This window comes from Apostichopus japonicus, chromosome 8 (assembly GCF_037975245.1).
Source record: "Apostichopus japonicus isolate 1M-3 chromosome 8, ASM3797524v1, whole genome shotgun sequence".
Classification (NCBI taxonomy): domain Eukaryota; kingdom Metazoa; phylum Echinodermata; class Holothuroidea; order Aspidochirotida; family Stichopodidae; genus Apostichopus; species Apostichopus japonicus.
Genome location: NC_092568.1, coordinates 37508959 through 38085674, shown reverse-complemented (window position 1 = coordinate 38085674; position 576716 = coordinate 37508959). Strand labels below are relative to the sequence as shown.

General features: G+C 38.1%; 15 protein-coding genes, 1 long non-coding RNA gene and 36 other non-coding genes across 88 annotated transcripts in view; 42 read left to right on the top strand and 10 right to left on the bottom strand.

Annotated features, from left to right (window-relative positions):
* Positions 1-219: 219 nt before the first annotated feature.
* Positions 220-338, top strand: LOC139972551 (5S ribosomal RNA). The gene has a single exon (XR_011794960.1). It is a non-coding gene; the product is annotated as a 5S ribosomal RNA (ribosomal RNA).
* A 732-nt stretch (positions 339-1070) lies between these two features.
* Positions 1071-1189, top strand: LOC139972538 (5S ribosomal RNA). Its single transcript, XR_011794948.1, has one exon. It is a non-coding gene; the product is annotated as a 5S ribosomal RNA (ribosomal RNA).
* Positions 1190-1922: 733 nt separating this feature from the next.
* Positions 1923-2041, top strand: LOC139972525 (5S ribosomal RNA). The gene has a single exon (XR_011794937.1). It is a non-coding gene; the product is annotated as a 5S ribosomal RNA (ribosomal RNA).
* A 734-nt stretch (positions 2042-2775) lies between these two features.
* Positions 2776-2894, top strand: LOC139972513 (5S ribosomal RNA). Its single transcript, XR_011794926.1, has one exon. It is a non-coding gene; the product is annotated as a 5S ribosomal RNA (ribosomal RNA).
* Positions 2895-3631: 737 nt separating this feature from the next.
* LOC139972501 (5S ribosomal RNA) lies at positions 3632-3750 on the top strand. The gene has a single exon (XR_011794915.1). It is a non-coding gene; the product is annotated as a 5S ribosomal RNA (ribosomal RNA).
* Positions 3751-4482: 732 nt separating this feature from the next.
* LOC139972489 (5S ribosomal RNA) lies at positions 4483-4601 on the top strand. The gene has a single exon (XR_011794904.1). It is a non-coding gene; the product is annotated as a 5S ribosomal RNA (ribosomal RNA).
* A 732-nt stretch (positions 4602-5333) lies between these two features.
* On the top strand, positions 5334-5452 carry LOC139972477 (5S ribosomal RNA). The gene has a single exon (XR_011794893.1). It is a non-coding gene; the product is annotated as a 5S ribosomal RNA (ribosomal RNA).
* Positions 5453-6185: 733 nt separating this feature from the next.
* LOC139972465 (5S ribosomal RNA) lies at positions 6186-6304 on the top strand. Its single transcript, XR_011794882.1, has one exon. It is a non-coding gene; the product is annotated as a 5S ribosomal RNA (ribosomal RNA).
* A 735-nt stretch (positions 6305-7039) lies between these two features.
* Positions 7040-7158, top strand: LOC139972453 (5S ribosomal RNA). The gene has a single exon (XR_011794871.1). It is a non-coding gene; the product is annotated as a 5S ribosomal RNA (ribosomal RNA).
* A 731-nt stretch (positions 7159-7889) lies between these two features.
* Positions 7890-8008, top strand: LOC139972441 (5S ribosomal RNA). Its single transcript, XR_011794860.1, has one exon. It is a non-coding gene; the product is annotated as a 5S ribosomal RNA (ribosomal RNA).
* Positions 8009-8741: 733 nt separating this feature from the next.
* On the top strand, positions 8742-8860 carry LOC139972429 (5S ribosomal RNA). Its single transcript, XR_011794849.1, has one exon. It is a non-coding gene; the product is annotated as a 5S ribosomal RNA (ribosomal RNA).
* Positions 8861-9595: 735 nt separating this feature from the next.
* LOC139972415 (5S ribosomal RNA) lies at positions 9596-9714 on the top strand. The gene has a single exon (XR_011794837.1). It is a non-coding gene; the product is annotated as a 5S ribosomal RNA (ribosomal RNA).
* Positions 9715-10449: 735 nt separating this feature from the next.
* On the top strand, positions 10450-10568 carry LOC139972403 (5S ribosomal RNA). The gene has a single exon (XR_011794825.1). It is a non-coding gene; the product is annotated as a 5S ribosomal RNA (ribosomal RNA).
* A 735-nt stretch (positions 10569-11303) lies between these two features.
* LOC139972390 (5S ribosomal RNA) lies at positions 11304-11422 on the top strand. Its single transcript, XR_011794814.1, has one exon. It is a non-coding gene; the product is annotated as a 5S ribosomal RNA (ribosomal RNA).
* Positions 11423-12157: 735 nt separating this feature from the next.
* Positions 12158-12276, top strand: LOC139972378 (5S ribosomal RNA). The gene has a single exon (XR_011794803.1). It is a non-coding gene; the product is annotated as a 5S ribosomal RNA (ribosomal RNA).
* Positions 12277-13008: 732 nt separating this feature from the next.
* Positions 13009-13127, top strand: LOC139972366 (5S ribosomal RNA). Its single transcript, XR_011794792.1, has one exon. It is a non-coding gene; the product is annotated as a 5S ribosomal RNA (ribosomal RNA).
* Positions 13128-13860: 733 nt separating this feature from the next.
* LOC139972354 (5S ribosomal RNA) lies at positions 13861-13979 on the top strand. Its single transcript, XR_011794781.1, has one exon. It is a non-coding gene; the product is annotated as a 5S ribosomal RNA (ribosomal RNA).
* A 735-nt stretch (positions 13980-14714) lies between these two features.
* On the top strand, positions 14715-14833 carry LOC139972342 (5S ribosomal RNA). Its single transcript, XR_011794770.1, has one exon. It is a non-coding gene; the product is annotated as a 5S ribosomal RNA (ribosomal RNA).
* A 734-nt stretch (positions 14834-15567) lies between these two features.
* LOC139972330 (5S ribosomal RNA) lies at positions 15568-15686 on the top strand. Its single transcript, XR_011794759.1, has one exon. It is a non-coding gene; the product is annotated as a 5S ribosomal RNA (ribosomal RNA).
* Positions 15687-16422: 736 nt separating this feature from the next.
* LOC139972318 (5S ribosomal RNA) lies at positions 16423-16541 on the top strand. Its single transcript, XR_011794748.1, has one exon. It is a non-coding gene; the product is annotated as a 5S ribosomal RNA (ribosomal RNA).
* A 736-nt stretch (positions 16542-17277) lies between these two features.
* On the top strand, positions 17278-17396 carry LOC139972306 (5S ribosomal RNA). Its single transcript, XR_011794737.1, has one exon. It is a non-coding gene; the product is annotated as a 5S ribosomal RNA (ribosomal RNA).
* A 735-nt stretch (positions 17397-18131) lies between these two features.
* Positions 18132-18250, top strand: LOC139972292 (5S ribosomal RNA). Its single transcript, XR_011794725.1, has one exon. It is a non-coding gene; the product is annotated as a 5S ribosomal RNA (ribosomal RNA).
* A 733-nt stretch (positions 18251-18983) lies between these two features.
* On the top strand, positions 18984-19102 carry LOC139972281 (5S ribosomal RNA). The gene has a single exon (XR_011794714.1). It is a non-coding gene; the product is annotated as a 5S ribosomal RNA (ribosomal RNA).
* A 732-nt stretch (positions 19103-19834) lies between these two features.
* On the top strand, positions 19835-19953 carry LOC139972269 (5S ribosomal RNA). The gene has a single exon (XR_011794703.1). It is a non-coding gene; the product is annotated as a 5S ribosomal RNA (ribosomal RNA).
* Positions 19954-20683: 730 nt separating this feature from the next.
* Positions 20684-20802, top strand: LOC139972257 (5S ribosomal RNA). The gene has a single exon (XR_011794692.1). It is a non-coding gene; the product is annotated as a 5S ribosomal RNA (ribosomal RNA).
* Positions 20803-21535: 733 nt separating this feature from the next.
* Positions 21536-21654, top strand: LOC139972246 (5S ribosomal RNA). The gene has a single exon (XR_011794681.1). It is a non-coding gene; the product is annotated as a 5S ribosomal RNA (ribosomal RNA).
* Positions 21655-22388: 734 nt separating this feature from the next.
* On the top strand, positions 22389-22507 carry LOC139972235 (5S ribosomal RNA). The gene has a single exon (XR_011794670.1). It is a non-coding gene; the product is annotated as a 5S ribosomal RNA (ribosomal RNA).
* Positions 22508-23239: 732 nt separating this feature from the next.
* Positions 23240-23358, top strand: LOC139972223 (5S ribosomal RNA). Its single transcript, XR_011794659.1, has one exon. It is a non-coding gene; the product is annotated as a 5S ribosomal RNA (ribosomal RNA).
* A 733-nt stretch (positions 23359-24091) lies between these two features.
* LOC139972212 (5S ribosomal RNA) lies at positions 24092-24210 on the top strand. Its single transcript, XR_011794648.1, has one exon. It is a non-coding gene; the product is annotated as a 5S ribosomal RNA (ribosomal RNA).
* Positions 24211-24944: 734 nt separating this feature from the next.
* On the top strand, positions 24945-25063 carry LOC139972201 (5S ribosomal RNA). Its single transcript, XR_011794637.1, has one exon. It is a non-coding gene; the product is annotated as a 5S ribosomal RNA (ribosomal RNA).
* Positions 25064-25797: 734 nt separating this feature from the next.
* LOC139972189 (5S ribosomal RNA) lies at positions 25798-25916 on the top strand. Its single transcript, XR_011794626.1, has one exon. It is a non-coding gene; the product is annotated as a 5S ribosomal RNA (ribosomal RNA).
* Positions 25917-26648: 732 nt separating this feature from the next.
* On the top strand, positions 26649-26767 carry LOC139972664 (5S ribosomal RNA). The gene has a single exon (XR_011795072.1). It is a non-coding gene; the product is annotated as a 5S ribosomal RNA (ribosomal RNA).
* Positions 26768-27502: 735 nt separating this feature from the next.
* Positions 27503-27621, top strand: LOC139972544 (5S ribosomal RNA). The gene has a single exon (XR_011794954.1). It is a non-coding gene; the product is annotated as a 5S ribosomal RNA (ribosomal RNA).
* A 732-nt stretch (positions 27622-28353) lies between these two features.
* Positions 28354-28472, top strand: LOC139972422 (5S ribosomal RNA). Its single transcript, XR_011794843.1, has one exon. It is a non-coding gene; the product is annotated as a 5S ribosomal RNA (ribosomal RNA).
* Positions 28473-29205: 733 nt separating this feature from the next.
* On the top strand, positions 29206-29324 carry LOC139972299 (5S ribosomal RNA). Its single transcript, XR_011794731.1, has one exon. It is a non-coding gene; the product is annotated as a 5S ribosomal RNA (ribosomal RNA).
* Positions 29325-30060: 736 nt separating this feature from the next.
* LOC139972182 (5S ribosomal RNA) lies at positions 30061-30179 on the top strand. The gene has a single exon (XR_011794620.1). It is a non-coding gene; the product is annotated as a 5S ribosomal RNA (ribosomal RNA).
* Positions 30180-67634: 37455 nt separating this feature from the next.
* Positions 67635-81438, bottom strand: LOC139971912 (uncharacterized). Of its 2 annotated transcripts, XM_071978754.1 has the most exons (5): positions 81248-81438; positions 74560-74626; positions 74060-74147; positions 73420-73480; positions 67635-70808 (listed from the first exon to the last, which is right to left on the bottom strand). In XM_071978754.1, exons 2-5 carry the CDS (start codon positions 74615-74617, stop codon positions 69780-69782), a joined length of 1236 nt encoding a protein of 411 aa, XP_071834855.1. In that variant the 5' UTR covers positions 74618-74626; positions 81248-81438; the 3' UTR covers positions 67635-69779. The 2 variants fall into 2 exon arrangements, with proteins under 2 accessions (XP_071834855.1, XP_071834856.1); XM_071978755.1 differs by lacking the exon at positions 74560-74626 and having other exon boundaries at positions 81248-81434.
* A 9475-nt stretch (positions 81439-90913) lies between these two features.
* Positions 90914-105503, bottom strand: LOC139971906 (uncharacterized). The gene is made up of 11 exons (XM_071978747.1): positions 105206-105503; positions 103956-104076; positions 102964-103018; positions 102662-102743; positions 101192-101364; positions 100153-100295; positions 99669-99871; positions 98327-98391; positions 97237-97321; positions 96291-96489; positions 90914-91530 (listed from the first exon to the last, which is right to left on the bottom strand). Exons 2-11 carry the CDS (start codon positions 104054-104056, stop codon positions 91491-91493), a joined length of 1146 nt encoding a protein of 381 aa, XP_071834848.1. The 5' UTR covers positions 104057-104076; positions 105206-105503; the 3' UTR covers positions 90914-91490.
* A 155-nt stretch (positions 105504-105658) lies between these two features.
* On the top strand, positions 105659-120194 carry LOC139971910 (deubiquitinase DESI2-like). The gene is made up of 6 exons (XM_071978752.1): positions 105659-105862; positions 106474-106792; positions 107796-107868; positions 112543-112636; positions 115334-115475; positions 118836-120194. Exons 2-6 carry the CDS (start codon positions 106718-106720, stop codon positions 119040-119042), a joined length of 591 nt encoding a protein of 196 aa, XP_071834853.1. The 5' UTR covers positions 105659-105862; positions 106474-106717; the 3' UTR covers positions 119043-120194.
* Positions 120195-125280: 5086 nt separating this feature from the next.
* On the bottom strand, positions 125281-138626 carry LOC139971907 (coiled-coil domain-containing protein 97-like). Its single transcript, XM_071978748.1, has 3 exons — positions 138486-138626; positions 135550-136248; positions 125281-133746 (listed from the first exon to the last, which is right to left on the bottom strand). Exons 1-3 carry the CDS (start codon positions 138547-138549, stop codon positions 133406-133408), a joined length of 1104 nt encoding a protein of 367 aa, XP_071834849.1. The 5' UTR covers positions 138550-138626; the 3' UTR covers positions 125281-133405.
* A 50-nt stretch (positions 138627-138676) lies between these two features.
* On the top strand, positions 138677-143443 carry LOC139971911 (DNA-directed RNA polymerase II subunit RPB9-like). 2 transcript variants are annotated; one of them, XR_011794533.1, is made up of 6 exons: positions 138677-138855; positions 139809-139863; positions 140820-140893; positions 141024-141150; positions 142087-143037; positions 143196-143443. XR_011794533.1 is itself a non-coding variant. In XM_071978753.1 (5 exons), exons 1-5 carry the CDS (start codon positions 138785-138787, stop codon positions 142147-142149), a joined length of 390 nt encoding a protein of 129 aa, XP_071834854.1. In that variant the 5' UTR covers positions 138677-138784; the 3' UTR covers positions 142150-143443. The 2 variants fall into 2 exon arrangements, 1 of the variants encoding a protein (XP_071834854.1); XM_071978753.1 differs by having other exon boundaries at positions 142087-143443.
* Positions 143444-143795: 352 nt separating this feature from the next.
* Positions 143796-225258, bottom strand: LOC139971903 (disheveled-associated activator of morphogenesis 1-like). 7 transcript variants are annotated; one of them, XM_071978737.1, is made up of 27 exons: positions 224989-225258; positions 195130-195348; positions 192987-193076; positions 180089-180157; positions 177927-178018; positions 176964-177099; positions 176124-176321; positions 174414-174524; positions 172201-172304; positions 170778-170844; positions 169971-170088; positions 168190-168372; positions 166799-166866; positions 164048-164077; positions 160247-160369; positions 159012-159210; positions 158325-158461; positions 157927-158181; positions 156783-156889; positions 156276-156364; positions 155762-155976; positions 155428-155489; positions 154367-154427; positions 153172-153306; positions 152039-152209; positions 151160-151426; positions 143796-149342 (listed from the first exon to the last, which is right to left on the bottom strand). In XM_071978737.1, the coding sequence occupies exons 2-26, from the start codon at positions 195277-195279 to the stop codon at positions 151163-151165; spliced, it is 3234 nt and encodes a 1077-aa protein (XP_071834838.1). In that variant the 5' UTR covers positions 195280-195348; positions 224989-225258; the 3' UTR covers positions 143796-149342; positions 151160-151162. The 7 variants fall into 7 exon arrangements, with proteins under 7 accessions (XP_071834838.1, XP_071834840.1, XP_071834836.1 ...); XM_071978739.1 differs by lacking the exon at positions 224989-225258 and adding an exon at positions 223810-224938; XM_071978735.1 differs by lacking the exon at positions 224989-225258 and adding an exon at positions 212646-212851.
* Positions 225259-227135: 1877 nt separating this feature from the next.
* LOC139971899 (kinesin-like protein KIF6) lies at positions 227136-248538 on the top strand. The gene is made up of 20 exons (XM_071978730.1): positions 227136-227339; positions 228976-229160; positions 229735-229777; positions 230278-230382; positions 230972-231081; positions 231937-232066; positions 233422-233540; positions 233860-233947; positions 234297-234440; positions 234995-235081; positions 236148-236251; positions 237979-238084; positions 238962-239154; positions 240659-241000; positions 241683-241838; positions 242930-243050; positions 243348-243483; positions 244804-245174; positions 246609-246721; positions 247039-248538. Exons 1-20 carry the CDS (start codon positions 227280-227282, stop codon positions 247053-247055), a joined length of 2730 nt encoding a protein of 909 aa, XP_071834831.1. The 5' UTR covers positions 227136-227279; the 3' UTR covers positions 247056-248538.
* A 1821-nt stretch (positions 248539-250359) lies between these two features.
* On the bottom strand, positions 250360-252998 carry LOC139971900 (uncharacterized). Its single transcript, XM_071978731.1, has 3 exons — positions 252681-252998; positions 251695-251771; positions 250360-251094 (listed from the first exon to the last, which is right to left on the bottom strand). Exons 1-3 carry the CDS (start codon positions 252847-252849, stop codon positions 250501-250503), a joined length of 840 nt encoding a protein of 279 aa, XP_071834832.1. The 5' UTR covers positions 252850-252998; the 3' UTR covers positions 250360-250500.
* A 2467-nt stretch (positions 252999-255465) lies between these two features.
* Positions 255466-266108, bottom strand: LOC139971909 (uncharacterized). Its single transcript, XM_071978751.1, has 6 exons — positions 265858-266108; positions 262491-262545; positions 261475-261618; positions 260396-260533; positions 257971-258279; positions 255466-256200 (listed from the first exon to the last, which is right to left on the bottom strand). Exons 1-6 carry the CDS (start codon positions 265969-265971, stop codon positions 255971-255973), a joined length of 990 nt encoding a protein of 329 aa, XP_071834852.1. The 5' UTR covers positions 265972-266108; the 3' UTR covers positions 255466-255970.
* A 1562-nt stretch (positions 266109-267670) lies between these two features.
* On the top strand, positions 267671-280162 carry LOC139971908 (heterogeneous nuclear ribonucleoprotein A1-like 2). 3 transcript variants are annotated; one of them, XR_011794532.1, is made up of 10 exons: positions 267671-267871; positions 270849-271127; positions 271549-271759; positions 272370-272477; positions 273193-273303; positions 273961-274161; positions 274477-274602; positions 274831-274887; positions 278139-278264; positions 279138-280162. XR_011794532.1 is itself a non-coding variant. In XM_071978749.1 (9 exons), exons 1-8 carry the CDS (start codon positions 267863-267865, stop codon positions 274881-274883), a joined length of 1098 nt encoding a protein of 365 aa, XP_071834850.1. In that variant the 5' UTR covers positions 267671-267862; the 3' UTR covers positions 274884-274887; positions 275494-276435. The 3 variants fall into 3 exon arrangements, 2 of the variants coding, with proteins under 2 accessions (XP_071834850.1, XP_071834851.1); XM_071978749.1 differs by lacking the exons at positions 278139-278264; positions 279138-280162 and adding an exon at positions 275494-276435; XM_071978750.1 differs by lacking the exons at positions 278139-278264; positions 279138-280162 and adding an exon at positions 275494-276435 and having other exon boundaries at positions 267674-267871; positions 273961-274068.
* On the bottom strand, positions 279772-349228 carry LOC139971902 (echinoderm microtubule-associated protein-like 6). 4 transcript variants are annotated; one of them, XR_011794531.1, is made up of 36 exons: positions 348849-349227; positions 340511-340670; positions 317380-317478; positions 316706-316960; positions 313707-313842; positions 312643-312844; positions 306567-306704; positions 305664-305920; positions 304283-304495; positions 303620-303799; positions 302862-303078; positions 301519-301705; positions 300338-300443; positions 299478-299672; positions 298656-298858; positions 297343-297372; positions 295609-295848; positions 294531-294729; positions 293981-294073; positions 293688-293819; positions 293128-293393; positions 292702-292900; positions 292115-292238; positions 291377-291467; positions 290771-290900; positions 289483-289755; positions 289039-289259; positions 288595-288752; positions 287786-287900; positions 287252-287443; positions 286180-286352; positions 284220-284382; positions 283760-283863; positions 283249-283402; positions 282864-283063; positions 279772-282662 (listed from the first exon to the last, which is right to left on the bottom strand). XR_011794531.1 is itself a non-coding variant. In XM_071978733.1 (36 exons), the coding sequence occupies exons 1-36, from the start codon at positions 349043-349045 to the stop codon at positions 282638-282640; spliced, it is 5922 nt and encodes a 1973-aa protein (XP_071834834.1). In that variant the 5' UTR covers positions 349046-349228; the 3' UTR covers positions 279772-282637. The 4 variants fall into 4 exon arrangements, 3 of the variants coding, with proteins under 3 accessions (XP_071834834.1, XP_071834833.1, XP_071834835.1); XM_071978733.1 differs by having other exon boundaries at positions 282963-283063; positions 287786-287894; positions 348849-349228; XM_071978732.1 differs by having other exon boundaries at positions 282963-283063.
* LOC139971905 (UTP--glucose-1-phosphate uridylyltransferase-like) lies at positions 346508-381754 on the top strand. Of its 4 annotated transcripts, none has more exons than XM_071978745.1 (15): positions 346508-346543; positions 366260-366379; positions 368354-368467; positions 368956-369138; positions 369577-369710; positions 370726-370800; positions 372805-372938; positions 373389-373471; positions 374121-374189; positions 375106-375137; positions 375983-376079; positions 377111-377189; positions 377505-377668; positions 378147-378251; positions 379093-381754. In XM_071978745.1, exons 1-15 carry the CDS (start codon positions 346511-346513, stop codon positions 379198-379200), a joined length of 1530 nt encoding a protein of 509 aa, XP_071834846.1. In that variant the 5' UTR covers positions 346508-346510; the 3' UTR covers positions 379201-381754. The 4 variants fall into 4 exon arrangements, with proteins under 4 accessions (XP_071834846.1, XP_071834847.1, XP_071834844.1 ...); XM_071978746.1 differs by lacking the exon at positions 346508-346543 and adding an exon at positions 355282-355386; XM_071978743.1 differs by lacking the exon at positions 346508-346543 and adding an exon at positions 362096-362149.
* A 249-nt stretch (positions 381755-382003) lies between these two features.
* LOC139971897 (uncharacterized) lies at positions 382004-403304 on the bottom strand. 4 transcript variants are annotated; one of them, XR_011794528.1, is made up of 11 exons: positions 403145-403304; positions 401658-401933; positions 398917-399127; positions 398269-398382; positions 396539-396685; positions 395927-396256; positions 395018-395305; positions 394323-394410; positions 388052-388169; positions 385933-386071; positions 382004-384333 (listed from the first exon to the last, which is right to left on the bottom strand). XR_011794528.1 is itself a non-coding variant. In XM_071978728.1 (9 exons), exons 1-8 carry the CDS (start codon positions 403160-403162, stop codon positions 394325-394327), a joined length of 1470 nt encoding a protein of 489 aa, XP_071834829.1. In that variant the 5' UTR covers positions 403163-403304; the 3' UTR covers positions 388559-391687; positions 394323-394324. The 4 variants fall into 4 exon arrangements, 2 of the variants coding, with proteins under 2 accessions (XP_071834829.1, XP_071834830.1); XR_011794527.1 differs by lacking the exon at positions 388052-388169; XM_071978728.1 differs by lacking the exons at positions 382004-384333; positions 385933-386071; positions 388052-388169 and adding an exon at positions 388559-391687.
* Positions 403305-417454: 14150 nt separating this feature from the next.
* LOC139971895 (regulator of G-protein signaling 7-like) lies at positions 417455-559182 on the bottom strand. Of its 18 annotated transcripts, none has more exons than XR_011794522.1 (19): positions 558955-559182; positions 548000-548255; positions 496520-496616; positions 490644-490691; positions 487220-487378; positions 477274-477338; positions 475821-475897; positions 462463-462619; positions 458470-458556; positions 447699-447761; positions 441125-441186; positions 438894-439010; positions 438247-438378; positions 434053-434127; positions 433147-433348; positions 430107-430127; positions 427192-427278; positions 426542-426594; positions 417455-422644 (listed from the first exon to the last, which is right to left on the bottom strand). XR_011794522.1 is itself a non-coding variant. In XM_071978717.1 (18 exons), exons 2-17 carry the CDS (start codon positions 548087-548089, stop codon positions 427216-427218), a joined length of 1515 nt encoding a protein of 504 aa, XP_071834818.1. In that variant the 5' UTR covers positions 548090-548255; positions 558955-559182; the 3' UTR covers positions 417455-422644; positions 427192-427215. The 18 variants fall into 18 exon arrangements, 11 of the variants coding, with proteins under 11 accessions (XP_071834818.1, XP_071834817.1, XP_071834819.1 ...); XR_011794523.1 differs by having other exon boundaries at positions 426548-426594; XR_011794520.1 differs by having other exon boundaries at positions 427209-427278.
* On the bottom strand, positions 512392-517946 carry LOC139971894 (uncharacterized). The gene is made up of 2 exons (XR_011794519.1): positions 516883-517946; positions 512392-513259 (listed from the first exon to the last, which is right to left on the bottom strand). It is a non-coding gene; the product is annotated as an uncharacterized lncRNA (long non-coding RNA).
* Positions 559183-573062: 13880 nt separating the features above from the next.
* LOC139971888 (uncharacterized) overlaps positions 573063-576716 on the top strand; it is a 5810-nt gene continuing 2156 nt past the window's right edge. The window contains exons 1-2 of the mRNA XM_071978707.1: positions 573063-573805; positions 574787-576716. The exon at positions 574787-576716 is cut by the window's right edge and continues 2156 nt beyond it. Coding sequence (XP_071834808.1) covers positions 573563-573805; positions 574787-574903 — 360 coding nt within the window. The 5' untranslated portion in view covers positions 573063-573562 and the 3' untranslated portion in view covers positions 574904-576716. The remainder of the gene's footprint in view (positions 573806-574786) is intronic.

The window sequence follows — 576716 nt, the reverse complement described above, 5'->3', positions numbered from 1 at the left end:
TCTCAGTACGGTGAGTGTGCGTGCGTGCGTCAGTCATCGGGGCAATCATATCCGGGCGTATATGCTACCATATAGCTTCTCAAGTCATATAACACAATGTACATTGTTTAGTTTAATGGGATAAGTAACCATATAGGTGGTCTAGAGTTGAATATTCAACTTTGCAAAATAAGTCTCGGGGCGGGCGGGTATAAAAAGCTTAAATTTCATCTTTCTAATGTCTACGACCATATCACGTTGAATATACCGGTTCTCGTCCGATCACCGAAGTCAAGCAGCGTCGAGCCTAGTCAGTACTTGGATGGGTGACCGCCTGGGAATACTAGGTGCCGTAGACTTTTTCATTTTTCCTCACCCACAACCGCACCCCTTTCTTTCTTTATTTCTTTGTCACTATTGTTTTATCCTGTCATTGTTATGAAAAGTTTTTCCCCCTCCCAAACCCCCCCCCCCCCCACCACCACCACCGTTGAAGACATTGACTTGCCATGATATACCACTATTGTTGTGTCCTGTCATTGCAATCACAAGTTTTTCTCCAGCTCCCTTTAATTCGAGACAAGTGTATCATTAGGGCTATATATCATTCCGCATGCATGCACGCTGCACGAGTGTTCTCCTCAGGAAAAGTGCCGAAAAGAAACAGGAGAACATCTTTCTTGATATGTTCTCAAACAAAATCTCTCGTTTTTTGTGGCTTGGATGTCGGAGTACACAAAGGGAAGTAAATGTGATGCAGAAATTAGGTCGATTGAGGCAATTTTAGACCACTTTAGGCTTCCCATGAGCAGCGTACGAACACTATGTTAAGAGGTTTGTTCACAAGTCGGACGAACGTAGCTAGCTTCAGACTCTCAGTACGGTGAGTGTGCGTGCGTGCGTCAGTCATCGGGGCAATCATATCCGGGCGTATATGCTACCATATAGCTTCTCAAGTCATATAACACAATGTACATTGTTTAGTTTAATGGGATAAGTAACCATATAGGTGGTCTAGAGTTGAATATTCAACTTTGCAAATAAGTCTCGGGGCGGGCGGGTATAAAAAGCTTAAATTTCATCTTTCTAATGTCTACGACCATATCACGTTGAATATACCGGTTCTCGTCCGATCACCGAAGTCAAGCAGCGTCGAGCCTAGTCAGTACTTGGATGGGTGACCGCCTGGGAATACTAGGTGCCGTAGACTTTTTCATTTTTCCTCACCCACAACCGCACCCCTTTCTTTCTTTATTTCTTTGTCACTATTGTTTTATCCTGTCATTGTTATGAAAGTTTTTCCCCCTCCCAAACCCCCCCCCCCCCCACCACCACCACCGTTGAAGACATTGACTTGCCATGATATACCACTATTGTTGTGTCCTGTCATTGCAATCACAAGTTTTTCTCCAGCTCCCTTTAATTCGAGACAAGTGTATCATTAGGGCTATATATCATTCCGCATGCATGCACGCTGCACGAGTGTTCTCCCTCAGGAAAAGTGCCGAAAAGAAACAGGAGAACATCTTTCTTGATATGTTCTCAAACAAAATCTCTCGTTTTTTGTGGCTTGGATGTCGGAGTACACAAAGGGAAGTAAATGTGATGCAGAAATTAGGTCGATTGAGGCAATTTTAGACCACTTTAGGCTTCCCATGAGCAGCGTACGAACACTATGTTAAGAGGTTTGTTCACAAGTCGGACGAACGTAGCTAGCTTCAGACTCTCAGTACGGTGAGTGTGCGTGCGTGCGTCAGTCATCGGGGCAATCATATCCGGGCGTATATGCTACCATATAGCTTCTCAAGTCATATAACACAATGTACATTGTTTAGTTTAATGGGATAAGTAACCATATAGGTGGTCTAGAGTTGAATATTCAACTTTGCAAAATAAGTCTCGGGGCGGGCGGGTATAAAAAGCTTAAATTTCATCTTTCTAATGTCTACGACCATATCACGTTGAATATACCGGTTCTCGTCCGATCACCGAAGTCAAGCAGCGTCGAGCCTAGTCAGTACTTGGATGGGTGACCGCCTGGGAATACTAGGTGCCGTAGACTTTTTCATTTTTCCTCACCCACAACCGCACCCCTTTCTTTCTTTATTTCTTTGTCACTATTGTTTTATCCTGTCATTGTTATGAAAAGTTTTGTCCCCCTCCCAAACCCCCCCCCCCCCACCACCACCACCGTTGAAGACATTGACTTGCCATGATATACCACTATTGTTGTGTCCTGTCATTGCAATCACAAGTTTTTCTCCAGCTCCCTTTAATTCGAGACAAGTGTATCATTAGGGCTATATATCATTCCGCATGCATGCACGCTGCACGAGTGTTCTCCCTCAGGAAAAGTGCCGAAAAGAAACAGGAGAACATCTTTCTTGATATGTTCTCAAACAAAATCTCTCGTTTTTTGTGGCTTGGATGTCGGAGTACACAAAGGGAAGTAAATGTGATGCAGAAATTAGGTCGATTGAGGCAATTTTAGACCACTTTAGGCTTCCCATGAGCAGCGTACGAACACTATGTTAAGAGGTTTGTTCACAAGTCGGACGAACGTAGCTAGCTTCAGACTCTCAGTACGGTGAGTGTGCGTGCGTGCGTCAGTCATCGGGGCAATCATATCCGGGCGTATATGCTACCATATAGCTTCTCAAGTCATATAACACAATGTACATTGTTTAGTTTAATGGGATAAGTAACCATATAGGTGGTCTAGAGTTGAATATTCAACTTTGCAAAATAAGTCTCGGGGCGGGCGGGTATAAAAAGCTTAAATTTCATCTTTCTAATGTCTACGACCATATCACGTTGAATATACCGGTTCTCGTCCGATCACCGAAGTCAAGCAGCGTCGAGCCTAGTCAGTACTTGGATGGGTGACCGCCTGGGAATACTAGGTGCCGTAGACTTTTTCATTTTTCCTCACCCACAACCGCACCCCTTTCTTTCTTTATTTCTTTGTCACTATTGTTTTATCCTGTCATTGTTATGAAAAGTTTTTCCCCCTCCCAAACCCCCCCCCCCCCCCCCACCACCACCACCGTTGAAGACATTGACTTGCCATGATATACCACTATTGTTGTGTCCTGTCATTGCAATCACAAGTTTTTCTCCAGCTCCCTTTAATTCGAGACAAGTGTATCATTAGGGCTATATATCATTCCGCATGCATGCACGCTGCACGAGTGTTCTCCCTCAGGAAAAGTGCCGAAAAGAAACAGGAGAACATCTTTCTTGATATGTTCTCAAACAAAATCTCTCGTTTTTTGTGGCTTGGATGTCGGAGTACACAAAGGGAAGTAAATGTGATGCAGAAATTAGGTCGATTGAGGCAATTTTAGACCACTTTAGGCTTCCCATGAGCAGCGTACGAACACTATGTTAAGAGGTTTGTTCACAAGTCGGACGAACGTAGCTAGCTTCAGACTCTCAGTACGGTGAGTGTGCGTGCGTGCGTCAGTCATCGGGGCAATCATATCCGGGCGTATATGCTACCATATAGCTTCTCAAGTCATATAACACAATGTACATTGTTTAGTTTAATGGGATAAGTAACCATATAGGTGGTCTAGAGTTGAATATTCAACTTTGCAAAATAAGTCTCGGGGCGGGCGGGTATAAAAAGCTTAAATTTCATCTTTCTAATGTCTACGACCATATCACGTTGAATATACCGGTTCTCGTCCGATCACCGAAGTCAAGCAGCGTCGAGCCTAGTCAGTACTTGGATGGGTGACCGCCTGGGAATACTAGGTGCCGTAGACTTTTTCATTTTTCCTCACCCACAACCGCACCCCTTTCTTTCTTTATTTCTTTGTCACTATTGTTTTATCCTGTCATTGTTATGAAAAGTTTTTCCCCCTCCAAACCCCCCCCCCCCCACCACCACCACCGTTGAAGACATTGACTTGCCATGATATACCACTATTGTTGTGTCCTGTCATTGCAATCACAAGTTTTTCTCCAGCTCCCTTTAATTCGAGACAAGTGTATCATTAGGGCTATATATCATTCCGCATGCATGCACGCTGCACGAGTGTTCTCCCTCAGGAAAAGTGCCGAAAAGAAACAGGAGAACATCTTTCTTGATATGTTCTCAAACAAAATCTCTCGTTTTTTGTGGCTTGGATGTCGGAGTACACAAAGGGAAGTAAATGTGATGCAGAAATTAGGTCGATTGAGGCAATTTTAGACCACTTTAGGCTTCCCATGAGCAGCGTACGAACACTATGTTAAGAGGTTTGTTCACAAGTCGGACGAACGTAGCTAGCTTCAGACTCTCAGTACGGTGAGTGTGCGTGCGTGCGTCAGTCATCGGGGCAATCATATCCGGGCGTATATGCTACCATATAGCTTCTCAAGTCATATAACACAATGTACATTGTTTAGTTTAATGGGATAAGTAACCATATAGGTGGTCTAGAGTTGAATATTCAACTTTGCAAAATAAGTCTCGGGGCGGGCGGGTATAAAAAGCTTAAATTTCATCTTTCTAATGTCTACGACCATATCACGTTGAATATACCGGTTCTCGTCCGATCACCGAAGTCAAGCAGCGTCGAGCCTAGTCAGTACTTGGATGGGTGACCGCCTGGGAATACTAGGTGCCGTAGACTTTTTCATTTTTCCTCACCCACAACCGCACCCCTTTCTTTCTTTATTTCTTTGTCACTATTGTTTTATCCTGTCATTGTTATGAAAAGTTTTTCCCCCTCCCAAACCCCCCCCCCCCCACCACCACCACCGTTGAAGACATTGACTTGCCATGATATACCACTATTGTTGTGTCCTGTCATTGCAATCACAAGTTTTTCTCCAGCTCCCTTTAATTCGAGACAAGTGTATCATTAGGGCTATATATCATTCCGCATGCATGCACGCTGCACGAGTGTTCTCCCTCAGGAAAAGTGCCGAAAAGAAACAGGAGAACATCTTTCTTGATATGTTCTCAAACAAAATCTCTCGTTTTTTGTGGCTTGGATGTCGGAGTACACAAAGGGAAGTAAATGTGATGCAGAAATTAGGTCGATTGAGGCAATTTTAGACCACTTTAGGCTTCCCATGAGCAGCGTACGAACACTATGTTAAGAGGTTTGTTCACAAGTCGGACGACGTAGCTAGCTTCAGACTCTCAGTACGGTGAGTGTGCGTGCGTGCGTCAGTCATCGGGGCAATCATATCCGGGCGTATATGCTACCATATAGCTTCTCAAGTCATATAACACAATGTACATTGTTTAGTTTAATGGGATAAGTAACCATATAGGTGGTCTAGAGTTGAATATTCAACTTTGCAAAATAAGTCTCGGGGCGGGCGGGTATAAAAAGCTTAAATTTCATCTTTCTAATGTCTACGACCATATCACGTTGAATATACCGGTTCTCGTCCGATCACCGAAGTCAAGCAGCGTCGAGCCTAGTCAGTACTTGGATGGGTGACCGCCTGGGAATACTAGGTGCCGTAGACTTTTTCATTTTTCCTCACCCACAACCGCACCCCTTTCTTTCTTTATTTCTTTGTCACTATTGTTTTATCCTGTCATTGTTATGAAAAGTTTTTCCCCCCTCCCAAACCCCCCCCCCCCACCACCACCACCGTTGAAGACATTGACTTGCCATGATATACCACTATTGTTGTGTCCTGTCATTGCAATCACAAGTTTTTCTCCAGCTCCCTTTAATTCGAGACAAGTGTATCATTAGGGCTATATATCATTCCGCATGCATGCACGCTGCACGAGTGTTCTCCCTCAGGAAAAGTGCCGAAAAGAAACAGGAGAACATCTTTCTTGATATGTTCTCAAACAAAATCTCTCGTTTTTTGTGGCTTGGATGTCGGAGTACACAAAGGGAAGTAAATGTGATGCAGAAATTAGGTCGATTGAGGCAATTTTAGACCACTTTAGGCTTCCCATGAGCAGCGTACGAACACTATGTTAAGAGGTTTGTTCACAAGTCGGACGAACGTAGCTAGCTTCAGACTCTCAGTACGGTGAGTGTGCGTGCGTGCGTCAGTCATCGGGGCAATCATATCCGGGCGTATATGCTACCATATAGCTTCTCAAGTCATATAACACAATGTACATTGTTTAGTTTAATGGGATAAGTAACCATATAGGTGGTCTAGAGTTGAATATTCAACTTTGCAAAATAAGTCTCGGGGCGGGCGGGTATAAAAAGCTTAAATTTCATCTTTCTAATGTCTACGACCATATCACGTTGAATATACCGGTTCTCGTCCGATCACCGAAGTCAAGCAGCGTCGAGCCTAGTCAGTACTTGGATGGGTGACCGCCTGGGAATACTAGGTGCCGTAGACTTTTTCATTTTTCCTCACCCACAACCGCACCCCTTTCTTTCTTTATTTCTTTGTCACTATTGTTTTATCCTGTCATTGTTATGAAAAGTTTTTCCCCCTCCCAAACCCCCCCCCCCCCCCACCACCACCACCGTTGAAGACATTGACTTGCCATGATATACCACTATTGTTGTGTCCTGTCATTGCAATCACAAGTTTTTCTCCAGCTCCCTTTAATTCGAGACAAGTGTATCATTAGGGCTATATATCATTCCGCATGCATGCACGCTGCACGAGTGTTCTCCCTCAGGAAAAGTGCCGAAAAGAAACAGGAGAACATCTTTCTTGATATGTTCTCAAACAAAATCTCTCGTTTTTTGTGGCTTGGATGTCGGAGTACACAAAGGGAAGTAAATGTGATGCAGAAATTAGGTCGATTGAGGCAATTTTAGACCACTTTAGGCTTCCCATGAGCAGCGTACGAACACTATGTTAAGAGGTTTGTTCACAAGTCGGACGAACGTAGCTAGCTTCAGACTCTCAGTACGGTGAGTGTGCGTGCGTGCGTCAGTCATCGGGGCAATCATATCCGGGCGTATATGCTACCATATAGCTTCTCAAGTCATATAACACAATGTACATTGTTTAGTTTAATGGGATAAGTAACCATATAGGTGGTCTAGAGTTGAATATTCAACTTTGCAAAATAAGTCTCGGGGCGGGCGGGTATAAAAAGCTTAAATTTCATCTTTCTAATGTCTACGACCATATCACGTTGAATATACCGGTTCTCGTCCGATCACCGAAGTCAAGCAGCGTCGAGCCTAGTCAGTACTTGGATGGGTGACCGCCTGGGAATACTAGGTGCCGTAGACTTTTTCATTTTTCCTCACCCACAACCGCACCCCTTTCTTTCTTTATTTCTTTGTCACTATTGTTTTATCCTGTCATTGTTATGAAAAGTTTTTCCCCCTCCCAAACCCCCCCCCCCCACCACCACCACCGTTGAAGACATTGACTTGCCATGATATACCACTATTGTTGTGTCCTGTCATTGCAATCACAAGTTTTTCTCCAGCTCCCTTTAATTCGAGACAAGTGTATCATTAGGGCTATATATCATTCCGCATGCATGCACGCTGCACGAGTGTTCTCCCTCAGGAAAAGTGCCGAAAAGAAACAGGAGAACATCTTTCTTGATATGTTCTCAAACAAAATCTCTCGTTTTTTGTGGCTTGGATGTCGGAGTACACAAAGGGAAGTAAATGTGATGCAGAAATTAGGTCGATTGAGGCAATTTTAGACCACTTTAGGCTTCCCATGAGCAGCGTACGAACACTATGTTAAGAGGTTTGTTCACAAGTCGGACGAACGTAGCTAGCTTCAGACTCTCAGTACGGTGAGTGTGCGTGCGTGCGTCAGTCATCGGGGCAATCATATCCGGGCGTATATGCTACCATATAGCTTCTCAAGTCATATAACACAATGTACATTGTTTAGTTTAATGGGATAAGTAACCATATAGGTGGTCTAGAGTTGAATATTCAACTTTGCAAAATAAGTCTCGGGCGGGCGGGTATAAAAAGCTTAAATTTCATCTTTCTAATGTCTACGACCATATCACGTTGAATATACCGGTTCTCGTCCGATCACCGAAGTCAAGCAGCGTCGAGCCTAGTCAGTACTTGGATGGGTGACCGCCTGGGAATACTAGGTGCCGTAGACTTTTTCATTTTTCCTCACCCACAACCGCACCCCTTTCTTTCTTTATTTCTTTGTCACTATTGTTTTATCCTGTCATTGTTATGAAAAGTTTTTCCCCCTCCCAAACCCCCCCCCCCCCACCACCACCACCGTTGAAGACATTGACTTGCCATGATATACCACTATTGTTGTGTCCTGTCATTGCAATCACAAGTTTTTCTCCAGCTCCCTTTAATTCGAGACAAGTGTATCATTAGGGCTATATATCATTCCGCATGCATGCACGCTGCACGAGTGTTCTCCCTCAGGAAAAGTGCCGAAAAGAAACAGGAGAACATCTTTCTTGATATGTTCTCAAACAAAATCTCTCGTTTTTTGTGGCTTGGATGTCGGAGTACACAAAGGGAAGTAAATGTGATGCAGAAATTAGGTCGATTGAGGCAATTTTAGACCACTTTAGGCTTCCCATGAGCAGCGTACGAACACTATGTTAAGAGGTTTGTTCACAAGTCGGACGAACGTAGCTAGCTTCAGACTCTCAGTACGGTGAGTGTGCGTGCGTGCGTCAGTCATCGGGGCAATCATATCCGGGCGTATATGCTACCATATAGCTTCTCAAGTCATATAACACAATGTACATTGTTTAGTTTAATGGGATAAGTAACCATATAGGTGGTCTAGAGTTGAATATTCAACTTTGCAAAATAAGTCTCGGGGCGGGCGGGTATAAAAAGCTTAAATTTCATCTTTCTAATGTCTACGACCATATCACGTTGAATATACCGGTTCTCGTCCGATCACCGAAGTCAAGCAGCGTCGAGCCTAGTCAGTACTTGGATGGGTGACCGCCTGGGAATACTAGGTGCCGTAGACTTTTTCATTTTTCCTCACCCACAACCGCACCCCTTTCTTTCTTTATTTCTTTGTCACTATTGTTTTATCCTGTCATTGTTATGAAAAGTTTTTCCCCCTCCCAAACCCCCCCCCCCCCCCACCACCACCACCGTTGAAGACATTGACTTGCCATGATATACCACTATTGTTGTGTCCTGTCATTGCAATCACAAGTTTTTCTCCAGCTCCCTTTAATTCGAGACAAGTGTATCATTAGGGCTATATATCATTCCGCATGCATGCACGCTGCACGAGTGTTCTCCCTCAGGAAAAGTGCCGAAAAGAAACAGGAGAACATCTTTCTTGATATGTTCTCAAACAAAATCTCTCGTTTTTTGTGGCTTGGATGTCGGAGTACACAAAGGGAAGTAAATGTGATGCAGAAATTAGGTCGATTGAGGCAATTTTAGACCACTTTAGGCTTCCCATGAGCAGCGTACGAACACTATGTTAAGAGGTTTGTTCACAAGTCGGACGAACGTAGCTAGCTTCAGACTCTCAGTACGGTGAGTGTGCGTGCGTGCGTCAGTCATCGGGGCAATCATATCCGGGCGTATATGCTACCATATAGCTTCTCAAGTCATATAACACAATGTACATTGTTTAGTTTAATGGGATAAGTAACCATATAGGTGGTCTAGAGTTGAATATTCAACTTTGCAAAATAAGTCTCGGGGCGGGCGGGTATAAAAAGCTTAAATTTCATCTTTCTAATGTCTACGACCATATCACGTTGAATATACCGGTTCTCGTCCGATCACCGAAGTCAAGCAGCGTCGAGCCTAGTCAGTACTTGGATGGGTGACCGCCTGGGAATACTAGGTGCCGTAGACTTTTTCATTTTTCCTCACCCACAACCGCACCCCTTTCTTTCTTTATTTCTTTGTCACTATTGTTTTATCCTGTCATTGTTATGAAAAGTTTTTCCCCCTCCCAAACCCCCCCCCCCCCCCACCACCACCACCGTTGAAGACATTGACTTGCCATGATATACCACTATTGTTGTGTCCTGTCATTGCAATCACAAGTTTTTCTCCAGCTCCCTTTAATTCGAGACAAGTGTATCATTAGGGCTATATATCATTCCGCATGCATGCACGCTGCACGAGTGTTCTCCCTCAGGAAAAGTGCCGAAAAGAAACAGGAGAACATCTTTCTTGATATGTTCTCAAACAAAATCTCTCGTTTTTTGTGGCTTGGATGTCGGAGTACACAAAGGGAAGTAAATGTGATGCAGAAATTAGGTCGATTGAGGCAATTTTAGACCACTTTAGGCTTCCCATGAGCAGCGTACGAACACTATGTTAAGAGGTTTGTTCACAAGTCGGACGAACGTAGCTAGCTTCAGACTCTCAGTACGGTGAGTGTGCGTGCGTGCGTCAGTCATCGGGGCAATCATATCCGGGCGTATATGCTACCATATAGCTTCTCAAGTCATATAACACAATGTACATTGTTTAGTTTAATGGGATAAGTAACCATATAGGTGGTCTAGAGTTGAATATTCAACTTTGCAAAATAAGTCTCGGGGCGGGCGGGTATAAAAAGCTTAAATTTCATCTTTCTAATGTCTACGACCATATCACGTTGAATATACCGGTTCTCGTCCGATCACCGAAGTCAAGCAGCGTCGAGCCTAGTCAGTACTTGGATGGGTGACCGCCTGGGAATACTAGGTGCCGTAGACTTTTTCATTTTTCCTCACCCACAACCGCACCCCTTTCTTTCTTTATTTCTTTGTCACTATTGTTTTATCCTGTCATTGTTATGAAAAGTTTTTCCCCCTCCCAAACCCCCCCCCCCCCCCACCACCACCACCGTTGAAGACATTGACTTGCCATGATATACCACTATTGTTGTGTCCTGTCATTGCAATCACAAGTTTTTCTCCAGCTCCCTTTAATTCGAGACAAGTGTATCATTAGGGCTATATATCATTCCGCATGCATGCACGCTGCACGAGTGTTCTCCCTCAGGAAAAGTGCCGAAAAGAAACAGGAGAACATCTTTCTTGATATGTTCTCAAACAAAATCTCTCGTTTTTTGTGGCTTGGATGTCGGAGTACACAAAGGGAAGTAAATGTGATGCAGAAATTAGGTCGATTGAGGCAATTTTAGACCACTTTAGGCTTCCCATGAGCAGCGTACGAACACTATGTTAAGAGGTTTGTTCACAAGTCGGACGAACGTAGCTAGCTTCAGACTCTCAGTACGGTGAGTGTGCGTGCGTGCGTCAGTCATCGGGGCAATCATATCCGGGCGTATATGCTACCATATAGCTTCTCAAGTCATATAACACAATGTACATTGTTTAGTTTAATGGGATAAGTAACCATATAGGTGGTCTAGAGTTGAATATTCAACTTTGCAAAATAAGTCTCGGGGCGGGCGGGTATAAAAAGCTTAAATTTCATCTTTCTAATGTCTACGACCATATCACGTTGAATATACCGGTTCTCGTCCGATCACCGAAGTCAAGCAGCGTCGAGCCTAGTCAGTACTTGGATGGGTGACCGCCTGGGAATACTAGGTGCCGTAGACTTTTTCATTTTTCCTCACCCACAACCGCACCCCTTTCTTTCTTTATTTCTTTGTCACTATTGTTTTATCCTGTCATTGTTATGAAAAGTTTTTCCCCCTCCCAAACCCCCCCCCCCCCCCACCACCACCACCGTTGAAGACATTGACTTGCCATGATATACCACTATTGTTGTGTCCTGTCATTGCAATCACAAGTTTTTCTCCAGCTCCCTTTAATTCGAGACAAGTGTATCATTAGGGCTATATATCATTCCGCATGCATGCACGCTGCACGAGTGTTCTCCCTCAGGAAAAGTGCCGAAAAGAAACAGGAGAACATCTTTCTTGATATGTTCTCAAACAAAATCTCTCGTTTTTTGTGGCTTGGATGTCGGAGTACACAAAGGGAAGTAAATGTGATGCAGAAATTAGGTCGATTGAGGCAATTTTAGACCACTTTAGGCTTCCCATGAGCAGCGTACGAACACTATGTTAAGAGGTTTGTTCACAAGTCGGACGAACGTAGCTAGCTTCAGACTCTCAGTACGGTGAGTGTGCGTGCGTGCGTCAGTCATCGGGGCAATCATATCCGGGCGTATATGCTACCATATAGCTTCTCAAGTCATATAACACAATGTACATTGTTTAGTTTAATGGGATAAGTAACCATATAGGTGGTCTAGAGTTGAATATTCAACTTTGCAAAATAAGTCTCGGGGCGGGCGGGTATAAAAAGCTTAAATTTCATCTTTCTAATGTCTACGACCATATCACGTTGAATATACCGGTTCTCGTCCGATCACCGAAGTCAAGCAGCGTCGAGCCTAGTCAGTACTTGGATGGGTGACCGCCTGGGAATACTAGGTGCCGTAGACTTTTTCATTTTTCCTCACCCACAACCGCACCCCTTTCTTTCTTTATTTCTTTGTCACTATTGTTTTATCCTGTCATTGTTATGAAAGTTTTTCCCCCTCCCAAACCCCCCCCCCCCCACCACCACCACCGTTGAAGACATTGACTTGCCATGATATACCACTATTGTTGTGTCCTGTCATTGCAATCACAAGTTTTTCTCCAGCTCCCTTTAATTCGAGACAAGTGTATCATTAGGGCTATATATCATTCCGCATGCATGCACGCTGCACGAGTGTTCTCCCTCAGGAAAAGTGCCGAAAAGAAACAGGAGAACATCTTTCTTGATATGTTCTCAAACAAAATCTCTCGTTTTTTGTGGCTTGGATGTCGGAGTACACAAAGGGAAGTAAATGTGATGCAGAAATTAGGTCGATTGAGGCAATTTTAGACCACTTTAGGCTTCCCATGAGCAGCGTACGAACACTATGTTAAGAGGTTTGTTCACAAGTCGGACGAACGTAGCTAGCTTCAGACTCTCAGTACGGTGAGTGTGCGTGCGTGCGTCAGTCATCGGGGCAATCATATCCGGGCGTATATGCTACCATATAGCTTCTCAAGTCATATAACACAATGTACATTGTTTAGTTTAATGGGATAAGTAACCATATAGGTGGTCTAGAGTTGAATATTCAACTTTGCAAAATAAGTCTCGGGGCGGGCGGGTATAAAAAGCTTAAATTTCATCTTTCTAATGTCTACGACCATATCACGTTGAATATACCGGTTCTCGTCCGATCACCGAAGTCAAGCAGCGTCGAGCCTAGTCAGTACTTGGATGGGTGACCGCCTGGGAATACTAGGTGCCGTAGACTTTTTCATTTTTCCTCACCCACAACCGCACCCCTTTCTTTCTTTATTTCTTTGTCACTATTGTTTTATCCTGTCATTGTTATGAAAAGTTTTTCCCCCTCCCAAACCCCCCCCCCCCCCACCACCACCACCGTTGAAGACATTGACTTGCCATGATATACCACTATTGTTGTGTCCTGTCATTGCAATCACAAGTTTTTCTCCAGCTCCCTTTAATTCGAGACAAGTGTATCATTAGGGCTATATATCATTCCGCATGCATGCACGCTGCACGAGTGTTCTCCTCAGGAAAAGTGCCGAAAAGAAACAGGAGAACATCTTTCTTGATATGTTCTCAAACAAAATCTCTCGTTTTTTGTGGCTTGGATGTCGGAGTACACAAAGGGAAGTAAATGTGATGCAGAAATTAGGTCGATTGAGGCAATTTTAGACCACTTTAGGCTTCCCATGAGCAGCGTACGAACACTATGTTAAGAGGTTTGTTCACAAGTCGGACGAACGTAGCTAGCTTCAGACTCTCAGTACGGTGAGTGTGCGTGCGTGCGTCAGTCATCGGGGCAATCATATCCGGGCGTATATGCTACCATATAGCTTCTCAAGTCATATAACACAATGTACATTGTTTAGTTTAATGGGATAAGTAACCATATAGGTGGTCTAGAGTTGAATATTCAACTTTGCAAAATAAGTCTCGGGGCGGGCGGGTATAAAAAGCTTAAATTTCATCTTTCTAATGTCTACGACCATATCACGTTGAATATACCGGTTCTCGTCCGATCACCGAAGTCAAGCAGCGTCGAGCCTAGTCAGTACTTGGATGGGTGACCGCCTGGGAATACTAGGTGCCGTAGACTTTTTCATTTTTCCTCACCCACAACCGCACCCCTTTCTTTCTTTATTTCTTTGTCACTATTGTTTTATCCTGTCATTGTTATGAAAAGTTTTTCCCCCTCCCAAACCCCCCCCCCCCCCCACCACCACCACCGTTGAAGACATTGACTTGCCATGATATACCACTATTGTTGTGTCCTGTCATTGCAATCACAAGTTTTTCTCCAGCTCCCTTTAATTCGAGACAAGTGTATCATTAGGGCTATATATCATTCCGCATGCATGCACGCTGCACGAGTGTTCTCCCTCAGGAAAAGTGCCGAAAAGAAACAGGAGAACATCTTTCTTGATATGTTCTCAAACAAAATCTCTCGTTTTTTGTGGCTTGGATGTCGGAGTACACAAAGGGAAGTAAATGTGATGCAGAAATTAGGTCGATTGAGGCAATTTTAGACCACTTTAGGCTTCCCATGAGCAGCGTACGAACACTATGTTAAGAGGTTTGTTCACAAGTCGGACGAACGTAGCTAGCTTCAGACTCTCAGTACGGTGAGTGTGCGTGCGTGCGTCAGTCATCGGGGCAATCATATCCGGGCGTATATGCTACCATATAGCTTCTCAAGTCATATAACACAATGTACATTGTTTAGTTTAATGGGATAAGTAACCATATAGGTGGTCTAGAGTTGAATATTCAACTTTGCAAAATAAGTCTCGGGGCGGGCGGGTATAAAAAGCTTAAATTTCATCTTTCTAATGTCTACGACCATATCACGTTGAATATACCGGTTCTCGTCCGATCACCGAAGTCAAGCAGCGTCGAGCCTAGTCAGTACTTGGATGGGTGACCGCCTGGGAATACTAGGTGCCGTAGACTTTTTCATTTTTCCTCACCCACAACCGCACCCCTTTCTTTCTTTATTTCTTTGTCACTATTGTTTTATCCTGTCATTGTTATGAAAAGTTTTTCCCCCTCCCAAACCCCCCCCCCCCCCACCACCACCACCGTTGAAGACATTGACTTGCCATGATATACCACTATTGTTGTGTCCTGTCATTGCAATCACAAGTTTTTCTCCAGCTCCCTTTAATTCGAGACAAGTGTATCATTAGGGCTATATATCATTCCGCATGCATGCACGCTGCACGAGTGTTCTCCCTCAGGAAAAGTGCCGAAAAGAAACAGGAGAACATCTTTCTTGATATGTTCTCAAACAAAATCTCTCGTTTTTTGTGGCTTGGATGTCGGAGTACACAAAGGGAAGTAAATGTGATGCAGAAATTAGGTCGATTGAGGCAATTTTAGACCACTTTAGGCTTCCCATGAGCAGCGTACGAACACTATGTTAAGAGGTTTGTTCACAAGTCGGACGAACGTAGCTAGCTTCAGACTCTCAGTACGGTGAGTGTGCGTGCGTGCGTCAGTCATCGGGGCAATCATATCCGGGCGTATATGCTACCATATAGCTTCTCAAGTCATATAACACAATGTACATTGTTTAGTTTAATGGGATAAGTAACCATATAGGTGGTCTAGAGTTGAATATTCAACTTTGCAAAATAAGTCTCGGGGCGGGCGGGTATAAAAAGCTTAAATTTCATCTTTCTAATGTCTACGACCATATCACGTTGAATATACCGGTTCTCGTCCGATCACCGAAGTCAAGCAGCGTCGAGCCTAGTCAGTACTTGGATGGGTGACCGCCTGGGAATACTAGGTGCCGTAGACTTTTTCATTTTTCCTCACCCACAACCGCACCCCTTTCTTTCTTTATTTCTTTGTCACTATTGTTTTATCCTGTCATTGTTATGAAAAGTTTTTCCCCCTCCCAAACCCCCCCCCCCCCCCACCACCACCACCGTTGAAGACATTGACTTGCCATGATATACCACTATTGTTGTGTCCTGTCATTGGCAATCACAAGTTTTTCTCCAGCTCCCTTTAATTCGAGACAAGTGTATCATTAGGGCTATATATCATTCCGCATGCATGCACGCTGCACGAGTGTTCTCCCTCAGGAAAAGTGCCGAAAAGAAACAGGAGAACATCTTTCTTGATATGTTCTCAAACAAAATCTCTCGTTTTTTGTGGCTTGGATGTCGGAGTACACAAAGGGAAGTAAATGTGATGCAGAAATTAGGTCGATTGAGGCAATTTTAGACCACTTTAGGCTTCCCATGAGCAGCGTACGAACACTATGTTAAGAGGTTTGTTCACAAGTCGGACGAACGTAGCTAGCTTCAGACTCTCAGTACGGTGAGTGTGCGTGCGTGCGTCAGTCATCGGGGCAATCATATCCGGGCGTATATGCTACCATATAGCTTCTCAAGTCATATAACACAATGTACATTGTTTAGTTTAATGGGATAAGTAACCATATAGGTGGTCTAGAGTTGAATATTCAACTTTGCAAAATAAGTCTCGGGGCGGGCGGGTATAAAAAGCTTAAATTTCATCTTTCTAATGTCTACGACCATATCACGTTGAATATACCGGTTCTCGTCCGATCACCGAAGTCAAGCAGCGTCGAGCCTAGTCAGTACTTGGATGGGTGACCGCCTGGGAATACTAGGTGCCGTAGACTTTTTCATTTTTCCTCACCCACAACCGCACCCCTTTCTTTCTTTATTTCTTTGTCACTATTGTTTTATCCTGTCATTGTTATGAAAAGTTTTTCCCCCTCCCAAACCCCCCCCCCCCCACCACCACCACCGTTGAAGACATTGACTTGCCATGATATACCACTATTGTTGTGTCCTGTCATTGCAATCACAAGTTTTTCTCCAGCTCCCTTTAATTCGAGACAAGTGTATCATTAGGGCTATATATCATTCCGCATGCATGCACGCTGCACGAGTGTTCTCCCTCAGGAAAAGTGCCGAAAAGAAACAGGAGAACATCTTTCTTGATATGTTCTCAAACAAAATCTCTCGTTTTTTTGTGGCTTGGATGTCGGAGTACACAAAGGGAAGTAAATGTGATGCAGAAATTAGGTCGATTGAGGCAATTTTAGACCACTTTAGGCTTCCTCCATGAGCAGCGTACGAACACTATGTTAAGAGGTTTGTTCACAAGTCGGACGAACGTAGCTAGCTTCAGACTCTCAGTACGGTGAGTGTGCGTGCGTGCGTCAGTCATCGGGGCAATCATATCCGGGCGTATATGCTACCATATAGCTTCTCAAGTCATATAACACAATGTACATTGTTTAGTTTAATGGGATAAGTAACCATATAGGTGGTCTAGAGTTGAATATTCAACTTTGCAAAATAAGTCTCGGGGCGGGCGGGTATAAAAAGCTTAAATTTCATCTTTCTAATGTCTACGACCATATCACGTTGAATATACCGGTTCTCGTCCGATCACCGAAGTCAAGCAGCGTCGAGCCTAGTCAGTACTTGGATGGGTGACCGCCTGGGAATACTAGGTGCCGTAGACTTTTTCATTTTTCCTCACCCACAACCGCACCCCTTTCTTTCTTTATTTCTTTGTCACTATTGTTTTATCCTGTCATTGTTATGAAAAGTTTTTCCCCCTCCCAAACCCCCCCCCCCCCACCACCACCACCGTTGAAGACATTGACTTGCCATGATATACCACTATTGTTGTGTCCTGTCATTGCAATCACAAGTTTTTCTCCAGCTCCCTTTAATTCGAGACAAGTGTATCATTAGGGCTATATATCATTCCGCATGCATGCACGCTGCACGAGTGTTCTCCCTCAGGAAAAGTGCCGAAAAGAAACAGGAGAACATCTTTCTTGATATGTTCTCAAACAAAATCTCTCGTTTTTTGTGGCTTGGATGTGTCGGAGTACACAAAGGGAAGTAAATGTGATGCAGAAATTAGGTCGATTGAGGCAATTTTAGACCACTTTAGGCTTCCCATGAGCAGCGTACGAACACTATGTTAAGAGGTTTGTTCACAAGTCGGACGAACGTAGCTAGCTTCAGACTCTCAGTACGGTGAGTGTGCGTGCGTGCGTCAGTCATCGGGGCAATCATATCCGGGCGTATATGCTACCATATAGCTTCTCAAGTCATATAACACAATGTACATTGTTTAGTTTAATGGGATAAGTAACCATATAGGTGGTCTAGAGTTGAATATTCAACTTTGCAAAATAAGTCTCGGGGCGGGCGGGTATAAAAAGCTTAAATTTCATCTTTCTAATGTCTACGACCATATCACGTTGAATATACCGGTTCTCGTCCGATCACCGAAGTCAAGCAGCGTCGAGCCTAGTCAGTACTTGGATGGGTGACCGCCTGGGAATACTAGGTGCCGTAGACTTTTTCATTTTTCCTCACCCACAACCGCACCCCTTTCTTTCTTTATTTCTTTGTCACTATTGTTTTATCCTGTCATTGTTATGAAAAGTTTTTCCCCCTCCCAAACCCCCCCCCCCCCACCACCACCACCGTTGAAGACATTGACTTGCCATGATATACCACTATTGTTGTGTCCTGTCATTGCAATCACAAGTTTTTCTCCAGCTCCCTTTAATTCGAGACAAGTGTATCATTAGGGCTATATATCATTCCGCATGCATGCACGCTGCACGAGTGTTCTCCCTCAGGAAAAGTGCCGAAAAGAAACAGGAGAACATCTTTCTTGATATGTTCTCAAACAAAATCTCTCGTTTTTTGTGGCTTGGATGTCGGAGTACACAAAGGGAAGTAAATGTGATGCAGAAATTAGGTCGATTGAGGCAATTTTAGACCACTTTAGGCTTCCCATGAGCAGCGTACGAACACTATGTTAAGAGGTTTGTTCACAAGTCGGACGAACGTAGCTAGCTTCAGACTCTCAGTACGGTGAGTGTGCGTGCGTGCGTCAGTCATCGGGGCAATCATATCCGGGCGTATATGCTACCATATAGCTTCTCAAGTCATATAACACAATGTACATTGTTTAGTTTAATGGGATAAGTAACCATATAGGTGGTCTAGAGTTGAATATTCAACTTTGCAAAATAAGTCTCGGGGCGGGCGGGTATAAAAAGCTTAAATTTCATCTTTCTAATGTCTACGACCATATCACGTTGAATATACCGGTTCTCGTCCGATCACCGAAGTCAAGCAGCGTCGAGCCTAGTCAGTACTTGGATGGGTGACCGCCTGGGAATACTAGGTGCCGTAGACTTTTTCATTTTTCCTCACCCACAACCGCACCCCTTTCTTTCTTTATTTCTTTGTCACTATTGTTTTATCCTGTCATTGTTATGAAAAGTTTTTCCCCCTCCCAAACCCCCCCCCCCCACCACCACCACCGTTGAAGACATTGACTTGCCATGATATACCACTATTGTTGTGTCCTGTCATTGCAATCACAAGTTTTTCTCCAGCTCCCTTTAATTCGAGACAAGTGTATCATTAGGGCTATATATCATTCCGCATGCATGCACGCTGCACGAGTGTTCTCCCTCAGGAAAAGTGCCGAAAAGAAACAGGAGAACATCTTTCTTGATATGTTCTCAAACAAAATCTCTCGTTTTTTGTGGCTTGGATGTCGGAGTACACAAAGGGAAGTAAATGTGATGCAGAAATTAGGTCGATTGAGGCAATTTTAGACCACTTTAGGCTTCCCATGAGCAGCGTACGAACACTATGTTAAGAGGTTTGTTCACAAGTCGGACGAACGTAGCTAGCTTCAGACTCTCAGTACGGTGAGTGTGCGTGCGTGCGTCAGTCATCGGGGCAATCATATCCGGGCGTATATGCTACCATATAGCTTCTCAAGTCATATAACACAATGTACATTGTTTAGTTTAATGGGATAAGTAACCATATAGGTGGTCTAGAGTTGAATATTCAACTTTGCAAAATAAGTCTCGGGGCGGGCGGGTATAAAAAGCTTAAATTTCATCTTTCTAATGTCTACGACCATATCACGTTGAATATACCGGTTCTCGTCCGATCACCGAAGTCAAGCAGCGTCGAGCCTAGTCAGTACTTGGATGGGTGACCGCCTGGGAATACTAGGTGCCGTAGACTTTTTCATTTTTCCTCACCCACAACCGCACCCCTTTCTTTCTTTATTTCTTTGTCACTATTGTTTTATCCTGTCATTGTTATGAAAAGTTTTTCCCCCTCCCTATCCCCCCCCCCACCACCACCACCGTTGAAGACATTGACTTGCCATGATATACCACTATTGTTGTGTCCTGTCATTGCAATCACAAGTTTTTCTCCAGCTCCCTTTAATTCGAGACAAGTGTATCATTAGGGCTATATATCATTCCGCATGCATGCACGCTGCACGAGTGTTCTCCCTCAGGAAAAGTGCCGAAAAGAAACAGGAGAACATCTTTCTTGATATGTTCTCAAACAAAATCTCTCGTTTTTTGTGGCTTGGATGTCGGAGTACACAAAGGGAAGTAAATGTGATGCAGAAATTAGGTCGATTGAGGCAATTTTAGACCACTTTAGGCTTCCCATGAGCAGCGTACGAACACTATGTTAAGAGGTTTGTTCACAAGTCGGACGAACGTAGCTAGCTTCAGACTCTCAGTACGGTGAGTGTGCGTGCGTGCGTCAGTCATCGGGGCAATCATATCCGGGCGTATATGCTACCATATAGCTTCTCAAGTCATATAACACAATGTACATTGTTTAGTTTAATGGGATAAGTAACCATATAGGTGGTCTAGAGTTGAATATTCAACTTTGCAAAATAAGTCTCGGGGCGGGCGGGTATAAAAAGCTTAAATTTCATCTTTCTAATGTCTACGACCATATCACGTTGAATATACCGGTTCTCGTCCGATCACCGAAGTCAAGCAGCGTCGAGCCTAGTCAGTACTTGGATGGGTGACCGCCTGGGAATACTAGGTGCCGTAGACTTTTTCATTTTTCCTCACCCACAACCGCACCCCTTTCTTTCTTTATTTCTTTGTCACTATTGTTTTATCCTGTCATTGTTATGAAAAGTTTTTCCCCCTCCCAAACCCCCCCCCCCCCACCACCACCACCGTTGAAGACATTGACTTGCCATGATATACCACTATTGTTGTGTCCTGTCATTGCAATCACAAGTTTTTCTCCAGCTCCCTTTAATTCGAGACAAGTGTATCATTAGGGCTATATATCATTCCGCATGCATGCACGCTGCACGAGTGTTCTCCCTCAGGAAAAGTGCCGAAAAGAAACAGGAGAACATCTTTCTTGATATGTTCTCAAACAAAATCTCTCGTTTTTTGTGGCTTGGATGTCGGAGTACACAAAGGGAAGTAAATGTGATGCAGAAATTAGGTCGATTGAGGCAATTTTAGACCACTTTAGGCTTCCCATGAGCAGCGTACGAACACTATGTTAAGAGGTTTGTTCACAAGTCGGACGAACGTAGCTAGCTTCAGACTCTCAGTACGGTGAGTGTGCGTGCGTGCGTCAGTCATCGGGGCAATCATATCCGGGCGTATATGCTACCATATAGCTTCTCAAGTCATATAACACAATGTACATTGTTTAGTTTAATGGGATAAGTAACCATATAGGTGGTCTAGAGTTGAATATTCAACTTTGCAAAATAAGTCTCGGGGCGGGCGGGTATAAAAAGCTTAAATTTCATCTTTCTAATGTCTACGACCATATCACGTTGAATATACCGGTTCTCGTCCGATCACCGAAGTCAAGCAGCGTCGAGCCTAGTCAGTACTTGGATGGGTGACCGCCTGGGAATACTAGGTGCCGTAGACTTTTTCATTTTTCCTCACCCACAACCGCACCCCTTTCTTTCTTTATTTCTTTGTCACTATTGTTTTATCCTGTCATTGTTATGAAAAGTTTTTCCCCCTCCCAAACCCCCCCCCCCCCCACCACCACCACCGTTGAAGACATTGACTTGCCATGATATACCACTATTGTTGTGTCCTGTCATTGCAATCACAAGTTTTTCTCCAGCTCCCTTTAATTCGAGACAAGTGTATCATTAGGGCTATATATCATTCCGCATGCATGCACGCTGCACGAGTGTTCTCCCTCAGGAAAAGTGCCGAAAAGAAACAGGAGAACATCTTTCTTGATATGTTCTCAAACAAAATCTCTCGTTTTTTGTGGCTTGGATGTCGGAGTACACAAAGGGAAGTAAATGTGATGCAGAAATTAGGTCGATTGAGGCAATTTTAGACCACTTTAGGCTTCCCATGAGCAGCGTACGAACACTATGTTAAGAGGTTTGTTCACAAGTCGGACGAACGTAGCTAGCTTCAGACTCTCAGTACGGTGAGTGTGCGTGCGTGCGTCAGTCATCGGGGCAATCATATCCGGGCGTATATGCTACCATATAGCTTCTCAAGTCATATAACACAATGTACATTGTTTAGTTTAATGGGATAAGTAACCATATAGGTGGTCTAGAGTTGAATATTCAACTTTGCAAAATAAGTCTCGGGGCGGGCGGGTATAAAAAGCTTAAATTTCATCTTTCTAATGTCTACGACCATATCACGTTGAATATACCGGTTCTCGTCCGATCACCGAAGTCAAGCAGCGTCGAGCCTAGTCAGTACTTGGATGGGTGACCGCCTGGGAATACTAGGTGCCGTAGACTTTTTCATTTTTCCTCACCCACAACCGCACCCCTTTCTTTCTTTATTTCTTTGTCACTATTGTTTTATCCTGTCATTGTTATGAAAAGTTTTTCCCCCTCCCAAACCCCCCCCCCCCACCACCACCACCGTTGAAGACATTGACTTGCCATGATATACCACTATTGTTGTGTCCTGTCATTGCAATCACAAGTTTTTCTCCAGCTCCCTTTAATTCGAGACAAGTGTATCATTAGGGCTATATATCATTCCGCATGCATGCACGCTGCACGAGTGTTCTCCCTCAGGAAAAGTGCCGAAAAGAAACAGGAGAACATCTTTCTTGATATGTTCTCAAACAAAATCTCTCGTTTTTTGTGGCTTGGATGTCGGAGTACACAAAGGGAAGTAAATGTGATGCAGAAATTAGGTCGATTGAGGCAATTTTAGACCACTTTAGGCTTCCCATGAGCAGCGTACGAACACTATGTTAAGAGGTTTGTTCACAAGTCGGACGAACGTAGCTAGCTTCAGACTCTCAGTACGGTGAGTGTGCGTGCGTGCGTCAGTCATCGGGGCAATCATATCCGGGCGTATATGCTACCATATAGCTTCTCAAGTCATATAACACAATGTACATTGTTTAGTTTAATGGGATAAGTAACCATATAGGTGGTCTAGAGTTGAATATTCAACTTTGCAAAATAAGTCTCGGGGCGGGCGGGTATAAAAAGCTTAAATTTCATCTTTCTAATGTCTACGACCATATCACGTTGAATATACCGGTTCTCGTCCGATCACCGAAGTCAAGCAGCGTCGAGCCTAGTCAGTACTTGGATGGGTGACCGCCTGGGAATACTAGGTGCCGTAGACTTTTTCATTTTTCCTCACCCACAACCGCACCCCTTTCTTTCTTTATTTCTTTGTCACTATTGTTTTATCCTGTCATTGTTATGAAAAGTTTTTCCCCCTCCCAACCCCCCCCCCCCCCACCACCACCACCGTTGAAGACATTGACTTGCCATGATATACCACTATTGTTGTGTCCTGTCATTGCAATCACAAGTTTTTCTCCAGCTCCCTTTAATTCGAGACAAGTGTATCATTAGGGCTATATATCATTCCGCATGCATGCACGCTGCACGAGTGTTCTCCCTCAGGAAAAGTGCCGAAAAGAAACAGGAGAACATCTTTCTTGATATGTTCTCAAACAAAATCTCTCGTTTTTTGTGGCTTGGATGTCGGAGTACACAAAGGGAAGTAAATGTGATGCAGAAATTAGGTCGATTGAGGCAATTTTAGACCACTTTAGGCTTCCCATGAGCAGCGTACGAACACTATGTTAAGAGGTTTGTTCACAAGTCGGACGAACGTAGCTAGCTTCAGACTCTCAGTACGGTGAGTGTGCGTGCGTGCGTCAGTCATCGGGGCAATCATATCCGGGCGTATATGCTACCATATAGCTTCTCAAGTCATATAACACAATGTACATTGTTTAGTTTAATGGGATAAGTAACCATATAGGTGGTCTAGAGTTGAATATTCAACTTTGCAAAATAAGTCTCGGGGCGGGCGGGTATAAAAAGCTTAAATTTCATCTTTCTAATGTCTACGACCATATCACGTTGAATATACCGGTTCTCGTCCGATCACCGAAGTCAAGCAGCGTCGAGCCTAGTCAGTACTTGGATGGGTGACCGCCTGGGAATACTAGGTGCCGTAGACTTTTTCATTTTTCCTCACCCACAACCGCACCCCTTTCTTTCTTTATTTCTTTGTCACTATTGTTTTATCCTGTCATTGTTATGAAAAGTTTTTCCCCCTCCCAAACCCCCCCCCCCCCCACCACCACCACCGTTGAAGACATTGACTTGCCATGATATACCACTATTGTTGTGTCCTGTCATTGCAATCACAAGTTTTTCTCCAGCTCCCTTTAATTCGAGACAAGTGTATCATTAGGGCTATATATCATTCCGCATGCATGCACGCTGCACGAGTGTTCTCCCTCAGGAAAAGTGCCGAAAAGAAACAGGAGAACATCTTTCTTGATATGTTCTCAAACAAAATCTCTCGTTTTTTGTGGCTTGGATGTCGGAGTACACAAAGGGAAGTAAATGTGATGCAGAAATTAGGTCGATTGAGGCAATTTTAGACCACTTTAGGCTTCCCATGAGCAGCGTACGAACACTATGTTAAGAGGTTTGTTCACAAGTCGGACGAACGTAGCTAGCTTCAGACTCTCAGTACGGTGAGTGTGCGTGCGTGCGTCAGTCATCGGGGCAATCATATCCGGGCGTATATGCTACCATATAGCTTCTCAAGTCATATAACACAATGTACATTGTTTAGTTTAATGGGATAAGTAACCATATAGGTGGTCTAGAGTTGAATATTCAACTTTGCAAAATAAGTCTCGGGGCGGGCGGGTATAAAAAGCTTAAATTTCATCTTTCTAATGTCTACGACCATATCACGTTGAATATACCGGTTCTCGTCCGATCACCGAAGTCAAGCAGCGTCGAGCCTAGTCAGTACTTGGATGGGTGACCGCCTGGGAATACTAGGTGCCGTAGACTTTTTCATTTTTCCTCACCCACAACCGCACCCCTTTCTTTCTTTATTTCTTTGTCACTATTGTTTTATCCTGTCATTGTTATGAAAAGTTTTTCCCCCTCCCAAACCCCCCCCCCCCCCACCACCACCACCGTTGAAGACATTGACTTGCCATGATATACCACTATTGTTGTGTCCTGTCATTGCAATCACAAGTTTTTCTCCAGCTCCCTTTAATTCGAGACAAGTGTATCATTAGGGCTATATATCATTCCGCATGCATGCACGCTGCACGAGTGTTCTCCCTCAGGAAAAGTGCCGAAAAGAAACAGGAGAACATCTTTCTTGATATGTTCTCAAACAAAATCTCTCGTTTTTTGTGGCTTGGATGTCGGAGTACACAAAGGGAAGTAAATGTGATGCAGAAATTAGGTCGATTGAGGCAATTTTAGACCACTTTAGGCTTCCCATGAGCAGCGTACGAACACTATGTTAAGAGGTTTGTTCACAAGTCGGACGAACGTAGCTAGCTTCAGACTCTCAGTACGGTGAGTGTGCGTGCGTGCGTCAGTCATCGGGGCAATCATATCCGGGCGTATATGCTACCATATAGCTTCTCAAGTCATATAACACAATGTACATTGTTTAGTTTAATGGGATAAGTAACCATATAGGTGGTCTAGAGTTGAATATTCAACTTTGCAAAATAAGTCTCGGGGCGGGCGGGTATAAAAAGCTTAAATTTCATCTTTCTAATGTCTACGACCATATCACGTTGAATATACCGGTTCTCGTCCGATCACCGAAGTCAAGCAGCGTCGAGCCTAGTCAGTACTTGGATGGGTGACCGCCTGGGAATACTAGGTGCCGTAGACTTTTTCATTTTTCCTCACCCACAACCGCACCCCTTTCTTTCTTTATTTCTTTGTCACTATTGTTTTATCCTGTCATTGTTATGAAAAGTTTTTCCCCCTCCCAAACCCCCCCCCCCCACCACCACCACCGTTGAAGACATTGACTTGCCATGATATACCACTATTGTTGTGTCCTGTCATTGCAATCACAAGTTTTTCTCCAGCTCCCTTTAATTCGAGACAAGTGTATCATTAGGGCTATATATCATTCCGCATGCATGCACGCTGCACGAGTGTTCTCCCTCAGGAAAAGTGCCGAAAAGAAACAGGAGAACATCTTTCTTGATATGTTCTCAAACAAAATCTCTCGTTTTTTGTGGCTTGGATGTCGGAGTACACAAAGGGAAGTAAATGTGATGCAGAAATTAGGTCGATTGAGGCAATTTTAGACCACTTTAGGCTTCCCATGAGCAGCGTACGAACACTATGTTAAGAGGTTTGTTCACAAGTCGGACGAACGTAGCTAGCTTCAGACTCTCAGTACGGTGAGTGTGCGTGCGTGCGTCAGTCATCGGGGCAATCATATCCGGGCGTATATGCTACCATATAGCTTCTCAAGTCATATAACACAATGTACATTGTTTAGTTTAATGGGATAAGTAACCATATAGGTGGTCTAGAGTTGAATATTCAACTTTGCAAAATAAGTCTCGGGGCGGGCGGGTATAAAAAGCTTAAATTTCATCTTTCTAATGTCTACGACCATATCACGTTGAATATACCGGTTCTCGTCCGATCACCGAAGTCAAGCAGCGTCGAGCCTAGTCAGTACTTGGATGGGTGACCGCCTGGGAATACTAGGTGCCGTAGACTTTTTCATTTTTCCTCACCCACAACCGCACCCCTTTCTTTCTTTATTTCTTTGTCACTATTGTTTTATCCTGTCATTGTTATGAAAAGTTTTTCCCCCTCCCAAACCCCCCCCCCCCCCCACCACCACCACCGTTGAAGACATTGACTTGCCATGATATACCACTATTGTTGTGTCCTGTCATTGCAATCACAAGTTTTTCTCCAGCTCCCTTTAATTCGAGACAAGTGTATCATTAGGGCTATATATCATTCCGCATGCATGCACGCTGCACGAGTGTTCTCCCTCAGGAAAAGTGCCGAAAAGAAACAGGAGAACATCTTTCTTGATATGTTCTCAAACAAAATCTCTCGTTTTTTGTGGCTTGGATGTCGGAGTACACAAAGGGAAGTAAATGTGATGCAGAAATTAGGTCGATTGAGGCAATTTTAGACCACTTTAGGCTTCCCATGAGCAGCGTACGAACACTATGTTAAGAGGTTTGTTCACAAGTCGGACGAACGTAGCTAGCTTCAGACTCTCAGTACGGTGAGTGTGCGTGCGTGCGTCAGTCATCGGGGCAATCATATCCGGGCGTATATGCTACCATATAGCTTCTCAAGTCATATAACACAATGTACATTGTTTAGTTTAATGGGATAAGTAACCATATAGGTGGTCTAGAGTTGAATATTCAACTTTGCAAAATAAGTCTCGGGGCGGGCGGGTATAAAAAGCTTAAATTTCATCTTTCTAATGTCTACGACCATATCACGTTGAATATACCGGTTCTCGTCCGATCACCGAAGTCAAGCAGCGTCGAGCCTAGTCAGTACTTGGATGGGTGACCGCCTGGGAATACTAGGTGCCGTAGACTTTTTCATTTTTCCTCACCCACAACCGCACCCCTTTCTTTCTTTATTTCTTTGTCACTATTGTTTTATCCTGTCATTGTTATGAAAAGTTTTTCCCCCTCCCAAACCCCCCCCCCCCACCACCACCACCGTTGAAGACATTGACTTGCCATGATATACCACTATTGTTGTGTCCTGTCATTGCAATCACAAGTTTTTCTCCAGCTCCCTTTAATTCGAGACAAGTGTATCATTAGGGCTATATATCATTCCGCATGCATGCACGCTGCACGAGTGTTCTCCCTCAGGAAAAGTGCCGAAAAGAAACAGGAGAACATCTTTCTTGATATGTTCTCAAACAAAATCTCTCGTTTTTTGTGGCTTGGATGTCGGAGTACACAAAGGGAAGTAAATGTGATGCAGAAATTAGGTCGATTGAGGCAATTTTAGACCACTTTAGGCTTCCCATGAGCAGCGTACGAACACTATGTTAAGAGGTTTGTTCACAAGTCGGACGAACGTAGCTAGCTTCAGACTCTCAGTACGGTGAGTGTGCGTGCGTGCGTCAGTCATCGGGGCAATCATATCCGGGCGTATATGCTACCATATAGCTTCTCAAGTCATATAACACAATGTACATTGTTTAGTTTAATGGGATAAGTAACCATATAGGTGGTCTAGAGTTGAATATTCAACTTTGCAAAATAAGTCTCGGGGCGGGCGGGTATAAAAAGCTTAAATTTCATCTTTCTAATGTCTACGACCATATCACGTTGAATATACCGGTTCTCGTCCGATCACCGAAGTCAAGCAGCGTCGAGCCTAGTCAGTACTTGGATGGGTGACCGCCTGGGAATACTAGGTGCCGTAGACTTTTTCATTTTTCCTCACCCACAACCGCACCCCTTTCTTTCTTTATTTCTTTGTCACTATTGTTTTATCCTGTCATTGTTATGAAAAGTTTTTCCCCCTCCCAAACCCCCCCCCCCCCACCACCACCACCGTTGAAGACATTGACTTGCCATGATATACCACTATTGTTGTGTCCTGTCATTGCAATCACAAGTTTTTCTCCAGCTCCCTTTAATTCGAGACAAGTGTATCATTAGGGCTATATATCATTCCGCATGCATGCACGCTGCACGAGTGTTCTCCCTCAGGAAAAGTGCCGAAAAGAAACAGGAGAACATCTTTCTTGATATGTTCTCAAACAAAATCTCTCGTTTTTTGTGGCTTGGATGTCGGAGTACACAAAGGGAAGTAAATGTGATGCAGAAATTAGGTCGATTGAGGCAATTTTAGACCACTTTAGGCTTCCCATGAGCAGCGTACGAACACTATGTTAAGAGGTTTGTTCACAAGTCGGACGAACGTAGCTAGCTTCAGACTCTCAGTACGGTGAGTGTGCGTGCGTGCGTCAGTCATCGGGGCAATCATATCCGGGCGTATATGCTACCATATAGCTTCTCAAGTCATATAACACAATGTACATTGTTTAGTTTAATGGGATAAGTAACCATATAGGTGGTCTAGAGTTGAATATTCAACTTTGCAAAATAAGTCTCGGGGCGGGCGGGTATAAAAAGCTTAAATTTCATCTTTCTAATGTCTACGACCATATCACGTTGAATATACCGGTTCTCGTCCGATCACCGAAGTCAAGCAGCGTCGAGCCTAGTCAGTACTTGGATGGGTGACCGCCTGGGAATACTAGGTGCCGTAGACTTTTTCATTTTTCCTCACCCACAACCGCACCCCTTTCTTTCTTTATTTCTTTGTCACTATTGTTTTATCCTGTCATTGTTATGAAAAGTTTTTCCCCCTCCCAAACCCCCCCCCCCCCCCCACCACCACCACCGTTGAAGACATTGACTTGCCATGATATACCACTATTGTTGTGTCCTGTCATTGCAATCACAAGTTTTTCTCCAGCTCCCTTTAATTCGAGACAAGTGTATCATTAGGGCTATATATCATTCCGCATGCATGCACGCTGCACGAGTGTTCTCCCTCAGGAAAAGTGCCGAAAAGAAACAGGAGAACATCTTTCTTGATATGTTCTCAAACAAAATCTCTCGTTTTTTGTGGCTTGGATGTCGGAGTACACAAAGGGAAGTAAATGTGATGCAGAAATTAGGTCGATTGAGGCAATTTTAGACCACTTTAGGCTTCCCATGAGCAGCGTACGAACACTATGTTAAGAGGTTTGTTCACAAGTCGGACGAACGTAGCTAGCTTCAGACTCTCAGTACGGTGAGTGTGCGTGCGTGCGTCAGTCATCGGGGCAATCATATCCGGGCGTATATGCTACCATATAGCTTCTCAAGTCATATAACACAATGTACATTGTTTAGTTTAATGGGATAAGTAACCATATAGGTGGTCTAGAGTTGAATATTCAACTTTGCAAAATAAGTCTCGGGGCGGGCGGGTATAAAAAGCTTAAATTTCATCTTTCTAATGTCTACGACCATATCACGTTGAATATACCGGTTCTCGTCCGATCACCGAAGTCAAGCAGCGTCGAGCCTAGTCAGTACTTGGATGGGTGACCGCCTGGGAATACTAGGTGCCGTAGACTTTTTCATTTTTCCTCACCCACAACCGCACCCCTTTCTTTCTTTATTTCTTTGTCACTATTGTTTTATCCTGTCATTGTTATGAAAAGTTTTTCCCCCTCCCTATCCCCCCCCCCCACCACCACCACCGTTGAAGACATTGACTTGCCATGATATACCACTATTGTTGTGTCCTGTCATTGCAATCACAAGTTTTTCTCCAGCTCCCTTTAATTCGAGACAAGTGTATCATTAGGGCTATATATCATTCCGCATGCATGCACGCTGCACGAGTGTTCTCCCTCAGGAAAAGTGCCGAAAAGAAACAGGAGAACATCTTTCTTGATATGTTCTCAAACAAAATCTCTCGTTTTTTGTGGCTTGGATGTCGGAGTACACAAAGGGAAGTAAATGTGATGCAGAAATTAGGTCGATTGAGGCAATTTTAGACCACTTTAGGCTTCCCATGAGCAGCGTACGAACACTATGTTAAGAGGTTTGTTCACAAGTCGGACGAACGTAGCTAGCTTCAGACTCTCAGTACGGTGAGTGTGCGTGCGTGCGTCAGTCATCGGGGCAATCATATCCGGGCGTATATGCTACCATATAGCTTCTCAAGTCATATAACACAATGTACATTGTTTAGTTTAATGGGATAAGTAACCATATAGGTGGTCTAGAGTTGAATATTCAACTTTGCAAAATAAGTCTCGGGGCGGGCGGGTATAAAAAGCTTAAATTTCATCTTTCTAATGTCTACGACCATATCACGTTGAATATACCGGTTCTCGTCGTTCTCGTGTTTGTTCGTATTTTTTACCCCTCTCCTTCCGTTCTTTTTCGAAACCGTGGCCATCGGCTGATGTGTTTGTGATCAGCGGACATTTTAGTTGTTCTATTTAGGATTTTTGGTGAATAATTTGTGTTTTGACTGCATTTTTCGTGTCACTCCGCTGCGTCTCCGACGCACGCGGTCTTCACCTCAACGAGCATGGATTCCGCGAAATCCACTACCGCTGTTCAAAGCAGCACACAGAAACGCTGTGCGGTTATGAAAAACAACAGTGTACGTATCACCGATAATAAATTTGAAGCCCGTGATGTCCTTCGCGCGCTATCTGATGACATTGGGAAAGAAAACATTCTCGGTTGTGTGAATTCCAACGGGCAATGGATCGTAACACTTAAGGAAACGACAGATGTAGAGCTTCTACAGGAGGCTGGCGTACTGATTGATGGTGTAGGATACGAAGTACGAGGGGTAACAAGGAACCTACTCACTGTGAGTTTGTTTGGGGTACCAGTTTTCATAGATGACGACGAACTGTCAGATAAGCTTAGAGAATTTGGGTGCATACTCAAGAGCGCATGGACCCACAAAACCTATGAGGACTTTCCCAATGTAGAGAACGGGATAAGATATATCAGGTTAGAACTCCCGTCCAACGCAAAGAGCCTTCCGTACTCCATTTTCATATCTGGAGTCCATCTTCGATTGAAGCATAACGGACAATCCCGGGTATGCAACATTTGCCTTAGCTCGGACCATATCATGAGAGAGTGTAAGCAATATACTTGCAAAGAATGCGGTATGCAGGGTCACAGCGAAAGTAAATGCCCGCGGGTGAAATGTTACAGGTGCCAGCAATTCGGGCACAAAAGTTTCGACTGCCCTACTACTCCCCCTACACCCAAAGAAGACAACAATACCTCAGAAATGGAAACAAATGATTCGGCCTGCGCAGAACAAGATAATACAACAATCCAAGATATCCCGGACAACCCCCAGCCACGTGAAACGATCGAAACAGACAAACAGACCCCAGCAGAAAACGAAAACAAACCAAGCCGAAAGATTAATAGCTCCCAACCGAAACCGAGAAATAATGAAACCACAGACCCAGCGACACAGAACACAGAGAAAGAAGACAACTCAACCTCGCAGAAACGGAACCTCTCTAGTGATGACGATTGGACTGTCCAAACGAGGAAAATGAAAAACAACAAAAAGAAAGCCGACCCTACACCCAACCTAGCCAAAGCACGTAATTTTCAACCTCGCCAGCCATCACTAGACCAGCATTAACGATGTATTTTTCACTCACTGTTATAATGTTTTTACTCGCCTGCCTAAATTGCAACGGACTGATCAATCAGGATAAAAGAAGAGGGTTATTCTCTCACGTTTCTAAAAACAAATTTGACCTTGTTTTATTACAAGAAACCTTTTGGGACCAGTCAATTCATGACCAGGCCAAACTTGAATGGGATGGCGATATTTTATCTTCCTTCTATTCTCCCTCGAGACGAAGGGGAACGAGTTGTTTAATTAGGAAGGGTAGCGATATCGATGTACACCACTTCGAACCGGATATAAACGGTCGCTTTTTAAAATTAAGTATTACTGTGGATGGACAGTCTTTTACAGTTTTTAACATCTATGCTCCAAACACGCCGAGCGAACGAAAACAATTCCTAGAAGATATTTCAAGAAAACTCCGCAACGTGCCTGAACCAATTATTCTAGCGGGAGACTTCAATACCGTTCTTAATACTTACGTGGATAAATACCCAACAACACCTAACCCGGACTCTTCTCGAAAATCTCTGAAACTTATTATGACGGAATACGAGCTTGTCGATATTTGGAGAGAGCGCCACCCTTCTTTAATCCAATTTACAAGAACAGCCAGCAACCACAAAACCGCTTCCAGGATTGATAGATTTCTTTTAAACAAACAGCTAGTTCGCTACGTCAAATCATGCTCCATCTCTCGCTATCCCGATTCTGATCACGACATGGTTGAACTTAAACTTGACTTTACCCTTTTTCCTAGGGGCCCCGGTGTATGGATCTTTAATAACTCCATACTCGAGGACACATCCTTCTGTTCGGAAATAAGAGATCTCATCGAGCGAGAAAAACAGAAGACTTGTTACGACAATAATATCCTCCAGTGGTATGACGTTTTGAAAGATTCACTAAAAAGGACTGCAATCCAATTTACCAAGGTCAAAAGCAGACTCTCGCGTACACATCAAAGAAAACTAAGGAAACAAATCAACCACGAAAGGGCGAAAGCGCAAAAATATCAAGACTACGACACTACAAGGCTACGGAATTTAGAATTTCAGCTAGACGAGACGACCCGCGCAGATATCAGAGGAGCCGCGCTTAGATCGAGAATCAAGTGGTTCGAAGAAGGAGAACGTTCGTCAAAATTTTTCCTCAATTTAGAAAAATCTCGACAAAGCAAAAAAGTAATGCGCCAGATTCTCACCGACGAGGGCGCGATCATTAACGATCAAGACGATATTATCCACGAACAGGCCAGATTTTACAAAATGCTGTACACCGCAGAACCGTCAGTGAGTATTCAGAGGGAGGTATTACTTAGCCAGCTTTCTAAAACGTTGTCCGAACCTGATTCTCAGTCATGTGAGGGGGACATTTCGGCTACAGAACTCCAAAAATCACTTTTTGATATGGAGTCGAGTAAAAGCCCTGGTTTAGACGGACTCACTGTTGAGTTTTATAAGGAATTTTGGGATGTATTGGGGGAGGTTTTTCTCAAACTGACGAAAGAAATTTACAAAACACATGAAATGTGTAATTCTATGAAAACAGGCCTAATTACTTTGATACCCAAGAAAGGGGATTTGAGGAAACTTAAGAATTGGAGACCGATTAGTCTTTTGAACACAGACTACAAAATAATCACAAAGGCTCTGGCCAATAGAATCTCTAGGGTTATCAATTGCCTTGTCTCTAGTGACCAGACCTGTTGTGTTCCCGGCAGAGATATTGCCGACAATGTTCTGGCTATGAGAAATATTATTAATTATGTTAACGAAAACAAACTGGAGGGCTATGTTCTTAAAATTGATCAATTAAAAGCCTTCGATCGTGTAAACCATGAATATCTTATTAATGTTTTACAAAGGATGGGTTTCGGTACTACTTTAATTAACTGGGTTAAAATCCTTTACAACGATATTCAAGGCTGTATTAAACACAATGGTTATATTTCAGATGCTTTTCATATTCAGAGAGGGGTTCGCCAGGGTTGTCCAATTTCTGCTATTTTATATGTATTATCTGCTGAACCATTTCATGACGCTATCTACAAAAGTAAGAGTATAGTTGGTATTAAGTTTATGCATCATGAAGCTAAAATGTTTCAACATGCAGATGATACCACTTTCTTTCTCTCTGATACTTCTAGTGTTAAGTCCGTACAAAATGTTATTAACCTGTATGAAGGCGCCTCTGGCTCTAAGTGTAATGTAGAGAAAACCGAGTTACTAGTGCTCGGAAAGGGCAAAGTACGAAAAGACGAGTTCAACTTTCCTATTAGGAACGATTTTATAGAAGTGCTTGGTGTTTGTATCGGCAATGATAAGGATGCTCTTGAAAGAGAAAACTGGAAAACCAAGACTGCCTCTTGTTGCAATGTTCTCAAGAGGTGGAAAGGGCGGAACCTCTCCTTTAAAGGCAGAGCTCTTGTTGTAAATTCTCTAGTTGTCTCAAGACTGACATATCTTGCTACTATTATTCCGGTCCCTAAATGGGTAGGAGACTCTTTGAAAGAAAGTGTTATCGAATTTATGTGGGGAGGTAAGAAACCTTGCATATCCTACAATGTTCTACTTCAACCTGTAGACAAAGGTGGCCTTAACCTTTGTGACATTTTTCTAAAAAGAGACGCTTTACGTATGAAGTACATCTGTAAACTACTTAGCAACAGTATCAATCCGATGTTAAAAAGTTTAATGCTCTATTTTCTGAATCATTATGAATATATGAAACTAGGTTTACACGTGTTCCGTATTTTACCTCATAGCAATTCTATGAGAAAACTTTTACCGTATTATTATGAGATGTTGAGTGCCTGGAAAAAGCTAACCGATAAAAAGTTATGCCCACCAGTGAACAGGGATGAAATTCTTATGCAACCGCTGTTCCATAATCCATTTATTATAAATGACACTTACGATACCCTCTTTAACAGAGATTTCATTGAAGGTGGTATTATTTTTGTAGGCGATCTTATGTATGAAATGATCCCAAGACGGCTTCCCGCAGAGGGTATCCACGAAGCCATTACTATGGCCAACCCAAATTGTAAACTTAATATTGATGACGTACATGATTACGTCACATCTATTTTGAAGGCTTTCCCAAAAGATTGGCTTGAACAAATCTATTCGGGCGATAAAATTGTTAGTCAAAATGACAATGAGTCACTTTCACTCACTCTCTCTTGTGGTGATACCACGCTAGATGCATCCACCGTTAGTGTCAGGAATGCAACTGATCTCCTAAGGGAGGCCGTCTCAACAATCCCAAAAGGAGAAATACACTGGAAACACGTTTTTAACGATATCTCTTTTGAACATAGGTGGACCAATGTCTACAAAGGTCTAAAAGCTTTTCACGATAGTGACCTAGATTTCCGCCTTCTTCATAATATTTTATTCTGTAACGATAAGTTGTATCTTTTTAAGCTAGTTGACTCTCCTTTATGTACCTTATGTAAGAACCATAATGAAACTGTCTTGCATCTTTTTGTCGATTGCAAAACCGTAAATCTTCTCTGGAGAGATATTATCAAGAAGCTTCAGAAAATCTGTAAAATCAACAACAATGATAAATGGAGGCAAATAACAATCTTAGGTATGGAACTCAATTATAAGAGGAATGAGACAATCTCGATTGATTTTATTCTAAACACTTTCAAAAAAGTTGTTTGGACCACTCGTGTTAGCCTCCTGAACGGGGAAAAGCACATTAATATTCAAAACTTCTTTCATAATTCACTACGAAAGAAAATCGATTTCTTATTCCACTATTTTGTAAAGAAAAAAGAAATTTCTACATTTTGGGAGTTGTTTACTCAAGGTGACGTCATTCTCAATCCTCTTGAAGATGGCTCCTACGAGTACAAGTTTGACAGTTAATTTTCTCTTGCCTTCCCCAATCTAGGATTACTCTTTTATTGTTGTGCATGATTGTATCGATAGTGTTGTATTATTGTTATAGTTTTATATATATTCTCTTTCTTTATTTCTTGTAACCATGTTAATATCTGTACATTCAATCGGAGAACCAGTGGGTTTTTCCGTCAATAAAAAAAAAAAAAAAAAAAAAACCGGTTCTCGTCCGATCACCGAAGTCAAGCAGCGTCGAGCCTAGTCAGTACTTGGATGGGTGACCGCCTGGGAATACTAGGTGCCGTAGACTTTTTCATTTTTCCTCACCCACAACCGCACCCCTTTCTTTCTTTATTTCTTTGTCACTATTGTTTTATCCTGTCATTGTTATGAAAAGTTTTTCCCCCTCCCAAACCCCCCCCCCCACCACCACCACCGTTGAAGACATTGACTTGCCATGATATACCACTATTGTTGTGTCCTGTCATTGCAATCACAAGTTTTTCTCCAGCTCCCTTTAATTCGAGACAAGTGTATCATTAGGGCTATATATCATTCCGCATGCATGCACGCTGCACGAGTGTTCTCCCTCAGGAAAAGTGCCGAAAAGAAACAGGAGAACATCTTTCTTGATATGTTCTCAAACAAAATCTCTCGTTTTTTGTGGCTTGGATGTCGGAGTACACAAAGGGAAGTAAATGTGATGCAGAAATTAGGTCGATTGAGGCAATTTTAGACCACTTTAGGCTTCCCATGAGCAGCGTACGAACACTATGTTAAGAGGTTTGTTCACAAGTCGGACGAACGTAGCTAGCTTCAGACTCTCAGTACGGTGAGTGTGCGTGCGTGCGTCAGTCATCGGGGCAATCATATCCGGGCGTATATGCTACCATATAGCTTCTCAAGTCATATAACACAATGTACATTGTTTAGTTTAATGGGATAAGTAACCATATAGGTGGTCTAGAGTTGAATATTCAACTTTGCAAAATAAGTCTCGGGGCGGGCGGGTATAAAAAGCTTAAATTTCATCTTTCTAATGTCTACGACCATATCACGTTGAATATACCGGTTCTCGTAGACGTGTTTTTCTGTGCTCTCGATTTTTCACTGTTTTGGCCGTTCTGAGCCGTTTTTTCTACTTCAAAAAGTGTCTGTCAGGATTGCAACTATGTTCTGACCGTTGTGGACTACTTGTTTATTCATTTACCTGGAAAACCTTTCTATTCAGACAAGTTGAAAAAATAACGTTTATCGCCTGCCTCTTTGGTAGCGGTAGGAACAATGGCTGACCCCGCCTCACGTGTGAGAGCGGGCAGCGATGGTACCGGTGTGTACAGTGAGTTACGAGAGAACAGTGTGAAGATCGTCGACCACACGTTTAGCGCACTAGACGTGCTGGGTGCCGCAGTGGAGGACATTGGAGTAGAAAATATTCTTGGTTGTGTTAAGGTAGGAGGAGAGTGGGTGCTAACCATTAAGTCGAAGAGTGACGCAGAATTACTGCAGAATACGGGTCTTGTAATCGCTGGGAAACCGTGTGATGTTAGAGGAGTCACCAAGAGCTTGATTACAGTGAGTTTATTTGGCGTTCCTGCTTTCATTTCTGATGAGGAACTCTCGGAAAAGTTAGTGGCTTACGGTTGCGCCATGAAAAGTGAATGGACACATAAAACTTATGAGGAACATCCTACGGTCGAAAATGGGATTCGCTACGCCCGTATTGAACTCCCATCGAACAAGAAGAGTCTGCCGTACTCAATTTTGGTTTCCGGCAGCCACCTGAGATTAAAGCATAACGGACAAACTCGTGTGTGTAATTTATGTCTGGGGGAAAACCATTTGATGAGAGAATGTGCACAATACGTTTGCAAGGAGTGTAACCAGCAAGGACACTCTGAAAACAAGTGTCCCAAAGTGAAATGTTACAAATGCCAAGGACGTGGACATAAAAGTTTTCACTGTGAAGCAAAAGACAGCGATGCGACAAAGATGGAGGAGGGGTCGCAAAACGATCACTCTGTGAACCCTCAGACTACCGACGCCGTTCCTGACCCCCCGCCCTGTACTGACCCTACTGAATCTGTAGAACCGGAGTCTACAAATACTGAAAAAAACGTTAAGCAAAAGCAGTCCTACACAACCAGAAGAGAAAGAAGAAACAAGTACGAGCAGCCCCATAAATACCACAGCAGAAGTCGATACAGTAAGCGAGACGGGTAAACGAGGGAGAGAGTCGAGTGGAGAAGAATTATCGGTGAATGAGACCACATGGCAGGTGGTCAGAACGAAGCAAAACAAAAAGAAGTTTGTGCCCAATACAAGTACGGCAAGATTGTTCACACCTGCGAACCGATAATGTATTACTGTCTAATTGGACTTATACTTATGATCAAGCTCGCCACACTCAATTGTAATGGCTTGGTCGGTAGAGAAAAAAGGACAGATTTATTTGCATTGTTAAGAAAGAACAATTATGATTTAACGCTCCTTCAAGAAACGTTTTGGGACGACGATATTTCTAAAGCGGCAAATCTCGATTGGGAAGGGGAAATCTTGTTTTCTAATTTCCCTGACGCAAGAAGAAGAGGCACTGCCTCCTTATTTAGACATAATAGTGATTTCGATGTTATTTCCCATACAACTCCTTACAAAGGGAGGACACAAGTTCTGGAGATAGATATTGATGGCAAGATAATTAGTGTAATTAATATATATGCGCCGTGCAATGTGCCGGCGGAGCGTAAAGCTTTCTTTTCGGATTTAGACAGAATTATTACCTCCTGTCACGGACCTGTTGTGCTCACCGGGGATTTTAACAATGTAATTAACCCATACCAAGACAGGTTTCCACCCGGCCCTCGACCGGACTCTTCAAGAAAAGTCCTTAAAGATCTCATGGACAAATTTAATTTGATTGATGTATGGAGGGATAAACATCCCTCGAAAATTCAGTTTACGCGTACATCTAGTAACATGTCTTCGGGATCCAGGATTGACAGATTTTTAATTAGTAAAGAACTTTTACCGCACGTAGTTAAATGCGAAATTTCGCATTACCCAGCGTCAGACCACGATATTGTGGAGTTATACCTTGACCTTACTCTAATTCCTAGAGGTCCGGGTACATGGATTTTCAACAATTCCTTTTTAGAAGACGATACTTTTTGCCAAGGAATCAGACAATTTATTTTGGACAGTTGGTTAAATACGTCGCATTCTGACTCTACAGCACTTAAATTATGGTATGACAACCTTAAAAAGGAGATTAGAATTAGGAGTGCTACATTCGGCAAACGCCAAAAATCGAGGCGTGAAAAAGAGAAAAAGCTGCTGCTGAAGAAGATAAATTACGAACAAATTAAAGCTCACAAATTTGGTGATTACGACACCACAAGGCTTCTCGAACTGCGTAGCCGTCTTAATGTTTTACTGCGGCACGAAATTAACGGGGCAGCTATTCGTTCCAAGGTACTGTGGTATGAGGAAGGTGAGAAGTCGACGAAATTCTTTCTAAACCTAGAGACCTCGAGACAAAAAAAGAAAGTAATGAGATCGGTTCTTACGGACAGAGGTGAAATCGTCACGGATCAAGAATTAATTCTTCGTGAGCAGGCCTTATTTTATAAAAATCTTTATTCGCTCGAACACACTCAGGAAAATATTCAGCGTGAATTTTTGCACCATTTGGACAAAACTCTTTCGGAAGAGGAAATCAAGTTGTGTGAAGAAGAGATCACCTTAGAGGAACTTTCTAATGCCCTCGTTGCAATGAAAACTAATAAAAGCCCTGGACTTGATGGGCTGACTGTTGAATTTTTTAAACATTTTTGGGATGTGCTTGGACCTATTCTTATTCGTATTTGTAGCGCTATTTTTGAATCAAACGAGATGTGCGATTCCATGAAAACAGGTATGATTTCTCTTATTCCCAAAAAAGGGGACCTTAGGAAACTTTCAAATTGGAGACCAATTAGCCTCCTAAATATTGATTATAAAATCATTACGAAAGCTTTAGCTAACAGAATTTCAAAAGTTATAAGTTCAATTGTTTCTAGTGACCAGACCTGTTGCATTCCTGGAAGAGACATTGCTGATAATATTATGGTTATTCGTAATATTATCCGTTACGTAAATCAAACAAATTGTGACGGTTTACTCCTCAAAATTGATCAATTAAAGGCCTTCGATAGGGTTGATCACCAGTATTTGTTTAATGTCTTGAAGAAAGTAGGTTTCGGCCAGTATTTTCGTAACTGGGTTGCAATTTTGTACACAGATATCAACAGTCATATTAAGCATAACGGTTACTTGTCTAATATCTTTGAAATCAAAAGAGGTGTGAGGCAAGGGTGCCCTATTTCGGCACTGTTGTATGTAATTAGTGCAGAACCGTTCCGCGAAGCAATTTATAAGAACAACCATATTTCGGGTATCAAATTTCTCCATTTTGAGCCTCGCATGTTTCAGCATGCTGACGATACCACTTTTATGCTAGCCAATACCGAAAGCATTGATCACGTCTTCCAAACTATCAAAAATTATGAAAGAGCATCAGGATCTAAATGTAATTACGATAAAACTGAGTTGCTCCTAATTGGCAAATCCAAAAATCTCAAAATGACTTATCCATTCCCCGTGAGATATGATTACCTAACGGTACTTGGGGTTGCGGTAGGGAATGACGACCGCATTGTCGAAAGAGAAAATTGGGAAGAACTTAGTGCTAAGCGCGGAACGGTTCTGAAGCGCTGGAAGGGGCGCAAATTGTCCTTCAAAGGCAAAACGCTTGTTGTAAACGCCCTGGTGGCGTCACGTTTTATTTATATGGCGACCGTTGTCTGTGTACCAGATTGGGTTTGTACTGATTATCGTAAGAATGTTATTGATTTTTTTTGGGGTCATGGAAAACACCTCATTAGTTACGATGTGTTAACGCTCCCCGTTGAGAAAGGGGGACTCAATCTTTTTGACCTCAAACAGAGAAGAGATGCACTCAGATTAAAAATTATTGGCAAAATTCAAAGAAACGAAATCAATGAAATGTTGAAAGCTTTACTTGTTTATAACTTTAACCAGTATGAAAACATGAACATGGGGCTGCAAGTTTTGAAAATGTTACCGGACTTTAAGTCATTACGTAAATTACCAGGTTATGTCCGGGAAATGTTACTTGCTTGGCGAAAGCTGACCGAGGACAGACTCCGCCCACCTGACAACAGGGAGGAAATTCTGTCCCAACCCCTCTTTCATAATCACCTTCTACGGGATTCGAAAGGTAAAATGTTTCTTGATAAGTCTTTCATTTCGGGGGGAATTCTCTGTGTAAGGGACCTTATGTACGAAATATTGCCGAGAAGAATGCCTAGTGAGGCAATTCATGAGCTCATTTTGCTAAGTGATCCGGATAATTCGATGACCATTGACGAAGTGAGAGAATTAACCGACAAACTGTGCAAAGCACTCCCCGATCACTGGCTCCCGACAATTCTAGAAAGCGACACCCTTGTTGCCATTGACAACGAGGAGAGCTTTCAGTTGGATTTTCAAGGCGAGAGAGAAAATTACTGGGTTAGTTCAACCACACTTAACACAAAAAGCGCGATTCAACTGTTTCACCAACGCGCTACCGTCAAACCCATTGGAGAAGTGTACTGGTTAAAGATCTACCCAGAGCTCGATTTTAACAAAATTTGGAAGAGTGTGTACTCGGGTTTTAAGTTGTTTAGTGATGCCGACATAGATTTTAAGATCAGACACAATGTTCTTTTTACGAATCATAAGATGTATGTGTGTAAAATGATTGATTCACCTCTTTGTACATTTTGTAAGTCCGAGGTAGAAACCACTTCCCACCTCTTTCTAGATTGTAATATAACCTATCCTGTTTGGAGACGACTTATAGATAAGCTTTCACGTGTCAACGCCTCACACGACGTCCAGCGATGGAGGAAGGTCACTCTCTTCGGAGACTGTGAACCAGAAACAAACAAATCGGCGAACAAACAAAGTAACCTCTTGTTTGATTTTCTCCTCAATTGCTACAAAAACGTTGTCTGGAATAGCAGAGTGAGTGTCATAAATCTTGAGCGTCCTGTCGATTTGGAAAGATTCTTTCACAACTCAGTGCAGCAGAAACTCAAGATTGTTTACAATTCCTTGAGAAGCAAAAATAAGATTGACAGATTTTGGGAAACGTTCAGTCAAAATGACATTCCGACGTCGTGTGAGGCAGACAATGACTCCTATGTATATACATTAGACCAGTGAACTTTTCTTTTTAACTTTGTTTTTGACTTGCTTAACTTGATGTTTATCTCTTTTCAGTTTGATCATAATATTTAATTTTTGTACTTGTAAAGTTTATGGGTAACCAGTGGGTTACCGTCAAATAAAAAAAAAAAAAAAAAAAAAAAAAAAAAAAAAAAAAAACCGGTTCTCGTCCGATCACCGAAGTCAAGCAGCGTCGAGCCTAGTCAGTACTTGGATGGGTGACCGCCTGGGAATACTAGGTGCCGTAGACTTTTTCATTTTTCCTCACCCACAACCGCACCCCTTTCTTTCTTTATTTCTTTGTCACTATTGTTTTATCCTGTCATTGTTATGAAAAGTTTTTCCCCCTCCCTATCCCCCCCCCCCACCACCACCACCGTTGAAGACATTGACTTGCCATGATATACCACTATTGTTGTGTCCTGTCATTGCAATCACAAGTTTTTCTCCAGCTCCCTTTAATTCGAGACAAGTGTATCATTAGGGCTATATATCATTCCGCATGCATGCACGCTGCACGAGTGTTCTCCCTCAGGAAAAGTGCCGAAAAGAAACAGGAGAACATCTTTCTTGATATGTTCTCAAACAAAATCTCTCGTTTTTTGTGGCTTGGATGTCGGAGTACACAAAGGGAAGTAAATGTGATGCAGAAATTAGGTCGATTGAGGCAATTTTAGACCACTTTAGGCTTCCCATGAGCAGCGTACGAACACTATGTTAAGAGGTTTGTTCACAAGTCGGACGAACGTAGCTAGCTTCAGACTCTCAGTACGGTGAGTGTGCGTGCGTGCGTCAGTCATCGGGGCAATCATATCCGGGCGTATATGCTACCATATAGCTTCTCAAGTCATATAACACAATGTACATTGTTTAGTTTAATGGGATAAGTAACCATATAGGTGGTCTAGAGTTGAATATTCAACTTTGCAAAATAAGTCTCGGGGCGGGCGGGTATAAAAAGCTTAAATTTCATCTTTCTAATGTCTACGACCATATCACGTTGAATATACCGGTTCTCGTCGTTCACGTGTTTGTTCGTATTTTTTACCCCTTTCCTTCCGTTCTTTTTCGGAACCGTGGCCATCGGCTGATGTGTTTGTGATCAGCGGACATTTTAGTTGTTCTATTTAGGATTTTTGGTGAATAATTTGTGTTTTGACTGCATTTTTCGTGTCACTCCGCTGCGTCTCCGACGCACGCGGTCTTCACCTCAACGAGCATGGATTCCGCGAAATCCACTACCGCTGTTCAAAGCAGCACACAGAAACGCTGTGCGGTTATGAAAAACAACAGTGTACGTATCACCGATAATAAATTTGAAGCCCGTGATGTCCTTCGCGCGCTATCTGATGACATTGGGAAAGAAAACATTCTCGGTTGTGTGAATTCCAACGGGCAATGGATCGTAACACTTAAGGAAACGACAGATGTAGAGCTTCTACAGGAGGCTGGCGTACTGATTGATGGTGTAGGATACGAAGTACGAGGGGTAACAAGGAACCTACTCACTGTGAGTTTGTTTGGGGTACCAGTTTTCATAGATGACGACGAACTGTCAGATAAGCTTAGAGAATTTGGGTGCATACTCAAGAGCGCATGGACCCACAAAACCTATGAGGACTTTCCCAATGTAGAGAACGGGATAAGATATATTAGGTTAGAACTCCCGTCCAACGCAAAGAGCCTTCCGTACTCCATTTTCATATCTGGAGTCCATCTTCGATTGAAGCATAACGGACAATCCCGGGTATGCAACATTTGCCTTAGCTCGGACCATATCATGAGAGAGTGTAAGCAATATACTTGCAAAGAATGCGGTATGCAGGGTCACAGCGAAAGTAAATGCCCGCGGGTGAAATGTTACAGGTGCCAGCAATTCGGGCACAAAAGTTTCGACTGCCCTACTACTCCCCCTACACCCAAAGAAGACAACAATACCTCAGAAATGGAAACAAATGATTCGGCCTGCGCAGAACAAGATAATACAACAATCCAAGATATCCCGGACAACCCCCAGCCACGTGAAACGATCGAAACAGACAAACAGACCCCAGCAGAAAACGAAAACAAACCAAGCCGAAAGATTAATAGCTCCCAACCGAAACCGAGAAATAATGAAACCACAGACCCAGCGACACAGAACACAGAGAAAGAAGACAACTCAACCTCGCAGAAACGGAACCTCTCTAGTGATGACGATTGGACTGTCCAAACGAGGAAAATGAAAAACAACAAAAAGAAAGCCGACCCTACACCCAACCTAGCCAAAGCACGTAATTTTCAACCTCGCCAGCCATCACTAGACCAGCATTAACGATGTATTTTTCACTCACCGTTATAATGTTTTTACTCGCCTGCCTAAATTGCAACGGACTGATCAATCAAGATAAAAGAAGAGGGTTATTCTCTCACGTTTCTAAAAACAAATTTGACCTTGTTTTATTACAAGAAACCTTTTGGGACCAGTCAATTCATGACCAGGCCAAACTTGAATGGGATGGCGATATTTTATCTTCCTTCTATTCTCCCTCGAGACGAAGGGGAACGAGTTGTTTAATTAGGAAGGGTAGCGATATCGATGTACACCACTTCGAACCGGATATAAACGGTCGCTTTTTAAAATTAAGTATTACTGTGGATGGACAGTCTTTTACAGTTTTTAACATCTATGCTCCAAACACGCCGAGCGAACGAAAACAATTCCTAGAAGATATTTCAAGAAAACTCCGCAACGTGCCTGAACCAATTATTCTAGCGGGAGACTTCAATACCGTTCTTAATACTTACGTGGATAAATACCCAACAACACCTAACCCGGACTCTTCTCGAAAATCTCTGAAACTTATTATGACGGAATACGAGCTTGTCGATATTTGGAGAGAGCGCCACCCTTCTTTAATCCAATTTACAAGAACAGCCAGCAACCACAAAACCGCTTCCAGGATTGATAGATTTCTTTTAAACAAACAGCTAGTTCGCTACGTCAAATCATGCTCCATCTCTCGCTATCCCGATTCTGATCACGACATGGTTGAACTTAAACTTGACTTTACCCTTTTTCCTAGGGGCCCCGGTGTATGGATCTTTAATAACTCCATACTCGAGGACACATCCTTCTGTTCGGAAATAAGAGATCTCATCGAGCGAGAAAAACAGAAGACTTGTTACGACAATAATATCCTCCAGTGGTATGACGTTTTGAAAGATTCACTAAAAAGGACTGCAATCAAATTTACCAAGGTCAAAAGCAGACTCTCGCGTACACATCAAAGAAAACTAAGGAAACAATCAACCACGAAAGGGCGAAAGCGCAAAAATATCAAGACTACGACACTACAAGGCTACGGAATTTAGAATTTCAGCTAGACGAGACGACCCGCCCAGATATCAGAGGAGCCGCGCTTAGATCGAGAATCAAGTGGTTCGAAGAAGGAGAACGTTCGTCAAAATTTTTCCTCAATTTAGAAAAATCTCGACAAAGCAAAAAAGTAATGCGCCAGATTCTCACCGACGAGGGCGCGATCATTAACGATCAAGACGACATTATCCACGAACAGGCCAGATTTTACAAAACGCTGTACACCGCAGAACCGTCAGTGAGTATTCAGAGGGAGGTATTACTTAGCCAGCTTTCTAAAACGTTGTCCGAACCTGATTCTCAGTCATGTGAGGGGGACATTTCGGCTACAGAACTCCAAAAATCACTTCTTGATATGGAGTCGAGTAAAAGCCCTGGTTTAGACGGACTCACTGTTGAGTTTTATAAGGAATTTTGGGATGTATTGGGGGAGGTTTTTCTCAAACTGACGAAAGAAATTTACAAAACACATGAAATGTGTAATTCTATGAAAACAGGCCTAATTACTTTGATACCCAAGAAAGGGGATTTGAGGAAACTTAAGAATTGGAGACCGATTAGTCTTTTGAACACAGACTACAAAATAATCACAAAGGCTCTGGCCAATAGAATCTCTAGGGTTATCAATTGCCTTGTCTCTAGTGACCAGACCTGTTGTGTTCCCGGCAGAGATATTGCCGACAATGTTCTGGCTATGAGAAATATTATTAATTATGTTAACGAAAACAAACTGGAGGGCTATGTTCTTAAAATTGATCAATTAAAAGCCTTCGATCGAGTAAACCATGAATATCTTATTAATGTTTTACAAAGGATGGGTTTCGGTACTAATTTAATTAACTGGGTTAAAATCCTCTACAACGATATTCAAGGCTGTATTAAACACAATGGTTATATTTCAGATACTTTTCATATTCAGAGAGGGGTTCGCCAGGGTTGTCCAATTTCTGCTATTTTATATGTATTATCTGCTGAACCATTTCATGACGCTATTTACAAAAGTAAGAGTGTAATTGGTATTAAGTTTATGCATCATGAAGCTAAAATGTTTCAACATGCAGATGATACCACTTTCTTTCTCTCTGATACTTCTAGTGTTAAGTCCGTACAAAATGTTATTAACCTGTATGAAGGCGCCTCTGGCTCTAAGTGTAATGTAGAGAAAACCGAGTTACTAGTGCTCGGAAAGGGCAAAGTACGAAAAGACGAGTTCAATTTTCCGATTAGGAACGATTTTATAGAAGTGCTTGGTGTTTGTATCGGCAATGATAAGGATGCTCTTGAAAGAGAAAACTGGAAAACCAAGACTGCCTCTTGTTGCAATGTTCTCAAGAGGTGGAAAGGGCGGAACCTCTCCTTTAAAGGCAGAGCTCTTGTTGTAAATTCTCTAGTTGTCTCAAGACTGACATATCTTGCTACTATTATTCCGGTCCCTAAATGGGTAGGAGACTCTTTGAAAGAAAGTGTTATCGAATTTATGTGGGGAGGTAAGAAACCTGGCATATCCTACAATGTTCTTCTTCAACCTGTAGACAAAGGTGGCCTTAACCTTTGTGACCTTTTTCTAAAGAGAGACGCTTTACGTATGAAGTACATCTGTAAACTACTTAGCAACAGTATCAATCCGATGTTAAAAGATTTAATGCTCTATTTTCTAAACCATTATGACTATATGAAACTAGGTTTACACGTATTTCGTATTTTACCTCATAGCAATTCTATGAGAAAACTTTTACCGTATTATGATGAGTTGTTGAGTGCCTGGAAAAGGCTAACGGATAAAAAGTTATGCCCTCCAGTGAACAGGGAAGAAATTCTTATGCAACCGCTGTTCCATAATCCATTTATTGTAAATGAAACTGGCGAAACCCTCTTTAACAGAGATTTCATTGAAGGTGGTATTATTTTTGTAGGCGACCTTATGTATGAAATGATCCCAAGACGGCTTCCCGCGGAGGGTATCCATGAAGCCATTACTATGGCCAACCCAACTTGTAAACTTGATGTTGATGATGTATTTGATTACGTCACATCTATTTTGAAGGCTTTTCCAAAAGATTGGCTCGAACAAATCTATTCGGGCGATAAAATTGTCAGTCAAAATGACAATGAGTCACTTTCACTCACCCTCTCTTGTGGTGACACCACGCTAGATGCGTCCTCCGTTAGTGTCAGGAATGCAACTGATCTCCTTAGGGAGGCCGTCTCAACAATTCCAAAAGGCGAAATCCACTGGAAACACGTTTTTAACGATGTCTCTTTTGAACATAGGTGGACCAATATCTACAAAGGTCTAAAAGCTTTTCACGATAGTGACCTCGATTTCCGTATTCTTCATAATATTTTATTCTGTAACGATAAGTTGTATCTTTTTAAGCTAGTTGACTCTCCTTTATGTACCTTATGTAAGAACCATAATGAAACTGTCTTGCATCTTTTTGTCGATTGCAAAACCGTAAATCTTCTCTGGAGAGATATTATCAAGAAGCTTCAGAAAATCTGTAAAATCAGCAACAATGATAAATGGAGGCAAATTACTATCTTAGGTATGGAACTCAATCATAGGAGGCATGAGACAATTTCGATTGATTTTATTCTAAACACTTTCAAAAAAGTTGTTTGGACCACTCGTGTTAGCCTCCTGAACGGAGAAAAACACATTAATATTCAAAACTTCTTTCATAATTCACTACGAAAGAAAATCGATTTCTTATTCCACTATTTTGTAAAGAAAAAAGACATTTCTACATTTTGGGAGTTGTTTACTCAAGGTGACGTCATTCTCAATCCTCTTGAAGATGGCTCCTACGAGTACAAGTTTGACAGTTAATTTTCTCATGCCTTCCCCATTCTAGGATTACTTTTTTTATTGTTGTGCATGATTGTATTGATAGTGTTGTATTATTGTTATAGTTTTATATATATTCTCTTTCTTTATTTCTTGTAACCATGTTAATATCTGTACATTCAATCGGAGAACCAGTGGGTTCTTCCGTCAATAAAAAAAAAAAAAAAAAACCGGTTCTCGTCCGATCACCGAAGTCAAGCAGCGTCGAGCCTAGTCAGTACTTGGATGGGTGACCGCCTGGGAATACTAGGTGCCGTAGACTTTTTCATTTTTCCTCACCCACAACCGCACCCCTTTCTTTCTTTATTTCTTTGTCACTATTGTTTTATCCTGTCATTGTTATGAAAAGTTTTTCCCCCTCCCTATCCCCCCCCCCACCACCACCACCGTTGAAGACATTGACTTGCCATGATATACCACTATTGTTGTGTCCTGTCATTGCAATCACAAGTTTTTCTCCAGCTCCCTTTAATTCGAGACAAGTGTATCATTAGGGCTATATATCATTCCGCATGCATGCACGCTGCACGAGTGTTCTCCCTCAGGAAAAGTGCCGAAAAGAAACAGGAGAACATCTTTCTTGATATGTTCTCAAACAAAATCTCTCGTTTTTTGTGGCTTGGATGTCGGAGTACACAAAGGGAAGTAAATGTGATGCAGAAATTAGGTCGATTGAGGCAATTTTAGACCACTTTAGGCTTCCCATGAGCAGCGTACGAACACTATGTTAAGAGGTTTGTTCACAAGTCGGACGAACGTAGCTAGCTTCAGACTCTCAGTACGGTGAGTGTGCGTGCGTGCGTCAGTCATCGGGGCAATCATATCCGGGCGTATATGCTACCATATAGCTTCTCAAGTCATATAACACAATGTACATTGTTTAGTTTAATGGGATAAGTAACCATATAGGTGGTCTAGAGTTGAATATTCAACTTTGCAAAATAAGTCTCGGGGCGGGCGGGTATAAAAAGCTTAAATTTCATCTTTCTAATGTCTACGACCATATCACGTTGAATATACCGGTTCTCGTAGACGTGTTTTTCTGTGCTCTCGATTTTTCACTGTTTTGGCCGTTCTGAGCCGTTTTTTCTACTTCAAAAAGTGTCTGTCAGGATTGCAACTATGTTCTGACCGTTGTGGACTACTTGTTTATTCATTTACCTGGAAAACCTTTCTATTCAGACAAGTTGAAAAAATAACGTTTATCGCCTGCCTCTTTGGTAGCGGTAGGAACAATGGCTGACCCCGCCTCACGTGTGAGAGCGGGCAGCGATGGTACCGGTGTGTACAGTGAGTTACGAGAGAACAGTGTGAAGATCGTCGACCACACGTTTAGCGCACTAGACGTGCTGGGTGCCGCAGTGGAGGACATTGGAGTAGAAAATATTCTTGGTTGTGTTAAGGTAGGAGGAGAGTGGGTGCTAACCATTAAGTCGAAGAGTGACGCAGAATTACTGCAGAATACGGGTCTTGTAATCGCTGGGAAACCGTGTGATGTTAGAGGAGTCACCAAGAGCTTGATTACAGTGAGTTTATTTGGCGTTCCTGCTTTCATTTCTGATGAGGAACTCTCGGAAAAGTTAGTGGCTTACGGTTGCGCCATGAAAAGTGAATGGACACATAAAACTTATGAGGAACATCCTACGGTCGAAAATGGGATTCGCTACGCCCGTATTGAACTCCCATCGAACAAGAAGAGTCTGCCGTACTCAATTTTGGTTTCCGGCAGCCACCTGAGATTAAAGCATAACGGACAAACTCGTGTGTGTAATTTATGTCTGGGGGAAAACCATTTGATGAGAGAATGTGCACAATACGTTTGCAAGGAGTGTAACCAGCAAGGACACTCTGAAAACAAGTGTCCCAAAGTGAAATGTTACAAATGCCAAGGACGTGGACATAAAAGTTTTCACTGTGAAGCAAAAGACAGCGATGCGACAAAGATGGAGGAGGGGTCGCAAAACGATCACTCTGTGAACCCTCAGACTACCGACGCCGTTCCTGACCCCCCGCCCTGTACTGACCCTACTGAATCTGTAGAACCGGAGTCTACAAATACTGAAAAAAACGTTAAGCAAAAGCAGTCCTACACAACCAGAAGAGAAAGAAGAAACAAGTACGAGCAGCCCCATAAATACCACAGCAGAAGTCGATACAGTAAGCGAGACGGGTAAACGAGGGAGAGAGTCGAGTGGAGAAGAATTATCGGTGAATGAGACCACATGGCAGGTGGTCAGAACGAAGCAAAACAAAAAGAAGTTTGTGCCCAATACAAGTACGGCAAGATTGTTCACACCTGCGAACCGATAATGTATTACTGTCTAATTGGACTTATACTTATGATCAAGCTCGCCACACTCAATTGTAATGGCTTGGTCGGTAGAGAAAAAAGGACAGATTTATTTGCATTGTTAAGAAAGAACAATTATGATTTAACGCTCCTTCAAGAAACGTTTTGGGACGACGATATTTCTAAAGCGGCAAATCTCGATTGGGAAGGGGAAATCTTGTTTTCTAATTTCCCTGACGCAAGAAGAAGAGGCACTGCCTCCTTATTTAGACATAATAGTGATTTCGATGTTATTTCCCATACAACTCCTTACAAAGGGAGGACACAAGTTCTGGAGATAGATATTGATGGCAAGATAATTAGTGTAATTAATATATATGCGCCGTGCAATGTGCCGGCGGAGCGTAAAGCTTTCTTTTCGGATTTAGACAGAATTATTACCTCCTGTCACGGACCTGTTGTGCTCACCGGGGATTTTAACAATGTAATTAACCCATACCAAGACAGGTTTCCACCCGGCCCTCGACCGGACTCTTCAAGAAAAGTCCTTAAAGATCTCATGGACAAATTTAATTTGATTGATGTATGGAGGGATAAACATCCCTCGAAAATTCAGTTTACGCGTACATCTAGTAACATGTCTTCGGGATCCAGGATTGACAGATTTTTAATTAGTAAAGAACTTTTACCGCACGTAGTTAAATGCGAAATTTCGCATTACCCAGCGTCAGACCACGATATTGTGGAGTTATACCTTGACCTTACTCTAATTCCTAGAGGTCCGGGTACATGGATTTTCAACAATTCCTTTTTAGAAGACGATACTTTTTGCCAAGGAATCAGACAATTTATTTTGGACAGTTGGTTAAATACGTCGCATTCTGACTCTACAGCACTTAAATTATGGTATGACAACCTTAAAAAGGAGATTAGAATTAGGAGTGCTACATTCGGCAAACGCCAAAAATCGAGGCGTGAAAAAGAGAAAAAGCTGCTGCTGAAGAAGATAAATTACGAACAAATTAAAGCTCACAAATTTGGTGATTACGACACCACAAGGCTTCTCGAACTGCGTAGCCGTCTTAATGTTTTACTGCGGCACGAAATTAACGGGGCAGCTATTCGTTCCAAGGTACTGTGGTATGAGGAAGGTGAGAAGTCGACGAAATTCTTTCTAAACCTAGAGACCTCGAGACAAAAAAAGAAAGTAATGAGATCGGTTCTTACGGACAGAGGTGAAATCGTCACGGATCAAGAATTAATTCTTCGTGAGCAGGCCTTATTTTATAAAAATCTTTATTCGCTCGAACACACTCAGGAAAATATTCAGCGTGAATTTTTGCACCATTTGGACAAAACTCTTTCGGAAGAGGAAATCAAGTTGTGTGAAGAAGAGATCACCTTAGAGGAACTTTCTAATGCCCTCGTTGCAATGAAAACTAATAAAAGCCCTGGACTTGATGGGCTGACTGTTGAATTTTTTAAACATTTTTGGGATGTGCTTGGACCTATTCTTATTCGTATTTGTAGCGCTATTTTTGAATCAAACGAGATGTGCGATTCCATGAAAACAGGTATGATTTCTCTTATTCCCAAAAAAGGGGACCTTAGGAAACTTTCAAATTGGAGACCAATTAGCCTCCTAAATATTGATTATAAAATCATTACGAAAGCTTTAGCTAACAGAATTTCAAAAGTTATAAGTTCAATTGTTTCTAGTGACCAGACCTGTTGCATTCCTGGAAGAGACATTGCTGATAATATTATGGTTATTCGTAATATTATCCGTTACGTAAATCAAACAAATTGTGACGGTTTACTCCTCAAAATTGATCAATTAAAGGCCTTCGATAGGGTTGATCACCAGTATTTGTTTAATGTCTTGAAGAAAGTAGGTTTCGGCCAGTATTTTCGTAACTGGGTTGCAATTTTGTACACAGATATCAACAGTCATATTAAGCATAACGGTTACTTGTCTAATATCTTTGAAATCAAAAGAGGTGTGAGGCAAGGGTGCCCTATTTCGGCACTGTTGTATGTAATTAGTGCAGAACCGTTCCGCGAAGCAATTTATAAGAACAACCATATTTCGGGTATCAAATTTCTCCATTTTGAGCCTCGCATGTTTCAGCATGCTGACGATACCACTTTTATGCTAGCCAATACCGAAAGCATTGATCACGTCTTCCAAACTATCAAAAATTATGAAAGAGCATCAGGATCTAAATGTAATTACGATAAAACTGAGTTGCTCCTAATTGGCAAATCCAAAAATCTCAAAATGACTTATCCATTCCCCGTGAGATATGATTACCTAACGGTACTTGGGGTTGCGGTAGGGAATGACGACCGCATTGTCGAAAGAGAAAATTGGGAAGAACTTAGTGCTAAGCGCGGAACGGTTCTGAAGCGCTGGAAGGGGCGCAAATTGTCCTTCAAAGGCAAAACGCTTGTTGTAAACGCCCTGGTGGCGTCACGTTTTATTTATATGGCGACCGTTGTCTGTGTACCAGATTGGGTTTGTACTGATTATCGTAAGAATGTTATTGATTTTTTTTGGGGTCATGGAAAACACCTCATTAGTTACGATGTGTTAACGCTCCCCGTTGAGAAAGGGGGACTCAATCTTTTTGACCTCAAACAGAGAAGAGATGCACTCAGATTAAAAATTATTGGCAAAATTCAAAGAAACGAAATCAATGAAATGTTGAAAGCTTTACTTGTTTATAACTTTAACCAGTATGAAAACATGAACATGGGGCTGCAAGTTTTGAAAATGTTACCGGACTTTAAGTCATTACGTAAATTACCAGGTTATGTCCGGGAAATGTTACTTGCTTGGCGAAAGCTGACCGAGGACAGACTCCGCCCACCTGACAACAGGGAGGAAATTCTGTCCCAACCCCTCTTTCATAATCACCTTCTACGGGATTCGAAAGGTAAAATGTTTCTTGATAAGTCTTTCATTTCGGGGGGAATTCTCTGTGTAAGGGACCTTATGTACGAAATATTGCCGAGAAGAATGCCTAGTGAGGCAATTCATGAGCTCATTTTGCTAAGTGATCCGGATAATTCGATGACCATTGACGAAGTGAGAGAATTAACCGACAAACTGTGCAAAGCACTCCCCGATCACTGGCTCCCGACAATTCTAGAAAGCGACACCCTTGTTGCCATTGACAACGAGGAGAGCTTTCAGTTGGATTTTCAAGGCGAGAGAGAAAATTACTGGGTTAGTTCAACCACACTTAACACAAAAAGCGCGATTCAACTGTTTCACCAACGCGCTACCGTCAAACCCATTGGAGAAGTGTACTGGTTAAAGATCTACCCAGAGCTCGATTTTAACAAAATTTGGAAGAGTGTGTACTCGGGTTTTAAGTTGTTTAGTGATGCCGACATAGATTTTAAGATCAGACACAATGTTCTTTTTACGAATCATAAGATGTATGTGTGTAAAATGATTGATTCACCTCTTTGTACATTTTGTAAGTCCGAGGTAGAAACCACTTCCCACCTCTTTCTAGATTGTAATATAACCTATCCTGTTTGGAGACGACTTATAGATAAGCTTTCACGTGTCAACGCCTCACACGACGTCCAGCGATGGAGGAAGGTCACTCTCTTCGGAGACTGTGAACCAGAAACAAACAAATCGGCGAACAAACAAAGTAACCTCTTGTTTGATTTTCTCCTCAATTGCTACAAAAACGTTGTCTGGAATAGCAGAGTGAGTGTCATAAATCTTGAGCGTCCTGTCGATTTGGAAAGATTCTTTCACAACTCAGTGCAGCAGAAACTCAAGATTGTTTACAATTCCTTGAGAAGCAAAAATAAGATTGACAGATTTTGGGAAACGTTCAGTCAAAATGACATTCCGACGTCGTGTGAGGCAGACAATGACTCCTATGTATATACATTAGACCAGTGAACTTTTCTTTTTAACTTTGTTTTTGACTTGCTTAACTTGATGTTTATCTCTTTTCAGTTTGATCATAATATTTAATTTTTGTACTTGTAAAGTTTATGGGTAACCAGTGGGTTACCGTCAAATAAAAAAAAAAAAAAAAAAAAAAAAAAAAAAAAAAACCGGTTCTCGTCCGATCACCGAAGTCAAGCAGCGTCGAGCCTAGTCAGTACTTGGATGGGTGACCGCCTGGGAATACTAGGTGCCGTAGACTTTTTCATTTTTCCTCACCCACAACCGCACCCCTTTCTTTCTTTATTTCTTTGTCACTATTGTTTTATCCTGTCATTGTTATGAAAAGTTTTTCCCCCTCCCTATCCCCCCCCCCCACCACCACCACCGTTGAAGACATTGACTTGCCATGATATACCACTATTGTTGTGTCCTGTCATTGCAATCACAAGTTTTTCTCCAGCTCCCTTTAATTCGAGACAAGTGTATCATTAGGGCTATATATCATTCCGCATGCATGCACGCTGCACGAGTGTTCTCCCTCAGGAAAAGTGCCGAAAAGAAACAGGAGAACATCTTTCTTGATATGTTCTCAAACAAAATCTCTCGTTTTTTGTGGCTTGGATGTCGGAGTACACAAAGGGAAGTAAATGTGATGCAGAAATTAGGTCGATTGAGGCAATTTTAGACCACTTTAGGCTTCCCATGAGCAGCGTACGAACACTATGTTAAGAGGTTTGTTCACAAGTCGGACGAACGTAGCTAGCTTCAGACTCTCAGTACGGTGAGTGTGCGTGCGTGCGTCAGTCATCGGGGCAATCATATCCGGGCGTATATGCTACCATATAGCTTCTCAAGTCATATAACACAATGTACATTGTTTAGTTTAATGGGATAAGTAACCATATAGGTGGTCTAGAGTTGAATATTCAACTTTGCAAAATAAGTCTCGGGGCGGGCGGGTATAAAAAGCTTAAATTTCATCTTTCTAATGTCTACGACCATATCACGTTGAATATACCGGTTCTCGTCGTTCACGTGTTTGTTCGTATTTTTTACCCCTTTCCTTCCGTTCTTTTTCGGAACCGTGGCCATCGGCTGATGTGTTTGTGATCAGCGGACATTTTAGTTGTTCTATTTAGGATTTTTGGTGAATAATTTGTGTTTTGACTGCATTTTTCGTGTCACTCCGCTGCGTCTCCGACGCACGCGGTCTTCACCTCAACGAGCATGGATTCCGCGAAATCCACTACCGCTGTTCAAAGCAGCACACAGAAACGCTGTGCGGTTATGAAAAACAACAGTGTACGTATCACCGATAATAAATTTGAAGCCCGTGATGTCCTTCGCGCGCTATCTGATGACATTGGGAAAGAAAACATTCTCGGTTGTGTGAATTCCAACGGGCAATGGATCGTAACACTTAAGGAAACGACAGATGTAGAGCTTCTACAGGAGGCTGGCGTACTGATTGATGGTGTAGGATACGAAGTACGAGGGGTAACAAGGAACCTACTCACTGTGAGTTTGTTTGGGGTACCAGTTTTCATAGATGACGACGAACTGTCAGATAAGCTTAGAGAATTTGGGTGCATACTCAAGAGCGCATGGACCCACAAAACCTATGAGGACTTTCCCAATGTAGAGAACGGGATAAGATATATTAGGTTAGAACTCCCGTCCAACGCAAAGAGCCTTCCGTACTCCATTTTCATATCTGGAGTCCATCTTCGATTGAAGCATAACGGACAATCCCGGGTATGCAACATTTGCCTTAGCTCGGACCATATCATGAGAGAGTGTAAGCAATATACTTGCAAAGAATGCGGTATGCAGGGTCACAGCGAAAGTAAATGCCCGCGGGTGAAATGTTACAGGTGCCAGCAATTCGGGCACAAAAGTTTCGACTGCCCTACTACTCCCCCTACACCCAAAGAAGACAACAATACCTCAGAAATGGAAACAAATGATTCGGCCTGCGCAGAACAAGATAATACAACAATCCAAGATATCCCGGACAACCCCCAGCCACGTGAAACGATCGAAACAGACAAACAGACCCCAGCAGAAAACGAAAACAAACCAAGCCGAAAGATTAATAGCTCCCAACCGAAACCGAGAAATAATGAAACCACAGACCCAGCGACACAGAACACAGAGAAAGAAGACAACTCAACCTCGCAGAAACGGAACCTCTCTAGTGATGACGATTGGACTGTCCAAACGAGGAAAATGAAAAACAACAAAAAGAAAGCCGACCCTACACCCAACCTAGCCAAAGCACGTAATTTTCAACCTCGCCAGCCATCACTAGACCAGCATTAACGATGTATTTTTCACTCACCGTTATAATGTTTTTACTCGCCTGCCTAAATTGCAACGGACTGATCAATCAAGATAAAAGAAGAGGGTTATTCTCTCACGTTTCTAAAAACAAATTTGACCTTGTTTTATTACAAGAAACCTTTTGGGACCAGTCAATTCATGACCAGGCCAAACTTGAATGGGATGGCGATATTTTATCTTCCTTCTATTCTCCCTCGAGACGAAGGGGAACGAGTTGTTTAATTAGGAAGGGTAGCGATATCGATGTACACCACTTCGAACCGGATATAAACGGTCGCTTTTTAAAATTAAGTATTACTGTGGATGGACAGTCTTTTACAGTTTTTAACATCTATGCTCCAAACACGCCGAGCGAACGAAAACAATTCCTAGAAGATATTTCAAGAAAACTCCGCAACGTGCCTGAACCAATTATTCTAGCGGGAGACTTCAATACCGTTCTTAATACTTACGTGGATAAATACCCAACAACACCTAACCCGGACTCTTCTCGAAAATCTCTGAAACTTATTATGACGGAATACGAGCTTGTCGATATTTGGAGAGAGCGCCACCCTTCTTTAATCCAATTTACAAGAACAGCCAGCAACCACAAAACCGCTTCCAGGATTGATAGATTTCTTTTAAACAAACAGCTAGTTCGCTACGTCAAATCATGCTCCATCTCTCGCTATCCCGATTCTGATCACGACATGGTTGAACTTAAACTTGACTTTACCCTTTTTCCTAGGGGCCCCGGTGTATGGATCTTTAATAACTCCATACTCGAGGACACATCCTTCTGTTCGGAAATAAGAGATCTCATCGAGCGAGAAAAACAGAAGACTTGTTACGACAATAATATCCTCCAGTGGTATGACGTTTTGAAAGATTCACTAAAAAGGACTGCAATCAAATTTACCAAGGTCAAAAGCAGACTCTCGCGTACACATCAAAGAAAACTAAGGAAACAATCAACCACGAAAGGGCGAAAGCGCAAAAATATCAAGACTACGACACTACAAGGCTACGGAATTTAGAATTTCAGCTAGACGAGACGACCCGCCCAGATATCAGAGGAGCCGCGCTTAGATCGAGAATCAAGTGGTTCGAAGAAGGAGAACGTTCGTCAAAATTTTTCCTCAATTTAGAAAAATCTCGACAAAGCAAAAAAGTAATGCGCCAGATTCTCACCGACGAGGGCGCGATCATTAACGATCAAGACGACATTATCCACGAACAGGCCAGATTTTACAAAACGCTGTACACCGCAGAACCGTCAGTGAGTATTCAGAGGGAGGTATTACTTAGCCAGCTTTCTAAAACGTTGTCCGAACCTGATTCTCAGTCATGTGAGGGGGACATTTCGGCTACAGAACTCCAAAAATCACTTCTTGATATGGAGTCGAGTAAAAGCCCTGGTTTAGACGGACTCACTGTTGAGTTTTATAAGGAATTTTGGGATGTATTGGGGGAGGTTTTTCTCAAACTGACGAAAGAAATTTACAAAACACATGAAATGTGTAATTCTATGAAAACAGGCCTAATTACTTTGATACCCAAGAAAGGGGATTTGAGGAAACTTAAGAATTGGAGACCGATTAGTCTTTTGAACACAGACTACAAAATAATCACAAAGGCTCTGGCCAATAGAATCTCTAGGGTTATCAATTGCCTTGTCTCTAGTGACCAGACCTGTTGTGTTCCCGGCAGAGATATTGCCGACAATGTTCTGGCTATGAGAAATATTATTAATTATGTTAACGAAAACAAACTGGAGGGCTATGTTCTTAAAATTGATCAATTAAAAGCCTTCGATCGAGTAAACCATGAATATCTTATTAATGTTTTACAAAGGATGGGTTTCGGTACTAATTTAATTAACTGGGTTAAAATCCTCTACAACGATATTCAAGGCTGTATTAAACACAATGGTTATATTTCAGATACTTTTCATATTCAGAGAGGGGTTCGCCAGGGTTGTCCAATTTCTGCTATTTTATATGTATTATCTGCTGAACCATTTCATGACGCTATTTACAAAAGTAAGAGTGTAATTGGTATTAAGTTTATGCATCATGAAGCTAAAATGTTTCAACATGCAGATGATACCACTTTCTTTCTCTCTGATACTTCTAGTGTTAAGTCCGTACAAAATGTTATTAACCTGTATGAAGGCGCCTCTGGCTCTAAGTGTAATGTAGAGAAAACCGAGTTACTAGTGCTCGGAAAGGGCAAAGTACGAAAAGACGAGTTCAATTTTCCGATTAGGAACGATTTTATAGAAGTGCTTGGTGTTTGTATCGGCAATGATAAGGATGCTCTTGAAAGAGAAAACTGGAAAACCAAGACTGCCTCTTGTTGCAATGTTCTCAAGAGGTGGAAAGGGCGGAACCTCTCCTTTAAAGGCAGAGCTCTTGTTGTAAATTCTCTAGTTGTCTCAAGACTGACATATCTTGCTACTATTATTCCGGTCCCTAAATGGGTAGGAGACTCTTTGAAAGAAAGTGTTATCGAATTTATGTGGGGAGGTAAGAAACCTGGCATATCCTACAATGTTCTTCTTCAACCTGTAGACAAAGGTGGCCTTAACCTTTGTGACCTTTTTCTAAAGAGAGACGCTTTACGTATGAAGTACATCTGTAAACTACTTAGCAACAGTATCAATCCGATGTTAAAAGATTTAATGCTCTATTTTCTAAACCATTATGACTATATGAAACTAGGTTTACACGTATTTCGTATTTTACCTCATAGCAATTCTATGAGAAAACTTTTACCGTATTATGATGAGTTGTTGAGTGCCTGGAAAAGGCTAACGGATAAAAAGTTATGCCCTCCAGTGAACAGGGAAGAAATTCTTATGCAACCGCTGTTCCATAATCCATTTATTGTAAATGAAACTGGCGAAACCCTCTTTAACAGAGATTTCATTGAAGGTGGTATTATTTTTGTAGGCGACCTTATGTATGAAATGATCCCAAGACGGCTTCCCGCGGAGGGTATCCATGAAGCCATTACTATGGCCAACCCAACTTGTAAACTTGATGTTGATGATGTATTTGATTACGTCACATCTATTTTGAAGGCTTTTCCAAAAGATTGGCTCGAACAAATCTATTCGGGCGATAAAATTGTCAGTCAAAATGACAATGAGTCACTTTCACTCACCCTCTCTTGTGGTGACACCACGCTAGATGCGTCCTCCGTTAGTGTCAGGAATGCAACTGATCTCCTTAGGGAGGCCGTCTCAACAATTCCAAAAGGCGAAATCCACTGGAAACACGTTTTTAACGATGTCTCTTTTGAACATAGGTGGACCAATATCTACAAAGGTCTAAAAGCTTTTCACGATAGTGACCTCGATTTCCGTATTCTTCATAATATTTTATTCTGTAACGATAAGTTGTATCTTTTTAAGCTAGTTGACTCTCCTTTATGTACCTTATGTAAGAACCATAATGAAACTGTCTTGCATCTTTTTGTCGATTGCAAAACCGTAAATCTTCTCTGGAGAGATATTATCAAGAAGCTTCAGAAAATCTGTAAAATCAGCAACAATGATAAATGGAGGCAAATTACTATCTTAGGTATGGAACTCAATCATAGGAGGCATGAGACAATTTCGATTGATTTTATTCTAAACACTTTCAAAAAAGTTGTTTGGACCACTCGTGTTAGCCTCCTGAACGGAGAAAAACACATTAATATTCAAAACTTCTTTCATAATTCACTACGAAAGAAAATCGATTTCTTATTCCACTATTTTGTAAAGAAAAAAGACATTTCTACATTTTGGGAGTTGTTTACTCAAGGTGACGTCATTCTCAATCCTCTTGAAGATGGCTCCTACGAGTACAAGTTTGACAGTTAATTTTCTCATGCCTTCCCCATTCTAGGATTACTTTTTTTATTGTTGTGCATGATTGTATTGATAGTGTTGTATTATTGTTATAGTTTTATATATATTCTCTTTCTTTATTTCTTGTAACCATGTTAATATCTGTACATTCAATCGGAGAACCAGTGGGTTCTTCCGTCAATAAAAAAAAAAAAAAAAAACCGGTTCTCGTCCGATCACCGAAGTCAAGCAGCGTCGAGCCTAGTCAGTACTTGGATGGGTGACCGCCTGGGAATACTAGGTGCCGTAGACTTTTTCATTTTTCCTCACCCACAACCGCACCCCTTTCTTTCTTTATTTCTTTGTCACTATTGTTTTATCCTGTCATTGTTATGAAAAGTTTTTCCCCCTCCCTATCCCCCCCCCCCACCACCACCACCGTTGAAGACATTGACTTGCCATGATATACCACTATTGTTGTGTCCTGTCATTGCAATCACAAGTTTTTCTCCAGCTCCCTTTAATTCGAGACAAGTGTATCATTAGGGCTATATATCATTCCGCATGCATGCACGCTGCACGAGTGTTCTCCCTCAGGAAAAGTGCCGAAAAGAAACAGGAGAACATCTTTCTTGATATGTTCTCAAACAAAATCTCTCGTTTTTTGTGGCTTGGATGTCGGAGTACACAAAGGGAAGTAAATGTGATGCAGAAATTAGGTCGATTGAGGCAATTTTAGACCACTTTAGGCTTCCCATGAGCAGCGTACGAACACTATGTTAAGAGGTTTGTTCACAAGTCGGACGAACGTACCTAGCTTCAGACTCTCAGTGTGAGTGTGTGCGTGCGTGCGTGCGTGCGTCAGTCATTGGGGCAATCATATCCGGGCGTATATGCTACCATATAGCTTCTCAAGTCATATAACATAATGTACATTGTTTAGTTTAATGGGATAAGTAACCATATAGGTGGTCTAGAGTTGAATATCCAACTAAACAAAATAAGTCTCGGGGCGGGCGGGTATTAAAAGCTTAAATTTCACCATTCTAATGTCTACGACCATATCACGTTGAATATACCGGTTCTCGTAGACGTGTTTTTCTGTGCTCTCGATTTTTCACTGTTTTGGCCGTTCTGAGCCGTTTTTTCTACTTCAAAAAGTGTTTGTCAGGATTGCAACTATGTTCTGACCGTTGTGGACTACTTGTTTATTCATTTACCTGGAAAACTTTTCTATTCAGATAAGTTGAAAAAATAACGTTTATCGCCTGCCTCTTTGGTAGCGGTAGGAACAATGGCTGACCCCGCCTCACGTGTGAGAGCGGGCAGCGATGGTACCGGTGTGTACAGTGAGTTACGAGAGAACAGTGTGAAGATCGTAGACCACACGTTTAGCGCACTAGACGTGCTGGGTGCCGCAGTGGAGGACATTGGAGTAGAAAATATTCTTGGTTGTGTTAAGGTAGGAGGAGAGTGGGTGCTAACCATTAAGTCGAAGAGTGACGCAGAATTACTGCAGAATACGGGTCTTGTAATCGCTGGGAAACCGTGTGATGCTAGAGGAGTCACCAAGAGCTTGATTACAGTGAGTTTATTTGGCGTTCCTGCTTTAATTTCTGATGAGGAACTCTCGGAAAAGTTAGTGGCTTACGGTTGCGCCATGAAAAGTGAATGGACACATAAAACTTATGAGGAACATCCTACGGTCGAAAATGAGATTCGCTACGCCCGTATTGAACTCCCATCGAACAAGAAGAGTCTGCCGTACTCAATTTTGGTTTCCGGCAGCCACCTGAGATTAAAGCATAACGGACAAACTCGTGTGTGTAATTTATGTCTGGGGGAAAACCATTTGATGAGAGAATGTGCACAATACGTTTGCAAGGAGTGTAACCAGCAAGGACACTCTGAAAACAAGTGTCCCAAAGTGAAATGTTGCAAATGCCAAGGACGTGGACATAAAAGTTTTCACTGTGAAGCAAAAGACAGCGATGCGACAAAGATGGAGGAGGGGTCGCAAAACGATCACTCTGTGAACCCTCAGACTACCGGCGCCGTTCCTGACCCCCCGCCCTGTACTGACCCTACTGAATCTGTAGAACCGGAGTCTACAAATACAGAAAAAACGTTAAGCAAAAGCAGTCCTATACAACCAGAAGAGAAAGAAGAAACAAGTACGAGCAGCCCCATTAATACCATAGCAGAAGTCGATACAGTAAGCGAGACGGGTGAACGAGGGAGAGAGTCGAGTGGAGAGGAATTATCGGTGAATGAGACCACATGGCAGGTGGTCAGAACGAAGCAAAACAAAAAGAAGTTTGTGCCCAATACAAGTACGGCAAGATTGTTCACACCTGCGAACCGATAATGTATTACTGTCTAATTGGAATTATACTTATGATCAAGCTCGCCACACTCAATTGTAATGGCTTGGTCGGTAGAGAAAAAAGGACAGATTTATTTGCATTGTTAAGAAAGAACAATTATGATTTAACGCTCCTTCAAGAAACGTTTTGGGATGACGATATTTCTAAAGCGGCAAATCTCGATTGGGAAGGGGAAATCTTCTTTTCTAATTTCCCTGACGCAAGAAGAAGAGGCACTGCCTCCTTATTTAGACATAATAGTGATTTCGATGTTATTTCCCATACAACTCCTTACAAAGGGAGGACACAAGTTCTGGAGATAGATATTGATGGCAAGGTAATTAGCGTAATTAATATATATGCGCCGTGCAATGTGCCGGCGGAGCGTAAAGCTTTCTTTTCGGATTTAGACAGAATTATTACATCCTGTCACGGGCCTATTGTGCTCACCGGGGATTTTAACAATGTAATTAACCCATACCAAGACAGGTTTCCACCCGGTCCTAGACCGGACTCTTCAAGAAAAGTCCTTAAAGATCTCATGGACAAATTTAATTTGATTGATGTATGGAGGGATAAACATCCCTCGAAAATTCAGTTTACGCGTACAACTAGTAACTTGTCTTCGGGATCCAGGATTGACAGATTTTTAATTAGTAAAGAACTTTTACCGCACGTAGTAAAATGTGAAATTTCGCATTACCCAGCGTCAGACCACGATATTGTGGAGTTATACCTTGACCTTACACTGATTTCTAGAGGTCCGGGTACATGGATTTTCAACAATTCCTTTTTAGAAGACGATACTTTTTGCCAAGGAATCAGACAATGTATTTTGGACAGTTGGTTAAATACGTCGCATTCTGACTCTCCAGCACTTAAATTATGGTATGACAACCTTAAAAAGGAGATTAGAATTAGGAGTGCTACATTCGGCAAACGCCAAAAATCGTGGCGCGAAAAAGAGAAAAAGCTGCTGCTGAAGAAGATAAACTACGAACAAGTTAAAGCTCACAAATTTGGTGATTACGACACCACAAGGCTTCTCGAACTGCGTAGCCGTCTTAATGTTTTACTGCGGCACGAAATTAACGGGGCAGCGATTCGTTCCAAGGTACTGTGGTATGAGGAAGGTGAGAAGTCGACGAAATTCTTTCTAAACCTAGAGACCTCGAGACAAAAAAAGAAAGTAATGAGATCGGTTCTTACGGATAGAGGTGAAATCGTCACGGATCAAGAATTAATTCTTCGTGAGCAGGCCTTATTTTATAAAAATCTTTATTCGCTTGAACACACTCAGGAAAATATTCAGCGTGAATTTTTGCACCATTTGGACAAAACTCTTTCGGAAGAGGAAATCAAGTTGTGTGAAAAAGAGATCACCTTAGAGGAACTTTCCAATGCCCTCGTTGCAATGAAAACTAATAAAAGCCCTGGACTTGATGGGCTGACTGTTGAATTTTTTAAACGTTTTTGGGATGTGCTTGGACCTGTTCTTATTCGTATTTGTAGCGCTATTTTTGAATCAAACGAGATGTGTGATTCCATGAAAACAGGTATGATTTCTCATATTCCCAAAAAAGGGGACCTTAGGAAACTTTCAAATTGGAGACCAATTAGCCTCCTAAATATTGATTATAAAATCATTACAAAAGCTTTAGCTAACAGAATTTCAAAAGTTATAAGTTCAATTGTTTCTAGTGACCAGACCTGTTGCATTCCTGGAAGAGACATTGCTGATAATATTATCGTTATTAGTAATATTATCCGTTACGTAAATCAAACAAATTGTGACGGTTTACTCCTTAAAATTGATCAATTAAAGGCCTTCGATAGGGTTGATCACCAGTATTTGTTTAATGTCTTGAAGAAAGTAGGTTTCGGCCAGTATTTTCGTAACTGGGTTGCAATTTTGTACACAGATATCAACAGTCATATTAAGCATAACGGTTACTTGTCTAATATTTTTGAAATCAAAAGAGGTGTGAGGCAAGGGTGCCCTATTTCGGCACTGTTGTATGTAATTAGTGCAGAACCGTTCCGCGAAGCAATTTATAAGAACAACCATATTTCGGGTATCAAATTTCTCCATTTTGAGCCTCGCATGTTTCAGCATGCTGACGATACCACTTTTATGCTAGCCAATACCGAAAGCGTACGAACACTGTGTTAAGAGGTTTGTTCACAAGTCGGACGAACGTGCCTAGCTTCAGACTCTCAGTACGGTGAGTGTGCGTGCGTGCGTCAGTCATTGGGGCAATCATATCCGGGCGTATATGCTACCACAATGTACATTGTTTAGTTTAATGGGATAAGTAACCATATAGGTGGTCTAGAGTTGAATATCCAACTTTGCAAAGTAAGTCTCGGGGCGGGCGGGTATAAAAAGCTTAAATTTCATCATTCTAATGTCTACGACCATATCACGTTGAATATACCTGTTCTCACACTGCACTGTACTTCTCTTAGAGGTGCGGTTCTCGTTTTGTTGAGCTCCTGCTTTTTGCCTTATTTTGCATCATCAGAAGTTCGACATCGCGCTTTAATTGTTTCTTATCCTGCCGAACACAGTTTGGGTATTGTTGAGCCGATTTTTTACTTCTTTATCTGCAACTAATTGGAGAAATTCTCTGATTTCCTAGTTGCTTGTTTCGACAGCCACGGCGTCCTTTGGGCGCTCGGGCTAACTTTAGTGCAGGCATGGGTTCCGAGAATCCAAACTCAAACATTCTGAAGGATAACACTGTGTATCATCGACAGCTCCTACAATGCCAGCGATGTTCTCAAAGCAATTTCGAACGATGTATGTATATTAAATTAGCTTAGCTCAGTGCATTTAACTATTCAATCTTGAATTTCTGTTTTGTAATTAACAGGCTCATTTTGATGATCACCAATTTGAGAGTAGGCGTGTTTACTGGAGAAGGAAGTTGAAACGTTCAGCCATACCCACCACCTTCTCTCACCGCAATTCAACGGAACCGAGAACGTGACTTCGAAATTGGGCTTTTCCTACATACTGGCGCCCCCCCCCCCAGTGAAAAAAAATATGGAGGGCGGAAGTATCATTCCGCCCCCCCCCCCCGCTTCGCAAGTCAGAAAACCCCTTTTTCATTTCCAAATGAGAAAAAAATCTCATTTGGAGCACCAAATTTTATCTAAGGCCAGGTGAAAATGCAAAATTATTTACAAAATGGAGTGGGTGTTGAAGTGTGCTATATTGCACCAAATTGCATCTGAGGCCACCTGGAAATGCAAAAAAAATCCAAAGGGGAGGGGGACACCCCCCCCACTCAAAAGTACCTTCCTACGCCACTGCATATATTTCAGTTATTTAGCTGGTTTAGCTGAATTAACTAGTTGGACCAGTTCGTAGCCGGAGGGTTTTGGGCGATCGAGGAAAATATTCATTGTATTCTCTATAAAGGAACTCTAATAATGTCACGATGGTCCCATTTGTAAATGGCCCACCCACTAAAAATTTCTTAGAGAAGGCACTTTTTACGCACATCAAAAGCATCATGTGAAGTTTACCAGATACATTATGTTTTCGATGTTCCTCAACTGCCCCCGTAGAGATTATACCTAGACTACGGTCATGAAGTATCTTTATTTTATAGGTTTTTATGTTTCCGATAAAGTTCATGTGCCCAGATATCCAACAGTGCTTTTTTAATGTACTTATGATACCATATGTGTGCATGTTGTAGACATCAAATTTATTATTCATAATAAAGGCCCTAAGTTACACCCGAATGTTAAATAGATAAGTCTTTCTTACTTTAAGTCTAATCACTTGTCAGACATGACCCTTGTTAAAATATATGCATGACTGACATATGAATTCAGGGACCAAACAGACGCAAACTTGAAGATTTCTAAATGTAATGGGCTTCACCCTGGATCCCAACAGGGGCCCTAAAGCGGCTCCTGGACCAAACTATTAAGGTTTTGCGCCAAGGTGCTACGCGAACACTCCAGTTTTATCATGTTCAATCATTTATGCCCCCCCCCCCCACATACACTTTTCAATTGGGATTGACGCCCCTGCTACCATGCGATAACTAAAATATTTAACTTCACAATTACTGATGTTGTAACACAACTGGTTGATTGCTTGTACTCTTAATTCATTGATAATTTAAACCAATTCCAATTCAATACCAAGAAGAACAAATACCTTGCATTTTTTATTCCAAAACTGTGTTGAACAGTTACTGATATGTCGATGCCATTTAAGGTCTCATTTAAACATATTAAATCAATATTAATGCTGAGTTTCACGTCAGACACAGAACATCAAATAGGAAAAGGACGAACGGTCTTAGTTACAATGGTTTATTTACCCCAGCAACACCACCACTAACATTAGCAGCTACTACTTATTTGTAATACACTATTATGTAAACTTAAACAGATAAAACTATATCGAAATGTTATCATGAAACTATAGGATTTGGTAATCTCATTCCATTCACAAATCTGTATTGGACTTATCTCCGTCTGTACATCTAATTTAAGAACTCCTATCCACTTTGATTAGAAATGTCCAGTTTCCTGTCGTACATTGTAACTTTTATCGGATAAACAAAAAGCATGGAAGAACCTTAACCAAAGAAAAAATAACCAGCAACCTTTACCAACGTAAAGAAAACTTGCCAGCGTTTTACAAAAGGACGATAAGTAAATCATGGCTACATAGAATATTATTTTTTTTAGTTGAAGTTAAGTTATCTGTCATGGTATCATCACTCTTTTGACATGGATTCAGCACATTTCAACGAAAGATGTCGAGACCGATATTGCAGACTAAAAATTAACTGTAATTAACAGTGACAGCCATTTCGAAATCTATCATTGAAAACTGAAGAGACTAAGAGTTAAAGAACCCAAAATTGTCACACATAGACACCATAATGACACTTGCACAGGGAAACAGGAACTCGTGACTTGGAAGAAAAATCCACAACAACGCTTTCTCACTTTGGCGAGTTTAATAGATTAATGCGGTTGTTGTGAGCTCGAAGACGGTACGTCCCACATCTTTGGAGAAACATTGATTGATCCGTACTTTTACATACAATCGTTAATTAGCAGTTGTCCAATTTATCCCCAGAGAATGGTGTTGCAAGGTTTTTATACCGCCCATGCCGTACAGAGTGTATGCCTACATTAATTGATCAAATAAGTAAATTGCTATCTGAACTTTGTAGTACCCAAGATAGTCCCAGCATCTGCATTTACGCTATGAATAGAGAAAAATAGCAATGTGGAGAAACTAACTGCAAAAAAATGGAGAAGAGTCTTCGTAGAAATTTTACAAAATAATTTAGCAGTTTAAAGGGTTCTTTCGGTGACAGACAATGTACCACCTACCGTAAAGAGGCAAGTATTCCAAATTGTTAGTTTAAACCCGATAACGGTCTTGTCCCTTACTTAAGACATGCTAATCGCATGAAAAATATTGGACTAGCTAATTCGTTGCTTTCTTCTTGCAGGAAGCGGATCACAGTAAACTTCTTGTTGGTGTTTCCTTCAAATGTAATTCCTTTGGTACTAATTTCTGCCTAAACTGTAAATGTTGTTTGTCTTAGAATTTCAAGTATTATTTTCCTATATGCGGATAAACAATACAAAGATATTAGAAACAACCAACCCCTTTAACATGTGCTATGCTGTACCATGTAGATGAACGTGTTATCATAGTATAATTATAGAATATAACTAACAGCCTGGTGACGTAATTAAATTTTCACACATGATGATTCTGTGTACACCATGTTGTCATTGTTGCTTATGGGATGCTCAGTTTCACATGAGTAGTTACAGTAGTATCAATCAAAAGTATATTTTATCCTCAGATTATCCAATGGTTAATTAGCTAGTGTGAGGAAGGGAATGATGATGAACCAAGTTTAGATAATTTAACCTTAATTATGGTGCAAAAGAGTGCCAACAACTTTCACAAAGTGTAACACCTACTGACTTAAACTCGCTAATCTCGAGTAAACAGGTCAAAATTAAAATGATGATAGTTTTCGTTTGATTGATCGGTGATTGGTCGATCGTTCCATCGATCGAACCATTCACTTATAAAACAACATGTGACAGAAGAAACTATGCTTTAGCTTCCTGGTGACTTAATAGGTATTTGTTCTTCTTAACTTGTTGTTATAACTTGTTGTTATAACGGTCTATTAAGTTGCCGATGTGCATAATACGATACTATTATTTATTTTACTTGATAGAACTTTGTACTCATTTATCTGTAAGGTGCCTATTTGTGTCAAACTCTATTGAGCCTCAACCATTTGAAGCCCTTAACAATGCGTAGTCTTGTTGCAGCAAACTTCATCCAGTCAGTGACAGAATAATAAATACCCTCATGAGCCCTAAGGTATCATACATTCGTTACGTTGCGCATGAGGCCCAACCCGAAAATAGAGTGAATACAACCAGTTGCAAATAACTACACATCCTTCTTCTCTTCAATCATGGGCTGGTTCACTTGGTTCAATTGAAAAAGACCCTTTATAAATATCGTCATTGCCGCATCTGTAAGCACCTTAGCATACTTCATCCTGATCTCCTTTTGTCGATCATATAGCCATCTGTCCACGTAGTTCTTATCATCTGGCTTTTCCGGGATACACATAAAGTCGGTTCTTACGTTTGGGACCATGGCGAAAAATGCTTTGCAGCTGCGCGTGATCTCTATTGCTTTACTCTTCATCATTCGGAAATGCATTTTCTTTTTCTTTGTTATCGCCTGCTTCCCTTTCCTTTGAAAAGACATGATATCTTGTTCAACAACGCTGAAGAAGCTTGTCGCAACTTCAATTACATTAACGAAATGAGATAAGGCTGGAATCATAGTTTCGCTCATCAACATGACAGCTGATTCAGTGATGTCGCATTGCTTGCCCTTTGCCACTGCTTTAGCTAAGTCATTGTTTGCACTCAGGTGCAAAAGACCAGAAACAATTGGAGTCAATGTTGGAATTGGAATATAAAGGAGAAAAAACGCATACATTGTTTTCTTCTCAGCAGATTCTTCCAATTTCTTTTTGACTTCGTTGTACGTTTCGGTGAGGCCTTCAAGTTCAGACATAAGTACTTTGGCTTCATCCTGCCTTCTTTTCAGTGGAATCAGGATATGCTCGTGCATTGCAGCGACTTCCGAGCAGTACTGTTTATGTTCTTGTACGGCCTTAAGAATGTCATCAAGATTTTGTCTCCACTCGTCTAGGGTTAGTTCCTTGTAGTACTGAAAAAAATCCTCGATTAAACTCATTACATGAGCAGAAACAGGCAAAACTATCTTTGCATACACTAAGGCATCTTTCCTTGTGCCATCGCGCAGTTTATTCATTTTTATCGCTGTGATTGAAGAAGACCCTAACGCATTGTCCCAATAGAGTGATCTCAAGCAAAGAGAAAATGCTCGCATGCTTAACGGTAGTTCCTGCAGATCAGTTGCGAAAGTGTTCAGGTGCTCCTGGTAAATGAAAAATAAAGATGTTTATATTCTAATGATTTTGCAACTTTCTGTTTTGGGTTGTTAATACATTAATATGCACGTTTTAAACGTGACCGCACTAAGTGAGTATCTAAGCAGGATAGATTGCAAATTTCCGCAAGTATTACATGTAGTTCTTTACATCAAGGGCGTAGGAACCGGGGGGCTGGGGGCGCCAGCCCCCCAGTGAAAAATGTGAAGGGGCGGAAGTATCATTCCGCCCCCCCCCCCGCTTCGCAAGTCAGAAAACCCCTTTTTCATTTCCAAATGAGAAAAAAATCTCATTTGGAGCACCAAATTGCATCTAAGGCCAGGTGAAAAAGTTTTTACAAAATGGAGTGGGTGTGGAAGTGTGCTATTTTGCACCAAATTGCATCTGAGGCCACCTGGAATGCCAAAAAATTCCAAATTAGACCCCTCCCCAGGCCGACCTTCAGTCTTCAGCCCCCCCCCCACTCAAAAGTACCTTCCTACGCCACTGCTTTACATTGATAGTAATCGTGTACTAGACACAAAGAAGCGGCAATGTTGCTCTATTTGTGAAATTATTTATCTCGCGCTATTTATCGGCACTGTCACTTGAACGTTTGGCGCATTGTTTGTACACCGAAAAAAGTTAACGCTTAATATGTGATGTATTTCCGTATAAAGGGTTAATAGAGAGGACGTCGCCTGGCAAAAAAAAAAACCAGACGATACACGAGGTGAGAACGTAAGGAAATGTATAAGGGACAGTACTATAAAGACTAACACACATAACGAGGTAATACAAAAAAGTTATCATTTATTCGAGACACACTTATACTGAGGGCGTTGTTGTCAAGTGGTTAAGGCAGTGGACTTGTGATCTAAGGATTACAGGTTCGATTCCTGGCCAGATCATTTCGTTGTGTCCTTGGCAAGGCGCTTTATCTCCATTGCCTCTCTTAACCCAGGTGTATAAATGGGGGGTAACTTGTAAATATAGTTGCATGCGCCGGTTTTTGGCTGCACCCTATGGAAAGTCCCCCGGGGGGACACGTGGTTGCGGTGCACTGTGGTGCCCCAGGAGAGATTGATTGAAATGTGCACACGTTGGTGTGTAGATGTGATCAATGCCCAGGGTTAAGTTGTAAAGTCGTGTGAGAAGGCCTTGGCCCTGAAACAAGACTGTTAACATAATATAATATGATAATAACTTACATCCCAAAACAATAAACAAAATTATCAAAGTTTACTGTTTTGTAATTTTGTTTAAATAAAAAGGACAATTTGAGGTTGAGGTCACGGGTTCATTTTCCTACTAAGACCACTTATTTCACACTATTGATCTTCATTGGGGATGGTACTGTTCAAATATAATAAAGTAATATGGAAGGTATAGGAGTATGGTGTATCAAATGTTATAAAAGTTGTTAGCCTAGAACTGGCGTGGCGACAACACGGAGGTTGTTGGTTTCGTTATATAGACATCGGAATATATTGATGAAAATCATATCTTCCAAATCAACACTTTTTGAAGATATTGTGTCTAAATTATGATATGTAACATCACAATTGTGAGGAGCAATGTCATCGATTTCCGACATGAAACAAATGAAAGCAGAAATTTTAATTTGATTAGTCGAATTTTCGAGATGTAATGATGCCCTGATCTCTCTAATGAGATTTTGGAACTATATTTTCAAGAACATCATGACTGTCCTGACAAAAACGTAATATTTTCCTAACGACCGCTGCTTTGGCCCTACGGAAAATTACTTCTCAGGCTCGTAGGTTGATCCAATCTTACAAAGCTCCTACAGTCACTTTAGATACTAAATCGCCATGTCATGCAAACATTGTCTGGGCTACTCCTATTCATGTGTACTTTTTACTACAATATAGAACAGCTAAGCAGAATGCAAAAATGCATACATGTTTCAATGACTTCATTACGATACACTTCTGCTTGTTCACCAGAAATAGCTCTCAAATGTTCTGATTTCTACCATGATATATCACTTTAAAAGGTTTTCAGAGTTTGAATGCTGGATACCCAGATGACATTTGACCTCCACCAAAAACAATTGAGTTCTTGTATTAAATATAACGCGTCTGCATGCTAAGTAAGAAAAATATCCATGCTTCCCAACTTGAGGTATCTTATTAACAAGATTTTCAATATTTGACCTCTGGTGACAAATAACGACGCTGCTCCAATAAATCGAAGGTTGAGGAAATGTAGAATTGAATATTCCATCTCAAACTAAATTTCTCTCAATTTTCACTATTTTTTCAACATTTCGACTGTGCTTCCGAAGTTGCGGCTTTTCTATCGACACTTTGCCTGGCACCTTTTTATACTTCTGAACCAGCTAAATGATCCCGCTCTACTGTGAGGAGTGCATTTCTCTTTGAAAAAGGCGGGAGGCAGATTAACACTCTTTTCCCCTAACCCCATCCCCCATACCAACTTAAAACTATAGGGGAGCTGTTCCTGTGGCCCTGGTTCATACGTCTGTGTAATGCTGTGCTAATAGTCAATGCACGTCAATGAATCCGTATGAAAACACAACCGATTTTCTCGTTATTTAGCAACAGATTTAACATAAAGATAGCAGGCACTGACCATGTCCTCCTCAGGAGAATCATCTTCATCTTCGGTAGCAAGTACAGATGTATATACCTCTCTATAAAGAAGCATAAAAATATGACGTCATCCAAATAAGACATCTGAAGCAAAATGTTGGATCTTCAGGATGATGCTAAGGGCAAACTGTTTGATAGCATGTGTATTTTTTCTTCTATACAACACTAGTGCATGTTAAAATCAGAAAGCCAGTTGGCTTAGTGACTCCTTGTCCCAATTTCTATTTCAACATTAAACAGGTACACTCCGAACAAGATTTGTGTTGACCATTACTGACTTCAAATGATCAGCAAGCTGGTTCTTGCCCAAAAGCGAACCAAACCTATTTAAGTAAAAAGTTCTTTCAAGGAATATTTTTGCGATTAACATGTCTACAATTTTCTGAACTTTGAAATATGTTAACCTCAAATGACCGTTGACTTCCACGAATTCCAATACGATCCTTGTGCTCACCAATGATGAACTTCAAGCGAGACGTACTTTTGAGTAACCGTGTTTAACGAGTTTCCAGACTCGGACATATGTTGACTTTAAATGACCTTTGCCATTCACAGCAAAGAATTTGACTTGTGCCAGCTAAAATCTGAACGTTAATATTTGTTCTATGAATTATACTTACTTAATTAACTTATAAAGTGTAAGGAGAGCCAGTAAAGTTACAACGACAACCAAGATGTTGAGAACGGTTGGTATAGTGACAGGGTCATCTGTGTAAAATAACAAGGACATCGGAGCAATATATTGCAAAACCATGTAACGAAGTAAGAGATACCTTTCAAAGTTTCGTCTCCATTACTACAACCCACTAATGATCATTTTTTCTTGATCATTTCATTTTCTTGGTTTTATATCGAAGTCAAAAACGTTATTTGTAACTGACAACTTACCTTTGTTGGACATAGGAAAGAGTAGATTGACCGGTCGGAAAACGGATAATTTCGAGCCGATCAGTTCCAATCATAGTTAATGCTCAGTCATACGACATTACTTTATTAAAACTATGCAGGGCAAAATACTAACACTTTAATCACAAATCACAGGATAGTGAGAATCAGACAATATATATACCGATTTCTATGGAAGGAAAATACTCAGAATTTGTTTGTAAAGCGAGCATACCTTGGCACTGTACCAGACTTGCTCCCATTAGCAGTAATAACAGGGTATTCAGTTCCATAATTCCTTTCTGTATGGAAAATGTTTATTATTAGTTAATGGTATCATAAAAGGTCATCAGTATTGCACCAAAATATGCGATGTTGAAAATTCAAGATGCATTTTAATCCCATCCTCGAATCAGTTTACCTTAGTGGGACACGCCATTGCAGTTTAATTGGAAATGTTTCAAGATCTGAGAATCATTTGGAGACTTTTAAACCTGATTTGAAATATATTTAACTGAACCGTTCTGTAAGAAATACGTTTCATGTTGCACTTTTCATGAAAGTCACCAGCTGGCCACGAAAACAAAACAACTTGATTCACTTTCTGAATGTAAAACACACCTGTATGAGTGTGTGTGTGTGTGACACCTTGCTGGTAAACACTAGGGGTCAAATTTTGAAAACCCATAAACACAATATCTCAAAAGGAAATCTTGGACCAATCTCATATTTAGTATGTAGTTGTGAATCGTTAACTACAAGAAGCCTATTGTTTTCTGTGGATGTCAAAGGTTATTTGGGGTCACTAGTGGTCAAATTTTGAAAACCTTGTAAAAACGATATCTCAAGAAGGGAAGCTTGGAACAATCTCATATTTAATATGTGGTTGTGACACGTTAAGTTTAAGAAGCCTATTGTTTTGTGGAGGTGAAAGGTCATTTGGGGTCATTTCAAATTGTGTGCAAAAAGGTGTACTCTTTGTATATACAGCTTTGCTATTGCTATTTCGCAATTGTCGAGATTCAGGGTCAAATAAAAGCTTCAGGTTTGGATGTTTAGTTACGTTGGGGAATGGCTAGGCGCCGTTTACGAAAATTAATGTCGCCTGGTTAGATTTTTATCAATGACCAATCTCAATGCAAATTAGCTGTAAAATGGTTCGCTATCTGCACGTGCATTAGGTACGGGAAGTTTTCATGTGCGGAGATTGTTCACAACCTTCATGGAACATTTACCAACATACAGCGAAAGCAACATTTAAAATCTAAGATAAATATATATTTGAGGGAACGGTTTGAGCTTACGGAGTTCATAATGTGTTTTCAAGGCATTCATAATCATGTTTTGGTCATATATTAGTTTCTCAACCAATAAACTGTCCGTAATATTAACCGTCCATATCACCACGAATTGGTTATTTCTTCTAACAATAAGCATTGTTCAAATGTTTCGTGTCAGAATACCAATACAATTTTGGTGGACAAACATCTCCTAAATTGATTCTTAAGGCATTTCCTAGATGCCGTCAGTCATAGTTGGCAAAAATATACAACAATTTAAGGAGTTTGAGACAAGTTTGTTGTTATTGCTGCTAGGATGTTTTGTAAATATTTTCAATCAACACCAGTTGCGAGTTGAAGATAGATGCTCTTTCAACCTTAGATTTTCATTGCGTAAGAGATCGCTTTGATTTAGGCAGTGTAATTGAGTAATATAGAGTTATTTTTCGCACACCCCTCTGCAGCTATGAGACAAGATAAATCATTGGGAAAATTTGCAAAGTCGCGCTAATCACCCGAATAGGTTCAGAGTAGCAGTGATCGAGGTACTGTGTAGGCTTAGGAGTCGCGCACACCTAGCCACAGTGTAGTACATGCCTAGTAATTGAGGAGCCCTATTTAACAGAAGCTACGCTATCTTCGTAGGTATTTTGCAGATGTTTTATTAATTGTTTGAGACACTAGGGATCTGTATTTGGTCTGACATTGTTTAGTTTATACATGGGGCCTATTGGTGATATCATGCGCCGACACCAACTTACCTCATGTGTTATGCCGACAACAGCCAGCTATATATAAGATTTGGTGACAGTCACCCCTTACCGAAATCCCAGATCTGGCTTTAAATCTGGTTTAATCTGGCCAGAACAAGTTTTATCTGGCCATATAAAGCCAGATATAACTGGATATAGAGTCAATCAAGTACTACTCAGAATTACAACGTCTGGACAACTGTTTGTCATATATAAGAAGTTGGATGTTAGCAAAAACTTACAACTCAATGATAGTAAGACAGAAGTAATACATACATCGTCTCGGTTTAGTATTCTGTATGGATTACCAGGCTGTAAAATTGACAGGCTACAACTCGTATACTATACACCGCCGCACGTCTCGTTACTAGAACTCGGAAGTATAATCACATTACCCCTATCATGATCGAACTCCACTGGCTCCCGATACGTTAACTAATCAACAACAAACTACTTCTGATGGTGTTCAAATGTATGCACAATGTATGACCAAGCTACCTCACAAACTTGTTTCAGCTCCGACCATCATCCACACGCTCACTTCGCTCTAATTTACGCTGATGTTACTCATCCCTAGAGTAAAACACAGACTTACGGCTTGAGATGGAAGTGCATTCCACAGGCACGGTGAACTGGATGCGAACGTTTGAACGTTTTTTACTGGACTACTTTGAAGTATGTTGTCCATCCTGGCTATACGCTACAGCAAGTAGTGTGTCACATTCATTTAAGATTATTCATGTAGCACCATCGAAACCACAAAACAGTTATGTTGTCTGGTTCTTGAATGTAAGTTTGAATCTGACCACCACTCAGGCTGAAACCTCTTTCAGATGCTTGTACAGAAACACTTATTTCGAGCAACCCTCCAGGGATCTTATCTTTGGTGATGGTAGCCGAATTTATATAAAACCCCTTGCAGCTGACTTTTTTTTCGTCTGAACCGAAACAATAATAACATTTGACATGATCCCTTCTCCACGCCATTCCAGTTTAAATATACCTGGTGTGCGTTTGTCGTATTGTTTGTGTTCAGGGATGATCGATCAAGGAAACCAGAGATGTTTCTCTTGTTCAAACAAAGATTCAATGTCTGGTTTAATCACATCTTCCAGTGATGCTCCCGAAATGGCCAAGTAGGCCGAATCGGTATCCATTTCACAGTACTCAAAATCAACGTGGTTAACAAATTTTAACATGAAATCGTTAGAAAATTGCAGCATTCGCAGCTTTACATATCGATATACAAAACAAATCAGATTTGATAAAGGTGATAAACTTCTGAATAACGTGTCATTGATAGTATGAAATACCCTCTGTCCATTACATACGACGACGTCAAGGTGTTTTACATTAAGCAGAATTAAGATCAGTTTCATAGTATCTGCCAGAGAATACTTTTAGAAGGATCTTTATCACCCTCGCGACTAGCACTGACCTCTCCGAACTGTTGGAATACGGATTTGGGTACAAACTGGGCTACTTATAGAATATGGTGACGACGAGGCCGTGGTCGATGTACCATCGAAGGAGACGTGTTTGCAATTACTATTTTCTACCCCCCCCCCCTCCAAAAAAAAACAATAACACTACCAAATTAAAGTTTTGTGTTTTGGCGTGCTCTGCCATGTGCTCACCAATGTCATTTAACCCAATCTTTGCGTTCTAAATATGGGAGGCGTTACCCAAAATAATTTCTCTCGTTTCGCTTGGCGCTTCAATATCACATTCCATCAACCCGAAACCTTTAACATATGCTGAAGTCAAATGACATTTTACCTCCACAAAATATGGTAGGGTCCTTGGAGTAACATTGAAAAATATTGAATAAATTAACCTGTACGGAAATAACTAGAAGAGAAATCAATGTGGGAGCTTCTAGAAGCTCATTCGTCACATCTGACCAAAGTCTAGAAATATTATGTTTATTTGCAAATTGCTCCAAGAAACGAATCAAAGGGGAAGTTGGAAATTTGCCAATTACAATCTAATTATTCTGGAAGGGTTAATTGTAATACATGTTTCAAAAACCTCAGGTGCCTTGACAATGTTAGAAAACAAGAGGTTTCTTGGGCTCAATAACGTGGATCCACATACTATATATGAAGTGTTACGTTGGAATGCGAGAGGTCTCGATAATTAATTTTTAACGAGACACAAGCCTGGGTTCGTTTCTGGGAGGAACACAGACAAATTGACGAGTCTAGAGAATTTGAATGAGAACGTAAACTATATTGAACAATGGAGTTTGAGCCAACAACATCAAGTGGTAATTACAAATATATAGAAAATTACTCACAAACTTAACAAGATAGGACACACTTTAAAACACGCTGGTCTCTTCCAACGGCGATATCCCTCAGCGGCCACGACCTTGATGACGACGATTCTTGGTCCGTTGTACCGCGAAATTCACTGGTCCTCGACGAAGTTTCTCGCGATCCCAGGAACAGCAGTCACCTTCTTTCCGGCGATGCTCCAAAAATAGAAGACGGACTTCCAGCCACAATCGAGTGAAGCACAAGTCGAACTTCTCGCCGACTAAATATTACCAGAGTCAGTCCAAAATCAGCTTTATAGCCACCAACTCCTGGCGTAACGAACTTCCTCAACGGAGACAGAAATTCTTCAACTTCTCTGAAATAAAGACTGGAAAACTGTAGTTTCACAGCAAAGTCCTCTTCAAACTTCTGAATGGAAGTGTAGAAACAATCTTGGTATCGATATCTCAATCCCTCCGAAACTACTGGCAGTTGAGCACTGACGATGTAGAATGGTATAATATGTGTCGTCGCTTGTATTCGTTCAGAAACTGAGAAACTTTCCGATCTGGGGCGGGTTTTTATACAATTGTCAAGAATCATCTAGATCTTTCTCGATACACCTGAGTAACAATTCGACCCAGTTTCTCCGTTCCCGGAAGTCCTTTGCATATCTCGCGAACATTCCAGAGAATCCACGAAGATGCGTGCCAGCGTACAACGGGATTTCACGTAAACCGACGGGAACCGAGACCAGCGTGCCATCATAAGGAATATACCAGAACAATGGTGTATTGCTCATTACATAAATAACATGCTGACACGGTGACCCGACCTAATTTCTCAAATATTGATTTGTCATAGGCCATTTTAAAAACTTTCTATATTATAACATTAGGTTCCTCACTAGCAGTGACTAGCGTTAGGCTACAATGGGCCCTCGTAACAGAAGTCAATCTAAGCTTTTTCCTTTTGAGTTATTTTTTAAAGTCAAGTCATACACACGCTCTCTCACACAATTTTGTTATATTGTATTAGCTACATCCGATGGCTTTCCCCTTTATTCTACCCTGTACTATGTTATCGATGACATTGCTCGCTATCGTTTGACAACTGGTGATCGAGTGGTGACAGGAAGTTCGTTTGTCTCATTTCGCCAATTGTGAGGCCTACAAACCCACACAAAAACCCGTCCACGCACGCACACGCACCTCCAATAGCGCCTTTACCATCACGTAGATTCAAATAACGTTACAAGTGCTAACCTTACTACGTGTGAGCATTTTACACACTTTGACATCTAGAATAGAGCCATGGAAAACGCAAATGCGTTTATCTCTTTGAAAGCCATATGGTTATTGTACTCATTGAATTGGACCCACATTATATACCACTTATGAAATTCATTCAATCCGAGTTTGCTTTTGAAGTTTTAGATTTACAGACATCGACTCTGGCGACATATTATAAACACTGGCCGTCGTAGAAAACCATAGGGTGTGTCTACTCACGACACAACCTGGATGCTTGAGCGCCAGAATAGTGACATTGAATTTCCGATATACCATCAAACAAGCAAAAGATTAGAATAAAAAAAAAAGTTGCCGGACAAATACCCCCCGGAAATATACCCCGACTCATACCACCGGGACAAGTCCCCGTGACAATCACCACCGGACATAAACCCCCGAAGACGAATACCTCCTTGGACAACTAACCCGGGACAACTATCCCCTGGACATACACCCCGAGGACAAATACCCCCAGACAATTACCCCCGGACAAGTAACCCAGAGGAAAATTACCCCCGAGGACAATTCCCCCTAACCCCCGGAAATTACCGTCGGGAAAACTCCACTCGCGCAAATACACGGGCACAGATACTTCACCCAGGTTACTACCCGAACTAAACCAGAATACGCTAAAAGTGCCAGGGCACACAACGACCCTAGTGGTGCCAGTTTAACCGGCACCCTGACCCAATTGTATATATCCTCAAGCAGTGCCCTAGGGATAAGGGTATATGTTGAGGCCCGCGGGAAACTAAACTCGAAAAAAAGACCTGCGTATCCGTCGCTGCATCCCCTATAGTTAACGGCATATGTCCATGGGGATATTCGTCCGGGGGTATTTATCCGGGGGTTAATTGTCTAGGGGGTATTCCTCCGAGGAGATAGTTATCCGGGTGGGTAGTTGTCCGGGGGGAGGGGTTTGTCCTCGGGGGTATCCGTCCGGGTGGTAGTTGTCCTGGGGGAATTGTTCAGGGTGGTATTTGTCCGGGGGGGTAATTGTCCGGTGGGTAATCGTCTGGGGGTTATTGACTGGGGGTAATCGTCCAGTCACGGGAAATATGTCTAAAATGTGTATTGTGTCTAAAATACCTTTTGAAAGCATTTTCAACGCTATGAAACTCAGCGCTCGACCTAAACTATATAACAGACGGATTTAAATTAGTATATCATCTACAATGGTTATAAACGATGTAATGCAAAGCTATACGAATATTGAAGTGTCTGGTTTCAATCACTGTTGGTGAACAACATTCCAAAATATTATATTATTTTATATTTCAAACATTAAAACCAATGATAAATGAAATGAAAGGTATGTCAATTCGCAACAACACTTACCTTTAATGTAACAAATATGGTGGAAATGTCAAATAACCAGGTATATCAGAAGGAATATATTCCGTAGAAGTGACTACAATTCCGACTGCGATTTTATATTTGTATATTGTTTTTCTTTGTATTCAACAATAGAGGTTTGGAATTTCCCCTAGATGCCAGGTGGGAAAGATATCAAGGTTTTTTTTTTTTTGCGATACAGATCTATACCGGGTGGCGTGATTAAATTCGCTAAGATCTGTTAAATTAATTTCAGTCTTTTTGCAATCAAGATTGTTTTACATTCTTGCCAAGAATATGTTAAAACAATTTTGTCTGATATAAAGTATAAAAAAGGTTGGACAAATAGTAATGACGTTTCGCTCATTGGAAGATACACGTGTTGTGTAAACAAACCAACGAACCAGACACCAAACGATATAAGCCTAACTACTTGCTGTTGAACACAATATTTAGGAAATCCAACATGACCGTAATACAAGGACAGTTGCGTGTTCAAGTGTGCTCAGTGTGGTAAAATGCTTTCATGGTAGCGGTAATGCGTAGGCTCGTAGCCAGTCTTCGTGGTGTAAGGGAGACAGTTGAAGATAACTTGTTCTCCCTCTTTTAAAAGTCAGAGAATGTAAAGCCTCCTTACGCATTCCTTGTATCAGCACGAATAAAATAGATCCCTAACTCTCTTTTTGGTAATATTCTGCTGTTAATAGTATCACCATCAGTGGCGTAGGAAGGTACTTTTGAGTGGGGGGGCTGAAGACTGATGGCCGGCCTGGGGGAGGGGTCTAAGGGGAGGGGGTGTCCCCCTCCCCTTTGGAATTTTCTGCATTTCCAGGTGGCCTCAGATGCAATTTGGTGCAATATAGCACACTTCAACACCCACTCCATTTTGTAAACTTAATTTTGTATTTTCACCTGGCCTTAGATGCAATTTGGTGCTCCAAATGAGATTTTTTTTCTCATTTGGAAATGAAAAAGGGGTTTTCTGACTTGCGGAGCGGGGGGGCGGAATGATACTTCCGCCCCTCCACATTTTTCACTGGGGGGCTGGCGCCCCCCCAGCCCCCCCGGTTCCTACGCCCTTGATCACCATTACGACGATTTACGTTTTTCTTAGCCAAATTTTGATCCATACGCAGAGAACGTGTGAATAGCAAATTCAGACAATGACTAGAACTGCGCTTGTCTGTAACTACGCAGTATTAGTGAAGCGCTGCTGATGTGCTTGCAGTATTAGGAAGAACTTTTCGGTTGTTCATGGTGTTATGTTTTGGGCGGACAATACACCAGGGAGTATCGTCATGTAGGTGAGCGAGCCCGTGAGCGCCGTGACAGGCTCAGAATAAGTTGGCTACGTAGCTAGCCTCTGAAACTGCAAATATACAGAGACTATATCAAACTTTAAATTTTAACGTCCGGTCATGTAGGTATCGTTCACTTGTCCGGTAATGCCAACATTGTAGCGCGCACGCGCACTACAATAACAATTTGCACCGCGTTTGCACAGTCAGTTCAAAATATTAATCGGGCGCATGCGCAAGCATATGCAGTTGCGGAAATACTGGGAAAAAAGATAACGTAGGCTTGTAGTGAACACTTCCAGCTGGAAGATCGAAGAACTCGAAGATGTTTGTTAAGTGTGTCCTTCGAACGGCTCGCTCTGCTACGGAAACGTTATTTCAGAGATATGGAGTGAGCCAGACATTACGTAATGCCATCGGTAGGCTGTATGTTGGCATACATTATAACACGTAGTCCAGCGTACAGCCTCATGAGCAGTTATGAACGCATAGGTCAATACACCTGCCGCGCATACGTCCGATTATTATTTTGGATAACCAAAGGCGATGATATCCGAATTTTTCATTCCCTCGAGCTTTGCGATTGAGCCGACATTCTGGCAACTAAAAACAAAATCTTCAGGATTGTGCGATTATTTACTAGACAATTATAGTATCAAAAAAGATTGCTTAGAGCGTCAAGATCGAATGAGTAATGAGGCTTTAAAGTTTAGTGTACGCTTCTATTGATATGATTTTCTGTGATAACATGTAGGCTCTGGGCCCTCTGCCATACGCTCCACGAATTATAATGCAAACTTAAACTTAAATGCGTAATCATGAACATCCTACACCCTAGAAAATTGGTTGACGTCTGTCCTGGGGAGGGGTCTAACTGGAGAGGATCCCCTCCACTTTCAGAAATTATGTTTCGGTAAGGGGATTTGATCACTTTAAATATTGCCAGTGTGTACGACTTTGCTTGCGAGTGTATGCAAGTTCCGGGTAGGGAAGTGGGAGGCATGTGCCACCATGCCACCCAGCGGCTATGTCCCTGTGCATATTAAAGATATCAAATATTCCGGTCCCTGATTTATTTTCTTCCCGCGTGGTTGTCATGGCAAGTAGATGGTTAATTATATTTTCGTTATCATGTGAACATGTTTTCGAAACAGTTAATGTACATGGAAAACCTGAAAACAACTTTAGAACTTAGAGCTGTGTTCACACTACAAGAAGTAAGTATCCAGGCCCGTATCCAGCCCCCCCCCCCCCCCCCCCGTGTAAGAAAAAGAGGAGAGAGAAAAAGAGAGAAGTAAAAAGAGGGGAGAAAAAGGAGGAAGGAGAGGAAGGAAGGGAAAAGAAAAGAAGAAAGAGAGAAAAATAGAAAACGGAGAAAAGGAGGGAGTAGAATTAAAATGCCGAGACACCGGGAAGAGAAAGAGGAACAGTGGCATAATTACAGCGCTGATCCGTATTATATACACAGGGTAGTCAGTGACGAATCGAGGATTTCGGAAGGGGCGTGCGCCTCAAACCGACAACTCCATTTTGACGATTCCATTTTTTCCTCTCTCACTAATGCATGTATATATATATGGTCTATCATAATGCGTGTATGGACGCCTTAAACAATTGTACAACTGTGCTATGAAACCAAGTGTGGCTGGTCTTGAACTCGACCGAGTCGTAGCGGGGGAACATGACGCATTTCGGTATTAGACCAGGATCTATATACGAACTGTACTAGACCTATGTCCTTCGATGCAACACTGCTATCCAGATATAAAATGTTATACACTCCGACCTAAATGCTAATTGTTACCCCAAACCTAGTACCGTAACTCGAACAATTTATCTAAAAATAAATCTCGCATGCGATTGGAGAAATGAGCACATCTCCTGTGAATATCATGAAGTGTAATCAAAGGGCGTGGGGTGGTCGGACGCACCCATCACTTCTTGATTGAGATAGTTCCCAACTGCATGAAAACGCGCGCCCCACAACCCTACGCCCCACCCCTCTAATCGCCTCCCGATGAGTTACGAAACTTAATTAATAACCTCCGCCCGTAGTACCAAGACCTTGAAAAAATCCGGCAACAAACCACTTGGTCAATAACAAGTCGTCCCCGTTTCCGCGTAGTGGCGAAAGTGCACTTTTGGCGAAATTGAGTTAGATATCGTTCTGACCTATTTCGAGGGTAAAGAATCGGTTGAGCCGGGTCAGAAATTCTACAACTGTCTTTTTTTCTTTCTTTTTTCTGACGATTTTAGCCGAATGTCCACCTATATGGCCCACCCTCGTTTTCACTTACTGACGAATACTGTAGTCACTATAACCACTCAGTAACACAATTTGTCTAAGTTCCATGCTTTTGGCATAACGACGAATATTACCCTTTGGAACAAGCCGACAATACCAACCATGTCAAACTGATTTGGGAAACAACTAACTGTTATTTGAAAACACCCAGGATTGTGGGAAGGTAACATCTTTATTATTTCCACCTCGTCTTTTAATTGATTAATGAAGCATTTCATACACGTTAACATAACTCGTGAAAACAGAATGGCCATGCAGTGGGTCAACAATAATATACTTGAATATAGCCTAGTGTTACCATTTTATATTGCAAGAAAGCAAAGAAAGAAGAATGAAGTTTCTTAAATACACATCAGCTATATTTAATTTAGATTACAATATACTTTTAGAAAAAGTAAATGCTGCTGCAAGAACTGAGTTTACAAGAATGGTTAATAAGATTTACAGTGATCAGAATCACCCTTTGTATACTATACTAAAATGTCTCATGCACAAATCGAGCAATATCTAAGAAATCCCCACAAAAAAAAAACGAACGTAAGTTTACAGAAACTTATTTACCGTGCTGCTTTATACATTCCATCCAAGCACTTAGAATGTTTTTTGTAGTCTGCTTCTTATATCGTTTTATGTATTATTTGTTGTATGTGTAGATGTAGTTTATATGACATCCTATCATCTTAACATTTTTCCCCTTTTGTATTAGTTATTCTTGGACTGTTTCTTGAAGTCTGTTTTTTATATCGTTTATGCATTAACTTTTGTATGTGTAAATGTATTTCATATAATATCCTATCATCTAAAAGAAAAAATCACCTTTTATATTAGTTATTCTAGGAATTATATTACTCCCCTCTATCAATTTTATATGTATACTGGAAGGAAATAAAAAAGAGTAACCACATACTATAGTACAACTTGGAAACACTTGAACAACGGTACAGTTTTCCTTCTTTAATATGGAACGCCAAAAGGGAAATGTATTTTGTGGTCTCCTTTGATGTTGTCTCCTTCGATGCTGTTGTCTAATTTAATGTTGTTGTTTACTTTTATGTTGTCTCATTTGATGTTGTTGTCTCCTTTGATGTTGTTGTCTACTTTTATGCCGTTGTCTTCTTCCATGTTGTTGCCTCCTTTATTGCCATTGTCTACTTTAATGTTGTTGTCTCCCTTAATGACGTTGTCTCATTTAATGTTGTTGTCTCCCTTGATGCCGTTGTCTACTTTCATGTTGTTGTCTCCTTTGATGCAGTTGCCTCCTTTCATGCCGTTGTCTACTTTAATGTTGTTGTCTACTTTAATGTTGTTGTCTCCTGTAATGCCGTTGTCTACTTCAATGTTGTTGTCTCCTTTGATGCAGTTGCCTCCTTTCATGCCGTTGTCTCCTTTGATGTTGTTGTCTACTTCAATGTTGTTGTCTCCTCTGATGCAGTTGCCTCCTTTCATGCCGTTGTCTACTTAAATGTTGTTGTCTACTTTAATGTTGTTGTCTCCTGTAATGCCGTTGTCTACTTCAATGTTGTTGTCTCCTTTAATGTTGTTGTCTACTTTAATGCCCTTGTCTACTTCAATGTTGTTGCCTCGTTTAATGTTGTTGCCTACTATAATGTTGTTGTCTACTTCAATGGTGTTGTCTCCTCTGATGCCGTTGCCTCCTTTAATGCCGTGGTCTACTTTAATGTTGTTGTCTCCTTTAATGCCGTTGTCTACTTCAATGGTGTTGTCTCCTCTGATGCCGTTGCCTCCTTTAATGCCGTGGTCTACTTTAATGTTGTTGTCTCCTTCGATGCCGTTGTCTACTTTGATGTTGTTGTCTCATTTGATGCCGTTCTCTAATATGTTGTTTACTTTTAGTATATAATAGCGCTATTGTAAAATGGCGGGAATCTAAATGTTCGTTGAGGTCTAGCTGGTCCCTGGATACAACGTGAACGTAATGCGTACGGTGCAGTGGTGCGCTGCACTAGACTGTAATAGACTGATGTGAGTGATGTAAATGTACGTAGTAAAGTCACGCTATTCGCATATGCCGAGAATACATGTAGGGCCTAGGCCTACTGCGTTTTCTTATTGTCGTGCTTCACCTGTACTGCCGTTATTTAGGTTCTCACAACAGCTCAGAAGTATGGAAGGAATTCTATCCAGACTGGAGTATAATCAACTGGTGATCGACAACTTTAGAAGAGAGGGGGTAATAAAGTCAGCATAGCCCGGGCCGCGAATATTTTTCCCAAACTGAACTGACACTGAAATTATTTCCTCGATTCTGATTGGCTCTCAGCGAGCACGTGATATACTTAAGTATTCAACATGGATCCCTCAATACTCAGTCGATACCAGTATGATCAACACGAACAAATTCAAGATATTCACATTAGCAACTTTCCAAAACTTTTAGTAGGTATATATGAACGAAAGTATAAAGTGTTCTCAACACAATGAAGCAACTGTTCCCAACTACTGCGCCCATTATAGATAGTCCTCGATCGTTTGTATACTCGCTTGACTCCGCTCTACACACAACACATGTAATGTAGCCTATTGTACTGTGCATAGTATACAACACAATAAAACACAGTGCATTTGTAATTGTATACATGTAGCCGATGTACATATGTACGAGGTGTTTGTGTACATTCGGAGTTGCAATACTTTTAGTTTTATAATCATAAATTCAAAATGTATTCAGTCAATGAATCATGATAGGCCTAGTCGAATATGTAGTAGCCATGAAGACGGCGAGCGAGCGTGTGCCAGCCAGTGAGTGTACACAAAAAAAAGGCATTTGACGATATGTCTGTGTCTTTTGACTTGTTAACTAGTTGTATATAGCCTTATAACCTATACGTACGGAAACCTATTGGCTCGCTGAGAGCCAATCAGAATCGAGGAAATAGTTTCAGTGTCAGTTCAGTTTGGGAAAAAATTATTCGCGCCCGGGCCTATCTAGCTAGAACTTGATTGTGCCGTCACATTTATGTGCACGTACATACTGATCTATCCATATATGCGCGCTATATTACGTACTTTGACGTCATACCATACTGCTTTTGGTGAACAGCGCCGTCAGCTTCAAAGTAGACAACGGCATCAAATGAGACAACGGCATCAAAGTAGACAACAACGTTAAAGGAGGCAACGGCATCAGAGGAGAAAACAACATTGAAGTAGACAACAACAGCATTAAATGAGGCAACGGCATCAAGGGAGACAACGGCATTAAGGGAGACAACAACATTGAAGTAGACAACGGCATTAAAGGAGGCAACAGCATTAAAGGACGCAACGGCATCAAAGTAGACAACAACGTTAAAGGAGGCAACGGCATCAGAGGAGAAAACAACATTGAAGTAGACAACAACAGCATTAAATGAGGCAACGGCATCAAGGGAGACAACGGCATTAAGGGAGACAACAACATTGAAGTAGACAACGGCATTAAAGGAGGCAACAGCATTAAAGGACGCAACGGCATCAAAGGAGACAACAACATGAAAGTAGACAACGGCATCAAGGGAGACAACAACATTAAAGGAGACAACGTCATTAAGGGAGACAACAACATTAAAGTAGACAATGGCAATAAAGGAGGCAACAACATGGAAGAAGACAACGGCATAAAAGTAGACAACAACATCAAAGGAAACAACAACATCAAATGAGACACCATAAAAGTAAACAAAACATTAAATTAGACAACAGAATCGAAGGAGACAACATCAAAGGAGACAACAAAATGCATTGCCCTTTTGGCGTTCCATACTTTAAATCTGAGGATTCACACGAGGTTGGGTTGGATATTATGAATGTGCCTGTGAGCGTAAGAAAATTTTCACATTCCGTTTAAGGGGATAGTTTATTGGAAAAGCTTCCAAAACTTTTGAAGGATACTTAGAAATACTTTAAAATGAAGAATTGCACACAAATTTCCGTAGTCTGTGTGCTTCACAAGAGTTCCGACTACGCCATTGAAACTATTATTTTTGCATTACGCCATTGAAACTATTATTTTTGCAACATCGTGTGTTCACATTTCATCATATTCCTTGTCTATTTTATACATTGCATCCTATTTTGGGCGTTCTTTTTAAAAAATAATAAGACCAAATATATCACCCCTTTTAACAGCCGGCTCTCCTTGCCCTCTATTCCCCATCCCCTCATCATGTCCGACCCCATCCATGTCACTCAAGATAAAATACGGAAACACGTATGTTGATACCTGCGTATAACCCATGCAAATTCCTTGTTTATTTTGAACATTCGTCACTACGCCAGAACGGGGACGAGGAGTTTGGGTTGTGTATTAATGACCTCTAGAGTTCGTGCACTGACCTAAAGGAAGTGTGACCACTCCCTATTTTGCAATTTCCCAAGATCAGGCCGCGAAAAATCCCAAGAAGTCCCAAGGACACTGTACTGTATGGATGTCTAGCAATATCTAGCGATATCTAGGGATGAAAATCCCAAGATCTTCCCTAAACTGAAGGCAGATAGAAAATCGAAGCCTTCAGTGTGTAATGAAAACTTGAAACTGTGCGTCTTTCGAAATAGAATGTGTGGGCATTGCACAATAAACAGATAAAAGTTATTTATTTCAGTCTCATTTCAATTATTCGAATTTGTAAAGCAAACAGCAGATATCACATCATATCAGTGAGCATGAAAATGGCGTTTCAGGATGAACAGCCTCCAATCGGAAATATTTTTTTCTTTTCATTTCCTTCAACGAAGTTTTATAGTAGCCGTTATAAGAGGTTTTAATATGTGTACACCAATAAATTAACTGTGTCTGAATTTTCGAAAATTCCCTGACCAACATTCTTCATCATATTTCCCTCTATACTCGTGCAATTTTGACCGGTCTCTTGGATACGCGCCTGGATATATAGAGTACAGTAGGCCTACATGATAACTAATCAGCTATCATTTAAATATACCGGTGATGATTGAATATTTTAAACAGCAGTACAAATAATATTTATATCATCTGCTAACGGCATCCAAGTTCCTTGCAAAATATGAATGTTTTAAATGACTTCCTTTTTATTCGAGCCTTTGCAACTTAGGGTAACGTTAAACTGCAGTTGGTCCTACCCCAGACCTTGGCTAGTAGGTTAATTACTAAAAGTAAATTTATAAAGTAAACAAGGAATAAAAAGTTGGTACTATAGCCTAGGCTTACGACTATCGGTGACTAGATGTTAATACTTGACATCCGTTCAATGAATTTATCTGACTGACTAAACATATTCATTGTCACGAGACTATCTGACAATGATATAACGTATGATGCTGTAAAGTTTCGTTATCTTGTCAGCAATAGACAAAGGTTTACCGTTTAAGATGATTGTTCTAACTTATCAAAACTACATGATTTTTTTAATCATTCTGACATGATGGTACTGACTACCTTTAATTAATGGTCGCGTCCCTGCTTGTCAGTATGTTAACGTGTAGGTATCCGGACTATAGGCACTCGAAATACTGTACATTAACATATTTAATTGAACTGCACATCACTGTACTTCTTATTTAGGAAGGAACATAAAGGATATCGACTTTCCGGAGCCTGTAAGGACCAAGTAAAATATCTATGTTTCAGATAGGTCGAGGTCTTCAATGTATTCCGTGGTTTTACAGAATGAACAAAGTTGTGCTTTGTTTATCCGCGGTTTTGTATATTGGTGGTGGTAGGTTGTTATTTCATAGTGTCAAGTGAGCTTGCACTGGGTTTTCGTAAAGCAACTAAACACATGACTTATCTGTGTGTCATACAGGCAGATCATGTGTTAAGTCGCTTCAACAAAATGTACACAATTTAGCTGTGTTATTACAATTTTCATGCATTACCCCACCACTTTATAATAAATTAGGAATTACACAAAACAACTTATTGTCTAGTAATTTCATAATGATCATGTAAAAGGGCACCAATAGGAAATGTAAACATGATGTTTATCAATGGGGAGATCACACCAAGGCACAAAGCTGTAGAGTTAGACTTGTGACTGTTAACAGTGACTTATTAGTGAACTTTGAGGAAGAACTGAAATGATAACTATAGAAGATTAAAATATAAAACTTTTATTATTTACACTTCTGATATCAACAGTGCATAAACATTACATGGTAAAACTATGACAGAAAAATTAAAAATGAATATGTATTGATGCTGGTGTCCTTTTTATAAGCAATTCAGTTTTACAGGTAGGTCTATTCTTCCTCTCTCCCGCTTCACAACTACTGCTTGGCTGGTTATGTACCAGAAAGTTACCCTGATTGTACCAATAAATACATCATTTATTTATTTTGTGTTACATGTCTCAACAAATATCACTTAACAGGATCAAAGTTATATCTCATCATCGGCCAACCGACTGATTTGAAATTTTACAATAAACAAACAGAGAGTTCTGATAACGATAAACAAACCAGCAGAATGAGAACTTCTTAGCACAAACGGCTTTTGCCTGTTTATTATAATTTTGGCAAGAAAAAAACAACCCAAGAAACAAATAATACAAACAAGAAAATCAGACATCAGAAAGATGTATTTCTAAAACAGTTCAGAATAGGTAACAAGTCAGCTGAAATTCCTTTCACGTTGAAGGTTCTAAGTTGGCAGCACAATCTTATCCTTCTATCTTGGTAGTAACATTTTAAATGGAGTCAGGAGCTTACTGTGGATCAAGAAAAGAACGTTTGACGTAAGTTACAGGAGAGAAACAAAATGATGTGAAATAGAGTATAGCGTTACAAACCACAAAGATATGCTTTAAGTTTATTCTCAAGTATGTTGAATGAAGTCATCACAGTACTGTTGTGTCGGTCCCGGGACAACCTAACAAACTTATAGGAAAACTTCATTGACAAACAATATAACGCAATTGGTCCGTCTAAACGATTAACGTAATGTATTGTGAGCTATTAACAAGAGAGTGTTCTCCAAGAAACCTTGGTAGACGTTACATAACACAAACCATACCATTCAAATTAAGGTATGCATAAATTAACATATATCGTAAACAGATTATTTGGTGGCGCTAAGTAACTATCCAACATCCCTCCCCTTCTTCTAATTAAGAATATATATCATTATTCGCAATACTTCTTAAACGAAATTATTAATTACATGACACTCGGCAACTTTTCAAAATAAAACGTTTCCTATAAACCTTCGTATTCTAGACTTATAAAACTACTCACGATGAAATACTAAATGGAACAAATTGTTTACGAGTACGTGACGACCGTCTCAAATAAGTTGTTACTGGATTTGAAGCTTTTGCCACGTCCGGGACCGAAACAGCAAATGGCGATTTCAAATTCGGTTCCTGCGATTCTAGCTCAGAAACGGGAGAACTATTTCTCTTTAAACCACGAGTGACGTCATCAACACCAGTTGATTTCGGTTTATTGATCTCGTCAGAGTCAACAGTAATATCTAAATCCACAATACTTGGCAAAGACTTTAAATCGTTAAATGTGTGCATTTTACTGCTATAAGGCTTACATGATCTTGATCTGATTTGATTAATATGTCTTATCCATACATGATCATCAACTTTAACCAAATATGTTACAGGACCCAATACTTTAAAAATGATGCCCTCAACCCATTTATCAGGCGATAATCTAAAATCCAAAACCATGACCTTTTCTCCTACGGAAACAGATCTAATAGGCTTTTCAGTATTTGAATTCTGTTTTTGTGACACTGAAAAATTCAAATTTGGTTTTAGTGCTGATAGTCTAGTTGGCAATTCTCGCTTAAAGAATAATTTGGCAGGCGTTTCTTTGGTTAAAGCGTGAGGTGTGGTTCTGTATGACAACAGAAATCGATCGATTTTAATTTGAACGTTGCCACTCTCAAATTTACATTTTTTCATTGCCTGTTTAAACGTACGAACAAAGCGCTCTGCTTCGCCATTAGATGCTGGGTGTCTGACAGCACTTCTAATATGGCGAATGCCATTTTGCTTGCAAAAGACGTTAAACTCTGCAGCAATAAATTGGGGGCCATTATCTGATACCAGCTCTTTTGGCAAGCCGTAGCGTGCAAATATGGTCCTCAATTCATTGATAGTTTTATTAGCAGTTGTGGATTTCATTAGGATGACCACTGGCCACTTTGAATGAGCGTCAACAACTATCAAATACATATGACCGAGGAATGGACCCGCAATGTCAACGTGAATACGTTGCCATGGTGCGGTGGGCAATTTCCAAGGATTTACATCAACCTTTGGAAGAACAGATTGAACTGATTGACACGCATTACACGATTCAACAAGCTGCACAATCTGCAAATCTAGACCTGGCCAATATACATGCATCCTAGCAAGTGACTTCATCCTTACCATACCGGGATGACTGGCGTGCAATTCGCTTAGAATGCAATCTCGGTAACTCGAAGGAATGATCACACGAATTCCCCATAAAAGACAATTGCCTTCGACGGAGAGTTCATTTTGTTTACTAAAATATGGCGTCATTTCTTTCTTTAAGTTTTCTTCCGGCCAACCATACAGAACAAAATGTCTAACCCTCGATAAAAAAGGATCACTACTCGTAGCTGTTGCAATTTCTTTTGCGCTGACAGGTAAAGATTGAGTTTGCGCCTGATTCAAATCATTAGCTTCATTCGTCCACAATACAGTAAACTGATCAACTGTTTTATCACTAGTATGCGCGCTCGAATTTGGCAATCTAGAGAAGAAATCGACATTTGCATTCTGTTTGGATGTACGGTACTGAATATCATATTCATAACCACTCAGAAGGATAGCCCAACGTTGCAATCTAGATGCGGCTAACACAGGGATGCCTTTGTTAGGACCAAACAGAAACTTCAATGGCTTATGATCGGTAAACAAAGTGAACCGCTTCCCACAAAGATATTGGTGGAAATTGTGCACTCCATAAACAACTGCTAGGGCCTCCCTTTCGATTTGAGAATAATTTTGCTCAGTTTTCGTTAATTTCCTGGAAGCATATGCAATTGGTTTCTCTCCTTCCGGAGTTGAATGTGAGATCACTGCTCCGATACCATATGGTGATGCATCAACTAAAAGCGTAATCTCCTTAGAGGGGTCAAAGTACACGAGCTAAAAACTCTGCAATTGGAGTTGACGAGCTCTGGTTGTAGTTGTAAAATCGGAATCTCTCCAGTAAAACTGGGGGTTTGGAATTGTAGTATTCCCTCAAAGTCCCACAAATTTTGTTAAACTTCTTCGATGATGGCTAATCCGGCGTTACAAGATTTTTTAAAAGTCTATAGCCTTTTGCTCCCATTGAAGACAAAAGTATCGCCACTTTCTTTTTATCATCCTCTACCTCATTTGCTTGGAAAAACAGTATCAAACGTTCCTCGTATGATTCCCAAATTTCCACATCAGGATCATAAATCTCCACTTTTAACATGTTGGAAGCCATAGTTTCTCCTTCTCCCGGTAAGAACTCCTTTTAGAACTAACGTTTAATTTCCAACCATCCTCGTCGCCAGATGTTGTGTCGGTCCCAGGACAACCTAACAAACTTATATGAAAAACTTGACAAAACAGTATAACGCAAATGATCCGTCTAAACGGTTAACGTAATGTATTGTGAGCTATTAACAAGAAAGTGTTCTCCAAGAAACCTTGGTAGACGTTACATAACACAAACCATACCATTCAAATTAAGGTATGCATAAATTAACATATATCAAACTATATCGTAAACAGATTATTTGGTGGCACTAAGTAACTATCCAACAAGTACCTTCCACTTATGTTAGCCTTATGAATTGAAAAAGTCCTTGCGAAGTGGTTTGTGAATCTCCAATTACCCTGACTGAAATAAGATTGAAACTATACTACCATCAATTAACATGCTAGCTATCTCCTCCTTCATATCATCTTGGAACTTGTTTCCTCAAAGTAGACAATTCTTTTTAGTACTTTTAAGCACCACTACATCATTTCTTATTTTACATGTAGCTATTTTATTTTCTGGGCTACATAAGAGAACACAATACGTTGGCCATTGATGAGTTTTTCTCAAATTTCAATTTCTGTTTATATAAGTTGTAAAATTGTATTAAGCAAACTTGTACAGGTGTGAGAGAGTTTGCATAAAAGTAACCAAGTATGAGACGGAATGCACTAATTGTATAAGACTAACATGAGGTTCAAGTCTCACATCCACCTCAAGAATTAATTAAATTATTAAATTAATTTTGCCAACACTTAAAAGTAATCCTTACAAAGCTTGAACATTTTTGTAAGGTCAAAGAAAGTCTACTCTATACAAACTCTTAATACTGCACAGTTATCTCCACTATGAATTTTTTGAACAAACTTCATTTGCATAAGTTAGAGTGTCCCCTAAAATATAATTATATTATTACATATTTCAAAATGAACGTGATTAATAATACACACTTGATTGACTTGATACAAGGTAGTTTGGAAAACCAATGTAGCTGCGAGATGTTATCATATATTGTATTATATTTCTATTTTGTATCTCTACTCTTTACCTTTAGAACATGACAAATCAATGAAATGGTTTTCCATCTAACACGATGTGCCGGACAAACACAAGAGCAGCTTTTAAGAAAAGTAAGCCAAGCCAATCGGATGCAAAAAGCCTGTCACAAAGCAAGACAGTCCTTGACTCTGATTTAATTGTTATGGCCCATGGATTGGGTACACAATTTCATAATAATAATGTTCGATTTATATAGCGCTTTATACCAGCAATAGGTCTCAAAGCGTTTTACAGACATTATATTACCCCTGGTCAATGATAACCTGTCCCAGACACAATCCCTCCAGTCGGCAGCAGTTATATACTGCGCCCAATGACAAGTTACCTCACAGGTACCCATTTAACCCCTGGGTGGAGAGAGGCAAGTGAAATAAAGCATCTTGCCCAAGGACACAACGTAATGAACTCGGCAGGAATCGAACCAGCAATCCTTGGATCACGAGTCCGACGCCTTAGCTAATTGGCCACCACGCTCTCATGACCCCCACATGATTACTTTCATGCCCTTTCACTTCCCCTCTTAACCTGCAGACTGCCACAAGTGTCTTCATTTCTATAGCTGTCCGTTCCATGACATCAGGGAGATAACAGCTTTTAGCTAGCTCGTCACATGCTACCCGTCTCTAACCATATGATTTCTATAGACAATAGCTGATTATTTAACTGTTAAGACCTTTATAATTTCACTGAGGCTAGTTTAATAAGGTTTTTAAAACCTTCAGGAACTTTCTTCTCCAGTACAAACCTAAGCAATGGCTCCTGCTTCATACCAATAATCATTGTTTAATAATCAGTTCCATTCCTCACAATAAACTGAGATTTGTCTAATGAGTCCCAAAATATAGAACCCAGTCTTGAAGTGAACTTTCTCTTCCGAGGAAACTTAATATTATATAATATTGATTACCTGAAGAAACCAGTCTGTTGTGGCTTTTCCTGATGGTTTCTTTCAGTTGAAGACTGCCTGGTCCGAGAACGTGTTTTAGGTAACTCATATCCACTGTTAACTGGAATTCCTGGACTAGCAGTCACAGGGGCTGGCAATGACAAATGTGCTACATCTCTTCTACCTGAGGGACTGTGAGAAGTCTCTGCATTGGAATATTCTGTGCAATATAAATGAAAATAAAATAAATAAAACTGTTAGCAAACTGCTTATCCACTAGCGAGACTGTCTAGGAGAATGTGTAAAAGTAAGTTGGCCTGATGTTTCGATCCTAGCAGGATCTTCTTCAATGGCTAAATGACAAGTAACAGTAACAGAAGGGACAAAAACATGCACATTAAACCTGTCTGTATTCTGTGCGTGTTTTTGTCCCTTCTGTTACTGTTACTTGTCATTAAGCCATTGAAGAAGATCCTACTAGGATCGAAACATCAAGCCAACTTACTTTTACACAATATAAATGAAATCACAATATAACACCAACCTGTTATGTACTCTTTGTGGATGGAACAACAGGCAAGATTGTGGCAACAAAGTAAAACATCATCAATCATCACAACGAAAATAGTGTTTTCCATATTTATTTATCAGTCAGCAATATTGATGTATTGATCTCACTCTCAATGAAAATGACAAATGATTCATAATGATTATGAATTCCATCTTTATCGCTAAATCTTGATCGCTTTGATCATCGCTAAATGGTGGGTGAAAAATAACAGCAGGCTCCACAGAATATGAATCTACAAATGGTGAAGAAGGTGAGATTTCTCGGTCCAAACCTAAGATGGACAATGCAATAAACCAAACGGCCAATTGCTATCTTTTATTTAAAAAGTGTATGGGCACACAAAAATAATCCTCTTAAATTATTGTTACAATTGTTAGAAAGTAGACCAGAACCTACCGCTTGAAGAAACTGAACTGGAATATCCCCTTCTCCTCAGTCCATATTGATGACCTGTCCTCACAGGTTTCATGAAGGGTGGAGTCTGCCAGAAATCAAAGCGAGAGTAATTGCTTTAAATCACTATAAATAAATTTAAAAAATTGTGAGTAGATATAGAATGTGGCCTGACATTTTAATCTTATCAGCACTCCTTTCAAAAGAAGAGAGAACATAATTTTTTGACAACACAAAGTTAAACAAAAGACAGACAGAATTGTTGTTTTTAAAGAAACAATAGAAGCTGGCATATAAGAGGACAATTGGCAAGAGAACGTTGTTTCTGCTAAGAATATGAATGAAATGTCAGACCATCCAATGATTTGGCAGAAATCAAAATGTACAAGGGGTATGGACTAAGCAATACATTTGACTGATGTCATTGGTAACTTGGTTGGATAAACAATTGCTAACCAATAAAATAAACATACCACACTGGATGCTTCTGTTTAGTACTTATTACTATGAGATTGACACTGTCTCTTTTCCATTGTATTTGATAAAACAAGTACCGAGTGTCATAAGAAAGCATGAATTACATGAAAGCATTGAGGCACACAGTGAAAAATGGCAGAATTTAGAAAACATACTTTGAGATACATTGGTACTATGCTGCTGTTCAATTGTCAAAATCATAGTAACACACAAAAAGATTGCACGATAACTCACTTTTTGCTATTGGTCGGCAGGATTGGGTATAACTCAAGATAAGTATAAATTGACATATAGGAGGTATAGATTTCTGAAATCCAAATAGATAATTCAAGATAACATGAGAATATTACCTACGGTGATTCACATGCAGAAGGAATCCTTATAAAAATAAACCCCATCTTTTTCAATATTTTTTCCACATGCTGCATTCACATCTTCATTCAACATTAAGGAATCATATTTTACAAGCACTTATCCCTTTCTAGACTAATGTATGGTACCATAGCAACACATTCAGTAACTGCCTCTATTCAATTATAAAAAGAAATACATAAAAAGCAAGGTTGCGAAATAAAACTTTCATATGAAGAGAAAAATCAGCAATCCAGGATCTCACCTTTGATTCGGTGGTTGAGCTATCTCTATCGGAATTTATTTGAGAAACAGTCTTTTTTACTGCCACTGTGGTAAGGAAAAGATACATGCAGCTTTATCACATGTAAAGTTTGGTATGAAATCTATGAAAAGTTCATGATTGATAGTACTTAGTAAAATAATGAGTGAATCATATTGTCATTATGTCAAACTGTGAAGAAGAATGATAAATGAAAGTACTAAATTTAATAAAAGGTCTTCATAATGTATCTTTAAACCTAATAACAATAAGCCATAACAATAAGCCATAATGTATCTTTAAACCTAATAACATAAGCCAAATAGCCATAGCAATAATAACAATAAGCCTGACCAATTTTGTATTTAAAGCAGCATTTTGAGTTTGGTCAGAATTTTTTTCAGCATAATGAGTATTTCTTACGATGCCAATTAACCAAACCAAGGCATCCTGCTTGATTAATTTTCAACAAATTAAAAGTAATTGAGTGAGTAAGTAATTAATTGGATTCAATCCTCAACATTTCGTTGACTGGACACTTTTGATAGTTGTATGAGACACACGTGTAACAGAAAATGTCAAAATTTCATATAATTTGACAATTGCTTTATTGCTTCCAATGAACATTTACTGAACAAACTAATTAGTTACTTTGTCATAGGATATTTTTTATGGAGTAACGCCATGAAATATTAATCAATCGGAACTCAAAAAGCTGCTTGAAAACTGAAAAAAAATTCACATAATATTTCCCTACCTACTACACCAAACCTTCATCCTTTAAATTCATCAATGGCATGACTACCATACAACTGATTCTAAAAACATGACCTTTCATGTTTACCGAAAGGTCGACACGGGATGTAGAAGAATCAACAACAATATTACTGATTCTGGTCCACTGAGAACACACTGACAGTACATGCAGTACAATTAAATAACTGTATCGAATACTGACCCACAGATGAAAACTTTTAACAAAGCAAGAATTAATATATCTGACCGTTGACAATTTGATATATACGTACTAACATGGTAGCCAATTGGCTAAGGCGTCGGACTCGTGATCCAAGAATTGCTGGTTCCATTCCTGCCTAGTTCATTACGTTGTGTCTTTGGGCAAGGTGCTTTACCTCACTTGCCTCTCTCCACCAAGGGGTTAAATGGGTACCGGTGAGGTAACTTGTCATGGGGTGCAGTATATAACTGCTGCCGACTGGAGGGTTTGTCTCTGGGACAGGTTATCATTGACCAGGGGTAATATAACGTCTGTAAAGCGCTTTGAGACCTATCGCTTGTATAAAGTGTTATATAAAAGCGAATATTATTATTATTATTATTATACCTCTTTTTCTATTCTGTAGGATGCTAAAGGGTGTGTTAGCTGCAGGTTGTTGAACAGACGATGGTCTTAATTGTGTGGCTATGTCACTCAGAATCCTTTTAGCCTTCTCTGGTGAAAAATTCTCAGAATTATCCTGCTTTGGAGTTTGAGCATACTCTTTAATCAGATGCAGAAGTCCACTGGGAAACATAGGCATTGAGTTTCTGTTAAAAACAACAAAATAAAGAGCTTTCAAGGGGTCAGGCATGTCACAAGCATTCTGATGCATACCACCAACCTTTTCTTGCATTCATGCATGAACACAAAAACCTTGGTATAGAATAATATGTTACTTGTAATTGGAGGTGCTCCATGTATTACTACTGTACTACTGTTAGTGATCTCTTTCCAGACTCCTGTTCACTTCTAATTAAAGCTAATTACTTTATTATGGCTCCAAACTTACTGCTGCATACTACTGCATAGTATACTGGTTTTCACATACCTTGATGCTACAGATGATTGTGATATGTGTGATGACATAGGTCTTGTAACAGGTGTAGTAACAGGTGTAGTGACAATAAGTTTTGGGTTCAATTTCCTTGAAGGTGCCTTGAAATGTTTGGGAGCAGGCTCTGCAAACAGATTCTGTGAAACAATAAGAATATTTTAATTAATTAATTAAACAATCATTCTGCAATTAAAATATCAAAAAAGGAAAGAAGTATCATCTGAAAACAACGTAAAAGTATTCTACAACCACAGCCAATGCGTTATGCCACAGACATCTTTAAATTGATATGTTGGAGAGTATAATACATTAAATAATGATGTATGGGCAACACCACTGAGACGACAAAATATCTCTGTACTTAAATAAAGACAAATATAAACTGTCTGATTATAAATTAATCACAAATTATGCATAACTCAATTCTTAGAAAACACAAAACTACAATCCTGCTGATTCTGACAAGTTGACCCTTCTGAACAGCAGTTCTTAATACTTTCTTAACTTCACAGTAAAAGACATCCTGTTCATTGTCAGTCTAGATACAAGAGATATTATTCCCTACAAGTTGTAAGCCTAGACTAGGCAAGCTTAGTCCCAACATTAATACTGCACTGCACCTAAGCATTATGGCATAATGTGGCATCAATGTAACTTTAGCCATCTTCTTTCATCTGCACCCCAAACTACAATCATATAAGTAGCTAAGGGCATGTATTGCACTGGAAATGCAATATCGGTAAAATCATCATCTGCACCCCAAACAACAATAATATAGGTAGCTAACAGCACCCCAAACAACAATAATATAGGTAGCTAACAGCATGTATTGCACTGGAAATGCAATATCGGTAAACCATAAATTAGCTATTCCAATTGAATGATGCCTTTAACTATGGGATTTACTCAGGAGTTTCAAATGGGTATTTCTTTAAGTACCTTGTTTGGGAGTCTCTAGGAATAAAAAACTTATTTAATTATGTATGAATACAAAGCAAGCCTAATTACAAAATGTGTGAAACCCTCTACAAACCTTTGCTGGTGGTCTTTTCTTTCTCTTTGTACGAGAGTTTGATGAAATTGTTTCTCCTTGGAGGTACCTTTGACAGGAGTCAACTGTTAGCACCAACATGTAGGGATGGGGGTTCAATCGTTCAGAATATTGGTTGAATGTCAGAAGTGTTGATGCCTTCCATGGTTTTCTCTCTGTTAAACAAATCAAGGCACATAAATATCACTATCAACAGTAGCTTCACATCTAACCAGGTCCCTCCCTTGCATCAGGTAAAATATATTTCAATGAAACAGTTTGCTGGAATTTTCACATTGTTTTCACTTGAATTCAACAAGTATTACAGAAAGCTTGACTCTATAAGTAATTTACATTTTCAACTTAAGTAGACATTTCCTGTACAAATGACAAGTACTGACTTTGGCTTGCAAATTACAAGCAGTTGTCTGTGTTAATATTACCTAGAATAGCAACTATTCTCATATTATATATATTTATATATTTTGTTAATAATGATAAACAGCAGTTAATTTTACGACACTTAAGCAACCACAAATGTGGGAGAAACCCTCAAGGGCTTATGAATTACAACTTACATGTCAGTTGGCTTTCAGTTCAACATTTTGAATCTTTTCAATTAAGAAGGTCATTTCACATGGGAAACCATAGATTGCTCTTGGATGAAAAACCCACCTTACTATGACCCATCTGGGTATCGTATCCGGAACCTCCCAATTGCTAGGCTTCATTGCTTCAAATGCCACTGCCTTTATCCACAGATTTGTTTTGTTGTACAGTCATTGCTCTTTTACTCTTCATTACACTATCTTTACAGTGTCAAATGACCAGCTTTGTATTTTGGCGAGTGTATATATACAACTACATTGTACATTGTTACTACAGTAGATATCCTGGATATCCCCATGTCTTCAGAGATGATAAGAAATCTTATCAATAACCAACCCAACAAAATAATCCACCTGAAGGCAGTTATTTTATGATGCAGTCAAATGTACATGTGGAAGATGCCAAATGATTTATACTTCATGAGTTAGATGGCTATCTTATTCCCCTTTTAACCTAAATTGGGATTTTCTACCATTTGCTAAACAATTTCAAATGTGGAAACTGTTGATTTCTCCTGGATAAATACTTAATTAACTTTAGCCAGCCTGGACTAAAGCAACCATCTTTCAAATGATAGATTTCATTGTTTATCATAACAATAATCATAATAATTTATTCTTATATAGCGCTTTACAACAAAGAATGATCTCAAAGCACTTCACAAAATCGCATAAAATATTACAACTTAAAATTAAAACAGCTTAAAAATATTGCATCCTAAAAATTACAAAAATAAATCAATATCCTAACATCCCTGTGGGAAGATGCAATCCCCAACAATCCTACAATGTTCTGTTACAAATTAATGTTTATTGCACTACTCTAATAATTGGACAACCTGCATCATATGCTAAATCCACTTACTTGGCATGAAAACTAGGTGATCTGTCCGAAATGGATGAACTTTAGAACGTCTGGTCATAGCGATGACAGTATCCACTGCAATCTGATAGCAAGATAACAGCATTCAATACGCAGTAACAAAATGGGTAAAAAGCAAAAGGGATCCATTTGCAGTTATTTAGTAAACAATCATATGATAATTTAAATTGTCATTTTATATTTAGAGATATTAAACGTTATCTGTAGAAACAGCTTTTCCTTCCTCGACATGATTCTGTAAGTATTTAATCCTCATTTGGCTGCAATGTCTTTAGTTTACTCACATTCAGTTCCTTATGAAGAGTGACATCATCACAAGAAACATGCTCCTCCAGAAACCTTAAATCAGAAGTAAAGAAAACTATTATACTAACTTTGCTGTTTGGAAAGTCAAAAGCAGAAATATTTGAAGCAACAAAAATGTTATCACATGTTAATCCTGAGAAATACTGACATATGGTTGCAATGTTACACCATGACTCGAATACAAAAATGAAACAGTTGAAATTTAATCATGCATTAACCTGGATCATTTTAGAACTTTTAGAAACATGATAATGGTCTGTTAGAGGCATTATCCTGTGCAGGGTTATAGCCACGCCGGCCGGCGGCGGCCGGTGGTAACCGCCCCTCACGCCTGCCGGCCGGCATTGGAAGTGAATAAACAGTCCACAGGCCGGCACAAAAAAATAGTAAAATGCTTGTGATATACAACAAAAGTAACAAATTTATCTTTTCCTTGCCGTAAAACATGATAATAACGTCACCTTTTTCTGTTATATTTACCTTAAGGGGGCCCTTGGACCCCCGGCCGTGAGATGCGAGAGCTTCGCTCGCTACGCTTCGCAAATTTATTTAACCAGCACTCACAATCTCCTAGCTATAACCCTGATCCTGTGTAAACTTGGATGTTCAGCTACTGCTTATGTGTGTCTGTGGTACAGTTACTTACTGAACGGGGTTATAAAATCAATATAGTCCATCCAACTAAATGGTCCTAATCTGTACCATTCATGGTCATGGCTAAAAGCAGTTTCATGTTGCAGTATCAAGAGTGTATAAAGAGAGTACCCTTCAAGGAAGCATTACCAAACTTTATATTTTACATGTTACTTGCATTATATGACAACCTACTAGTACATTCTGTTAAATGCTGGAAGTTGTACTGAATGATAGTAAGTTGCCTACAAAACCTGACAAAGAAGTACTGATCTACAGTAAAACACATCAGGGCCACCTCCAACTTGAACACAGAATAGCTTAGAGTATTTTGTACCTTTTTGGGTCTCCACTTGACTGTACTGTTATCTTGTACACCGAAGAGCCGCATCTGATTAAACGGGTGTCTTTTCCAGGGAAATTGAAAGAGGAAAGCATTCTTATGGTAAAGAATCAACCTGTAATGAAAAGAAATATTGTCAAATAGCACAATTAATGACAAAACAAAACAACTTAATAAAGATCAGTTTCCTGCAAACATGGCTTTACATTCTTCTATAGGTCAAGATGATTATAATGTATATGTTTGCTTTGCTGTTAGATCAATGAATATATATGCATTTAGTACTATACAATTGCTGAACTAATACTGAAATTTCTATTGAAAGATGACTGTATTACTGATTATTTGGTGACACTTTGAAAAAAGGTGTATTCTTCATTACGAAGCTACTGTATGTGATCTTCCTGAAGGTTAGCGAATGCAGTAGAAATCATTCTGTTTTCAGTTCAGGAAGAGGCTCTTTGTCAATTCCAAATTATGTGATATATTACGTTGAACAGACTCTTCCTTTAATTTCTTGGAGACATTATATTTGATTTGTGATAAAAGCTCAGGTGGTTTGAGCAATTGGAAGAACTACAGAGTACCATGCAACTTCCCCTTTTGAAACAGGTAGTTCAACAATCATTTAATATTTATGGTACCGTTGGTTGGGCTGGCTACAATCTCAAGTGTTATATTACTACTTAGCATTTTGTGAATCCTTTTTAAGAATATTCTAAGTCTGACAGCAGTTTCCTTAATGGCTCTGTTGGCTGCAATATGAAGTGAAATTTTTTAAGTAGCTTGTCATCATTTTGTATCAACTGAAAGAATTCCAAGTTCAACAGAAGTCTCCTTTGTAGTTTGTGACTGCAGTCATGCATGCACTGGCTACAAATTTTAGCAGTACTTTGCCAAGGCTAGCTGATGTGAACATCAGGGGTGTAGCTAGACTTCTGATTTAGGGGCCCAAACATTTCCAGGGTCAGGCGCAAAATAAGGCCAAATTAAGTCAAATTTTCTCCGAAAAACCATATCTTTTCCGAATGGTAGTCAATCTTTTTGACTGATTTGAATTTCCATTCGCGAAACTGAACCAATGATGAAGACTAGTAAAGTTACGGGTATCGCGGTAACATTATGTGTGCTGTAACTCTAGGCTACCTTTTTGCCTCTATGAAAACTTAGATTAGAACTAAGGGCCAAGCCAATAGCCGAAATATTTATCAATATGACATTATTTCATTTGGGATACAACAAACCGAAATATTGGAATTCCTGGGCTTTTGTTCCAACGATGCGGTCACTTGTACTTTCATAAAACAGATTTTGTTCTGCGCGGTTTGCTTGAAATTTATGTTACTGTGCTAGGAGCGGCGGTGAAGCAGACGACGACAAATAGTAAGTGCCAGTTTTTAATTTTGTGTGACCCGGTGTAAATATAAATGGAAAAGATGAACAAAGTTGGTATGACCCTTCGCAAAATTATAACGATTTATTTTAACAGCACACCAAAACCAACTACAAGGACACCTTATAGGTTATATTGTTACCCAACTGTTTACATGAACTTCAAGATATGTAACGACGGCAATGTATTATCATGTTTAAATTTTCTGGCGTCAGCTGACTGTGCTATTAGTCTTCCCTGTTTCTGACGTATTTCTACGTCACTGCTAACGAACGCAGTTTCATTCAAGTCGTTACGTTCATGTTCCACTTGTACTTGTAGTTGTATTATTCAGTGTTCAGTGTATTGCTTGGACTAAATGGAGAAGACTTCACGGCCTTAACATGTTAACTTCCGATATTAATATTATTATTGTCTAAATATGTGTTCCTTTATAGTAGGCTTCTAACGTGGTGTTTACATTGCTGGTGAATTTACTGCCGTACGAATACATCAACTTACAGAAGAGGTAACTTGTTTTTACAACTAGTCTGTAGGTCGTCAGCTGTGTCATTTACAATACAAACAACTAAGCTAGGTTTGACTTTAAGCTAAGTTAGCCTGCAACACAGTTATACCAGAGAGTACGTAAGGAAAAAGCAAGTTTCATACTTTCTGCATGACTCGCATCCAAGCTAGTATTAGTATTAGTAAGAATTCATGATACTTGTGAATAGGCCAAGTACAGTAATTATTTATTTTCTGGCACATACATTCATGAAATATTTCAAACAGATACAGAAATTATATAGAATATATTAAAGCATGCAGATATTAAGGGGAATTGCACTTGCTCAGTAATGGCTATAACTTGGGGCCTTAAACTTTTGAAGAGGACAGATCTATCTCAAACTTCCTAATCTGATCAATATTCGGTGGATGAAAACTGTGTTCTTAGCATTTTGAAATTACCATTACCTAATGTTATTTGTGATGAATACTTTTGTACCAACAAAGTAATATTGATGATGTAGGCCTAATATGAAATAGGTTTGAAGATCATCTTTTCATAAATATTACATTAATTATGATTGTTCTTTTCCTAATTGTAATTGTAATTGTTCTTTTTCTTTTGTTTAGAAAGCTGTTCAAGTAGTACGAAGATATCGTCAGTAAGCTTAATAAGCAAACTTCATTCCAACCCAGAGATCAACACTAGCTACAATGGATGTGGATATCACTGCAGTTAATGCTTGGTGTAACTAAAATGGTAAAACTTAACTTTTACAGTCCCTAATGAAAACAATCTGTTCGATTTTGTGGATCTTGCTGTACCTGGCCAAGCTTATCTGTTTTACAGATTAGATTTATTCAACATTTGAAGATGTCTTCCATTGACCTTATAGAACTTGATGGAGAGGAGAATCCAGCTCTTGTCAAGCTGAATATATATGATATGGTAAGTATGAAAGTATGTATGAAAGTGAATAATAGTTGCATATCTTGCTTGAAGCTGTGTTGGGTTGTAACTTATAACAGACTATATTACTACACCAGTTGTTACAGGTTCTTGTTAGGTATGAAACTAATACATGTAGGTATATTTGTCAGAACAAATGGATAGTGATGTGTTAATTATTTCCTCACAATCTAGGGTCTGCCTAACTTCATCAAAGTTCATAGGATCTTGAACGTACAGCTTAAGTTATTATTTTAAAGTAGCAGATTAATATATGCTCAGATGTACAGTACAGTACTTTGTAGTATCTGTCCATTAAAGGCTGAGTTTGGTCTCATCAGATTGCAGCAAATTAAACTCCAAGAACTTCTCAGCAGAAAGAGGGTGAACACTCTTGTCTTATCCATATAGTCTGTGTGTGTGTGTGTTGTTACAAAATCATGTGATATATCTGTTCAGTGTACATACAGGAGGTATACTGAAGTACTGGTTTAAGTTACACTATAATTCCATCCTGGTGGTTTGTTTTACAATGAGAAAAATTAATTGATGTGCATAGTAAACAACTAGTTGCAGTGTTTTACAGTAGGAGAGCTGTACATGTATCACATTTGAAAGGTCTCCTTGCAATATTGAAAGCACAGGTTTTTTTAAATTTTTTATGTACAGCATGTGTTGCACAGGTCATTGCCACTAACCTTTAGAAGTTGTAATGCAACCATTGAAGCAAGATCATCAGCGTTATTATCTTCTTTGTTTATCAATTCAGTGTGAAAAGTATTTCCAACTTTCAGTAGGAGACCAGTTGTGTTAATTCTCACAATTTAGTATCAATACATTAGTGTGAAGCAGACTTGCAAATTACTTATTAACAATTTTAATATTTAAATATTTAATATTCTTACTGTACCCGTGACACTCTTGTTTTTAATATTACATATAATATATGTAATAATACAGATTTTATATCTCTCTTTCTTTCCCCATTTTAATTCTCAAACAGTATTGGACAAATGACTATACAACAACCATAGGGATAGGTGTGTTTCATACAGGAGTAGAAATCTTTGGCCGAGGTAAGTTGAATCATTTTGTTGGTCAATATGAAATTACATCTCATTCATTCATCTGGACTACAGTACTTTCTCCCATAGTACGTCTAGAAATGTAACATTTTAAGATGTATGGACCCTTTACAGTTACATGATTTGTCCGCCATGGTCTAACAGAAGTGTTCTGTAGCACTTGGTGTTATACAATATAAGTAAAACAAAGCAAACAGGAGGATATATAGCACAACAGAAATGACAAAGAAGGCCATAGTCATGTTACAAGCACCATTACAATAGAGGGATGTACCATGTTAGGCTTGTCACATGTTTAGAGCTAGTTTTGAACAATTGACTTCTCTCACTCTCTCCCTACCTTACAGTACATGAGTTCTCCAGATGCAGTTCTGTCTTCTGTTTTAATGTTACTTGTTTGTACCTTGACTTTTTTACATTTCATTCATCCTACAATTGCAGGAAACAGTTTTCAAATCTTACTTATTAATCTGTACATTAGACTTTAGTGCTTTTAAAGCTCCTTTGATTCCTTTAATGAAAAATAGTTGCTGGTACATTATGGAACAGTAAAATTACTATGCCACGGGATGCAGCTTGTGTGATGATCATTCTATCAGTTAGTGTACAGTAGGTATAATGTTGGTCTGTTACATTGTTAGTTGCTTGAGTAAAAACAAAAGAAACCAGCATAATTACAAAAGGGTACTCTCCAAGTGCCACCTGATGGGTCAGTCTTAAAAATGGAATAGCCTTTGATCAATTTTCTGGATAATTGTGCCTGGAATACATAACATTGTTACTTTGTCACTGTAATTAAAGGGATGACAGGCTGTACTGTAAGTTATTTAATCTGTTAAGGCCCGGTCACACTACAGCGATATTTTATCGGAATACGGTCTGATTTTTCCGATTTTAGGCCGAAGAGTGAGGTTTGTGGTAGTGAATGTAATGAATGCAGTGGAATATTCGAATACCTACTCCAAATCTGAGGGGTTCTGGAACGGACTACATTCTGAAGTGACGTCACATCAAAAAACGATAAAAGTCGGAAGAGAAATCGGATAGCTATCCGATAAAAGGAAACAGCGTCAATATCAAAAGTTAGGAGAGGGCTATTCCACATCGGAATGGTTCAATAGATAGCAAAGCAGGTCCTTTATCACTGTGGTTAAAAGACCCGAACGAAAAACTGGCTGTTTCGATTCCTCCGGGAAAATCGGATAGTATTCCGATAAAAAATCGGTATAGTGTGACTGGGCCTTTAGTGTACATTCATTAAAAAATTTGTCACATAAATTGATGCAGGTTATGTGGCTAGTGCCATATACAGTACCTACTGTATGTAGTGTAAAATAACATGTCGTTTCACTGCAAACAAAAATTTACAAAAACTGGGATATCAATAGCAAGTTACTGTGCACAGGTCAACATTCTTTCTTGTTTCTTGCTTGGATGAGATAGCTTTTAAAGTAGATCTAGATGTCATGAAATCATTGTACTGTACAGGTAGATCTACTGTAGTGGAAGTTAAAGGAATAAAGGTCATCATTATTGCCCTCCCCCCCCCCCACAAACACCAAATATGCCTGAAATAATAATAAATTCACATTTATAAAAGTGCTAATATCCAGAGGTAACCCAATGCTCAATTGTGCTTGTGCTCAGGGATATGCCATAGAAAATAAGTCTTGTAATGTCTTGAGTCTGTTCTTGAAAATTTTAATGTTCAGTGCTGATTTGATGCGCCATGGGAGTTGGATTCATTTTTTACTTCATTTGTCGTATTTAGGTTAACTTTCAAGAAACATTCAATGTACAAAAGGTGTACACTAAAATCTGCAAGTACCTATTCTTAAATGTACTACTAATGCCAGAAACTTGCTTAAAAGGGCTTTCCCGACTTTCCACCTTTTATTACATTTTGGAAATTTCACCCTGAAACCAAAACATTGCCTGCATTTGCAACAGGTCATTATCCACACATTTTTTTTATTCACATATCAAATTGTCAAATTATGCACATCCATGCACTTGTCATGCTCTTTGCATGTCTGTTCAAACTTTGTATTCGTGCATTCATTTATTTCAAGCAAATGAGAATAATTTGTTTACAGAATTATCAGAGACAGAGTACAGTGTGTGCATACACTATACACAAGTAATATTACATCACAAGATTATTCTACCTTCCACTATTGGAAAAGGAGAAAACAGAAACTTGTGCATAATGTACTTGACATATTTAATTTGTTTGTACACTTTTATCAGTACATGCATAGAGTGTAAATGTGTTATTCATTTGTTGCAGTTCTACTTGTTGCTGGTCTTACTAATTAAAAAACATAGACTGCTGTTGCATACTGTATGTTTGTTAATACCCACAGTACAGCAATTTCACATTTGCTCACTAAATTATCACTGATTGGCCCCATAAAACCTTGGATTCAAAACTGTACTGTAGGTTGTTGTTGATATTCTGTGTACAGTATATAGCAAGGTGACAAAATGGCCTTCCTATTATCCTCATTTTCTGCAGACTCAGAAGTATGATTTTAGCCTGTCATATGAATCAACACACAGTACATAGATTAACTTTAATGCAGTATATAATCCTGGGGGAAATATCCCAAAAAATGTGCAATTAATTATTTAAACATATCTCAAATTTCAATTCCATGACATATCTCTGACTTAATCTGCTTTCAGAATTGGCATCTTGCTTAATTATTATGCATGTGAGATTCCCAATTATGGAGACTGAAAAGCATCTTTGGGCTGAATTTGTGATTATGTAAATTTCCCTAGGGATTAACCAACAAGATCTCCTTGGGTACTCATCAGGCTGGGTGCTGTCGCCGCCCATCAAGACTAAAATTTCAGAATTGTTTCAGTTACAGTACTTAGTTAAAAGTACTGCACATTGTATGTAGTACAGTACATGAAAGTGTACACATGTGTAAAAACATGTACAATGTGTGGTTTTTCCTGTGGTGCAATACGGCTTTCAGAGAAAACATTTGTTTGTTGACCTTCATTTAGTTTGATTATATGCATCCTGTAAAATGACTAAAATCATATACATATATGAACAAAAATAGCAGGGCAGTAAAGCTACAGTACAGTAACGCATACAAATAGTGTTAATGCATATGAGCAGGTAGATTCATGAAGACAGATTTTATTTATTATATATACTTGTAGAGTTTCCATAGTGTTTACTGTACATGTCCATGACAATGGTCAGGTGTCACCTAGAATGGTGTTTAGTATTTTACTTGTACTGGGTGTGTTATATGCACTCCCCCTCCCACTTTTCCTTATTTTTTCTTTTCTTTTTTTGTTGTTTATTCTTTCTTGATGGTAACAACTACACCTTCAACTGTCTGAATGATGACTCAATATTTGATGTGGTTTTTGCCTCAAGGAACGCCCACTGTTTTTTTTCTAAAATAGACACAGTCACCTTACTTCTAGTATGAAATATGTTTCATAATTAACATTTCAGAAATGTGACCTTCCCAGTCATGATATAGATCACATCCAGGAGAAATACAGGAAATGTTCATGCAGTATACGTCATTCACTTATATGCAAAGTCAGAGCATTTATTGTCCCCAAATATAATAAAGATTGTGTAATACTGTACATACTGTATGTGACCCTCCTCAATGTCTGGTACAATACTGTTTAACTTGTAAGAATGACAAGAAAAAACTTTGGAATCATCAGGGAAATTATCAGTAGGTTTGAAAAAGTGTCTGCAAATATTTATGCTAAAATGTACACTACAGTATAGATACTGTAGGGATGATATTTTCAGTATGAGTACAGTATTAATGAGAATGTCCATAAAATGCTAACTGTATCTATTAAGAACAGCATTGACTGCAGTATACTCTTCTTGGCAATCTACTGTACTTGCTTGAATACACCAATACTGTATGTATACGGTATTATAATAATAATAATGATTGATAATAATAATAATTAATTATAATTAATTATAATTAATAATAACAATACTAGTAATAGTAATTTAATTAATTATAATTATTATTAATAATAATATCCATACAATATCCATTCAACTAGTGACCTCATCTTGCAGAAGGCTTCTGTATTGAATATGTAAAACTGTTTACAACGTACTATTGTACAATTCTAGCAGTTACTTGGTTTGTTTCAAATTTGTCATCTGGCACTGAAGTTCTGTATTCAATAAAGTGCTTCACAGTTCTTAGGATAATGATACAGTACTAAGTACTTACATTCTGGGAAATGTAGAACAAAGAACTTAATTTTCCTATCAATGTGATTGTATAAATGTGATTGTACAGAACATGTCAGTGAGGATTCAGTAAATCGATCAGTAACACTGAAAGAGATATCAAAACCTCCTCCCGACAGAATAGGTTTGGCCTGTTTGACTTTCAAGCAGGTTTCAATTTCATTATGTAAATATTACAGTTTTAAATTACTAATTCCTGTAGAACTGTACTTTCAAGTCATCTTGAACTGTACTTTCAAGTCATCCTTTAGGGTTACTAGCTTTGATAAACATTTTATGTTTTTTCTAGTATCCTGTATACAGTATACCATTACTGCACTGTTTTTGTATGTCCATGTATATGCAAAATATATTAACTAACTACAGTAACTTGTGATCTGCTCCTTTACTTTCAGAGTTTGCCTACGGAGGTCATCCATATTCTATATCAGGAATATTTGAAATTGATCCCAGGGATATCGATGATTTAGGTCCTCAGTTCAGATACAAGTAAGTCAGCCTCTCCAAATAAAGACAAATGTCCAGCCTTGCCCCTCTCCCTCCCCCTCCCCCTCCCACCACCCAATTCTCACTGAAAAGGTGCAATACTATTCACAGAAGATTTTTGTTTTTGTAACGTAAGTGACTGTCACAAATTTCATTCTGTGTATGTCATACATTGATAATATTCTGGGCGTGATATAGTTAAATATCATGTCATGTGGTGTTTGTGTGTCACTTAAGTTGTCATAAGAAACCGTGTCTGAAAATGTATTGAAACTTTGATGCTGTTGTTTGAATGTACAATAGCTCTACTCTCTTACATAAATATTTAGAATGACTTTATAGCATTGTATTGTTAGCTATGTAGAGCCATTGTAGGCACGGGTTGACAGTATGACTGTACACATTGCATTGACTGATATGACTTGCACATTGAGCAGGCATGATACCCAATATACACAGCTGGTGTACTGTATATATATGCACTGTCTATAGGAGCACGCAGTAACAAGAGCTGTTTATTGTACATAACTGAGGCATGTAACACTGGACATACATGGGTGCATATATACAGATTACAGTAGGTTAACATAGCTGTTAGCTGAGTCACTCATATAAAATAGATTTCTTGATTCTGATACCAATGAAGCTGTGTATGTATGTGTTATATGCATACAGTATATAGATATACACCGTAAAAATGGCAAAGAAACTACAGTAATGAGCTTATCCCCCTATAAAACGTTTACGGTTTAAGACATCCATTTATTCTCAATCACATATTAAGGAGTTTATCATTTCAACTTGATATGCTGGGACTTTGATCAATGCACATTATGAATACATTCATTATTATTAGCCCCTGGAAGAGATTCAGCTCTTCTATTAAACTACTCTTGTGTCAAGAATGCCTAGAGGAATGGCAAGTGCGGCTGTAAAATATTCACTCGCTCCAAATTTCACCATATATCCCTCCAGGTATAGTTTTGCACTTGTTAAATTATGCAAAGTAATAACAATGTCACGCTTCATATAAGAATATTTATCTGTGACTATAGCATGGCAAGTTGACTTTTTCATACATAACATCAGTGTACTGTATGCTGAGAAGAACCTTGATAGGAAGTGGCACCTTGCTTCCTTGTTTGGTCTCTAGTTATTAGAGTGACAAAATTCTCTCAAAAAGACAGAGTGTAAAAAATATTCAAACTGACAGATTAGCTTTTCTGTTATAGTACTATAGAGTAGGCTACTGTATTTCGGAAGGACATGAACTGCATCTATATAGTGCACTTACAGTAGCTTGTTCTACAGCATAACAGTACTTGGGTTTTTATATGATTTTTTTTTTCTTTTAAGATGATCTATCAGTTTTTGTCGGTGTCCAGTAATCAATATTAGCATATTTGAGCAGATCTGTCAAGCAAATAAAAACAGCATAACTTGGTGGTCCATGTACATAACAAAGTTACTGTCTGTCTACAGTATATAGTGTAATGTGTAAAACAGTTACAGTGAGTGCAACCATCGCTGCACATGGTTATACTGCATATACTGTATACAGTAATTTTTCAATTCCAGGAAGAGTAAATCTCCTATAGTATTGCACATCATTCCTTTACGAGATTCATTTCAATCTTAACATACTGATTCCTGAAGTGTAATGCATTCATCTAATGAGTTAGTACTTCTAAAGTAGATTAGTTCTGGCATTCTTTATTAATTACTGCAGTTTGCCACCCAAGACACAGGTTTAACAGACTTTTCTTTCATGTGTTTACTATTTTGGCACAAACAGTAGACATAAAACCTATATGCAATGAAAACTTTATGAACTGCCAAATTATGAAACACAAGTTGTGAGAGACTAGAAACTATGTAAGACTGATTTTAAAAGTCTCTTTGACAACCTCACACTCATTAAATCATAAATTTCTGTATTTCTTTGTTCTATGTACATTGTCCTTTTTAACGTTTCTGAAAGTAACTGCAGTATTTTCATGTTGTAAGTACAGTACGGCCAGCTACAGTTCACTGTCACAGTCTCCCTCATGTGATCAGCGCAATGTGCCTTCCATTCTATTTCTCACCCAAGAGATTCAGTTTATAATACTTGCTGTTGATAAGTATTTTTAAGTCACAACTTAATAATGAAAACATTCTCCTGGGATATTCTGGAACAAGGACGTCTGCTAAGTTTTTGCTAATTAGTGATGTTGCTTACGGTACAGTTTACAGAATGCCAAGGTGATTTGCTGTATGCTTTCGTTGAAAAGCGTTGCAAGAATCTGCAATTTAACAAATAGTTTAGTTTTTGCTCAAGGGCACTAAATACTGTACCACTCCAGTATTTTTATATGAAGCAAAAGAAAATAGCTGCATTCATCATGTTGTTCAATATTATACTGTATATAACCCATTGTGTCTTCATTAATTTCTTCCTACTGTACTGTACAAGTTGCACAGATCTGTAATTTCCATCTTTCATTGCTCTTGTATTGTCTTCTCTGCAATATTCTGTGTCACTTCATTCATAAATTGGATAATTATGTAGAGCTTCTATTTGTTCTCTTGTTAAACATATTATTTTTCTTTCTTTTGTTCGGCTTTATTTCTTTATTCCTTTTTTTTCCCCCTTTCTTTTTGGCAACCGTGTCTTCAGTCTTTTTAATATTATTTTGCTTAAATTTCCCACATCCACAGGGAGACAATAGAACTAGGTGTAACAGACTTGCCAGAAGTTGATGTATCCAAAGTTGTGGAATGTCTCGGCAAGAAATATCCCGGTGACGGCTACCACTTAATACACAAAAACTGCAATCATTTCGCAGAAGAGCTTGTACAGGTAAGGAAAGGAGTTGAAAATTACCTAAATTCTTTTGTTATAATTTGACCTAAAGATTTATAGGTCTATGCAGAAGAAGAAAATCTTGATATATATTTACTACATCTTAACTGAAGACATATTCTTGTTTTAAGCATTTCAAGACAACGTTTGTGTCTTTATTCTTACTGCTTCAAAGCTCAATGCAGAAGAGCTCATTATTAGAGTATACGGTATGTGTGTATTAAAGCTTAACTGAAATATAATACAAAATCATTTCCTGACTAAAAAACCTCAAAACTGTGATTTTAGGCTTTAAGGAACCCTTTCAGAGTTAATGCATTTTATTAACTGTGTATTTTCACTACTCAACAGATTGCAAGCTTATTTTTCTATTTCTATGTCTATTTTACACCCTTGGTTTCCATTAACCAGTATTGTAGAGCATTTAAGGTAGTTTGATGCAGTCTCTTCAGCAGATAAATCAACTCATAGAGTATTAATGGAGATTTATTGTCATGGACTGAAGTCACATCTAACACAGATGGCAAAGAGGCCATCATTCACAATAAGGAGTAATAATAGTGCTTAAATGTTTGTCTCTCAGAGCTGCAATTATATATTTCATTTTATAGGAAGGTAGAAACTATAGGGACATGGTAAAGGGAGACCTTCACATATGATCAAGCTAGCTCATTTTAACTGATTCTACTGAGGTAACTTAAAAACTTCCAGTCTTAAATCTTCTATGGGTTTGGAACAGACGGGAATTCTTGTCCCCAAAATCTTTTCACGGTACTGCCAGATTTAAACTTTGTGATATATTACATGCATTAAGGCTGCACAATGTTGTGTATGGGTTTGTCATATAGACTGTTTCTGGAAATGACCTGTCATCAACATTGTGTATGGGTTTGTCAGGCAGCTCTTAGGGTTAGTGAATTTTATAATTTTGATAACTCTGGTAGTGGCAATCAGACATTTGTGCTTACCGCAGATATTATTAGGGTTAGAAATGAATGCTTACAGTTTCATAACGTTGGTTGAAACACTGTGTACAGTATACAGTACATCAGAAGAAACTGTTCACCATCTTTGTGATTGTGTAGTGCAACTAAAAGCACAGCCTTTCAATGTACTGTAAGGTAGTTTGTAGCAGATTCATCTAGATAAAAATGATCTGAAAGGTTTCTGAACAGTAATTGATTACAAATGTAATGTTTGTTATTTGCAATTTCCAGTATCTTCACATCTATTCCTAGCGTCCTTTGCTTTATTGTTGCATTGCTATTAATGAAAAGTGCAACAAACATGTACAAACCTACAGCTGTTAGTGCTAGAGTATTTTGTCATGTTGCAGCTACCAGAGTAATATTGAAGTGCTTTTATTTTTTGCCCTGCAAGGTATTTCATTTCTTTGTTTTGGTTGGTGACTGACCTTCAACTTCCTTTCTGCTGGTACTATTGTTATTCTATATTATAGTCCATGACAATGTGAATAATTCCTGGTCAAGGTATCTCTGTGTATAGGATGATTTAACTCTTGAGTTAACTTTGGCATAAATGTTCTAAGTCTATGATATTTATTCTCTAACACGAGACATTCTTAAATTTGAGGTATTGTTGTCATGACATGTTAAACCTGAGTGATGCATACACTAAGTACTTTACCTACTGTACTGCACTGTGCTGAATCATATTAGTACAGTCCACACACACAGTTAGTACTATGACTCTTCTTTGACCACCTTCTTGAAAGAGTTAAAAGGCAAACAGAGGCATTCCTTAATAGCCATCAAGTTTGACGTATGTGAAAGGTTAGTAAACAGTTTGGAACGGATAAGGCTCTTATCAGCTACTGGCTGTCTCCTGTCATTGGAGAATCCTTTTAGCATGAATCTTCTCGGAAATGCATATCACGGTCAACCACTGAGCTCTGAGCAATAAAAGATATTCACTCCTCAACGCCTACATTTATACCCGTATGGAATTGACTGAATACAAGATTCAAAACACATGAGAATCACAGTCAAGTGCTTCTTAAGGCAGAATTATTCACAAGGCTTTTGAGGATTGCTGTTTTACTGTAGATATAATTTTTGTCACCTTGTTTGTTTTGTTTTTTTGTTGGATGTTTTTTCTTTCTTTGTTTACCAGTTAAGTTGTATTCTATGTGCAGGTATAGAAGAGTTGCCTTCATTGTTTTTTCTTTGTTTTCTGTTTTTGTGTGGATGAAATGTTTCACATTATTGTCGAACAAATATCAATGAGAATGAGCAGACTCTTTAAGTTGTTCTGAACAAAAGAAAAGACAGAACTGTTTATCTGTTATTGGTGGGTAAAGAAGGGCATTTTGCTGATAGGCTTGGCCTCCAGAGTAGATTGCCTCTTCATTTATGTACATACACTTTTCCAGTTTGAACTTTTCTGGGGCCAAATGTAATTTACAGTAAGTATACAACACAGTAATAGATACAGTACAGAGTGCCATACCTACAGTATAGTACTGTAGTACAGTAGTATTGGTAACACAACATCAGTGTTGAGGTTTCAGGATAAAAACTGGGACAGGACAGGAAGGTAATTTATTCATTCATGTCTTCAGCTGTCTTTCCTTCATTTGTTCATTCATCCATCCATCATGACTTGTGTCCAGTAATTCACCAATTAGCTTTGAAAAGCAGCTTAACACTGAAGATAAGAGGTGGACAGGGATGGAATGTAAGGACGGGCAGTAGTGGTGACAGGGAAGGGTTTTGCCATTCTCAGAATGAGTCGAACCAATGGAACATACAGTATATCATCTATATGAACAAACATTTACATAGTAATGGTAATATAATATATAATAGTAATCGTTAGTGGTGTGAGCAAGGACTACCGTGTTAAGTTCTCAGTGTCTACCCAAGAATTAGGCTCTTTGTTTGGACCTTAGGCATGGGAGAGGATGGAAGGAGGATGGGGAGAGGATAAGGAGAGGATGAGGAGAGGATGGAAGGAGGATGGTCAGGGGTTAGAATGCACAGTGGCAGTGTTGGTGGAAATCGCTCAACAGTGTTGCAATTCACAAGAGTTCATTTATAAGGTGTTGCGATTGAAACTTGAATGAAGATCGGCTGATAAGTATGAACCTGGAAAGTTTTTGTGCGGGTAACATATTTTGTGGAGCTTTTCTGTACTTTCAAGTGCAGTAGTTAAGTAAAGTAAGTATCAATTAGTGTTTGTATTGAGTGTCATCTGGAGACTGATTTTTTTTTTCCCGGGGGAGGGGAAGGGGGTTCCTATTCACTTGTGAAGATGAATGGAGAGGGAATGCACTTCATTACTCTGCAAGCGTACTTTATTTTTTACCTCCCTTGTTTCCCCTCTCATCTGTTACAGATCCTTTGCAATAAACAGATACCGTCTTGGATCAATAGATTAGCATCTGCCGGTGCAAGGTTACCGTTTTTGGAGAAGATGCTGCCTAAGGAATGGCTGACACCGCTAGCTCTAGAAGAGGCAGCGGAACATGACGATGCTGCCAACGTGGAACAAGTTATATTCACGGAGAAGAAACTTTTGCCAAGAGATGCAACAGAGTTATGACCAAGTTCTTGCCAAGTAACGAGCTAATAATTGTAAAAATTGAAAAGTGATAGTTCTAGGTACATGAAATTTATTAAGTACAGGAAAACAGGAGGGAATCGTGTGTGAGTTGTGACCCGATTTTGATGGAAATAATCCGACAATTGACTGCCTATCCGAAGAAGAGTTGAGAGAAGTTGTCTTTCACAGAAGTCGTTTTTGTTTATTCATCTCTTGGTTTAGTAGTCTCTGTTTTCTTGTTAAGTTTCAGGATAGATTCCAGTAGGAGTCTGTGTCTGCTCTGTGCAGTCAATATAGAAAATAAGTGATGCACCAGATATCCGGTCCAGCCAGCCTATCTGGCCATATAATGAACAAATTGTCCGGTTCTGGTTCCAGCCAGATCTAAAACAACAACAACCAAAACAATTTTATTTCTGCTCAGATTTATCTCTTAAGAACATGTTGGTAGTAACTTCAATGTGGTCATTGAGTATCTATTCCAACAAGTGTGAACTTGTTTAGATTAGAATGTCAACAAGGAATTGTAAATCTAAATTTCCTTCTTGTACTACATTCTGGGCATACATTCACAAGTTATAATAAGGGAAAACTAGTCTTCTTCGGCCTTATTAATGTTTTCTCTGATTTCATTTCCTCATGGAAAAATCAGGTTTTCTGAGGGATCCACCCAAATCCGATTCTGACTGACCTGATCCAAAAAAGTGTTGATCCGGTGCATTCCTATGTAGATTATAGCTTCTTAGTAGTAAGGAGTTTGAACTTCATTCTATGGTTTCAGTCACCTATTTGACACATCAATGCCTTTGTTGACAATCCCTGCATAATTGAAAACCACTTCCTACATGACACTGGCTTGGTTATTGTTAGGGTAATATGACTAATATCTAAGATCAATTTGTGCAATATCAAAACCAATGAAGGTAACGTACTTAAATAATGTTGGCATTAACCTACAGAGAGTCCAGCCGAGAACAAATTATGAAAAAATGTAAATAATAATTGCTATGCGAACATCGTTACGGTATAAACTCACAACCGTATGTTGTAGACTTGTACAGTCATTATTAGGAATGGTAATTTGTTTCTACCGAGTGGTAAATGATGTTGTGTTTCAAAGTTTATGTCTCATACACCGTCTATTTGGACCAGGGCAAAAAATGGAGAAGTTTGGAAGAAACTACAGAGAAACCTGGGAATGAATTACAAAATATGATAAAATATCACCAACTCTGCTTATAGGAGATACAGATCATGGATGTTGAATTACAAACATTGAAAGGAAAAGTTGTGTTTGCGTGTCGACCATTTTCGGTCTATCTAGCATATCTGTCGCCGCTACTGTACTTTTAAACTGAAGTAATCTGAATAGACAAGTAAAAGTATTGTAATAGAGTTTAATTCAGTGAAAGGTACAGTATGCTATATTGGCCCCAAGTATGCTAGATATTCAAATATGTTCACCTGTGGTCAAAATTCTTAAACTGTTTTGATTACAACCTTCAAGGAAATTTTTCTCACTGGGACATTCAGTCATCTTGTGTGTTCCTTATAAAATGTCTGAGAACAATTTTGAGAGTAAAGACCTCCAGTAAAGTACTTTATGAAAACTTCTAACAAATTATAGCGTGCTATAATTTGGGGCCTATACTGACTACCTTTAATATGGAAGTTACAAGAAGGAACTGTGACTTGAGAATGGGAACATGCCAGCAATAGTTCTAACTATGCTGTCAGTGTCAATAGCAATCATGATTGAATATAAACCGCTCTGCAGGTTACTGTTTGTACATGGTCATCTATAAATGGCAGAGAGACAAGAGATTTCTGCAATAGTAAAGAACATTATACAGGAAACTCTGGAAATGAAAGTAGATGACTAGGATGTTACTGCACTTATTGAACAAAACACATATAAGTAACTGATGTAGCAAACTGGACATTATTGTTGGCGACTACAGGAAATCAGCGAGGATATCTTATGCTGACAATTATTATTGATACAACAATGTGACTCAGTTGTTTCTGGAAGGAAGTCTTAATAGGGGTAGAGGGGGTATCCTGCTGTGCCTTTGTAAGTCAATACTTTATGGTATCTTGCTGTGGTGATGTGTGTATTAGGTTGTGATGAAGATCAGACATGTAGCTAAGACTGCAAAGTAAAAAAATGTCAAGACTTTGAAAAGAATTATACTTAATTTTGGAGTTAGTTTTCAATATTTGACAAGAAGGCATAACTGCATTGCAAACTTGGAAATTAACAGGTATACTGTGTCCAAGAAATACCAGTAACCTTATGATATGTGCGCTCAGCATATAAAGAGAGACCAATTACCCCTAACAAAGACAGCCAATAAGTATGATCTACAAGTGACTATGTTTTGGCATTTTACAGTATATGAGCTCTGTATATAAAGAGACCATATATGATCTGTGCAATTAGAGGTGCAATGGTAGAGCCACATCCTGGTTTACTACTAATTCTATTGTAAATGGTCTGGTACTGCTTTTTGTAGCAAAATTCCTTGCTCAGTGCTGTTAGTATTAGTTGTTCCTTTTCTTACATGAAAATGAGATTGTGAAGATGATGTAAGGGTAGGTCTAGTGTATGTCAAGAGTAAGCTTGCTGACTAAAACAACTGACTTTTTTACTTGGACACTGATTCATCAAACTGATGACCCAGTGCGACAAGAAATGCTACACACTATACAGAACAAGCATTATAATTGTAATTGAGTGAGTAAAGATTACACAAATATTGCAAGTACTGCTCAACACTGGACTTCCATTTGTAACATGCAACCACTCCCTCCTCCCCACCCCCTCCCCTCACCTGACTGAATCTTTTAAACATTGTTTTTATTCTTAAACAGAATTTTATGGAGTGCCTAAATTAACTTGTTTTGTAACTAGTTTAAAAATGTCTTCAGAGAGAATTGTTTCTTCTTAACACACTCAGGAAAGGTAATACCCTGAGCTTCATCTGTGTTTATGCCAAATAATTTTTATATTTTCCTTTCAGGCATGTTCCCTATCCCTGAAATGCCAATGGTGATAGGTGATAGTAAACATTTTGTAGTGCTTTTCAGGCCTTTGTTTTACACCCTGTTGAATAACGATTAAAAAATCAAGATATTCCCAGCAGACAGGAACAGTTTTGAGATTTGATTGCATGCAAAAGAAAGGAGGTTGCTATTAATAGGAGTCTAACATTGTTAATTAATCTAGGAAGTATCTTGTCAGTTTAGATGTGGTAATGGAAGTTTGATACTGGTAAACCATAGCTAATATTACTAACTTAACTTTGTAAGGACAAAGTTTTCCTGAAGTACTCAACAATTCCTATTGTGAAGGAAATACTTGACTAGTAGAATTTGTTGGTACAATGAGCTAACATCTCACCAGGGGTATAGTTACAAGTCTCATTTGTATGATCTCAACATTATTCTACCTCCTTCTTGGCACAGTCACATAGTTTGGCATTCATCCCCCTACCCATCAATCATCCTTCTCCCCACCCAACTCCTCTGCCCCTTAAAATTATCAATACAATGCCACAGGAATATGTTTGCTAATATGATGATTGGCTGTGCTTCCTTCTTTTCACAAATTTCTTCAATCTCGGTTTGTAGAGGCTACAATGCAATCCTCAGATATCGCACACAGGGCTATTGACCCATGGAAAATCCTTTGCGAACCGAAACCATTGGATCGCGACCCAAAGATTGCAGATAGTTGGTCTAGTAATATCGCAGAAAAGTGAATCTCTACGCTGCACAGTTTATCTGGACTATTACTGCAGGATCAGTAAACTTCTTGTATCCATAATAACGATTCTGAAAATAGTGTTGAAATTGTTCTTAGATGAAGATTGAACTCCTTTTTATATTCTTTTTTCTCTCTGTCTCTTTTTGAAGGAACTTTGAAAGAGCTTTTTATAAAATAATTTTGGATTGAGATATTGTGATAAGTATTGTAGTTGCTATAACCCACCACCACTCTTGTGTTAACTCACAGAAGAGAAGTGGCAAAAGGATATATCTGAAATGAGAGGGAAAATATTATACTCGAGTGTCAGACCAGTAGTTTATAGTTAAACAAACTTTTTTCTAATAAATATATATATATTTGTATGCTTTGCTGTGAAAGTTGGCTGTTCTGTGAGTTACATGTACTATTATTATCAGCATTATGTAGACAGTATGCTTACAACTGAAATGGATCTAATTGCTGAATCAAACGGGTATTAAGTATAAGATAAAGCATATTCAGGGATGCAGCAGATACATTTATATACTCTACAATGTGGTTTATCTGGGCATGTTTAAGAGGGCATGCTGAACCTCCCCTTTAATTGTCTTCTCCTGTTTTGATATTTAAATGTTTCAGCCCTTGGATAGACAAGGATTTAATCAAATGTGGGTAAATGTAATTTAGTAATAAACATAACTAACTATATGACAGTAATAATGTATCAACAATGTATTGAATGTTTTTCTTAATATTGTATGTGCCCTCATATTTCCTTGACTCCCGTCAGTCATATTTACACGGGCAGTGCTAACTTATGGCATTAATTAATTCAGCAAAGTTATTAATCAAACCAACCTGGTTACATATAGATTCGGGTATTTGAAAATTAGTCAACTGTTATCTGAACCTACAAAGGTGTGCATCAGCATTCAGTTTGGACAATTAGTTACAGGTCTTTTCTTTGCAGTTTCGAACTGTAGGTCGTCATGGGAACAGAAAGGTTCATTCTCTGTTATTTCACTGTTACTGTAGTTTGTTTATAACATTGTGTAACTTGATAGAAGTGTTTGCGTCATTTGTGAAAGTAGGTTGTAGTTCATTAATATCTTTATAACCTTGTTTGTCTAAAATTGAAAACATGATATTTGGAAATGTATGAACAACTTTATGGCTAACCGCCAAGGAAGACTAAATAGCAAGCAGTTCCCACGATGAAGTTTAGCAATTATTAGATCGCTTTAATACATCAATTCTGCTCTCAGTGAATGTGCAGTCTTCAGTTTTCTGCAATATACTCAATGGGTGATATTTGTAATAAAATTGCTTATTTTCAGGTAATTCTGAAAATTTGAGTTGAAGAAAGTATTGTGCAGAAAATTATGATGATGGATAAGTGTTTAGGAACAAAAACAAATGACCAGAATTACAGTTCTACTGTACTATATAGTTTTACTGTACTATCTACATATCATGGAGTTTCCAGTTTGAATTGGATTTGAGCTTGCTATATAGCAGGAGTTGCTAAACTTGCCTAATTACAGAACCACATAAACTAATCCTCAGATGTTTGAGAGCCATTTAAGACATGGACAACGTTGTCAATTTACCATAATAACAAAAGTATTTTCATATCCTATCAATTACGCTACTGTGATTGTTTGACTGTATAGTACAACAGTGTGGATGAAGTACTTTACCAGGTTTCAGAAGGATATGAAGCCTCATTTCGTGTCCAAATATTTTTGTTAATAAAAGCAGATCAGATTTATTTAATGTATTCTATCATTAGGTCAGTGGTAAGATTAATTTTTAATTGAACAAAAGCGAAGAACACAGGATGTTTTCAGTGTTTATATTCATTAAATTATATTTACAATTATTAAAATTATTTCAAGGAGACACAAACCGTGGAAGAGATAACTTATATCATATAACAGAATTGGTTTCTGTGTCAACACCTTTAACGTTCTAACTTCGAAAATTTGAAAAGAAAAGCTAAGATAAAGCAAAATGTTTCAGATCCGTTTGGCAATATTCCATAAAAGATTTACAAAATGACAGCTCCCCAGATATGACATTTTAAACTAGGATATCTTCTGAAACAGAGCAAGGTTTTTTTTTTACTTTTTTGGCAGAGTTGTTCGTCGCAAAGATTTCTGTCAAATAAATCTGAAGATGATGTGTATGATTTTATGGAAAGCAATCAACTCTTAAGGTGGAAATTTGTTGGAAATATTTAATAACTTCAGACTTTGTATCAAAAACTGCAGAGTATGCATAAAAGGTACATTTAACCATCAATCTTCTTTTTTTCAAATTTCTCTTGAATTTGAATTTTGTCAAGGGGGGGGTGCTATTTGATTTTCTTCCCAGTATTGTTTACACCTTTGTGAATTATGAGTAGAGATGCAAAAATTTAACAGCAAAATGAGTTTGATGATGCAAATGTTTAAACTCTTGACAAATGATGTACAAGTTTATTACTCTCTTCTTAGCCTGTGAACTAATACCTTGTCATATGTATGCAGTTTAAGATTTTGAAATGCATTGTTTCTAACATATCTGTGGAAGTATAGGATTTAAAACAAGCCATCAATCTGTATTATGTGTGTTAACTTTGAAAATGAATGCATGTACACATGGAATTTTAATGCCACTCTTTGTTCTTTATAATATGCAAATTTATTACTCTATGTCTTAAATCTTCAAGTTTACATCACTCTCCGAAGGCAAGAGAAAAATGGGGGGATTTTAAAGAGATGTGCATCGAAGAATTAGATCTAATTCTTCATTTTCTGAACTTTTTCTGACTTATTTGGTTCAATACTCTCCTTTGATTACTTTCCGTGTCAATATCTCGCCAGTCACATTTATTAACTATTTTAAAAACTTGGAATGTCAGAAGGTCTACGCAAGTGCACTTTTGGTAAAAACATTCTCATTTCTTCTTCCATTTGTAAGTTTCACACATAATTGCAATTCATGTTTTTTTTATATTATTTATAAATCTATGGAACGGTATCATCGTATTCCTGTTTGATGTATGACTTAGAAGTTGGCATTTGAATCAGAATTGTAGCTATGGCAACTAGTCCTTGAGTAAACAAATGAGTTTGAAATTAATAGGTTTCAGTTACTTCTTATGGATTGGATTTTTATGAAGGATTTCTTCTAAGTAGTTGTCTATTTGAGACTTTGTTGTTATGTATGAATGATGTCCTCATGTAGACTACCATGGCTTTGCAGGGTTGGAGTGAGAGTAGGGTGGGAGGGGGAGAGGGGGTTGGTGGGAGGGGGTGGGTTTGTTACTGTACTCTTCTTATACTGTGTATATTTCGGCTTATTCACTACCAAATTATCTTGATATTTTCTCTCAGAAAGATTGTCAAAGCTACAGCAATGAACCCCAATCAATAATGTACATAGTGTTCCACAGTGTACGATCAAGCCGATTTAACGGTACTGAAACTGTAACAGAGCTAGGTCTCTGTGACCAGTCATGTCCTTTTTAAAGGGGGAGGAAGCCTTGCTAACCCACAGCAAGATTGGTGACTCCACACTTTGAGTCACCTGGGTAAAAAGCAAATTAAACAATAAGTGTCATATGCAAGTTTTTGGTAACTACAGTATAGCCCCAATATGGACCGAAAAAAGGGTTTTTGGATAGTTTGGTTGTATTTCACTTTGGCAATAAAAATGGAATTCAAAGAAAGAGGAAAAGTCAGGTCAGGTGATCTGTGACATTTTATCAACTTTGATGCCGGAGGAAAAATATTTTATTTATGAACAATAGAAAAGTTTTCAAGCTCACAGAAAGATATCAAAATCTTGCCATTCCATGCTTAATGAATTGATAAATTGCCTTGTTGTATCATTGACATTTGATCCTGACAAAGATTAAGTGGTTTGCATTAGCACAATATGTTCATTTGATGTTCATTCTGGATATCTGTGTAACTTTCTTCTGTTCAGTGAATTAGAAGTTTGGTATTGGTTTATTTTGGGTTTATTTTTTCCTGTTTCATTATGCCAGAAAATGATATAGAAGAGTTATATAGGAGAAATCATGCATTTGGCCGTAGCTATGTGATGTTTTCGTTTTCTTCATATATCTTGCATTTATGCTGTACCTATTTACAGCAAGTACACTCTGGAAGATGAGTTGTCCAAATTTTGATATTAAGTTTCAGTTGATTGAATGAGGCACAAAATTGGATCTTTTTACTTTTGTTTGTCTCTTTCTTCATGCTTTAGCTGGATTCTCTTAATTCATTGATTTTATTACCTCTTGGGTATTTTTCTTGTTTTCTTTTTCTGGTTGATTCTTTAGCTTTATTTTGGAAGAATGACAGATTTTTTGTTTAAGTATGAAAATGAAAAATTATGCATCTCATTTTGCCAGTTTTAAAGAACTTGAAATACAATTGAACTAGAAACAGAATTGAACTTTGAGTTGTGTCTTTATGTGAGAGAGAGGTATGGTTTTATGAGGTGATGTTCCAGGACGAGGGGGGGGGGGGGCGGCGGACGGGTGACCTGTATGTTAGATAGATCCATAAATTGTACAAATTAGAAACTGGGTTTGATGGGTTGCACATGCTGATATTTCTTAACATGACAAGATTATTTCAATAAACAGTTCATAAAGATCTAATAATTTCAACAAAAGATTTCATGAAAATATTTATTAGCCCAACCTCCCAGTAAGAGCTCTTATAAAGGCATAAATTATAGTCTTAAATGTGCCTCATAATGTACAATTTGACTTCAATTTTGTTTTCTTGGGGACACCCAGACTCCCCATACATTGGAGCCAGCTTCAATGACCCCATGGCAACACCCCTCTTTTAAGTACTTCATTCCCATCTGACCCTCCCATAGAGATGCAGCTCACAACCTAAACCACTCAGGAGAATTTTGGAGTTTATTATTTATTAGCACAATCTTGCTTGACCTACTCGTTAAATAAGCATCAAGGTCCTATGTGTTGGATGGATCATACACAAAGGAATACATGAGTAAAACCATGAATACAGAATAGTTTCTAGGGGACTCCCAGACCACCCCCCCCCAACTCCCCCCTTCATAGGACCTGGCTTCAATGACACAGTTCAATACCCACCGTTACAAAATCCTTCATTCACATCCATTCACATTCACATTGGTTGGGTCATACCCAAAGGAATACATGAGTAAAACAAAGAGGAATACAAAATAGATCTGATTGATTTTACAAGATCCATAAAAACTAAGAATGATATATAAGTGATATCCATCCTCCTTCAAGCATTCCTTTTTTTTCTTTCAACATTTAACATGTTCAGGATGATGTAGTCGTTTATACCCCACACACACAAAAAATACAAGTTACTGTTTGCTAATCTTTGTGTGTAGACCTACTTTTTTATATAAATCTGTTTTACAGCCTAACTATGCCTCTGAACACATCATTCCACATTCAGACTTTAAATTTCCTCTGTAGGACTACCCCCCCCCCCAACCTCCCTACATGGATATCACCTGCAATGCCCCCATTGCCTGTCAATCACGCCTTTTAAAATATTGGATCCAATCTTGAGACATCAAAATCTATCACACATGGTTAAATATTAATTGTCCCCATAGAGTCATTTTACATACCACCAAAGTTAGGATGTATGTACTTAAATGTTTTATGTATTGAATTAGTAGGAATGAAATATTATGTGGCTTGCTCAGGAAGAAAACTGACTGTCAAGCTGTGATATGATCTGCTGACAGGAATTTAAATGGAACATGAGTTTTTCAGTCTAAAAGATTATACCTTTCAGTTTCTTCCCCCTCTTCTCCCCTTCACTGATATTCCAAGTAACAGTGTCGAGAATGGTTTGCAGCCTTGCAGGGAATTGATGCATTTTATCTTTACCAGACGACTATCACTAATGAAAGTTCAACTGGTGGGCGTCCCTTGCAGACGAAGTCCATGATTAGTTACGTCAAATGCACAATCTTTTACCAAAAGGGCATGGCGGAAATTTATGACGATCCCATATCATGCGGTTGTAAAACTGGAGCTGTCGGCTAAAAGAATCGCTGACGGAAAGAGTTAGTGGCTGCTCTCCAGTATATCAAATTTAGACGTGATTTATACTTGGGTCTGCTAGCTGCAAGTGAGGAAGGCATTATAGTAAGACTCCCTTTATGTTGGGTTTTAAAAATGTATTTTTCTAAAACTTTCTGTCAACTCATGAGGTAGATCAAAGTTAAAAATACATAAATAATTTTGTCATGCAACTTTGCAAAGCAGAGAATGTTAAACTTAAGGTCTAGTGCTAGATAAACATTTTAGGTTTTTATATTTGGAGGCCTGCTCTGTTTTGCTTTCTGTCTTAGCTGGGGACAGTGAGTTCAAGTTGCAAAAGAACAATCTATACAGCCAGTCTATAATACAATCACAGAAGCATGTTCTGCCCAAGGCTTCAATACGTCATCCTGTGCCGAAGCTGCAGAATATATTAGTTTCCAATCTAAAGCCAAGATGCAGTTGAAAGACGGCTGCAAAATCTATAATATTCTGAGATCGTGTCTTCCATTCAAACCTGTGAGAACAGGTTTTGGTGTCCATTAGACCTACCAAAGGGTTAATATTGAGGCGAGGGGACAGTACTAAAAGAGCAAATATATACAATGGAAATATCCAAGACCAAATGAGTTTTTTTTTTAAAAATAGCATAGTTATTTAGTTTTCCACAGTGGCAGCGCCAGGAATTTTTAGTTGAGGAGGCTAAGGGGGGGCTGAGCCATTTTTTTGGGTGGCTTACAAGATTGAGTGATCGCCGTCCTGGGGGAGGGGTATAAGGGGAGGGGGTGCCCCCCTCCCCCTTTTGAAATTTTTCCCAATCCTGGAAAGGCCTACATGCAAAATGGTGGCATTTAGCGAGGCTTTTGTCACCTGAAAATTTCTCCAAAAATATGCATTTTTTGAAAAAAACACAGTTGAAAATTTAGAACACAAGAGCTGATGGAATGTTTGGCCAATGGCCACAATATTTGAAGGTGAATTGCGCCACCAGTGTAGAGTGTTTTATACTTGCAATCCTGAGAAACAACTCATCAACACCTGGCAGATAAAGCTGGAATCTGAATTGTTTTTATCAGTCACCAAAACAAGGCTTCCTGCACCACAACTGAGTCACTGACTATTATCATGTGAAAAATTCATCAAAATTGCCATTGACCATTGTAGCACTGCGTTATGGCTGAAAAAATTTGGGTAGGCTATATTGTTTCAATGAGGGTTTTTTTTTTTTGCCTTTTTCAGTTGGGGGGCTAATGGGGGGCTGACTACTTCAGTGGGGGGGCTAAAGCCCCCCAAGCCCCCCTTGGCGCCGCCACTGGTTTTCCATCTGGTTAAATATCAAGCTCAACACTGCTTCCTAAAATTTCTTTGAACTGTTTTATCTCATATTTATTAATACCTTAATTGTATGGAAACTCACTTTACAAAGTACTATTGTCAACATATTATAAATCTTTGATAAATCTTTTCAAATTCAAAGTTCTGTACTAATTTAGACAGTTACCAGTCACTCCAGGACACAAAATTATGCTAAATGTTCATGTAAAGCTTATCGTAATTATACAGAAATACTGATAAAATGTAAAACTATGGATAACTGGTGTACTGTTTGTAACTGTTTCTGATCTCCTTAGAAATTATTAGGCCAATAGTGATGCCACATTTGGTCAACATTGATTCCACCTAAAACACAGCTTGTGTTAATAAGATTATTAACTCACAATTCAGAAATAAATATTGTTTGATCTCCATGAGTATGTTACAGTCGCATTCCATAACTGGCTGCAGGACCATATAATTGAGTGGTGAAATGTTTAAGGCCCATTGTACTCTTTGGGTGGTGGGTATCTTCAGTCTTTTCATTCATGCCATAATATAACCTAGCTATATTTGACTACTTTGTATGAGTCATAAAACCCATCACATGCAAGTTATTGCTTCCAAATGTTCAGAATTATCCATGAAGTGTTGCATAAATATTCATAGTGTTTTAAGCAAAATAAATGCTTGGAATCATAATTAATCCCATACGTAATGATTATTGATGGCCCGAGAAAATGTTCCCATGTTCCACCTTTGAAATTTCCACTCATTTTACAAATTTTCTATCATTGAAATAAAGAAATAAAAATACTGCCAACAATTTTTCACCTTTTTTGAACAGACATTCTCGTCGCTGAAATTCATTGTTTGACAGACCGGAGGAAAGTTTTCTGGGTATAATTTAGGCTTAAGCCATGCAAATCTTCACAGCACTTTGTTTCATGTAGATACCAGCAGTGGTGTAACAAATTACTTGGAGGCAAGCAGGGACCAAGGATCAGACAGAGTCCATAATGCATGCAGCTGTCAATATTTAATGCTGTGTAAAAGTAAGGTAACAGTAACAGTTACTTGTCATTTAGCCTTTGAAGAAGATCCTGCTAGGATCGAAACGTCAGGTCAACTTACTTTTACACATTCTCCTACACAGGCTCTCTAGTGGATAAGCAGTTTGCTAACAGTTTTATTTTAATATTTAATGCTGTGAGCACCATTTCTTGGTAAGTTCTCAACTCCCTGCTGTTACCCCGGTGGAAACAAATACTCAATTTATGATGAACTTCTAAAAGTGCATCTAGCAACAACTTTGTTGCTGTCATCACTGCAATTGAGTTGGTTTTCTTTTCACTGTCAATTCAAAAATCCTCTTTTTATTAAATGAAACCAATATTGACAAGTTCTGTAATATCGCAAACATTGCAAACTCTGTATCACATTTTCAGAGACGAGTCAACAACCATGTTTAATTAATAATAGAAAAGTAAAGCTTTTGAAGAAATCTACCATGATCACGTGAATTTAAATCACAGACCACTCACTTCCTGTTACAGTTAAAGGAAGGACTTTAATACTTTCAACTAACATCTTCTTTCCATATACAGTAAGTGTCACATTGATTGCCAACAGAAAGTCCCTTTCACAGAGTGATTCTGCAAGGTGAATCGAACCCTGCCATCTTCTCTCAGTTTCAAAAAGACCAAATGATGTGATATTTGAGCAATCTGTGTGTTCTACTATAGTATGTTATTAGTTACAGTACAGTACAATATGTTCTATGATATTTACCTACTTTTTATTGCCCTATTCATTACAGGTCATATATCCATAAAATAAGCCACTCTGTCATTTAATAACCACAAAACATATTTGAATTTTGATGCTTGGTCTGAGAATGTGGAAGCACAATATTGAAATGCTGGTACATAGACATTGTATGACAGTTTGAATAGACTTCACTTTGTATTTACTGTACTGTACTCTATGGGGCATGGCTGTTTGATTCTAAGATGTTAGGAATCAATATAGTCTATATCATTAACAGAATACTCTGCAGGAATTTATGTTGGTTTGCTTTACCAAATGAAATAAAAACTCAGCTTGGTTGCTAGGTCAAACTATGTATTTGGTTAGCCTGTAATTTACACAAGTTTGAGTAAACCTAATACATATGAACACAAAAGTTAGCTCCTTCATAATATTACTATACAGTACTATTATGGTACAATCCATGAAGACACTTCATTTTGCTTTTCTCTCTAGTTCACAGTTTTTCAGTGATGTTTCACTACTCACTAGATTGGAGTTCCACCTACCTTTAATCTGAAGAAGATATAGATAATTTTGACCTTTCAACTCACTTGCTAACAACACATACACAGTATGTAAGCACAGACTTCTATCGATATTTAAAATAATTGGATGTACTATTTAGTCAATCACCTTTTCAAGGGGAAATTCGGACGGGCTCTCAATATCATTGGCAGTTGGTCTTCCTACACAAGAAAGAAGCTAAATGAAAGAGGTTTTCCTCTATAGCAACAAGGGGAGAGTATCCCTTTTCAGTATGTACCTTTGCAATAATCTATGTTACTTCCCCTTCTACCATCATCTTTCAATGATTTTATCCTGTTTTACTTTTGCTGCCTCTCTCTCTCTCCTTAGTTCTCATCCTCGCCATTCTAGTTTTATCTCAGCTGTTTCATCTACTGCTTCATCCCTTGTCATCAAAGTAACTTAAAGCCCCCTTATCTCTGCCTCTCGCATCATGCGATTCAACCACCTCTGTGAATCTGATGTATGTATGTCTGTATGTATTTTAGATCCTCCTGCAAGCAGGAACTCACAAGGAAGCCTCAAAGGCTCATCAAAGCCGCAAGCTGACCAAAGTCAGTCCCTTCATATTTTACGTCCATGATTATGAATTGTCAATTATTAACAACTCTGTAACTGGACGACATACATTAACCTTGGAGTGACTCGAACTCGGAACCTTATGATTGGAAGGCACCGGCGTTAACCACTGAGCTTACACTCCTAATGTCTCTCTCTCTCCCATATCTATCCTCCCTTGATACCTCTGTATCCTATCATCAACTTCAACTCTGACCATTTGACATCCATCACTTTGATCTTCATCTCTGCTCAACGCTCCTTATTGACTCATCCACTTTCATCATCTCTGCTTCACACATCTAATGAATCAACCATCTTTTTCTTTCTTCATAACTGTCACCTTTCAATTCCTCCATCTATTTGTTCCTCATCTACATCCTCAGTTCTAATTTTACAAGCATCCTCATTTCCTGAATCAGGATCATCGACTGCCACACGAGGTTCTTCCTCATCAAAGTAACTTTCCTCTTCATCCCTTCCTCTGATATCGAGTGAATCGTACTCTACATTGTCATCCACCTGAGAATAATCAAAGTCCTTGTCACTGCCCTTCAGGAACTTCTCCTGCATGAGATGCACGAATTCCTGTCGCAGCAATTCTCTCTCCTCCTCTGGTATATGTTTAATTTTACGCTTTGGGGGGCTAGGCAAGTCAGCTGAGGTACCTGGGGTGTCCTCTAAGGTGTAGGGAAAAATACAAAAGAAAAGATGAGCATTATTCTTACACATTATCATAAACACAAAATACTGAGGGGTAACACACTAACATTGAACTCACTTTGAAAAGTAGCACTTCTTTTACTACAGAAATTTGAATAGTCATCCAATCATATACTACTTATCTCCCAAAGGTGAAAGGTCTGAGGTCAAAGTTAGTGGAAATAAAAAAAAATTTTGTCTTGTTGCTATGACTCCAAGGAGAAACATTGAATTGACATGGAACCTCTGCAGGTATGCAAAAATGTCAAGTACTATCAAAATAGGTGGTTGCCATGGGAATAGAGATCAAAAGTCACATGGTTAAAGGTCAAATGTGAAGGTACCCCAGGGTGAACTCTTGCCTCACAGGCCCATGGAACCAAAGGTCCGAGGTAAAATTTAGAGAAAATTGATTGCTTGCTATAACTCCAAGGGGAAACATTGAATTGACATGGAACCTTCACATGTATAATGAATGATGGAAATGTCACGAAGTACTTTCCTCCTATTACCAGATTGTATGCTAATAATAAATTTGTTCATTTGAAACCAATGTTTGCCCGGCGATAAGATATGCAGCTCTGTGGATTGCCCTGTTGTTCTTATTTAATTGCCACAGCTACTCAAAAAGAAAATCAATTGCCAGTCATCGATATTCCAACCAAGAAGTGACTTGAGCGCAACATGGCAGAAACACAGTGAAGTGTGATTTATATTTCCTTACCATAATATTAGCTTCCATTGCAGTGAATTTAATAAAATAAAAAGTGTAATGATGAATACTGCATCTTCTGGAAGGAGATTCCCCTCCCCTAATCTCTCCACCTCCCTTCACCTACCGCCTGGTAACAAGTTGTTGCAGTTACCGTAAGACCAGTGTCTTTAGTCTTTACAGTGAAAGAGTTGTTATATAAGTTTCAATTCATATAGTGGCTGAATTCCTTTTCTACTAACTTCAGCACTTAGGCTGATTGATTATAAACCTCAAATCAAAGTCATGTGAAAATAACTTGAATGTCACAAACATCTGTAATTTATATCTGCCATCTTTGAATAGGACATTTTTTCAGCCAATACACATGACAGACAAACAATAGAGGGGGTACTCTCAGTATCTAAATATAATAAAGATCCACATAACAAATGTAATCTATCTATGTTACAGTGTTTCACATCTATAACACAATTTACAAGGTTGTACTTTGACTTTTGCTCACCTGAAATGACCTTTGACCTTAGTACTTTACCAACAAAGATTTTAGTTTCGAATACTCAATATGGAGCCACAGTCAAAAGTGTATTCTGCCCTCTCACTTTCCACTAGGGAGCAGTGTTACATAATTCAGCTGGATTCCTTTGTAGTAAAAAGAGTGCCCCCCCCCCCAATCAAATGATAAACTTTCCATTGCACATAACACTCATAATAGTCATATTTTCAGTTTTATCCTCGAAATTTTGACAAATATCGCTGAAAAACTATAGAAACTATAGAAAAACATAAAACAGTCCAAATTTTCAATGCCCCATCTGGGTGACCAAACTGACCATGTAGCATCTGCAGAACTAAAACTCTTCTGGTGAAGACCTCCAATGCCACCAGTTATCTGCCTCCTAACTTTGTGGAAGCGTCCTCTATACAGTACACCACTGTTGAGACATTACGTTTACAAACAAAAATCGAATCTCACACTTCAATAGATGTACCATTTATCACTTGGCATGAATAGTACTTTTCAATATATCCAGTTTAATTCGAGAAAAACAAAAACAGTGAAACCCACCACAGGCACCAAAGGCTTTAACTGAATCTTGTTCCATCTCTTCCTCCTCCTCTTCACTCTCCTCCTCATCTTCCTCCTCCTCCTCATCTTCCTCTTCAACCATCTCCTCATCCTCCTTCTGCTGCTGCTGTAGTAACTTGATATCAGCTTCTTCCATAAATTCCGTGAGTATGGTGGAGAGTTTTAGATCAGTTTGATCTATCTCTTTCCTCAGTTTGGCTCTCTCTTCATCGGTTAGATACTGACCGATGTAATGTTCGTACATCAACGGATCCCTCGACCGCATCTGCTCGTCGCTGAAGTACTCACCGTCGGTTTCGAGTTTCTTCAAGGCTTCGTATCTCCTGTTTTTCCTTTGGACGTTTGATGTCCTTGTGTTAGACTTTTTCCTGACCTCTTTCATGTAAAAGTCCACTTCATAAATATGGCTCAAATGTGAGAAACATGGAAGGTCTTCTAAGCGAAGGATACGATGGTATCTTTCAAGAAAGATGACCGGCTTTTGGCTGAAAGTTTCCGTTAAAATCTGAATTCTGTCTTGCATGGAGATTTCCTCGTCCCCAATCTGTTGACTCTGTATTGTAACACCACAGTTAGCGATATACAATAGCATCTCTTGGAATGTCATTTCCATCTCATCTTCTTCATCAGTTGTATTGACTGTGTCCACCTTTTGTTCTATATTTTCTGATGCTTCGGCTACAAAGAAAAAATACAATAGATACAAAGATAAATAATATTAAATAAATAAATGAAAAACAAAAGACACACTAGAGCACTTTCACTTTCCAAAATTGCACTTTCCTTGACAATTTCTCAAAATTACTTACTGTAATCCCAAAAAAAATCCATTATGGAAATTTTCAAAAAAATCTCAACTTCGACTTCATCGCATGATCTGGAAGAACATCATATGATATTTGGTTTCATTGTCAAGTAGCACTGTGTGTTTCTACATGAAAATTTCACCTTTAATTTACTGAAGATTTATTAATGACAAACCTGTATTTGACAGCTCATCCCATTATAGTTCATGATTCCCTATGCCTAACATCAGAGCTGCAGGTTCAAACTTTAGTCTGATCTGAATTGTTACTCCAAAGAAGATGGTTTCATACAGTAATCATAAGTATTTTCTTTAAGTAATTAAGTCAACATATTTTGGAAAAGACTGACCTTTAGAGTGATTTAATGAGCAGTATGTAATGTTTGGCTAAATTCTGAAATGATTGGGAAAGTTACATGGAGCATTTTTCCTTACCGTATGTATGTACTTTGGAAAGTGAGTGACATTTGCCTAAACTGAGTAGAGCAAGTTAATTTAGTCTTTCCTTCTCTTTCTATCCACTTTTTTATGCATTTATTTTTTTCTTATTAAAATGTTACACTTAGAATAAGGTGAACATATTTTTTTCAAGAAATCTAAAGACCAGACGTTGATGTTGAACCACACTCCCCCCCTGCCTCTCCCATCCTAACCACCTTCTATTTTGACATCACTTGGCCACAACCTTTAAAATGAGGGATGGTAAATATAAAAAAAAACATATCAGTGTTTTGTTTCAAGGATATGTCCACTAGCTTCAAAACAGCCCATCCAGAAACAAGTATTTTCTTCATGATAAAAATTCAAATGCCAAAAAAGTATAACTATATGGCAATAAGGTAACTGAAAGTCTCATTGTTCATCACTTAGTGCAACATGATGCTTCTCAGGTATGAAAGTATATATTAAATTATCTGGTTTGCCTTTATATGCGGTCATGTATGAACTTACTGTACAGTAGTTTGTGGTTGTAAACAACCACATCTTAAATTAGCCATCTCTATGAACAAGGGGCTAAAGAGATAAAAGTTAAATTATTTGGGGCCTTTTACAAATTTGAAGATATTTCCCAGTCAGTACATAATATCTGAGGTCATTCCTGGAGGTACTTTCAAACCAGGAATGTATGTATCTTATTCCAGGGTCTTTCTCTAGAATTCAGGGATGTCTGGCCTCCTTAGCTTAGAGTTACTGTGTCCACCAATTGACTGGTATTGTCTGGTCGTATTTAACTATAGAAGTGTAGTAGAATGATAGGCCTAATCCAACGTTTTTCTGAAACTGCTAACGGTGTCCCTTGTTCTACTACTACTAGTACTAGGTCTATTACGTATAGCGTGGTGGGCTCATAATTGACGCACTTAAGGATTTGATCAACGATGTCTATCGAGGAAAAATCCAAATTACTCAACTGTATGTATTTTTCATATGTGCATAGTTCCTCAGAAATGTTATGATCTCAAAATATTTAAGGTTCTGTGCTTATGCACCGTACAATTGAGCAGAATTTGACCACAAAATGTGTGCCGTGTCAAGTTCTTTCATACCCCTAAATTGACACATTCGTCCATTGACTTAAGATGCTGTTTGCTATGCTCTATGCCTCTAAGCTCAGACAGGTTAGGTCCCAGAGAGAAGTGTTATCATATTGAGGAAATGTTGGTTAGTTTTAGGATGTAAGATTTTCAAATGCCCCCACAACGGGGGGAGGGTGTTAAAAGCTTAAAAAATACCAAAATTTAGTGAGCAAATTGCTGAAATGGATTCAAACTCATGAAATATGTAATTTTGCTTGACTGCAAAAAGTTTAGGTGGCCTGCTGTATTGTTGCTCGTAATAATTGAAGGTGCGTCAATTACGGGGGCGCGTCAATTATGAAGCCTTAACTATACAGTACTGTAAGTAACTTAGGTCAGAGGCCTACCCTTGTAAAAGTTGTATTGTTTTAATATGGCAGGAACTTAGTATTCGGTAACGCTAGTTACGTTTGGTTAACGTCGAGACTGTATGATTTCTACATGATTAAGAAACAAGTTTGGATCTTCTTATGCATCACAAAGCATGCGCAAGCTCAGGTTTTCAACATTTACGAAATTATCATTTTCCTTACTGATTGTGGTATCTGACTTATCTTCTGGGAGTGGGGGCTCCGCTGGATCCATGGCGGCTGCCATTTTGAAACATGTCTTGTGGCTAGTCTTGGTATTCAATCGTAACGAGCAGACCGCCTGTCAAAAACTGCAAACCTAAAAGCAAGCGTTAGCCACGCAAACTAGTTTTATTATACTACTGTCGAGTTTGCATTACTCGCGTTAAGCACACTGTCCCGTCGAAATAACGCTGGAAGACGTACAGCATACTGAAGAAGATTGAAGATTGCACTTTTACATCAAACCCATACTTGGAAGAATGGATTTTGAACGCCAAGAATCCAATGAAAAAAGCCCAAGTTTCGTTGGCATCAAGTTTTGCCAAGAATGGTTAGTTGATCGAGAATTGTGGTTTTAGTCTTAGGATTGCCGTAGTGCTGAGCAATAGCCAACTTTGGAACACTAACAGTTTGGTTTACAACAGGACTAGTTAAGCGAAACAGGGTCAGAGCTTCACAGAATCGTGATGTAATATAACCCTACTTTACAAAATCCGGAGAAAGAAAAGCAGAGATCAGTACACATTTGATATTAAAAAAATTCCAGTTATAATAACAAAAAATGTCTTCTGTAGATAAGACTCATTTTACTTGTTTGTTCTCAAATATTTTGAGAATGACACAGATTTTAGTTACAGAAATAATGTGAGCAAAGAATCTTTAAAACATCACAGACTGTAGCCAGGTTTTGTGTGGTTCTCATTAGGCCTAAGACTAAGGGCCCAGTTACACAGTTATAATAAATGGAAGAATCAGATTGGAGCAATATTTAGAGTTAAACACAGTGTTCCAGTCAACATTTTATTTCAGGTTGTACAATAGCTCCCTAGCCTACTGTTTTATCATTGTAAGGCAGTCTAGAATCGGAGCTTTGCCAAACGATTCTTGTTTCATAATATTGGAAGTTCTGTAAGTTTAACTTGTTACATAATTTAATACAGATTAATTCTCTTTTCATTTTATAACATAATATAGCTTGTCATTTTTAAAATTTTCACCAGTTTCGTGACCATGTAAATTAAAAAAGTTTTGCATCCGCAACTGCAAATTTTTTATCGCCAGACACGCAAATATACCAACATTTTTCGGTGGCTTTCTCCCCCTGGGCCCCCACAAGGGGTTCCACCCCTTGACCCCACCGGGGCCCTGCGCGAACATCAGCAAGAAATCGGCAGTTGTTTGAAGTATATTCGCAGGAAATTAAACAAGGTTTTCCAACACTTGTCATTGTTTGAAATTGATAATGAATTGTCCCTTTGGTACTTTGGTGTCTTTCTCTTTCAGTAACAATATGTTATATCCCAAAGAAGACAAAGAAAACAAGATCTTGTTATATGCAGTAAGTATACCTCGTGTGATACCTCTGGTTTCTCCATCCTCACTTAACATTTCAGAAGTCCTAGCCTGCCTACAGCAACGTGTACACCTCTGCAAAACAAAAATTATAGGAGGTAGAAACTTATACCGCTCATTGCTGATGTTTAGAATATTCAGGTGGTTTAACTGATAATTGGAAATTCCTCCATTTCTGGAGCTGACTTTGAATTCTTGTAAAATTTGTGGATATGACAGCACTCATCTTCCTACCCATGAAAATAAAACAATGATAAAATTTACTGACAAAAGATCATTGAATATAGCAACAGAGATTTGTTTGTTTTGGCTCGGATTTCAAACAGAACTGGCAGGTAAAAATATAAGCATTGTGTTTGATTATCATCCCAACGGTAGGTTTTCCTCTCCAAGAATTGTTGATAATTTGGTGGGGGGCTGATCATGCCTTGGGAATTACAGACAATAAAGATGAAATTTAACAAAATGTAGATGTTGACACGATACAGTACTTTACCGGAACATCAAGGTAAAATTTATTCATGTTTGTAGAAGTGTTACAGTAACTGTACCCAATTGAAACACTCTCTAAAGACAGTACTTTCATGTTCACTTCAAATCAAACTTACACTGACAATACTGTCTAAGTACTTATGAATGACCTGTTTCTATTAGAAAGATTTATATCTGTTAGCACCCTCCACAGGTGCACATTGAAAGAGAGGGCAGTATAAACTATAGGGAGGTATTAGCATAAGAACATTCTCTCAACTTGTGGTCAATAATATTGTTTCATTTACCAGAGTTTGGTTGCTAAATTGTTTTGGTTAGTAAAGTTCTTGTATATGGATTCATTTAATCAGTTGCTATGATATTTTCTCATGAACTCAGTGTCCGTTGCCACTTTTTGCAATATCAAAATTATTTCACCATTTGTTGACATTCGTTCTTCATCTTTCTTAGTGTCGGAACTGCGACTTTCAACAGGAGGCTGATAACATGTGTGTGTATGTGAACAAAGTTACCCATGAAGTCGAGTAAGTTATTTCTTCATCTGTTGTTAATGCCTTTTGTACATGTATATTGTTGCTGCTCATTGTAAAGTCTATACAAGATTGTTCTGCTATCCACATTCCACCATGGTGTAGTTTACCTCTTACTTTCCAGTGAGCTGACGCAGATAGTCGGTGATGTAATAGCTGACCCCACTCTTCCCAGGACAGAGGACCATCCTTGCCCACAGTGTAGGAACAAAGAAGCAGTATTCTTCCAGTCCCAGACCAACAGAGCAGAGGTAAAATTGGTCCCCAAACAATATATCAAAATTAAAGAGGAACTTTTTTAAGCAGTTGCATTTGATATCCATTTTATATTTCCAAACAGATTCACTCAAGTTGCTATTGCTGTCGTAAGACCATTTAAGCTTCATTTAGGAAATTCATACAACGAACTAAAATTAGTACTATATAAATATCAAGCATATTATTGTTAAAGTTGCAAAGGAATTTTACAGGCCTAGAATTTCACCATCTTAGCTATTTTCTAGTGCCAGTGCTTAAAACTTCTATTATCTAAAATCACATTCTTACTGGCATTTTCCTGCATAAAGACATACATCAGTGACCGTACAGGCTTTAGAGAGCAGTCCAATAATGTTTGCTGATAATAAGCTGTAATGCACAAGACATGCTGATTCTTTGACTGATGATCAGTTAATCAACTTACTACTGTATGTGTTAAGTTCTTAAAGGAATAACGAAGGCAGGGTTTCGAAGACAATTTATAGTATTCAGTAACCTCAAAGCTATCTAATTTTCAATTGGCTCCCAAGGCCTCACCACAATACACAGAAAGCCGCCATTGATTATGTTATATTCATTATTCCTTTAATGTCTACTGGCAGATAGTTGCTTGTGCCTTTTTATCTACTGGCAAACAGCACGCTCAATCTGGCACTTAGCCAGTAAATAGTCCAAATTTCGAGGTCTGGTGTAATAATTCCATGGTCTTTATTTGCTGTTTATTTAAATTTCCTTGGAGTAAAATACAGTACAAATGAGCAGCTGTTTGTTGGTATATCTACATTGTGAAATGTGTGTTTGATTCTCTTAATAGTAATTATGCAGAAAATAACAGTATGTTATGGTCATGTAACTTAAACATTGTCATTCCTGTTGGTAGAAGATTTGCTATAACCAACTGTTTTGTTTTTCTTTGTATTTCCCTACAGGAAGGAATGAGATTGTACTATGTATGTTGTAACCCAACGTGTCAACACAGATACACTGATTAGTGGTATGAGGCTCCCATGGCTGTGAGGACAATAACACAGAGGCATCAGTGCCAATCATTACCAGCTATGAACATGTACTGATATATCACATTGATAAACAGCAATCTGCATACACTGCACTGCAGGACTTGATAAACAGAGCAGTATTTGTATTAATGTGGGAATCAGAAAGGCCTGTCTGTAGAGCTGGTACAAACCTTCCAAGAAACATCTTTCATCGTTGGTAGAATTTCAGATCCAAAATCATGGATTCATCTTTGGTGAGGCCACCTAACCTTTGACCGGCTGAAGTGTTAGCCTTAAGTCTTACATGCTTGGTTTCAATGCTTCAAATGATGTCATTACTTTGCTGATATTGAACATAGGTTTGACTTGGTATTATTTACTCTACTGGATGGGACAGATATTAAATACAAAGTCCAGTGTGGTTGAGTGCAGGTTTGACTTGGTATTATTTACCTTACTGGATGGGATATATAGTAAATAGTTATACCAAGTCTAATGTGGTTGCGTGCAGGTTTGACTTGGTATTATTTACCCTACTGGATGGGATATATAGTAAATAGTTATACCAAGTCTAATGTGGTTGCATGCAGGTTTGACTTGGTATTATTTACCTTACTGGATGGGACATATAGTAACTACCAAGTCTAATGTGGTTGCGTGCAGGTTTGACTTGGTATTATTTACCCTACTGGATGGGACATATTGTAAATACCAAGTCTAATGTGGTTGAGTGCAGGTTTGACTAGGTATTATTTACTCTACTGGATGGGACAGATATTAAATACAAAGTCCAGTGTGGTTGAGTGCAGGTTTGACTTGGTATTATTTACCTTACTGGATGGGACATATAGTAACTACCAAGTCTAATGTGGTTGCGTGCAGGTTTGACTCGGTATTATTTACCCTACTGGATGGGATATATAGTAAATAGTTATACCAAGTCTAATGTGGTTGCATGCAGGTTTGACTTGGTGTTATTTACCCTACTGGATGGGATATATAGTAAATAGTTATACCAAGTCTAATGTGGTTGAGTGCAGGTTTGACTTGGTATTATTTACACTACTGGATGGGACATTTAGTAAATACCAAGTCTAATGTTTACAGGATTTCTGCAGTAACAGACACCACACCCTGGGAAGTCACAGAAATGTTACTGAATTTATTTTGGTGGGTGAAGCTCTGACAGTTTTGATGACTAAAATTTACAATCTTGTTTGAAATTAATGATGTCAGGCATGTTCAATGAACTTTTCAATCTTTGTTTTAATAAATTGAGTAACATTAATTACGCTTCATTTTAATCAAACTCTTATGAATGTTAGGTGAGATTAAATCTGTGGTAACCTAAATTACTAATTTTGAGGAAGTTGTGCTTGACAATCATCTCTATCACATCAGACCAATCATGATGGCTGGGTATCATCCTGTACCCTTCAAAGAATCCCCCACCCCAGCATGATTAAGGTTGTGATAGAGATATCAATTTTTTCTTTTTCTTGGGGGGAAAAATTGGGTTTGAGCAACTTAAAAAAGTGGTTGCTTCTTTCATCAAGTTCTGTCAAGGAAACTAAACCTCAGACAATGATCCCTAGAATAAACCAAAGAAACACAAAAAAAAGTACCACACCTGAAGGAAATATTTTAGCACTTTTCATATTTTTAATATTAACGCTTGTGTGTAACGAGTATATTAACAAGACGAGGAATACCTTCAGTACTTAACTTTAAAAACATATTGCAGAAAAATTTAACACAAATTTTTAACATTTTTCCCCCTTGTACATATTTAAGTTTACAATTATCAACTTTTTTTTTCTTTCTGTTAATCAAGAAAAGCCACTGCGTACAAAACATTCTAAGAAGAGGAAATGCCAATTTACAAACGATTCAGGATAAAATATCAAAGCGGTGATGATATGAAAATAATATAATAACCACTTTTTTAACTGTTCCTCACAAATTTAACATGTTCCTATTGGAGAAGATACTTAAAAAAAAAACAGATATAAGTGGGCATAGCCTCAATGTGCTATGGTAAACCTTTTGTATTATGGTATTATAGTATACCTTTGTATATTGGTATGATAGACCTCTTTAATAAACTCTATTGGAAAACCACTGGAGCTTCATTAGTATGCAGTGACCCAATTAAATTGGACTGTCGCTTCCAAATATTGAAATATAACAGCCTCTGAGAGGATAGGGAAAAATGAAATCATTTAATGCCCACATATAAACAGTTAAATTTACAGTGAGTTTCTTAAACAAAGCCATGAGCTTCACAATTCTGTCACTTTTGTGCGTTAGATATACTATAGAGATACTGTTGTACCCCCTCAGGAGTATTGGCGATGGTATTAGTGAAACATGAATTTAGGTAACTATATTTGAATCTTTATTTAAAAGACAACCAGCTAACTTCAGCCAATAACTCGTTTGTAGGAACATCACCTATTGAAATGAAGTATGGTGATACTGACCAACATGGTATTGGACATAAATCCCAGACTGCTTATGGTCCATTTCCCTCCTCTATGGAGGCTTTACTTACATCAAAAGCACATTCAACAAATGTTACTCCATTTCCCACCATTAATGACATCCCCCATTCAACTCTTAATATTGACAAACTTAAGGTGACAAACAGATCTTTTCTTATTCTCAGGAAAATTTAAGTTCCTTTGTGTTCCCACAATCCTGTACAGCTTAGATTTATTGAAATTGAATTATTGACCAGAATACATTTTTTTCAATTAAGGGAGTACCACTTTATCTTTCTCAGCCACCTACATCATCCCCACCCCTTCCCACACCCTTCCCCCACCCCTCCCCTTCCCCACCCCTCACCCCACCAACTTTGATTATACAACTGTGCACACATATCAAGAACAGAGACTCATATCAGCCAGCATTATCCCTTCCTCTTTGATACAATCAAAGTAGAGAAACCAGCAAAATTGTCCACCAACTTTAGCAAACTTTTCCACTGAAAACTGATTCGATTGAGTCATATATATCTCACAAACAATTTCACATTATGACAGGGCCTTTTTTTTTCCTTTTTAATTAGACAATAAATAATATTCTATGATGGGAGTTAAATGCAACTTTAAATGAGCTGAATACATGGAAGAAAAAAGCAATTGTACAGACAAGTGTATTTCTCTTTTTACAAAATGCATAAAAAAAGGGAGGAAGAGTCAATTCCATAAAACTCTAAATTCTTAGGCAGTGGTGAAACATTACAAGGAATATACAACAAATATATAAAAACATAACTTATAAACAGGAAATTCTCTTTTCCTTGCACCAGACACCGGTATAAATAATTGCAGATACAGCACTCTCTCTTTATCTGAAAACTTATCTCATATACAATCAATATCAGATAAGTTTGGGGTGTTTAATCCCAAATATCTCCAATAAACAAAAATGATATCGGATAAACCTTTGTTGGTTTAAACCAAAATATCTTAAATTAACAACTACGATACCAGACAACTTTTAGTCGTTTAAACCAAGTATCTCCAAATCACAATTTCTATATAGGAAAACTTTTCGTGAGCTTAAACCCAAATTTACCTCAAATTAAGAAACTACGATTCCAGATAACTTTGGTTGTTTTAATCCTAATTTCACAAATTCACAACCTCAATATCGGAAAACCTTTTTGTGGGTTTTAACTCAAAATCTCAAATTCAAAATAAGGACAAAACTATCTCAAGCAGGACTCCAGGTTTCATATGAAATGACAATTTTTTTTGTCATTAAAAAAATGGTAAAAAAATTTGTTTTTTATTTTTCCACCAAAAAAAAATCAATCAAATTTTTGGAATTCTCTCATAGGCCTAAACAATTATCACTACAGAACATTAACATGACTTCCCAAGTTCTCAACTAAGCATTCAGTAATTTGTTACACTGGTTTTACAGACTTTCTCAATTTTTGTTTATTCTGTTTGTTCTTACATTACGCAGACATACTGTGACTGGAATACAAAATATGTTCGTTTTATACTGTCCATCTTGTTGTTTAATGCTGTCCACCGTGTTGTTTACTACTTATCAGGACTGAAAAAGCTGAATCCAACCTAGACTCCTGCTTAAGACACACTTAAACAAAATCACACCTACCACTGCTCACACAAAGGGTTACTCCTACAATACTCACTCTTGTGATTATGTGAAGAAATTATGGATTCATTTTTTTTGTACTTTTAGATCCTGTGGCAGTTTCAATGATGAAACTCTTAAATGGCTCAAACATTTAACCTCTGCAAACATGTCTCTCTTTAAGACTGAACAATTATTGGTTAACTTTTTGCAGCCTATATTAAAGCAACATTTGACAGATTTTTCTTTGGTTAGATTTATAACTTCACTTTATAATTTTCAGGCACAACTGCAGCACATTCTTACTTATTTTTAATTACTATTTTTTTCATTTTTTTTCCATTTCTAATGCATTTAACCCCGCCCCCCCCTCCCAAGATACTTGTCTGAAATTGATCACTTCATTACTTACAAATAATGACATCAGTAAGTTTTGGGATCAAACCTTTGATGGACAGATCAATCATTTTAATGAATATTCTTAGTGCAGTAACTCAACATGCCTCATATACTTCTTAAAGTTCTTGATTTTCCATGAGTGGTTTGTGCCTTCTTAAAGTTGTTGATATTTTATGAGTGATTTTTGCTACTAGCACTAACACCGAATTTCAATACACAACTAGACTTGCTCTAGACAAAGACAGCTACCAATATTTCCGAGAGAAAAAGTGACACGTTAATGTATGAACTACCTAACAAATATATCTTCAATTAAGCAGTTTGTTGGGTCGGAACCCTAAATGCTAGATTGTTTTACTATTCAGTCTTTACAAAGCACTTCATTTGCTCCATTGAGCAAGTTAACAATACAACTGACAAGAAAATTTGAAGGGTTTGTTAAAGCAGCCTTTGTTAGAGCTTTAAGTTGTGAGGAATAATGGTGAAAGTATCTCACTTGTGATTTTATTTGAATGAAACAGTATGTAGCAAAGCCCAAGGATTGTTATCAAGTCTATGACCACACAGCTAGGCTCACAAAATAACAAGGGTAGATCCAGGCCTCTATTTAAGGAGGGAGTTTGACACTGGGGTCGTTGTAGACAACTCCCATGTAGAGGGGGGGGGGGGGGTGAGGGTCCTCCCCAGAAGAAAAAATAACATGTCAAGTGGTGCCTTCTGAGACAAATTTAGACTATAAATGAGGTATATAATTAGGTCTCAATGCAAGGTTGTGCTAATAAATGCTTTTGTGTGAGGTTGAGAGAGGGGGATGTTTATCTCTCTCCCCATCCTCACACCCTTGATCTCCTACTGTAAATATTACCAAAAGGATTGAGAATGCAGAAACTAAGGCAAACTTTACTTGACTTAATTGTAAGGGTTAACACGATATAGAAAGTCTGTACAAGCCATTTTGATAGGAAAAGGGAAGAAGGAATGATATTCAATCATCTATAAGGTATAAGCACCTGGCAAAATAACACAAGGAGCTTTGTTTAATATGAGGTGTAAGCTAACCATCTTTCGTTGCAATGCCTATTGTCAATAAATAATGTAAGCCGGAGAGGTAATCATCTCTCTGAAAACATACAAAACCGTCAACGTTATTCTTTGAGCTGTCTATAGAGCAGCCTGCTAAAGTAATATGTTAGGATATGAAAGCCTAGTCTTAATGGACGAGAGTGCTATAAAACCTGATAAGAAAAAAAGATATCGCTTAATATGTGACATCTGTTGATATTCAACAAAGAACTGGCTTAAAAAGTTAAGATTCTCGTCACACAGTAACTGGAGTCAACGAGTCCAGAAAATTGTTCAAAATACTTCTAACTTAATCAAGAAAATGAATTGATTCGTTACAATGCTCTTCAAATGTTGGTGTAGTCTTTAGGTTTTGTATAGACAGGTTTATCTTCCATAACAATTTGGTCTCTGAAGAGTGCTTGTAATCATGTCACTAAAGTAGGGTAATAACTATCGGAACTTCTCTCTACAAATCATCTTTGTAACTCATTTCATAGAATTTTAAATTCCATACATGCTTTCCAGATTAATTCCTGAGTACATGTTGTGATGCTAAGCAATTGAATAGTGATTGTACATTTAAGAAATGGAAGTTACAAATGCATGGCTAGCTCTATATGCTCCCAAAGGGGCAGTTTTAATCTGATTTTGCTTTAATAAACATTGCAAATAGAAAATCAGAGACTACTGCATAAACGATTAACATTAAAAAAATACTACATGACGCTAGACAGTGTTTGTTATGTAAAGGCAGTGAAGTACTACTGTATATACAGGCAGAGGGCAGTGCAGATATGTGATACAACCGGATTGTGAGAATTGCAGTTCGGCGATAATTTAGCGACAAATGTCAGCCAGTTGCATTCTACAGCAAAAACTGGTTTGCAACTCAATATCATTTTGATATTAGGAGCATTTCTTCATGCCAGGTTAAATTCAACTATAATGAAGAACAAGCAGTCAATTCACAATAATTCACAGATATTCTCCCGTCAGCCATCAAAAAAACCATCTGCCTTGTGCATTTTGTAGCTAAACTCTTGCTCATCAGTACAAATTGAATTATGAACTATTCTCATGCTCTAACCATAGGACATAGGCTTTAGCAAAGCAAATATAAACAGATGAATGAAGCCCCACAACAGACACACAAGTAAAAGCAAGGCCACTTCCACTATTGGTCAAAAACCGTACTTTATAACTGAACTAACCCTATTGAGCCTGAAAAAGTAAATGACATAACATACAGACCTTCAAGTACAGCAAAACTTGTCTTTTACCATGTTCACATTTTTAAGAAGAAAATAATAATCACTGCTGGCTGATTAACTTGCTGTTAATCTTACAGTTTTTTTCTGATGAGTGTCGCTACTGGAATCCATTGATAACGTACAACAGCAGGTTAAAGTAGATTACCACACATGTATTTCTGATCCATACAGCAGGACCCGGTTGACCAATCGGACACTTTGAAAATGTTAAAGATGTCGCCCCTGATCATCGTCCCATGAGTTGATCGACCTCCTGCGATGCAAGCAGCAGAGCTCATCAAATTCACTCTCTCTCTCTGTCTCTCTCTGTGATTCACCATTCACTAGTCAGCAAACCTGTTGAGATGATAGATGCAAGAACTAATCAAATTACTCACACTTAAAACCATCTCACCTTTTTCTACAGGGTAATATTTACTACGATTCGAGCCATAGGAGATTCTTTCGCTGTTAGGATACGCTACATATCACTAGCTCTCAATAGACTGCCTGTGCCGGGTTAAATCCTACCCACAGAAATATTCAATCTGGCATCCGAAGGATACAGTAACGGTTAAGAAATCTTGCACTGATGGGTAACACATGCCCTTCAGGTCTTAAGCTTGAGCAACCTACTCTCCCACCCTGCATATTACTCAATCTAGATAGAGTGAGGTTTTAGGTTCTCTCTATTGCATATGGCTAGCTCTATTAGCTAGATCTGTTAGGGCTAAAGCATACATTATTTGACTGTCATCAAACCAAGGAGGTTTATATACAAAATATCCTCTTTACTTTGTACATACACCAATTCACCAGTCAAGACTGTGGAAACAACCACAACAATCCCTTAAAACATGTCTGCAGATTATACTATTAATTGACCTCATGTGATCTATAGACAATCCATTGTTTACCAATAAACAGTAGTAAGCCAAAGATTTCCTTGGCAAATATTAAAAATTATATTTAAACTGTGCATAATCCCTGTGTGTCATTGTATCTTGTACCTTTTACATTGCCACTGTGGTTCTCCCTGGCTGTGATGTCACCACTGCTTTTAACAAATTATATTTAAACTAAGCATGATACCCGAGTGTCGTTGTATCTTGTACCTTTTACATTGCCACTGTGGTTCTCCCTGGCTGTGATGTCACCACTGCTTTTAACAAATTATATTTAAACTAAGTATGATACCCAAGTGTCGTTGTATCTTGTACCTTTTACATTGCCACTGTGGTTCTCCCTGGCTGTGATGTTACCACTGCTCTTTACAAATTCTATTTAAACTAAGCATGATACCCGAGTATCATTGTATCTTGTACCTTTTACATTGCCACTGTGGTTCTCCCTGGCTGTGATGTTACCACTGTTTTTTTTTTTTCATATTATATTTAAACTAAGCATGATACCCGAGTATCGTTGTATCTTGTACCTTTCACATTGCCACTGTGGTTCTCCCTGGCTGTGATGTCACCACTGCTTTTTTTCATGTTATATTTAAACTAAGCATGATACCAGAGTGTCATTGTATCTTGTACCTTTTACATTGCCACTGTGGTTCTCCCTGGCTGTGATGTCACCACTGCTTTTTTTCATATTATATTTAAACTACGCATGATACCAGAGTGTCGTTGTATCTTGTACTATTTAAATTGCCACTGTGGTTCTCCCTGGCTGTGATGTCACCACTGCTTTTTTTCATATTATATTTAAACTAAGCATGATACCAGAGTGCCGTTGTATCTTGTACCTTTTACATTGCCACTGTGGTTCTCCCTGGCTGTGATGACACCACTGCTTTTTTTAATATTATATTAAAACTAAGCATGATACCCGAGTATCGTTGTATCTCGTACCTTTAACATTGCCACTATGGTTCTCCCTGGCTGTGATGTCACCACTGCTTTTTATAAATTATATTTAAACTAAGCATGATACCCGAGAATCGTTGTATCTTGTGCCTTTTACATTGCCACTGTGGTTCTCCCTGGCTGTGATGTCACCGCTGCTCTTTACAAATTATATTTAAACTAAGCATGATACCCGAGTATCGTTGTAACTTGTACCTTTTACATTGCCACTGTGGTTCTCCCTGGCTGTGATATCACCACTGCTCTTTACAAATGATATTTAAACTAAGCATGATACCCCAGTGTCGTTGTATCTTGTACCTTTTACATTGCCACTGTGGTTCTCCCTGGCTGTGATGTAACCACTGCTGTTCGTCCCATTCTCTCCCTATCCTCTCCATTCTTCCAAGCTGCAGATCCACTATTTAGTGATATCTTCTTTCCTTTCTTTAATTTCATCTTCACCATGTCCTCCCCGAATACTTCACCGTTCCTCAGCGCTGAGACCAAATCGTCAAACTCGCCTTCCCCATTCTTGCCAGATTTGGCCTTGCGAGCTGCTTTCCTTAATTTGTCTCTTTCCAACCTCTGTTTCGAAGATAAAGGGAAGGCAAAAAAAAACTCATCAAAGGGAACTAGTAAAAGCGAAAGATAGCACTTCCTGTTTTTTCTGACAAAAAGACTATACTTTTATGCTAGTTTTCCATGAACAATAATGCTTTATATATGGTGATAAAAACAGGAAAATCAAGGCCTTTGATGTAACCAGTTCCCAACAAAACATAAATTGCTGTGTGTGGGGATTACAGTGATCGCAACCACTACTGAGTTTTTGGAATGTCAACTGCATCACAAAATCTCTTGAACACAACACCAGTAGATGCCCCTTTCGGGAAACATTTCTTGTAATAATTTCATTCTTTGCCTAACTTTTCCACCATGAAGTGACCTGACTAAAACCATTGAAATTACTGAGACATGTCCCTACGATTATTTTTCTAGCATACAACCACGAGACTGCTCCTTTACACCAAAGCCCCCCCCCCCCCATTCATCACCTTGAGTTATACTGATGATTATAATTTCAGAATATCACTAATCCTAATCCCAAACAATTTCATCCCTAGTTCCTCCTCTTCCTCCCTGCCCCCTTCCCCCTCTCCCCACCCTTGTGACCAGTGTGTTGCCCTCTTTGCTTACCTCAGCCTCTAATCTTGCTCTCTTCTCCTCCTCCTCCTTCTTCTTCCTGAAGTTAATATTATCAACTTTAGCATCTCCAAATGACTGCATGAACTGGTCAAAGATTTGGAAGAACTCTTCCAGAGTTACCTTGGTAGGATCTTCCCCATATAGTTTGCATACTTTTTGATACTGCAAGATAAAAAAAAATTTACTTGAATTGAAAAATAATACCTGACCAAAATTACAATAAACCTATGCAGAGCAAGCTAAACTTCACCTACAGTAAAGGTCTTTGACACAATCCCCTATTCTTATTAATGTCCTATCTTACCTATTAATCCCAATTATCATAATTATCTTAATTTCCTAATATTAACAAAATTAAAAATAAAAAGATTTCCTAAACTTTGCTCAATGACTCTTGAGGTCTTCAATCAACATGAAAAACTTGGCAAGTTGATATTTTAATCAAACCTTGAAACTATCATGTTGGTAATTCTCTTTGACAGTAGCCACGTGACTTAATGCCACCATTCCTTAACACCTGCCTACTTAATCATTAACACTACAATCAAATCAAAATCTAAGAAAGTTTATTAACCCCTTTCATTTCAAGTAAGACCTTTATCTCACGCTTATTTTAAGCTGTCCAATCATTCCCAGCTCCCTACATACAGACTTTTCTCTACATGACCAATAAAGATATACATGAACTGAACAACTGCTGTGAAGAAGGCCCAACAAGGTTTTCCAACCAAGCATAGCTTAGAAAAGATAATAAAGGTAATAAGTGTGTTTCTGGATACAGTTTGTATTGGTTGGACGTTCTTCAACTTCATCAGGCAGGAAACTTCTAACTTCAGCAACTGATTAACTTTACTATCACTGGTTCAATCATATAACAGGGTGAGTGAGGATGCTGCAAATTTCTTGAGGAAGCCTTCACATACCAAATACTTTGATTCAACCTTAGATTCTATAACAAGACTTGCAGACAAATTTTGATTTTCGTTTTAAATTGGAGCCTTTTTGAAGATTGAGATTTGGCATATGTCTTAAAGATTGAAAATTTGAATTCATGTGGGGGGGGGGTGGGATAGGGGATGACTTTTCACGAACATTAATGTTCCACAATGACACAAATAACTCACCCTTTCTGTGGCATCTGATAGTAAGTCATTGAGTTTGTTGAAGCTGATTGAGGAAACTGTCTTGAAATCACCCATCACAGAAATAAATTTGTCCCCTCTGTCTTGAGTTGGACGGCTCTTCTGGAAAGTCAGTTCCTATTTGGAAATAGAGAGAGAGCAGGCATTTAAACCTCTTGTCAACTTTGCAAACTTCTCTTCAGGAAAATAACTCTTGCAGATCACCATCACCAACCGTTCAAAATAAGTTTTGGAATGAAAACGTTTCTTACAGCTTTATTCACAAAAATATATGTCTCCACACATGGGTAGTTGAAAATTCCATATCAGTTGTAACACTGTCTTAATCAATAGTGTAAAGCTAACATAATAGGAAATGAATACAGGTGTTACACTGTCTTAATCAATAGTGTAAAGCTAACATAATAGGAAATGAATACAGGTGTTACACTGTCTTAATCAATAGTGTAAAGCTAACATAATAGGAAATTAATACAGGTGTTACACAGTCTTAATTAATAGTGTAAAGCTAACATAATAGGAAATGAATACAGGTGTTACACTGTCTTAATCAATAGTGTAAAGCTAACATAATAGGAAATGAATACAGGTGTTACACTGTCTTAATCAATAGTGTAAAGCTAACATAATAGGAAATGAATACACACACGTCGAACTTCATCATTCAAACGTTGTCAAGGTCAAAATATGTAGCAATTACAGTTCTTGGAAATTTTGAGATCAACTATCAACCTACAACTAGTTGGGACAATTTTCCAATGCTAATAACCCACTCCATACTGTCCTCTTGCATCATGCTTCAAAGCACCAACACTGACAGTATGAACAGTATGACAGAAACATAAATATTCATACTGCTTATACTGTCAGTGTGAGTGCTTTGAAGCTGGACATGGAAAATACAATATAGAAAACATTGTCTCAACTGGTGCAATCTGTTATGATCAATCTCAATCAAGTCATGCTATATAATTATTGGTTTCTGATCAATTCTATTTCAAACACAAGATGGACTTCAGAGTTTGGAATGTAATGTGATTATAAACATATTATGCTCCTGTACAGAGTATTCATGTTCTCACTAAAGTGACTCGGTCCTCTGTGATGTAATTTAGTCATCTCTTATGCTACTTATGCTACTCTGCAGTAAAAGGCCCTTTTCCTATTTTACACTTACATTTTCAAGTTCAGTGAGACCATTTCGCAAGACGGCCATGTCCTTTTCAAGTTCCCCAAGACTGCAAGAAAGATTCATAGAAATAGACAATTTCAACAGTCATAAGAAAATATTAATGCGAAGTTTGTACAATGTCAAGTCTATAATTGTGATTGCCAGGTAACATGCTCACTTTGCTGCCAAGCTTCTTTAGAATGATTCACTATCCCTTGCCACCTCTACACTTCATGGTGTTCTATCCATTCAGTGTGATATTTACTCGACCAGTGTGTACCCATACAATGTGCTACTTTCTCGGCGGATATGTACCCATATAGTGTGCTATATACTCAACGGTAATGTACACATTCAGTGAGCTACTCACTCTATGGGAATCCACCCATAGAGTGTGCTACTAATACTCTATGGGTATGTACTTATATGATGTGCTACTTACTCTATGGGTATGTACCCATACAATGTGCTATTTACTCTATGGGCATGTACCCGTATAGTGTGCTACTTACTCTATGGGTATGTACCTATATGATGTGCTACTTACTCTATGGGTATGTACCCATACAATGTGCTATTTACTCTATGGGCATGTACCCATATAGTGTGCTACTTACTCTATGGGTATGTACCTATATGATGTGCTACTTACTCTATGGGTATGTACCCATACAATGTGCTATTTACTCTATGGGCATGTACCCATATAGTGTGCTTCTTACTATATGGGCATGTACCCATACAATGTGCTATTTACTCTATGGGCATGTACCCATATAGTGTGCTACTTACTCTATGGGTATGTACCTATATGATGTGCTACTTACTCTATGGGTATGTACCCATACAATGTGCTATTTACTCTATGGGCATGTACCCATATAGTGTGCTACTTACTCTATGGGTATGTACCTATATGATGTGCTACTTACTCTATGGGTATGTACCCATGTGCTACTTACTCTATGGGTATGTACCCATACAATGTGCTACTTTCTCTATGGGCATTTACCCATATAGTGTGCTACTTACTCTAGGGGCATGTACCCACTCAGTGTGCTACTTACTTGACTCTGGCTGCTGCTGGTATGGTTGCTAATTCTTCATCTAATTTAAAAACATCTGGAAACTGAAAAGAGAAAACCAAACTTTACAAATTATCTAAGCTGCACTTTGGCTGGTAAAAGGATGGAAAGGAAACATTCCCATGTGGCATTGCTTAGGTGAGAGGTAACCCACATGTACCTCTTCTCTGTCATTTCCAGTAAGTAATGCAGCAAGGTAACATTCCTACTAATACTGGACTTTGTATCACCTATCTTGTTCAGACTGCTAACCCTGAAGGGTGGGGTGAGAGGGAAGGTGGAGGGGAGGGTAGGGTGAGAGGGAACCCACACGTACCTTCTTCTCTGTCATTTCCAGTAAGTAATGCAGCATGGTAACATTCCTACTAAGACTGGACTTTGTATCAACTATCTTGTTCAGACTGCTAATCCTGAAGCCAGCTGCATTCCCTCTTGCTCCTCTGTTCATGTAGTTTCCTAAGACTAGAATGATCTCCAGAAGTTTCTTTAGCTTCTTACTTGTTTGAATTTCTCTGCATGCCTTCATTACAGCTGAGGGCGTGAAAGGCAGAACAAAACCGTTAAATGTCTTGATTCAAAGCAAAACCTGTGTTCTCTAAAATGTTCTCATTTCTAAAACTTGCATCCAAATTTCAAATAGTCACAAAGATACACTTAAAGTAAAATGTGTATTTTTTTTTGTTCCTCCATATATAATGATGTTTGTGTACAGGAGTGGCTTAAGAAGTGGCCCAAGTACTCAAGGAGTGGTGGCTTAAGAGCATGCTCAAAGAAATGGAAATTTGCTGGCACAGTAAACGTTCCAGTTTGTCAAAACCAAGGACACTTACCCTCTACTTTAGGTTTGCATTCTGACATTCTTTCCTGGAATTTCTTTTTGAAATAGAGACAGTTTAATCTTTGTTTGAAGTGCACGATTCTGCAATAAAAGTACAAATGAAAATGGTAACAATATGAATTCAGTAACGAAAAGGCACCGCTTATTGAAAGAATAATATCAACTAAAATACTGAACAAGTAACACTGATTCTTTAGTTCACTGATACATATTCAACAACACCTCTTTATATGTTACTAATCATGAGCACCCTTCATGGAATCTCCTTTTCATTGATGATCAAGTTTTATTTCACCTGCTTCATTGATGAAAATTAGTTTCACTTTTTCTTCTTCGATAATGACAGCCTATTTATTGACTGTTTTGGAAAGATAAGTTTCAAACAAAAGTCAAATTAATTTCTCAAAAGCTGTTTCGACACTCATTCAACTACACTATTAACACGCTTCATTTGGAAAATTAACGATCAATAGTCAAAGAGTCCAGTTCACAAACTCACCTGCTTAGGTCAAACATAAACCTATCAGCTGCGGCCATGTTATCCTTCTCTGCTGCGTGCTCACTCAAAAGACTGACCTCTTCGGGAGTGGGCACATACTTCAAGATCTGTTAAGAACAGATACATTCAAACATTAGTCCTACAAAAGTCCTACAAATACTGCTCACTCATTTTAGCTGAGCTGGTTAAACATGCACAGGTGCATGATGGGTAAACATGCAGAATCAATACATCCAATATATAGTTGAGATACCAGTATCATTGCTTATATTTGTAGAGAGACTGACCTGTTCTAACACGTCTTTGGAATACTTTCAGCTGAGCTGCTTGCATGTGCACAGGTGCATGATGGGTAAACACGCAGGATCAATAAATCAAATATATAGATGAGATACCAGTATCATTGCTTATAGTTGTAGAGAGACTGACCTGTTCTAACATGTCTTTTGGAATACTTTCAGCTGAGCTGGTTACATTTGTACAGGTGCGTGATGGGTAAACATGCAGGATCAATATATCCAATATATAGTTGAGATACCAGTATCATTGCTTATAGTTGTAGAGAGACTGACCTGTTCTAACATGTCTTTTGGAATACTTTCAGCTGAGCTGGTTACATTTGTACAGGTGCGTGATGGGTAAACATGCAGGATCAATATATCCAATATAAAGTTGAGATACCAGTATCATTGATTATAGTTGTAGAGAGACTGACCTGTTCTAACATATCTTTTGGAATACTATCAGCTGAGCTGGTTACATTTGTACAGGTGCATGATGGGTAAACATGCAGGATCAATACATCCAATATATAGTTGAGATAGTAGTATCATTGATTATAGTTGTAGAGAGACTGATCTGTTCTAACATGTCTTTTGGAATACTCTCAGCTGAGCTGGTTACATTTGTACAGGGACATGATGGGTAAACATGCAGGATCAATACATCCAATATACAGTTGAGATACTAGTATCATTGATTATAGTTGTAGAGAGACTGACCTGTTCTAACATATCTTTTGGAATACTATCAGCTGAGCTGGTTACATTTGTACAGGTGCATGATGGGTAAACATGCAGGATCAATACATCCAATATATAGTTGAGATAGTAGTATCATTGATTATAGTTGTAGAGAGACTGACCTGTTCTAACATATCTTTTGGAATACTTTCAGCTGTGTCCATTGTCATCACTGCCTTTGTTATCTCATCATTTGTAACTTTCATCTTTGAGAGCAGAATGTTACAGTTCTGTGCCCTCCTGCCGTCAATGACTGAGAGTTCTTTCGGTTTTTGCTGCTTGAAACTTCCGTATCCGTCGTCGCTTTCGTCCGTTCTCGTCTTCTGGTAGGCTGAGAAGTTTTTGTCAAAGTCGCCAAAGTCTAGGAGTTTAATCGTCTGCACAGAAACAGAAAATGATTTTGTCCATTAGCAGACCCAAATTGGATAAAAAAGAAATACCGGTGATTTTGGGTAAAGTATATTACGAAGAGATGTCACTGAATCGGAAACATTAGTTTTAAAAGTTGAGTATTTTGTACCTTTGTTTCATCAATGTCCAACCATACAGTGCCCGGAAGATCTTTATCGGGGAGTTTGGACCAGTTGAAAGACTTGAGAGGATTGGATGGCTTGGGCAGAGGTTTCCTCTTCTTTGCTACACCTACCATTCCAGGCACTAGAAAAGAAGGAAGACAAAGCAATCATTTTAACCATCTGTATGCTATGTTATAAGTTATATATGTAATAATATATGTAATTATATGTAATATATGTGATATATGTAATTATACATGTCATAAGTTATATATTTAAGAAGTTGTAAAAGGATAATTTAGAGGTATATTTAAGTTTGATAAATTTGCAAATAATTATAATAACTTCAAGCAATTCCATTCCTCACAGAATAATTAATCCTGTATAGCATTGCGAAAGTCTTATGCAAAATGATCAAATTGCTACAGAAGTGCAAATATGCATATCAGTTTTGTACACAAGATACCATATGGTAATTATAAGAGAGAAACTTAAGAATCTTCAATACTGCTTCACAAAACTTAATAAAGACCATTAGTCCCTGTTCCCTTTATGCATTGTTAGAGATGTTTCATTCAGATTTACATTCTCTGATAGAAATTACATTCATCTATGTAAGAACTGAATAAGATGGACAGTACTAATTCCTCTCAGATGTATTCTGGCTACCATAAACATTTGAACCAACTCACTTGGAGGTGGTGGTGGCCCACCCATTCCTGGAGGAGGAGGTGGTGGAGGGCCTCCTCCTATCATGGGCGGAGGTGGAGGTGGAGGTATTGGCCCACCAGTGGGTGGCGGTGGAGGACCACCAACTGGAGAGGTTGGTAAGTTTCCTGTTTTGAGCTTGTCATCATCTGATAAACTTGTGTCAATTTTGCCACTAGCAATCTGATAGGGAAAAGAAAATTGGAAGTCAGTTTAAAGCAAAAATGTTAAAGTTTACTCAAAAAGATTTCTTTGGAATGCAGGACCAATTTCAAAAGCTAATAAGACATCTAATTTAACATTATACTCCTCTAAAATTCATTACTTTGCATAAACTAATTTGCATGAAGTAATGATCATCCAAAAATTACTACATTTGCGTAATTAAGTGCTTGCAGGTAATACTCTACGCATGCATATCCATTTGTACCACAGGCTACGAATGTAACTTTTCGAAAGGTACTTTGCACCTGTTGGCCATCAAACCTCTTTACCAAACTATTAGAAGCGCAAGTTTTATGGATATATTGGTTTTCATGATTTCATATTGTTTCACCTTTGACACGGAACCATTCATCACCTCTCTGTGGGACTGGCATCAACCAGAATTTAAGGATTCACAGTTAATAGATAGTTCTTGACACAGTTCCCCTCTGGGACCTACCTCTTAACCCAACAATTAGAAGAGCAAGTCTTATGGATTCATAGGTTTTCATGTTTTCATACTGTTTCACCTTTGACATGGAACCATTCATCACCTCTCTGTGGGACTGGCATCAACCAGAATTTATGGATTCACAGTTAATAGATAGTTCTTGACACAGTTCCCCTCTGGAACCTACCTCTTTACCCAACTTTGAAGAGCAAGTCTTATGGATTCATAGGTTTTCATGTTTTCATACCGTTCCACCTTTGACAATGAACCATTCATCATATCTCTGTGGGACTGGCTGGCATCAACCAGAATTTAAGGATTCACAGTTCATAGATAGTTCTTGACACAGTTCCCCTCTGGAACCAACCTCTGCAAGTATTTTGGATTCGAACAAGTTCAAGAGATGACAGTAAAATACTTAACATACTACAGCTGTTACTCTAAGAATCAAGCCTGCCTATATTAAATGCATTAGAACACTTTCGAATGCAACCCATCACAGATAGTACTTGCCAATCCTTTACAAGGTGATGATAGCATTTTAAGATATAGATAAAAACCTACCATAGCTCTGAGTTCCAGGAGTTGAGCTTGAAGTGTCTCATTGTCTTGCTTCGTGGAAGTCAGTTCTTTCCTCTGCCTCTCCTGTTTCTCCTCCATGTCGTGTAGAGCTGTCATGGCCTCCTCCTGTTAACAATGGAGAGAAAAGTGGGGAACAAGATGACCAACTACGCTGCACTGGTAAAATACCGCAGAGAAAAAACACTACCAACTAACAAGGTAAAGATATAAAGCAACTATGAACTGTTTAAAAGAACAGAAAACATAATAGGAAATGTGGAAATAGGATGGGAAAGGGGGTTTGTGGAAGGGATGACTACCTTACCTGTTGACATGTAAAGTAAACAAAATGTCAAATATCCCAACTATATAGTACGTCGCTCACATTTGCATTAATGTTTGTAACTGTCTGACTGATCTGTCTTCATTATGTAAATCATTTGATTTAAAACCTGTCTAATTTATGTACAAAGGCATTAACAAGAAAGCCCATCTCTCTACCAATAACACAGGTTCCTGACAAGACTATGTCATCACAAACATTGCAGCAGAGGCCATAGTACTGTGATGGTTCTAGCATCAACTCCCTCCACCACCTTACACCTTGATTCCAAACCTCCTGCATTTGTTGTTTGCATATAGAACTAGCATGCCCAAGTGCTTCCCAATTATCAGTGATATATAATCTGCAATATTTCCACATACCCTAATGAATTTATTACTCATCATCACAATGTGCATTTATTATTTCCCTACAACATAACATGTTTGTTAAAAGCAAACTTTCTTTCAGAAACAGTCCGAGGATTTTGGGCGGTTTTCAATGGTTCACTCCGAAAGCAGAAATTAGCATCTCTTTCCATGGGAGGGTGTAAGCTGGTAATAGGTTGACCATTGTACCCAGACTGACAGATTGATGCAACTGAGGGGACGGATAGGAGCCCCAAAAATAACTTTTTCAGAGAGCCTCGGCCAGATATCCTCTCCATTTTAGAGGTCTTTGAGCCAATCCTCAACATTTGCAAACACTGACCAGCGGCAATAATATCAATTATAAACCCTGCCTGATTAATACAGCATTAATACAATTATTATATAAGTCTCATTTATATAATATACTTATCTTATAACAATTTTTCACTTAAAAAAAACATGTAGAGGAAAAGTTCGAATTGTCCGTCATTCTCTTTGTCGTTTAACTGGATTTCAAAAGAAATTTTTAAATGTCCTTAAACAAGCATAAATGCAAAAACCAAAAAAGGGAATGCTTTGCTATGTTGTTTAAGAGGAACCAGAGTGCAAGTAAAAAAAAGGGATAAATACAACCATAATAAAACACAAACAAACAAATTTTAAATAAACAAAACAAATTTTGAACTACAACTGCTGGCTATTGACAGGATATATGAGAGCCAATCATGCATTGCGTACTATTCTTTCAAAAATTCCTAAACAAAACGAAAAAAGTAAACAAATTATGCAACAACAATTTGAGTCACTTTCATAGGAGAGCAAAACAAAAGATGTCAATTTAAAGGTTTGTAGAAACAATTATTGATGTTAACCTACTCTGCTGGGGGGCATGGATGTTTAAACTACTTATCTAATAAAAATCATATGATTGGGTTGGGTTGGAGAGGGTGAGGGGGTGTAGGTAGTAGGGGTAGATGAAGGGGTGAGGCAAAGGAAAACATCTTCTTTAGCAAAGAAGACAAGAGGAATTCGACCTAAAAAAATATGTGTGCTTCAAAAGAAAAACTTGCCAAAAGGCAAATGGTTGTAGTGTTAACATCATGAAAAAAATCGATGTGTCTGTTCAATATATACGAGAGAATCTTGAATCTTGAAATGACAGACACAAAACATGAAACCGTGGCATATCAGACTAGTGTGCATCTCCTTTGCATGTGTTAGGTAAACTGCAATGCCAAACACATCAGAAGTCAAAGGCCATCAGGCAACTGAAGACAAATACAAGACAACTCTTTTCACGTTTTTCAAAGCCATACATTTCTTCCAGATTCGTGACTGAAATCATTTCGATAATCCAGATGTCTAGCCTGATGTTCACAATTTGTCATCGCACTAAAAAATCTTAGGGGATAGATAGATATTGCTTACTGAAGTCACAGCTACAGTAGCAAAGGTTGTGGGTGAAGAAGATGGGAAAGGCTTTGAAAAAAAGTACCACTTAGGTACAAACACTTGTGAGTTTAATGTGTAGTCAGTTAATAACAAACATGTCACATTGTAATGTAAACTAATGCAAAGTGAATGTCCACAGTTACTGGCAGAGTTTTTTTCTGCAAGTTATTTCTTCAATTGAATATTCAGATTATTGATATATTTGAGTCTTACAGGGTCTCTTTGGTGCAATGTTTCAAGATGCTTTCTTAAACCAATTATTGAACCAAACCACAAATGCCTGTCCAATTGTTTAATTTTTTGGAGGGGGAAGGGGCATTTTGTTTATTGTAGTGACTGAATATATATTTATTTATATGTTATTTTTACCATGAGTCTGTGCAAACAGCTATCCCAAAGTAAATGAACCCAAGTCTGACTTAAGTATTCCTTTTTTAAATAATAGTGACATAGATCACCAATGCATACTAACCAATCCCATTTTCAAGATTGCCCACAGACACCTTTACATAATCACCCATGTGCACGGCCAAAGAAAGATTACAAGCTTGACACTACATCCCTTGATACTACCCAGTACATGCAACGTTTTCAATTTAAGAAAAATAGGAAATCTAAAAACACCTTCCTGGGACCATCCCTCCCCCCACTCTTTCCAAATAAACCATCCCCTCCCCCCCCCAAGTTGAAACAGCAGAATACTTAATCCTTTGTTTTGCAATCTAATTAGCTATTGAATTGTCCCCAATTATGTTATATTATCTGAAGTTCTAGACATGATGTTATCACAAAACAGTCAAAATCAATCAAAGTATAAAATTTTCATCTATATTTTCATGAATTTTGTTTTGTTAGTGGGTTGCTTGTAAATTTAATTATATATTTGTACTATATACATATATATGTATCCACAAGCTATTCCATCGCATTGCAACTCAGTTTAACGCACACATTGAGTTCTATTCACCGCTGCAATCATATACATATACATTATATATATAAATATATATATATATATATATATACATATATATAAATATATATATATATATATACATATATATATAGTATACAGCTATATAACTATTAACTGGATCCTTGACCCTCAAGATTTTTGTTGTGAAAAATGATAGAAAGAAGTTTGTTTTCCAGTTGTCTGTCTAGTTGTGAAGAAAACATTTTGTCAATGGTTTTTGGCTGTTTAAGCCTTTGTATGGAATATATTTACTAAACCAAACTTTTACTTTGTTGTATTAAATCTCCTTGGATGCCTCCATACACTTTTACATGCAGTGCTTAGTCAAGGATTGTAAACAAAACTCAATACAATTCCTATGTGACACTTAGTTGTTAATGAAAGTGTCTCTGAAAGAAACTTCAATTATTTAAATAACAGTTAGTTGCATATTACACAAATCTACAATTTTGTGTTTATACTTGCTTGTAACACGCGTTTAAAGGCTGCGGTTAAGAGAGGGGAGTGCTGAGGGTTTTTTAGAGGAGGGGTGGATGCTTCAAACTCTTGGCAAGGAAGCCAGAAAAATAGCAAGCTACAAAAAAAAAAATTAATGAAAGAAAGAAAAATTTAAAAATTGTTATGAGAATATAAAACCAAGCAAAGTTGGAAGTTTTGCAGAATTCTTAGAGAATTTAACCTACCAGTGTAGTTATTTCAATTGGAAATGATCTCTATGAAACAAGAAAGAAAAATCTGCTAAAACTACCAAAAACAAATAGTCAAATAAATAGACAAGATACATACATGCAGAGAAAGATGCAAAAAAAATAAAATAGTGAATATAAGTAAATTAATATATCAAACTTCATACCACTACCACATAGTAAAAACTATACACTGACCCAAAAAAATATGGAACTACATTCACTATTTACACCAAATTAAATATCTATAATTACTAGGGACTTGGATCCAATGCATCTGCTGAACAGTTTGACATGAAAATGATAAATATTGAACCAGAACAACTCTTATTTTGGAACTTTTCAACATGTTAAATTTTGGCCTGTTAACTGGTGAATGCAATTTGGTTAGCTTCTTCAACGTCTTCGATGTAGAAGGTCATGTGACCACCTGAGAGTTGCATGTCCTCTACAGTTTTCCTATATTTTTATGTCAAAGATTTTGTTTCCTCCCAGTCTTCCATACTATTCTCCCTTGCAAGTTTGACATTCCCCCTCTCCTCACATTCTCCCTCCCCACATTCCCTCTCTCCCCACATTCTCCCCCTCAACCCCCTCCCCAGTCCCCCTCTCCCCACAGTCCCCCCTCTCCCCACAGTCCCCCCTCTCCCCACAGTCCCCCCTCTCCCCACATCCCACTCTCCTCACATTCCCCCTCTTCCCACATTCCCCCTCTCCCCACATTCCTCCTCTCCACACATTCCCCCACCTCAGAAACATCTATCAACTCTCTCCTCCTTCACACTTTCCCACTCGATACGTATTTCTTCAATTCAGTCACTTTTACTATCCTACCATTTCAAGTTGTTTGTCTCCCTTCCATATCTCGTATGAACATTCATCGCCTCCAGCTTATCTTGTGGTCTTTAATGAAACACATCAATTACACTCTACTATGTTAAAGAGCAGTATTCACCTACATTAATCAGTGTCAACAGTCGTGATTTAATCTCTCTAATATTTGGACTGTTCCCTCTCTACAATATCATTCATCGTTATTATATTACATAGCTATTTGGCAGTGCTTTTAGCTTTTGCATTGTTGTGGTTTGCATCATTATCATTTGCTGCAGAAAGACTAGCCGCAGATCAGAATTTAAAAGTTGTTTTTAGAGTTGTGTTGATACAGCAGAAGGATTATTCCATTGAAAGGCTGACACTTGAAGCTGAATATCTACTGCCAGCCCCCTTGGGGTCCATTTTTTCTTTCAAGAAAGTTACATGAATTAAAATTATTATAATCCACACATTTTTTTCTAATTTCAGAGTTAAATGATCTCAACTTTCTCTTTATTTATTACGAGAAACAAAGAATATGAGTTTTATCAATTTTAGGAATGAAATAGTGGCATGTTAGTCAAGAAATTGTTATTAGTTTTGAGAGAATTAAGTCCAGAATCGAGCAATTAGGCCGAAGAAGAGAAGATATTATTCCTGCGGGTATGATGTCAAACCTCTGGTTCACGTTTCATTTCAAATTTGCCCAAAGTAACACGTCTATTGGTTCGATGAATATACACACATACTCTACAGTTCCCTATCAAAAATGGACAGAGCACTAAAACCAATGGTCACAACAGAGGCTAGTTTGACAATCAAAATTAATGTTGGTCTAATGCTTCTAGACAACTTCCGAAGATTGAAATCACTGTTTCACAAAATTTGTGAGATCTTAATTCTATTACAAACAGCTGCTTCCATAAAATTAATATAAGAGAAGTTGCTGATTGTTCTTTCCTAACTTCTTTATGAATATTTGATATCATATGAACTGATGGAAAGTGCCAAATACCATGGTATAGAATATTGCAAAGAGTTCAAAATTCACAGCTTTGAGCAATGACAGATGGTAAAATTGTTTGGAAAATGACAAAAGCTCAGAGAGGTCGATACTCTCATTATTTGGCATGAAGAAATGAGAATAATGTTTTGATGTTTCAACCAGAATGTATCATTTGTAAATGAGTCATCTGGGAATTGTAGTAAAGATGGAGACAGAGATTTGCAAGAGAGAAAAAAGAATACCTACTGAAATTCTTCTGAAAGTGACCTGTATTTAAGGGGACCCTACCCTTGAAATTCTCCTTGAAATGATTACATTAGATATAACCAAGCAGTGGTATACCACAAACAATTGAAGCAAGGCATGAGATGAAATCATTCACATCATTTACATTCAAGGACTTTCAATGAATACCAAAATCCCCTGGCTGTTCACCCGTCCCCATTTAAATGTTTATTCACCTTCCTCAGTGGTTACACATATTGATGGCACTGACCCCTTGCACTGAGCCCTTGCACTGACCCCTTGCACTGACCCTTGCACTGAGCCCTTGCACTGAGCCCTTGCACTGAAACCATTGTACATTCCACATGTACACAGACTGTACCCATGGCAAATCCTGCCATTCAAATTTGTATTTCTAAATGAATCAAGAGATGTGGGAATGTGTTTTCTCATGAACAAAACTGAATTGATTTCTCTCATGTCTGGCAGACAATCTCTGGAGTATACCTCTCCTCTGAAGAGTAAACGAACGTTTAGTAAGATAAGGGAGTGCGACATGATGCTGAGGGGAAAATTAACAAGGGAGTACACCAAAGGTAGGTGCAAGATGCTCCATCTGACCTTTGACACGATATTCTCTAATCTATACAGAAACATTGAATACAAATAAAGAGTGATTCAACCGAGCAGGTTTTCCTTACCCTGGCTTGTTCTTTGCTCTCCATTTCTCTGTCTTTCCTGCCCAGCTCTGCCCTCAATTCTGCACATGCTGTGTGTAAGAGGAAACAATTCACTCGTGTTTTAAAAAAAGGATTATTTCATTTACAACTGTCACACTTCAGGGAAGTAAGGCATCAACACCTCATCTAACAAATCAATCAGAAGAATTGGGGATGATATTATTTAAACTTTCAAAAAGGAGTAAAAGTATCTTTGTAACCCCTCTTGCTATCATAATAAGCTAAACTAAGCTAAAAACAAGCTATGAGCCCATTGACACAGGCTGACATTCCGTCAAGGATGTCCATAGTATTCAAGGACAGTTTTAGTATGGAATCCACAGATTTCTAACCACCAAATTGACAACTTTAAATCTAACTCTCATCATTTCTAGACAGCGGCTGAAACATGAATCTTGAAACCGTAGCTTTGTAACTTCATAAAACTATGGTGATATGGGAAAATAACAGAATGGTTGCTATGGATGGCACCAACCACTATCAAAATTGACCTTCAGGTAATATCGATAATACCTCTAAAGTTACACCAATAATGCAAACATCCCTTTACACAGCAGTATCATGAATCCTTTACCCAGAGGCCTTATATTCATTGCAAACTTTTCATCTCGGGGGGGGGGGGGGGCCTTACAATTACTTCTCATTTTCATCACCTGGAACATTCATGAATAAATCCAAGACAGTTCAAAAATGCTTTCAAGTTCTGTTATACACTTAAACAAAACACTTACAATTGATAAGAATATGTCTCAAGGAAATCCTGACGTTTCTTTGATTATTTTTGCTAGTCTTCCGATTAAACAGGATACTACAGATATCAGCCTGTGAGTCACCCTTCAAATAAATCTTCCTTTTTGGATAAACACATCTTTTCACTTTGCAGTTAACTTAACATCCAGCAGACATTTCCTTCCTACCTTTTCCGATACTAATCTCATACAGATAAATGAATTCCGTTTCACCTCAATTCTATCTTGCTCATATTGCTTTTCATTTGTTGAAAGTTTCCCCAAAGGTAATTTCTTGATGATTCTTGAAATCTGATTCTTGAAATTATTCTGATTATTCTAATACTTGAAATAATTCTGAGGGATTCAATAAGGGTCAGACAAGACCACTCTCTCTCAATTAGTGAACAGGCTCTTCGAAGGAAGATTAACTGGGAGGGAAGGGGGAGGGAAAGGAAGGGGAGAGAAGGAGAGGGGAGGGCAGGGAAGGCGAGGGAAGAGGAGGGGGAAAGGGTCACAAAGTTTGATCAAAAGTAATCATTGTACCCTTTTTCTAGATATTCTGGCTTATTTGTTTTTGCAAAAACATTTGTCACCAGGTTAATCAAACGGCAAACCAAATACCTTGTTCTTTTTCTTCAGCCATCTTTCGTTGGACGAGGTCTTGGTTGATGACCTTTTCAATGACATCTTTGAAGTTGATATCGAAGGGGGCAATATCCGGGTTACCACCATCGTCATACTGGAGCACGATCTGTTGTAGCAGTCTGTCAATGAGTGACCAGTGGTGTTCGCTGCGTCCATTCTCTGAAAAAAATATTATGTCATATTAAATTAAGTGATATCAGTTTAAAAAAGCAATTAATGCCAATTAAAAATTACTTTCAAATGTTGTAAGGAAATAGTGAAAAGAAGTGTGGTTTACATTCGGATTATTAAGATTTTCATCCAAAGTGCTATCTATGGGTCTCTTAAAATCATTAAAAGCATTCAATCTCGACGGTCTAATCTATTTTCAAAATTATTATATAATAAATAATCATGCAATCCTGATGATGTACTTTTTGCCAAATTTCTAATGGCAGAGATCTAGCAAATGAAATAATCAAACCAAAATAAAAAGTGTCCCCTTCTTTGTTATTGATTTGCAAGATGAAAACATTAATGAAAACTAATAATCAAAACATTCATCGAAAACAATAATCACTAGATACTTTTGTTTTGGTTACAAATAAATATTCTATCAGGAATACTTGCCACATCACATTATTCCAATGGCATAGTCCGGTCACCTCACCCCCCCACCTCTTCCCCACCACCCACCAATTTGCATGAGTAGCTACTACTATATATAGAGTTCAAGATTGACAAAACCAATTCCACATGTTGAGAGTAGTTCTCCTGAGGAGTAACCAAAACAAACCTACTCTGTCAGATGTATATTTTCAGAGATGTTTAACAAAGCATATTGCTGAAACTGATGACTATTTATATAACAATCTCAAAAACAAAGACTTCTTATCATCGACTCGGTTAAACTTCAGCAGCGGTGTTAAACAACAAAATTTGGAATGTAGTCTGAGACCGATTCACAGAAATCTGACTCCGCTCAATACGTCATAAGTTGATTATACCGATGGGTTAGACCCTGCAGTGTGACAGGCTTATCAGTGCCAGTGACACATAAGAACATAAGAAGATAATTTACTAGCACATTGTAGGATATATCGCTAATAGAAGTATGACACTTCAGGTATTTCTGACTTATTTGTGGTCGGTTTGAAAGATAAGTCTTCAAATAAGTCGACATGAATCATCGTAGTATTTGATCAGATGGTATGAATGCAACCCAACATAACAAGCTAAACATCTCAAAATGCAATTTTACCCTTCTTTTTTCTTTCTTTTTTCTACATTTCCTTTTAATTTTAACTCCTATATTTTTATGTTGACATTTTATTATATGTTGGCACTACTGTATGTTTCACACAAAACAAATTAATAATAGGAAGTTGAATGGGATACAAAAACTTCATTCTTTGAAAGGTATATAACTAGCACAAATGAAAACCTTCTCTAAAACTAAAAGAATAATTTATTAAGATAATGAGCTTTGAGATGATGCTGTTCTCCAACAAAATTCATTAACGTTCAGGTAAAAAAAAAGAAAAAAAAAGGACCGAATATGATCAACAATAAACTGATTTTAAGGAACGCATCAGCAGAACCAAATGTATTTTGGTAAACAAGTCGGAGAGTTTATCTGCTCAAGAGAAGAAGACGCTAATCAGAATAACAGCCTAACCTTGACTTTCAAGTCCCTACCACCTTTATCAATCAATATATGCTTCATTAAGTCTCAGATTTTTGAGGAAGACATGGAGATGGAGAAATGGAAATCTTACTCGGCAGGAGTAGCAGATGTTGGAGGACTGAGAGGAAACTGGGATATGCTTCTGAGTGAGCGATCTTCTTCTTCAGTACGTCAAACATGCTGGTAGCGCTCTTGGCATCGATGTGGATCTGCGGCGAAGAAAGAAGCAGCGAAAGTTGGAATAAAGCGAGTCGAAATTGTAAGTCATCTTATGAACAAACATTCATTTCTAGGTGATATTTTGCCATCCCTATTCCTTCCTTCTTTTCAATATTTTTGTTGTTTTTTGGGGGGGGGAGGGGGTAGACAGTGCTGTTTATACCAAGTAATCACAATTTGTAGCATGTTTAATACAAAAATAGCTCTTCAAACAATATGGATGGGGATTGAGAAGGGAAGGGTGTTAAAAATCAGTCACTAAGGGAGGGCAGCACTAAAAATAATACCAAGAGATCTAGACACAGAAGGACAAGGGTGCGGTTGTAGTGAGGAGAAAAAGGAAGAGGAATGAAGTGAAACTTAAAGATTAAAGCTAAACTTTATAATGAATAGGATTCCATCTCACCAGGACATTAAGGTTATCAGCTTTATGTGTGTGTGTTTGGGTGGATACAAAATAAGTATTTCGTAACTCATGGCGAAACATACCAGAGTATATACCTGACACCCTAACACCATTTACACACTGAGAAATACAACATCCTACTGATACACTCCACAAAGTGCCCCACCACTGGGGAATTTTCTTTCCTTTTAATAAGCTGGGACCCTATAACTATCACTGAACTTTACAGATAGCCACTGCTTGCTTCCACAAAACAAACTTTCCTGAACTCACCATTTCGAATCTCTTTGCCATAGTCCTTTCATCTTCATTTCTAACCATCTCGAAAAAATTTAAATGCCTGTGAAAGAGAAATGAGTTGAAGAGCTCATCATCCACGGAGAGATGTGGGTGACCCTACCCGTCTTATTGTCTGATGTCGTTCGTATTTTTAACGACCAAGTTTAATTTCAAGGTCAAGTGCCGGGAGATGTATTCTTCTTTCTTGAATCAAAGCCACATCCCATCTTGGATTCATAAAATATCTATAAATATATGTTTTGTTTTTTAATTCTACTTATTATTGTTTTATTCTTCATCATGTAAAGCGCATTTGAATATATATATATGTTATAGTATTTGCGCTATATAAGGAACCATAATAATAATAATAATAATATCTATTGCTGTTGATTCCAATATTATATTCTCTCTCTGTTTCCAGCTACACCCTCTCCACTCCCTAATCACCTCCCCTGCGACCTATCCATAAACCACCCCTGTCCATCCCGCCCCCTACCCCCACAACCCTCCATATTGTCTTCTCTCAATCAATACATGATAAATACTAAGAAAGTTCTGTGTGCCATATGTAATATTTTCCGCCATTATCAATTGTTTCCCATTTTCCTCCCAAAGAGTGGCTAATACTATCAGTGCAGTTACTTTTCGTACATACAAGTCTTTTCTGACGTGTACAGTTAGCTACCACATAACTCATTCCGCATTGATTACTTCCCCAGGCAATACTTCAGCTGGTAAATAACTTTTCATTTTCCTTTCTTTGGTAAAAAACCAAAAGACAGTTTTCCCTCCATGAAAACAAACTGTGACAAGATTTGATTACGTTGTGTTCAATTTGATGAATTGAAATGGTGCGTGTCAAGGCAAAAATTGCTACAGACTGGGTGTTCAGTGTATTGCCATTGTGGCTAATGAACAGAAACATCTAATGTGGTATAAACAGTCACAACAATCACACACACTTGACACATAACGTGAGAACCTCGTCTTTCACGGCCAAAGTACTCTGCAATGGTCATACTCACAAGGATCGGTTACCTGCCAGAGAGGGGCGTTTAACCTAACAAAGTGCAACTTAATTTTGTGGTCATTTTAAATGACCATACCAGGACATTCAAAGCAACAGATATATGTACATTTGTGTGTGTTTATCTGCAACAACAACAGTGTGTGGAATCATACTACCCACCTTCACACGGAGTTCAAGATCTATGTATCTAACATTAAAAAGTTGGTTTATAGCTGCAAAACTGCATTTTAATGAAAATATAAGTTTTTGATGAATTGAAGTGCAAACCAATAAAATCAACTAGGGGTTTTGAAGCAAAATTAATGACATTTTCCTTTTTAACATTTATATCTGATCTGGAATTCCAAACAAGCCTGAATAAGTACTTCTTGCGTAAATCATTACCTGTCCAGGGTAGCATTCTCCAAACTTCTCATCTTGTCAATCACAGGCTGGAGACCAAGCATCAAAAACTCGTACCTTAAATGAATTCTAAACTCCAAGCTTTCCTAGAGTGAACAAAACAGATACATCACCACACTTCAGAGATAAAAACCTTTGAAAACATTTTCTGTTCATCTGCCGCTGCTGAAATAAATCTTCATTTACGACAACATTAACGCAACTCAATACCCCAATACCAATGAAAGGAAAATTTCTTCTTCCAGCGAAAAAACACAACATTATCGATCCCAAATGAAATTTTAACTACAGCAAGGGACATTAAATGTGTTTTTAATGTTCAAATGCCTGAATGTTCCTTCATTGTCTCATTTGTGGACAAAAAAGCCACAGGGTCACGGGGGGCCTTTAATAGCCTTCCAAGACAAATAGGATTCCCCTACCAGACCCTCCCACCTTCTGAATTTCTTAAATAAACTGCGACTGGATTTCATTGCTTCAGGCTACCACGATTGTGCTCAGATTTCGCTATGTAAACTTCACAATATAAAAGAAGCAAAGCAGTGAGAGGAAATTTCTCATGTAGATGACTTCCATGACATCAAAGATTACAGTCATTTGAATAGTCTTGCATTAAAACCGTTCTTGCAGGTTAGGGTGGGGGAGAATGGGGGGGGTTGGGGACATGGTTATATATGATTATATGATTGCCAGCTCTTCCATTTATTTAAACCCTTGAACCTACAGTGCCCATTAAATATAAAACTATGACTATGAAAGTCTATGGGAGGGCCAATTGCATGATTCCATTACGGTATGCTATGTGTCGTGAGACCAAAAAAGACTTCCATATTTGACCTTTTGCATTTTCAACATTCTACAATGTTTATACTTTTTTTTTAACTCGATTCAATCAGAAATTAAATATCAAATATCCACCCAAGCGCCACCAACAGAAATGCAAATGCAACAATGCAGTAGCACTTGTATATCCCGAGCTTGTTACAAAAATGCTGGTCAAGAGAAACTAACAGAGCAACAAGGTAACCCAGTTTCTACGATACTAGTTGGATTACAGAAGTAGGTCAAGAAATTAGGTATTAGACCTTTTATCAAGTTGAACCAATATTTTTTACCAGTCACTTAATATAGATAACCTCTTTAAAATGAAAAGTCAACAGAAAAATATAAGGAATTATTTTCCATTCAAATTTTAGTAATTAAAATAGGCTGCGTTGTTTACTTTAACTGTTATAGAATAGACTGCCAAACTGACTAAATGATTGTCCGAACTCATAAATAAGACAAAATTATCAGCATTTGGGATACAAAAGCTCTTCAAATGCAATCAAGTTTGCAACCATTTCCACCATAAAACATATAAGTTCTTCCTTAGGTTTCCTACGGGGAAAAAAATCAATTCAGCTTGATTATTGGAAAATGAAAGTAGCCACGTAAGCAAGGTCCTAATTTTCATTGACGTGAGTGGGTTGTAAGAAACAGGAAAAGGACTGAATGTTATCTACAACAGATCAATTCTTTCACCAGCAAAGCAGTCTCTCTAGAACTAACCCTATACAATCAGGGGGCAAGTTTACACAAGGTCATTGTCAAATGGAAACAAAACCCATTCATATTTCATGAATACAAAAGACTGCATTGTCCCACAGTATGCTACAAAATTCTACCTTTCAGGAAAGATTTGAAAATCTTTCAAAATTCCCTACACCCTCAGTGGTTCCTTTGTTGCACCCAAAATATAAAAATGAGCAAACAATGACTATTACTCACCAGACCCTAGTAACCTCAGAAGTTAAGGTTATCTATTTTCATACAAATTTGAAACTGTAAACCCAAAAACAAAACAGGCATACCTTTCTTTACAAAAATTCAGATAAGGAACTGCAAGTTGAGCCTACTTTCATTTCAAAGCTATCTGAAGCAGGGTCTGTCCCTCCATCCTTAACACTACAAACCATTTGTAATGAATATTTCAGAGTACAAATATTTTATTACCTTAACAGGGAAGCAGGAAACTTAATCATAATTGAGATCAAATCAAAGTAACTTCTGTCTAATCAAAGTAAAAAATCAAAATCAAATCAAATCAAGTAACAGTCTGTGTTTGTTGAGCGAAATAACCAGAAAAGCCACCAGATATTCATTATTTCTCATTTTTGTTGTTACAATGTTTCATTAGGATCAAGACTACTCACCTCTCCTGCGCCGTACTTGATAACTGCATTGATGAAAGACATTATCGCAGTCTTCAGATTCACCTCTTCCCGATACTTCCCCGTGCTGCGGTCCAAATCATTGACTAACCTCTGAAATGACAAGATTTTAAGATTGATAAAACCCTAACATTATTAACAACAACTGGTCATCAAACATTGGCAACAGTGTCACAAAGTTAGTCCTCAATCAGAAATAACAAAATTATTCATGAAGATTAATTTACACAATACTTCTTCTATATTCCGGCTTGTGTGAAAAAATAATAAAAACAAAAAAATAAGTTTTTAAAACAAACCTACGGAATCTTTAAAAAAAAAAATTTCAAGGGTGGCCGCAAACATAAAACCGACACTCCAAATAAAATCGGGTTGGTATACTTGAAAGACACAAGCTTACCTGTCCCATCACAACATTAACACTCTTGTGCTGCCATTTCTAGTGTGAACAGGTAACGTTTATAGCACAGTACATCCTTGGTGAATGACACTATGACACTATCAGCGCAATGACCCATCTCATTCTATAACACAAATAATGTAGCAAAAAAAAACTAACCTACCTACAAAATTTGTTTGACATTCATGCTACCAAATTCTTAATAAGAGGAAATGCTAACAGTTTTGTAGTTTCTCTCTTTTTTAATTCATTTTTCTTTTCTTTTTCTTTTTTGTTTCCAGACAAGAATTCGAGACTCACCTTTGATATTATAAATGCTAAATGTAATATCTGCGCTTTTTTCTATTTCCATATCTCCCTGAATGTACAATACACTCAAGAATACATGTTTCACACATAACTGCAGGAAGGAATTTTGCTTGAACCATGTTCCTAAAAGTTATTTCTTCTGGTTTGATATTTGAACAGTCAAATAGGTTCTCTAACATTGACAAATTTATTGAAAAAGATGTGAAAGATGAAACAAGTAATATAAACTAGCAATATCAAGCATGATCCAGTTTTATTGCGATACAGAATAAACCAGAACAAACTAAAAATAGAATCACATTTCTCAAGACATTTAATACCCGAGTCGAACAGTTAAATCCAGAAAATTTCCTACAGAAAGTTTCCAATTGACAGCCAAAATGAATTTTACTCTAGTAATTTTGAGCTGAATTCTCAACACTCATCTGCCCGACACTTCCCTGACTCAAATGATTACAGGGACTGTATAACAACCCAAACTTGCTAGATATGCTAACATGGCCACAATGCCTTAACATTACAACACACTTCAAGCATTACACTTACAATTACAACAAAAAAAAGATTTCCATGGTGCTCTCAGCTTTGAGAGTACCTTCTGTTTACAGATGTTATTTTCAAGTGACATATAAGCATGGCAGAGTTATAATGAATTTCACAACCAATGGAGTGATGCTTCTTAATGCTTCACTTTATTGTGACAACTCTTTAATTTCCTTTACAAAATTCAAGAAAACTTAATGTAGGTTGAAATATGCACTCTTATGTCTTTTAACATTGCTTGCTCCTACTTGAATATTGGTTACAAACAAAGTTAACAGCCATTCATACATCACAGTGGAAAATATAATGCATATTTGGTAGTCAAACTGGGCAACTTTCTGAATAAAATTAAGCATGTGGGGTCAAAAACAAAAGAACCCGCAAACAAATCTCTCAAATGACAGCTGCTGTAGTAAACAAGAATATTTTTCCATAATTACCTGAAACCGTGTCCTTTCTGAAGCATAATTCTGGTAGTGAAACATGGCATCTAAAACCTTTTTATGACCTCCGGGAACCAGACAGACACCGCCAAGGATTTCTAAAACTTGAATTTTTGTCTTGATGTTCTCCGTGGCGAGACTTTGCGAGATGATGTTGATAGCTGTGGGGTGGGCCAAAACGTTAGCCCGGCCAAGCTGTAAGGGAAGGGAGGGGGATAAGTGTGGAAGATTGTTTCAACTTCAAAAAGTTATTTTTTATAAGAATAATTTCATAGAGCAAAGTTTGTGTTCATTAATATGATACATCCTCTGCTAATGTTATCTAGTTACCTACTTGTAACTTGTTGACAATTTTGAACAGAGGTAAACAGATTTCCTAATTTCTGTTGCATTTTCTAATGCAGACTGATTATTTCTGTACCTTTCTTGCCAAAGATTTATATGTTTATGAATCCTGTACAAAAACCTCTTTATAGCCAATAGAGATAGACTTTTAATGATATTCAGCACCACTATTATCATTGAAATAACAATCTTTACGCACATCGACTGCACTAATTCCAATAAATATTCTCTTATTTCCCATCATTTCTCCCACCCCCTCCCCCCCCCCCCCCATTTAGACAAATAAATATCCAAACTTAAATATTCCTCACTTCTGCTGACATTACAACATGGCAACTGTATATATATGTTACAAGAGGAATTTAACCACCGTTAAAAACTAATCATACCTAACAAAAAGAGGGTTTTTATGTAATCACACATCCTAGACAGACATTTTATGCTCTTACATTGGAAAAAATGTAAAGGATTCATTAGGATTCAAATTCTTACTGAATTATTCATGAGGGCTTTAATGCAACCGATACATGACGTATGGATGCCACTCTCCATGGTCACAAAGTCCATTTGTTGCAAGAAGTCCAAAAGAACGGTCAGACCGTCAAGCTCAAGGAAACGAATCACAAAGCTAGAAACAAGAAAATGAATGTGAAAACCGGTATAGTATGGCACTGAAGGGTGACAGGGAAAAGATGCTAGGATCTTTCAATGGCTCCTACTGCCAGTACCCTCCCACCTCCACCCAGACCCCCATGGAGGAAACCAAGTTCCAATCTGGTTATTTACTTTATACAGGTTTGAAAAGTCAATGCACTAGAAAATATTCAGTTTTAACTGTTTCTCCTCTTCACTCCAGACAAACTGATTAAAAGTTGAGATGTCTATACCTGCATGATGACAATTATGACACATTAATAATCATGGCTTGCCAAACCATGCCCATCCTCCTGTCCTACATCAAGGGTTTACTTACAGTAGGCACCAATAGTGCTAAGGTTGTGGGGAGACAGGTAAGCGAGGAGCAAAGTAAATGTCAGAATAACTGACATAGAAGTCATAAAACTTACTGGTTTAGATATTTACGAGTGACAAGCTAACCTGTCTCCTAACAACCTTAGCACCTAATTCTACCGTGTTGTTTCGTATTGGAAAATGTTTTCCGATACGAAAAAACATGGTAGAATTAGGTGCTAAGGTTGTGAGGAGACAGGTAAGCGAGGAGCAAAGTAAATTACCTAAGTCTTTCCATCAAAATCAGGCCACCACACCCATTGCACTGGCTTTATAATCTACTGGGCCACCTTCCTATATCATCATGAGCTCTCTGAATGTCAGGATAAGATACCCCTATCTCATCACACCATGTCCCACCACCCACCCACACCTCCCATCCCTCTCCCCTTCATTACAAGATGGTGGTCGATTCAGTAAACTTAGACGATGGTGCAAGCATACCTCATCGGCTGCGTCCTGAGAGCGGTTTTCAAACTGTCCATCACCTTTGTCCTCGTTTCAACCTCATCATCCTCCTCCGCGATAATCACAAGCTACATCAAAAAAGGGAAAACAAAAAAAACAAAAACATAAAAGAGAGAAAACGGATGACGGGAAGACTAAATGAGTAGGCAGAGAAGATGAAATGGAGCAGATTAAAATCATCCAATATTACAAAGAGAAACATTCCAGTCTGCAGTTCTGCAGAGAGGATGGAGTTTATGATTATTAGGATATAGGATATCCATGATAACATCCACTATCAGAAGATCTAGCATCTTATTTTAAATGGTGGTGGGGGGGGGGGGGGAGGATGAAAAGTAAACTTCCAAACAAAGTCATGTTTTCTTGGCTGCTTTGGTACAGCCAAATTTCCTGCAGACGAGACACAAACGACATAGTTGACTTTACTCCCACACTTATCTAAATCGACTCCCCAACAGGTTCTTTCTTATCAGAGCCTCGCCAAACTGTACACAGATAGATAGACCTGTTTAGATCTATAGATATAGATATATCTCTATAGATATATATCTCTATAGATATATTTATACATCTTGTTCGTCGGTACTTCCTCTGGTCCATTCTTGTTATGACAACGGAGGAAGTCAATTAAGCAGCCTATAATCTATAATTGTATTGAACTAACATATGTTAGATTCCATGCACAGCAGCAGTCTTCACTTCCTGCCATCATGTTAAGCATAACTTAGGGTTCAAAGATAATAGATCAGCAGCTTTCACGGACAGACCATAATTATTGTTAGTGAAAACAAAATTAAACGCCAGACCAAAAGAGTACATTATATACTGTTACTAATTGGTGAAGCCAAATCAATATCATTGTGAAATCAAACCCGGAAATTTTATGAAGCATTTTAGCAATCACGAATCCTAGCTTAAAGTTCCTGACCATCCAAACAACAAATTTTAATCTTTTAAGTTGCCTCTCATTTCCAAATGTGCTCCCAGCACAAATTCGGTCCAGTTTGGTCTTAATGCCTTCTTCATGGATTCCTTGCATCGTCCTCTGAAAATCCCCCTTCTTTATATGTCCCACTTAAGTATATATGTCCCCTTGTATCAACTGTATGTCCCCCCTTGCGTACACCTTTATATTTCTTTTGTAGGCATCTCTAATGCAGTACTTTCAGCTGTGTGCTAAACTCTACTCATTCAGAGAAAAGAAATTTGTTCCACTAAAAAAGAAACAATAGATGGACTAAAACAAAAGAATGGTGTTGCTTTCTCTATCACTGAGGCTATGACTGATTTTATTTCAACTTTACACTCTCTGCACATCAAAATAGTTTCAAATTCAACTGTATTCAGGTAATAGGGAAGAAATTCGGTGACATCTCTATGTTCCGACGTCTCTATGTTCCGACGTCTCTATGTTCCGACGTCTCTATGTTCCGACAAATTGTTTGGACTCTTAATTTTTTTGACCAAATTTTAGTCGGACCCCATTTGTGACCCAATTTTTTTTCGGACCCCATTTTTTTGGACCAAACTTTTTTGGGACCCAATTTTTTGGGACCCATATTTTTTTGTGCAAAATTTTTACCAACATGTTTTCGGACCAAATTTTATTCTGACCAATGTTTTTTGGGACCCAATTATTTTGGACCAAAATTTTTCGGACCCAAATTTTTTTGGGACCCAACTTTTGGACCAACATGATTTCTGACCAATTTTTTCCCTGACCCCTAATTAGGTCCCAAAAAAATGTGTCCCAAAAATTAAGTCCGAAAAAATGGGTCCCCACAAATTGGGTCCACAAAAATTGGGTCCACAAAAAAATTTGGGTGAACAAAAATTGGGTCCGAAAAAATTTTGGTCCAAAAAATTAGTCCAAACAATTTGTCGGAACATAGAGACGTCGGAACATAGAGACGTCGGAACATAGAGACGTCGGAACATAGAGACGTCGGAACATAGAGACGTCGGAACATAGAGACGTCGGAACATAGAGACGTCGGAACATAGAGATGTAACCAGAAATTCTAATATCCCAGTGCTTCATCTCAATGGTTCAAAGAGTACACTGTTAACCTTGTTTGTATTGTTCGTGTGTGTGTGTATGTGTGTGTGTGTTTGTAACAGCAGTCATATATACTTACAGTCATCATTGACTTCAGTCGGTCCAGGTATGGGTCTGGCCAAAACCCCGAACTTGGATCGTCTTGTTCCTGTAAATTATAAAATAATGAAAAGAGAAATTGAGTTTTTTAATTCCGTTTTAATGATAATGAATAAAAAGTCTGTTTGCTCCCCAATCAAGAGCTTACATAAAAGCTTTTGACTGATCATCAAAAAAAGCCTGAACATGTAGCAAAATCTTTTTATATTAATACAGAGACATTTTTGCTAAAAGATTTAGAACTTTAATTGACTTAGCAAAATCATTGTGCACCAAAGAATTTTGTGATGCAAGTATATCGTAAACAGCTTACCATGACCATCATTGAATAATTTTCCTGTGACTCCCTGTTACAGTATACATGACACTTACGGTAGGGCCCATGACAATGGGGGGGGAATAGGGAAGGGAGACATGACCCCACTTAATTTTGGTCTGACTCCTGCCTACCTCTTGCCTACCCTTTCCCCATACCCCCTCCCCCCCCCCAATCAGGTCTGTGTAAGATACTGTATATCATTGGTTAATGTGGTCATCTTCTGTATATATGTATATATATACATATATATATACATCTAGATACATATATACAATCTAGTTGTTACTATGAAAACACCTCTGACAGATGCCAAAGAACAGGTTTTGTACGTCAAATCACATAACAAACTGACAGGATAGCTTCCAGCATGTACTACTGTAACTAAGGTTACATCCAAAATATTCAATACCAAAAGGTTACAAGAAACTCTGCAGTTATAACTCTAATCTTTTGTAAATTGCTCAGAAAATCCTCTTGAGCCTATCATAAATAAGTCAGTTTACATAGGTATTTCTGAGCCAATCTACACAGCCACAGCCCTCTGGTCATAAAAGCAATATTTCTTATATTACCACAACAAAGCAGTCTATTGAAATGTACCTGAATGAGAGATTGATTTAAGAACAACCACTGTTTTTGTTAGGCAGGTCAAATGCTAAATTTTGACACCTTCTTATGGCTGTTTTTCCTGTGCATGATGTCATATTTTCAAAAATAGCTTTCACATTGAACTACCTGAAAAGGAAGACTGTTTTTTTTTTAAGGATATTTGCCTCATTAAATGTGAAGATAATATTTGAAGACAGGTAATGGAGCAAGGTGATATGATATCACACTTACAGGAAGGAAGTGAGGGATGTATCTAGCATGCCCTATAATGTATTAACCATACAAAGAACACAGTAGGAGAAAACCAAGTAAAGGGAGAAAGAATTAGTGAAAATCAAAATATTTCATATCAGTGGACCTCACACATAATTGTCATTTCCAATTAATCATATCACACAACCATGTAAATTTTGATATTTTCATTTAAATGCTTTTCATTTTATTCAATTATCCTTAACAATGTACTTCCTTAGCTTCAGTTTCAAACAATGAAGTTCAAGCAGAAATTATGAAAATTCTCTTCTTTATTATCTTTGTTTGTGATTCGTAACGATAGAGTTTCACACACTGATGTACACAATTCCGGAAAGCTGAGACACGGTGTGGGCGTAACTTTGGCAAACCAATGGTTGAGATTGGAGGTCGAGATGAAATTTATACATGTATATATTCATATGTTGAATCCTTGAAGATCTGAAAAACAGATTGTGACTCTATTGTGATCTTAAATTAAGAGCAAGGCTACTGTATACATGCAAGTAACAACCTAACCTGCCTGACAGAAACTTTTTCAAAAGAAATTTAATATAAATTATCCATAAGAAATTTCTCACAGTATCTTACAGGTTAAGCTTTAAATCCTCTTGGGATATTGTGGTAAACAATGGAATTTGATATAACTGACTAAGGGCATAATTATAAGCACACCGCCTCCCTTCCCCCTCCCTCTTCCCCTTCCCTTTCCCCTCACCCTGCCCAATCAGATAGAATAGAATTATATATTTCTATGTATGGCCTTCCCCTTCCCCTCACCCTCACCCTCCCCCACCCAATCAGATAGAATAGCATTACATATTTCTATGTACGTCCTCTGATACATGTTACAGCATACTGTATGATACCCTTAACATACCATGTAATTTATGTTCCCTGTCCTTGTAATTTGCATGACAGGATTGGAAAATTATTGCATGGCAGTACAGAGAATACATTTACTGCAAGGACATTTATCCACAGTTTACTGTATTCAAAGTTCAAAACAAACCAGGAAGAAAAAATGCCAGCCCTGTTTGATCTTTGTCAAGTATGACTCCCTGTGGGCCAGCAAATAACAGGCATTATAACAAGATTTGACAACAAGCAGAATCCAACTTGACAGGAAAAAAATGCTTTTATTTTTCATCAAATCTTCTTAAATTGCCTCAAATTTGTTGACAAAGGTATGCAAGGATGTCTAAGGTCATTTGGAGGTCAGACAATTAGTCTTTCATAAAGGGCAGGCTTATTGGGGCATTCAAGTTTTCTATCATCCAATAAATCTGTTTCACAAAAACTGGGAGGTTGTTTTTGCTGCATCTGGTGTCCAACTCTCTATTGTTTATGATCAATCATGTTCATCCTGTCTGATATTCAATTGAAATGTTCAAGGATGTTTTTCATTTAATCCAAAGTTTGTACATTGAAGTCACATAGCACAAAACTTTAATCTTAAGGTTGAACATGTATTGAAATCACATAGCACAAAACCTTAATATAAAAAGTTTGAAACTTTGGAATCACATATTACAAAACCTTAAAATGCATAGTTGGAGGCGTGAAAAAAAAATCTTTTTCTTTGGCTAATACTAAAATATTTTAGAACACAAACAATTCTGTGGTTGACGTTTAGTCAAAAGAGAGAGTGATTTAGAGAAATTTGATGTCAAAGTTAGCAATTCTCACAGTCCAGAAACGCGACGTCAATCTGCGGAGTGTAACCCAAATTTGAGGATTTAGATCTCAGGTTCAGATCCTGGGTGCGAGAGCTCTCAACCGGATATCTGGTATCAAGACAACTCTGGGGGTGTTAGTGCCACTATTTGAGGGATGTATGTAGCAAGCAAGTTCCAACTTTTTATTGCTAACTGTTGCATTTCATGGCAGTGCTGTAGTCTCTAGCACATATTAAATAATGCATACTACAGCAATAAAGTCTTCCTAGTGTTGGTAACAATAGCAACCAAACAGTAAAATAAAAATACACACATAGTTCATATATATATTTATTGATTGTAAGCCTCACTCCCCCACATTGCATGTTCCAGAACTTTCCTTCGTTGACAAAACAAAAGGAGAAATCTCCCATAAACAAGCAATAAATCAGAGTTATTTTCGGTGAACCCAACACTATCAGCCAGGGAATCTCTTTCATTTCAACCATCGTTTGGGCATAAATTATGGGCACATTCACCAGTTTCCTTCACAAGTGGCTGTCATGTGCTTGAACTTTTTTTGACAGGTATGCACCAATATAACTGATGACTGTTACTGACATGTTAAACTGGGATGTATCATGTACATACTGTTTGATTCGAGGGTTACCACTTGATTCAAAACAGGCAATTTCACATTACATTTACTTCTTCATCAATAAATGTTGTTCAATCGTTTAAAGTGAATTTCTCTCCAGTGATGAGGAAACATTGGCACTTTACATCACGTTACCGGAAAATTATTTAATATATTTCAAATACTTGATCTCCCTTTAAAAGAGGTTTCAATGTAAGCTCACAAGTATTATCCCTTTATCATGCTAACATGTTGTAAACAATATGACACAGATAAGCATATTAAATAATAAACTCCCCCTCCCCCCCCCTCCCACGAAACAAAAGTGTTTTTGACAAATAAATCAGACAATTAAATTTTAGTAAACCTGGATCAGAAATGTATGCGATACTTCATCCTTGATCATGCTGCCCTCCACTCCAATCTACTCCCATCGTCTGCCCACTCCCCTATCTCTCCTTCCCCAACCCAACCTCTCCTTGTACCTCTTCTTGTTCTACCATCCTCTCCTTAACCTCTCCCACCCCCCCCCCTCCTACAAACTTTCAGTACTCCATACACTGTACCTATATAAGCCACTTCCATGTTGCCAATTGATAACCTTCAAACTGTCTTGTATCTCTCATCTCTCATCTCCCATCCCTATATATTCACTCTCCCTCCTCTCCTCTTCCTCTCATCATCCTTCCTGTCCCTATACCCACTCCACCACCCACTCTCTCCACCTCCTACTGTACCCCTCCTCCAAACTTTCATCACTGACTGGACTTAGGAACATCTATACACAGTACAGTATATGCCTACAGTAATTTAGCCACTTTATGGTGCCAAACACAACCTTCAAACTGCCATGTTACCTTGCAACTATCATTAAGGCCCAAATCTTGAACTTCTCCAAACACTCTGATGACCTTGGTTAACCTCTTTCAAGCCCCAAGAGGAACGGTATGTGAATTGCCCAATCTTACCAAACCTCTCAGCAGGTGTAAAATAACTTTTTTTTTTCATAGTAGCCCACAAACATGCATGTCAGATATGAGTTTTCAATAGCAGGTGCAGATGAAAAGATGATTGACTGATTCACATTGGGGACACAGGACACAGGTTTCTATATTAATGCTAGTACTATACTATACTAGTACTATTGTATAGTAAATTATCACACTCATGACGAGGTACTTTTGGGCCAAAATTTAGGCTCATTCAATGTGATTGAGCAAATGAAAATTTCAAACAAAGACGTCCAGGCTATTTTTGGGCCAAAAGTTAGGTTCGTGCAATGTGATTGAGCAAATGAATATTCCCAACAAAGACGTCCAGGCTATTTTTGTACCAATATAAAATATAATATATGTGTATAGGACGTATGCTCAGTTAAGCTTTTCAGCCGCTCTTAATGATATTCAAAACAGTGTACATTAGCCTAAACAGTGAAACAATTTTGAATTTTCACTGGACTCTAGTATAGTGCAAGGCAAGCAACTAATGACTCAAAGAGAGGGGGGGATGGGGGCTTATGGAATGTGTCCTTCAAACAGTTTACTCTGCTGCAGGAACATGGCATTTACATAATGTTACTAGGCATGGTAAATTACATACTGTAGCCCAGAATATAGCATTTTGCAGTTATGCATGTAGAAGTCAATACTGGCACATGTGTGCATCTGATAAATGTTTTCACATCGACTAAAACAATAACAAAGAACCAACAGTGTTTTTGCCTTTTTGTTTTTAATATTTCTTCATCCACTGCAACTCTGCAAATGGGCCAAAACATTGGGCAAAAAGTATATCACCATGGTTGTGTGATTACTTACTACACAAATGTCCCCAAAAAACATGAAGAGTTACAGTAGGTATTGGTTATTTCATGTTGTAATGGAATAAAGGTTTTAATAACATAGCGACATTTCTCTGATGATTATGAATATCTGCACAGATACCAATGTTGCAGTAAAGACTAAACTAATGCCCATAGATTTAACCCCTCCCCTACAAACACAGTAATTACATGACACAGCTCTTGTATGGCTTGTCATGTTCACAAGATTACTGTACAGTTGCAGACAGTTTACCAGTGTTCATTGCTCATTAATATTATCAATTACACCCTTGTTTTTATCCTTAGGATTAATTGCTTGACAAGTAACATACCAGTTGACTTTTGGGAGAAGGTGACCTTCTGCTTTTGCTTGTTCTCTGTCTACACTGACTCTATAAATCCCCTAAAATCTAACCTACTAAAACCCTGAAACGTTCCCATGTAATACCCCTCTGGCTATGTGACCCGGTTTGGAATAAATGATTGACAAGTTCCTATAAATACCAGATTGTTTGGAAATCCTATCAGCAGCCAATTCTTTTAAACTTTAAAAGGAAATACCCACGTAACAGTAGGCGTGAATGGATTACAAACCGTCCTTTTTCCATCAAGTCTCACTGTAAATTATTCTTATCAGGTATAAAGAGAGTCCTACCGTACAAAGACACTTTAATTTATACCACAATGGTATTACTATTTACTTGCAAAATATACAATATCTTTTGTGAACCTACTGCTCCTATGTCAATTAAATATACACAGAGAGAATAATTATCATTTTTGATCATTTGATGCTATTGCTCTATCTTCACATTGTACAGTATTTCTCACTTACAGGCAATATAAAACCCACTGAAGAAAATTACCACAGTTAACTTCTGTTTTATCTTTGCTATATAGTTTTTTTCTATAAAATGTCCATGGGGAAAAAAAATTCACATGTCAATAGAGCACTTATTATTGTGCAATGGTTGTAATAAATTTATACCATTTAAGCAATGGTTTTGTTCAACAACCATCCCATCAATACTTGTATCAAGGGCTTATCTCTACACTTGTAGCATTTCCCCCCCCCCCCCTCCAAAAAGAAGATTTTGATATTGTTACTCCCTGGTTTGGGTATTAGCTGTCTCGACTCTTCTATTGCACTTTCCCATCTCCTTATAATAGCCTTTGAACTAGTACCATTTAGAACTAGCTACAATAACACCCTCCTCCTGGTTTACTCGCGGCCTACCGTCGCCGTCGACTAACAACTTGGCCTTCCCCCATTTCCTTCCCGATCTACCACTAAAATTATCATCATCACTATAATGCAGATCTATACTTGAATAAGGAAGAATTTACTTTAAAAGTTACCAAATGAAGTGTAACATGTATTTCTGTGATTCCTCTAATGTTCCAGTTGTTCTACAGGTCTACTGTAAACCCCTGATATAAAGTTGTTGCCAAACCATTAAATGAGCACAAACTGATGCACATGCAGCATACATGTACATGCGCATTGCAGATTTGCAGGGACTTCTGCTTTTTATGTATTACACGGTAGCTTTCAACTCATGTTGTGCATGAACCTCCTTTCATCTCACTCATGTGCACCTCTTAGCAATGTTTACAACTTGTAGGTCATGTCTAAACAGTATACATGTAACATACACAATGCCAAAAACCTCTGTATTATAGTAGTTCTACTGGTTTTAGCACAAACATGCTATTCCGGGACAGTTTGGATATACTTGAAATTGCATCTGCCTATTCATAGCACAAAGTACCAGTAAAAGTCACATCATTTAAAGATATATTGTAAACAATTCCTTTCCATATTTAACCATACGGAGGAGCGTTTCGGCTATGGTGCAGTGATCGACTAACACACGATATGACTGGTGGTAGTACAACTAAGTACTGTTGCTACTGCCATGTGCAATAACAATCCTGTACACATGCATGCAGCAGAGATTACTGCACAAAACTCTCTCAATTAAACCCTCCCGTTTACTACTATAACAGAGACAGAGAGAGAAGGAGGAATGACTGAATGAATGAATGAATGGAACTGTGAGTCACTCGTTTACTATCTACAATACTTCCATTGAAGCTGTTTCTGTCAGACCCTGCTATTCGCAGAGCCTCAACTTATTACAGAGGACCTGACAGTCTTGATTAAGTCATTAAAATTCTGAAATAAGCTCACAGTTCAAATTGCAGTCTCTGGAGCAGAACCAGTTTAAAGAGGACATATCTAGATACAGAGGTGGAAATGTGTGTCTGCACGGTTTGACAATTTTCAGTTTTATTTACATGTGCTCTATATATCTCAAGATGAACCCTTGATCTGCTAGACAAAGAGGTATTAATTCCTCGGACGATTTCCGAGAATGATCAGAAATGATTTTGGCTTCACTAGTGGATACCCCCTAAATTCATTGGTATGGGTAGTTACATAAAGTATGATGTAAGTAGTTATCTGTCTCCTAACAATAAAGGAAGAGGGTGATGACCTTAATGAGGATCCTTGGGGGAGGGGGGACAGAAGGGGGCACAGTGCAAGAATGTTACCCGTTCTTTAGATAGGGTAGATCCAAGTGCGTATCCATAGAAGACCGGTAAGAGTGGAATTAAGTCAATCTTGTCTAGATTCATAACTCACAAAATCCCTGAAAACAATTCTATCATGAAAAACCATAAGCAATAATTTGATTAGTAGCAGTACCATGATAAATGCCACAACAAAAGTTGCGATAAGACAGGAAATATAAATAAAGCCCTAACTTCCACAACAAAGTCTAAAAATAGCATCAATGCAAGTTTAATACAAACACGTATCAAGCACAGTAGCTAGAAGGTCTTTAATCTTGCATGTCTTATTATAAGTAATCAAATATCAGAGTGTGGCATCAATTTTTAACTCTTTGACATTGTCAGGGAAGCATATCATTTCCTCCTCGAGAAGTCTCCAGCATTAAACAGACACTGTACTCACGGTAGTTCTCATGAAACGGTGCATTATTTGGGTCTGTAACCATCGGCAACACCGTCCACGGACTATTAATCAATTATCTTTGCGGAGATGATAGCTAATGTTATTAACTTATCTGGAGCAATGCATTCCACAATGCTTAGTAAGGGAGTATATATATTCATAACCAGTAGGAATAACAGTATCTATGTAATGATAGTCTGTTCAAGCTAGATTAAACTCATTTCTAACAATAACCAGATATGTCAGCACAAATTCTATTCAAATACTTAATTTGTCTTTGTAATTTAAATTCTGTGTTATATTCTTACTGCACTTTCCAGCATTGCAAAGGACATGTGCAAGCTTTCCAATGTTTATGAGAAACTTTCCAAGTTTAAGGAGCTCTGACAAATTTAACTCCAACATGCACTTGACAAATAGTGTCGCAATGGTCTTGGAATTGCATCGAGTTGCATCGATACTGGCATAAAAATCAAATGTAGCAACCAAACTGGAAACAGACAAGTTGAATGATATCTCTCGGAGGTTTCTACTTGTAAGCAAACAATCACTGTGGACGATAAAAAATTGAAGAACAGGTTGCAAAAGAAGGGGGAGGGCCAAGGGGAAATGTTACCGTAGTTCTAGTTTGATGGTGGAAGTATAGCATTAATTAGTAAAGGAGAGTGTTCGGGTGATCATGTTCAAACATGTTAGTTTAAGTGTACAAAGCATGAATTTATTACCTCCCACACTCCCCAGTATACTGTGTATGGACTATATATACTGTACACGATGGGTAGGCCTCAAATTTGATACCTTCCATTGGGACCTCGTTCCTCCACACTGACCCAAACCAAAGGGACACATCACAGCTTAGTGATGATGTTGGTCACACAAAACACGTTTTGCTGACATGCATTACCATGAAGCAAAATTTGCTCGGCATCATGTATTTGACAACCATCGGGGTTTATATATATCCATTCCAAACATTCATATCTAGTCCTTTATATAATATGCTCAGTTACTAGAATATGATCAGGTATGAAAGAGATGATTGATAAAAGATGATTCATTTGAACTTCCTAGCCTCCCTCACCAGGACACCAGTTATTCAACTTTTACCATGTAAACATCATCAAACATGTTTAAGACTTAAGGTAATAATACCACACTGAGTCCTGACCTGACCTTACACCACCAAACCCAACTTTTTATTGGTATCAATTTGCAAAATGTTCTATTAATCTTTCTGAGTCACTCTGCTGATACTGAAGAAATAACAGTGATATACTGAAAGTAGATGGTTCACCTCTTCTGCCCCTTCGGCCACCCCCCAGTTCTTAAAGAAATTTCATACAATGAAAGGGCCAGAAGAAAAACTGTTCAATAGTCTTGTATATGATTTCAAACACATTTAAATCCAATTACAGATCTGTTTTCAATGAAGCCAAATATATCTGACAAGTTGTGAGCTTCATATGCCTTTATTTGGGGAATTATTTGGAAATTATTTAATATGGTAGTTTTCTTAGTCATACCATACTATGTAAATACCAGTTATAACCTCACTTGGTTTTCAGATGACTTTTCACAGTTTTGCTCACCATCTTTAAAAGCCCAAAATGCAAAAAACTTGAAATCTTTGTATGGAAATAATTTACTCTCACATGGTCCTTGTTGCTCTGGTCATTTGCAATACTAACAAGGGAAAGTCATTCTTAATGACAATATTTATGAGAAATTCATGTAATATACAAAGTGTAAAGCTCTCCCCCCCCCCCCCCTTCTATCTGAAGTGTAAAGGTGCATCACTCAGTGAGATGTAACTGAGCACCACACTGACCAAGTCGTGTAATACCTTTCTCCTTGTTTTCTTCAGATGCCCAAGTACCTTACATTTTAACTTCAATGTTCGAGTATTATACCATCAGCTTACAAGTAGCAAAGTGGAGAAGACAGCTACAAATGCTACAAACTACTGAAGAGGGAAGCCAGGAATTCTGCACATGATGCAATCTCACCGTTTGTCCTAATTACAGATCTCACCGAGTTGCCCGATGTGTGGTTACAATTTTATTGAGTGTTAATGACATTTAGTACCACACAGATGATATTGAAGTTCGTCAAGGGGTGATCTCATTAATTAACTTACATTGCTCTTTTTCACTATCGTTGAGGTTTTCATGTTATCGAGAGGAAGCAGTTCAGGCTGATACGGCCTCTCATTACTCTGATGAAGATTGATACACGCAGCAGTCGTCAATCTTGAAATATGCCAAGAGCACTTTCACACCAAGCTAAAGCGTTGCTATGGTGATTCTGTGAGGTGTGCTAAAGCTTACAGCAGCCCTATCAAGCAGATGTGTCTGATCTGACAAATTAACTACAAGAACTTTACTTCCATCAATCACGCAGTGCTCATATTTTTTATGTTATTTTCATTTCTAATAGACTGAATTGAACATTTATTTCATGCAGCTGAATCCTACGGTAGCTGCTAAAATATGCATCTCACATGTTTGAAACTTAGGAAGCTCCAAACACGTTTTGTTGCCTCTGAAGATAAGAACAACCTTAAACCTTGATCTTATAATATTTAATAAGATTTTTGCCAAATGCATAATAACAACTACTTGTGACCCAAAACTTGCTCGATTCATGGAATCCTACGGTTACAGCAAAATAGGTAAAACCATTTCATATTTCTAGATATATATTACAACTCTGCTGAAATTAACAGAGAGTTGCATTCAACTTTTCCCAGGATCAAACAGAAGAATCACTGAATGAGAACAGTTTTCGAATCAATGGGCTCTCTTTGAATTTATTTACTGCTTTATAATGGGCATCTGTTTTTCATGAGTTCTACTCTCTACGAAGGTTCCTAAAGATGAGAGCTACCAAGACATTTCCCCCCTAATTGACAGGCACCCCGCAAGTACAAACATCTTGGAAGGTACCACATGATCTTGAGCCAGAATGAAAGGAATGGTATTGATTGCTGGCTTCAATGGCTAGAATGTTTGCTTGTGTCCAGTTCAATGATTTCAGAACTGGAGGAACAATTAATCAACTGTGTAAGCACGGTTGAAGAATACTACTGGTTGTACTGTAACAAGCAAACCGTAACAGTATACAATGTCGGTATACAACAGTACACAATGACTAACAACAACAACAACTGTATGAATGGATTCTAACAGTGCAGCTCTGTAGATCTATGTCATGACGAAAAAATGTCAAACTTGTGGTGAGCAAAGCAAAATCGAAATGATAAGGAATTTGTAACAGCTTAATAAGCCCAAACTACTAATTACCCAGGTTGGCTAATTATCTAAACATCAAAGATGGTGCATAGGACAAGTTGATACATAAACAAACCCCTAATCGGATGGTGTCAATGATGTGGACACCATATATTTTCACTTTCAACATTATATGCCTTCCTCCCCCCTTATCACCACCTATGGCATGCCCATTTCACATCATTCTAAGGGATACCACTATGACCCACAGGATACCCTACAGTAGTGTCTTATATGGGAGCTGATGCTAGTGCCTTCTTAAAATCGTGTTGCCCCTGGAGTATACCCTACTATGTTTTGTTAGGGTGTGTGTAATGTTATTTATCTATTTGGAGTTCACTCAAATGAACTGTAAACCAGAGTTGTAATTAGTCTGTGTATCAACTAATAATGCAGTAACAACACAAAGATGATTCTAATAAAGAATTTAAACTACCCTTCTCACTTCTCCCTATCCCTTGCCTGCCCCCCCCTCCTCCCCACCCTACTTGGAATTGCTAAAATGTATGATGTTATAGGGTGTGCGGCTTTGGGTGATGCAGCATATTGTGCACCACTAAGTCATTTCAAAGTATTCCAAAGATGAACAGCAGTCCATCCAGTTATAGAAACAATTTTTTAATTTAATTCCCCTACTTTTGTCAATTATTGCTAAAAATATCAGGTGAAAGTCCAAGGGAATCCAAATTAGAACATCCCCATTGCAAATTGTACACTCTTTGTATGAAACATTGGACACTACCCTGAACATGTAAGCTCATCCAGACCAGCTGTCATTGTCATCACAATGTTATACATACTGGATAGCCTAATGACAATGAGTGGAGGACCAACAGGGGACTGCAGAGTGGTATTACATACCCCCTATACCACGTAAAGCTATCCATAACCAATACACAACTACCACACAAGATGTACCTCCTATGCTAAATATGAACTTACAGTGAGTCGCTGGGGATAAAATATATCTTATCCTTCACATGGGGATATGAAGGGTGGATGAACATAGAGCACACATGTGTACCACCATGTGTATGAACCTGTCTGTATGACTTTCTATGAAGGCTTGTCACAAACAGAATGTTTGATGTAATGCAATGTTCCAGCAATATCATCATGGTAACAGAATAAACTACTGTGTGTAACTTCCTGGTTCTTTGTTTCTGAAGCCAGTCTCTATCCAGAGATCACTGAAGTAGTTTTGATGTTCCAAGGAGCTGTCATCAGAAACAGGTTTGTTAAAGAGAACACATCATCAGTTCAATTTGGCCTCAAAAATAAAATGCAAGCAAAGATGACTCCACCTACCCTCCTCTTGCTACAGTAAATCTGCCACTTCTTCTCTGGAGGGAGACTGTACATCCGTTGTCTGTGTTGTTCTGGTAAATCTAACTCCGCCTAAATCAAAAATAAAAGCAAAATTTATAAAGTTGGCAAATACCTTTAATAATGACTTTTTCAGGCAGTAAAGTGAGAATTGCTCGACAAATGATATCCCAGATATATTATAGCCAGCCAGTGGATTCTCTTTCTTCTGAAATTTTATTGTAAAACATGACAATCACTTCTGATTATGTTTGCAGTAATTCCTACTTGGCATAGAGAACCTCTCAGAGACTAGCAGGGATTGTACATAGTGATGTGTACTTACTTCAGAAAATTCACTTTTCAGGAATTTTCAGGAATTCAATTTTGCAATGCAGTAATTCAGTACTTTGGGTTTAGACATTGGGTTTAGTTGTACGGTAGTCTGTACATTACATGTATCCCAGAAATCAGATCTCTTTTATTCTGACTTGCTTACGTAGGTGTCAAACAGGTTTCTGTAATTTATTCACAACTTTCCAGTAGCCCATTGTATTAACCTTGGTATTCCATGTCTCTATCTATTGTAGCAATTTGTACTTCAGTGACTTCTTTGATGCATTCAACATCTCAATAAATCTCAAAATTAAAATCTTAGTTAAGACAGACTTCTTATCTGCACATCCCCTTCCATTTCCTCCCATCTTTTGACCTTCCTCAAAACCTACTGGATAACTTCCCCTTGCAGGGTGAAAACCCTTTAGTGCTAGTGATTGTTCAAAAGAAGAGTGCAACACACTCAGGTCTTAGGTGTAACCATTCTGAAAGTAATACCATGATAACATAAAGTAAAACTTTGATATAATTTTGAATAGCTCAGTGGGTTACTGCACTGTTTACAAAAGGTCTAGTTTGAACTGACTATTACTGACCAGCAGTGTCTTATACAAATATTAATCAAATGTGATAATGAGTCACTTTGAGAATTTGGCATGAAAGTGATAATTTCAATGTGCTTGAGAATTTGTATGAAATCATCTGACCAACTCCTTTTCATATCATAGTGTTGGTTAACGAGGACCATTCAGTCCATGGATGGGGAAAATCAAATCTGAACAGGTTGTGAAATTATAGATGAACACAAAATAGAGAATGACTTAAGGGTTGAACTTTTGGGTAATACTAGTTTCGTTATATTGCTTTAGACTTTAGTTGTGGTCAGGTGGGTAAGGCAGTGGACTTGTGATCTAAGGCTTACAGGTTCAAGCCATGGCCAGATCATTACGTTGTGTCCTTGGGCAAGGCATTTTATCTCCATTGCCTCTCTTCACCCAGGTGTATAAATGGGGACCTGTGAGATGAATTGTCAGTTGGGCGATGTTTAGCTGCTGCCATGTGGAGGGATTGTCTCTTTGCTTGACTGGTTATCGTTAACCAGGGTAATATTGTTATGCGCCTTGAGCACTGTTATCCGTGGATATTTCTGCGCTTTATAAATCCTCAATAGCATTGTTATTATTATTATTATTGATTGTAGTAATAACTTTGGCAGATCTTTACCGAAAGTTCCTTGAAGATCACATGCTGTTCTCATGCACTTGTTAGTTCCACTTAGACTGCAAACATTAGGAACTGGGTTTAAATTTCAGGATCCATGACATAGGGTGGAAACCAATGCTCTAGAAGCTAATATCAGGTGTGTTGGCTTATCCATTCTTTATAAAGCAGGGTTACATGAGTTTCAGGGTTAAAAGTGTATCTTACATTATTACAATGGATATCCATCAATGCCATATCACACCAGGCAAATCCCATGGTAACCCTGCAGTTTTCTTTTTCAAAAGACCACAAAAAGAAGTTATACTTAAAAGGTAAAAACAGCCTACAGTGTGATGGTTATTCAATATTAACGAGTCCTTATCACTCATTAAATGCTTGCTTTGTTTCTGTGGAAGCATGCTTGCAACAAGCACTATGAAGACATTCTTTGTACAAACTAGAATCTCATTGCTTGATATTTAGTAATATCGTCTTCCTTTTCCTTGAGAGCTACTGACCTTACCCACAATTCTTGACAAGTCATATTGATAGGGGGTGGGTGATGAAGGACTTGATGCCAGAAATAAATGAATGCAATAATACATACGACAAGCTCTTCAAATTTGGCGTCCAGTTCATCGATTGGAGGCATGGGCTCCTCGGCGATCACCTGGTGGAGCTTGTCCATGTTGATCTGGATTTCGGGGGTGTCATCACCCCCGAAACAGGCACAGATGCCTCCCCGTTTACGTGGCATAATGATGGCTGACCACCTAACGCTTCTGTTCCATGTACTTGTCTTCTCACTGGTGGCTATGGATTCCTCCTGTAGAAATGAAGAAAAACAATGGTTAGGTTTGACAAGTTTTTCAAACCCAGGTGTCATTTAATATGTTCATCACTTTCAAAACAGAATTGGGAACATAGTGAAGAAAGTGGGAAACATAGTGGGGAAACAAAGTGTTAATGGTGGCAAAGTAAGCATTTGATGTCACCATAGGTGTAAAATCTATATTTGTTTCCTTACAACCAAAACTAACTTTGAGGCTATCCAATGGATGAGAGAGTTTACAAGGACTCTGTTTTGTCTTCTGTTACAGGATCCATATGCAGGGATGCCAGGGAAGATGGCTCTAGCCCTTTCCCCTCCCCTTCCAGAAATAATTTGTGCACATAGATGCCACATGTGATCAATTTCAACACCACACAAGTTTCATCTGAAAACTTCCCCTCCCCCACCCCCAACCCTTTGCCAGAGTCCTTGCACAGTACGCCAATGAGAGACAGACTACTTTGCTACTCGGAGAACCTCAAAAGATCCAGACAAAGTGTAAACTAAGCAATCAGTTCTGATTGATCATGATTCATACTGATATTAAAGATTGTACCCAAGTAGTACTTGTATGTTAAAGCAAGTAACCAACAAGAAATTGAGCATAGATATGATGTTACATACCAACAAAATTCCACTGGACGGTTTGGAAATTAAAGTAACTGTCACGACAAAAACATAGTTTTAGTTAACTAACATACCCTGCTAATATGAATATGTAATATCCAATGGAAACAAAAAATGATTGCAGAATCCAGTACAACACTTGATAAACTTTTTCCACAAGATTCTTCGGAAGGCCGTCTGGGTTTACTCTGGAAGTCTGGAATTAGTGGCCAATGTTTAATACCCACTGCTTCCTTTAAAGCTATAAAGATAACTCTGTTCACATTCAATACAGATTAGCATGCTTGTACAAGGACAACACTATCCCCCCCCCCCCCTTGCCTGCATTAGTAGACCTTTAACCTGACCAATCATATCCACCGAGACAAGGAGAAATACTGTGTGCATCTCTACTTCATACCGAAACATTTTAATCATTTCTTGGAAAAAAGACCATCACTGATGGATATTTGCTTTTTTATCTGAGTCACTACTAAGAAAGAAAGATTATCCCAACTGAGTATTGATTTATATTATTATCTGTTCACTTCACTTTGCATTTCAAGAAATGTCCTACAAGCTTAGTAATACAAGGAAACAGCAAGGGAACATCCCACTTATTATTTGTGACATTTTTTGTCAGTGGACATTTGAATTTTATACTTGTCGGCTTGAGTGAGTGAATCATTATTGATCTTGTCAAAGTCAGAGAATGCCTATTCACTTTTACACAGCAGAGAGAGTTTAAATACAAGACTGGTCATTGCATCTACATTATATCTATAGAGATTACAGCATTATCAAGTAGGGCCAATATCACAATAGGGTACCTCCCACAACCTCCAACCCACAAGCTCTCCTTAACAAATAATAGACTTAACAAATAATAGACTTATAAAGTGGAAGAGATTTGTCCTTCCATTGTCATTGTCAGCAGGTGAATTCCTCTGAAACTATTCTATTCACAACAGAATCCCAGGTCAGAATAACTGTATTGACCTTCTTTCTTTCCTTTTTTTTTCTCCTTTTTTTGCATCATGTCATGAAAGTTCCTTAAACATTTTGATGTTTGTCATCTTTCTGACTGTTCAATATGAAACAGCCATGTTTAGAAGATAATGTCAATTTAATGAGTATTTCTGCAGACAGCAGTCCTTGTCTTTTCAAATCTGGCTTTACATGGTAAACTTTAGTTCCTTATAGACAACATTGCTAAAATTCTTGATGGGATTAAGTTTGCTCGAGCAAAGAATGTCTGATTAAAGTAAGGCCATTACAATTTCTTTTGCTTGGTAAGAATGACAATTGCAAGAAAAGGTTCCTAATAGAAATTAAATTTGTGTTTAGTCCACTGAGCTTGATAATTATTCAACCTTTAGTGGAGGACTCCAATTGTTTTTTTCTTTTTTCTTTTCTTGAAAGAGATATAACTCAATGGCACACCTGTGGTAGGTCTTCCTTATAAAACACACACCGAAAAATATCACCTAACATGGGAAAGGAATGGGACTTACATTACACATTGCCAATTCAAACTGTATATTTGGAGTTAAGATAAGGTACCACTATTATATTTGACTAATTATCTATCACAAATCAACAGTTTAAAAAATTTAGAATAAAACATAAAACCACACATAGTGGAACATCCAATAAGAACAGCGCTCTCTATTAAGATGACACTATAATCAGGCAGATCTTCCAAGCTTGTGTTAACAGCATACATGTAATTTACAGCCCTGCTCTCCCCTGCCACATCCTCTAGCCCTTCCTCCCCCCCCCCCCCACCTTCAGAAATTATCCCCTAATGTATAGTCCTGTTAACAATGCCTCAACTGTTTCAGCTTATACCCTGTTCTGACAAACGTCTCATACCCCATCAACAATTTCAACCCCTCAATTCCTTAGCCACTATTATGATACCCCTCTCCCATTTGACCCCTCCTAACCTAAACCCTCCTCCCATTTGACCCCTCCTGACCTAATCCCTTCTCCCATTTGACCCCTCCTAACCTAAACCATTCTGTACAATGTTTGGCAAAGTTAGATGATCTTTCCAAGTTCAAAATGTAACTAGTTGACCATATAAACAACCATATTTACAGTGCAGATTCCTCACTGGACCAAAGTGAAGTTCCTGTGGTCAGATTCTCCAAATGCCACTTCTGACTGGCTCCAACATCATCATCATAATATTTTGTTAAACTATTCACCTTGTGGTCAGTCATGTTGACAAGTTACAGTAGTTGATGATGTAAACTGGCATACACTGATTATTGTCAATACCGACAAAGTATGACATAACACAACAACAACAGGAAAGTGATACACCACAGACCAATATATGATGAGCTACATGGGGAGAGGAAGTATTTGAGGGTTTACACTCCAATAAACACAATAAACATTGTGTGAGGAAATAGAAACAGTGGAGAGAATCAATTGGCTAATATATTTCCTGCATTCCCTGAGCAGTCAATGGTACTTGCATTGACTTTGGGAAATTGGAGAAATATATTGTAAACGTGGAAAACTGAAAATTGTGTATAATGGAAATGGGTTGTCTACAAACATATATCTATACCTATTGGTGATATTTGCAATTAATGAGGAAACAAGATATATATTATCAATTTGACATGTTGCATAATTGGTAGTTATATTGTCAGTATTGTGCAATAGCCTACATATACATGTACAGTATTATACCGATCTATGTGTTGTAATCATAAGTATAATTTAAAGCACAATTTGCAATTTTAGCAATTCTAGGCGGGGAAATGATTATTTTTAAATATACTTTGTTGTGAATACAAATTACATACATTACACAACTAATCATGTCACATATAATTCAACCCATCCCTTCTACCCTTGTTTCTATTCTCCTTGCATATATTGAACACACATCCAAACAGGCATTTCACAATAAAGACTTCAAGCCACGTGTAAATGACATGAAAAAGCTCAGCCTCTTTGGGCAAATTTCTGCAAGATGCTCTTCAGCACTAGAGGCTGCTGAGCTGATGGCCTCTTGATAAGTAATGTAATATTCATGGAAAACTGCTGCTGTAGTAGATAGCTATAGTGACTCACGCATCCTCTGACAACGTGGAAGAGACTGTAAGACGCCGGGGATTATATTAAAGACATTAACCATTGAGGTCTTTCACAATTCACAGACTAACTGAAGATAGTTAAACAGCATTGCGTATATATGTGTTAGAGAGTTTAGCAATACAGAGGAGTTGAATCAGGATATTTTACAAAAAAACTGTTAGCAAATTGCTTATATCAGGCTCTAAAGAGCCTGTGTAAGAGAATGTGTGAGAAAGTAAGAGGGCCTGAAGGATATTTTAATCCAATTGTCTTTTGACTTCTGTATGATCAGTAAAGCATCTTAAACCACATTGAGCTCTCAGAGCAGCTTCATACATTGAGTGAAAACTATAAGTATACTACTGTATAGTACTTGGCAGATATTTGAGATTAAACTACTGTAAATCAATTAAAATTGAAACAGCTGTGAAGGACATTCGTATGGATATATGTATTTGAGGAATGAAAGCACCTGATTTGTCACTACAGTACAAACTCATTACCAAACTCATTACCATATAAAGATAACACAAGTATTTTTTTATCTTAATTAGAAGAAATATATGGTAAGCTTAGGCCGGTTTACAACACAGCAATGATCCACCCATCCTTTATGCATAATTAATTCAGCATGACTACTTGTTGCATTATAGAAGAGCTAATATACTTTTTAAATATTGTGCCAAACAAATAGTTTCACCGAATATTCAGTACATACATACTGTACCGTAGGCCTAGCCTAAGTTGACAGCAAAGATTTCTTGTGGACCTATTCACCATGTTGGGTGATACAAAATGAAATCCACAGGTTATGGGCTACTTCGAAGTGAAAGACCATTAATTCTGGTGGAGAGAGGTTTAATGGAAGATTGTCAACTAATTGTTACAAGATTTTGCTGGGTATAATAATTGGTTATACTGAACTATTGTACATCGCACAATATCAACTATATATACCAGTTTACACCATTCCTTGAATCTGTTTCAAATTCAAGATGCGGTTAATAGAAATCCCATACTAATAGAGGGCAAACATGAAAGATGCTGGTATTAAATTGCCCAGGTCATGTACGTAGTCTCCCTCTGCAGGCTCTGCACACTACATGTCCAAAATATGGCAAACTTAGAGAGGATACATTTCAGCCACCTGTTTCCAGTACTTATTAGCAGATGGAATGAACAATGTCATCAAAAGGCAGAACCACTAAAGAGGGTGCTCTGTATGACCTCAGAAACGGTAGTTCTATTGACAGCTGTGTAAAATATCTTATAAAATCTTCCCTGAGCTCTACTTAATTATTGCAGTCTCATTCTACAAAGATATAGATATCTCTATGAGATAAGAACACTGACTTACCTGATTTTGTAAGTTAAGCAAAAAAACAGTTGGTGAATTAAACAACAGAAGTGAGCATCGATCGGCCAGTTTTACCAATAACGACACAAACGGGAGAGTGAACTAGAGCCGTTAATTTGTTTTCGAACTGCAAAACCAAATTAATGAGGCATGGTATATATTTCGATAAATCTAACATAACACGTTTGAGGTAAACCTCTGAGACATCGCCATGACAATCGTTCACTACAAACGTCTAGGATTATTCAGTCGGTAGGCTCAACCGACTTCCTCCCAGCGGTCAATCAAGGAAACAATGACGACTGAAGCATCCCACAAAGCCAACAGAAAAGGTATTCCAAAACAATTAAGACATAAACGGACAAACAAAAGAGGCAGCCCACCTATTCAACTGGCACCTACTAGTCAAATATACAGGTCTACACAGTTCAGCTACAATTGGTTCCAACTTCCACTCCTAGGGGAACGAAGAAACTTGACCCAGCTCTTTTGGAAGCGAGTTGTCTTAACTTTAACTTTGGTAGATCCATTAGTGGATCATTGTAGTGTAATTTAATGTTACTGTACAGTAGCTGCACAATTAATGCTCAAGATTAGAGCATGTAATGGAGATTAGTGTGGAATTAATAGAAAAACACAGGAAAGAAAACTGTATATATACCAATATGTCCATTCGTATTGTACATTCAAAACGAGTGGGTCTCAGTCTCACTTTGTTAACATTGGGGAAGGGGGGGTGTCAAACATTTTAACTATTCAAACACCTGTTGTTTTTCGCTAAGTTTTGTTAAATTTGCTGGCTGGTGACGACGTTAATACATTGAAAGTATGCATCTACTCTACCAGCCACTTGAAGTCAACAAGTCTAAACCATATGTGACCAACGTCCTCCTTAATACAATATATATGCAGGACAGTTTACATACCATACAAATGCCTACCAAATTCCTCTCAATAGAAGAGGAAGGTTTTGTGTTTAACTTGAAGGCCAGTGAAGCAGATCTCTTCATTTATAACCCTTTCAAGGATTATGGTAAATCCACCTACTCTACACAGTAAGTACTTTAAATCTGAGCACAACAGAAGTGAAACGTGACTATGTAGTTTGCCTTGTGAAATGTTTCAAAAGAATGAATACCTGGTGTACCTATATACTATACTGTACATATACAGTGTTACAGCAAGAACGCAGCAGCTGGTTTAGCTGCTGAATAACAGTCAACGCAGATGATCAGCCTCAATCAGAATTCAAGAAAGAGGCTGAGCAAATAAAATCACTTGGCTTTGAATGGTGTGGTCAGCTTGTAAAGAACTGTGTTTTGGATGAAAACAGCACTGATGGCAAAACAAAGATACTGTACACAGAACCCATTACTGATACAATTATCATATCACAATATTATCATATATCACAATATTATCATATATCACAATATTATCATATATCACAATATTATCATATATCACAATATTATCATATATCACAATATTTTCATATCAGAATGTAACATATATAATATTGTTAAATTTGCACATATTTAAACATATTACTGTCAGCAAGGTCAGCTTGATTAGCTACTGTAAATTCACTGACCGTGTAGAAAGCAATTTTCCGATTCAGCACTTTCATATAAATTTACGTCTATTTCAAGATTTCCACAAAACAATTTGCATGTTTAATATATTTAATTGAAGTATATACAATTCTTCGGACATGCTTCACATTGCAGTTTGTTTCTTGAAAATTATTCTATCCAAGTTTCCTAGCATACCATGGAGCCTTCAACAATTTCAATCTAGACAGCCAACACTTACCTCTCCAGCACCACAGAAATAGTTTGCTCCAGTACAAATAAATAGCTGAAAACATGTCAACTTACTTGTCAAGGGAAACCATATATACTATGTATGCACAGTATATGTACTCTGACCAGCAGCCAACCCCTCCCTCATCAACAATTCTCATAGAGGTACTGATTCTGTTTGCACCAAGTTTACAAAGTTCTTCCAAAAATAGACGATGCTAATACAGTAAATAGTCCCTATCTACTTGACCTAGACCTATCCTGGATCAAGGAATGTGACATGCCCAGAATTTGGTAAAGTAAATAAAAAGACAATATTTTGCCCATAAAACATTCATGTAAACAGCCATAGAATACTGCACAACCTTTCTGTACAGAAGTTAATAACACAATTTTGCCAGAACTGCACTTTACATACATCAAACATTTAGACCGGATTTATGACTTGTACAATATGGAACAGCCACCTGTGAAAAGTATGTGGGGGTTTGCACCGTGTACCGCAGCAATGCATCCAAATATGGAGGAAATTTATGCCAGAGAAAATCTGTACCATGTCATATACCTTCACATCAATGTAATAGGGTACCTGACACCAGATTGGCTAGAAGACCATACTAGTCCCCCCCCCCCTCCCCCATTCACACAGCAATGACATTCACGCACATGTCACAGGTGGCATTTCAATATCATTAAACATTGATCCTCAACCCACCCTCTCAGTCTCCCATTCTCAGACCAGTGTCATGGTCCATACTCCATGGAGATTGCACACTCTAGACTAGACTTAATGTAAGAGACGTAGGTATGTATGCAAGGGTAATCAATGATAATTGTACTTGATTAATAAATCAAACAGTGGCTGATGTAGTGACTTTAACTTTCAAGCATCTTTAGATCAATAAAATGACCTTTCATGACCTTTTGCATTTTTTTGTTCGTTCAATTTATAAAAGATTATGTACATGTAGTTGTATGCATAACTTTTGAAACATATGAACAAATTTGATTGGCACTTTGCAATGATATACTGGTGTAATTATTTCCTGGTTCTATTAAATGGTGTAATCTGTCTCAATTGACCATAAAGTTATGTTACTCTATCCAACTCCTTCTCCTCTACACTAATCAGGATAAAGATTAAACTATTAGTTGCTTTGTTCTCTATTTCTGAAAACCTGTGAGTCACACTGATACACTCTTTAACCAATAATGCAAGTTTGTTATTGATCCCAATTTTGGCCAATTTGAAGAGGACAGGCAATTTGCAATAAATGAATGTCTTCGCCAAACTTCCGTTCGCAGTGGTAAAACTTAATCCAAATGATTATGACTCAAGTAACTTGATACACTGGTGTGCAAGGCACAGATATCTCGTAAGGGTAACAGAACAGTAGCCACTTAACCATATATGTATGACACAGAAAGGCAGTATATCTTACCAATTCACCAATCTTCAGTATAAATGGGGAGAGCCTCTTGTGCTCACCCAACTGTGCAAAGGAGCTTAGTCCAACCACAGGGATCTATAGGGCTTTAGATATGACTACACAAGCAGTCACAGGGCTACTCCTTTCATATATATATACCACAGAAATACCTCTGAGATGAGGGTGCTTATAAAAAAAAATTAAATATATGCACAATGATTCACTGCAAATTTCTAAAGAATTTAAATCAGTAAAGCAGCTTTCCTATGATACTCTTTTAGGGAGATCTGTGAATTATAATCAGAGATCCTGATTGTTAGATGAGAGCCAGGATTTCCAATCTGCAGTAATACACTCAATCTACTTCTTGCACAAGAGGCAGACCCATTTAACTGTCAGACTACGACATTGTGTAAGCCATTTAATACAGTAAGTAGGTTTATGGAGAGATGCCAAGAGCAGCTTTTTATATTCAGTGTTACTTTGTACAATATGCCACTGGAAAGGTCAATCCTCATTCTGAATAAATGCATACACGTCTATGTGTGTAAAGGAGAACGAATAGAATGATTCTGCTGGTTGGATACTTTTCCAAAAATCGCTCTGAAAATTTAAAGTAAAACATGTACATATTAACCCTAAGAAAAATAGAAAAAGCTTATCATGTTCACTCACTACAAAATCTCAATTTCAACTTTGAGGACATTGCACCATAAGTATTGGAACAGGTTTACTCCTTAAAGATGCATTTCGTGTTGATTTGCCATCTGCCCCAGTCAAGTAATATTGGGAAATAATTAGATGTATCATGTACCCTATAAGAGAACTTATTTCAGAGTACCAATCTAAAAGTACCTATGTTAGAGTACCAGCGACTACCTGATGACCTAATTACACATTTCCTGTTAAAATCACTTCGTCCTATCATGTGACTTAATGCAGACTCATTATTAACCATTCCGTCCAATTAAAAACTATGTGTCCTACAAAATGTTAATGTTTTATTTTACATCAGTGGCACACATTTGGATTGCCTCATTTATCCTGCATGGGAATTTGGGGTTTTAAAGTAACAATATTTTTATGCCTCCAAATTTGCAGTACAAGACCCTGGATTTTATTTCAACAAAGAAACGGCAACCGGGGAGTAATAAATGAATTTGACACTAGACCTCTAAACTAAGTTGACATAACTTGTACCTAGTACACAAGTGCCGCCAAGACACATTTGTCAATGTACGGTATTAATCATGAAGCAAGCACATCTTTCAAGATAAATAACTTTGGCTTCTTCTTTATTCAAAATGTAATGCAGCAAGTCAATCTAATGATCTACAAAGTTAAAGGGTTTTTTTTAGTGTTTACACGGGTCCAAAAATCGGGAACCGGGTACCCGAGAGCCGTTACCCATCGGGTATCCGGGTACCCGGGAAAAAATTGTTTACCCTCGTGTATCACGATTTTCAAGAAATTACATATTAAATGCTATAATAAATGAATTATATTCTCTACTGACAATGTTTTCATGTTCAAAAACGTATGTTTAAGGTAAGGTATAAAACCTTCCTCAATAATTTCTATTTGCTTTTTTTCTGTCATAAACTTGTTAATTACTTAATATAATTAATATAATTAGTAGTAATGTTGTTAACATCGCACTGCCGCCACTGCTTATGCTTGCTCTCCACGTCTATTGGATCAGACCATAAAATATCCCTTTACAGTTGTTACTACTACTATCTGTTATGCAGGCCCAGGGTTCGCATTAGCCGCGAGATTACGCGATTCGCGCAATTTGATCGCATTTGGAATACTCGATTAGTAAAAAGCCATTTGCGATTATTATATTTTAGTTATCCCGTCTACAATCCATAAACATGTCGTAAAATTCCTTGTCAGCCTTTCCTTCTATGAAATAAACGAATGAATAAATAATAATTTCTTCCACATGGTAGCCTAACACCACACTAAGTCAATGCATGAGAAATCCAGCTAAGCCTAACCATCTGTTTATTGATTGAAATTGTGACGCAGTTATAAGATATCCATGGAACACATTCATTATTGCTGTTACGTTCGACCACATGGCTGCATAACACCACACTAAGTCAATTGGAAATCTGCCTAACCGTAGATTTGCAATTTTTTTTTTTTAAATCATACTTTGCGTAGGACTCGGGTAATAAATTAGAAACCGGGTAGTATCACGTCGGGCGGGTACCTTTGTTTTTGCTGTTATCTTCGATCACATATGTTAGCCTAACACCACACTAAGTCAATGGGAAATCTGCCTAACCGTAGATTTGCAATTTTTTTTAAATCACACTTTGCGTAGGATTCGGGTAATAAATTAGGAACCGGGTAGTATTAAGCCGGGCGGGTACCCGGGTACCCGGATAACCCGTGCAAACACTAGTTTTTTTAATATCAAATATATTTGATAACAAACCGATCAATATCACATCAATAAGCTGCTTTAACAACTCAACAGAACCATTCTTACTACAAATTACTACACCAATGGCTTATCCAGCACTTGGGCGGGGGGAAGGGGGGGGTTTATTTATGGCCTCCATAACAAGAGTACTACTGTACAATACTGCTGTCCTTTTTGGTATTTTTTCTCCTGGTCTCTGGGGGTGACACACACACTGCCAATGTCAGTGTTTAGGTCAACCTTTGCTTGATAGTTATTAAATGGTATACCAGTGTTCCATAATTTGTGACTACTGACTGACTGGTTGTGACAACAAGTCTTTTGTGTGTAACAAAGCAGTGGTGTTGAAAAGCCCAGAAAAAGAACAGAATGACTTGGTTTCCTACAAGACACTGGGGACTAGTTATCAACTGCTCAACTACAAATGAAAGATGAAAGATAAAATTCATAGTTCCTGGTCCAGACTCCTTCCTTACTTCATTGTCTAGAGGTTATTTCCAAGTTGTAGGGTTTAGCAGCTCAGTGCAAGATAGTTTAAAGACAGGTTCGATATCCTGGCCATGTGCAAAGTCCCTCTATAGTCTTGATACTGAAGTGACTTGTAACATATATGGTCCCTTCAACACTATGATTAATTGGAACATCCTATCAACTTTCAACCCAAATGTAATGATGAACACTAGCAAGTTTGGCAATATAACTCATTTTTAATGGATAGCTTTTCTGGGTTGTATCATGTGTTTGCAAAATGACCTACAGGTTTTTGTAAATTAGCCATCCCAGCTTAGTAGGATTATACTTACATGGTTTTGTAGTGTTTACACTGCTGTGCTAGTACAGTAATACTTGCATGGTATTGTAGTGTTTACACTGCTGTGCTAGTATGGTAATACTTGCATGGTATTGTAGTGTTTAGCAGGGTAGAACTTACATGGTATTGTAGTGTTTACATTGCTGTGCTAGTACGGTAATACCTGCATGGTATTGTATTGTTTACACTGCTGTGCTAGCAGGGTAGAACTTACATGGTATTGTAGTGTTTACATTGCTGTGCTAGTACGGTAATACCTGCATGGTATTGTATTGTTTACACTGCTGTGCTAGCAGGGTAGAACTTACATGGTATTATCTCGCTTAATGGATTATCTTACACAGGAGAATCTTCTCGAACCATACCAGTCAGCTTTTAAGTCTGGTCACAGTACGGAAACTGCCCTCAAATGCAGTTCATAATTTTATTACATCCAAGCTTGATGAAGACTGCTTTGTCCTTTTAGTTCTTTTAGACTTATCATCAGCTTTTGATACAGTTAATCATTCCATTTTGTTAGAAAGACTGCAGTCAAAGTATCGGTTGGGTGGTACTGTACTATCCTGGTTCAATTCTTATATTACTGAGCGTTATCAACAGGTGAAAATTGAAGATGTTCTCTCGTCTCCTCGTCCATTAGTTACTGGTGTTCCACAGGGCTCTGTACTTGGACCTGTTCTTTTTTCTTTATATCTTGCGGAGTTGAGTGATATTATACGGCACCATGGTGTTCATTTCCATCATTATGCGGATGATACTCAATTACTTCTTGCTTTCGATAAGGATGATGTGCCAAATGCTTTTCATAAAATGGAAACCTGTATAAGTGCTGTTAACACTTGGCTTACAACTAATCAGTTGAAACTAAACTGTGATAAAACAGAGTTTATTGTTTTTCGATCACGTTTCTCTGAAGTTACACCTAATTTTCCACCACTTACTGTTGGTAAAGACTCTATTAATATCTCCTCAACTGTTAGAAACCTTGGTGCATATTTTGACCAGACCATGTCACTTGAAAATCACGTTACTAATCTCTGTCGTTCTGCAAATTGGCAACTTAGGAAAATCAGTTTGATGAGGAATTACCTCGATAATAAGACTTGCGAGATGCTGGTCCATGCGTTTGTGACATCAAAGCTTGATTTTCTTAATTCACTTTTATTTGGCCTTCCTGATTCGACCATCAAGAAACTCCAAAAGATCCAAACACCGCTGCCCGTATTGTGAAAAGGAAAGGAAGAAAGTGCCGCACCACCCCACTTCTGAAGGAACTTCATTGGCTACCTATCAGCTACAGAATCCAGTATAAAATACTTCTTCTCACCTTCTGTGCTCATCATCTTGAACGGCCTGTGTACCTGTCACAACTTCTCTTGCCATATACTCCAACTCGCACACTTCGTTCCTCCAACAAACTGTTTTTAACTGTTCCAAAACCACGATTGAAGAACTATGGTTACAGAAGCTTCCAATACTCTGGGTCTTATCTCTGGAACAAGTTACCAGATCACATTCGAACATGCTATAAACTTTCTACTTTCAAAAGTCTACTGAAGACCCATTTTTTCACTTGTTCTTTTGTAAATTAATTTACTTTCTTTGTAAAGCGCTTTGAGCAGTAACTTTTGTTTACTGATTTGGCGCTATATAAGTCTCATTTATTATTATTATTATTATTATTATTATTGTAGTGTTTACATTGCTGTGCTAGTACGGTAATACCTGCATGGTATTGTATTGTTTACACTGCTGTGCTAGCAGGGTAGAACTTACATGGTATTGTAGTGTTTACACTGCTGTGCTAGTACGGTAATACCTGCATGGTATTGTAGTGTTTACACTGCTGTGCTAGCAGGGTAGAACTTACATGGTATTGTAGTGTTTACACTGCTGGGCTAGCAGGGTAATACTTGCATGGTATTGTAGTGTTTACACTGCTGTGCTAGCAGGGTAGAACTTACATGGTATTGTAGTGTTTACACTGCTGTGCTAGTACGGTAATACCTGCATGGTATTGTATTGTTTACACTGCTGTGCTAGCAGGGTAGAACTTACATGGTATTGTAGTGTTTACACTGCTGTGCTAGTACGGTAATACCTGCATGGTATTGTATTGTTTACACTGCTGTGCTAGCAGGGTAGAACTATGGTATTGTATTGTTTACACTGCTGTGCTAGCAGGGTAGAACTATGGTATTGTAGTGTTTACACTGCTGTGCTTGTAGGGTAATACTTGCATGGTATTGTAGTGTTTAAACTACTGTGCTAGTAGGGTAGTACTTGCATGGTACAATTGTGGCTTTTACAATGTTAAGCTACTAATTAATAAATAGTATGTCCAAGACTATTATTAGCTTTTATTTACTTTATTATAGTTCCATCAAACTTTCAGTTTTTACTTTTACTCTCCCTGCGGCTGGCATATAAACCAGAAATGAGGAAGGTGATCTTCTGTCATTTCCACGAGTCAATCATCAAGAGAAGGCGACTAATTTGACATGGATCACCCGTCATGATACAAACCATTGGTAGATGATAAAAGTGTTAACCCAGCTGGCAGTGACTCATATTTCAGTACATAAACCAGGCCAAACAAACTGTGTACACATACCAAACACATCCACGGTACGTACATACAGTTTGGTATGCTTATTAGCAAGTCCACTGCAGTCTTGATTTATGATTTCAATTACAAAATTCAATTTTAATCCAGTTTCAAATTGTTAAATCTAGAGGCTTACCGACAGCTACAGACACACATTACAAACAGGAATGCATGAGTCATGTTCTATATAGAAGAATAAACACAATATAATGAATAATACAGTATGAATCATTTATCTTATAAAACAATTAATATAGGTGGCAGCAGAGTGATCAAATGAAGGAGTCAACGCTGGAGGGTAACGAACAATTGTTCCAACGGATTGATTACCACAACAAAAAATATGCAGTGTTACGATAGCACAGCTACAAATGTATCTCGGATGTTTTTGTCTTGACATGTACACTACAGTATGCATGCATGCATTGGTAATACCTTTGAAAGCCAAGGATGGATTTTATAATTGTTTATTTTTGCAAAGGGTTGTTTACCAAGTTTGATAAACTACTGTATCTGAAGTTCATAGTACGGTAGAACACTCAATTACACCTGTGAAACTATTACACATAGATTATATAACATGTTGTTCATAAGCACACACTTTGCCTGCTATCTACTGTGGATGTACAGTCCTTGGATTGGTTGCTTTTATCTCCTCTTATTTTAAGGATAGGGAGGGCTTCAGACACCTGATATAAACATTAGAGAGATTTAATGCCCGTAGGGCCACAGAGTTAACAATATCTACACAGTCAAAGTGGTAGGGGTAGTTTGCAAGGCAATCCACTGCAAACATTTCTGGAACAGTATGTTCTACTGTATATACTGTAGTGTGTATATAATGTAATGTAGGGGGTCCAGGAATTTCAACGGGTTTCTGATATATATACCTACTTGTACATTTAAGTTAGCAATATGAAGGTAGATATGTCCCTGGACACAACAGCGACCATAAACAATCCCATTTCATGCCCAACTGTGTTGTGTACTATAGTTTATCAGTCATGTGTATACTGGTTTAATACTAAGTGATCCCATAGAAAACAATTTGAACAAATAATAACAACATGCAACAATATAAATGGCCTACAGTATACACAGTGTACCTCACAGCTAGACTATAGCTTAATTTGATCATAAGAACAAGAAGTATTGATTGACAAAGTTTTCAACCAATACAGTGGAATTCAACCTTGGACTGATCCATAAAGTAATACCCTCGATTTTTCTCTCTTATTGCAGCAATTATTTGTTACTTTTTGATTGAGTTATTAGCAGTAATTTGTTGTTGCACTCTGTGAATGAGTCGGATAGTACTGTGGGCTTGATATCTTGAGAGAGCAGATCTGACAAAGGAACCTGATGGGGACCTGGTCTTGCATGACTCCACTTGTGTACTACTGTATTAAATGACTCACAGTTTAGTGAAAAGTAAATTACCTCGACAAACAACAAAATTTGATAATAAAAGTAGTGAAAAATATTTGGCCAGTTTTTGCACTCACCTGCACTACACAAAACAATCGAACAGTAAAAAATACAAGGAATACAGCTTACTATATATACTGTATAATTTCTGCATATTGCTCATATCGATCAATAGATATAGTAATATAGTATTACTACATAGTACACACCTCCCAAATGCAGTAGAGAAACCTTGGTTACACCGGCATCATGATTGGTGAACGTGACAGTAGTTCAATATTATTCATGAATAATGAAATGTATGAGTGATATTTGAGGTTATCACAGGGTGTACCAGACACACAGTCATAACACTGTAGATTACCAATATTATTTGTAGGCTAGTTGTTTTGATTTCTTATTGTCACTATATGTTCTAATAACAAAAAAAGGTACTAAAAACGGGAAAAAATCAACCGCATATGCCATGGAAAACACCAGTGTTTCCAACCCACAATGGAAAATTTATAGAAAAAAAAAGCATCTTTACAAGTTTAAAAACCAAATTTTCATGACATGGTGAGTCATATGCATTCAAGGGCAAATAGGTGACATCTCTCGACTAATATCAATGATAGTATCTTATAATGCAGGTCTCTGAGGTCAGCACTCACAGTACTGTAACCTATTCCCATGGTCCATAGTTGTGGCAAACATTGATTTTTCTAATATTCTGACAAATTAAGACAGCAATTTAGAAACACATGTTCAAAAGCAGGCAAAAGGGTAATGTCATGCAATTATTGGCAAATTGTTTTTAATGTCATTTAATGGACACTATCGAAATGCAATTTTGCTACTGCTTCTAGCATTAAATTAAATTAAAATGACATTATGTTGAATATTGCCTAGCAACGTTCTGATGTTCATTCATACAGAATGTGTGTGAAAAAGGTGTACTGTGTTGATAAGGATACCAAGTTTTGCCACCACTGTCACAAATTTGACCTCTACAATAATTTTCTTACAATAACTCTTACAGACCTCTACGATTCCCACTGCAACTTCTATCTGCCCCTCTCCTTCCCCCCCCCCCCCACACACACCCTATCACAAGGAATATAATGACTCAATCTATCTCAGCACGCTGTTTAAACATTTTCATGTGAAAAGGATCGATTTTCTCACTTAAAGTGAGCACACTCAGTTTTTATCAAAGGTAAATTCCGGCTAGGATCAAAACGTCAGGCATGCTTACTCTTACACAGGCTCTTTAAGGGATAAGCAGTTTGCTAACAGGTTTTGTTTTATTTTGTAAATAAACTGCATCATTAACACTTTCATATACATTACAAAGCTATAGTTATTAAGGTATTCGTAGTAGTAACTATATTAGTTAATGAACTGGTAACTGAATAACCCAACACTTGATCTATAATACTGCACATACTGACATACTGTATATATCTGTACACTGTATCTGTACATTTAAGTTATATTCACAGGTTAACTACAGTACATATGTGAAAACTATACTTTTTAGAGAAGTCTTATAAATCAATAACTCCTACAGCCTAACGTTGTTACTTTATAGGTCTGTAGACTGTATACATCTGTCTACATTACATCTATGGTAATTTATACTGTATAAACTATACTTTTGAGAGAGTCTTTATAAATCAATACTTCCTACAATGTAGATAAGATGAAATGAATGTGGCTAAACCTTACCATGTCAGCCAAGTCACTCCCATTAATTTGCTTCTTTGATTCCATTATGACAAACAGGATCACTACAAACTCTGGATTTATCAGTACAGCTCCAACTGTACAGTGTTTTACTTCAATTAATGTTTCCACAGGTACTCTTAATATTTACAGCATTTTGAAACAAACATGGCCACGTTGAGGATCCATAAGAGACTGGCGCGGTCTGCATGAACAGTGTGTACAATGCGCTAACGAAGTCTGCCAATTAGAGTCACTTCCTACCAAGGAAATCAACTGACTTTTGTCAATGAGAGATAACTTCCTTCAGCTCTTCGGCTACTGAGGTATGACCTCAAAACGCTAATTAACTCATCCATTATACCCATACTTATGCTATATATTGATTCAAAGGGTACTTAACTTTCAGGAGGACACACAGTACACTGAAATATACACCCGTAAAGATCCCAATATAGTTAGGACTATTTATTTATTTTAGGGGGTGGTGTGTTGGGGGTGGTGTGTTGAGGGTGGAGTTGCAGTAGATTTACAATAGTGTGAATGGAAAATAAAATGTTTTCTCCAACAAAACCACCCAGTTGATATGCTTTAATTGTTGAGTAAAACCAGTTAACAGTAATTGATTATACTAACAATTAAGAACTTCTTCTCTTGAACACTTGTCAGGCTTGATCTTGATCGACTGTTGCCATCTATATCATAATTTGCAATTGGCCAAGGCACAACAAATATCGTGACCCAGATTGACAGAATGTCAACCTGCAAACTTTCAGTATGGCCAGCATCTCTGAAACTGTCAACAAGACATCCATGGGGTCTTCAGTATGAAACTAAAACCATCTCTTAATCAGAACAGAACTATCATGCATAGCACTCCACATTTTCTTATTGATATCTTAGTCACAGTATAAGCAAATTTACAGAAACTTTTGTTAGTTAATCCTGGATGTTGTAAGTCTGGATACTAATATCTCAAGGTAGGTCATTACAGTAGCCTACATGTTGACATTTTTGTTGAAAATTGACCTCCGAAGCTGAGTTCAAGGGTCATCCGAACAGAAATTTGGTCATCTCGGATGACCGCACGGACGACCCGACGACCATTAAAACTTTGCCCTGAGGTCACTCTGAGGTCTCTCTTAATGTGATCAATCGGGATCTTATGATATATACTTGGAAAGTTTGAAAAATCATGAAATATTTACCCTTTAGACAGGGACAAAAAAAACAATCAAAGGCCGTTGTGATGAGCTAATCATGTGTGCGTACTTGCTCTTACCTATCTGTTCTTCCCTCTCCCACATATATCCTCCCCCACCCCTTCCCCTTCCATCACCCTCTGTGTCAAAAACTCCATTGTACATGATACAGTACTGTAGGTATTAATGTTACTCAAGCATCTCAAGTAAGTTGTGCTACTTTGTGTATACATCATGGGACCATTTCAACCTGGTAAAACTAGCTGTTTACTGTAAAGTTTACATGAACCCTACGACCCTTCACAGCACTCTTCCCATGTCCACTGCTGGCCTGTAGATTATTATATTAGCCAAGGCTACAAAGCAAATATTTAATCTGATACCTGGAAATCTCTTAGGCTCCTAAGTATATATTGATAAATGCCCCATTTCTCTGTTTGGTGAGTTTTTCCAGATGACTTTCGGTACCTTAAGAAGATGGGGTGAAGACTAACCTGGTCAAATATTTACAAAACTTAAACTTGACCAGCTGGATAATTGACCCTCATATTGACGGAGGTCATCTAAAGGTCACAGAGATATTCAGTTATAATACAACTGGTCTTCAGTCTATTTTACTGGAACAGAAACAGAAACTTACTGTGGTAGTTCTAGTCTTGTCTCTTTCTGTCTTTCCTAAAGATTAAAACAATTAAATTTATGTCCTAGTAATTAAATATGATATGGCAGGAGCAGTAAAATTAATAACTGAAGTCTGAAGTTTCTTTATTGATGACCAATCTTGGGTTTTGTAACATATTTTTGGCATTTTGAAAAGCACTAAGAAGTTAAACCCAAAGTGTTTCTTGACAAGTGGCATATTTAAGGCAAACCTTTAACTTTCTTACAGTGAAAGTGTACAAGCAATGGTAGTCGATTACACTGTAAGTAACAGTGCTTTGCGAATGGCAATCTATAGTAAATTAGACTGTTACAGTTATTTTCAAAACATCCCAATAAAAAGTTGTTTTCGAATAAAGTATAAAGCATTTGTGGGTACTGTAGCAGCTATATTCAGTATTTTCATCCAACTTGTGGATATTTTACCCATTAAAATCAGCCACCTGCATTTGGTAATATTTTGAGCAAGTCATCAAATTTACTGAGCGCAATTGCCAGTTAAAAATCAAACCCAGATTGCAACTTGAATTAAAGGCCTCCTATTTTGCTCCAAACTTGTGAATTGATTTCATTCTGAAAAGTTTGTAGTGCAACCTTTTTTCAGATACTTTACCACATGCAAAATCTAAATGGGAAGATTTTGTTTTTTTTCTTTGCTAAAATATGTGATGTTCTTCATAAGTTGTATTTGATATTAAACTTGATTGCACCGATAGTCTAAGCTACAGCTATTAAATTGCATTCCTGTGGTATGTCAGCATTCAGGAATGCTTACTACATCCAAGGACCACAAATTCTACATTCTACAACAAACAATAGATATTTTCAATATAAATACCAATACCATTGTAACCACCACTGTTGACTTAATCTGCAACAGAACCATCAACCGATTTACTTTTATTTCATTTCCTATAGGGTTGCATGCTTGCAAAATATTTGTTTTCTAAAAGAATGCAGAATAAGAAAAGAATGCAGGATAAGCTTTCACTAGCAGTTAGTCACTTATTATCAAGGATAACAAACATCAGTGTTTAGTTTCTACGATGGAAAGAATATAGTTTTCTCTACTTTTGACTATGAAATATGAAAACTGCAGAGCTACAGTAAGTACTATAAATCCAAGGTGAACTGATTGTACCAATTGCCAACTGCTGCAAGCAAAAGTAGAGTATTCCAACTTAAAACAATTCCTCCAAGACTAGCAAGCTTGAAACTTCGGACCTAGATATTTTTTTGAAGGTTGATGACATCCAGTTTCAAATAGGACCTTCAGAATGTTTGACACCTCTTAAAATACTAAATCTACCAAAGAAACAAATCAAGGTACAAGCGTGTAGGCCCAGCTGTGGTCAGGAGCATCAATCACTAGTAAGTTGTCAAACCTGGAGGAAAACTCAGAAAATGATAACTTTCGTAAACATCGTAACATCGTAGCAAGTGCGTGTGCTTATTAAACTAATCAAATGCCATAGTGCAATTCCCATCACCACAGAGGAATGCAGCGGCCAAGGAAACATTATTACGGTAGTGCAGCAGTAGTCGAGGATACCTTCATCGCAATTCTCTAATCCTGTAAGTACTTAATCAGCGTCGGTGCTCCGTGAAAATGGCCTGCCACGATTTACGAAAATGGATTGAAATAAACTATTTAGAATTTTAGAGAATTATTAGAATGTCACGGACACAGTTACAGATCAAGAAAAGTTTAATGCTAAGACTTCCTTGAGATGCTGAATGATGTTTTTGAAGCGTCTCCATGGCTACCTGCCAGTTTGATTTCTCTCAGGAATCACTGCAATGGATGCCAATGAATGTCCCACTGGATAATGGCCAATTGGTCTTACATACTATCTCTTCCACCGAGCCATAATGAACCTAAGAATTTTTTTTTTTCAAAAGCTCTAGTAGGAGAATTTTGTCAAACCTAACTTGTTTTGAAACTGTGGGTCCCTGGCGGATTGCTGTTTTTCTTCCTTTTAATCTCGAACATGGCAAGAATGAACAGATGGCCATAAAAGTCAATCACTCTATGAGATACACAACTCGGTACATGTATGGGTGTAAACTAATAGAAGACCTGGGCATTATAACACTCACAGTTTCCTCTCCTGTATAGTATGTACGTGACTACATTAATGTCATGTGACTATAAACATCTCCAATTGACAAAGAGACCTAATTTGCAATATATTGTTTAACAGTCTTCTGGGGTTTATATTTAACTTTAGGGTGCTACATACCTCCACCTATTTATGAATTAATCATCTGAATCAATTAAAATTCATCATAACATGGAATACCTTTAATATGTTTACATAACATCCCAATTGAACAAAGCGTCATGTGCAATCTACATGGGGCACCAAATGAAATCTGTAGTGCACAAACATAATTTTGATCTTATTAAAACTCACAGATTTTAGAATACATAATACTTTTAAGAGTAGAAAGGTATGTTGAATGAACGGCCAATAACAGTTTGATGTAAACGCTTTCCAGACTGACACATGTATCCTCTTTTACAACAAGACCTATGATATCCTTTCATCGGAATTAAGTAAGTCTGTAGATAAAGAGCATTTACAAAGCTTCCAAACTCCTACAGAATGCACTGTGAAAACCCTACAGCTCTTTCTGGGATCAATCAGGATTAAGTGTTTATTGTATCTAGGTACCTTTAAGCACCCAGCTGCAGTGAACCCTAGACTCAAGTTATTAAGGCAACTTTCATATTACTGTACATTTACATATGAACAAGTGTCTTGAAACTAGTGTTTGCACGGGTTATCCGGGTACCCGGGTACCCGCCCGACGCGATGCTACCCGGTTCCTAATTTATTACCCGAATCCTAAGCAAAGTGTGATTTAAAAAAAAAAATTAAAAAAAAAAAAATTGGCAAACCGACGGTTAGGCAGATTTCCCATTGACTTAGTGTGGTGTTTAGGCTACAATGTGGTCGAAGATAACAGCAATAACGAGGGGCCCGCTCGACGCGTACTACCCGGTTCCTAATTTATTACCCGAATCATACGCAAAGTGTGATAGTTTAAAAAAAAAAAAAATTTTGCAAACCGATGGTTAGGCTGATTTCCCATTGACTTAGTGTGTTGTTAGGCTACCATGTGTTCGAAGATAACAGCAATAACGAAAGCTTTCCATAGATATCTTATACCTGCGTCACAAGTTCAGCTAATAAACAGATGGCTAGGCTAGACTACCCCCATTGACTTAGTGTGGTGTTAGGCAACCATGTGGTCGAACGAAACAGCAATAACGAAAGTATTCCATGGATGTCTTATAACTGCGTCACAACTCCAGCAAATAAACAGATGGTTAGGCTTATCTAGATTTCTCATTGACTTAGTGTGGTGTTACCGTGTTAGGCTACCACGTGGAAGAAATTATTATTTATTCATTCGTTTATTTCAAAGAAGGAAAGGCTGAAAAGGAAGTTTACGCGATGTTTATGGATTACAGACTGGATAACTAAACCAGAATGAAAACATTTCATGGTTCCTTGCTGCTGTTCATTAGTTCCATTCATAGGGAAATTTCTAACAAAGCCCTAATACAACAACAGTAATTTATGCTCACAAACTTTTGTTGCCAAAGTAATGCTAAGCCCTGATATCAATTGCAACACACATCAGTGTGTGAAGACTATCTACCAATATCATCATACCAAGTTTGACGAAATTCCAATAAATAGTAGCTAAGTTATTGCAACTTGGGAGTTTTTCACGTTTGACCTGTGACCTCATTAATATTATTTAACTTTGAACTTGTATAACTTCGCACACGAAGGTCACATTGGGGTCAACCTATTGACATTTATGATCAGGGTCACCCACATGCGGGTTGACAAATGGATTACATTGAAGCAACTCCCAACCTTAACGGACAGTTCGTTCTCAAGTTATCACAAAAATACTAGTTTTTTATCATTAATTGACCTTTGGTGACCTCGGATCACATGACCGTTAAGTTTGAAAATATTCCCCTATACCATTTGCAACTTGTCCCAAAATATCAACCATGTCACACCTTGGAACTGAGAGTTATTGCATTCAATGTCTGAAAATTAACTTTGACCTCGTATAACTCTGCACACGAAGGTCACACGGGGGTCAACCCATTGACATTTATGATCAGAAGGTACCTTTGACATCTGAAAATAGCATCGAAACTGTAAAAATCCCCAAAACATGAAAAGGTCACCAGAGGTCAAATTGAGGTCAAGGGTCACCCAGATGTGGGTCGACAATTGGATTAAATTGAAGCAACGGCCAACCCTAACGGACAATTCGTTCTCAAGTTATTGCCAAAATACTAGTTTTTTATCATTAATTCACCTTTGGTGACCTCGAATCACATGACTGTTAAGTTTGAAAATATTCCCCTATACCATTTGCAACTTGTCCCAAAATATCAACCATGTCACACCTTGGAACTGAGAGTTATTGCATTAAATGTCTGAAAATTAACTTTGACCTCGTATAACTCCGCACACGAAGGTCACACGGGGGTCAACCCATTGACATTTATGATCAGAAGGTACCTTTGACATCTGAAAATAGCATCGAAACTGTAGAAATCCCCAAAACATGAAAAGGTCACCAGAGGTCAAATTGAGGTCAAGGGTCACCCAGATGTGGGTCGACAATTGGATTAAATTGAAGCAACTCCCAACCCTAACGGACAATTCGTTCTCAAGTTATCGCAAAAATACTAGTTTTTTATCATTAATTGACCTTTGGTGACCTCGGATCACATGACCGTTAAGTTTGAAAATATTCCCCTATACCATTTGCAACTTGTCCCAAAATATCAACCATGTCACACCTTGGAACTGAGAGTTATTGCATTCAATGTCTGAAAATTAACTTTGACCTCGTATAACTCCGCACACGAAGGTCACACGGGGGTCAACCCATTGACATTTATGATCAGAAGGTACCTTTGACATCTGAAAATAGCATCGAAACTGTAAAAATCCCCAAAACATGAAAAGGTCACCAGAGGTCAAATTGAGGTCAAGGGTCACCCAGATGTGGGTCGACAATTGGATTAAATTGAAGCAACTCCCAACCCTAACGGACAATTCGTTCTCAAGTTATCGCAAAAATACTAGTTTTTTATCATTAATTGACCTTTGGTGACCTCGAATCACATGACCGTTAAGTTTGAAAATATTCCCCTATACCATTTGCAACTTGTCCCAAAATATCAACCGTGTCACACCTTGGAACTGGGAATTATTGCACTAAATGTCTGAAAATTTACTTTGACCTCATAAAACTTCACACGCAAAGGTCACCTGGGGTAAACCTATTGACATTTTTGATTGGTGAGACGTGAATATAGCATCAAAACTGTAAGAATTCAAACATTTTTTTCTTTGCCCATTTTCTCACCGAAAATACTAGTTTTTTAACATTAATTGACCTTTGATGACCTCGGATCACATGACCGTTAAGTTTGAAAATATTCCTCTATACCATTTGCAACTTGTCCCAAAATATCAACCTTGCTACACCTTGGCCCTGGGAGTTATTGCATTAAATGTCTGAAAATTAACTTTGACCTTGTATAACTTTACACACAAAGGTCACCCGGGTGTCAACCCATTGACATTTTTGATCGGAAGGTACCTTTGATATCCAAATCTAGCATCAAAACCAAACATTTTCTTTTTCGCCCGTTTTCTCCCAAACTAAGCACATTTTTTCTAATGTGACCTTTGACCTTTTGACCTTGGTTTCAAATGTAGTTTGATCTGCTGATTCCAAAAATCAACACGATAAGTCTGTACAGCCATCCTAACTCTGACCGAAAACTTTGACCCCATATAAGTTCGCACACAAAGGTCACACGGGGGTCAACCTATCCATATTTATGATCGGAAGGTACCTTTGACATCTGAAAATAGCATCGAAACTGTAAAAATCCCCAAAACATGAAAAGGTCACCAAAGGTCAAATTGAGGTCAAGGGTCACCCAGATGTGGGTCGACAATTGGATTACACTGAAGCAACTCCCAACCCTAACGGACAATTCGTTCTCAAGTTATTGCCAAAATACTAGTTTTTTAACATTAATTGACCTTTGGTGACCTCAGATCACATGACCGTTAAGTTTCAAAATATTGCCCTAACCAGTTCACAACTTGTCCCAAAATATCAACCTTGTCGCACATTGGCACTGGGAGTTATTGCAGTTTTAGTATTTTGGGTTTTTGGACCATAACTGACTTTTGGTGACCTTTGTGGGCACCAAAAACAATAGGGTTCATCTACTCACTATGGGCCACCCATCCACCAAGTTTGATCATGATCAGTCAATCCCTTGTTGAGTTATCGTGCATACAAGCTTAAGCGTCACACACACACACACACACACACACACACACATACATACACACACACACACGCCAACCTGAATACATAGGTTCCTTTGCTTTCAGCAAGGAACCAAAAATAGTAATCGCAAGTGGCTTTTTACTAATCGTTTATTCCATATGCGATCAAATTGCGCGAATCGCGCAATCTCGCAGCTAATGCGAACCCTGGGCCTGCATAATAGATAGTAGTATTAAAAACTGTTTAAGAGCTAAATTGGATATTTATATGGTTTGATCCAATAGACGTGCACGAGCTAGCATAAACAGCGGCGGCAGTGCGATGTTAGTAGTAATGCTAATTATAATTAAATAATTTATTTATTAACAAGTTAATGAAAGAAACAGAAGCAAATAAAAATTATTGAGGGAGGTTTTATACCTTATCTTACATCTACGTATTTGAACATGAAAATATTGTCAGTAGAGAATATAATGCATTTATTACAGCATCCAATATGTATTTTCTTGAAAATCGTGATACACGATGGTAAACACATTTTTTCCGGGTACCCGGATACCCGACGGGTAACGGCCCTCGGGTACCCGGTTCCCGATTTTTGGACCCGTGTAAACACTACTTGAAACGTGCATGAAATCGATGAACACTACAGTTTCCCAGATCCACTGATGATGTCATAAAGCTATCTTTAGTATACCTACAGGTGCTCTAGAACTGTCACAAAGTGTATGATGAAAGAGGTTACTAAGTGAATTGAAGTTTAGTATGTATGTCCAGTAAATGAGCTAAACGCTTACGTTACCGTAAGAAAACAACATCGACTATGAGCATTTCCTGTTACATGCAATCAACTGTAACTTGTTACATACCCTGGATACAGCTTGACAACTTCCTTTTTTACTTGACAGAACAGAATGATTCGTTACAGTTTCCATCCCAAGCTAGAGCTGAACATTAATTAAAGTTCTTTGATATAGTAGTACCCAGCAGCAGTCAAGCCATTGTTTCAAAACTAAGAGGATAATTTATGTTAACACTCATTGGTGCTTTGATGTTTACAAACAACAGATATAATTAGTGAGACATGTACACAGTACAATATATAATAACACCATCCTTTCTTGTCACATGAACAATTTTCTCTCTGTCCCACTCACAAACTGGCACACCAGGTGAAAGGTGCTGTCTCCTTGATAGTAATCACAGTAAACAGACTAATGTACACAATGCTTATGAAGGTTTGTGATAGTACTTGGTCAGTATAACCCCATGCCATTACAATTCAGATCATTAAAAGATTGGTTCAGGTGTTTGACATGTCTAGTTTGTATGAAAGAGCACAAAAAGACAAAAAGAACAGTGAAGAAACTACCATGATAGCATGCTCTGTTAAGGAGATATAACACTTTGAAGATATCAAAATTTCTTTGAAAACGACTGGTGTAGAAAGACTTACTGTGAGGGTGTGACGTCACATCCTCACTTCCTTAACATTTGTGAATATATTTCTTTAAAAATTATTTACATTTTTTAACACATTTGAAAATAATATAATCAAAAATTCTTCAGATGTTTAATCTCAAATACTTCCTTTGACAAATATGAGATCTCCTGACATATCTTTTGGTTGAAAGTCATGAAATCTCACAAAATATTTAGAGAAAAAAACAAAGACTTTTCAGGAATGTGAGAATGTGACATCACAGCTAGTCAGATATCAGCAGTTTCTACACAATCTGAAAAAACTTTACACTTTAATATCTCTTTAACCGAAAAAGATATTTGAAGTTTTTTCACCATTGTTTCTTTTATTGTCCTCTTTCATATAACATATAAACATGTATGACAACTGAACCAATCCTTTAACTGTAGCTTCAAGGCAGTTCAAACAACGAGTTTTATTTCAATTTTCAAAGCACCATAAAAATGTGAAAGGCATTTCTAATTTTATGTTCCTTTGGGGTTACAAGTTATCAACAGAACACTGAACTGTAATAAGAGTATATACAATTCAATTGATCAATATCAATGAAGTCTTTTAAGTGCACAAAATGAAATTACTATATTTTACTTCACAGTGCAATAACATGCAGCTAATATTTAAACAAAAGTAACACCCAAGTTTGTAATATTATGGTAATTTTTAAAGGAACTGCAATATGTCCCCTTTTAGTTTATATGTGTGCTACAAAAGCTTTGCCATTTAGTGACAGCATACCAATGCAGACTGACCAGGAACTACATATAACAGACCATTCAGGAACCTGTTAATTTGGGAATCACACAAACAGAAGACAACTAAATCTTTAGGGAAAGCTACCCTTGTGAACAAACAGTTCTTGTTACTTTTCATATGGTGACACTGCTGGAATGTCATTGTACAACTTACAAAACATCCCACTAACTGAGGTGAACCCATTATGGGACAAATTTACTTTTGAATGAACAAATGCTGACTTTGAACCCTCTACAATATGTACACTTAACTACTTCTACTTCCTCCATGCCGATCAATATTAAGAAAACTTATCGGAACATAAACTAAGTATGCATGTACAGATAGAATTTCAACAAGACTTAAAAGAGTAGGTAATAAAACAGTGAGTGCTCACACTAAGCCATTTAGATAAGATAACTGGAGCACATTTTAGGTCCCGACACAGTATGTATTCAGCAAGACTTGACATTTAATGCCTTTGAGGAATGAAGTTGGTTATGCTGTATAAAAATTGTTTTGTTTTGAATATCAGTTTTCTTATTTGCATTTTGTTGAGCCACAGAACCGACCATCACAAGTTGAAAATGAGCTTCCTCATGATAAGAACAAAATGATTGTCACTAATCCCACATGCCACCCTCCCCAGATTTTGACATCCCAATAATTTATGCGTTAAAAGCTCTTGCTTTGCAGGAACTATAATTTATGGCAATCTGGTCTTCACATGAAGTGTATCTGGCTAATCCAGTCTTCTTGCTATCTTCATTCAACTGCACGAAGTGAACTGTGAAATGTTAGGAAACTCTTTTAAATTGAAAAAGGAAGCAATTGGCTACCTACACTTCATATGTCTAATTACTTCCTTTAGAGTATTTTAAAGCATGATCTTTAAAATTGCTGAACTGAGGATATTAGAGAAAATAGGCCTAACAGAAAATGAAAAAGGTAGAGACTAAAGAGTGTCTCACTCTATACAGTCTAAAAGCAGACAATGAACTCTCATCCCTGAAAAGTGGATAAGCAGGCAATGGCCAGAGAAAAGACAGAGGGAACAGGAGAACATCTTGCAGAGATTTCAGACACTATAATCAAACCTGTTTTCCTTTCTTTTTGGTCTAGGCCTGGGCCTATATTACTCCTAGGAATTAAACTTGTACATTAATTAGGCCTATAACATTAACAACAAGTACAAAAATCACATTAGATAAGCTAGATTATGCCATATTTTTGAGGTGTTAGTTTCCGCCATTGATTTCCACCATAAAATATGTGTTTTTGCAACTTACAGTTTTAATGGCAGAATGTCTTTTTCATATTTTTACCTTCAGTGTAAATCAGAGCTAATCAACTACAGTACTAAGGAAATCTTTTGTAGTCATAGAAGAAATGTATTTAGAAAAGGTTTATCAAATCCAAATAGCTGTTTATCCTTGAATTTTAATATAAGGTATAGTCTTTCAGGAGTATTGCAGTAATTTATGACTTAATAAATTAAGCCAAATGTTGCCAATAGCCGGCTTAGCCTAGATTTGATTAGGACCAGCAGTAAGTTGATGTGATCCTTCCTTCCTATTTTATATTCGTTCTTCAGTTTGTAGTTTTATACATAATCAATTCCCAATAAAACGGTAGTTTTGGCCTGAGAAAAAAGTGCTTTCTCTCGTAGCCTAATAGTAATAAGTAACAATACCAACTACAGCATACAGTGTTAGTAATTGCAGGGTTAGGGGCCTAAGCATAGGGCCGGCCAATGACTAGCACTGTACCGTACTTCGTAGTCTAGCCGTGTGAATTGAATTTAAGTATAACTAGGCCTATAACTTATAGGAAGGCCTAGCATGCCTACTGTGTAGGCTAGCTTATCCGTGGCCACAGATGTACATTTTTTAATCGTTGTACTTACACAGAACTCTCAACTCACTGTCGCAAAATTTGATGCTATGGGGTTTCCTCGGTTCCTACTTTGGTCCTTGTATTACTTTAGTTCTCTTGTATATACTGTAATATCCATAAGACCAAACGTTTCACGACACCATGGAATTGAGCCCTCGTACTAGCATAATGGAACGTAAACACTATTACAGCTCAGGTAGTGATTATATGCACGGCATTCGTTACGCGTTAACGATTCCGTAGTCTTATTTCCGTCGTACAGTACTAGCATGTCCAGTGTTTATGGGTTGTATAGAGGTTTCGGTAGCAGGTGCTCGCAGTACAAATTGGAGGCGCTACATACTTTCCGACAAATAATAGAGTCACGGCCAGGAAGTTCCTGACGAAAATCAGTGTTGAAAAATTAATCCTCATCACTGCTTCTTCTGACAATAGCACACCATCCCACTCCCCACCCCGAAAAAATAGTAGAATCCGTCCTATATGCGCCGACGAAAGGTTGGCTCTTTTAATGGTCATCAGTCAGTATTGCCCCAAATATATAACAGAAAGTAGGACATTTTTTACCAAAATTAAGGGCCCGGGACCATAGCCCCAATTTTATTTTGTCCCCTCCTCCCCCACCACCCCACCCCTCCTCCAGTGGAGCAGTTTTGTACCTTAGAGTAAATATTAATAGTTTTTAAAAAGACTAATTCTGCTGCACTAGCCATCAGACTCGGTCAGAATTTTTATCCTTACCCAAGATTTCTAGAATTCTTGGCCTTCATCCTCACGATCGTCATATTGCTCCAAAATGTTAAATACATTGATACCAACGTAAAGCCGCACTGGAGTTCTACCATGAAGTTACTTACAATTTAAAATATCTCATAGTAGAAAAGTGAAATTTATTTGGTTTGGACAAACAGTTAAGAATGAATTTTCCCAAGCCTGATAAATATTTCGAAAAAGAATTTGTGAAGAGTTTGTTTCGTTTTATAGTGTCATTTCGTTGGTCCAATCGTATTAAAATGCAAAGCATGCAGTTGCGTAGCAGGGACGTGTGAAACTTTATCTCGACTATCTTATCTACGAATTCTTTTTCCGATAAGGGCCTTTTTATGTTGCAGTTCAACCGTTTTTTCTCAAATTTCTTCTGAGTTGAATATATTACTTTATATATCAAAACTTCGACTTCATGATAATTTCACTGAACTTTTTATTTCTGATATTCGACTACACTTTTTCAAAATCTTGACTATATACCAAAATGTCAACTTTGTGTGTCAAATCTCGATATTTTGGTATTAAAGTTTCAAGAATTAATTAAAAATTCTGTATACTCTCATTTTTCCCCCTCAGATTGTTACGATATGAAATGTCGATAAAGTAGGGACAAGTCGAAATTTGATAATATTTGATTTTTTTTTCATCTAAACAAATTCCGGTCTATATTTGCAAACTAAGACCTGTAATCTTTCTTCCATCACAAGCATTTCAGAAACATTTGACAACCACATTGACCTTGTACGTATATTATCAATCGTTGATGAAAGTCCCTATTTTGGTACCCTACCCCATCGTCACCTGTTGTGAATTAAACAAAAAATAGGGCCCTGATAGAAAGTCAGATATAGTTGTCAGCCGGCATCCCAAACATTTCACTAAAAGTCTAATATGCAGGGACGAAGGCAACTTCCAAAATTATATGATTTTATAGTATAACAGAATATCATGGATCATTTGATTGCCCAGGCTGGAAACCTTGCTAATTCAAAAGATCATCTTGAATGATCCAACACGGCTAAGTAGAGCGCAGCTCTGGTAAGAAAAGTGGGACAGGGGAGATGGAGGTGCCGCCCGGGGTAGAAACCGAATACCCCTGTGGTAAAGGATTGAAAAGTCTAAATTTGAATACTCCACTATAGTGTTTTCCCATGCTGGCACCCGGCTTTTCGCTAATACATATGATAATGTTGTAGGAAAGAGTTCTTCTGGTACTCCTTGTTCTTCTGCGAAGAAGAAAAGAAAGAAAGGATTCCAAAGATTTATGAAAAGCATGAGATCATTATGGGGCTAGCCTGAACTTACAGTATCCACTGCACTTTTAGGTTTACCCTGTATCGTATCGCGACAATCGTTACTGCGCAGAAGTAGCTTCATTAGAAACCAAACTATTTACTTGATCAAGTCGTTTTACAGGTAAATATCACACGCATTCACCTAACAAACTTCATTAGCGGTCCCGACTGACGATTAATTATGCACAAGTAAAAGCTGTTTTAGGTATTCTTGAAAAGGTGGGCCGGATGTTTAACGATGGTGAAGCAAGGAATCAAAATATTTTGTCGGATCAAGCCAACCAGAGCCAGAACTGGTGTAAGGACTCGGCTACTGTCATTGGGATATAGGCTAGTATAAGCCGTAACTACGTTAGCTTAATACTTTAGCCTACGTTTAACTTATAGTTATACTAGCCTAGTTATACAACAAAATGCCAGTTGCTCTGCCTAACGTAGAAGAATTAAGCTTCCTGACGATAGTGTGAAGATCTTGTTAATTGTGGGTGAGCTCTAGCCTAGGCAAACTCTTATAAGACTAGGCTAAGTTGTAATTGTTATTCATCAATTTTCTGATATAATGATATGGGATTGGTAGGCCATGCCTAACTTAACCTAACTTAGGCCGTGTGTAGTGGTACCACTGGTACTGGTAGGAAATGCTCACTCATGTAGGTCTATGAAATACAACTCTCTTGATGTCTTCTGCAAGTTCAATACACATCTGAAATATTGCCAGAGAAACTTATATGTAATCAACAAGGCTACTTACTAGCCTAGTATCAGTAGTAGCATGGTGACTTCGAAGTTTGGACACTTAAGACTTAAAACAACCCAAAACTAAATCTTCTGGTATAAATCACCTGAAAATATACTTCATATGGTGGGAGAATTGTGTTATAGCACAATACACGGCCAAACTTTCTTTCCTGCAAACTGTTTTTACGTTGTTTTCCAAGAAGATTCTTCGTGATTGTGGAACTGGTATTTCTTTGCTAGAGTATTGCGAAGTTCGGACACGCAACCCACAGTGTGGCGCTGGTGATAAAATTGGTGGCGCAGTTGCTCTTTCAGTAATTATAACAGACTTCATAGATCTTCGTCATTTTATTGACAAATATGTAAGTAATTTCTTGCACACGGGTCATTTTGGAGAGAAAATAACTGTAGCTTCGTACTTTTTGGTGAAATTTGGCTCTTCCTGTAGGTTTTCATGGTGAAATCGTGTATTTCTTAGGGTGTCCGAACTTCGCAGTATGCCGAACTTCGCAATACTGACTATACTAGTCGGATAGTGTATGACAACTTTGATTTTACTGTTCTACTTCTTTTTTTTTCTTTCAATTATGTGATTTTATTGATGGTTTGAATACATTTTACCAGAATGAGATTAGAAAGGTTTAGACCAGCATCAAAATGAACTAACCAAAGAACAAAATACCTTTAAGAGTATGCATACATCTGTGAAAGCTTATGGTAAATGGATAAATTTAATGTGTCAAAATGCAAAATTTGTGTTTCCTTGTCTTCAATAGGCCAGTAGAAAGTTCTAGCTATCTTCAATTTGTAACCAGAATCTCAAATGAAAATGTTATCATAGTAAGAGCCAATTATATTTGTGAGTTTCTAATGGACACCTCCGAAATAAACTATTCATTGTCTACCTATCTGAACTCTTTACAGCATTCTGTAGTCATAATTTCTGAATTCCTTCCAAATTATTAGTATTTTGCTTGTCACCAATTCTTACATCAATGTCAAAAAAGGATGACCTGTAATCCATATTAATTCTCATTTTTCAGTGTTCATAGCACATTTCATAGTATTTCTTCTGTTTTCTATTTTTTTTATGAGAGCAGCACTTGCAGGACTTCTATATGTTCATTCCAACTATTATGATTCAGCCCCATTCACCCCACCAAAACGAAATGCAATTTGTCAATTTCTCTCTTCAGTTGTATGACATAGAAGAAAATGATGATTTTGGTACCAAGCTCTCGTTTGCTGTCCCCAAAGATCTAGCAGCGGGTTTCATCAATAACAAAAAAGAAGAATATTCCTTTCAATTTGAACGATCCTTTGACCAGAATGTGAAACAAGATGAGGTCTTTGAGTATGTAGCAAAGGATGTGATAGACAGGTCAGTTTTATGTGGGCACTGGGTGTCATTTTGATTAAATATGAGAACCAATTTCAAAGTAAGGTAAAAAATAATGCAAAATTTGGGAAAGTATGTGCAGGACACTGGAAAAAATGATTCTGAAAATATCATGTATAGTATGTAAACAGCTTTTATTTAAATGTTTTGTATTTTTCCAAACCTATGCCTTAACTCATTGTACCCCCTCCCCCCTTTATAACCAAAAGTAATTCATTTGTAACATTTGTGCTACTTTTTTGAAAAAAGTTTGTACTTCTCTTGAAAGCAATTTATCATAATTAGTTACAAGAAACTCTACTTAATGTAGACCTAGTGTTTTGATGCAGCCTTGCCTTATACTTGTGGTATCAGGTTTTCATTTCATAGATGTGAAAGATGACATTTTTTGATTGGCAATATATCATTTAGTTATGAATGTTTCATTAAAGTTTTGATAGTGTAAAGGTAAAAATAAAAATTGGAATTTCCCCTTGTATCAACTGTATGATATCACTGCTCTGTATCCTTCCTTGGAAATGTATCTCAAACTTTTTGAACTCCGGTTATTTTGCAGTGTCTTATCTGGTTACAATGGAACAATCTTTGCTTATGGCCAGGTTTGTACATAATTTCTACTTCTTTCACTGTTGTTTGTTCAAATAAAAGAAAAGAAAAAAAGGAATCATTAAGATTGGAGGTATTTACTGTCACCTTCCTTGGTCAAAATTTAAAATACCAACATGATCATGCGAAAGTCGACTTTCGTGGTCAAAACAAGGCTATGATTTATCTTGAACTATTTTTCCATATTACTCGTTTAACATGAGGATTTCTTTCATGTCCTGTATTTTGACTTGATTCATAAATCATATTTATAGTAGTATTCCTTAGACTGCCCTGCTTCCAGTGGCAAATGAATCAGTACAGTGTTTTGCAATCTAAATATATACCATATGAAATGCCCAACCAGTATCAGCACAAGTTACAGTTACCAGTCATTATTTACATTATGATAAAAGTGAAAATGTCCTAGCATAATAAGAGAATTTCATAACCTTGACCTTTTGGTGTTTACGCTCTTTGTCGTTTATACAAGTTGTCTTTTTCTCTCTGGTAGACTGGGAGCGGTAAAACGTTCACCATCACTGGTGGGGCTGAGCGTTACATTGACCGGGGAATCATACCACGAACACTGAGCTATATATTTGAAGAGAACTCAAAGGTAAGATGTACATGATGGTAAGATCACATAGGTACAAATTTATAAAATTCCAGAATATTCTTTTGACCCTGGGTAACCAGCTGTTTGTTAATCCTCTCTTCCTGCAACTATTTGTCAAGTTACTTCTTCACTAGTTGCTTCAAAGGAGCATAATTATCATTTGGTAGAGTATTCAGGTAGTTGGTCTCTGTTTATGGCATCAACAAAAGCAAACAATGGTAGTTTGTGAATGTAAATATGTATGCAACTGAAATGGCCTTTTTGCATCTGTGTATTTTCCGGATTGATTTTGGAAGGGAGTCTCACCATTATGACCGGCTTGTGAGATTGGAATTCGTCAAACAGCTTAAATTGTTGGGTAGTTTGTTTCAATGAAGTGACCACATGCAAGTACAGAATCCCATCAACCCACAGGTTTGCAAACAAATGTAGTGATTCATGTGGGCTGGGATGTATACTTCACCTATTTTTTCATTTGATATAGCTTATAGGCAGGAAGATGTTTCCAATCGTGTGGATCTTTTCTGGTTTGACAAATGACCAAAAATAACTATCAAAGTTTCTCCGTATTATTGTTTTTTCCTTTCAGTGTCCTGACTATGTCTCCACAACTCACATTTCCTATCTGGAGATTTACAACGATAGTGGCTATGACTTGCTGGATCCAAAACATGAAGCTACTAAACTTGAAGACCTACCGTAAGTATGCAAGGAGAATCCTTTGATATTGTTCATTTGCAATGTTATTAGCTTTGTTTCTAGTTCCTTAGTGAAGCCCTGCTTATCTTGAAACTGATCAGGCCAAGCGTACCAACCATTGTTAATACTCTGGGAAAGTTCAAATACATTTTTGTGCATGGTTTATAGTCTTCTTCTTTCTCTTTCAAAGTAAAGAAAACAAATCAGTAAAATAAAGCACTGATGTTAAAGTAAGTAGTCATAGAAAAGTTGTGATTGTCATCTCTGCTGATTAGAAGACCAAAGAAGTGTGTGCTCTTTGAAAAAAATTGACCGGAATTTCCTCATAATGTATTGGAACTTAGTTTGTGATTTATAATTATGATTTAGATTTATCTGATCTGGTTCTTAAATTTCAATCATGTATCCTCTTGACTATACTATTTATAGACACCAGAACTTCAAAAATTTTCGATTAATGCCCTGCCTTTTTTAATATTCCTAACATTTCTGGAATGCTTGAAATTTAAATTCATCATTTTCACCGAAAGGGGTGGAAATACAAGTTTTGTTGGGAATAGCAGTTTTACCCACAGCTTTACAAGTGGCTTTTTAATTACGCTCTAAAATATATCAGACGACTTTCTGTGATGTTGTCTGCTTCCTCTTTCTTTGGGAAGTTTTGGCTTCAACACGGGCATATTCATAAATATAAAGTTCCTTCATATTGTTTGATGCAGAAAAAAAGTTTTTGGCGGATGGTGATATTCAAACATGCTTTATAGAAACGATATCACCATTTCAGTTTGAAATTCAAATGCAAACTTTGAAATAAGAATTGCATAACTTTTAGTTCTTGTTTTATTCCTGATACAGAAAAGTGTCATTAATGGAGGACAATGATGGTAACATGCATCTCAAAAACCTATCCCTCCATCCTGCATCCAGCGAGGAGGAGGCCCTCAACCTCTTGTTTCTGGGCGATACCAACAGAATGATTGCAGAGGTAACATTACTGTAGGATTCATTGTCAATGTGATTCCTCTCTCATTGGGATAGCAGATCTGGAAGGGAGAGAACATTGACTGGAAGGGATATGGGTGGGTGGGGGGGAGGACATTGACCGGAAGGGATATGGGTGGGTGGGGGGAGGACATTGACCGGAAGGGATATGGGTTGGTGGGGGGAGGACATTGACCGGAAGGGATATGGGTGGGTGGGGGGAGGACATTGACCGGAAGGGATATGGGTGGGTGGGGGGAGGACATTGACCGGAAGGGATATGGGTGGGTGGGGGGAGGACATTGACCGGAAGGGATATGGGTGGGTGGGGGGAGGACATTGACCGGAAGGGATATGGGTTGGTGGGGGGAGGACATTGACCGGAAGGGATATGGGTGGGTGGGGGGAGGACATTGACCGGAAGGGATATGGGTGGGTGGGGGGAGGACATTGACCGGAAGGGATATGGGTGGGTGGGGGGAGGACATTGACCGGAAGGGATATGGGTGGGTGAGGGGAGGACATTGACCGGAAGGGATATGGGTGGGTGGGGGGAGGACATTGACCGGAAGGGATATGGGTGGGTGAGGGGAGGACATTGACCGGAAGGGATATGGGTGGGTGGGGGGGAGGACATTGACCGGAAGGGATATGGGTGGGTGGGGGGAGGACATTGACCGGAAGGGATATGGGTGGGTGGGGGGAGGACATTGACCGGAAGGGATATGGGTGGGTGAGGGGAGGACATTGACCGGAAGGGATATGGGTGGGTGGGGGGAGGACATTGACCGGAAGGGATATGGGTGGGTGGGGGGAGGACATTGACCGGAAGGGATATGGGTGGGTGGGGGAGAGGACATTGACCGGAAGGGATATAGGTGGATGGGGGAGGACATTGACCGGAAGGGATATAGGTGGTGGGGGGAGGACATTGACCGGAAGGGATATGGGTGGGTGGGGGGGAGAGGACATTGACTGGAAGGGATATGGTTGGGTGGGGGGAGGACTGTACATTATTATTGAATTATAGGTAGGTCAGAGTGTATATTGTTTAGGAGACAGGTAAGTGTCTTCCTATGTCAATGCCCAAACCAGTTGCTTTGAGGTTTTTATTACTAATCACCTTCGTGTCAATGTGGGGTAGCCATAATCATCTTTGGGTTACCAAGATCGATGATGTGGTATGCTAATACATTGCAGATGTGTCTGTGGCACTCAAATGTGTCATTCCAGATTCAATGAACCATTTGAAGGAGAAGAGTAGATATGTTTTCTTGTCTTGTTTGACAATTTGATCAGTTCAGTTGTAGTTTATGTCAATAATATTTGTTTTTTCTTCATTTTGACATATTTCTTCAGACTCCAATGAACCAAGCATCAACCAGGTCACATTGCATCTTTACCATTCACGTGTCCAGACGAGAGGCAGGTTCCGCCACGATGAAAAGAGCAAAGCTTCATCTGGTGGATCTCGCTGGGTGAGGAGTCACTTTCATCAGATTTCTACCATCTTAATTACTTTGGTTAAGAACAGAAGGAAAATTTCTTGTTGTACAATGCCAGATTGTTATTTGCAAAATATAACACCATTCTGCAACTAAGTGCCCTTAATCACATAACAATATCTCAAGTGAGGGGGGGTGGGGATTCCTTGGCATAGACCCCTTACCCAGGCCGTAACACTGGAGGGTCACTAAGATGATGAAGGTCCAAATTGGGGTCACTATGCAAAAACATTTGAATAACCAGGGTAGTTAATAGAAGATCATAAATGATTTTGCTTCTTCAATTCCACAGATCTGAGAGAATAGGCAAGACAGGTGTTGGAGGGAATCTGTTAACTGAGGCCAAGTATATCAACTTATCACTGCATTACTTGGAGCAGGTAAATTCTGAGTTTGTTTTTTTGAACCATTGGAGATACATTCATTACCCAAACTTTCCTTTCCTATTTATCAGAACAATTTTGATGTCGAGTCAAGAGTTTTTGTTTATTATGGTTGAAAGTTTCACCTCAAATTAAAGGATATGAATGTTTTTTATGATTCATCATCCATCTGTGATAACAAAAAATTGGCAGTCGAGGACCCCAACCAAACTTCCACCATCCTTACCTTGTTACCACATTCAATATGATATGAAATGTATGAAAATAAAAATTGTTTGAATTCAAAAATTATTTACATCATCATTACTTTTCAATTTAATTCATTCGCACTATTTTCTGACATCAGGTGATTGTAGCCCTATCAGAAAAGACTCGTCAGCACATACCGTACCGTAACTCTATGATGACCTCTGTACTGCGAGACAGTCTGGGAGGAAACTGTATGACTTCCATGATTGCCACCTGCTCGGCCGAGAAAAAGAATATTGATGTGAGTATATTTTTTCCCAGAGGGGAAGAATAAAGCCCAGTGGGAAAGTCATTGATTCATTTCAAATTTTGTAGATACAGTTGTCTTAAATGTAAACAGATAAAGACTTCATGAATTGCAGTATCAAAGTTAATTTTAAATTGTAGGGTATATCATGTCCTATGAATATTTGCAAAGCAAAAGTCTGTTTGAAAATTATAAAATTACAAAAACATGTACAAAAAATCCCAAAACAATACGATGGAGAAGGCAAGAGACCGGAACAGTTCCATCAATAGGTACCAATGAGTTTCATCAACTAGTTTAATCATTTGCTATTGCTTAATAAATCGGACGTCATCCACTACTGTCCTTTGACCATCAAATTACTCTCATTTTGGTGATAGCCCCTGATAGATCATAAAGAGAGTCTCATCATAACAGTATTGATATTTTAATAATATGTGTCCAAGGTTGGTTGCTGAGGGCCTGAAGCATCCTGTGTTGCCAAGACTATTAGTTATGTGTAACAAGCATCTCATATATATTCCATTTAAATGTTTTTTATCTTGCAGGAGTCGATTTCGACGTGTAGATTTGCCCAGAGAGTTGCTCGCATTAAAAATGATGCCTTTTTGAATGAAGAATTGGATCCAAAAGTGGTAAGGTTGTCTGTAAATATAAAGAGCCCCGATATTGCTGCCTCCTTTGAGGTGCTCCATGGAAGCAATGTGTACTGGAATAGTATCTACTGTTTCAGTACCTACTATAAACCTACTATAGGTACCTACTATATACCTACCATATAAGAACCTACTGTAAAAGTCCTTGCTATAAGTACCTACTATATACCTACTATATAAGTACCTACTATTAGTACCTACCATATAAGTACCTACTATATAAATACCTACTATAAGTACCTACTATATAAATACCTACTATAAGTACCTACTATATAAATACCTACTATAAGTACCTACTATATAAGTACCTACTATAAGAACCTACTATATAAGTACCTACTATATAAGAACCTACAATAGGTAACTACTATATAAGTACCTACTATAAATACCTACTATATACTTACAATATAAGAACCTGCTATACATACCTACTACAAATTTTTAAAAAGGAGAAGTATTTATTAGGTGCAAACAACACACATTACAAAGTGGTCAGGATCAGAAGCAAGCACAGGATAACTCTATAATTTTGCTCTTAAACATATTTAAAAATCTTGGTCAATGCCCTGTAATTTCAGTATTAAAAGTACATTGTTTCAGTATGTAGTAGATAGAGAAGCACTTTGCTCTGATTACAACTGACTTTTCTCATTGTGAAACGGGAAAAATTTTGAGCAATTTAATTAAACCGAATACAATATTTGATAACTGAATTTCACCACAAGTTTATGTACGTGCTAGAGCTAGACAATATATTTAGTCATCAACAGAAATCACAATGTTAAGGAAATTGGGACAAGGAAGAGCTAACAATATGTGTTATTGACAGTTGTGTGTATTATCGGGTGGGTATCTACTTTACAGTTTTTGCTCGCTTGTTTATTTCTTACAATCTGGAAGTCTAGTTCAAATGGGAAATCCATGGACTTTTCCTGGATGAACAACCCACCGTATTTCAGTTGGCCAGAGTTGGAATCCACAACCTCCCATAAAATGGCAAAATGGCTCAGTCATAATGTTTGTTGTTCAATCATTTCAGATGATTGCAAGATTAAAAGGTGAAATCCAGGAATTAAAAAACCAACTATCTCTTACATCAGAGGACCAAAGAACAGATATACTGTCTGCAGAAGATTTGGAAAGGTAAGATTCTGATTAGAATATAAAAAATAAGTGGTTAAAATCAAAAAATTTTCTAAAGAGACATGGTCGAGATTTGGTTTCCGTTCAGAAGACTTGTTGTAAGGGATTTTGTAAGTATGGATTCATAACATGTTTTATGATGGATTTTGTAAGTATGGATTCAGAACACATTTTATAAGGGATTTTGTAAGTATGGATTCAGAACATGTTTTATGATGGATTTTATAAGTATGGATTCAGAACACATTTTATAAAGGTGTTTGTAAGTATGGATTTAGAACACATTTTATAAGGGATTTTGTAAGTATGGATTCAGAACACTTTTTGTAAGGGGTTTTGTAAGTATGGATTCAGAACATGTTTTATGATGGATTTTGTAAGTATGGATTCAGAAACATTTTATAAGGGATTTTGTAAGTATGGATTCAGAACACTTTTTGTAAGGGGTTTTGTAAGTATGGATTCAGAACATGTTTTATGATGGATTTTGTAAGTATGGATTCAGAAACATTTTATATGGGATTTTGTAAGTATGAATTCAGAATACTTACCATTAGGTACTCTAACAATTATGATTCCCAAAGAACAATTTATGTAAGATAATATGTAAGCATTGAATTGGAAGAGCTGAGAACACTACAATGGAGCTGTCAGTATGAATTCAGAACAATTAGTTAAAGTGATTTCGTTTGTATTAATTCAGAAGGGAACACTTACTGTATTAAAGGAATCTTTCAGAAGGAATTCTGTTAGTATTGATTTGGAAGAGAACACTTACTGTGTTAAAGAGATCTTTCGGCATGAATCTGTTAGTATTGATTCAGAAGGGAACACTAACTATTCATTGTTTCATCGTTGATTTATTTATTTCCACCACTCACTTAAACTAGCCTGAGAAATGTGCTGAGTAGTCTGGTAGGATGCTCAGGCCTACGGTCTTAAGGGTCTGGTGGACCGGATTTGGCCCTGTAGTCTACCTTTTGAGAACCCCTGCTATAGATGCTTCTTGGATGAATCAGCCATATTTGATGAGAAATGTTTCAATGAATTTATTTATCTTCTAATTGATAGATAACATTAATTGTACAAGAAAATGCATGCTTTATTTCATTTTTGATTGACACATTCATTTCCATATGATTTTAGGTATATGGATGTAATTTAGAATTAGCCAGATCTGGTTTTCTGATGTGGAAGATGTCATGTCATTCATACATACAAAACTCATATTCAAGTAAAAGATCACTGACACCAGCTTAAAGCAATTTTCTGAGATTGGCCAGGAATGTTGGAAAACATGGTTATTCATTCAAATAGGATCATTGCAAGTTAACCAAATTAGTACATTCTTATTTCTGCATTTTGTTAAATTGAGTGATTAATTATTGAATTTGATTCAATTCTCAACATTCCATCACTGAATACTTTTCCAAGTTGTATGAAACACTTGTTTCAAAATGAAAACAGTTTTTTACTCTTGCTTGACTATTTGACATGAAACGTGAAAAAACAAACTATTGAGTTGTGGGATTTTACTATGGTCTAACATTGAGATACTGTATTTATCAGTTTCAACTCAAAAAAAGGTGATGTAAAAGTAAAGTAAAAGATCACCAAAGAAAGTGTACACACAAAGAGAAAGAAGTGTTCTGTAAGTAACTTTATTACCTACAATTTGCATTCCCTTTGGAAGTTGCTTAATACTTTCATCTCTTGTTCATTATTAGGTTAAATGAAGAGATTCAGCAGTTTATTGAAGATCCTGATCCTGAGGCTGTGCTCAATGTTGGTGCAGACATGAGAAAAATAAATGAAGCTTTCAGGATATTAAAGGTATATCTAAGACAAGAGATAAATAACATGTTGGTTTAAGTTTAGTGGATTAAGTTTAACTTTTCTGCCTTTTAAATATCATATTGGTGGCTTTACAGGATAGTCATCCACAGAGTGCTGGATAGCTCAGTTGGTAGGATGCTGGGATCACCACCAACTAAAGGCTGGATTGCCCAGTTGATAAGTTGCTGAGCTTGTAACCCAGAGCTGGCCATTGGTTCAAATCCTGTTCTAGCCATAAATTTCATTGCTCTTTTCCATTAAATATCATATTGTAAATTATTAGTGTAAAGACCAACATGGAACATAGAAAGTAAAAAACTTCACAGTTGAACATTGGAACATACCTCTCATGCTAATCATGGATATCAGAGACAACCATCTTATTATCACTTTGTCAGTTAGGCTTAAAGTTAGTGGATATCGGATGGAAAAAGCATTTCTGTGAAGACAACAAATTTGAGATTTCCTTCGCGTATATCCCTCACAAACATTTCTTACATGGATGTTTGCAAGTGAAGGTGTTGATAATTTGGATGAGGCATCTTACATTATCAATACATTCACATTTGATATAAACTATGTTAATTAAATTTCCAATAAGAGTTAGTTTGGCTGGTCTATTTTGATGAAATCATTCTATATAAGTGGTAGTAGTAGGTTTGTCTTTCTTAGATGTGAAATAATCATGCAATTTACAACATTTCAGATCAAGAATAAGATGGCATTTTACTTGTGTTTGTTGATGATTTTATGTCTTCACAGCATTGAGAATCAGTCTCATTGGTTTTCACATCACTTGATGTAAGCAAGTCTTACACACCATTCAATAACATGTTAGGCTATATATGTATGCTTGTGTGCTTTGTCATTTCAGAATTTTGCTAAAGGTAAAGTACCAGCCAAGAGATCAGCATCTGCTCCCGAAAATCAACAACGACCTCAAACGAAGATTGGAGGACAAGAAGAGGCAGGAACTGATTCTTACCTAACGACCCATTCAGGCCTTCCTAGGGATGAAGAGATTAAGAAACTGCAGGGGTTAATCCTACAACGGGACAATGAGATTAGTATCCTTGACAAGAGAAAATCCCGCCAGTTCAGTATGGGTCAATATTGATTCAAAAACAAATTGATTTAATCTGATCTCACTGGAGCTGAACAACATTTAATTGTATCAGCACCATACTTCACTGTCACCCACCAGATTCATCTTAATGAAGTCTATGAGGGTTTTTTCCTCTTATCCAAATATTATGCAGTTAGTGTGACATTAACAGGTAGTGAAAATGTCTGCTGTCATGACCCTTGTATGCCAAGTAGGCTTGCTTAGGTATATCTGATATGAAAGTATAGGTTTTATCAAGTACTGCTGCTGCTTGGGTTGAAAACTAAAAGACTTTATAAAACTGTAAGGGGAAAAAATAATCCATACTGACAAAAACTGTAAATTGGGGAGCCAGTGGATGTGCAGTGAAAGGTTTTTAGGCCATTCTGGCTTCTGACACATTCACATGTGTCTGCTTTGCATTGTAAAATAACTGTCTTCCAGGTAGATGCCATATCATCAAGAAAAGATTTAAAGCCATGCTCATGACATAAATGTTAGAAATTAACAAAAGTTTCTCTCTGGTCATGAGACGTTACATTGTTAATGGAACCAGCTGTCGTTAAGTGTGGATAAAAAATTTGTAAAACGGGCCTCAACAGACCTGATTCTGTTGAAGTTTGTTTTTGTTTATGCTAGAATTAAAGTATGGTTAATGAGTTAAAATTAACATGAGATTAAAATGTCACCAGACATAAGGAAGGTGTGATGTTAAAGCAGCTGATGGATAACATTTCATACTTTGTGTCAAATATGAGTAAGTGAAAGCATAGATAGTTAATTACCATCCATAGTTTGAGGAAGTTGTAACATGCCCTCTGTTACATGTGGTAGGTCTTCCTTTAAAACAAAAGAAAACAAAGTTTTAACTGATTTATTGCCGCCTCTCGACTGTGTGCAGCATTGTGTTGTCATATGAAACTTGGAAGTAGGTCTAGTTTGATGTTTTTTTTTAATAGAAACATTTTAAAACAAAGCCTCACACATATAAATGTTAATTATGTTTATTTTCGATTTATTGTCTATCAAGACCTTTGAGGTCAATCATTTGTATCATTTTTTAGGTCAAAGGATAGAGATGTGGCTTATTATGGTTGCATCAGGATTTTGTAAGAATCTGTCTGGTGTCTTCCTCATCTCAGAAAACTGCGCCTCGAACATCATAATTAAAATCAGCCAGTATTGATAATCATTCATTGATAATCATTCCAATGTACAATTATGAGAGACGTCATTCTCAATTTAAATAATTCAAATAATTGCCAAGTGAAATAATCTTGTTTATTCTCTTCTCCAAAATGCCATCGAGGTAGTTCCCCCTTTCTCAAGAATTGCTCTACCTTTAGATCAACACTACCTCACCAGCTGCCCTAACCCAAGAGCCACTTTGCCATTACTGGTCATCTTCATTTCTTTAAACAGACATTTTTTCTTGTCCATTTTATCCTTGACCGATCCGTCTCCAGATATTTTAGTCAACATGTTGAAAAAAGAAAAGAAGCGAGCCCAGGATGCAGTCAGTCAGGTTCAACAGGGTGCTCATTTGCATAAGAGACCTCACTCTAGGACACACTCCAGATCAGCTGATCACAAACTGACCAATGGAAATTCTTCTCTCTCCGAGTCTTCCCTCGGTCCACTGACCAGCCAGTCGGATCTCTCCGTCCGGGATATGTCGAGGAACAGGTCACTCTCCACCCAACGGTCATCGGTCGGCCATAGTTCTAACGATAGGTATAGCAGCCGTCTTCAGACAGATAGTGAGGAGGACGTTAAGAAGAAACCAAGCAGAAGTAAAAGAATATTAGGTGCGTTGATAATTCTTCTACAAAATATATATTTATACATATACTTTTTTTAACTACTTTTTGTCTAGAGAGTTGGCCTAAGCTCAATAGCAATATAGTATGCAGTCTCGTGTCATTGAGTCACCAATTCCTCATATTTTTGGAGGTAGAATCAAAACTGTCAGCAGGAGATATTACTAACCCCACTTTCCGAGATGGTATAATTACTTGGCCAACTTGCTTGCTTGATGATAATAATATTTGTCCAGAAGTTAGTATTCAAATTGTTATGGTATTGCCTGGTAAGCCTTGTTGCATATGCCTAGAATGGTGGTACTTTTTTTGTTGAGGTTTTATCAAGTTTTGTTTCATGTATTTTGTTTTATGGAAAATCATATGTCAACTAATATATAGGAATGTACACATGCATTGTGAAAGGAAATATTCTAGAAAACCTTAGTAGGCTCGTCCAGCAGGTCACTTACTGTATAACACATAATAACCAAGTAACATGTAAACTAAACAAAGCAAAACCGGTCGTCATGACAATAACACATTAGATCAAAGTGTTTTCTGTATCAAGGTTTTGTGTGGCGTGAGTCGTTTGTTAGTATAATATGTCGGACAGTCACAATCAACGATATTCAATACTTTTGAAGATATTTATACTAAAGAACTTTATTATAATGTTGCATACGCACAGGAGATATGTCTGTTGGGAGGCAGGAGGCCTTTGAGATATTTAAAAGAGATTACGAACAAAACGTCACCATCGAGGAGCAGAAAGTGGACTTGAAGCAGAGATATGCAGAAGCCAAAGGTCTGGGAAAAGAAGTCAATGAGTCCAGACAGAGAATAAGTACGATTTTTGTGTAAAGTCTCTTCTAATTCTTAAGCAGTATATCGGAGCAGTATCTGTTTTAAAAGTTCTTTGTTACGTTTTCAAAAGTTTAGTTTGCTTGGTAACATCATCGAATTGATGAAAGATGAGAATTTTGTAGACATTTGTCAGTTGCATAATATTAGACACAAACAATGTTGAAAATAAATTGTGAAGGCTGAAGGTCTCTCAGTCGATGATAAATACAACAATAATGGAATTGCTAGTAGTTTTAGTCTGTACAAGTGACTTTGATATTGGAGGAGTGTTAGCTCAGTGGTTAACGCCGGTGCCTTCCAATCATAGGGTCCCCAGTTTGAGTCACTCCAAGATTAATGTATGACATCTAGTTACAGAGTTGTTGACAATTGACAATTCATAATCATGGAGGTTAAGTATGAATCTAAGAGACTGCCTTCGGTCAGCTTGTGGCTTTGATAAGCCAATGAGGCTTCTTCGCGATTTCCTGCTTGCAGGAGGATCTAAAAATACATACAAATAAATATTGTAGGCGGCATGTTGTAAGGCGTTTGTCACGGATCTTGAGCGAAGGACTCCACATATAAGAACTGCCACCAAGTAAAGACTGGATACTTTAGTGAGTAAATTCACAGGACTTGTAATCCTAAGATTACTGGTTCTAATCCTGAGATTACTGGTTATAATGCTGAAATTACTGGTTCTAATCCTGAGATTACTGGTTCTAATGCTGAGATTACTGGTTCTAATCCTGAGCTTGCTGGTTCTAATCCTGAGATTACTGTTTCTAACCCTGAGATTACTGATTCTAATCCTGAGACTACTGGTTCTTATCCAGAGACTACTGGTTCTATAATCCTGAGATAACTGGTTCTAATTTCAGTAGCTGATGAGTTCTTTTACTTCAAAGGTTTGCCCATAATTTTACAGTAATTTACATACTGGGAAAACTGCAATATCCAAAGCGCTTGCAGCAAAACTGCATATTGTTTATCAACTTTCCCCCTTTTTTTTTTTGGGGGGGGGGTTAGTATTTTGTTCTGTAAGTCCAGATAATTTATTTTCTCCTTCATGGTGTTTTTTTTACTGAGATAAACTTAAGAGTCACATTCAGCATCATCGTATGCAGAGAGCGATGAAAGGTGATGAAGATGGAGAACCGGACGGGGAGGAAGAATCCATGCAGCAGCAGATGGAGGAAGAGAAAGAACGGTAAGGAGAAATGTCTAAAATTTTCAGTTTTTTAAAGAGAATGATAGAAACTTACTTGAAATTTGACATTCAGGTCTACTCGATTGTGGTCAGGTCTCCGCTCTAAATGATAATAATTTCTTGAGGTTCTCTTGAGTACCATTTGGCCTGTCAAACCATCTTTCATTTGTGTGTGAATGTCACTTAGGGTACTTACTCAGAGTTTATCAATTTATGTGAGTGTCAGAAACACGAATGAACAGAAACACAATGAATTCATTAGAATTACAGAGGAATATTCTACAATTTCTTTGGCAGTTATAAAGAAATTTTTACCGACCTGAGGAATATGAAGACTGAAATAGAGCATCACCAACATTTGCTGGAGAAATCCCGACTTCAGATGCAGAAAGATTTTGAGATCTGGTGGGCAGAGCAATCTGCCATGCTTCAGGTAAGTCCATAATCCCTGTCAGGTTAGAGTCCAAGAATAGCAGATATCCTAAAGAGAAAACAACCCCATCCATAATTATTGGTCTTTTCGATAGAGATACATGTCGTGAAACAACACCCACAAACAATGAAGAAAAATCAAATTCCATTTAGGAGATATTGCAGTTTTAGTATTTACTTATTTCCTTCACCAACAAGACTAAAGACTTGAGCAAGTCTAAATATGATGTCATCGAGCCACATATCCTGGAATGCTTCTTTTAATGGTTTACTGTATTTATTGTTGAGTGTTTATTTCCTGTACAAAGATGGGTTCTTGCAAATGTCACGCTGAGTAAGTAATATTGAAGTTATCAACATGACTTCTTACTGACATGAGTTTCCACTTTAAAATACGAAAAACAAAAAATGCAAACAAAGGTGAAAGTGAAAGGTTTCACCTCATTGTATCATTATGATATCACTGATTCAGAAATGGTAGACCACCCCCCTCTCCCCCCTCCCCAACACACAAAGAAACTACATTTAAATCTCAATATCTCCCAAAAGCAAGACTTCCTGTAGATCTTTGGGATAGTGGCTCTTCTCAAAGATCTCCATCATAAATAAAATGAGGGTTTTCTAGCTTCCTCTTTAAGCATTAGCAGAGAGGATCACATTTGGTGATGCATTGAACCACTTTTCCAAACAACTTGTAGAGAGTGCAGGTTGCATCCTAAGATCCTTTCCTTGTTAGGGGGGAGGGGGGAAGTGGGGGGGCAGAAACTACTCTCTATTACAAGGAAGGCAAATCAGTCAAAGCACAACAGTATGAAGTTATGATACATGGGTAGCATTTCTACACAGTACTGAAAACAGTTATTTTTTTATTTTATGAGATTGGCCAAAGTTGAACTTCACTCACAGAATTGTCAGGATCTGATGTAATTTATTCTGCAGTACTTAATTTAAGTCTTTATATGGAGATCCTATGCAGTCTTCAGATGGATTTACAGTTGAAATAGTAACTGGTGTTTACTTCTGCACTGTTTTCCGCTAATTCTTTTGACCACAACACTGCACTACATTGACCTTAACCCTGACAAAAGATTTTCACTGCTTTGTTCGTGATTATAGAAAGTAATTGGAAAAGATTTTGGATAATTTATAAGCAGGATGGAGAAAAAACTATTATATGACTTAACTACAAATTGTGCTTCATTTTTTTAACAGGGATATTGGGATACCTAGCATAATGAATATTTGTTGCACTTGTTTAACTTTAAATAAAACTGCAGTGAACTATTTATGGTAACTCATGATTTTATTATTACTTCTGCAGCCAGACACCAATAGAACAATACCCTCCAGACCCCCTTCACACCCTGGGAAGGCATGGAAGACTCCTCCTGTATCTCCAGAGAAACATCTTCTGGAGAGCATTCATACTTCCAATGAATATTCACAAAGAACTCATGAATATGTAGATCAGGAATCAGCTAGGTCTTCTAAGCCCAGGCAACACAGAGCACATTCTGCAAGGACAAGAAATGCACTTGTTGATGCCCTGAATTCAAATATCGGAGAGGATCACTCCAGGCCTCCGAAAGTGCCCCCTCTGGGACTATCAGCCTTGAATCATAGTCAGAGAGATGAGAGTTATAGGAAACCTGATGGAGATCCTGCACATAGCAGCAATATTGAAAAGACAAGGTAAACTGAGCTGTGTGAATATATATCCATTATATATACGTGTCAAAAACATTTTCGTTTGCTTTTACAAGTTTTATGTGAAATTCATATCAAACTTCTATATAAGATAAAAGTTATATGTCATAACATTTCAGATATGATATCACTTTTTTTAATCTAATCATCTTGGTTGTCTCCTTAGCTTATTTCACTTTCAACCAGACTCGCTCAACTTGGGGAAAGTTTTCTGTGATTTTTTTATTTATCATGTTGTTCACTTTCTGCAAAATATTAAAATGTCACTTGTTATTTGGGTAAAGATCAACTACGTTCTATTTATTTTTCTTTCGTTGTACTTTTTCTTTATTCTTATTTCTTTTCTATTCCTCTTGTTGTATTGCTTTTCTTCCAATTCTGTAATAGGAGAGCTTCATGTAAAAGCGTCTAGCATCTTCAGAACTCATCCACTGCTTTGTATTGATACTTGTTCTATCCTTGTTGTTTTACACAAGTGAAAATAAATAATTGAACTGGCAAAAATGTTGCATTTATCCAGTTTATTGCTAAGTAATTAATTACAATAGATAGTTTAGCCTTGATTGTATAGTATGGAAACACAATACATAGCTAATTAATTAATTACAATAGACTAGCTCAGCCTTGATTGTGTAGTATGGAAACACAATACATAGCTCAGTAATTCATTACAATACACTAGCTCAGCCTTGATTGTGTAGTATGGAAACACAGTACATAGCTAAGTAATTCATTACAATATACTAGCTCAGCCTTGATCGTGTAGTATGGAAACACAAAACATAGCTAAGTAATTCATTACAATATACTAGCTCAGCCTTGATTGTGTAGTATGGAAACACAGTACATAGCTAAGTAATTCATTATAATAGTCAGTTCAGCCTTGATTGTGTAATATGGAAACACAATACATAGCTCAGTAATTAATTACAATACACTAGCTCAGCCTTGATTGTGTAGTATGGAAACATGTTTAGGTGTAGCCTTTGATGTTCATGCAAGGAGCAATAGACTTGATCAATATTTTAAACATTATCTCATTAATGCAACATCTTTAGACACTAGCCTTCATTTAAGGCTAATTAGGTGGCGAGATTATGCTGCAAGTAGAAGCAGATACTTTACGCACACTTTAAGGAAGCATAGCTAGAAATGTGTAATCAAAGATTTCAAAGCCATTCATGAGTACTTTGTAAGAACAAAACTAAGGTTTTATCATTGTGTATGTACATCTTAATGGAATGATTATTTATGGTTAGAAAGAGACAGATTGTGATTAAAACACAGATTGTGATTAAAACACAGATTGTGATTAAAACAGCTAAAGGTACGGTTTCAATGGTACATATTCGTCTGCTTGACTACTGCTTTAAATTTTGTTGTTCTAATAATGCAGCTATTTTCGTTTTTGCACTTTAGATCATTTCCTAAGTCAGAGAATCATTCTAGTATACCTCTGACAGGAGATAAACGAGCAGATGCTGATATCATGGCTTTTATCAAAGCAAGACAAAATCTACTTCAAAGAAAAGGTTAGAAGGAATTTACTCTTTTTTTTTCCCTTTTTTTTTTTCTTTTTGAAGCAATCCCCACCCTACCTCAATGGAGAGAAAAAGTTGTTAATTTTAAATAGGTAATGTATGAAAAAATGTACATTGTACTGAATTAAGGTTTTATTAAAATGATAACAGCTTATTATTAGGTTGTTTATTGATATTATTAGTTGTTTTAATTCTGTAAATCTTCAATTTGTAATACCTACTTTACTTTTAATGGTTTTTTAGTGGGGGTTTTTTATCATTTAAATTCAATTCATATCTTTATACATTTAGTTTGTTTTTGTTTACAGATTCAGTTCCTAGGTGACATTTAACCATCGGGTGATGATTGACAATAACCAAAGTTGACATCGTTAGGGGACACTTGTCTTGAGGACTCTCACTTGAAAAGGCTTGAAGATTACTGGAGTACATCTCATGATGAACAACAGCAAACAAAGAGTGTTCTCTGACCAGCTTTGTCATCCCTTCTAGATGCAAAGGTACAGAATGGAGCTCTGTGGGTACAGCATGCTTCAAATCAGTCATCTTGGGGTTTAAATAACAAAAATTGAACTAGTGGTGGAAACACTTTAGTTTGCCTCTTACCTGTGAGTTGTTCTTAATTTGGTTTGGTGATACTGTGAGTGTAGAGTTACCTACATATTAAGAGTTACCTTTGGTTTGGACTAGTTACCATTGCATGATTGTTAATGTGCTTGGTGGTACTGTGAGTGTAGAGTTACCTATAGCTAAAGATTGGGTATGGAACATATACTAGTGAGTTTATGTTCATTTGGTTTGGTGATACTGTGGGTGTGGAGCCCCCTTGAGACTGGACCAGTGAAGGCCTTGCAACTGGCAATCATATTGGAATGTGCACAATAATCTAATCATATGGTTTTAGTGTGAGATCATATGTTGTATTGATTTAGTTGGAGAAGGGGATTGATGGGCCCTAACATCCTAGCTGTGATTCTCTGAGGTTGAGTGTCCAGTTTATTGAATAACCTTGAATCTGGGAATGGTGCTGAAAACATCAGATGGGAATTGTTGCACCAGCATCACTTGTTATGTTTTAGGTGAATAGTTAGTTTGGCTTCCATTTTCCTCTGTAAAAATGTTAGAAATAGGGCGGAGCAGTTTGAATTATTACCAGCAGCATATTGCCCTCCTTGGTAGCTATTTCATGGTGCTCATAGTCTGTGTTTAAGATTTCTGTATTTTAATGAAAATATGGGTGAAAGCCACATCATTTTATTTCTACAAATTTTACTTCAAATATTTGTGATTTACCTTGAAGTGCATGAGGAGGGGTGGGCGGCTGTGAGGATGGGGAAGGGGGGAAGGATACGTGTATTGAATTGGCCACAATCTATATGGGATGGTCTTGATTTGAAATTATAAATGCTGAATCACTTTATTCACATCTACTCAACTTTTTTAGTTCAAATCCTGCCTGTTACCAAACCATAAATAATTGCAAATGATGCTCATTTTCATCCAAATATTTGTATTCACTATTCAGAGCTACAGATATATAAACTTGCAGTAAGTATTGAAAAATACTGCAAACATTTTATGATGATGACTGTTTTCTTAATGTTTCTCACACACTAAGCACCACATGAAGGCCATGGTGATATTCTTCATAATCAAACTAAGAAGTATTACAGATTATTTAATGAGATTATTTCATTTCATATTGCCTTGACTGTTTCGGTTAGCATTTTGCTTGTTTAACCATTCACCTTGAAATCATGTTTCTAAGAAGCAAAATAAAATATGAGTAATTTAAATTGCTTGCCTCACTTCTTTTATTCTTGTGATGGTATGTGAAAAGAAGCAGAGTCAAGAATTAGAATTCGCAGAGTCATAATTTATCAGTGTTGTGAGGAGTCGTGACTCCAGTCACTAGATTTAGAATGTGACTCAAACTTATTTGGCGAAGTTTCTCCCGTAGTGTTAATACCACTGAAGTCATGCAGTGGTTGAGGCATGAAAATCACTGGATATGGCTGGAATCAGCTGTAACATGAACTCTGCCATTAAATCATGCAGTTTTCTCGTCAGTGACTGGCTTGGATGTTCTGGGAAGGGTTCATATGGTGGAAGGGTTGTTTTGGGTGAGAGAGGAATGGGGGGGGAGGGGGGAGGGGGGGTTGGAGCACCTCAAAGTTGTTGGAATCTCCCTAATGTAGCTCAGGAATGTTGACCAGAAAGTGTTCCTAATGGTCTCATAAATAACTATCATAAATCAATATTGCAGATGCTGCAGAAAATTAGTGAAGAAATAAATCACACAAAATACTGTAATTACTTGTAAGATTTCACTTTTCTGCCCGAGCCATGAAATGATTTTGATCTAAAAGGTTGATATGTCAACCACTTGTTACTCTTAAATTGGGGAATTGCTAATCATTAATGGTTTATTTACTCTAAAACTGTAGCAGATTTTACCCCATCATTTCATTTGTTCCTAAAGCTATAGTTTGGTAGATTAAAAGTTCCAGATTATGTTTCCAGGATACCAAATATTTTCTTTCATTGTTGAGTTTGTTAATGACCACCAAGTTGTGACAAATTTAATGCCAAACTATTACAGTGGCTCAGTTTGATGTTACAGAAGACCAGGAGAGAGAGATTGTTATGAAAGAGACGGATTTGTCACTATCGATTAGAACGCTCAATGCAAGTAATACAGTATCTCACACAAACTCACAGAACCCAGAATAGATGCAACAATGCAGTGGCGTAGGAAGGTACTTTTGAGTGGGGGGGCTGAAGACTGATGGCCGGCCTGGGGGAGGGGTCTAAGGGGAGGGGTGTCCCCCTCCCCTTTGGAATTTTTTTGCATTTCCAGGTGGCCTCAGATGCAATTTGGTGCAATATAGCACACTTCAACACCCACTCCATTTTGTAAAGAATTTTGCATTTTCACCTGGCCTTAGATGCAATTTGGTGCTTCAAATGAGATTTTTTTCTCATTTGGAAATGAAAAAGGGGTTTTCTGACTTGCGGAGCGGGGGGGCGGAACGATACTTCCGCTCCCCCCATATTTTTCACTGGGGGCTGGCGCCCCCCCAGCCCCCCCGGTTCCTACGCCCTTGCAACAATGCCTATTATGATCATCAAAGTTTGTTATCAAGTTGAGCCCTGATTTGAAAGCTATTGTCAACATTTTTTATGTACCCATTAAATGTTCAAGTTGTTTGGCATGCTTTTGTATGGGTTAAAACCTGGAATCGTTGGAATGAGATAATATAATTAAATAGGATATTGTATGCACCTGAAGTGTAACAGGAATTAAACGCAGGTGCGGGGGGGGGGGGGATAAATAGTATTCCATAGCCACATGGGAGAGTATCATGTGCAAATGCGGGCATTTTTCAAGTTTTTTGTATGAGCTTTATTTCTTATATAAGGAGAGGGGTTTGCAGCTCTCTCCAGTTAAGTAGCCATTGATGCATTATAGGCTAAGGGAATAACAATGTCTCTTGATCTTTTCATATCATCTGTTACGGCTTTTTGTGGGGGGGGGGGGCAGGGGGTTGGTAGAGGCCAAAAGAAAGTGCACGTTGACATTACTTTCGAATTATGTTTTCAAGCACCCATTTCTCTTCTACTTGGGTTGCCATTTCTGTGTAATCACGAACGGAGCTATGAAATGTACATTCAACGTAAACAACATCAAATTCATAATATCTACATTGTCCTGCAACTTGAGTATTTTATTGTGATACAAGTTGAAATAATTGAAGTCGTGCCGGGATTTAGCGATGACGTCGTTCAACTTTCTCTTTGCTTGACGACGTACGTTCTTCGTGATCACTGGCCCCAGTTGCGTCGGGTACCTTCGCCTGCTTCGATCCACGTGATCTTTCAGGTCTTGCAGAAGAAGTATTGGGATCTGCGCCTGTACCTTGGTGAGCGCCATCCTTCTCACTAGATACCCATGGTATTTCAAAGTTGTTAGAGGTTGGCTTGCGTCTCCCCGTATGCCGGATATTATCCACAACCGTCGGTGCATGCGCAAGACCGTCACTGGGTTGGTCACGAGGGTTACTCTCAGCAGGTACAGCCTCATTTAAACCTTCACGAGGTACTACTTTTCTATTTCGACGCTTTTTGTGATTTTGTGAAGATGACATTTTGGAACGGTTTTTATTTGAATTTGTCTTTCTGTCTGGTTGCCTATCAGATGTGGACTCTCTAGTTCGTTCCTTTACTGGCCATTGAGGTCGACGTCTGGCCGTATGTTCTCTGTTTACTAATGATGTTTGCTGACCTTGTCTCGGCAAGATTGAAGCAGCTGGTGCATGATTTGAGGATCTAGATGGCCATCTAGGAGGTACGGAGCCAGGAACCTAAAAAAAAAAAAAGACTCGTGTATGTTTAGTAGAAAAAAAGGATCAGGAGGGACAATCAAGTCCCCATCAAGGATCCTATAGGAAAGAAAAAATATGAAAATTGTATAGCCTACTTTCTCTTCTTCTGTTCTTTATTTTAATTATTCGTGTGATTGAGCTCGTAAACATACGAACTGAAATGAATTTCCAAGTTTGTTTCATAGCTTGATTGCAACAGATGAAGAAAAATACAAATTTGCCCTCCATTTTTAATCAAGAGGTTGCTGTTAGAATTACTAAAACTCACCGCACACTGTACGACTGAACCCGACCCGACTCATCATTTCAGTATATACTTTTTGCAGGACACATTACTCCAAATTTGGTACAGACCTTACCAAATATGTCATCTTCAGAGTTGACTATAAATATGATAGTAATGCATGGATTTATTAATATTTTAATTCACCGTTCTCTTTCACTTTTTGCTATGGAACAGTAGTAACATATTTAGAGGTAAAACGGTACTGATGATTATAATGATTTTTAAATTGTGTCGCGATGTGAAAATTCGTAAGAGGGTCATCGTATCTTAACTACAAAAATCATTTATTTTACCAGTAATGTTTGACTGATGTTGGTGGGTACTAAAAGTCCACTTATAGAGCCTGAACACCTGTTATTACCGACCACGTCTGATGTTTGGTCCGACATGCAATGGAAATGAGAGAAAAGATAAGTGTATTAAACTAGAAACTACAGAAGTATTAAATCCACCTTAAAGTATTGTTTACAATAGCGCGGTACGGTAGTATAATACATTCGCATGTTGTTTCTTGTGACTCTACGTAATGTTATACACATTTGACTCTTCGTTGCCGTTTTTGAATGCCAAATTAAAACACGTTCTTCGAACGCAGTTGAAATCTACACAACCCGATAACGCCTAAAATTGCAACAAGGAATGACATATATATATATATTTCACCCATAGGCCTATATCGGAATTTTACCGTGAACTTCAACGAATGATCATGTCAGGATTTTTTTTTTTGGCGACCCTACAACGAATGAAATAACATTGTTGCGGGATAAAATAAATCACAGAGGAAAATCAAGAATATCTTCATTAGGCTGTTATCTCTCAAAGGATCATGTTTGCTTCCAGCAACGACAGGTTACCGCAAACCGCAGAACGTAGTTTATATACGAAGAACATCAGAAAGTAACAATTTTCATAGCAGCGTATGGTGGTGTACGGTAATTATGTTAACGTGTTATACATATGAAGCTGTACTGACATAATTAAGACACTGTATACAGTAACCATGTTCGTAAGTCAAATTGTAACCACTTTTCCAAACAACAAGTTTACTCTACAAAGTCGTAACGAAAAGGACCAAACTTGCCACAGTGAATATAGAAATCATCCATGTTGTATTTTAAGACACGTTCGTGTATTGTTACATCAAATTAGCGGAATTATACAGTTAACTTCAACGTATGCGCAAAGTTAGTAAAATCATTGTTTCGAAACTCCCCGAAGTGTAATTCATTCTACTATTGGGTGGGAATCTGCACATGGTCAAAACCATCATACTTACCTCGCTGGAAGTACAAGTCCATGCCAACGTCTACCGTGTGTTTCGGTGGTGATTTGGATGGATCTTGCAACCAACGAGTAAACGAATCTTGCTTCTCTGCTTCACTGATGTCGTATGAACCCTGATCGAGTCTTAGCACCGATCTGCCACGACTTAAGACATTCCCCATGAGATTATTGTCTCAATGAAGCTTCGATTTATGAAAAGGATGAATTACTTCTTCAGCCTTCATGTCTATTTCTTTTAAGTATTAGAATGTATTGATGTACTGGACGTTATCACTAGTAGGCCTACTGTGCAGATGATATGCATGTGATGAGCTTGCCAAGCGCGCAAAATTCATTCCGTGCGCGTCTCATCTTAAAATACTATTCAGTCACGTGCGCAGCTACATGAATCCAAAGATTTTGTATAGCGCGAAGATGCTAGATATATAGGCTACTTGTTTTGTTAGTTATTGAAAGCAAAGTTTAACCAGAATAAGTTACATCACCGAAGACTCTATACTTGATTTCTGAATGAAATTGAAACCGTGGTGTTCTTTTTAATTTTGTTTTTTGCCGCATAATTAGGAATATGCATAAAATATATGTTAGGGCCTACATAGTAGGCCTACGGTAGTAGTAGTAAGTTGAGTCTCGTCTATCCGACATGCTCAGTGATTAACCTCCGCCACGTATCACGATCTTGCGCAAGGTTTATTGCTTCCTCGAAATTGTTAATGTTAACGTCCTTAAATTGCGACTTTATTTTTCCAAGCAAGGTAGTCACGGACCTTCCTACTGGTTTAGCAGTATGTCTCAATGCTTCTCTTAAAGCAACCTTTGCTGGAGCGTCCTCCTGGAGTCTTGCTACATGACCGAAATATCCCAATCTTTTATGTTCGAGGATGGATGACCAAGGTGTTTGGTTGGTTTCATTGTAGAGCTCATATATGTTACATCATACCTGCAAATGAATTGATATCTTCCGGTGTGCTTCTGCGTTGCTTCCCTCCCCAATAATTTCCATGCCCTCTCCCTCCCACACATTTCAGAAATAGGTAATTACTGCCCCATCTCCCTGGAAAACTATTGGCGAAAAGCATTGGGCACACCTCAAACCAGAAGTCTAGCTATGTCCCTGATCTGGGTTATTTTATTCTTGCTCTTACTGTTCCTCTTCTGTACTACGAAGAAAGTGTTGTTAGCCATATTGGAAGCCCGACAAAGCAGTTTTACGAAAAGAACAGTCAAACTAATATCCACGCGTATACGTGCAAGTTGGCTTCATCAGTGTAAACGAACGTGCTGCAAGAAATTCTTTTGTCAAAAACGTACGTCTGCTGACGCGCGCGTGTACTGGCTGCCCGTTTTTGTGTGTGAAAAATATAGGAGTCATCAATCTAGCGCCGCGCCTATAGGCACTGTATACAAAATCGTTGACATGAATACAGCTGTTTGCATGCATGTAGCAACGGGTACAAAAAGAGGTGTGCATGCGCAGACCAAAGCTTCATCGTAGCCGATTTAGTATTTCTGCGTCCAGAATGAGGAAGGTCGTTAATCCACTGTAGGTTTTTTGCCACCTGTATTTTACCAATGCTAGTCCTGTTTTGGTGACATATTCTGCCTTACTGAAGAGATCAGTCATGGTGCTATAACCTTTGAACATAACTCTGTTAAATGAAATGGGAAACAAGAGGGCAATCCACGTTTAGCGTAGGCTAGATTTAGGCCTATGCTCCTCATTTTCACTAGGCCTGTACCTTAGAACTCGGTACAGGTATACTATGTACATTCAGTGGGGGTGGGGGGGGGGGGGGGGTGGGAGGAGCACCCTGTGCAAATCCAAAATTGATACAAAGTCGGTCAAAACTCGGAGCCGAAATTTGCGAGGATTCACACCTATGAACGTAAAAATTATAGACTAGAAATGAATACAAAAGTCGTTCTCTCTGTTTCCTCTTACGTTTGCACTTCCCAAATTAGGATCAGCTTGAAATGGATCAAAGAAACAGCGGATTGTATGCGTAGTGAAGTTGGTAACAAATGGTATGACAGGTACGTGTAGGAACGTGGGTCAGAGGTATAAGGGGAAACCCTCAATAATTTGTAAATAATAACAAATAATATATAGGCCTACTTTTGTGCCTCAAAATCACTACGAGATAAACGAAGTATCTCAAAATGCTACAGCTTCTGCATGGGTGTGTTGCCCTTTCAACCCCGGCGGCGACTTTGAAATACATTCCAGAGAAATTTAATTCCTTCTATTAACATGTATTTTTGTGCTGTAGACTTCGCTACAACAAACAGGAATATCTGTAAAGGCTGCAATTGAAACCCACCCTGGACATTTCACCAAGGTTTACATTCCATTTTTAGAGAGACATTAATTGCTCTTTCTAACATGTGTTTTGGGGCTTCAAAATTGCTACGACAGAACAAAAAATATGTTCACACGCTTTAGCATCCGCCCGAAGTTTCGCTCATGCCCCCCCCATCCCCACTAGTCTAGGGCTAAGGGGCTCTTTCTGACACGTACTTCCTTTAAACAAAAACCTGAGAATAAGAACCGTGTTTGCAAATGATGATACTTCCTAGGGTTTCGCAGAACCCCCTCTCTCTCTCCCCGTATACACTCCCAGTCGAAGAGTGTACAACAATCAGAAATTCCCTCTTACGCCTTCGAGTATATATTGTAGCCGTAGTTATAAACCAGTTGCTGCTCGTGTTGCTTTATTTCGAAACCGTCCTCGGACAGTCACCGTCGTCGGTTTCAGAAAAGCTAGAGGAGACAAAGGTCATGCTGCGTTCTTTATTTATTGGTACAGTTCAATATGAGCCCTTCACCGTATATGAAATGCAACTTTTACTAAATGTGTGCTACCAATATGCATAAACTTGCTTAGCCTGTTATCTGTTGCGCTTTCACTTCTAGAACTAAAATAACCCTGTATATTTGAGTTTATTATGGATGTGTGCCGAGAGATTGGCTTCGGTCAGCTTGCGAGTCTATAAGCCTCAATGGCTTCTTTCGCGAGTTCCTGCTTGCGGGAAGATCACATATACATACATACATACATACAAGTGAACCCAGTTGAGGCTCACTTTGTCACTCTTTTTTTCTCAAAAATCCATCGTGTAATTTACCTAACCATCGATCTCTGGTATTGCATGTTAAATGTTAATTCGTCTTTAGGTAAGAAAGAAAAAAAAGAACATTGAATTTCACTGAAATATCAATTATGAAGTAAACAATTAAGTTGTCGGGATGGTTTTGTACGCTGTTAAAGCCATCAGTGTTCATTACTGGGTACACACGGCGCAAGGTAAGTCTTGGCCATCAGCGTAAGGAGCACACGGGAGACCTCCACCGCTTGCACTACATTTAACGTGTACTGGAACAATTGTCGACTCTTCATTGTTCGCTCCGCTACGATGAATTCCCTCTGCGTGGTCATCGACGCAAATGAATTCAGATTTGTGAGCAGTATAGAGAGATGACATCATGAATCCCCGATACTCAAGAGTCCACCCTACAAATCAATACGAAAATATCATGTAAGAAAATGCAGTCAACATTTGTCGGCATGTCTTTGACCTCTCATATTTGGTGCTGAAGGTGTTCAAGGCACAAGTCGTTATCACGATACATGTTATCACGGTATAAATTTGGAGAATATTGGTCGAGTGTTGACGAATTTTCACATTTTTAAGCGTTCCATATAATACACTTGATCTCAGTTACCACAGTCAGTTTTCTTAAGACAAAATAATATTCCCCCTTGAAGTTATAGGCCTACATCAAAAATCACGTTTTACTTTAATTATAACTTTGTGCATTGATTTTACGTTCTAATGGTCTGCAATACCATGGAGGTAAAAACAGACCTCCATGGCAATACACACGCTACCTACAGATGACACCTTCCCAGAAGGAGAATATTGGACAGGTAAACATTTATCGTTGACCTCAGTTTAAATGTTGGTCCTTGGAGTTATGGAAGAACAGTTACAGTTTACCTAAGTAGACCTAGTATGACCGTTCAATTTGAAGACTTAGGAGACACAAGTTCATATAATGAGGTAAGCTCTTTATACCTTCTACCTTGTGTGGAGAAAATCTGCTAAGTCGTTTGGGTTATTTTAACACAAATGTGCAGATTTAAGAGATACATAATTTATATACCCAAGCACACCCCTCAACGTGTCACCCTCGTTCAACTAACCAAGAATCCCCCCCCCCCCTTCCCTCCGCCTAAACTCATTACTCATGGACATTAACTTTACCATGGCACCTTTTGCTATGACAACTGTCATCATAGATCATGACCATGTATACGAATATTTCATAAAAGAAGGTACGAGTAACAACAGCAAGGACACGAGCAACATAATGAACCAGAACATGAGCTAGGGAAAGAATTTGCTTGTGTCGCATTTCTTCTCCATGACCTTATTCTATGTTTGTGTGTTGTTCATGACACGAGCAAGAGCATCCATCAACAAAGGTGGACAGATAACAGCAAAGATTTAAGCAAAAGCTAGCTAATGGGTCAGAGGATGAGATTCTTGTAACCGCAAAGAGCAATGAGGGTGAAAAGCAAGAAATCAACCTGGGGCAAAGACATATATACAAAGAACGAGGGCATGAGCAATAACAATGTGTGCAAGATGAAGAATATAGACTGGAGCAGGATCACGGTCAATAAAAAAGGAAATGGTCAATAAAAAGGGCATGGTCAATAACAAGGACCTGGCCAATAATAAGTAGGCTACATGGTCAATAACAAGTAGGCTACAAGATCAATAACAACTAGGCTACATGGTCAATATCAAGTAGGCTATATGGTCAATAACAAGTACCTGGTCAATAACATGGGTATGGTCAATAGCATGTACTAAGCCAATAACAAGTACATGAGCAAGGAATCGGGTGACAACATAGACACGAGCTGGGACATGCGGACATGCATTGAAACAACAAGAGTAAAACATGTACAAGTTTAAGGAAATAATAAGCACAACGGCAATTGAAACTACAAAAGGGAAAGGGGTAAGTAATCCGACACATGCCTTCCTATCAAAATCATGTGCAATAATCCTCGTAATGAAGTCAAACCATGTATGGGATATAATCCAACATCATAGGGGTCTTTTCTGGAAGGTAGCCGAAACTGGTCACTGAACTAATCCGCTATGCCAAAATCCATATAATAGACACTTATTGTGACCATCGCTGGCTTCTAAATATACTTCACAAAAACAATGGTAAAGACTGAGAATGGTGGAGGGGGAGCACCCACCTTCGCCAAAGCACTCAACAGATCCCGGAATCATCACAACAGTCTGTCGTCCGGTTGCCTGACAAACGGCACATGGAGCTTCGGAGTTCAGAATGTTCGGACTGCTCGGAAGAACTTCATTGTATTCCGTTCCATAAATAGGTGCATTAATGATAACAGGGCGTGCAGAGGGGCTTGGCCATCCGCGGGGTTCAAAGTCCGAGCCGCGGCGTTGAGGCTTAGGTTTTGGGCTCAATATGGGATGCATCGGCAAACAGAGAAAATTACTGCCAGATCCTTTGTGATTGTAATGGCTTGAAGCCATTACACCTGTAAGAAGAAACGTTATACATTTATTCATTAGAAAATTAGAAGTAATAAAGTCTTGTTTCCACAGATAGCTAAAAAAGAAGGGCGCACTTTATTAATATCACCAAGGATTTGTGACACCGAGGCAACTTGGTTCAATTCCCTTCCCACTTAGCCATGTAATTTTGTCGTGAAAGGAACAATATGGATTCGCCATGGTCATTTACCTGAGTAGCGGCCCAGTCATCAAGTTCTCATATATCCTCTTATATTAGTTAACATACGTTAATGATATCTGCAATATCTCATCAGTAGCTGTTGGTCTTGACGACAATTATGTATTTTCTGCAAGAAAATATGATGATGGTCTTCTTTAGTCATAATATTATTTTCTAGAGCTGTAGTTGAGTCAAGTCCGAATCCAGCCAGTACGAGTCCGAGTCCAAAACATTCCAGGATAAATCCGAGCCCAGGGCTACCTGCGTCCGGAGTATGAGTGAAGTATTATATCTCAATATCACATTTCTAATGTCCATGACTCCGCACATCTTCTCCTCTCATTACCTTATACCGAAAAAATTTAGTTGACATAGGCTTTTAACAAAAATCACATGTGAGGGATCGAGGGCGAAGGAGTGCAGTTCAAAAGTGGGTCTTTGACTCTCTTGAAAATGCATTTTTAGTGTTGTATGAGGGTATTCTGAAGGGAGTACGTTGTTATTGGCTAGAGTCCAGGGTACCGAAAAGATGGCAAAAACTTTTGTGGGTCGAAGTGCGCTGAAGAGATTTGCAAACATAAATATGTAATCAAATGTGGTCAATAGAAAAACCGAATTATTCTTGAAATTTGTTTGGAATAAGCATATATAACACTCCTTCGATGTTCACAGTTAACTGGGGGAAGGGGAGAGGCAGGGTGACACCAGAAGCATTAGCATATTCAGATATTCTTGAAAAAGTGTTTCCGAGCATCCGCTAAATCATATGATTGGAAATTAAAAAAATCGAGAGGAATAGCAGTGGTAGACTAGTCTAAACCTTTTCGTTTTCTGGTTTAAAATTAAATGCAGAGCTCCCAACTGACCCGCAATTCGCGGGAATTAGACCCGCATTCTAACACCCAAACCCGCTGACCCGCACAAGCGTCCGAAAAAACCGCATTGTAATTGTCAAGTATACATAAAAAAATTGCATCAAATTTTGACTTAGCAACCATCATTTCTTTAGCATTTAGCATAATAGAGTATAAAACCTCCTTTACAGCATCATTTAAACGTCAAATTAGCCTATATTTCTTTTCATTGGGGCGAGCAGCGAACATTTTCATGCCACGGGAAAGAATGAATTATCCTCTACTATTCAATTTATTGATGTTACACACAAAAAAATGCATATTTCTCAGAAAATTTTGGGTGACAAAAGCCTTTCTAAGTGCCACCATTTTACATGTAGGCATCACCAGGATTCCAAAAAAATTCAAAAGGGGAGGGGGACACCCCCTCCCCTTATACCCCTCCCCCAGGACGGCGATTCGTGGCATGGACCAGCATTTGCCTTCTCAAGAGTTGGGAGCTATGTAAATGTATGAGCATGAGGATTTACAGTTTAACACCATTTTGCAGTTACAGGCTGGTTGTAAGAATTTTATAACCTATGAGAAATAAAATTTCTTGAGAAAGATGATCCCAACTTTGTTTTATAAATATTTTAGAAAATTACACCTGGGAAACATTTTTTTTAGAAGTAAATTAACATCACCATTGTACACTTTTGTCGCACCAAATTGCATCTGAGGGCATTCAGCAATAGAAAATTTTCCAAAGGGGAGGGGGCACCCCCTCCCCTTAGACCCCTCCCCCATATCACTCTAATGCCACTTTGGCCCCTCCCAAACAAAGGCCCTGGATCCGCTAGTGGTATGTAGTACCACTTTCTGAAGATGAATGGGAGGGGTGTGAGGGATATGAATATTGCCGTTGAAAACTCGTAACAACATTCCTCGCCAGTACGTGCATTTACATGCATACACTTGGACGAATATGGTCTTCAAGGTGTATGTGTGGGAATATGAGTTGGGATCGGATGGGTTAAATAAAACTACCAGAAAGTTTAAACACATTCAAAGGGGATGTCTTACCATCATAAATTTTCCTATCATTGGTAGGACAAGTTGTTCTGCCCCATCTGATGTACGTCGCACCCGGTAATGAACCATCATGGGTTGGAGGTGATGAGGATGGAGATTGTGGGTTAGGAGGCGGACCATCAACTGGATCTATATGAAAATAACCGCAAGGTATTATTTAGTGGCCACGTAGACTAAAATAAAGAGTGCATACCTTGTGTAATATGATAAACAAGTGATAGATATCACCTAATATATACATGTCACGGTACATAAAGAGCCTATGGTTCGTTTTCAATTGACCTACCCCCCCCCCCCCCCCGAGTTCTTCCCCTCTCACAGCGCCAGGACTTTTCTTTTATACAAATTGAACTACATATACTTAAGTAAGACAATGGCATCATAACTATAACATGGAGCTTTTATAACAGAATGTGAGCGATGGATCTGGATGTTCATAGTGTTATGATAATAATTATCTTCCATGTTCCCCGATGACGAAAAGAACTTAACAGTTGTTTTGTGATTAGGCAATTTACGGGACGTTTGACTACTGTGAGGCAATACAGATTATTCCATCAGAATATTTCTGTCCCGGGATATTCTAATTTAGTGTTAAACTTCTGAGCGAGATCATATATATGCAACCAGGGAGGAACAACTTACTGGAATGTTGTCATTGGATGTCTCAATACTTAGAATGGAAGTACCGTACAACACTTAGGCAAAACCTGAGCAACACTCAGGGTGTGCATAGCGTTTATTTACGAGACATTTTACACCAGAACAGAATATCCCTAAAACAAGGCAGATCAAAGCTAGGACAGAATCTCATTCAGAGAATTTCCTCTAGTTTAGAGCATTCTTCGAATGAAACTGCGCAGAATATATAAAACATGTTCCCTGGTATACTGGCTAAAATTAAAATCGATATATAGACCATTAAATGTATTAGTATAGAGGAGCAGCTTGCGGTTCCACATTTCTCGTCACCTGAACTACTGTCAGTTGCAAACGGTATATGTGAAAGGTTCATTCTTAGTAATGCCAGTACACAAAGGATCAAATAAGTAACAAAAATCTGTACTTACTAAAAAGGATGGCATCACGACCGTCCCGTCCCGGCATTCCTTGAAACCCTTGGGGCCCTGGAGGTCCTGGGTCACCTGGTGGACACATTACGCATTGACCGAGAAAATAAGATGCCTGCAGGTTAGCTGGTATGAAAGTTGAACCTGCGAAAAGCAAAATTATTTTTTGTAAGTTCTTTTGCTTTGGGGTCAATTGGTGGATGTGTGCGTCTGTGTTTTGTTGCGTATTTGTGGGATTATTTGTGTTGGAGCGGGTGGGGGCAGGCTAATTTTAGTGTTATCTTATAATTCAAAACATCATTCATAAATATATATATATATATATTTATAGTATAGAATACAGTGTACAGCTAGAGTTTCGTTTCAAAATGCGACTTCTTTTTGTAATCCCTGGTCAAAATGCCCCAGTATATACCACACATACAACAAGTAGGCTTTCAACATCATGCGCTTCCGCAGTGTAGCCCATGAGTGGCATTCACCTTTGGTTATGATACAGTACAAGTACTTAAAGGGTGTGAATACTCGCGCACAAAGAAACGTCTCATGCCGGTAATCTGACTTAGTTTCGAATGGGGTGTAACAGAAGTGTTAGACACCACCATCGATCCCAGAAAATACACACACAGCTTGCTACCGTCGGTAATTAGACACTAGTGTACAGTCAATGCATACAGCTACGGTCAATACCCACAATACAGTGTACATAGCAGCGTGGACATCTCAGGTCTAGATAAAATAAACAAGGTATCAGGTTTCATTACTGTCTGCATTTTGTAGAGACAAGAAGAAAACGTATTTGCAAGCAACGGAAAGTTAACTTTTTCAATGCGCGGCAAGCGGTTTGGGGCGAGTCTTCAATGCCTTTAAATGATACCTTTATATATAAACTAGGTTACCAACATGCATAGAGTAGCCTACGGGTACAAATCCATGAAGGTGAGTACAACTACATGGCAACCGTGTTGTGATGTGAGGATGAATACGGAGTCATTCCAAGTCAGATAGGTACTTACCACCATTTGAAGGCAGACTGACATCGGATTCGGGTGATGCAATGGGTCCATTAGGCTGAAAAGGACAAGAGCATTAAACTGGGGAAATTTAAAAAAAACTGTGGAAAAAAGTATATACAGCATACAACGATTTTATTCTGACGATAATTAATTCTGGTGGCTGAGGTTGATGACTAAACAAATCCTGGGAATTTAATGAATCTGATAAAGACATTTTTTTCTTAAAATTTTGTGATTTTGTCTAACTGTTTGTGACAAAAGCTTGTTCTAATTCTTTTTAATATAATGTTTAAGTCACTTTGTCATAGAGGAAAGTAATACATTTCTCAAGATAAACAATTGCATTTTGATGAAATTTACAACTAAGTATACTTTCCATATGTATCACATATGAAGGATAAATCCATAAGAACATGACAATACCAAAGTAAAGCTATTGAAGAACACCAACATGTCATGATGACATAACAGGCCTCCTATACCTTTAGCAATTAAAACTGTAAAGGTGAGTACCCGTTGATCAGTTAAAACTGATGTGTATTATCATTTCTTAACATATGTTACATTTATAACCATTTGTTACTGAGGACTTACAAGCAGAAAATACTAAAACACAATCCTATGCATAATGATTGACTGGACTCACTAGGCTACACTTAAGGTTTCGCACATAATTTCGTCCACCTTTTAACAGAAAGTGGATGACACTTTACTGCTCAACGCTTAAAATCTGCAATTTGAACCACCTTTACAAGGTATACTTACTAGTCAAACATACGGACAGTTGTTTAGACTCCTAACCAGTCGTTAGTTGAATCAGCCTTTGAATAATGAATTCCTCTGTTAGTAATTTTTTTTTACAGTAGCATCTACTGACAGGTCTAATATGTGTATACGGTGTTATAACACACTTCATTTTATACTGATTAACGGTTGTCTCTTATTCACAGTAGTTTTTTGTTGTCTTGAGTATTAGATATAAAATTATGAATTTTTTAATTAAAATTATACGACTATTCTTCAGATTTTATTAATTATCTCAGAGGGTTGGCTATTTTAGACAATTATAGGCCTACCTTCTTCTCTTTTAAAAAAAATTGTATCGAAAATTTGATGTTTATCTCAAGCGTTTTACTATTTCATCCAAATATCAATTATTTAAATCACAATTGTACTTGTTTTTCTGAACATTTTCGACCATTGTTTATCAAGCTTTATCTAATATACACTATAATGTATGAAAATCTGTATCAAAAGTTGCCCTATGATATCACAAATTATCGACTTTTCCTGTTATTTCGATATTTTGATGATGACATTCTGTTGTGTTTGATCTCAAAATTGTGACTTGTATATTAAAATATTTTTAAAAATTGACTTTTGATTCGTCTTTGTAATAAAATTGTAACTTTTTGATGAAGAATAATTAACTGTCGAACGCTACATGAGCGGATATTCGGGCCTACACAGTTTTTATATTAACAAAATAACATCAAGATTACGGATTTCAGAAGGATTATAGCACTAACGCCACCAATCGCACATCACAGGAAAGCAAACAGCAGCCTCACTACCAAAATTCGAAGTGAAATTTAAACAAGTCAAAACAAAATTAGATTGAATGTAATCAGTCAACACAACGGGTGGGATAATTTTCAGAAAATTAAGAAAATCGATCAACATAGTAGGAAACTTAAAGTTTGGGAAAAGTTGAGGATAGTTCCCACTTCAAATCAATATTTTGCTTTACTATAATAATCTTGGTCATCCTTTATCGTGTTTTTGATGTATAGTAGTCTATTAACCATCCTGGTTTGGGAGAAAGTACTTTTCTTTATTACTTTTGTCTCTCAGCTTAATTTATACTGTCTACATTTTTATGATATGCGACTTAATAGTTCGGAAACTATTACAGCATAATCTAACATTTTCGAAGTCGTTTGAAAAAAATGGTGCGAAAACCACACACTATACTAACTATAAAGAGGAGGAAATAGGAGACGTCACGTCCATCTACACGGTATTAGTGTAATTAATAGAGAATCTTCAACCAAACGAATGCCCATCTAATTAAAGTAATACATTTTGCCACGGGCGCAGATCCTGGTGGGGACAGCGGGACGCGTCCCCACCAATTTGTCTTGATCAAACGCTGCATTTCAAATTCCCCTGTATTGAACTTTGGTCCAGTTTGATCCAGCATTGTGCAAATGACATGGAGCAGTTCTCGTTTTATTATATTTACCCACAGTTGTTAAATATTGGACGGAAATCGCATTTGCGGCAGTCTATAATTATTTTCTATGAGAGGACCCCAGACCCATCGTATACAAAAGTCTATACTTGGATTATTTGTCCCCTGATTTTTTTCTGCAGACGCCCATGTATTTCCCCAAACAAAATTTCTAAGCCATGAGATCTAAAATTTAAGGAGGTTTGGGAGCATCATTGGGTCTGGGAAGTGTTATTTCCGGCGATCTGGGAGGTATATTTGCCAAAAAAATTCTTGTGCACTACGCGCGAACCCATGGTCGCGCTCCGCTTAGAAAGTACGGTATTGGAGAACAGACACGCGTCCCACCATTATCCAAGACTGATCTGCGCCATGCATTTTGCAAACTATGCTTGAATAACATTGATGAGAGAAGGAATTACGTTCTTAAAATCCAAAAGAAACTGATGAGTTTCCGAACAAAAACTTGCAAGCAACAGCTACGGGTAGTGAATTAGGACGTTAATTTCTATGACCCAAGAAGGACCTATCCACCAAGTTTAACGTACGCATAATTAATCAGTTTCGTTACAGACGTACCGGTAATTTTAAAAACAAAATTCACTTATAGGAAATAAGCCATTCCCTCACCCGAAATGTGGTCTAATTCACTCCAAAGATATATATAATCAGCTTCTTAATAACAGTATATTCTAAACGATCATATTTCTTAATTCAGCCTCTAACTAAAGCAGTAAGGGGAAATATTCAAACCCCGTGCATTATTGACCAGTAAGATTAAGTTATTATTAATTCGGTCTTTTAGAAGCATTTCACCATTCAGGTACCCCTGCCTCCCCCACCCCCCCCCCCTCCTCCATTAAAATACAATTTCCAAGTTGACAGCCAAATATAGTTAACATTCGTTCTTTATACAGAGGGTATGAATGATATACAGCAGCCTATATTGACAATAATTATTATGCATATAACATTATATCCGTATCCACAGAAATCTTTACAAAGTCAGCTTCGTTGGTTCTTGAACAGACTTTTATGATATGAACAGTGTGAAGGCGGTTTACAGGGCCCGTGTCCCCGTTCTCTGTCATCAACTTCTGTATAGTAAAAACAAAATGCACTTCTTCCACTTACCTGCTGTGAATCTTCTTCTTGCTTTCTGTCTTCTTTTATAGGATCCGTTAGAAGACACTCGGTTACCACAAACGGAATGAAGATAAAAATCGTGTGAATCGGTGACAGCAACATTGTACGTTTGTCAAAATTACACTTTAGAAGTTGAGACTGGACTATAGCTTATTTCCTTCTTCGTTTGTCTGTTGGTAGTCTGGAATGCATTAAGCATTTTGCCTTTCACATCTTGTATTTGTAAGCCTTCAAGTTTCTAGTCAAAGTAAAGAATATTAATAAGATTCCCAGAAATACGTCTGGTTTTTTTTTTCAAACTAAATTTACAATGTTTAGTGAGATTTAAAAAAAAATATGTAGAGTTATCTGTTTAGTTAACCATAAGATACATGTAATTATACATGTTAATTCATGATAATTGCTTATGGCACAACTCGCACAAGACATCTGTTATAGCCTACTTCTTGATCAAATAATGAAATTAATTCTTATTAATTATGTGTCTATTCAAACAGTTTTGTAATATAACTACTGTTGTTTAAATTAATTCATAAACGTTCATTATAACATAATTGATTTAATAAATCAAATAAAGGTTACAAACTATGTGATATATATGTAATTTACATATTGGCTGATTATAACTATTCGAAGAAACCATCTGTTGCGATCCCTTCATGTTTACTCTTATTCATAATTTAAATACATTTATAAATATATATATATATATATATATATATACATACATACATACATTACATACACGCATACATACATATATATATATATAAATATATATATAAATATAAATATTCATATATATTTTTCCCCACAAAAAGTGGCCTCCTCTAAAAACAATAGGCTTTTCTACTTAATGTCTTACTCCTACACACGAAATGTGAGATTGGTCCTAGCTTCCCATCTTGAATTATTGTGTTTACAAGCAAGGCGTCACACACACACATGCATGACTACATATAGTTACGATTATCATCGAAACCAAAAACTTGGTTGCGCCCTCCAGCGCGTATAACTACACCAATGTAGCCGGGCGGCCACCCTGGGCCCGTTGACAAGTACAGAAATTATAGGGAAAAAAGGGGGAAAAAATCTCTCCCGGATGGATATATTCAAAAGAAATCCTTTCCTCAGAAGGAAACACCAGGAAATCCCATGAGTGCTATCGTATATCCGGGTATCTGGAGGTGCCAGATTAAAAAAATAATCACACCCCAGCCCGGACCATTTATATTGTATTGATGCACCGCTCCTTTCTGCGATACCGCCCAGACCCAGACACCGGCCAAATTGTGAACTGGTCAGCCATGCAGTTAAATTTTTGACTGTTAACCGGTTTATTAAAGAATGTTCCTGACCTGAATCAGATGATCAATATATAGTCGCTTGAAATAACAATAATAACAGGTCAACAGCAGCCCTAAATTATACGAATAAGCCTATAACAATAATTACTTGAATTTCTAATCTAGTCTTCAAATAATCGTGCCTTATACGTAAAAGTTTGGTATGTTTTTCTTTAATCTTGAGCTCGCTTTTAAACATTGAGTTCCCAGTTGCAAATATTAACCCATACCCACATTTCTCCCTCCCCGCCAAACTTGTATTGTGCGTGCGAACCAAAATGTTCACTATTCATGATGCTAATACCCCACTCAATGTAATGCAAACCACTCTCAAACTAGAAGTGGTATAGCTCCGGCTTTTGTATACATTTATACGAACGGTATACTGCAGTCTCCAACGTTATATTTTCTCATGCACGCCCAGCGTCAGTGACGAGCCATTATGCATATATTAAGCGGTCAGGTTGCAAAGCGTGCACCGTGCTTGCGCTAGTATTAGCATTTCAGCGTGTCCTTGTTACAGCTTAGCTAGCTTTGTTCATGATACGAAGAAGTACAATACAAGCAACCAAGGTACAAGCAAGGTACGCCTCTTTCGTTAGCGTGGGACACTTACTCTTAATTCTTCCCCTCCGGTTTTTGTCAAAATGGGAGATGTAAGTATGAAGTATTTTACGTTCTATGGAATCAGTGTTTAATTTAGCCTGCAGATTTATCACTTTTTGCATTGATTTTAGACGGTTAGGCCAAGACTGAATCATTTGGAAATTATTGTTTCTAATGTTCGGACAACGTGGGAAACGATATGGTAGGCCACACAAGCGTTAGGCTAGATAATCATTCTTATCATTAGTGTACATGCAAGTTAACATTAGGCGTTATCGCCATTTTGAATGTAATGAAAGTTAAAAAAGAAAAATAGGAATAATTTATGTAAATGGTTTCTGTTAGAACCAACTATTGCATAAAGGACTCTGCTCTGAATAGCCTTAGGGAAAGTCAGGTTCCAGAAAAGTGACCATATCCTTTTTCATGAAATCTGTGGAGATGGATAATGTTATTTTGTTGACCAGGCTTGTCTTATTATTTATATTATAAACGGTTACTTACACTGTACTTTCAAAATCAAAGGGCGAGGTGACATTTGTAATTGCTGTTACAAAGGCCTAGATTTAGAGCGTAGCATGAGTAAGGCTAGGCCTGCTTTCAGTGGCGTAGGAAGGTACTTTTGAGTGGGGGGGCTGGACTGATGGCTGGCCTGGGTGAGGGGTCTAAGGGGAGGGGGTGTGGAATTTTTTTGCATTTCCAGGTGGCCTCAGATGCAATTTGGTGCAATATAGCACACTTCAACCCACCCACTCCATATTGTATATAATTTTGCATTTTCACCTGGCCTTAGATGCAATTTGGTGTTCCAAATGAGATTTTTTTCTCATTTGGAATGAAAAAGGGGTTTTCTGCCTTGTGAAGCGGGGGGGGGGGGCGGAATGATACTTCCGCTCCTCCATATTTTTCACTGGGGGGGCTGGCGCCCCCCAGCCCCCCGGTTCCTACGCCCTTGCCTGCTTTAGTTGTGACCAAACTGGTAAAACTAAGACTGCATTTCCCCAAGGAAAAAGGGCATAGCCTATAGGCCATCTCTGTTGTTCTTAGCTTAACCGCTATGGTTGCAAATTATAAGTTTCTTCAAACTTAAAAAAAGGTTCTCAACAAGACGAAACATTTTTAAATCTTAAAATAGTGTAAGACCTATACATAGCCGAGGCTAATTCTATGTGTTATATAAAATAGATTGATAATAATCTTAAATTAAAATGCAAAATAAAAAGAACATATTTTCTTGCTTGCAGTTAATACACCACCAAATTTAGCTTCAATTAAATAGTAACAGCTACTAGGCCTTTTACTTAAAAAGTGTTACCCTTCAGTTAAAAATTTTCATTCCAACAAACATGTAGTATCTGCCGTACCTAACAAAAACGGTATATGTAATAGCTATAGCCGTAAAGTTGTTTGGGTCTCACAGGATTTTGGATGGATTGTAAGATTGTTTCAGAAGCTGCAGAAAAAGTGTGGGCTTATCTGAAAGTCCAGTCATTGTTATATAAGTTGAAAACGATTGCCCTGTGTGCTTATCTCAGGATTGCTTGTAGATAAGGCACCATATATCTACTTATTTCAACAGTATTCCAGTGACTATATTGGGGGTGGGGGAGGGGGACGATGACTTTTGTGTTGTGACCGAAACCCCAAAATTTGGCTGGGTCGCTATACCTAAAAGGTTGTGGACGGTCAATCTAAAGTGTTGTTGCCATGAGCTTAACAATGAGTGACAGCTGCTACTATTGAAAGAGTCCTTTTTTTCTTTAACTTTCCTTTTCTGTTTGTAAGGTTATTTCCACAAACACAATATAAGTATTGAGGAAACTGGTCACTTCACCCAACAACCATTTCGTGCAACTGCCATTTCGACCAGTCTTACCATTTCGCCCAACCTTGTTGGTCATTTTGCCCAACCAGCATGGTAATTTCGCCCAACCTTGCTGGTTATTTCGACCAATATTGATTAAATATTATACTTCAATATAACGGATGGGGATCTTTCTATGGGTTTGGTCAATTTAATAAGGAATTTAATAAGGGAAATGTTAACGTTTGGGGATACAAACCGAATATTAAGGAAACTTGAAGTCATGGTTACAGTCGGTAGGATGGATCAGTGTTTTAAGGGTTAGGTTTGATAGGTTTTTATGGAGACCGATTCCCCTTTGTTTGTATAACATAAGATTAACACTATGTAGAACTAGATTAACACCTAACTGCTGTGAACAATACCCTTGATTAACACCTGGCGGACTTGATAAACGCTTGACTGAAGTCATCAAGCACTGACAAGCAGAACAATAGCTGTGGATTAATGACCCACGAACAATAGGCCTCCGATCAACTTGATATTATTCTGACTGAATGTGAGTAAAAAAAAATGGTTGGTCGAAATGACCAACAAGGTTGGGCGAAATGACCATGCTAGTTAGGCGAAATGGCAGTTGGGCCAAATGGCTGTTGGGCGAAGTGACCAGAAAGCAATAATACCATCGTCTCTGCCACGAGAGAAGCTTCTTACAGGGAATAATTGAGCATTCAAAACATTTGTACCAGTTTTGTAGTTGCTGATTTTTATCTCATGCAAATACTCAAATTACTGTGCACAAAACATTTTTGAATTTGCACATTAGTTTGCCCTTTTTGAATAGCTACAGTATGCTGGATTTTCATTCCCCGACTCTCCCAACGGAAGTCTTTCCATTCTTTCTGTACCTTGCCTCACTCTGATAGTGATGGTTTGTTTCTTTGTTATCTTTTATCAAATTGGTGTAGGTCATAGCCTAGGTCAGTAGAGGTCCAATTGAAAACCATGTAAACATGACACCCTTGGTTCAATATGTGGATCCACAAAGGTGCCAGGACCTTGTTGGTCACTTGTAGTCACCAACAATCAAAGTTATCAAAATCTATTTTGCCTGTGTTACATTAAAGTTTTTGATTTTAAATGTGATGAAGAATCACCAAGCCTGTTCACTCTCTGGTTTCTAGTGGTATTTGAGAGCTAATTGCCTCATCATTCTCTTTCAGCGTAATGAAAATGAGCAGCCGAGGAAGATTTTCCTTGGTGGACTTGGGCCTTCCACAGATGAAGAATCTCTGAAAGCATATTTTTCAAACTATGGGGAAATTGCAGATTGCTGTGTTATTAGGACCTCAGGACCAGACACACCCAAAAAGTCAAGAGGGTTTGGCTTTGTGACATTCAAAGAAGTACAATGCGTTGAAAATGTGATGGCCGACAGGGTCAAGGGCAAGTTGACCATCGACGATAAGGAAGTAGAAATCAAGCAAGCAATGTCCAGAGAGGTAAGTCCAGCACAGTATTGTGCCAAATTCACCACAAGAAGAGTGTAGCATTTAGTGTAGCAAATGATAGCAAAGAATATTAAGCATGTACAAACTGCTTTAAACTATTCTGTGAATATAATGGTAAATGGTTAGTGTGTTTGAAGCGAGCTTTCAATTTCAAGGTTAAAATACTCTTGTTCGGTGTCTCTTATCTTATTTTTAAATTTCTCTAAACAAACATATCTTTGCCCTTTATCAATTATTCTGTCTTTAAAAGAGTTCTTTAACATATATTTTTCATCAAATATATTTCGTTTTTCTTTCCTCTATGGTGACAAAGAGGACGATGTGCTATTTGAACTTACTATACTTTCAGTCCTTTCATCTTTCAACTAGCTAGAAATGTTTACCACATCTTTGGGCCATCTCTCTTTTTCAGGATGCCAATGATAACCCAAGTGTAACAGAGAAATGTTATAAAGTGTTTGTCAGTGGTGTGAAGCATCTCAAACAGGAAACGATACAGAACTATTTCTCTACATTTGGGGATGTGAAGGAAGTAATTGTGAAGAACCAGGATGGGGACCAGAGGAAAAGGCCATACGCATTCGTCATTTGTGATGACCATGAAGTTGTTGATAGGATCGTTGGTACGTATATCTTAGCTTCGGTTCCAAATTTTATCTTAGTGGTTGTACATCAGACAACCAAGGTCTTGCTTTTTAATTGTCCAACCAACAAATTTGGTTGGCCCGAAAAATATGTTGTTATTTAACAAAGGATGACCAATGTGTTCACTGTAAGAGAGATGTATAGGTTTGGTGAATGAAACACCTGCAATAGACCAGTAAATCTCTCTAGGTAATTAATAAACAATTCTGGGGATAATATGTCAATCTTAACACCAGGGTTTTGAAGCTAAAGTGAAGCCGCATTATTACAAAGGACTAAACTGAATAACCAAATAATTGAACAAATTATGATGGACTTATTTGCCAAAATTTTGGTGCATTTGCAGAGAGAGAGTGAATTGAAAATGGAATTCATATTATTTGCCAAACCTCTGTAAGTGGACCAAACTTATTGCCAAAACACATACTGAGCATCATTGAGTAGTTATGTATTAGCATTTACTTTCAAGATTGGTATCAGTATGGCTGTTTTTACTACGTGTGGCTTTAACCCAAGGTGTTTGAAGTCCAAAGCTGTTTTCAGACATCAGCAGGTTAACAGTTTATTTTTATTTTTTTCCTTCATCAGTTCGCAAAAGGATGACAATCGATGGGATAGAGGTTGAATGCAGCAAGGCTAAGCCGTCACAGAGAGACCAAAGGAGTGATGGACCAGGAGGAGGAGGAAGGAGAAACAGTAAGTAGAAGGGGATTGTACCAGGAGGAAGGAGAAACAGTAAGGAAGGGTGGGGGGGGGTTACCAGGAGGAAGGAGAAACAGTAAGTAGGGGGATGGACCAGGAGGAAGGAGAAACAGTAAGTAGGGAGGGGTGGTGGACCAGGAGGAAGGAGAAACAGTAAGTAGGGGGGAGGGGGTTGTACCAGGAGGAAGGAGAAACAGTAAGAAGGGGAATAAACCAGGAGGAAGGAGAAACAGTAAGTAGGGGGGGATGGACCAGGAGGAAGGAGAAACAGTAAGTAGGGGGGGGTGGACCAGGAGGAAGGAGAAACAGTAAGTAGGGGGAGGGGGTTGTACCAGGAGGAAGGAGAAACAGTAAGAAGGGGAATAAACCAGGAGGAAGGAGAAACAGTAAGTAGGGGGGGATGGACCAGGAGGAAGGAGAAACAGTAAGTAGGGGGGTGATGGCAAAATTAAAAGCCTAAACTGACTTAGTAAATGGTAATGAATTGCACTCTTGCTAATTCACAATTTGTCCTTTGACTCTTAGCAGCTGAGATTTGTTGCAGATTTAGCTGAATCAAAGACAGTTAATTTTCATACTGAAAGAGGTCATGAAGAGGTGTGGTTAGGGAAGACATTTTTCCAGTCAAACAAGTGCATCATATTATATTATTTTCCATAAATGACTTTTCGTTTTAGTATTCAAGATTCTTCTTTCATGTTATTTGCAGATCCTAATGGTTTTGGAGGCGGTGGAAGATTCAATGGAGGAGGAGGAGGTGGTAACTTTGGTGACCGCGGTGGCAACTATGAAGGTGGGGATGGTTATTATGGTGGTGGCGGTAAGTACTTAGGGGTGTAGGAGGAGGTGGTACCTTTGGTGACCGCAGTGGTGGCTACGAAGGTGGTGATGGTTATTATGGGGGTGGTGGTAAGTTCATACAGGTGTAGAACAAACTAAAGATAATTTTATATTTTCATGAAAACGAAAAAACAAGTCATGGTGTAACTTTCTTTAGAATGCCAAGCAGCCACTTGTGCGAGTGAGGGCAGCCAAAATGTATATTTTCTTTTCCTCTAAATGTTATGATATTGTGCAACCTGGGAGATAAGTACTTTATTTTCTTTTTGGTTGCTTGCTGACGTCACAAAATAAACCAAAACATGTTTCTTGTCCCTACTGCAGTGCAGGCCCTATATTCTACCCTAATCTGTGAATGCCTAGCTATTCAATAGTCTAATAGTACCCACTAGTTCCCAGCGGTTCCGGCCAACGGACCCCCGCCAAGGGCCCTAAAGTGTGCCCCTTGAACCCCTTTGTATTAGAGTTGCTCTGGTCCTATGACTCTACATGTCAGTGATTCATTGGAAAATCAAGTTTACCCCTGCAATTTAATTACCTGGTATGTAGAAAAGCAGGAAACCGGCAGCAGGGAAGAATGTAAATGCCGGGCCCAGTCTAATGATGTACATTATCTCCTCTCTATTTCTCTTTACAGGAGGTGGTTTTGGAGGAGGTGGAAACTATGAAGGCAGTGGATTTGGTGGCGGATACGGAGGAGGAGGAGGCAGTGGTGGCGGATATGGAGGTGGCGGATATGGAGGAGGTGGCAGTGGTGGTTACGGAGGTGGTGGATATGGAGGAGGAGGCAGTGGTGGATATGGAGGAGGAGGCGGTGGATACGGAGGAGGAGGAGGAGGTAAATATCACGAAATGTTGTATTGTTTTAAGTGGGAAATAGTCTATTATATAAGAGTGGGAATTGGAAATGCATCAGTTCTTTGAAATTTTATATTTATGATTAAAATTATGTAGCGAGAAATGAAGACCATCTCTAAGAGACTCATATTTTCAGACTTTGGCTGTGACACTTTGAATGAGCCACTGTTGGTAAAGATTGCTTAGCTTGGTGTGAACATATCCAGGCAAAGTTTTGGACCATCCTCATGGAAGAAAGTCGTTTGCTCACTGAATTATGCGAGATCTTGCAAATCTACGTTTCTCTTCATTGCAGGTGGATACAACAGCAATGGTGGTGGCAACTTTGGTTCGGGATATGGATCCCAAAACTCGAGTTATGGCCCTGTTAGACAGAACAGTGGGCGATATGGTGGAGGTCCTGCCGGTGGACCATACAGCAGTAAGTAACTATTGAGATCCTTCCAGATTTTCAGACAGGAAGGCAATATTCCATCAGCTGGTCAAGAGAGGCCATAAAGCCCGTTGTGTTAAGCAATTTGACTGTTACGCTCTCATTGATAAGGGATGGGGGGAGGGGAGAGTGGACCATCTGAGAACACCCCCTTGTCTTCACTGTCCTACATATCTGGTCTCTTTGCTTCAGTTGCTCTCCATCTTGTTTTCACAGATTACGGTGGTGGTGGGTACGGCAGTGGTGGAGGAGGAGGCAGGAGATTCTAAGGAGGTGAGTTTAAACATCTTGTCACATTTTCCTGCATTTAGTAACCTGTCGTTCCTTATTTTGAAGACTAGATTGGTAGGAGGTTTGGGCATGTGTAAGAGGGGATATGTTGTATAGGAAGGGCATTATATGGAGGAGGGGGCTTATATGGAGGAGGGGGGTTGGATAACAGAAGCAAGAATGCGTGTACTCATTTGATAACCACGGAGATGATGTAAATGTAATTTGTGTAAATCGAAAGTTCAACCACCTCATAACATTCTTCCTAATACACATTTACAACATGTCCAATAAAAGAACTTTTTAACGTATTATTATGCTACATTACAACGGTTAAGAATGCAGAAATGCCATGGAGCTAATATTACTAATATACAGAGTGGGGAATGTTGCAAAATTTGTGGAAGCGAAAGAAAAATTAACTTTAAAAGAAAGTTGTTCAATAAACTGGAATGTAAGTTAGTAGTAGTAAGCCTTAAAATTCTGCAATGTGATTTTTTTTTATCTTTTTTTTTTCTTGTCATCTCAACTTGTTTGATGATCACTCTACTACCAGCATGTTTTAGAATATAACTGACTTTTAGTTTCTTTTCACCTATCCTATCACAGGGTTTTTCTTATGCTAGGAGTTAGCTTTTTAGCTGATCAGAGGGTTTTCTACATGGAATTTGTGAACACATTAGGATCCAACTTCTAGTAACCCCCCATGGCTTTAGCCCTAGGGTAGCCTTCGTCAACGCAACTGAGATGTCTCTTAGGCCCGACCACTCGAATAGAACATTTAGCAATCAACGTCCGTCCACCAATTTAGAAGAATCCGACTAGCACATGATAGGAAGGTCCTGATAGTGTGTGTGCATATAGGTTGTTCATCATGGGGATGTGCCATCCGTGTATATATGGCAGGAATGTTCCATATGAACTTTTGTGAATGGACCAGAACTTGTACTGAATCATGTGTCTCTGTGACTTGAACAAAAGTGGGTTTTAGTCCTTTTCTATGTGAACAGCATGACCATTTAATATTGTATGTGCAGTCTGCCAGTCTCGCAATGTAACGAGACAGCATCTTGCTGTATTGGTCTTGAACTCGTGGAAGGATTACTCCATATTCTAAATCCAAATCCTGGAAATTTATCAGTTACACCCACATTAGCAAGGCTTTTATAGGCAGGGTTCTATGTACCACATCTGAAATACATGGCTTAGGCATGTCATCTATCACACTGTTATGGTATGATGTAAAACTGCCCCCTGGCCCCACTCTTCTTCCAGTGACCATTCAATGTTAGATGCAGATTGGGATAATAATTGTGAATCACAAGTTGAATGTATTTTGATAGTCCTGTCCCATTGAGCATTTCATATAATCCCCCTAATGAAGTATATTGGCCCTTTGAATAGTCTTAAGTCTGTGCTCTGTTTCTATATTACCCTTCCTAGCATAACTCATACTGAAGATAATAACAAACAGAAATATCACTGAGCTGCTTGGCAACTGTAAATACTTGTGAATTTCTTAAAATACTTCTTTTGTTTTGATTTTTTTTTTTTAAATAAAAATGGATTGTGCTGTTGGGAATACTTATGTGAAAGAATGTCTGCCACGTTTCATTTGATGCTTTTTAACATTTTAATGCTTTTAAAGTTATTGCCCAATTGTTGTGGCTTTAGCTTACAAAGTTGCAAAAATTTGTGCAACTATTATTTGAAATTTGAAATTTTAATGGGGATGATTATTATTGTGGAATAGTAACCTCTACAGTGTGTTAACAAATAGAAGACGGCAGGGGGGGGGGGAGATAAACCATGGTTATTGTTTCTCGAATGTGTTATATGTAAGCTTATTTTAAGTTGTGAGGTTCGTTAGTGATTTCATTCCATTTAATTTTTTTTTTGGTGCAACTGTGTTCCATTTATATATCCATTGATGTTTGTGCACATTTTGTGTACAATTTGTTTTCAAGCTGTGATTTTATCGTGTAATGGTTTCTTTTGAGTATTAACCTATAGAAAGACAAATAAAATCTGTTTAGAGAAGAGACAAAACATACAGGCCTATAGTTAGTGTTTAATTTTCATGTCAGGTTTCGTGTGATTTATTAAGAAAGATTTATCTGCACAGTTTGCAGGTTAGCTCTGGGCCCTTCCTAGTTTGCACAGTAACAACAGTTACATGTTCCAATACTGTATGAGGTGGAGAATGGAGAGAATTAAGTAGAAGAGGATATCTTAAACAAGTTGAAGAAATACCCTACACCCCTTTTCAGTGTTCTGTCTGTTAGGAGGGGTCTGTCTGGTAGATGTGGGGGGTTAGGGTCTGTGGGATAGTGGGGGCCCTGGGGGGAGGGGTTAGGGTCTGTTAGATGGTGGGGGTGGGATTTACTCTTCAGCTTCTCTGTAATGCTTGCTTCCTTGTGCATCCAGTATGTCCAGTAAGTTCCAATATTGTGATATCGATTTTACATATTTAGAGAGGCATCACATATGTAGAACATTACCATGGAGACTCATGAAGCAGCTTGCTTCCTTGTATGTGTACTGTTTCATATTGTAATGGGGAACGCTCCATAGAGATTGTCAGCAGATGGCCGTTGAAGAAATAAAATGCGGTAGAATTTGATGTGATGATGATCAGCCTTGTACCTTCAATTGAAAGTGTGATTGGTAGGATGGTATAGACCAGACTGCAGTTTGACTAGCCTAGCTTTTCCATGTCGTGCTTAATATGGTAGGTAGGTTAAACAGTTATTCACCTCTGTTAGTTTTACCCACACAATGATGATGAATTTATTGGTATCCTCTTAAGCAAATGTTTGCAATTCTTAAAGGGAACACATTCTCTTTTGTGCGAAAAGCATGCCTTACCTAATTGAATTTTAGACGGTAAGAATTCAAATGATAGGCTTGTAGGTCTCAAGATGGTAAATGATTTGAAGAAGAATACAGGCATTTTGTAAGGTGAAGAGATGATCAGTCTTGAAAGTTGAAACATCTTGTACAAAAAAATTCAGAAATATAGATGAATTAGGAATTCATGGTTCTAATATTGGAAGCCAGTTTGAAGCCAAATATATAAGTAGAATTTTATAAGCTTATAAAGTTACATTGTTTCCCTTCAGCAATTCTAGTTCTGATTCTTTCAGTAAAATAAGACTACATCATAATGTAGCCGCTTATTATGTTCCTGTAGAACGCTTTCTGACTTGTCAGGTAACGGTTTCATATGCAAATATATTTGTTTTTCCTTGCAGTGTTTATGATTCATTGGTTTCAACCGAATTAATGAATCTAATTTGATAAAGAGGCCTGACTGATTCCTTGGTGTGAATACATCGTAGACACCATGTGATATTGCAGTAGAGGGAGCCAGACACCAGGTGAGAGCATCATAGAAGAGAATGTACCATGGGGGGGGGGTGAGGGGGTATCATGGCACCCAGAGGAACTTTCCCAGCCCCAAAATTGGTCTGTCGTAACATGCCCATCTTGATATGACTATTGGATGGAACCAATGGGTGCCACTTGCACCTTTAGCATTATTGTACACAGAGAAACCATTGCATGCTTGAGCTGTCCAAGATAAATTTAGCAGTTGTATGTGCACTACCACTATACCGTAGTATGTAGGAAGAAATTCTGTAACAAGAGTATAGTGATAAACATCGTGAGTTTCACATAAATTGTGACGCCTGTCACTTAATTGGAACAGCGAAATTGCAGGCTGGAATACAGGACAATTTGGCTACCATGGCAACTGATGTGCGATGCTTCAAAATTGTATTTTGTAAAGCCCAGGCACCAATTGAAATACCACGAGAAAGCTGTCAAGCTTATTGAGATCTGTGCATAGTATGGGATTGCATGATAAGGTTTGATACATGACTTGACAATGTCCCATGTGTGAAATACAGGTCTTTACTTGGAAGAGTCTCTTGAGTATGAGAAAGTTATCCCCAGATAGAAAATGAAAGATTAAGAGTTGCTCTGAGAGCCCTTATTCCTTCTACCTAAAGTTGATTGTTTGACAGTCAATTATCATGTTGTAAGATTAAATTTGAAAGTGTAATTTGTTATTCTCCAATGCTAAATTATCAAAAGTATGTTTTTTTTTCATTTTCCATTACAAAATAAAAACTTCAGGAAAATGCAATTATCAGATAGTCTTCATCAAAAGTCAAGGTCTACTATCAGAAGAAAATAGTCTTCGATTTCCAAGTCTAACCTTATCTTTGGTTCACATTTCTTCACAGGCTTGAATATGCCAACATCTTGTAAAGGAAGAATCCAGGCATTATGGCTACTGATGGTATTGGCTGTGTTACACTGTAGAGGTGATATGCAAAGGTCACCTTGAACATGCGAACATCTTGTCAGGGAATTATCCAGGCATTACGGCTAATGATGGTATTGGCCGTGTTACACGGTAGAGTAGATGTACAAAGGTCATGCTCACCACCTCTAGTGAAAGGAGGGCTTACCAAGGGACACATCATTTCCGATGGGAAGCAAGTTTGAATCCTGACCTGCACTTTATGATGTGTTTGGACTTCTGTAAATGGCAAACTCTGTCTTTCATGTGTTGTTTTAGTAATTGTCGGATTCAAAGCAATAGATTTGTCTGATGCAGTATTTCACTCAACACAGGTATCTTAGAGATGAGAAAGTAATGTAACAATGTTGCCATTAGAACTCTTGGCAGTTATCTGTGCTATGTCAAGTGGAGCAGATGTGTTGAGTTAAGATTCAGTTGTGACAACACTAATTCAACTCCTCAATGCTTTGCATGTTTGGTAGGGAATAGTCTCACGGAGGGTAGTTGGAGGGAGGAAGTCGTGTGGAAGAGGAGACGATTAAAACCAACCATAACAAATGAAGAAATTCTAATCAGATGTTTTTATTTCTTTATTTTCCACTAATAAAATCATCGTAATGATCTGACCATATATTCCAGCAGCCGTTGTGTAACGGACCACAGTTCTGTACAACCATCGCAACAACTCTTGCATTGCTATAGTTCAAAGAACACTATTAACCTACAAGACACAATATAGCAGTGTAAAAATATAGAAATATCCTAGTATTTTTGTCAATTTTTTTATTTTTCAATTATTATCATGATTTGATAGTAAGCTACAAACATGGAAGGTATTTCTATTACAAGATAAACCACATTAAACTAGAAACTGAGAAAACAGCACAAGAGGCAGTATTGCTGCTTCTGCAAATAAAAAAATTACAAAAAAACAAAAACATGGGTAGAGGACTTGACTACTACTGCTACAAGAAAGAAAGTGATGTACAGAAGAGTATGTAAACAAGATCATTGCACAATTGTACAGAGCTGGAAGAGAGGCCATTACTGAAGACAAAATTCCTGGGCACTTTTATTTGGTTTGTAATCACAGAGCAGCATAGCGATGTGCCACATTCTGACAAAGTTACGAACAAGTAATAATATAACTAACTAGGAGGAACATCTGTTAGCGTCCATGAATTGTTTATATTTGCAGCTATTGACATTAATAATACCTGCAGTGGTGTAGATATGCATCACATTTTGAGTTCGTAGGGAGTGATTTTCATTTAATAGCTTTGTTGAGTACTACAATAAAGACACATGTTATGACTCCTATTCATTCACATACCGACATCCCTTTCAGGTGAACAATTCTATCAATATTGCCAAAAAAAGGATGAAAATGTCACAGGTCTGTTACTTTCCTCAGTGGTTAAGTAACATTGGTGGATTAATTTTCTTTTGCCTTCTCGAATTGAGAGATACATCGTATGCAAAATATTTCCAATAAGTGACTTCACAGAAAAGATTAGGGTAAACTACAGTGCATGTCCGTACATGGCCAATGTCAATATCTCATTTTTGTTGGGGACACAGAGGCAATTAATATGAAATGTCAATAAGACAACTTTCACTTCCCTTTTTTAAATGAAAGAATTCAGTACCAAAGAATGTTTGAAACAAATGCTTGTAATTTAAACCCCTGTTCTACCTCCCCATCTCCCCACCTCCAAGGCTGTGAAAACAAAAATAACTTCTTATTTTATATGAGCTAACTAGCGTCATGTTAAAGAGCAATTGGGAAAGTTTCGCTTAGAACATGTAACATAGACAGCACTGGTCCTACCAGGAACACTCCCAAGATTTACAGTCTGTAGAAAACTAAACCAGCCATATCGACCTGATTCAAAATAACCTACTGTTGCTGAAACCTTTTACAGTTCATTGTAAAAGGCCAGAACTATAGGCCCCAAATGAGCTAGAGACCCTTAAAGACATGACCAATACTCATCAAGCAAGCCTTTTACTTTCACCGTCCTCAAAGCACTTTTCCTCAAGATATTTAGTTATCTTCTGTCTGTACTTCTCAATGTCTATCACGTATTGGACAGTAAGTACCTCCAGTAAAGGAAGGAGACTACACTGATAAATTGATTGTAAGCTTACAGAGGCAGTGGAATGGAGTTCAGGGTTTGGGAAGGGGCCCAACCTATGAAGGGCAGTGTGACATGTCACTTTGATTTATGATGGAAAACCACGTCACAATGGACCCTCTGTGCATTCTATACCAACAATTCAGCTTTTTGATTTTTCTAATTTTTGAAAAAGGCACTTTGGGGATTATTTGCATTACAGGGGGTGGGGAAAGTGCCCCTGCTCCCAACAACTCCGCTACCACTGTATGCTTGCTTTGCAGAAATATTAGTTTGATATTATCTAACTCTCCTACATGTAGCCCTTATACCTATTGGGAGTAACTGCAACCTGACAGTTATCAAAATCACATGGGGGAGGGGGTTCATTGCAGTTGTAATTCACTTGCATCTGTGTACCCTAGTAGAAGTATGAACCATTTAGTGAGTAAAAAGTGAGTAAATTGTCCCCAAGTGAGTAAATTGTCCCCAACACTTTTCATGGGTGTATCTGGTCAAGGTTGACTTGAATTAGAATTCAATTTTTAGAGGACATGGTGATGAGTATCAATTGCTAATTGATTAACAAGTTATAAATTTCAATAATTCGGAGTTTATAATTAACCAATGTAAAACTCCTTACTAATTTGAAACCATTATTCTGCAGTCCATATCACAATTGCATCAGTTTAACAAGATTCCTTTGTAAGTTAAGCATCAGGCTTGCCATGCCTTTCATCAAGTACTAATATGGAACAGCTAGAAAATAAAAATTCTAGTTAACCCTTAAAATCAAAACAATATATATGCAGGTTATATTATTTCTCTATGATTATGAATTGATAGCATTCGCAGATTCACATTATTGTTGTCATATAAAAATAAGACTGATGGGAAACGGTGATCATGCTATACAACCAGGAGGTATGTTGGACCAATCCTCCCAACCACAAGACCCACCCACCCCATCTTGAATATAACAAGTTTGGGATAAAGAATGATATTGTGTTAAGTCTATAATCGTATGATCTGAAGAGATGACCCTATCAAGGACAGAGCTGTTGAATTTGTAACCTACGTAAATCACTGATATTTGGAAGGGCCATCCTGTAACAACCTTGGTTCGGTGGTGGCTATTAGATGACAATCACTCCCATTGTTATCTTATATTTCATTGTCATCCCTTTGTGTAGCGAGTATCTTCTTCATCCACAAATCACCCAAGTCGAGGACGGCATGCTTTCATTTTCTGGAATAATACTGATTATTTCAGATCGTGTTTTGGCAAATGACCTCTTGAGAACTTCCGCAGCACTTTCTTCTATCTACACTTCCATACAAACAAACTGAAGAGAGGGAGAGGAAGAAAATGTGTTTGTTATTCAATCTATTGCTTGTTTCTCTTTTGTTAGATATAAAAGACAATAAAATGAAGAATATAAACAATTGATGAAAATGTCATGTGACTTGGCTCTCAACAACTTAGCATGGAAATGTACAGTCAATTGGTCACGTGACAAAGAATCATTGAACTAAGAGTCACTCACCAACAATCATCACCACCTGCACTCACAAGGTGCCTGTCATCGTACGTAAACCGGACATTGGTCACATGACAAAGAATCATTGAACTAAGAGTAACTCACCAACAATCATCACCACCTGCACTCACAAGGTGCCTGTCATCGTACGTAAACCGGACATTGGTCACATGAGCGGAATGGCCGACATACTTTTGATGGGTTGCCTTGAAAAAAAGAGCAATGAAAGAAGACATCATATCACAATACTTTTCTTAAAATATAAAAAATATGTCATGGAACACTTAAAGCTTATCCAGCATTTATTTATGTCTGTTACGCCCACCTCACATAGAACATTTGACAATCTATCACCATTCACTAATTACACAGTCTGTCATTTGCAACTTACATATTTTCCTGGACAAGGGAAGTCGAAGAGCTTAACAAATCCAAAGTCATCACCGGTGGCAACAGCGTTTGTGTTACCGCTGACATCTGCACAGTTTACATCTGCCTTCTCGGTGCTCCGCGGCCAAATTCCTACCACCTCCTGTCCAAGAACGCTATCCAAGAAAGACAAGAAATAAAACATTGGTAACAAACAGTGTCTTACAGGACGGAGAACAATTCAACAGCTTTGTCTTTCTTCTTGAGGGGCAAAATCAACTTCTTTTCAAAATCAACAAGAATTCAACTTCGTTTCAACTTCTCTTCAACATACAAACAATAGGTACATAAATAACAAAGGACTATTGTTTCAACTGTAAAAGAAAGCAAGTTGCACAAGTTTGGTTTGATTGGTTAATAGATAATATTCCCTGGATACAGAAAACAAAAGAGGATAACAATATAACAGACTAAAAAAATGTATTTGTTGGAGAATAAAGACAATCAGAATATTTAAGATATGAATTGCTTACCTTGTCCACGTTGCCCAGGTGATCCTCTCAATGGTAGCCTGATCATTGACAGGGTTACCCTTGGGTACCCCATAAACAAGTCTCTTGTAAGCGCCTGTACCAACCTACATAGCAACGAAACAGAAAAGGAAGTGTCACGGCTGTAACTCTCAAAAGATACGTTACTGCTGAACTGACACACATGTACACACACCCAGACACACACGCACCTTAACACAATAAACATACACCAAAAGAAAAAACATGGATTGCCATGTGGTCAATGTAGTCTTTCAAGTTGGCCCTTCCTTAGAAACTTCTAGGTTAAAATAAAGTGAAATAATAGGCAACCCAGTACAGAGTCAAACCAATAGTCACATTATAAGAACTCTCCTAACTTCATACCAACAGAAACATCGAGAAAATTAGTAAAATATGTCCCTAGTTTACAAGGAAAGAGAAACAGAGAATGAAGTGTTACCTGTATGAAGCTGCCATCTGCACTGAAATCCAACTGGAACACAAAGCTGGGAATTCCCTTACAGAAACCAGTCCTGGAAAGAATGGGACCCTGGGAAACATCATACAGATCTACATAACCATCATCTGACCCCACAGCCAGGCACTTGCCATCACAGCTGAACCTGAAGGAAGGATATGAAACAGAAATAGCAACATTTGATAAGACAGTCCTTGGAAATGTATCGTTAGTATGACAAGTTATGATTGGCAGCTGGCACTTGCTTGACCGCTGTCTACATTGTAAGAATGGTCTCGCCTCTATATTTTTTGAAACATAACACAGGTATATATGACATGTTGTTAGGTATATATTGCATGTTATAACAACAAAAGAAGTATATATCACGTTGTTGCTACGTACTGTCCCATGTTATATATCTCGGGTATATATCCCATGCTGCTAGTTTACTGGAATGCTTGTTGTGTTTCAGGATTCAACTGTTATCTACAGTATTCATTTGAATACAAACCTATACTGTACAGTTATTAATACACAATAAATGCTCGTATACCCTCAGGCAATCAGCTGTCTTGAACTGTGATTGATTAGTAACAATGATGAGTTGTCAGTCCACATTAACATGCCTGGCAAGCAATGGATTTGGTTACTTCCCTGACTATTGAATTATTAAGACAGATCAGGAAGCAAAGTTCTTCAATGATAGTTTGGAATTCTTAAATAGGACAGTTCCAAACATGTACACTATTGAAAGTGGCAAATTACAATTTCAAAACTCTTGTACTCCAATTTACCGCCACATTTTTTTCTTCTCTTTAAGCATTGAAAAGGGAAAGAAATCTATGTGGACTTGGCCAGAAAGGAAGTTACTTTCAGCCTGGGAGGTAGTCCCAATGCTAGACAAGCACATATGCAGGTGGGAGGTAGTCCCAATGCTGCACAAGCACATATGCAGGTGGGAGGTAGTCCCAATGCTAGACAAGCACATATGCAGGTGGGAGGTAGTCCCAATGCTAGACAAGCACATATGCAGGTGGGAGGTAGTCCCAATGCTAGACAAGCACATATGCAGGTGGGAGGTAGTCCCAATGCTACACAACCACATATGCAGGTGGGAGGTAGTCCCAATGCTACACAACCACATATGCAGGTGGGAGGTAGTCCCGATGCTACACAACCACATATGCAGGTGGGAGGTAGTCCCGATGCTACACAACCACATATGCAGGTGGGAGGTGGTCCCGATGCTACACAACCACATATGCAGGTGGGAGGTGGTCCCGATGCTACACAACCACGTATGCAGGTGGGAGGTGGTCCCGATGCTACACAACCACGTATGCAGGTGGGAGGTGGTCCCGATGCTACACAACCACGTATGCAGGTGGGAGGTGGTCCCGATGCTACACAACCACGTATGCAGGTGGGAGGTGGTCCCGATGCTACACAACCACGTATGCAGGTGGGAGGTGGTCCCGATGCTACACAACCACGTATGCAGGTGGGAGGTGGTCCCGATGCTACACAACCACGTATGCAGGTGGGAGGTGGTCCCGATGCTACACAACCACGTATGCAGGTGGGAGGTGGTCCCGATGCTACACAACCACGTATGCAGGTGGGAGGTAGTCCTTTGACAATGCTACACAACCATATATGCAGCTGGGAGAAGCCGAACGGCTTATAACTTACACTTCACGTCGGGTGAGCTATCCAATTTACAGTTCCAAGCTTCTTTCTTTATTTTTATTTTGTTACAATCTCAGATGGGAAAACCATGGATTTCTCCTTATTTTGGCTGGTCAGAGGTCAAACTCACAACTTCCTAAATGCTAGGTGATCATTGCTTCTAATGTCACACTGCCTGTATCCACTCGACCACAGCACTGGTCTTGTGCAAAATAATTGCAAAGATAAGAGACAAGTATTATTATTTCCTGAAGATTACTCTTTGACTTACTTCAGATCCTGTATGGCTTTGCTTCTGTCCCTCTTCCTTGCCCAGACTTCTAATGTTTCTGTTTTAAGGATGAGGAATTCTCCATTTTTCAATCCTACTGCTAACTTCTCCCCGTCTGGACTGAACGCCAGTGACCTGGCCGCTGTTCCAATCACAGCTTTCTTCAACATTTTCTGTTGGTTATCATAAGTGTTGTATCAATGAATATTCATGATTTAATTTGCATAACAATTAGTTTCTTTGCATGCCTTCAAGTATTATTTAGTGAGCCTGTCACTTGTTCTATACCCAAAGAATCAGAGTTGTGTTGCTCCCTTGAGGTCTTTGATATCAAATGGTCCATTCACTCACAAAGTTATGATAATGCTCCCCCCCCCCCCCCCCACATTTTCTGTGTATTTCTTCAGCCTAGTCTTACATTAAGATGAATTCCCGAACTGACCACAATGTCAGTGGCGTCTCTTTTTGGTTTCTGACCATGGAATTCACATCAGAGGCTTCCCAATACTTCTATGTCAAATTTGAAGTTTGCGTAGTAATACATAAAGTAACGATAGTTGGTTTTACCGCTGAGATTAAAACAGTGCATCCAGTCCTTTCTCTGGTAGTTACAACAAAGAAAGTTGTGCCTTGATCCATGTTCCCTGCATTACTTCCCAATGAAGCAGCCTTTTACTTTAGCTTGTACATTTTTCTGCATCATGCTATTGACGCCACACAAAGAAATCTGTGTGGTTCACTCCCCTTCACTATTTATGACCAGCCTGTTACTAATGGTTAAAATTCGGTCCAGTAATCTAAAAGGGTAATATATTATTTCTCGAAGGACCTTAAACTTTTTTCTCATGTCCAGGCATATGGTCCAAATTCAACCCAAATATGAAACTAAAATTGATCATCAGTGATTTCACCAGAAATGTCTAAATTCATTGCTCTTGTTAAGTTAAAGATCCCGACTAACCATAACATCTAAGCAGGCATTACACATAGTAATCCAAGTTTATGAGAGAAATCAATAATAACCCGACCTCACCAGACCAACACATTTCCTTTGCCTGGAATACACACTCACCCTTTCACCAACATTCCATAACCTTACAGTGGCATCATCACTAGCTGAGGCAAAGATCTCCTGGGATGGGTGTGTGGCAAGTCCCCACATTTCCCCTTCCCCATGGCCTTGAACCACCATTGAGATGGCTGGAGTGGCTTTCTCTTCGATCTCAAATATTTCACTGTCTTTTGTGCCGACTAAGATCTTTCCCTGTTGGATTAAGGACACGATAAAAAAGTACCGTGTTACTGCTCTATAGGGCACACATGAATCAACACATTTACGACCTGTCCAATTAACATCTTGGGAAGAAGAAAAAAACAAAGGAATACAAATTACGGAACAGTCTTCCTTCCTCTTTTACTGACATTGGTTTTGTTGCATCTGTCGAGCCTCTAAGGGCAGTATTTCAGAGTAGATAGAATACAAGATTTATATACTGAGATTCATAACGCACAGTAGACAAGAGTGCTATAGCTGTGAGAAGACAGGTAAGTGAACATGACCAATGTGACCTAAGGTCATGTTAAAACTCAGAAATGAAATGCTCACCTTCACTCTACAAACAGATTTGACTACATCAACCCTGTTGTCTGTCTCTAACTTAAAGGCTTTGTTCCTCCTCATATCCTGGTCCCAGAGTTTGACAGGAACACCTCCTCTACCCCTTCAAAATAAAATGAGAAAGACTCCATCATCAGTACTTTGAAGCGCCCCAAAAAACGGAGCTGAAATGCTTCCAGGCTTACATCAATTACATGTAGGAAAATTGCAGGAGAAGAAAGAAGAAAAGCTGGTCCAATTTGTCATCACCATCATCAGCCTTTCTGTCTGTTTCGTTTTCGCCACCACGGTCATCTCCATCATTGACCCTGTCATTGTCATTATAAAGTAGCAGACGCCTAAAAGAAAAGAGGCTGGTTCACAAGGCACCGTTGATAATTCTCTACCAGAGTAATGCCTTTCTTATTACACAAATGGGTACCAACTAGTCACTATACTGCAGACTTTTTGTGTGAGTACAAAATCTTGAGTACCAGTAGGAGTACAAAGCCCTGAGTACAAGTCCAGCAAAGCTGCCCAATCTTTTCTCAAATATTAAAATGTGGAATAGAAATACAACCTGGACTGATAGCAGTGTCGTTGAATCGTTTACAACATATCAAAATATTAAAATTAAATTTACTGATTAAATAAACTGATCGAGATGCATCTCAACATTAATAATATATGCGGTGTCTGAATTCTGAACACACACTTTCAAATACCCTTTGAGAGATTCTTGCCTTCACATTCTGACTCAAATCGCAGAGGAAATTAAAGACAGGGACAAGGCCGGAAATGAGGCAGAGACTACTCACGATCTATCTTTTCCTCCAGAGACTATGAGACCATCCTTGAGGGTGGTGTACAAGGTGAAGACTGCATCGTCGTGAGCCCTGGATATGATCCGAGCTAAGAAATGATCCTTCCATACAAACACATCCCCACTCATTGATCCTGTGAATGTTACATTGTTCTGGAAAGACAAACAAACAGAATTTGGACCAAATTGTTTCTCTTTCCTCTATGAGAGAGACCTGGACAGCATCCCTGGACCAGATTTGATTTCTGATTTCAAAAGAAAATATACTAAAAATAATCAAACAATATTATGAGAATCTTTTTGCCTAAAACCTGTCCCATCTTCTCCTCCTCCACCCCACCCCCCCTCCCTCCCTACCTTCCCACAAAAAAGAGAAAAGAAAGGAAAAAGAAGAGAGATTGGAGAAATCTTCAAACTGCAGATGATGGTGTAAACTCACCGCTCCGAATGCTAATGAGAGCATGGTTTGCATCTGATTGTCCTTAGTGTTCTCCCCGGACGTGTTTAGGATACCACGCTTCCCTAGTAAATGGCTACCGGCGACGGTCCAAAATTTGACATGTTTTACTCCAACCGTTACAAACTGGTTGTCAGAGTCGGGACGGAATTCTGCGAGGAAGATTCGTTTCGTGTGACCCAAACCGCTTGCTACTTTGCCACCTGCCAAAGAAAATTTGCACATAAGGATCACATTCAATCAAATGTGCATACTGTTTGCAACATTTTCCGGAAGAAAAATACATTACAAATGGTGCCCCGTGTCTCTAAAGGAAATTTGTTTCAGCGCTACAATGGTTCAAACTTTCCTTTACTCAATAAACGGACTGAACAGACCCCTTTGGGGGGGGGGGTTAGGGATAAATCCAAAGACCAACCGACTCACCTTCTTGCCACCTCCAAACGGCTAGCGAATGGTTATTATCTATGCCAACTGTGAGTAGGTACCTGCCGGTACTGCTGAAATTAACTGAACAGACCCCTTTGGTGTGGAAACCCCTGATGATTGACAAGGTGTCCTTAGTGGCTGCATTCCAGATATTTACAGCCGGCAGTTGACCGATCTGACCAGTGGCCACCACGTTTGGAAATTTGGGGTGCCTGTTTACTGTAAGGCATATGATGTCATCGGTGTGTTCTAAGTAAAAAGTTTGAGAGCCTGTGGGTGCAAAAACACAATGAGAGAGAGAAAGGTGTAGTTATTAATACCCATGAGTTGTCACAATGCAACTAGCAACCAATTTGTAACGGCACCCAAATCTAGATAATAACCTACAAGTAACCGAGCCCTGAGACTGCACTGGAAATTACATACACTTCTGGTTTTGCTACAAATTTTGTACAGTCTTTTCCTGCGTGCAGAAAAACACAACTTTTATGAAAGCTGTGATTTAAAACCTTTTTGACTGATCTTTCCACATTTAGCAAGGTTCATGGTATTTTTTGGGGGCTGGTTGCCACTCTCCCAGATACCGAAATGGACTGTTTTTTATAGGAATGACAAACAATTCCCAGTTTATACCTATCTGTCTGGTCTGATGGTACCAGTTTTTACCTATGTGTGTGGTCTGGTGGTACCAGTTTTTAACCTAAGTGTGTGGTCTGATGGTACCAGTTTACCTACGTGTCTGGTATGATGGTACCAGTTTACCTATGTGTCTGGTCTGATGGTACCAGTTTACCTATGCACCTGGTCTGATGGTACCAGTTTACCTATGCACCTGGTCTGATGGTACCAGTTTACCTATGTGTCTGGTCTGATGGTACCAGTTTACCTATGCACCTGGTCTGATGGTACCAGTTTACCTATGCACATGGTCTGATGGTACCAGTTTACCTACGTGTCTGGTATGATGGTACCAGTTTACCTATGTGTCTGGTCTGATGGTACCAGTTTACCTATGCACCTGGTCTGATGGTACCAGTTTACCTATGTGTCTGGTCTGATGGTACCAGTTTACCTATGTGTCTGGTCTGATGGTACCAGTTTACCTATGCACCTGGTCTGATGGTACCAGTTTACCTATGTGTCTGGTCTGATGGTACCAGTTTACCTATGTGTCTGGTCTGATGGTACCAGTTTACCTATGCACCTGGTCTGATGGTACCAGTTTACCTAAGTGTCTGGTCTGATGGTACCAGTTTACCTATGTGTCTGGTCTAATGGTACCTACCCTTTTCAAGGTTTTGTACAATACCAGCCCCAGCAGCATGATAGACTATGTCTGCACCATCGTTGAGGTAATGGAGGTTATTCCGACAGTCAAACCCTCGGTAACCGTGAATGTAAGACAGATCTAGAAACTGAAAGGAGAAATGAAAAAGTGGGATTTAAGAGAAAGATTTCTCAGAGATGTCAAAAGCAAGCAACATTTTGAGGGAAATGAAGTTCCAACCGTGCAAGCAACCCATGAATACTGAAAGGGCGATAGAATCACTATAGGTTAGTTTGTATGTTTAACATAAAACACTTTTCTTGGTATTTCTAAATATTGAAGCTGTATTTTGCATTCTATTATAAACACATACAGACCGATGCCCATCATGGCAGCAGAAATCATCTCATTCAGTTGTGACAGGTTCCCTGCAATCACAATACTATGATGAGGTACTTCTTTTCCAAAGGAATTTGCCCTTTCGCAAAAAGTGAGGAAAATTTAATTTTGGTTTACAAACATGTCAAGGGAACTTGAGAATAAAACCTAACATTGCACACAAGTTGAATTATTAAACTAAAATAAGAAACTCCCAAAAGATATAAATAGTTTGGTAATACTCACTTGCACCTTATTTGGTCGTCTTCTGTTTCCAGTATCGACCTCTCGTTTCTTGACCCTAGGTGGGAGAGCAGCACCACGGCTCACACTCGGCCTAGAGGGAGGAGCAAGAATGGAAAAGAGAGTGTTAAAGACAAAGGAACAATTAATTAATTAAGCCAGATGGGTTTGCATGTAAGATAACATATATCACCGTGACAATTTCACTTGAAGCAAACTCTCCTGATATTCTGCAGCAGTCATGACCTAAAGGGCTACAGAGAAACTTCAGAAAGTCTCTAACATCCAGCCTTTCTCCTCTTTGCATAACATATGTACAGAGCCTAGCCTACATCTGGGATCTATGATGGTTACACAGTTACATTGAGAAGTACTACATGAGAAGCCTAGATATCATGTTGACCTCAACCACCCCCTCTTTAAGCCCCACACTCTTGGCCCCATTGGTAACACCTCTTCCCACCCCCCCCTTTAAGCTCCACACTCTTTGCCCAATTGGTTACACCTCTTCCCACCCCCCCTTAAGCCCCACACTCTTGGCCCCATTGGTTACACCTCTTCCCACCCCCCTTTAAGCCCCACACCCTTGGCCCCATAGGTTACACCTCTTCCCACCTCCCTTTAAGCCCAACACTCTTGGCCCCAATGGTTACACCTCTTCCCACCCCACCCCCCCCCATTAAGCCCACACCCTTGGCCCTATTGGTTACACCTCTTCCCAATCCCTGAAACCATCATTACCTTTCATCTTCTTCTACTTGCTGTAAATGTGGTTTAACACCTGCTGTTTCCCTGAGTGGGTTGCTGCTGTAAGTTTTGGATCCATAGTCCATATCCTTCTCTCTCTGGACATCACTGTCATAACCTGTTGAATACGACAGACAAAGAGATGACATCATCGGCAACTTCACCTTAAAGCACGGTTTGGGTCAGTTTACAAGACCAGTGTCTAAAAGGTTTTTCAATTATGCATCCACCCAATCATCCACACCCTCGCTAGGAAATAGTCATATGAAATTACTCCTTTTTGGTGAAGGTTATGCAAAGGAAGTGTGTTCTTTTGTCCGTGGAAATGCATTTCTATCGATATGTACCCTTACATTGCAATCTAACTGATCGTAAGGTGATGCATGGACATGGAAGGATTGTTGCATAATGGTATGAATATAATACGAGACCTGTATAACTGTTAACTTCAATAACTACACCTTCCACATGTATCCTAACTCTTTTCTTGACTGTTAAGGTCTCAACAAGGGTATGTCCTGAACACTACAGAAAACCACACACAAAATCAAGCACAAGCAAACTCTTAACAGCGCACGCACCTTCCTCTTCTGAGTCTGTATCCGAGTCGTCACTGTCGCCATGGATATTTTCTCGGTCGCCAGGCATCTGATGGGACCACACCATCAGGGAGGTGTCTGCCCCGCCCGTTGATACCAGCTTCCTGTCGTCAAACGTCCACCTCACATTCGTAACGTGGGCGCTGTGTCCGACATATTTCTTAAACTTGGCATTCTTGCCCTGAAATGAAGAACAAAATGTTAAACCAAAGCATTAAAGTTTTTTTCCGGCTGGAAAAAAAACCAATTTTTCTCGCAGGACGAGAGAATGAGAGTGCAATTGTTGTGAGAAGACAGGTAAGTTAGGAAGGCTGGAAATAAAATGTGATGCTAGAAACTGCTCTGGAATTGTCTCCATTTTCTCTTTCAATGCTATTGATTTTGTATTGTGTGAATGTTGCTACTCACGTTAGCGGGCCATTCAAACAGTTTGACGAAACCAAAGTCGTCACCGGTTGCTAAGGTGTTTTTGTCATGTGACAGGCACGCAGCATTAATGTCAGTGACATCACTCTTGGCAGGCCAGATCCCTGTACATGTATGACCAAGCACACAGGTCCAGGAGGCCCAGTTGAGGCTCTCTATTTCTCTGTTTCGTAACGCATGCCTCTTCCCTCTTGGGGCTTCGAAGAATAGTTGCTCTTTGGCTCCAGAGTTGAGCATTAGAAGTCTCCCTAGGTATCAAGAATTACAAAGAAATAATATACTTCTCTCAGGGAAACCAAACAAATACAAGGCCAGAAATTATGAAATTAAAATCATCTTATACAACTAGATTGGGACAAAACAGATATAAAGAAGATAAAATTTCAAAAAATATCTTATTGTCGAGCAGACCTTTTCAAACTAAAGATAAAACAGAAATGATTTATAGAGAAAACAGAAAACTTAACATGACATACATATAGACATGCAAAACACCCGGTTTACACACAACATATAAGCAATAGAAGCTTTGATGGGCTTACCTTGATTATCCCAGTCAGTGTGTGTGATGTAGCTGGATGAACCCTTACACGTCCCTACTCGTTTGCTATTCATTACATTGTAAATATCTACATAGTTATCATGGGAGGCGACTGCTAGGTAACGTCCAGTTTCTGCAATGACACAAATGAAATCCAGAGGAATGAAATGATGCATATAAACAGTTACTCCTCTCTTTTGGATCCACCGTAAGCCAAGGACCTGTATGAAACAGCTAATAACTTTAATTTAGATCTTAATAACATAGTGTTGCATGGGGTGCATATCCACTTACCTGGAGAAAATTTAACATCTGAAATTTCTTCTTTCCGATGATGAAAGGTTGTAATATCCTTTAAAGTTTCTGAATCCACGACTGTGAAGCTACCTGTTGGGAATGAAGATGTACCGAAAATCTGATTAAATAAAAAATAACTCTAACAAACTCGTTCTTTTTCTTAACCAAAAATGGAATGATAACTGAGAAACAACTTGTGCTCTATTTTGACCTTTGAGCTCAACCAATATTAAAGAAGCTGCCAACAGGTCAAGAACCTACAACGAGGCGTGCACATGCCAACGTATTAAGGTCATATAATTTCTGCATGGTAAGATATAGCCTTTACCAGGTAAGGCATTATATATGCACATAAGTACACCCACACACACATACGCCATCATCCATGAAAAGATTCCTTCTACCTTCAGCAAGGAATCCATGACTGACTTAGAGGTGTGTATTAATCAACCAGGTGACAAATAAGAGGGAAAAACCACAGCCTTAAATAGCCAATACAATAAAGAAGTATTGAGTTCTTTGTAACTGTTGACATTATGCTACATACCATCTTTGAAGCCGACTGCAATAGCCTTCCCCTCGGGGGAGAAGTCGCAGCAGCGAGCTCCAGCCTTTAACTGCCTAAGATTCAGCATCCTGTGTTCATCGAGATCCCACAGCCTCAGTGTGGCGTCATCACTGACAGATGCACAGATGTTTTTGGAGGGGTGGGTCCCAAGACCCCAGATCTCACTCTCCATGTGACCCTGAAAGCGGAGAGGACCGATAAATGAAGCAATCAAACTTCACTCGCACTGCAAGTCTGTGTATTCTAATGTTGGCAGCAAGTAGCAGAGCCAGGGGGGTGGGGAAGGGGGATTGATTGGGGATTTTGCACCCTCTGAGGTAGATGGAACAGCAGTGAAATATTGGGAGATAAAAGATTACATGTGATTAAATGGTGACATATACGTTTAAACCCTACTAAACCACCCTGGAACACTGCGCTCTAATCCTCTTAGTAACAGTGTACCATGAATAAAACAAATATGGAATCAATCCTCTGCTGACAGGGTTAGTTTTACTGTTTGTTAGGGCCCTTGGTGCATGAACCCAATGTGCTAGCAAATTTCTGAACAAACAAATCATGTCCTAAGAGTCACGGAACATAGTCTTGCCCAAGCAGGTCGAAAAGAGTTCAGTGGTCCTCATATAACTAAATGTTCAGTACTAGTATGAATGGATGTTTAAATAGCTTCATGTTGGATGTGTTGGTGTGTTGCATAACTACAGCTAAAGTTTGACAGTGTTTGATAACTGCTGATTAAGCCTCACTGTAGGCATCTGTGTACATATTACATGTGCACACAGTACAGGCCATTGTACTATGTGACAAAATAGAATGTTCGTGAGACATGGTCATTCACTACTAGTAACATTCAACTGTTTAAATGGTAAATTTATGAGTAGAATAATATTACGGAACATGTCGTTCTCAACAAATTGCTAGAAATGCTAGGTGACCGGACTGACTGGCCACTTTAACGAAACCGTAATTTCTGTAAATGTTATTAAGTGGCACCTTCTTTTGTTTGATGTTTGAACATTAAACGGCGGCATCAACTAATTGGTAATTCTGTACTAACCTGCACACAGATGGTGACTGGACCACTTTTGTCTACTTCTAAGATTTCGCCATTCTTGGTCCCTACAAGAATGTGACCATGGCCCAGAACCACACTACGTATTGGTGGGCAGTCCTGGGTCAAACAACCCCTGGAATTTGGGCTCATAGTACCAGCTTTAACCGGATATGTTTTTAAACACCTCTCAAAGTTTTCATCCCATAGGGCGACAGCACCATCTTTACCGCCAGTAACAAAACCCTGGTAAGGGAAGACGGGATGAGAAGAGAAATGCAAGATATTCACAAATTGTAAAAAAAAAGCTTATTAAAAGCTTCATAATTCCTTGCTATAAAGAGTTCACTCTCAACTACTGTAAAGAAAGTGAATTCAATTTGTCCAAGGATCAAGTCCCAACCAGACAATCAGAGAGCTCCAGTTGCCTGGACCATTACCGACATATTTGTAATACTCACCTTTTGGGCACAAACCAGTTAATACCTTCAAATAGCCAGATAAAACAGTTTTGGTATGTGAATACTGTCACGTGGATACTCCATAAAGTCATGGCCATTTTCTTTACCTAGTTCAGCTAACAAATCAGTTTTGCCATCAACCTCTTTAATACAAATTATGATTGATAAGGCTACATTGTGAAATATACTGGCAACTTATTGCCAAACCCACTTTTACCTAATATTATCTAGTATATCAGATAGTATTAGGTTTTAGGCCACTTCTGAGATAAGAGATAACAAAGTATGATATTTCATCAAAGATGGAATAACAGAGTTAGTTTGTGTACAAGTTTTTCAGATATTGTTACTACTGTTAATCTCAAATGACCTTTGACCTCCACCAAAACTTATTTGAAGGTTAGTACTTATCAACAGGTACCTACCAACCATGAGATTCACCACAGCTATAATTGTTGAGTAAACTTATAATTGACAAGCTTTGACAAGTCCACTAATGATCTCAAGTGGCCCTTTAACCTTCACCGATAAACTTAATGAGGCATCTACATACCAAATATAAGATTCATAACAGGTAGAATTATTTGGTGACCTTGTTTTATTCATGGTTTTCAGGTCTTATATAATTTTGTCCTTCAATGAACTTTGACCTCCACCAAAGCTATTCAAAGCTTAGTAGTCATTAGAGGGTCCCTACCATCCAACAATGAGGTTCACCAAAGCTGTTGATGTTGAGGAGTAAAGCTCGCTTATAAAATGTACTCGTATGTCGGCCACTGGTGACCTCGAGTTAGATTTGACAGTTACCAATGACAAAAGCAGTGGAGAACTTAGCAACAGGAATCTTATTACCAAATAGGAAATTCATTATAACTGGCGTCAACAAGTTAGCTTGTTTACTTGGTTTTCAGATTTTGCTTGAAGTTAACTTGATTTTGACCTCCACCATGACTACTATTCATATGTTAGTACTCATTATGGGAAACCTACCATCCAAAACTATGAGATTCACCAAAGTAATAGATGTTGAGTAAGCTTGTTTAGAAATGTTATCATATTTTGGCCGATGGTGACTTCAAATAACATCTGACCTTTTGCCAATATTTAAACAAAAGCAGCCAAGAAGGAAGCGAAAGTGGGGTGGGGGAGGGATGGGGAGGAGGTTGTGTGAAGCTCTAATACAATTCCTTGGTATTAAAGCATTTAAATATTATTTTAAGGAATAAGCACCCATTTACACTTCCATTATTCCAGTAAAGCAACCAAAACAGTGATATACCTTCTCTATGTCAAAAAGCGGTGACGTCTCCTATTCAAAAAAGGTTGGAGATCCTAAAACTGTTAGTAATTTCAGAACTTCAGAACTGACAATTATTTCTTTTAAAGGAGACATAAACCCAACTATCACCTTTAGATTATTTGATAGAACTTTTCTGTGATAAATAAACAAGTCCCCCCCCCCCTCCCAAACAGCTCAGAAAAACCTTCCTCCTTTTTACAGGATAAAAAGTCATGTCTGTCATATTTACACATGGATTTGAAACCCTCAACATTTCTCCACTTTATTCTTGCCATCTTACTTTTCATATTTTTTAAGATATAATTTTGACACTGAGAGCAGTGCCTTCAATAGGTCATGCTTCAGTAATTTCAAAATCCATTCCGACTACGAACAATATACAACGTGTAATAAGTAAAGAAAAACAGAAGAAATTGAAGCACAAGTGGTTCCATGACATCATATTTAGACTTGATCAAGTCTTCTGTTTTCATATGTGAAGGAATCATTAAATCTGTGATATCTCCCAAATGGAACGAGATTTTTCTTAGGAGTTTGAGGAAGTAGTACAACACAGTCATCTTTATCACTAAGAGCAAAGATGACGGATGGGTATGTGTCTCTTTTAACAGCTTTTCATGATACATATTGCTACCTCATGTAATGGATAAGATGGACACCTGTTTATAAATCAGAAGGGTGTATCTGGTCCAGATGCAGTGATGTCCATGAACATTGCATCAAATTTGAATAACAACGAAAGCATCATATAAATTAAGTACTTTCCATGATTTTTTCAGGTTTTTTTTTAAGTCCATTTATATACAGCATTACCAATCTATCTACTGGAGGATCTGTCTCTAATGGCATGTCTGTTGGCTGAAAGAGTTCCAACAGGGATGGTCAAGATGGCTAAAGTTTGAATGAGAGGTGGTCAGAAGTTTGTCTGAATTTAAAAAACTGGTGCACTACGGACGGATCACTTAAATCTGCAATACTCTCTTTGATAAATAATGGATGGATCAAGATCAATGTTTCTATGACAAGGTGGTGCACTGATGACACAACTTAGTCGTCGTATGATTATCATATATGTAAAGATTACACTGCTATACAAGGTCCATCATATGCACTGAAGGGTAAGCTGTCATGTTGCGAGGTGTGGAGATACGAGGGATTGCTTACTTTATAGAAAGAGCACACTTCAGTACAGGGACCCTTGTGTGTCCCGAAGGTATACATGTCATCAGAGTAAGGGCGTGAAGACAACAGGGTCTGAGATGGGTGTGAAGATATCAGAGGGGGTTGTGTACCTTGTCTAATGAGTGCATTGCTATACAGGGTCCCTCGTGTGCCCTGAAGGTTTTGATCAGTTGAAACTCATTCCAGATGTAGATGTTACCGATTGCTCCCCCTGAATACGTCATCTCTGCGGTCTTGCCAAAGGTTACACACATCATGGTGTCAGGCTTACCCACGTTACCAAAGGTGCCCCTCTTTGAATTGAATCCACCACCTTAAAACAAAAACAACAAAAAAGAGACGAGAAACAAATTAGGCAACTCTCTCATCAGCTAACGATCGGACCAATTAAAATGTGATGAGTGCAACAAGGTAACGATAAAAACCTCATGAGAGCGGCTTGCTAGCATGTAGAATTAAATGTAAAACATGCAGATTTCTGCTGACCTAGTGTTATATGTGCATACCCCTATTGGTGCACCTAAAGTTAAGTTCACTGTAGGATGTATTCTCTACTCCATAGTGATGAAAGGAAGAGTTCCACATAGTACATACTGCTTCAATTTTTTATCAAAACATGACTAATCATGGTAAAGTCTAAGCTGGGTGGGTTATCATGGTTTTATTCACTGTTTGACACCACTCTTATTATTATCACTGGAAGTTTTCTCAGATTCCATGTTGGACTCTTCATTGCTAACGAACAGAAAATAATTTCCAAACCATATAACTTGCTCAGTCTACACAAACTACAACCGACAAAAAAGGTCGGAATAAGGGGAAAAATACAGACTTTTGCAGTTATTAATAACCAACTGTTTGATGAATTGCTGTTGTCTCATATAGCAAGGAAAAGTCTTCTAATTGATGTATTATTGTAAACAAGAACTCACCAGCTTGTGTCCAGAATTTTAAATGTTTCACCCCCACTGTCACCAATCTGTCTGATAAATTTGGATTCCATTTAATGACAAAAATTTTATCTTTGTGGCCTCTGGTTGTTGCTAGCTTCTCACCGTGACGCCAATCCCAGACCACGATGCAGTGGTTGTCATCTAAGCCGACACTCGCTAATCTCTTGCCATCACCTGAATAAATCAACATGGTACAAATATTCAATATGAATAGATGAATATATTAAAACCATATGAATAGATGGATATATTAAAACCATATGCATAGATGAATATATTAAAACAATATGAATGGAGGGATAGTTTGAAACACTATGAATATATTAAAACAATATGAATAGATGAATATATTAAAACACATAAATGCCCAAGTAACTGATATCTTTGCAGATAAACCTTAGACGATACATAAAGAGCAGGACTTCAAATCAAATATTGCATGCATCTTTTCTTATTACCTTCAACAATATAACTAATGCCTCATTTTTTAAACTTTGCCTCTGACAAACATCCAGCTAGGTTCAAAATTTCCAACAAATTTAACAAAGACGATGATAACAGAAGACAAGAGATGTAAGCTAAAGAAACATTTTATGTGTTAACATGTATCTATCTATCAACTCCCTACCTGAGAAGTCAACAGCACAAACGCCTCTCTGATGCTGGCCTTTCAGCATTGCTAACGTCTTTATGTGTTAACATGTATCTATCTATCAACTCCCTACCTGAGAAGTCAACAGCACAAACGCCTCTCTGATGCTGGCCTTTCAGCATTGCTAACGTCTTTATGTGTTAACTATGTATCTATCTATCTATCTATCTATCTATCAACTCCCTACCTGAGAAGTCAACAGCACACACGCCTCTCTGATGCTGGCCTTTCAGCATTGCTAACGTCTTCATAGTAGTCGCATCCCAGATGTGTATAGTCGGATCACGACCAACCTGCAAACCGAGCAGAAATTGAACCCTTCAAATATGACGGATAAATAGACAACTAACGGCCTACTTTGTAATAGCAGTTCTCTTGACCTTGCTGCTAAATGAATGCACACATTAGGGATTCAAGAAGAGCTTGAGAACGAAATCAGGCATTTTTTTTCTCCTTAAAAGATCATCCTTGAATGATTAATCAGTTAAACTGCAGAACTGAGAGGACATAGCATTAATCAATGTCCTGCAGATACAAATGAAAGAGATAGGCATTCTTATTCTTTCCTTATGTTGATAAGTTCTTAACTTAAATAACTTGGACAAGTTCAAACACAAAGGTGATCTGAACTTTGAGAACTCTTCTCTATAATTCCTGATTGTTGTGCATGGTTGTGAATGAAGGCTGGCCATGTATACTGATCAATGTTAAGTGTAATGTTTGCTTAATAGGCAAGGTACAGGAGAAATGAATGCTAAGGAAGGTTGAGCCTGTTACCGTGGTTAAAAATAATTGTGTAAAAGTAAGTTGGCCTGACGTTTCGATTCTAGCAGGATCTTCTTCAAAGGCTAAATGACAAGTTGTCATTTAGCCTTTGAAGAAGATCCTGCTAGCCTTTGAAGAAGATCCAGCCATGAGTGAAACGTCAGGCCAACTTACTTTTACGCATTCTATTACACAGGCTCTCTAGTGGATAAACAGTTTGCTAACAGTCTTATTTTATTTTGTTAAAAATAAATATCGGAGCAGTCAGGAGTCACAAATACCAATTGAGAAAACCTTAAATTGTGAAGATCTTCTGTGATGGAGAAAGAGAATTGATAAGGAAAAAGCTACACTTGAGGTTTTAAGAGTATCAACGTCTCCAACAGACAAGGGTCATAATGTATACAAGGAGCATTACTTACCTGTCACTCCATCACTATCACACTTTATCATCTTATTCTAACAAAACGATTCTATTCTACCCACTACCTTTTCCAGCTGATTAAAAAGGTTCGACAGGTAGGAAAATCAAATTGTTAGAGACAGAGAGAGGTACGGAAGTAGAGAAAGTGCAAAGACAAACTTAAAGGTTAGAGATCTTACCTGACCAGTGGCGGCTATGTCTTTCTGTGGATGAATACATAAGCAGAGAATATCGTCTGTGTGTTCTAAGTAAAACCGCTGTCTGTTGGATTCCTTGTTATACACGATGCCTGCCGCAGCGACGTGATATATGATCTCCCCAGTTTGTGTGTAGAAGAGGTTATTACGACAGTCGTAGCCTCGGTACCTAATCATGTAAGGAAAGGGCATCGAATGAAAGTCATATATTTAACTCATAAACAGCCCACAAAACACACAGACACACCTCCAGTTATTTCAATTTACAACATAAGCAGCCCACAAAACACAGACACACATGGAATTACTTCAATTTACAACATAAACAGCTCTTAAAACACAAACACTCCTCCTGTTACTTCAACTTTCACAACAGATGTTAAATCCTGAATACAATCTAAAACATTTCCACAAAATAACGACACAGCCTAGGTCTACAACATAAAACTGAAAACAGGAACTAACCTATTCTTTGACATGAAAATCAACATGAACATTACCATTGTCCTTTGCCTAACTTTGTGGCTTTCTTATCACGCCGTGTGATATTCACAGATATCGGGATGGATACCCTTCAATACAACTGAAAATGAGCAATTTACTTAAAGGAGACACCAACCCAACTTTCATTATTGGTCTATGTGATACAGATACCAGTGATCAACAACTTTCTAAGAAAAATATTCAATTTGTAGGATATCACAGATTTAATGTTTTTTATCACACACAAGGCATGAAGACTTGATTAAGTCTAAATATGAAATCATTGAACCACATGTGCTTATATATTTTTTATTAAAATGTTTATTCTCTATAATGGGAATGCATTTTGCAATGCCTGATCTAAAAATACTAAACTTTTTAACATTGGTTAACATTCTACCTTGAAAATATACAAAGAAACCCAAAGGGAAAGTAAACAGTTTATGATCCTAGTGGCTCTTTGACATCTGAAAGTTACAAAATGACAGCTCTCAGACACAACTTTTTAAACTAGCTAGCATATCATCCAAATGGAGCAATCTCTGTCTCAGTCATAACTGCCAAAGTTGATAGTTAAGGCTTGTGTCCCCTTTAAGGCTTAATCCAACCCAGAAAGATTGACTCCCACAAACATAATGATACAAACCTTGCTTTGCACATTAACATTAGAATTTTGTGAGTACTCCTTTCTTCCTTTATGAGATGTTGGTGGAATAAAATCACACACACTATTTTTTTGTGTTTTCCTTCCTTTACCATCAAGTATGGTAGTACCCAAGTTGTCTTAAATTCAACCACATACATGCCGTTTTCATCTACATAACAAAGCTTTCTCTCCTCACCCATGGATAAATTGTAAAATGATGCCTTCGTTTGGTGGAAGCTTTCTCTTCTCTCCGGTGTTGTTCTTCTCCTTTTGTTTCCTCTTTAACTGATTCAGGTCCTCCTTGTAAACGTCCCGGACGTAGTCCATCTCCTTCTCCTTCTCGATGTCTGAATCCAGTTCAGCCACGTCTGACATCTCCGAATCGCTCTCCTCGCTGTTGGAATCCAGGTAACCTACATGCAAATCATCAACAGTGTGGAGACTTATGGTAGCATTAAACAGGAATGACATTGCAAACCATAGAAATAAAACCCTTCAAAATACCGGTTGCAAATGCATATAGGCATATATTAACAGTCAATTAAGTTTTTGAATTGCAAGTACATTGAGATGTGATTGAACACATCAATGTTAGTGGCTTGCATACAAGTCCTGACATATTTTACCACCTCTCTTCCGGCCACTGACACGTTATCCTTTTGTGGCACTTTATGTTTCCCATCAATAGAACCACAAGAGACCAAAACTTCTCTTGACTTTCCTAACATTTTTAAGTCAAGACAGACAAACAGGTCATGCACTCCTATGTTATCATATCCAACAATCCAAACAAATAATTCATCGTTTGAAAACTTCATTTGGCTGACTTTGTCCTGCATCATTGCCACTCTTACTAAACTTACTAGAAAGGTCATCTGGTGTTAGCAATCTAAAGTTCAGTATAAGGAATGCCATTCTAAGATATCGCTACACCTCCTCTTCGATCCTACTCACCTGTGTCGTGCCCCAAGTCTTCATCTAAATCCTCCTCATTATCCGTACCCTTTGGAATGTATCGCCACTGGAAGATTGCATGGTCACCCCCGCCCACCGAGATCACCCTCTGTCTATCGTGAGAAAACCTGACATTGGTCACATGGGCTGAGTGACCAACATACTTCCTGAATTTTGCACCTAGAAGGACGAATAAAAACAGAAAGGAGCAATGAAATTCCAACATCAATTAGCATCCTAACGGTATGTGAAGATATTATAAAAAATATTACAAAAATTCACAGGTATGAAGCACCACATCATTTGTCTAAATATTTAACCATACATCCCTTAAATGTTTCTATCAATACAATGGAACATTCCTATACTGCATCAAAGTCACTTTGTGTGCTTTTTGCTGTTTTTATGAAGAACAACTTTTTTACATTAATGATGCAAATTCAGAGCCTTTACTATTCCAAAGGAGGGAAATTTACACCTAACCATTAGCAAGTCGGTTTTTCTACTTTGCGAAAAGGCTTATCACCTGACTAAGACTTCCAGAATGCCAGCATTGCAATGTTTATAACTCATATAGATGTCTATGCATAAATTGTCTCATCCTCTACCTGAATCTATTTTCAATTGTTAAATTCTCCTCTCAGAAAAAAGACAGACTCTTACCTCTCTTTAGAGAAGGAAACCTAAATAATTTGACAAGTCCAAAGTCATCTCCCGTTACCATCACTTCCCCAGAGAAGTAAGCGTCCACGGCGTTGATGTCGTTCGTGTCCGCATACTTGGCCCAAATTCCATTTGCCTCGGCACCTAAGACTCCCGTCCACGTTGCCCATCTGATGGACCTGATAATATCTCTGGTAGTGATGTGTTTTCCTCCTGTGATAAGCACATCAAAAGGAAATCCATGTGAAGACATTAGCGGTAGAAATTATGATTCCGATTATCAGATCGCTTCATGTAAAGCTAGCTCTTCACTGTCCCAGTGTGTATGTTATATAACAAAGAATATATCAACATGGAGTGTGGGAGTAAGTTCCTATTTATGAACTGTATTTTATGCAATTTATACTGGAATAAACAAAACGAAATGGATGAAAGGAGTATGGGAAAACTATATGTACTAGTTCTGTGAATCTAAAAGAATTAGGTATGCAGTAGGTGACATCCAGTCTATTGAGAACATAAATATGGTGTTTATGACGTTAAAAGGTATATACAACACCTGTAGACAGAGCATTTAATTTGCAAAATGCTTAGTTTTTTTTTGAAGGTTGTTGGGTTTTTTTTTTTGTCTATTACAAACTATTGTTTTGACATTTGGGTTAGGCAGGGATCCACCTCTACCTAACACATTTCTAACATTACAAAATACAACTGTATGAGGTGTGTATTCATATTATGATGCATCCTTGTATTAAGATCAGAAAATAAGACAAAGGGTTTTTACAAATTTACACCTGTTTGCCCGAATTTTGCTCTTAGAACAAAACATTTGAACTTCAAGCGATGAAAGATCTTGAATCTATGCAAACTGAAAGGAAGTATCAGCAGGATACTTAAGTTGCTTTCTTCTTTCACAGATTAAAAAAAAAAACTTTACCTATGAACAAATCTTTTGACTGGGTGTAAGTTAGGCTGCCTTACAATGAATAAAGTTTTCCCTTGACCAGACTGCAAACTGGTAAAATAAATAGTCTCTTAAAACTTAATTTACTTAGACTAGCAACATAGTCATCAGAACACTAAATATTACCACCCACGAACCAAGAGTTTTGTACCTTTCTTTTTATAAAAAATAAAAGTCCCTAGGACCCTTAAAACATGATAATTGATGACCTTTTCCATCTCATTTTTCCCAATCACAGTAATTTGTTGGGTTCTTTTACAAAGCTACAACAAACTCTTCACCATTTTCTTAATCATGTTTGTTCACAGTATCTATTACACGGATCAAGAGTACAAAACTGAACAAACAAGTTACACACTATTCAACGTATCAAGTCACAATACTCCATATGGTTTGGTGATGTCTAACATTACTTACCAGGCATTTTATAAAACAGCCTCTCTGCTGCCCCACTGTTTGTCTGTAAATATTTACTATCCTCTGACCAGTCGATGTGAGTGATGAAGCTGCTGCTGCCCGAGCACTGACCGACCTTCTTGTAACGGCTAGCCATGGCGTAGATGTCCACGTAGTTGTCGTTAGACCCGACCGCCAGATAGTTGCCGTCGGGAGAATATTTCATTTCGTGGATGACCTCGTTTCTGTCTTTGATGTGTATAACGTCTGAAAGATCTCTGCAAAATATGAGCAAGAATTCCTTTTTTTGCACAAAAGCTGTTCTTATCACAGACAGAACACAAACTTAAAGGAGACACAAAACCTAACCATCATCTTCAACTAATGTGATAGAGAACTTTGTGATAAACAACTTCCCAAAACAGCTACGAAAAATCCGGTTCCTAACATTCCAATTGTATCAGACTTCAAGGAAAAACCAACAAGAAGATTATAACAGGAAAGCAAAGCTTTTAAAGATCATTTATAATCAATACGACACCAGAGACCATCTACTGTGATCCATTCCAGAAAAGAATCAAGGGTTTAGGCAAGCAAATTTGGTTCTCTTCAATCAACCAAATCTCGGGTTGAGATGCAGTTTCAGCTAACAGTGAGAACAAATTTTCTTCTCCAGATAAGTGACCCATTGCCCGCTATGTGAATAAAAGGATTGTGTACACTTTGCCATAACTTATCCCAATGCTGCTTTAATCCTACTACATAGAGTTTGATATCAAGGCATATAACAAGGGTTCATTCGTTCGAATTGGTTGTGAATGGACACGACTAGATTGTTGGGACTGAATTGGGCGTACTGAAGGTACTAGATAAGGAGCAACTAGATTTCAGAGCATGGAACAGGTGTTATTCTCATCATCCTACCTGGTTGTGAGTACCTTGAAAGACCCATCGGCCATCCCAACAGCAAGGTGGGAACCGTCACTGCTAAAGGCTACTGATCGGACACCATTCTCCATCTCTGTTTTAGCCAACAGTGTGTTATCACCGACACTCCAGATCCTGAAATGAGTAGTAACCAGATGAATCATATTTAATACAAATTGAATCTTTATTATTATTACATATATTTTTTTCAACATTATTTCCTTTTAAAATTGAGTATCTATTTCACTCCTGGGCATGTCCTAACATTGAAATAAGGGACCTTCACATGATGGAAAACCAAGCAAATTAAGATATCAATAAATGATTTCAATGCTAAACATATATCAATTTGTAAAAACAGAAGAACTAGTATAGCACAATATTATTAACCTATCCAAGTGACATTTGATAAACAAAATTAAAAATGACAAACTTTTGAAATGAGTCTCCCTTTGTTGGAAATTACTATTCACACAAGTTTGTTGCAATTGGCACCCTTCCAAATTGTCCCAAAATACTTAACAAAAGCAACCTAATATAAAAAAAATTAAAAAAGGTTATGACCTCTATTAGAGTTGTATTTTCCTGGACAGAGACTAAACATGAATCCTACATTCAAGAAAGATGAAAATGCAGCCAAACATCATGATTTACTTTATTTATTTATCGATGGCATATTATCATGAGAACCAGTATCTTTGTGTAGACAACTTTCACAAAATTGCTGGTGCAGCATATGTCGACTACAAAACGTTCAGCAAATCTGATAATTTTCTAACTGACTAATCACAATTTAACTTTCCAATAGGGCTGAGTCATGTTCCCTCACCCTCTGGTTCAGGGTCTGTCTAATATACATATAATATACATGTTTGTATCAGACTGAAGCCTCTGCTTGTTATAAGCCAGGATTTGTTTTCATGTGCACCAAACCAAACAACATTAAAACAAGGCAGAAGGTACAGGTACCTTTGAGAAGAGCAACCCTCACATTTACCAGATTAACTTCAAAATGTATAATCAGACCATCTGAATATCAGGGAATGATGAAAGATCTTTCCTTGTTCATTGATAAGAGACGATGTACTACTATTAGCAAAATTGCCCAAAATGACAGGAAACTTGTTCTTTGCATTAAATAAATGGTGTTTTATCCCGTTTCAAAATCACTACCTGCATCTTGGCTGTTTCTTTTTTATCTGTTACTCTATACTTACTTTTTCATTAATTAATTTAGTTGTGAAAATCAGTTTTGCTATCTCAAAACCACTCAAGTTGATTGGCAGTGAATAAGAGCCTTTGCTGATCTAGATAGATAAAAGACAATGGGCTACAGCTAAATACCAAAAAATGTCAAATTAAACTGACCAAACATTTTGGATATTTTATGTCATTATTTCAAAATGGATGACCATCAACAATGTTCTACAGCCAGTTTATTGCTTTATGAAGAGTTTCAGACTATCTGAAATGGCAAGGGAGGTCCTTTACTTGAATACAGACATGAGACAACACACAGAACCGTATAACGAACAGTTGTATTCACTCTGAATAGCAACAATTCTAGTCTCTCCTTGTAAACACGTAGACATTAGAGTGAACGCTATGTAAAGTGGGATATGTGGTGTTATACTTTATCATACGATCCCCATTCTTGGCAGTGTTTTGTACTTTTAACTTTAATATCACTGAGATCCTTTGTTGCATTGTTGGTTCATTATTGATCACACAAAATTCTTATCATTATTTTTGTCGATTTCCTTTCACAACCGTCTGCTCATACATACATTCATTCTTGGGAGTAATGAATTGCACGCGCCTCGGTTCAATTTACGTACAAGGATAATGTATCTATGACTTGATCAATTGTTATGGAACTACAAAATCAATACGTTGCTATGTTACAGGTTTACACTGATGTCACACAGACTAGAAGTTACCTAGGATCCTTGAAGTAGTATGTTTTGGCAATATGTCCTCCTATATATTGAAATACACAACTACTACAACAATCATTAATACATTAAAGCACCTAGTATCTATTGTTGAATAATGAGGGTTCATATAGTACAACTGCTCCATGTCAAAACTAAACATATAAAATGATTTAAATTAATGAAATTCAAAACTACTCAGTTTCCTTGAGCTGTCAGCTACTGATACTAACTGAACATCTCAACATGTTGACAAGGCAGCATCAGTTAATGACAGACAGAAGTAACGATGATAGTATTAATTAAGCCAAAGAAGAAAGCAGACATCTACTTGTACAATACATGACATACTCTGATAAAGTGGGGATTGAGGTGAGCAGTTGAAATTGGAATAATGGGTAGGGATTGGGATTTGGGATAAGGATTAGGGATTGGGGTATGGATTGGGGTGAGGGGTAGGGTTTGTACTTTGGGGTGGGATAGGGATTGGGGTGTGCGATGGGGACTGAGGTGTGGGATAGGGATTGGTATGGTGGGTAGGGATTAGGGTGTGGGATAGGGATTGGTATGGTGGGTAGGGATTAGGGTGTGGGATAGGGATTGGGTGTTGGGGTATGGACAGAGATTGGGTTGTGGGATGGGGATTGAGTTGATGGATAGTGATTGGGATGGGTAACAAACAGTATGTTTATGAAAGAGAGGTAAAAATTTATTACAAAACAAATAGACATCCCACAGACAGTGTGTGGGCATGTATCCTGTTTTTAGATCAGGTTGATATGGATGGCATCCCCACGGATGTAGGATGAAGAGACAAAAAACTTGCCTTCCTCTGCTCTAAACCAATTTCTTATCTAGAAGCGATAACTTATATCACCGGTGTGCCGAGGATGTTGTATAGTTTTTAGCCGTTTCTTGACTATCTTTAACACACATCAAAGAATAATATCACACACTAATAATATCAGACACTTTGCACAACCCAAGGATGGCAGAATTTCTCACCAAAAGGACCTAGAAGACACGCGTTCTTCTTGAATCCTCTACAAGACATGTTCACAATGTTTACTGATATGTGTGACTGATATGTATACAGTACACATGCTGCTGATATAGAATGGTATGTACGTTAGGTTCACTAGTGGTGTCAGTTCACAACACAAACTTGATGATAAGCTTCACAGCATCACCATATTGGTGAGCTTCTTGATACAAAACAACAAATGGTCATCAAATACATCCTGAAAGGAACTGTATTTATAGTAATAATTGTATCTACTCTGTACCTATAGTAGGGACTACTTGTACCTATAGTAGTTGTACCAGAAGTCATTGTCTTAAACTCCAGAAGTTACAAAGTAAGATTAATATTTCGGCATAACTAATAGGGTTGTGAATGAGTGGTATAGTTAGTCTGAGGAAGTTGTACTTGCAAGTAGTGTGAATGGGTTTAAGAATGCTTTGGACAAGCACTTTAAGCATTGTAGTCGGGTCTGATTTTTGTGTCTTCAGTTTTTTTTCCCTCTCCTATAGGGTTCTTGACTTAAGTGTCACTCCTGATCCTTTTTTTCTACTAAACTTAACTATTAAAACTACTCTCCTTGCATTGTTGCATTCATGCATGCATAATATTTCAAAGCATCTTTTGCATTTCCCACACATCCCCCCGCCCCCCCGCCGTCAGTATTTGGCTAGTCAGCGATGCACAAGGTAATCCCACTGAGTGATTTCATCATTAACCACACATAGCCTCGTGAAGTGTATATCACACGTATAGATGATCACACAGTTCCATACTGATGTATTTAAGAGACCTGTAATGTCAATATACTTCTAAACTATCACTATGATAATCTTCAAAACCATAAAATAGTCATTCACTTGAAATCTAAAACAAACCAAATAGAAAACACTTGATGATTACAAGTATTTAGGGATATCTTATCTTGCGATATGATAACAGAGTTCCAATCCCAGATAACAGAAATCATTACAGTGCAAACTGAAACATACTATTTGCAATGCTGTCTTCTGTTGCCTTCTTAATTTGTTACCCTTTATATTTTTTCTTACTTTTGTGAGTCATTGTTTAAGGTTTTAAATACAGTGTTGACTAGAGCTACGTATGAACAATCAGGCCGAAATGGAAGGCATACAATGCTTCCACTATAAATCAAGCCAACAAAAGCGAGATCTACAACTTACTTTCTGTACAACTTGTTTTTATTGATTCTTGTCGCTAAATGATCAATAATTTATCGGCCACCATAGGAGATATGTTAAGAACTGCTCGTGAAGATTGTCAGTTAAAACTAAAAAATGTTTGATATTGATGAAATGCACAGTGCAGTGTCTAAAGGACTTAGTACTGTGGTACAAACGCAATGTAAGACCATTTGACTCGTGTCCATAATAATAACTTGAGGGCAAACTCTTCCACAGGTCAACACTATCCCCAATGCTAATTTTTACACGTGGCAATGCACGACTCCAGAACCACCCAAGGTAAGCAATGCCGGCTTCCTAGGTACAGAAACACGAAAACACAACATATGACACGGAAATGTTGCACTCGTTATCTAATTTGTAACGAACCCCATGAATGGAACAAACCATTTTCTCCTGCAGATTCAATTTATTTCCATGGACAAAACTTGGCACAGTAACTAGCCTGATAATACAATAGCATTGCACTTTGTGAAGCAAAAGTGCATGTGATCATCTAGTGAATATCAAGGTCACTACTACTCACGCAACAATTCCACGCTGACAAGAAACTTATCAAAGATCGTCACAGACCACTTCAGATCAAGATCTAGGATATTATGTGAACCTACACTTAAATCAAATACAGGGAAATGCTCACTGGCGTGACAGTCTATTAAATAACGCTGGACAAACCAAGCAGAACAAAAGTCGTACTTATAAAAAAAAAGGAGAGATGCCAGCACAAAGACAACTGTTTGAAACCACTTGAAATTAAATACAAAGCATCAAGAAGACCCTGTAGAGGTAGCAGGCATCTCGTAACATGAAGAATAAGCAAAAGATGGTCTTAATCTCATTGACATGGCACACTGATACTACTTCGACAAGAAAAGAACTCTCCAACCGCTATCCAGACATGAATTTATGAAGCTAGGGCAAACGTTCTGTTCAACATACAAGGCAGAAATAGTGGTATATATATATGTAAAATTAACATGTGCTATGGCGGAGTGGATAAAGGTGGTGGCACTTGAAGCAATGAGGCTTCAGGGTTCGATCCCTGGGCGGGTCGTAGTAATCTACAGTTTTCACATCTGAAATGATTTTCTTAATTCAAAAGATTCCAAGTTTGAGTTAAAAATGTTGAATTGAAAGCCACCCCACGTGAAAGTTGTAATCCATTGGCCCTTGCAGGTTTTTTCCAACATTTGTGGTCACTTCAGCATCGTAATAATAACTGCCTGAATATTACTATTATATTATGCAGAGTGAATAGAATGCAGAAGTGGTACATATACGGGGTAAATGTTCTGATCTGTCTAGAGAGCAAAACTAATAAACCAGGCAAAGTGCACCACTTGATAGATAGGAAAGTGCATTTGTTGATGGTGATAGGTAAGCAATGAGTGAATAAATACAGGGTACATATGTTCTGGTTTATCTAGAAGGCAGACCAAATCGGTATTCAGTGAATATTGTCTGGCTTGCCTAGACTGCAGAGTGAATGGTGAATATAGACTACACCTCTGGCTGATGTAGAAGGCAGAACTACAGAAAAATTACACAGTTAAATCGCTAAGCCTCTATTAAAATAATCGTGAGGAACTTTGGAGGTTTGGAATATATTCCAATTTTGTTAAAAAAGAATTCATTTCAAATTCTCTTTGATTCTGAAACTATTATTCACAGAACCTTCAGTCACAAAACTTCTGTCAAAGCTTAATTTTATCATCGATTCCTCACAGATATTTATGAGCGAAAAAATATTTGTATGTTACCCTAAGTTTGACCAGTTTAAATCTCGTTATGAACAGCAAGTCTATATTGTTTCAAATGAATGAAACCTCAAATACGCTGTTTCTGGGTATACGCTGTTTCTGGGGATACTCTGTTTCGGGGGAGGGAAGAACGAAGATCTATGCTGCACAAACCTGACGCTCTGGTCGTCGCTGCCTGTGGCAAATATTGGTTTCTTAGGATGAACAGCTAAGGCCCAGAGTTCCCCCTCTGCATGTCCCTGGACTACTACTCTGGGTTTGTCCCTTTCCCGTACAAACACTTCCATCACCTCGCCGTCGTTGGTCCCGACCAAGATGCGATCACCTCTCCATTGTACGCTCCTGATGGACATGCCTATCAAGATATCAGGGAGAGAGAAGATATATTATAGAATATCACAAAAGCAAAAGAAAGTAATCAGTCTTTCAAACCTGATTATAAAATCCGGCAAGTAACTACTTTCCTCTTCCCCCCCCCCCTATTTTTTTATCCTGTTCTCCATCACTTGCCCCTGTCACCATGACCCATCTTAGACTTCTGCCCTCGGTTACCACCTCACTCTTTGCTCTGACTTTACATTACTCAGGTAGTTTCTAACTTTTTCTATATTTATCTGGCATGACTAAGACCTTGTCCATCGAACACCTGTTGGGTTTTGTTTCACACTTATGATAATCTGCCAACCCCTGTATCCCTGTATACCAAACAATGCAACCTAAGAGGACTGAAGTCAAAATTACATTTGCAAATGTAATAATTTCATCATGGTTGTCTTTGACCAGTTCTCATTCAATTAAAAATCCATTTAGAATATTAATTTTGCGGTCACAGGGACGACAAGAGACGTGGCTGATATTTCACAAAATTTGAAGTTTGTTCACTAGAAACTTCCTCCCACAGTATGACTGGTAGGAGAAGTAGCTGACTTTTAAAGACATTTGTCAGAGTCAGTGTCAGGAGTAGAGTAATGTAGGCCAGGAGATGTGTAAATGAGGAAAGCCTACCAGGTACCACCCTTAAATGTTTGCAAACTGCCTCACTTTTAACAGCCTGCATATATATATTTTTATCACACAGTTTAAAATGCACTGCGGGGGTGGGGGAGGAGAAGGGGGTGTAGTAATGGAATATAATCGAGTGCTTACACTTTGCATAGCGAATATCGAGTACATAATTATCTAAGAGCTGCACACTAATGAACAGTGCTGCACAGTACCTGGGTACCCTTCGTTAGTCTCCCTGAGATTAATGGTGCTGATTGGTTGAAAGTCCACATCCCAGATTCGTACACAACCGTCTTTACTGGCAGTAGCAAAGCCATCCTCACAGGTGTCCATCCCATAAATGCTACTCTGGAATTCCAAACAAGAGAGAGAGAGAGAGAGAGATGTAAATTAGTGAGAGAAAATGAAATTCCTTGAATCATGTATTCATAACAGAGTGTATTTTTAGTAGTAATTTGTCAGCCCGTCAATAGCATCTATAGGGAACCACAGAATGAAAATATAATATACTGCATGCAAGTCATACCTCAAATATCCCACACCCATTGCAAATAGTAATAGAAAGGAGTATAATCACTGACTCAGAAAAAGGAGTTTTAGGGAATCACAGCAATATAGCTGACCTTTGCATTATGACATACTTTTGAGAATTGGAAGCAAAAATCATAGTCTTAGAGAATTGAGCAATGAAAATCCTTTAATTGTTGTATACTTTGCGAATCATGACCGATGAAAATGCCACATGAAATAATTTTGGAGGTGTTTGGCCACCTTCAGTGTATTGGTATTCTGACACAAAACATTTCTTTCTTCAGGTTATTGTGTTAACGAACGTCATGTTATCCTACCATTTATAGTGCATACATGGCACAGTAAAGCCTAACCAACTTGACATTTCCATGCTTTGTCAGCTTAAATGTTTTAACAAAATAACAGATAATCGTGTATTGTGGATTTGATTTTCTGCATATCAACTCTCAAAGGGTCTTGGGTCATTAAGTTTTAATTTTAATATCGTAAAGCTCAGAATAAAGTGGTCACAACTTGTTAAAGTTTTGTTTATTTTCATAGTTTAAAGCTCTTATATTTCAACTTCAAATGGGGATTGTTTATTGTTAGTAGTCTACCTGGGTCGCTAGTACTGTACTGTGTAGGGGTTGCGTGCGCATAACCAAGCCGTTGTGATATTGATGTTCAATTAACTTTTTAATTGGTTGAGAAATTATGAATGCCTTTAAACACATGACGTAATTCAAAAGTTCAAGGTGTTCCCTGTAATAAATTGTTATTTTAGATTTTAAATGTTTTAGCTGAATGTTTATAAAGGCTCCGTGAAGTTTGTGAAAAACCTCTGCACATGGAACAATCTTGTATATGCACTTGCAGATAGTGAACAATTTTACACAGTAAATTCCCATTGAGATTGGTCACTGATAACAAATTTACAAGTTAAACTTGCTTCAAGTTTGCCAAGGTACTGCTTATATTATCCTGTGAAATGTTTGTAAAATGTTGTGGTTGGGCTAGCCCTTGTTAGAATGTCGAGAGTAGTGCATTTTTTATTCGACAGAGCTAAAATTCTACTCGCCCATGGCGGGTTGGTGGCCATATTTGCGAGGCTTGACTGCTTTAAAAACCTTTGACAGATTTCTTGCACACTGATGCCACCATGTCAAAATTGAAATGTCATAACTAGTTCACTATCATGCTTTATGACATTTTGTACTTAATGGAAAGGTTCTCAGCCTGTTTTCATTTCTTTCAACTTTTTATTTTTTCAATTTTAAGTATGTTTTTAGTTTCCCACATTTGTAGCTCAATTCTGAAACCAATCAAAATAGCCATTTATCCTTTGAGAAACTCAGATACACATCAACGTTTGCTACTTAATGGCTACAACGGTTCAGTTCAAAATTATCCTCCGCGTCGAAATCCATCAAGAAAAAGTTGCCGAGGTGTGGCAATGCATTTACAAATGGATACTTTATGGATGCAATATCAATTTCGTTGCACAATAATGACTTGTTACGGTTAGGAAACCTGTGCTGCTGTGCAGTCAACAAACAGTAATTTAGATTAATTATTCATACACATGGAATTGGCTTTCCTGACGCTATGCACAAAATATTCATGGCATATCTTTACAGTATACTGAGTGAAAAGAGCAACAAAAATTGCTGCATATGTTGAAGTCAAAAACAAGAATTTTAAATGCAAAGTATGACAACATTCAGACATCAGTTGACCAACTTCCCCCAAAGGGCTCACTTACCTCCCTTTCCTCTCTTCCCTCTCTTTCCTCCCTCCACAACCCCCCCCCCCTTCCTTCTCCCACTCCCCCTGCCTCCTTCCTCTAAAAGTCTTGCTGTGGGATGAATTGAAGTCATTTGTAAGACCCTTAATGAGTAAAAGCAGAGAAATAGATCCTATTTGTCTTGCTAAGGTATTAAGATCTTAAATATGTAAATTACATGAACTAGTGCTACTTTGGTGTAACGTTTCATCAGTAGTAGATGAGTATTCAAGATGATATTTCCATGCATTGTTGATGAGAACTACGGAAATGTTTATACAGCTCCAGGAATGGATGTGGCAAGAGATTAGATTGCATGTTAATTGTTCAATTTGGCATCGCTGTGGGTCTGTTAATGCGGGAAGTTAATGGCTTTTTATTGCTTCCATCTAACGATTTAATTTTGCAAGACTAATTTTGTTTTAAGAGGCCAAAGCAATCTGAAACCTTTTGGCATCTAATGATGAAATTTTTAACCAGAAGACAGTGCATTAGGTTACAACAAGGATGATAGTATTTAAACACACTTGTCAGGACTATGATATGTCGTAATCTTCTGAAGATGGGAGGCAAATTTTTTCATGAAGGAAACCATTGGGTTACTAAGGCTGGTATATATCTTGTTGTGTGGAATACATTTATTCTCAACCTATGTGTGCAAACCTTTGGTAAGGTCAAAGTTTAATGGCCTTTCAGTCCCAAGCACAACTACTAGTTGTTTACATCAATTAATTCAGATTGCACAATAGGTAAAAATTATAAATTGGTATCACCCTCCATCACATGCATCCTCTGAATGTAGCCTTACATGGTGGGTATCATTTTTCACTCTCAACAAAGTGATGCCTTTCAAAATTAGATACCACCTCAATACTATAAACATGCTACCTACAGAAAGTTCCTATGCAGAAGTCTTACCTGATGGGCATCATTTATCACCCTCAGTAAGTTGATGCCTTTCCACACATAAATATCTCCCCCAAGAGTTCCAGTGTAAGTAAGGTCTTCAGTGCCGAATGCAAGGCAGAGCATTGTTTGAATATCACCAGCCTTGCCAAATATGCCTTTCTTTGCTGTGAGGGCATTCCCACATATAGACCAAAATTTGATGTGTTTCACCCCACAGCTAACCAAGGAGTTAATTCTGAAAGGGTTGAATTGACAGTCAAATATCTGAAGGAAAAAAAAGTGAAAAAAAAAAACAAAGGAAATGAGTGATGTGAAATTTGGTTAATCATAGCACTGCACATTACTTACCTTCTCACTGAGGGGGTGGGAGACAGTGCTAAAAGATTACCAAGAGCTCTGAACATAGTGCAGTTGGGATGGGGAAACAGGTAAGTGAGGAGTGAAATGAATTTTATACTAACACTGAGCTAGCATCAGATCAAACTAAGTATCCCAGCTAGTGACAAACCCTGCACATACAGCTTACTTGTTATTGCTGCTAAAAAAAATATGAGTATTAGCCGAAATGGCCTTTCTATCCTCTCAAATTTAATAAGTCCAGCAAGAAAACTACAAACACATTTCCCACCTTTGAATGTTCTCTTCCCTATCATGCAGGGACAATTAAATCAGCACTGACTTACCCTGTCACTATGCCCTTTGACTGTGCATAGTAGCTTTCCTTTCTTCCAGTCCCAGACATTGATGATGTTATTAGGATCCAAACCTACTGAAACCAATCTCTGAAACATAAAATAAACACTAACTGTGAATACCACAAAACTATAAATGCATGACAACATATGAATACAACAACTACATTTGAACAGAAGAGGAAACAAAGTACATGAAAATGCAATATACCGCTATAAATAGCGTGTGTGCTAAACAAGGATGGAAACTAATGAAGCAGTTCCCGCAACTGCTACCCCCGTAACCCTAGGAAACCTAGGACGGGAGTTGCTCTAAACCAAACAGTCCCGGAAAAACCCTCACTTCAACAAGAAACTTACTCATCAGGCTGTTGAAAGACTGTAAACTCCTTAATAATCCAAACAAAGAAAACTTCCGAATCCTCAGTTACCATAAAGGAACGAAATCGGAAGGAAGAAATTCCACTTGAATATCACGTGTAGACACATTGAATGGTAGAATGAGAAGGAAGGGCAATGACCGGAGGGACCAGTCATTGAAGGCACACAGTGTTAAAAGGTTACCAGGACATTCTAGTAGAACGTGGTGCTAAGGTTGTGAGGAGACAGGTAAGCAAGGAGCGAAGTAAATACTACTGTATACTTTTGGAGTTTGGCCGACCATTCTACCCAACGCACAGAGTATGCAAATGTATAACATTAAAATTGCAATTGAACAACCTAGACCACCCATCTATCTGCAAATACTTTCACTGAATGATGGTTAATTAGGGAGTTATTCATGGATTAGATATAATTTTCAACATGTTTCAATGAATTGGTATCATGCAAAAGTGGAGAGTGAATGACTTTTGGACTTTTACTTCATTACTCCAAATGAATCATGACTAACTTTGCAAGAAATTGAACTGTACTGTTAATGCCATTTTGGTAAATTCAGACATTAAAGTAAAGTCAGACATTGAATATTTGGATGATTTAAGGTTTAATCCAAAGTCGTTTTCCACATTCTGGTGTTTCCATGATGCAAGAAAGTTTTAGCTTCATTGCACCTCTTCATTCACATTTATGCATGATACAAGAAGATTAATTTTGCAAACTCAACAAGATCAAAAGCCATAGATTTAACACGAGTCACTAACAGAGCCTACAGAGCAAACTTGTAAATGATGACATTTCCCTTTTGAAAGACCATGAACTTTAATGATCTCGCTCCTCACGTTCTTAGCTTGCAGCTAGATCTTGATTTAAAAGAGAGACCTTTTTACTAACCGTGTTCAGAAATATCACACAGTTGGTGCGATCAAGTTTATCCTCTAAGCAGGGTTGAAGGACAATTTCATGTATTAGTGGATCAGCTGACACACAAAACAAAATGTCTATGGCTTTTACAAGCTTTCAGAAGCTCTGCTGCGGGGGAGAGCTTCAAGCTTGTTTTAATTGCAGTTTTCAGTACATCTCCTGGTAAATGTCTTGTGAGGTGAACTAGTGAAACATTCAATCTTTGATCAAGGGTTACAAAAACAAACATTTTTAACCCTGTTTAAGTTTTCCAGGTATGACGAAATGAAAACAGGGCTGGTTTATTCAAGGGCACGTTACAATAAACTTCATGAGGAAACCCATGATGAGAACCATTGTACAGAGCTGTAATAATGCTTGACAAGCTGTGAAGTGCAATGACATACCATGGCAGCAATGTAGGTCATTTGCAGGGAAGGTTATGAGCACAGTGTAGCAAAGCCTCTCCACAAGGTTTAAATATCAAACTTGTCTTCCATGATCACCTACAATACACACTGAAATGTGTCATCTTCCTATTACTACGGTTCATCATGAAAAGGAAAAGAGGTTATAAATTATAATGACAGACACACTTCTCAATTCATAACAGCCAATGGTCATCTTTAACATATCCATGTATCAGTCGAGAAATAATGTTTCAGCCAAATCTCTTGAAATACAGAAATAAAATGAGTGACAGTGACACAGGTACTCTCTGCAAGACCGTTGTTAAACTACTACACACACACATGTGGGATAACACATATGTGGGATACTTTGGCAAACTGTGTTAACTTACACCATGGCCATGTTGTTTGCAGATATTAGAGGTTCCAACTACCATTGTTGTGACACAAATGTCTACAAGCTCCAGTATAACTGTCTTCTGGTATTTAAATATACTGCACATGGCTTCTAAAGAATAGATAACTGTTCTTTGCTGTGAGCACAGACACAGTACAGTATTAACTGTCTGTGCTGACAATCACTGATATATACTAAATCATTACAGTGCCTTATAATCTGTTACAAGAAACACCTCTTAATTCATGTGACTGAAAGGACCGTGAAACCCATACATGTGCTCTTTTCAAATTGTAGGAGACCGATGCAGTGCCATACACTCTACTGTTCGGTCATGTGTTATACCTGTGGTGTGTAAGCAATCTAGCTTTGAGGGTGCACTTCTTACCACCAGCAGGATATCATATTTCTCCTATAAAAAGAATGACCTGCAAGGATCCTTTGTAAAACCAATAAACCTGATCTAAGGGTCACCAGACCTTTCCCGACAACTCTAGCACACACCTTAACACCGGAAGATTTATTGAATTTGTTACTTGGTTTGGATATTTATGAGCGACCAATTTAACCTGTCTCGTCACAGCTACTGTACTCTGGCTATACCAAGTCTAGTGATCTGGTGACCACCATGTGAAATCTGTGGTTGCCAAGTACAAGTACAAGTGGTTGGGTGCACAGTGGTAAAAGATTACCAGGGCATACTAGACACGGTATAATGAGGTCCTAATGTTGTGGGGAGACAGGTAAGTGGGGAACGAAGTAAATTCTGTGGTTGCCAAGTACAAGTTGATGCAGGCTGTTTTACAGGGATCTTGTCAACGGCATGCCATGAAACAGTTTGCACAAACTAGACTTGAAATTCCATATAACAGCGATCTAAATGTCAGTACCTCTCTAACCTCGTACCTCAATTAAACATTAAAGGGCCTGTACTGTGTCTCTATATACACATATCATCACATACAGTACATGTATACTTTGTCTGCAGTTCTTGCAATAATCATTTACTAGGCATGCAACTGATTAGATCATCTGTGAGTTTGGTTTAGGCAACTGGCAATCTGCTGACAGAAGGATGATGCTTGTAGACCACCAGTTGATCCAATGATGCTTGTACAGTAGACCACCAGTTGATCCAATGATGCTTGTACAGTAGACCACCAGTTGATCCTATGATGCTTGTAGACCACCAGTTGATCCAATGATGCTTGTACAGTAGACCACCAGTTGATCCTATGCTTGTAGACCACCAGTTGATCCAATGATGCTTATACAGTAGACCACCAGCTGAGTTGATCCTATGATGCTTGTAGACCACCAGTTGATCCAATGATGCTTGTACAGTAGACCACCAGTTGATCCAATGATGCTTGTACAGTAGACCACCAGTTGATCCAATGATGCTTGTAAGTAGACCACCAGTTGATCCTATGATGCTTGTAGACCACCAGTTGATCCAATGATGCTTGTACAGTAGACCACCAGTTGATCCTATGCTTGTAGACCACCAGTTGATCCAATGATGCTTATACAGTAGACCACCAGCTGAGTTGATCCTATGATGCTTGTAGACCACCAGTTGATCCAATGATGCTTGTACAGTAGACCACCAGTTGATCCAATGATGCTTGTACAGTAGACCACCAGTTGATCCAATGATGCTTGTAAGTAGACCACCAGTTGATCCTATGATGCTTGTAGACCACCAGTTGATCCAATGATGCTTGTACAGTAGACCACCAGTTGATCCTATGATGCTTGTAGACCACCAGTTGATCCAATGATGCTTGTAGACCACCAGTTGAACCAATGATGCTTGTAGAGTACCAGTTGATCCTATCTTATGTAGTAGCATTTCCACCGATGCTGACAGGCTTAGAATTAATCCACAAACAGAAACTTACAAAATCAGGACACCTGTATCGTATTATTGTAGCTTGAGGTGGCAACGTGAGGCAACAGGTAAGTCAGGGAGGAAGCGAAGGAAATTAAGGCCATTCCCACATGTTAAAGGGGCATGAGGGAATGGTCTAATGGTTATTAAAGCTGTAGTGCATAAGTCTGGTGGTGACAGGTGAGGGACTGGTGAGCAAGCATCTCATATCACATACAATACAGTAATATGACATCCCTTTATAGATCGGTTCGGGAAAGTAACTGAACTATATTTAGCAACTGGAAGTGCATAATTAGAATGTATAGAGTCAAATGTGGAAAGTTGTGCAACAGGCATCTGATCATGACCTAGTTAAGTATTATCTTGCATTTATTGGGACAGGTTAGGGAATAGTGTCAAAGGTCACCAGAGAGCAAGTCATAATACATCTTGCAATGCCATTGCATAACTGTTGGGGTCCTGTACAGTACATAAATAAGAGTTAAGTACTATACAGTTCCAATAGGTATCTTACACAGGCTCTGTAGTGGATATGAATAAGTCAGACATATATTATGCCATATGGAAAGTTTTTTTCCTATCCATTTTCTGGTCCTTTTTGCTCTCCTTTTCACTATCACTGGATAATGCCCTACCTTTTCACTATCACTGGATAATGCCCTACCTTTTACTAGCATTTACTCATAATGTACAGTGTCTGCTAATTCATTTGGGGTAGATGGATGACGATCGCAGCAGCTCCAATCCAGCAAGTATTTTTGAGATCCTTCAGCTCTGGATGAATTCATTGTGGATGGAAACTATTCTAAATTATGATATACAACCATGCACATCACTTAAGCGTGACCTTTACTATTTACCTTCTACAGAGTACTAAAGCATCCACTAGCAAACTCTGTTATTGTTGTCAACAACACACTGCCATATTTCATTATTAACCATTTTAGCAAGTATGTAAAAGTGTGTGTCTATCTGACTAACATACATCACTATATAGATCTTCTATGTGACTGCACAGTGTACTGTACACAGTGAGCAGCATAGTACTACAGCTTCTCTGAGCTAGATAATTCTCTGAGGAGACAGGGATGAATGACTACGTATGCACTCGGCAGAATGTAGGAAATAAGAACAGACGGGCTACTAAATCAAAACACCACCATTACTGTGGGTGGAAACTTCCTATGAAAACTATAAGGCATAATTATCAGGACTCGCCCAAAAAGTAAAAGATACCTATTCCTCGGAGAACTTGAGTCAAATATTCGCTTTTCCCTCCCCCTCATCCTCCACCTCTTACTCCTCCAATCCTACCCATGTTCATAAGATCCTAGAAATAGTTAATATGATGCTATGATGCTAGAATACCAACACTAGTCTGGTTGTAGTATTTGACTTTGACAACCTATGGGATAAATTGCCTCTGAACTCAAGCTGATGGGCATGGTGCCTTAAAAATGAAATGTTAAAGCTAAGGCCAAATAGCCTTGCCCAGACTAATCTCCAAGGCTACAAAGACTTGAATGTAGATATTTATCTGCCTGTTACCTCCTTAGTCAAAGGATGAAAACAATTTCCTTTCTAAAGTTAAAACAATTTGGAGTGGGCTCAAGCCAAAAAAAATATATCAAAACAGTACGTCATGGGAAGAATGGCATTTTAAAAAACATGTTTGCATTAGAAAATGTATGACAGTGTTAGTTGTGATGTTTGGATGGTAGAATGAGAAGGAAGGGCATTGACCGGAAGGAGCCGGTCACTAAAGGGTGCACAGTGTTAAAAGATTACCAGGGCATACTAGACACGGTAGAATGAGGTGCTAATGTTGTGGGGAGACAGGTAAGCGGGGAACAAAGTAAATAATGTATGACAGTGTTATTTGTGAGATTAAATACATAATATGACCATTGGAATATATTCTTACATTATGCCACACCCACTCTTTAATATACATGACAGTGTATCAATACAAACAAACAAAACAGGGCACATCTATGGCCTATGGGCTATCTGTATACTTCATATGGCATGAATCTAATATACAGTTCCTAAGATTACTTGTATAACAGCTATGTGTATTAACACTGTAAACACATACACGATGATACAAGTTACTCAATACTATTAGCATGGGAATCAACGCCATGGCTCTTTCAGTGATATATTGGTTAACAAATATTCCCCTATCAATATATATATGTCAGTCATATCCAGTGACCCACAAAATGAAGTTTTTGTAAAATCAATGGGAAATCAGTAACACCTACAGCATACCTGTAGTCAAGTACTTAACAAACACTTAGCAGCAAAAGCTACTGTATGTATCAAGTCCCAAACTTAAATTTTGTTTCCTAGAACAACCGTGGATTTAATGACAACTGGGCTCTGGAATAATTTATCCAGTATTGCATCACAAAATGATATACCAAAAATAGGCAAATTCACAGAAATAAATATACCAGTTTTGTATATTAACTGATCAATGCACACTTGTTTACAGTACATTTCTATGAGAAATGAAATTAATCAACCTGAACAAGAAACCTCAACGAAATTTGAATTATTCCCTGCTTTTAGTCTATTTACATTGTTAAATGGACAAGATTTAAATCTCAAGCAGGAACACAAACACCAAATTACTCCCATCAAGCACATTCAGCTTTGAACTGTATGTTAATAATATCCCCAGGATATTAGCACACAAAACACACATTACACACAATTCCGTATGGTATACTTTAAGTGCAAAATCCTGGCTACTATCGACACAACCCAACAAAAAGTAGAATCACACTGTCTGATCTATTTCTTCCGCCATATGGCAGGATAGTCTACAACTTGCCTGGGTGTAAATGTTATCAAGAATTGCCTGGTGTCGTCTTTCATCGCAGTAAACATATTAATTTGCATGCAAAGGATGCATACCTTAAAGAATAATTCATCATTGCTTAGATGAAAAAAGAAAAAAAAATTGTGGACAAAAGCGATCAATTTTATGACAATACAGTCAGACTGCATACACGTTTGCATTCATAACCTTTCGGGGCTCTGAGCAATATCTTCAATAATTCAGCCAGTATCATTTTAAATATTAAAAAGAAAATGTCTAAACTATCTTCACAGGGAACAACAAGTCACATGCTTCTAAATACCATCATATAGACTAAAACTGCAAGAAATTTCCAGAGTATAGACTTTCCTGAAGATTCTCATTTTGTTCTTAGACTCTAAGTTCTTAAATTAGTATGATTTTGAATCAGTCTTCTGTTACCAGTTACTAGGCTAGGTAGATGGGAAGGTGCAATAGTAGAGTCCAGACAGGTAAGAGAGAAACACGGTTAATGAGTATCTACCAATGGTCACAGGTTTGTCAAGAAACAGACCCAAATATGGCCCTCTGATTATGACAGAAAAAGTGTCTTATCTCGGTCTATATCTAGACTATTTGGATATTTGGGAAAAGTGCCGATTCCGGATTACTTTAAACATTAACAGCTTGGTATTCAACCAGGGAACTACTTGAATGGTTTGCGACATGATATAAATCACATTGCAAGTCTCTCAAATTCAAGTTTAAAATTCAATTTTGGATGCCCAAACAAATTTAATGCAAAAAGTTTTGAAAATTTATCGGTATGAAGCAATTTAACAGAACTTTGCAGAAGTGAAGCTGACATCAGGTCAAGCCAATCAAAGTAGGAGTGAAATTAGTGTTGTTTTCCATATATGTATGAAACATGCCATGTACATATAAAGGCAACCTCAAAATGTTCACGAACTGAAACATACAGTGTCAGCCTTCAGCATTTCTGACCTGGGCAATTTGTATGTTACCATCATCCATGGGTTAATATACAAATAATGAATGGTTATGAGTGCAATAGTGCAAATATTTCATGAGTTGAAAGATGGAATGTTCCATTCAACGAGGCGCAGCCGAGTTGAATGGAACAAATTACAACTTTCAACGAATGAAATATTTGCACTATTGCACGAATGGAAACCATTCATTATTTGTTTTATACAACATATTATATTAAGATGGGTAAAATGCACTCATGCAACAGATTGCTTTGAATGGACAGGTTTCTCTGCTCTCTTACCATTGAAAAAAGTGCTACCAAAAAAGTATAACCCATGGTTCTATATCATAGAGTGGAATAGAGCGGATTTTGCATGCAATCAACGAGCAATTGACCAATCAAATATCCAGAATACAATTAGGTGTTGTATAACACTCAATAGCTCAGTATCTGGCTGTATGCACTAACCGCCAAATAGCTGTATAGGCATTACCATTTTAACGGTGAACTTTATCTTTACCATCCACACAAAACCCACTCAAATTGAGTCAATAGTTTATGTTACACTTTACTGAAACCTGCAATAAAAGCCAGAGCTGTTTAGTACTCTGGGAATAACAAAAGCAGTGGAAGCCTCCCACGTCTTGTTACTATATTTGTACTCCCCTTCCCAGATTCACAGGTAAAAGGCAGTCGAGCATATCAGTAAATACTGTATTAATCTTGCAGAAATTAATTGCAGATCTCCGAGACAACCACTATCACCTCTTTAATGGCTACGCAGTTGACAGTTCATGGATATACACCACCCTTGACTAATTCATGTGTTATATAATTGAATCTCCGTTACATCGGATATGCCAGTATTCTGAACATTGAGTGTTTTTTTTTTCTATTAAAGCTTAAACAAAAATTAATGAGTGGAAGGGGAAAGGTATCTTCACAGATGAACCTGTCATACATGTACACTGTACGAGACCCTATTATCACCCGGGCAGTATACATCAGGGTAATCGCTAGCCTATGGTGATTACTACTAATTCCTATTCTGCTTTTACTACCAAATAGTTTGTGTATGGTATGTTATACTGATAGCACAAGAAGAACCCTACTTACTGTACAGTATACTGTACATGCTAAACTTGAGAGAGCTGATATATCATAAAACTTACTGGATTAGATATTTACGAGTGACAAGCTTACCTGTCTCCTCACAACCTTAGCACCTCATTCTACCGTGTCTGGTATGCCCTGGTAATCTTCTAACACTGTCCACGCTCAACGACCGGCTCCTCCGGTCGTTGCCCTTCCTTCTCATTCTACCATTCATAGTGTCTACACATGTGTTTTCGTAGTAGATAGTAAATCTTAAAGAAATTTTCCCGGATACCTTGGATTTTTACCTTCAATACATCCTTTTGGATTTCAGAGACGTTCTACAGTCTTTTACAGCCTGATAAGTATCCTTTTCTTATAAAGGTTGTGAGGAGACAGGTGCGAGGAGCGAAATAAATTTAGAAAACCTAACTTGAGAACCCTGCTGCTACTTCTTGAAGCTTTGACAGACACCTCACCCTACTTAACATTACAGTAAATACTCCCACTCCCCCCCAATCCTCCCCCACCCTAAAATAAATATAAAAGAATACAGAATGGTTTCCCCAAGTCACAGTGCTTGTCTCGTCTCAATCATACAGATGCAAGTCAATATGCTATATGACGTTTTGTACAAGAAATATATTACTCAACCTGAAGACTCCTGTTTATTTTAAAACACAAAATTTGACACTTCTGATCACTGGTAATTAAATTTCAAGTCCTTTTAAGAATGGGCCTCTATATATATAGATCTACAAATTGCCCCTGTAAGGATTTAATTAATTAAGCCAACAAGATTGAGTAAAATATATGAGTTACAACATATATTATAAATCACACTTGACTCTCATATATATGATTCATGGATAAACGTACAACACATTAATAACAAAAACAATTAATAACGAACAGAAGTTTGCACACCTTGCATTCCCATACTGTACATGTACACGACCTGTGCTGAAAGTACAGTGGGTACAGTATGCAATGCAACTTTTATCGGATACCGTTTTGTCTTGCACACTTTATTTCTTGAACTTGTATCATTTCAAGAGACAAATTTTATCACTGGCCATCAAACAGATCAATTTTCATTTGGAGACAATCCCAGAGAGACTGACATTTGACCTAAAAAAGCACTGAAAGTCTTTTCAATATTTGTGTTCATCAGGACCCTCTTGGTTCAATGCAAATGTCATTCCTCACAATCAATTTCTTCTCCAAAGGTTGATATCTCCAGCTCCTGGTGATACTAATTTCTCTGCACTGAGCTCAAGCAGGTGGGTTTTATTATGATAACATCAACTTAACTAAAATTCTGGAGTTTGCACACCATCAGCCTACAGTAGTACAAGGTATCACATCCACAACATACAAAGTATAGATTTTAAAAGGCATCATACAACTTCTCTGCATGGATGGGAACATGCCCTTTAGAAGTATTTTTATGAAACATTACAATATTACTTTATGTAAGACTATGTATCAGACTAACACTATATAAGATTTTTAAACCAGGGTTCTGCAACTGAGAAACATTCAATAATAATATGCCCACACAGGACTGGGGGCAATTCTCTTTTAATATAGGTTATAAATATTGTAGTGCAATACAGTACACTACGTAGGAGAGCAATGACCTGCCTAATTATGCCTAAACACTGTAAAGATCTACAGTATGGGCTATGTACAGTAAATGTTCTCTAAGAAAAGTAGCATAAATAAACTCCTTCAAGCCTCCAACATTATACTTTCCAAACTGTTATAATATTAAGAACCATATCTTTAATACACCCTTAAACGGTAACGGTCCGTAAGTAATGCAAGCTCTTTTTAATTAACATTTTCATATATATATGTCACTATAGGGCAGGTCCAAGCTATTGTATCCCTAGAAGCCAAATTTCAAACTTTACTGAAACACCCTAAATGTGGTGTCATGTTAAAGCTGAATTATTGAAGTTTCAGATTTTCATAATTTTTTTGAATTTTTTTCCCTATTCAAACAATAACAGCCAGCTAATTTGCATAAATTCAAATTGCAGTGTGACGTACGGGACATTTGGAATCCTATTTCGCTGCCAGCAATATGAACTTATTGAATATAAGTTATGTGGGACATGATACACTGTTCCTACCAATAATTTTGACATATTATGTTTGGGGGTTCATTAATTAAATATGCTAATTAGCTAGTGTCCAAATACTGATGTCCCGTACGTCACAATTTTCGGCACTTTTTTCAAGTTTTGATATGGAGGAACAATTTTTTTTTTTGTGATATTCTATAAAGTTCTAATTAAGAACATTGCTCAACAATATCCATCCCCAAAAAATTGAAATAATATTCACTGCAAATCTAATTATCAAATTTAAAAATGTGACGTACGGGACAAAATGTGACGTACGGGACATAGTGTGGTGGAAACCCTGTATTTATACATAATAAACATGCATGGGCTCCAATGGGGACCTATACTGAAAACCTTCCAACACTTACAAGTTTATTTTGTTGAAAGCTGGTAGTTGCAACTTATAATCCCTGCATGCCTGAAGAGCACATCATGGCACCAAATAAACTATTGACTGATGACCACCAACAGCCCGGGTGTTGGTTGACTATTGGGAAGTCAATTGTGCGTGTGGGGGATACAGAATCATCTACAATGCTATTCAACATTGACACTGAATGAGGACGACTTCAAGAATGTTGAGTTTGCATTTCAAAATTTGATAGGCCTATTGTGAAGTGTGATTATGATAATGTGCAACTATGTTCTTGTTTCCAGAACTTAGATAGTAGACATTGAGATTTTTAGTTACAAGTGTAGAGTTTCGCTCGCCCAATTTTGCATAGGACAATCACTCATGAGTTTGTTCAATAACCAGTACTAGGTCTATAGAGTTTTCTTTGTTGTACTATGTAGTTTCATAGATGGACATTACGTGGCATTACTGTGGACACTTTGGTATACAGGTATTTTGATTTTTGAATGGGATGAATAATATTTCAACTTCAGGGTAATTTGTGGGCAATATGATACAGTGTTGTATAGTATATACCAATTTTTAAACAGTTTTGCACCAAAACTTTGCACCTTGAATCATTTGTGGTCTAACAAAGCAAGAATTGATGTTCTGACTATTTGGTCTGGTAACCAGTATTAGATCTATAGAGTTTTCTTTGTTGTACTAGTTTCATATATGGACATTACGTGGCATTACTGTGGACATTTAGGTATATTTTGAATAGGATGGATCATATTTCAACTTCAGGGTCATTAGTGGGGAGGTACAGTGTTGTACAGTATACTGTACATACCAAAACAGTTTTGCACCAAAACTTTGCATCTTGAATCATTTGTGGTCTAACAAAGCAAGAATTGATGTTCTAACTATTTGGTCTGGTAACAAGTATTAGGTCTATAGAGTTTTCTTTGTTGTACTGGTTTCATAGATGGACATTACGTGGCATTACTGTGGACATTTTGGTATATTTGAATGGGATGGATCATATTTCAACTTCAGGGTCAATAGTGGAGAGTATGATACAGTGTTGTACAGTATACATACCAAAACAGTTTTGCACCAAAACTTTGCATCTTGAATTTAAAAAAGCTAGAATTGATGTTATGAGTATTGATGTATGTGTAGAGTAGATTTATACTTTATGCATTCTATGTTTTATGTGGAATGATCTCACAATTACAGTCACTGCTCTTTTCCGTATCCCAGAAAGAAGGAAATATGGCATGAAATTACCAAATGACATTGTTCTGGAATATCCAAATTAATGTTTTTGTAGAAATCAGCTTGTTATGGTATATTCAGGAATAAAAATATGAGTTTTCATAGTCAATTTGCATATGGACAAATTGTCCCGTACGTCACATGTCCCGTACGTCACAGGACAATTTTCATTTGTGTAACCACTGTACCGGAATGGCTTCATATTTTTTTCTAATACTGTATGTTACAGCTTAGCCCTTGGAAGGTTAGGCTATTCACTAGTTATAACAGCTTGATCACTGCCCTCCTAATTTCAGAGCGGTTTCAGCTTTGCTCTTTAGTAAAAAAAAACACAAAATTCTCTGGTCCCGTACGTCACACTGCACATTAATTAAGATGGGACCTAATTAAAGCAAGTGTAGGAAATCTTCATGAGTTTGTTTTAAAGTAGCAGCAATAACAAATATGAAAACCTGAAAAAGTTTCTGGAAAATAGATTTTATATAACTTTTAGACAAATTTAAGTCTCTGAAATGTCCCGTACGTCACAGTTCAAATAGCTTGGACCTGCCCTATAGACCTAATGTACTTTCTGCAATTATAGGCAATTGGAACAATTTTCTACTTCTAATACCACTCAAGACTTTACTCTCATATTATGCTTTGGAGAGCTGGTACTGACAACTGTATAAACAGTTCTTACTTTATCTTAAAGAAACAAGAGATTCATAATTCATTCACCTAACCCCCACCCCCCCCCCAACCACCCCCCCCCCCCTCACCAGACACCCTCACTCCCTATAATCAACGCAAGGAAGGATGGAAAGGGAGATGAGATGGCTATGCAAATTTTCTGTCCCTATCAAGGATAATATTATATGTGCAACCATATTAAATCAACTACTTTACATACAGTACTTGTATAAGGACAGATACCTCATTCTGATTGTCAAAATGCTCAGACCCTACTTGTTCACATCAATCCACACCTAATACTTCTCAGGAAGTGACAGCTAAGTCTGTAAGATGTTGAATATTGATGCAGACATGAACTTCTCCACGACTCTATGCTTTATCCAGCATATACTGTATATATAGACATGCATGAACCAACTACTCTGTGGTAAGAGCAGTAGCTCAATGATCAAAGTAAACAAAATACTAAGTTAGTGTACATAACAACATACAAACTGCAATGTATATATAAATCTATATTACTCCATTGGATCCACACATCATATATGTTTGTACATCTACCCATGAATATAATATATCCAGTCATTCAAACCAGCCAATCTCCAGCAGTTTTCTGTTTCCTCAAGTTTCCAACAGTTTCCTCCCTTCCTGTCTTACATTTCTGACAAAAGTTCTCCAGGCGATACTATAAATTAGGTCATGATTGGGTGTAAATTTATCATGTCAGAAGTCAACGACCTCTGCCCTAAGAAATAAACCATTCTTTATTTATGGAGCAAGTTCATGGAAACGTCATCCTCATTATCAATTATGCTGCAAGAAGTTTGATCCTTCCTCCATTTCTGTGTGCAGCCTTTAGCTAAATATACTACCATCTTAAAGGAGCATTCCAAGATGATTAAATCATCTGCCTGAGAAGTGTTTTATTCAATACAGTTTACAATGCAAAGAATCACAGGATGTTGCTTCTATATATTATTTCTGACAGGGTTCTACTTAGCTTGGATTGTTAACAGAATATCGAAAGTGAAAGTTAATAGGAAGTGATATCCCACACTGAAATATGCTGAAATTACCGGTATAACATAATGAATCTCCCTACAACCTATACAACTATTGCATTAAAAGTTTCCTCCATGTAGATGTTCAGTCTTTGAGATATACTACAAATTTGCGATCAGAACCTTCTAACCTTTCCCTTGCATGTATCCCCTCAGAAATCCACATGTGACATCCAATGTTGTCTTTTCTTTCACAATTTGCCATACAAAAGGGAGTACCTTACAGCTCTCTCACTTCCAGGAGACTGTCACCTATCATGTAAGAAACGTGACCCCATCTGACCTTTTCATTAAGTGATTTAGTGACAGGTGTATGAGCAACTTCCATATCACCTTGCATGACACTTGCAATGACTGAACTGAGATCTACAGTAAGAAAAAGTCCACCTCACAGAATATATATGGTTCATATACCTTTATAATCCAAAGTCTACCTGATGGGCACAACAGAATATAAACAAACAAATTTAGTAGATGAAAGCATCTAAATTCAGGCAAATTTGACTAGAAGACAAAAATGATGGATAGCGCTATCAAATACTTTTCAAATCTGTGGGGGAAAAAAACTGTTACAAACTGTTTATCTACTGCAAAATACCTGTGTAGGTGATATTTATGTAAAGAGGGCCTGACGTTTCAATCCTAGCCCTTCTTCAGAGGCAAAATGAAACCAAAACAAATTAATAGGACACATTAAAACTAGACAATGGATAAACAACTAAGTTGTACCAATGAACAATGAATAGTGTTAATTACTTTTTCCTATGTAATTTTTAGGTTTTAGAAGTTTTATACTGCAATGGATGAAGATCAATATCTTTCTTGCACACTTACATCTCCACCTATTCCTTAACATCAGTATTTAAATATTCCTGCGATAATTTAAAATAAGCAAAACAGGGCAATTTAGATTCTCTGTAGTACAGTACAATAATTTCTTTGGGTTTATGCTGCTCTAAAGCATGACACATCAATTTCTCCAAAGTAACAGATTTGAAATAAACAGCAATTCCTTTCAGTATCGGAGAGATTACCGAAATTTGTGTATAACCTGAAGATTACAAGGGAAGTATGCTACACTCCTTTAAAGTAAGCTACACTCCTGTATCAAACTGAAAACTGTTGATTGGTAAGTATACATAGATTATATATATGTATATAACTGTAATAAGTTTGCAAGGCCAAAAGGCTGACAAAATACCAGCAGGCTTTACCAGCAATAATATTTATTTATTGTATGGAACACTCCAGATAGAATTATACTTATAGAACAATGGTTAAATTTACAGATAAGGGCAAAAACACACTAATTGTAACCTTTAAAACAAACCTCACAGTACAAAATCACCATCCTGTAACGAGCAGAGGCCAAGCAGGGGTGGTAAGTTGTTCGAGGTGTGAACTTACAGATAATAGGTCTGACCAAACTGAGATATTAGGGATGGACAATGTGTTAAGGTAGAGTTGGCAGCTAATAGCGATGTAAACTGCTCCTCTTAGTCCCTTAGGGACTGCAGCAGCTCCACTCAGACATTAGTGCCAGAGCTAGTCCAGCTATAAATGTCTTCTGGATCTATATCAAGCATAAATTTATAGCACACACACATATATAAGGACTGACGTTCTTGTAGGGATGCTGCAATTTATTGAAATTTGATGCATATATCCAATGCAAGCTACTGTGCGGTACTGTATACTATAGATCATATTTCAAGTAACGATCCATGTGTTAAATATTGATCAAATCTAAACATGAATGTTCAGCTACGCAGGAAACATGAAAGTTAATTACAACATGTTTGAAGATTTCAAACACAGCACTTTACGGTGGTTATTCAAATCTATCTTAGAATCTTTGCTGGAAGGTAAAGCATCTAATACCGCAGCCATAGATTATTGACTTGCGAAGTTGATAACATACAGTACCGCTTTTAAGTAAATTGGAAAACTGCACTCTTAACAACCTGTTGTTCTAGTTGAAGCTATTCATAAGCAGAGAGTTGTAACACCAAGTGTACTAACATGTTTTTAACCATATTCAAATTCAAATCCAGTCTTTTCTTGGAAAACCGAAGTATTATTCAACTAGAAATCACCCCGAATTGAGTTGAATTGATCATTATGTAGTTAGCATGCTACAGTACTTCAGTAGCTTCAATAAATGATTGTATTCAACAGAATCAAAACTACTTAGTACTAAAGTTGAGTGTCTAAAGTTTTCCTGGTTTTCAAAATTTACAAGTAATGCATTCAACTATCTAGAGCAGTAGATGAGAAGCAAATCCGTGGGAGTTAATGTAACTGAGATGTGTAATGATAATTGAGTGCAATTGTGCAGGCAGAGTAAACATGTATGCAAGGAGCCATGTGAACACTGTGTATTTTTATCTTATTTTATTTAATTTGGCAATATGAGATGAGGAGTAGATGTCGATAAACTGACTCTTTCAAGAAGGTAGGTTGCTGATTAAGATCCACATTTATGAGATTCAACGATGGCAGTTGATAGTAATATATGATCAATCTAGACACATGATACATATTTAACCGGTGATGTGGCCGACTGGATAAAGGCTGTGGCATACATGTGTTTGCCAAATTTTAACTTTGACCTTTCCAGCTCACTGCCCTAAAAGCTCAGTGAAAATAACACTGTCCTATGAAATCTTTCTGTTTTGTTTACAACCGTTAGGCCTAGGCTTACTTTCCCTTTCGTGGCTAGCCTGTGTTAGATTAAGGTGACCATATTTTCCTGATTGAAATCGGGGACATTTATTGCGTGACTGATATGGGGGAGGGATTTAAGGGGAGGGGGTGTCCCCCTCCCCTTTGGAAAACTTTCAAGTGCCTAAGGTGCTTAGATGTAAAATGGTGATACTGAGAAGCACTTTTTAAATCAATTTTATTTTCAAAAATGTAGCTTTTTCTTAAATGAAATTCACTTTGCGTGGTTCTTTGAGAGCTTGTGGTTTGCTCATGCTCACACTATGAGTGTCGTTGTGTCGCCGTAGTTGCCAATTATACAGTCGAAAGAGTACTAGGCTAGATCAATCTAGCATATTTTTAACAGTGTTTCCACTTTACACTGGCCCACCTGAAATACTGGTTATAAGTTCCGTTCTGCGACTGCACACTTGACTAAATTTTGTTTTTACAATTATTTTACTAATAATGTGGGATATTTTCGAAATTCCTGAACATTTTGACAAATCGGGGACATTTTCGTGGACACTTGTTCATCGGGGACAGCACACTGTTATCGGGGACTGTCCCCGAAAATCGGGGACGTCTGGTCACCTTATGTTAGATCCATTCTTTTGAATAGTATTCTTTCGGTCTTACCAATGTAGCTCGGGAAATTGTGTCATTTCCTTCCATTGCAAGGAATAAACAGGTTTTCCGACGTTTTCTCCTTGAAACTGGGTCATAAAAGTGGACAATACAAGTATCTATAGGTTAGATTTGTGTAATGAAAATGCTAACGGATATGGGCGTTCGCAGTGATTTTACGGTAAATCGATCGCCCCATAATGGCAACAGAACATAAATTTCTTTCATTTGATTGCGACAGCTTTTCTCCATGAAACCCACCTGGTCAGAGTGCATTTAGAAAAAGAAAAATTAAATCTGCTTCGCAAGTTTGTTTTCAGCAAACACGTATTGAGACTTTAAGCATCGTAAAAATAACTGCTGATTATTATTATTAGATATAGACAGAAGCCCACATCCTATGTAAAGCGAGTGAGAGGTACAGCTAAGTACGTACTGCACAGTAAAATGGATCCTTTGACATTACCAACTACTAAATTGATGTGAACTCAAAACAAACAAATATAGTCAAGTGGGGTGAAAAAAAACAATTTACCTAAAGTTTGCTCTGAAAATTGATGAGTAAGAGACCTTGTTTCGGTTCCAATGTTCAAGTGTGTGGAGTGGGATTCTCTTAAAGAGAAATTAACAAAAATAACTTTTTTGTAAATGGAAAGTGTCGTTTTTTGCGAAAAATGTTGTTTTTTTTTACCCCCAAAATTTGCTTAATTCGGGGTAAAAAAAAACAATGCTGGGGTAAAAAAAAACAATGCTAGAAAACAGCTATTTTCTTCATGAATGTATCTTAAAATCATGTTTGCATATTATTACATCTAAGTATGAGCTACTACCTTTACATGAAAAAGGAAACAAATTGTGAAATTGTCTTAATTTGTAATTATGGATGGCCTCGTGTCATATGTCATGCTCAGCCATATTCATACTGTACAGTGTGTATATGATGCTACACAAATGTGGTGTAATATAGTAGAAACATTAGAGTTGAGCCAATTTCAGTTACTTCTGCCCAATTATTTAACATTTTTGACACATGACAGACATGAAAACTATTTGCCTAACCTCTAATATCAACATTATGGAAAAATTTATACATTCGGGCAAAATAGGGAGTACATTGGAGCCGGAAAGTACTTGTTTTTTTTTACCCCATTCGCATCATTTTTTGGGGGTAAAAAAAAACAAGGCCCCCCCATGAAGCTTGAATGAAGTTGGAGTAATTCTACCATGGGGGAGTGTAATATCACTAACTGCTATACTGTAACTGCTGGAATAATCTCCACATCATATAAGCTGGGTATGCAGGAGAAAGTTTCGGATATGTGGTACAAACTTCAAATTTTGCTATTTTAGCATTCGCTTGATTCGATGAAGCGGTGATTGGCAGCGAAGTGACATAGAGTTCCAGAAATTATATAATAATAAACTAGACATATAGGACTATCACCCAAAATAAATAAGAACTTTGGCTAAATATTCCCCTTCTATAAAAAGGGGTTGTTTTTTTTTACCCCAACTACCCCCTTGTTTTTTTTACCCCAACTGACTATAATTCATAAACTGGCCAATCTTTTGTCCATGCAAGAAGTACTGCACAGTTGTACATTGCAATACTCAAAAGTACAATACAGGGCTGTTATCTGAGAATCTTTTAAGATCAATGTTCTTTTTGAAATTGAACTTTGTGATCACCTTTCACTACTCTCCTGAGTATGCCCACATTTCCTCTTCCCCCCTCCCCCACCCCCCATGGGACATCCAGCAGTTACATACCCATAGCTTGGCAACTAATTTATATTCCACATGTTACAGTTAACCTACAGGTATTATAATTAAAGAAACAACAAAACTGAACCTATAATCCAAAATGTCTGTACTACTATTCCATTCCCCTCCCCTTCCTACCCCAAAGGGAAGTTTAATGGTAATTAGCCTGAATAGTTCATCAAGCTATAAGCCTGTTTACTAATTGTACTGTATACAACATAGACCACCAAGACAAGTAACATATCCTATGAAAAGTGATGAATCTGAGCTACTGTATGTGCGAATGTTCCGTTGATTGAAAAAACATGGATTATCTCAAGGCTTCAAACATTGTTAGTTTCAACAATTTAAATACAACAATTTTATAGTTTTCTATTCAGCAGATTTGATCTGGAGGGCAGTTAACCGGTAAACCCAACCACCTACTATAACAATAATAAAGACTTAATTATTTGTTATTTTTGCAAACAACATTTATGCACTATACAGTATGAGGAAGATATCTCCCTCATTTACAGAGGGTCCCCTGGCTTTACCGTGATAAATGACAATGCACTGGTGCAAGCCAGAACTGTACTTGACATAGTAAATTACTGATGTAACGGAAAACCATTTGCTATTAGGCAGGACCTCCCATTTTGGATATCCTTTAAAATGCCACAGATAGGTAGTCCACCTCTGGCCTCAATTGCTGACATTAAGTAGGTCTATTAGAATTCTATAGCCAACCAGCATGTTTCTGTCTTCAATCGCTAACATGCTTTACATCAATCAATGTATCCAGAGTTGAAACTCCAAGGGGTCAAAGGTCACATATTTCAGTCTATGAGATGAGGAGGTTAATGTCTGAGCCAGTATATCAGTTTATTGGGAGCCAGATATGTCTTCCCCTCCATGCCCCTGTCTTTACCCCTGAGGGAACAGGGAATACAAACCCACCTAGCTCTATAATTCACATTAAAGAGGTCTTGATCTCAGAGGCAGGTTCAAGATTATTTTAAGCTGTACCCAAACTATGTCAAACTATCGAAATATAATTCATGATAAACTTCTGTTGTCAAAAATAGTGACTGAGAGAAGAGATTTTTGAACATGGCACATTTTCTACCCCTGTTTCAACTCTAAATTTACATTCTGTAACAAACAAGCCAGTGTATACATGTACAGTGGTTAATGGAGAACACGGTTCCCATTCACAATCTGTTAGAGAAAAAGTAACTCTAGCCCGCCAAGTATAATCTGCAAATATGAGACAGCCAATAACTGTCAGATGGAGAAAACAACTTAGAATCTACCTCGGAATAACTCTCTTTTATATCCAAACATGCAAACCTGTTGATGAACGTAACCCACACAAACATTTCTTTGTAGACATCTACAACCTCACATACTATTTGTTTTCTTCCTACATTTTTAAGAGCACCCTCACAGAACCCTCTCACAGTTGCTGCACCATACTAAGGTTTGTAGTACTTGCACTTATGTACTGTGCTCTGCGTCTTCAACACTGAAAACTTTCAGCTAAAATTCCAAACCAAAATCTAGAACAATCTGCATGCCCCTGGTTATAAATATCATCAACCACTGGTCTGATGGCTCAAGGGCCAATTGCAACTGATGCTGAGCATCTCGCACTTGCCAAAAGTTTTCCCCAAAACACTTCAATATTCAATATTCCAGAACATGTTAAACACAGTCCATCTCTTGCTTCTTTTAAACGCTCTCTCAAGACTCTTCTGATGAAAACTGTTTAATTGTTCATTTTTGCCTATTTTTGCTTGCATTTTTGTCTTGTACTATGTTTACTTTTTTTTGATTTGCTGTCGCACTGTTTGTGTCACTGCGCCATGAGCGTCTCTTTTGACGGATACAGGCGCATTATAAATGTCCATTATTATTATTATTATTATCATCTCGACTCAACTGATTCCATGCAATGTCATCCCTACCAGACATCTCTAAGGAATGCATTTTAATTACCTTTTGCTCATCTTGGACAGGTTTTTCTCTTGGCATTAAGGAGAAATTTTTCACATTTAAGTGATGACTGCTTTCATAACCTTTGAAAAGTTTTCAAGAACAGGTTCATAGCGAACCCAACAAACCCCAGCCACAATTTTATTACTACGGACACTACTTTTCTGTATAAAAGAATACAGAGGCGTATTTTACAGGACTACTGACTGCGAACGAGCACAGTTTCATCTTGAATGTGAACAACACTGATCTGTGAGACATGTACAACAGCAGTACTACAAGTATCCAAGTTGGATTTTGAAAGACATAATCTTTAACCCAGATTGTTTCAGTCTTTTCATACAGCTACTTTAAAGGTCAAAAGTGATACAGTATTTATCTTCCATTACCAATTACAGTTTGTTATGAAATAAATATGTTGAATTGGTGGAGTAGTTGAAGAAATTATGGGCTTTCACAATTTAGCACTTCAAAGACTGTTTAATGCAAAAACTTAAAGTGGCACTAAGTTAACCTAAATTGAATGGAAGCACGGACACACAGCATTCAGATACAATTAAGCTTTACCTGTCAAAGGTATTGTTTCAGGGTACTATACCTGTAATGAATAGTATGTACACCACTTCTAAGAATTAGTTATCAATTTATGGAGAAATATATATAGTAGAAACTAAATAGGGAACTTGGCAAGCACATTTTGAACATAAACTGTCTTTCAAAGGGGAAAAGTTTACCTTGAAGTTTAAACTGAAGGTGTGATGGGAATCACCAAGTACTTTTCCTTTCTGTAGGAGGGGAGGAGGGAATGGGACAAGGGCTTGTGGGACTCTTTCAAATGGTGCAGTGGTTGAAGTATGCTCAAAAATTAGTACCAAAGATTAAAGATAACTACAATTTGAAAGACCATTTCGTACTGTACAGAACATCACTCTCTCATATTTCCATGGCATTAGACCTAAATTTATGCAGCTACTTTATGGAACTGCTAATTTGTCGAACGTTGTAGACACTTTGGGTGGTCTAATGAGAAAGGAGTGGACTGACCAGAGGGGTCCAGCCATTGACGACGCATACGTTACCAGTTGGTAGAACAAGAGTGCTTAGGTTGTGGTGAGGCAGGTATGCGTGGAGCAAACTCAGCAAAGTAAATCTGTGTCTTTGACTTTCTAACATTGCAGAGATGAGGTGTACAGTAGCTGAGTACTGAGCAATTTGAAACAGAGAAATCAGACATAATCAGAAGTGATGTGATTTGGAGTGTTAGCTCAGTGGTTAACGCTGGTGCCTTTCAATCATAAGGTCCCCGGTTCGTGTCAATCCCAGATTAATGTATGTCGTCCAGTTATGTCGTTGTTGACAATTGACAATTCATAATCATGGACGTTAAATATGAATGTAAGAGACTGACTTCGGTCAGCTTGCGGTTTTGATAAGCCAATGAGGCTTCTTTGCGAGTTCCTGCTTGCAGGTGGATCTAAAATACATACAAAATACATACATGTAGGAGACTCCAGTGCTAAAACATCAATTTATTGACCAGGTAGATGAAAAGTGCAATAGCAAAGTGGGGACAGGGTAAGACAGAGATGACCATAGCAGAACAAACATAACACAAGCTAGTTCACAAGAAAGGTTACTATTTCAATAAACCAAACCTGGAAACGATATAAAAAATTTACCATGCCATCTTTGCTGAATGTCAAGGAGCCAATACCGTGAGAGTGGCCATCTTTAAGAATGGACACTGTTTTCATGTCAAAGGAGTTCCAAATACAGATGTAGGGCTCTTTGCCAACCTGGCCTGTGGCCACCAGGGTCCTGTCCGGATGAAGTGCAAGGCTGTAAGACAAAACAGAGCAAAGGACAATCTTAATTTTGACTCCACTGATCTTGTACACATGCTAGTGCATTCAATAAATGCCATCATCAATGTTGGTGTTCAAGTGATATAAACTTTACCAACAGTTCTGCATTAATACATTTCAGTTAGTGACCTCTAGTTACCTCAACATGACCTTTCAACTCTATTTCCTGTTTCAAAAATTTTTTTTTAAATACCCAATAGAATGATTGCCACTAATTTTCATCAAAATCACATCAAATCACAAAAGTAGAAACACTTCACAGGATCTTAAGATGACCTCCTAAAAAATGACTCTGGACATAAAGTTCGTCAACTATTCATTTCTCTGTCCCCTGTCAAACAAGTCTCAAAGCCTGGATTTTGTAATGAGTTATGACGGGGGTCACCTACTTTCTCAATCATAAAAAACTCAATAAATGTTTAGCTTCCCTCCTAGAGATAGTACAGTGACTGGAGAAAAATCTGTTTGGCTCCCCCCACCTTGAAGGAGAAGTATTTCTATCACAAATTTAAACATACATAGCTGACAATTTTGGGTTATACAACTGAAATCTATCATAATTTAGGCAGTTAAGTCTCCTTAAAAACCACTGTTTGCTTTAACGATGGCCACTGTGGCATGTCAATAGCATTTGCACCAGGTACGTACAAACTGTGGTATCCCGATACCCTGCCAAAAAGTGTTGTGACCTGGTTCCACAATGAGTACCAGGACCCATGATCTTTTCCCTTTCCTTTTTTTTTTTATTTTTGCTTGATTTTACTGTGAAAGTTCCTTTCAATATAAATATCAACTTTAGAATTAGTTGGTACAACCTTTTGCTGAATGAATACAGGTCTGTGGAAAGTCACTATGCTTCATGTGTCTTGTTTTACTGTCATTTGACTTGTGCAATGGTATTGACTGTCTGCAACATGGAAGTACCCCGTTGCCAAGGGTATCTAGGTATTTTTCCTAGGCCCACCAAATCATGTTTCAATCTAAAATCTTGAAAACTGCATAAAGAATCCAATGAATCACAGCAGGGATGTGGAACGTCTCTGGACACGTCATAGATACAACTTATACAATTTGCAACATATTGAAATTTATGCAAAATTTCCCCAGGAATGATGACATTTTGGTGCCCGGCTAAAGCAACAAATTATATTTTCAGGTATTTTACTTTTTATCTAGAGCTATCTACTCTTTAATGGATTATGGTTGAGTCACAGCCATGAGTCTAGACATTTCTTTATCTAAACGTCCTTAGTGCCTTTACATTGAAAATTTCATTAATCAATAGGAAGTTGCAAACGATAGCCATGTACCGCCTTAAGTGCAAAATATCTGTGTTGACGTTGAAGTCATGAACTAGCTTCAAGTTTGAAGCCTCGGTCTGTAATTACAAATACGTTACGGAGAAGGTAGAATTTTGCCAGTTAGTTTTACAGCTTAGAACCATTGTCTTCATCGAGCCAATACCACTAACACCTTTGTACTGCCTTAATTTAGAGAAAATATTACTGTGGGCTAACAATATTCCCACAAACTGTATTGTAGAAACGCCTACTGTATTGTCATCATTTTAACTCCAAACAGTGGCAGTGGTTAATTCTTTCCCAAAAGAATCTTTCCTCCCTGCGATTGGCCTTGGCCATGTTGATCAAGGGCTATATTAAATTTGTGCCTTGAAGCAAAAAAGTCAATTGACTGTATAGAACTCTCTTACAAAAGTGACAGTACATCCCTTTGACAAAATTGCAGATTGCAACTCTAGAAGGTAGTAGTCATTCAATTATAAAATCATGGAATAATACTTGTTTTCTGTTAGTTATCAGTCCATCCACAAAGTATTGCAAACTGTGAAGGGGCAGCATGTTTATAAATAATATGCAGCAGCTGAATAGATTTCCTTTGGGCCATATATATATACAGTACTGTAAGTATATCTATATATGGATGCAAAACATGTCTAAATCAGTGCACTGTTTTGCTCAATATGGCAACGAACATTTAGCAGAACAAGCTGTTCAGTCACATATAACAACCTACTGTACTAAGGATTCCAATGTAAAATTGGACTTGACATGTACATGTACACAACTCTTGCCATTGCAACGTGAAGGCAATCCAAAATCAATTTTTCACAACCCACTTAGAGATATCAGTAAGTGCACTCACTGGTACAAGTGTGGACAGACGAGCCATAGTATTAGGAGTAGTACAGTCAATATCAAGATCCTTTCTAGTTTTCACTTGATTTTATAAAACATAATAAAAGAAGGAAAAAATGAAGTTGGCATCCACTGTGTAATTTGTGAAAAGGAGATCATGTTAATCTCCTTCCCCCCCCCCCACCCACTCCCCCAGCTTTGTTTCTTTCTTTCCTTGAAGGAAATCATAAAACTAATATACTGTAGTTACTCCCTCTTATTACAGAATTTTAGTCAAGCTGCTTGAAATGATATTTTTGCAGGCTAACTTTTTATTGAAAGCCAACAGGCTTACTGTAGTGATTCCTTGCCTCATTTTACAGTATGAGAACATTTAATGTAAACTGTATGCACAGACAAGGTGGCTCAACACGCCAAGGATGAAGTTCAATCATTGAAGTTTTACCCTTTTTTTTTTTATACTGTAAGGTATGCTGACTTTGACCACTGGTGACCTGTAATGACCAATGACCTCTGCAGATAGCAACAGATATCTTTTACTCAATATTGTGGATCTGTGGACATAGCATTTGTAGAAAGTTTATGGTCAATTCCATGGTGACTCGCGTGACATTTTTACTAAAATTCCTCTCTATTTGATATCATTAAACAAATAAAGAAATTACCTGGGAGAAAAGCATTAATGTAGCAGTGAATGTATGCCTTAATGCTTACATCAGTAGAGAAAAAATATTTATACCTCAAGTATTGGGGGTGAAATTGGCGAAAAAGTAAACGTGACTCGCGTGACAGTTACTATTAGCAAAAATCAGAATGCACACAGAAATGTTCGATTTCTTATGTCTTATTAAAAATTTTCCAATCACTTTTTATAATCATACCGAAGTTGAAAAATACCTCTACCTCAATTGCTATGCAACTTTGAAAAAAAGTTGTAACGCATGAAAATAACGATGAAGATGTATTGTGACTCGCGTGACAAGAAAACGTGACTCGCGTGACAAGTTCAATTTTCGGATAGTTCTAGACCAAATGCAGTAGTGAATTGAAGGTACAGATCTTGCATAGTGAAATATAACATTCATTGGTCTAGAAAGTGTCCAAAAGGTACTTCCCTTGAGAATCTCCAGATGATATTAATGTCCCCGAGTTACCTTCATGACTGCAGACAGTAGGTAATATACTGTACGGGTAGTACAGTTGTTCAGGCAATATATTTTGTCAATTAATATTTATAACAATATTTAGTCTGTTGAAGTCACTCATTTGAAAGTTATAGAAGAAACAGATCTATCAAAATGTGATTCAAATTACCATTATCATTTGTCATATTTGAATAAACCAAAAGTGTAATATTTGAGAAGATACATTCGCTCATAGGATTTTGGGAATGATTGAGCAGTTAAGACCTTAAGGATGTCAAGTCATAGCACATGGCATTGCCAGATACAAATATAGATTATGTATTAGTATAATACTAAAAAATCAATGATATGTGTTAACTTTCCAAATGTGGTGATAAAATAGGCATTATATTGCGAATAAATATTCATGATTTTAAATTCTGATATTTCAAATGAAATTCTGATAATTAGTTGCATTATGTGTGCCCATATTATTCAAGTTGCCTAATTAAAGGGGAATGCATATATGATATCTTTAATCAGTGATTCATTCATCAAAATATAACATCCCTGTAATTTTCACACAGCAAATAGGTAGAAACACTATCTTGATTTGACGTGACTCGCGTGACGTGACTCGCGTGACATTCGTAAAGGGTGATTTTCTGCAAAATTTGAATATCTTCTGAAAAGGAAAATTCAGTAATCCTTTTGGTATCTATGTGAAGACTTGATATTCATTATTTTGGAGTAAAACTATTGTGCAGGCAAGAAGAAAAAAAACATAAACAGTCAATTTTGTGACTCACATGACAGTAAATCTAGGGTGTTTACTGTTTTCTATTTACCACTGTTGTCTAATGCCTTGATATCAAAATAAAATTGAAGCTATTAAGTGAGCACTATGCTATAGCAAATATAATTAGTCCAACACACAGTAAATAGGTAGAAACACTATCTTGATTTGACGTGACTCGCGTGACGTGACTCGCGTGACATTCATAAATGGTGATTTTCCGCAAAATTTGAATATCTTCTGGAAAGGACAATTCAGTAATCCTTTTGGTATCTATGTGAAGACTTGATATTCATGATTTGGAGTAAAACTATTGTGCAGGCAAGGAGAAAAAAAACAAAAACAGTAAATTTTGTGACTCGCGTGACAGTAAATCGAGGGTGTTTTCAATTCACCACTATTGTCTAATGCCTTGATGTCGAAAAAAAATTGAAGCTATTAAGTAAGCACTATGCTATAGCAAATATAATTAGTCCAAAAAACTGATGATATCTATGATTACTATGTACAAATCTGCACAAAATGAAATTTCAGTGTATTTTTCATAATTTAGTTACAACGGGAACCATTTGTTATAACCGACCCCATAATCAAACAAATGATGTTTCGGGGATGAAAAAATTATTTTTAGTAACTACAAGTATTCTATTTATTGGAAACTTATACAATTTTAATGTACAATGATTTTAAATTTTTTGGTATGATGTTGACCTTATCATGGAATTGACCATATAAATGCCAGCTCTACTTCTAAAGTTAAGGTGTTCACAAAGTTTTCAGACCTTGACCTTTGTTGACCTTAAATGACCTTTGAACTCAAAAGAAAACACAAATGAAGTATCACAATGTAGGTAAATCCAAGCCTAACTTTTGGACTTGTGGTGTTTACACAGTTTGCAATGACTACACATTTGTCCAATTGTGAAGCAAAGAGCTCATACTGTACAACAAAACCATAAAGCTGGCCCATCTTAACACTTTTCTTCCCTAGTAACTAAATAGATAGCATATTGCCCACTTTCTTTTCTTTTCTCTTATGTAAAGCCAAGAACAACACCCCTCCTGGAATAAAGTTATTTGCTATAAGTATCTACTATCTGCACAAGAAAGCCACAGGTTACATTGTTCTAGCCAAGTGGGGTATTTCAGCCTTATCATGGGGTGATGGGTCACAAAAGATGAGGTATGTGGCTTTTCCCAAAAAGACAGGCAGTCAGATAGTAGAGCTAATACTGGAACATCATCATCAAACTGTGGTTTCTAAATTGTTTGACATGGTACAAGAGTAACACAGGGAATCTATGTACAATCTTTTCATCTATCAACAGATAACGAAGCTCTACCATTTATGTATGCATTCTACAAGCTGTGGCTGAAGCACACCGAGCATACTTTAAAAACCAGGTCTACTGTGGCAAGATAGTCTATACTCAGCAATTTTGAAAACTGATAAATTGCATTTGGTAGCACACAGGCATACTAAGCGAAGCACACAACACAACTACTATCTGCTGACTGCATCTTGCAAGTTGGACAGCTCTACGTTATTCACATGTACATTGTACAGTGTAAAATAGTACTCAGTAATTTGACAACAAGTTTACTTGTTTAGCGAAAACTGTGTTATCATCAGTTTCTTCAAAAATCACAGGAAATAACTCCCAGTCATATGGGTCATACAGACAAAATTTCATAAAGGGAGGGAACTGTTAGGAATCAAAATGAAAGACACACTTAGATGCAGTCCGAGATGAACGCACAAAACAAAAGGGTGAGTATTAATATGAAACTGATAATGTTACTGAATAAGCATAAGTTTATTATGAATCCCTTATTCCTGATGTCATAACTTAAAGGATGGAATTTCCAGTAGCCTTAACTAGAGGGCAAAGAACACAGATTTGCCCGAGAGTTGATTAAAACTAATGTAGTAACAAAGTCATTTTGCGGGTGACTACTTTGTGGGATGTTTTTATACAAGCTAAATGAATGCTACTGTAGGAATGAGCACAACTTTAAAATATATTACTCTTCATTAGCACATCGCTTCAAAGAGCCAAGCACAAGTGAACACAAGAAATTCCAAGTAAGCTCCCTCTATAGTAGATGCCTACTTGTCAAGAAAGAACATGCTGTACAATATTCATAATGTCCTAGTCCTGCCAATCTCAATTTTGGCAATTCTGAAAATAACCAGTTCAAAAATATTTTTACCCATTGTCTATATGATATAATATCCTTACAGGATTAGAGTCTGCAAAGCCTGGAATTAATAATAAAAAAAATATCTCAAATATCACAATACAGTAAGTCACTGCCTGGATTAAATTGGAGAGCAAGAACATCACAAATTGTGTAGACTAGTCTAAATATATTAACCTACAAAAAGTTTAATGCACAGCTAAAAGAGGGTTGAATAGTTTAGCCAACATGTAGTGCAAGCTCATTGTGGGTTAAAAAATGATGCAATTAAGACTTTGAACATTGTTGCATACATTTCTTTTATTTCCTAAAAGATGAATTAAATGCAATACGAGTGTCAGTAACAAGCACATCTACATTTTAAGTACTTTAACAAACATTTTTGGATGAAATTCTGGGCAAATTCCAAAACAAAAGAATGGCACTATACCACTGGGACCTTTTAAGATGCAGTTTACATAAGAAGTGCAAAATGCAACCAAAATTCCTATGGATGATCTTAACAATGAGTTGCAAAGTTGTACAAGTATAATATGAAAGTTTTAGAAACATAAACATGAGGATATTTCTTTATTCTTTACATTGAACACAAATAATCTAGCAGCCTGTTTGATAATGATGATTGGGACAAAGCTTTGAAAAGTTACATCAGTGCATTTGTTAAAAACACATTGAAAGACTTCCCAGCATACTTTAAGTTTAAATTTGACTTTCATTCTGTTGCTATGTTATAATCATTAAATTGATGAAAGCATGTAATAATAGGTCACTGAACTATTTTAGCAATTGTTCGCTGAAACCTACACCTAGACTAACTTAAAAATAAGACTGCTAAATTTCCCTCAGGTGTTAGCCTATACTAGACCATAGATCTGTTATTGTAATGGAGCTGGTACTGTTCAAATGTATGCATAGCCCAAAGGCTAGTACTTTAGTAGCCGGTAGGCTGTACTAGACATATGTAATATGTTTGCCCTCTGCCATAATTTAGTAGACCTCTTCGACTTCACTCATGTTCTCCTGATTTCTAGATCTCTTTCATACCAGCCAAGCATAGCTGGCCATAGCTGGCCTGGAATGGTAAGCCCTCTGAGTCAGGCTCTAAGTTAGCATTGCCGGGCTCATGGATTCTGTGTGTGTTAGGCTTCTGCAAGACTACACATATGAAGCTAGGCCTAGGGTGGCATGCTCCATATAGAGTCTAGGCCTGGGCAATCCACATGAGTGTTCTCTGTCAGGAAAAAGGGCCAAAATGTATCAGCACATCATTTTTGATACATTATCAAACAAACTCTGGATTTTGTTTATTGGATATCAGAATACACAAATGGAAATACATGTGGGGCAAAATTGGTGCAAAATTGCGGCAATTTTAGACCACCTTTGGCCTCCCGGGTGCAGTGTACAAACTTGTTTAGGCCCTAGCCTAGTACAAGGCTACTGAGTGAAGGGGTTTGTTTGAAATTAAAATGACGAAACCTTCACTCAGGGTCTCAAGTCATACTCATAGCAAAGAATCTTCCTGGCCATGACACATGAACCTCGATGGTGGCATGCATGGCCAACTTGTTAGCTATTCAGTCATGGGTAGGGTTGAGCTAGTGAGAACTTCTAGAAGGACTTAGATACCAAACTACTTGACGTTTTAGTGTATAAGTCAATGGGGCAGTTACATGAAGTATGCTACCCTAGGCCTAACGTTTGGGGTAGGCCTAACGTTGGGCTAGGCAAACGTTTGGCCTAGGCCTAACGTTGGGCTAGGCCTTACTTAAGTCAGGCTAAGCCTGCTCTTTACTACGTTTTCGACTCTACAAACTGGAAGACGCCAAGCGAATGCTATACACACTAAATCAGTAACCTGCGTCAGATCTTACCTGACAATATCATCATCATGCGCGAGAAAAAACTTTTGGGCATGGTCTTTCAAATTGTACACCACTCCCACACCTGCAACAAAATACACGATTTCCTTCGTTGCGGTATAGTACAAATTATTCCTACATTGATGGCCTCTGTAGCCATACACCCATTCGAGTCTAAGGGAAGACTCAGGTGCAATCTTTGTTGACATTATGTTGTATTTCAAATCCTGGAAATCCGTGCAAAAACCTGCATTTCCGCATTCATGGCATTCAAGCCAGCTCAGGCCACCATAACTTCTGCTACAAATGACTTGGTTAGGCCTGTTAGGCTTTTACAAACTGCACGCAACTTTGCATAGAACCGTGCAAGGCAAAGACACCAAGGAGCGTGCAGGCTACCGACTCGTTTCAGCAAAATGACGATTTTGTGGCTTCGGCTTTATGTTTATCATACTATGCTGAAAGTAGTTGCAACCACATCCACATCTGATCCCCGAAGGATAATGATGCAAATATAAAGGCTATTCTACGGAAATAAAATGAAAAAAATAGTCGGTTTAATAATGTTAGCATATATTCACTATCAAACCGTGTAAATAACGTTACATTTCACTGAAATAGGAATTTTCAATTTTGAACCCCGATTTATTCGTAAATTTGAACCAAAATTAACCCTTAGAAAATTTACCTCGTCCTGAAGCTACAGCATTATGGTACAAGCCTTTATTAAGGGGAAGGGTCCCCTTCCTCGTTTGGGACTCAAATTGCATTGAACTTTCAGTTACAATACTAACGCTTTACCAAGTGTTATATGAGGGACATTTTCATCAGTGGCGTCTCACCTTTCCAACCCCCCCCCCCTTCCACGACCACCCGCAGCCAAACACAGGTAGGACCTACACATTATAACAGAAATGCATGATACTACAGGTGGAGAAATGGCAGAGTTGAAGTTGGGTATCCACGTAATTGCTTCACAGCATATAAGAAGTCTTTATGTAAAGAACATAGCACCGACTTTTTGTAATAATTGAATTAGCTGATAGTAAATAATGACGGAGAGCTGGGGCCATGTCCCCCCCCCCCATCCCCTTCCCTTGAGTGTTGTGAAAAAACTCAAAAGTGCCCATTTTCGTTCATAAGAAGTGTCCATATTTGCCATGAAAAAGTGCTCTTTTGGTTTTTAACCTCATCCCTCCCGTAGGGAGGATGAGATATTGTAGTTCCTTTGCCAATTGTTAATGCAATTGACATGGAACCTTCGCAGGTACAATGGCAATGTCAAGATCAATCAAAATATGTGGTTGCCATGGGAGCCGAGGTCAAAGTTCATGTAGTTAAAGTTCAAATGTATTTTTTAAGAGCGACTTTGTATCAAAAACTCCTCCTAAACGGCTGGGTCGATTTTCTTCAAACTTGGTGGGAAGAAAACCTTGTGTCTCGCAGGCTCTTTGAACCAAAGGTCAGAGATCAAATGTCAAATTTAGTGCAAATCGAGCTTTTGCTATAACTCCAAGGGGAAACATTGAATTGAAATGGAACCTTCACAGGTATCATGGCAATACCAAATTCTATCAAAATATGTGGTTGCCGTTTTAACCGATGTTAGCGTTCACATGGTTAAATGTCAAATGTATATTTTATACCGGTAACCAGACCTTAGTTACAGGCCTAGTGAAAATGACGAGCATAAACCTAGCATATATACTATACCTATATCTTAATTGCTTATGCTACACTAGCCTGAACTTAACTGTTATGATAGGATGGGAAAATGATTAATTCAATAAGGCTACAAAGTATAATAATTTGCCTGGCCTGGTCCAGTTATGTGTTGAAACTTGGCTTAACTATTGTACGGGTTTAAGAATTTCCTAATATGTCTATACGTGCCACACAGGGTTAGAAAGTTTCCCAGATCAATGTATGTCGTCCAATTACAGAGTTGTTGACGATTAACAATTTATAATCATGGACGTTAAGTATGAATGTAAGAGACTGACTTCGGTCAGCTTGCGGCTTTGATAAGCCAATGAGGCTTCTTTGCGAGTTCCCGTTAGCAGGAGGATCTAATATTCATACATACATACAAAGGCGGTATAACGCGCGAAGCGGTAATAGCGCGTTCAAAATGGAAATGAAACGTCGCAGTTTATTGTGACGCGTCTGGGTCTAGCCTATAGCTATCATTTGCAAACGCGTGCGTGAGTGCGCGCGATATACATACTGCATTGTGCCTGTTTTCAAGTTTTTCTTCTTCTTCATTTTTTTCATTGAGGAATTAGAAATTTGTATACGAAAGGGCCCTATTGTTGAAACATTAATATAAAAAAAAGCAAACAGTATGCCATTTTGTTCATCAAAAAATATCCAAATCATGGAATTTGTGGTACAAAAGTACAGAGGGTCCATTTTATGGGAACTCAAATTAAAGTCGCTTTTGTCGCACTACCCTACAAAGTTGAAATACACAGAGAATTCCCTTTTTCATTTTATCTATATTTTTTTGGAGTAATAAACTACTACCGGTACGTCTAACACGTCTATAGCTTCGCCTGTCAGTTACCCCTCCCCCTCCCTGGGGCCCAGGAGTTCCGACATAATTTGAAAGATAGCCTAACACATTTCTCTGTGTAGTGCCGTTTGAACCCTTGATTTTGGCAATAAACTTTTTACGTAACGGCTGTAAGAAAATGGTTTATATGGTGATAAAGTCGTATAGGCTTCACTGACTGCGGCGGTCGAACAAAGTTGGCGTGCCGCACAGGAAATGGCGCTAACGAATTGATATGACACCGGCAGCACCGGCCTAGTTACCCTCAATGTATAGCCTAATTCATGATTTTCCAATTTGAGGCCAGAAAAATATCAAACCGCTTGTGCACAAACTCTCGAGCCCTGGGCAAGCTTATATGACAGTTTTAAGACGTTGCATTCCATGAAGACTAAACAAAATAACCACTCTTCATTGTGGCAAATTGCGAAGAAACGTAAGAGTCGGACCTTGGACTTGGTTAGAGGCGTCATAAGCAAGTAGGATTTCATGGGCATTTATGCCACCAGCCCCCTCCCTTCTACTTTTGCATCCTTCATTTACCCTAAAGCATAGTATTCAAGCTTCATCCCATGTTTTCCGTGCCTGGCAGGCTCATGTCCCACTGGGCTGCCCCTCCCCTAATTCGTCAGGCCTGAATCTCGTAACTATAGCTATAAGCGGCAAATTAATTAATTTGTGCTTTTAGCATGAACGTTTAAATTCAACAGGAAAATGGTGAGGACTTCCCCACTCGTGTCAGTCTGTTCATGTCTGTCAGGCAACGCTGTCGCTGGTCCGTGCTAATTATGCCAAAACTGGAATGAATGACTCTGCATGGTTGAGGGCCTGCTATGAAAACTTCTTCGACTTGAACCATAGGCGTACGAGGCGGGGGGGGGGGGGGGCAGGGGTCCCCCAAATTTCCAGAGGACAAGAAATTCGGGCAAAAGTCCTGAAAAATTCGGGCACCATAAGAGGAGAAAAAAATATATATATAAATATGTAGTAGCTTGCCCGAATCTTTTTCATATTTTTGCCCGAAAATTCCGTGGAGAGCGTTCTGTGTTATTTGTTTTGTGACATTAATATTAATATGGGCCTAATGATTATCTTTATTTAGCATCATGATGCCCGAATTTTTCCGTGTAACACCACCGTAAGTGCAGCTCATCTGGGCTACCACGCTTTTTGCACTATCGCCCAAATTTATTAACAGTGAACGCCGCTCACAATCGTGGTGACAAGCATGCATGGAGATTAGCAGTCTCTGAAGTGAAAAAACCGCAGTAAACATTTTTTTCTAACTAGTCAACTGTATATCTGGACATCCCAGACATGAGTGTATATAAGAAACATTTTCTTTTTCATGGTGGGGGGGGGGGGGGTGCCTACAAGCCTAAAAGTACAGGTTTATCATATTCTTTGCTATTTTTTATACTTTTTTGTGAGACAAATTGCAGTCTCACCCGACACAGCGACATTTTCCCGCCTACGTGTCGTTAAACAATGTATGTTTTTCTGGGGGTAGCTGAGTACTGTGTACGTTAAAATAGTAAAATACCGTAACTAAATAGGAGCTTAAAAAATATACTGTCCTAGTTTTCCCCATCAAAGTGATGTTACCAAATTTTTGGGAAGTGTAAATTTCTAAACGTGAGATTATAAAATAAAGAATGTTTAGATGCAACTTGCAAGGCCTCAGAAGTGCCATTTCCTGTAATCTGAGAGGCATATTTTGCCCAAAAGATTCTTCGCTACGCGCCAACTGATGGTGGCGCTCCGCTTAGATAGTGTCACGGGAAATTTCGGGCATAAAGTTTCTGCCCCCCCCCCCAAACCGAAATGGTCCCGTACGCCTATGACTTGAACAACCCACCCTAACCATATCTGCTGGTCAAATGTCTGTGGAGCTTACAGCACAGATTTTGTAAATCGTGAGACAACTGACTCGAATCCTGCTGCTCTTGCGAAAAACCTGTTTTTCGCAACAACAACAACAACAAATTCCTGCAAGCTAAGTCCGCAACTAAACTAACTGACACACAACGCCAAGTTTTCCGTGCATTCCCAATTTGCGCTCATTTCCCTCCAGCTGTTGAAATGAAGGATCCGCTGGTGATTCCAAAGATAGTCCCATTTTTTCTCGAAAATTTGGCAGCATTTATATCTTTAATCAGTGGTTCTCATTAGTTAAGTTTGTCTTTGCCCTCTCAAAAACTTATGTCAGTTATAATCTCAGTATCTTGTTCTCCGACTTGAAAAAATGCAGGTTGAAGAAAAACCGCAAAGCGCCCTCTTTATGAAAACCGTACGGCGCTTTATATGAAGTATTTTCTACTAGATCTACAAGCGTCAGTGATACATGGTTAGAATTGCACTTTGTCCGAAGTTTCCAAACATTGCTTATGTCTCTTTCTTAGTGCCTCACTGAAAAACAAACCCTTCATTTGGTTCAAAACATAACAATAACATTTCAGACCATTTACCCTGCACTCACGTTGTAATGAGTTTTTATACTGCACATTATGGATCATGGAAAACCAATCTCAACAGATATATGTTTCGGATATTGGTTCCCAGTGCGCTCCTGCAGGATATGCTGTTGCGCAGCCATTGGCGGAGGAGTGGAGGGGGGGGGGGGGTGGGGGTGTATTTGGATCGTATTGTTTTTGTATTTTTCGGATTAGGCTGCGATAAATATGAAAGAGCTAAACAAGTATTATCATAAGTCTCAGAAATCAGTTATGTTGTTTGCCGTCGTAAGTCAATGCAGAGAAAGTGTATCTCAAATGAATGATGAAATGAAGTGAAATGCAATCATGTACTGCGATGAGGGCCTTCTAAAGAGGTTACTTAGTGCATGACGGGCATTTCCAACATTCCTGATCAAAATAAGGAAACAAGATATCAAATCATGATCAATCTGAAAATGTACTTTTAAAGAAAAGTCACCCAGGAAAGAACCTGGCACGAAAACCAAACTACCCAACGACTGATCCGCTCTCAACCCAGTCCCCTTGCATCGAGACTGACTGAAAATCAAATGTTCAGCTTACTCAAATCTTCAAGGCAGTATAGCTGTCATTTTGAGGGCATGCAGCGTCCATCAAAACAAACAAAGATCATCTGTGAACGTTTGCTGAACCGTGAGACCCGAAAAGAGCATCGAATGCCATGATGAAGCCTTAACTACGGTAGGCCTAGATAGTTTTTTATGTACACAACAGTGACTTTGCCCAACGGTCCGGTATGGTATCGTCGGCGGGCCGCCCGGAACACAGAGCCGCCATGTCATGGATCACCCGGTGCCAACCGCGGTCATGCTATGAATATTCATGATGCTATACCTTCAAACAAATGTTGACTTTTATCAGTTTTAAGTAATTGCACCATAAGGTACATAACTAATATGTTGTTTTATAGCTATAGTTTCTCTCCACTGTTTCATATAATTCGTTTGAGTGAACCAATTTAGAATTTACAACTTCAAACTGGCCCTTCGCCACAGACCATATATGTGTAAAGGTATACATCGGGAAGACTGTACGGGGAAGAGACGGGCAACTCCCTGGCAACTTGGTGCCGTAGTAATTGCGTCACGGAAAGAGATCTTTACTGCCATATGTGAACTTGTTTTCCGACATGGCGACATACGATATTACTATTAGCATAGTTTAGTTCAGTTGGAAAGAAAAGGAACCAGGAGGGACTTAAAATTCCCCAGTGAGGACCCTATAAGAAAATTATTATCGACTTAATTAAAAAAGGATAATGAATAAATCGATTTTTCGGATAAAAATGTACTCAGATCGTTGCAAGTTTAAGACATGTTGAGTGTTAATTGTTATATCAACGCCTGCCCTCGAGATGAACTATGATAGGCCTATATTATGACTGTACTACCATTTAGAAATGGTATACAGCTCGTTGCTTGCTTGCCGCTGAACAAAATTGCTTACGTGAAATAGTTATAGCGCCACTACCCTGTCGGAAAACAAGATGGAAGCCACGAAGGTGAGTAGAGTACATCAATTTATTTGCTGTTTACACCTACTTATTTGAGTAAACAATAGCAAAGGTTATGCCGTATTCTATAAATCGTGGGATGATTACATAAAGATTTATTTCGTCGTGTAAACGGTGTTATCATGACCGATAACAAAGATAACGCTTTCTTACGTCAACCATATACTTAAGTTTGTATACCGTCTAGTTACAGCTTTTACTGACTGTAACAACTATTGAATGAGTACACCTAGTCTAGCCCGTGCTAACTTGGCAAAGGTCATACTAATAGTGGCAGTCTGCTAGGACTGGTACTGTTGCAAGTCATGTCATATGAGAAACTAATGGTTCCTTGTTTCACTGTGGCAATTTTGGCTGTTTCTGTTAAGGCTTTGAAGATTAAAATTGCAACTGAAAAAGGGTTAACAATTTGAATTAGGAACCAGCAACTACATATTACTAGTGGATATCAGTTCGACTACATATGTAGTACGCAAATTTACCGTACACCACCATATCTTTTTACCACCTTGTCAGCAAAAGCTGTTTTTTAGTAATTGAATATAAGACTTTTGTAAGACTTTTCAGACCATGTAGGCCTAGGCTAGCCTAGACTCACTTAGCTAAGTCAGAAAACATACTTTCAAGAGATCTATGCTTTTTTTCTGGATGATTTTTTGTGAAGAGAAAAGAAATAATAAAAAACAATGGATTATCTTCAACATTTAGGCCGACACTAAGGAGCTGACATCATCAGATTAGCCTGAATGGAGTATTCTAATCTTTTACAATAGTTTCTGTTTTCACTGATTTTCAACATGTGATGCTTTTAGAGCCCCTGGATTGCTCCTGTTAGGAATGTCCAATAGCAATAGGATTCCCTCAAGAAGTACCCTATCTGTGAAGGAAAGGAGAATTGAAAATGTTTTCAACTTACTGAAATTTTTGTAGCTGTTCATTTTGGTTGACTGAAGAATGTTTGTCAGAATACCAATGGCACATCAATCTATTTGTCAGTATCAATATATATTTGGTCTATTTTTGTACCACATTGAGTACAAGAAGCCTAAATGTTGTGGGCGGAGGTCAATGGTCGTTTGAGTTCACCAGGGGTCAAATTGTGAAAACCATATTCTACACAAGGACAGATGTCATATTTAGTATGTTGATGTATCACATTTAGTACAAGACGCCTGTTATTGAGGTCAATGGTAATTTCAGGACATCCAGATTGTTTGTCACATCACACTTCTTTTCACTGAATAACTAAGATCAAGTATATTGTACACCTTCACTGTACATTATGACAGATTCATGAAGAAAACTGCTCATGTTACATCAACCACAATGCATTTTTGCATTCTGGTTATTGATTTATTACTTGCAAGTATATATATCAAACATTTCTTTATACAACATCTTCTGTGAAGTCTAAATCTCAAAGCTAATTCTGAACACGAGACCCTACACAAGCACTAGCTTCCAAACTGTCAGCCTGGAAGGCAGTTATATTCTATGCTAAACAGCAATATTTGCATTAATGTGGGAGAAGCCGAATGGCTTATTACTTTATACAATTCACGCTGGATGGCTATTCTATTTACAGTTTTTAGCTCTTTTGTGGAATCGGGTGGATTTAATAATAATAATAATAATCAGCAGTTAGTTTTATGACGCTTAAGCGACCACAAATATGGGGGAAACCCGTAAGGGCTTATATGGATTACAACTTAAAATGTCGGGTTTCAAATTCAACATTTTAACTCAAATTTGGAATCTTTTCAATTTAAAAAGTCATTTCGGATGGGAAAACCGTACTTTGCTCTTGGGTGAAAAACCCACCATACTATGACCTGACCGGGGAATCAAACACAGAGGTGGGTGGAGGGAGGGGGGGACAGGGGGAGAGCATGTCTTTTGTGGAACGTGAAGCATATTCATGTGATCATTAATGTCCATGCTTCAATGTAAAAACAAGAAAAAGAAGCATGGTATGATATCAACAAACTTCAGCGAAAAATACTGTGCTCAGTTTACATGTCACCAGAAAACTACTACTTAAATCAATGTAAAACTGTATGCTTGTACATAGTGTATTATCTCCATTTCATGAGGTTTACATTGCCCTCTATTGTGTTGCTGCACTTACATTTCAATGGTAACATGTACTGTACAGTACTGCACTGTGCACACTGAGTCATAAAAAGGGAGGGTTAACTCTGACTGGGCTGCATGTTCTGTCTGGGTCACTAAGCAACCCCAGAGTCCAAGCCAGAAAAGACTGACTCAGAGGGTAGGGCCAGAGGCCTGTATGGGGACAAAGGAGATTGGTGAACGGTCGCACCGGAAGGCAGATAGGAAAGGCAGTGTATATATGGTAGGAGTAGAGTGCAGAGGGAAGTTTAAAAAGAAAGTATTGATTTATTAGGAAAAGGTGATGGAGATTTGTAAAAAATACCATAATGATATGTCCGGACATTGACATAGGATTCTCTAGTGAACTGAACAGATGGAAATAAGGAAGAAAGTTTTGGAACAGATGGAATTTGGAAACAAGGAAGACATTTTCGGACTGAACATAGATACTGAATGGAACCTTTATTATAGTTCTGACCCCCCTCCCCCCCAACTTACTGTATATCACCCTACAACGCTGGAGTCACTCAGCCACTGAAAAGGATCAATCTCAACAGGACCACCAATTTAGCCATAACTTTACCAACAAATAATAATTAAACGTACCGGTACTGTGCGATGCCAGATCCATCCGCCCTTTCTTTCGACCACCCTGCCGTTTCAACCCATTTTTACCCCCAGTCCCCCCTCCTTCATCCGCCCATCTACTTCCCTACTCGCCAACTCTGTAGTAGCTCTGTGCTTTGCTTTGCAGCGATTCCAACAACCAACTCTTCAAAAATCCCAGTACCTACAGTGTGCATATCTCTTGCTCAATTCCAGGTCACTGTACTACTGCATGTACATGCCTGTTCGAGCTTCATTTTCAACTTCAATTTCAATTTTTTTCAATTTCTTTATTCCAGTATAAATGATAACATTTATAAATAGGACACATAAAAAAAAGTGATACATAAAAGACGTAAACATGTACAAAAATGAAAGCATGAAACAAAAACAAGAAACTTCACATGCGCAAATCCTTAAAATCTGATCCAGCATTTATCCTGGGCTCTTTGCAAGCAATCATCTATACGAAAATTACGGTAGGTCTATGTGAATAGCTTTTTACGCAATGTAGATTAAAAAAAATAAGTTCGATGTTCTAAAGTACAGTAGTTTACACACCAATGTTGCGCCAAAATAACATTTACTGAAGCACGTGGTTAATTGGACCGCAAAAAATGTTTGCAACTGAAACTACTGATGGTAAGAAATTAAGAATGCACATTTTACATTAGCAACATTTAATACAGAGAGAAGAAACATACTGTGAGCTGAAATATCCTGTTCACGATCAGAGATGTTAGCTTCCCACAAAATTCATAGATTGTCTCCACTCATTAACATTTTCTGATCAAAACAATGTTCAAATATTACGTGATAGTCTCAGAAACAATGCAAGTGCATCTTCGTTGTCAAAAGGTATACGTACAGATGTGACAAGGCCTAACGTTATGATATTGGAGTGCACACACATGATAGCCTATACCGCAAACTTCAATATCTCTACACAGGGGAAAGTAACGTTCCAGTAATTGTTGTTAAACAACATACTCCGTGTTCATTGAGCACTACAGATGCAAGAATTTTCACAGTTTTCCAGTTAAGTTCTTTGTCTATAGTTTGCATGTGTCTAACCCTTGAGGTCCCTGTTCCAGAACAGAGAAACCTGATCAAGCTCAAAAGTTACTCTCAGGGCTAGTTCAGCTTTGACTACTTTAATATTTCATATTGGATTGACATAACTGGCCTACATAAAGATCAGCTCCAGTATGTATATCATGCAGACAAATAAGATAACACAGTCAAAAACTACTTTTAAGTGTGTGTAAGTTTTGGCCATTCAATATTAGCCCCCATACATACCTACTTACCTACCTACCTACCGACAGAGTCTACCTACCTACCTATCTGCCCACCTTGCTATCTATATACACACACACACGCAAACATACATGCATGTATCCATACATGCATGCACCCACAAACCCACACATACATACACCCATACATACTATGTTGTGTGTGAAACTCCGATGAATATTTAATGCATTACCTTATAGAATCTGTTTTTTTCCCCAGATTTGACACATGCAGGTAGTTTAACTACCTGACCTTGTTTTGTAATTTCTAATTTTGTCCAACGGTTTTTATACTGTCTTGTGTTTCCGGTATATTGGAAGATAATTGCTGGTTAGAAAATGTATGGATAGGCCTTGGATGCTGTAGGTTCTGCATAACTGTAGCCAATCAGATGCCTAGACTGGTGAATCTGCCCAGTAGTTTTATGTCAAGTAAAATAAGAGTTATTATTATTATGATTATTATTAAAGGAACATAACTGTCTGATTCATATACTAATTTCCATTGTATATATCCAGTATTTAAATAATCAACAGTGATGATATTATTCATGAATGCAAGATCATCCATATAAGATCCATATAATGAAATAAACACGTATATAATTATAAATTGGCCTATATTGCTAATGTTGTTATGAATAAAGAAGACTGAACATAGCAATTATGTTGTTACACATGTACTGTAGGATAGATATGTAGTACTGTAACATAATAGGAATTGATGTGATTAATCGAGTTAGATTACTAATAAACATACTGTATATCCCTACAATTTACAGGAATACTCATGTAAAAATACTCATGTAAATCACCTACTGTACTGTATGTCATCAATGCTGTTATAAAAAAGTATGTACCTCAACATGTGTACTATTGAGATCAATAGATAGGCACATATTTGACAGTGATTGCATTAGTGATTTCTTACAATTCCATGAAAAGTGGAGGTGAGGCTTATAAAATAACAGTCAGCATGCCATAAACCCATTAGTCTTCTGATGTGTTAAAATAAATGTTCAAATTATGATTATGGTCAATTTTTGGTTATCATTCATTAGGGCGCAATCTTTTTGCCTGATACAATATGAATCGGGTGCCATTATAATTGTATGCACTGCAATGTGTTTGTAGCGACGTAAACATATAAGGTAACATACATACAGTAACATACACACACACACTCAAGTCATGCAAGCTTCATGCAGCGGAGACATTACAGCATAATGTACCAGTGTAGCAGCATTTTATAACATATTCGTTATAATTAGCTCTATGCTATAACAGGATTCGTTAAAAATCTGTTGATAGTGACCTAGAAATGTGAGGAATGGAATCCCTAGTCCACCAAACTCTCACCAGGTACAAAACAAAATGAACTAAAGGAAACTAAAATTAAGAAAACTCCAAGGGTTTGCAAAAGAAAGAAATAAAGTATAACATGAAATATTGAGATGCAAAAATTTGTTTCATTGACCAAATGATTCACCAGTCCCTAATTAACAGCTGACAATTGATATCTTAATTTACAATGAAGTTTATCAAAAAGAAAAAGAAGAAGAAATATAAAAAACAAAACAGAAAAGGATGAAAGTAAAGGCAAAAGGAAGAGATAGCAAATATCAGGATTATGTAACGATATGTAAAATTAACATATAGTCAGAGTGACTCAGGAATAATTTAGTGTTTCAGATTTTGTGTAGACTTTGTAAAGTCTCTGATTTAGTCTCTTATAAAGTACTATGGGGCAGTTCCGTAAACTAGTAAACCTTTTCACCAAATCTTAAAAAACGTTGAATCATTACATGTAGGGTATTAGATGAAAGCTAAAACTATGGAGTTTCATAATATTTAGCTAATTTTCACAGAACACATTGTTTTCAGGCAGATTTAAGGTGTGTATTAGTCAACAGAAAAAATCTCAAATTTGCTTTGAACACAAAAATCACCCCAAAACAAAATGCCTATTTTTGCCTGTGTATCTTCATTTGAAAAAATATTCTTGGTTTTGCTAAAGTGATTTAATATATAGATTCAATTTACAAACAGATAAAGTTGCAAGGATTTTCGGTTTCTGAGAATAACTTTTTACAAAGGTCGTGTGTCATGTGTACGTCCGTCACAGAAAAATCACATGGTTTCTGTGTACAAATACTGAGCACTACACAGCACACTCTTTGCACTTATGTAGCAGTCTACCCATTTTACATTGCATTGTGTGATGCGATACCAGAGAAATGACTCCCTGATGACACAAAGTGACTAGCTACAGTGCTGTAACACATATTTGCAGCTCTGATATTCCTGTCCAATGACTTCAGAAAAGAGATTTTACTTTTTTTTAAATTAAAGTGTACATTTCTCTAGTCATTGTTTCTAATATCTCTTTGGTTATTTTAACTAAAACACAGAGTCAACCACTTTTTAGTAAATTGTCAAAGGTTTTTCTTTTACCTGTAAGAAAAGCTTTGCTTTGTACTCTATCCTGTTGATATGGTCGATGGTTGACATTTGTAGCCAGCATTTTTTGGTCTTGAGTGCTTTAAGTACAGGATGCACAGCAAAATGGTTTGCTGGTACGATCTGTTTAACAGCAAAGCCCTTAAAAAAGATCCTGCATGATAAAGTGGATTTAATTATTGTCAGCTGTTACTCTGAAACATTTCTGGTTAGGCTGAAAGCAGAGAAACAACATGCCTGGATCTTCGCTATTTGCTACTAGTTACCTACTGGTTCGTATCTTCTTAGTACTTCTGGTCTTTCATCATTTAAAATTGAAATTACTGTATATTGTTTGACACACGGATGGCTTGGATATGCTCTTAATATTGATTTTTTATTCATAAAATGTTAATAATAATAATAATAAATGAGACTTATATAGCGCCAAATCAGTAGACAAAAAGTCACTGCTCAAGGCGCTTTACAAAGAAAGCAGATTATATAATTTACAAAAGAACAGGTGAAAAGATGGGGTCTTAAGTAGACTTTTGTGAAGCTTGAATAATTCATGACATTGCTAAGGAAGAAACGAAGAATAATTTCTAGGCGGTCAGCCATAATTCTCTTGCCCACGCAGTGGTTATTTTCTAGTATACGGGATGGGAACGTTGGGCTTTCCTGATTTCCCATACAATCGCTGCTTCTGCTATTTTTGTTCAATTAATGTAGGGCGTGCCGTGTCCAAAGCAATTATTTTCATCTTATCCAGGATACTATCCACTAGCCACAGTTGGATTAAATTTTACTTTTCAAAAGGTCATCTAGATTTGTTTAATTTTTATCATCCATCCATAAGGTGATTAAGAAGTAGACCTTGCAACAGTCAGGTAGCTCACTAACCACTTACATAACCATTGATATCATAACAACTTAAATTACTGATTTACTTATAAATATCATCTAATTGTCATGCAGAATTTATCCACCTAAAAACGTTAGCCAAGCTGACCTGTAACTATGACGTATGTTCGTGCTACCAGACTTTAACCCGCCCTGCAATTGTGTTACATGAAGTGACCTAATTAAATCAAAGTTTCAAACAAGACAAAAAAAAAAAGACGCTTTCTCTCGTTCACAGTTATTTGCAAAGAGAGGCACTCCTGTTGACCTACATTTTCATTTGCATACAGGAGAGCATTCCCTATGTCCACGGCATTGTTAACACTTGATAGTTCAGCCTGTGCACCACCTACGCCCATGAAACACAACTATAGTTGTCAAGCTACAATGGCTTGTTTGCAATTCTCAATAGAGCCTCTGTCATAAAGTTGACTTAAGTCGGGGCAAAGTACTGCTATCAGATTAGTTCACTCAGTACTCCCATCAGTCCTGGTAATAGGCCTTCCCAGTAGTCTTTTACATACATTCATTTCTGCCATAGCTTATGGATGACGACGCATCATCACTGTGGTATAGTTGGAGCTTTTTCGGCATACCTTCTGGGGATTAGGGAAGTTTCTTTTTTCATCTTTTTTTAACTCCCCTCATAGTTTTGATATGCTTTGAGTTCTTCTAAGCGTAGAAAGAAGTAAACTTCTACACTTAAAATTAAGGGACAGCTAAATTTCACTTTACCTAGATCATTGAAAAGGATTTAATTTCAACCGGAAATTTGTTTTTGATGTCTTCCATACATCTTTTTGGAAGCTGTGGAAACTTACAAACTTGGAACTTGATTATAGTTGTGATTTCATGGATGTTACCATCGCATGCTCATTAGGGAAGCAAATTTACTTTATTTCAAACCGAGTTACAATTCACACTTTATACCACTGGGACTAAACTACAATCCATCATTTCTGCCACTTGTCAGAGTCTAACGTTGTCGACAGGACAACTTTGTAAACAGCAGCTACCTTTTACCTTTTTTACGCAATTCTCTTTCCTCAACGTCGAAGAAGTAGGTGGCACCACCTTTAACCATACATTAGCACAGCTGTGAGTCGTTCTTCAGAGTTGCACCAACATTGAATTATTAAATAATATTGTGGTTGTATGCCCAAAGATATACTTGAATAACTGTTCTGGTTGCAAATATTTATAGTACAACAAACTTTGTGATAAAAAATATATAAAAATAATGATTAAAATAGTTTTTTATTGACTAAAGTAGTGGATACCAAGAGAAGGCAATTAGTTACTACAAAAGGCCAGAGCAGCCACATGAACAAGTGAGATTATTGACTAGAGTAGGCGATACCCAGAGAATGCAATTAGTTATAACAAAGCCTAGCAGCCAAATGAACAAGTGAGTAAGGGCAAAAGAACGGGACCAAACTAGGCAGGAAGAAGAAACGATATTATAAATACTGCAGGTATACAAATCAGACATTACTATTGAACACTTTATTTTTCGACTGTGAATGCAACCTACAGTACTATGCAGCCTCATTTTGATTCTTTTGGAGGCAGGATTGGTAAGGTAAGCTATTAACTAAAGATTAATGCTTATATAATGCTTATATAATAAAATGTGTGCATATGAAGAAGATGGAGGGGAGGGGGGGGGTGGGGATATAGCATGACATAGGCAATCACTTTGAAATAACTTCAATGTATGGAAGGCCAGAAGGGTCATTTCTGCAATATGTAACAGCTTATTGTGCAAGGTAGCAATGAAGTAGTTACAGAGGCTGTGGTAGCCAAGGTTTTACCTCTCTTTATCTGATTGGCTCAAAGACATGATATTATACATTGTTATTTTTCACAGTGTATAATTCAGTGAAAGCTGCAGCCAATACGTCTTCCCCTATTCTTTTTATACTGTGTCATCTTCAAGGAGTCAGGACTTTAATGATATTGAGAGTCTGTCAATTTTAACCCAATGAGAAGCATGGAAGGGCTTGGCAATAAGTATAGGCAGGGTCCTGTCACAATAGATAATCCATGTTACACACACTATACTAGTAAAATCAATTATTAGAGACTATCAGTTTCAACCTTTTTCAGAGTTTTCTTTGGAAGAAACCAGTGATCACCAGTGATCCAACCCCCCCCCTGTCTCCTCCCCTTGCTAAAATTCACCCATTTTTAAAAAGTAAACTCAAAATTCAGATATTGCTTGTTTACTTCACATGTATACTGTGTATAAACTGTGTATAATTAAATACAGTTTCATCGTTGCTGATGTATTTTTGTACCTTGTAAGCTTGGTTGCAAGGGAAATTTCCATTGGGTCGAGGTCGAGCAAAGGTCACTGCTACCCTTGGTGTTTAGGGTGTAACCTTTCAAACATACCCCCTTCTCTGCAAAGTATTATGTGAGTTGCATGCTTCATTCCTTTCCTAGTTCAGAGTGGTGTCGCATGTGCGTGCTTTGGTCCCATAAATCCTAATTAGAGAAATAAGAGGGTATAAAACCTCAGCGTAGTACATGTTTAGCTTCATTGAGTGTCGTCTCGGTGACATACTGTACAGTACCATAAAACTATGCTCGTTGGAATAGAATTTTATTTATTATTCTGAGGATTTAATAGCATAATTTTGTTTTAAATTAAGAAACAAGATAAAACATATATATAAATTCAGATTTGATTTGTGCAAACGTGTCTACTTTGATAGACTGCTTAAATTTTGTGTGTGGAATTGATATTAACTTAAACCATGTGCATACCTTGTAGACATACAGTAAACCACAATTTATCTATATCAGCATTAACAGTAAATCTGTGGTGTGTGTTCAAGTCAAAATATATCCACCTCTGGCAGATACATTCATTCAAATAGATGTTTTGAAATTCTTTATGGAAGGTATATATGTCCCTCCCCCCCACCCCCCCCCCCCCCCCCGTTTTTTTACTTGTTAACCAAGTTCTGACAAGTTGTTTACTACCAATTGTACTGAGTATTCCCTCCCATTGTGAGATTGAATGTCATTAAAACTGAGATACCTCTCTCTCTATATATATGTTTCCGCATCAAAAGAAATGTTACTTTTATAGTAAGTCATTGGTGGCTAGAAATAGAATCGATAAAGAAAAAACTGTCTTTGAGCTGTCAGTGTTCATATTATTTTCAATCACATGTACACAAAAAGAAAGAAAAGAATGATGATTTCTTTTATTTTTTTATAATAAAACATTGCTGTAATTGAGAAAATAATTTCACTATGACCGGAAGAATAATGATGAACACTTTTATTGAATCTTTTAAGACTTAAAACTTAGTTTTAATACCCCTTGCATCCCCCTTTCATTGTCTTACTATATTCCCAATTTTTTTTTATGGCTTTCTGTTCTTTCTTTTATTCTGATATACATTACACAGCTTCATTTGAATATTACAGTTTCCTATGTTACATGTTACAGTTCCTATTTCTGTTCCCCTTGCCCCTTTTTCCAGGGCCTCACTAGGAGCTCCAGCACACAAGAGTTCCAATCACTTACTCGTCGTGATGCAGAGAGGGCAGTGCGCAAGGAGCTAGACAGGTTGAAGGCCACTAGTCCCAAAGACGAACTTGACGTGAGTATCGCCTAGTTAGTCACTATTATATTTCACAGTTGGCCACTATTGATAGTCGCCTTTACTAACAGTGTTGTTTTCAATGAAAGGTAGAATTTCTTCTGAAGCAAACTATATATTGTAGGATGAACTGTGTATAGTCTCCCATAAACTTCATGTATTAATTTATAAGCTAAATGTATATCATCTTTTATTAAAGAAAGCATCAAATTAGACCAGAATAATGATCATTTTTGTATGTGTGAACCAACTCCCTGTAGAGTTCTTTAGAAATTAACTTTAAAAAGAGAAAAATCATTATACAAAAGATCAGATTATAAATTAATAGAATTACCCACGAAATTGGTAACAGTAGTTAATGAAAATGTTGACCTGCTCATTCTCAGATTCATAGATTCTAAAATTCTTCCAGAGATTAAAAGACCAAAATCATATTGTAATATAGCTCAGCATGTAATTTGTACATGCTCTATAGCGTATTGGCGATGGTCCAGTAACACATAATGATCTTCACTAATGAGGGCTAATCTCTTTATAAGATCTTTATGGTAATTAGTGCACTATAATAGTCCTACAGTTAATCAATGAGATGTTTAATCCTACAAGTTACAATGCACAGTGTTTACGATGGCCTGATCTGGAAGGAAAGATAGCACAGATTAATGGTGGAATTGTCTTTGTTGAACTTTATCCCACCGCAGCTTGAAAGCAAACAGTTTGCTGACATTACTTTGTGGCAAAATGGTATGTGCTTGGTCCTTAAAAGTATGCAACAGAAAATGCACATTAGTATTGTGCGTATTGTACAGTTGCTTGGAATGCATGTCAAAATGGCGAGTCAAACACAAATATAAAATTTAATGTCCTACCTCCCTCTCTTATTATTGACAATTAGGGTCCTCATCTGCTCTCCCACTCTAAGCCAGCATTTTGAATAATATCACTGATGCCAATTTTTCATGAAGAGAAAACTGATAGACCTGTACTTCTTTTCATCCAAAGATGTTATAATTTATTTTAAATTCTAACCATAAAGGAGAGAATAATTCTAGAGCACAGTGATCCCTGGATAATCTCTAATACCATGATCTTGGATTATTCACATCCCATGTTTCCCTGAATCATTTATTCAGTTATTCCATAGCAAACTGCTATGCAAAGTGTGTCATATTGCTATACAGCCTGTGCAAAGCTGTATTTGTTTTGTACACAGAAGGAACCATGATATTTAACAAGAGACAACATTCTGAGACTCTGAAACTGCTACACAATATTATTCTGTATATTACTGCACAGTTACTGAAAAGATAGGCATAGCAGAAGGATTGTGGAAAGACGTTACAAACAGTTTTGTATTCCACACTCATTTTTTTTATTTTTTATTATTATTTTAGGTTTACAGTCTTGTTCAGGGCCAAGGCCAGGGCCTTGTTCACACGACTTTACAACTTAACCCTGGTCATTGGTAACTTGTCACACCTACACACCAAAGTGTGCACAATTCAATCAATCTCTCCTGGGGCACCACAGTGCACCACAACCACGTGTCCCCCGGGGGACTTCCCGTAGGGTGCAGCCACAAACCGGCGCACGCAACTATATTTACAAGTTACCTCGCAAGCCCCCATTTATACACCTGGGTGAAGAGAGGCAATGGAGATAAAGCGCCTTGCCCAAGGACACAACACAATGATCTGGCCAGGGCTCGAACCTGTAATCCTTAGATCACAAGTCCACTGCCTTAACCACTTGACCACAACGCCCTCACATATTATACTTTATGCACGGCTGTTAGGTATGGCACATTTAATACACGATAGTATTAAAAAAAAATTGATATATTCAGCGAATTGCGACGGCTTGATAATCTCGGCTTTATTGTGTTACACTACCGTAGTTTGTGTGAGATTAAGAGACACCCCGCTTTAAGTGTGTTTTGTCTCTAAAGAGCAGCCATTTTATTCTTCTTGACAGGTGATAACAAAGGATTTTGATGGATTTCTGAATCTGTTTAATCGGTTTCTCGAGGATAGTGCATCAGGTGCAGCTGTCGACTGGGAGAAGATACAACCACCGCCAAAAAATGCTGTGAGTCAAATTTAAATATACGATACGTTTGAGAAAAAGGATTTTGGACAGCTTAGCTCAGACTGCTGGACAAACTGATACAGGTTTTGGCATTTTTCTTTGGCTTCCAGATTAGTGATTAACATGGAGGAAGGTGCTACATTAAATATCTTAATGAGGGATAGATGATGTTGGAGCGCCTTATTCAGTTTGAACATGAGCAACCATGTTTTTTCACTTTGTCGCATATTAGGGGGTAGGGTGGGGTGAGGGTGGGGTGAGGGTGGCATGGGTGAGGGCAATGCTGAAGACATTTAAAGAGGGTCTAGCATTTTGGTTGCAGTGAAATCTCTAGCAAAGGTCCAAAAGACGAAGAGGAAGGAAAGTAAGTCTATCAAGATTTTTTCCTTTGGAAGGAAAGTATTATTCACATTTAAGGAAAGTAAACTCTGTGATAATAGGGTGACTTATTCACTATGTTATTGTCTACTGCTGCTAACCTCTGACAGATCTTACCGTACGATGACTTGGATGAAGTCGACAACGATAAGATTCGAGAATACCTGGACAAACTGGTGGTGGTGAAGCTCAACGGAGGACTGGGGACCTCCATGGGATGCAAGGGTCCCAAGAGCGTCATCAGCGTTCGCAATGAGCTCACATTCCTGGATCTTACCGTCCAGCAGATAGAGGTAAGAAATTCAGACTCTACCAGACCTTTAAACCCTCTGCTCGACATTGTAGGGAAGGAGCAAGAACTGCATAAATTGAACATAAAAGTACATTCTAGATATTAGGTTGGTTTTTAGGTGATAAGTGGAAGAAGTAAATGTTTCCAGGATGTATTAGCAACAGTCTAAGGATGAAGCAAATGAGTGATTTCAAGGTAGTATTAATAAAATGTTCATGAGATAATCGGTTATGAGGATTTTTTGAGACAATACATTCATTGCATCCATTGTTTAGTTTATCGTAAGTCTGCATGTCTGCATACAGTGTTAGGTTATTGTTGCTGCTGTTAATGCTATAAAATCCTAACTTTGCAAATCAGGGTTAAAACGGAGCCTAGTTACAGTACTATTCATGTAAAGATTGCTAAGTGAAGATAATGTGCATTTTCTTCTCTCCAGCATTTGAACAAACAATATGGCTGTAATGTTCCCCTGGTTCTGATGAACTCGTTCAACACAGACGAAGACACGAATAAGATTCTTCTAAAATATGCGACCTTCCAAGTCGAAATCCATACTTTCTTACAGAGCAGGTGAGTACGGATTGACAGCTTTTAAACAATTATTTCACTTCACTTTAACTTTGTGAAGCAAGGAGGATAGATGAAAGAAACAGAAAGTGAACAAATTAAGTTTGAGTGACCATGTCAAAAGCACCCTGACATATTCTTGTGGGTAAATTTCTCCACATCACACAATCATCCAAGCCCTCGCTTGGAAATATACACAGGAAATGTTCTTGTTTGTTAAAGAGGTGTGTTCTTTATGTCTATAGAATATATTTCCTCACAATCAAGCCTAATTGTGTGAATTGGATGTCCCCATTTTTCTGCTCATGCAAAGTCTTCATGCTCTAGTGAACACCCAGCTCCTTGTTGTGACTTTTACCTCCATGTTGTGACTGACTTAATTAATTAACCAGGAAGCAGTTGTGATGTCCCAAAGCCCTGCTTATATCCCACCCTTAGCAAACACTTCACTTGAACTCACATGAAGGGGGGGGGGGGGATTAAATCAAAGGCATGAATGCGGTCACCAATGGAGTGCCCTCTCATTGTGACCAGCAAAAATTGAAAGGATTGAAAGATATTTCTGCTTTTAAGCATGGACTATACAATGAAACTGTCTTGTGGTTAGTATACAACTTACTATGCAAATCAGTTAAGCTTCCTTTTAGTGGGACACTTGTTTCCTGCAGAGAATGCAGACGACAGTCTTTGCGTCTTTGATTGGTTCAAACATTGCGCAGTAAATGATGACAATAAGTGCAGTATTTGAAAGAGTGCTTATAGTTTGCAACTTGTTTTATAATGCACTTATTGTTAATAATCAAGATTTTTGATAATTGGTTTAAATAAATAAAAAAACCTGTACATGATTGCTTACACCATGAGTAAATATTCGCTCTAGCCAAGTAACTGGGTTACACCAATTACTGTGTCATATATGACAAAGTGTTAAGGCAATGGGAGTCCCTGTATTAGTGGTATGAGTGTAAACCATAGACTTGGATTGCATACACTTAATCTATCAAATCATCTCTACCAGGTACCCAAGAATCAACAAAGAATCTTTACTGCCAGTCGCTAAAGATATCGGCTTAGACGGTGACAAGATAACACAGTAAGTTTATAATATAATTGTCTGTACCAAGTTAAAAAGGTTCATCTGCAACTGTGAAACAAAATTTAATGGTGGACTAAGAGATTCTTAAGGGTTAGGTTTGGCTGTACATTGTGCTTCCATACAAACAGTGTCAGTCAGTAGTTTTCTGTACAGTCTCATACTTTTATGTCTGCAGTAATGTGTGCAGTCTTCCATAGCTTTGGCTTTTTTGTTGTTTTTTGTTTCCTTGGTTTTTGTCTGTTTCTTTTCAAAATTGAAAATGGTGAAAGAATAGGAAATAAAGTTTTACAGAAAGGTTTTATTCAAGGTGAATATGATAAGCAGTGTGCTGCTGTTTATGGAACCGGAAGGTTTATGTGCTAAATACCACGTCACTTCTATTTGCCATGCCAAGATTTAAAGATGAATATGCATAGATCCCCAGTACTAGTCTGTGTTTCTCCACCTTCATATTGTGTACATCATTTCATTAACTCTTGCACCGAGTTTGATGAATATGCATAGATCGCCAGCACAGTCAGCAATCACAGCCATTGGTTGCTGTGTTTCTCCACCTTCATATTGTTTACATCATTTCAATAACTCTTTCACTGAGTTTGATGAATATGCATAGATCCCCAGCACAATCAGCACATCACAGCCATTGGTTGCTAATGTTTGGGACAACTCTGTGTTTCTCCACCTTCATATTGTGTGCATCATTTCATTAACTCTTTCACTGAGTTTGATGAATATTCAGAGTGCTTTGACCAACCACACTGCTTTATCTGGTGTATGTAAATGACTTTCTATCAATGTACTATGGAAACAGATCAGGATATGCAGGAGTCAAACAGAAAGAAAAACATGTTCTATGTGGGATCAGCAGAATAAAAAAATACAGTTTACAAAGGTTTGATAATGATGAGACATGATATTAGGAACGGTGGTAATAGCTTGATCTATTCAGGTAGTCATCAAAGGATAAACAAACAAGTTAATGATAATCAAATGTGGTGTGTTCTGATTAGCTTTTATTGTTAGTTGAGTCAGTATCTTCGTTTAAAGCAGTTAATATTTAACCATTAAATTATCTTGAAGATTGATAAACGGTTGTTTGTATACCACAGTTGATAAACGGTTGTTTGTTTACCGCTCATTCTGATTAAAACCAGTCTCAGCTATTTGCCTCTCTGTATGAGACTTATACATAATGGAAAATTTCTGTATTAACCCTGAGAGGAACGCAGTAAAGTACTGCATGAGGTACTGAAGGTTTTGTCTCTTCCCAATAGAAACTTGCAAATCAGTTAAATTTATGCTGATAGATTATAATGCATTTTGCTAGATCTGTGGTTTAATATTGGTTTCTATCTTGATGAGGAATGGAAAAAAAAAACTTGTGATAATATTGCTAACAAGACGGTCAGTGAATTGTGAATATTCGATGTCGTGGTTAGGTGAATTTACCACACATATGCACTGCCTGTGTACTGTATTGATAGAGTAGCCCCATCGCTTTATATTCATGTCCAGTTTCAACCTGCACAGGGACTTTTGATTATTGACTTCCTTTTATTTGCTGCCCTCTCACCTGTCTCCCCACAACTACTGCACTTTCACACTCTCTATACAACGTTTTTGATAAGAAACATCCTCTGAGTAGTTTGTCTGGGTTCTAGTAAGGGTAGTAAGGGTTTTTTCTTTTAAACAGGTAAACGACAAGTTCATCAAAACAGGGATGGGTTATTTTCACAAAACTTACTGTAGTTATACCAGTTCTGTTAGCTCTCCAAGCAACCAATGAGATGCTACTGAATAATCGGGAGAGGCTTTTGATGAGGTCATCTTCTTATAATTATGCTAGTGACTTAGAGCATATTTCTATTGCTGCTCACTTACCTGTCTCTACACAACCATATATAGCTTTCCTTCTAGTAAGCCTTGAAATGTTTATTTTTTAAGTTTTCTTGGTCTATTTGATTCTCAATCCTGAATTCTTCTTTTCTTTTAAATTTCCAGCTGGTATCCTCCTGGACACGGTGACATATATGACTCTCTCTACAACTCTGGCTTGTTGGACATGTTTCTTCGTCAGGGCAAGGAGTACATCTTTCTTTCAAATATCGACAACCAAGGTGCCACAGTGGATTTAAGTATCCTTTTAAAGCACAGGTGGGCAATGTGCAGCCCTCAAGCAAATTGTCTGTGGTTCATGGCTTTCAACACCTTATAAATGTGGCCCATGGAACTTCAATACAGTATAAATGTGGCCCATGGAACTTCAATACAGCATAAATGTGATCCATGGAACTTCAGTACAGTATAAATGTGGCCCATTGAACTTGAGCCTTTTGTAAGGGAAGACATATACTATGTATAGTTTGCATATAGCTCTTACTTGTAACAAGATATTTCAATGTAACAGATGTACCACATTCTGATCTTTTATTTCTCATGTTCTGCCATGTTTCTTTTTCCATTAGAGTATTAATACAAGCAACATTGGAAACATGTAGTGATAAGTGCATACTGGACATAAATGTCTAGTCGCATGATAGGACAACCCTATGACTGTTAATATGATCCTTAATGTACAACTTCAGACATCTTAAACCTCTTGTTGAAGGATGGGTGCAAGCATGAGTTTTTGATGGAAGTCACCAACAAAACTAGAGCTGATGTTAAGGTGAGTTTTATCTTGGTACTGAAAAGATGAAAGAGGGGTTGGGAGGGGGGGGGGGAATGGGGTGGAGAGAAGGTGGTTTAATGAAGGAGACATGTACCATGTGTGTTGAGGCCGCAAGTGCATCATAGGTGACATGATAGCAACCATTGCAGTGTTAAACCAAATACAGCTAAGATACGTACTCCCGTATATAGGATAAATCTTAAGGCTGTACAACTGCTTGGGGACCTCTGTATGCTGCACTAGTTGCATTAGACTACCTTCTATGCACAGCTGTATTTAGTCTGAAAATTTACAACAGAGATAGCGGTGCTTGGTCCAAAGATTTCTCGACAGATATAAATGTGCTAAAGAGAGCAAAAGGATTCACAGCAAATATAGTTGTACTTGGAAAAAGACATTTGAACAGATGTAGTTGTGCTTATTATAATACACAATTAACATTAGGTCTAAATATCATACTTGACCCTGTCAATTGGTGTAATGAGCCGCCACAGCCTAGGCGCTCTTTGACGCATCTATGTGATCTAGGATTATCCACCTCATTAGATAATGACTTCATAATGAGTCATTGACTGATACCTTGTAGGATGTGGTTTTCTTCTGTTACCCATATGCCGGTCTAAAGTTTATATTCTTCTCTTACCAGGGTGGTACTCTCATCCACTACGAAGACAGATTAAGACTTCTAGAAATAGCTCAAGTACCTAAAGAACATGTAAGTATATCAGGACGTTACTCAGAGATGTATGATACTTGCAACACATGGAGCAAGAAAGGTGTGAATGTGTTTGGTTTGGTACTTGGAACGTGGTGAAAAGATGCTTTGATGTATATGCAACATCAAAATCAAGGATATTTTGTCGATGAAAGTTGATGAAATGGAATGTAGAAAAGATACACATGCAGCTATAATAATATAATAATAATAAAAATAACAATAATAACAGTTAGTCTTTAGGACAGAATCCAACTGGAACGGGTTGTGCATTGTGCTTTACAGGTGTCAAGTTAAAATGCTGATCAATTAATAACACTTAGTAAACAGAAAAGTTTCAATGTCACACTTTAAGTGTTGGAGAGAGTCCAATGACCTCAACTGAGCTGGAAGTGAGTTCCACAAGTGAGGGGCTGCGTGTTGAAAGCTGTAATCACTAAAGGTCTTCATGTGAGACAATGAGAATCGAATCTGTGAAAGATGGTGTGAAAAAGCGATCTGTTATTCACTGTTAGATGCAGAAGAGTTCGTATCTACTTTGGTGTGCCATACTTTATGACCCGGAAAGGCTAAGAGAAGAATTTTTATAGTCCATACGTATCTTAAACAGAGGCAGTGTAACTCCTTTAGTGTTTATGCAGTGATTGTTGTTTGGTTATTGGATCTACAATTTTAAGTTTGTGAATGGATACAGTACATATCACTATCATCCATGATTATTTGAATTACACAATTCTCAAAGATATACGCAAAATTATTTCTCACAATTCTCATAACAATACTTGTCATTAGTTTGACTTCACCAGTTGGATTTTCAAAATGATAACAGGTTATTTTAATTGAAAGCATTTTACATGGAAAAAGGAAAAAGGGGAATAGCAAAGCAAAATGCAACCATCTGTTCTTTTCTTTACAGGTCGATGAATTTAAATCCGTCGCCAAATTCAAGTAAGTTGAGTGGTAGATGTCTTTTTCGCTCTGTTCGGAGTTTGCAAATATGATAAATATCTCAAGTTGAAAAGAATGATGTTGTGATGAGCTCATCAGTTAGGAGACTTCTATACATAAATATACAGTGCATTAATGCATTAAGTTATTAATGCATGTAGTGGCTGGATCGAGAGCTTTGATCTCATATTCTCACTTTGAACATTCAAGTAATGCGAGTTCTCACAATATCAAGTAGCTGATAGAAGACACATTCCACATCTCTGACAAATTAACTCAAATGTTTAAGCAATATTCTTTGAGAAAGATCCATGAAGGGTTTTTCTTCCTTTTTTGGTTTAACACACTCAAAGGAACTTATAGCTGGAAGTATATGCAGGATTTATTAACAGTTATGCTTTTAGTCCTGATTTTTATATGCACAGTGGGTTAGGCTAGGGACCTCACCTATGAAACTGTGGTAGGCCTTGGCAAGCTAAAATGATGACAGTTTCTTTTCAAATGCCACAAATTCTCCAAGATTAATAAACATGATCATTCACATTAGCCTAGTAAGTTCTGTTTATTCTTATCTCGTTGTAGTGATAGGGTGCTTGAACAGTTTGAGATGAACTTTCTTCTGAGAGTGACTTTGGTAAATCATGAAAAGTTGGTTTCTTTGTTGGAGAACACTGTCATATGAAAGTGCAATGATTGTTTTACTTTACATCAAAAGCCATTAAGAGCAGTATTAAATTAGCAATTGGAATCTTGATGTGTTTATATAATATTTGTTTATATCTTGAAAATGACACTGTTGTATGCACAACTGAACAAAACATTCTGTATTTTTATTTTTCTTGCAGAATATTCAATACTAATAATATATGGATGAAGCTAAGTGCCATTAAGAGAGTAGTTGAAGAGAAAGCCCTGTCTATGGAGATTATTGTGAATAATAAGGTAAGTTTGATGGAAAAACACCTTACTTGTAGCAGAAGTTGATTTATGAGTTGTACCTTCATAGTAGTTCAGGGCAAGGGGTGGGACAGCTTTAGGGTCCAAGGGAAAGTAATGTTTTTTACTTCTGCAGTATTAGACAATTGGTTTGCTATTGATGTGAAGTAAACTTCCCTATGTGTAAATGTCAGCCTCTTAGTGTTCCTAAGTAGTGTCCTTAACACAGTTCATAGTAACTATGATTCACAAAGATGGGTGCAACTATACTTCTGGGGTGGGGGATTAGAATCATGGGAGAACTTCCTCCCCCCCCCCTCCCATACCAACAGACAGTATATTACCTAAATATCCTAGGATACAGTGCAAAAATGTACAACATGTATGTGCAATTCAACCTAAACAGTTGAAGGGGCTTCCACATTGTTTCATAATTTTTGAAAATATATAACACCTTTTTGCATCTTAGCACCCTCCATTTTACCAAAATTTCTCAAAGGGTAGGAAATTCTCTCCCCTGGACAACATAACATTATACCCTTCGCTCTCACCAGTCCAGTACAAAAATACTGGTTGCACCCCTATTCATAAAGTGTTATGAATTAAAGGTGTAAGGAGTAGGTAGTGAAAGGGATACTAAGACTCATATCTCAATTTATCTGCATCACCAAACAGTTTGATGGCTTATTCAAGCTATAGTTGTGCAAACACATATAAAGGGGGGGGGGGGGGGCTGGGGGAGGGAGAAAGGGAGTGCATTATCCATACTATAGTGACATAGTTTTCTTGTGACTTGCTTGATGGCTGTCTGAGGAATTCCTAATCGAATTAATATATATTGCATAATAAGCAAAGGTATTAATAAGTTTGGAAGTCTAAAAACGTAGAAACCGATGTGGTTTTTATCAGATGAGTGCTTGATCCAGTTTATAGATGAGATTATGTAGATATTGGTTTGATGAAATCATCGTGTATCTAATTTTAAGAAGCCTTTCACCTTGTCTGATTAAGTAGTTGTGAAAATGTTTCTCCTATAGACCACGGACAATGGGGTGAATGTCATTCAACTGGAAACCGCAGTTGGATCCGCAATCAAGAATTTTGAATTTCCATTGGGTAAGTGGAAAAACTTTTTTTTTATCTTCTTATATTTGAATGCATCTCAAGCTTTATATTGATCTGCCCCATCCCTCCCCCTGCCTCCACTTCTGTTTACTGAAATAAAAATATTTTTAATAGTTATATACAATAGTGTTGAGTACTTGGATATTAGTAATTTTGTCTTGATAACTATTTCAGAAATGGGGATGATTTAATGAATTCGACTGTTGCAGAAAATAGTATTGGTATGATGACATGTTGGTAACAAATGACTGTTAACTTACTGGAATTTGACTGAATTTATTACCATTTGTTTTTCCATCTTCACAGGTATAAATGTGCCCAGAAGTCGTTTCTTGCCCGTGAAGAAGTGCCAAGATATGCTTCTAATTATGTCCAACCTTTACACCATGAGATCCGGCCAACTGGTGATGAGTCCCAACAGGCAGTTCAGGACAACACCAATTATTAAGCTAGGCACTCATTTTGATAAGGTATGCTGCTCACCCCTGGGGAACTTTCAGCACTTGTCTAACATGGTCATCTTCACCGTTGAATCCTGAATATGTAGTAATAAGGCCTCATGCCAGCAATTTACCTTTGCTGAGGTCATTTGTTTGTATTTGTTACAGAATTCCATTTTGCTGTGTCATGCCTTTTAAGACAACCTTTGGTCAGAATAATAATGATAATAACAGATGTTTCTTTATTGCTATCATCAAATGTTTTGATGATTGGCCACATGTTACAACAACACTCCCAAGTGGAAGGACCATATTATACTCAAATTGCATCTTACAACAGTTAAAATAATTGCATCATTAAAAGGTGTAAGAAAAAATCCATGTGAACCCATTTTTTCAGATATTCATAAGATGTCTGAAAGCTAAACCATAGGCTTCATTTCACACTTATCTTTGTTCCTCTTTTAACATGAATTTGAATGTTTTCCTTTGATCAATTTATTCTAAGGTTCGTGATTTCTTGAAGCGATTTGCCAGTATTCCAGATATTCTTGAACTAGATCATCTCACTGTGTCTGGGGACGTCACTTTTGGAAAAGGAGTCATTCTGAAGGTTTGTCAAACTTTTGCTATCTTTTATGTACCTCTTACTCCTCCTCTCTGAGGTACATCTTCTGGGCTTGTGATGTCATAGTGTCTATTGTGTGTCTATTGTTAGTGTCTATTGTTACGGGTAGTGTGAGGTTGGAAGGAAAATGATCGTAAATGCCCTAGTGAAATGTTTTTAAACATTTGAAAGCCATCTCATTATGCATCAATTGTAATAACATGTTACTTTTAATTCCAGAAAATGTGGTTAGATCCTCTGATAGTGGCAGTATTATAAAACGGATAATAAAAAGACCAATTTGGGCTGTTTGCAGCATATTTAGAGTCTAGTAGAGATATCCTTAAGGTGGAAGATATTTATCAGATTTTTTTTTCATGTTTAATTTTGTCTCACACTGTTAAACAATTGTCAAACCCGACAGATTAGTGGCTCCTAGCATATTTGCCAAGTAGCCTCGTTGATCCTAAGTTCGGATCTTGAGTTGATTTCACACCGAGATTTCTACTGACTTTGTCGTTAACTGAATCGGTCAAGTCTCTGATATATTTATAGTAAATAATTATCCACATATTAATGAGAATTTGATCATCCCATTTTACTTTTTCATCTGCTTCTTACTATCTAGGAAATTTTAAAATGGTATAAACCTTTTAGGGAAACTTAATAACTGTTTTGACTTGCACAGTTTTGTTATGAAAAAAAAACCAATTTTATTAAAATAATGGGATGGTTCCGTTCACTTCTCTAGTATGATTATCGATTTTATTCTACCATACCAGTTGCAAACATTTATCTGTCTTTCTCTGTATGGAAATTATATTTAAATCCATTCTATTTTACACAGGGTACGGTGATCATCATTGCTAATCACGGAGACAGAATCGACATACCGCCAGGAGCACTCCTAGAAAACAAAATAGTCTCTGGAAACTTGAGAATCTTAGATCACTAGATGAAAGAGTCTGCTAGCTTCAAATCAATGACAACTTTCCTGACAAACATGTGCTATATGTTCTTAGGTACCATCTGAACTTTCTTAGGGGTGCCCAAATTTCCATTGCTGTGATTTTCCAAAGGTGCAAATGATCCACAATTGCTATCCGTTTCTTGATGGTCTGAAATAGCATTTTAAAGTTTGTGGATAACTGGATATTAGTTTTCATTAATAAACAGGCCCACACTGCCTTCTACCAGTTTGTCGGTATTAAAGCCAATACGACATTGCACCTTTTTGCTAAGGATTCTAGCTTATTTGGTCAATGTAAAGATTTTAAATTCGTTTGTTGATATAGAATTTCTCAGAGTACCAAACGTGATTTAGTTGGGTTTTAATTTCTGTAATATTTTTTTTTGGTATATTTCAAGAGTTGAACTCGTTCAAACTAACTTGCTAATTTGTGAATATTTTATCGAAAATTTATATTAAACTTTATCCATCTCATAGTAGCAAATGTAGGAATCTCTTTCTCACCTTGAGAATAGAAAGAAAAAAGAAGAGAATTTATGATTCTATATAATTATGTGTCTGTCTGTCAGTTACAATAAACCATGTTGTCTGTATGAAATATTTAAAAATTAAATGTGGAAGGGGGTTGTTGCCTACTGCAACCATATCATCACCCACTCCTCCCCCCTCCTCACCCTACCAACCTTACCCTCATCTTGCTCACCATATGTACTTTTCTCTATTGAGAAAATAGATTCATTGAATGTTACTTAAAATGCTGCAATAGCTAGTGTATTAATAAATTAGAGAGTTGTTTACTGGTTGTTACTGTCAGTTCATACATACCATATTTAAAGCTGGATTATCTAAATCCAGATTATCCAAATCTCTTTCGATTAGGATCTGGTATTAACCAGATCTGAAATCGAACCATTCCTGTGTTTAGCAGTTCATGATATACTCTGCATGTTCCTTTCCTTTCCTTTGCGTCCATCCAGTAATTGGATTCCCTTAACAAATGCAAATATTGACCTCCAATGCTGCACTACATGTTATGAAACAAACGGTAAAATGAACAGATTACTGCAATGGCAAACTTCACTCAAATAATTAGACACATTTATTTTCCAAAAAATTTCATTTCAGAGTTGTCCAGATAACTGATAAGCTGTTTATATCAACTGTTGTGTTCTTTTCATATATCAAGCAGTTTGGTTTGGTTAGCTTAGAGGGAATTTGTTATATGCATACATGCTGTCTACACGAAATAATGCAATATTTACAAAGATGGCCAGCTCTTTTATTTATCATGATTTTAATCTCCTTTATATTTTCCAGAGATTTTTGTGTTTTATAATCAGATCTAAAGTTATTATTATTATTTTTGCTTTGAATTAGCTATTCTCCAATCACATTATTAATCTCCTGTTAGCTTTCAAAAGATAACATTTTACCTTGAAAAAGAGTTATTTCAAGACAGGTCATGGACAGCAAATAAATTTAAAATGCTTAATAACTGTTTTAAAATGAAAAACGCACATGGTTTGTTTAACAATTTGTAACTGCTCAAACTTTTGAGTGTTGTGTTTAGATCTGCTCTTTTTAAGCCTTTTCAATATCAGTTTTGAATTGTGTTTTCTGTGGGTAGTAGAATAAGTTACATCTGGTAAAGGCATTGTGGTATTTCTACTAGCATGGAGACTCATTCAAGGATGGCTGTTAGACTGGATTGTAGTTTTGATGTAGTAATTAACTAAAGATTTCACTAGTAGCCATTTCTGCTTTTTAAGATATTCTGCTTTACAATGTGCTTAATCTCTGAAATGCAACTCTTAAGATTAAATTCTGCTATTCTCTATTCATTCTGTTATTCATTTGAGGCCATGATATCTTGTGCTGCCCTATTGAGTTTGGTGTTTCATCTTAAGAACTGATCCAATGGTCTGCTTGTTGAACTAAGTAGTCCGGCTATATCAATTGATGAACCTAACATGTCAACAAAGTCATTTCACAAAACGTACTAGTTGTATATAAAATACAACCGACAGCTGAGTTTTCTATCAAATGTCACCTTTTACGGGAAAAGTAACATGAGAATATTAAAGATACTTTATCACCCATCCATGCATGGGCAAATATATTGAACTTAAACAGATTTATGAATTGCTGTTGAAAGTGTTTCGTATATTAGCAAATCTTTTTTCTTGTTACTCCTATCAACCGAATCGGTTTGAACATGGAGGGGCAGTATTGTTGGATAAGAGCTGGATTAGAACAATAGAATTATAATTAATATATTTATAGACAATATAACTAATAAAAAGGTAAAGCTGTCTCTTATCAAATATATTTTACAATTATCTTTCATGTAGCAGCATGTAAACTTGCCACACTGTGTAAGAAAAATTCACTCTCTTAATATGAGAGCAGTCACAGGATGAATATTATAATTTTGTTTTCTATTTATTGGAAGATGGTACACATTCAGTGTGATTTGTACCGGAGTTGAATTGCCAGAATTAAAATAATGAGTCCTCAAAATGAGTACCAGTTAAATTCAGCCTCATATTGTTTGTTTAATTCTCTGGAATGCTTCTGTTAGAATCATTGTAAAGCAGAGTCCCTGTTTCAAGTAAGATTGGTTTCTCATACCTCAGCAGCTCAAGACAAATATGCAACCACAAATTGACAGATATCCACCATTGTGGAATTTTAGTATGAACCATGAATACCCTCGCCCACCCCCACCCATACCCAAACACACCTTCAAGACATTTAAATAAAAACAAATAAAGAGCTACACTAGTAATTTCATGGAATGTATTGGAAATTATGTATTTCTATTTCCTATCACATATGAAAATATATTATAGTGGTGGAACAAACTTACAGCAATGTACCCCACCCCTACCATAGTACTGCCAATCTATCATATTTGTTATGTACACCTCCCCCTTACTTTAAATTAATATCTTCAGAACATGCACATACAGAATTCTCAACTGTCTGTCACCAAGCTAGTCCCATAGTCTGTCACCAAGCTGTCTGTCACCAAGCTAGTCACATAATAGCATCCTGTGTTTATTTCTTACTCCGGTAAAAATCAGAAAATCAATAGACTTGGATTCCTTTGCGGTAAAATATGTCACTCGGTTACCCGATTGATATGGTATTAACTATAATACATCTTACTCATCACATGCTATAAAATTGACAAAGTATGCCAGAACATCTTGCTCTTAACATTGTCGAAGTGACAGCAAGAAACTTATTCTTCATTTGTTTTTTTATGAAGATGGAACATTCAGTATCATTTGCACAAAGGTTTCATAGCCAAGTAATGCAAATCGTCCACTTAAAGTGTCGCACCACAATTAATTGCCCCATTGTCTTACACACTAAACTGGTCGCTTTGCAAGGCCGCTAGAGCATAGATAAGTTTTCAACTGACATGTCCTACCCACCATATGATAGCTGATGGCTTAGGCTATCACAGCACTTTCAAGTTTTTGCCACCATGACCGTTAAGATTTTGAGCTCAAAGTAACAAAAAACCTGTTAGCAAACTGCTTATCCGCTACAGAGCCTGTGTAAGAGAATGTGTAAAAGTAAGTGGGTCTGACGGTCTGATCCTAGCAGGATCATTTTCAGAGGCTGAATGATTTTGAGCTAGAAGAGCTCAAAGTTTATTATCGTGCTCCCCAACCCATCTGCCAGCTCTCGCTCCAGAATCTTCTTGTTTCACCCAGGAATTTCTAAAATACCTTCAATCCTCCAGATTTTTAGACCATTTTGGCCCAAGCATAAAAAAGACCAATGACGACTCAGAAAATGCCAAAAAAACCAATACAGTAGGGTCACTTGAGGGCTATTTTACAAAAATTAACCTTTCATTCACACGTGTATGACTCTTATTGTGGTGCGGGACCTCTTTATATTACTTGCAGTTGAGTCCTCATCAGTAGTCAGTTCATAGAGATTATCATAGATGGTTTGGTTAACCATCAACAAAATATTGCCTTGTAGTGTGGATATGACATCACCAACAAATGAGTTTGAACATCATCAGAATATGCTAGAATAGTATGATAATGGTCACGCATGCTCAAAGATCAACCTTCATTTTACTGCCTTTCTAATAATAATTATCAACACTAAGATACTAATTTGCCTTTTCTAATAATCCTCAACGGTCGGGAATAATTTTGAGGGTCAGAACCTCTAGGAGGATACTTTTCAAAACTTGTAGCATATTTTATCAGGCTAAATTTGGAGCCAATACTGATGACCATTAAGTAATATTCCCCTTTTAATTACATTAGCATATTTTGACTAAGACAAATCATCATTTCAATGGAGTACATCTACTTATGAAAACTAGAGGAATTATGCGTTTGTACAGCATTTTGTCCTTGTGCAAAGTATTTCTACGACAAGAACCTTTCCGAGGTTTTAATATCCAAGAAATAGACTGGGGGCAATCGGCTCTCTTTGTCTTTATTAGAGGCCTTACAGTAGAGCTAAAAACAAAAGCATGAAAATGAAGGTGAAATCAAATAAAAGATTGCAGTTAGAGATTGCAGTTGCAGAGATTGCAGTTAAAGATTGCAGTTACTGTACAGGTATCATCAAAAAAATATTAATTCAAAGGAGAACCTATTAAAATTCTTCAAACGTAATAGATTAACTATACGACTGGCATATATTTTATGAGGTCACTTGTATATATATTCCATAAGATACACCTACCCCGAGGTCACCGATGTCATATCAGATATACACAAACCACCAAATAGAAGAGAAGTATATTCTCACTCACGCGTATTGAATGTGTCTTATTATTTTGTCTCACCCTGTACTGAAGCAGGATCACGACAAACATGATATGGCTTTGTGTGATGATGAAAATAACTGATCTGTAACAATGCAGTTTGATCATAGTGTTTGTTGCTATGGTAACGTTGACTTCCATGAGCGTGTTTTCTGATGGAGGTTGTGGCTTTCAGGGCAGCCTTCAAAATGCTCTCATCAACCTTGTAGCTTGGATATGATTCCTCAACACTAGTAACTGCATAGACATTGTTGGAGAGCTACTTGCCGATAAGATTTGTTGCATTCTGTTTCCAGCGACTCAAGAACCTACATGAAAAGAAAATATAATAAAACCAAAATGGAAGGATAAATACCTTTGACATCTATAATTTCATGTTTTTAAACAGTTTTAATTTAATGTAAGCTAGAAGCTCAGAGATTCTGTAATCCATCTGAACATTGTGATTTATGTTGTCATATGCTTTTACTGATATTACATATCTTTACTCTAGTCTTCTGGCCCACATGGGCATGCTAGTGAAGCACACACAACAGTCTCAGATGAAATTGGGGTGTTGGATATTACCTTTCTTTTATACTGTTATTTCAAGATGATTGCTGTTTGACAAACCAGTGAGAGCATACATTACCCTCATATTTCAAAACCTCAGAATCTTTAAAGCTGATACACATATATTGGACACCATTGCACTTTGGTATCATATACAGACACCACAATTATGTTAAACTGTCTGTCAAATCCTGTCTTTTCTCATACAGAATTGTACAAAGACAAAAATGTCTTTCTATAGCACTATTCTACCTTTGCTGACTTCAACTGACCTTTGACCACTTCTGAAAGAACTTTAACATTAATTTTGTTAGCCATACGTCTAGGATGGCATTGCCAACCGTTTAGTAAGATATATTGTTGACGTCATATTGGAATTTCCGACACAAGTGAACTTTGACCTTCAATCTCAATGCTGGATTAATTGCTTTTCGCCATCTGATTCCTACAGCAGGTTCATTTTCTGACTTGCTTTCATTTTGAAGTGTTTGTGTATCTACTGCTTTATATGAAGAAATATCAAACCAAGCAGCAAACTTACAAAGACAGTACTCTTCCAAGACTTTAGTCCTAGCATCATACCTGACTTATCAGTTCCATACATTCAATGTATGTTGAGTCATATGTCAAGTGCAAAATGACTTCAATTGTGGTAGTAACTATATCTCCCAGTTCCACCTCACCTACGTATTTCTTCATTTTTGTTGTCGTAAAGTACTGAAAGTTATTTATTGCAATCTGTTTGATCATTGTCAGTACTGTAAGCTGCAAGAATCTTAGTTATTGGCATTAGTGAAAGAGGAATCCCAAATCCACAAACACCTGGTCTCTTCTTTGGCTGTGTGATTGCAAATTCCCTGAAAGGTTCACAGTAGCCCAGGCTTTTATGACAGGTGATACATTCACGTAACATCTCAAGCAGAAATAGATTCCTTGAATTTTATTATTAAAAGTACTAAACCAAGAAGTAGAGTATAGCAGCGAGTGATTAAAGTAAAATAGAGACAACACTAAGCAATGAAGAGAAAGTAAATTTATGGATGTCACCTATCATATGACCATGACCAGTTAATACAGTGGACTGATTGCATGTGATAGTTTATCGTGGGAAACACCTGAAGTTGGAAGGGGAGGGTCAGTTTCTTTTGTTCAGCTCTCTACTAATAGGAACCGAGGCTAGGGAGTAACCGAGGCTAGGGATTAACCGAGGGTAGGGACTAACTGAGGCTAGGGAGTAACTGATGCTAGGGATTAACTGAGGCTAGGTAGTAACTGAGGCTAGGGAGCAACCAGAATGGATTTAGAAGCTTATTACCTCAATATGGCAGTTTATGAAAAACATCAAAAGGACCTACCATAAGATGTCCCTTTGTATAGCTTGGGTGCTTCATTGTAACAATGATCCCATACAGCCTCACTGAATACCTCACACTGATGTCTTCAAGTGATGAGTTGAATCCATTGCCTGCCATCTCCAACAGGACACTAGTTCATCTGAAAAATTTGGAATGGAGAAAAGATTACTTCTGTGAGGAACTTGGTCTAGGTGGATTGGTGGGGGAGGGGAGAGAAGGGCAAGACTAACTGCCCAACCCTTGTGGTTCCAGCAGAGTAGAATAATATTTTACATGACATGTGCTTTGTTAGATAAATTAAAACAGTAATTTTTCTCCTAAATCTTATTCACTCCACTTCTCTCAAGGAATATTAGTGATGTTTGTTATGTGCTCTAAAATGCCTCTTTCTAACATAATATTTGCAGTTAAAATGAAACCTATTGGTTGTTATGTAAATGGTGTCTCAAACCATGATAGATAATAGCTAGAAAAATCCATTTTCTTTCCATACATTTCTCCTCCTCAGATTTAGTTACATTAGATGGATTTTCATTGAACACTTTCAACAACACAAACATATGCAATTTTTAATAGATGATTTAGAAACTCAACAAAATAGTTAGTAATCATATTTTCCATTTCAGAGTTATCTTGATTAGTTTTCAGTTGATATTACATATGTGTGTACCACTTCTAAAGTAATGCAAGTTGGTTCAATTATCTGGTTCAAATGTTTGTTTGTGGCTAGCCTTCATTAAATGTTCAAAGAAGCACATAATGCCTCTTATATTAAACACAACTGAATGGGTACCCCCTGAGTTATCCTTTTTCCAGCTAAGACCCAGATAGAACAAGTAGCCTAGTCAATGCACCCCCCCCCCCCACGCCCCCTTTAACTAAGTGTGTATTGCGAGTGCTTTACCATTAAAATTATGTACATGTGCAGTACCATAATATAGGGTAATGTAAACCTCTATGAAAATACACTATGTTGGAGCACCCAGTCTTACATGTATATCAAGTAATATCTGGCTTTATATGGCCAGATAAAACTTAATATGCATATCTGGATTAACTACATATCCAGTTATATCTGGCCAGATAAAACTTTATCTGCACATCTGGATTGACTACATATCCAGTTATATCTGGCTTTATATGGCCAGATAAAACTTGATGGAATAACTGTATATCAAGTTATATCTGGCTTTATATGGCCAGATAAAACTTAATATGCATATCTGGATTAACTACATATCCAGTTATATCTGGCTTTATATGGCCAGATAAAACTTTATCTGCATATCTGGATTGACTACATATCCAATTATATCTGGCTTTATATGGCCATATAAAACTTAATCTGTACATGGAATAACTGTATAGTAAGTTATATCTGGCATTCTATGGCCGGATAAAACTTAATCTGCGTATCTGGAATAACTGTATATCAAGTTATATCTGGCTTTATATGGCCAGATAAAACTTTATCTATATACATGGATTGACTACTTATCCAGTTATATCTGGCTTTATATGGCCATATAAAGCTTGATATGGCCAGATTAAACCAGATATAAAGCCAGAAACTAAATCCATGACCTTTGACCTGCCTCAAAGACCAATCACTGACTTTGTATTACTAACAGGAATCCAGAAGTCACATATGAGAGTTGTTCCTTCTTGGTTTCCTTTGTCATGTTTACAAAGTCTTTATATTTTGACCATGACTGACCTTTACCAAAAGCAATATAATATTAATCATTGTGGGGAAATCAAAATGTCAGGCAGGCGATCCATTCTCAGTTATCTGTCCAGAGGTCTCATGCTGACAAATTCATATTGAACTCTGCTGCTAAGTTCAACAAAAAGAGCCGCCTCCCTGTTCTAAATATGAGATACACATTAGGCCATTGATGAGATCTCTCCAACTCAAGTTGTTGTCATAGAGACATTTGAAAACACATCCATTTTGTTTACTACAAGCATATTAGATGAAAGTTAAACACCAACCCAATACAATTCACTGATCTTAATTATTCTGGGGAATCAATGTGTCTAGATTATCTCTTAAAATATTACACTGTTTCATCATGTCAACCAGCACACTAGCCTTCAAACAAAATCAATAGGTTACCTTTAGCCTACTCAATGTGGGAGAGATCCACATCACGCAAAGTGAAGCTTTCATCCAATAGAGACATGTAAAACACATCCATTTTGTTTACTACAGAGAAAGGAAGCCAAATACCTGCCTGATAAGAAAGGGTAGAAAATACTTTTTGTAAATATAAGGAGTCTGACTTGGTTAAGCCATCAGAGTATTGTCAACTAAGCACAACATATCACAGTCAAAGATCATTGTGGGCTGACTTTGGACATTTAAACATAAGAGGGAAATGCTACAAGCTGGCTACAATACGAGGGAAACAGTGGCAGGATGTTAGACAGCGACTACACATTGGGATCATTTATGTAAAAATGTGATCTTGTGGAATTTACAGATTCAAAGGGAGAGGGCATATGCGGTATTCTGGCTTTCAACACTTTATTGAAATTAAATTCTGGCTACATTGAGGTCAGGGAGGGGTGTGGGGAAGGGGGTGAAGACTTATGCAGAGGTGAAAAGGGAGTAATAAACACATTTCTTGACACAAGTTATTCCATTTTATTCATCAATGGGATTCTATCAACAGTAAAAGTTGAGTCAAAGGAACCATGAGTTCATGAACACCAGAATATATATTTACAAAAGTTTCGATTTATTAAAAAGGAAAACAAAATGCCATCTAAAAAATTATTACAAAAGGACTAAGTTCATTACTTGTAGTTTACCTCTAAAACTTAAATTACTCAATGGCTTAACATATAAAAATTGTAACAGATTTTTTTTTTAGACATAGTTAAGTGCAAGGTAATGCTTGAAAAACAAAGAAAAGTAATTTACATATGATTACCAAACATTTTCAAACATTTATGGACCAACTTGTTGTTCATGCAATTTATCTGTAATGTCTCTTTAGGTAACACTAGCAAAATGCTGACAAGTGTTCAGGTAAAGTTACAACAACATTTGTAAAAAGGAAGTTATAAACCATATTGATTCACAAACAAAGGCAGCACTATTTTCATAAAAACCCAGCTGCATTGATCCAGTTTAGATGAAGGGTAGTAGGCTGGTAGCTAATGGACAGAGAAGTCTGCAAGTACCGCTCGTGTTAACAGTGTAGACAATTCGCACTAACATGTGTTGATGGTTTTAAGCCACAGTATAGAGAGGCATGAAATCAGACCCAGTTTGCAGTTAGTCTTGTATTGGGTTTATTGAAGAGAACTGTTACATTGCTGAATGAACATTAATATTCAGCACACTGGTTAATATTTAGGAGAGCATCAAAAACAAGTCTGATGAACTGACAACAAAACTAAACGCTGCTGAAAATAATACATTGAGACTATGAAATATCAGTTACATGTACGAACCAGTTTTAACTTTTCAAATACCTGGATAGAAGGCACATCACCAATTCATATGTATGAATTAGTTTGTCATTATACCAGCATACTTGATGATTCAAACTTTAACAATCTTAATGAACTGAGATAATTACAAAAACAAACAGGGATGAAACACATCATTTAGTAGCCAATGAGTTGTGGAAATATGCTCGTTCCTTCATCACAGTTGTTTCCACACTCACCATTCTTTGATGAGGTTGTTAAAGGAAATAGACAACCAAGGTAAGCTCAAAGTATATCTTAATGGTAAAGTAAAACATCACTACATGTGTACATAAACTAAACAAGAATCAAAGAACATCTTTATTGATCAGTGTAGGTTACTCTTAGGGCAATACAGTGAAACAAGTTCTATCATATCATACTTAGCAGATACACATAAACAAGGCCAGTACCCAAAGTCTTCTCCAAAAGTGTAGTTCATCTTCTCTTTCTATCTGAGATTGTAGAGCCTTAATCCCAGACAGGCCTACTAGAGTATGATGGACTGGCAATTTTGGTATCTTAGTAATACAATGAGCCTTCCATAAGCCAGAGCCGGACTGATGCACATAAGAGTAGCTTACACTATTACTAAATGTGAATGTTATCGGAAACACATAGAATAGCTTAGGCTATTGCTAAATGTGAACCTAACTCACACACATAGAATAGCTTAGGCTTTTGCTACATGTGATCCTGGCTCACACACACACAGAATAGCTTAGGCTATTGCTACATGTGAACCTGACTCACACACACAGAATAGCTAAGGCTATGTATACTACTGCTCACCAAGTCTAAAAATGATGGTGGTCTAAACAAACTCAAATTGAATAATTTACAACAGCTTCATTTGTAGACAAAGTCTACAGAAACATGTTCCTTTTCTATACAGTCCAAGAATATGGTAGAAAATATAAACAATCTATCACTGTGGTTAGATTAGACTATGATATAATGATGGTTTATTTGTTGGCAGAAAGACTATATCAACATAATGTACTTGAAATCGGTCTGTATGTCATTTGACGATATCCAGAGACCAGATAAGCCTATCTGACATATTATATTGGCTAAATGCTAATATAGCCTAGGTCCGACACATGCAAGGTACTGTGCCTCATTGCTATAACCATGAGTCCATGACCTGTGCTGGCACTAGCTGCCAATAGCTAAGCTCCTACACCGATGGAAAAAACTTTTAATTTAGAGGTATCAATAATCACTAAACTTTTCTACTCTACAAGAATCTAAGGAGGACTAAAGAAGTGCTATTTGAACTCATCTAGAGCCTGCTTCATGAAACACTAGACCAAATTTAATATCAAAAGTTGTAGAGGAGGCGGGGGGAGGGGAAGCTCTAATAAAAGCCTTGCTATCTAGAATAGTCATCTTCCTTGGCCTTCATAGGCCAAGTTTCAATGGCTATAGCCCATTAATATGGCAGACTATATCTTGTATAGCATAAGATAATAATTAAGGTTTCATCATATCCCAATTGCAGAATGAACTAGAGTTTATGCAGGCATGTACTAAGTATGTCAGCCTAGCGATTTCAATGCTTTGATCCTAATAGTTCCTCTACAGCTAGTATAAAGGCCTAAGCTTTTTTGTTAGATAACATTTACATTCAGAGGGTATTTATGCACTCTGTAAACACTATCCTCTAATACCTATGATTATTCTCCTTCAGTATACGTATTCAATACTCATGTTGTTAAGGTGACACATGAACAATATTATAATGTGGATACATCATCGTACACTTCTATTACACAAAGTCATAAGGTAATAAAGATGAAAACAGAAGGATATGTACAGTATTCAAAGGTCCAGAAGAATTTGTAGTCGTGACGTAAACTCTACAAGCCTAAGGTTCCTGCAGATGTGCAAAGCAAAATCTAAAATCCTTGTAAGTGCCTAAAAGCAAAGAAACAGAGAAATAGAAAGTTTCCTACAGTACAGAGCCAACATTTGCTGCAAAACTCGGACACGCCTGTTACAATCCAGTTCGGTTTCTTGATAACACGACACTGTGAAGTATTCACATCGGTTCGGTGTTTAGTGAGCACATCCCGATCGTTCTTCTGCTTGTAAATTACGCAACGGCGTAGGAATTCGTTGCCTAATGGTCTCCAAAACGATGAGGATAGTGGTAAGCTAGGCTAAGCCTTTTGGAGGTCTAGTACTCAGTAGATAAGTCTATACAAATTTCAATTCCAAGTGAATAGCTCTCATAGGAGCTAAACTATCTCCTAGTTCTTAGTAAAGCCTGTGATAGAGTTGGTAAAGGGGGAAAAAGGAAGAAACAGATTAAATATGAAGTAGAAAATGAAACAAAATGCTAATAAACTGAAGAGATTGATAGCCTGCATAATATGTATGTAAACATATGACAACATTGATAAATGTATTGTAGCTTAGAACAAACTGCTCTAAACTGTGGTCCTAACAAACAAACATACTTCTTGCCAAATTTGCTGCATAAACCTATGTCTTTACCAAGGCACAAGTTACACAGTCCAGAACTTTCAGCCTATGCAGCGAGCATAATGGCCTTTACTGCTTCCTTTAAGGTACCCTGGTTGCTAGATGACTCATGTAATCATGCATTGCATGGATACGTTTGTTAGGCTAACTTAGCACTATTAACACAGAAGGCTGAGTTGACCAGACACAGGGACCTCTATCGTGCTATAAGTAAAGTTCTTTCTTGCTGAAATTCACTAAGTAGTAGTTGTATACCATGAGAAGGATAACTGACATCTAGAACTAGTTAAACTTTACAAATTCTAGTTTGAACCAAACCAAATATTTCAGTCGTTAAAATGCTTACATGAAGGCAGGGTCTTAAGGAATGTTCAATTTCCCTTAAGCTATGTTTAATTGCTATTGCCTGTTTGATTCCTGTAGATTCCTTTAGGTGTACAATGTGAAGACAGAGAAGCTACATGGTATAAGATATAAGATGCTTACATCTTACAGTTGTACTGTAATTCAGCCACCTACTAGAACAGACTAAGATCCACAGGACCTCAAATATTTTTATTTTATCCAGCTGTAAGACTACCAATTCAAGATCATAAAGCCTACAGATACAAAATCTCTTCAGCCAAACCAAGTCACATTATTGTGAATCATTAAAATTAGGATTTTAGATTCTAATATAACTATGCCTATGCGCAGTGAGTAAAATGCGGTATGCAAAAACCTAAAAGTAAACATCTATGCCAACACACAGCTAAGTCACAGCCCTGAACGATAACAGTTGGTTTGTCAAATATAACATAATTAAGCATATGCCTGATGATCGAGTCGCAGAATTATGGTACATGCAATTTGAGCAATGCAGAAACTAGAAAAAATACCATAACATCCTTTGAAAGTAACAAAACCTATGTCGATCCAAACCGTAGACCTATGGTGTGTAACATATGGTTGTTAAGCTCCTAAAACATATTAGCCTACATGCATGTCCATCCAAACCGTAGACCTATGGTGTGTAACATATGGTTTTGTAGCTCCTAAAACGTATTAGCCTACATGCAACCAAGCCAAAGATCTGAAACTACAAAATCAGTATTTTAGATTGTTAAATAGCAAAGCCTATGCCCAGTCAAGTCATACAACTATGCCACGTTAAATAAAAGTCAGGTTACATATTAGCCTACATGCAACACCACTGAAACTGTAATAGCAGGTTTGTAGAGCTATGCACTGAAAACCATAGAATAAGGTGTGCAGCCTAAGATGCAGAATCTATGCCCAAAATTGGTTGCAGAACTATAGTGCATAAAATCTAACTATGTAATGTCAGGGTTGGGAGGCCTCCATAAAGTATCCTCTAAATGACTGTTATAACTTATGTCCTAGAAAATGTAATTTGATTGTGAAAAGCCTGAGGTAAACTGTCACCACTAGGACCTTCTCTACCCAAATGTTAATTTAAACTGTCTTGACATAGCTAGCAACTTGTCAGCTGAAACTCGTCTTCACAAAGCTGTAATTTCTTGTGTGTTAAACTTTTTCTACGCAACCTTCTAACCTTCAGACAGACGTCCTTGACAGTCATATTATAAATTCTTTTTGAGTGAGTGACTATGAATGGCCTTATGAGCTGTAGTTAAGATGGATATCAATGCTTTGAGACCATGAGAGACGAACTTGTTTATTTGTGGCAAACATAGGATCAATACAACTACCCACCGAATCAAATCAAAGCAGATTTTAAACCATAATAACTTGACATGCGTCATCTCTGCAGTTATGTAGTAATGTCAATTAAAAATTGTTGAGCGCTTACCACACTTTCTTACTCTCTAACAACAGTTATTGGCATTGCATCGTTCTTACAATAATATTGAAAGTGGTAGCAAAGAAGGTCACCTCTGTTAATCTTCCCAGGCATATATATATATATATATATATATATATATATACTTATGACACTCAGCCATGAGAATCTCAATCACATCCTTGGAATGTCCAAAAATTAGTGAGATGAAGGCTTCTATCTCAGCTTACAATCAAACTAAGTTGGACATAGCAACTGTGTGTTAATTATCATTTCTTTAATTACAAAATATTTCAACTTGGCATGACGAAATGAGACACTTGAATTCAACATTCTCTGCTTTGAAAGGAAACCCTTACCTACTTGCTTTTGTGTGATGGTTACAAAAAATGCACCCGTCTAACACTTGTAGAAAACCATTTAATTGCCTGGCATTTGTATCACAACAGCATAGATCCTTCAGGGGAATCTTGGCAAGGTTGTCAAATCACAGGTTTCTTATTCTAATAACAAAGCTTTCAATACTACACTTATACCTTACAGCTCTTGCCCATCAGAGAAGACTGGGATGTGGAATAATTGTTAATTAAGAAGACAGAAGTGGAGCCTTTACCTTTAAAACCTCCTTCCTCCGGCCTGGTTGCCAAAGCCTCCTCCACCTATGCCAGTTCCAGTACTAACACCACCACTGCCATATGGCGCTGAAATAAAGAGCAAGGAATATACTTCAACATGATATCTAGAGATGAGTTTTCAATAGATTCCAAAGACTGCCTTTTGCCTGCCAGCAGAGCAATTGGTACATAACCTTGTTATGGTTCTAACATGGTGTATTCCAGACCACAGGTGTAGAGTCTGTAATAAGCTTCATGGTGATATTACTACACATCAGCTGCTGAGTGAAACCAAAGACTGAGTCTACTACATGGCTCTTCTATACCTTCAGTTCAAGAGAGGTTACTTAATCCCTCCTTAATGCATATAATAGTACCTTGTACCACTGATGGCATCAGGTCAACAAACTCACTCTAGCTTTATTTTCTAGATTTAAAACACTCATACCTTTACCCTCTAAATGCATAGCTAAAACTGCAGAAAACTAACACTGCCAGTTCATCAGGTCACTTGTTCAGAATTTTTGATTTCAACATATCAATCTATTTCAGTAATTATACCAAAGGGAACATTTGAATTATTACAGGTAACTTATCTTCCATCAATTAATTGTTACTTATTTTGCTTGAGAAGTGACGCCATTCATTGAAACAGTAAACAAGAGAAACGTTTGTCAAGTAGAACTATAGTTACCACCGTAAGGATTGGTTTGTCCCATGAATCGTCCAGTGGTACCATTGGTCTGTCTCATGGGTCCAAAGTTTGAGCTTTGGGAACCATAGTTGGCGCCAAAGTCACCACTGCCCCCTGTTCCTGTCCCTCCTCCTCCTCCACTTCCCATTCCACTTCCCATTCCACTGCCCATTCCTCTGCCACTGCTTGCATCGGCCCCGCCGCCACTGCTACCTCCGACACTGTCTTTGTTGCCACCACTCCCGCTGCCACCTGGAACAAGGGCGGTACTTGCGGCAGACCATCGCGCTTTAGAGGAAGAGATAAGGCACTTTAATACAACATAGAGAACAATGCATATTAAATACAACTAATTATCATACCTCCTTAAGGCTATTGAGAATAAAAAATCTCTGCACTTTAATACACCGTGGTGACACAATGCATGTTAAGCACAACTAATTATCATAGCTTCTAAAGGCTATTGAGAATAACAGATCTCTGCAGCAGAAGTTTGATTCATTTTAATCACTTCTCATCTACACTTAAGTCACTCCACTATCTTCAAAGCTTTAAATGTTGTACAATCTGGAAACATAAACTCTAAGACTATGGGGTACTTTACTTGTATCCAGGGCAAGGCAGACCGAGGACTAGGAAAAGGACTATATTTGCCTAGATGTGTAAAACACTATGGCTATGTGTCCCATCTAAAGAATACATCACATTTCTTAGATCCGCATACTCTGAAAATTACACTTCATATGTGAAATAGCTTGATCCTATTGGTCAAACCTTGCTGTACGCTATTCCGGCAGTGTCTGTAACATATTAGACCCTTCCCTGATTCTGTTAACAATATGAAGAGCATCCAAATCGATTCAACCACCACCAAATCACATAGAATAAAGACAATGAAGATATCTTTACCTTGATTGCTGCCAGAGCCATAACCTCCACTGCCATATCCACCTCTGCCATCATAGCCACTGCCTGCTGAACCACCACTTCCCCCTCCAGCACTCCCATAACCACCGGTTCCAGCACTACCATATCCTGCCCAACCACTGCCCCAGCCACCACTACCATATCCACCCCCAGTGCTTCCCCAACCACTACCTCCCCATCCGCTTCCCCACCCACTTCCCCAGCCTCGGCCCCATCCTCCGCCTCCATAACCACCTCCTGCTTGTCCACCAAATCCTCCCCCAGGTCCATATCCGCCTCCACCAAAGCCTCCTCCAAATCCACCTGGGTATCCTGTGAAAAAGATGCAAATTATTACACAGAGCCAGCACGTTAAATTGGGCAGCATCTAACCCATGATTAACGCTACGTCAATACACAGATGAAAGGTTGACTGTTCTTGTACATGAGACAACTCCAAACATAAACTTGAACAAGAATTTTTTTTTTATTGAACATCTTCATACAACTGTACCTATACACACTCCACTGAACTTGATAGCACCTATGTGACCTATAAATTACATATCCTATCCTTCGTGATTGTATGTGTATGTCTTAGAAAGGACCCCTTACCTCCACCTCCCCATCCTCTGTTGAAACCACCACCTCCACCTCCTCCTCCTCCTCCTGGTCCAAAATTGCCACCTTGGAATCCAGGGCCAGGTCCACCTGGGCCAGGTCCACCTGAGCCAGGTCCAGATCCAAATCCATCATTGAAATCTTTAGAAAAGAAAAAAAAAAAGAAAAAGTAGGCTTAATTAGTATTTCCATTAAAGTTTTTTAATCCTCAATGTGTGTTATTGATGCTAGGAAGATATATTCACCATATGGCTTAAGCAGAAAACCAGTAGGCTTATTGATACCTTGCCTTTTAAGTTTACACTGTGTAATCACTTGATTGATAGAACAACTGAGGAACCAGAATGCAAAAATGCATTGTGGTTTCGATGATATAACATGAGCAGTTTTCTTCATGAATCTGGCGTAATGTATAGTGAGGGTTTACAACATACTTGATCTAAGTAATACAGTGAAAAGCAGTGTGATGTGACAAACATAAATTCAAAATGACGCAGGCTGTCCTGAAATGACCATTGACCTCAATAACAGGCTTCTTGTACTGAATGTGATAGATACATCTGCCCACAACATTAGGCTTCTTGTACTCAATGTGGTACAATTACATACCAAATATGCGATCTGTCCAAGCTTCCCTTGCCATATTATGTTTAGGAAGGTGTGTTAGTGTATAGAGACAGGTAAGAGGGGAGCAAAGTAAATGTTTGGCGTTTGTTGACATCAAATGACCGATGACCTCCACCAAAAGCAGTAATAGGCTCCTTAAATTTGATATGGTACATCAACAAACCAATAATGAAATCTGTCCAAGGTTCCCTTCTTGCAATATCAGGATTATAAGGCTTGCACAATTTGACCTGTTGTCCCCAAATGACCTTTGACATCCAGCAAAACAACAGGCTTCATATACTCAATGTTAGACACCTTCATACCAAGTATGAGATCTGCCCAAGCTTGAGATATCGTGTTTACAAGGCTTTCACAATTAGATCCCTGGTGACTCCAAATCACCTTTGACCTCCACCAAACACAATAGGCTTCTTCTACTCAATGTGGTACTTCTATAAACTAAATATCAGGTCTGCCCATGTTCCCTTCTTGAGATATCCTATTTACACGGTTTTCACAATTTCACCAGTGGTGACTCCAAATGGTCTCTAACGTCCACCAAAAACAATAGGCTTCTTGTACTTAATTTGGTACTTCTACACACCGAATATAAGATCTGCCCCCTTCTTGAGATTTTCAAATGACCTTTGACATTCATGGAAAACACTACGGATCGTCTACTCACCAACAGAAAGCTACACACCAAGTGTGAGCTTTCTGCAACTTCTACTCCTTGAGATATCGTGTGAACAATGTTTTAAGTCTTTGACCAATGCTGACCTCAAATGACCTTTGACCAATACCAACAAAAACCAAAACCAGTTCTACCTAAGACAAACCTACATACCAAATATGTAATATACCCCAGTTTTCCTTCTGAAGAGCGTTTACGAGAAAGTAACACACACACAACCAAAAGCCACCACCATCGCATAGATTCCTTCTGCCATTGGCAAGGAGTCATAAAAGAAAGAAAGGAATTGCATAATAACTTTGTAAAGCAGAAAACACAAAATTACAACACTTTTTAATAATGATATCTTAAACTTTTTAAGAAAAGATATGTATTGGTTAATAACAACACAAGGGGGGTAGGTAGAGTAGACTTTACTCACCGTTCCTCATTCTGTCATTCATACCTCTGTTACGCATTGCTCTGACATCCTTCTCTTGAGGTGTGGCCTTCTTGCACTCAACAACGACCCCATCAATCGTATGATTCTGTATATCTGTCATAGAATGTTAAATATGTATGATGGTGAAAGCAGCATTTTATCACTATCTGGACTTCCCTTTTCTTAACAAGCATACTGTAGTCCAAATTGTTCCAGTTGAGAATACACAGAGTGTGCAACTATGGTACATTTTACAAGAAGTTTTACTATACATACCATATCCAAAACTTTTCAAGTCTGAAAGCAGAACTATATGACACATTTAACAGGGCTTTTCATCACCTGACATAACAACAATTGTTCCAGTTACAAAAAATATGATATATTTTACAGGACTTTTACCCAACATATCCAGAACTTTAACTTATAATCACAGATGTATGACACCTTCACCATGAAATGATTTCATAGCACTGGAAGTAAATTGTTACACAAGTGGCTGAAATTGCTAAACAAGTATTAAAGATCACATTCTCTGGCCACGATATTCCATCTATACTATATGGTCTGGTATTATATGGTCTTGTTTTGATTTCACATCAAAGTTTGCCCTGAAAATTGAGAGTTTCTTGTTCCTTATGTCCTTACCGACAACTTCCTTCACACTTGAAATATCACTGAATATCACAAAAGCGAATCCTCTCTTCTTGTTGTTATTGGCTTTGTCTATTGGAATGACCGTTTCTTCAACTTTCCCAAACTGCAGGAAGTACTCAGCTATACGTTCCTCTGTCAGCTTCTGTATACCACCAACAAACACTTTCCTCTGTAGCACCTTCACTGTAGGTATATGAGCCTCCTAAAAACAAAACAAGAGGCAAAATCAAGGTGACTGTGGCAAGGAGATCTTGACTAGCTTCAGAATTTCTTTGCTAGTTTCCAACTTCAGCTTGACTTAATCCGTCGACATATGCTCGAGACAAATGGTAAAGAGGTAGGGGAAAAGAGAAGAAAGGTAGTACACAATAAGGCTCAACTGCTGTCTTCTCAGCCTTCATTCATTTTTTAAGAAGGAATAAGCCTGACTTTCCCAAAAATATCACGGAAGTAACTTGAACATAGCAACAGGACGACCATGATGAGCCAGCTCAGTGGGAGGGTTGGGGTTCAGTCTTAGGGGCAGTGGCGCGGAATATCAGTATGTACAATAGTCTATTTACTGATTGGATTAAAATTATGCAGCCTGCAGGGATATAAAACATGTCATTTTGATTTATGGTTATTGGATATATAAAATTAGAAAACTTAGACAAACATTATTACATGTGAATAATTGAATTGAATACTGGTATAAGGTTTATTTCGTTAATATTCCTCTGTAACTATCTCCCCCCCCCAAAAAAAAAAAAAATTTGGCTTGTACTTATGAGCCCTCCTCTCTGTTGGGTCATGTAACAAAACTGAAAATTTCAGCTGGAACTTGTAAGATGAGATTTTCATTACCATAAGAACGTAATTTTTAAGCATAACGATAGAGAAATACCAGGACACATACCAAACAGGGTGGGAATTTTACGGTACACCGGTACGCTAGCGTACTGGAATGAAAATATGGCTTACCAAAATAAGAAATTCAAATGGGCCTAGTACTACACACCCTTGTAATGAGCGTACCAAAAATTCTGACCGTAAGTGACTGCATCGGACTGTAGTAGGCTTATCTGCAATCTGCTTCTAAGTTACGGAGGATTAATTTGTCGCGCAGCTAGCAAAAAGCACCAACGAACAGGCCGCACACAGCTGGCTGCTAGCTCAGCGATCGTGCCTGGACCGTCAAAATACCTACGACTAACTGTGTATGCATCGCAAATTATTCCAACTTCACACATGAACTATGTAATTGCCGACGGCAATTGCGTAGTTCATACTGTACATGTGCTCAGAATTTTCCCAGGTACCCAGCCAAACAACTGTGCGCTCATCCCCTGTCTAACACCTGTTTGTAAACATTTTTGGCACGTTTCCAAGAAACGTTTCATGGAGTATTCCCCATGATACACGAGGCACAGTTCATACACGCAGCACAAGATATCAAGCTATGGCCATCTTTATGAAAGTAAACCTTGTAATAAAATATGTTTTAGGCCACACGGCATGATTAACTAATGCTTAAAATTATTTCTATGTTCTTGTAGAAAACGTCAAGTTTGCAAAATACAATTAGTTGTGTTTTTGTTGTTACGTGAGATCCATAACAGACGAGGTGGTTAGGCTATTTGCTATACACTTAACTATGGTAGGACATTATTTTTTCCGTATGTTTGGAAATTCTAGAAAATACTTTCTTTTCCCCCAGCTTAACACCCAAGGGCGTAGGAACCGGGGGGCTGGGGGGCGTCAGCCACCCAGTGAAAAATGTGGACGGGCGGAAGTATCATTCCGCCCCCCCCCGGGTCGTAAGTCAGAAAACCCCTTTTTCATTTCCAAATGAGAAAAAAAAATCTCATTTGGAGCACCAAATTGCATCTTAGGCCAGGTGAAAATACAAAATTAAGTTTACAAAATGGAGTGGGTGTTGAAGTGTGCTATATTGCACCAAATTGCATCTGAGGCCACCTGGAAATGCAAAAAATTCCAAAGGGGAGGGGGTGACCCCTCCCCCAGGCCGGCCATCAGTCTTCAGCCCCCCACTCAAAAGTACCTTCCTACGCCACTGTTAACACCAGATGTGGTCTTACGGTTTATTCATAAATGGGTGAACTAGAGCCTTATTTACATGGCATTAGTTGCATGTAGCACGATATGCCAGTTTTGCGTGAATTTTTCGAAAGTGTTTTGCTGGATCTTTCGTAAAATTTGAAAGGACCGAACTTACTTTTCATACACAATTGGTTATTTCTCTACTGATTTTCAGAGTTTTTTTTACGATCTCCAGTCGATACATTTCCTTTGATCATGTATTTGAATAATTAATACCAAGTCGAGTATTCGACCCGGTATTGTCTGGTCGGAGAGTTCAACGTGATGGACAGGGATTGTAATTATTTCGATCGAACATGCATTGACTGGATTATCTGCGCCGCCGCTGTCGGCTCGATATAAAGTAGACTTGTGCCGCGAATCAGGAAGTTTTCACAAAAGGATAACAGCGTTCAGGTCATTGTGCTGTGCTTACCGATTCATGAATTGTGCTTACCAACTGAGAAATCTTGGCTCATGTTGGTAAGCACATTTCATCAAAAATGAAAAAATGCTTACCAACTTTTTTTGCCAAATTCCCACCCTGATACCAAAGGTTGAAAGTTGGCCTGGAAAAGTATCCTACAATTTTTTCAAACACGTGAAAAAATGTAGGAACTAAGCTATGAGCATGGTTCATAGATACTAACCTCTCTAGACACAGCACGTTTAATTTCTACTTCTCTGTCATCTATGATGAGTCTTGAGCTAACTCTGTCTTCCATGACTGCATCTACCATAGAGGATTTAGTGAACGTCACAAAGCCAAACCCCCGTGACTTCTTCTCTGGCCCAGACGTCTTGATGACGCAACAATCTGTAATTTCTCCATACTTTTTGAAAAATTCTTTGAGGAAATCTTCAGATGTTCCAGGATTAATGCCACCTAAGAAAATCTTTCTTGTTTGCTCACGTTCCGTAATTTGCTAAAGGCAAAATTCATAAAGAATAAGAATTATGGCAAAACTGATGGCCATTAATCCTGGAACATCTGAAGATTTCCTCAACGAATTTTTCTACCGTACAAAACACATAAAAAACATTAACAAATAAGAGATATCTTTGCAATAAATTCAAAATATGAAGTCTTCATGTGAGATGCATCAAATAACATACAAATGTCTTTTCTAATGACTCATGCTTTAACTTATAACCAGCCACTACTTGACATCTTACTTATGGTAACCTTGGCATTTTCAGAATTCAGATTCAAAAATAGCATGAAATAACACAGAAATTGGTTTACTTAAAAAGTGGCTATTCTTACGACTAGTCGTAAGAATAATTTCCGACTACGCATGCGCAGTTGCTATTTTTATGACCAGTAGTACTATTTTTACGACGAGGAGTAACAATAATTTCCGGTTAGGGTTACGAGTTAGGGTTAGGATTGAGGTTTAGGGTTATGTTTAGGGTTACCCCTACTACATGCGCAGTTGCTTTATTTACTTTACTGCGCTTGAATTCGCCTTTGTCGTAAGAATAGTTTATAAATAATTGTTACGACTAGTCGTAAGAATAGCCACAGCCTTACTTAAATTCAGAATGCTAGCCCTTTAATGTGCAGCTAAAGTTCTTCCTTTTACTTAATAAACAAAATGAACAATTTAGGAATGAATTAATCATTGAGGAAGACTGGTTTATGACAGTTTCATCTCAGATATCAGTCTGCCAATATTATTAATCCTTGGAACTGAACATGATGCTTGGCTTAGTAAGAACTATGATGCAGCCAACTTGCACGTTGGCCATGTAGGCTAGGCCTAGGCTACAACTTACAAGATAAACATCAAAATTATCCAAATCAAAATTTAATTTTTGCTAACAAAAAACTGGGAATTATTTCACTACGTTGCATCAGTATGTCGCAGTATTAGATTATGTTCACGAGAAACTAATTTTCACATGGTTGATACATTCATCGAACTTGGGCTAAGTACAGTATAATTTACAACGGTAGGTTTGATTCAAGCGTTAGGCTACGTCTTTGCTGGCCTACGTTATATAACACGGGCTTAGCCTAATATTATTTCGTATAGCCTATGCCTATATATTTTTTAATGTGAAAATTAAACAGTTTTCACAGTAGCAACTGTTACTTCACAACCATTACAAACACCACAAAGTACATATTTACCCGTTCTTTCTCAGACATGCTGATTTCTTAAACAAAACGTCAAAAGATTATCTATTAAATATTGAGATGCCGCGTGCCTTCGCTACATTCGCACAATAGAATCTCAACAGAGTTGCCAGAGTGCTATACCGTGGTACCGCCAAATTTTATCTGAAATTCACTGGGAAGTTGCATCTCATGATCGAAGATACTCTATTTTGTTCATGAGTTCGATAGATAATTTTTTTAATAACAATAAAAAAAATTAATGAAATTTAAAACACAAGGAACAAGAAGAGATAATCAGCCAATGGTCTGCAAAACTAATAATAATATGCTTTCTAAATTTGCATTTCTTAACCAAACCTACATAAAACAGTGATCAATTTATTTTGTGGTGTCGTTTTGTTGTGATGTTTTTTTTTTTTTTTTCATAATCAAAGTCATGTTTCATTCATTTTCTAAAACCGTGTTAGAAGCTGGATACAGAGGAAAAACAAACAGAAGTCAGATACGTCTCTTATCGACACCAATACTCGGCCTAAAATATAAAGGCTCCTCTAGTGGGTTTTGTAAGCACAAAGCTTTTCGAAATTGTATTCGCCGACATAACTGAGCTTCCCAAGAAACTGAGAACTAAGGAAAATCGGTAAAGCCTACTGAGTGTTGATGAATCATTTTACTAAAGCTGTTAACTTGTACCCGATGCCAGATCAAAAGGCGGATACTGTTGCCCACCTCATTTTTGAAAATCATATTAAGGAGCATGGGGGGCCTTTCAGCAGGGAGTTGTTAAAATGCCGGACAAAAGGCCTAGGTCAGACGAGGCAAAACCATGTCAACAGAATGGACAGGGCTATACAACCCACCCAGTCCGCTTTATCAGGATCCCGTCCATTAGTCCCTGTAGTCAATATTCAGGGGTGTATCCAGGATTTTTTGTGAACCGGGGGGCGCGAATTACTGTCTAAGCGGAGCGCCACCATCGGTTGGCGCGCAGTGCACAAGAAAATTTCTGGTTTTGATACCCCCCAGATCACCGGAAAGCAATGGGGTATCCAGTCAAAACGTCCCTTTACCAAAATGTCCCCGCTAAACGTCCCCGCTTTTTACCAAAACGTCCCCGCAGTCAAAACGTCCCCGTGAGTCAAAACGTCCCCGCTTTTATAATCAGTTGGAATGCAAGTGTGGATGTTATTAGTTCAAAACAAAGAGTAAGGATAAGTAAAGTTTAGGTTGAAAACAGTTTTTAGGAGTGGGAATTGACTGTTATGAGGGCGGAAATATATTTGAGTATAATTTTTTAGTAAAACATGTAACGTTACCACACTGAAGGTAATCGAACGATATATTCTATACTTCAAAATGTCAAATATCAACAGGGGCACGTACCCGTGACAAAATTTTACTTCGTAAAAATAAACGATAAGTGATTTCACTCAATTTAAAATATTATATAGATATATATTGTAAAGTATACGCATCCAAATTCTTTTTTAATTCCTCTTGTATAATTTTTTTGATTTCCTCAATTCGTTAATTCACTGAAAAACATATAGCGTATACCTTTTTCATACCAAATATAATAAAACGATATAGCCTAGTCCTTCATGATTCATTTAGCGACTGTAATCCAACTTGTATGCCGATAACTTAGCCAAATTATAACTTAATATTAATATATATTCACAACTGTGAATGAATGTGATAGACGGGGACGTTTTGACTTACGGGGACGTTTTGACCAACGGGGACGTTTTGACCAACGGGGACGATTTGACCAAAAGCGGGGACGTTTTGGTACGGGGACGTTTTGGTAAAGGGACGTTTTGACTGGTAAGCGGAAATGGCACTTATCGGGCATGAAAATGATCAACCAGATGTACACTTTTGCCTGAGAACCAAGAATTTCCCAATAGTTTTTTTCCCCACCAGTAACCTTTTTGAAGATTGTCACCAGTCACACATCATGTTCGACCTCATCGCATCTCCTATGGATCATTGCTTTTTGTAGGTCATTCTACGTCGCGGCCCACAATACCCGCAAGTCTCACCTTTCAAGGTTTTAAGCCCACAATTCTCGTGAATAAATTCACTTTAAAACATACCCATAATGTTGCACAAAATTTTCATCTATGGACAACCAATATAGAAAACCTCCTTCAACCCCTAACAGACCGTGCAAAATTGCACGAGTTAGAAGGAAGTATGATGAAGAATTGTGGTGAGGGAAATTTTCGAAAATTCAGACACAGTTAATTTATTGGTGTACAAATATTAAAACCTCTTATAACGTCTACTATAAAACTTCGTTGAAGGAAATGAAGAAATACCAGATATTTCCGAAACCGAACACTACACACATCTACAGTTTCGGGCTGTTCATCCCGGAACGCCATTTTCATGCTTACTGATATGATGTGATATATGCTGTTTGCTTTAAAAATTCGAATAATTGAAATGAGACTGAAATAAATAACTGTTATCTGTTTATTTTGCAATGCTCCACCAGCGGCGTACGAAGAGCCTGGGGGGGGGGGGGGCTCCTGGCCCAAAAGGCTCTCTATCAGGAGGTCCAAGCAAGGGCGTCCGTAGAAATGATTACAAGAGGGGGATCAGTAGGTCATATAGGTGTAACACCCTACTTGATACTATCTAAGCGGAGCGCCACCATCAGTTGGCGCGGAGCGTACGACGTTTTTTGCCAAAAAATACTCCTAGATCGTCGGAAAAGACACTTCCCGTTCAAGTTGCATTTACACATCGGTTATTTTGAGATCTCATGTCTTAGGATTTTGACTTTAAATAATTTCATAAATAATTTCAGTAATGCATTATGGGTCCGTATGCAATGAACATAACTAGATAACTGTTGGTTGGGGGAAATCATTGAAATGTCAATTTATTTTTTAATTTTTGATCTTCCAGGGGGGGGGGGGGGGGTGGGCAAGTGCCCCTACTGTATGGAGTAATCAAACCTAAGCATAGGCCTAATTTCGGCTGAAACTTTGTCTCCATCTAAGTCTAATTTCCTGTGCTTTTTTACTTACCAGATATACCGAAGGCATCTTTATTCTTACCATTTATTATTATATTCATATGAAAGCCCTGCCTTCTTTTTCAAATGAACGCAGTTTCAAGTCTGTTGGGTGTTGGGTTATTGTTTTAGAATTTTGAAAAAATCATATCTCCCGATGTTGTACTCAGTACATCATTGGCTGGAAATGGGTTTTAATTTATATACTTTGTTTTCATTATAATAATAAATAACACAACTAGCTCGATACAGACATTAATACCCAAATGAGCCCATGATCATGATGTCCGTATTCCGTTTCACGTGAAAATATATATATTGTCTTGTTCAGTCTTGCATGAGTTTTTCTTTCCCAGTAAAACGTGCCCTCCCTATCCAAAGAGATACCGTTTTTCTGTGCATCAGTATAGCGGGGGCCCCCTTTTGGTCGGGGCCACCGGATCAGCACGGTGCGAACCCATAGGAGTTACGCTACTTTGCCCCACATTCTTTTCATTTCGAAAGACGCAGTTTCAAATTCATTCTATATCTGCCTTCAGTTTAGGGAAGATCTTGAGATTTTCATCCCTAGATATCGCTAGATATTGCTAGATATCCATACAGTACAGTGCCCTTGGGATTTCTTGGATTTTTCGGGGCCTGATCTTAGGAAATTGCAAAATCGGGAGTGGTCACACTCCATGTAGGTCAGTGCACGACCTCTAGACGTCACTAATACACAACCTGATCACTTGTTATCGATGAAGTGGTGTGTTGCCGGATTTTGTCACGGTCTTGGTACTACGGGCGAAGGTCATTAATTAAGTTTCGTACGGTAACTCATCGGGAAGCGATTAGAGGGGTGGGCGTAGGGTTGTGGGCGCGCGTTTTCATGCAGATGGGAACAATCTCAAGAAGTGATGGGCGCGTCCGCCCCGCCCATGATACGCCCTTGGATCCACTACATGATATTCACAGGAGACGTGCTCAATTCTCCAATCGCATGCGGAATTTATTTTGGATTAATTGTAAGAGTTACGGTACTAGGTTTGGGGTAATAATTAGCATTCACGTCGGAGTGTATAACATTTTATCTCTGGATGGAAGTGTTGCATCGAAGTACATAGGTCTAGTGCAGTTCGCATATAGATCCTGGTCTAATACCAGACGCGTATCCAGGGGAGGGCGTTGGGGGCGCGCGCCCCCCGGGTAAGAAAAAGAGGAAAGAAAAAAAGAGGAGAAAAAAGGGAAAAAAGAGGGGGAAAAGAGGAGGAGGAGAGGAAGGAAGGGAAAAGAAAAAGAAGAAAGAGAGAAAAAGGAGAAAAGGAGGGAGTAAAAGAAAAAAAACGCCAAGGGAAGAGAAAGGGGAACAGTGATATAATTACAGCGCTGATCCCTATTATATACACATGGCCGGGTAGCCAGTGACTAATCGAGGATTTCGAAAGGGGCGTGCGCCTCACCCTACCCCTTACACCGACAACTCCATTTTTGACGTTTCCATTTTTCCTCTCTCACTAATGTATCTATATCTATCTATCTATCTATCTATCTATCTATCTATCTATCTATCTATCTATCTATCTATCTATCTATCTATCTATCTATCTATCTATCTATCTATCTATCTATCTATCTATCTATCTATCTATCTATCTATCTATCTATCTATCTATCTATCTATCTATCTATCTATCTATCTATCTATCTATCTATCTATCTATCTATCTATCTATCTATCTATCTATCTATCTATCTATCTATCTATCTATCTATCTATCTATCTATCTATCTATCTATCTATCTATCTATCTATCTATCTATCTATCTATCTATCTATCTATCTATCTATCTATCTATCTATCTATCTATCTATCTATCTATCTATCTATCTATCTATCTATCTATCTATCTATCTATCTATCTATCTATCTATCTATCTATCTATCTATCTATCTATCTATCTATCTATCTATCTATCTATCTATCTATCTATCTATCTGTCTGTCTGTCTGTCTGTCTGTCTGTCTGTCTGTCTGTCTGTCTGTCTATCTATCTATCTATCTATCTATCTATCTATCTATCTATCTATCTATCTATCTATCTATCTATCTATCTATCTATCTATCTATCTATCTATCTATCTATCTATCTATCTATCTATCTATCTATCTATCTATCTATCTATCTATCTATCTATCTATCTATCTATCTATCTATCTATCTATCTATCTATCTATCTATCTATCTATCTATCTATCTATCTATCTATCTATCTATCTATCTATCTATCTATCTATCTATCTATCTATCTATCTATCTATCTATCTATCTATCTATCTATCTATCTATCTATCTATCTATCTATCTATCTATCTATCTATCTATCTATCTATCTATCTATCTATCTATCTATCTATCTATCTATCTATCTATCTATCTATCTATCTATCTATCTATCTATCTATCTATCTATCTATCTATCTATCTATCTATCTATCTATCTATCTATCTATCTATCTATCTATCTATCTATCTATCTATCTATCTATCTATCTATCTATCTATCTATCTATCTATCTATCTATCTATCTATCTATCTATCTATCTATCTATCTATCTATCTATCTATCTATCTATCTATCTATCTATCTATCTATCTATCTATCTATCTATCTATCTATCTATCTATCTATCTATCTATCTATCTATCTATCTATCTATCTATCTATCTATCTATCTATATATATATATATATATGGTCTATCATAACGCGCGTGTGTGTATGGACGCCTTAACAACATGTGCTATGAAACCAACTGTGGCTGGTCTCGAATTCGACCGAGTCGTCGGGGAACATGACGCATTTCGGGAAGGGAGCGAACGCCCCCCCCCCCCCGAGTATATTTTTTTTATGATATCACTAGTAATTTCAAAATAGAAAATGCTTAGATGCAACTCACACGGGAAGTGTCATTTCCAGCGATTTGGGAGGCATTTTCGGCCAAACTTTTCTTGTACGCTTCGCGCCAAATCGTGGTGGCGTTCCGCTTAGATAGTTTGTCGTTAGGCTTCGCCCCTCCCTTGGCAAATTATTCGCTACGCGCCTGTTCGAATTTGTAAATCAAACAGCAGATATGACATCATATCAGTGAGCATGAAAATGGCGTTCCAGGATGAACAGCCTCAAACTGTCGATGTGTGTAGTCATAGGAACCCAATTTGATTTGGGGGGCTGTAACGACTTTCCCGAAAAATATAACCTAAATTTTTCGCGCGCTCCGCGCTCGTTCAACATGTTATATGTAAGTCAATATCACATAAGCAAGCATCGGTTATTACATCGCATGCCATCGTGTACCGTACGGTCCGTGGAAATTGCGCAGTAAACCACGGGATGCTAATGTAAACAACGAAATGTCTTATGTACATGTAGTAAAGCATGGTGGTCAAATTATGTCAAATTCTCTTTTACATTAGTAATGGCTAATTAGTCGGCCAAGCTTAGAACTCATCTTTAATTATCAAGGAGATTCATTTCCTTTAGCTACATCATTGCAATTTATTTTTCTTTCACTGGGAGCCCCCCCCCCTCCCGCCTCCTACACCTATGTGTGTAGTGTTCGGTTTCGGAAATATCTGGTATTTTTTCATTTCCTTCAACCAAGTTTTATAATAGCCGTTATAAGAGGGTTTAATATTTGTACACCAATAAATTATTTTCGAAAATTTCCTGACCAACATTCTTAATCATACTTCAAATTTGACCGGTCTGTTAGGGGTTGAAGGAGGTTTTCTATATTAGTTGTCCATAGATGACATTTTTTGCAACATTATGGATATGTTTTGAAGTGAATTTATTCACGAGAAATGTGAAATTTCAAATTCGGAACAAATAATGGGCTGAAAACCTTAAAAAGTGGGGCTGTCGGGTATTGTGGGCCGCGACGTAGAATCACCTATACAAAAGCAATGATCAACAGGACATGCGATGAGGTCGAACATGATGTGTGCCTGGTGAAAATCTTCAAAAAGGTTATGGATGGGGAAAATAACTATTGGGAAACACTTGGTTCTCAGGCAAGAGTGTACATCTGGTTGGTCATTTTCAAGCCCGAGAAGTGCCATTTCCGGTGATCTAGGGGGTATCAATACCAGAAATTTTCTTGTACGCTGCGCGCCAACCGTGGCGCTCCGCATAGATAGTAATTCGCGCCCCCCCGGGTTACAAAATCCTGGATACGCCACTGAATACCGAAATGCGTCATTTTCCCCGACGACTCGGTCGAGTTCGAGACCAGCCACAGTTCATAGCACAATTGATTAAGGCGTCCATACACACACACACGTTATGATAGACCATATATATATATATATATATATATATATATATATATATATATATATATATATATATATATATATATATATATATATATATATATATATATATATATATATATATATACATTAGTGAGGGAGGTAAAATGGAAACGTCAAAAATGGAGTTGTTGATGTAAGGGGTAGGGTGAGGCGCACGCCCTTCCGTAATCCTCGATCCGTCACTGGCTACCCTGTGTATATAATAGTGATCAGCGCTGTATTATTACTGTTCCTCTTCTCTGCCCGGTGTCTTGGCGTTTATCTTTATCTACTCCCTCATTTTCTCCTTTTTCTCTCTTTTTTCTTTTTCTTTTCCCTTCCTTCCTCTCCTTCCTCTCCTTCCTCCTCTTTCCCCCCCTCTTTTTTCTTCTCTTTTTTGCCCTCTCCTCTTTTTCTTATCCCGGGGGGCGCGTGCCCCCAACGCCCCCTGGATACGCGCCTGATCTTCTGGGACTGGTACGGCAATAGAGACTGTTAACTCTCCCCACACAAATGCACTGCGAGTTGAGTACCCGACCCAAAGAACAACACGGTCCTGGCGTCAGACGGCGATCCCTACTCGGATTTCCATTTATATCCATACCCAATTGAACTTTCCATGTACAGTAGTTAGCTGCATAATCGTGTAAGTAGCAGTTGGACAAGTCTTTGGTTGTATCAGGGAGTTGTTATGGAACAACTCCCTGGTTGTATGTTAGGTATAATTGTAATGTTGTCGTAGTAAATGCCAGGTGTAATTAAGGCATCGGTAACTGTATGCATATGTTGCCTTTTTATGTGCGTTTGGGTTTAAGTGTTAAATATGTAATGAGGAAAGTCGAAGAAAATATTCACTCGATCGTAATTAGGTTAAACCAAGTACAAGTGTTGTTTCCTGCCATATTCCTTTTATGCAATAAAATGAAATCTAGTAACCACATGCGAATTAGCGTCTGAAGAATGCTTTAATTAATGAAATACGTATAAAACTGATATTTTCTATCACGAAAGAGATCTATAAGTAATGAATAATTCGCAGATTTGAAGTTAATTATCAAACATATTTGAAGAAAAAAAAGATGAAAAAAGTGAGGACATTTTCTAAAAAGCGGGGGAGTAATGTAAGAGTGTATGTTATGTTATGTAAATTGTCTATATTGTCAAGTGAAGCTCATTTGCATTGAATGTGTATGTCAATGTTATTTCTGTTATTTGTATGTTAATTAGTTGCAGTAGCAGCTGTAATTGTTGGTAATTTGGATGGCATTCGAGTGCCGAGTCTGGAGTGAGACACTTCGTCTATAGATGTACTTAATTTACGCAACACATCGTGTATGTTTCATATTTTTCGCTACGCCTCACTCCGCAGGAAAGCCCTCACAGATAAGCAGAGACTATAGACCCATCAACACTTACACCGTGCGTTCAGCGGGGACCGCTCATTGGTTTCGATGATAATCGTAACCTTTGTAGTTATGCAGGCGATATGTATGTGTGGGTGCGTGCGCGCATGACGTCTTGCTTGTAATTCACGATAACTCAAGAATGGAAGCTTGGACCTATCTCATATTTAATATGTAGTTGTGACACATTGAGTTCAAGGTCCCTATTTTTTTTGGTGGAGGTCAAAGATCATTTGGGGTCAAATTGTGAAAACATTTTAAACACAATATCTCAACAAGGGAAGCTTGACCGAAACTCATATATAGTATGCCGTTGTGACACATCGATTTCAAGATCCCTATTGTTTTTTGTGGAGGTCAAAGGTCATTTGTCGTCACCAGGGGTCAAATTGTGAAAAATAAAATAAAAATATATCTCAATAAGGGAAGCTTGGACCAATCTAATATTTATTATGTCGTTGTGACAGGTTAATTACAAGATGCCTATTGCTTTTTGTGGAGTTCAAATGTCATTTGGAGTCACCAAGGGTAAAATTGTGGAAACCTTGTTTTATATTCTACTGTATATCCCACCGACCAGCCTATTTGATAACATATGCGTTACGCCTCATTAGAACATGAGAGGCTGTTGACAATTGGAAATTTGCTTAAGGGCATCCGTAGATATAATAATAATGATAATCAGCAGTTATTTTACGACGCGTAAGCGACCACAATGTGGGAGCAACCCGCAAAGGCTTATGGATTACAACTTACACGTCGGGTGGCTTCCAATTCAACATTTTAAACTCAAATTTGGAATATTTTCAATTTAGAAAGTCATTTCAGATGGGAAAACCGTATATTGCTCTTGGATGAAAAACCCACCTTACTATGACCCCGCCGGATTTCGAACCCGGAACCTCCCGATTGCTAAGCCTCATTGCTTCATATGCCACCGCCTTTATCCACTCGGCCACAGCACCGGTAAATATGAATCAAGAATTCTCGACCAAATCTCCACTGACTAAAGTGTGTCGCTAACTTACGTCGCTGCATACATGACTGTAAACAAAGGTGTGTAATGAAACGTTGTACTGTTTGTATATGCTTAATGTATTGGAATGGACGATATCATTATGAATAATCGGTATTATATCTTTGCTTCCGTTGTTGAAGTTTTTCGTCGTATTTCGCAATTGTCGAGATTCAGTGCCAAATAAAAATTTCAGGTTTGGATGTAGTAACGTTGGGAAAATGACCCGGCGCCGTTTACGAAACTTAACTGTCGCCTAGTTAGATGTTTTAGATGCAAACCAGACGCCAAATATTTGGGCCCATGGGGTAAACTTCGCCCGGCGCCGCTGATTAATGTACGGCTTGTAGGTGTACCACATTGAGTAGAAGAAGCCTGTTGTCTCTGGGAGAGATCAATCTGTATTCTGACTAAAAGAAAAGTTTCCATCTCGGTCATCAGCTGCCAATGTGAATATTTTATGACATATCTCAATGCTTTTTACTGTACTACATAGATTGAAGTATGTTGTTCATCCTGGCTATAGAGTAGTGTGTCACATTCATATAGGATTATTCATGTAGCATCATTGAAATCGCACTGCAGTTTTGCTGTCTGGTTTTTACCGAATCAACACGGGCGTCCCGTGTAGGTAGGCCTACATAGGCTATGCTTAGTACATGCTCAATAAATGTATAACGAAAGTTTCAGGAGTGTGGTGCTTTTAGGCCAATGGCTCGTGACAAAAGCGTACTTCGATAGGCCTACTAGTTTCCATGGCATTCTTGACTGGTCCCAGCTTCACAGCGGATACGGAACGTGTATGGACGGGAAGGTGTAGAGATCCAGGTCGGGCCTACTACTAGAGGGGAGGGGTCGGGATTTTTCTCCTGTCCGCCTATTCGAAGTCAGTATTCCTTATAAGTAGGATTTGTTATGAAAATGAGAATAGGCCTACGTACCTTATTATTTTACCCTCACCCAGGGGCCCTAACAGACCCTTTGCCTCTTGGCTATCCCACATTCACCCTCTGGTCCGGCTTAACGTATATGGACTTATATTCCTGTACAGCATTTCAACCAATATGTCCATACTTTCAGTACTTCAATGTTACCACATCTTTTTCACAATACTACTGCACATACCCAGGAACAAACTGCGTTGGTAAAGGTTGTTATGATGTAACCTACACGAACGAACGAGCTCCCTGAGCTCAAACCACACCAGGTTCCGACTCCTATCATTGCAGGTTTCTAATGCGAGATATAAGTTTGTCTGGAAAGCGTACATGTGTCGTCAAAAGGATGATATAGGCCTATGTCTACCCTCACTTTTGTATTCTCCATGAAGTTGCATCTGAGTAGGATGCCTGCATGGGCAGATCCTGGTGGGACGCGTTATTTCCGGCGATCTGGGAGGTATATTTGCCAACAAATTTCTTGCTCGCTACGCGCGAACCCATGGTCGCGCTCTGCGCCCACGGATGCCTGTGATGCCACCTGGGCAACCGCGCTCTTCAAAAGCTTTATTTTAGCTATTACAATATTCTTGTTAGTCTATGTGGATAAATGATTGACAAATTCTTAAGAAAAAAGGCCTTTTCAGCCGAATTGCCCTGAAGACATCGGCCATCCTGCTGTTTACCAGATGCATTTACAAAATATGAAATTCATATCTTAACGACACAAAATGCTATGCGGAAGTTGATTTTGCCTAATGAGTGAAAAGTTTCAGCAATTTTGCTAAGCAATCATCTCCAGCCACCAGAAAATCCTTTAAGTTTAGGGATGAATATTTATCTGCAACTTTCCGAGCTAACCTACGCAAATCGACTTAGCTTTTATGATTTTGTAAAATATAAATATTTTTTATCATCATAGTCCATAACCCGATCTAGCTTCATAGGCGTAGGAGGCGGGGGAGGGGGGCTGCAGCCCCCAACCAAATATTTTTGTGAAAATTCGGGCAATATGCTGAGAATTTTTCGGGCACCTACAGATAGAAAAATAAATTGTAATGATGTAGCTAAAGGAAATCACTAGTTTTAAAAAAAAAAAAAAATATTCCTTGGTAGGCTAATTAAAATAAAGTTCTAAGCTTGCCCGACTAATTCGACATTTCTAATGTAAAAGCCATATGATATGAACATTAACATGTTGAACGCGCGCGGAGTGCGCGAAAAATTTTGGTTATATTTTTCGGCCAAGTCGTTATAGCTCCCCCCCCCCCCCCCCAATCAAATTGGGCTCCTACGCCTAGCTTTCATATATTTTGAGCATTGACTCTGAGGGTTAGTTGGGTCTTGTTTCCGTCCTCATGGAAGAACCTGGGTCGTGGGCCAAAAAAAGGTTGCGAACCGCGGTAGTAAGGGTTAAGTGAGGCGGGGCTTTAGCGGATGTAAGTTGCAGTTATACATTAACACGCAACTTATTTGAATACTGATGACCCTACTATTTGGTATTTTGTTAGCATATATTAGTAATCGGCCATCGTTTAGGATTTTGCGTGTGTTTGTGTGTGTGTGTGTTCGGTTACCATGGGCCTATTAATCGAGATTGTCCGTTTTGCAACGAAAAAATATTACCCAGCAGGCAAAACTAAATTATCCCGATTTTGTGAATGTTTTTGCGATGTTCAAAAATATGTTTTTACGCTACGCAGGCTAAAACTAGCCTATATACATGTATGATGTGTTAGTGTCACTATGAACGTTTCCGAAGCATATTAGTCACTATTTGCCTAGAATTTTTTGTTAAATGTAAACACGCAAGTTTTACATTGTACTTTAGAACTAGTGTATAATGCTGTTAATATGCCACCATCAGGTATGTTGCCCTAGAGCTTCAAAATCCAAAATTGCGGTGGCCCACTTTTCAGCCAAAGTAATATGGTAACCCAATTTGGACATGAAAAACTAACATCCATAATTAGGATTATAGATGGTTATTTGCAACTGAACCAGATCTGAAGAATTTACAACCAAGCCTAGGATTCTTTGTTGTTATGTGAGCCTATGCACACAGCAGTCCATCCATTGGAACATGGGTAAGAGACGTAGAGACAATAGTTGGAGCGTGGTTGGAGAAAATACTACTTCCCCCAGAAGTACTCCCACAGAATCTGCATAACGTTTTATTAATTGAATAGAAATATTGACACGCACAAACCTTTGCAGTTTTTAAGTCGTGAGGCCTTATGCAGAGATGCCAAGGTCAGATGTTTTTAGGCGGGTGAAAATTGTCTGGTGCTGTTGGTTACTTACACCAACTAAGCGGAGCGCCACCATGGGTTGGCGCGAAGCGTACAAGAAAATTTTGGGATCTTACGGCCCCTCAGATGGCCGGAAACATCACTTCCCGGGTCATCTAAGCTGAATCTATACTGTCTCAATCGTATAGGTAACGTTGCTTTCAGCCGGGCATATTTAGCACGATCGGCTTTGAGTAATTTCCGATCCTGGCAGTTCTGAGATAATTCGCATTTTGGTGTGATGAAATGAATTTCACGCTAGCAATGATACACTTTCACAGGAAAAACTCTGTGGGCCCACAATGCGGGAGATTCTTCAAAAATGCGGGAGTTTTTTGGAAAATGCGGGAGATTCGGACAGGTGGGCGGGTGAGCGGGAGACGACCCGAAAATGCGGGTGACACCCGCCCAAAGCGGGTGACTTGGCAGCACTGCTTATGTTATGAAATAGCATGAGGGATACCACACTGGTCACCTATTTCAATCAAAGCACCATTAATAACCCTAACCCTACCCATCTACTCCTCTCTAGGACCAAATGTTATATACGCCGTTGCACATAGTTTGATGATCAGGTGAATGGGTGTAGCAGGTAAGGGTGATCATATATCTCCAAGTATTCCTTAAACATGTCCTCTCTTTGCTATCTAACATGATAGGTTGAGTAGATGTTCAAACTTTTTTTGGGGAAAACCCTGATCTTTTAGGTAGTTTTGACAGAGTTGTAAATTAAGACCCAAGGAAACACTTTCTGGATGGAGACCTGGCCATCTCTCGACTGTACATTGACCATGTTTGCAAATTACCAACAGTCATTCAACAGTTCTGATCTCAAAAGGCTTGTTCACAATATTATTGTTAGATTATGGTTATCCCAATTGCAATCAACCCCCCCTCCATCCCCCCTAAAAAGGGAGGGTGAACCCCTCAACAGAAAACTCCTCCCCAGGCCACAATAATTCTTCCTCAGTCTATTCTTCCATATAAAATGTGGCAATGTTACTTGCAGGTTTATACTTCAGGAGTGTTAGCTCAGTGGTTAACGTTGGTGCCTTCCAATCATAAGGTCCCCGGCTCGAGTCACTCCAAGATTAATGTATGTCATCCAGTTACAGAGTTGTTGACAATTCATAATCATGGACGTTAAACTATACCAATCTAAGAAACTGACTTCGGTCAGCTTGCGGCTTTGATAAGCCAATGAGGCTTCTTTGCAAGTTCCTGCTTGCAGGAGGATCTAAATTACATACATACATAAATAAAACATACTTTGAAAGAAAGCTCAAAATAACTCCTTCTCGTAATATATGTTGCACACTCAAGTTTTTATTGCACCTTAGTAGCAAGCTGTACATGAGATGTGTACAGAAATACTCTACACCAATCTTTCTTTTTTCTTTTTTTTTTTCATAGAAAAATTTGTTCCTCCCCATTTTTTGCATGATAAATACATATTTTTATACAAGTGTTTACAGGTACATCACCTCTCTATATAATAATAATTTTTTTTTTTCGTACACAGTGCAAATATAAGTAAGAAAGCGACTCAAGGATGACGGTCCTAATAGGCGTTATTACAATCAGAATGGTGCAATGTGTTATTAACTAGATCTTATATTTAAACAATGAAACAAAATCACTCGTCTAAGTTTTACGTACTTCCTCTCTCATTTTTTTCAAATACTTTTCTCTTTCTCTCTCTCCACTCCCTTGTTCTCTTTTGTTATCCCTACCTCTTTTTCTGTTGAAAAAAAGGTACATTTGATTTAAAAAGGAATAGTTCAAGGTACTTATATCATAATAATAATAACAATAATAAATATTAATAATCATAAAATTTACAGAGAAATCTACCCTGGTCTCTCTGACGTCGCTTTCAAACCTGTTAACGTACCAACAGGTGTTCCAAGTTGAACCTTGGTTCTTAAGAATAATACGAATGTGAAATCTTCACCTAAAAAAGGTAGTTTAGACCTAGTTTTCCATTTTCCATAAACGTCCATTCCCTCGCTGATGAGAGAATGGCTCGTCGAACGTGGGATATCTGTGCTCATAACTCAAAGCAGTACAATTCTCTTCACATATTAACTGAAAACATTTATACAACCAATTCTATCACTCAATGTCTACTTTAACCATCTTCCTAACTACTGGTTGTCAAAACAGAATGAAATTAAAATGATAAAAAAAAAAGCCTGTAAAGACTTGATAATTTTGTCAAATCTGACCCATTTTTAGCGAGCCTGCAAGTGACCGTTATAAAAAATCGCAACGAAATGAGCTTTTTCAGACATAAAGCCAGCTATTTGAGCGGACTATGACAAGATAACAGGTAAAGGCAAATGCCTTCTTTGAAGGGGGCAGGTCAAATATGGTTATATATCATTATTCTTCAGTTCATTTTTAATTCTTAATTTCTTCTTATTATTATCTTCCAGTGTTATAGTAATATACTCATGAATGCTTAAAAGCCAATGTTGATGACAATCTTATATTTTAATTTAGTTAATAAGGACTTTACTGGTAACTGAAAGCACTGTTAACCTATGTCCCCCTATGGTCAATCTGCACTCGACACCCTCCCCCTCCCCCTCCCATGCCCACACCATCAACACCTGTGAACAAGATGCTACACTACAATATCGATTCAGCCTCAAACATTTGCTTCTAGTTGAAATCACACTTGAATTTGGTCACTTGAATTCCGTCAAATTTGCTCCCAAAAGTTGCATCAGTTTTAGATTAGACACAAACAAACACCCCACACCTCCATCTCAAATTCTTGAATCCATAAAAAAAAAATGGGGCAAAAAGAAAATGATGCATTGACAAATTTCTTTCCACTATTGAGAACAACATAAAAAATAGTATAAACATTTTTGAAAATGCTACATTAATTTTTAAATAATCTATAATTTACATGTTTTTTTAGGTTTTTTTTAAAGAGATTGCAATGAGACATTTCAACTGGACACCCTTTGCCCCCCCCCCCCCCCTTCCCCTGACAAAAGAAAAAGTTTTGACGATTTTCTCTTTTCCTTTTCTGACCCCTAAGATCTGATATCTTGAATAATTTAATGATGCCAGAGCTTCAAAGAATATTGTAAAATTTGATCATAAACTAAAACAGATTCATACATACTACACAAGATGCTTAGCCATAGGTCACAAGTCAAGTTTACATCTTAAAACTCAAATGAAAAACCAAAATCTTGAGAAAAAAAAAATAAGAAAAAAAAATACTTTTTTCCATCTGACTCTCCACTCACTTGGGAACAGTTAAATTGGCACTGACTAAACAATCTTAGTCTGAATTCAGTTGTACTCCTATTATTTCTTTGATTTAAAAGTAATTTAACTTAACGGATTTTGCTTCCGTTTTTACAACATTATCGTAACCTATTTTCACAAGCTCTGTGTACACCTCTCTGTGTACATCCAAACTCCTGCAAATGTTTTTTCGCATCTGAAATATTTCACTTCTGGCGTTCCACAAATAGTTTTAAGGTAGATTCTTCTTCTTCCTCCAATCGTGCGTCCTGAGTTAATGTAAACACGTATTGATACTTTTCTTCTGAGATCCCATTGATAAATAGTTTACTAAGCCTGCTAGTTCTATTTTACAGACTTCTTTTCTTCTTCTTCTTCGTCTTCTTCTTCTTCTTCTTGTTCTCTACTTGTCCTTCTTCCGTGCATCCGCTTTGGTCCATAAATGTCTTCACTGTCTTAAGACCTTCAAATAACTTTAAAATTCCTTGAAAATAGTTTTCATCTGATAGATGGCACTTTCTGAGTTTGCTTCAAAATCTGTTCAATAGAATAGGCTGGCTTTCATCTATAACCTTTCTTCCCCCCCTGGTGGATGGAATGCTATTCCAAACATCTCAGGAGAGGTGTTGATGTCAACATGTTTCTATTGTTTTATATCACCTGTCCATGTTCTTGTGCTCTTGTCCACAACTTGGAAAACATTCACCATCTGTTTGCAATTTATTACTACCTAAAACACACTGATTTACATACAAGGCTTAACAAACCAGACAGGAAATGCTACCTTGTTTGGTCAACTCCGGGGGAGGGGGGGGTGGCATTCATCTGGAAGAGAAACAACTCTGCACAACAGAATGGTTTTCTGTCCTCAGTGAACTGATTTATTAGTAAACTCTTAAGTGAATTGATGCTAAGACTTTGCACAGCTAGGTTTTAATCAGTGTTAATGCATCCTAGACCATTGGCGAAGATTGTAACTACATAATATTCTGCCAGGCGAGAAAGAGAGGGAGGATATAAAACAAATGTTCCTTTTTAATTATGCAATGTACTTCCAGACTATAATGCCATTGTTTTTATTGTTTTTTCTTAGTAAACATACAGCTTCCAGGCTGTCTGCAAGGTTATATTCTTTCCAAATCTTGTGAACTTAGTGGAAGGATCAACAATTCTTAACGTTGATGTACGACTTTCTGGAGATGCAAACCAAAGGTCCTTTTTTTGCTGTCTACCATTCTTGGAAAAGAAAGAAACTGCTCAAGGAAAATTTATTCCACAAGTGGGGAGTGTTTTCCATCGTTCAGCTCTGTATCATACAATCAATCAATCAATCAAACAAACAGAAACCACTACAACTTGTAAGTGTAACAGTAATGCTGGAGTTTGGGGATTAATTATTCGAGCATAACCTTCCTTGTCGCCGTGTTCGCCGTATCTACAGCAGTCACGACAGGGAGCCAGAAGACTCAATGGTGTTCTGAGGTAAGGCTTAGCAGCTACAGGGTGGATGACAGACCTTATGCCAGACTGATTCACAGACAGACAAAACAACTTGATCTGTTCCTATGTTTCCACTACTGTTCTAGTATGCACCTCGTTGTACCAAATATGCATCACCAGTGAACAGTGACATCAACTGTGCATATCTGCTATAGACATACATAGTCCCATAGAATCACTTAAGAAGTTTGAAAACAGTTTAAGTGATTCTTATGCCAATCATAACTGTCTTCTATAACGTGCAGTGTTTGCTCTATCAAGTTTTGTTAAAAATTCAAATAAAGAGGCTAGAACCAACTTCCTGAATAACCAAGATGACAAAGTTTTTGGGAATTTTACAATGTTTACTATGTATGATTCTATCAAGGCTAGGAGACTTGCCTGGGAACAGCTCACCAGATATAAAATTAAAGAAACTTAAAAACCCATTAAGTTAAGAAAGTAAATAATTTTTTTGGCAGTACTAATAATATTGAAGATACAACAACCTCCCCACTGAGCCTGACACGGTATTGCTTACTTTGTGTAATTACCACATATAACCACTAACCCTTAGTTCCAAGGTTCAAATGAAGGGAGCATACCAATAAAACAGAAGAAGAAACTACACATCCTGGGATGTCATCATTAAAATTGAAAAAATGTCAGTAATTACATTAATTAACAATGTACCCTGTGTACTTTGAAACCACTGGACGAAAACAAAATGAATGACTTTACGATAATGTGGTTTATCAAACAATCAAACTATCTAAATCAAACATTTGCCCAGAAATTTAATGCCATTCTCCCTCGATTTTAGAACTCACTAATCCTTCCCTAATTACTCTTTGCAACCCTCCTCACCTCTCCCCTACCCCTTCCATCTCCATAATATAATGGACTCTTCTAAAGATACTTGCTGGATCTAGAGAAACTTATTAATCCATTCACATGTGCTATGATAATGTATGTTATTTTACCTAGCTCGTAGCTCTGATACTAACTCAGGTATACTTACAACTGCTAAACAGAGCTAAAAGGTCTAACCCTTGGCAGTCACTATATTAGAGCATTTTAAGGCAGTAAGTTTAAAGTTATAAATTTTCAACTAGATCTTTCCAAGGAAATGCAGTCCTGTGACAATGAGCCATGGTATTTATAATAATATAACTTGAAAATAATACTTTATTGTGCTTTTTTGTAACTATATATTAATGTTTTTTTGTTTGTTTTTGTTTGGCTTTTTTATTAATCCACGACTGAGTAATATTGGCAAGTCTGCTCGCTAAGTCTAATAATAAATTAATGCCCGATGGACAAAACACCTGACCCCAGGCCAAATGGGAATTTGTGTCCCAAAACACTGGAGCCCAGGTCAAATGGGACTTTGGGCCCCAAAACACATGAGCCTAAGTCATATGGGTAATCGGATATACTGCACTAGTCCTGTGGGTATAAACGACTGGTAAATACCACTGTCAACTATGTGCACGACAGTGTGCAAAACTTCAACATGGTTTGCGAGAATGTACAGCTCTTTGAGGCAACAGATTTCCTTGGGAGGAAAAAATTGTCCACTTGCGGAGGGAACCACTTTGGATCTGTTTTATGAAATGCCTACACTGTCCGTGACGAGTTCTCCGGGAGGTTGCAAGGAAACGAGATGTCCTGAATCCAGCAAAAGATGATAATACCCAGCCTAAGCCAAATGGAGATTAGTTAGATGGTGAAGTAATTTGGAAGGCTGCAAGAAAAGAGAAGAGAAATTGAATTAGAAAATTGGTTTATATCTGGTACATGAAATGTGGTCTATCTACTGAAAGTCATGCATAGTGATTCAAATATTCTATCTTATATGATTCACTTGCACAGCAATTCCAACATGTTTCTTGGTCTTCTATCGTGAACTTCCACTAACATATTTATAGTTAGAAAAACACTGTACATAAAGCACCACCATACTAAACACAGTACTGTATCGAAAATTTGTAATGACTCTGTAAAACCCCCTGCCATCCCCTCACATTCCCTCCTAACACCATACCTCCCCACACCACCCACCCCCCCCCAAAAAAAAACACACCTTTTCCATAACACCAAAGAACAAAGTTGTTTGTTTACACATTTTGTTATTTGACATCACATTTTTGAGTGGGTATGAGAAGACCTGAAAACAGGTTTAAAATAAACGCTTGCCAAGTATGTGTTTGCAGTGCAGCATTTTCTTACAGAACGAGACGTATACCTATGGAATGGTCATACATAAGCTTTTTGTAGGGTTGGAGAACAATGTAAGCGGACCTTGTGTCACTGAGTGAGTTAACTAACTAACAGTGAGTTAACTAAAACAATTGTTGTGAGTCTGAAGAAATCATTGGCAAAAGCCTTCAATTTCATAGGGATCACAAGTACCTGTTCTCAATGAAAAATTAGTCAACTTTCTCTTTGCAACTCGTTTCAACAAAATGACAGCAGCAAATAGCCAAACAACTCAAATGCAACTGACTTCGGTTTTTTTACAGGACAAGGTGAACAGATATGACAATCGAAGAGCTACAAACAGTTTATTTAACCTAACAAAGGGCTGCGACACTGGTCAATGAACTCGCAAAGAAATTAGGCTTACTCCTGGATCGAATATACCTGGATGATATGTTATAGATACACCAAGTCCTTGTGTAACAAGTCTGATGATTTATGGGGTGACGTATTTGAAGCATACCAGCAACCGGAATCCCCTCGCCACCAAAGACAAATAAACACATATTCGATTTTGTTTCCTTTCCAACATGTAGTGCTTTCAAGCAGATCTAGTGTAAGAACTCAGTTTCCATCACAAATAGACTCGACTAAGTTGTTGCTAGGTGCAATTATTTACAGTTGTAATAAGGATCAGACCCCTAAACGATCACTTTCCTTTGAGGGATCATCTCCTTAACTGGATCATCTTCCACTAGTACTAATCCACCACTGCTGGTCATTTCATGCCACAATGGCCTACAAATCCTATTTGGACCCGCATCATGTGAACAGCATTGGAAACAATTCTCTATTTTGGATTGAATTCCTATTTATCTCACATTTGTTTTTATAACCTGCTGTAGATTAAGATTGATATTCATTCTTCTGGTCTCTGAGAAAGTGAAGTGTAAGAGGCAAGGTATTGGAGGGAGGTAAGGAGGGTACTGATAGAAGGCAGTGGCGGAACGTCCATACAGTCAGGGGGGCGGATGCCCCCCCTGACGGACTCAAATGGACTGCTGGCGCCCTTTTCAGCTTTTTACCGCGATTATTTACTTTTTTATTGCGCTCTCATCTACCTATTGACATTTGTCACATTTTGTTGGCGATGACACCTATTTATTCTTCGTTTATATGCAAATTAGCAAGGCTAGGAAAGGGTCATTTCCGGTGATCTAGGAAGTATCTTTACTCAAAAAATGTCTGTACGCTCCGCGCCAACCTGTGGTGGCGCTCTGCTTAGATAGTGTTGAAAGTGCCCCTACAAGCCATTCTCGCCCCCCTTGACCAATACCTCTAGCTCCGCCACTGATAGAAGGTGTTCATATTTTAATGGCCTCACTGATGGGAATACACCAAATTATTGAATATCATAAGGAAGTCATAGTTACCATGCAGTTAGCCTCTGGTGTAAATCCTGCTAGGGATCACAAGGGTCAGAGCCTCTAACTTTAATATATAAAGTAGCTTAAGAAGTTATCTAAGAAAAATATGCACTTGCCCCAAAAGTACCACCCCAAAAAAAGATGATATTTGGTAAATACAAAAATGATTCTTTTATCATTTACATGGAAAAAAAAAGAGCTGATATTTGGTAAAAAAAAAAAGAAGATGTTTCTTGATCTCTTACATGAAAGATAGTAACATGTTTGTTTTGCCAAAACCCCATCTTATAACAAAAGTAAAATAACAAAACAGTGAAATAATGAAAATAATTTTTCTACGAAAACTACCAGCATGATGACCCCAAATAAATATCTTCCTTCTTCAATATACCAAATGCTTTCCCATCACAAGAATTTTGTTTATGATGCACAACAAAAGAAAACCCAATACCTTTACATCCTAAATAAAGTGAATATTGACAGACAAGCCACAACAAAAAGGCCATTTTCAAGTACTTATCATGTATGTTTTGTATCAGTTACGGGTAATAATTTATTGTTCAAATTTTGTGTACTAGCAGCTTTGTAATCTCTGAATATTATCTCAGATTTGTAAAATACTATGGATCCTTTTGTTAAAATATTTTTTTTATTTATTTTATTATTATTGTCATCTTTAAATGAGGGTAGTCCTGCTCATTGCAGAAGCACTGCTTTCCAGAGGAGCCCTCAATGATAATAAATAAACTGCTACACATCTTCCAAAATTTATGAGATTTTAAGATACATGCCAAAGGTACATTGAAAACTGCACATCCTCTTAAAGTGATGAAATATAAAAATCGCAATAAAGTTAAATTATGGTAACAATTTACCTATATTCATAAATAGACTTGACTTTAATAGGGTCACATGTAAAATGACTACAAATGACAGTTATCTTACCATTCCAAGTCAACTGTAAATAGGTATGCTTTTAAGTTCATGTTTAAGAAGTTAAACTTTCAGAGGTAACATGTGAATGGCTCAAAGTTATCTATCTTAGTTTAAGAAGTTACCTTTCATATAGGTAACATAACTTGTATAAATGGGTGCACTTGACTGGAAACTAATACACACAATAAACAATTCATATTGTTAAGCTTGTGCAAGCACATGGATGTTACTGAGTGTTACTACAAGGAGTAATAAAATAGATTTATTTTGATGTTAGGACACACAAACTAAACTTTGGCTCTGCATTAATAATAATGACAGTTTGCTGAAGATGGTTCAGTTCATGTAAGAGACGTAAGGTGGGGTAGTGAAACTTGTGGTGGTGGTGGTGGTGTTACTTGTATGTGTGAGTGTGAGTGAGAAAAGTTCATTTCAAATTTGTTTTTCTTTCTCCTGCCTCCTTTTGAAGGTCAGAGATCAAAGTTATTCAATTCTTAATCGCGATGTATAGGAAAACGTTTCAGACATTATTTGTAACTGAAGGCTGATCATAAGGGTAACACAGATCATATTCGTGTGTATCAAACAAACAGTGGCAATTTCATCATATGCTTCCAAAACGACAGAACTTGTTACTTCCATGTAAAATGACATGTTCTACACAATTCAAGATATTAACCTTTTTTTCACCCTTTTTTCTTTTGTGGCACAATTTTGAGAAGAATTTAAACAAGCATTCTGCATCATATCACTTGTCAAAGACGATAAAAGTTCTCTCCCAAGATAGATTTCTCTTTGATTAAAGACAATTGGAGAGCATTGTTACAGAGTTGGCAGATTGCCACATTACAAATATAATGTAATGTACAACAGGCAATTAACATATCAGACTAATCATCATGAAGCCTAAAACTCAAGAACCCTAAGCTGCTTTGTATATGAGTGAAGACATGCAACGCCATCGTGCAAACATGAAATGTAGCATTCATTATACTTAAAAACACACACGAAACAAAATGTAATGTAATCTGACTAAAACAGTCTGTTACAATGATAAGCTCAAGTTGTTAACAACATACATTTACCGTGCAACATCCATGGAGGCTGATGACTTTAATCACAGGCCTTTTCTCTGAATCAAAGATTTATAAAGATATTTTATTCAATTTTCCTTACATAAAGCTTGATTCACGAGATCTAGTAAGCCAGGAATTTCTTCAGTTAAAAGGGGGAAAAAAGAGGGTAGAATGAGAATGGAAAGGGGGGGAGGAGGGGAGGAGGAGGGTGGGGGAATGGAAGGACATGAGGAGTAGAGGTATAATACGAGCTGATCTATTGTAACACTGCAATTCAGAATGTTTGACTTTAAAAGCTGAGCTGAGCCATTACAGTAAACTGAAACTGTATATTCAGTTATGTTTCCAACATACATGTCAAAATAAACTGGGAAGGAGGTGAGCTTGTCAGAAAACTTGAAGACAAGGGTGGAAAAGTTGTGGATATGCCCTTAATTGTTGTCAATGATGTGGTGCCAACCATCAACTTTGTACCTTGTATTAAAACCTAAACCAATGACTTTCCATATAAAAAAAAACTCTCAAATTAAACACATAGGTGAATAAAGACCATGACAACACGCATGCAAAACATGTAAAATATGAAGAAGCATGGGTGACGTTCAAAGGAAAGAAATGAAAATTGAAGAGAATAAAAGAGAAAGTTCTTTTACATTCAGGAAGCACGTACAAGAATGCTATTTGTCCAGCGTGTCCAGTTTGGTGGCCAAACTAGGGAGCTTAGGTATCAAAGATTTGGTCTATAATGTGGAAAAAAATACGAAGAAGAAAAAATGTCAAGACTACTTTCAGCCCAATCAGTTAGACAGATTATAAGCCTGAGCAGAATCATTTTTCTTCCCTCTGTAATATGAATTTCAAAGCAGTGACAGCAGAAAAAAAGCTCTTTTGCAGAAGCAATGTGACCGTTTGGCAATGGAACGGTCGATGGACAAGTTCAAATTCTTTCAAGGCAATTAATTTTTCATGTAAAGAAAAACAAAAATTTGAAGAGCATATTTCTTTCACGCATGTTTTGCTGTAATTTAAGGGGTTGTAAGGACCACCTTGATTTTTTTCCATTGACTCCATCGAGAAGCGAATTTTTTTTAAATTTTTTTAGTAGAGTTTAATAAAGTAAAATCAACCATGTAGAATGAGGAGGATACGATTGAAACAACAACGTCAACATTTTGTTTATAAAAATCACACCTACGGATTATAATGAGAGAATATATACGACTGGCATTCACATACTTTAATTGGATGCAAAATTAGTTAGTACAGAGTCAGCCTTGCAGAGCTGCTCTCAAAGTTCAATGAATATGCATGATGCATGTAACATAGATGTTCCATACCGCGAAGCATTCATAAATATTGGGAAAATGTAGGCTGCAAGCTAGTGCGACAAAATATTATGTGAAGTCGGGCTAGGAGTCTGCATAACTGATATCTTATAATATGACGAATGAAAGACAAATTCTCCCCTCCTACTCCCCTCCCCCTCCCCCCACTGTCACATTGCATTAACTTTTTAAAGGTCAAAGTTCATTTGTATTACCATGAATATGCAGGAGGATCGAAAGAAACTGCTATTTTAACACCTCATTTTCGTTGCCAATCACAAGAGCACTTTTTCAAATTATCTGTTAATTCTTTACTCTTTTCTTCATATCTGGCCAATAACCTGGACTGTTACTATCTTTAGAAAAGCATTTATGGAACCTTTCAAACAGTTTTAGTCAGTTAAACTTTGTGGACAACACAGATGAAACTTTGGGTACACAAACAGGAGTATTGCCATATTTTATTGAAAATTAGAGCAGAAAAGAGAAGAAAGGATATGACCCCTGCTGAGGGTCAACAGCAGCAGAATAATTATTGCCCATTATGGGCCTACCATTACCCATGCTGAGGGGTCAACAGTTGAATAGTTTTTGCCCATTATGGGCCTAGGATGACCCTCTGACAATGAAATAGTGGGAAGTTGCCACCCTCCTGAACTGACCAAAAATGCAAACAATCTTGAAGTTTAAACTGAGGTAAGATGGCACCTGTCAAAATTTGGATCAATTTCTGTTTTTTGACTCCTAGCCCTCCTACAAAATAATAGTTTGCCTCTGAGCAAGAAATGATTGCTATTGATTATAAATGTATATAAAAGCCAAACTGAAGCAATTTATATCAAGCTTTGATTATATGTATATATATATATTGATAATGAAAGAATAACGCAGCAGCAGCAGTGGTACACTTATTAAAAAATCAATCTCGTTGCGATGGAAGATGCAGCCAAGCAATGGACGATATGTGGATGGTTTTCATCTACAAAACAAAATTCTTGAAAGCTAAAAAAGAATGGCAAGATTATCCATGTCATGATGTATAAAAATGGGTTTCTTTTAGCTGAAACTTTGTTTAGCTGCTGAGTGATACTGTTTAAACATGGTCAGAAATTGGTCACAACTTTTTGTTTCCCTTCAGTACAGATGAGGTTAAACTAAGGTTTCATCATGTCCCTCCAACATCAACAGCCTCATCATCTTCATAACAGACTGAGCAACGATAACTCTCCTAACACCTTGCGACAATCGTTATTAAACTACAAAACAAGATATTTGTTTCTCTTGAAATGAACAGGCTTGTTTTTTTCATATGGTTCTACTCAACTCAAACTAAACGTTTCTTAGACCTTGGGATCTATTCAGGCAGGTAGGTATCACATTATTTCATGAGGTTCATCTGATCATATTCCAAACAGGATTGCTCTCCTGATAACGTATCAATTTAAACATATGTTAAACTAAAGACCACCCTCGTACCTGTCACCACAACCTTGGGACCAGCAAATCTAAAGGACACAATCGCACACGAGGGAATGAGTCACAAAAACAACTTTGAAATATTATCTGGATAAACTAGTACTATTGCTATTGACCGGAGTCCAGCTAGTATTTAAAAACAATATCTGAGGGGTTGTACCTGATGAACAGATGAAAGCAATATTTCACTTGAAGGAATACTGGAGTCTCAAGTTCCAACAATATAATGCTGAGTATATTCAAAGTTCATGGATGTTATTTGTTGTTTCCATAGCTTGTCAAGACTATTGAGCTAATGAAATACTGATGTTTGTCCATTTCACGATAAAGCACATTGTGCATGTTATGTATGGACTAATTTTCTCACCATTCTTTGTAATTACACAGGATAGTTTGATCTCATTAACAAACTTTTATCCAGTCTTTCATGCCATGCCATTAATGCTGATGATTTGATTTTGGGCGTGCCATATTTATTTTGGGCATCAATCAACCTAAAACAAAAGCAATTAATTGTGACGGTCCTGTGCGACATCACGCATATTATGACACAACAAATAAAATGTCAATATTTTGCCCAGCAATGGAACATGTGGTGAGGATGGGCATTTACCCAGTTTTAACTACTTTTTCTTCCTTTTTTTTTATTACACTGTATATCTAAAATATCTCTGGCACTTGAGTCCTCAGTATTACTTCAACACTCATCAAAAGAAAAGATGAAAAAATGAGACATTAAAATAGAGAATACGTGGGTGCTAGATTACCTTTTCCCAGTTACTGAGGCACTGTGATAAGATGATTGAAAGAGAAAGAAGAGAGAGAGAGAAAGAAAGATGACGAAAAAAGTGAGAAAAGGTGAGGCGTGACCAGAGAGAAACTCATGCAAAGTGATGTATGGAAAATTTTGCAAAAACATGAGTGCAATCATCCAAATGAGAATAAGATTAGATCTCTTTCTCTCTCATTTAAATATGGGCATGAATTTAATGATGTCATAACTCCTGCAGATAAACGATTCTCAAGTACTTGGCAAATGAACTCATTTTGTCATAGCGGCTAGTACCTTCTTTGTGCCACAGTATGTCAAAATTGAGAGATTTATTAAGGAAGAACAGAATATTTCCGCTCAGCTCGGATTATTCTCTCTCTCCTTTTGAGTTCCTCATACTTCAGCTATGTCACATGTGATTTAGCAAAATTCCTTGGGAACCTGAAAGCGTAAATTTATGTTATTAGAATATGATGTTGGTTAAATACAAAAGGGTAAGAGAAAAAAAAAACAATTGGTCTAAGTTGTCCTGCTAAAATTGACAGCCTCTTGGTACCAAAATATTTGCTGATGCTGTAGAAACACTTTTAAGTACCAGAGAATTCAAACAGAAACTATCATCAATTATTTAAAACTAGGAAAACCTGTTTCATCACGTCTATTTGTATGTTTTTTAAAGCAAGATTTGTCACTCTACTTTCCTTTTTCCTTTTGGTGCATTGACATCACTTGGAGGACAGATGATGAGAATTGGGGCTTAATAATGTCCACAGAGTTGACTGAATTTTACGAGGGTCCTGGACCAGTGTAAAATTAATTTCTCTTCACACTGAGACCTAGTCGACCGAAAGAGACCGTTTTAAATCTGGACCAAACCATTCGGTGGGCAAACATCTGCTTAGGCATTGGTTGAATTGATTTGAACATTTCTACTGACAAGGCACAAGTTTACTTTGTTTAATTGAAATTGATCAAATGTTCAGAAACACACTTCACTTCCCTTTAATACTATACTAAACTTTTTGAAAGTTCAACTAGAGATTTTAGAGGTAGGTGAATGAAGTGTGAAAAAGTGCAATGAATGATGCAGTGACGCAAGGAGAATAAGAAAAGAGAAATTTTGCCATTCGAGGGCAGCCCAGTCATGCAAATGAGGTCAAAGGTCACCAGGCATTACTTGCAAAAAGATTTAGATATGATTAAAAATGATAAAACACTTATGAATGGTAAGAAACAAGGCTGCATGTTATGGCTCGCATGCGAGTAGCAAATTTTAAGACTGCAGCTCTTTGCAAATTTTTTTTTTGGCCCCATCTTTTCATTAATTTTAAAAGCGGAAAGCATTTTGTCTACTTGCGGTATGCACCATTCAACCGGAGTTAAAATGGCTGCCTATTATTACAGACTTGAATTGCCTATATATAGGCTTGAAGAATTTGTCATAGAAATATTGCAATTAACCATTGCATTTTGTACTGAGGTGAATTACTTTAAAATAAAACGAGTTCCAAATGTTTCTTTCCCTCTCTCCGCAATAAAAAGTGGCAATTGTAATGTTTTGAAGAGTTCTGAAATGTTCATGTGGGGAGCAAATTATATTAAACACCTCATCCCGATAAAGCATTGCACTAATTTTGAGAATAACTGCACCAATGTACATTTCAAAAATTTTCAACCGCTTGTACTAACTAGGAAATGGATTGTATCACGGATGACCAAACTGTACACAAAACCTACTATCCTTTATGCTTCATTTTTTTCATGCCGGGTGTAAAGCATCAACTTTCCTGGAGTCGTAAATTTGAGATTTTTTTCTTCAATCACAATTTGGAAACTGATATTAAAATGTCATGAAATTGGTAGTTCTTTGTTACTGAATTAACACTGTTTGTAGGTCTGGATTTACTGCATATGTGAGATCAGCCAATCAATGTCCTGATACAGATTGGGTGACTTTAGGTTTTTGTCCTCTCTTTCTAGAGGATAGTATAGATACTCATGAGCTTGATTGGAATGATAAAAAGAAATTAAAACAGGATTTTCATTAATCTATTATATTTACTTGATGCCAGATATACCCCAACCCCCCCCCCACCCTCCAGAAGGATTATAAAATTGTTGTAGCACTGTCAAAATGCTCTCCACGCAGGTTAAATTTTATTGATGAAATGCTGACATCATAGAACGATTTCCAAACTTGGTTTGATTGTGAACCTACCACCTGTAATTGTCAAAGATATTATAACTAAAACAAGTCGTCCAAACAGTTTTTAAGAAGATCACTTAGAAATTCCGGATAAAAGAGGAAAGCCTTATTTACAGACCAATAGTACACCACTGTTTGATACTCAGGAGTAACAGTAATATCACATATTCTGATTGTTTACCAAATTCTAACAGTAATAAAATATTAGCTTTATTATCTTTAATATCATACTCCAATCAAGAAATCAAATCTTGATATTGAATTACTGAAAGAAGTTATCCACCAGTTACCAATCCCACAATTTTTGTCTTAACTGATGCTAGCGTGTAGTTCTAACAACGGTTTCTCCATGTTTTCAGATCTTGTTAATGAGTACCAATCAGTTTTAATACTGTCTGCATTATAGTTATGATATTCTCCACCAAAGCTCTAAACCTAAATCAAGTTACTTAACATGGATGTACAGTCTGAGGTTTACCATCGTGACTACCTTTAACGTGTAGTTAAGGCGGCTCAGAAATGATGAAGACTGCCAATTAATTACATGATTTCAGCATTGGAAGCTGTAAAATTATCAATTAATCAAAGCCATTAAACCTTGTCTGTTTTGTGGATGTTAACGATTAGATTTCAGACTACTAAAGAGGACTTGAAATGACTCGAAATGACTCAATACCATTTGGATTTCACATATGACTTAAACACTCTGTAATAATTAACATCTGAATCCAGGTGTACAACTTTCATTGAAGGTACCATATTAGCTTGTGGCTAGAGTCAGAGAACAGACTGTTGGGAGGGGGTATGTGGGGGGGACCTAGAATCTTACCTTTTTCTTTGGGTTGAGTAACTCCTTGTACTGTTCTGATTTGAGGAACCGCTTATAGCTGTCGTTTCTCATCAGTTGGTAGATGTGGTCCTGTGCATGATCGAATGTGTCGCGTCCTGGGGTCTGCATATTTTTCCTTGTCACTTCTAGTGTCTTGGAATCTATGTTGATTGGACAGTGAGACTCCTCCGAGAAAAATTCCCTATGTCAGATAGAGAGGTTTTTGTAAATTGTAAATTTATGAAGAAAATGAATAATATGAGATTGACAGAGCTGTCAGTGAGATTCTGTTAACAGAAAGTGTGACAGGATGATTACTTTAGTGTGACCCAAACATCTTGCAGTCAGAGAGAGGCCCAAAATGTATATATGTTAAAAGTCGGAGGGTTATGTAACATCTGACACACAACATGTAGGGAAAAAAATTGGTCTAGTACTTTGGTCTTTAGTGCTTGGTCCATTGCTGTGATATGAAAGTCTGAATTTTTTCACTTTGGCTGGAGAAAGAACAATGGCCAAATATATTAGTAATGACTCAAAATTGCCAAGCATTTGCTTACATTGTAGTTTTCTAATAATTGTCCTTCACCAAAGATTCCTACATATCTTAAAAACTGGGAAACTTTTCACCCTCTTCCTATGTCACTAAGACATCAACATTTGCTAAAGCAGAGTTGTGGACAAAAGACTGTCCCTCCTGATCGGTCACTTCCCAATTGACCATTCATAGACAATCTTTAAAGCAGATATTAAAGTAGATGTTAACCATAGATGAAGATCAACGATGATGGTTGCATTTGCTACTCTTTGCTTCTCTTTTTGTCATCACTTGAGATGCCTTTAGTAACGTACCTCACCAATACCTCTACAATTTTCGTTGCTAAGGTGACGATGTATGATACTTACTTGAATATTTCGATAGCTTTTTGGGGCACTTTACTTAGAGAAGCATTCTTTAAGTCTTGACATGCAATCCAGAACCTAGAGGAGACAATAAGAGACAAAATACATTGATGAAAATTAAACATGTTAATGCATGGATATCATCTCATGACAAGCAAATGTAATTTATATGAGCAGTTGTGTAGCCATCAGTGTAGCAACAAGAAGAGTGTTTCTTTCACCTCCCGGCCCCAAAAGAAGGCTAGAAAGAGGCTACAAAGGAATATAAGGAGGAGCATATCAGGACCAAAAAGATGATAAAAGACAACCAAAAGAATGCCTAACAACCTTTTCTTAACTAAACTAAAACAAGTTTTGTATCGGTTTGGAATACATCTTTTGGGGATCAGGATGGTTCTGTGGCAAGGGGGGGGGGTAGGGGGCAGAGACATTTATAGCAAAGGTGCAAAACTGGGTCAAAACATGATTAAACCACTTGAATAAAATCACAAATGGCCAGGTACAACCCTTACATATGACAAACCTGACAAAAAGAATTCCACACCTTGTTACTAATTCATGGAAACAAAGAAAGAACAACCTGAGCAATAAAAGTTAAAGCTATGTTAGATATAATGCCACGTATGGGGAGCCTCATCACAAAAAAATCATGAAAAGTAAAAAAAATGAATTATTGGAAGCTGGTGAGTACGTAAGAACAGTGCAACAGCTCATCACTTGTACTTTACACCATGGTCCAAAGTGTAATCAGATTTAATGTCAAAGCCTTCGACAGTTTCACTACAAAAGTCCTTTTTTCCCCTTGTGTAATGTTAGCACATTTCTTATAACAATACTGTACCTTCCAGTGTCATAGATGATTTGAAGACAGGTAAAGAGAAACAAATTTCTTTTCATGTCATATGTTGTGATGCTAATTACATCCATGACTTATTAAACAAAAATTCACATCTTTGCCGTCCAGGAGAAGGTTCTTTCATTTCCTTCTGATATCATTTTATATCAACTTTTTCTTCCACTCAACAAAACCATAGATTACAATATTCCCTAAATAAATCCTAAAACATCCTAAAACTGCTGTATCAACAAAGTTGCTATAGGTCAATTCCCTCATGAATATTCATTTTTATAATGGTGAATATTGTGTAAATCCTCCATTTTGTCCATTTGAACATGAACTTTGACCAGGTAATTCATTACCTGACTTTGCCTTCTTGACTAATTCTAATTCAACTCGATGCAAGAAAAAACAAATTCCATCTTGGGCATTCATGACACTAAAAAGCGATAAAAAGATATAACACATATTCTATAGCCACAAGAGCTATCATAGAGTTTTTCATCTAATCTTGGTCTTCAGAAGCAAGCCATGTAATCAACTAATGGACCCAGGTGACAGGTAGCCTGCACCATCAATCACTGAACATATATCAGCACTAACTCACCAACACAGATAAGATTAAAGTGGTACAACAAGGACTGAAACTTATCAGCTCAAAATGTGATACCAGGCAACGGTCACAGAGAATCTGTTTATTGTATGTCATTCTCCATACCTCTTTTGTACAGGCTAGAGGAAATGAGAGTTGGGGGGGGGGGGAGGAGATAGGAGTGGGGAGTAGACTATGGAAGGGGGCAGGATGGAATTTAGAGGGGTGGTTCCAGAATAATTTTCTCCTAATATCATATCAATATTATATTTCAATAAATCTCAAAGATAATACCCAGGTCAGACCCAGGCTATTTACTGGCTGAATTCCAGTGGATTTCACGGTTTGCCAGTGGACTTTCATTTTCCTGCCAGTAGACACATGTTGATTAATTGTATTAATTCCAGGAAAAATGGCAGTAGAAAATGATTTATGGCAGCTAAAATTATGAAATTCTAAGTCTGCAAGTGTAGACTTTATTCATAGGCTATTTTTTGCATTGGGGTGTATGTAATATCTATATCACATAACTGGATTTATACTATAATCTGACTTAGAGATCAATGCAACAAAGACAGACTGGCTGATAATTCTAAACACTGCGTTATCGACAGTTCCCATCCAATACAGAAAAGTTTGTGTCTCATAAAATTTTAATGTTATCTCTTACTATGACACTTTCCAGCTTTAAATCTTTAATATTCCTTTACTTTTATAATCTTCCTAAATGTGATTCTGGAAGGACTTGACGTCACATATATTTAGAGGGTGGGGGGGGGGTTATCCTTATCCTACCCAGAACAGTTGAAGAATGATGATAAGCTGCAGATTGCCATAATTTCATAATGTCATAATTTCATTAACACAAAATGTAGTTATGTTAGCGTGCTTAATGTTAAGCCCAATGACATATATAATCTTCCAAGTAACATTCATGTTGATTGCATTACTATACTTCCTCTGTAGTGACTTCACAGTGATCTAGAACCGCCACAGACGCGCACAACCTTACATTGCTTTTCTCACACGTTCATGCAATGTACACTCTGCAGGGTTCTCTATCACACGCTTCTAATGTGCTCAGTGTAACAGCGGCGATAAATCATATCGTCTGCCTCTAGCACTCCAAATTTCTATGAAAACCAAAAAGGATTTCTGACACTGTGGCGATTAATTTTCTCGGTGGATTTATAGCTAGACTGCTAAGGATCTGATGAGTAATATTTCGCGAGAAAGAGAGACCAGAATAGTCAATAGCTGTAAAAAGAGCGTCTGTATTCCGAACGAAATTCGCAAGCCACAAGCTTCAAAGGGATAGATCAATCAAAGCTTACGTCAGTCAACATATTTTGATAAATCGTCTGGTATATTCGTAATAGCAAAAAGCATCGATGTGTATCGTAACATTGATGTTGCTTTAAACCACGTTTCTTCTGAGTGGCTATGTACTTCCGCTGTGTTGAGGTTTGCCGGAAGCATACTGAGTTATAGATAGGTGATCCATCCCACTAATGACCATAATGCTATGGGTGGTATATGCTATTAACAGAGATCATTGCTAGAGCATGTTATCTGCCATATCTGCAGAGGCACTAGATCACATGGACTCTGGCAGAAAGTGAAGTGGAGCAATTAAAAGCCTTCCCAACAAATATTTTAATGTTTTATTTCTACTTATCATTTTTTATGTAAGGATTTTCAGACTTTCTTTTGACTTCTACAGAAAAGAATAGAGTTCTTGAACTCACTAAGTTGGATATATACTAAGTTTGACATTCATCCAAGCTTTGCGTCTACTATTATCATGATTTACAAGGTTTTCGGACTTTTGACCCCTCCTGATCTTTAAATATTCATAAGAGAAGCTTCACATCAACACTTTTAGATCATCGCCGGGATGCGGGATTAGGGCGAGTGGCCTATACGCATCATGCATATGCTACACACTTGAATACACATGCTCTTGTAAAAGCCTGAAAGTCAAATAGCCAAGTCCAAAAGCTGAATGGATTTGTTATTGTTTGCAAACAGTTAATCCTAGTAGTGATCCACAGAGCATTGCATTTGTAGTTCCCTCGGGCAACTACTTGGACTCATTCACATAAAACAAGAAGTTGTTATTTTTTCTTTGGCTTTTTGTTGTTGTTGTCGTTGTCAACAACATGATTTTTTTTATCTTTAATCTACATTTGTGTAGACTTACACAACTACATAACGAAGTTAATCCGAGGGTAATTTGTGTCAGAGAATCAATGGCCGCAATGGTTGCAAATTGGACGTTTGATGGCTGGTAACAGGGAAAGATTTGGGAGCTAGTTGTGAAGCGGAAGTCAAAAGTATTAGATTTATGACACAGAGAAGGATTTCACAGAACTGGTATGGGGAGGCTATCGTGGTCGACTTACGTCGAACAATCTCGGAAATATCACGGATAGAGAAGAGCGCATTTGAAAGGCATTTTGCAAATCCCTAAGCTGCCAAAATTGCCCAACTGATTTCTAGTTATAAGCTTATTTTGTGCTTTGAGGAATTCGTATGCAAAGCCAGTCTGAAGTTCTTATTGTGCACAAGGGCTTTTGTACACAGGGTAGATCCACATTACAAACATAAGTAAAATGTACATGTAGTTTTCAAGTTACAGTGTTTACCAAACCACATACATACATACATGTTTGCAAACACACATATGCATACACGCACAGACACACAACATCAATGTTGCTTAGATTCCTTTTTCCTTCAATGAAGGAACAAATACTGTACTCACCTGAGATTTTCTTCGCTAAATTCTTTGGCCAAGAATTTTGACAGTTCTTGCCTTCCGAGAGGGTCTTTTAGGAGACCATCAAAAGAGTATCCCCACTTCTTTACCCTCCACACTGGTGCATCCTTTAAACTCCTAAACAAGAAAAAATATTTAAGGCTGTTAGACAACCTAGGCTTCAACTCCTTGCACAAAGTCATCTTCCTTCAACACATAACACAGTAGTCATTTGATCAAGGGGCAGCAATGGTCTTTGAACATCAACAGTTTAGTTATATAGTTATTAAAAGTTATCTACAGGGGGAGGGGAGGGGAGGGGAGAGTAAGATGGATGGGAAGGGATATCAATTCAGTCCAATATTTTAATGCAACATAGTTCTTTTAAAGATTAATTTTAAAGCTAACAGGGGAGTACATTCACATAAAACTGACTGAGAAATATAAAAAGAGGTTCAAAGGAACAAAGAAATGATTGGATAAGACAGGATTGTATGAGTTGACCTCAGTATACCATGGTCCTGGCTCACTACCAATTGATGCTATCCAGATGAAATTTGGAGTCAATATTATCCGTTCATATACTATAACTAACCAAGGTAGAGAGTAAGTTTATGAAATGGAATTAAAACAAAGAAACATGACAGGCTCACATTGTACTTGCTGCTTCCCAAAGAGTTGGGTCATCTGTTATCCAAGGATTAGATCCGAGTTCTGTTGTTGACAATAGATTATCAAACTCACTGTATTGTTGACAATAACTAATTAATCTGTTAACGAGAAAAATTGAAATAATTAAATGGAGATGACAATATTGCACAGAGGGACCTTTTGGGATACATAACTGCTGATTATTATTATGAACTTTTGGGGGATACATGCGTTTCCTTTTGTTCCAGTGCAATCGCCGGATATATCCGGTGCTTCTTTAGTTACTTCTAAAACCAAGAATATGCAGACACGCACTGAACCCTTCACACAATTATCCACACCCTCGGTAGTATGAAAAATTCCATAGGAAACATTCTCCTTGATGAAGGATGCATGCAAAAGATGTGTTCCTTTGTCCATGGAAAAATGCACTTTCTATAATAATGATAATAATAATAATAATACTTATTTATAGTAATTTTTTTATCTATAGGATAAAACCATTACAATTAAGCATCACTGTGATACTGAGGGTGAATATTTGAAAATAAGTTTTTAAACTATCAGCATGATGAAAGAGATGATCGGAATGCTCCATTTTGAATATGCTTTTAAAAAATATTGTATTTTCTATTATTGGTGTATATTTAAGTACAGCCTGATATTTGGTTAACTTTTACAGCTGGGTTAATGGATCAATGAGACGACAACTGTGTTCTACCAGTTTCAATGAAAACCAAATAGTTTTTTGTACTAAGTATCAACAACTGAACAGAGAAGGCAATGAAATAGCTTCATTCACATGGTTTCAGATGAAATAAGGAAAAACATATATATATTATTTTCTTCTCTCAGCAGGAACTACTCCATCCTGTCCGGCACCAACATATTGACATTATATAATTGTCAAATTTCTACAACAAAACACCATTCACAACTTACATATCTAATAAACTTCATCCAAGAGGTACTTTTCTACTCGCTCCCTTGTGAGTTAATGTTTCAATTTGAAACCAGCATAGCACCCAATGTTTCCACTATAGCCTACACAATCTTGGACAACCTTCTTCCACTGCTACAAATGGATTAATGCAATTTTATACACATTTTAGCACCAACAAATATGATTTAAAAACTTCCTTGTATAGGCTTGATAGCCTACTAAACTGGTATCTGTTAATTGGTGTAAATTACAGCTGGAGTGAAGAAACTACAAACCATCATATAAAATTCAAGTTGGATCACATTACGATGCCAGCCAGGACTTTGTGTCAAATTACACTTGGGTCTCTGACATACATTAACACAAGTCTATCTTAAAAGAGGTTATCTCGATAGACTGTACATAGGATACAGATGTGGCCTTAATTTCATCACCACTAATAATATACTGGCAATTAATCCATATTAAACAATACAGAAGAAGTATAAAGGGACACTGAAAGTTTGTTGGAAATGACATATAAACAATCTCTTTTGGGACATTTTGGGGTTTTTGCTGCAACACCTCAAGAAAGAAATATCTTGTCTTCCTAGCAAATAGCAAATAGCCTGAAGCTATATCTCAATGAAAAATGATGTTTCATTAAACATTCAAAATCTAAAGCGAAAAAGAACAGACCGTGGCCTGCACTGAAAATCACCATATTAATTTGCAATACACTCAACTTCAAGAGTGCAATTTTTCATACAAGCAACATATTAAATTCTGAAATTTGTAAGAGATGATATCTTAGGATAATTTAAATTTATTTAAAGATACACGTTTCAAATCCAAGTTTGTTTCAATTTTTTGGCTGTTTGAATATTCATTACGTCTATTCAGAATGTAGATTACAGTCCAAATATTCTTGTTTTTTTTAGTCTTTGGAACTTTGCTTTATAGTGGAGTAATATCCACACATATGGGGGTAGTTCTCATGTAGGTAGTTCTTTCAATTTAATGTTCAAAGAATTTCAAATCACATTTGACACTGCCTGTTTCAACCAAAGGAAGAGTGCAGGGGACGAGAACCATGTTATTTTTCTCTATTTGGCCTAACATCTAAAGTTCTGGTGTACTAGTTATGACTGATGACTAGTATAAATAACTAAGAAAATTAAAGTCGATTTTATGTTATTATTCTATTATCAGCTTCTCTACTACTTAAAAGGGTGTCGGAAAGACGGTTTATAATTCCCTATAACCACCGCTCACCCGGCCATTTGATCAGAAAAAAACATGGATACTTACAACTCGGCTATTTTTGAAGTTTTATACTGACGTTTCTCGAGCCTGGCTCTCATCATCGCTACCTACAAGGGAAAAAAACACAAAGAAGAGACAAATTTGATTAGTTGGTATATTTATACTTTGAAGCCATCCAATTTCTGATAACACGGTCACATATCACTTGTGTTGAAAAGCTTGCACAAAAAGTATCGAACGATCGAGTGATCTTGTAACTACCGAGTATTTTACAGCCATTCAATTTCCTGGAAATATTCTAAGAAATCTGAATTGCCCGAAAACAAGACACACTGTGTGAATGTCGAAAATTAACACAAATATAAAAATGTTAATAAGACGAATTGAAAGCGAAATATTTATTTCTTACAGGAGCTTGATTTCTCTCATCACTGTAGTCAGTTCCATGTATCCTGTGACTGGCCTACATCTGGTCAGTAAGTATTAATTAGATAGCGAACCCACCACATTGAATACACAATTACAGTACAATTAATGAGCGAAGGGTACACTCATTTCTTGATTTATTTGACTCTTATTTTGTTATGGCTATAGTGTAGAAATGCTAAAATTTAACATATTACACAATTTAACTACAGATAACAGGAACACAGTGCAGGGTAGTAAGATTCGGTTTCTTGTGTTCAACAACCCCATAACCCCATTATGGCTTGAACAATTAATTTTTCAACTTAGCTGAAAGAAATCTAAAATATATTAATAATCCCTTAGCTGGAGGACTGACATCTCTCTGGTTAGTGCAATGTATCCTATGACTGGCTGACTTCTGTTGGTATTAAGTTTTAATTAATTAATTGGCTAATAATGCCAAGATATGACACGCTGTTCGTATTTATCGTATATATACAATGATTGCAGGATACCTTCCTTTCTTTAGTTACTCCAATTGTCCAATCGACATATTACAGAAATTAAAATACAGAAAATAAGTTGCATGGTACGTGAGCTTCCTGTGTTCCACTTATGAAGTCAATCAACCCCGCCTGGGTATTTGAACACTTCTGATATCATAAAGTTTACAACTAAGAGTTAGCCTGCTAGCTCTGTTTGCTAAAGTCTTATTTTGCAGGTATGTAATTGAATACTATTCATTTCTAATTTGGGGTTATTTTTTTTTTATATTCAATTTCGTCTTCAACTTTGTTTTTTGCAAGAATGTAGATGAATAATTAAATGAAGGAAGACTTTAAATTAATCTTGTCAGTTTTATGCTTCCTTACTTTAAATAGTGCTAGTACCAGAGTGGAAACAGGAAGAAAACTTGAGGACTGAACAAGTTACAGTGATCATCCGCAATATTTGTAGTAAAAAGGTTTCTATTTAATAGTTACATTTCTTTTTTGTACCTTCCCAAGATTAAACCATGCTGTTTCCTTTCATTACTTCTATAACCATTGGCTATTGTGCAAAGTTTAGGTGTTTTTTGGCAGTCTCTTTAGATACATATAGATGGTTAAATATCAATGGATACAAAATCTGAATATGAGATGTACCATATGGAAATCTTATCACTCAGATTGGGAATATTACGTGAAAAAATATTAATACATTTAAACTTTAATTTAGGTGTAAAAAATATGAACAAATTTTAAGAGTCAGTTTATTGCACTTATAGCATCTGCTACCTTGATCCTTAATGTTAAACAAGCGGCACACCGTTACATGAATGTATACCACTATGGTATATGAATAGCCCCAGCTGCTATTCAAATATACAATCTTGATACTGCAACTTGAACTATAGAATGAGAGAACTTTTAATCTCACACAAACATACAAACAGTCAAATGATAAATTGTTTCAGAATGGATTGTGGTGTGGGCAGGGGGAAGGGGGGGTGGGGAGAATTAATGAAAAGGAGTGAATGATCTAAAGGATCCATGACACCGAAAGATAGATCAAATAACACAAATACTTTAATAATAATCCAATGATAAGAAATGACATAAAGTGACGTAAAAGACATGAGCACATGGCTTAATGCTGATCAACGTGATTGACCGTTGCTTGGCAAATAAAACAATGGAATAATAAGCATACAGGTAGAGAGATCACACACTGACCTCCAAGAGGTGCTTGGTATCTTTGTTATCTAAAATATCAAACCAAATACAATAAGTCAAACTAACCTGCAAGGAACACCAGATGTAGCTGTTCTCACATTGTATATCAATATCTCGACACAATTAACCATTTCCAGAAATCAAAACCAAAAAATGACTTGGCAAACTTCATAACAGTGATGAGCGAGGAAAACCCCATGCGATAGACCCTGGATTCAAAGCTGTTCTGATCTGTACGATTCTCGCCGCTAATTTAGCCCTATCGATACCACATGCTAGACCCACGCTGTAACAAGGTCACTTGACACAAATTTCGCGACTGGACTAATTACCCACAATACACTCCACCCCAGTACTTCTGAACTCCCACATGTGAGGCGGCAGAGAGGGTGGCCGGTAACTTGAGTGTGCTTGAGACGCACTTCTCTACACCAGATCAGTTTACACAACTTCGTCACAGGTCGCAGAGGAACATTTTCAAAATCACCTTATCCAGTCAATTTGGCTTGTTGGGAAATGCCATTCCTAAAGTTGAGCCTGTAACTTTTACCTCGACATTTCAACAAAGAAAAGCCGCTTACATAAGTGGAGGATGAGCCACTCGGGTATGGCTGATTGAGGTCGTAGAATCTTTCCTCCTTTCCTATTGTTTTATAATATACTCTTACTTATTCTTGCATGAACTAACTGTTAAAGGTTTCATCTTGCCAACTGCCAGATACCATGTGTGGAGGGCAAAGGTTTGATGCCTCTGGTCATTTTAGCGGATAACATATGTTCAATTTACCAATTAGCATGTCTAGCTGTCCCATCTGTCTATTAAATTTGATAAGTCAGTTCTTATGTCCATCTGCCTTTAAATGGAGATCCTGATATCATCCAAGTCAGTCCCTCTTATTTTGATATATTTACCTTCACTGGCACTTAGCATAAAAATATTAGGGTGTTAAACTGTTCTCTCTCCTTTATACTCGCATAACAAAAAGTTGAATAAGATGGCTATGAGAAAAAAAAATTGTCTGGGACTTCATTTTCATATAAATTAAATCTTAAAAGAATAATGCTTTAATTTACAATTGTCAAAGATGTGGCTTTATAGGTTAAACTTATTGATCGCCTAAAGAAGATTTCTGCATTTGGTCCAGCTGTTTTGCCCTTAACTTGTTGCGTATTAGTCATAATTAGATTGCAAATGATCAAGTACCCCCTCCTAGATTTCTTGACTAAATAAAGGTTAATAAGCAGCGACTAATTAATAAATCCAACGATGTTGATATTTCTTCACACAGACACGTACATAATTACAGAAGTAATATCTTGTAAACAGCATATTGGGAAAATTTTGGAAAATTTTTTTAAAATGAAGCTTGATTAATCCAGCTATGAAGTACCTAGTCATGAGATGCTAGTATGTGTCTGATAACATTGCAAATTTATCAGAAAGCAACTCAGTCAACAACTATATATGCATATATAATATATATAGGCTATAATATATATAAAATATACATTAGATAGATCTACATGTAACATTTGAACAACAATAAAGCTTATATCAAATTGGTTGAAACAAGATGAACAATGAAGTAAAACAAAAAAGAGGTCAAATTATTTCTATAGCCTCTCCTTTAGCTTTCTTCAAATCCAATCAATTCACAAGACTTAGATTTAATATTGACCAGTTTTTGCTTACGATGACAAGTTTAACCAAAAACTTCATCATCGTATTACCTCTTCACAGACACATACAGTATATATCTGAAGACCAGAAAGTGACTGACATTTAACAGGATTCATCCACACACGCTAAAACAGACCTATTTGATTAAACTTCAACCTGAAGAAATACAAAACCCACTTAATTCTGATTATGCCCTATTTAGTCAAAAAGTTTCACAGTCAGAAGCAATTAATACAGCAGAGCAATAACAATGCAACAAAATTTGATTACAAATAAAATTTACAAAAGCCTTTGACCAAGCTCTCAGACAACATGCTGGGCTCCATTTTAAACGACGACCTACAAATGTGTTTTTCCCTGTGAATTTACCACTTAATTTTGGCGGGTACTTTTGCCGAATTTCATCTGACATCACAGAGTTGGTGATAATTGTCCTAATCAAGCCTGGTTACTGGTAGAAAGGACTCCCTGTAATTTAGTCTACATCTGGTATTAAGTTGTTGGAATTCATCGGACAACCATCTGAGGTATACCCATATCATGTACACAGTAACATTCCTACTTACTAACTTCTGAGTTTATGTCATACATAGGGAGGTCTTAATTCAAAGGGCATTGGTGACGCAAAGCGGTGAAATGCATATTTTTATTTTGCTACAATAATACACTTTCACTTTTATCAGTGCTTGAATATCACATTCCTTTCATATCAACTGCTAGGTGATGGAGTGAAAATGTCAGCAATAAATATGAACAGATATCTAATTACAATATAAATAAAATGGTAGGATGTTTCACTGGGGAAAACAATGACTGCAAGTGCTATAATTTAATCCCTCTGACCCAGGTTCTGCCACCCTCACCCCCACCCCCCTCCTCCTCCCTTCCACCGGCTATTGTTCTATCCACATCTGAAAGTAACTAAGCACATACATACTTAATGACATATTAGATTTCTTTTGACAGACAGCAGTTTAGTACATGCAAGTAACTGTTGGAGACATTCTTAAATGACTGTTGTTACAATGCTGCGGTTACATTATAAAAGTCAATCAGCAGGCAAACCAGCACACTGCTGTGTCAGTATTGTGACATGGATGTGACACAGGCTATGAATAGTTGAACCAGAAAGCCCAAAGGCTTTGTGATTCCTTTCAAAATTTGAACATGCAGGGTTCTGTCTCTTCTGGAAGTTTGGAAGTCAGAACTGGAATCAGAGTGAGCTCGACAATATCCATCTTTGCCATGATATAAAATATATAACTAGCAACAAAGAAGAAAAGAGGTTTCAATAAAACTTGGTTTAGTTGGTGTGACTGCCAGAAGTTGGTAACCAAAATCCAAAAACTAAACAGCTTTAAGTTTGGGGCTTGGCCAATTTTTTGGGTTATTAGAAGCTGACTTATTATGGGAGTTCTTTCTTGGCCACTTTCTACATTGACTTGACCTTTGAACTCCAGCTCCCACTGTATCATCATTTACATGTAATTAGCTCTCTATTCATAGCAGTATTCCTGACAATACTGTCTCAGTACATTCCTATACATAATTACTGACCTAGGAGGATGTAAATGTAAATAACCTTTGACCTCCACCATCACCAATATTTAACCACAAATCAAGGGGAAGCCACACGTCAAGCATGAGTTCTGACCAAAATTACTTCTGAAGATATACTGTTTACAAGATTTTCTTACTTTGGCATGCAACTCTATAGACCTTATTTGACCTATGAACTACATAAAAATGAAAACAATTCTTGCACTCACTAATGTAGATCTCTATACCAAGTATAGTTCATTCGAGTATATATTTGGAGTTTTTGTGCTTTCCAAGGTTGCATACTTTGTGCTCTGTTGATCTCTGTTGACTACCATATAACACAACATGGTACTTGTAACTCTCTTTGGTGAAAATGTATACAAAGTAAGAAGTTCATGGAAGATTCAACATTGAATTAAGTTGTTTAGAAGGTATTCAGAGTTCAATCCCCTTGACCTTTGACCTCCTTTAATAAAATAACCTTTGATCTCCACCAATTGCAAAAGGGTTCTTGCCCTCATTAAGACAACACTAAGTACAAAGTCAGCCATCATGCACTCTGTGAGTTATCTTGTTTACAAGCACAGTGTCACATACACCCAGAGCAACACACACACAAGTGTGTTTTTTATTCAGACTGAGGACCCCATTGTCATCAAAACTGCATAGATTCCTCAAAAATGCACAAAGTAGCTCAAAATCACCATCTAGGGTTAGGTGGAGGATTGATAGGAATAATATTACTATAATGTAAAGAAATGATAGATCATGGCAATTCCATGGTTTTTCTTTAAGCAGCATAACAGTCAGTTTCCTATGTCTGATCAAAGAGTGAAAATATCTTCACCTGATCAGGTGAGATTTGCAGGTGAAAACTTTTGCAATGTCAAGAATTGTTTGCATTGTTTAACAATGAGGAAGTCCTCTTTATCAGAATAAACTCAAACAGGGAAAGTCAGCAAAGCAAAGCCGATTCAAGAACTGATTCAGACTTCATAAAGAAGATTGCATATTTTCGGCAAAGAAAGTGCCCCTCTTTTTTTTCTCTTGTGTTTATGACATTCCCAGTATGACATTCTTTTGTAATTATACTTCTGTTACTCTATTATCCAAACTGAAATATGAAGCTAAAATAATGCTCAATCCATCTGATATTACAAGTTTGGAGATGGACACAAGGGTACTATAGTAAGTATCTAGAACTTTAGAGTCCTATACACAGAAAAAAAGTGAAAAAGAGGATAGATTATTCAGATCCTTGATTTGCATTTACCTTTTCCTTGAGAAGCATGACAGGTGAACAGCAAGCAAAGTGAAGGTGGTCATGGCACATGTCCTGTAAAATAATAAAAATTTAAAAAAAAAATTTAAAACATAGATCAGAAGTTATGGAAATCCAATTCTTTCATTCAGAAAATATTGTTAAACTGGTCGGTCCAACAGTCAGGTCTCTCCCCTCTCGACCAATGATAAATTCAGTCCTATAAATCGTGATATTTCTTCAAAAATCCAATAAATGTGATTTATAGTAACCATTTTTAAATCCTGTGCTTCATTCTCTCTGACTTGTTCACCCTCTCTCGCATTTCTGTTTTCTACCAATGTGTGTCACAATTTTGATTTGCCTATATTTGTAATTCTATTTACGTTGAAAAGGAAATATTCTCGTACGGTGCTGGTATAACTTCTTGCCAGCCTGCTAGAGCACTTGATGCCCAAACAGCTACTGAAAGATATATATCTCTGATGCAGTTGTTCAGTCAGTTTACTCCAAATGATATGGCACGTACGATAGAACCACTGGACCTTTGTATCAAAACTCTAAAACGTTATGAACATGAAAGCTGCCAGATAAAATGCAACAAAAATTTGGGAAACCATGTTCAAGAGTTTATGAAGTCAATGCATGCAAGTGATTCTCTTTTGAGTCACAATTTTTGTTGATGTTATCAAATTCAGACATGGACCATATATTCTTTTGTTTTATCTTCAGCTATGAAAATGATTTAACCCATAGGTACAGGAAAAAAAGATCATATTACAAAAGAGTACACTGTACAATAGGCCCTGTGTGACTTAGTTATCTTAGCAGAACCAACAACAAGACACTATGCACAGAGTTAACTTAGTGATGCAAACTAACACCTATGGACCATATGTACAGTAGGCATGTATATATTGCACTGAGATGGAAAATTTTTAACTTTTGAAATCGTATATGGAATATGGAATCTATCTGGGGCTTTTTTTTACCGTGGTGTTCCCTTCGCTGATTTTGTTGTGACTTTCTGAAAGCCTTACATTATGGCAGGGAGACTGAGACATACCCAAAGCTTTACATTTCGTGGATTCGATTAATATTGCATCCAATGACTGGAAACTAACTGCAAACACGATTAATTGCTAAATCAAATGAAGAAATACCCTAGATGTCAACATATTTCACTAGGCAGGCATTTCAATTGCGGCAAAACCTCAACATTGTGTGGCACAGTATGTATACTGGCCTATAATATCAGCGTATCCTACTTAATATGACCAGACGTTTAGGCAGTTTTTTTAACCATAATTTACTTTCAATCGAAGAAATGCTACCCAAAAGTCAAGTGGTCAGTGAGAATCTTTTTTTTTTTTTTTACATCAAATTTCTCTTTTGACTAAACGGGAACCACAGTATTATTTGTGTACTAAAATACTTTAGTATGAGCCAAAAAAGTAGAATTTTTTTGGGGGCCTCCAGCATTGCATTTTAAGTTTCTCATATCATCTACAAATTTATCAAGTTCAACCCCAAAATGTCTTCTATATGGACACAAAATCATGCAAACTACTTGCCCTCCCATGATAACAAATTACAATGAACTTTACCTTTATGAACCAAGCATGCATACAATCATATTTCAAGATATTGCTATCAAATAGTTCAGTGTCTTTAGCAGAGTGGCTTCTCCAAGGACTGAGACATCGGTCTACCGAGAAATCAGGATTTGCCAAGGGAAGAATGACTGATGCGGAGAAATCCCTCTCGCAGCCGATGTCGTCGTCGCTGCCTACAACGAGCCTGCCAGGGCTGGTTGTACCGAACAATTAAATGAAGCATGTCTCCAACAGAATCTCATACTAAGCATGATCTTATCTTGGCTCTAAAACATGCGTAAGGAGCCCCTTGGGAAGAGGGATCCATTAACGAGTCGAGTAGTCGAGATGAACAAGGGTTTGCTCCTCCGCTTAGGCTGTACTTTAATATGTGGTGCAAACTCACCTACTCAGTATTAAAGTACTATATGCTCATCCTTGTATAATTATTAACCTGGCCTACATTTGAAGCCTCAATGGTCAAATCAAGTCACCAGTGAACAATTTGAACCGATTCACCCAATCAAGGATATGACACCATCCCAGGAGTAGAGATTTCAAATCTTTTGAGGGACGTGTGAGGTAATTCTGTTCTCTGGATTATTCCCTGCATGACCTGGGATTGAATAAGATCATGAAGTTCTTCTGGCTGAAGAACAGCTCCAGATGAAGAAGAAAAATTCATTTTTTAATAATTGGTAAAATGTAATAATTGAATTCTGTTGGTGCTTATTGTTACACCACTGTGATTTACAAATCTATGATCTAATATTTGCCGCTCTGAAACCTGTTTGTTTGAACATCTTCTTCTAATACATACAAATCTATGGTCTAACATTTGCCTCTATGAAAGCACTTTGTTTTAGCATCTTCTAATACATACAAATCTATGGTCTAACATTTGCCGCTACGAAACCTCTTGGTTTTAACATCTTCTTCTAATACATAAAAATCTATGGTCTAACATTTGCCTCTATGAAACCTCTTTGTTTTAACATCTTCTTCTAACACATACAAATCTATGGTCTAACATTTGCCTCTATGAAACCTCTTTGTTTTAACATCTTCTTCTAATACATAAAAATCTATGGTCTAACATTTGCCTCTATGAAAGCACTTGTTTTAGCATCTTCTTCTTAAACATTCAAATATAGGGTCTAATATTTGCTATTTAAAGAGCATTGATTCACTTGAAAAAGTAACTTAGTGGGTGGTATGTGATGTTACTGGGGTGAATATTCTGCTAAGCCTGCTGATCCCTTTCATAATCCTGATAATTTGTCCTTCGTTAAGGTTGCAAATTTTGAATGTTTGGAAATGTACATTTACTTTTTTTACCTTTCACTTTACGTTCCTTTCTGAATTTCCTCATTTGATTCTGATCTTTGTTAGAAACATTTGTAAACTATGACTGTTAAAATACTTTAATAACAATAAATACTGGAAAATGAAGCATACTATCTGGATACATATTTTAAAACTAGACCAACTTTTAAGAACTTTCATACATTGGAAATGAAATTTGTCATCTGGATGCAAAGTTCAAATATCACGCCAATTTTGAAGAAAAAATATCATAATAGAGCATGCTATTCTGGATGCATATTATATTACGTTAACTAGGAAATATTTCAGAAAGTTTAAGAATCAGTGAAATTTACCACAGGGAAAAGGCTTCTCTTCGACAAATCTGAAATATTTTCTTTCTGAATTGATCCATCCATACACAAAATAAAAACCTATTTGAAATGATCAGCTCAGTGGTTGTTGAGCAGTTTGAATTTGATTGGTCGAAAAACCTGTCAGAGGGGAATACAATCAACGACAGTTTTGGTTGAAAAGGTATGGCCTGTCCGTTGGTCTACTTTCAAAGACAATAGTTAGGTTGGCGTGAAACTCTCTGAAAATGAAACATTTGCCAAAATGTCAAATATCACAGAAACTGGGAAAATGTTTTGATCAAATGATATTAACAATTTGACGCCACCTTCACAGATTGTTTGTTGTAAGAATTTTTTTTTTTTAATAAAACAGGAATTTCATTATTAATGCCATGTTTTACATAAAAGGGTGTTCATTTATTTATTAGATCTAAGGAACAGTATATTACTCCATGTTTCAATATGACTGGAACTCTACTCTATACTTTTTTCATCTATAGTTATCTCTGTGGAATCTCTCCCACTATTGATCTGAATGCAGATTAGTTGGAAGGTGATTGAATATTCTCAATTTCAAATGATAAATCAAAATCATCAAGTTTAAGAGAAAGAGATAAATTCTTTAGATTCCCAGGTAATTGTCACCGTAGGTGTCTTATCAAGGTAATGAGAGGATTTTTATACAACATTAAGACCCCCCAAAGAAAGGGGGGGCAACGAAAATATCATATCTGATTATAGACTTCAGTGGTATGTGAAAGATGTTTTATAGTGAATCTTCAAACAGTTTTTATAATGTTCAGAAGCCATGCTCACTTCGGTAAATGCACAGGGGCATCTGATACCACAGCATCCCGGCTTAGCTTCATTACCTCCCCAAGGGAACACGAAATCCTGATTCCCCTTGCATTGAGAGAAAGCTTAAGTGACATGTCAAATACACACATGACCAAAGTCAATAGCTGACCAATTTGTTGTTCATTTAATAACTCTTGTTAGACATATGGTGCATTCGACTGGCAGGCGCGAGATGCTCAAGCCAGTCTGAGAATCTAAACCTCATCAAAATGTACAAACACTAGCTAGCAAAATATGACCAGCTCTCTGGGTCAGCCGCATGACACGATCTATATCATGACCAGCTGTCTGGGTCAGCCGCATGACCCGATCTACGTCATGACCAGCTCTCTTGGTCGGCCGCATGACACGATCTACGTCATGACCAGCTCTCTGGGTCGGCCGCATGACACGATCTACGTCATGACCAGCTCTCTGGGTCGGCCGCATGACACGATCTACGTCATGACCAGCTCTCTGGGTCGGCCGCATGACCCGATCTACGTCATGACCAGCTCTCTGGGTCGGCCGCATGACACCATCTACGTCATGACCAGCTCTCTGGGTCGGCCGCATGACATGATCTACGTCATGACCAGCTCTCTGGGTCGGCCGCATGACACCATCTACGTCATGACCAGCTCTCTGGGTCGGCCGCATGACACGATCTACGTCATGACCAGCTCTCTGGGTCGGCCGCATGACCCGATCTACGTCATGACCAGCTCTCTTGGTCGGCTGCATGACCCGATCTATGTCATGACCAGCTCTCTTGGTCGGCTGCATGACCCGATCTATGTCATGACCAGCTATCTTGGTCGGCTGCATGACCCGATCTATGTCATGACCAGCTCTCTGGGTCGGCGGCATGACCCGATCTATGTCATGACCAGCTCTCTGGGTCGGCTGCATGACCCGATCTATGTCATGACCAGCTCTCTGGGTCGGCCGCATGACACGATCTATGTCATGACCAGCTCTCTGGGTCGGCCGAATGACACGATCTATGTCATGACCAGCTCTCTGGGTCGGCCGAATGACACGATCTATGTCATGACCAGCTCTCTGGGTCGGCTGCATGACACGATCTATGACATGACCAGCTCTCTGGGTCGGCCGCATGACCCGATCTATGTCATGACCAGCTCTCTGGGTCGGCTGCATGACACGATCTATGACATGACCAGCTCTCTGGGTCGGCCGCATGACCCGATCTATGTCATGACCAGCTCTCTTGGTCGGCCGAATGACACGATCTATGTCATGACCAGCTCTCTTGGTCGGCTGCATGACCCGATCTATGTCATGACCAGCTCTCTTGGTCGGCCGCATGACACGATCTATGTCATGACCAGCTCTCTGGGTCGGCCGCATGACACGATCTACGTCATACAGAAAAATAGCAACTCATTCCACAAACTTATCTTCTGGTCAAAAGTGGTAAATGTGGTGTACAGTTCGGATTGCTGGTAAAAGTGAATTTTGCAGGAAAGTAGATGAATATACAAGGAGAACTTCTGGTGAACAACTATGTACGCAGGCATAGTCACAAGTATGACAAATTACTGGAGTTTCCTGCTCGAGCGAGCTAGTCGCTGAACGCAAGCGCCATAACAGGTACGTAGTTACCAACAACTTGACTCGCGTTATGACTCAAGATTACCAGTCCAACGTACCCATAGTAAAATATACATTCTGAATATTCAAACACTGCCAAGTGTTTTCAAGGGGGGGGGGTTTACTTCCAATCTTTTCTGCAGACAAATCCCACTCTTCTGCCCTATACGCTACCATGAAATCTTTGATATGCAAATTGGATAACATACTGGATAAAATAGACTAAGACCAGACTCCTCAGAGCTACCTGTTTAGTTGGTAGAATTTGCAGACTTCTACAAAAGTCCTTGTGACTTCTGAAGAAGAAGAGTAACCTCCTAACCTGTTACAATATACCCTGAAAGGATAATATTTGATTTATCAATCCTTCTGCAGGTTGAACCTAGAGCTACTCTCTTCCTAACTTCCTCATCCATTTTTAATCCTGAAGATCTGATTAGTACGATCACCTTCCCCAATAATTCTATGATGTTTTATCAAGCAAAGGTCTACTTTGGCTTGTCCCAAAATTTATTTGCCTCTCATTTTTTCGTTGAATGTCAAGGTTGAATTGTTTCACAGTAGAGTGAACGAAGTTAAACCTACTGTCATATATGTGTGCTTTACAGAAACATCCAACCCAGACAACCTTGCCCACAGTGCTGCACAGATTATTTGACCAATATAGATTGATTGCCCGGAAAAAAGCAAATTTTTACAGATTGGCAACACTTGAAGAAATTCACGAAGGACTCTTTCTGCTGGCATTTATTTAAGTATCAAGTTCCCACTCTACAAAAGCAGCTTTTCTTTCAGACTAAGTTACTTTATTTCCTCGCTGGATCCTTCCTTTTTTTTTACTTCTTTGGTAACTTCCTAGTTGACAATCCAGGCAATATGAGGTAGATTTAATGTCATAGTTGATTATGAAATAGAGTAAGAAATATGAGGCTGACTAACGAAAAGTAACCAAATTTAAGTCAAACCTGAAACAAGCACTGACAGGGTGGTTATACACAAATTTTGACAGAGTAAAGATGATAATTGATCAAACAGACACGATTCAAACAAGGGGGCCTCAAGAATTACAATTTCTTATAATCTACCAATTATCAATCCTTATTTTCCTACTTTAATCATCGCTCATTCAAAGAAGAAGAGAAAAAAGACACCAATCCACCGTATTATCTCAGTTATGCTTTCATGATTACTTGGATATATCTCACAGAAAGTACATTTCCATGAACAAAAAGCATACTTCATGCACATATCCTTCACAAAGCAGATTTCCTATGCATCTTTCCAAACAGAGTGTGGTTAATTGTGGTTAATAAGGAGACCATTCAATAAACATTTCATGAATATTCAATAACTGCCATTAGTTTAGATTCAATCATGTTGCATTGGCTTCAAGTTATTGCTAAATTCTCATTAGCTGGTAATTAATGAGATCGTAGCATAGTTGCTACGCAACGCTTATGAATTTTTGAAACATTTATAATCTGTATTGAGTGAGACATGTGAAACATGTTCAAACTGAGTAATACCTGATATATGTGGGGAAAAAATTGCTCATGTTACTTTGAGGTGCTATATTGCTAGTATATGTTTGGTACCACCTTCACCTCACTAATATAGCTAGATGTGGATAATACTGGATAATAAAGGTGTGATAGCTATATACCTAGATACACCGTAGGTATATAACCTATGTATCTATACCTATATATACCTTTATACACCTTAGGTATATATACCTACATACACCTTGGCTATATATACCTATATATACCTTTATACACCTTAGGTATATATACCTATGTATACCTATATATACCTATATATACCTACATAGCTATATGTATACAACTAAAGCATTCCATTGATGTTCTGCTGTGAAATTGATTTATCCTTTGCTGCTTTCTTTTTCACACAAGCCCACGCGACACAAATGTGGTTGTGAAGTACATACCAAAGCACATGATAGCAAGCTAGTCTGCATCATATATGTAGTAAACTAACCCATAATGATCATTAATTAGCTTGGAAAATGAAACAAACTAACACCATGACATCCTATTTGAGAAGCTAATACTGCCCAACTATTACACTTCTTTGCAGTGTCCTTTTAGTCAGGTCTTTGGTGGTCGCCAAGTATAGGAAAATCATGCACATTTATAATCCTCACTCATTAAATTGGTCAGACATAGTTGTCTTTGAACACAAATTGGTAGGTCAGAAAGTTTGGTGACCTTCCTAGCAGCCAATCAAATACATTTATGGCCCGCTGGAGAAGTTTTAACAAAATTCCACTCTGCGATGAAGATGCTTTTACCATATGTTGGTTTAGATCTACCTTCTGCAGTGTTCATCATTATTTTCAGCATGGTTGTACGGGTTTGTGACCAGCCAGCTATGCTTAAAGTATTATCATTTGGAGAATGATTTGTTAACAGTTAAATTAAACATTAGAGAAGTAAGTCTAAACCTGAAAACTAGGATATTAAACAGATTCAGAAACAAACTTTGATAGTTTATCCTACAGACCTGTTCTGGATGGCAAAGGGGATGTTATTACCTTTCATGTTCAACATGGGTGGGTGCATGCTGCTACCAACTTACCCTAGACTGGAACATACTGGGGAAGAAAGGAATCTACCAAACCCATTGAAAAGAGACAAATAGGCTCTCTGTTAGCAAAAGACACAGATTTTAGTGACTTGTGTTTCGACATCTTAACTTCCTACCTAACTTTGATGGTGATTCAAACATTTCTCTTTCCAAGAAGTCTTCCAAATCTAGATTTTATCTTACATAATTGACAGTAATTTTCTCTCGCTACCTTCTCAAAATCACAACACATACACACGCCAAAAGAAAGAAAAGATAAAAAAAAGAGAGGCAAGTATCATCACGGAACACTGAATCAGCGGATTATTCTGTACGTGCCTAATTACATTTCACCCTCAACTTGCCAATATGCCAATGATGCCTTCTGCTGAAGCGTGTTTGCCTACTATCTTTACTTCAAACACGTATGAAACACACAATGTAAAATTGATGAGGACTGCTATGCGTTGCTATGATTACCATGCTGTCCACATTACACGGTTATTAAGTGAGTTGTTGCAGTGCTGCGCGTATGATATATACCACCGCAACATAAAGCGAGAGAGAGAGAGAGAGCTATATGTAAGAGATGATTGGGCACCTCGATCCAGGAATTGGATACCTTTGTCGTGCACCTGGAAATGGCACGACAATGAATGATTGGATATGTGTTTGCTTAAAATCTAGCAGCTGCAAGGACTACTGACCTTGTTGAAATCTGTCCTTACAGCTTCAGGGAATGAGATTAGCATCAATTTACATGCTTGCCTTTACAAAATGCACGTCCATGAGAAATTTTTTCCCCTTTCAAATTTTTCTCCTTTTCAGCGATACAACAAAAGGTCTGAATGAAACCATTGTCGGTGTTACAATTGAACATATTTCCAGTAAAATTTGTCAAAGACTGATATCAAGAGAAAGTTGTTAAACTATATATTATTGAGCATAAAGAATCATTATAACTTTTTAAATCAGCTTATATATTTTAATGCAGTTTTTCCCCCCATTTTTTACATTTTCCATGTTATTGATTTATGTTAACAATACAATACATAAGTCTTTTCCATGTACAGTGCCTATGGTATCAAATGGTTTCAAAGGAAATATTCCTACATTAGCTATTTAACTTAATTTTCACTGATAATAGCCATGCTGTTAAGATGCTGTGTTTTTTTTCTTCTCTCTTGGCAATAATAGCTATTATTGTTTGTTCAAGGTTAAAAGTGTCTAAGTGCAACTTCTTGTAATGACTACCTCTTACAGAATTATTAGCTTGCAAATTATGTAAAGGAGAACATTAGATAGCATTAGCTGGCAATGTATTTCCATGATACTTGTGCCAGTTGGCTAGATCATTAGCGATTGGCATGCAAGCTTCCCATGGTAGTAGCATCATAGTGTTTCCACCCTTGAATGTTTCATATACACATTAAATGAATGGATCAGATACTATAATATGTGTACAGAAATTTAAGTTTCCGTCAAATGGCCAATTAGTCCTGTCAACTTAAGTATCAGCCATTCCCAGCAATTTGTGGTGAACAGTATATACTGTATTAAAGCTAATTTCACATTGATTTGCCATTTAAACATAGCCAAATTGCACACCTACTCTGTGGCCACATCATATTACTATTGTACAATTTACTCAGTACTGTATAAAATGTGCAGTATGTACACAAATGCATACACTGAGAACTTAGTATGCAGCCAGGAGTTATCCAATCCAATTAATTTTTCAAGCCTTGACACTTTGGAAAATTTCATGTCACAACTAGAGTTTTTTTAATGTGAATGTTGGAAGTGAGTAAATGCAATTGTCAACAGCATCTATAAACAGGTATAGGCCAATACCACAAAGCATTTACAATCACATGATTATTTATGTGACAGGCTATGTTAATAATACTCACTTGTTTCTGTAATTCTTCTGCATGTTTCTGTATACTACCTATGTTAAATCATACTCACTTGTTGCTGTAATTCTTCTGCATGTGTCTGTATATTACTTATGTTAATCATACTCACTTGTTTCTGTAATTCTTCTGTATGTGTCTGTATACTACTTATGTTAATCATACTCACTTGTTTCTGTAATTCTTCTGCATGTGACTGTATACTACCTGTGTTAATCATACTCACTTGTTTCTGTAATTCTTCTGCATGTGTCTGTATACTACCTATGTAAATAATACTCACTTGTTTCTGTAATTCTTCTGCATGTGTCTGTATACTACATATGTTAATCATACTCAATTGTTTCTATAATTCTTCTGCATGTGTCTGTATACTACCTATGTAAATAATACTCACTTGTTTCTGTAATTCTTCTGCATGTGTCTGTATACTACATATGTTAATCATACTCAATTGTTTCTATAATTCTTCTGCATGTGTCTGTATACTACCTATGTTAATCATACTCATTTGTTTCTGTAATTCTTCTGCATGTGTCTGTATACCACCTATGTTAATCATACTCACTTGTTTCTGTAATTCTTCTGCATGTGTCTGTATACTACCATCAGAATGGTTATCATGATCTAGACCATCCTCCGTCACGAACGTCATCTGTTTTGGACAAAATGAGCAATTTAAGGATAATGATGGTTCTCTGTTTGTTGCTCTCTTCTCCATAAGTGATGCAAAACATCTCAAGAGTTGATACATGTATACATTCGTAATCCACCTTGTACATCCCTAAAACTTACTGGTTTGGGTATTTACTAATGAAGATACTTACCTATATCCTATAGATATGCACTCTGATCTACCTTACTTATAACAATTGGTAATATTCATGCACTTGCCCCTCCCCCACCCCCAGTGAATAACCTTCTAAATGTTATGAAAGGGAGAGGCCAGTGACCCATGGTGGGTCAAGAAAAGCAATCCCCAAATCTTCCTCCAACCACACTTGCAGTGTGAATACAAAGCTCCGAGTATGCGTACAAGGTCCAGAGTATACTAATATTAGTATGAGTACCAGTATATGTGCTGTTTACTTAATTTTGCTGAGTATGAATACAAACCAAAAAGTATGAGCACCAGAGCAGAAACATACCATTTATAACAGATTTAGGTGTTACACAGGAAGCATTTGAAATGTTTATAGCCAAAGTATACAAGTCTTCCTTGTTCATACTCTGACTGAGACGTTTGGTATTAATGTAGGGATGAGTGGAGAGAAGCTGGACAAAATCTCATGATCTTGTGTACTTGATGCAGCTGAATATAATGATACCAGCCATTTATCTGCTTACATGATGATGATGGGCATATGTTTTTTTCAGCATGGCTAAATAGTCCAGAAATATCACCATATCTAATTAATTCTGGTAAAATGCTTACTGCCATCTTGTATACTACTTAATATGTATTTAAATATTTCATATCTGAAGTTGGCTATAAAACTATCAAATTAATTTAACATGTCATTTATGAATGTCATGAATCACAGCTGTATAGTTTTGCATCTAAATCCACATCATCGATCATAAAAAATTCTTAATTCAGAGTATTTCTGTTCCTTCTTTATCCCCTAGGAGGCAGAAGTTCCATGATTTCATCTGACCATGCACATGTGTGCAGATGTGTGTGTGTGTCCCAACTATATGTGTACGGTAATGTGATACTAACATGCACTAAAGTATAACCACATTTGCGCATACCAGTGTGTGCAGATGTGTGTCCCAACTATATGTGTACGGTAATGTGATACTAACATGCACTAAAGTATAACCACATTTGTGGCATACCCATGTGTGAGGACTTGTGTGTGTCTCAAGTCTGTGTGTATGGTAACGTGATACAAACATACGCCCAAGTATAACCACATTTGCGCACACCCCTGTGTATGCAGATGTGTGTCCTAACTCTGTGTGTATGGTAACATGATACAAACATACGAATTATAACCACATTTGCGCATACCCGTGTGTGCAGATGTGTGTCTCAACTCTGTGTGTATGGTAACATGATACAAACATACGCCCAAGTGTAACCACATTTGCGCATACCCGTGTGTGCAGATGTGTGTCCTAACTTTGTGCGAATGGTAACGTGATACAAACAAACACTAAAGAGTAACCATATTTGTGCATACCCATGTGTGGGGACTTGTTCGTGTCTCAACTCTGTGTGTATGGTAACGTGATACAAACATACGCTAAAGTATAACCACATTTGCCCATACCCGTGTGTGCAGATGTGTGTCCTAACTTTGTGTGAATGGTAACGTGATACAAACAAACACTAAAGAGTAACCATATTTGTGCATACCCATGTGTGAGGACTTGTGTGTGTCTCAACTCTGTGTGTATGGTAACGTGATACAAACATACACTCAAGTATAACCACATCTGCACAGCTTGGAAAACAGCAAGCAAGAATTGCTCTTTAGGTTTATCATGATGGTTTTGTGATAAAATTGCTTGACTTAATATCAGACTTCATATTAAACCTCCCAGGACATTTAAGTACTAAACCTTTATATTTCTTTATTTACCCTCCCATACTTGATCAATTCCGAGAGACTTCTTAGTCAACCTTCCAAACAGCGAAGGCAAACTTAAACCAAGCTATTTGTAAGTCTCACCTTTAATATCACTTTTAATATGCATGTTTGGTTGTATTTTATATGAAACAGCTTGTTTAACTACATAGCACTCAAATCCAGCTAAATGCAACTAGTTTCCACAATGGTTGCTGCCCTTCAAGTTTCCTGACAATTAAGTAACCTCCTTTATGCATTTTAATTCATGCAAAGTTTTTGAATAAGGCAACGAGTGTAGGTACTCATGGCTTACTGTTTTAAACGCTTTTCAGTTTTCTTAATTGCTGCGGGAGTCTCCAGGCTTTGAAATTTTTTTAAATTTTTTTTCTTTATTGATTAACGACCTCAGTCTTGGTAGATTGATATATTTAATTGTTTACCAACACTAATGATGTATGAATAAATGATGAAGCAATTGTGACCTTTAAGTGTATAAAGTAGATTTTAAGAAAATTAAACAAGTGAGTGGGCCTTATCAGACGACGTAATTACCACACAAAAGCTGCGCCAAGGTGATAGGCAGTCATGTGCAGCCTTTGAACGATTACAACAAACTTATAATGACAGTCTTCAAAGGAAGAAAGCTTGATAAGACAAAGAAATTCGTAAAAACCCGGGAATTATCTTCCCAGGGCTCAATGTGCTGTCCTAGTGTGTAGATGAATGGATTGTAACTGAGAGGCTTGTAGGAGGCAGGCAGCTAAGAGTACCCCAGGTTAGCAGCAGGCAGCATTATCTGAAATTTGAGCTCAAGTGAAGTAAACTGATACCAATTGATCAGTAGAATCTCATCCTTCGTCTTCTACCTTTTCTATTCAAATCTATGGACGGACAACCAGGTCTGTATGATGCAACAAGCTGTCCTCTAGTTGCAACTGATAGACACTAGTAAACTGTCAATGTACTTATTAAAACTGAAACAGCCAGTAATTAATGCTAGCAGAACATGCAGACAGACAGACAGACCGACGTGAAAGAGGACGGACATATAGACTGACAGATTGATGACGGATGCTTTGCCATGCCGAACCACAGACATGGGATTAACATAATGAACAAGAACGGAACAAATCCAGGGTGTTTAAAGCCGGAATTTATGTTCACAATGTTTTGACATAGATGCATAATGGCAAGGACAAGGAAACAGCTGGAATCAGCATCCCCCCCACCTCTCCCCTCCTCCTTCTCCTCCTACATCCCAGCCATATTTAAATTTTTGATTCAGAGCCCCTAAGGCTTCTCTTGGAGTGTATCAAAGAAATTTTCTATTGGGAATTACCCAAAATCTTAGCTCAATATTTTACGAGCACTTTATATGGTTGCTAGCTATTCTGAACCTGTTGTTCTACATAATCACTTCTATTATGAATCCTTAGTCAACTCATTAAAGGAAAGTTAATGTGATAACACAAAGCCTATATCTCCAACTAAAACAAATGTTTGACCTATAACCATCCTGGTTCCAAGCTGTTAGCAAGGGTAATGTAACGTTTCTCTTAATACAACCCTATATTGGACTTCATGAGAGATGCTGTAATTTTTTAACTTGAACAACAATAATGCACTGTCCCATAGCAACACCACAAATTATTCCATCTCGCCTAAAAAAAGTGCAGCATGCAGGTATAATTACTCTAATTAATAATAATAATGAAAACTTCCCTGCCCAGACCAGAGTTATACCTATAAAATAGGCTAGGCCTTGAGCTCAATCTGCTGTCAGAGTGTTCTAGGCATAATGTGTGCCATTAAAAAGATGAAATATTCACTAAGATCTGTAGACACAGAGTAACGCCACAAACCAGCAATGCACAAACTGCATATTCTGATAAATAATTAAGCCCTGAAAAGCAGCCAGCTTCTCTTAAATTATGAATAGCAGGAATTAAATAAAACAAATTGTTACTATTTAGTTCATTTACCTTCTTTTTCTTGTGGGTTCTGTTTATCCTGGATAATTTTTTGATGTCCATTTCTGTGGTGTTGACGCAGCCGGGGACTGGACGATGTACGTCCCAGAATGCTCGCTCTTGACTATCCAGTACCTTCCTTTCCATCTTATCTCGTTTCTTGTCAACTCTAGAAATTTGATACGGAGGACAGAGGAAAAGATGACAAGAAGATAAATACGATGATGACATTACATGTGGTAGACAACCCACCCTACTCTGAGTAGTCTATAAACAAGAAGTTTACTGTGCAAATATTTGCACAATAAAAAAAAAAAACAAGGAGTGATATCAAACTGCCGACGAACCGATTTACAGCTACAAACCGTCGCCTGAGCAAAAAAGGTGGTGGAAATTACAAACAGACTACCGATATGAATATTTGCTCTTTTATCAAACTAGGGCAAATGATAAAAACAGCAGAAATTTGTTGAGATTCCCTATTAACATTGGGTATAGCTGTCATATCTGGCATGTATTACCAAACCGCAATCATTCAATAGACTTTTCTCTCTTTCTCTCTCTCTGTCTCAATTTTTCTTTTCTTTTTTTTTGCTATTGTAAACATTAGTGACACAAAAACCTTACCTGCGGAAAAACCCAAAATTTAATTAAAACTTTCAACACGGATCTCGATGTGCGACAGTGTCTCTTTCCAGACACAACAGAAACTTACAAAGAGTAAGAAACAAAAGGATTCTTCTTTAGAACATGAAGTTTAAATCCATTAATGCATATATTACAAATATTTTTCCTTCTTCGCATCTTTTCTAAAAGATGGCCGTGTAATTTAAAACATGCATGAACAAGAGCACATTTTTACCTCCGTCTCTCGGCAAAGCAAAGCTTCTGAAGTGAACATTGCCTGCTTCTTTCCGTTTAGACCAATCAACATTTTTGGAGCCTTCAGTGCCAGCACAGTACAAACACGCTGGTGATAACCCAATTATTCAAAGTTGAGCCCTTTTTTTTCTCAAGGGAAAATTTAAATCCATTTCATGTTCTACTGCTGGGGGCTTTAAATTGCAATTTTTTTTTTGCCTCCATTCTTTGGCTTAAAATGAGAAAGGTATTTCTACATTTGAGTATATAGCTCTACAACTCAGCAATTTGACAGTTTGCACTGTATTAGCATGAATGCAGCATTCAAACATGGTGAGAAATAAAGTACCAAATTTTAAGAATTTATTGACTTCAGATTTCAGATGTCAAATGTGGAATTATAGACAGACAATACATTTATATAAAGGGAATTATCTGAGGGACATTGTTTTTTGGGTATCTGAACCATGCCAAGTCCAGATTGTTTTATCTTCAACACCATTAATCCCTCCCCCCCCACTTCCCCTTTCCATGTATACAATCCAACTTATAGAAAAGACATTCAACATGAATGAATATTGATTTATTACAAATCATTCACCAGATTTGATTTCACTGATTGAAGATGACACGGCTTGAGATTATTCAATGGACATGACAAAAAGTCAGCAATTATATTAAATGAAGAAATAAAACTTACATGATGAAAAATGTTCACCTACTCCCACGCAAATAAGTAACCCTTCGTAGGAACACAACATATTCATTTCAGCATTAAAACAATGCATATAAATATGTAAAGAACTGATGTATAGAAATGGTGTACAATTAATAACTGGCAAAGAAAAAATTTGTCAATACTAGGTTTGACTAGTAACTATACCCACTTTTTCCAAGCGTCTGTGCACATACTGAATATATTTTATTCATTCGTTCGCTACGTGCCAGCAACGTGTCTTTTCGGTAATTTTATCCTGCTTTTTGTCTTGTGCCATGTTCCTGATGCTGCATAATTTGTAAAATGCTTTACATCCTCTTATAGGCTCTTGTATTTTTTTACTTCTCTCTGAATTGAAATCTTTCTTTTCTCTGGGATGAATTCAAGGAGAACCCCCATGATTCCTGCCCTTACATTCTTTTTTTCTTGGTTTGTAGATGCCTGCAAGAGGATGCGACTAATTCAAACGTGAAGGAGGTAAAACCGGATATCGCAACTGCACGCCATCTCTACATAGCTCTCGGGTTAACAGATGCAAGGAAAGGTACAGCGACGACAAGTGTTTCTGTGCTTAAAGCAGCATTAAAATTGTATTTTTCATTGAAATTAAGACTTGGTGTTTGTTCCAGCCATGTCATGGATATTGACAAACTTTGTGGATACTGCTCCTTCCAATAAACAATTTATATTATTATTATGTATCATTATACGATTATTTTCATTTGTTCTTTTTAGTTATCATATATATTTTATTGTTATCATAATTATATTTATTATTGTTATCATGAGTATATTATTTTAATTAACTGATTATATTAATGATGTAATCCAATTATTATTCCATTACATGATTTATTTTTGTCCCACCAATGCGGCTCTCCTACAATGCCAAGTCAACAGAGGGCGCTGTCATACCGGTCCTATCTAGCTCTGTGAAACTTGAATGGTTGTGGTAGTATATGAATGCAGATCTGTTAGGAGTAAATATACCATTTCATTCGTAATTATTGTCTAGAGATCTTTTAAAACATATTTTCGATGTTTCAAGCCAAAATATTTGTTCCAAGCACCTCAACTTTCAATTTTTAAAGCTGCCCTAAGCTACAAAATGCTACCCTTAGAAGCTATAATTTAGTCTGGGGACTTTGAGGAATTATTCTAAAACTAACATCACCTCTTTGGGGGGCCTTTTTTTTTGGCAAGTATTGATCAATTAATATGGAGAATAAGTAAAGATGGCTCACCATTTTAATTGAAAAAATTACAAAAATAAAATAGGAAACAAGGACTGCATGTTCCATTTATTCTGCCCAATTAAATTCCGGATTTTCCATTTGGCAATGTCTACAGATAAATCAAAGTTCTCCAGCTATAGAAGGGGGAGAATTTCTTGACTCAAGGAGGGGGCTATTTCAATTTAGATACTGGCCCCGATCTCATATGAATTGAGCATGACATGCATTTCTTCTGTGCCACTTGGAGTTTGTTCCAGCGTTTACTATTACTGAGTAGAGTACCATGGAGATAGTTACAGGAAGACATCAAGATTAAATTACACTCCTTAAAAGGTAAATCAAGAAAGATCACAGATGAATACACGACCTACACACTTGCATGAGAGGCAGGGGAGGATAAAAAAAATTATAAAAACACTTGGCCTAATTGAAAGTAAACTGATTGCACCAGGGTAACCAATGGCAATATCCAAACAAACTTTTCTCATTTTCTTTCTTTTTTGATTTATGCATATGTTTTGCTTTTTCCTTTTTCTTTGCCTAGTTTTATATTTGCCAAAAGTGGAGGAACATTGAACAAGATGATGTAACGGTTATTGCTGTTACAAAATTCGACCTACAATGATTTAATAACAGCCATTTGCCCAACTTAGTTTGATAGCTCCAGATAGCAATTTACAAGCAATTACTTCAACTTTGATTTCTACTCGATAACACATGAATAATAAGACCATGATTTAGTGAAAAGAGATGACAGAGTGTCAGACATATATAGCTGGAAAGCTGCACTGAGAGTGCTGAGAGAATTACTCCAAACTGAAGCCCTTAGCTGGCAACTAGAACTAAATGCTGAGTAATTATTGTATAAGAGGAGTCAAATGGTTGGTCATGCATGCATGAATAGGTGATATCTCATAGGAGATATATACGTTACCTGATACACATTCATATAAATACAACTGAACCTTGATTCCTGCCTCAATTGGTCGAAATTATTGTGGTTAATATAGTTTCATTAAAAAACATGTTTAAAGGAGCTATGAAAGTGAGCTTGAAGCAAGACAAAGAGATGCTTTTAGTTGACTTACATGCATTCCAGGGTTAGAAACAGATTTGTCAATTTGAGGGATCTAAAAGTATACTGTATATGTGAGGCAACAAGAGATTGACTTACATGTGACCTTCATCCTTGGTCAGAATGTGCCCCAGTCTCTACATATCTACAACATTCTGTGATAGTTATCAGGATGAACAACTGTGACCTTTACGGGAAGGTCAAAATGGTAATTCTGCAATGTTGATTAAATTTAGGATCAAGTCTACCAAAATAGGTGTTTTAAGCCAAGTATTTTTCTAAAAGCAATAACTGAATATACCTGAAACAAGTGACTAATGACATAAGGAGATGTTATACCTGATACAAGAAGCTGCAAATGTCAGTAGACATAAGAGTGGATGAATCTATGATGAAATTAGCACAATTACCTAACACAACTCTGATGTAAGAAAACTAATGACTTAAGTAGATGAATCACTTCATACAACAAGATACAAAGGTCAGTATAGACACACAAGTAAATTCATGTATACATGTCATAAGTAGATGAACATTCATCTCAGATATACTTGACAAGACTAAATACCAACTGAATTAACACCTGCTATAAGTATTAAATGTTAAGCATATTAATCACCCACCTAGTGTGTGGATGTCATATATTCAAGCTGGATTGTAAAAACTTCCAGGACACTCTCTATTTTCCAGTACTGAGTTGATCGCGACTCTAAAAAAATGTCACATCAAACACCAACTTTAACGATAGAAAAAAACAAACAAACATCACATTCAATGTTGGAATCAGAGACCTCTTGAGAGCTGTCCATCAATCTAGAAGCCCGCTCCTGATTGGCTATGGCTCAGGCCCCTCAATAGTTAACACATTCTGTCACCTACGATACCTACAGTATACTTTCAGATAGCGTCTGTTCCTTAGGGATATAGGCAGCCAGCCGAGTTTTAAATGGTGCAAGTCATGTTTGCCCCCGGTCAAGTAGTCCTTGGTTAACCAGCTGTCAGTCGACAACTACGACGGAAACAAAGACCACAGTTTAGTTAATCCCTTGGAAAATCCCAGGGACTAGCCTTAACCTGGGGAAATTACCTCACTGTCTAAACCACTTTCAATGTAACTTTCCGTGACAGATACATTCTTTCTTTCTTTTCTCTCTTTTTTTTTCCTGCAAGAAATAACGTTCTCCTCGTTACTATCAGCTGGATTTTTCTGTTCTCTGAATAATTTACGAGTGATGACTAATAGCTGCAAGGCAAAGATATCAGGTGAAAGACAGTCATCATCCTGTCAAAATGACAGTTTCTAAATCGTCTTTAGTGACAATAGTCTTGAAAATTGAAACAAAGTCATAATATACCGTTTGCAGGTTCAGCCTTCATTTAAAAATCTCGTAAAAGGAAAATATAGTATATTGGACAAGTGTATGGTTGCAAAATGAAACTACAGTTTTGTTGACCATCTCTGCAAGTCATTGGAGATGGTCAGTGTTTTCTATGCTACCAGTAATAATTAATTAAAAGAAAATGTGTTAGATTATTAATGAGACTAACTGATTGGTGAGTTGATTGATTGGTTGACTAATTGATTGTTTACATGACTGATTGACTGGCAAACAGAATGATATTTGGAAAGTTGATATCACTAGCTTTACCATTGCAAGTTACTTCTCAGTCTCTATTATCAATTAAAACCCTTATTGATCATCACTGTTTCCTCAAATATGCTAGAAAATCAGAAATTCCAAAAACTCACTCAGTTTGGATGTTCATGAGGTAAGACAATGAAGAGAGGAATGAAGTCAATAATGGTCTCTAATGTTCAAAACTTGAACAAGCATTTTAGGATCATCACTCTCAAATAACTTTCCAAACAATGCAATTAACTTAAAGCAGAGGTGGGCAACCTTTTTGAATGAATGGGCCAGATATAAGGATTGAAAATCCTCCTTAACAACGACCTGCTGTTGATTGCAAACCTTTGATTCTGAGGACTTGCAAGCAACAGGTGTGTGTGCTTAATCTGTATTCACAAAAACATAATGTCAATACATTACAGTTGATAATTAATGGGGATAATAGGCCTACCTGACAGTATCATTAGTGCCGATAAATTCTAAGCAGCTAACTCCTTTTTTGTGATGATGTAAAGTAGATTGATTTTTTTTTTTCTCTTTCTTGAGACATCTCACAGGCCGGATAAAAATCACTGGCGGGCCGCATGTGGCTAGAGAGCCGTAGGTTGCCCACCCCAGTCTTAAAGGAACCATTTTTAGGTTTGGGAATATTTTGGAAACTTCAGACCTCTAAAAGAAAGTACATTAGAGTGCTAAAATTTGGGAGCAGTATAAACCATCATGAAACTTTAAACAATTCAGGCCAAATACATTACAAATGCTGTCTTTATATAACCACTGTGCTTATTTTGTGTTGTTTCCAATCCTTTGGTGAGAAAGTTTTAAGTATTATATATCAGACAGAAACCCCTACGGTGCCCACCTCCCACCCGTTCTATGATAAAATAGAGGGAACGAGGTACACTTATTTTCACACCCACAGTTTTTAGAACAACCATGTGACAAAAGGTATAATCACAGACTATTGATGCTGAGTCAAATGCAACTATAGGTAGGGAGATCGCTTTACATTATTGATGGTTTATAATTTTCATTCTGATGTTATGAGACATGAACTACATTCACAAGTATGGAAAATAAAAATTAAGGAAGATATTAATTCCACTGTTTCCTCTGCAATTATACATTAATATAGTGAAAGAATAAACAGGTTAATACTGTTAGCACTGAAAGTTATAAGATTCGGTTCTTATCACTAATTATGTGAGCAATTTGCTGTATGTTTTGTTACCAAAAAATTTACACAAACCTTTTGAGAAGCTATTCAAAACATACTGATGTGTGGAACTTTCTTAGTATCTATAATTTGCAATTTATGCATTAAGCAGATTGCTCAAATAAAGTTCATTACGTAAATCCTGAGCCATCTCAAGCAGATGACAGTGGAAAGGTACATTCTTTCCACCGCCCCTTCTCCCCCCTCCCCCCACATCATCTGTTCTACACGGATCAACATCCACACTCCAGTCTGTTAACTTGAACATTAAAAAAATCAGCCTTGTTTCCAAAAGATCAGATTATTTATAACTAATGAATAATTTTAAGTGGTAGGACATCTCCAATCTCAGAAGCTCCCATCCTTCTCTCACCCTTCCCAGCAGCTTAATTTGATTTTTTGTTGTTGAAACTTTGAAGTAATGTCAAGGTAAAGACTATATGTATTCATCATCATAGGGGGCCAAGTTATGGATCAGAGATCATTGGCACAGCCTAGATGCCTATGTTCAGGAAAATGATTTCTGCTTTAAAGTTCCACCACATGAGAGACAAACAATGGATACATGTGGTATAAAGCTCATGCAGAATTGTTTTCCTACTTTGTCAGGGTTGGTTTGTCTATACTCAAGAACCCCCAAAGCAACAACTGGCGATAGATCTAGAATATCTTAAACGATAACCATGGGATTAAGTATTACTTCAACCGGCTATAGCTCAGCTTCTATCAAGTTTTTTTTCCCTTCTTAATCCTCCATCCTTCTCTTAATCTCTTAATCCACCGTCTTCCTCTCCCAATTTTGTCCTCTCGATCAAGTTTCCGACAATCTAAAAGGAACTAAATTAAGTGCATCATCTATAGTCCACAACTCAGAGGGACATATATGCAGAAATATTGTAATTAATTCATATCAAGAGAACAGGAAAACAGCAAAGGTAATACTCGGTAGAATACTTAATACGTGATACAATAAAATATATCACACACACTGAGAAAGTTACTGCACAACCTATAAACCCTGTCTTGTTTGCTTTCATTATTTACCGTCGCTGTACAACGACCACGTTACTTTAACACATCTCCTGCCAGCACAAGTTCTACATCGCCCGTACTTGAATCATAAAAACAAGGATATACTTGAATCGCGAAAACAAACAAATACTTGAATCATGAAAACAAAGAGCACATAAAGAAGCAGTTCTACATAGTTAAAACTTTATACAACTCCCAGCGATATACGCACACTGCGATTCAAATGTCCCTTGGATGGTCGCCATGGTGACAATGCATGAGGTAATACATTACCCAGAGCGAAGTTGGGGGCCCACAGGCACAACGGCGGCGACGTTGGCTGCCGATGCTGCAGTAGTATAGAGTAGCATTACAAGCAGCAGCAGTAGCAGAAGAAGTGTAATATCTTCTACCTTTGCATGTGGAGTAATGATGGCTTAAGACAAGACCTAATAGAGTATCGATTGACAACATAAAAAATTGATTTTCCTCTTCCTCCCCGTCTCTGGTAGGCAAAGGAGGGAACAAACATGTCGTCACTGTTGTGAGATACCTTCTGAAACATATATCCACATCTTCTGATGGCTTCAAAAACAAGGCTGAGATCAAAGCCAGTAAAAGACAAACTACAAATGACACAGAAAACCAAAATTAGACCTCAGAGGACAAAAATATCCCGCATTGTGACGTCCTGTTTGTTCTACTTAGTGTTGTTGTTTTCACATAGTTGACAAGGTTCTTATGTCTTTCCCCACCCCCCTTTTTCTTCTTTCTTTCTCAAACCATGCATTCTTATTTTTGTATTTTTTTTGGGAGAAACAGTTTGGTCAATACATAGTGTACAATGCTAATAATGTCTGCATACCTGTACAAGTGCTAGTGATAGACCTGTTCTTTTTGTGTGCATGTGTGTGTGTGTGTATTTGTCAAACATCTAATCATTAAATATACATTTGAAAAATTCAAACTGTAATTAAAACATGTTTGAAGTAGAAGTTCTGAGCATATAGTCATGTAAGGAATACCTAATTGCTTAAAACATTACAGGATAGGTCACTATATTGCTCTTGCTTTGCTTAGGGGGGGGGGGGCGGGGGGGGGAGATTGCTCCTACATATAATTACTATGCAGTTTCAAACTGAAACCAGAAAAACAAATGTTTTTGAATAGTCATTTAAGCATGTAGTAATGTAAGGATTCCTAACTTAACAGCAGTGAGTCATTATATTTCATGGAAATGTTTATAGGACCTCCTAAGAGTAATGACATAAAATGATTCATGCACAAACAAATTCTTTGAGAAGCCATCCAAATCATCATTGGTGTCATGCAATTATTACAGCGAAGTAATGCAAATTGCATCTTAACTTGTACAATGACATCATTTGATATTTCATGTAAAATAAAGCATTTTCATGGATAAATAAAATAAAGCCTTAAAAAACCTTGAAATGAACCCTTTTAATGGAGACTTGTACATTTTCTAGTTACTGACATTCTAGACTCAACACTGTTAGTATGGTCAGGAGCGCATTTACCCTGTATATATTGGGAGTTTAGCCTCCCACTGCATAGAAAAAAGGCAATGGGAACTCATCCCCTCCCCCCCCCTCCCCCAATGGCAGACAGAATATCGCAAAGAATCTGAGTATACAGTTCATAAGATATATCATATCATATCATACATTTGCGGTACAACCAACCTATTCGAAGGTTCTTCAACATTGTTTCCAAATTCCCAAAATTTATCACCACTTATCTCCTGTATCTTCACTAAAACCCCTCCCTGGTTGACATATCAACTCCACCCCACCCCCTGGTTGTTACAACTCTAACTATATAGTATTGTTCAGGTACATACACACAATTCAATCAGTGAGGACTAACAGTACAACAGTTTTACTTAACACAATAAAACATGCACATTCCACTATCTTGAACATTGTGGACTGTTCCATTATGGCAAATGTTGATTTAAAAATTTATGATTGTGAACTTATTGAGCTGTGCACAAACTACATTTGAGGAGGGGCTTTATTGATCAAGATCCATGTAAGTATTAACACAGATGGTTTAGATAAATTGTGGGTCTATATAACGGCTGACATTTTGAAATCTGCACAAGTCCATCAGAATTGCACCAGGACTAGAAGAAATGAAGCAACATTCCGAGGGTTGCAACTGTACAAATAAATCATTTAATTTGTAGGACACAAACACTTTCTTTACTGTTCCAATCAATCAATTTATAGCACTCATAATGCATGCAGATGATACCACATTAAATTTTCCTATAAAAAAACATAATCTTAACATGGGCCCCTGCCACTGATCTCTTCTCATCCCTGACACCACCCCTACAACATGTGAAGTAACCCCCCACCCCCTCCCCCACTGGATTAAAATGTGATGACAGGAACCAGGGGTGGATGCACAACAACAAAAGATGGGGTATAGATAATGGAGATGTAAGAAATGATTTTATGCCTATGGTTAAAATGTCTTCACTAATAGGATTTAGGGGTGAGCACTACCATCTATTTTGTCTTCAGCCTAGATTATCCACCTCCCCCCACCCTTTCTGTCTCCATCTCTCCCCTCTCTATCTCTGAAAGTGTCTACTTCTCTAGCAATTAACCAACCCCATATCCTTTTAAACAATCAATGATCACCAAAACCTATCAGAGGAAACTATGTAAAGTGCTGTCATAGTTGCTTTTAAAGCAATTCACAGTCAAGCTATCTGAGGAAGCTCTAATTTCAAAGCCTACATATCCATGACAGGTCTGCTGAAAACCATCTGCAATATGTAATCAAATTTCTCTGTGATATGGGACTGTGTTACATCCATGTCGCCAGATAGTATGCCCACAATGCATTTCTAAATGCTAATGTCTTGACATATGGATAGACAGAGAATAATACCAAGCAGTGAGAATGTCATCGCTCTAACACTCTGTCTTCGAATGAATCAGGCCATGAGTGTTTTCGGGGGTTTTTTTGTCGTTTTTTTCCCCTTTTCAATTTTTTTTTTTTTATCATTTAGGGTCAATGTCTGATCGAGGGGAAAGTACATCAAAGTTTTCAGTTCACCATCCCCATGAATGCTTGTATGCATTTTTCTTCTCTCAATAAAGTCATGGTCCGTGAGAGCTGCATTCCTCTGAACTACAAGCAAAAGTAAAAGCTAACAGATGTATGTTTTACCCTCTGTGTATATTTGAGGCTGTAACATGTACGATGACGGGAAGGAATGTCGTCTCACTGGATATGCAAAGAGGGTCAATATATGAAGTAAGGATGTACCTTGCAGGATAGAATATGCTTGTCCAAGGCTGACTTGAAAATACATACACACAACATGTTTATAGATGACATCATTAGGCAGAGACTGTTTTCTGTTATAAGTGTAAGGGTATGGGGGGGGGGGCAGCCTTGCATAGGAAATACCAGACTGGGAAATACAATGCCCTTAGTAAAAGCCAAAATAATTGAAGATAATCATTAATAAGTGTAGAATTTTTTTCTTTCTTTCTTTTACTTTAGGTTGTGCTTCAATCTAGAATGAAATAATTTTATTTAATAAACATTCCCTTCATCCCAGCATGATAGGTACCGTAGGCCTAGTACTACAACATAGCTACATGACATTTTGCACCTCAAAAACAATAAAATTAAAGTAGTATAAATATAACTGTGAAATCTAACACTTTCATTAAAAATAGGATATTCCGCTGGTAGACAGTTGAAGGAGAGAAAATTCCCCACTATTTTAGCTGACAATCCCATCTCAATAGCTTGTATTTAACTCTAGATATGGTAGGTTGTTTGACTGTGACTAAATTTGATTGGCTAAATCACACCCTTACTCCAGTCCTAGTAAATCGGAGCAGGTAGTCTGTGATGATATTATGGCAGATGTTCTTTAAACGCTCTATGTTCTTATTATTATCTTCTTTTTGATTTATCCTTAAAATGTGATACATTTGGACCGTTTGCTTGGCACTCAATGTTCTCTGGTGTTTAGAATATCACAAAAATGTGAATGTTTTGTAGAAATGCTATTTTTTGTTGTCTGTGGATAAATGGTTAAATATTGTACAGAAAAACAACAATGTTTTCCAGTTCAATTGCCCTTATGATGTCATGCAGTTTGCTGTTGCCAGATGCAAAATGTCACCTCATTCGGAATATTCATATCTTTGTGGTACAAAATGCTATGAGGGTGTACTTTTGACCTAAAGAGGCAGAGAATTTCTACCAATTTGTTTAGTCATCAATTTTAGCCACCTAAAGATTCCCTTGAGCCACTGAGTCACATTTAATCAGATCATCTCTTACTTTCCTCCAACCAAATGTGTGTACTCTTCGATTCAAGTGCATCATTTCCATTAATCAAGGGATTGTACTTTTAATGTTACTTTTAAAGGAGACAGTATTGTCAATTGCACAAATCCTCACCCGAATGTATGAAAGATATCATAATTAAATTTGACTACCAATGGTGACATTCAGCAGCCTACTTCACAATCATTCATGACGAAAGGGCATGTGTGTTAAATGTGGCCATGTGCATGTATCTTCAGTGCATAACTGCAAGCTCCTCGGGGGCACATGGATTCAACAGGTTTCACATTAGAATTAGAGTTACACTAAATTTCAGCTTGATAATTACACAAGAGAAGATGGCACAACTTTAAAACAGAGGTACTTGAATAAACGTATGTGGTAAACACATGTATGTTGTGATCATGAATTAGCGCTGCAAAATGTGGCATTTAAATTGCATTCATAACTTCCAATGACCACAATTAGTGATAGATCATTATAAATAACAACAGAAAGTCTGAAGTATGGACGTCCAACAAAATTAAGTGATCCAGAAACAGGTTTGGATATTTACTCTCTTTGCTTACATGTCTGTCTCCTCATAATCTCAGTACTCTCACTCTACCATGCCTAGAGTGAACTGGTAAACTTTAAAGGCATTGAAGACTCATCCCAAACCGCGTGCGGCCATCTGAAAAGTTAACTTTCCGTTGCTTGCAAGTGACGTTTTGTTCGTGTCGCTACAAAATGCAGACAGTAATGAAACATGATATCTTGTTATCTTTAGCTGGACATGAGACTGTCCATCGCTGTATCGTTTGTATACTGTGCTGTGGGTATTGACCGCAGTTGTATGTACTGACTGTACACTAGTGTCTAATACCGACGGTAGCAAGCTGTGTGTATTTTCTGGGATCGATGGTGGTGTTTAACACTTCTGTTACACCTCATTCGAAACTAGGTCAATTACCGGCATTAGACGTTTCTTTTTGGGCGAGTCTTCACACCCTTTAACACTGTACTGTACTGTAGAATGAGAAGGACTGGTCTTAGAGCCCAGTGTACATACAGTGTTAAATGGTTAGCAGTTCCGACTAGAGATGGTAGAGTGAGGTTGTGAGGAGACAGGTAAGTGCAAAGTAAATCTATATTTCTTCAAGTAAACTGCAAGTAAACAATAGCTTTCATTAGAAGCACAATCTCCTGTCAAGTTGGTACTTGATGAAATCCAACTACTCTACTGGTTCCAGAAATTCATGCTCTGTTGACACAAACATGGATCAAAACTACTTACTTTGCTTGGGCCTCAGCTTGCATAAAGATAAACTCCCACTTCCTTGAAAACATCCTCTGCAACTTCGCTAAATTTTCCTGTGTGGTAAAATTTGGGAAAATCATGTATATATAGCCATACTTTTTGAACATTGTATATGTGGGCCATAACATTACATGTTCACCTGTGAAAGTAAATTTTACTCAAGGGGCCCCTTTTCTACTGACAACTTTCACAGTATTACATGTTGGATAACTGGGTCGTGGCAAAAAACATTTATGACAGCTAGCATTTACTTAATTCAAATATTAAAACCCTGAGTCACCAAAAGTGTCCAAAAATGTATGCCATGCCCTCTCTTTTAGCATGTCTGCACTTTTGCCAAATATGTCACAAATTTGGTGTTTGAGTCATCACAAATGTTGAATTAATCAAAATGTAACACTACCTTCTTTGGTTTAGGTCTCAGCAATAGTATAGACAATTAAAACACACAAATTTCTTCTCTCTATAGTCTCCCCACCCTCTGATTACCCGTGTTAATGACTGTCTAGGTTAATGCAGTTTGACACGACAAAATGATGTCAAGAATCTCTGAGCCAGAAGAAGGCTTAAATTTAAAGCTTACATCAACAAGAAAATCATCATAAATTTAAAAACAAAATTAAATAAAAAAATGTGAATCCTTGATGAATAGATATTGATTTTGTATTAAGCTGCAGTATTTCCTTCTTATGGATAATACAAGGCACGGACGCCATTACTTTAGACACCTCTGGTAACCGAAGCCTTTAGGAATTAGCTTGTTATAAGTTTTAATCAGATCTGTGTAATTGGTCTACTAAGCTCATTTTTGCTCAGCACTCGTAAACTACAATACGCTCAATGTCCATACAGTTATCAAATTTGACATTTATGAATAATGGAATACAAGCTGACTAGTCTCACAGCCTTCACCATGTATCATATTAACCAATATACTATGTTTCGAGTGTTTTCCGCAAATTAATCCACTAATGCCATTCCTTTTCCCTGAAGTTTGAAACCAAAACAGAAAGAAAAGATGAACCTCACAAAAAATCATCAACAGAAGAATGAGTAATGATTTCAATTAAAAGAGATATATTCTAGCAATTGTAGATCAATTTAATTGCACTATCTTCCAGGCTTTTCATTTTCATGTGGATCTTTACACATCGCCTGACATTTGCCAGGGGGAGGTGGATCAATAAGGATGGGGGCATTGTGGAACCATCAGCCAATCCATGCATCAGCAAACATTGTCAATGTCAGGTGTATCACGTTTTATGGTAGAATAACCAAAATAGCAAAATCATGGAAAGTGGGGGAAAAGGAAGGATGGGGAGGGGGAGAGGGGGGCAGTCGTCTTTGTGAACATAACCAATTTTATGTTCATGCACATCCATGACCGTTTTTAAGAAAGTGAAAAATGCAAATCAAATGACTGACTTACTGCTTCGTAATCTGCTAGTTCCAGTCTTGATTTGTTTTGCATAGTACGCTTGCACAAATATACAGCTGTAGGGAGAAGAAAAGTTAATTTAATAAAAGATCTTGATTTGTGTGACTGACACAAGAAGACAATTCTAGGTAATTGGAATATTTATTACTAGCAGAAACGACACAAATCTGTCTAACTTGATCAAACAAACCATGATATGACATCAATTTAGTAATTTAGACATGATTTTTGTCTGCCTTTCTTCTAGGTTATATTCGTGTCGCATCAGACGTAGCTATTCACAGTCCTTTGTGTTTGTTTTCTTACAGGAGAATTACTGGACTTGAGAAAAATAATAGACATATATATTGGGCCACAAAGGTAAAAGTGAATTCGAAGGGGAAATGGGAGGGAGTAAAACTATAGAACAAGGAATCTGTGAAGAGAAAAGATTAAATAATTTTTGCTGTAAAAAAAAAAGGGAAGATTACTAATGCAATTCCACCTTTTCCAGTCCATCTGATCGATAACTTTCATAATGTGACTTCAACATTTTCCTTCGAAAGCAAGCAAAGAATGCAAAAACTTTGCATATTTCTCAATACAAACAAATATGAGAGGGGTGGGTTGGAGGGTAGTGAGTATGTATGGTCATTACAAAAGTAAGATGGGTGGGTTAGGGGGATGTGAGGTGTGAGTATGGATGGTCATTACAAACAAATATGAGAGGGGTGGGTTGAGGGGATGTGAGAATGTAGGATCATTACAAAAGTGAAAGGGGTGGGTTGAGGGAATGTGAGGTGTGAGTATGCATGGTCATTACAAAAGTGAGAGGGGTGGGTTGGGAGGATGTGATATGTGAGTATGGATAGTCATTAAAAAAGTGAAAGGGGTGGGTTGAGGGAATGTGAGGTGTGAGTATGCATGGTCATTACAAAACTGAGAGGGGTGGGTTGGGAGGATGTGATATGTGAGTATGGATGGTCATTACAAAAGTGAGAGGGGTGGGTTGTGGGATGTGAGAATGTATGGTCCTTACAAAAGTGAGAGGGGTGGGTTGGGAGGATGTGATGTGAGTATGGATGGTCATTACAAAAGTGAGAGGGGTGAGTTGAGGGATGTGATATGTGAGTATGGATGGTCATTACAAAAGTGAGAGGGGTGGGTTGGGAGGATGTGATATGTGAGTATGGATGGTCATTACAAAAGTGAAAGGGGTGGGTTGAGAGAATGTGAGGTGTGAGTATGCATGGTCATTACAAAAGTGAGAGGGGTGGGTTGGGAGGATGTGATATGTGAGTATGGATGGTCATTAAAAAAGTGAAAGGGGTGGGTTGAGGGAATGTGAGGTGTGAGTATGCATGGTCATTACAAAACTGAGAGGGGTGGGTTGGGAGGATGTGATATGTGAGTATGAATGGTCATTACAAAAGTGAGAGGGGTGGGTTGTGGGATGTGAGAATGTATGGTCATTACAAAAGTGAGAGGGGTGGGTTGTGAGGATGTGATATGTGAGTATGGATGGTCATTACAAAAGTGAGAGGGGTGGGTTGGGAGGATGTGATATGTGAGTATGGATGGTCATTACAAAAGTGAAAGGGGTGGGTTGAGGGAATGTGAGGTTGTGAGTATGCATGGTCATTACAAAAGTGAGAGGGGTGGGTTGGAAGGATGTGAGGTGTGAGTATGGATGGTCATTACAAAGTGAGAGGGGTGGGTTGGGGGATGTGAGATGTGAGTATGTATTGTATGGTCATTACAGAAGTGTGAGGGGTGGGTTGTGGGATGTGAGAATGTATGGTCATTACAAAAGTTAAAAGGGTGGGTTGAAAGGATGTGATATGTGAGTATGGATGGTCATTACAAAAGTGAGAGGGGTGGGTTGGAAGGATGTGAGGTGTGAGTATGTATGGTCATTACAAAGTGAGAGGGGTGGGTTGGGGGATGTGAGATGTGAGTATGTCATGTATGGTCATTACAGAAGTGTGACGGGTGGTTTGGGGGGTGTGAGAATGTATGGTCATTACAAAAGTTAAAGGGGTGGGTTGGGAGGATGTGATAAGTGAGTATGGATGGTCATTACAAAAGTGAGAGGGTGGGTTGTGGGATGTGAGAATGTATGGTCATTACAAAAGTTAAAGGGGTGGGTTGGGAGGATGTGATATGTGAGTATGGATGGTCATTACAAAAGTGAGAGGGGTGAGTTGGGGGATGTGAGGTGTGAGTATGTATAGTCATTACAAAAGTGAGAGGGGTGGGTTGGAAGGATGTGAGGTGTGAGTATGTATGGTCATTACAAAGTGAGAGGGGTGGGTTTGGGGATGTGAGATGTGAGAATGTATGGTCATTACAAAAGTGAGAGGGGTGGGTTGGGAGGATATGATATGTGAGTATGGATGGTCATTACAAAAGTGAGAGGGGTGGGTTGTGGGATGTGAGAATGTATGGTCATTACAAAAGTGAGAGGGGTGGGTTGGGAGGATGTGAGAATGTATGGTCATTACAAAAGTGAGAGGGGTGGGTTGTGGGATGTGAGAATGTACGGTCATTACAAAAGAGAGAGGGGTTGGTTGGGAGGATGTGAGGTGTGAGAATGTATGGTCATTACAAAAGTGAGAGGGGTGGGTTGGGGGATGTGAGATGTGAGTATTTAATGTATGGTCATTACAGAAGTGTGAGGGGTGGATTGTGGGATGTAAGAATGTATGGTCATTACAAAAGTGAGAGGGGTGGGTTGAGGGGATGTGAGATGTGAGTATGTATGATCATTCCAAAAGTGAGAGTTGTGGGTGGGTTGGGTGGATGTGAGGTGCGAGTATGTATGGTCATTACAAAAGTGAGAGGGATGGGTTGAGGGGATGTGAGGCGTGAGTATGTATGGTCGTTACAAAACTGAGAGGGGTGGGTTGGGGAGGATGCGAGGTGTGATTATATATGTTCTTGTCTATTTGTACTTATGCAATATAACACTTAGTAATGAACACAAATTGTTCTTATTATAAGAAATGGTACAACAGCATAGCAAAATCCATTAAAATAACACAAATTGTTTCTTTGATAATCTATAGCAGATCATATAAAATGGATTAAAAACAACAACATTGCTCTTAATTAATCCCTGCATTGTTTCCACACTTTCCAACAAAACATTGTTACTGTTTTGGAATCACTTCATCAATACATGTGTCAGTTGTATATGACAATGTTACATACAGTACCTCATACCACACTAGTTCACAACTATTTCCTTAATTCATACTCTACCAGTATCGTATGTAGATGACAGTGAAAAGCTTCACACTACAAAAAGTGTCTATCTGTAGATGTGAGCTTAAAGTGCCACACACCACATTACACACCACATTAAATTATCATCAGTAGATAACCATTAATGCTTCAGACTACACTAGTATCTATCTGAAGATGTGAGCTTAAAGTTACACAACACACTAAATTATCATCAGTAGATAACCATGAATGCTTCACACTACACTAGTATCATCTGCAGATGTGAGCTTACAGTTACACATCACACTAAATTATCATCAGTAGAAAACCATGAATGCTTCAGATTACACTAGCATCTATCTGAAGATGTGAGCTTAAAGTTACACACCACACTAAATTATCATCAGGAGATAACCATTAATGCTTCAGACTACACTAGTATCTATCTGAAGATGTGAGCTTACAGTTACACACCACACTATATTATCATCAGTAGATAACCATTAATGCTTCAGACTACACTAGTATCTATCTGTAGATGTGAGCTTATAGTTACATACCACACTAAATTATCATCAGTAGATAACCATTAATGCTTCAGACTACACTAGTATCTATCTGTAGATGTGAGCTTAAAGTTACACAACACACTAAATTATCATCAGTAGATAACCATGAATGCTTCAGACTACACTAGTATCATCTACTGATGTGAGCTTACAGTTACACACCACACTAAATTTTCATCAGTAAATAACCATTAATGCTTCAGACTACACTAGTATCTATCTGAAGATGTGAGCTTAAAGTTACACACCACACTAAATTATCATCAGTAGATAACCATGAATGCTTCAGACTACACTAGTATCTATCTGAAGATGTGAGCTTAACGTTACACACCACACTAAATTTTCATCAGTAAATAACCATTAATGCTTCAGACTACACTAGTATCTATCTGAAGATGTGAGCTTAAAGTTACATACCACACTAAATTATCATCAGTAGATAACCATTAATGCTTCAGACTACACTAGTATCTATCTGAAGATGTGAGCTTAAAGTTACACAACACATTAAATAATCATCAGTAGATAACCATGAATGCTTCACACTGCACTAGTATCTATCTGTAGATGTGAGCTTTAAGTTACAAACCACACTATATAATCATCAGTAGATAACCATGAATGCTTCAGACTACACTAGTATCTATCTGAAGATGTGAGCTTAAAGTTACACAACACACTAAATTATCATCAGTAGATAACCATGAATGTTTCAGACTACACTAGTATCTATCTGTAGATGTGAGCTTAAAGTTACACAACACACTAAATTATCATCAGTAGATAACCATGAATGCTTCAGACTACACTAGTATCATCTGCTGATGTGAGCTTAAAGTTACACAACACACTAAATTATCATATAACCATTAATGCTTCAGACTACACTAGTATCTATCTGAAGATGTGAGCTAACAGTTACACAACACACTAAATTATCATCAGTAGATAACCATGAATGCTTCAGACTACACTAGTATTTATTTGTGGATGTGAGCTTACACACCACACTAAATTATCATCAGTAGATAACCATGAATGCTTCAGACTACACTAGTATCTATCTGTAGATGTGAGCTTAAAGTTACACAACACACTAAATTATCATCAGTAGATAACCATGAATGCTTCAGACTACACTAGTATTTATTTGTGGATGTGAGCTTACACACCACACTAAATTATCATCAGTAGATAACCATGAATGCTTCAGACTACACTAGTATCATCTGCTGATGTGAGCTTAAAGTTACACAACACACTAAATTATCATATAACCATTAATGCTTCAGACTACACTAGTATCTATCTGAAGATGTGAGCTAACAGTTACACAACACACTAAATTATCATCAGTAGATAACCATGAATGCTTCAGACTACACTAGTATTTATTTGTGGATGTGAGCTTACACACCACACTAAATTATCATCAGTAGATAACCATGAATGCTTCAGACTACACTAGTATCTATCTGTAGATGTGAGCTTAAAGTTACACAACACACTAAATTATCATCAGTAGATAACCATTAATGCTTCAGACTACACTAGTATTTATTTGTGGATGTGAGCTTACACACCACACTAAATTATCATCAGTAGATAACCATGAATGCTTCAGACTACACTAGTATCTATCTGGTGATGTGAGCTTAACGTTACACACCACACTATATTATCATCAGTAGATAACCATTAATGCTTCAGACTACACTAGTATCTATCTGTAGATGTGAGCTTAAAGTTACACAACACACTAAATTATCATCAGTAGATAACCATTAATGCTTCAGACTACACTAGTGTCTATCTGTAGATGTGAGCTTACAGTTACACAACACACTAAATTATCATCAGTAGATATCCATTAATGCTTCAGACTACACTAGTATTTATTTGTGGATGTGAGCGTAAAGTTACACACCACACTAAATTATCATCAGTAGATAACCATTAATGCTTCAGACTACACTAGTGTCTATCTGTAGATGTGAGCTTACAGTTACACAACACACTAAATTATCATCAGTAGATAACCATTAATGCTTCAGACTACACTAGTATCTATCTGAAGATGTGAGCTTAAAGTTACACAACACACTAAATTATCATCAGTAGATAACCATTAATGCTTCAGACTACACTAGTTTCTATCTGTAGATGTGAGCGTAAAGTTACACACCACACTATATTATCATCAGTAGATAACCATGAATGCTTCAGACTACATCAGTATTTATTTGTGGATGTGAGCGTACAGTTACACACCACACTAAATTATCATCAGTAGATAACAATGAATGCTTCACACACTAGTATCATCTGTAGATGTGAGTGTAATGTTACACAACATTATAAAGTATCATAATTATATAACCACGAATGCTTCACAATACATTAAGTATCTATCTGTAGATGTGAGTGTAATGTTACACACCGCACTAAAGTATCATCAGCAGATGACCATGTAAGACGATATTAGTACATTAGTATCATCTGTAGATGACCGTGTATAAAGCTTTCAAACACACTAACTTCATATGTTTAACAATGTAATTTACTTATCATTACACTAGTATCAATGACTCACACCACACGAGACAGTTCTAGTGTCAAACTTTTAAACATACTCAATTCATTCCAAGACAGCAACAACATACTTACAGTAGTGTCTTGTTTAGATGACACAGTGAACCTGCTTCACATTACATTAGTATTATCTGTAGCTTCACACCATACAATGTCATCAGTAGATGAATAAGTACTACACATATAACATCATCTGTAAACAGAGGTTTATATGCTTAAGACAATACTATAGTACTAAGAAATGCTTCACGCCACCTTTGTTTCAGATTTGTATATGACTATGTTATGCTTTACACCATATATAAAGCATATGGTCAGTGCTGTTGAATGCTTCACTCTGCTAATAGATGACTGTAGATGACATTGTTATGCTTTATGCCTAAATAATGCATGTAGTCTTTCCTCCAGTCGATTAGTCAGTTTGGTTAACCATGTGACCATTTCTTAGTATACACACTCTGTCAGATGAAGAGCTAGATATTCCTGACACAATGGTTTGTGTAGTGAATCTCATTAGAGGTAAAAGGTTCACGCTTTCTGGTTTCCTGGTTGCAACGAGAGCTACACAATCCAAACTTTATTCAAGTCCAAAGAGGCATTTATACAAAGCCACATTATCCAAACATCCTTCTCGAAAGCCTTGCACAGCCAACCCACCGATTCCGTTAACAACTTTGCTCCGCATCAAAATATCAAAACAAGCAGCTATTCAGCTTGAATCCTCTTCAGATATAGGAACCAAAACATGACGAATATATCGAGTCATTACAATCTGTTCTATTCATAACCACCATTATCATTGTCTGCTTCTAATTCTTACACAGCTAAGATGATTATTCCTGCTTTTAACCACTGCATTCCTCACATGTAATTTCACATTGTCAATAGAAAGGCACACTTTAATAACGCAGCAAGATTATTGCACAAAAGGGGACCAAGGTAACTGTGACGTGAGTCTGCCTAACATTCTTACACGCAAATGTACCATGATTGCTTTTTTTTTTTTGCTATCTCTCTCTCTCTCCTCCTCTTCTCTCTGTCTCTCTTCTTTTCAGTGGCAGTGACGTCTATATCTCCTTGAGCCAACCAGTCAAAGACATCTGTGTTTTGGCTCTGCTTTGGTCAGAGTAAACATGAGACATGCTCAAAGTGAAGTGACTGTTTCACAATCAGAGATATACTAATATCAATAATCAATAATCACGGTTCCTTTCATTTCCTTTGATGCTTTTTTTCACTTTTTCTTGTATAATCTCTTTTCCTCCAAGTAGGAAATTTGTTCCTTTGTCCACAATGTTTCAAAGGAGTGACATAGTTTGTGGAACAATCTTACATGAAATGGGATGCAATAGACATGGCTCATTTATATATATGATCTCTACCAGAGAAACTTCTCACTGAACTGCAGTATTTATATATAATAGATCTGAACTGTAATTTATGACGATGATAACCTAAAGGATGGCAATAAATTGCGATCATTTTTCAGAAGGAAAGGCACTAATATGAGATCAGTTCATTAATAATAAAAGTTAGCAGTGGTTCTGTTAATCATATTTATTGCAAGGAGTACTGCTATATTGACAACTGTGTTCTGTATTAAAAGAAGAAATGCACAGAGTCACTATAAGCGAACTGCAAGTTCTTGCTGCGATGTTGTAAAATCAGAGCAGATGTACAGTTTTCAAGGAAGAGATGTAATCAAGGAATTAAAATAAAACTTTTTTAAAATAAGACTTTTTTTTGGCATTTAATACTGCCACCTAAAGAAAATGGGTTTCTATATACTTATATATGTAAATGCCTTAAACAGATAAATTCATCATTGGAAGGAGGAATGTTAGAGATCCCCGTTAAGTTTTGCACATATGATTTGATACCTGTTCAATATGTGTTGATCGGATATGTGTTAATATTCCAAACATTACTTTGGATGAGCTTACCTGTCTCCCCACAACCTTAACACTCTGGCTTTAGCATGCTTAGTGTGAAATGGTAAGCTTTCTAGCACTGTCTGTCTACTATGACTGGCTACTTGGTCAAAGCCCCTCCTTCTTATTCTACAACCCCCCCCCCTAAAAAAAAAACATATTTCTCACAGACTTCCTTTTTTCTTCGGATCTGCCAGAAAACACTTCTAGGCACTTTGAGATGGTAGAATAAGACAGAGGGGCTTTGGCTGGGAGTAGCCAGTCAGAGAGGGCCTACAGTGCTAAAAATGTAACCCTTTTCGCTCTAGGCTTTGTACAGCAAGAGTGCTGTTGTGGAGAGACAGGTAAGCAAGAAGTGAAATAAATACACTAGTTCCAAGTTGCATATCCTGCCATATAAATACCTGATCAGTGTGTACTTTCAAGATAGGTCAACTTGTGAATCCATCAATATAATACCCTATATGTAGATCTAGGTACTGCTGATTTGACCATTATTTTTTACAAATTAGAACAGAACATACATCACATTCAATGTGACAATTATTATGCCTAAATTCTCTTCAATATTAACCAACTTCGTATCTCTGATTCCCGTGCCCCCCCCCCCCCCCGTCCTCCTCTGATGTCTTTAATTTACTCGCTGTGGCCCTCTGCAACTGGACATTCACCTCCAATGTTTTTTCTCTCTCTATTTCTGTTGACTGTCAACCCACGGTGTTGCTGACTTGATCTGGAGTCGTACAGGTCATCATAACAGATGTGTTCTATGAGCTCTTCCCCCATGTGCATATTACACCAGAAAAATAGGATTTTGATATATCAAGTAGGCCAGGTAAACAAAACCCTTCCCCTTGAGGAGGCTATAGCCCAGGATCAAGACACGATCATATTTTAAGTCTTAATAAAAACCCATTCAAGCTTAAGATTGACAAGTATAGGAAGATGATAACATCCATGGTCATCATCATCATCAACACCATCGCAGAGAGCCAACAGATATATGTAGAGAGAGAGAATTCACTGGAGGGTTTCAGGGAGCATCCCAGAGAAATAGGACAAGATGAATCTGTTATCAATAAAGTTGATTGCAAAGATAGATCTACTGTATGCATACTATACTGACTTTGATATGCTTGACCTATTCTATTCTTAATCACATTTCTTTACCCTACCAGCATGACCCACTCCCTTCCCTCTGAACACTTGCTACATGCACCATAACTCAAAAGTATCGGCTGACAGCAGAAAATTATCACTATTCTCAGACAAAAAATAAGCTTCTTCAAAGGTATGGACCTATCATGCTATGGAGCAGACACAGATCATGGGCTAAGGTGGACTATTGAGCTTCCATGCTACATCATTGCTTTGTTCTGATGGGGTGTAATGGTGAAGGGTTTAACAGTTAATATCAAAGCATGAGATACTCAGGAAGGTATAAATTATAATGTAAATGCTCGCCATATGTAATGACTTTAAGAGGGAAGGGACTGGGATGGGGGAGGGAAGGGAAGAGACTAGGATGGGAAAGGGAAGGGACTGGAACTGGGAGGGAGGATGGGGATGTGAGATGGATGGAAAGATTGGGGGAAGTTTGTAACACTGGACTTGGTACAAAACAATTACACTTACCATAATCAGTATTTTCAGGTTCCCAACAATTGGATGGCCAAAAGTATGGCGTCTGGAATCTGTAGAAGGTGTTGTCATCCCGTAGAGTCAGTACGTGGTCCGTGATGGGAAAAAAGTAACCATGAGCAGCCACTAATGAGCCAAGGTGTATTGCATTTGCTGCAGAAAGAGAAATAAAGCAATACAGAGGATGAACTCCAGCTTACAAAAATTACCCCAAACACTGACTGGTCCGGATATTCACGAATATATCCCAATTATACTTCCCTTCCTACATCTGCATTCCTGTCATTGTTAGCCCACGCAAAATGTATAGAATGAAAAACAGAGTTTCTTCAAAGCCATATTTTTCGTAATTATTGCACCATAAATAATTAAACTAGAAAAGTATAAAAGACTAATAGCAATTCTTCACTGTATATATATTGTCAACATTGTCAATCATCAAATCCTTGGGTATCTGTGAAAAGTATGGTGTACGGATGACAGTTGGGTTCAAATATTTCCCTCTATAATTAGTGACAACTTTTAAGGGACAATGTTTACTAATGTAGAGATGTACACAGACCTACAGTGCAATGTTTTCTAAAATCCTGGTGGTGGTTCTCCTAAGAAAGAAGGGGTGCTTAATATATTTAAGGTTTCATGACTTAAATTTTTACGTTTTGCTTAAATGACCTCTACTTTCTCCCATCATAGTTCAAAACTGAAGCAAGTTAAGTTTAACCAAAATTTGTCATTTCACTAGGATTTAATCCACCTTAAGAAAAAATTCAGATTTTGACCTCGGCTGACCTCTGGCCTGTGCTAAAACAAGAATGTTCCAATGTTCCAAGCACTATTAGGGTTGTAGGCTAAAGAATTCATATCCAAGCCATACTTGTTTTCATGCTTCTTGTTTACAGATAGATGCATTATGCAATAATAATAACAAACAAAGGCACGCAAGCATGATTACAAAGATATCATTTGCCTGAAGGAATCAGAAATAGGTTCTTTTACGATTTTAGAGCACATGAATAAATATCATATGCTTATTTTTTTAACTTAAAAAATGCAGAAAATTATTCCGCTCGCATGAGTCACAGCTGAAAATAGCTAAAAATATCCTTTTCTCGTTCTGTGGCCTAATCCGTAGTTCTGCCTTTTATCATTATTTCTAGGCTGCTTGCCAATTTCTGCATCTCCCAAAAGACCACCACACTCATGCATCTTCTGTGGCAGCTTGTGTTGGTTCACAGTCTTACCCTTCAGCTTGTAAACATAATAAATATTATATGATCTAATTTCAAACTTTTTCACAAATTATATAGTTTGTTTGCTTTGCAAGTAATATATCATATTTTCTGTCAATTTCTTTTTAGTTTTTGCACAAAAGTATACATGGACATTCCATAGCTATGCAAGGTTATTATGCCTATATAGCAGCCTGTACAATCATTTGTATATATCTAATATAGTTTTACAGTTCCAAGTGTAGGAAGTCTATGTAATTACTTATCAAGGAAGAAAATAAAGCATGGACCAGGGGCCAATGGCTCCCTTATATCTCTGAAAACACATGCCAGTAGCTGTTTTAAACTCTCAGTAGCATTCATCTTTCTTCAAAGCACATAATTAACAGAACATAACAAGAAAAATAAATCATGGGTGCAACCTTATTGCTGTGTGACAGTTATATAGCAAAACCAGTCACTGATAGATAATGAACTTATCTTGTCCTATGGTAACATTCAGATGGTCCAAGATCAACCATTTTTCACAGAAAGTGGGCCTCTGGTTCTGTTTCTTTTATGATAATAGTAGGCAACATTTCAACAAGGAAAACTCCCAACCAGATCCACTCAATTTTCAATAAAGTGACTTGTTTATTGTTTCTAATCCATTGCTATTAAATATGTCATTTTGGATCTTTACGAATGTGTTTTGTATAAATTTCAACTTGCTTTAACAGTAGCACCACACTGGACCATGAACAGCAAAGTACCTGAAATCATAGCTGCTACTTCAGTCCACCAAACTTGCACCAGGTATGATGGAATTAGACATAAGCATTGAAGAAACAAAAAGAACTTCCTTAATCTTCCTTACTGGAATAAATGTTTTATAGTCAAAAACAGGTTAACTCAGGCCAACCCAACACTAGTATCCACATTTCATTCCACTTTAAAAGCTTAAAAGTGACAGTTTTTCTAGTGTCAGATTTTATTGTACTTCTTGTTGCTTTGTTCTATTTCTTTTTCATATATAATGAGAATAAAAGTAAAACTGAATCATCTTTCTCTTAGTTTAGTATATAATATATCCAATTGTGTGTTGAATATTACACAGAAGTACATACCAACAGAAAATACAGCATCTAGCAAATTTTAAGATAAATTTCTCATATTAATTTCTTGTTTTTTAACATTTGCTCTAGATCATATCATGCAAATAATTTGGAACGAAATGGAGAACATGGCCATAACTTAATTGTTTAGCATTGTGGCTATACACTTAGTTTGAATGTTATTTGCAAACATTTAGTTCATTCATGTCTTTTTGCTAATGTGACCAAAAGTTGCAATTATTTAAGAAAATATATGTAAAAGATTTTAGTGAGCATCCCTATCTATGGTATGAAATGATTTTGAGAAATATTTTCAAGATTTTTATGTAATTATGCAAAGTTAATAATCCTCTAGTGCAATTAAGCCTTATCAGTTATCACTTGATGCAAATCTATCAATCCCTGCTCACAATTTTGTTCGTTAGTCAGTCTATATAGGCCTACTCTAATGAGTACTGCCTCATGCAGTGTGATTGACCTTAGGAAGATAATTAATGCTGGCATATGGTTTGAAAAGTCAGATAACTCTTGAGAAATTATAAAACCAGATGTGTGTTGACATCAGTGCAATCAGAGAAGGAAAAAAAACATACATTTGACTACCATATTTACAATGTAGATGTTGCATACAAGTCTGAATGGAGGTTGGGAAGGGGGGGTGCCCCTGTATTAAATAGGGACTCTGAGAAAGTATGGAGGAGGCCTGTGAAAATATGGGGTGAAGAATAGTGTATCATCAATTTAGTATTAAACTTGATGAAATGGGGAATGGGGGGGGATAGGTGACATAATTGTCCCCCTGGGCCCAATCTGATTCTTGATGCCTCTGATTGCATGGGAAACAATCCCAGTAACATAAACTACAATCGTAGCATGATTTTTCTAGGTCAAGTAGATGACGCAAGTGCCTAACTAGACTATAGTAAGAGAGGCCTGACATAAATGGTACCATTTTACAACGGAAATAAAAAGGAGAGAGGAATTCTCAATCATCAAGCGCATACATCAGGCCTTAAAACATATATCTGTATTTGTACAGAAGGGTTGTACATTTAAATCAGTGCATTTAACAGAAGACATTTGAGATATTCTTACCTTGATCAACGTCTAAGGTTTTCATTAACCACTGAACCAAGTCAGCCCCTGCAGAGAAAAATAAATAAATAAGTATGTCAAAGACAGAAATGAGATGTTATGTCATGTATAATTTTTATTCATCCCTTCACAGTGTTAGTACAGTGGCATACATTGCTTGGAATAAATGCATCATAATATCAGGTTCAGTTTTGCGTGTATACCGTTCAATCTTTAGCAGAATATTCCTCAGAGGCGAACTCATAAATAAAAGCTGAAAAATATGAGGACAGCGGTCATTGAGAATGAAGTTGACCAAATGATGCAATAAGTCTCTTGTTTTCTCCTCTACCTTTTTTTCATTTTTTTTTTTTATGTTTTAATACCTAAAGAGGGTTTTTTCTGTTAGTAGATGATAAGCAGTTTGCTAACAATGTGTTTTTGTATAGGAAAATATAAGAAAGGCTTTGTTTCCTAAAAGGAATCAGGAACAAAATCTTCAAAAGTTTTGCAGCCTGTGTTAAGCTGAGGTAGGTAAGGAGACCTAAACATGTAAGTGAAGAGACCCAGGATTCTCATGGTGCTCAATGTACCAGTAGATACCTTTCTACATATCAGCTCTTTGAAAATGCAATTTGCCATACATCATGTAGATATCACCTTTAGTACCAGGAATGTACACCCATGGTGTACCCTTTTATACTTTTCAGAGACTCCTAAGAGGAAAGCAAGAGAGGTCTCCTGAAGGAGGAACAGATTTTGTTAACTTAATTGGTATGAGGAATATCTGTTGGTCATTCCTTTCAAACCACAAATATGACATTTCATCTAGTAGGTTGCCTTTGAAACAACCACCAACCCCCCCATCCCCCACCCCCAGAACCCTTAAAATTCTTTTTCAAAAATAAAAGCATGTAAGAGGTACAATAAAATGACATCCACTTCAGATGAATCTCCAGCATATTTAAGTATTAATTTATCAGGAAGTCATTAATTTATCAGGAAGTGAAGAGAAACAATAAATTACATCTATGTCAGATGAATCTCCAGCATAAAGTATAATTTATCAGGAAGTCATTAATGCTAAAGATATTTCAAAACTGAAAATAAAGATTTCTGTCAAGTTAATGTATGAAGAGAAATGATATTCATCAATGATTAGATCTTTGATAGCTAAAGCAAACATTTGAAATGTATCAGGTTTCAAAGATAAATCAACAAGAAGATTATATAATAGCCAAACTAAACCCTTTGAAGAGATGACATCACCATCCCTCTACTAAGCTTTAGCCAGTCAAAATAGGTTAAATTCAATCAATCAATATATCTCAAGATAGGGGCAAGATATTGAAATTTGGTTTTCAACTTGCAACATGTTTTGAAATTTTTAATAAATGTTATAATCGATCAACCATGCAAATGTCGAACATATCCTACTAGAGTTACTGAACAGTGGAATGATAACGTAAAAGACATTACACATGAAGTCTAACTACACAGCATGTGGAGGAACAGTGCTGGAGCTTACTACACTACTTTAACATGATAAGAGTGTTATGGTAGAGAGGAGGCAGGTATTTAAGAACTTTGGGAAGGGCTGTAAACTCGAATGTAAACATGAAAAACACAGAAAATTGTCACCTATGTCGTCCAGATACATAGTGAAAACTTGCACATTTTGCAATTCTGTATTTCAAGGGTTTATTTCAATAATAGTTAAATACAGCGTTATTTTTTCATAAAGCACTTTTTGTACTGTGAGTATGTTCATTTCCATACCTAAGCTCTGGTTATCATAGAAATAATATGGGCGCAACAATATCTCAATAGACGGGTTGAAGTTACACAAAAACTTACTGTTTTGGGTACTTACGAATGATAGTGCTTACCTATCTACATTAAATACACAAACTCTGATCTACCTAATAGCCTACAAACTGGTATTATCATTCTTGCACTGTGCCCCTAATGATACTCTCTAAGGTCATGACCCTCTTTCTTCTAGATCTAACACTCAGAAGCTCTACAATGCATAGGGGTAGCAGTTCCCTGAATACACACTTCTAACCTCTAGGCAACAAGCACTTATTACTTTCTTCACATTAGCATTTACCGGAAATTTATCTGAAAGGGAGGCAAAAATTTTTTGGGCAGACCAATGTTAATGTTACTTTCAAATTAAAGTCGACCAAAAACGAGCTATATATAACTAGGGCAAAATCTCAAATTGTCAAATTTTCCCAAAAATTCAAATATCCTGATAAAATGCCTACTTTTGCTGTGAATGTCTGTTTTATAATCTTAGTAAATTTTTATATCTAGGTAGGAATAAAGGGGAAATATATACATACAGTAGTAACAGTTAATTTGAAGGAAAATCCCAAGAAAGCACTTTACAGTTGATATTTGAAGGTACCATAACTGAAATTATGGAATTTGTATTTTGCTCATTACATGAGGTTCTTAAACTAAACTTCCATTAATTGCTCTGTCACGTACAAACATATTTCGTAATCTGCACTCACCAAACTATATGAAATGCCATTTTCCTTTCATATCCTCTGTTTAGGCCTCATATAGTAATAATCCTATCTAACAGTTGCTTCACAACACCTTCCATTTAATTAAAACTTACCATTAATTAATGTTTTTCTACTGTTTAGAGTACAGACAAACATACCGTATGGCATGTTTATTAATTCCCTTACAACATGCTGATTTATGTGCTCGTATACCACCATATGACAAATTTAAAAGACTCTTAATTTGCATTTGTTGGTGAGATCCATATGTTGTGGCTTAAATGTATACAGAAAAATTGGAAAAGTGAATAGAATATATATTGCACAGTTTTCCTACTTTTAAGTGTGTGGACAAATTGTTCCCTACGACATCCTTTTTTAATGTCCTGTACGACTTACTGATTTATGGACACCACCCTGCCAATGAGAAATTTTTACTTTTGGATTTTGATAGCTACATCAATATGTTGTGAATTAAACGAAAAGGTAAAAAAAAAGTGAGTATCTACAGCCCCTTCACAGAACTTTTCACTTTCAGCAACAACAAAAAAAGGCATCTGTGAAGTATCACTATTTCTTAAATATTTCCCACTAAGAATGTTGAAAACTTTAATTGTTACTACATTTAGTATACTTAGGGTACAACCTCCCTCCTCACTGTCTAAACTATGGAATATCATTTGCAATTAAGAGTGTGAATTAGAAAATGTCTCCAAATTGTCCCATACAGCACATATGTAACTGCCTTTAAAGTTTTTCAAGAAATGGTTCCAGTTACATATTTCACTTATTCCACTTTCTGTCCAATACATGTTTACATTTATTTTCCTTAAGATTTGTGCCTTTCTCTAGACATAAACATTTTTTTGGGGGGGGAGGGGGGTTTGAACTGAATTAAACTTTCTTCCGGTATTAAATCTCCTCAAAAGTACATCCATCCTGAGACAAGCATCTTGCTGAAACCAACAAAATATAAATAATGTAAATCTTGTAAAATGTTGCAAGCTATCATCACATACTTCTATCCATGTCTACAAGAATCAATACAGATACTCTGGACGGTTTGAAATCAGGATCACTTTTAGCAAATTGGTTTCCCGGGGATTTCAAAGCTCTTGCCTTTTTTTTTTCTTACTTCTCCCTTTTGTGTGACTTTCACTTAAAGAAATTGCATAAATTTTACAGGATTGCATCAGATACTGAGCTTACCCCACCAGTCACGATTCTTCTGCAAAATTTAGGTTCAATACGTTGGATATCTGGCGTGCCAATCTCCTAAAGAGCAAACCTGTCTACCACTTTATGGTGATTTCGGTCAACTAATGGACCATTGGAAAGCTGAATCCTATGCCCACTGGGATGTAATGCAGAAATTTGATCTGTTGCTATGACAACCACCTGTAAAATAGCAAGCTGTGAGAGACTTGCGGTAAAGGTATGACAAGTTGATGTCTTTGGAAACATGTAGACAGCGTGAAGAGCAAGGTTTAGTAGCTAAGAATATACTAAAAACTGTACAATTGTTTTGTGTGTCCAACTGAGAAGGTAGCCGATAACCATTAATACACTAGCTATATATTTCCAATATTTCAACTATAAAAGAAATATCAAATGCTGTAACACTTTAACATTATGTCTGGTGTTTCCGGTAGGATGCAAATTGTATTTTACCTCCACATTTCCATTATCTAAACATGTCATTTCACTAATGGATAGAACAAAGAAACTTGACAACAACCTAGCTATCATTATTTACATATATTCTCGACAGCTCTACTTAAAATTGAGAGATACACCACAAATCTCACTGCTTTTTGGTTTGAATTTCTTTCCTCTCTTACATGTCCCCTATACATACCTACTCTAATCTAGCCTAGCTTATAACAGTGTAATGTTTAATAACACCTGTTATACATACCTACTCCAGTCTAGCCTAGCTTATAACAGTGTAATGTTTAATAACACCTGTTATACATACCTACTCCAGTCTAGCCTAGCTTATAACAGTGTAATGTTTAATAACACCTGTTATACATACCTACTCTAATCTAGCCTAGCTTATAACAGTGTAATGTTTAATAACACCTGTTATACATACCTACTCCAGTCTAGCCTAGCTTATAACAGTGTAATGTTTAATAAAACCTGTTATACATACCTACTCCAGTCTAGCCTAGCTTATAACAGTGTAATGTTTAATAACACCTGTTATACATACCTACTTCAGTCTAACCTAGCTTATAACAGTGTAATGTTTAAAAACACCTGTTATACATACCTACTTCAGTCTAGCCTAGCTTATAACAGTGTAATGTTTAATACCACCTGTTATACATATCTACTCCAATCTAGCCTCTAGCCTTTAACATTTTAATGTTTAATACCACCTGTTATACATACTTACTCCAATCTAGCCTAGCCTATAACAGTGTCATGTTTAATACCACCTGTTATATGCTAGTGTAGAGGAAGTGCTAAACAAACATGAGACATGAAGGAGACAAATGAAGTTAACCATAGTTTTGACATTTTATTCATTCACATCAATGTCCAAAATTGACATCAGAGATCCAGTCGTAGTGCTTTAAGTTTTAATCCTCTTTTTTATTCATTCAAATGTTACTATGTTCAACGTTGTTCATTTTCTGTCTGGGAGGTGCACGTGTTTGCAATTATAGCTGTTTAAACTTTAAATTATACTTTACAATAGCAAATTACTTGTTTTTTTTTATAACAGCAATGTTTACTTTTACCATGACCAAATGATATGAAGTTCAAAGAGAAGCCACCAGTTTAACCTCTCATTGGCACTATGACAGCACACAGTTAGCAGCTTTCTCTGACTCAGTAATACATGTCTTGTCAGCGAGTAAGATCTTTCTTAGTAGCTGTACGGGGAAGTTGCTTGAGATTCATGACATAAGATTTAGATGATGATTCAAGATGCTTCCGCTTTATTCATACATAATATATTTCAGAAGCATGGTTGTAAATTGTACTTTATTCTTTCATGTGACTAACCTACTGTAAGAGACTGTATGCTTTACACTGTTAATCTCCTCACATGATTGCTGCACCTGTCAAAACATGTGTTACTCTGCATTGAAAATCCCCAAGCCCTTCCATCACCTCCCTCATTCCTTCTCTCCCATCTCACTCTCCTCCCCCCCCCCCCTCTCCCATCGAACCCCATCCAATCAACTATCCCATAGTATATGGTGTTAAGGGATAAAAGGACATTCTGTATGCACATTTTGTGTTACACCAGAGAGAAAGGGAAAGGAGAAGTAACTACCCCCATGCCTTCCCCCTCTTTCTCTGTCTCTCACTAAGTCCCTCAATAACATAATGAGAGTAATTGCAATGCAAACTCACCTGTAAATACACTGGGCACTTTTGACATGAAACTCTTAACAGTTCTGACAGGCACTCCGTGTTTTTCATCTTGCATACGCTGTATTAATTTCTCAATCTGTTAATAGAAGGAATGAATGATATCAAAGAAATATTTTTTTTAACAGTTACTTCTTTTCAAAATAATTTTCAAAATAAAATAGTCACTGAAACATTAGCAATGTTCTATTTGGGTACATGATTTATGTTAAAATGAAACATAATTTGCATAACTAACTGGCATTTGTGCAAGCATTTTTTGTTCAGCAGAATAGCTCTGCTTTTTGCTTCATCCATCCAAAAATAATTTACCACTTTGATTATTGGTATAGCTACTGAGTAAATGGCTAATTGAATTTGAAACCTTGGAAAGTTCATTAACACTGACAAAAGCACAACCAATGCACACACAAACTTCCCCAGACTACAGCAACTGAATACAGGACAGCAAAGAAGATCTGTCTAAGTAGACTGAGGGCAGTCTTTCACATTTCTAAATCAACTGATGAATGAATTATGTGGATGGAGTTGGTCAGCCTCACTAAAGATGGATTATATGAGATTTACAATGCCTGAGGTATAACACAGGTCTTTGGCTGGGTAGGGTGAGGGGTATGTGAAGGGGACATGAGGAATGCATAGTCTGTGTCTCATGTAATGGAGGGCAACCGATCTTTTCCTGTGAAGATTCAGGATAATACAAGTCAGGTAATGTTATGATGTTAGGGTGGTTTCACTCCAAGCACCTAGACTTCCTTGATGGTTGTTCAAACTTTAAACAGGAAACTGAGACACAAAGAAATGACTTGTTGGGTGGGGGTGGGGTGGGTGGTGGAGGGCAGGACTCATACCAACATTCAGTTACCAGTATTGACAGAACTTATTATGGCAACACCACAACCACATGAAAACATATTGCTATGAAAATTGCTAGAGAGCCATGATCCAACAATCCCCTCCCCCCCCCCCTCTCACATGCCATTTGTCAGGGGCCCTGTCACAGATAGTTGTCAAACAAGATTAGCAATGTAAATTCTGGCTGTTTATAAGGTGGTTGACCCTTGCACAACCTCAAGCATGTTTTTTTTCCCAGAAAGAAACTATTAAAATCATCCTGGATAACTGAACAATCCTGGTTACATACCACATTCATAGTACATCATATATAACATTTCCAGACATGTAGTTAGGTATATGGGAGAGTGCAGATGTAGTTTGGAGATAGGTAAGAGAGAAACAATATCTTAAAATTCATATGAATTGGTAGTGTGGAAGGTGATGGTGCAATGCCCCACCCCCCTCCCACTTCCCTATAGTAACGTCACTGCACAGGAATATGCACAGGATTGAATGAAGTAATTATTCCATGATCTCTGAATATATTAAAGTCAACAACAACATAACAACATTTTAAGAAACTGGCAAACAATCGACAAGAATAAAGTTGAGATTAAATTAATTTGATATATATAAGTTATTTCCAGTTTTCATGGTTTGATACTTTGATAATCCTCATTTGTTCTTGATAATGTTGTGAAGATGCTAATCTTCATTGCATGGATATGAATTCTTCTGAGCTGATTAGCTGCCAAAATTTTGAAAAAGGTTTAAAAAAAGAAGTCAACATTTAGCCAAAAATAGAACTTTCTCCTTCTATGTATGAAAGGCTGAACATGTGCCTTCTTTATACAATACTGTTTGCTTCAATTTTATAACCTAATATATATCTTTTATCTGAATTTTACAATTTTAAACTTCTTTTCAATAAATTTACGCTTTCAACAGTCATTATTTTCCAAGCATCATACCTAATTGCTTGTTTGAAATGTACAGTAGCGTGTGTGGCTAATGCAGTGGCATTGTTAGAAAGAATGATCATTAACCCATTATAAAACCTACGTGCATTAGTGTTTCAAAGCTTACTATATTAAATTGCAATCATACTATATAGTGTGTATGCAGGACAGTTCTACTCTGTAAGTGATAAAGAAGAAAGGCTGAAGTAATTTTCTCCAGCCACTACAATGGGGGGTGTATGATATGAATAATATCGTAGACAAAAGAATAATAGGTGTGGCTTTTCATATGTCTTTTGTGGGGAAAATATACAGCATGCAAAAGGGACTTCAATGACAGAAAAATTATAAAACACATGTTTTTAAAGTAGAGCAGAATTGCTGCTGAATCTCAAAACTGAATATATTAAAGTCAACAACAACATAACAACATTTTAAGAAACTGGCAAACAATCGACAAGAATAAAGTTGAGATTAAATTAATTTGATATATATAAGTTATTTCCAGTTTTCATGGTTTGATACTTTGATAATCCTCATTTGTTCTTGATAATGTTGTGAAGATGCTAATCTTCATTGCATGGATATGAATTCTTCTGAGCTGATTAGCTGCCAAAATTTTGAAAAAGGTTTAAAAAAAGAAGTCAACATTTAGCCAAAAATAGAACTTTCTCCTTCTATGTATGAAAGGCTGAACATGTGCCTTCTTTATACAATACTGTTTGCTTCAATTTTATAACCTAATATATATCTTTTATCTGAATTTTACAATTTTAAACTTCTTTTCAATAAATTTACGCTTTCAACAGTCATTATTTTCCAAGCATCATACCTAATTGCTTGTTTGAAATGTACAGTAGCGTGTGTGGCTAATGCAGTGGCATTGTTAGAAAGAATGATCATTAACCCATTATAAAACCTACGTGCATTAGTGTTTCAAAGCTTACTATATTAAATTGCAATCATACTATATATTATAAAACTTACTGGTTTATATATTTACGAGTGACCCACTTACCTGTCTCCCCACAACCTATGCACCGCATTCTACCGTGTCTAGAATGCCCTGGTAATCTTTTAACACTGTACACCCTCACTGGCCCAAATGGCCTTCCTTCATTTTGAGACCACTTTCCCACAAAGTGGCCCCTGACGCGACCTCGGGGAGGGTGGCGGGTAAACCCTGCCACCCGCCGAGCTCGCCGAGAAGGAAAAATCTAACGCTAACAAAGACTGCTGACGCCTCCAGGCGGAGGGTGGAGCCCACCCTGAACAGTCGGGGTGGGGGTCCGCCCTCCGTCACCCCGTAGGCGTGCCTCCCCCTACACTAACAGAGGCCTAATTGAACAAGGGGACGAGGCCCATACTACCTTAGATGGTAAAGAGTAACCTGGTAAACCGAACTAAGGAAACAACACCCACCGATAGACAAGTAGCCGCAGGCGACCCAGGGGGTGGCGATGTCTATCGACGAAACGCGAGGAGTCATGAGTCAGGTCGAACGACCGCTCCCCCGTCCGGCTGCGTCCCACCTCCCTCGGGGGAGGGTGGCGGGAAATGGAGACAGGTAAGTGGGTCACTCGTAAATATATAAACCAGTAAGTTTTATAATATTTACTTCGTTCCCCACTTACCTGTCTCCCCACAACCTATGCACCGAGTGGCACTGTCCGATGGTGGGAGGCCCGAGGGGTGGGACCCCCGGAGCTCGTATCATCGAGCGACCAAAGCCAAATCGGCCTGTGATATGTCCGATAAGTAGCAGGCGACAAAGCGATTGGAGTCTTCCACGCCGTCATCTTGCAGATGTCCACTATTGGAAAACCTGCGAACAGGGCTGTAGAAGCAGTGAAACCCCTGCTGTTGTGAGCCGTGGATCTGCCTGGACCTGTAGCCAGAGGGCGGACGGCTTCCACCAAACAGCGGGACAAGGTATCCTCCCAGGCTGCTGAGTGGGGCACTCGAAGGAGGAAGAACAGAGATGTCGAAGTACCCAAGAGATCTTGTGTTCTGTTGAGGTACCACTTCAGTGCCCTAATGGGAAACCATACTGTAGTCTGTCCTCGGGGATCAAAGAGAAGGTCTTGATCTCTGGGATGATGATGTCTCCCGGTAGGAGAGCCCAAACCTGGTTCTAGCGAAGAAGGAGGGGTCGAGAACTATCAGCACCCCACAAACCGTAGGACTGAAGGCACCTTAGTCAAGGCGAGCCGTTGCTGCCTGGCGTGGAGCCGTAGGGGAAGCCCCTGATGGAAGGCGGCAACAGCCGAACGAAAGTTTTTGATCGTCTAAACCCTGCCTCCCTTCTTGGAACAGTGGGTAAGGAGTCGGCGATCAAGGTTAGAAAGGCCATGGTAGGCAGAGTCTGTCTCGTTCGGCACACTCCGAATCTCCGTAGGCAGAAAACGTAAGTACCAAGGTTGTTCTCACTCTGGCGGCCAAAGTCCTTTCTGTCTAAGGAAACACCAGACAATTTCCAGGCACCTAATTGTAGGCCCTTGCTGTCCGGGTGAGCCAGCGCCCCGTCTATGGGACAACCGACTGTGGTTTGTCCGGCAGGATCGCTGGCTCGTCCGCTAGGAGCTGGATAACTTTTGCCCGAACCGGGGTCAGCGGGGCCACTATGATGGCTGACCATGCCAAGAGGGGGAAGATGTAAGCTTCCGGTCCGTTTCGCGACAGGGACCTGGCGTTATGTGGAAGGCCTGCGGGTGGGCCGCCTGAACAAAGATGAGCAGCCCATTGTTGCCCTGTGTCGCAATCAGGTCTATCAGAGGTCTGCTGAACATGTGGAAAAACCTACTTCATGTTCGTTGCAAAAGGGTCCACTCGTCAGGGTGGAGCTGTCCCCTGGGCAGAGCATCGGCCATCACATTCTCCTTTCTGGCTATCTGAGAGACTTGTAGGGCCATGCTAGATTCTGTAGCTGTGGTGAGGGTCTCCCTTGCCAGACGGCAATATCTCTCTGACCTGGTGCCACCATGTCTGTTGACGTAGCTACAGTATGTTACCACCGTCGTGTTGTCTGAGAGGATGGTAGTCAAAAGCCCTGTACCTGGGCGCCGGAGGGCTCCAGAGAGCCCAACCCTGTGTATCTGCTACTAAAGAAGTCAAGGACAGCGGCCTGCTTGGTGACCTTGTTAGTGCTTGCAGGACAGCCGCACTCGCAGTACTGATTCAATACCACAGTACCGTTGATGACTCCTTCAGTTATCAACCCGTTGCAATCAGAAAACTCTGAAGAAAAGGAATGTCCTGATGATGCTAAGCTGTACCCTGTAGGGAGGTTTAATGGAGGTTCTTTCCATGCTAAAAAATATTAATCATAATATTGGGGAAAGAAAAGGCGTAGACCTATTGAAAGATAATGATGCCTGAGGCGCCTAACAATATTACTCCGGTCAACGAAAACCTGTCAAGCATAGAGACAAGTATCTTCTGGATGGGAAGCTGCACTGACAAAAAAGTGCCTTGCCCAAGGAAACAACTGAATGATCCGGCCAGGACTCAAACCTGCAAGCCTTAGATCACCAGTCCACTGCCTTCACCACTTGACCACAGTACTCTCTAAAAATGAGTACTGAAGGTACAGAATCTCACTCTGCTGAGTGAATACGGAATCTTAAACAATGCTGCCCTGCTACAAAAAATGAGACTGAGTACTGAATGGATAGTTTGCTTCATCAGAATCTTAAACAAAGCTACAATGCTACTGTTTATGTGACTCCTACAATTATATGTATGTATTTAAGAACGTATTTAGGATCATCCTGCAAGTAGGAACATGAGAAGAAGCCTCACTGGCTTAACCAAGCTGCAAGCTGACTGAAGTCAGTCTCTTACATACAAATTTAACGTCCATGATTATGAAAAGTCAACAACTCTGTAGCTGGACAACATACATTAAACTTGGGGTGGCCTGAATCGGGGACCTTATGAGTGAAAGGCTTTAACCCTGAGCTAACTGAGCTATAGACCTACTCATCAGAAACAAACTCCCAACAGGGGCTGTGAAGATGGTGAGAGGGTGGGTTTGTAGAAAATCCACCTCATAAATCCCTGGCTGCTTAACGGAGCCCGGGGAGTTACTCAGCAAACACAAAAGCGTTACTAAGCATGTAGTGTTTTGTTATGACAACGTTATGAGTGGTGTAAGAGGTATGTCACCGAAAACGTTTTCAGGCTCATATTTCAAAACGATTTACGTTAAGACAATAATATAACATTAATACAACATTAATATCTCATAGAAACGTTATGTCGACGTTTTTACCACACCACATTTAACGTAATAAACACGTAATAAATGTTATGATAACGTACCCGTTACTCCTCAAATCTCTCCATGTCGAGACGTGTCAATTTCGTAGTGTAGTACAGTAGAAGTATCCAACTTCCTATTGAAACCACCTAGCGCATAGCCACGACTAGGCTATCAGGTGCTACGAAATGCAACTGTGCTTAAAATGTCGGGAACATCGAACATTATTCACGAAGCGCATACTGTATGCTCGGAGCGCGTTAGCGCTTGTACCTTTGTTGGGGTTTTATCCTACCCCTTTTCCAACTTACTACTAACGCGTTTGTCTTGGAAATTCACCCAAAAAATAGAGAGAGAGGTTTATTCCATGGGATCGCTCACGTAGTCGACAGCTCGTTGCAGCAAACGTTGAGCTTACACGTGTCAATCCAGGTGACTGCTTGGCCCCCCTCCTCTCATAACAAATACACAGCGCGGGAATATTGTCTTGGCAGTTTGCCAAGACTCTTGGAAGGCTTCGTTTTCCTGGCACTTTGCCAAGCTTCGAGAACGTTCTCTTCTTGGCAGGTTGCCAAGGTACTAAGTAACGAGACTGTACTAGAATCGCTTCAGTTTGCGCCTTTTAACATGCTCTGGAGGGGGTTCCACCAGCGTTTTAAACAACAAAACATAAGCAAGGTTTCAAACCTAGACATATGGCGATGAATTATAACGAGAGAGAAATATAATTAGCGAGGAGAATATGACCCATGAATGCACAGGAAATCTATGTCATGTCCTGGTTTCTGCTGGTACTTATTAAACACACATTCGGGATGTGTAATGATAAATGGTGTAGCGATTGCAGTGTCTTTCCGCAATTGATTCGAACCTGTCGTCGCAGCTCAAGCTGCTAGTTCCGGGGGGCAACACTCCCCTGATGAAAGAGACTCTTCCCCCTCTTGGAGGCGGGATTAACTTTGAGGCTGGGGATAAGTATATCTCCGTTTGCCGTTTTCCTTTCGGATTGGGCGTTTGCCCTTACTACCCCGTTCTGGGGGCCCAGCAGTTGTTGATCTCATCGGTTCCCTGCTCCGGGACCGACTCCTGGGATCCGGAGTGGAACCTCGGTTCCGCACTCGCTGGACCCGTGGTCTCTCGGAGCCCATCTCTGTGTGCGTACCTAGCCGGGTACCACTCCTCTCGACCCGGACATTCTGTCCATTCCGGTCGGAATTTCAAATGGGCTATTTATTGGCCTTGAGCCTTGCCCTTGCCTTCCCCCTTGGTCATAGAATCCGGACGGTGCCGGGACCTTGGGGGGCAATATCTCTTTCTCCTCTCTCTCTCTCTCTCCTCCGGCCTCTCTCGCCGGACTCGGGCTCCCGGAGCCTATCTCTGTGTGCGTACCACGCCGGGTACCACTCTCCTCGACCCGGACATTCCGTCCGTTCCGGTCGGAACTTCTAAAGGGCTTTCTATTGGCCTTGAGCCTAGCCTTCCTTGGGTCGGAGGGGAACGTCTGTTCCGGGCTCCTTCTGAGGTCTCGCCGGACCCTGGCTCTCCGGAGCCCCTCTCTTTGCGCGCACCACAACGGGTGCCGCTCTCTGCGACCCGGACGGACTGTCCGCTCTGGCCGTCTTTGTCATGGGCTTTTGGTTGGCCTTGAGCCTTGCCCTTGCCCTAGCCCTTGGTGGTACATCCGGACAGCGCCGGCACCTTGGGTGGCAAAATCTGCATCTCTCTCTCTCTCACATGGGCTTTTGGTTGGCCTTGAGCCTTGCCCTTGCCCTAGCCCTTGGTGGTACATCCGGACAGCGCCGGCACCTTGGGTGGCAAATCTCCATCTCTCTCTCTCTCTCTCTTCTCCGGCCCTCTCCTGGCCTCTCTCCATCTCAACTCCCACCAACTCTCTCACTTCCTCTTCATCTCCTGTCTCTCCTCCGATTCCCTCCAGGGGAACTGTGGGTTCGGTGATAGATCTAACCTGTCCCGGCCTGCTAGCCAGGTGTCGATGTGCTGCCACTGTCTGGTGTGAAAACAAAACAGACTAGACAGAGGTCTCGGAACAGTTCACACATTTAAGGTGGCTTCGAGACATGTCTGAGAAACCCACGTTAAGGAGAGACTAACGGCAAATAGTCTAACGTATCAAACGGAACGACTATAAGGAGGAAGTAGGGTGGGAGTATGCTAACAGAGAGTAAAGTTACGTGACAAAAACAACGCGCCCCGCTAGAGGCTCGCGGCTTACAAGGTACGCTACAATAGTGAAAAACTTCCCACACTTAGAAGCGAACACGTAACCAGAATACATGAAGGAAAAGGACGAAGCATGTAAACAAGGGAGAGAACCCCTCTATCCGCGTACAGAGCGGGAAGGGAGGAACAAGGCTACGAGATACGCCCCAAGTGAAAACTCCCGACACTTAGGAGGTGCACGAGTAGCGAAACCCATGGAGAACATGAAAATATGTACAAATATATGAAGGTTCAAACAAGAACAACAACAACGTAATCGAACCGCCTAGTATTGGATAGGAGTTCGCGGCTTACAAGATACGTTACAAGGAGAAACACTTCCGACATATGGAAGCAACGTAACTAAACATATATGCATCGAAAACTTGTAAAAGGACGAAACATGTATATAAGGGAGAGAACCCCCTAACCGCGAACCAGCGGAGGGGGGAACAAGGCTACGAGGTACACCCCAAGTCATGAGACTCAGGGCGCGCACGTAGCAACAACTGGAGGAAACATGAAAATATACAACAATATATGAAATCAAGGATACTCCCGTCTTAACATGAAAAACAACGAAACGAGCCGACTATCTCGACTAGTTAGGAGATATCGGAACGTGGCTACAACTACGCTACAAAAGTGAAAACCCACACTGAAAGCGTAAAAATTAACGAAGTACATGAAAGCAAAACATCTTATGCTAAGTAAGAAAAGCTGAAACACATGTACATACGGAAAAACATGCCTATCCGCGTAAACAAGGCGGTATAGGCAACGCTACAAATTACGCTACAAGGGGAAAACCCACACAAAGGCGTAAGAAGTAACGAAGGTACATGAAACAAGCAAAACATATTATCTTTTAAAGTAAGAAAAGCTGAAACATGTACATACGAAAATATATGCCTATCCGCGTAAACAAGGCGGTATAGGCAACGAACGAAGTAGTCTCGCAGAGCTACTACCTGTTACCCTAAAAACGTTACGTAAGAAAAAACGAACGCATGGGCGAGAGTGTACACTAAAAACAGCCCCCAAAAACACCCTTCCCTACAAGAAAAGGATACTTATCAGGCTGGAAAAGATCCTTGGAAGTGCAGAAGTCCTGATAGGAAACTTCTAGAGTATAAATCCAAGGTAATCCGGGCGAATTTCGCGAAAATTTTTCTAACTCCGAAAAACACATTGAGACACTTTGTGGGTAGAAAAATGAAGGAAGGCCATTTGGGCCAGTGAGGGTGTACAGTGTTAAAAGATTACCAGGGCATTCTAGACACGGTAGAATGCGGTGCATAGGTTGTGGGGAGACAGGTAAGTGGGGAACGAAGTAAATAGTGTGTATGCAGGACAGTTCTACTCTGTAAGTGATAAAGAAGAAAGGCTGAAGTAATTTTCTCCAGCCACTACAATGGGGGGTGTATGATATGAATAATATCGTAGACAAAAGAATAATAGGTGTGGCTTTTCATATGTCTTTTGTGGGGAAAATATACAGCATGCAAAAGGGACTTCAATGACAGAAAAATTATAAAACACATGTTTTTAAAGTAGAGCAGAATTGCTGCTGAATCTCAAAACTCTGATAACAGTGCATTTCTATTGCATGTTAAGCTGAATGTATATTTTACATGTTTATGTGTACACCTTCTGCAACAGAGACATTTTATCTGACCCGTTTTGCACCAAAGGTAATGTATGCCAAAGTTGCTACATAGAGAAAGTCATAGGAATATACATTATCTGGTTTCAGATTTTGTAATGATGAGCATTGATTTTCATATGGTGTCTATGCATGTCATTCAAGTTATTGATAGTAACATTTAAAATTTAAACATGCCAAATATTAAGTACATTAAAGCTTTAAGTTGGATGTTATCATGTTTACTAAGTTTTCAGACTTCCACCTATGTTGATCTCAAAAGACCATTTGACCACTGCAAGAGAGGTTTTCTTGTACTCAGTATTAAAGGAGCATTCACATATATCCAGTATGAAGTTAAACCACCATGTACTTTTTGTGTTAGCCAGGCTTCAAGGCATGACACAACCACATACACAACTGAATTTATCGGTTAGTTATGACTTCCTGAAAACCAATCCACATCCAGAGTAGATGAACACATAAGGCAACAATTCTTCTGGTATCACAAAGGAAAATTGCTAACTTTGGTACACAAATACAGAGATGCATATCAGTTTTTAGTGCACAGAACCATACCATATTCAGTAAATAGTGATATTATGTCCAACACATGACAAGGTAATGCATGTAATGTAACCACTAAATTTAATAATGCACCGCTAAATCTGAAAATTGGGAAAAATGATGACATTTCTTTTAATATTTCTTTAAAGCTTGAAATAAATTCAATCTTATCCTTTACTTCTTTCCTTCTTCTCAATACTTATCTGTACTCTCCATTATCACACGACCAGTTTTCCCTAAAACAAGAGTCAACACTAAAGCATAAAGGATTCTTTCTCAAAAATATATATATGGTAAAATTCTTATCCTCTTTGCCTCTCCCCCCCCCCCCTCCATTTTATCACAATTTTACCCAACTGTTCACCATTCTCTGTCGACACTTAAGGCTTTTGCAGAAGAAGGGTTCCAGTGCGTTGACAAGCAAGTTTTCTTTCACCTCTGAATGCTTGAATTTTATGCGTGAATGGATGTAATGCAAGCAATGAGTGGAGCAAGAAACTGTTGCCATGGTTACCTTCCAAATCCCTAAAGGACTGTATTATTCCTAGACAGTTCAGGGACGTAACAAGCAAGCGCTGAAGTCACTACCAAAGCATTCTATCCTTGGTGAGTAGATACGGATCTTCGCATATATATTACAGCTTCTCATCAATATAAACACCTGAAAAACCAAGCCACAGTAGAGTGCGCACTGGCACAGATGACGATTCTAAGGCATCGAAAAATGCTACTTGGATAAATATGGAGTATCGTAACGACAAAAGCAGATGCTTCGTACCCATGAAAGAATATATGTCACATCTGGTGGCACTATTTCTGTAAACCGCGTATTAAACTAAACTAGCTACCCCGACAACGATGAAAGACAAGGCATAACAAATTCTAATCATTGGTTTGACTGGGAATATGAGAGAGAACTAGGAAAGTGAACGGTCTGAATATGCTTGACAAACAACTAATTAAACCAGGATTACTCGCAGAACCCATTGGGCATGGCGCTGTAACGCTTCCCTGGGACAAGCCAATGAATTATAAGATAATGTGCAAATGATGCTACGGTTTGATTGGTGTGACGCTTACACATACACACACGCACATGCACAGACATTTTGCAAGAGGTAACTGACTTAGAGAGTAACAACATCTTCCTCCCACAAAGTATGAGATGCGGTGAAATACAGTTTCCGACCGGCTCTCTTTCCTCTTCTCTCTCTCTCTGTCTCTCTTAGCTCATTCTCTCTGTTGCAGCAGACGCATCACGCCAGTCATAAATCAGACTAAAGATGAGAATGCCTTCTCATCTAGAGGCGGAAAATTTATGGTAGGAGATGACGGATGAAAAAACAAGACTCGAGAATCATGTTTAGAGTGCTTTATGTATCAATTGATGGTTCATGTAGCTACAATATTCCTGGAAGGTAAACATAAAGCTAAAGTTCTGTACATACTTAGTAGAGATCAAAATGTCACAGCTTCATCTTCTACAGTATTATGAAAAGTTTACTTCCTTATTTGATATGTATAAACAACATTCAAAAAAATAATAATAATACTTAAAATGTTTAAATAATTTAAATTTACAGCAAATTAATTTGCAAGAAATGGGTATGGAATCATTGGTAATGGTACTTTAGAATTTTGGATTCAATCAGTTTTTAACATTATCCTTGGTTATGTCTTGCTAAAATAAAACTGTTTTATATTAATGAGGTACATATCCTTTGGAATTCAAAACCTGAAGTTCCCTTTTTTGAGTGTGGTTCATTTAACCAAGAGCAGATGTTCATGCATGATGAAAACTTGTATTAGAATCTAGGGTTATGTATATATAGTGCACATCTATAGTGTGCTATCAACCTAGAGCCAAAAACTCAGAATAACAATCTGCAGCTTAAAATTCACGAAGTTGCTTCTGTGAAATGAAGATTCGGAAGGAAGAGAAAGCGGGCAGTCCCCAGAGTTTGGGTGGGGTGGGGGGTGGGGGATGCAGTGCATACATAGACTGGGAGACAGGTTTGAGAGGAGTGAAAGTAAAATTCTGAACACATCAAAACAGTTCTAAGTGTAAAAATACACTTGGTGATATTTAGCAATGATCATCACTTGTAACCCTGGAAATGTAAAAATATCAATTGGTAATAATACCAATACCTAAGTGAATACCAAAGTAAAATTTTCAAATGAAGAGATCTACACTTCACCGATAGTACAAATACAAAATCTTACTTATAATTAAACAATTCACTCCTGGAAATGGTTATAGGACAGACTATATCAGGAATTAAAATCTGTTTCAATGGGGATCTGTTAAGTCTGTTGTCCTAAATATATATGATAAAACTTACTGGTTTATATATTTACGAGTGACTCGCTTACCTGTCTCCCCACAACATTAGCACCTCATTCTACCGTGTCTAGTATGCCCTGGTAATCTTTTAACACTGTGCACCCTCAGCGACCGGCTCCTCCGGTCGATGCCCTTCCTTCTCATTCTACCATCCACAGTGTTAACTCATACGTTTTCGTAGTGGACTAAAATCTTACGGAAATTGCCCGAAATACATTGGATTTTTACCTTCTTTACATCCTATGGGATTTCAGAACGTTTTACAGTCGTTACAGCCTGATAAGTTGTGGGGAGACAGGTAAGTGAGGAGCGAAGTAAATATAAAGAGTTTTTTTTCCGGTACATATGCTATATTACTGTAGTAGCAGGCCTAGAATATCAAAATTTTAGCCAATTGCCAAAATGTTGCCAGTGCATGAAAAATCTACTAGCTAAATCAAATTCTCACTTGTATTTTCCTTGAATTAATACAAAAGCAACATTAACTTCCAAGCACTGTCAGAAAAATACCAGTGCATTTGTTTTTCTACCTGCAACCAGTGAAATCCATTGGCATGCAGCCAGTACATAGCCCAGATTTTGAGGCCTGAGTATCAAATGCAAACAGCCTATCTATATACATGTATAAATATTCATTTTCATAACTGAGATGGCTGATTTCAGTTCAATTGTAATTTATCATGCAAGAATAAGAAACATGGATTTTGACAACCGGCAAGCAGGATACATATCAAACATGAATGTGACGGTGTTATGTTACTTTTTCACATTCATAAAAACAGTCTCGAATAGTAATATCTCGACAGCTGAGCATGTTTCTCTGGATTTGACAAATCATAAACATGAACATTAAATGGAGAAGCCTTACAGTACTTCAGTTATTGTAGTAAACTGATAAGAATGTGAGATATACTGATGGATTATAACATTATACTCATCTCTCTACACCCTTGAAAATTACTGCGCACTCATATCCATATTTTGAGAAACCTTTATCAACTTCATAGAATCAAATATTGACTTTCTTTTCTCTTCAACAAACATTGCATTTTTGCAGCACCTTACCTTATTTGTTTGGTATCCATCTACAATATAAGTTAATAACAAACTATAAGCAACACTATATTTATACACCTTGGCAGTTGATTCAGACCAAGACTGCCTGAGCATGTGATGTTTGCACCCAATTAAACAATTATTAATTAGCAAAAAACTGATGGTGACACCTGGTTCTGGGAGATTAGCTCTCAACAATATCACATAAAATACATTCAAAACTGCATCATTGCTACTTTACATGAAGCAGAAAAAATATTAAACTGCTGCATCAGCTAAAATATCAAAACAGTGTCAGTTTGCTGTTGAATTTCCTTGCAGTATGGAATGGCAATATGCTCCTATATATACTGTACGAACTAGCTAGTAGTTATGTAGGATTGCTATCCATGGATTAAATTAGTAGATTGCCAGAGAGCCTACACGCTTTGTGATTTCATACCATAGTTTTGTAATAGAATTTTAATGTAACACTGCATACAAGATTTTAACTAAGTTTTGAACCTATGTGGACTTCTCATGATCATCAAGCTTCTTACACTCACATGGACCTATACATTATCTCTAAATTTAATTTCATTGTAAAGTTAATATTTTGAAATTGTGGTGTTTACAATGTTTTCAGATTTTGACCAATCATGACCTCAAGTGACCTATAACCTCCACAAATACCAGATGGGTTCTAGTACTCACAAAGAAGGATCTACACACTAAAGTATGAAGTAAATTCAAAGTTTTAATTGGACTATCATGAATACTAGGTTTCAGGCTGTGACATCTATTGTTTTCAACAGACTTTTGACCTCCACAGCAAAAAAAAACAGTTCTTGTATGCACTTTTGTGGAGGTTTTATTTTTTGATATATTGTTTTGAGCAATCATGTTTACAAGACCTGTTCAAATTTCATGAGCTTTGTGAATTCCATTTATTGCAAAGTTCTAAAACCAATAGGGATAAAAGTATTGACATGTTACATCATATGCAGAATTTGTCACAGAAGCTTTAATAGAAGCTTCTAATAGAAGCTGCTTTGAATTGTTCTGACATAAGTGTAATCATAAACAGCCAGAAACAGGATGAATTGATAACACTTCCTTGCTTTGATTGTGCAACTAGTTACTCACTTCCAAGATGCTTTAGAAATCCACCTACGTATCCATATCAAATCCTCTGTCACTATTACAAAGAGGCTAATGTGAGAACGTAAATGCTCAATTGATCGCATTTGTTATAAAAAATATCTCTTTAAAATTTGAAGTGAAATGATGTATCGGTGATTTAGGCCAGGATAAATCTTAGAGAGGAATGAAGTAAATAGGGATACAATTACTTAGTTTTATGTGTTGCAATTTACATCCATGAATTTGTCATTTCAAAACAAAAAAATTCTCAGAATCCATTTTGTTTTTAATTTTAATACTGAATAATAAAAACTAAGAAATTCATGCTTTTTTGCAGCTATTTGCATAAATTTGCATGATTTCTAAAAGTTTTATTTAAAAGTACTTATTACTCAAATGGGATTACAACATTCATTACAAAGCTATTAAAGGTATCATCAGGGTAAAGTTTAAAGGCCTTCCGGTCCTACATTACAACCAAATTTCTGTTCTGATCACCAAAACCAGCTATGGCAGTCATCCATTGGAGGACTAGTTATTTACATCAAATTCATATTGCATTGTAGTTTATATACCTCCAAAAAGGTAAAATGATATTTAGTATCACCTTGTCCATCCTTTGGAACACCTGAGGTAAAACAAAACTAGTGGTAGACCTATGATTCATGCAAAGGGGTTTTACTGACCCAAAGCTGGTAATCTATTCATCAAACCTACACATCTCTCTTACAGTGTACATATTGCTGCACATTCTATTCATCAAACCTACATATCTCTCCTACAGTGTACATATTGGTGTTCTATTAATCAACCCTACACATCTCTCCTACAGTGTACATATTGGTGTTTTTTTTATCAAACCTACACATCTCTCCTACAGTGTATATATTGGTGTTTAATATTCATCAAACCTATACATCTCTCCTATAGTGTACATGTTGGTGTTCTATTCATTAAACCATCTCTCCTATAGTGTACATATGGGTGTTTTTTTTATCAAACCTACACATCTCTCCTATAGTGTGCATGTTGGTGTTCTATTCATTAAACCATCTCCCTATAGTGTACATATTGGTGTTTTTTTTTTATCAAACCTACACATCTCTCCTACAGTGTATATATTGGTGTTTAATATTCACCAAACCTATACATCTCTCCTATAATGTACATGTTGGTGTTCTATTCATTAAACCATCTCTCCTATAGTGTACATATTGGTGTTTTTTTTATCAAACCTACACATCTCTCCTACAGTGTATATATTGGTGTTTAATATTCACCAAACCTATACATCTCTCCTATAGTGTACATGTTGGTGTTCTATTCATTAAACCATCTCTCCTATAGTGTACATATTGGTGTTTTTTTTATCAAACCTACACATCTCTCCTACAGTGTATATATTGGTGTTTAATATTCATCAAACCTATACATCTCTCCTATAGTGTACATGTTGGTGTTCTATTCATTAAACCATCTCCCTATAGTGTACATATTGGTGTGTTTTTTTATCAAACCTACACATCTCTCCTACAGTGTATATATTGGTGTTTAATATTCATCAAACCTACACATCTCTCCTATAGTGTACATGTTGGTGTTCTATTCATTAAACCATCTCCCTATAGTGTACATATTGGTGTTTTTTTTTATCAAACCTACACATCTCTCCTACAGTGTATATATTGGTGTTTAATATTCACCAAACCTATACAGTTTAGTTTAGTAGAAAAAAGGATCAGGAGGGACACTTAAGTCCCCATCAAGGACCCTATAAAGAGAGGGAAAAAAAACTGAAGACACAAACACTCAGACCCGATTACAATGCTTAAAGTGCTTGTCCAAAGCATTCTTAAACCCATTGACACTACTTGCAAGTACAACTTTCTCAGGCAAACTATTCCACTCATTCACAACCCTATTAGAAAAAAAGTTATGCCGAATATTAATCCTACTATGCGACTTTTGAAGTTTAAGACAATGACCTCTAGTACAACTACTGTTTGCAAACATGAAAAAGTCGGTAAAGGATAAATTGTCGAAACCATACACAATCTTGAAAACCTGGATCAAGTCCCCACGTAACCTCCTAAGCTCCAGTGTGGTGAGATTCAACAGTTGTAACCGCCTATAATAAGGAACCCTCTTTAAGGAACTAATCATCCTAGTAGCCCTCCTCTGGACCCTTTCAAGTACTTCCTTATCCTTAGCAAAATAAGGGTTCCAAGCCTGCACAGCATACTCCAGATGAGGCCTAACCAACTGCTTATAAAGCCTAACTACGATGTCCTCTTTCAGAAAACTGAAGTTCCTCTTGATCATACCTAAAACCCTATTACCTCTTTTAGCAGCTTCAAGACAATGTTTGGAAGGTTGCAGAGACGAGTCAATGTAGATACCTAGGTCTCTTTCAACAGAGACCTCCTGTAACTCCACACCATTTAGATTGTAGGTAAACTTTTGGTTACTACTACCAATGTGCATTACCTTACATTTATCAATATTAAAAAGCATTTGCCACCCCTGAGACCAGGAAAAAATCTTATCTAAATCCGCTTGAAATTTCTCAGAATCGCTTTTGGAAGAGACCTCAGAATACAATTTGGTGTCATCAGCAAACTTCTTAGCTGTACATAAAATATCTCCGTCGATGTCATTTATATAGGCAACAAACAACAGGGGACCTAATACAGACCCTTGTGGAACCCCACTAGTAACGTTCTGCCAAGAAGAAGCACAGCCATTAATTACCACCCTCTGTTCCCTGTTACCAAGCCAATTCCCGATCCAAGACAGTAAATTCCCTATGACACCCATGCTCTTCAGCCTAAGTAAAAGACGCTGGTGGGGAACTTTATCAAAGGCCTTCTGGAAATCCAGGAACACAACATCTACAGACCTCTGCCTATTTAGTGAGCTTGTTACATCTTCCATAAACTCAAGGATATTAGTGAGACAAGACCTTTTTTGACAAAAGCCATGCTGAGACTCTCTGATCAAAGACTGACTGCTGAAGTGACAGACCAAAGACTTTTTAACAATAGACTCCATGACCTTACAAACTACACTAGTGAGACTAACGGGCCTATAATTACAGGGCTTAGTCTTATCACCCTTCTTGAAAATTGGGGTAATATTAGCACATCTCCAGTCCCTGGGAACATAACCTTCATCCATAAATTTACTAAAAATCAACGAGAGTGGAACGCAGAAATAGTGTGCAAAAGTCTTCAACAAATACGGATGGATTGCATCCGGTCCAGAAGCTTTAGAAACATTTAGACGAAGCAGCTCCTTTAAGACAACGTCATCCGAAAATAAGACCGTATCCAGTTTAGGCCTATCACTGCCCCCCTGAAAATCTGGAATACTACTCGTATCTTCCCTTGTGAAAACCGACACAAAATAGTCGTTCAAAAGATCTGCAAGATCCTGACTATCAGTAACTATCTTATCAGCCTGTGGTGCCCTAAGGGAAACAATTGCATCTTTAACTTTCTGCTTAGACCTGACATAAGAAAAGAAGGCCTTTGGTTTATCCTTAATTTTTAGGGCGATGCTTTTTTCGAAATTCAATTTTGCATCAGAGACTAAGCATTCTACTTTCAGCTGATGAATTTTAAACTTGGCCAAAAGAGATTCAGATTTAGTCCTCCTAAACAACTTCCACATTCTACGTTTTTGCCTAATTGCACATCTAACTTTCTTATTCATCCAGTGAGGCATACTGCTTTTACGACGACGATTCTTCCACGGAACATGATTTTCCATAATGACCTTTAATTTATCAGCAAAACAAATCCAAGACTGAGAAGCACTCATATCACTAAACAAATTAATCCAATCTGTACCCTTTAGTAAAGTTTCAATTGCCTCTGTATCTGATCTCGAAAAATCAGGTACTTTTTCCTTGCTAATAGAACTTACGACCTTACAAACAACATCAAAAGCTAGTATATCATGATCACTAGTTCCTAGTTTTCCTAGACCGGTCAAATCAACAACATTGCTTGGATTAGAACTCAAAACAAGATCCAGGATGTTATCCCCCCTAGTAGGGAAAGTAACATGTTGATGTAAAAAGCAATCTTGCACAACATCTAGAAAATTACTACCTTTCCTACTACTAGAACCATCTATCCAATTAATGTCAGGAAAATTAAAGTCGCCCATTATAACAACATCACCTTTAGCAGCCTTTCTAATTGAATCAAACAGCACGACATCATTATCATCGCTGCTGTTAGGAGAGCGGTAAACAACACCTACAGTGATAACGTCCCTGGACCTCTTGGAGTTGTTTGTGGACAACTCGCACCAGACAGAATTAACAAAAGACCCTTGCAACTGAGATTTCTCAACACTTACAATGTCATCCCTAACATACAGTAAAACTCCCCCACCAACCCCATTATGAGTATCCCTTCTGTCCTGACGATACACAACATACCCCGGGTGAGAAACCTCAGCACTATCAATGTCCTCCCTTAACCAAGACTCGGTGATACCAAACACATCCGGTTTCAGATCCTCGAGAAGCACAGTAAATTCAGCAAAATTTTTACGAATACTTCTAGCATTGGTAAAGACAATCTTCAGCCTATCCCTGAAACTATGTACCTTAGCATGCCTCCTAAAGTTAGAACTATGACTATCACTTATTTTGCTCTCAAAACGCCTATAATCGCCTCCACTAGGAACATAATCCTTATCCAAACTAATTCCTGACTTCATCGCCCCCCAATTTAGTTTAAACATAGCTGTTCAACAGAGTAATTCACCATCCTACCAAACAACGAGGCCCCAGTATTAGCTAAGTGCAAACCATCCCTGGCGAACAGATCCCTTCTACCCTGGAAAGATGACCACATGTCAACAAATGTGAAGCCGAAGTCGGCACACAAACTATACAATAAACCATTCAAAGTTACAATCTTTTCTGACAGAACCTTGTTGTCAAATCTTGGCAACAAACTACATATGACAACTTTAGCCCGAGTTGATGCTAGTCGACACATCAATTCGTGGTACCTAGACTGAATAATGTTTTGCGACTCCTTCTGCACATTGTTGGTGCCTACCTGGACTACAACCACCTCCTCATCTGACACGATTTTGTTTACCCTTTTACTGACATCCTGGATTTTAGCACCTGGCAAACATACCCTGACCCTTTTAGCTTTATCCGCCCTGCAGAACTCTCGGTCTACATACCGTACTAATGAATCCCCACACAATACCATTACAACTCTCCTATAGTGTACATGTTGGTGTTCTATTCATTAAACCATCTCTCCTATAGTGTACATATTGGTGTTCTATTCATCAAACCTATACATCTCTCCTATAGTGTACATGTTGGTGTTCTATTCATTAAACCATCTCTCCTACAGAGTACATATTGGTGTTCTATTCATCAAACCTATACATCTCTCCTACAGTGTACACATTGGTCATTCTTTTTCCTTGTATGATGCTCCTTTTTTTTCAGAGAACCAAATTTGCTATTCAGAAAACTATAATGTAAGTAATTTGCCCTGAACATGGAGCTTGTTCTCCTTTCACTTACTCAAGATTCATTCAACTCTAAAAAAAATGTTGTCCTCCAGACACCTTGTACTGTTATTTCCTATCATATGTAAATTGGGAATCAAAGTTTTCTAATAATCCTCTGGATAATAGAAGCCTGTGGCTTACAATATAGTAACAATCTGGCCCAACACCCACTAACAGAAAACTAAGACCATTGAGCTAGGGAAATAAAAAGGAAAACCTTGCTAAAACCTCCTTGATTTAACCAAAGGCAAGAAGAGAAGACGGAAAAACATAACAACATACAATAACAGCAAACTATAATATGCAATGTATGGAGGGAAAACGGGTGGGAAAACTAACGTAAGCAATTTGCAGAACTGCTACCCGTACTGAGAACTCTATGAATTTCAATGGGGCGGAAACCACTCCTTAACAGTCTCAAACACCCTCCCTTAAAAAGGCACTTTGGGTGGTAGAATGAGAAGGAAAGGATTGATCGGAGGGGCCGGTCATAGAGGGCGCACATTTTTAAAAGGTTACCAGTTCATTCTAGGCACGGTAGAACGAGAGTGCTAAGGTAGTGGGGAGACAGGTAAAGCGAGGAACGAAGTAAATATTGAGAATCAAAGTTTTCTAATAATCGTCTGTATAATACTGGATATCAAATAAAGCTTTGCTAGTCCAGAATACGAACTGCAATGTTTATGCAAGAGTTATCCAAATCAAGTCAGTTTTACTTAATTGTTTCCTTACACAAAAAATACCAATGTAAATTTGTATATGTGATATAACTAATCATCTCATGCATATCTTCTTACATCCCCCATCCTATCCCCTTCTTCAGAATCCAATTAATGACATTATTGAAATAAAATCAGTAAGGCTACATATGATATTATTTTGGGATATACACTATCCTTAATATTATATATCCTTCTACTTCCCGGGCTCCCTTCCCGGGCTCCCATTTCCTTCCCCTACACCCTCTCTCCCATAAAACAAGAAACCAGAAACAATTGAGGAATTAATAAATTTCCAGAAATACCCCAATCCTCTCCAACACTCTGCTCCCCCTCCCCCCCCCCCCTCAAAAAATTACTACATTACATGTTTGTCAAACTCTATCATGATAATACAGCTATTGCAATCAGACTGAACTATAAGATAAAAGACAGGGTGACTGTTACGCATTTGGTGCTGCATTGATACAATTTTCACTAGTTACGACTTGTGTATTAATGCAGCCAGGCTATAGCATCTGTGCAACAAGCTCTCTGTATTGCTTCAAGGATCGACAGAAGATTGAGGCCAGCGAGAGTGTCATTACAAAGAAACCTGAGATATTAAAGGAGCAGAATTGATTGTGAACGAAAAACAAGGGACTGTACAGGATTACATATTAATCCTCACATTGAAATGCTGCATGTGTCTAGATGATTCAACTTATATGTCAATTTTTAATATTTTCAATTTTATTTATCTACTCAAAATGATAATAAATCACACTTCAGTTTGCTGTAATCGATTTATCACTGTATTATAATAAAGCTTTCAACAACTAATATACTGTATGTATATGTAATCGTAGTGAGTTGGAATATCCAGAACAGTGAGAAAATTTCCAGCCTCCACCGGGATTTGAACCCGGACCTGCCGCTTTATATGTATATATATATGAAAGTTATTTTATTGCATGTAAAAGTTATATATGTTGTTCTATTTCCCAAGAAACATCATTTGCATGGAAAGTTTTAAATATTCTATATCTTTGAGTTGGATTTAGTTTTCCTTGATTCTGACTGAACAATGTCAATATACATACATCAATGGATGTACCCATCTATCTAAGGTGCATCTGTTCTTACAACCAGTTTGGCTGCATATATTTGGCAAATCATTATCCAATACAGAACTGTTTGCTTCACACACAGTTTGTTTGATATCATAACATGTACAGTATGTCATTTGCAGACCTATGAAGTTCATCTAATTAATGTTTTTTCCTTATTATAGAAGAAAGTAAATTTTAGTTTTTTTTTCCATATCTTGATTCCTGTAATGCTGATACCACAGGATTGCTACAAATTCAATGCAAAACAAAGAAGACATGCATCTTCACGAGAACCTACGGCTGACATGAAAGAAAACACTTCTACAGACCCGATACTGTTAAACTCACGAAATGTTACTTTAAGTTGCCTTCCCTGTAATCAGTTTCAGAAACTTACACTATATCTGCTAGGGAAAGAATACTGTGTGGCACTTGATTTGAATTGCATCCACAGATGTCGCCATGGTGACGAGAGGAGTAAGCCTGCATAAGATTTTGACAAATGCGGCTTTGTGCATTCACAGATCGTCATCTTGGCGGCTAAAGGAAAACAGGGATCAAGAACTGGCGAACAAATGTTGCATTCAATACTGGCAATAGGGAAGGGGGAAAAAATTCAATCCTCCACCCCCCTCCCCTACCCCCCAATGAAAGAAGAACCTTGAGGTTATTGTTTCCATTTTGTCAGATTAAAATCTCTTTAAGTCGCTGTATCAAATTTCTACCTAATGTAAAGTGTGTGGTGTTCGGGATGTACATAAGGCAAAGGGGTAACTTTTCATTTTGAAGAAGTTGTTTTTGAGTGCTCTATGCTTTGAAGTAGGTCACACCCTCAGAATGTAGAACAGCTTGGAACTGCAATTCCATTAGTTTCAAAATAGTTTTCATCTTAAGTTAATATTCAGTTCCACATTCAAGTGTTATGGCTGTAGTACAGAAGCCTCATAAAGTTACCTTAGGTACAACATACTGAAGGAAAAGTGGAGAAAAGTGATACTTTGTAGTCTAAAGTGTAAAAGTGGTTGTGTTTATAGTTCAGACTTTCTTATCATGTAAATACTAAGTTTGTTGCGCATATGGTGCTGGTAATCAAACCTTCCAACCATGGAAAATACGACAACGTAAAATGCACTGTTACTTAGTACTTCGTGTTTTAGTGTCAGGTCGGGTGCTACACAACTTCAGAATGTCATTATTTATAGTCAAAATATACAATTTTTAAGTAACGTAGCTATTCACGATAGATGCAGAAATTAATATATATATCCTGTATAGCATGGCAAAACGCTATTCAAAATGAGCAACTTAATATACAAGTGCAAGATGTACATCAGATACCCCAAAACTCACGGGTTTGGGTATTTACAAACGACCATACTTACCTGTCTCCTACAACACTAACGCACATTTCCTAGTCTACCTAGACGCCACTGGTATAATTTTAGCACTGCGCCTCATTGACCTCTCCCACAGGTCACCGCGCACTCTCTCTTCCTTCCGGATTTACCTTTCCGAAGGAAAACCGGTGTTTTTACGACTCCGTTTGCACTTACGCCAAACTGACGTTTTCTTGCTGGAATTCTGCTACATCAGATAATAGTTTTCATACACAGGAAAAAAAAAAATCAAAAAACTGCGACACAAAATTTGTAATACTAAAATTATTCCGAGATCGACATATATAGATCTAATGTACAATCGTTGCCCAATTTGAATTAGACACTAACCAAACGTCAAAATGTACATCAGGTAATCACCATGACATCAGACATATTAGAGGTATGACTTGATTGTGCCTTTTCTCGGTAAAAAGCAATGATACATTATTTCAATATTTCCTTGTTATGCAAATTGACTCAACAAGTAATTTTTCAACAGTTTAACTCAATTCTCAACAATCGTTAGCATGGTTGTCCATGATTCAACACCTACTTTTATTTTAGGTTTACATCATACTGCAATACTTAAAGGAGGATAGGATATACTTGCCAAAAACAGTTAACAAAATCATGCAAATATGTGTCCCACATTTGTTCTGTTGGCTGCAAACTAAAGTAGTATTAGCATTCAATAGTTTGATAGGATATTTCATGCATGAGCTGTCCAAAATATCTTAAAATTTAAATAAAGTGCAATAAGAAGACAGGAAGATTGGTTCTCATTATCACCCTGTTTACACCCTAAATATATTTGTGTCATATCATGATTGACAGGCCTACCGTTGCCTGCTGCCTGCACTGGTAGATAGGGTAGAAGCCTTAAGCAATCCCTGTATGTGTCACAATGGTTATACTACAAACAATAGTTAAAAATGTACTGTTGTTATACCAAGGAGCTGCTAGGAAGCTCCTCGGTAGGTCAATTACTAGCAGCCCAGCACAAATCATACTGTTGACAGTATAGGCAAAATACTAACTGAAACCATTCTCACCGTCAACATTCTTTTTACACATATATTTGACTGCAAACATGGAAACGTCATTCCCATCAAGAGCACAGGTCTGTCAATTAGGAACCTTGAAATGTTTTTATACAGTCGCTGTCTCTTGTGTTTGAATGTCAGTAGTTAGTTAAGTTGTCTGCAGTTATTCCAAAACTTACTGGTTTGGATATTTACGAGTGACGAGCTTACCTGTCTCCTCACAACCTTAGCACCTCATTCTACAGTGCCTATAAAGTCCTGGTAAATAAATAACACTGTGCGCCCTCTATGACCGGACCCCCCCTCCGGTCCCTCCTCCTTTCTCATGAGACCATTCCTAAAGAGTGGCCTCACGGGCACGGGAGTAGGGGTGGCAAGGGCCCTCTGGCCACCCCCAACGACTCCCGTCGAGTTAACTTCCCAAAGTGAACCCCTAACAAAAAGTCACTGACGCCTTCCTAGCAGGGGGGAGTGTAACACTCCCCGGCGCAGCGGGGAGGGGGGACACTCTCCTGAACCCTGTAGGCGGACCTACCCCTTAAACTAACAAGGAGCCTAAAGACTTACGGCCCGACACTTGTTAACCTTAGAACAACTTAGGTGAGAACGTAAACGGAAGCATATGTACACAAACGCATACGAAAACACACAGGTACACTCACCGATACACATGGTCGATGGCTCTCTGGTGGATGGTGGTTCTGTCTATCTGGTGTGGAGCTCGGAGTCATGAGTCAAGTCGAGCGACCGCTCCTCCGTCCGGCTGTGTCCCACCACCCCCTCGGGGGAGGGAGGCGGGAATGGAGACAGGTAAGCTCGTCACTCGTAAATATCCAAACCAGTAAGTTTTGGAATATTTACTTCCCTCCTCGCTTACCTGTCTCCTCACAACCTTAGCACCGAGTGGCACTGCCCGATGGTGGGAGGCCCGAGGGGTGGGACCTGTTACCCGCCGGACCTCGCATCACTGCGCTACCAAATGCCGCTTCGGCGTGTAATGTGTCGGTTAAGTAGCAGGCGACGAACGTAGTTGGAGTTCTCCACGCTGCTGCTTTGAGTATGTCCTCTATCGGGATGCCGGCGAAGAGGGCTGTAGAGGCTGCGACCCCTCTGACGTCGTGAGCCCTTGGTCGGGCGGTCCCCGATGTGAACGGGCGTATAATCTCTACTAGCCACCTGGATAGAGTGTCTTTGGAGGCCGCTGTGTAGGGTGGTCGTGGTATGATGAAGAGAGAAGTTGTCTGTCTTAACTTCTCTGTCCTGCTCAGGTACCACTTCAGTACCCTGACTGGACACCATCGTTTGTCCTCGGCTACTGATGACATGGTCTTAATTTCCGGGATGAAAATGTCTCCTGGTAAGAAGGTCAAGGCCTGGTTCTTCGCAATAAATGACGGGTCTGGAACCATCCTCACCCCGTGGCCCTCAAATCTGATGTGATTCTGCTAAGTAGTTAGGCGTGGAGGCAACTCCTCCTTCTTGCTGACGCCGCTGCAATGAGGAAGATTGCCTTTTTGTGAGGGCAGCCAGGGAAGCGTTAGCCATTGGTTCATATGGTGGTCCTGTCAGGGCATGTAACACTGCTGAGAGTCCCCAGGAGGGGGCTGACCGTCTGACCTGTGGGCGACGATTCGCCATGCCTTTGATGAGTTGTGCAATGTACGGGTTATTGCCCAGTGTGGAGCCATCTGGGAAGCCCTGGTGGATGGCAGCGATGGCCGACCTGTAATTCTTGATAGTGGAAACTTGTTTGCCTTCTCCGAAGAGTGAGAGTAGGAACTCGGCTATCTGCGTCACAGAGGCATTAGGCAGCAGTATCTGTCTCGGTCGGCACCATTGGTCGAACTTCCGCAGACTGGAATCGTAAGTCGCTGCGGTCGTTCCTCTTCTAGCGTCGGCTGCCATCGCGGCAGCTGCTTCTGAAGAACCTCTCTGTCGTAGGGAAGACCAGACAGCCTCCAGGCAACTAATTGTAACCCCTTGATGTCTGGGTGGGAGAGAGTTCCCTGTCTCTGGAACAGTAGGTGGGGCTTGTCCGGTAGACTCACTGGGACATCCATGAGGAGCTGAGGTATCTAGGCAAACCAGGGTCTGCGAGGCCAGAACAGGGCTATTAGTGTGAACCTGCCCTTGGAGTTCCGAATTTTCCTGAGGACCTGTCCGACCATGCACAGCGGTGGGAAGATATACGCATCCATGTGGTCCCAAGAGAGAATGACATTGCGTCCGTGTGGTAGGCCAGGGGGTGGAATCTTCTGGAACAGAAGGTCTGGAGTTTGTTGTTCTTGTGCGTTGCGAACAGGTCTATCGTGGGCTTGCCGGAGATCGCAAAGATTCTGTCGCAAGTCTCCTGCTCCAGAGACCATTCGTTGGGGTCTATATGCCCCCTGGATAAGGCGTCTGCCATCACGTTGAGCTTGCCCGCGATGTGGGAAGCCCGTAAGATCATGCCGGAGTCCTCGGCCACTGTTATCACCTCCCACGCGAGTCGGCACAGTCTCTCTGAGTGGGTGCCCCCATGTCGATTGATGTAAGCCACCACTGTCGTGTTGTCTGTGAAGATTGTGGTTATCGTTCCCTGTATGTGGTCGTTGAAAGCTTCCAGGGCATTTTTGACCGCCATCATCTCCAGGATGTTGATGTGGAGAGATCTTTCTGCTGGGGACCACGTCCCCCATGCTGTGCGGTTGCTCCAATGAGCTCCCCATCCGGACAGTGACGCGTCCGTCGTTACCGACGTCATTGGTAGCTGTATCGCAAAGGGTACCCCTGAACTCCAGTTGTTTGGGTCGAGCCACCATCGGAGGTGTTGGGTGACCTCCTCTGACCTGTAGATCAGCGTTGTCTTGTCTGGGTCTGTAGGGTCTGCGGACCTCAGGAGGTGCAGTTGCAGGGGTCGCATGTGTAGCCTGCACAGTCGCACTATATCGACCAGGCTGGCCATGAGTCCCAGGGCCCGGAGCCATGTCCCTGTTGGTGACCCCCGGTGTGCCAAGATCTGTTGTGTGGTCGCCTTGACCGCCGCGACTCTTTCTTCTGAGGGTCGGGCTATCCCGGTGGTGAAGTCCAGTATGGCCCCGAGGAGCTGGATCGTCTGGGAAGGAGATAGCCGTGATTTCTTCTGGTTCACGATCCAGCCCAGTTCTTGGAGGGTCTGGAGCGTTTTGTGGACGTTGTTGGTGGCTTCCGATCGGCTGTTCCCTACTACCAACCAGTCGTCTAAATATACATAGAGAGTGACTCCTCTTTTTCTGAGATAGGAGACTACCGCTCCCGCGACTCTCGTGAAGACTCAGGGAGCCGTGACTAGGCCGAATGGGAGCGCCCGGAACTGGTAGTCTTGTTCTGCGTACCGGCTCCATCTCCGCGACCCCTCGGTCGCTCTCTCTTTTGGACCCGAGCCCTCCACGGCCGGGGGGCCGCGCTCCGTGGGTCTGTTTAGCTGCGGCCCGGACTGAGGAGTCTCTAGCCTGGACGAGCTGTGCCTCTGCTTTGGAGGTCTTTTCTTGGCAGGGGCCTTGCCTTTGCTCCTGCCCTTCCCTCTGGCCGTAACTGATCCGGACGTAGCCGGGGCTGTTAGGGGAATTCTTTCTCTTTCTCTTTCCTCTCTCTCCACCTCTTTCTCTCCTTCGGCCCTCTCCTGGCCACTCTCCTCCACCTCTCTCTCGACTACTCCCTCCTCCTCTCTATCTCCCGTTACTCCTGAAACCTCCGGAGCCCCGATTGCGCTCAGGATCGAGTCCAGCCTTCCCTGGAGCTTGCTTCGTAAGCCCTCAAGCCACAGGTCTATGTCCTGCCACTGAGCTGGTGTAAACTTAATACACACCAGGCAGGGGTCTCGTCGAGTGCAGGTTCTGCATTTCGGACAAAGGTCGTGTTCGTCCCAGGCTCTGCCTGGGCGAAACATTGAGCAGTTGATGCACTTCAATGGATTGCAGGACATACTGAATAACCGGATTAAGGAAGATTACTTCTTAGTGATAAGTGAACAACAATAGAAGCTTAGCGTAAGAAAGGGAGAAACTAGGGAGGGACTTAAGCTTAGGTGGAGCGTAGCGTAACCTAGCAACGGTAAACAAGGTAACGTTACGAGGTGGCCTAACAGAAAAAAAAACAAGCTGAAACGAATATGAGAGAGCGAGAAATACACACAAAAGAGTGAATATATGTGAGAAACATGAATCCCCAAAAGGGGGAAGTGAGAAATACTATATGGGGGGAAAATTGTCTATGAAAACACAACAACAAGCTATGATAACACAACAACAACAACACGCCTAAGCGTGGGGAGGAATAGGGCGGGAACCTAGGCAGTGTCGCGGAACTGCTACCCCCGCCGCAAAACAACCCAAGGAGGAAACGCACTACGAAAACAGTCCCCAAAACCCTCCCTTTTTGATAAAAAGGATACTTATTGGTCAGGAAAGGACTGCCAAACTTCTAAAGATCCGAAGCTAAAAAACTTCCGGCAATCGTCGAAGAAAACCAAGACAATTTTCCAAGGAAACTATCCACAAGAAAAATATGCGTGTAGGCACTTGGAATGGTAGAATGAAAAAGGAGGAGGGACCGGAGGGGGGGGTCCGGTCATAGAGGGCGCACAGTGTTATTTATTTACCAGGACTTTATAGGCACGGTAGAATGAGGTGCTAAGGTTGTGAGGAGACAGGTAAGCGAGGAGCGAAGTAAATCAATGGTTCACCCTAGCCTAGCCAAACTCAATACTGTTTGTAGGCTATCCTATCTACCACTGGCACTACATGGACTAGTAAGTTCATTCAGCACAAGAAACTTCAAGAAAGATAACGTTGGATACAATACCACGGTTATTCATTATATGTGGCACAGTCCAATGTTGGACTAGTGTTAGTATTAAACTACCCTATACAACTCATACATTCAATACACAATGTAATTCACAAAACAACTGGACCGACTGTTCTAACCTTTGACCTTCTGCAACACTCTCTATTTGAAATGATGGGAGAGGCCTACACACATAGGTACATGTTATCTTCTTTCTTATTGCATAGCTAGAAGTTGTAAATGTAAATATTAGACTGATATAGAAGATTTTTCTAAAAATTTCAGCAATATTAAGGGCACTTTTTTCATGGGATTTTCACCAGAAGTTGAGTGAACTTCTGATTTGCTGGTAAACTTTGAAGAAATGTTAGTAGTTAGTTTACACAACATCCTACACTCCTTTAAAACACAACTTGAATCCCAAAATCTCTTAAACCTCTTTAACTTCACTTTAACAATAGCTTTGCATTTATAATAATTCTTGCTACTGAGAAACATGAACCTGCCACTAACACATTAACAGTTGCCAATACTATCACAAAATGACAGAAATTCTACAATTTAACACATGTATAAGGGGGGAAAAATCAATTGAAAAGCTTCTATTGAAATATTGATCGTTGATAACAAATGGCAATTTCAAAGTAACACTAACAAGTCAGATACTGATACAAAACAATCAATTTCTTATTTACAGAGAAAACATTGGCAAATGAAACAACATACTGTACTTAACAATCTTTCTACTTGGCTACAATTGTGTGGACCGAGGTAAATGGCAGAGGGCTGACAATTTTAAAGAGGTGGTGCTTTTGCATCTTTCTGAAAGATTCATGAATGACCACCACACATGTTACACATTTGTTGAAACTAGTAATTCTGTGTTCCCTCAAAGTTTACCAAGATACTTCATGCTGCCACGATAAATTTTACAGGTTACTTCAAGTACCCTAGTTACTTTTCAAGTATTTTATGTGTTCTCTCTACACTGGTTATCCCAAAACTTATCAGAATTTGGATTATTATGAGCGACAAGCTTACCTGTCTACTCACAACCTCAGGAATATGGCTCTTCCATGTCTATGGTGAAATGGTTACATTTTTAACACTGTACATCCTCACTGGACCAGTCACTGCTGGTCAATGACCCCCTTTCTCATTCTACCACCCAAAGTGCATTTTACTGAAGCATTTTGTCATTGTGAGGAGACAGGTTAGCGGGGAAACAAAGTAAATTGCTTTGTTTCAAGTATGCTGATTATGTATCACCTGTAACTAGGAACTATAAATCATAAAACTTACTGGTTTATATATTTACTAGTGATAAGCTTACCTGTCTCCCCACAACCTTAGCACCTCATTCTACCGTGTCTAGTATGCCCTGGTAATCTTTTAACACTGTGCACCCTCAGCGACCGGCTCCTCCGGTCGTTGCCCTTCCTTCTCATGCTACCATCCAAAGTGTTTACTCATGCATTTCGTAGTGGATTCAAATCTTACGGAAATTGCCCGGAATACATTGGATTTTTACCTTCTATACATCCTTTGGGATTTCAGAACGTTACTACAGTCTTTTACAGCCTGATAAGTATCCTTTTCTTATAAAGGGAGGGAGTTTGGGGGCTGTTTTTAGTGTACGACCCACGCCCATGTGTTCGTTTGAGTAGCCTAACGTTACTTTCTCAGGTGATTATGTATCACCTGTAACTAGGAACTGTAATCCCCTGATTATTCCCATTATTTCTTTTGTTGAGTATTAATTACAAAGAACTGGTATAATTTTCATTTGGCATCTACAATTTTAACAATCAGTCCACTTGCTACACTGTAAGTTCATGCTGGCAAGAATAAATCTTGATTCTGAGCTTGGTAGAATCAGGAACTGTTTCCATTGTGGAAACCAGCTCAATTCTAATGGATACATCCACACAAATTCCACAAAATTGATTAGTTTCACTATTTGTTAGCATCGATCCATATACTTACCTGTCTCCAGTCTACTTAAATTGAATTTTCCAATCTATATATTTTAACCTATAGAATTGGTAACATTTTTACAACTGCACCATTTCATCCTGCAACTGGGACTCTGCTCTTCCTTACATACCTACCATTCAAACGTTTGTATTGGCAATGTGAGACTTATGAAATGGTGCATTTCCAAGGAAGTGAAAAATGACTTGGTGAGTCATCAGATGGAGGCACAGTGCTGAAATAATATTTATTGTGCAGTCTACAGATGGGAAATGGCATTTTAAATGAGAGGAAAGAGGAACGTTGGCCCAGGAGAGAAGAAAATTATAAGTATAAATAAAAGTGGCAGTAATGTCGAAGATTTTAAATATATATGGTAACTACCTAGGCACGAAAGTAATCAATTGGTTCAATTCCCATACATGGACAACATATTCAACTTTATTTTTATTGTTTTCACTGATGTAATAAGGACCACTGCAATTTAAAGGAAAACAACAGCAACTGTTGCAGTATAGTAAATGTAATGACATCTCAGATTATTGTACTTGTCAATGGATTAAACTAAATAAACTGAAATTTATTATTTCTTAACGTTTAATGGAGCAATATACAAAGCTGGGAGTTAAAGAAATGTGTCATTTCAAAGCTATTACATGCATTTTGTTTTAAAACCTCAGGCTTTGTAATTGCATGTCACTCATATTATTCATCACATGATCTAACTTTCAATAGATTTAAAACGGAATCATATATGTAAAGTTGTTTTTCTTCAACTACAACCATTCTAAAATGTAATACTCAAACACTTTATGTGTTGTCATATTCTCAGGATTAGCAAGTTCCTGTTTTGATAGGCTATTACAGTATATCGAAGAGCAAGAGGTTTTCTTTTAGAAGAATTCAGAAACCTACAAATTTAATTTGATATATTGCCAGTAATCTTCTTAACATCTTACCAGTTGACAAGGTTGACCTCTGTTGACCTTCTGAAGCTGATGACTTAAGTTACATACTTATTTATTTATTTTTGTTTTTGGGTATAACCTGAAGTAGTGGCGGCGGAACCGGGGGGGGGCTTGGGGGGGCTCAGCCCCCCGATGAAAAAGTTGAGGGGGCAAATGCATGATAAGACCCCCCAATATTTACCAAGGCTCTGAAACGTGCATCTGCCCATTTTTCAATGCATACTTGTCGATCTGTCTGATGCACACGTATACTATATAGGTGTAATAATTTTAGTAATTGCTGGGGGACCCTCGGCCCGTCCCCTGGCTATAGACCACATTGTCACCCCAACCACGTCTTCACGCCCCGTGAAAAGTGGAAGCAGTGAGTGTGAGTACCAGTAAGCGTAACACAACTTCGTCTTAGGCCAATGACTTGCCTCATTGCAGCCAGTTCTCCAACATCCCCTTACTTAGTGGCGGAGCGTCCATATATACAGTCAGGGGGCGGATGCCCCCCCCCCTGACAGACTCAAATCGACTGCTGGCGCCCTTTTCAGCTTTTCACTATACTTTACTCATTCGCTATTACTTATTCGCTATTATTGACTATTTTATTGCGCTCTCATATACCTATTGACATCTGTCATATTTCTGTTGGTGTAATTTTCCGACAAAATGGCGACGACACCTATTTATTCTCCGTTTATCTGCAAATTAGCAAGGCCCGGAAAGGGTCATTTCCTGCAATCTAGGGAGTATCTTTACTCAAAATTTTTCTGTACGCTCCGCGCCAACCTGTGGTGGCGCTCCGCTTAGATAGTTTCGAAAGCGCCCCTACAGACCATTCTTGCCCCCCCCGACCAATACCCCTAGCTCCGCCACTGCCCTTACTACACTCAAAAACGTCTTTGCGAGTACACTACGAGTATAATAGCTACTCTCTTAAAACACCATCGAATATACAAATTACAATGTTTTTACAGACTTTTACGTGCAATCTGAGAAATTGCAGACTTGAGACCCATATTTTAGGGCTAGGTATTCGCAGCATAAAACACACGGGAAGTGCCGTTTCCGGCCATCTGGGGGTTTGAAATAACCCAAAATTTCTTTTACGCTCCGCGCCAACCGATGGTGGCGCTCCGCTTAGATAGTCTCCACACATTAGCCCCCCCAATAATTTTTCCGTTCCGCCACGCCTGACCTGAAGAAATCCTAAGAATAACCTAACAGTATTATAAACTAAGGATAAGTTCCATTCCTTTCAATGTACAATTTAAAGAATTTCTGATTTTGAACTTTGACCTCAAATGTACCTTGTACTTAATATTGGAAAGCTTCATACCATGCATGAGATTGTGTTCACAATGATTTTCAGGGTCTTAACCTCTGTTGACCTCAATTAAACTTCACTAAACTTTTGGAGGGCTCTTGCACATGATAGAACAATAATCACAGCGTAAGGTTAAATTTAAGTTACATGGTCATGTTATAGCTACGAGAATAAACTTTTATGACTTTTATGTTGACTGATTCTGCCAAGACAGTATGAACATTTTTAACTTCTGATAGCAGCAATGTTCTTTGTCACATTTTGTTCTCCAGTGACCTGTCACCTTCCAATGTTAAGCATGAGGTTTGATGATATTTGCCATCTTGATTATGTGAAAGTACCATGTCAAAATGAAAAGCTGCAGCAGTTGCAAAATACCCCTGTAGCAAGGCTCCATCCATGGGCGGCGATCATGGGGGGGACGGGGGGGACATGTCCCCCCCAATATTTTAGGTGGGGGGGATATAGTATCTAATATCCCCCCCAATATTTGGTGGCATAGTTTTTTTAAGCATATGTTTTGTATTTTTTTTATGACATCGCTAGTAATTTCAAAATAGAAAATGCTTAGATGCAACTTACAAGGCCTGGGAAGTGCCATTTCCAGCGATCTGGGAGGCATTTTCGGCCAAAATTTTCTTTTGCGCTCCGCGCAAACTAATGGGGGCGATACGCTTAGAAAGTGGGTACAAGCTTTGCCCCTCTCTTGGCAAATTCCTCGCAAGGCGCCTGTCTAACCGTGTCACAATTTGTTACTATATATATGACCGAAAGTAGTTTTTACTTTTTTTCGAAATGAATAGCTAGACGGACCGCATCCGTAATGAAATTTGGTTTGCATCTTTGTGTAAGTACGTATATGATCCACATCGATATGGGTTCACCGGGTTTCTATTTGGCCTCTTTCCTACAAGATTTCTAACCGCAGGTGCGTAGCCAAGGGAGGGGGGATGAAGGGTGGAGACCGCCCTCCCCCTCGAGCATATTTTTGGGGTATTTTTTTTATGATATCGAAGTTTTATAGTAGCCGTTATAAGAGGTTTTAATATTTGTACACCAATAATTTAACTGTGTCTGAATTTTCGAAAATTCCTTGACCAACATTCTTCATCATATTTCCCTCTACTCGTGCAATTTTGACCGGTCTGTTAGAGGTTGAGGTTTTTTTTTCTATATTGGTTGTCCATAGATGAAATTTTGTACAACATTATGGGTATGTTTTGAAGTGAATTTATTATTCAAATTCTGAACAAATAATGGGCTTAAAACCTTGAAAAGTGGGGCTGATTGTGGGGCGTTACGTAGAATTACCTAAAAAAGCAATGATCCACAGGAGATGCAATGAGGTCGAACATGATGTGTGACTGGTGACAATCTTGAAAAAAGGTTATGAATGAAAAAAAAAACTATTAGGAAAAACTTTGTTCTCAGGCAAAAGTGTACATCTGGTTGGTCAGTTTCAAGCCCGAGAAGTGCCATTTCCGGTGATCTGGGGGGCTATCAAAACCAGAAATTTTCTTGTACGCTGCGCGCCAACCAATGGTGGCGCTCCGCTTTGATAGTAATTCGCCTGCATCCAAGCAAATGTCCCCCCCAATATTTGAAACAGATCGCCGCCCCTGAGCCTCCATCAATATCAAACAACGTAGTTTATTAGCAATACCCATTGTGTGAGACTACATTGCCAATTGTGTAAAACTGCACAGCTAACAATAAACATGAATACCTATGCAGCCCCCTCAGTATCCCATTTTTGACACAATGCTTGACATGCAGTACAGGCTGGTTCCTTGCATAGTGCAATATAACACATGTATGTAACATCAATTACACACACACATGCACATGTTATGCAGCACCCACTTGACTGACTATGACAAGCAACCAAGACCATAACCTTACTAAATAGAGTCTGAGGATGCAACATTTTCAGGGGTTTCAAGTAAATAATGCATGAGTTGACTCATGTTCATGAACCCTGAATGCAAAGTCTGCTTGTTATTTTCTCAAGTAATAAACTAACTTTCCATGAAGTCAATTCAATGCATGACAAAGCTCAGAAATTTAGAAGAGAATGTGACGTTAAACCGAGATTCCGTTTATCTCATTTGTAGTCTTACCTATAGCTAAAAACAAAAACCTTCTGCACTGTTTACTTTTATTGATGTTTCTTTTGTGCGGTTCTTTGCTTCTTCTTTTCCTTCCTTTTGTTTTGGCCGTGTTGGTGTACGTCAGTTCGATATGATACAATACATTAATACCGAAGTACAAACCACTTTGTGCTATCCTTGTTAAGTATGCATAACCTTAGCAATATGAAATATTTGCTGAAAATGATTGCCTTGAAGCAATGAAACGGAGCAATATCTACTACTAATGATCAAATCTTCATGCTTGCAAGTAAAAAAATATGCAGTAGACTTGTTACATCACCAAATCCACTTAAAATTTAGGATCTAGCTGAAGATGCAAGTGGTGTTCTTTTCCTCTCATTACACGGATGCACTTTCTCAATCAAGCTCTGTTTCTCTCCATCATAATTAGAAAGATGCGGGTAATACGTTCGACGACGTGAGTTACACAAGAGTAAATATGCTGAGAGCTCTTGAAACTCTCACTTGTGAAACACAGAGGTCAAGAAAGCACTTTTGATACTAAAGTACCAGTCAGGAAGTATATAACCACAAGTATCGGATGGTTTCATCGTTATGTACGTTTGCGGAAAAGACAGAATGTTATATAACATTGTAGTTTTTGCCCTGCAGCAATGTTACAGAAATTTATATGCAAAATTCGTGTCAGATTTATAGCTATTCATTTCATTCAAATGACAAATGCTTCAGTACTCATTTACAGACATATATGTACTGGTCTGTATAGCTTCTGGTCAAGAAATGGAGGGTTTTATTTTGACTGACTATATTCAAGTGCAGCAACCACTTTACAAAGTCTGATTCATCCACTGAGGTAGCATGTTGGGTGGGGAACTTGTGAAATTTTATTTTCAGTTCACTGCTTCAGTGCCCTCAGAGTTGGAATGTTTTTGAGTTCATAAAGCTGTATTTTGCATTGGGTTTGTTTTAAACTCAATGTAAGGATAATTATACTATAAAACATCCACAAATAATCAGAACCCCTCAGATCAACTACTCGAGAGCAACACATATTCTCACAGCCATTTGGCAGCTTAAACAGTTATGGAATTTATTGATTGTTAACTTCACTGCATAGCCAAATTTTCCTTGTTTCATCATTCCAATTAACATTGATTTTTTCCTGTACATTATCTTTCCTTAATGACTGAGAGCATAGTACTGCAAATCAAACAAACCTGATTAAAGCAAATTTTCTGGAAAGTACAGCTTTAGAATACCAAGTTTTAGATTGACTGATTCAATGAGTTATTGGATTGACTCATCAAATGAGGTTGTTACATTGAATTCCGCAATAAGGTTCTTGAGTTGCATCATTAAATGTGATTATTGGATTGACTCACTCAATGAGTTGGAAGACTGACTCATTCAATGAGGTGGTTAGATTTACTCATTCAATGAGGTTTTTACATTGACTCAGTTAATGAGGTTGTAAGATTGATCATTCAATGAGGTTATTGGACTGACTCATCCCAATGAGGTTGTTAAATTGACCCTCAATAGGGCTATTGAATTGAATCATTCGATGAGTTTATTGGATTCACTTACTCAATGAGGTTTTAAGACTGATTCATTCAATGAGGTTGTTAGATTTACTCAATGAGGTTGTCACATTGAGTCAGTTAATGAGGTTTTTAGCTTGACTCATTCAATGAGGTTATTGGACTGATCTCATCCAATGAGATTGTTAGATTTACTCATTCAATGAGGTTGTCAGATTTACTTTTGCAATGAGGTTGTTAGATTGACTCAGTTAACGAGGTTGTAAGATTGATTCATTCAATGAGGTTATTGGATTGACTCACTCAATGAAGTTGTTAGATTGAATCCCTCAATAAAATTGTTGAATTGAATCATTCAATGAGGTTGTTACATTGACTCAGTTAATGAGGTTGTAAGATTGACTGATTCAATGAGGTTATTGGACTGACTCATCCAATGAGGTTGTTAGATTGAATCCCTCAATAAGGTTGTTGGATTGAATCATTCAATGAGTTAGTTACATTCACTCATGCAATGAGGTCGGGATTCTCTTTACTGAACCTCCCAAAGTACTGGCTACGAACATGCTGGTCACACAACTCCACACTCTTGGAATTTGCAGTTTCAAACTCACACAAAGATTTATTTGTCTATATGTATATTCCAAACTAACAAGTTTATTTATTTTATATATATTTGTTATTTTCCCATCTTTTCAACTCTATCAGTGCATGATGTGAGTATTTTGACAATTCCAACAAAACAGTTTGTTCAATACAGTAATGTTCATATGTAATATGTGGTGTATATTACCAGCATCTTACACACTTCACACCCTTTATATTATCCATTTGAGTAACAGCCCTATGCTTACAATAGTCATTCTCGTATGAGTAATTAAACTACTATTTATTAACTTGCTACAGCAACGCCCTGGTTTTTATTAGTCCCTGGATGTTAGCAAATGTAGAGCACTAGGCCAAATGTAATAAAAGTGTTCAATGTTAAAGAGAAACTGCTTCTTATTAAAATATCAAGCCATAAATACAAATATAAAAGATATCAATTGAAACTACATAGAGAAGTGTTTCAAATTTCTAGAATGAATTTCAACCCCACAAATTACAAAGCAGGCAATTAATGGAATTGTGGATCACTCATCCCAAACATTGGTCACATGATGGTTATGATGTCATCAACCTGGACAACTATACATGTAGTCATAGGCCCCATCAACTCTAGAAGTACATTAGTCTTACAGTGTACATGGATTGTGAAACAGTCCTTCTTTTAACCTTTGAACTTCATTATAACTTTATGACTTCGGCATTTTACAATAACCAAGACAATTACAGTCTAAACATTGAAAGTTACTCTTTCCTACTTTGGTATGGCACTCTCAGTTGTCGTTTTGGCATGTGCATAAATTAGAACAGCCAATGAACAGGGTTTTGCTTTACCATCCACTCATGGGGGCTCTACAACCATTCGTTAGCAAATATCCATCACATTTTGCATGGCTGGGCCACGCCTCTGGAATGAGCTGCCAGCTGAACTAAGAACTGTTTCTAGTCTAACAACATTCAAGTCAAAGCTGAAAACCTACCTACTTAGACAGAATTATTGCAATATATAAACTGTGTATTCAACTCTATTAATGTGCAGTACTCCATCACACACAAACGTGCATGCTTTTTATTCTTCATACTCATCTATATTGTATTTTATTCTGCAGTTTTACTACATATTATGTGTCATATATTTTTTTTACTGTAACATAGCGTTTTAGAGCACTTTTGTGGATTTTACGATTTATAAAATAAATTATTATATTATTATGTTTTAATTTCATCGGGCTTAGAATCGTAGTCCTTTACAGTATGTATGTTACCTGCACATTACAGCCTTATTAAATGAACACCCTTAATCCAAAAAACAATGATTCTATGTTTAAAGCCATACCATACAAGCAATCTTTTTTCCAAGATGAAAAACTGCTTCACGTTGTTTTGGGAGATAACCCTTTAAAACCTCAATCTCAGAAAATGTCAACTGAGCTGTTGAAAATGTTAATGAATACAGCTCAATGCTAATAATACTCATTAATTGCCGGTACTTTGCATCTTTAATTTACGGTCCAGGCTTATCGACTCCGATCTGATGATATATGCAATGTTGCAATACAGTGTGGGATATGAATGCAGCACAGAATCAGGTACATGCTGACAACAAAAATTGTTTTTGCATCTGGTTATTAAAGGGTTGAGACTTTGTCTTTCTTAAATATCTTTCAATGTGAGCAACATATCAAACTGTCTTTGTTTAAAGGAACTAAAATATTATTATTATTTTTACTGAAGTATAAGCCTTGTAATACTACTGTCAAGAGGAATTTGACTTTGGTTCATAAAATTACTCGGCAAATATAAATTATTCTAATCGACACAGAATCCCTTCTCATCTCCCACTAAGCCCCCATCCCACAACAAAATTTGTGTTCAATCGTTTTATCAAATAACCGAAGTGGAGAAAAGAATAATCTTAAGCACGTCCATGGGGCACAATGGAAATCCTAAGAAATTTGACACACACCGCACACTCACTGGTGTATACATTTATGAACGATAATTTACGAATGAAAAATACTTACCAGTCCATACACTCCAATCGTGCACATTCCCACCTGTGAAAATGAATAACTTTAAGCACTACAACCCCCCCCCCCCAGAAAAAATCCTAACACACGATTAGGTTGTAGCTCGCTCCCATCTTCTTTCTGAACATTCCAAACTTCTACAACTGCATTTCATATAGTGTTCAACCGATTAACCTAATCGGAATCGGAATCGGTACGAATATTGCATAATCGGAACATAATCGGAATCGGTAAAAATTACGTGGAATACCAGTTATTTCATACCGATTATTCAAAAACATATGGAAGGTGAAAATATCATTATTCAAAAACATATGGAAGTTGAAAATATCAACTGATGTATTAGGTTTGTTCTTTTACTACGAAATATTAAAATAAGACACCCTCTTTACGTCTTTCACAGTGTATACTTTCATCAATTTACGCTGCCAGGGTCGCCGATTTTGCTTCCCTCGTGGTTAGTGACTTCAAATTTCTTGGCACAGTAGGCATAGCAGCAATACCAATTTCGCGAATTAACGAATGTGCTTGACAGGGTCGGAAATAAGCGGGAGCGATGTGCTAAAAAGCCCTCCTAAAGCACAATTACGAGTGTGAAAAAGAAATATAAGAAAATCGCCCTCGTTATATCAGGTGTCTGTGTAAAATTAATTGTGACATGCGTTTGCTTTAGCTAGGAATTGCAGTTGCAGCGCGAATCGCGCAAACAGTTTTCACATCCCGCATCAAATTTGAAGCAGTGCGGTAGGGTCGCGCACAATCCCCGGGAAGTTACCGTGGAAAATTACGGCGTGCACGAAGCAATTTCAGTACCAGCGAAAATAACCTAAAATCCTCACAAATCTCCGACCACATGGTAGCCTTACTTCACACTAAGTCAACTGCATGGAAATCTAACCTTGCCATCTGTTTATTCGCTCTAGTTGTGTCGCAAATAAAAAATAAAAATATCCACGGAAACTGCAATCTTCGACCACATGTTAGCCTAACAACCACACTAAGTCAATGAGAAATGTAGCCTAACCATCGGTTTGCAAAAAAAAAAAAAAAAAAAAAAGCGTAGCAAACTTTCAATTTGCTGGAAATCGGCATTTGTTTGGAAGGTACTGTCAGTGATATGTCTTATAGAGGGAATGTTATATTTTATATTGGAGTAGTTTCTAGTTGTTATTATTTCTTTACATCAATCTGGTATTACATTTTAGAGTAATTTTAAACAAGTTACGATGGTACAATTTGCTTTTCAGTTTGATTGGCCTAAGCTTACATTTTCTAATTGAACCTGAATAGAGTTAAATAGGTAACGAATAGGTATGTTTAACTTGAAGTTCATAACATTTCTATTTGTTCATAAACAGTATAATACTGAAAATAAGTAGAAAATAATGTCGGAATGAAGGCAACATGTCATTAAAATTTACACTTTGGTAAAGATTGAAGATGGATGGTTTGTCTGAGATACTTTTTGAGATGGATATTTTGAGTAACTATTCTTAGCCCATTTCAAGCCATTAACAGGTGACATTCACGTCGAGGTGGTTAGGCCATTCGCTTAGCACAGTACTGACTAGGTAGGATGTCATATTTCCGTATTTTGGAAATTTAAAAAAAAAAAAACACTTTTTTTTTCTTTCCGAGAAACTCCAAAGGTAATTTGGTACATACAAAATGATACGTTAGAGCCTTGTATATACGGGATATTTTCTCATTTTCAAATAATCGGAATCGGTACGATTATGGAAAAAATAATCGGTAATCGGTATTTTCTGTTATGCATAATCGGTTGAACACTAATTTCATAGCAAGTTTTTACCTCCCTGAATATAGTCAATATAATAAAATGGCACAAGAGAGATCTACTGAAAGAGATCTACAAGCAACATTGCTATAATACAATTTCCAAACCTATACTGGTCCCTAAAATTCAAGACTTTTGTTGTGGCACAGGATACAGGTGCATACCAGAGCGGGTATAAACCCTTGAAAATTAAAACAATTTCTGCACTGTAAATTTGATGACTAGCTGTTGAAACCAACAAAAATGACTGGTTTGGATATTTATGAATGATGATACTTACCTGTCTCCTACACATGCATATTCTTGCACCGTGCCCCTCCCCCCCCCCCCCCATGATTCTCTATGATGTTCCTACCCCTCTTCCCACTGAATTTACAGAATCATAGTGGAATGCCCCAGCTCCTTTTCTACGTAGGTACTGTATTTCATCCAAGTCAACGTGCTTCTCACTACATCTTTTATGGAAGTAAATCAATTTAAATAGTATATGAACATTGTGAAATGAGCTACAGTCAACTTAAAGGTTACCAGATACTGTAGACATGGTACTATATTGTTGTGAGATGACAGGTAAGTGAAGTAAATTCAGCTCATGACAGCTAATACTAATTAATACAACACATGTTTGGCCAAAATAAGTTTGTTCGTTTTATCAATTTTTGGTTATCATACAAACCAAAGGGGAATAATTACCAAACAGACAAACATACTAATTGCATAGGCAAGAATGTCTCTATGGACCTAATTTGCATAATTTGATTTCACTAAATATAGCAATAATGCTTGCATGGGAAGTTTCCATGGTTTCCCATCAATAGAAGGTGATATTCTTAAAGGAAAGCTCAATTGTATTCATATTTCAATAACAGGTGAAGTGAAAGCATATATTGATTCATGATTCTGAAGCAAACAGAGGGTACAAACCAACTTTGCTCTATGCACACATGTAACAACAATTACCTCAGCAGCATTACAAATAAAGAGTAGAGAAATGAGTAACTGGGAAGAAGATATTGTAATTAAATTTGCCACGACAATTTCAACAATGACTGTGCAAAAAATCACTCACATCGAGCGTTAATTCAGTCCTAATTTTAGACTTAATATAGTGATTGAGCAAAGGTTGTGTGATGTAAACTGTTTAAATTGTACAGTACATACTGGATCTATTTTTGTGTACAAATTAGCTCTGAGCATATTCGCTAACTACTGTACATAGTACATATTATATTAATTGGGGAAGTTAACCAAAACGTTAATCCTCCTATTACAGAAAGAATACTATTTTTCTGTTGTAAAATAGTTCTAGCCTATAACTTTATGCTAGAAGAATACAATCAGAATAATTCCCTGGAGAGCAAGTAAGAAACTACCATCTATGACAGTAAGATCATATGGCCACAAGCAGTAACCTATGTACAACTGACACACAGTGACTCATAAGTTTGTCAAAACCACATCATATCTTTGCATACATATTATGTAGAATAATCAAGTAACGTATGTAAGTTTACTTTTATATGTGACTTTTTCATGGCTGAAAGATATCAACTGTTTTCTCAAGCACAAAGTCATTTAAAGGAGGAAAAAACAGCGATCCTCTTAACCTTAGAACATATTACAGCAAGGTATGTGATGAAGTAAATAAATTGACGAACTTCCACAGAAAAGCAAAGAAATAAACTTCAAGGTTCCATTAAAATGACAACTACGTATGGACATGATGTACAAACCAGATACTAAAATTCAGTTTTAAGCAAACTATGCTCATACTGTAGTACTAACTTTCATTATAGAATGCTATAAAAAATGTTTTGTGAAATATCTCAGCTGAATCCCATAGTAATTACTTCCTTTGGAGGAAAAACACTTTCAAAAGAATTCACTTTGAAAGACATGCCCTTGGCATCATTTCCCACTTAATCCCTTAAATCCCTTAAAATCCCTTAAACTTAAATTTAACTGACATCAAACCTGGACACAGTTTGACTCCTGGTTTTAACTTATCTATGGGCAATGAGAGGCTCATGTAGACTACAGCGAGAAATTACCATGAAATGCAACCAAGTTTATCTTTTCTCCTGACACATGCTCAATAAAGGCTCAGAACTATTCTTTTGTACTGGTTAGTGTGTCTTGCAAAGACTGAATTGTTTTAATCTACTGTAAGTTGCTGAAAAAATCTAAATAAGTCTATAGGAGAGACAGAGGTTTGAAGCACTCTTCTTTGGGTTTTTTTTTCTTGAGCGGGGTGGGGGTAAGATGGAGGGAGGGATGCTAATAGCTTCATATGACCTTTGAACTTACATTACTATGGCCTTTCTTTTAACCCACTGTCAGCTGATTATCCCTTCAAACTTTGGTCAAACTTGTCAGAATATCCCTATAAAGATATATATATCACTACAGTATGGTGCTGTATGTTCATTTTCTCCAGGTACCATTGCAATCTTGCATATGAAATTACTAAGTTGCAAATCCAATACAGTAGCACATTTTTGTGATTATCACTTGTAGCTTTCAAATTTCTGTATCCTGTTCTTATTACAAGGACAGACTAAAATCTAATCAGTCTCATTTCTGACAACAGAATTTTCTCTCTGATGCTTATATTGACCCTGACCCTACTTCCATACATCCCACAAAAAACAAATCCTAATGATCTAAACACAGAAGCCTTGTTCCGTGAGCTGTATGAAACAATAGCCTGCAGACATAATTTGATACATTAATACATATCTCATATTGTAAAAATGGGATTTCAAGAACCCTACAGGAGATAATCACATGTGCAAACACCACAAATATACTTAATTACTCACAGCCATAGAATCTGGATTCTCCTTGAAAACAGTGATAATCAGTAGAAACAACATGTACCAGGAAACCATAGAAACGTCCTTGACCATGAACCTAGGTGTAAGTTTCTGAGTAATCTCTTTACATCATGCATACCACAGCTGTCACTAATGTATGGTAAAGTTATCTTAGGTGGAATCTTGTGATACTTTGTGTTCAGAGGATCTCTGAAATTCTCAGGCTAGTTTACTTGGCAAGAAAAAAAACTTTGGGTATGTTTTGTTTAGGAAGGGAACAAAGGGGTAGTAGTGACCACAGCAATTTACATATATATGCCACTCAGGATTTGTTTTCCTTTCAAAAAGATGAAAGTGATTCGATGCAATTTGAAAAACGAAATGTATAAAACTATAAAAATGAATAAAAAAATGCCAAAAATGAACTTTGTTTCAGCTGCTTATTGAGACGAACCATGGAAAATGAGGATTCAGGACTTAGCTAAGTTTGCCAAAAAACGTTTCATTAATTAAGAAATTAATGATCAAAGTATCAGAACATTTATCCGCTGAAGAGAGATATCATTCATGTATTCTGTTGCATCATGCCTCTGTATTTCAAAAAGTCAATGATCATGATAAGATAACACACTGTAATGCATATTATTCAGTACCAACTAAGCTCTCAAGTTGCTGGAAGAACAGCTGACCGTCGATGCGACTAGCAGAGTAGTGATGACAGTAATAAGTGTGCAAACCTTCGCCTATGGTCACACATAATACTACACTCGGCATTACAGATCTTCGATCATCTTCGCAATCTCTCTCTGGCTAAGCCTAATAGTGTAACTTTATTAGCACTACTAATATTATGCTAAGACCTAGGCTAGGCTAGGCTAGGCTACTAGTAGAGTAACAGTTAATAGCTCAAGTTCTAACTGACGTTCGATGGAGCTGATCGAATTAACACTGGCTTACCATCTTTATTGTAAATTCAATTCAGCATAATCTCGCTTCCAAAGTCCTATGATATGAAAATAGTTGTCCGTTGATACAACCTAACAGGGCCAAAGCCATTAATGGTCATCACTTTACCTGGAATTTGAACATTGCCACTTAGGCTCATTTCACCCATGGTTATGAGAACAACTAACCAAAGTTCTGTAATCATCAAAAAAAATTACGATAACTCGCATAAAAATGGAATGCGGTCATTCCAAAATGCAGGTAGCACATTCCTGATGTGGTGGGACGGAATTTCAGAAAAATGAGGTAATTACATATGGGAACAAAGTTGAATATTTCTGTTTTTGGCAGTATAAATGGCCTTTAATGAGGATACTTTATGCACTATAAAATGTATCAATAGTAGTTCTTGAATGAAGAAAAAAATAAAACGAAAGTGTTCAATTCCGTCCCACCACATTTTTGAACATATTTTTTTAATTTCCAAGGGGGAAAAAATGATAATTTTTTTTAAACTCTCCAAACTATCAACTATGTATGTAACTGACACCTCTGAGTGGAGAAATAATAAATATTTTATCCTGGATAGACAGGGGGATAGTCCAACATTTTCGTGGTGGGACGGAAACAAGGTGTGGTGGGACGGAATTTTCAATGGAAGGCAACTTCAAACAGCATGTCTGGTCCAAAATTTACCTCTGTCACTTAAGATTACAAACTTATTCAGACTCCTTGAACACCCAACCTTAAAACAATGTGATTAATTGATGATACTTCAAAATTTTATGTATCTGGAGATTCCATACATACAGTACTGTACACATCACATCAGTTTTGAACCTCATGTGTCAAAACAACACATTTTGGGGTAATTGAGAATGGGTTTTTTATCATGCATAAATAAATCCAATCACTATTGAAATAGTCCTAGTTGTTCACCCTAGGTTTCTTTCTTGGCCCTTTTGGCTATCCTAAACTATCCATTGTAGAACATGTGCTTTTGAATTGATATCATCTGCTGATGAACAATGATCCACGTGCACAAGAAATTGACTTTAAAGTCAAGTTGTTATGGTACTCACATACTGAAGCATACAAGATAGAAGAGCTAGATTGCAAGAATAAAGGTAAGAATTCATTGCTTCTCAATAGTAATATATTAATTTACCTCCAGTTCATGGTTATAGGCAATTCAGACAATTTAATAGTGATAATTATGATTTAGCCTAAGCTGTTGCTAACAGACTATGTTATTTGGAAAGGTTTAAAACAAAACTTATAATATAATGAGAGTAGAAATGTGTAGCCTACAGGACTTATGCTAGGAAGCAAACCTGTTAGATGAAATATTACCTATTTTGCTGGAGTTGTCTAGCCTAGCAAATTAATGTTTTAGCCTAAGCTGTTGCCTAACAGAATATGGTATGCTGCCTAAACTGTTGCTATCTATCATGTTAAGTTGGATTTTGAAACTTGTAGCCTACGATGCAAAAAAAGTGAACCAAAACACAAGGTAGGCTAGTTGAAATATATTGTGCAGGAAGTGTATACTGTCTATGCCTAGCAATTATTCAGCCTGTTCATAACTGCACATTATGAGGCCAATTTCATGTCATATTGCATATGTAATACACAATTCACAGGATATTGAAGCCAACTTATTCTTTCTTTCTATTCACACGTTGGCATATGGGGGAAGACCACTATTGCTTCCTGGTCCCCCAACTTCTTAATAATTAAGCCAGAAATGTGTGGGGCTATACCCCCACCCCAGTCCCTTTTCATGCATCCGCTGGTAAGAATGTCCTTTTATCTCTCTTTGCAAAACAGATCAATATGGAAAATCCTGAGCCTCAAAACGTGTCTGCTAGCAGATACATACGTTATAGGAAGAAAAAGAAGGAGAGAATGGGGTGCTGACTGCTGAGGTATTTCAAGAATGGGAGTGGAGTAGGAAGAAAAGGCAAAGGGCCAACCAGAAAGCAAATAATCGAGCAGTGTACAAAGCATCCATTACATATGTTCGAAATAACTTTCCGACGGAATATGTCCAAGATCTCATCGAGCATATTTAATATTTCACTCTGGACAGCATAAATTTCATTGTTGCTTATGAATTTCTTGTGAGAGAAAACATAATTGTTTATTGTTTTCGTACCTAATCAACAGCCTTTACATTGGAAAAAAATTCCGTCCCACCACATTCCGTCCCACCACATTGACACACTTTCGGTAAAATTAACACAATTCTTATGCGTGAAGTATAATTTCTGCCATTGTTTTCCTAATGGTAGAAGAATAGTTCACCTCCATTTCAGTGTTAATAATTACTATGATATTGTACTACTTTTGATAATAATTACATAAAGGTTACATGTACATGATTTCATGAGATTTATCATTCCGTCCCACCACGTCAATATATTTGTGTTACCATGGCAACATCTTCAAATTTGTGTCTGTTTTTTTTGTGTCTGGTTGCAGTCTGTGACTGACCTGTTTGTGTGGATATCCTGATTCCTTCATATATGCTACATATAAAGTGGTATTATTCAAAAGGTCTATCAAATTCCGTCCCACCACAATACGGTAATTTTGGCTTTGGCCCAACACAGAGGAAGAATTAAGTGGAGAAAAAACCCCAGAATCACTACTAGTACAGCCTCTAGTACAATCTAACAGGACTAGTGTGTAGTATATATGTACAGTATTACGTTACCAATGCATTACCATTATCAGTACCGAATATTGCTGACAGACCAAGGAGCTAACTAAATAACTCAAGGCCATAAGGCAGTTAGTTACTTTTACCATGCTAAGCGACCACGAATGTGGGAGAAACCTGCAAGGGTTTGTGAATTACGACTTCACATCAGGTGGCTTCTAATTCAACATTTTAACTCACATTTGGAATATAAAACCAAAACTTGAAAGTATGCATGTGTTATACCGGTCACACCGTTGCTGTTTAGTGTTGCATATTCACTAAACACACATCAAGGCAATGGTCTAGCTCTTATCAGAAACAGTTTTTTTTCAGAAATGCTTTCAAAACTTTCACCATTTTAATGCCATTTTTTAATTTTCAGTCATTGAGTGACATATTTCATCCATGAACAACACTGGTATATATATTGACACTAAAGAAAAACATAACATCAAACATTATTTTTTCTTTTTTTTCTTTAAGGTACGAACTTTAAATGAAACACTAATCCAACCACCATCTTTAGCTTATATGACAGAATTTTTTGACGAGCAACTTCCCCAACCAGCTAAGAAAAATCTTGTTTCATTTGGGTGATGTCCTACATTAAAAGTAATATCTGTGTGCTCTCTTTTTGTAAATTTGTCAATGTTATTTATAATGCCAATGGGGTCTGAAACCTTTTACCTTTTTTGTTGTGTTTTCTTTAATAATTTCAGGGTGTTAACACTAAACACTGAAACCAACGCCATCATTAGGTCCTATTAGAACCTTCAATAAATTTTAAATTCACCTTTTTTTTTAAACCCATATCCCACCCCCCCCCCCCCCCATCACAGAAATCAACATTGAAATAAATAATGTAAACCATTAGAAATTGAAGGACATGTGGCTCAGTGATGTCATACAAGACTTGATCAAGTCTGCAACCTTGTGTATGAAGGTACATTTAATCTGTGATATCTATCAAATGGAATAAGAATTTTCATAGCTGTTTGGGGAAGTTGTTCATGACAGATCTACACTGTATGTCTACCCCATAAATCAATAATGATAGTAATGGTTGGGTTTGTGTCTCCTTTTAACTCATCAAAACTTGGCCGTACCATGAAGACTGAAAATTAGGCAAAATGATCTCTAGCTCAGGGCCATTGCTGAATGTTTTTTTTTATTATGAGATAAAATGTACATTGTGTAAATTTATAAACAATCAGAATATTTTGTGGATGGCAGCAACTTATTATTTGTAGTAAAAATAAACTATGAATCGTTCGGACAAATACAACATTTACAGTCAAAAGGTAGTTTAAACTAACTCTCATTTAAATCAACCATCATAATGAACAAACTTAAAACTACAGCATAAAATATGTATAACTTTTTTCTCTCTATTTCTATTCTACCAATATACTGTATCATGTCAGTTTTATATTTGACAAAGAATTGATGCCACTTTGAACAGTTTGAATATTCATGTAATATCATACCATATTGTGTGTGTGGGGGGGGGGGCATAGGAAATTCTCAGCATTTCCAAATTAGAAAAGATACTGTTCCAATGAATTAAACATATTCATAAGTCACAATCAGCTCAATGACAGAACTTCCCGAGGCACAGCTAATAGTAACAACAGAAAACAATTTTTCTTTTAACATGACAGCAATGTACTATACATGTACATACAGTCCGTACATACATTTGGTGTTATATCCTCTAACAGAATATATATCAAGCAACTCAAACACCTCAACCATGAACAAGACCCTCGAGATATATACCCAACAGTTTCAGGTATCGGTTACATAAAGCTCCCAGCTAAACCTGCATTAGATTTCATTAAACAATTTAGTACCGAATATAACCTAGACTGGTAAGCTAACGTAATTCCACCCACTTCCTCACAGTCTAACATATTGCATACAGAAACTGCCTTAGAGCATTACAACCATAAACAAATTGAATTTTCTTATAAGATGTACCAGAGTTTCCTTCCATGTTTTTTATCTTTTCCTTTTTTTGTGCTTTTCTCTATTTTTAATAGATGAGCATGGTCGCCGGCGGAGGAGCGAGTGTACTCCAAACCGACGACTACGACGAGCACCTCCAAGGTCACTGTTTAGTCGGCTTTGAATACATCCCTATCAGGCATAATAAAAGGAGTGCGGCAACAGATCAGATCTTGACGTCAGCAACATGAATACTTCAAAACAAGATCTGTGGGTAAACTCAGCCCTGCATAATCGAACTTTCATAGAGGAGCAGACGCGTTCGTAACACTCTACATACTGACAAATGTGACCATAACTCAATACAGAATACTGTACAGTCAGCTTACGTTTTAAAGCATTGCATAGAATTTCTGTATTAAAGTGACCAAAAAGATAGCTCTCGGATAGGGTTATAGATAACAACAAAATTATCATATAGGCCAGATTTTTCAGAATTTCTCATGTCTGTCAAGTGTCAGAAATTTTGTCATATTTGGCACACTTTATTTCATTGATAATTTGAATGATCAACTTTCATTTGGATGAATGCAGGATTATGTGTTGAAAAAGGTTATCTGTAAATTATGCTTAGACTATGAATATTAGCATAGACTGCAGCCTGATAAAAATCATCAGTGCTAACATGGTATTGAGTACAGAGTTTTAGCTGAAAGACAACAAAAAACATGAAAAACATGACATACGTACCTTCTTATGATAAGATGTTCCATCACAACAGACAGACAATGTTCATTACCTTATGATTTAACACATGATTGGAGTCTACACTCTAAATGTCTCACACGGTCTACTGTGGCCTCATCATTCTCATCATTTTCCTGCCCACCCCTAGTTTCAAGTACAATCAAATTGTTTTGAAAAGTCTACTAACGGTCATGGAAATTGTGGATAAACAAGTGAGAGTACCTGGTTAGTAGCGGTCTTACCTTACGATAGACAATTAAGTTTGGGTGTAAACAGTCACTGTCTGCATTGCCATTATGTATTTGTGGATAAACAAGTGAGAGTACCTGGTTAGTAGCGGTCTTACCTTACGATAGACAATTAAGTTTGGGTGTAAACAGTCACTGTCTGCATTGCCATTATGTATGCGGCGCCAGTGGGCCATTCCTCCTGTCATCTCGACAGCTGAATTGTCTTCAGAAACACAACTCCTCCTGTGAAATGGTGACAATTGTCTATTTCCCACCGTGAAATATGTCTACCGTACGTTTGGCTGGATGTACCCTCAATAATCATATCCATGAAACATCTTGCTAAGTGGTAGCCAAGTACAAGACTGGGTCCTGCACAAAAGACAAAACAAATATCAAGATTCAATGACAGCAAGCACACTTGAAAACCACCTTTGTCAGCAATTACTGTAGGTCCTTCATTTTTTAAGACACAAGTTTTCAAAATATAAAATTTATACACACTAATCAACAGGACTCTGAGATATTGATAACTTAGTGAAAGTTATAAATTGTTTTCATGTAAATTCTGTGCCAGAGATAGTACCTGCTGATAGATCAACAATTACAACTTTCTGTCTCTTTTATCTCTCTTACAGACCAACAGTGCATACTGTACATGTCCAAACATAATTCACGTACAATTTGCACCGTATGAGAAAGAAGATACCGCCCTTCTTTCTAATTTCTTTCCTCATTGCTGATTGGACAAGAGGGAAATGCCAAGTGAAGGGTAAGGATAGAACTCTTTTGATACTTGGGTCTGACTCCAAAACCATTTAAGTTCAGCCCCAATTGCTTCTTTACTTTCCTCTCTCCTCTCTCACTTTTCTAATGTCCAACACAACACCAGCCAAATGGAATCATAGACTTTTGACAAACATCACCAAATCCAATCAAAACTAACTGTAATGGAGAAATCCTATGGATGCTGAGTCTTATTAAGGTTGTGAGATTATGGAGGGACAGTGGGGGTGTGAGAGGGGGGCTGGGCAGTGGGTGGGAGGCAGATGCCGTGCATGCTAAACTGTTATTAGTTAATAATCTTGGTAGATGGGAACATGCATAGCAGAGTGGAGACAGGTAAGAGCAGAACTCCAAGAATTACCTCAAATATGAATATTGTCAAACTTAATTACTTTCATGTACATTCTGTTAACTTCATGTACAGTATGAGTCTTGCTAAATATCAGTACATTTTGTACAGCTTGACACAGCTTAATATGGGGTTTGGGCTGCTCAATGAGTCATGAATCCCAGATGGCAGACCATGACATTGATATATAACACAGTGACAATGACCATCTGGACAAATGAGTTAAGCAGTAGTTTGCACTACAGTAGTACAGGATACACACAAAGGATTACTTTAGGCAGACATTTAGTACTGTGTTTGCCCTGGAAACAAAACAGAACATTTCGGTGCATGTAATATTCAAAAAGGTTATATATTTGGGTTTTCAAGATGTTCACCTTTGAAATATGCTTTTTTGATAACATCAACTCACACACCCAATCCAATGTTTTATCATTTCTATTAACTTCATTTGGACAACAGGATACCCATGGATGTACATTCAACACCTTTAACACAAGTTTGAAAAAATTCTAATGTACTGTATCGCAAACATGTTAGTTAAGGCTATTCTTGTTAAATCTTATGTTTTTAATTTATTGGTACTTGTGTTTGTTATGAGAAGCTGGTCTGTGCACTAGACCTCTCGTATTCAGCTTGGAGACCAAATTTTGACCTTCATCATCTTGGCTACCCTCCAGTGGGAGGGGTGGGAAGGGGTCTTTTGGCCTTGGAAAGTGGTCTACGGGAGGAGGTATCCGCCTCTTCTTTGAGAAACTTTATATCATTAATAATGCTCAGTTGCAATATGGGGTTATATTTTGCAACTCTTGAAGTAATTCATGTTCAAGATTATTTTTTTTCTCCCACAAAAATTGGCAATATATTTTCTTCCAAATGTTTTGGCAACCTGTCAAAATCTTTTGACGCCCCTATAAAAAGGGTCATGACCCCACTTCAAATACCAGGACACTAGACTAAAAATAGTTCAGCTGCTTGATTGATGAACTTCTGATGCTGTAAAAGGTCATTCTAATTTCAACTTTGAGTGAAAATACAACCTACAGTATAATGATTGTAGTGCGTATGTAGCATGTACTTCTTCAAAACAATACCTAAAATTCTCTACTTTGGTTGGTTATTTTGAATTGAACAATCTGACAGGTAACATTTGAACGCATTTGAGTTAACAATATCCTGCCAAAAAGTTGCAAGCAACAAATGTTAACCGTAATCTAGTTTCAGCACGGTTACTCAATGGTTAATATCATTACATAATTACTTTTGATCAGACTGTTTATGTATAACACAGCTTAGGTTTACAAGACAGCTAGGAATGAGGTAAATCAGCCCAAGTGAGAATATAGCCATTTTCAGATGGGAGAAGCAAATCAACATCATTAAATCTAAGTCTTGTTGAAATTGTTCACTTGGCTACAGTATATAGTAAAAAGTTTCAACCTGGATAAAATTAGGAATATTAGTATTTTAACAGTTATCGAAAATTGCTCAGTCACTATAAAGCACATCTTTTGAAAAAAAGTTTAACTCATCCATATCCTTGATTAACATCTGTCTAAGATGCTTCTCTCCTTCTACAGTACTACATAACATACCACTACGACAAGTTCTACCACAGATAAACTGAAAGAACCTTCAGGAAAAACAACCCCATAGAAGCCAAGTTTAATGTAATTAAACAACAGCACTAGTAGGATAAGTAGTGGAGACTGACCTCGATTCAAACACACAAAGAGCTCTCTGTTTCTTCAGGGCTAGAAAGATTTTGCAGTGCATTAGATTCGAATATATGTCATTTCTTTCTTGACAAGTTTTTCCCCTAAGGATCTGGCACTGCAAACATATGAAACTGTAATTGTGTAATAGCCAAAACTACAATTTCATTTTCTATGCTACATTAGCTTCTAGCCTGATTCTCTAATTATCTAAGTTAATTCATCACGTTTGTTGTATATCTACTGTAAGAATGAGCTACTGGCAAATTAGTCACTTACTGTAGACAAAACTACAAATTTGTTGCAGTGCTATCAATAATGATGCTGTAATAATGTAACCGATCATCATCCTCGTTTGTACAATTCTATTCATGCCAGCCAAAAAGTACTCTTCGACAAGCTCAACATCAAGGTTAGTCCGTACTGCCAATACCACTAATCTCAAGCTTCTTGAAAAGATCTTTACAATTTATAAATTTATAGAGTATTATAAAGGTTTCGGGGGTTAGTCAATGCAGTATCGGTTACAAAGCAGTATACAGACAGTATCAAATATTGATTGGTTGTCTCCCTCTATTCTTGTCAAGTTGCTTCAAGTTACAAGTTTTATATTAACACAGAGTATTAAAGGAGAGTACCAAGTTTGGTAACATACAAGTTTAGTGTGATGTAGAAATGCATAGTTTCTGTACATTCATTACAAATACCCAATTTCCTACGATTATTTCTCAACAAAAAAAACTTGAACTTGCCAGAATGCAAATGGTGTACTGCATGTTAACAGATCGGGGCCTAAGTTGAAGCTCTATCAATTCCACGAGAAGGCAGATTTAGCTACTCTTAGCCTGTTTCACATTTGAGAAATGTAAGAGGCATTGATACCGGAAGGGTATCAACTTCGTAGGGTGAACGCTAGCATACTCAGAATCAGAACCCGTAGTCATGATCACCCTCTCAGGAAGGATCTTCACCCCATAAAGGCAATCAATACTGTAGTGTTAACATTCAGGGGATGAAGCAACAACCTGAAATCTCGTTACCTGTCCTCCCCACTTCCTCATAACACAGACGAGAGTCTAACGGCTTATAATGCAGAACTATTAGTAGTACTAGTTAATGGATCAACTGGTATGACCTTTTGCATGCTTCGTTATTTGATGTACCACCTAGTCCAAAATGTGGGCATGTCCGGGGGAGGGGGGATGGCGGGGGAAGCTTTATTACGTCCCTCAGGGCAAACACGACCCTAATCCTCCTTGAGTTCTTAAATGTGAACAAGGCTTTACAGCCTGTTGTTGTGTGCCGATTGAAGCAGTACAGAATTCTGTACAGTACACATTGGGACATTTGGGAGTGATGGGATCAAGTGATTGGTGTTAAATATGGTTACTAGAGACAGTACATTGTGGCACATGACCACAGAATGAAGACCTTTAAAGCCATGTGCAGTATAAGTAATTAGAGATAAGATAAATGCTACATCCTCTGTGGGACTTGTTACTTTGCATGATTCTTATTGTCTTATAAAACGTGCATGCCACTTGAACACTTTGTAGGCTGCCATTCTACCGTTGAACATACAGGTATATGTCTTAAGACAAAAGAGTTATAATGTATTTGTGATCACTTAATTAATTCCATGCAAGCTTCTAATTTCACAAACTAGAAATTTCAGAATATGCACGCATTACCTATTACCTAGCTTACACATAGTTCAGTATTAGCACAGTAAAGCTAACCATGTAGACCCACATAAGTCCTACATATTTCCTACACTGCTTGTTGCATTTCCAGCTTGGTGCCCAAGGTTAACACTGTAGCTTACTGTTTCCGCTACAGTACAGACCTACTGTAGGCTACTCAAACCATCTTCAACTATATTTTCTTTCTCCTTTCCAAACTCAGTTGTTAAGGATGGATCATAAATCCTGAAGCTGTGAATACTGTTCTCTAAGTTTATTTTGTTTGAGATTATAACATACATCCATGCAAGGCTTTGCTAGCAGTTACAGTAGCTAGGCTAATGCACAGTAGGTACTGTAGCCTAACATGCATACCACACAGTATTAACCTATACTGAAGATCTGTTGTGACAATGTACTGTGTGAAGACTGAAGAATGTAGCTATGTAAACAAAAACAGGATGTTTGGATGGGAGAGGTCCCAAATGAAATTTAAAAATGAAAAGCAGAATCTGAGACATACTTAAAGAAATTGTCTGGTGGAAGATTTTGATACATTGCCCTTGTACAGTAGTTCTTATTTTTTCTCTTTAAAAATGTCCCCATTCGACGTTTTCTTCTTATAGAAGTCTGGCTAACAAATTCACCAGTTTCTCACCAAAAGTACCGTTTGTCCGAACGCATCAATTTGGTGATTAAAGTAGTGCAGGCAATTAGGCAAAACAGGCGACATTATCACTCCCATTTCCGCAGCAAATTTATACGCTATCACGTGTACACGCACAGGTGACAGATTGCCTATTATATATTACACAGATATCGCGAACGTTTATCCTACCATGCCCAGTTGGTATACTTGTATAGCGTTGCACATAATACACTCTCACACTCAATCCACAGTTCATAAACTGTTCTTCGAAATCGCTGAAATAAAATTCACGGATCAAATTTACAGTAACAGGAAACTTGAAAGGTATTTGGAACACTGAAAGATGAAACTTGGCGGAATCGATGTCAGAGCAGAATAGTACCGAGAAGCTCAGGCTTCGCAGAACTGTCCGATTGTAAACGTCAGAGTAGCCTACATGCGAACATTCTTTGCTTTTTCTTCTTTCCCCTCCCCCCTCCTTCTCCCCTTGTTCCCCCCCCCCCATCACACCTCTTCTCATAGCTCTCTTCCACCCTTTTTCTCCACACCTTTCTGTCTTTGCCTTCTCCAGTTTATTCCCTACCCCCTTCCCTTAACCCTCTCTTTTTCCCTCCACTGTTTATCTCCTACCTCTCCTCTTCCCCTGTTGGTTTCTTTCTTTCTTCTCTCCATCCCTTGTCTACTAATCCCCTTACATCTATCTCTTTGTGTTCACCATGCTCATTAACCTGTATGTATTCTGTGCATGTTTTTTTGTCCCTTCTGTTAAGTACTGTTACGTGTCATTTAGCCTTTAAAGAAGATCCTGCTAGGATCGAAAGGCCAGGCCAACTTACTTTGACACATATCTATCTATGTGTAAAAGTAAGTTGGCCTGACGTTTCGATCCTAGCAGGATCTTCTTCAGAGGCTAAATGACAAGTTACAGTAACAAAGGGGACAAAAACACGCACAGAATACAGACAGGTTAATGAGCACGGTGAACACAATGAGATAGATGAAAGGGGATTATAAGTAGACAAGGGATGGTGAGAAGAGAGCATATTATATCTATCTATATATTTATATATCTATATATTCATTTTTTAAAAGTACTTTTGCATTTATTCAGCAAATGTTGCCAATCTGTTCCAGCATATTGTAGAATAGTAAGATACTATTGTACATTATAATAAAACCATATAGTTTAAATATTCCTATGAGATGCATCAATGAAGCAGTCAGTTGATGATGATGAATTCAACAAGTGTATAGATTGATTGCTTGGCTAGAATATGGGCACTGTTAATATACCTTCGAACATTAAAATATTGATAAAGTTCTATTATTCTCTGAACTGACAAATATGACACATTTATTAGTTTATTACTAAACTTACTCAGTTCATTTTTCATAAATCTAACAGCAGGACGCAGAAACGGTAAACAATTGTTAGTACTTTATTTTGAGCCATTTGTTAAGAATCTTCTAGCAATTTCAGTAGTACGTGTTCTAACTACAGTACTTATAAGACCTACGGTAGGTACAGTAGGTTCATCAGCTTTAACATTATACAATTCTGTTGCTGAATGATTCCAAATTTGATCATAAAAAGTTCAGTTAAAGTGTGTTATAACAGCCAGTCTCAATTTCTGCGAGATTGACTACAGAAACTCATCACTGCATATTGTATAAACTGACATATATTATAGTGTTTAGTACAGGCAGTCAAAAAGCTACTCTAAATGTGTTAATATCTCACCTCAATAAGAAATCAAGATAATATGGCTGCTCTACTTTTGGAAGTGAAATGTGGTCACTTGAAAGATTTGACCTTTGATCACCTTTCAACCACAATTCACAAATCATATTTTACTGTATCACATACAGTACTAAAGGCAATGGAGTCCATCATACATAGAATAGCACCAAGATCATTGCGTGCAGGCCAACTGTAGGTATATTACACATACGATGCCTTAACATGTTCTGTAGTTAATCCATTTGCCAAATCTAGACTAATATACATTGGTTTCCAGCTGTGAGTTTCCAAGTTCAAGATTGTTAACATCAATCAATAAGACCCTCTTAGCCACAGAATGACTTGAACAATAAAATTCTTGTTTAAACTGCTGAGTAAGGCCACTTGAAGAGTTTGGGGCCTTTTTTTCTCCTGACTAATTAAAAACACATTCCATATGGTCAAAGAAGAGGAAACACAGTCTTCACATATTTCAAATAATTTCCTTTTGAAGAGTTTCTTGTCATGGTGGGTTTTGGCCTTTTTAGCAGTGGTTTGAAACAGTTGAAGTTTTGACGTGTGGTAGGAAAACAGGAATTCATGCAACAAGCTGTTACCGATTAATGATTTTTTTCCCAATTACGGGTATACAGTAGCTGTTTGTTTTAGTGCTCACGGTTTGGTAGAGTAGTGAGTCTGTGTTTGTACAAGCAAAGCACAGATCATGCCGTCCTATTGAGAGGCTACGAAGTAACCAAGCCATGCAAATACTTTTACAAGGGACAGCCCCTATGCCTTACCATCCTCATCAAAGAAACACTCCTACAGACACTTTGAGGTAACATCAATTGACACTTAATTACAATTCCAGTCAGTGCATGTGGCAATAATTTTGTTGGCATTAATTGTAGACCTGTGCTCTGTCGTCCGGATAATGGCAATTCAAAGAGAAACTACTTTAAATATAGCCTCAAAGCAAGGGTTTCAACTACCAGTAGAGTCTATAAACATTAAACTTGCAATGAATGTCTGAGATCATTATGTTTTAGGAAAATGATTTCCCTTCGTTTTAGGTGAGTTTCTTCTTTTTGTCTCTTCTAGGTTTTAGGTAGATGATTGTCTTTCTAATTTAGCAAAGAGAAAGCATATTATCGGAAAATTAAGATGTTGCAAAATTTTCAAACATCAGTTGAATTATTGGTACTGTATGGGCACATGTTGTGACTATTTCCATTTACCATTGAAGCTACCTGACACATGTGGTTAGTTAAAGGTTATTAACCTATTTCAGAACTGGTTTCTAAGGTTTGCAGAAAAGAATCTACATATGAATAACAATGTTAGACATTTGAGTGGGAATACAGTCTTTCCCTCAATAAGAGTGTTTTATTATATCACTAAATATAAATATAAACTTGTTGTGCAATAATGATATTTTGCCACAAACACCACTGCTACTATACTCATTTACACAAACAGAGGTGTCAAGAGCAACCTTGGTGGGTCCTGGGGTTAATTATGCCACAGAGGCCCCATTTTTCTCCGCGGCCCCTCCATACATACTGTATCTTCCCAGGACCCATAATTGACCCCCCCCCCCACATTTTCGAAATATTTTGTGTGTACAGTAGATAAGATTCCATGAAACTGTCAGTGTAGGACTTCTTTCAGAATGTATGATACAGTATGCACAACAATAAGGCAAATTTACAATTCCTTTGAATGAGACACTCAGTAACATTATTATACTGCCAATTTGGCATGCGTGTCAAATTTCAAGATATACAATAATTTAACAATATTTTTAACCAAACCAAGAATTGCTGACAAATTTGCACCAAAGGTTGTATGAGCATGACTCAGAATAAGAACATTCATTGAGTAATTCATGATTTTTTAGGACTCAAGAGATACCAGATGAGTCACAAATGTGTAATAGACTTTACAAATGTTCAGTGTGCTAAACATTTTAACCTACAACAGGTGCAACTGCTTAACATTAATCTTTCACATACTTTTATTTAAATATTTTATTCTCTTTTCATCTCTGTTTTTCCTTTTAATTTTTTTCCCCTTGAACTCTAAACTGTCCCCTAGACAGAGTCTCTTCAACCTTCCAGGATTTGGCATGAATTTTGCAGATGTGGCAATGTGATGACATTGATAACATCATGTAGTGATTTCATTGATGCTGTCATATGCAAAAATAATACATGTGTACATCCTCCATAATCCTTGCCCAGACCTGTGGAATTACTGACCTGGAGCAGAAAAATTCCTGTGAGGTTTAACTAACTTTATGCTTTAAATCCCTGAATAGAGCAGGACTGGTAATTACAAAATGTGATACACATGTGCTCCATTGAGTCTGACTGAACATACCTTATAAACATTTCATTATTACACATTAAAGTACAGTATATCACCAGTGATGTTGAGCTATACACTAGGTGGCAGTGGTCTGAATCAAGCAACAGTCTGTCTTTTTACTAACGATCACCACTCAGAAAAACTGATACTTTCGAGACCAACTGATTGCCGATTGCCCCAACCATTATGTGCTGACATTTTCAAATGCTGTAATGACCAATCTTGGCTACGACACAAAAATGTAGTGACCAGCATTTAACTTGCAAGAGCTACTGTACAACCCTGATACTAACATCATGTATACTGTATTCCAGAACTTTTCCATCGGATTCATTCATGTAACTACTAGGGCAATGTTCCATATCACTTTCTTTTTTTCCGAAACTTTAGTTGGTGACTAGCTAAGTTGCAAGTGACATGATTAACTTCTGCTTCAATTGCTGCTTAAAGTAAGCTAGGACTAGGTTTCTGTTTTATGACAGTGTTTTATGATGAGATAAGTGTTTCAGAAAAACGACAACTATTTGATTTTAAAGATGGTTTGCTACACTGTATGTGAAAAGGCACAAGCTGGAAACGTTTCATACAAAAACACTGGCTGTTTTTATACTCAAAGGTTATAAAGTTAGTTTAAGTGAAATGCTTTGTGATATTTTATTTAGTAATGCTTTCTGCTAATTAGAGATCAACAGTCAAACCTTTAAAACTTCAGTACTTAAAGATCTATTTTCAACAGCAACTAAATAGCAATATTATGGAAAGTATACGGTATAAAATCACTAGGATCAGTTAGACTGATATGGTATGTGTAAGAAAATTTTATGAACAGGTTTACTCATACATGTATCTGTGTCAAGATTTGGATTGGATGATGCACGGTAGGCTCTACAGAATAATGCTATATCTTTATACCACGCAGATGTCATTATGTTCAGGACAAAAATAAATGTTATCGTACAAGAAATCACTTGTTATTGAAAGTTATTTTTAACCATTCACACTCCCATTCAATTCTTCACATCTTTCATTTTATTTGCAAATTTATTTACAATAGTTTTTCTATATGATGTGCTTGTAATCCAAATTTCCTTACAATACCCAATTGCTATGCATGCATCCTTGACTCAGATTGAATTGACATTCATGTTCCCATTCTATGCCCTGTAAAGTACATATAGACCTAGTGCCAATAATGGTTTACAAATGTGTCTGACAGCTCAGTGTTCAGAACAAGGCTTTAGATCTCTTTAAAAGCTAACATTGCAGAATGATGTGTGATTCAAATAAATCTATGTTTATATCAGAATACTACTGTAATGCCGATTATGTTTGACGTATGTTCTAAATCATTTTAACTCACTCAAATCCATCTAGCCTATAGCTTAGAATGCTAAATTAAACATGCAAAATTAATGATTTCACTATACAGCCATTAAAAAATATAGTGCAATAAGATTAAGTTACGCTGCCTATAATATTAACTAACTTTCATATCGATATTACCATTACAAATCCTCTATGCTCTCACTTTCTGGCGCAGATTCTCCTTTTCATTCGTGGATTACTGCCTTTGTTGATAATTTCTGCTTTTTAAATAGTCTCCGACATAATAAATCATACCTACATAATCGGACAGCTGCTAGTGATTCCGTCACAGCTACAACCGCTACAGTAGTGTGTACTCATATTCATAACTTACTATGATGAAGAGCTACCACCGTACGTAGGCTAACGCTACTTATCAACAGCCACTTGACTGTACATAAAACATTATTCTGTCTCGCACGTTAAAATACTTACTTCATCCTCATAAAAAAGATAGAGATAATCCTCTTATAATCCTTTCCTTGTCTTGATAATGAAGGCAGTAAAATATGAAAGCGTTTCCAGTTGAAATTAAGAATACTTTGGTCGATTTTGGTAATGAAATTGTCATATTTTACTAGCTACCACTGGGGGAGCAAAATACCTTCACAACCAGCTGGATTGTCGTCTGCGATAGTGCCGAGCAGCACAGATAAACGCCAACGGAAGATAAGAAACTATCACTGAGAATATCATATACATATATGTGTAGGACCGTGTAAACTGTGCATGGGCGTACACGTATTACTCTACATCGGGAGAAACTGCAAGATAATTATTTGATATGGTTTATAGTGTATGTTGGATCAGTGATAAAGCGCAGGCTAATCCCGGGACAGGAAGAGATGGGAGCTAAGTATTTCATATTTACCTGGGACAACTGGCTGAATTTTCTGGTGTATGGGAATGAAGAAATTTAGTGGGAGGTGATGATGTTTAAATGACCTGGTTTTTTGAAAGACGTCTGCCTTACGGAGTTTTAACGAGGAGCTTGTAAATCGCTTGTACTACGGGTGGAATCTTGATAACAATCAGCATGAGATGAACCTAAAACTCTTTACAGAACTCTTTAAATGAACTAGTATACGACACCTAAATAAGTGTACTAAAGTATAATGTCCATAATTTTCAAAAATTACAACGTAACTTGAATGTTTCTCTGATGGTGATGTTGGAATAAGGGTCTATGATAATCATATTCTTGACAGGACCTGAATGAGTTCGGGAGGGGGGGGGGGTGCACACATATAGTTTCGTGAAAGCCTCCAAAACTTTACGTAAATAAGAAGTGCCACTTAGTTTGGTAAAAAAAATGTAATTAACAAATGTCATTTCATTTTGTGAAAAGGGATATTTGTACTCATTAATAAATTTGTAATTAAAAAGTACCCTTTTGTTAACACAAGTTAAGAAATTGTAATTAAAACAGTGCCCTTTACTTGAAAAAAAAAACTCAGATACTGGGACATCTGGCAACGGAAAGCACAGATGATCCATTTTGTTGGAATGTTTTGAGGTAAATATGTGTTTGCCACCTAAGCTAAGAGTCACATGGCACAGTGCCCCTCGAAATTTATGCATCAACATCCCACGTCCTCCCCGGCTCCAACACGTTGGTATTTAGCGTGAGCATCTGGGCCAATCTGGATGCTAAATTTGACATTTCATGAAAGTCACTACCAAGAACAAACTATAGGCCTTTCATAGTAATGAAATAAAGAGCGACGTACCGGAAAGGAATACACAGAGATCCTAAAGAATATATCTCTGGGTAAAATCGATAAAAAGCTTTTCATATACGTTGATATCATATACATCCATGTTCGATATGGGGAGGCGTGATACCTCGGTTACATCCTCATTTTGAAGTGTAGAGGACGCAATTACATCTACCCCTAACAAAACGAAAAACATTATTAAGGCTCATCGTGTTTATAGAAAGTAAAAACATTACCGCATTAACAACGTGATTGCTGTGATACGACCCCAACGAATTACCTTAGTACATGTATACACACACTGTTAACAGATCAAGCATTATACGGAAGTTCTTTTATGCAGCTATAGTTTATATATAGATTTAAGCTGAAAATATGATATTCCATGTGCTGGCATGCAAATATGCAAGCATGCAAATATAGAGTCTTAAGCGGGTCAGATAGAAACGTTAAAGGTATGCTGTATTGGCCCCAAATATGCTAGATATTCAAATATTGTCACCTTTGGTCAAAATTCTTAAACTGTTTTTATTACAACCTTCGATGAAATGTTCCTCACTATGGGACATTCAGTCATCTTGTCTAAGTTCCTTAAAAATGTCTGAGAACAATTTGGCGAGAAACGACCTCCAGGAAAGTTCTTTTTTTGCAAACTTCTTGCAATTATAGCGTGCTATAATTTGGGGTCTATACTGACTACCTTTAATCTCTATCCAGATCTTGTATCGAAAATGCTTCTTGCTTAAAAATGTTATCGTTAATTATTATTATGTTCATGGAAAACTTAAACCATTCCCTTGGATATATCGTGAAGGCTACCTGATATGAGGAGAAGCCAGCTATTAGGATAAAATAAGGGAGGAAGGAAATGCAGACACAAAAACAATTCACCACCACGAAGATGAACCGTCTACGACATGAGATTAAACAATGTGCAAACTGCCATGCTACGCTGTGCAATCCCTTTCTAATTGCACCCCATATGATACCACATATATAATCGTCGTATATATGATGAAACTCACCCATTTGTTTTCTCGATGACCATATAGCGTTGTTGCTACGGTAGGAGGAACAAGTAAACATTTACGACATTATGTGGTGATCTTCAGGGAGAAATAATATCATGTAACACATCTGTGTCTATAATGCTACTTATGAGGGCAAAAACTCATTGTATATGTTTTGATCGATAACGGAGGCGTTCAGTTGAAACCCACGGACAGTCATTTGGTTGGATTATTAGAGACTATAGGATTAGCGGGGAACAAGTTATCAATTTGGGCTTATTGGTGAACGCACGCAATGCATATTACGCCCACTTGATTATGAGAAGGCATTTAACTCAAGAAGTACAATACACCCCCACATAAAGTCAGTTATCTGACTAGTTTCTTGACAATAAACACTTGTAGCTGCAGCATGCACGTGCAAGTGATGGTCCTATCCCTGCTTTCTTGTCCATTCTTTGTAGTTTCTTCTATATTTGCATTTACATATTGTTCCTTTCTTTCTTTTCTTCCACCTCTTTATATATATATATATATATATATATATATATATATATATATATATATATGTATATGTATATATATATATATATATATGGATGATGGATGGATGGATGAATGGATGGATAACCCCACCCCACCCTACCCACCCCTAAAAGAGCCCTTCATATAAGTAATTCAGCCCATGTGCTATATATCTTTCACCGGTCTGTCGTTGAACACCTGGTGCATTGCCGTCACGCCACTGCTCATGTGTATCATCAGTACCTTGTGCTCAGTGTGACGGCACAAAGACAAACATTTGACAGGCACATATATGTTATGATTAAGCCAGGAGATTGCCCATAGTTATTACAGGGCTTTCAGTCGTAAGTGGCGCAGACATTGTACTTTTAATGAGGTGTTTTTCTGGGAAGAAACGGGGACGGTAAAGAATGAAAATTTCCCCCAAAAGATAGCTTTGATATTTATATATATATATATAAATATATATATATATATATGATATATATTTATATATATGATATATATATATATATATATGTGTGTATATATATTTATATATATATATATATATATATATATATATATATGCAACATGATAGGCTACTTGTTTTCATAGCACGATGTGATCTATTTCTCATACTACTATTTTGATCATTGACCATAATAAGCATAGTACGAGATCCCTGCGAACAAGTTAACTTTGATTAAGTATAGAAATACTCAAAAGTTCCATGCGTCTTTTATCACCGGGTTGTCGTCTCACAAAAAAGACAAAAAACATTTGGGCCAATGACATGACATACCTGCGAGTACCTATATATACTCAAACGTATTATAATGTGTTTGTCAATGTTTTACATCATTAATATATATATATGACCGTAGGCACTGGGGACATGGGAACACATGCCTCTTTCCCTTCCCTTCCCTCCCCCAAAGTTTCTTGCAGGTGCATGGTTTACATTTTATAACACACGCAAGCAAAGTCGTGTACAAAAATGTATTTTAAATTGATGGAAATGATAGTATAATTATTAATCTAACACCTCTTTCCGAAGAACATTTTCTCAGAGAGTAGGTGACAACCCTCCCCTGTGCACTCGTCAGCAAGGTTGGTTCTTAGTCCCTCTTCCTAAAATTTCATTTCGTTACAGATGGTAGGGTCTTTATGATTTTGTCATGAAAAGTCATATCAATTCAAGCAAATTAAATTGAAATTCCGTACTGAGGAGAGCACCCTAACAAAGAAAAGGAGGATGGTGCACCTACCCTACTTAGACCCCTTCCAAGAACGGACGTCAGTAAAGTATTTGCCGCCCACTCCCCCCACCCCCCCCCCCAAGCTTCAAATTTGTAACGAATGATGAAGCAAATATGGTGTCATGAAAAGTAATGTTCAGTACGTCCGTTCATGTAACTCCATGACTCTTAATATGCCTATGGGGGAAGGGGGAGGGTTGGCTAACTTAGAAAATAATATGGATGTCAGGCTTGTGTAGGTATCAATGTTTGTGTTGCTGTACCCGTCCATATTAAGTTATAGGGCAGAGGGAATCCTTGGTTATATCTGACCTATGGCCCCAAGCACCATACCTTCGTTGACAGATGTAGAATCCTTAACTCCTTCAAAGCCATTAGTTATGAATATGTGCCGGATTCTCCGAGGTAATTTAATATCGGACAATTTTTAACAAATAAAACATACACACACACACGCTCACACGCAAACAAAATACACACACACACACACATATATATATATATATATATATATATATATATATATATATATATATATATATATATATATATCTAAATCTAAGATTATAGTTACAGAACCGTGATAAAATACTAAACTTTTGCGCGTTTATTCATTGAACTTGTGATGCATTGTTCGAATCATTGTACTTAATCGTCTAGCCCACCTCATCTTCATAAGATAAATTTAGAAAAAAATACGTAACTGTTATATTGATATAGTTTGGCCTCTCGGTTAAACTAAACGGCTGTGTTCCAATTCAGAGATGAAAGTTATATCCTGCCACAAGCAAGCCCCTCACACAACGGACGATTCTGAAACTGGTAAAATCATGGCCATGAAGTGACTGAACACATGTAAACCCCATTGATCGAATATTTGTGTTGTACCACCAGTGGAAAAAGAACTGCGTGGATCTTAGACCGCGTATAAAGACAGTTTACCACCAAAACAATGCAAACTTGTTTGAAACTGCTGGAGAATCGCCAAAGAAGCAAATATGTGTTTTTGTTGTTGTTATTATTTTTCATTCTCTCTCTTCTTGGAAAATGAGTATTTCGGGAGTTTATCAAGCCGTTGGGGAATTCGGTTATTATTTTCTCAAAAACCCTTATTTGTGGTAGTGATAGTTCCCATGGCAACCCAAGTAAGCCCTATATACTAGACGTAACAGATCCATTCGTATATTTATCTGTCTGCGTTTTGCGTTACCATGGTTACTGAAAGGTTTAAATTACAGTACTTCACAGATTCAGATTCGGTTGCAAGAAGCGTAGCAATGCAGGTACAGGAATTCGGATTGGACCAACAAAATCTCGATCGGAACTTCTCAAACATTTCCATACATATCTTCACCCAAAGCAGTAAACAATTCGCTGTATCCGTAAGGCTCATTCTAAACCATATTAAAATGTATACTTGTGTTTATACGTGCATGGTAATATTTGGTGCCCTCTAAATGCTGTACATCCCCCCCCCCTCCCCCCTCCCACTCTTCATTGAATGGAGTTTTTCGTTTGCCAACCACTCGTCGTTTTAACGTACATACCAAACTGTTGGCCTACATCACTTTCCATGAAAGAAGACATAACCATGATGGATACTGCCTCCATACTGTGACGTGAGCAACCTACAATATGCAAAAAGTATCTGCGTCACGAGGAGTTGCTTAACACCGACTCAGTACGGTACCTTAGTAACAACTAGTTGTACTCAGGAATTGTATATTTTATATCATTTGTGGCAATAAACAAGTATTATCGAAATGCATTTTGGCAAATTTTTATTCTTTCTTTTTCAAACATTGGACATATCAACCGACGATTTTCACACTGTTGTTTCCTATCTTTTGAAGTTTTTCTTTGTTTTATATATATATATATATATATATATATATATATATATATATATATATATATATATATATATATATATAGGCCTATATATATTCGCCTGATGAGTCCCCCAAAAAATGGACGAAACCGGTAGTGAAGTGGAATTGTTCTGGTGTGTTATTCTTTATTGTTTACTATATATCTGTCATACCACTTGCTACACATTCATTTCTTCTATATATATATATATAAATCCCGGTGGAGGCTGAAAGTTTTTTCACTGTTCTTGATTTTCCAACTCATTACGATTTTCATTTATATATATATATATATATATATATAATTGAAATATATATATATATATATATTTAATTGAAATCGTATATATATATATATATATATAGATATATATATATATATATATATATATTTATAAACCCTTAATCCAGACTGTGTCTCGGTTCACATGACGTTATAATTGAAAAATAACATGTGCTATATCGCTATGTACTGCTGAGGAGCTCCCATATATGATTTCCGAAACGTAATTATGCATACAAAATTGTGCGATTTTCTACTCAGTGACGTCACTATAATGAATATACAAATCCATTCTTCCTTTCGTTTTCCTGGTATCAAAGGCAAGAAGCCCACTTGAATTCTCGCATTTCGTCAAACAGATTTCCAGAATTTCCGCGTTCAAGTATGTCGTTGAACGTTGAAGCTCGAGGTGTTACGACGAGTTAGAACTGTTTTTTATTTACAATATGTGTTATATGCCATATGACTCAAGAAAATGGTTGTGTATAGGAACGACAGGTTTTACAGGTTAGGGTGGTTGAGAACGTAGGCGATGGGGGCGGAAGAAGAACGAGCTGGCTCCGTTTCCTCTTCACCATTCTCAGAAGGAAACATGAGAGAGAAAGAGAAATCATAAAATGAAATGATCTCTTTCATGTTACAGCAAGAACAACCACAAAGTATGTGGTCTTATAGATGATTATGATGGAGAATTCCTGCAAAAAAAGTATCATGATTTCCCTTCGTCTGGAAGATTTCATATTATATGTGTTCCTTCACTTACTAGATAAGACTTGAGCAAGTCTTAACATGACGTCACAGAGCCACAAGTACTTTAATGTTTTTCTTCCTCTTCTTCGCTTTGTTTAAAAAAGGTAAAAAAGAGTGTTGAGGAAGAAAAAGTCTGGGTAAAATTAAAAGTGTAGGGAAAACAAATGTGTACATGAAAAACGAAACGTGTATAGTGACATTAAGCACTCGGGAAAAAAAAACTAAAATATAGGGGGACACAAGGCTAGAAAGGTGTAGGTTATTTTTAAACATGGTATCCGTGGTTTTATCCTGTCAACCCCCGGCCTCGACGCCTCTTTTACTGTGTATTATTTATTATCTGAGAAACAAATTTGGGTCGTGACTATCACTTATTTCCCATTTCGGAAGATATGAGATAATGTAAAATTAAAATTTTTATAATCTAAATTACATTTGATCGATAAGAATTTTTAATCGATTAGATTGAGTTGTAAGTCATCTTATTTTCATGACGGTTTTGAAATTGCTCGTGACAGGAAAAATTATCTGAATTCAGTGACTTCAGTGTATACGACAAAAGTATCTCTGCTCAGCCAGATAACCGATTCATACTATATAGGCCATTTACATATATACCGCTTGCTTATACATGAATTGTAGTCGATTATGGCCTATAGGCCCCAATGTATAGGGCATGGCATTATCGTGAAATCCCAATATATGTAAAGACGAGCTACAATTCGAATATATGTTTAACCATTTTTAAAGAATAAAGTAAGCTGACTATTGACATTTCCCATTCCCCTCTCCCTTCCCTTCCTCACACGTCACCTCGCAAAAACACGCTACAGAGAAAAACGAGTGTTTCGCTGTTCGCAATTTTGTTGAAAGCTTGGAACGGTCTGTATCATATAATTGAAAATTAACATTCTCACATCGCATACACTAAAAAACACCCAAAGTAAATCAGTTTTAATCACCACGACTGCTTTGCAAAAAAAACAAACAATGAAACATTATATTCTTCCGTCGATCGGGGAGGGGGTGGGGTTGGGGAGGGGAGAAATTGAGAACCGAACTTCCCAAGTAAGTCGAGTCACCGAGATCTGACACCGGATTGAGTTTGGGAAATAGTGTTACCTCGGGAAGAATTATATAACTTATGTATACTTAATGTGTTGTGGTATGGCTTTAAGGTTGCATAATACAATGGGATGAAGCTATATGCTGTTTTATTGAATTGAATTGAATTAATTTGCTACATTCCATTATTTTACATTTTGAACAGTATAGGATAAATATAGATGGTATCAAATACAGTAAACAGTAAATATAGAGTATTGAAATAATATATATGTGAGATGGAAGTAGAGGAACCAGAAATAAGTGGATACTTTTCTGGTCTGGTCCCTTTGTAACAAAGAAAGTGCAAAGTACATCACCCACTCCACCACCCCCCTCCACCCCCCCCCCAAAAAACCCCAACAAAGTCCAAATCTTATACAGCTACAGCAGATTGATTGCCCGAGTACAACAGTATTTGAGTACAAGTACAATTTCCCTTGTAATGAGTAACAGTATACGAGTAGTCAAGGCTCAATGCATGAGTACGCGTATACATATATAATTACTATATACTATACTATTCAAAATGCCTCGAGTATACGAGTACAAATTCTTACTGACAGAGTACGAATATACAGGTAACCGCTATGCCAAGCCTTTACGAGTACGATACGGACACACTACATGCATCAGGTGCGTATCCAGGGGGGGGGGGCGTTGGGGGCGCGCGCCCCCCGGGTAAGGAAAAGAGGAGAGAAAAAAAAGAGAAGAAAAAAGGGAAAAGGAGGGGAAAAAAGAAAAGGAGGAGAGGAAGGAAGGGAAAAGAAAAAGAAAAAAGAGAGAAAAAGGAGAAAAGGAGGGAATAGAAGATAGCCAAGACCTCGGGAAGAGAAAGATCCCTATTATATACACAGGGTAGCCAGTGACAGATCAAGGATTACGGAGGGGGTGTGCGCCTCACCCTACCCCTTACCCCGACAACTCCATTTTTGACGTTTCCGTTTTTCCTCCCTCACTAATGTACTTGAACTCGACCGAGTCGTCGGGGAACATAACGCATTTCGGGAAGGGGGCGACCGCCCCCCCCCCGAGCAAATTTTCTTTATGACATCGCTAGTAATTTCAAAATAGACAATGCTTAGATGCAACTTACAAGGCCTGGGAAGTGTCATTTCCAGCGATCTGGGAGGCATTTTCGGACAAAATTTTTCTTGGCGCTTCGCTTAGATAGTTTGCCTACAGGCTTCGCCCTCCCTTGGCAATTACTCGCTACACGCCTGTTCGAATTTGTAAAGCAAAGAGCAGATATAACATCATATCAATGAGCATTGAAATGCATGTTCCACGAAGAACAGCCTCAAAAACTGTCAATGTGTGTAGTCAAAGGCGTAGGAGCCAGACTGAATTTGGGGGCTGTAATGACTTGCCCGAAAAAAAGCCAAAATTTTTCGCGCGCGGGGCGCATTCAACATGTCGATGCCAATATCATATAGGCAAGATCGGTCATTACATTGTATGGCATCGTGTACCGCACGGTCCGTGAAAGTTGCACAGTATACCGCCGGATGCTAATGTAAACAATCAAATGTCTTATGTAGATGGAGAAAAAGCATACAGATCCATTTATGTCAAAACTCTCTTTTACAGTAGTAATGTCGGTCAAGCTTAGAACTTTATTTAAATTACCAAGGAGATAATTTTAAGCTATTCATTGCTATTTATTTTTCTTTCAGTAGGTGCCCGAAAAAAATGGGAAAACAATTGGGGGGGGGGCTGCAGCCCCCGCCTCCTACGGGACCAACGCCTATGAGTGAAGTGTTCGGTTTCGATATACCTGATATCGGAAATATCTGCTATTTTTCTGTTCCTTCAACGAAGTTTTGTAAAAGCCATTATAAGAGGTTGCAATATTTCTACACCAATAAAGTAACTGTGTCGGAATTTTCGAAAATTTCCTCACCAACATTCTTCATCATACTTTCCTCTACTCGTTCAATTTTGACCTGTCTGTTAGGGGTTCAAGGAGGTTTTTCTATATTGGTTGTCTGTAGATTGAATTTTGTGCAACATTATGGGTATGTTTTGAAGTGATTTTATTCACGAGAAAAGTGAATTTTCAAATTCTCAACAAGTAATCGGCTTAAAACCTTGAAAAGTGGGGCTTTCGGATATTGTGGGCCGTGACGTAGAATAACCTACAAAAGCAATGATCCATAGGACATGCAATGAGGTCGAACATGATGTGTGACTGGTGACAATCTTCAAAAAGGTTATGGATGGAAAAAACTTTTGGGAAATACTTGGTTCTCAGGCAAAAGTGTACATCTGGTTGCTCATTTTCAAGCCCGAGAAGTGCCATTTCCGGTGATCTGGGGGGTATCAAAACCAGAAATTTTCTTGTACGCTCCGCGCCAACCGATGGTGGCGCTCCGCTTAGATAGTAATTCGCGCCCCCCGGGTTAGAAAATCCTGGATACGCGCCTGTGCATGTTGTATATAGTACCGTATATGGTGGCCTACGTATTTAATGTTTGGGACTCGTCTTGCATGAACGGAGGTTTTTACAAACGTTATGGTATACGTAAACACGAATTCTTCGTTTGGAATAGAAGCCTAGTCTATAGACCAATATAACTACAGCTCTTTTCTCTAGACAAAAGTATTTGTGTTGTGCAAAAATGTTCCCAAGATGTTTCGAGTAATTGGCAAAATAATATGCAAATAAATTCTATTCAGATTGTTTTCTGTAGGCCTATGTGGGTTTGCATGTGAGCATGTGTATAAGGATGTTTCTGTTTTGTTTTTGTCATTGTTGGGTTCCTTTTCCATACATATTCGTATTATGTTTTAAATTAACATGTAAAATAATATAATCGGTTTAAACACCCCATGCATATTACATTAAATCAATCATATTCCGTATATACCCCTCCTCCTCCTGTTCTGTTTGACTGTTTGTGTGTACAAAATGTAAAAGCCTATTTTATCCTTTGTTTAATCTAAATATATTTTTCTTCTTCTTCTTCAGCCGTTGTCGATCCACTGCTGGATGAAGGCCTCAGCATGATATCTCCAACTCTCTCTCTCCCTTGCATGTGTGTACCAATTGGTTTCATTCCAGAATTTCTGTATTTCATCTCTCCATCTCTTTCTTTGCCTGCCTCTGTTCCTTTTTCCGTCAAGCGGTGTCCATTCAGTGGTTAGCGTGCTCCATCTTCCATCTCCCCTTCTAGTGACATGGCCGGCCCATGTCCATTTACGATGTTTGATTACTTCCATTATATCCTGTACCTTTGTCTGTTCCCTTATCCACTTATTGGTTTTGTGATCTTTGCATGTTATGTTAAGCATACTCCTCTCCATGTTATGTTGTGCGGCTGCTAACTTTCTTTCCATTTTAATTGTTAGTGTCCATGTTTCTGATGCATATGTCATTGATGGGAGGATGCATTGGTCATACACTTTCCTTTTTAAGCATAACGGTAGATTGCTTCTCCTAAATATATTTACGGAGAAGCAAACCCAACCAGCTAACAATTGTCTTATGTGATACCTGTGTGATGAACAATCAGTCGCAAACACGAGAAAGTAAACTAACATTTTGTCTGAAGATGCCATGCTTTTATTTGGATTGACTTGAGCAAGTCTAAACTGTGACATCATCGATCCAATTGTGCTGGAATGTTGATAAAGTTTTTCTTATGTTTTATAGTTTCCATACATTTATAGAGTTAATTTTCCACGACACATGTGGGCGTTGCCAATGCTAATTCTAACAATTTTGGTGGTTTAAATAAGATTTGTAGCTCTTTGCGGCCTTCATTTGTGCGTCATAAGCATATCTTAATCCTTAAAGTCACAGATGTGTCAAGTTGCTTCTTAAATGAAATATGAAGAAACGCTGTAGAAAACAAATAGCCTATGTATAAAATGTTGATAGGCAAGATGAACATCCAATTTCTATCAGATAAGATTCAGAACATTTCATATTGTCGATACGAATGCTTTCCGAAACGTGACCTGAGAATAGTCCGAACTGGCTGACGTAATTGCACCCATTCATGCATAATTTTGGTTAAAGCAATTTTTAAGTATGCTTGCTAAAGAAGAGGGCGATGTACAACAAATGTATTTTATCCGTTAAATCCCAATGAATTCGAACATGTTAGTATTTGCCGAAAAAGTCGCCTGACCTAGTGTGCCATGCAGGTGATTGGCGTCAAAAGGAAACATTTCCAAATTTCGGGGAAATTAATTGTTGCTTAAAAATAACAATTCCAAGATTTTTGTATCTTATATATTACTAATTTTGGTACAAGGATGAAAGAGAGCGACACAAAACCAGAGCCGTATAATTAGATAGCGCCCTCTTCAAAATCACTCACCGCTAACGTTCATGGACCAACCTTCTCCATTGATTACCCGAATGAGATATCTTGTTAACGTTTTGAATGACTTTTTAATATGGCAGGCAATTTTGACTCCTGTGGCAGAAAACCACGCAGCAACAGAGTCCTCAGTACAGTCTTGTAGATAGGAATTAGAAGTTGGAGAGGGACAACAAACTTTTTTCTACCTCCCCCCCCCCCCCCACACACACATGATGGTGACACGGACAGTCAGCAGTGACTCTCAGCTCTAGAGCAGTTCTGGATATGTGGCTACTTATCACAACGTACGTTTGATCAGACCCCAGTCCCGGTTGTTTTCGATCAGGTCAATGGAGATATTACAGATTTTATGTTTCTGCCAGAAACTTTCTGGCACACACAAGTCTGAAGACTTGATGGAATTATTCTAAATATATGACATCAATGAGCCGCATGTACATCTTTCATTTATGTTTGTCTTCATTCATTACAATGTCTATTATTTCAATGTTCAGTATTCGAAATGCATCTCTTCTGCCATGCACTCAGCTTTTTCCTCGTTCATGTGATTGTCAGTAAAGCAAGTTACAATAAACGCATATGGCAAGCCAATTGCTCAATAAATCGAAAAACATGGATTATCGGTCGAAAAACCATGTTTATCGACTGATAAACCATGTTTTTCGAACGAGAAACCATGTTTATCGACCGATAAACATGGATTTTTGGTTGATAAACACGGTTTAACGGCGAGAATCCATGTTTATCGCTTGAGAAACATGGACTATCAATGATAAACATGGTTTTTCAGCGATAAACATGTGTTTTCAGTCAAAAAACATGGTTTATCGGTCACAAAGAGTGTTTCCAAGCGATAAACATGGTTTATCTGTGACAATCCATGTTTATCTGCGATAATCCATGTATTTTAAGCGATAAACATGGTTTTTCGAGCGATAACATGGTTTTTCGCCGATAAACCATGTTTATCTATCGAGAAACATGGTTTATCGCCGATAAACATGGATTTTCGACGAAAACATGGTTTACCAGTCGATAAACCATGTTTATCGGCGATAAACCATGTTTATCGCCGATAAACCATGTTTATCTGTCGAAAAACATGGTTTATCGCCGAAAAACATGGTTTATCGCCGATAAACATGGATTTTCGATAGGAAAACATGGATTATCGGAAGAAAAAAAACTTGGAATATCTAATGAAAATCCCTGTTTATCGTTCGATAAACCATGTTTGTCAGAAAAACCATGTTTATCTGCCGATAATCATGGTTTTTCGGTGATAAACCATGTTTATCGGTCGATAAACATGGTTTTTCTGTCGATAAACATGTTTTTTCGAGTGATAAACATGGTTTATCGGTCGATAAACATGGTTTTTCGACCGAAAATCCATGTTTCTCGATTTATTGAGCATTTGGCTTGCCATAAACGCAAATAGCTTGCTGTGTACTGTGTGTTCGAGACTTCCACCAACTTCTCATAACAAATAGGTGAACACGTTTTGCATCGATATTCCAACATTAGAACCAACAACCAACCTATGCACAGTTAGAATTGACCTTTTGTTTAGACCTGTAGCTTATTTGGCTGTCAAATTGAACTGTCATGAACAGAAACGTTCAAGACACTGTCTTAGTGTAGAGATCAGTGGTTCAAGAACAGACTATCGACTCCACCTTTGACCCCTTTGATGTCTGTCACCAAGGTGTCATAAACAATCGACGTGCACCTGTGTACTTGTAGGTATAGGTAACGATATGCAACCGGCAGAGGCAATCACTGCAGAGTAGCTCGTCCCTTACGTCGCTCCTTAATTGTTAGTGAAAGAACTGTTCTGATTTGTTGAGAAGTTGAAGGAATCTCATTTTGGATCAGTTAAGCACATTCCGCCGATATACTACTATCGACATCAGTTCTTTCTTTCGTAGTTAGGAACAGCCCTGAACGTTGCAAGTGTAGGTTCGGGTTTAACGTTAGGCCCACTCAAAATACCTTTGTTACTGTACAGTACATCTAGCCTGCTAATTAGTGTTAGCTTTAACATAGCCAGTGCCTAGGTCTAACTTTACTGCTACTATCGTTACTGGCATTTTGCGAAGGTGAAAGCGTAGTACTGTTCTAGCTATAGGACATCCAGTGTGTTACAAGTACAAGTTCAGAACAAGTTTTGAGTGTATTGTGTCCATCAACCTTCTTGGCAAACATGGCAACTGATGGAGAGGAAAGAGTTTTACTAACAGAATCAGATACACCAGTACCAGAAGCAACAGTCAATGAGAAAGCAGAAAATGAAGATTTCAGAATGGAGACTCTGAGTGCCAAATTAGAAAGATTTGCAGAGGAGATAGAAGAAGATGCGGAAAGCAACTACAAGCCCCCCACAGAAGATCCATATACAAAGGCTGTTAAGTACATGGAAATGCATAATGTTATGCAGATATTTCAAGTAAGTGTTTCAAGGGAATGGAAATATCGCTTCAATTCAGATTGCTTATCTCTAATTTGCTTATTTAAATTTGTTATGCAAATAATATTAAAACAAGCAAATTGTTTTTTATCATAGTCATTGTCCATACTTTGTGGCCTAATGTTATTCCTGTTCCACAAAATTCAGTCAGTACATATCAGAGTTGTAATAGGTCATTTTATATTAAATGTTGATTTGAGTATTTTCCTGACACTTGAGTTATATTTACTGTATAAATCTCAATGGGGAACGATTAAAAAAGTGGTTTGTATCGCTATTTACCTAGGACTCTACTCGTTATAACACTACACTGTACCAGGAATAATTTAGTGCTCAAAGTTTGCGTACCAGTTTTGAAAGCTCTGAATTTTGTCCCTTTAAAATAATCTATTTATGATGTAGAAAACTGCTATCTGAGTACTGTGCAGAACCACACTTAACAACACTCCCTGTTTTACTGAGAGTCCCCTGGTTTTTATGGCAATTTCACGGTCTCTTGATTTTATTTGCTAACCTCAAGCCAAACTTTGACTTCCAAAAATGTTGTTCGTAAACCTCTTACAATTCCTGTGTGAGGAATGTTCAAAAATCCAATTTCTCTTTTGGGAAATCTAAAATGCAATACGTCATTGTGTTCTGTGGCACTATGTTAGTGTGACAATTACTTTAACGTTTAATGATTTGATTTCTAAATTATTTTTACATACATCACTATCTTGTTTTTATTAGATTTTTCCAATCTGCCATATCTCTCTTTTGTCCTTATTTAAAAAAAAAATTGATATATATATATTTGTGACCACAGGTTGGCAGGGCTATAGCATAAAGATGTACATGTACAGCAATAATACAGTTCATTTAGCAATATCTATTTATACTATGTATACCTAAATAAAGTTTTAAGTTCCAGTTCATCGTTCATGTAGTAAACACGCAGTGTCTTATTTATTTCTCTTCCAGCATTTGACATCAGAGATTGTTTATCACCGACCATTAGATCCCCTCATCTACATGTTAGAGGAATTACAGAGGATGAAAGATGCAAGAGAAAAGCAAGCAGAAGGGACCTCTTCATAAAACAGCTTTGTCATCTTTCTGGTGGGTTTGTCACGTACTTCGAAATAATTTCACAGAGATCTATCAGTGAGTAGAAGCTAATGGATGACAGCAGTCATCTATCGGTGGGTACAGTAATGTCCACTATGTTGTCCACATATGAAAGCATCTGGCTGTAAACTGCATCATAAGGACATTTTGGATTATGCTGAGGTGATTTTTTGCAGTTTTATAGCAAGTTGGAATTGAACTCTGAGCAGGAGTATTTAGAGATGTAAAATCCTGCAATGAGTGTTAAACGATACCCTAATGACAATTTACAGAGTTGTTCTAGCCTGTGTTGATGATAGCACCATACAGAGGGAAGTAATTGAGAGCGTGGTGGCCAATTGGCTAAGGCGTCGAACTCGTGATCCAAGGATTGCTGGTTCGATTCATGCCTAGTTCATTGCGTTGTGTCCTTGGGCAAGATGCTTTATCTCACTTGCCTCTCTCCACCCAGAGGTTAAATGGGTACCTGTGAGGTAACTTGTCATTGTATATAACTGCTGCCGACTGGAGGGATTGTCTCTGAGACAGGTTTACCATTGACCAGGGGTAATATAACGTCTGTAAAGCGCTTTGAGACCTATCGCTGGTGTAAAGCGCTATATAAAAATCAAATATTATTGTTCTTATCATTATTAGTTGAGTGTTCAAATGTTTGTGTAGCAGTTTTGAAGGCTCAAAAACCGCCTTTGTCACTAGGCTGTGACTCCTGCATTAAAGACTGCTATAGATACATCTTTGGACTTGTATGTCAAGTTGTCCATTTTGCATATCAATTTGTTTGACAATACTGGATAAATTATTCCCTGATATATCTGATGGGATTAGTGAGGGTCAATTGATTATCTTCTTGTAGGGGTGTGAGGTAGCATGTGACAAGGAGTTTATTTAAAGGTTTAATATATCTTTGATAATTTACCTAGCTGTTCTCAAATTTGATCCATGTGTTAAGGAAAGCATTACAATATAAAAGTGGACATTATAGGAGCATAAAGTATGCTCTTATTGCTATGGGATGTGTTTAAACCCTTTAGAGACTTAAGTTGCATTTGAACTAGGTTTTTTGGTAATAAGCCTAAGAAGATGTGAGATCTATGATAGTCTTTAGAACCAATAGAAATGTCTAGTTTTCTCTTGGTTTAAATGTTACCTGTACGCCATGCTTCAGGCTGGTTTTTGTGTTAATTTTGCAACAATCTAGTCATACTATGCTTTATAGTGCATGGAAACAACGTTTCTGGAAACAAATTTGCACAAGGAAACTTTATTAAAATTTGTAAGTTTGCAAACAGAACAAAGTTCAAAATATGAATGATAACAAAAGTTTCTGTGTTGACCATATAAACTGTTTATATATCACTTCACTTGTTAGGAATTTTGAACCAAATTAACTTTATTAGTGCAGATTGAGGGGTATTCAATTGTTGTATGAATATATCACAGGCTTTCACGACTCGATCTAAATTTTTGGCCCAGGAAAAAAGTACAGCTACTATGACAACCGATGTTTGATGAGAGGTCTAGAGCAAAGATGGAGTTAATCAATGTTTGGTTAGAGGTCTAGCATATAGAGAGGGCATAGAGTTTAATCAATGTTTGGTGAGAGGTCTAGGGCATAGATGGAGTTTAATTTAGTCTAAAGGTGTACATTTGCGGGGGTGTACTTTTGCGGGATCATATCAGTGTTGTTAAGTTTTTACAATTATTTGTAAATTACTTGATTCGTTGAATTATTACTTGATTCGTTGAATTTCATACAGTAAGTGAGCTACAACTAGTCCGCCAC

Excerpts from the sequence above, each read along its gene's own strand:
- LOC139971895 (XM_071978717.1), bottom strand. The coding sequence starts at position 548,089 with ATGACAGGAGGAATGGCCCACTGGCGCCGCATACATAATGGCAATGCA. Across the intron at positions 490,692-496,519 it reads AGTGCCCAGTGTATTTACAG|GGGCTGACTTGGTTCAGTGG; the intron begins GTGAGTTTGCAT and ends TTTTCTCTGCAG. Across the intron at positions 439,011-441,124 it reads ACTTCAAAAATAGCCGAGTT|ATTAATTAGTTATTGTCAAC; the intron begins GTAAGTATCCAT and ends TCTCGTTAACAG.
- LOC139971912 (XM_071978754.1), bottom strand. The coding sequence starts at position 74,617 with ATGGAACTGAATACCCTGTTATTACTGCTAATGGGAGCAAGTCTGGTA. Across the intron at positions 73,481-74,059 it reads ACACTTTATAAGTTAATTAA|AGAGGTATATACATCTGTAC; the intron begins GTAAGTATAATT and ends GCTTCTTTATAG. Across the intron at positions 70,809-73,419 it reads ATTCTCCTGAGGAGGACATG|GAGCACCTGAACACTTTCGC; the intron begins GTCAGTGCCTGC and ends TTCATTTACCAG.
- LOC139971907 (XM_071978748.1), bottom strand. The coding sequence starts at position 138,549 with ATGGCAGCCGCCATGGATCCAGCGGAGCCCCCACTCCCAGAAGATAAG. Across the intron at positions 136,249-138,485 it reads TAAGTCAGATACCACAATCA|CCGAAGCATCAGAAAATATA; the intron begins GTAAGGAAAATG and ends TTTTCTTTGTAG. Across the intron at positions 133,747-135,549 it reads TAAAGCCTTTGGTGCCTGTG|AGGACACCCCAGGTACCTCA; the intron begins GTGGGTTTCACT and ends CCTACACCTTAG.
- LOC139971900 (XM_071978731.1), bottom strand. The coding sequence starts at position 252,849 with ATGGGGAATGTCTTAAGTCGTGGCAGATCGGTGCTAAGACTCGATCAG. Across the intron at positions 251,772-252,680 it reads GGACTTGTACTTCCAGCGAG|ACGTGGTCGGTAATAACAGG; the intron begins GTAAGTATGATG and ends ACCAAACATCAG. Across the intron at positions 251,095-251,694 it reads ACATCAGTCAAACATTACTG|GTTCCTGGCTCCGTACCTCC; the intron begins GTAAAATAAATG and ends TTTTTTTTTTAG.
- LOC139971906 (XM_071978747.1), bottom strand. The coding sequence starts at position 104,056 with ATGCTTTCCTCTTTCAATTTCCCTGGAAAAGACACCCGTTTAATCAGA. Across the intron at positions 102,744-102,963 it reads CTCTTCATAAGGAACTGAAT|ATTGCAGTGGATACTGTCAT; the intron begins GTGAGTAAACTA and ends TCTTGCTATCAG. Across the intron at positions 98,392-99,668 it reads CCTACAGAATAGAAAAAGAG|TGGCAGTAAAAAAGACTGTT; the intron begins GTATAATAATAA and ends TCCTTACCACAG.
- LOC139971905 (XM_071978742.1), top strand. The coding sequence starts at position 364,300 with ATGCAGCCTCATTTTGATTCTTTTGGAGGCAGGATTGGTAAG. Across the intron at positions 368,468-368,955 it reads AACCACCGCCAAAAAATGCT|ATCTTACCGTACGATGACTT; the intron begins GTGAGTCAAATT and ends AACCTCTGACAG. Across the intron at positions 373,472-374,120 it reads AAACTAGAGCTGATGTTAAG|GGTGGTACTCTCATCCACTA; the intron begins GTGAGTTTTATC and ends TTCTCTTACCAG.
- LOC139971911 (XM_071978753.1), top strand. The coding sequence starts at position 138,785 with ATGGATTTTGAACGCCAAGAATCCAATGAAAAAAGCCCAAGTTTCGTT. Across the intron at positions 139,864-140,819 it reads ACAAGATCTTGTTATATGCA|TGTCGGAACTGCGACTTTCA; the intron begins GTAAGTATACCT and ends CATCTTTCTTAG. Across the intron at positions 141,151-142,086 it reads CCCAGACCAACAGAGCAGAG|GAAGGAATGAGATTGTACTA; the intron begins GTAAAATTGGTC and ends ATTTCCCTACAG.
- LOC139971897 (XM_071978728.1), bottom strand. Across the intron at positions 399,128-401,657 it reads AACGTGCTGTGTCTAGAGAG|GAGGCTCATATACCTACAGT; the intron begins GTTAGTATCTAT and ends TTTTGTTTTTAG. Across the intron at positions 394,411-395,017 it reads ACAAACCAATCCTTACGGTG|CGCCATATGGCAGTGGTGGT; the intron begins GTAACTATAGTT and ends TCTTTATTTCAG.
- LOC139971909 (XM_071978751.1), bottom strand. The coding sequence starts at position 265,971 with ATGTTGCTGTCACCGATTCACACGATTTTTATCTTCATTCCGTTTGTG. Across the intron at positions 262,546-265,857 it reads AAGAAGAAGATTCACAGCAG|CCTAATGGACCCATTGCATC; the intron begins GTAAGTGGAAGA and ends TGTCCTTTTCAG. Across the intron at positions 256,201-257,970 it reads TGTTGAGTGCTTTGGCGAAG|GGTGGACTCTTGAGTATCGG; the intron begins GTGGGTGCTCCC and ends ATTGATTTGTAG.
- LOC139971908 (XM_071978749.1), top strand. Across the intron at positions 274,162-274,476 it reads ATACGGAGGAGGAGGAGGAG|GTGGATACAACAGCAATGGT; the intron begins GTAAATATCACG and ends TCTTCATTGCAG. Across the intron at positions 274,603-274,830 it reads TGCCGGTGGACCATACAGCA|ATTACGGTGGTGGTGGGTAC; the intron begins GTAAGTAACTAT and ends TTGTTTTCACAG.
- LOC139971910 (XM_071978752.1), top strand. The coding sequence starts at position 106,718 with ATGTCTTCCATTGACCTTATAGAACTTGATGGAGAGGAGAATCCAGCT. Across the intron at positions 107,869-112,542 it reads AGTAGAAATCTTTGGCCGAG|AGTTTGCCTACGGAGGTCAT; the intron begins GTAAGTTGAATC and ends CTTTACTTTCAG. Across the intron at positions 115,476-118,835 it reads TCGCAGAAGAGCTTGTACAG|ATCCTTTGCAATAAACAGAT; the intron begins GTAAGGAAAGGA and ends CATCTGTTACAG.
- LOC139971899 (XM_071978730.1), top strand. The coding sequence starts at position 227,280 with ATGGTGAAGCAAGGAATCAAAATATTTTGTCGGATCAAGCCAACCAGA. Across the intron at positions 238,085-238,961 it reads AAGCTTTCAGGATATTAAAG|AATTTTGCTAAAGGTAAAGT; the intron begins GTATATCTAAGA and ends TTGTCATTTCAG. Across the intron at positions 241,001-241,682 it reads CAGAAGTAAAAGAATATTAG|GAGATATGTCTGTTGGGAGG; the intron begins GTGCGTTGATAA and ends GCATACGCACAG.
- LOC139971903 (XM_071978735.1), bottom strand. The coding sequence starts at position 212,690 with ATGGAATCAAAGAAGCAAATTAATGGGAGTGACTTGGCTGACATG. Across the intron at positions 172,305-174,413 it reads TCAAGTACGGCGCAGGAGAG|GAAAGCTTGGAGTTTAGAAT; the intron begins GTGAGTAGTCTT and ends TGTTCACTCTAG. Across the intron at positions 158,462-159,011 it reads TGGGCCACCACCACCTCCAA|TGCCTGGAATGGTAGGTGTA; the intron begins GTGAGTTGGTTC and ends CTTCTTTTCTAG.
- LOC139971902 (XM_071978732.1), bottom strand. The coding sequence starts at position 349,045 with ATGTCAACAAAGATTGCACCTGAGTCTTCCCTTAGACTCGAATGGGTG. Across the intron at positions 340,671-348,848 it reads CATGATGATGATATTGTCAG|CCTTGCACTTCATCCGGACA; the intron begins GTAAGATCTGAC and ends TTTGTCTTACAG. Across the intron at positions 282,663-282,962 it reads GCAGGTGGTGATGATTGTTG|TTTGTTTGTATGGAAGTGTA; the intron begins GTGAGTTACTCT and ends CCCTCTCTTCAG.